Source organism: Opisthocomus hoazin, chromosome 23 (assembly GCF_030867145.1).
Source record: "Opisthocomus hoazin isolate bOpiHoa1 chromosome 23, bOpiHoa1.hap1, whole genome shotgun sequence".
Taxonomy (NCBI): domain Eukaryota; kingdom Metazoa; phylum Chordata; class Aves; order Opisthocomiformes; family Opisthocomidae; genus Opisthocomus; species Opisthocomus hoazin.
The window spans coordinates 5,740,266-6,313,350 of NC_134436.1; the positions used below are offsets into that span (position 1 = coordinate 5,740,266).

Here is a 573,085-nt window from a genome sequence, read left to right on the forward strand (position 1 = left end):
CACCTGGATAAAACTACAGCCTGAAAAAGAGAAGGAATTCTCCAGCAAAGGAGCTGGGTATTTCAGGTGCTGAAAGAAAATGTGCTTAAGTGAAACAGGTTAAAAACTATCCTCTGTGGGAAGCTTTTCCTGCTGCCTCCCTGAAACTGCCGCCAGATGCTCCTGCCAGCAGAGCCGGGCAGCGCTGCCCTCGCCTCTGCTCTGGGCTTGTCGTGCCATCAGGGCAAAGGCGATGGATCATCAGCTCGGGGCCCCCAGGGTCCTGAATCACAGGGTGATGGGGGCTGGAAGGGACCTCTGTGGGTCACCCAGTCCAACCCCCCTGCCGAAGCAGGGTCACCCAGAGCAGACTGTACAGGACCTTGTCCAGGCGGGGCTGGAATATCTCCAGAGAAGGAGACTCCACAAGCTCCCTGGGCAGCCTGTTCCAGGGCTCCGTCACCCTCAGAGGGAAGAAGTTCTTCCTCATGTTCAGATGGAACTTCCTGTGCTTCAGTTTGTGCCCATTGCCCCTTGTGCTGTTGCTGGGCACCACTGAAAAGAGCTTGGCCCCATCCTCCTGACCTCCACCCTGCAGATATTTAGAGGCATTTCTAAGGTCCCCTCTCAGCCTTCTCTTCTCCAGGCTGAACAAGCCCAGCTCCCTCAGCCTCTCCTCGTAGGAGAGATGCTCCAGTCCCCTCACCATCCTCTCAGCCCTCCGCTGGACTCTCTCCAGTAGCTCCTCATCTTTCTTGAATTGGGGAGCCCAGAACTGGACACAGTACTCCAGATGGGGCCTCACCAGTGCAGTGTAGACGGGGAGGAGAACCTCTCTCGACCTGCTGGCCACACTCCTTTTAATGCACCCCAGGATCCCACTGGCCTTCTTGGCAGCCAGGGCACGCTGCTGGCTCATGGTCACCCTGTTGTCCCCCAGCACTCCCAGGTCCCTCTCCACAGAGCTGCACTCCAGCAGGTCCGCCCCAGCCTGTACTGGTGCCTGGGGTTGTTCCTCCCCAGGTGCAGGACCCTGCCCTTGCCCTGGTTGAACCTCATCAGGCTCCTCTCTGCCCATCTCCCCAGCCTGCCAGGTCCCGCTGCATGGCCGCACAGCCTGCTGGTGCATCCACCGCTCCTCCCAGCAGCGCTGGTCCGGGCCGGCCTCCGCTTCTGGGACGAGCCGGAGCAGGGGGTGCCGCGGCCAGGCGGGTGCCCCGGGCGGGGCGGCGGGCACGGGGGGCTCGGTGGGGCCCTTCGGAGCGGCGTCCCCAGGCCGGACGGGCAGAGCGGGACTGTCCTGCGCGCACAGGACCCTCCATCTCCCGCAGCCGGGCGCGATCCTCCCGCGCTGCTGCTCCGCGCCGGGCGGCAGGGAGGGACCGCGGCCTGCGGAGAGCGGGGACACCGAAGGTAACACCACCAAGCCCCAGCTCTAGGCCCCGCCGCGGTCCCTTTAAGCGCCCCCGCCCCAGCTCTCGCGAGAGCCGCCGCCGTGTCCCGCCCCGCCGGGCACCGCGGACTACGCGCCCCACAGCGCCCCGCGCGGAGCAACGGCCAATAGCGAGGCGAGCGGTGGGCGGGAACGGTCGTCCCGGCGGCCTATGGCGTGTCGCCTCGCTCCCGCGCGGGCGGGGCGGGAGGCCGCCCTCCCCGCCCCGGTCCCCCGGAAGTGATGTCACACGCCCCATGTGAGCCGATTGCAACACATGCAGCGCGGAGAGGGGGAGCGCGAGCAGCCGGTGTCCGACGTCAGCGCCGCCGCCAGCCGCGCGCCGCCGGGGGGGACCGGGCCTGAGGTGAGGGCGCGGCGGGCGGGCGGGCGGCGGGGCCGCGCCGCCCCGCGCCGGGGTCTAACCGCTCTGTCTGTGCCGCCGGCCCGCCGCAGGCCGCAGCCGCCGCCGCAGCAGGAGGAGGAGGAGGAGGAGGAGGAGGAGGAGGAGGGAGAAGATGGCGGACGATCCCAGCGCTGCCGACCGCAACGTGGAGATCTGGAAGATCAAGAAGCTCATCAAGAGCCTGGAGGCGGCCCGCGGGTGAGCGGCGGGGCCGGGCGGGCGGCGGGGGCGGCGAACCGGGAACCGGACCGGGGGGGGGGAGGGTGCCGGCCGGAGCGGGAACCGGGGCGCGGGGGCGAGGGGAGGGCGGGTGGCGGCCCCGGCCCGCCGGCCCCTTCCCGCTGCCCTTTTGTCTCCCCGCGTGGTGGAGCCGCCGGGGCTGGGGCTCGGGGGGGGAACCGGGGGGCGGCCGGGCCGCGGGAGGGAGAAGGGCAGCAGCGCCTGTCGCTCGGCTCCCCGCTGGCCTCGGCCGGGCCGCGGCTCCCCGGCTGCCCCCCCCACCCCGGGCTGTCACAGAGCGGGGGAGCGGGGACCCCCCGTGGCTGGTGGCACCGGGAGCGGCGGGTTCCAGCTGGAGCGGGGCGGGGGGCGGGGGGGCTCCTCCCGAGGACCGGCTGCTGCTAGGGGGTGGCGGGCAGGGCAGCGGTCACCGTATCACCCCGCTTACCTCTCGCACCCCTGTCACCAGTGCAAGCGCTCGGCTCCGCTCCCCCAAAACTACAGTGCCCTGGTGAGGCCCTATCTGCAGTGCTGTGTCCAGTTCTGGGCTCCCCAGTTCAAGGAAGATGAGGAGCTACTGGAGAGAGTCCAGCGGAGGGCTGCGAGGATGATGAGGGGACTGGAGCATCTCTCCTACTAGGAGAGGCTGAGGGAGCTGGGCTTGTTCAGCCTGGAGAAGAGAAGGCTGAGAAGGGACCTAATATATGCTTATAAATATCTGTAGGGTGGGTGTCAGGAGGATGGGGCCGGACTCTTTTTGGTGGTGCCCAGCGACAGGACAAGGGGTAATGGGCACAAACTGAAGCACAGGAAGTTCCGTCTGAACATGAGGAAGAACTTCTTCCCTCTGAGGGTGACGGAGCACTGGCCCAGGCTGCCCAGGGAGGTTGTGGAGTCTCCTTCTCTGGAGATATTCCAGACCCGCCTGGACAAGGTCCTGTGCAGCCTGCTCTGGGTGACCCTGCTTTGGCAGGGGGGTTGGACTGGGTGACCCACAGAGGTCCCTTCCAACCCCGAACATTGTGTGATTCTCTGAAAGCAAGCCCTTCCAAAGTTTGGACAGTGTTTCAAGTTTAAAGTCTCAGAGCCTGCTTGTACCATCCTCACGCTTTGAGTTCTTTTTTTTTTTTTTTTTTCCCCCACCAGAAGTAAAATTGCTGGGTGTTCTTGCAGCCCACCGTGTGGCAGAGGTGGTACAGTGCCTGCTTCTGGGGGTCTCACTGCGCAGTGCCTCGGTGTGTGGGGGGAGAAGCCGCTCGGGCTTGGGTAATTCCAAGAACTGCAGGTTCCGGAGCTGTAAGCTAGCAAAGAAAGCGTGTGTCTCGGTATACAGCGCAATAAAATAAAAATGAAGGGTGACTCGTTTGCCACCTTTGTGGCTCCAGTTTCCATACACTCACCTGAACCGGTGCTCGTCTGGCTGGGGCACCGCTGGCATCGTGCTGTGGCCGCCCGGACGGCGGGTCGCCTTCGGACGGCCTGCGTAAGCCGAGGGCCCGCTCCTGCTTTCCCTTCGCGCTGCCGCTTGTTCTTCTGTGTCGGGTAGGCCAGGGGAATCGCTCAGCTGAAAACTAACCCAGGCAGGAGGGGACCCCAAGCCACAGGTCTCCCCAAGTTTTTTTTTTTTTTACCTGACTTACAGCTCAGGTAAGTTGTAAGTCAGGTAGCTGTGCAAGGGATGGGTGTGTGGGAGAAGGGAGTGTGGAGCCAGGGCTTTTGAGCAGAGTGAACTTCTGGCTGCCGAAGGTGATCATTGAGCGGTGCCTTCGCGCAGCGTTGACAGCGTGCGCTGTACTCGCAGGGAGGTCCTGGCAAGCGCGGGAGCGTGTAAACGACTTCTGCCGTGAAGGTGACAGGGCCTGGGGAGCTGCGGGTGTCCGTCGGTCCCTGTAGCAGCGCTGAGGGGGGCTGGGGCATACTTTGGCTCTCTGTGATTTGAAACATGGTAGCATGTGTAGCATGTCTGCCTTTAGGGGCAGCTCTTGTGTTGTTTGGAACAGGTGAATGTTGCAGAGAAGGAGATTAGAAGTATTGGAGAGCTCTGGGGAGAGCTGAGGCTGAAGGGCCAGCTTGGAGCGTGTGGCTGTTAGGGGCAGCAGCTTCCTGGGGCCACAGCCCGGCTGTCTTCCCTCTTCCCCATCAGTGCTCCCTGGCACATCTCTGCTTCGTGGTAAAGAGGCCGCAAGTGCTATAAAATGGGTGTAGGAGGTTTTGCTGAGCCCTCTGGATCCACATATCTCCTAAATGTCGTGATACTGCTGTTCCTTAATTTAATATGTGTGCTAGCTGCTAAACCGCCACCTGACGAAGGCTGCTGATGCTAGCAATCCTGCTATAAGCAAGGTTATGCTGGTTATGTGTAAATGCACGTCGTGCTTCCAAGGACTCCTAGCTAAAATTATCCTAGTCTGCCTGGGTCCAGCAAGGGGAAGAGATGCTGCAGCTTTTGTCACCAGAAGCGTTGTTAGGCTCCCCGGCTCGAGAGGCGTGAGGCGGTGAAACAGGCTTTTCCGGCCTTTGGGAGAGTCGCTTCCTCTTCCTGCGAAGTAGGAAGACCTGTTCTGGGGTGGGTTAGGGGGCAAAGCCTTTAAACTGGGTGATGTGAAGGGCCAGGGCCTCCTTGGCGTCTCCACCTTCCCTTACTCATGCACTCCTAATAGTGACCCAGCAGCAGTGTCCCAGTTTCATGTGCTGGTTGTTCCTGCAGTGGATCAAAGAGATGGGAAATGCAGGAAGCTGGAGCTCGGTGTTCGATTCGCGTGTGGCGGTTGGGGCACCTCCGCTGTTACCCAGCGATGAAGTCTGCAGAGTGATATCAAAAATGCTATCAGAATGTGAAGTGAGCGTAAGAGCAAGGAAATGCTTTTATCGTGTCTGGGATAGATGAGGGAAGTGGCAGTGTTTGGCCAGAAAGCCAAGGGAGAAAATTAGAGCTTCAGCTTTACCAGAAGCTGATCGGCTAGAGGCCAGCGAGGGGAAGGCTGCTTCTCAAACTTTCAGGTAATATCCTAGCGAGAATGTCCTATGCTGTGTTTCCTGCCTCGCTTAGGAGAGCTCGCTCTCACTGCTCTCTGGATAGCAAGAACCTGGCAAGCCAAAGCAATTTAAAAATAATTTTTAAAACCCCCAAACCCTGCCTCCACTGGCAGGGAGTAGAAGGAGCTGTTGTCTGTATCTTGCTTCCTGAACCAGAAGTGTCTGTTATCGCGTCCTAGCTCGTCCACAGTCGATCTGCAAACTGTCTGATACTGTACAAAGCTAGTGAGCTGATCAGTCTGATGTGGTGAGGAGGGCAGGGGGAGCAGCTGGTATCTGCGGGGTGTGTATGAAAGAGAGCAAAGGGGGCCCGAGTTCTGCTCTGCAGGCAATTAACCTTTCTGGCCAGAGGAAGAGGAGGGTAAAAGGCTGGTGATGAGCAAGTTACGCCCTTGTGAGCAGTCTGGCCTTGTCACTCATCCCTGGTAGCTTGGAGTGCACAGACTTTTGTCAGGCATCTCTGCTGCTGCCCTGCAAAGAGATTCTGTGTTCGGTCCACAGTTAGCTGTTGTGAAACGGAGTCTTGGTGCAAGCCTGTGCCCCCCAGAAGCTGCAGCCGTGCCTTTGCCTGTGGGTGTTGCAGCAGCTCGAGTGGAAGCAGTACTAACCACTGTGTTTTCCCCTGAGCCTCTCTCGAGGCTTTTCTGCTGTTGCTTCACTCAGTTTTCCAGTGTCAGTGTTACACTGACAATCACTCTTTGTTCCTTTGGTCTTTGCAGTGTTGAATAGTTAGCAGAGCTCTGGTCGGGTGTTTTTTCTGCTAATCTAAGCTGTGAATGCTTGGCAAAATCAGATATCGGCAACAACTGGCAGTCTCCTTGCAAGCTTAGGCCTGAGAGGTCACATCTGAAATGTGTTTGGAAAAGTTTTTCCTGCAGACAGCTCTGCTCAGAAGCGGTTTACTCGCACCTCTGCAGGGCAGGTGGGCTCCCTGACCCTCAGTGAGAGTGCAGCGGGTGCTGATGCAGGATGTGGACCTGCGTTGTAGTGGTAAAGCCTTCAGGAGCCTGCTCCGTTGAGACATCTCTCCTGCCTGGAATTTAAAGGCAGGGCTAGATTCTGTTCGGAGCAGTAGCCCTTACGAGTTGTTTTACTGAAACAGGGAAAGAGGAGGCAAAGAGGATGGTGTCTGTCTGCAAGCACAACTGAGGCTGACAAACAGTGTGGATGAACATTTTTCCAAATCACGTATTTGGAGGGTAGGGAACAGGGCACATGTGGGCTGCTGAGCAAGTGCAAAAACGAAGTCCAAACAAGTAACTTCCTCTGGTTGTAACTGGAAGAGATGTATCCAGGCAGGAGAATGGAGAAACGGCAAGAGAAGGTGAAGTCTTGGTGTCTCCAGAGCCATGGGAAGGCAAAGTGATGCAGGTTCCTGCTAGGGTTTGGATTGTGCCCAGTTGAGACTTCCACCTGCTGTATGGGAGAAACCAAACATGAGGCAAATAGAAGGTCACCAGGAAGGACAGAGGCCTGAAAATGTGTGGGAATTCCTGCAAAGTGAAGCATACAGTAGTTCTGCTGGAGCGTGGAGAAGCTGACCTGTCAATTAGATGTAAACGGTTGGCCCAGCTTGTGTTGCAGAAGGCATCATTTGCAGCTGGGTTCTCCTGCAGTCTCCCTGGAGCCTTGCTGGTCCTGGTGGAAGGGCCCAGCTTTGGAGTTAGCCTCAAGCTGCTGCTGTTTCCCAGCCTCGTGCGACAGGGACGGGAGGCTGCTTGGGGTGAAGGCGGGTGGTAGGCTGCGCATCTCCGCACCTTGGGGTGCTGCCGCTGTTGTGAGCAGGCGAGTTGGCAAGGCTGAGACCCGTGTGGACAACCTGGTGGTTCTAGAGAACAAGATGTAGTCTTGGCATGTGGTGGGCCTTTCCAAAGCGACCTGAGAGCCCACCTCTCGTGAGTTAACACGGCAGCTGTGAACGCTGCTTGTAGGGAATAACTGCGTTAGTTACAAGTAGAAGTCCTGTACGGGTTTGCCTTGCTCCTGGTTTCTTTTGAACAATGTGCTGGGAAGCTGGTGATGTCGGGGCTATGTTGTGCTGCGTCGGCGAGCCGTGTTTCTCTCCTGAGTAAGGCAGGGCAAATACTCGGTCACTCCTGGGAGCATCTGCAGCACTTGGCTGTGAATGGCTCCTGCTGCTGATAGCAGGTGCTGCACAGCTTCGTGGCGCTGACGTTGCAGCTGTGCTGGAATAACTGTTGAACGTGCTGGAATAGTTGAGTCTGAACTCCGGTGTGAATTCCTCTCCTGCACCATATATAGTGGTGTACTGTACGGTGTCTTACGTGAGTGTAGCAATACCACCATGTCCAGGCAAGCACCAGTATCACTATCTTGTATTTCAGTGATGTCAGACATCAGGAGGAGGATTTGGTGTGGTCTTGCATTGCCGTGGCTGGTTTCTGGCCACGTTGCCAGAGAAGTGTCGGTTCAGAGGCTCCCTCCCCTGCTCCCAGACAGGCAGCAGATCTCTTTCCCTGCCTTCCCAGTCGGGATCCGTTTGTTGTTGTGGCTGTGCCTCGGGTCTGGGCTCTGGGAAGCAGTTTAACCTTCGACATAGGATCTGTTTCTGCAGAGCCGAAGCTTTGACCTTAGGATGTGGAGTATGATGGAGACCTTGGACCGGGCCTGGGTGAGCTGGCCGATCTGTGAAGGGCAGTGCTGTGGCGAGGTACCGCCTGGCTTTCCAACCTGTGCTGCGTTAATCAGGTGACAGTGCTGACGTGTCGTGGGAGAGCCTCGAGGATCTCTCCGCCGCAAGCTGATGTCTCCAGTGGACCCACCTTTGCGATAAGCCTTTGCTTCGGCTGGAAGGTGGGCTGGGCCAGCCCTGGGGTGACGGGCTGTCTTTCGCTCTGTGGGCAAGGTGAGGCAGGTGAGCGTGGCAAGGACTGGAAGAGCAGTGTCTGTGGGGTGGCACGTGGCAGTTAGCCTTACTGAAGGTGAATTTTCTGCTTTGGCTGTATGATCCGTCATCAGTGTGGAGTGTTCAGGGAAGAGGAGGTTAAGATGTAAGTTCCTACCGAAGCCGAATTGCTGCCTCGAAGTAGTGCTTTCTCAGCCCGCTTTCTTAAGAGTAGATTCTAAAGGAGGTCACGGTTCTGTTAGAGGCAGAGGCTGTCATATTAATACTGTCTTTTGCTTCTGGTATTGTGAGGAGAAGGAGGGGGCGTTTGTGGAGAGGCTGGACTAGTCTGGGGCAGAAGTGGTACCCGAGGGCTTGTGGCAGGTAGTCACGCAGGGTGTACTGCGGCTGCTCACATGCTGTGTCCCCGCTTTGACTGCTGGAGTCTCTTCAGGCTGCCAGTCTCCAGTGCTGGGGTTAAAATCCACGTTCCACTGCTGTGTGAGCGGGGCTGATCAGGCCTCGTCTCAGACATCTCTTGGGAGCTTCTGTTTCGGTGGTGTGGAGGGTGGGTGGGCTGAGAAAGCTGCCCTCTCCCTCTGCCAGGCGGGGTGGAATGTCCAAAGGGTTGTTGACATCCTGCCGGCTGCCCGCGTCTAATTGTTGTAAAACATTTCCTGGGCTTTCTCGTCTGCCTGCTCTACCTGCTCCTTCTGAATTACAGCCACAATTAGGAAGTGCTGTTTTGAGAGTACACGCTAGCAAGTGGCAGAAAATGACCTGATCTGGGAGAATGGGTTACGTGTCAGACAAGAACTCTGGTAAGTGTTTTATAGCCTTTGGTGGCTCGGCAGCCTGATACCCTCTTTTACAACTGCGTGAATCATTAGCGAACAGTGTGATTCATACACAGATCATCATTCACATAGAGCTAATGAATGAGCCCCTGACTGCTGAAGACAAATGACGTGGTGGAAGAGGGAATGAGCACCTCAAAAGAGGACAGACTTTTTTGGCTATGTGGCAGCTGGATTTTTTTTCCCCCTGTTAGCTCCTGGTTCCCGTGTCGCTCTGAGGCATTAACATCTTAACAAGCAAATCTGGATTTGTTGCTTCAGTCCTTCAGTGTACATCTTGTACCCAACTGGCCTATTAGCGTAATGCAACAAGTCTTTTAAACTTGGAGCATTAATAATTGGAGAGGGAGGAGGGAGAGCAGGGGAGCTGTGGCAAAACCAAGCCTCCCAGTGAGTCACGAATGTCTGAAGTGCAGAGATGTCTGTTCCACTTACCAGTAATTGGGCATCCGGGCTTTCTGCATGAGGTCAGATGCAGCCGGTGAGGCCTGTTCAAAACATACCTACACAATTACATTTTGTGGTGCCTTGCCTTTGATCCAAGCAGTTCGGTGGCATCGATTCACCTTCCTTGCGGGGCATGCAGTACCCACTCGTGCTGATTCAGTGCTCTTCGGCAGTAGGGGGTGAAGTCAGGGTCTGCTCCTGGAGCTGCAGAACTGATTCTGGATCTGGGTGCTGGCGGTTGCCCGAGCAGCAGCCGCGGTGTCAGAGGGAGCTGGCTCCAGCTGGGGACAAGAGGAGGCTCGAAGCACAGACCTGCTTACATTGACCCCTATGCGGGTCCTGCATGGTGGACTAATGGGCAAGGGCTCGCTGTTACCTGCTACCTGTGCAGCCTTCAGACACGTGATGCCTGGCTGAATTCTCTGCCGTGTGGAGGAATAGAGGTCTGTGACCTGATTCTTCTTTCACCTCCTTCCTGTCCCTGGGGAGTGATGCACGCTGAGCTGGGGAGGCAGGTCCTGACAGCAGCCCAGCGTCTGCTGATGCAGGGGGAGCACTACCTTGCCTGACCCTTGGCGAGACACTCGCCGGCCTTGCCTCTGCTCCTCTGCTGAAGCAGCCGTTGGTTGGCTCCCTGTGGGAAGCTTTCCCTTGCTGCCCAAGCAGGCGGTGCGTTGAGGAGAACAGGTTCACTTCTCTTTCCAGGGTGGGTTCTGGCTTGGTGCTTTGCTCCCTGGCTTGCACTCGGTAAGCTTGCTCGGCATCTGAGGGCTTGTCCTCTTTGAGAAGGTCAGTGGGTTAGGCTAAGAGGGCAGAATACCTTTTCAGGACGGTCTTCATATGCGTGTTCAAGCTGTTTCTGGTTACACAGAGTGCTTTTTGTGTGTCGTCTTCCTGTAATGCTGGCAGATGCGGTAGAAGATTCCCGCCTGGGGCTCTGGGACAGAAGTACAGCGCGAGAGCTTGGTATTGTGTGAGCTGTGGTGGCAATAGCTGCATGGCCTCATGCTGTGCAGCTAAGTGATTTTCCTTTGTCCAGGGTAGAGGTGGCATTTGAAGACTGAAGCGGGAATTAGCTGTCTGGAGTGTTTCTTGGATTCAAGGAAGGGGGGGCTCGCTTTCTCCAATTAGTTCTTATGCCGAAAAGTACTCTTGAGGAAAGAATTACTTGGTCTTCTGGCTCTGTGGTCCTACCCTTGTATCCAGCCTGCCCCATCTTGTGCTTTTTCTGTGCTTCTGAGATGGCACTGGATCCAGAGAGGTCATCTCCGCCTTACTTTTGCGTGGGAACCAGTCTCTTCCTTATTTTGATACCCTGCTTTGGATGACCTGGAAACCTTTGAGGAACAACTTATATTGATATTGCCTTTTGGTAGATGACCCAGAGTTCCGGTGTATGCTGTGGTGAAATGCAGAATGCCTCTGAGGTGGGGTTTGTGAGGTTCTTGCTGAAATGATGCTGTAAAAAGTACTGCCAGCAGCATGGCTTTCAGCTCAACTTTACATTAAAATTCAAAGGACCTAATGGTAGGTCCCGTTGTCAGCTAACCGGTGTCGTGTGCTCTGTCTAGGTATCTGCAGCACTTGTCTCCTGCTTGAGCTGTGCTTTGAGCCCATCATCGGAACAGGGAGTGGGATTTCATCTCTTTCTGCTGGAGACATAACAACAAGCTGTTGCTTCTCAGGCAGCAATTAGGTTGAGGCATGCTGGCTGTGTTTGTTGCAAAGCACTCAACCGATGTTCTCACAAACAGGCAGTGCAGTCTTTGGGCAAGCTTCCGGATGACGTTGCCACTGAAGGGATCCTAGGCTCTAAAGGATTTCCAGGAAAAGTTACGTAGCTTTTGCATCTGCTGCCGTCTCTCTAGATTTGGCATCTTGGGCGGACTTGAGCCACTTCCTATTTGCTGTGAAGGCTTTGTCTTATTAAAAGACATGAAGTCTTTAAAGGGCACAGCTGTGGCCTGTTTGTGTGCTTCACAGCCATAGTTCATAAGCTGTCAGAGCACGTGCGTAGAACTTCCTCAGGGCAAGGTCAACGCTGTTGCACACAGGGCCTGTATGAACGGGGACTGCCTAGTGGCCTATGTTTTGTAAGAGAACTCAAACCAGCAATTTTTCACTTGCCTATACCAAAGGACACTTACCTTTTATAGCACTTCATTCAACGTCTCTGCTCAGATACAGGATCAAAAATCTCAGATACACTTTACTTACGCCACTGCTTGCATGGACTGTGCTCTCCACTTCGTCCTTTGCGGAAGCATCGTGTGCCCGCAGCGCTGCGTGGGTGTTCGTTCCAAAGTGGTGCTCTTCCCTTGGGCCGGTGGTGTGTGCCTGGCGAAGTTCTGCCTTGGACTACATAGATACTGCTGGTATCCGTCCTGCAGCTGGCTGTGGGTGTGTCGGTGGTGGAACTGGTCTAGCCATCGTATAACTTCGTAGTCTTGGCTGTCCCGGCAGCTTGGGCCCCTCGGTACATGTGATGCCTGCCCAGTAATCCGCAGTCCTGTTGGATGGAGGCCAACGGATGTTACCTTGGGAAGGTAACATTGCTTGCAGCGGTATGTGGCAACAGTTGTTTCATAGAAAGCTTCCTAGCTGTGGCATGTGGTTAAGATCACATTATCTGAAAGGTGTTTGCCCCACACTCCTGCCAGCATCTGGCAGTCACATATAGGCCTCATGCTGCCCTTGGCTCCTGGGGAAAGCAGGACACCTATGAAGATAGCATAGTGTGAAAATAAGCTCACTTTGAGCCATAGAGAATGGCTGGCCCTCCTTGCCTCTGTATATCCAGGTTACACTGTGCTAACAGTGAAAAATGTGTTGTTGTGGAACAGCTACAGCTCTGCTGGTGTTTGTCAGGTCTCCTCTGATACCACGGGATAGGCCGGTAACTGCTGTTTGTGTAGCATGGCTGTTCAATTCGTGCTCTCCCTCGCCAGCGCATATCCCGCATTCCAGGAGACAGGTTGAGTGACGGTTCCTCCTCAGACTTATGGTTGGGGTTGCCCTTGTCTGCCAAGTCGAGGGTAGCTACAGTCAGTGCTTGCTGCGTTTGGTACCTTGTGTGGTGTGCAGCCGTGTGGGTAGACATTTTACTGACACAATGCTGTATCAGCTGGTGGGAGTCTTCTAGAAAACCCCTAGGCCAGTTCTCGTTTCACCTGAAAGCTGAAGGTCTAAGGATCTGCTCGGCTGTTCCTTCTGACGGGCGAAAGAGTAGAAACCGAATCCCTGTAGATGGAGATGGCCACCCAGAACAGGAGCCTCAACTGCCAGCTGTAATGAAAACCATCCGTGGGGTGTACTTGGCAGCTTAGGTCAAATGCGACACACTGCTCGCTTTGTGTGCTCGCCTGCTGCTGTGGTGGCTTCCTCCTGCTGCACCGTGAAACGTGCGCGCCGTGGGCACCGCTCCGGGTGCCACACGTGGCCTGGGGCTCGCACAGCGATCCAGCTGGTGCACGGGGCTTGTGTGAAAGCCCTGCGCTTGCTCCTGGAGAGCCCAGCGGTGCCACGCTTGGTCTGCAGCACCACGGCTGTCGGAAGGCACGGTGAGATGCTGCCGGATGATATCTCTGGCAGGGAAAACGAGCTGCCTGGATGCCGTAGTACCTGCGTGCAGGAAGAGTGGCAAAGCTTTTCCCTTCGGCTTTTCGGGGCTAGGTTAGTGATGGTTCAGCGCCGCACACGCTGCCACTCGCTCTGGTAACTTGTTAACATTTGCTCCTAGGTCTGTCTGCGGCTGGGAAGGCTGTTTGTTTTGTGGTACGGTTGTCTGAAATTCAAACTGTAGTAACATTGAAGTTTTAAGAATAGAACAGGCTGGCCTATCTACAAACCTCAATTTTCTAAAGAACTTGCTGTCTTGAGAGAGCAAAACATGCTTGGTTTTGCTTCCCCTTCCCCCAAACGGTTCTCTGGCAGGGTGTAGGAGCAAGGCTGGAGACTGCCTGCAGTGGTTCAGGAGCAACGTCGGACCCCTGATCATCATCTTCTATCCTAGAGATACCTTCCAGGCCACGCCAGATCTGAGCTAATTGCCAGTTACTGGCAGGGCTGGCACAGCGTGAGTGGTACCCAGGCAGTGAAGCGTTCCTACCTTTCCAGAGGTGGGCACTTAATTGCCCCCATGTTTCTTTGCAGTGTGTCGCCACGTGCCCTTAATGCTTGTCATTGTTTTCTCCTCTCCAGTGCCTTGTGCAGTGGCACACGTTGTGCTGTCCCGTGGCCCGGGATGCCGGTTTCTCACACAGCAAACCTTTTGGAGCATTTCGATGCACCTACTTGCGTTACAGTGGCAGCTGTTTGGCTGCTGGGCGGGCACTCCTTAGCCCAGAATAGGGACAGCAACTGTCTCCGGCTGCTTAAAACTTCCTGGCTCCATTCAGGGTGAAAGCATTGGCTTCCAGCTGATCTAGTGTAATTTGTCTTGGGTACGCTAAAACCGGGCGGGAGGGGAACCTCTGAGCCCTGCTGTGCTTGGAAATCATGATCCTGCTGAGCAGGGTAGAACCTGGAGTGCTTCGGGTCCATCCTTCCTGCAGGAGCTCCGGGGGTGCCACCGGGAAGAGCCAGCTCGTTGCACGTTCGATCCCGAGCTGCCGGTGTGAGCGCTGCCCTTAATACAGATTGATTACTTAATTGTTCACCGTAACAGTTCTGTGATGAAGGTCTGCCTGGCAGCACGCTGGCTGAAGGATTCGTGGTTGGCAGCGGCCTGCCGGGCAGCAGATGTCCCGCGCGCTTCCTGCGCAGCAGAGCCTGCTGGGTTTAGTTCTGCTGTTGGGAAAGGCCCCTTTCTGGGGGTCGTGGTCAGCCGGATTTCCCCTGCCTGCTTCCCGGAGTGAAAGCGCTCCAGAACCCAGCACGCAGCTCGTCGAGCTGCTGCGGAGGAGGCACGGGATTTTTGCAGACACACCTGTGTTGTTCAGGCACGGTGGCTGCGAAGGCCGGTAGGAGACCTGGAAATTGTCTTACTATGCAGAATAACCCATTTTTTCAAAGTGTTTTTGAACAGCAACTTTCTTAGAAACTCTTTGCTGCATTTTGTCTCACTGTGGTGAATTTAGCAGATGCAATCACAGGTGGGTGTTTTTTTTTTTTTCCCTGCAGTGAGGTCACATACAGGTACGAGCTTGCTTTGAGGGGGAAACCACTCTCCTGTGGTAGGATAACAAGGTCTTAGCGGTGTGTGAGGGAGCTCGGCAGCCATCCCGCTCACTCGTGTGCAGATCTGCTTCGGCTGGTGTCTTGCTGGCCTCAGCCTGTGTGGGCCATGATCAGATTTAGCGATCGGATCCTCACCGTGTGCTTCTTTAAGGAAGAGGGAGATGAGCAGTGGGTGCTGACTGTTACCTTCAATTAGCTGGCTGCCTAATGAGCTCCTCGGTCGGGTGGGTTAGCTGTACCCAGCAGGCAGTGGCAGCAGCACTGGGGTGCGTGGTGCCCGGGGACGCGGGTGACAACCGACTGCCTGCTGTCCTCCAGGCTCCAGCAGCCTGCGATGCCGTGAGGTGCTCTGGCTGCCGCTGCTCCCGTGGCAAGCTGCACGCCGGCAATTTTGCTGGATTCTGCAGGAATCGGTTAGTGCCTGAAATAGCTTTGGCTGAGTACATAGTAGTGAAAGCGTGTCAAACCCAAGAAGTGCACTTGATGTTGGTAGTTGAAGGTGCTTCTGGATAGGAATCCAGGCTGGGATTTGCTGAAGGGCTGGACCAAGCACAGTACTGTGCTGTGTTAAACTAGTTGGAGACTGAAATGAGGGAGAGTGCATCGTCGCAGAGACCCTTCTCATGTATTTGTTTGCAGTAATAAATCACGAGGGCTGGTGAAGTCCGCTGAATTGCCTCGGGTAGGGTGCTTTGGGCAGAGTGTTGCTAAGGAACAGTGATTTGACTGACACATGTGACTGCCTTACAGATAAGGAGCTGTGTGTGATATAAATAATCACCGGTTACGGTGGCCCCTGCAGGGTGTGGGTTTGGTCCAATCCAGCCGGCTCTCAGCACGCAGAGCTGTGCTCTGGCCAGCAGCATGGCCAATGCCAGTGTTTCTGGGGCAGTGGAACGCAGCAGGCCAGGGGCTGGGATTTGAAGGGTGGCTTGCATTGAAAGCTAAAGGTACCTTTACAAGTGCTTTTTTTCCTGAAGAACTGGTCTTGGGAGGGCACACCCAGCCTTCCTCCTTGCTATTCCCACCTGCTCCCGTAGCTTGCTGTTTGCTGTCTCCCTTCTACCCTCAGTACAGGAAAAGCTGCATGAAATCGCGTCCTAGCAGAGCAGCGGAGTGCCCGAGGGGCACAACAGTCCCGTCTCCCACCACCACGTGGGGATGCCCTTGGTTCGTGCAGCACCAAGGCCGTGATGTGCAGAGTTTTCCAGTCTCCGGGAAGGCTGCAGTCTCTTCTTTCGGAGGAAGAAATGAACCGTGTGAGCTTGCCTCAAGAGTGCTACTTTCAGAAAAGTCAGGAAGAGTTGCTTTCATTCTGATCAGCCCCTTACTCAAAGGAGTCTGCTAGGAATGGCAGGTCATTATATCTCCCCTAAGGCTTGTGCCATTCACTGGGGCAGCTAACTGCTTTAATTGAGTGGTATATGGAGTATTCTTGGCTGGCATGACCTGGAAGTCTGATAGCTGTCAGCATGGCTCAAAGCTCCTTCTGGGAATAACGTGTGCAGGTGTCTCTTTGCCACTTTCTTGATTGGTGTGTATTGGGATCTTGGATATTAAAACCAATTAGTTGTCTTTAAGGTTAGGGACTTATATGACCTACCAGCATCTGTTTCAACTTGGCCTGAATTGAAGATCTTTGGAAGAGGGCTGTGCAACTTTCGTAAAGAGGCTAATGAAGTGATGCTTTTTAAAGCACTTCCCTGCTGTCTCTGTAGCCCAAACATTTCAGGCAGGATGCTAGTGCAAGACAATCTGAAACAGCAGCAGGCAGGTACTGCATTAGTCTTCTCCCACCAAAGAAATGTAAAAGAGCAAAACCCCTCCTTTTCTTTTTTTATGGCTGCAAAGCACTTTGTTGGTTCTCTGACTCAGAATCCTGAGTAGAGGTTTTTTCACAGAGCTTAGCTGGTTTGCCCTTGCGAGGGCTGGAGGACACGATGAGGTATTTGATTTTTATGCCATTACTCTCATGTGAAGTATGAGGTCTGGGTTAAATTTGAGACAATGCAGAAGCAGCACGTCAGGCATCTGGGATACTTCAGTGGCAAATGGGAGGTACCTGCTGGATGGCAGACAGGAACTGCCCCGACTTTCGTTTTGGCTTTGGATGGATTTGAATGATGAGGCTGCTTTGGGGATTAAGACCTCTGCAGGATCCACCCCAAAGCCGTAGGAGAAACGAATATCAAACTTAGTTTTTTTCATTTAACTTAAGCCAGTTCTGTGATTTGTGGGGTCTTATCTCCTGACTTGGTGCCTGGGGTTGGTGCTTCTGAACCAGCAGTCGTGTGCTTAAGCACGCTGTATTTAAAGCAGCTGCCAGAGTTGCTGAGCTTCTCTACAAAGCAAAGTGCTAGTGAGAAAGTGGAAAAGACTAACTGCTACAAAAGGATCCTTCCAGTTCAGTTTTCTGAGAAGAACAGAATGTTAAAACAGCACTTGGGCTGGCTAGTGCTCCAGCTGTCTGAGAACAAATGGAATGGGCTTAAAAATGTCCTTGAAGTATGTGGCTGCATTGTTTTAAATAATCTCTGCTGGGGACTGCTGACGTGCCTTTAGCTTGCAGCCCGTAGCCTGAACATATGCTCTTCTTTTCCAGAGTAGTATCCCAGGTTAAACGAGCAGCTTTTGGAGGACTTGCTTGGTAGTGGCTAACCTGAACACTTTGTCATGGAGTCAGATCCTCTGAAGAGCCTGTTTTGTTTTCTTTTCTCTCCCATTATTGTCCAGCAGAAGGGGGATTGCACCGATAATGGTGAAGTGAAGCATCCTTGGGAGAGAGGGAGGAGAGACAACCGCGTGCATGGAATATGGTATGAATACACTTGTTGCTTTGGCTGGCAGCTGCTCACAACCCCTCTTTTTTTCCTTTCTCAGCAATGGTACCAGCATGATATCGTTGATCATTCCCCCCAAAGACCAGATTTCACGAGTGGCAAAAATGTTAGCGGATGAATTTGGCACCGCCTCCAACATTAAGTCTCGAGTGAATCGCCTTTCAGTACTGGGAGCCATTACATCTGTACAGCAAAGACTGAAACTCTATAACAAAGGTAACTTCTAGCTTGTATGGATGCTGGCAAACTTCCCTTACATGGAAGCAGCCTTAAGTTCTTGCATTATGCAGTTATCTGCTAATCAAATCTGGCCTGTGCTGCTGTTTTGCACGGATACTCCAGGTACGTTGCCGATGGGTGGCTACTTCAGGGGTAGGCCTTGGGACTAGAATAGTAAGATGGTCCTTGACTCTAATAAGTGGGCTTATGATTCTGGCCTTCGCAGTGCTGACTCTGCTAAAATTGGCCAGCCTTAAGAGCTGTTCCACAGTAGTTCATCCGCATCAAACTAGTGGTTTTCCATCAAGCGGAAACTTATGCATGCCTTCTGCATGCCAATGTGCAGCTGCCATGGTTTTGGGAGGAAATAGAGCCAGGCCACCCAAGATGAGTACTGGCAAAGAGTTCGTCTTTACTGTCTTTACGCTGTCAAATGGCCTTCATTGAGGTGGTCAGTCTATGAAGTGCTGTATAAGAACTAGAAAAGCTTCACGGGGATGTCCAGCCTGTTTCTAGATTCTGTGAGCTTGCGGGCTCCTGGGTTTAACAGCCAGGTACATGTTCTTGCAGCTTTGTTGCAAGTCTTCCCATGTTTGTTACCTTTAGCTTCCTGCTCTAAGCTGCTCAGTATAGGTGCACTGAATTGGTTCAGTTTCCATCATAGAGGTCTGGGAGGGAATGAGGAGGGGGAAATGGAAAGTAAAAAAACTTTGGAACTTCAATTTCAACTCTGCCTTAATTTCAAGACCTAGTAGTTAGGTTTTGATGGGTACAGCTTGCCATATTTCTTAGTGATCTAAAATTGCATTGTGTCCTTTATAGTACCTCCAAATGGTCTGGTTGTTTACTGTGGAACAATTGTGACAGAAGAAGGAAAAGAGAAGAAAGTCAACATTGACTTTGAACCTTTCAAACCAATCAATACGTCGTTATATTTGTGTGACAACAAATTCCACACAGAGGTAAGAAGTCTCCTATTGCCTGCTGGTCTGGCAGTAGTCAAAGTCAGACTCTTTGCTAGACTCACTGGAACGATCCTTGGTGTGCTGGAGTCCACGGTCTGTAGAGCAGCAGGCTCTAGCTAGGACATCCTGCTGGTGAAGCCGCTGGATGGCTTGTGACTGGCTGGTGTTCAGAAATGTGTGATATTGTCCAGCTCCTGCTACAGCTGACTTTATGGGCCAGCTGGTAACTGCTGAGTTTGTGTAACCCGCAGGCATAAGCTTTCCGCTGTAACTGGAGGCAGGGTTTTTTTCTTAACCTTAGAGGCCCATAGATCTTATTCCAAGCCAGGCCTTAAAGTAATGCCAAGACAATATTAACGTTGCCAGGCTTGATGTCAGATGTGTTAACTGAGCCCCTTGATGGAGAACTGGCTTGTGCCTAATCTGACTGGGCTAAAGTGGGATTATTTTTATCCAACATCTGCTTATCTTAGTTAAATGAATGGTTTGAGGCATATTTAAAGTAATGTGGATTACACTGGTCTTGACTGCATGAAGTCAGTTCCAAGTCTGTTTTGGCTCTGTTGGCAGTTGCAGAGGTCTCGATATTTGTTGTAGATGACTGCCTGCCTTTCATGTCCATGGTGTTCACCACGATAAATGTGTGGACTGAGACTTAGTTGCCTGCCATCAAACCCCTATGACATGGGCCTGACAAGCCCCTCAGTGATGTAGTTCTGCTTGTTTGCTTGGATTTTTGGAGATCTGATCCATGCTTGGGTTCGAAAGGGCAGGAGTGCAGGAAGGAAAGGAATACTTGTTGCACAGGTGGGGTACATTCTGTTATTCTGTCTCCTCACCGAGGGTGAAACCTCAGTACACCTTGGACCTAGCAGGGATAACACGACTGCGCACAGGTACAGCTCTTGAGTTCTGCTGAGCCCACGTGTCCAGGGGCGATTGAAAGCAAGCGGTAAATAAGAGAATTCAGGAGCGAGCCAGAGGTGCAAAGCCAAGGGAGGTGTTTGTCCCTGCAGTTGTTGGCAGTGGGTGGACAGTGTTGGGTTGTCTCCTGCCCTATCAGGAAAGGTATTTATTTGTTCTTGGCTGCAGCTCCTGCCTCAGGGCACCGATTCAGTACAAAAAAAGTAGCTGCTGCCCAGTGGGCTGTTCCCAGGAGGCAGCTGTAAATACACTCTTGCTGGCGTGTAGCACTGCTCAGCAAGAGAGTGGCAATAACTTGAGAGGAGTTTGTGGTAATTGCTACTGCTGCTGATGTGATTACTAACAATACCTTCCTCCATGGGCTGTTTGCTCTCCTGTGTCTCCTGAGTACGTGATGATTTTACTTGGTATTGTCTGCACTGCAGAATCAAAGCTAGCTGTAAAAGCCTACTGTATGCTGTATGAGCAATGAGATGGTGCCAGCACGCAAGTCTTGATTTGTCTGCCTCGTTTGGTTGTAGAGCCGTGCTCTTACACCAGTAGTTCCCCCCAGCGTGAAACTAGAACTTGACAGATGGGGCATCTGGCTCGGTACATCAACAGATTTCCTTTGAAAATAAAGTGAGGGTGTGTCAAGGAGCAGAAAAAGGATGTGATCTTCACCTTCAGGCTGAAGCTGCAAAGAGGAAACTCGGCCCGGTCTGAAGGAACAGAATAAAAGCAGTAGTCCCTTTTTTGTGCTTGATAGGTCAAACAGTGGAATTGCAGTCGTAGAACTAATGAAGGGGAAACTGAGGGAATCGCTGAGCATTGGATACTTTATTAAAATAAGAGGGAATCAGAGCTGTAGTCATCTGCTGCCTGGCAAGAGCATCTGATAAGATTTCCTCTAGATATTTTATGGCCCGTGTGAAACCGAAGTAACTTCCCAAGAGGGATATGAACCCTGATGTGTGTCTGAAGGGTAGGATTTACAATGACTTATTTTGATACCTTGGCTGGAGCGTTCATTCCAGTCACACGATTTGCTTGGCTCTGCCCCAGTTAAATAGATTGCAATGTAATATGCCACTTCCTCCTCTCATTCATCCCACTGCTGAGGAATTAATACAGAATATTTATTTTGGCCAGTAGATTCCATTAAAACTTAGTGTCTGTTTCTTTTAAGCTTGAAAGCCGTAGACTTGGTTGTGTGGATTTTGGATAAAGATGAGTGATGGTTTTTGTCCTTCCCATTCAGCCCAGTAATCAAGCTGGCAGGCACTCCAGCAGTTAAAGGTCCTGTGCAGTAAACCAACACCATTGCTCTTTCAGTATTAAACTGGTGACTTAAAACAATCTGGAACTTAACAAGTTCTCTGTCCTGCTGATGTGTTTTTTGCCAGCCAGCAAGAAGATTCTTGCTATTGCTTTTACTGGGCGTGTGTGCGCTGACCCTGCCTGCCCGCTCAGGCGGCCCCAGAGGGAGCGGTAGCTGACAGATTCCCTCGAAGGAGCAATGGAGAGTTTGGGTGCTTGTGGAGGTCCCGTATCACCAGAACCAGGGCTGGGCAGGAAACTGGGCAAAAGTAACTCAAAAGCCTTGATACTAAGCAGTGCTGTAGTTGTTAGTCAACTTAAAGGACCTCGCGGGGTGAATTTAGCTGCCTTCTTTAAAGGGGGAAGAAAATTGAAGCATAACTTAATTTTCCAGCAAATGTTATGGCTATCTTTTCTATAGCCAGTTACACATGGGGCAATTATTGCAATTATTGCTGCTGTTACTTAATTCTGCTTTGTAAGGCTGAATTTGTCACAGCCAGTATAGATTTCATCATTCTACCTTTGGGACTTGAAGTCAGCAGGTGCATCAAACCAGTATTTGTGGTAGCTGGCAAGCTGGAAGGCTGTATCTGTGCTCTGTAGTATAAAACCGACCTGACAGATAGCCCAGTCGGTGACCTAAGCAAGTTCTGCTCTCCTGGCCGGAATGCTGGGAAAATTATTCTTCCAGTTTTGAAAATAGTTACCAAGCTTAAACATCGGTTTCCTTTCTGCTCTTGGCAGCATTGTGTGAGATAGTGGTCTGGGGTAGTCTCACCTCCTGAATCTGCTGCTCTTCCTCTAGTTTATTTATAAAAAATAGCAATGACCGCCCTACTCTTCCTATAGTTTATTTGGGGAAAAAAAAAAGCAATGACCACTTACAGAACTGAAATTCATTGAGTTGTATTGTTTCCGGTAGCCTTTCTGAAGCAGGATCCTTAATAAACTGGTGCTTGCTGCTGACAGCGTCGCTTTCTGTTCCAGGCTCTTACAGCGCTGCTCTCCGACGACAGCAAGTTTGGCTTTATCGTAATAGATGGTAGCGGTGCACTCTTTGGAACTCTTCAAGGAAACACAAGAGAAGTCCTGCACAAATTCACTGTGGATCTTCCAAAGAAGCATGGTAACGCGCTGCTCTATTGCAGCAGGACATCGTGGGGCGGGATGTCAGGGTAGAAGCAGGGAACTTGGCCTGCAGGTGTTTAGCTCTGCTCAGTTCTTTGCTCCCTTGAAATCTGACAGCAAAGCCTCTAGTCTGAGCCTTCTGTCAAAATTAATGAATCGCTGTAGTATGCAGTTGTTATTCTTAAAGTGGCACTTTTTATTTCTTGGTGCATTACTTGATTTTGGGACAGTCTCAACTAAATCTGACCAGCACAAGTAGTAATACCGCTTGGTAGTGTCTTTAAAGTTTGCATCTGCTGGTGTTGCATGCGAACCACGGTGAAAAGCAAGAAGCTGTTCCTTGCAAGAAGCACGGAAGCCTACTGGAGCAAGCAAAATTCTAGCTCTGTTTGTCTGTTAGCTACTCCTGGTTTACCGTCCTTCTTTCTAGATTAGGGTGGGACAAAATGAAATAGAAATGTCTCCCCCAATAAGTTTCTGCAGAGACTGCAGTGATGCGTGGCATCAGCAAGGAAGGTACGTGAGGCAGCGCAACAAAGGAACCTGCTTTTAATGAAGGTATAGGGCACAGAGAATGTGCACAGATGTTCAAAATTTCTATAGAGTGTTGCAAGTCTGTATAAAAAGAAAAAAAACAAACAAACCAACCCCAACATACTTCCCTCTGTGGGATATGTGGAGAAAAATCTCCTGCTGTGAATGAACCCTCTTTGTTCACTTGCTGTTTCGATGAGTGCCCCTGGCCCGCCCTGCTTGTGGCAAACTAATTCTGAAGGCTGCATCTGCCCTTGCTTCAGTTATTCAGGGCCCAGTTGGGACCGTGTACTAATAACCTTCCTGAAATGAAATGACTTCCAAACTGCTACCTCGCATCTGTTCTCTCGTAAAGGTAGAGGAGGTCAGTCTGCCTTGCGTTTTGCTCGTTTGAGAATGGAAAAACGACACAACTATGTAAGGAAGGTAGCAGAGACGGCTGTGCAACTGTTCATTTCAGGCGACAAGGTGAACGTGGCTGGTCTCGTTTTAGCTGGATCAGCTGACTTCAAAACTGAATTAAGTCAATCTGACATGTTTGATCAGGTGAGTGACCTTTTCTGAGCAAAGCCCAAATGTTAAAGCTGTCAGTAGTAACATGGTGATATTAGTAGTAGCTCTGGTACAAGATACATCTCAGGAGGAATGTAACCTTGGTGTCTTAAGTGATTTGATCAAAACTAAAAATCTGATGTATCCTAAGGCGGTGTCTCGTTCCTAATACCTCCTGCAAGGAGATAACGTCTCCTTTTTGTAATAACAGTGCTAAGTAGTCTGTCCTCCCTGGTTTGAAACTGGCATTCACGTTCTTTGTGTTCCCAAATCTGAAGTAGAAGCTTTATTGGAATTAAACTCCCCTAAACCTGATCTCTGTGTCCCTGTTGCCTGAAAACTGTGCTTCGGTATTAAGCCTTCAGAGGTTCCTGTGACTCAGAACCTCTGCTTGCAAGTGAAGCAGAACTGATGAATGCTGTGGCTCCTGCCGGGTATTTGTGGCGTTATGAAGTAGCCTTACGGCAGCGCGGTGTAACAACAGGCTCCTTTTCATGTCTGCTCTCTTTCTTGTTTAGCGGTTGCAATCCAAAGTGCTCAAACTAGTTGACATTTCATACGGAGGAGAAAATGGATTCAATCAGGCAATCGAGTTGTCAACTGAGGTCCTCTCCAATGTCAAATTCATTCAAGAGAAGAAACTAATAGGTATGTGACTCCTTGCTCAGCCTTCTCCTGAGCCAGATATGCTCGACGGAGTATGCTGATCTTGCTTTAGAGCTCCTGGTGATGCCTTTGTGTGCTGCCTCAGCCCTGCGACGCTTTCGGAGCTGGGCAGCGCATGACTCGTAGTGATTCTTTCTGTTACCCGGACACCTTCTCAAATGCTGCAGGACTTAATGAGACTGCAAGGAGTGGATTTGTTACTGTTTCTTTTCCCCACCGTACTTCTGGGGTCTTCTGTGTTTATCTTTTCATCAGAGATGGCCTCAGTTTCAGGCCTTCTGGTGATGGGGGCGGGGAGAAGAGTATCTCCTCGGATTGTTTGCATCTTCAGCAGGACTGAAGTTAAGATTTAGTTTGCTTCAAGATGGCAGTAGAAATGATCCCTTGTCTGACTGTCAAAAGACACACATTGCCAGTTTGAAAGTGCAGGAGGGCAATAGTAACGGTAGCTACCTTACCCTGAAAAGAGTGAAGTTCAGTAGTGCCTGCTGGTGGCTTCGTCCGGTGGATCGTTCCCTAGCGAAGGTAAGCCTTTCCGTGGAGGGAGATTGCTGATGGGGCAGCGTTTGGAGTTGAATTTCTGCCCATGCATGTTCTAAATTACATGCTTTGACATGGTATCGTATCCCTTGCTTTCTGCAGCAGTGTTACAGTCTCCTTTTCCAGTTTCTTCTTGCATTCAGGTTGGGCTTGTTAAAAATCCACGTGGCATGATCAGTGCTCACGACAGTCTGTTTCTTTGTATCCTGGCTGCAGGACGATACTTCGACGAAATCAGTCAGGACACGGGGAAGTACTGTTTTGGCGTTGAAGACACACTAAAAGCTTTGGAAATGGGAGCAGTAGAGATACTGATAGTCTATGAAAATCTGGATATAATGAGATACGTTCTGCACTGCCAAGGCACGGAGGGTACGTAGCGCTGCTGTGAGCCTGAAAGGTCCATGAGGATTTAACACGTAAGCCAGCTCACTCGGATAGATTACGTTGGAGGAACTCCCTAAGTAGATCTTTAAGGACTTGATCAAGGGGGTGTTGTGTAGGCAGGTCACTAACTTGCAGCTTCCCAGCTACTCTGGGGGAAAAGTCTGAAGCTAGCAAGCTCCCACTGTGGAGAAGGAATTGCAGTGCTTGGGTGGCAGCTTGGCACAGCGCTGGCACAACACTTGCCGTTCAGCTGTGCGAGTATAAATGTGATACCAGTGCATTATTGAGGGGAGACGGATTTGACCCTTACGGCCAGAAACACAGTTCTGACTGACTGTAGACAAACCATATGCCTGCAGCAGGACCTCTGCCTTTTTTTGTTAGGGCACTACAGTTATTCTCTGCTGGTGTGCCCTGTTTCCCATAGAGCTTTGCCTAGAAAGAGAGGCGGTGTCAACAACCAACACCTCTGTGTTGTAGTTGCTGGCTGTTGCCAATCTCTTGCTGTCTTTAACCTGCATCTGGTAGTCTTGTCCAACCTCATTTTTTTTTTTCCTTCCTTCTCAGAGGAGAAGATCCTGTATTTGACACCAGAACAAGAGAAGGATAAATCCCACTTCACAGATAAAGAGGTATTTCAGCTTTGGGGCTGGTAGATTTATTCTCAATGCACCGGTGCAGCATTCTGAATATTTGAGCTTAGTTTCTCTCAAGCACGTGAGCATGGTGACCTTTCTGGCACTTGGATGAGATTTCAAGACGGTAGCCTGTGGCTCTTCTGTTCACCTTCAGTGTAACCCCTGGATTCTAGACTTGCTTTTCTCTGATCTTTCCTGCTGCCAATTCCAAGGCTGTGTAAATGAGTTGAAGTGACAGGCAAGACGGGGTTCCCTGACCACCATCAAACCATCTGCTAGAAGAGTTTGCTAGCCACCATGCGACATGCAGGCTAAGGTCCCAAACCCTTGCTCCCTGCTTATTGTGCACTGATTTGGTCAATACAACACAACAGTGAGGCTAGGAACTGTTACACGGGTTTAAGCACAAGGGAGTGTTTGCTTCTAGATATAGTTGACATGGGGATCTGTCACTCACTGCATGTGAGTTTCTTGCCTGTGCAGGTCAAAAAACCCTGAAGGGGCGGGGGGGTCTGTAGGGCTTTGTAGAATAAGCTGGGCAAAAAAGTCTGTCCCTTGCAAAAAGGGTGGTCCTCTCTGTCTGGCATTAGGACTGCCAGGGTGGCCATTTCCAGCTGCTTTCCCTCCTGGTGGGGTGACTGCCAATTCCATCTGTGCATGGAAGGTTTACGGTCTTATCTGCAACGATGCGGTGTTTCTATGCCAATAATCACTTGACCTTCTACTTTACAAAGCTATGCTTTTTGCCTCTGTATTTGCCTAGATCAGTATTTCCTGGAGCAAACAGTGCCTGGTTAGATGAGTGCTGATGGACTGTGGGCTGTAAAGCGAATCTAAAGAAACAGTGAAAGCTCGGGGTGTATCATGAGGTGACAGCTGAGCAGAAGAATAAGCAAGGCATTTTCTCTCCTGCTTCCGCACTAACTTCTGTAGTATGCAGGCCCAACACAAGGCCTGGCAGTATTTAATTGCTTAGCACCAGGAGCCTTCTGCTTGTGCCAGCACTTGTCTGATGCAGATGTGTGGGGAACGCCTGCCACCTGGGCCCTGGCAAGTGTGTCGGGCCACTCCAGCCTGCGGAGCGCAAAGGCTGGTGTCTGTCTTCAGACTCAGAAGACAGTGGTGACTTTTAAGCCAAAGACAACTTTTGGTGTGAATTTTCTCAATACCTGACATGCGGTGACTGTAACGTTTTATTTATTTATTTCCCCTCCTTTTAAATGTCTACGTAGACTGGCCAGGAACATGAACTGATAGAAAGTATGCCCCTTCTGGAGTGGTTTGCAAACAACTACAAGAAATTTGGAGCAACATTGGAAATTGTCACAGACAAATCACAGGAAGGATCCCAATTTGTGAAAGGATTTGGAGGAATTGGAGGTAAACAGCAAGAGAAAAATGTGTTTGTCTTTTTGAATGGTTGATTTGATAATCTGGTGTCAACACAAGTGGAAAACTAAACAGATTAATCTTACTCCTATTAGTCACGATACCGGTTTAAGAAACTACCCTGTTCATCAGGGATCTCCGGGTGAATTCAGCCCGTATTCAGCAAGGTGCTGCTGCAGGGGCTGTCACTTTCAGACTGTGTTCCTCAGATCCCTTTGTCCTTCACAGTGCTCGGAGTGGACTTTCCTTCTTTCCAGCAGCTGAATTTCAGAAGGGCTGCGAACTGCTTCACTCTCTTTGCGCAGCTGATGTTTTGTGGCAGAACATGCCCTGCTGTGTAGAAATGGTCTATGACAAACACCAGCCGAGCTTCTGAAGCTGCTGGGTGTCTGTTACTCATCTCTCAGAACTTCCCTGTGCTTTGCTCCCCAATCCTGTGCTTCTTTTTAGAATAAAAGTATTTTTAGCCCAACTTCACAGAGATCTGAGGTTTCTGAAATCTTTCAGTCCTCCTCTGGAGCTCACTGACCAGTTACAGCTAAGTCTGGCAGAGGTGCAGGTAGCTCACGTGCTGCAGTCTGACAGAAATCATTAGCCCTGCACCTTGTTTCCCCCAGACTAGGGATTCTGGGACCAAGCTGTGGCTGATTTGCTGACAAGTTGACTGCTGCCACTTACTGTGTTTAGGCTGATGGGTGTAAAACAGAGATGAGTGTATTGTAAAGAGGAATCTCTAGGGGCCTGAGAACACCAGTCAGAAGGAAACAAGCTTGAAATGTTTGGCTGTGTAAGGAGCAACAGGTTTCTAAGTTTTCAGGGTTTATAATTCCAGGAGTCCTTCCCATCCTGCCAGATCCAGCCTCTTTGCGTGGCGGGATACTGCTCTCTGCCATGCTTCGGTCCCGGTAGTCTTTAAGGGAAGTACTCCTTCACCTGAGTAGGTGTTTCCAGGGATAAAGGCTTCCCAGAAACCTGAGCTGGCGTTTGGGGTGGGAAGAGTCCGGGAGGACAGCCACTAAATACTGCTTTTACTCTATGGTAAGAGTCACTTCAGTGCCAGCTGCCTTCTGAATTTCACTAATAGGCCTTCGTCTGAGCAGTTATATTAGGACAAACGATCCGTTACTGCTAGTTATTTGGAGATACAATCCTCCTAGGACAGGCCCAGCTTTTCCAGAAGAAAGCTGGCCTGTGCTGGGCAGGTAGGTATTTCTTCCTTTTGGCAATAAATTACACCAGGCTGTAACACGAATGTGGCATATTCGTAGAATCATAGGTTGGAAAAGACCTCTAAGATCAAGTCCAACCATCCCCCCAACACCACCATGCCTACCAAACCATATCCCGAAGGGCCACATCTACACGTTTTTTGAACACCTCCAGGTATGGGGACTCAACCACCTCCCTGGGCAGCCTGTTCCAATGCCTGACCACTCTTTCAGTAAAGAAATTTTTCCTAACATCCAGTGTAAACCTCCCCTGATGCACCTTGAGGCCATTGCCTCTCGTCCTGTCAGCTCTAGCTGCGTGTCTCTGTCAGTCATCAGCTGGAGCCTCACTTGCAGTACAAGTGCTAAGTCGGCTTCTGAAAATTGAATGGAGAACCTCTTGAGGTGCAGAGACAGGGCCAGTAAACTGCTTAAAATGCCTTCCTAGCTCCTTTTTGAAGAAGCTAAAGCGTGTTGTTTTTACCAGGTATCTTGCGGTACCGAGTGGACTTCCAGGGAATGGAATACCAAGGAGGAGACGATGAATTTTTTGACCTTGATGACTACTAGGTAGTCGACCTGGGTCCGGCAAAACGTGCCTCGCCCCTCCAGCATCCAACCCAAGGAGCAAACTCATGGTGGAAAACACAACAGATCCCTGCCTTAGAATTGGAACATTTCCAGAACTTGATCCACAAGCATTGGATTTAAAAAAGCAAAACCCTACACTTTGATTTGTCATAGTGTCAGTACAGCAGCAAACTACTAAGTTCCTATATGCCACTTTGGACTAATTTAAAAAGAATCCCGGTTTTTACTTTTACTCAGTGGTGAAATTGGTTGCTCTTGTATTTTATGAAAATGATTTTTTTAACCTTCATGATACATTAACTGCTGTAAAACCTCTTCCTTCAAAAATTAATAGAAGTAAGATCCTACTGGTTTATTTCTTTTTACTTTGATTGGAGAAATCAACCGCTGCATTTGGCAGCACCGTGACCCATTTACATGGCATTGTCAGCTTAGACTGCAGGAGAAGAAATGTAACGAAATTGGAGCCATTCATTCTCTTCAAAAGAATGAGAAGGCGCTTGCCTAGAGTGGTAGCTTATAACGTGTGGCTTGCAAATTCAGAGGGGCTGGGGAGGCTTACCAGCCAAACGTGCTTTAATCTGTTCGCAGAAGCACCGCTCTCTCCAACTAGGAAATGCACTTCATTGATTGCAATGAAAACGCTGCTGAAGTCTTGGGCTTAATTTGGTTTTGAGCAGTGCAGCCTTCAGGATTTATTTTTTTTTTTTTCAGTCTTGACAAAAAATAAACATATGATTTAAGTGAAGTAAGGTACACTTTGCTTTGTTTTGTTTCTCAGTAAGTTTTTGTTTTTGCTTTAGGACTGCGTAAGGTTTCCTTGATTATGTGAATTTGATCCCACAGTTCTTTAGTGGAAGCGGGTATTTTACAGGAATAATCAGTAAGCGGAGTCCTCGACGGAAACCTTAGTGCTGGCGCAGCTGGAGCATTTGATACCGGTGTGCCGACGGGGGCCATCCACCTCCCAGCACTAAGGCAGCCTGTCGTGTTGGCTCGCGAGCGTCCTGTAAATCCGATGCTGAGCTCTAATGCGCCCTTACTGGGTCAAAACTCCTGGTTGCATCAAGACTCAGGAAAGCTTTTTGTCACGCCTGCTATATAGAATGCATTTCGACCTACGAGAAACGGCTAAGGGTTTTTCAGGCGGCCTTGCAGGCCGGGGGCGAAGTGAATGTTGGCACGAGATAATGCACAAGTCTTTTGCTTCTTTCTGGGGGTTACTGGGTTCTCTGCCGGGCACCGGGACATGGCGGTGCCTGGTGGTTCTGTTCTGCGCTGGCTCTGTCGCTCCTGGCGCATCGGTCAAAAGCAGCTTCTGTTCCAAGTTGCACACCTGCCTATTTTTCCAATAATCCTGTTTCACTTGAATGGAGGGGGAGCCTGTCTTAAAATTTCTGCCACGCTGTTCTTTGAGGTCCAAAATTACCGTCGTTGTGAGCAATAGAATTCGTAACCCTGGTGTATAACCTGGCAGGTGGCTTTGCTGTTGGTTGCGCGTCAAAGCTGGAATCTCTCACGAAGGTGGGACTGGGTCCGCCGCAGATCTGCGCAAACCCGGGTTTGAGCACATCTGCGGTCTTCACAGCGGTATGTTCTGGATTTTGCCATTGTAAATGGGTCTAATGTGACATGACAAGACCAGAAAAATTGGATGTAAATTTACATTTTTGAATATACTGCTTGTTGTTTCACATGATACATTAGGGTATGCAGCTCCTTTTTGTAGTTTTTATTTTTACTATTTAAGTTTGGAAATGATGCCAAATTTTTGTATTTCTTTAATCAATGTGTTCTCTTCAGTGATATATATTGCATTATATATTGATGTGTATATCAATATATACTGATATGTATTACACTTACACATACAAACACGTTAAACGGGGGTGAAAAATCCTAGCCTTCGCATACTATATAGCCTCTGCAGAGAGATCCCAAGCAGTGATATCTTGGTGTTGTGATGTACAGAAATGGAGAAGAGTATTAAACCATATTTAAGAATATAGTACGGACTCCTGATTTATTTTCTTTAGTCCAGGAAACGCCTGCTTTGCTCTCAGCTTGGTGCCAGCACTGGAGTTTTGAGGTAGCTGTTTCACAGCTGGGCTGGAGAACATCTTGTTTCTTCGTCGTGCTGAGCTGCTCTCTTCAGCTGTAGCACAAATCTAACTTCAGAAGGGGGGGTGGGGCACCAACAACCCCTGCTCAGAGAAAGTTGTGCTGGGACTGTTACCTAGAGGTGGTCTTCTGAACAACTGAACAGTACCCTGCTGATGGAGAAACCTGCCCTTGGCATTCCAGTCACAGAACACCCGCCTGTGTGAAGAAGCCGCTGCTGCCCTACCCGTTCGTGCAGGACGCACCCGCATCAGCAGCGCAGTCGCTGCGGGGGCCTGCCCCCTACGCCTGTTCCTGGGCTGGAGCTGGATGTAGTGATGGCTGTCCCCGAGAGGACCTGCCTCCTTCCCTAGCTGGGAAGGCGATATGTAAAAGACTTCATTAATACCAGGAATGTTAGCGGAGGCTTTAATCGCCTGCCAGCTGCTCTCGCCCCGCAGCGATTCTCTGGCTGAAGCTGAGAGCGTCCAGCAGGCAGCAGGACCCAGGCTGTGTAGCCCTTTCCCTGCTGCCGTTGCGTGTGGGCTTACACAGACTCCAGTTTTTGTACTCCCTGCCTCTCTCTCTTTGAGCCGTGGTTGCAGCGGACAGGAGAGCGTGGTCCTCGGCTCCCCGGGCAGCGGAGGCTGCGGGGCTGGGAGGTTTCTGCTGGAGCAGAAATAAAAACGATGCACAGACCGACTTTGGTGCACGCGTCTCGTGCTGTCTGCAACCTCAGTGCAGAAAACCAGTCACCCCCAGCTCGTGGTGCAGAGAAACGCACGAGGCTGAGATCAGCACAAAATATTAAAAAAAAAACAGTCCTGTCAGTCAGCGCCTGTCGCAGGAGAAGCTATTGCTTGCAGAAACCTGCCCACGCGCGCTCTCTAGTTGGTGTAACCAGGCCTGTGGATGTACGTTGTTTTCACAAAACCAAAAATATTTCTCTGTTAACCCTTTACTGGCAGCAACAGCAAACCTGGTGCTGCTTCTCAGTTTTGCATTCCAAGGGAGAAGGAGGAGCGGGGAAGCCCGGCGGCTGTGGAGGGATGACGGGAGCTGTCTAGGTCGGTGTCACCAATCTTCCACGCCAGACGTGCTTGGAAGCTGCTGTCCCCTCACATGCTGATCTTCTGGGCCGGTTCTCCCGTCTCTTCCCCATCATGTTTCAGTGGGAAAACGCCAGCGTGTCTCGTCGGCAGAGCAGCCATGGGAGCTGCGTGCAGGGGTCCCCTCCGGCTGCGTCGGCGCTCGCGTCTGTGGCTCCTGCCAGGGACACTCCAGGGCTGCAGAACGATGAGGCTGCTGGGGAGAAACGCGGTGAAACTTCTTCCGTATAGCTGCTGCGAAAGAGGTCACCGGGTCCCTTCAGCCCTTCGGAACGCAGGGTCTGTCGCAGGCTTGCTTGTGTCCCGGCTGCGGGGTCAGGGTCGGCGCTCGGACGGTCTCCTCTTCGAAAGCCCTGATTTACAGATGCCTTTTTTTTGCCTCGGAGACTGCGGAGCGCCGTGGCGTCAGGCCGGGTGGGTTCTGCCTGGCGTGTAAACATCATCATCCTCATCATCACTTGCAGCACCCTCATCCAGGAGACCTGCCCGCCTTCGGCACGCCGGATTGCTGCAACGTGGAGTTCGGCAGGAAGCTCGGTGGGATGAGGTTTGTGAGCTTTCAGACACAGGTGGTCAGAGGACGTGGGTTTGTATGAGAAAGCTGGGCAGGAGGGCGTCCTGCCTGCCTGCTGCACCGTGGGCTGTTAGAGAATTATTTCCCCGGCAGGGATCCGATGGCGATTAGCTGGAATCACGAAGATAAATAAAGTGTCGCTCCCAGTTGCGTGGAGCCGCTTCCGTGCGTCTCGGAGAGGTTTAAAGTGTGCCCCGAGGGTCCCGTCCCGGTGCCGCTTCACGCCGTGACGTGGAAGTGGCGTGTGCTGGGCACGCACCGCCGCAGCCGGCTCCGGGACCCTCGCGTGAGCGGCTGTAGCAGATCATCAGCTTCTGCTTGCTGTCTGAATGCATTATTTTTTCTCACGTCAGAGGGCTTCAGCTCTTCTAAATGCTTCAGCTGCGTGTGCCTTATGCCCTCCATAACAGCCTCTGAACAGTTATTTTATGTATAGTACGTATATACTTAATAGGTGTATATATAGAAGTATCCACATGCGCAGTTATTCTGATAATGCTCTTTGTAAATGCTGCTTTTTGTATAGCTGTAATTAAAGACAGAATCTGCCCTTTACGGCTTGTTATTTTGGGAGCGCTGTTGTTGCTAGCAGGCTACACGTGCCATTGTCCTGGGCCGCCGAGCGCAGCCGGCAGCGCTGAAAGGCAGCTCTGGAATTTCGCTCGGCTATTTTTAGTCGGCGGTGAAAAACTGCGCTTCCAACACTTTTGAATCTTTGTCGGTGCTTAGACAAATCAGAGGGCAAATCCTGGCTTCTCGCTAACGAGAGGGACGAGGAGGTGACCTACAGATGCTGCAGAGGCTGAGCTGGTGAAGAGGTGAGGTGCGGGGGGGAAGGGTCCTGGCTCTGCCCGGCTGGTCGCTGCCTGGCTCGGGAGGGGAGGGGGCTGCACGGCCGCAGCCACCGGCCCGGCCCGCTTTACGCAGGTGGTCTGTGGCCGTCGCTGTGCTGGGTGGCTGCTGGCTCCTTGCTGTTCCCTGTGCTCCGCCATCTCCCTCTGCCTCCCCGCGTCTCCTTGTAGCTCCGTGGCGGGGCCCTGCGTACGGGTCTGCTCTCCACAGAGCCGCGGCGGTGGCCACCCTCTTCGAGAGCCGGGACCTGGAGGCAGGAGCTCCTGAAGGATGCTGTGTGTAAGGCCGTGCGGCTGAATATCGAGCTGTCAAGTGTTGGACTACTCCCTTCGGCCCCAACCGCCTCTGCAGCTGTAAGGCAAAAGCAGCTTCTAACGCGCCATTTCTTCTTGTTAATGCCAGGGCAGGAGTTTTCTGAGAGGCTGCTTCACCCGTTTGGCCACCGAGTTTCCACACTGGCACAAAACCCCTCATTCTCTGGCAACGGGATCCTCACAGCGGAGTTTCTTTGTCTTGGTGTTCCCTGCCGTGTGCTTGGAGAGTCCCAGCCATTGCTTTGCTGCTTTCTTTCCCTGTGCTCTCACTTCAGGACTTGCTTTGAACGGGGACACCTTTGACTAGGCTTGGTTGTGGCTCCCAGTAGCCTCCAGTTACCCGGGAGCTGCTCTGCACATCGCCCAGCCCCGCGGAGGTAAGCGGGTACCGAGGGCGATCGCTCCGGGAAGGAGGCGTGCGGCGACCCTGGGCACGCGCGGGCTGATGGGGGATGCCGGGCAGGGGGTCCCCAGTCGCGTGGTCGTGGGGTCCCCAGCCGCGCTCTCGCTGCTGGCATTCGGCTGAGGTGGAGGTGCCTCCCTCCTGCACCCTCCTGCTTCTTCCCTGCCGCGGCCGTGCCTCCCTCAGGGCGCGGGGAGGGGACCCCGCAGTCCTTGTCGCTGGAGGTTTTGTGGGTACCCAGCGTCCCTTTCCCAGGACCGCTTGGCCCAGGACAGACCCAAACCCGTTCCAGTGTGCCTTTCCCAGGCCCATTTGGCCCAGGACAGACCCAGACCCGTGTACCCCAGCGCCATCCAGCCTCCCCCCAAGCCAGCCACGCTTCTGGATATCGGCACTGACCATGAGCTTTCAGATGCTACTCCCTGAACTTGGAGCCCCTGCAAACCGTGCTCTGCTGCTCTCTCCACTGCCCTCGTCATCCCCTTGCTCTGCAGGACGTCGGCACGGGGGGACACCGATGGACTGAAGCCGCTTGGGCTAGAAAACAAGAAGGGAAAAGTTTGCTTAGAGATCGTCTCCCTTTAAGGAAAGGGTTTTCGTGTCTATTGAAATCGTGGTTTGTGAGGTTTTCCGAGTGCTTAGCGACACAGAGGTGTTCTGGAGTTGTCCATGGGAGCCCACCGCGGGGGCAGGCAGTGGGGACGGGCAGAGGGAGCACTCGCGCTCCCAGAGCCAGTTTTCGTTATGAAAAACCTCCCGTTCCTCCACGGCCCGCAGGGACGGCCTGGGGGAGCTCCCGCTGACTCGGTGCCTGCGCAACGCGGCAGGTAGCCAGCCGAAAGGACAAGGTCCGTGCTTCGCATGCGAGGCCAAGCACGGGGACTTGCCGTGCGAAACGCCAGCGGCAGAGGTGTAGCAAGCAGCTGCCGTAAGCTGAAGTCGGCCGCCTTTGCTCTTGGGAGCCAGGAACATACTTCTGGAGGGTGGGGAGGGAAGGGAGGATGCTTTAAACCCGTGTCACGGGTGGCAGCGGGCCGTCGGGACCCGGGACACGTCGCGTACCTCTGCGCTGGGGTTTCTGCCGTCGCTCCCCCTGTGTTGTCACACATCCGACGTGCCCTCTCTTCCTCGCCGCGCTGCCTTTCGCCACGCCGACTCCTAGGCTTCGCTTCAGCTGCTGGTTTCGCCATGCTGGGATGGCTTTGGGTTGCATCCGTGGCCGAGGGAATCTCAGACACCTCCCTCCTGCCTGCTCCGTGCGTGCCGCGCGTGACCGAGGTCTGCGCAGCCTTCCCGAGCGCGTGGAGGGCTGGCAAAGACGTGTGGTTCGGAGCCTGGCTCCGGCTCGTTCGCTAGAGCGGCTCCGGAGGAGCGTCCCAGGGCTGTCGGGGGGGACCGTGCTGCGCGTGGCCTTGGCGTGAGGAGCGTCGGGAGCTGCCCCTGCTCCAGCTCATCGGGGGTGCTCCAAGTGGGAAGGGCAGGGCCCGGGGGCTGGCTCTGACGGCTCGCTCCTTTTCATGTAACGTCTTATTCCTCTCGAGTCTGTCGGAGCTTATTCGTGGGGAAGGCGAGGGCTGGGTTTGCGGGAGAGACTGGCACGTGTGGGAGGTGAGCGGAGATGGTACCGGGACGAGCTCCTCTGCTGTGACCGTAGCTGAGGAGGATTTAAGTTAAATGAAAATTATTCTCCTGCCCTTTTCCTTGCTGAGGTGGAGATCGTCTCACCCCGTGGGCACAGGCCCCGGCGTGTGCCGCTCCGATGCGCTGTGGTTGGAGAGGTGCCCCTGGGCCACGTCAGCCACCGTCCAACCTCCCGTGGTACAAGCCACCAGGGAAACCAAAGAGCTGCCATAAACGTGTAAAAGTACACCTGAAGCTCAGAAAGAACCGCTATTCCGAAGCCTCTGTTGGCAAAATGCTGTGTTTCTTTTGATTTCTGGCCAGAGAGGAGGGTGGGGGGGTCTGCAGGGCTCTGCACTGCTGTAGCTCCGAGGGGTCTCGAGCAGGCTCCTGCAGCCCGGGCTGCGCTGCCTGGGGCAGAGACCTGGTCTGTGGGTGCCAGCTGGGGTGGCGGGGCCCGGCGGGACCCCAGGGCACCAGTCCTTCCCGAAGTCTGCGCAGCTGTAATGCATGGTAAAAAATAACCTGGAAAGAAACTCTGATGAAGACCAACAAAAGGGCCGGGGCTTTCCTTTCCCCTTGCAAAACCAACGGGTGGTTTAATCCCTCAATGCCCCGGTGCTGGGAATAAAGACCGTGTGCGTGAACTGCTTTCGTTCTTACTAACGGGGTAACTGAGCGACTCCCAGTCCCTCGCGGGTTTGCTGAGGGAGGTGGACGTGACCGCAGGGTGCTGCATTGCGAAGCAAGTCTGTTCGTACCTCTGTTGTCGTCTCCCGAGGGATTCCTGGCTTCGTGAGGTTGTCTTACAGCTGGCAGGACAGCGGCTTCCCAAATGTCACCTCCTCCTGCGCCGGATGGAGAGCCAGCGCTGCCCGCCTCCGCAGGCAGGAGCCCTCTCCTGCTCCTACAGAGTCCTGTCCTGGGTAAGCTGTCTGCTTCCAAACAGTCCGTCGTCAACTCTTCCATCTTGCCGACGGGTCTGTAAGTTTAATTGAATGCTGAGGACTGAGCTTCGCAGCGTATTCACCATATACGATCCCATTCTCGAGGGCAACAACCACGTAAGTGCACACATCTGGACCGAAGCTGGGACTGCAGCGAGCCCTGATGGTCTGGCAGCCCCGCCGATCCAGCAAGGAGAATTCATTGCCCCGGCAGGGAGTTCAGTCGGGTTCAAGCCGAGCCGAACCCAGCTGAGGCCAAGAGAAGTCCTCAGGCTTTGTGGTCGGCTCGTAGCGACAGCACTGCCATATTCACTGCGTGACGGGGCCACGCTGCAGCCCACCTCGGTGCCGGCACCGCCAGGCTGAGCTGCAGCCAAGGTTTGGTTCTGTCCTCAGACGGTGACGTGACAGCAAGGCAGAGGGTGGTGAGCCAGGCGAGAGCGGAGAAACCTTTCTGTCCCACCTGAAAACACCGGCGAGAGCCCTGGGAAGGCTGCGGAGCAAGGCTGGCTCCGAGGTTAAAGCGGGGATTCTGGTGATGGTTTTTGTTCTCTCCGTCCAGCACAAGGTGAAAGTACATTTGAATTTCTTAATTGTCCACAATACGCCGAAGGCGTCGAGAGGAAATAAAGACATTGCTGGAATAACCTGACAGCGTGTCTGCAGACGGTATTTGCCAGTGAGTACAGAAACAAATGAATCGCAGACGTCCAAGGCAGGAAATAAATAATTAGCGGGGTGCGTGGGGGTTTTTGGTTTGTTTGGTTTTTAATATTGGGGCACTAGCGCTTCGAAACAGCATTTTGATCACCCCAGGGGGGGTCTGTGAATGCTGCGGGTAAGCCAGGACAGAGGCTGGGCTGGGAGAAGCGGGAGCACAGGCCGAGGATGGCCCCGGGGTGTCTGTCTGCCGGGGGTTCCCCCCGAGGCCAGCGGGTTTCCGGCAGGGAAGGGGCCTGTGGGGGGCTGGGAGGTGCCAAGCCGTGTCCCCCGTGCTGCGCATTCCCCGTGCTGGGGTCACGCGAGGGGCTATGGGTGACTCCAGCCCTGGAGGTGCCGGGCAAGACAGCGCAGTTCCCGCTCCAGAAGTGCAAGCGACTGTTTGAACAAGGTGAAATGGTGTCCGAAACCTCAGTTAAAGGGGGGCTACGGTACGCGATAGTCCCGGGGCTGGGCAGCTCTGGTGAACCAGCTGGTTTCACATGCAATTTATTAAAATTTGGGGTTGTTTTCTTAATAATCCAAAGATGACACTCTCTAAGCCCAGTTTGCAAATATCCCTCTGAATTGTATCAGCTGAGCTTTTCTTTTTTTTTTGTAGTTTTCATGTGACAGGAAATTTTATTGCATATTCAAGACCAGGTCCTGCCATACTGCGGGGGTTTTACATAACTGGCTTCCCCTGCCTATGTATGAAAAGAGCAGCTCTGTGCTGTTTTCTTACACCTGTGAAATGGTTTCTAGTTTTTAGGAGACCTGAGGAGCGGTGCAACTTGTCTGACCTGGACGAGCAGCGGTCTGCGGGCAGGAGACAGGAGGGTCTGTGGAGGGGCATGAAGGAAAGCAGTGATCCCGCGGGGTGCAGAGGGTCAGGCGTTCACCCACGCTTTGGAATGGGATCTTCTGGCTCTCTAATCTTTAGACCACACAACCGTGTCCTGCTTCATCACGTAGGACGTGTCTGCCGAAGCTGGAGGTGAGCTGCAGCCGTGAGTCACAGAACCCAGGCGCTGCGGCTGGCGGCCGTCTCGCTGCCCACGCCTGCTTTTCCTCCTCCTCACTCCGATCCTTATCGCCAAACCTTTATCGAAGGAACAAAGCGATGGGGAAGAAGAACTGGGGCGCTGGATCCCATGCTTGGGAGCGTGGGTCCCGAGCAGCGCTGCTCTCCAGGGTGCCCCATCACCCCAAAGCAGCAATGCTGCCTGTGCCGAGAGCCCCGTGCCTGCGTCCCCATCAGCCGTGGCCGTACCAGAAGCAGCCCCAGGCCCTGGGAGAGCCACGTGGGTTTTGCTGCTCCACATCCCGCGTGATCCTATGGCAGGCGGCACCGCCTCCTTCACGCGAGGATGAACAGAAGGGGCTTTGAAATTGATATTTTATTTTCCTTTCCTTATTTATAATGGTACTTTGAGCCCCCCTTGCTCCTAACCTCATTATTTTAGGTGCCCCAGCAGAGCTGGGTAAAGACTGGCTGCTTCTCTCTGGGTGGCAGCAGAGTTAGTGCATCTGTTACTGGGCAGGGGTAAGAATCCTGAATCTGCTCAATTTCTCCAGATCTTTTAAAAAAAACATCAAACCTAGTGTCACCCTATTTTGGCTACAAAATATTTCTTTGATGGAAGAATAAACATTTTCATACTTCAAGTGCAGCCACCCCTACCCTGAGAAGAATGTTTATTTATATCTTACTCCTACCAGCTGTAAGTTCAATAATTGTGCTTCCAGCAGGAGCATTTGAAATGTATCTGCCCTTGCTCTTCTCACGCCACATCTCGTTACTGGCCATTGAGTGTCCTCTGACCCCTATCCAAACAGCCAAATAAACCATCGTCAGATCCTAAAATGAGGGGTTTAGCGAGGAGACTATGTTAGGCTGGGGATTTCGGGATGGCATCCGAAGTCTGGGAAATGGATACCCAGGGAGCTGCCGGAGGATTTGAGCAGCCAGCTCCCGCCAGCTCCAGAGCAAATCCCAGAGATTGTGTCATTTTGGCACTGCCTGTCTCTCATTTTTCTTTCTTTTTTTTTCACCTGTCTGCAGCCTTGCTGGATCCGTGGAGGGCCTGGGGGCAGCGTCCTTGCCTGTGGGTACGGAGGAGCCTGTCTGGGAGGCACGCGGGCCGGTCGCTTTTATCGTCGTCCCGTGGCTGTTGAACGTCAAGGAGGATCCCTGAAATAATGGGCAAGGTGACGGGATGACTGCCACATGACTGGGCTATTCGAGGCCTAAAAAAATTGCATTAAATTGAAACAGGCTTAGAAATAAATCACTTTATTACACTGAAAGGTTTTGGGGACAAAAAAACCAAATCGTGTTCTAACTGGGAAGTATTTCTATACTGTGTCAGTCCTAATATCCTCCTCCAGGTGCTCTGTGGTGCCGTTCCGCAGCAGCACGGGCCGCAGACAGACCTATCCGAGTTGGGGGAGAGGCTGAGGGGATCAGTGAGCAAATCCCTCCGTGGGGCCGGGCAGGCTGTGGGACCGGCGGCACGGCTACCTGCTGGGCTCCCCCCCCCCGTGCTGCCCACCCGTCCCAACGTGGTCTGCCCTCCCCGCGTGTCTCTGCTGGAAAATACCTGCTGGAAGATCCATGCGGTGAGCGTGCAGAACATGTGGGCTTCAGATGGTCGCCGTGTTTCGGCAGTGGTCCCAGCCCAGGGGCGGTGGTCTGGGTCGGCTCATCGGGGCAGGGCGCACACCGGGCCTGGGATGCCCACCGCCTTCGGGGCAGTGCCAGTCTCGGGACCATACCAGCATTCCAGGGTTTCTTTTAAACACAGAATCACAGAATGGTCGGGGTTGGCAGGGACCTCTGTGGGTCATCCAGTCCAACCCCCTGCCGAAGCAGGGTCACCTACAGCAGGCTGCACAGCACCGCGTCCAGGCGGGTCTGGAATATCTCCAGAGAAGGAGACTCCACAGCCCCTCTGGGCAGCCTGGGCCAGGGCTCCGTCACCCCCAGAGTGAAGAAGTTCTTCCTACTTGGTAACACACGGTTACTTTTTCTTCAATGTGGTGAGGAAGACATCAACCTCAATTAATTCTTGCCCTCTTGCACAACGTGGAGGTATCACCGGTTCGCTGGGGCTGGGGCTTTCCCTCTCACTTCCCCCTTGTCTTCACAGGAAAACTGGCAGAGCAAGTCCTCTTGGGCTGAAACTGCCCCACCACCCTGGTGTGCTTCCACCCGAGCAAGGTCGTCATTAGCGCTTAATGACCAGCTTTGTCCCTGCTCTGCTGATGGGCAGATGCGTGACGCAGATCCGGCAGCAAACGGCGGTACACACGGAGGAGTTACTGATAGAGCACTGGGGTAGCCCGCATTCCGAGCACACGCCCAGAGACACGCTCCTCACGTTATTGCAGCTGTGCCTTCATGCCGTCATGGGAAAACAGCGCTTGGCTTCAGCAGAATCCAACGCATTTGCATCTCTGAATAAATTTAGCAAAAATCTGATTTGTTTGTCCGTCTTATTAGACCTTGCCTTGGACATGTCACTCAGTCCTCACGAGCTCTTCTAAAGAGTCACAAGTTGCTCAGAAACCACTTTAATTTACAGATACAAGGATCGATATCCCCTGCTCTTGCTTTTCTTGGTGTTCTGTACTAAAGCCAAAAATTTGATTTTTTTATAACTCTTTCCTTAATTATTTTCAACATTCTTCTCTTTCTTTCATATCATAGAAACTGTTTTTTCTGTAAGATTAAAAGCAGTTTACAGGCACTCCAGCTCCATCTGACAGCTCGTGCCACCGTTTCAAAGACCCACGCCCGCTTCTGTAGCATCCATCATTGCGACGTGTTAACTGTTCAGACTGCCAGAATGAGACCATGAATTTACTCTTTCTTCAAAGAAATTGAGGAATTTTTGCCTATTTTTCTCTTTTTTGTTCCTCTTTCAGGTCCTGGGCGATCCTTTCCATGGTCAGAAAACTAGCCTGACTGTACAGCTGTACTTTGGAAAGCGCCACGTAAAATAGTTTTGTGCTGGTCAGCAAATCTCTTCCCTGCATATATTTAGACTGAGACATGCTGATTTTTGACTTTGGTGTCACAAACAAATATCTGCTGCCTTGTTCAATCTTCGGAGCGAACATCTGATTACAGGGAGAGCAATAGCACGCTGGATTTTGTCCCACCTTGTCTTCGGTGACACCGCTGTGAGCTTGTCGAGGTCGGTGGCGTTGCACAGCGCGAAGGACGGGGTATGATTTGACCTGCGAGTCCTTCGTTCAAGGCCGTGATGTGAAGGTGGAAAGAATTCAGGCCAGCTGTCAGCCCGGGTGCCCAGGTTTGACGGGAAAAGCCCTCGGATGTTTTCTCACGTGGAAACGGAGCGTGGCTGGGTGAGGGTCAGCGGGCGCTTGCACAGCCCAGGCTGATGTTAGCAGTGAGTTTGGGCTTTGTAGCCCTGGTCAGAGGGACTTTGGCGCAAGAGCATGTTTGGTATTCACTTTGTCTGGAAGAAGGTAAGTGGGGCAGCTTTCAGGGCACATCAAAGTTTCACCCCCAGACTCTGAGAAGCAGCAGCAGCGGTTGTTTGATGGAGAGGGAAAGGTGCTGCTCTTCATTTGCATTTTTCAATGCCATGAAAAGAGTTTAGACCTCATGGTTAAGCATTTTTTTAAGCATTTTTGAATGAATAAAATACATTTCTGCTGACATAAACGTCCTGTAAAACAGGTGTGTTGTCAGTAAGAAAGGACTTTGCGCCACTTCCATGTGTTCCTGCTCCATTTCTTAACTGTTTGGCAGAGGTTTAAACAGATCACGGAAAAAAATGCTTAGGATGAAGCTACCGAGTCCATTTTCATCGCAAGCACAGAGTCGCCAGTGCTGAGCTGTTACACCAGACTGCTGCTTAGGACATTTCTGCTTCCAGTTTCCAATGCCTACAAATGCATTTGGTCCCTGCTGTGTCATCAGAGCGCAGCCTGCGCGCCCTTGGTCGCCCAAAGCCCCTGAGCTCTCCGTGTCGCCGATCCTGTAATCCCACCTGACGCTCCCTCCAGCTGGCTCCAGCGGCCGAAGCCCGTGGATGCTCGGAGCCTCCCTGTGTTGGTGGTAGCAGAGGACGGCAGCAAGCTGCAGCCTGCCAGCAAGACGCAGACCCTAAAGGCTGAAAAAGCTGATAGCTGCGAAGGGTTGCGCTCAGCTAGGTGGAAACGCCTCCACCTTATCCAAGTGTTTCCATGCCTCCTCGCACACACGGCCTATCTCCTTTCCAAACTTTCACGTTTGCCCCTTTCTGTCTTCATCTAACCTGGACTGAGAGTTTCCTCGGGCAAGGACCGGCTGTTTTGTCTTCCAAATGCTGTGCCCGCGGTCAGTTGGCATTCGGTAAATAATCCCATTTCAGTGTGTCCATGCTGGGGTCCGCACCCGGTGCGGGGCTGGCCCGCTGAGCAGCTGGAGCGGCCGCGCAAGCAGGAATCGGTTCTGCGCTTAGAAGCACGGACACCGAGCGATGCCAGCGAGGGAAGCCCTGAGGCACATGGCTGGACAGAATGGGACTTCTTAAACAAAACTGCTAATGAAATTAACAGTACAGCGCGCAGAACCAGCGTGTGATTCTGTGTCTTATAATGCTTTCCCGAGTAGTTTGCAGATGCTGGCATTTTTCATGGGTTCTAGTCTCATTTCCATCATGCTACTTAAGGAGAAAAAAAAAACCACTAGGAAAAAACCACCACTGCTTAACAGTTTTGTAATTCTAAAAAATATCATCCTAACAAGTTTCTCTGTGTTCACTGTTTTTTGAGGAAAAACATAAACACAAAATGCCGCTGGTGCTTTATTCTGTTAGACAAATGGAGTCCCGTTCTCCCACCTCAGGTCCCTACGGACTGATTTAGAGCACCGTGAGGACTCCAGGTCCCAGGCAGTGAAGCCTCCTCCCCCGTTACGCTGCGGCCGCGGAGGAGCTTAGACAGGGATGTTTCTGATTTCCCAAGGTACCGTCGCAGGCTGCGACTTCTCTTGGGTTTTAACTGTTAATTTGGGACTAAGCAGGTTACACCCGGCTCTGCCACCAAGAAGAAACTCAGCCAGAGGTGCTGCAACAGTCTGCAGCAATTAGCTACAAATCCAGCCACAGTATACTCCTTTATGAAAATGTTACTCTTCATAAACCCCAACAGAAATGTCACTGTGACGCTGGCAAAAGCTTCCCACTCCAGTGCCCAACATTTCCCCTGGTTTTGAACTTGCTCTCCTCCAGTGCCCAAGTGTTTCTGGTTTTATATCACGAGAACACAGGTGCCAGGTGTGCCACAAGAGTCGGGGGCCGGCTTCCTCTCTGGGCAAGCCAAAAGTGTTTGAGAGGGGGTTCTCTGCACACGCTTCGCAGTGGAGACCGGGGTTCTCCTAGGGACTGGCGGCCAGCAGGCTTCCTCTCTCTGTGAGTCTGGGTGTAACAGCAGGAAAATGAGCTTCAGCCAACGCCTGGCTGAATACCGAGACACCAACATTATTAAAGATATTAAAATTAGTTTCTTGTGGCGGGATGAAGTCTCTGTAAATCTGCTGATTTGGCGGGCGGGCGGCGGAGCACGGCGCGGCGGGAGAGCGCGGGCCGGGGAGCCTCAGGGCCGTCTCCCCGTGCCGTGGGCTCCCCGCTGTCCCGCAGCAAGCCCCGCGCCGCGCTCCCTTCGCTCGGTTCTGCAGCCGGCGGGGAGGCCCCGGCCCCGCGGCCCCTTGCACCCTCCCTGCTCGGCTCCGAAGACACGGGCACCCACAGGGCGCGGGGCCCGGCCCCGCGACAGACATGGCGGCGTCCCTGAGGTCCTCCCGGCGCCCCCCGCGCGGGGAAGCGGTGCACGCCGGGAGCTCCCCGCAGCCAATGGCGGCGCGGGGCCGCGGGGGCCGCCGGGAGTTGTAGTCTGTTCGGAGCGGCGGCGGGGCGGCCGGCGGGCTCTCCCCTCTTCCGGGCGATGTGACGTCACGGGGGACGCAGCGCGCGTGTGCGTGCGCGGCGGGGCCTGGCGGGCGCGGGGCCTGGCAGGCGGGGGCGGCCGCGGAGCTGCCCGCCGCGATGGAGCCCGACTCGGTGATCGAGGACAAGACCATCGAGCTGATGGTGAGTGACCCCCCCCCCCCCCCCCGCCCCGCCGCCGCGCCTGGGCCTGCGGGGGTCCGGCCCAGGCCCGCGCCCCGCCGCTCCCCCGCCGCTCGCTCCTCCCGCAGCCAGCGCCTTCATTTCCTGAAAAAGGAAGAATTTATAAAGAATTATAACACCCCTCCCCCCCGCACCCCCCCTCAGAAGGCAGCGCCGGTCCCGGGAGGCGCGAAATAACCGCTATCGGTGCGCGGGCACGCCGCGGAAAGCGAAAGGGCAAGGCCGCGGGGCCCGGCGGGCAGCGGGGCGGGGGCGGCTCCCGCAGCGGGCTGCGGTGCCGGCGGGGCGGTGCGGTGCGGGCCCGGCCGGCGGGCGGGTTCTCGCCCCCTCGCTAACGCTCGGGCCGCGGGGCCGGGCTCGGCGGGGAGGCGGCCGGGGGGAGGCCGTGGGCAGGGAAGGGTTCGTTGGGCGGGTTTGTTATCTTTATTTAATTTTCTTAATACAAGCAAATCCGAGATTTCCATAGCCAGATATTCGGGGGCCCCGATTTTACTGCCTTTAGGGGCGAATAAAATTGAAGCGAGGAGCAGAGAGAGGTAATCATCGCGAAATGTCTGCCAATTTATTATTTGTCATAAGCGTAATTTGCTTTCGCATGCAGAATTTCATGCGGTAGCGCAGAGTTGAGTGGCAAAATGCAAAAATCGGCTTTTCATCCGCTCTGAAGGTGAGCTGGGTTCAGTGGAGACATTAAATGGGGTTTTTAGCCAGCAGAGTTCTTGCTTAAACCGCCTGGTCTGGAAAATACCAACTTTCTTTGAGTGTTGTCTGCTCTCAAGAAGCAGAAATTAAAAAAGGGGGGGAAAACCTCAAACCCCTTTGTGATTCTTTCCGTATTTGTTTCTGATCGCTTGAGGCCGACAGCTTAAAAGCCGCTCTTGGCAAGCCTGCCTGCCCAGTCCCGATCGATTCGGTGACCGTGCACCTAACCGTGGGTGACATCAGAGCTGTGTCCGCGTTCGTGGACTGCAGCAGCAGGGACGAAGGTGGGGGCCGTCCGTTACGGGACGAGTCGCCTCCGGAAAAGACGTCTGCTAAATCTCCGAGGTGGGAAGTTTGTTCTAGTGGCTTTTTTTGGTTTTTCCCCTACCTGGAACGGAGGGTTGCTAGTACTCCGCAGCCTGGGGTTTTGTGAGGTGCTCAAATAGCATTTGAGGCTGGAAGGTACGTTTTGCCTCGCTCGACTTTCTCACTTGTCTTTTTGTAAATGCTCTCCTGTTTTAGAAATCTCTCCTCTTTGGGGTCAAATCGTTAGCAGGCAGAAGCAAATGTTAACTTTGGTGGATGCTGCTTGTACCCTCTGTTTACGGTTGGACCTGAGATGTAGTAGGAGATTAAAGAAATGAATTTTTGTCTCTTTTGCAAGAAATTCATCAATATGAAAATTTAAGAAGACGAAAAATTAATTCTATAGTTTCCAGTAGAAAATGGTACTCTGTAAAATGTAGTTGGTAGTTGAATTTAATTCCAGCCATAGTGAAGGCTTGTGTTTGAGTGTAAATGTTTCACTAAAATCATTGAAAGCCATTCCTAAGCGAAGACGTGGCTTGGAGGTTTTGCCTTCCTGTGTGTTGTAGGAGATAAGGGTGTCCGAAAGATCAGTTTAAACACACAAAGCAGAAGTAGAAGCCGTATTGACCGAGTTTTCAGCCAGTGATTTCAGCATTATATGCAGACTCTTGTATCAGTTGTTAATGCTGATGGCAAACATCCCTAAACCGGGGATCATCTTAGCGTGTCAGACTTACCGGGATGCTTTTCTTTTTAAGAATGCTACTGTTTACTAAAAGCAGGATGATTTATGCTTCTTTCTGATGCAGGAGGTTGGTTTTGGTGTGCTGTGGGTACTCGATCACTTCCCTCCAATGCCAAGGATGAATTTGTAGTGAATACAGGAGCAAATGTGCGTGATGCAGGAGTTCTGAGGACCAAATACGATATAATTCTGAGTGGCTGATAAACAAGAGAGAGTGTGTCAACATGCTAATTGCACGGAAGTTTCAGAACACAGTGTTCTAGCCCTCAACTGTGCCTTCGCTGGATAGATAATTTGCATTTATTTAAAGAAAAATCAGTCGTGGAAATAATACTGTTCCGTTTTTAAAACTGGAATCTAAGAGAAATATCAAGGTTTCAGAGTGACAACGTGCATTTGCAGTATGAAGATTTAGTGAGTGTTCTGAAGTCACCGAGTCTTTTAGGACAGCTAAAGGCTTTACATGGCTCGTTCTAGTTTTGTAAATCATGTCATCCAGCCATTTTAGCGGTGATGAGCAATTGATTTAACGATGACATTTCATGGCTTTTCATTTGCAGATGGTATCTACCTCTACAGGCGAGATACCCGTTGCCTGTGGAAGTGATGTCAAACTCAAAGTTTTAACTCGTGGTGGCTGCGGGAGGTCCAGATTTAGGTGAACAGCGTATCTGATGGGTTGGGTTTGGCTTAGATACCTTCGAACTTCTGCTGTCTCAGTTAAATGCTTTGCGCGAGTGGGCAAACTGTTAGAAAATGAGTAGTAAGGGAGTAAACCAGAACAGATGGAGGGCTGGCCAAAGTGATTGAAAGGGCTCTTTCTTCCCCTGGTTTTGATTTTTCTCTGTGAAATTAGATAACTGTAACCTTTTTGCTCTTCTAAAGAATCAAAGTTTTTTTTCTTAAGGTGAAGTACCATCAACAATGCTTTATGAAATAGGGTTTTTTACTGACAAGTTCAAAGCTGTGTATAAAATCTGTGTTGTTCAGTTGCATCAAACCCTCGTATGCATTTGCCTTCAATACCTGCTGAAAGCTTTGTGTTTTTTGTTTTCTCAGAAAGCTTCACTGAACCGTACTTTTGTTTTACCAGCAGACTTTCAAAGTAGGGGGTAATTAGCTTCTTAGTTCGTATTAAAGTCGTTGTAAAAGAATATGGCTAATACATTTTTTTTTTTTTTAAACAGGTTAAAAAGTTACACATTTGTAGGGTGAACTGTGTGCAGTGTAAGATGTGGGTAGTATAAAAAAAACCCATAAAATCTGTACAATCTGTTGCTCCCGGGCTCGTGTACCCACCAGACACCTGTGGGACACGGTTGTTGAAGCAGAAAGCCAATGGCGTGTAAATTCTCACTCTTAACTGAGGTTATTGTCATCTGCCTTGCCGCTGTGTCCCTGATGCATGTGCTGCTCTCCAAACACAGATCCCCCTGCTGCAGAGCTGGCAGTTTAAATTCGATATAACACCGCTCCGTGGTAGTAGTGTGAAGGGCTTTCGGGAAGACGGTGCCTAGGAATAAAAGTGACGAGCACTTATTTACACTGTATTATCATTTGTGTCTTAAAGTTATGTCTATGGAAAATATTCTTCCTCATACACTACCTTCACTGTCTAGAATGTCTCGCTCGCTGTCATATAAATGTCCAGTGTTTAAGTGCCTCTGTAAATAATAATAAATGAAGAACTATAATTGAATATCTTGCCAAAAGTCTTTCAGTTTCTCCTGGCAGAGCTTTGATGCGAGCTGAAGGTCTGCAAATTCGAAAGGTAACAACCTCAGAAGAAAGCATTTCACATCGGCGTGCCTTGCCAGCAGCAGCTCCTCCTGTAAATCACGCCAGCGGTACCTGAAGTTCCTTGGGTTACTGCAACTGGAGATGGCTGTGCCCCCAAACTATTTAAAGCTTTACAGTGCAAAATAAAGCTTAGCATTCTGTTTGGAAAGTGAAACACAGCTGCGGTATATATCTCAGTAGGGCTATAATGTTCTGGCTTTTTTCTTCCCTCTCTGTCTCAATCGTTGCAAGCCAAGTGGGCAGTTACATTTTTGTGAATTTTTTTCCACGTTTTCTTAGAGGAATCCTTCAAAGAATTTACGTTTGTAGCGACAGAGGTACAGATGGTCTAGCCAACGATCATCTTTGCATCTGAAACAAAGGAGGTACTGTTCTAGCTCAAACGTGACTGGTTCTTAATCAAAGGCTGCAAGTAAATGGAGAGCTAGTAAGACGTTTGTAAACCCGTGTGCAAACTCGTTGTGCTTTCTCCAGTGGGATAACAATCTAGTTGCTTTGCAGTTATCTTTTTTTTAATCTTCAGTAGCTAAATTAGAGTTGAGCGCTGCACGTCAGACATTTCAGCATGCAGTTGGTGGCATGACGGACGGTTTCATACATGGGGGGGAAGGAGACGGCTAGAGCAGGTATCTAGAGAGGTGATGGTTCGGTGGCTGTCAGGAAGGCGCAGGTGAGCCTCTGGGGCAGGGGAAGCGCGATCTGCGCTGCTGCACAGGCCGTCAGAGTGACAGTCACGCTGCAGAGTGCCTGTAAGAGGGAGGATGCAGATATAAAGAGGATAGATTGCTGTGGCTTTGGCAGCGGCACAGAAAATGGGAAGGAAGAGCTTAAGAAAATGAATTAGAGCGAGGCAACGGAGTTCAGAGCCAGCAGAGTGATGGTGAAATGAGGGGAGTGGACAACAAAGTGTGGAAAGCTGCCTCTTTTGGGAAGGGTTAGGTGAAACAATAGACCGAGTGAGGAAATGGGGTGCGAAGGGGAGAAGGAGAATACAAAGATACAGAAGAGAGGTTACAAAGAAGAAAAGTTATCTGAAGCTTGTGGGCAGAAGCCATCAGTTTATACAGGTGAGGGAAAACTGCAGATGCTCCATCTGTAGCGAAAATTCTGAAACTAAATTGCTTCTAGTTCTTAACAGAAAAAAGTTACAGTTTCTTGAGGAGACTAAATGTTACTGTTTCACCAAAGGCTTTTTAAATCTCATTTGAGATTCAGAGACTTTGTTTGCCTCACAATGCAGTTGAATTTTCTAACATGACTGCGTTTTCCAGCCTTTACAACAATGCTAAGCAGGAAGGATGCAGCAGAGAAGGCTCCCTTGCTGCTGAAACACGAGTGTCGCTTCCTGCGTGCGTGAGCACCGCTGGGTGGTTCTCAGGGCGATGGGCTGCCTGTGAGCTCTGCCTTGGGACCGGGAGGTCCTGGGCTGTGCTCGTAAATCCAGCGTCCAGGTGTCACCGGGGAATGAGATCACATCTCTGCAGGCACGCTGGTATGCGCGCCAGCTGCCCGCTCTGAAGTGCTATCGGGTTGCTCCTTTGAAAACTTGTAAAGCACATGTATGCTGTTTCTGCGTTTCAGACCGCGCTGACTGTATCCCTTAGGCAGAGCTGCTGAACGCTGCTAAAAATTTGGGTCGCCCACAAGTGTTACAGCAGCATCCCAGCAAAACAAACCGCCTTGTTACAAGCTGTACCCGTAGAGAGACCTGGGAAGGCTCCTTGAAGGATGAATGCACCTTTTCACTTCATGCATGTTCTCTAAAACACCCTCGCTACTTGTACGGTCAACTGGGTGTCTGTCTTTTGCTGCGCTGTGTTTTATGGCTGTGGAGTTTGGAGGTCACTGTTGCTTTGGCATTTTCAGTTTCGTCTTCCTGTGCTGCTTTGAGTGCTTGTGCAGCAGCGTGCAGAGCGTGATTGCCGGTGGGTTTTCAATGAAATGGATGTTGCAGCCAACGTGCCAATGCGAGAAGAATGATGTGTGGGAGAGAATAAGAGACCATGGCTGTAAAAGGGCTGCTCTGTGACAAGTAATTTTTTGTTGTTGCAAGGGAGAAAATAAATCAAAGGGAAATGAGAATACTTACTGAGTTGTTTAATGCTGATTAATAACAATACTTATATTTCAGCTTTTTTTCTCTGGTGATGTCTTCTTTAAACTAATGCCACTGTTTATGTTGTTATGTAATCTGATTTCTTGGTTTGATTTTCATGGTATTGATAGTATTTCATTATCCACAGAAAATCCACTTTTTCTGGAAAATCCCTTCCTTCCCCACTTTATTGGTGTGTTTATGAGCTTAGTGGTGCGACATCTGACAGCCTGCTCCATTTTCCTGTGCTACTTCCACACATTTCCCAACATGAGCAGTGCATGACCGAGACCAGATAATGCAAAAATAACGCAATGCCATTTGTATTTTAACAACAACAAAGCACTGAACCTTTTTGGAAACTTAATTTGCTTCTCGTGCAGGCTAAATTAACGATGGGAGTGTTTGAAGGCATGGTGTTTCTTCATTCCCTTGTTAATCCAGGACCCCTCAGGAGATGCATCCCTGTATTTCCACCCCAGGAAATTAATGTTTTTATTGGGGGTCAAAGAGTAGTTCATCGTCCCGGGCCTATTTTTTATACGAATGCAGACAGAAGTTTGTAAGATGTAGGTAGGTACCTACTTGCTATGAATAGGGACTGGTGTGCTTTCTGGGTAAACTGGTGAGAAAAAGCATTTTGGGTCACTTTTTAGCTGTAGCAGTGCTATGGATTTTTGTCTTGTTCATTGACTTAGAGGAGAGACACAACTATATATCCAGTGTTACGGGTTGCAGGGCTGCGTTCTGGGTTTCATACTGTTGAGTTTTGGTACAAAAGAAGTTGTGACAGCTTGTGCTCTTTGCCTTTTTGAGGCGTATGTTTGTATGTCAGGATGCCTGACCAAAATGCATACAGCTTTTTGAAAATCTGTACTCAGAATCTGTTTATAAAACTGAAGTTACAATTACAGGTTGTATCTGCTAGAGGATCTTTTAGGCAAATCTATTTGGGCAGCAAGGGGCTAGCCAGGGAAACTCGATACTCAGGCTGTCTCCATCACATCAGTACTTCTCAAGACAAAAATCAGACCTGTGCTGTAACAGTTGCAAATACGTTTAAGGAATGCCTTCAAGGCGAAGTGCCTCTCCTTCCAACACCCTGCTGCTCAGCTGTGACTTAGCAAATCAGTACATTTATATAATTTTGATAGCTGGCTTCTTACTGAGCTATACTGTACTCTTAAAATTCTGAGTCATATGCCTCGACATGTTATCACTTTACTTGGCAGCCTTAAAAATCCTACATTGGACACGGTATCAGGCTTACAGTGCTGCTTTGTCCTTGAAATGTCACATGCAGTTGACTGTTGCTTTACCGGTGGTAGAAAAGCAAAAGATCGCCCCATGATGAAGATGCTCCTTTCTCCAGGCAGCTGTGGGCAGTCGAGGACATGACTGTCCCCATCGACACGGTTTCTTGGCACAGCTGTGACCAGTGACAGTTAGTTCTCCAACCCTTCTCCAAGCTGCTGGCCCTTGGGGCACAGTTGTGGAGGCTGGAGAACGCTCGGTTTGGCTCTCTGGAGGGGTTGGAGAGCAGAGGAAAGGGTGAGAGGCAGCAGTGAAATGTTCTTCTGCGGGTATTGCAGCCTTATGTTCTAGAAAACACCGCTGTTGCTTCTGGCTGCTGTTAGGGGAAATTTTGTAGGCCCTATCTCAACCTTTTTTGAAGATCTGACTGGAAGGTGCACAGTCCCGTCTCTCCAGGATACCCCCTCTGTTACACACGTAGGGTGGGCTTGCTGCAGACTCCTGCTCCTCTTAGGTGCTATGATGAAAGCTGCTTTAAATTAGTCGTGTAGAGTGCAAGTGTACTGCTGAAAGTACTGGATGAAGGCCTTTTAATCATCTTGCTCAGTAAGAGGTGGCTTCTTGTGTCGGGAGTAGCATGCCTTGGCTTACTCTCTTCTAGATTGTTTTCTAGAGCCACAGTGATACTGAAAATTTCCTGGGTTCAGTGCTGTCACTCACATCAAAAATGTCTTGAAGACTGCACCTCTGTGCTGCAGATATGTAAGGCAAGTCAGGTCATTGAGTCTGGAAACAGGGAAACAATCATTGCAATGAAAGGCTTCAGGGTGTGCATATGGCAAGTTAGGAGAACTGTGTTGAAAACCTGTGTGCTACCGTTCCGGCAGTTCACGGAGCGGGCTTGTGAGGCGTGAGCCGGTGGTTGGAGCTTTAGCGTTTGCTTCGTTATTTGCATTGTAGTTGCTTCTCATCTTCCTTCATCTTGCAAGGTGAGCTGTAGCCCCAAAACACTTGTTGTGCACTGGGTGATTCAGGGCAGGGGAAGGAACAATTTCTTGTCCATAAATCCGTTTCCTTGTCTTAGAGATCCACCAATCCGATGATCCCACTAACGTAGCCGGTACCGGACTGGTAAGGTGCCTAGGCGGCCTTGTCTGCCCAACAGCATTAGAAGTACGTAACTGGGATTTCGTTCAAGAAAGCAGTAGGTACACCAAGCTGAAGATGATTGGCTGCTCTCTTTTAACAGACAAGTCTGAGAAGGAAAACCCATTCGAATCCCCTTTCATTCTGGATTGGTGGATCTGAAGCCCAGAAAGAAAGTTTCAGGTAAGAAGTCACCCTGTACTCTATCTTGCTGCTTCCGCTTAGATGAGTTTGTCTGCAAATTCAGTACCTTGCTTTAACTGCTTGATGTCCCTGAAGTGTTAGAACACACCGAGTTAGCTGCTGAGCTCAGGGTGAGAAACGGCGTATTCGGTAAATAGACATTCACTTTATTAGGAAATCGCAGATCTGCTCTGCAAAACGAACCTCGGAACCTACAGAAAACTTGCCTTCTGTGGAGCCGGGAGGCGGTGTCTGCAGGTGCAGGGGCACTAAGCAGGAGGTTTCCAAGTGCTGCTTCTGAAAGGAGAAGGCAGCCGTACCGGTGACTTCGCTGAACTTCGCAGTCGAGTTCAGGAAAGGAATAGCTATCCACTCAGATTTCTCGCCATGTTCTCTGATGAGTTCATCAGAAATTTAGAGAACTTGTCTAGCTGTTCGTAGTACAAATTCCAGTAGCTTTATCCTGCTGAAATGCCGTTTGAAATTCTGTAGTGGGCAGCGCTTGGAGTCGGCCTTTCAAACCTTTCACAAGATTTCAGTGTAAAGTTCTGTTCCTAGTTGTGTCAAAGCATAGCTGAGCCAGTTGTGGTTTTCAAGAGGAGCTTGAAAGTTACAGCGGGTTTATTTCAGAGTAGGGGAGTGTGGTTGTATTTTGAGTCCCATTCATGGGAGAGTTTGAGATGTCTGTAAGATACCATGTTGTCGCCTTTTACAGTCAAGTTTGGAAGGTGTTTGTGTGTCTTAGGAAGGAAAGCCACCTCCCTGGCTGATAGGAAAATAAAGTTATGCGAGTTAAATATCCGGTGTGAACAGGTGACCTGCACCTCTCCTAATGCCCAGCTTTATGTAAGTTAGTGCTTTAATGAACTTGGCAACTTATTTCTAAAGTTAGTACGAAGCAGTGTGCCTCAATTCCTTGTGATATTAATAGCAATAACACTGAGCCGCTTGAGTGTTCTCCTTTGTAGGCAGCTATTAAAGCAAATGTTAAGGCCTCAATATTTAATCTACTGTAGAAGAAACTCTTGTAGGTGCTGTTGATCTCCTGTATTGTTTTAGCTCTGCGTTTGTTTTGCTGGCGTGGTATTTTGTGCCAAATTTATACTTGAATTTAATTGATGAATACATACATAATGAATTATTTGTGCCCAGGGTACTGTTGTTTCCTGGTTTGATTTTTTGAGTACTTGAATTTTGTTTGGTTAGGGTGGAAAAGTCTTTGACATTCTTTTTCAGTATAATTCTTTAAAAAAAATTAACGACTGAGGGGAAAATCTACGGGAAATACTCATTAACCTTAGTCTGACACATTTTGTGCAGTCTCATCTAATATCAAACTGAATTTGTCCCCCACACACATCAGACTCAGCTTGGAGTTAACACTGTGAAACAACATCTTCCCATGGAATACTTGCTGTTCGGGGTGTGCCTTTTTCTAAAACGAGAGAGTGGGTAGGCAGAAGTGAACTTGGCGTTTGTAATGATGAAAACTGAAAAGAGGAAGTAATTTAAAATACACTGAGGGGGAAAAAAAGGGGAAGCCTAAATGTGTACTCCTGCTGATTAAGATCCCCGTTGTTATGATATTTAATATTGCTTAACTTTTTGAAGCATGACACAGTCGTATCAAAGGCAGCAGTAAAGCTAAGTTGAACTTGAGTGCAAGTATATGCAGGTTGGAGGCTTAGTGCTTGCCCAGGTTTTGAATCTTACATTTCAGAAGGTAAAACGTAAGTCAGCTGTCAAAGGCTATGTGAATATTCCTCTGCAGCATTTGATGTGCAAACCCTGAATGTGAAGCTAGCGTTTTATTACATACTGAGCTCCGACTTCATATGCATTTAAACTCAGCAAGTTAACATGCACACTGCCTTGTCTATACTGGGTGTTTAGGTGGGGTTAATATATTTTTTAGATTGTGTTAGGTCTCATCCTTAAAAATTTAATACAGAAAAAAGTCTAAGACAACTTTTAACATCTTAGACAAGTCTCAGCCACGTTTTTCCTAAGTGTTTGACTTACACAAAGTTTCTGCTATTTCAGTTGGCAGCACTAGCTCTCTTTTCAGGGTTTCCCTTCTTTCACCCCCGTTATGATTTACTGTGAGCAGGTGTGCTGCTGTGTGTAGATGTCTGTAACACCTCTGTTCCTGCTGCTTAAGAGCATAGGAAAGCCATTTTTCTTTTGAAGTGGCCTTTTTTTAATGTAACATAGGATGTGATGATGCAGAAAGGAACGCCGTGCTTCTGGAGTTTTGAAACTGTGGGGATTGGGATGTAAGTACTTGAAGGAGGCAAGGGTTAATCTAAATACTTTGTATTTTGGAAAATTTAGATTATTTCAGTTAACATTTGGAGTGACTTACTAGGATTTTCTTCCTAGTCTTTTGTATCTTCCTGAAAGTGAGATACTGCATCTCATGACTCTTACCCTGATGAATAAATTATAATGGAGTAAAATTGTTGTTATGTTCAAAGAAAGCATTTAATCTTTTCTCCACTGAACCCATATTCCTTTTGTAGCATTCGTTTTGCTGTAGCAAACGCATACTTTGATCTTCAGGAGCAGAGTGGGACTGCGTTACCGATCGCCCTTCTGTGAATTCATTGTCCTATCTAGAAGAACGGTGTGGTAATGAGGAGATTTTATCTGATAAATTATTTTCCCTTTGTCTTGTTTCAAATTTCCTGATTCCTCACTTAGTATTTTTCCCCAAATGCAAGACACTTACGTGCAGATCTTGAATGGCTGTTGGAAGGTTGTAACATTGAGCAATTTGTGTTTTCAATGGCAATGATTTAGCTAAATAGATTTTTCTAATGGGAGTATGACTCAGCTATCGGTTACCTATTTTTTTTTTTTTAGAATGATCTGATAACAATGAAGGAAAAATCAAAAACATTTCACAAGTTAAAATGTTTGCTACTCTGTGGATACTTATTTTTGAGAAATTGGCTTTTGCATTTGTAGTTCATCAGCGAACAGAAATGCAAGAGTAAATTACTTTTAAGAGAACTTTCTTGACCTGAGAATGTAGCCATTCTTAAATCGAAGCAGAACACCTGAAAGCATGTGTAAAACTCCATGGATTTTGGAAATACATTGTACAAATGGTGCTCAGCCTTCCGAATCAGACACTCAAAACTGGACGTGAGGTTGCATTTTGGACATGGAAAAGGTGGTGATGTGATGGCACTGATTCTGACAGACTTGTGTGGAGCATGTGAATACACTGCACCTCTCAAGGGACACCTTGGTTCTGAAATGAGAACAGGAACAGTACAATGTACTACTGTTGGTCTGATGTAAATTGTTTCTTTGTTTCCGAGTACCTCAGCAAAGATATTCAATCCTGTGCCAAAACGTGCAGCGCAGTGAATGTGTTACCGTGCCAAGCCAGGCTGTCGCTTGTGGAACACGCCTGTTTGTGTTACGTGCATGCCCCCACACTTTATTTCCAACTAAGTATTCACACTGAAGAGTATATGTTGACATTTTTACTTTTTGACTTCTTGCAAATATTGAAACTACTTGCTCCGATATCTAGATGGTTCAACACTGTTCTCCTTGTCACTATTTTGAGTGAATCACTTAAGGTAAAAACACCAGGTAAGATCTGAATGGTATCCCGGCTAGCAAAGGGGATGGAGTTTGAGTAGTTGGCAGCTACTCCCTGCTGAGTGTAAAATAATACTGAAGGCCTTTGAAGATTGTTACTGCTGGATATTTTTTTCTGTCTTACTGTGTTTAGCGCTGATTTTTGAGAAACTGAGATCTGAGCTTGATAGTAAATTTGACTTAGGACCCTATAGCTTTCATGAACAGTCGTACTGTCCTTTAGTCTAAGTTTGCTTTTCAGAATATCCGTTTTCTTAGCATTAAATCTGAGCTGCTGGGGGAAGTGCCCGTCATTCCCAGCCATGGAGAGCGTTTTACATAACAGCAGTTACCCTATTAATTTATCACTATTAAGTGCTAATGGAAATAAAGAATTATTGGTTCTGTTGGTCCAGGCCTAAATCAAAGTAAACTAAGCAGTAAATTGCCAGTGCTGAATAGCATTCAGGTCTGTTACAGCTAAAAACCTGAAGAGAGTTCAGAGCGAAGGTTGAAATGTTTTGGGTGTACCTGACTTTGCCAGTCTGAATTTCTATTCATAGCTCTGTGGACGTCTAGAACGTGAGCTAAGCTAACTAAGGAGCTGGTTTGTTGTCACAGGAAGGTTGGGAAAAACATTTCAGACTTCGGGATTTGAAAACCTGAATGATTTATTAGGTTCTTATGTTCAATTTCATTTTGTAATAAGCTGCGTAAGAAAAAAGTTGTTGCAGGAGGAGTGAATTCATATAATTAGTAGTGCTTCTTAAGGAGACAGTAAATTAGCTCCTTCATTTGTTTCACTGTGTGTTTCTCTGAAATTCCAAAATACCTCTCCTCGCCAGTCTTTCCTGGACCCTGTCTAGAAACAGATTTTGAAAAGCAAGGGTCTTTTTTGCTTTAAGAACAGAATTTCCCAAACTGTAAACACACCAATAAATTTTGATTCCTTAAGTTATCTTGTGTAAATAAAATGAATGCAGTGAAAAATTCTGACTTCTGTAAACACTTTATAAAACTTCCAGCTTTAAGGCTTGGTTATGTAAATGTTGTCATTCTTAATTATAACACTGCAGTATTTCCATCACTGGGTACCAAAGCTGTGTTCGTTCCACCAGGAACAGAGGCTAGGATCTGTATTCATTTCTTCAGCAATTTAGTGGTCTTTGTAGGATAAATGGGTGATTTTTTTTTTTTTTTTTTTTTAAGGGGTCAGAAAGTGTGAGGATTTCTCTTTGGATGTAACTCTTAATTTCAGATGCACTGAAATGAAACGTTTCTGGACATTTTACAGTGCAGTGATAAAATAGCAGCACCGTACACCCATGAGAAGTACCAGGTGATTCAAAACTTTGGATTGTTCAGGGGCTGATATGTACTTTTTTTGGTACCTCTGTCATAAACGTGACCACCTACAAAGCTGATTTATTGAAAGAACACTGCTGCGTGCTTTACTATTAATATAAGAAGTTCGTAGCATCTGACCTTTAAAGACATTGAAGCATACTCCTTTTTTACTGATACTACTGAGATTTTATAGTGTCAAATGCAAGCATTTGCATAGGTTTCTTAAATTTGAGATTTAAGATTGAAACATAGGACTTGAAATGTAATTCCTGAGGCTCAGCCACCAAAGCAGTTCTTTATGTATAGAATCTCAGTCAATCATATAATAATAAAATTAGTGTATTAATCTTTCCAAATATAAGGCATCTAAAAGATCAGAATGAGGGTTTCTCTATTTGTCTTTATTCTTTCAGCATCGCTCACCACTTGCCACGCAGCTGCGAAGCCCCTCTTTCCTCTGCTTGGTCCTCCCCTGCGAGCGGTGCGTTCGGATGTCCTGCTGCCAGTCGATTAGAACTCTGCCTTGCAGATCAGTTTGTTCCTTAACATTTGAGTTTTGATTGGTTTTACCTTAACCTGTATGGCTCTGCTGTCTGCCGGTGGGATTGACACTGGCTTACATGTGCGCTTAATACTATGTGCATGTAATATTATGCCCATTTGCCACTCATTTTCCCTTTCCCAAACTCTGTATTAAATAGTGCTGTAGCTCCCTGGGATCCTGGTGAAAGGCGAGTGGAAAGTGAAGGCAGAAGTTCAGGCTCCTGTTAAGCAAAAATTAAATCTTTGGTACTCTATTATGCTTACATTTATGGCTGTTCCTACGCAGTCAGGGTCAAGAAATAACATGTCAGTGAAGCACACAAATATTTGCACATTCTTGTTTTAGTGTGAAGTAGAACATAATATTTAATTAATGGTATTGTGCAGTATCATTACTGTAGCTAAGCATCCAGTGATTTATAAAAATCCTTGTATTCAGGGTTTCATAATACTGTGGAAAGGTTTCTGTGTGGCTTAAGCTTGGCATGGAAATGGCCTCTGTATTTAATGTATTTTGAACTAAATTAAAAACTTGTTCTCAAGTTACTCATATTTCTCTTTTAAGTTCTTAATATTAAGCTTATTTAACTAGAGTAATTCCCAAAAGAAAGGACAGTCTATTAACCTAAACCAGTGATTTTTAGCTTATAATTTGTGGACTCCTGTAGGGGTAGATTCATTATACACACAGTTTTGTAGATCTTATCTGAAAATCTTAGGAGAGAAGCTTGTTGCATTTCTCCATCAATGACTTTTGCCAAGTGCTGTGAGCAGAATTAAAATCTCTACTGGACCTGTATGTTGAAAAATGCAAAAATTTTGCTTGGGCCTTAATAAATACCTGCAGCAATGCCCTTGATTTTGACGGTTCGGTGTTGCAGAAACACCATACAGGTATTGTGCCAAATAGGATTAAATAGTGAAATGGTTTAGAAAGGAAGCTTCTTGACTTATATACACTTGTTTTGAAGCAGAGCTGTAAATGATTTATATAAGATGGTTTATAAATGGTTTATAAAACATCCTTCATCTTCAGTAGCATGATCAGTCGGTACATCCTATCTTCCTTTAAAAATATTAAAATTTTTTTTTTTTGGTGTCTCATTGAAATTAAGGTCAGTTCCCTAATGTCACTGGCTGACTATCTTAGAACAATTCTGGGAACTAAATTTCAAGTGTTTGTATGAGGACATGTCAAAGTAAATTATTGCAAAGTAATTATAGATATACTGGATTAATTACTTCATAGCTAAATGAAGATCACATTTCTCTAAATTTTAAAAAAGAAACTTTTAATAATAGAAGACTGATTTTATTTTGATATTGAAGGAAGACTAATACAATGCAGCATAAATTTTTTTTTTTTTAATTCTACATAAGGTATATGCACCCACTCTTTACATGACAAGTGCATGGTACAGAGCATCCGTATGGAATCTCAGCTTTCCTCTTGGATAAGAGGAGAGGGAATTCCAGTGTGTTTTGGTACTGCTAGGGTCATTCTTGTCCTGTTTTTGTTTGAATTTCTCTCCTTAGCACAGAGATGAAAATGTTAGGTTTTCTTTTTGTTTTATTCCTAAGATATGAAATATAAATAAAAGTTTTTGGCCTTTTGAGTTGCTGTGGGCTCCCTCCTTCCCCTCGTTACTGGCACAGTAACCACTTTCCCTGAGGCTGCACCTCCGGTTATTCCACTTTCAGCTTGGATCTGTGTGGGATTTTTCTTTTCAGGCTTTGGTGTTTGTTCTAACTAAATTGGAAGTCTGTGTGAACAATATTGAAAGCTAAGTCTGTGCCAAATTTTAGAGCTGGGTTTGTGCACTGCTTGACAGTGGGGAATTGAATCCTTTTCCCTAGCTTCATCTGATGGTTATGTGGGGTATGTATGGTGCTGTCCTTAAAAGGAGCTGTGAAATAAAATCGTGGAGCTACAAAAGGTTTGGGGAGGGAGTCCGCATCAAATTTCTTCCGCTTCAGAAAAGAAACAAAAAAGATTTCCAAACTTTTCCTAACTTCTAGTGTCAGCAATGTGGAGTCTGGTCGTTCAGCTTGGTGCTTTCTGGCTTGGGTGGTGGTACGAGTAGTAAATGTTGTTAGGGTATAATTTGGCTTCAGGATAACCCTCCACTGATAATACAAACCTTTTTTTTCCCCAGTAACCCCTTTAATCAGGATACCATGCTTCTTGACTAAGCAGAACTTAGTCCTGCAATTTGAACTTAGCTAGCTGGTGTTCCTCTCTAAAAAACACTTGTATTTTTTTGTTGTGTCAGTGTCCCAGTACATAGGCTGTAACCTCAGAAGTTAATGTGGGCTTTGCTGTCGGAATAAAGAAGCACAAATTGTTTGAGAAAGTCGGGACGGTGCAGGGTGCCAAACCTTAATTACCGAAGCTCCTCCAGGTTGTATTCTAAAGACTTGCCACCCTAATGAAAAGCTCCCGCGCTTTTGTTCCCTGAGGGTGACCGCAAAGGTAAAAACCTCGCAAGCAATGACGGCCCGGCCAGTTTGCTGCGTGAGGCGTCTTCCCCCGCTGCGGCAGAACTTCGGCGGTCGGTAGCCGTGGGTGGACGCGTCGCCGAACTGACGGACCCACGCTGTAACAACTCTGATACTACTGGTAGTAAGTTAAATTGTTCAGCTGGGCACTAGAGCCGAGTGGCTGCAAATGAGGAAAATCAGCTCGTTACCCTTGATAGGACGGAGGGATGGCTTATTTTCTGAGAAGGATCTTCAGTCATTATTTTACCCTTGGCCGCTAACCTTGTGATTAATGTAGAAGTAACATAGATAAGTACCCACGTTAACATACTAATGAGTTGCCTGCCTTGAGTGATTTGTTGTGGCATCTAACTGCTTCTTCTCTTCCTTCCTTTTTGTCACCCTGCAGTGTTCTGTGCCAAGGTCTTTGTGGCTAGGCTGCTCCAACCTGGTAGAGAGCATGTGCGCACTGAGATGCCTGCAGAGCATGCCCAGTGTCAGATGTCTCCAGGTGCCTTTCTTCTTTCTTGTTGTAAATGTTTTGCGTATGCTGTTGAACATTTGTTAAACTCTCAGGACTCTGTTTAATCGAATTGTTAAGTCTGCTAAATGTTTTTTGTGCCTCCTTTTCTGAAATCTTCTACTTAACTGCATTGTAGGAGTGAATCATAAGAGGGCTTTCTGTACAGTAGGCTCTTGGGGGGGTGGTGAGCTTTTGTGTTTGATTGCCTGTTTACTGAAGCTGTGATGTAAGTAGCATAGTTGTGCATGTTGCCTGCTACGTTTTGCTTTCTCATTTAATTTAAAAAAAAAAGTAACATAATGAGCTTTACCATTTCTGTTAAATTGCAATGAACTGACTAGCCTGTAATATTTGTGTAATGTAATTTAGAAAGGATAAGCTTTTTATTATCTACTAAGCGTGATCCTGGTTGTAGCCGTACATGAGTCATTGGCGCATGTTTGAATGCAGAATAGTTAGCATGGAGTCCTGGAGCTCTTGGGGTTACTCTGTTACCTTAGCTTCTTAACTCTTAAAAAGCAAAGACCGAGAGGTGGGGGCTTATTCTGCTTAGAAGACCACTAAAATTCAAGTTCTCTGTTGTTTTTCTTCTAGTAAGCTGTTGAAGTTGAGCCTGTGAAATTTATAGATGGGGGAATTGCTGCTGTTTCTTCGCTGGTTTGGGAGGGATTGAAAATGATAAAAATGGAGATTTTAATACCCGTTAACAATTCTGAACTTCCAGGATATTTACCTTGGAAAGAAAATGCAGAACTTGTAGTAACTGTGTGGCACTTCCTCAAGTGTTTCTGAACGTAACATGTTTAGCAGAATGTAACTATTACTTAATATCAGTATCTTTTATGACATAATAGAGTTATTCAGTAGTCTTCCATGTGTACCAAATGAATACTTAAAAGAAACTGCTTTTGTGAATGAAAACTTAAGTTCAGTTTTGTTTTCAGTCAGTCCATTTGAGTTCAGACACTGGATAACATGAATGTCTTGCCTTAGAGTAACCATTTATTTCAAAACCTCTCCTCTTGCCTGCAAAATGTGGCCACTGAAGTTCCAGCAAATTTGAGTTTGAGAGTTAAAAATTTCTTCAAAATTTCTGTTAAAATACAAGCATGTTTTTCTGTTTGAATGCTTTATGTTTCCAATTTTGAAATACTGTTCAAATGGGGGAAAAAATCCCATGACCAAGATAGATGTATAGATAGAGAATGCAATTTTATAGAAATTGGCACTGCATCAGGGCCACATGATGGTTGTGGTGGATGCTTACGGTCATGACGGTGCAAGTCACGGAGGTTTGGTGTCTGTCTTGGGAATATGTACAAGCTAGTTCTCATATAGGATCATCCTGCTCCCTTTCCCTGATTGTCAGCACTCACTCCCTCATTGTAAAAGTAAAATAAAACTTCTTTCAATGAGAATTCTGGATTTTTTTTCTCCCAGGATGTGACTTGTCAGTGGCCAAAAAGCATCTCAGAGTTTTTCAGCATGCGATCAGAGTTGTTTTGAAGATGGGCAGTGATGTTGGAGTCGGTTGGATGGAGCCTGGTGGGATGTGCTGGTGATCGTTTTGAGGCTCGCTGACGAGCCCCGGTGAGGGATGTGAGCGGTGAGCTTGCGACAGCTGCTGCGTTGCTGTCCTGAGGCTGTTCGTCGCAGCAGACCTACGCTTCCCATCCTCCATTTCATGCTTAGTTGTCCTTCCCGCTCTCTGCCTGACCTTGGAATTTGTGACTTATGCCTAACAGTATTCAACAGTTTGAGAACTGTGTCAGGGTAGGGGCAGTTTTGCTGTAAGTAACTGTCGTTTAAATGGTAGGTGTAGATCTTGGTTTCGTGGACCGCAAGCCTTGAGGAGGGCTAATGGCAGGACCCATGTGCGATGAATTTCAGAAAGACTCATCAGGCCTGGGGGCTCGTTAAGCTCTGGTTTTGAGAACGTTATGGCTGCCCCCCAGTGTCTTATAAATCAGCTCTTTGGAAATTTCTCATCTGTGAGCACACCATAGCAAACGAAACTTTTTATTAAAACAATATTACAAACCATAAAATCTATATATTCAATTGAAATAATAGTAAACCTGTTTATTATAAACACTTTTTTCTTTCTGATACAGTGTGTATCATTAGGTACATAGTAGTTAAGTGTAAATTGAGCAGGTGAACGCTCAGACCAGGCTGCGCGGTACGTTAATTGATGCAGAATACATTGTATTACAAAATTCTGTTCATAATACTGATTACAGGATGAAATACAAAACCATTTCTTCATCAACGGACTGCTTTATACACAAGACTTTTGGAAACCTGTTTTCACACAGATGTGGTGTCGTAGGTCATTAAAAACCATAGCTGATGCAGCAGTTAGGCCAGGACATGTCACTTTGAAAAAAAATTCTCAAACATACGTGTTTTCAGGAATTGTTGCAGATCTGTCAGCTTTCATGAAAACCACATTTGAAGTACCGGTTGATTTGTGTAGGCTTTTTGCTCCCAGTGCCTGTAGGAATTTAACAATCCCAGAATATTTTTAACTACATAATAGTAAGAGCTAACAGGGTTAACAAATTTTAGTAACAAAGTGTGTCACTGCATGGACAACCACGTTATTCAAGTGGCAGGATTGCTCTGAAGCTGTCGGGAGCTCCGTGTGTGGAGCGAAACAGTTTGGTGTATCCCGCCTTGGTTGCGCTGCAGGAGGTACTGCGGAGGGATCTCAGCAGCGTGCTTGGCCTCTCCGCCTGTTGCAGGGCTTGTGCTTTTCCGCTGGCTGCACCCTCCTGATGGGTTGCTTAGAGAAGAAGAGGGAGAACTGTCCGAAGCGGATACCCGTGGGGCACGCTGCTTGGTAAGGTGTAGAGAGAGCTTTGTTGATTTAAATTTTGTTCCAAAATAAAGATGCCTTTTTTTTTTTCTCTTTAAAGTCTGATTTTTGTAGAACTGCAACCAGGAGTGAGAGGCTTTGAATATTTTAGAAGCATCTATGGGACATATTAAAATTAAAAAAAAAAAAAAAAAAAAAAAAAAAAAGGGTTCTCCTTTCAGGCCTGTGACTCAGTGATGCCCGGAGGGGAACTTGGAAGTGCAAGTGGCACCAGCTGCTTTTCACCGTTTTTTATTTTTGGTACCATGACTTGCCCTTCATTGGTTCCTGAGCTATAAATCCACATGTAAAATCAGGTAGGGCATGTATACCAGGAGATTTTTGTTCTGTAGCACATGTTCAATTAGCATGATGATAATTAATAGAAAGTTTAAGAAGAGAAGTAGAGAAGCCCTTTGGAGATTCACAGAAGTTCATCTGAGAGTTATCTGTTATCTGTGTGTGTTGTATGTGTAGAGTAATTAATGAATGGACCAGAAAGGGGGGGGGGGGGAAATAGTCTTAAGTCTGGAACCTTGTAGAATTTCTTTAGGAAGCTCTTAGTCAGTCTTAGTGCTTTCTCAAACATCTAGGCTTCAAGAGTAATCTACTATCAGTCTAAAAGAAAGCAGAGATTTGATTTACTCTTGCCTTTCCGTAATCTTGTTAGCAATCATAAAACCTGACTAAAATCAAGCTGTAACATTTAAGCAAATATCCTCTGATGCCAGTGGGTTGGAGGTAGTGTTCCAGTTCTCCACAATTAGTCTGGGTTTGTGTTCTGTGCTTTTTCTCACACGGTAAAATACCTTCGTAGTTCCTGTAGTTTACTGGAGGAGTATTTACTTTCTGAATTCTGTGAGCTGTTAGTGAATGGAGAAGAGAGAGAGATAATTTATTAAAAAATATTTATTCCCATTTGTGGTACTTGAAGTTGCCTCTTATCTATTCTGATTTTGTAATAGTATTTGGAAATCAAATCCTTGACACTTATTATCACTTGTTATTGTATTGAAAAGTGTGTACTAAATGCCAGTTCATAATACTTGAAACTGCTATAGATTCTGGCCTTATTTTTAACTACTTAATCATCTTTAATACTGTTTTTGTACCGAGGAGCTTACCATTATGAACACACTTGGATTCAAATAGTTGCTGTTTTCATCCTCTCTTTGATATGGATTTGACTGCAAGACTAAAAGCATACTGGTCTCTTATTTTCAATGTTTAGAGAAACTGGTTCTATGACCAGTTGTGTAGTGCAACCATGTGGATACATCACCTTCCATGGCTTCATCCTCGTGTTGAACATATTTGTGAATTAGCTCCAACAGCACTGCCGCACAAAGAACGTCCAGCGTTCTTAGTTCTGTGAGTAAACATCGCCAGTGTGAACTGGAGACTAATCATTAAGCAGCAGAAGATAAACACTCAAACATTGCTTTGAACTGTTGCATAACGTAGGATGTGATGAAATAAGGTTTGGGGAATAAATTATTAGATAGATGTGATGAAATTAACTAGGAACCAAATGCTGCTCAGCTGATTTTCTTCCTTGTACTCAGTTACACTATTCCTTGACTTTTTTTTAAAGAGGTCATCATATCTCTCTTCTAAAACTACTTAGTTTTTTCTTGCTTATTTAGACCCCCATAACATGTTGGATTTTTTCTACACTTTTCCATTTATTGTCCTTCAAATTTTCAACTTAATTGTAGATAGTGTCGTGCTCTTCCTTTTGTGTTCTCACGTCGGGGAAGTAGGTCGGAAGCTGTAACAGAGCGCTGGTTTGTTACAGGAACAATAAACTTCTCGCTTCCAGTGCGAGAAGTCGACTTGTTCCTCCAGAGGTCAGATCTTCCAATTCACGTAGTGACCTCCTTGGGCTCGAAGCTACCCTGACTCCTCCCAGCTCACTTGCCATAGCACACTTCACTTTTCCTCTCCTTTATCCTTGACGTCTGCACAGTGGGATGTCCAGCTCTATAGGTTTTCCTTGATCTACATTTTCATTCTTACACCAAATGTCCTGGGGACAGACAAGCAGTAGGAAGGTGACATTGACTTAGTTCTTGCCGGCGTCATTCCTGCTTATAGATTAAGACAGGAGTGTATTGATTTACTCTTCGTAACTGGAAGCTGTCTTCACAAAAGTGTGGTCTTAATAGCCTTTTGAATTGCGCAATTCATAATTTATTAACTGTTAAAATAACTTACTATTTGCTAGTGGCAAGTAGAGTTCTGGAGCATTCAGGTTTGAACATTTAGTCCTTACAATAACATTCCCTGCAAAGGAAATTACTTGTTAGCACTAAGGAGTCAGTGCTCTCACAGCTGAGCTGAGGCACGAAGGAGGAAGTTTATCTTTCGGTTTATTGATAAGATACAGTTTAGCATTAACTTGCTTAAGCTTCTATTTGTGATTCTTTACTAATTCTGAGCTTCTCTTGGTTGATGTTTCTATTCAGATACCAGAAGGAACTACAATACCAGAAACTATAGTTGGAAGAAATTGTATTTGAAAACTAAGAATTCTGATTTCTTGACACGAGAATTTCATCATCCTTTTTTCGCAGTACAACTTCAGACACAGACATGATGCAGTATTCTTAAAACGACAAGGAGTGCAGTAGATGCATGCTGCTAAAACCTTTTCCTACGGTGCATGAAATCACAAATTGGAAAATGATGAATAGCCCGGCGCTGTGTAGTCTGCATCCTTTTGAAAATGTTGTGCTTCTATGCAGCTGTTAAAATGAGTTGTCCTAGCCAGACAACTGCTTTGCTGCTTCTGTTAGGTTTGAAGTAATTTACAAATACTCCTTTGACATGTGTTCTGGTATTTTGCCTCAAAACAGTGGGACTGTTACCATTTCTTTTTGGAAACAGTCCAACAGGTCCATTAAAAAGAAATGCATATTTGATTCCTTTTCTTTAAGGGAACAGAATGTTCTCTCCAATATCTGAAATATTTGTGCTTGTCCCTTTATTTTAAACAGACTTCTTTCGGAGACAGAAAGCTTTCAAGCAAAGCATAGAATTGTAGAGGCAATTAAAGATATCCATGCAGTAGACCTGTTGCCATTTTGTGCAGTGAGATGGCCTGGTTTATTCAGTTTGTAGATCCAATGTAAAAATGTCCAGTTTTCCCTCTGTTAACCGTCAGCGGTGCTTCCCAGTATTGTTGTTTCTTCTGGCTGAAGCTGGAGTCTACTCAAAATTAATAGCAGTTTGGATTTTGTTTTCAGCGGTTTCTCATAGTATCTTTTCGTTTTAGTTCTTAGTGCGCGTGTGTTGCAGACCCCGAGGACTGATGTGACGGCTCAGTCTGGTGGTAGTTGTGTGCATTTTACCGTTTTTTCTTCTCGCTTTTCTTTTCCCTTCTGCTCCAGTGCCCAGCCCTCCTGGTGGTCTCTGCCAGACCACGCTCCAGTATCCCAGTGTATTTCTTGTAGCGGAGTGCCCAAACTGGGACTGGTCCTCTGGATGCGGGCTCTCAAGAGCCGGGCTCTGGCTGCAGTCTCTTGTGGTGACAGCGGCTTGTTGCGGTGCTTCCTGATGGTGTGGCCGTGGCTCGGTGCTAGGTCTAGGCACCGATAGGAAAAGTAAATGCAAAATGCAGGGATTGTTTTTTTCTAAGCATGATTTATTATCTGAAGGAAAATGTGGTGATAAGCACTTTTTTCAGCCATGCTTTATATCTGAGTGCTTTCAGTTTTATGACTTTAATTATGAACTAAGCCTGCTCTTTCTTAGGGGCAAGAAGAGAGGCCTTCTCTCTACTTACTGTTTAAGTAGAAGAGAGTGGTTACTTACTCGATTACTTTAAACTTAGCCAGTGAGCTAGTGTTGAGCTACAAACCAGAGCTCTTCCGCTTTAGTTTCCTTGGCCGAGGAGCAGAATTGCGTTCCCTGATGTCAGAGGACTAGCAAATGGAGTAAATGTCTGTGAGTTTTGGTTCCTGGTTTTCCCCAGACACGACGTGCATCAGTCATTTGTCGCTGACTGTGGCTTCTGCCAAGCAGGCCCGGCTGCCTTCGTTGTGGTAAGCGTGCAGCAAACAGCGGCTGAAGGCAGCCTGTGACGCCGTGTCGCAGCTCGAGGTCATCTGCAGCGGCTTCCCCAGCGTGGGGCCGTTGGAGCGCTGGCAGCCACCGGCCTTTCTGCGTGTGGTGGCATAAACAGCTTCACGCATGCAGGTGCTTTTTGGGGACTTTGTTGTTTTCAGCAGTTTTTAAGAGAGCACGAAGGATCCCCAAGCTGCAAGCCTACGTGAACAGAAGAGTGACTCCGTTCAGGCGCCTGGTTCTCTTTCGAAACAGCTTTTCGAGTGATTTTACCTGTGGCTGTTAGTTGGTGGGCAGTTCTCACCTTTGTCTCTTCTGCAGAAGTTGCTGGTATTCAAAAGTGAGTCATTTACTTGATCAGTAATCTTTATGGTAGAGATTAGAAGGAAGTAGTGGCACGACTCTCACTTGAGATACTTCACTAATCTGCTGTCTGCTGCAGGAGGGACTTCAAAACATAGAAAAAGTAACGTGAGCTTAGAGATCTGGTCCTTAGTCCTTTGGGTCACTTGCTAGCCTGCCTTTTGCTAGTGTTTCTCTCTTCTTCCAGTTAGAGATCACAATCTTATCTTCTCCCGGACTGGGAAGGATGTGTCCCTAAGGAGACAAGTACATTTTTTCAGTGAAGGATTCATGTATCAACTGGACCTTGCCTCAGCAGATCCAGAGCCATTGCTTATAGCTGCAACAGATGAGCATCATTTCAAATATCAATTTATGTTCCTCAGAAAAGCTAACACAATCATACTATGCTTAATACATTTCACAAGTAGCGGGCAGGGGCTGTTATTCGTGATGCCTCTTACAGTGCATCTGCAGAAGACAGCGTCTTTGAGTGGAGAGATGTTGTGAGCCACACACTCATATTTATGCTTTCTCAGCCTCCTTTGGAAAAGAGGATTTTTTTTGCTGTCTAATCATGTTACCACGCAAAGAAATTTGCTAGGTAATGTGTCTTGCTCTCTGCCTGCTTTCTAGTAGTGCTGTGCTTATGCTAGGAGGGAGTGAAATCTTTCTCAGGAGAGGAGAAGGAAATGCAAGGCAGTCTATTTCAGGTGTATTTCATGTAGTCCTCTTCCTTGCAGGTGTTTGGTCTTTCCCACAGAAGAAGAAGGAGGAAAGAGAAAAAAAAAAAATCAAATATTTCCCACTAAGGTGGAAATTACATTTGTGCAGTATCTTCACACAGCGCTGGGACACTTCTTATCAGAAAGATCGCAGGCAGGAGGATCAGATCCCTTGCTTGTGGGAATTAAGCAGCAGTCTTGATACCAGTGGTAGTAATGATTTTACCAATATTAACAATTCCACTCTAAGAGTCATCATTTTAAGGACATTTATTCTTTCAAGGTGAAAAGTTCCTGGGGTGCTTAGCAGGCGGGCTGTTCCTAGGTTTCCCTGGGCCGATGAGCTGATCTGCAGGTCTGCAAGGCTGTGGCAGATGGGTCTTTGCATACGTGGTTTGATTTCTCTGATCCTTGGAAATGGTGGTAGAATCTGAATAAATGAAAGGAGGCATCAGAGCCAAGGGCAGGACAGCTGTCTACAAACCCAACAGCAGGACTGCACCTATTTTACCAATACCCTTCTGTCAAGTATGGAAGTGGCACAGCAGAGAAAGAAGGAACTATAACCAAATCCTTTTATTATTTTGCATAATATTTCTATGGCAAAACAGTCATGTTTGCAAAGCCCTGCTACGGGAGTCACAGAATCACAGGGTGATAGGGGTTGGCAGGGACCTCTGTGGGTCACCCAGTCCAACCCCCCAGCCGAAGCAGGGTCACCCAGAGCAGGCTGCACAGGACCGTGTTCAGGCGGGTCTGGAATATCTCCAGAGAAGGAGACTCCACAACCTCCCTGGGCAGCCTGGGCCAGGGCTCCGTCACCCTCAGAGGGAAGAAGTTCTTCCTCATGTTCAGATGGAGCTTCCTCTGCTTCAGTTTGTGCCCATTGCCCCTTGTCCTGTCGCTGGGCACCACTGAAAAGAGTCTGGCCCCATTACTTTGTGGCACAGGGTGGGGTCTCAGTGCTTCGGACAAGGGGATTTTACAGGTACTTCCGACGTTTTAAAGTTGGCTTTGCCCTAGAGAACTAATGCGGATTGTCTTCATCCCTACCTTTTCACTTCCTTTGTAAGTGTTGAATTCTGCTCAGTGGCTTTGCACTGGTGTTTTTAGAGACTCTCAGCTGCATTCTTTGCTTTTTCATTTTACATGTTTTTCGCATTCCTGAAGTTCACACACAATTTTTGATACAACATTAAGCTAGACTTTGGGGATGATCTGAACTATACTTCTGAACCTGATTTTTTTTGCATCTATTCCGCTTTTTGTTTTGGTTTTGAAATTTCTAAATATTTATTATAAAATGTATGAATGCAAACATCTTCTGACATGTCAGTGGACGCTTCAGCTGTTTTTCTTGGGTAGAGACTCAGAATAGAAAAATTCCTGTCAAGGAATTTGCATGTTGTAGCTGATAAATGTCATTCTACCAAACGGATTAAGGCCCTGCATTCAAAGAGGAGTTTAAATTTGACAGATAATAGTAAAAAAATGTAAATACTTTTTTTGTAATGATTGACACTGGACTTCAAAGTTCTCTCTATAGGAGATACTCAGTAGATAATAGTTAAACACCCTACCTGAAAAATCACTTAAGCAATGATCAAGTGAAGATATCTTTAAAGTTGTATATATGATTGCAGGGCTTGAATGCGTGCTTGAACTTACTTTGAAAATCAGAGTACTTTTGTCTGCCTTTGAAGATATTTGAACTAGAGAATGTATTCAAGGCATGTAATACCAACAAAATGATTTACCATAGTGTTACAGGAATCCATGTACAGTTCTGTACACGTAAGCTCGGGTTGCTGGGGCAAATGTAATCTGAAAGTCTCGAGCTTATGTATAAGTAGTGTTTTGGGAAAAATGGTAAGAAGTAGGCCAAATGCCTTTGAATTCAGTACCTGATAATAAAAAAGCAGGGTGCCTGGTGCTAAGCGATTGTCGACGCTTTACTCTAGAGACTTTTGTATTGTCCTGCAGAATCTATTCAATTCTTTCTGAGCCCTGCTAACTTCAAAGTTAGCCTTCAGTGCAGCTTGTTGGAGGCAAAAGCCCTTTCAGATTCCAGATCAGGCCGCGGAAGCCGTAGCTGGCACTTTAATGCTCTCCTTTTGTTCAGAAGCAAAAGAAATACGCAGCAGTTTTCCTGCTGAAGTGACACCAAACCCAGCGGTCTTCAGGCAGCGAGGAGCTGACTGCTGGCACGCCGCGGTGGTCACAGCTTTGGTTTCGTTGCACAAGGTGTTGGTTTCAGCTGGCCCCTGCCTTGCTGATCTGGTGCCCCACGCAGCAGCTTGCTACCGTTCGTTTACGCTGGTGCAAGATGGTGGCTGTAATGTAAAGTAAGTCACTGATGTGATGCAGATTAAAAATAATCTTCCAAAAAGAGGAACCTGAGACATTGGGCAACCGTTCCTCCCATTCTCGAATCCTTTTCTGTAGACTCTTACAATGATGTGCTTTTTGAATTCGCAACTGTAACTTGAGGTTGTAGGGAGAATTGGTGCTGGCCTTACAGGTCAGGAGCGTTTAGGCATCCATTATATAAATCACATGAAATCTAAATTATGCAATTGCACATTCCTTTTAACACCTGGATAAAGTCAGCACTCAAATGCGGAGTGTCTGGCTAACCCTCGGCAAGGCTGAGTGGATATTTGAAAAAAGGATTTGGGTATATTTTTTACATCCTGTATTACTGAAGGCTTCTTTCTTTAGCTGAAGTTAGTCCACAGCCTTTTTTGAGATAAGGATTTCTCCAGGCTTTTGGTTGCTTGGATATTAGCAATTACAAAAACACTCAGAAATTATGTAGAAGCAAAAAATGTATTTCAGACAATTAATGAGTGATTAGGGCTTCCTGGATAGTTATGATGGATTGATGCAGTTTCATGACTTACCACATCTGGAATATGTTGTGATACATCTTTGGAGGAAAAATCTGAATTTACAACAGAACGGGATTCTTTCTTGGAGTAGCTGTCTTGTTGCAGGCTTTAGTTTTATCAAATATTTCATTGTGGTGCATACTTTTTCTCAGTTTCTTGTGTGTGCAGATACCTTCTGTTTTGCAAAAGGCAAATGGAAGGTTACTGCAATGTTATTATTTCAGGCTCCTCAGTGTTTTTGAGTAACTTTTTTATAACTTTACAGAAAAAGTTTGCATAGAAACCTCTTGGAAATCTGGTTAAAGTTTTGCTAATCCTTGAGGAAGAACAAAAAACAAAGAATGAGAACAAGTTCTGATGTAGTTCTGGTGGCCAGGGAAAGCAAGGAGGGATGTACAGGAAGAAGTGCCAGAATCTGGTCTTAGAAATATTACAGAAAATACACAGACATGCTTGGAGAAAAGTATTGAACATTTGAATTAATTTGATTTAAAAGAATTTAATTGAAACTTAGAGCTTCTTTTGAATCTCCAGTCCTAGTGTATTAGTATTTAATGCCAGTGAATTTATGGCTGTGGGCTTGTAGTTGTTTGGTGTTGCGTATTTTTAAATCATTCTTCAGTTATGTGTGCTGTGTTATGTGGTAATTGTGTTTGTTGCTCAGCTGCTTTTCTCAAGCTGGAGTACACGTCCACTGCTGCTCTTCCTTCTGTTCCATTGTGTTGAGGGTTAAAAGGCTGCAGATCTTTTCTAGCTCTTAGGGGGAGAAAAAGGTAATAAGCACTGGTGCATGTGTTGAGCGGTAGTGGGTATGAAAAGAAAATTGATCAGGTTTTGAAAAGATGGCTTGATGATCTGGATCTCCAGCTGGCTGCAGTGTCTGTGTTCCTGATGCCTGTCAACATCCCATCCTTCACAGAGCTTTGTAGGCACTTCGCGTGGAGAGCTGTGCCCGTCTTCTGACCGGCACGTTGAGGTAACAAAATTTGGACAGAGCTGGTTTCACACAGATCCAGCAGCAGAGATCTGAACCTAAATTCCCCCTGGGAATCTAGGAATAGCCCTTGGAGTATTTTAACTTTGCACCAGGCAGCCAGGTTGCAAATGTAGTTAGTCTTAACATAGGCTAATTTATTTTTGATTAATCTGAAGTCATCTAAAGTCATTTAATTATTATCTTAGCCTGAAATTTGCTTCTGAGATATTATTGACCTTCTACCTTTAATATGTAATACTGTTAACACGCTTATTAATTGTGTAGGGGAGAGGTGTATTTTCTGCCTTGTTTACCCATGAATATAATGCAGAGAAAAATGTGTGACTTACAGCTTCTGTACGCAGCGTTGTGCAGGGTGAAGTGTAATTTGAATTTTGCCTTGCACCTTCCTCGGGGTGTCCAGACAGTGCGAACGCTTTTGGCAGCGATACTCCACGTGAGCTACTTTGCTTAGCGGAGGGGCAGGCAAGCTGGTGCGGGGTTTGGCGACGGGAGTGCTGATGTAGAAATGGGGTGGGGTGCATCAGTTAGCCCCAAAATGTCCTGGCTGCTGATGGGGTCCTGGAAGTCAGCTGCTGTTTCTCTGCTGAAATTCCTTGGTTAAAGCGGTTCTGATGGCTGTACTAATTTGAGCAGGGAAATGCAGCGTTCTAAAGAGTTTGTTTTCCTTCTGCGAGTTCTATAAATGAGGAGATGAGTGAATGTGAAGAGGTTTCTTTGCATCTCCTCTGGAAGGAGGAGAAGTTGGTATCTTGAGCCAGTATTTTCTCCTCAAGTTTTGCATTTGTGATGGTTTTTTTTTTTCCTATACGGGAAATAAAAGCTGAAGAGGCTCTTTACTAGGTATTGAAACAGTTTCTAAGGTAGTAAATACTACTTAATGCTTCCATTATACAAAAAAAAAATCTTGACATATCTAATCCTTATAACTGCCTAATAAAATCCAGTTGTTTAGGGTAGCTTTTGGAACAGTTGTAGATGCAAATGGTCTGAACAAATACGTAGCACGGGACAAGTGTCCGTGATGCAGTGGAAGCTCTGAGAACTGGTTGCATTTACTTCAGTAGTTTCAATGAGTTCGCTGTCTGGGTAACAGGTTTGAAGTTTCCCTTGAGTCCTAAATGTACAGAGGAAGTACTGTTTTACTTCGTGATGCATTAAGATTAGAACTGCAGATAGGTTCTACCTAAATAGGTTTATTTGGAAATTTAATTAGATGAACCATTAGCAATATTGTTAGTGCAAAAACAATAATAGCAATTGTAGCTGAGAACGTGAGGTAACTTCTCTTAATTAAAAAAAATAATATAAAGAAAATCAGTGCCTTGCTCCTGGTCTCTGTGTACTTTCCTACAGCCAGTTTGTCATAGCCGTGTTTCTGATGTTCCTGATACAAACATTTTACTGTTGGAATGATTATTTGCAGGCGGAGAGGATTTCTCTTCTGGGGTATTCGGACTCTAGAGTTGCGAAAGTTAATTCAGAAATATTTTAGGAAAGCGAATGCAACCATTTGCAGTGATACCAACGAGAAGCCGGATGACTGCTTTAATGTACTATTTCAGTATTGAGATTTTTCTGCTCTGGGCGAGAATGTGGATTGCTAATGTACTGCACACGTAGAGTATCTGCTAGGAAAGGCGAGTGACCATGCAGTGAAAGGCATGAACGGAGGCAGCTGAAAACAAGCAGCACTTGTAAGCTGAAGGTGTAATTAAACCTCCTGTTTGGCTGGGACAGGCTGCAGAGTCCAGCTGGTTAGAAAATAGAGCCAGTTTTCGTCCGAAGTAAAACATGATCAGTAAGCCTCAGGAGGAGCATTGCAATGAGACTTGGTGGCTGCCCCTTGCCACTGGATGCTCTTTCACAACATAAGATTTTTTTTTTTTTTTTTTTTTTTTTAGTTATTATTGTTGATTCAAATATTTTCAACGACCAGCTTGAGCCGAGCAGGCAGGCACTGTGGAAAATGTTACAGCAAGGCTTAATGTAGCCCCCAGACCTTGCCTAGCTGAATTTAAAACTGCATTTGCCATTTTAATTTTTTTTTAGTAAGCTGATTCTGCACGAAACTGGTACTTTCAGTTTTGAGGGGCAGGTGTAGAGAAAGTGATAAAAATATATATATGGGGCTCAACATATTTATATTCAGCAGTTTGCCTGATGTGCAAGTTTTGCAAGCGTTCGTGCTTCGGCACTCGGAATGGTGCAGGGATGAGTCATCAAATTGCTACAATTACACAATTGGCTCCTCATTGTCCTTGTAAATACCACGTATTAATATAGGATGGATACAGGCAGCGTTGGATTACTGACTCTTGACTCCAGACACCCAGAAAGTTAAATGAGAGTTAGGGTGTGCCTGAAACAGTTACGCAAGGAATAGGTCAGCCATGATCCCGCGGTCCCTGCTGAGGTAAGCCCGCCCCGAAGAAGTCATCAGCCATTACATTTACAAAAAAAAGCCCCAACCACGGAGAACTCGAATTTGCTGATGGATGAAAAGCACCCTCCCCATCTAATTTTAGAAACCGTATCTGCTGCTGGAAACACTGGATGTCTCTTGGGGTTGCAATAATTGTGGTTTTTTTCCTAGCGCTGTCTGTTTGCTGGGTGGAAATGTCACTGAAAATCTGGGAATAAACCTCGTAACACCAATGTAGTGTTAAAAGGCAGGCATTCTTTATTGCGACGTCGGATGCACGTTGGTGTTACGAGGTTTATTCCCGGATTTTCGGTGACAGAAATACTGGCATGCTTGAAATTACCTGGTAACTTGGACAGAAGTAGCACATTTTTTTTTTGTTTCTTATTATGTCCTAAATTAACTGCTAGTTTAATCAGTGAATAACTGTTTTTTTGTATGCTGATCTTCATGAGGATCTGTATTGCACTATTTCTGAAGTTCCAGAAGCCAGCGGGGTGATTTTGCTGTTAGGATACTTGCTTCATCAGCGGTTGGGCTTTGCAGGCTGGGATATGGAGTAACCAAAGGGTGGGTTCAGGCTGCAGATTGTGCATACGACTGCCTGTTAAAAGGATGTGGCATCACCGAGAGCTCTGTGGTGGAGTCGGAGCCCTTGCGTAGTGTTTCGTGGAATTGGATCAGCATAGTCACTCTGAACTGCTGATACTATTCATGTATAATTTCGTTATAAAACAAGTTGCATAGTTTAGTCATCTGTGGACACAGCCCACACTGATCTGACTTCTGAGATTAACTTAGTGTGAAGTCAGATACATTGAATATCAAGAGATTTGCTGATCTTCTGTAAACATGTAATGGTATATTAATTTTTAGAAACAAAGTTAAAATAGCTGTACTAATTGCCAGTTGTCAAAGCCTTAGTGAGTAAAGAAGATAACCTGTTTAGTACCTGCCTGCGTTCTTTCGAACCTGCCAGAATAACTGATCTGGAACATTTAGGTGAAGAATGACTCGAGATTTTCTTCCTCTGAGCAGAGACAGGAGCAGGCAGCTGTTGGGTTTTGGGGATTTACCGATCTGGACAAAACTTCCTTAAAAGTGGGCCCTTGAGGTGTCCAGCTGGGTATGTAAAGCATTAGGTATCTTTTTAAAACATCACATCTACAACTTGTGGTCAAAATATGGTGTTTGTGTTTAGAGACTTTAAACACAAAGTGGAGAACTGCCTGCTGGTGCTGAATTTACCCTGTCTCCCTGTGAACTTCTTGGTGGTTAGTCAGAGGCCAAATAAAAATGACGCCTTATTTTCAGTATGAGGGTTTTTTTCTAATTTTGCCTTCAGCTGTTGGATCTTGGTAGACTCTTTTAGTATTTCAAGTATATTTTTGGTTAAACTTCCAGTAATAACTACACTAAAATAAAACGTGGCAACTGGGAGAATAGCTAGCTAGGTAAGAAGTGAAGCGTATTGAGCTTAATTTGTGCAGGTCTCTAGTGCTTACATAAATAGTTTAGGCTGAAACAAGCAGTTACTAATACAGATGTCAAATATAGACATGTCCGTGGTCAGCAGAGTTAACTTTCAAGTTAGAATCATAGAGTATCTCAAGTTGGAAGGGATCCATAAGGATCATAGAGTCCAACTCCCTGCTTTTCGCGGGACTGCCTAAAACTACATCAAGTTTAACCTGATTAACCTTAGAGCTTTGTTTTCAAAGTGCTTTATAGTGACACTGGGCAGTGGATTGAGTTTGTCTACCATCAGATATTTTCAGAAACTTGTTATTTGGAAAATCATTTGGCCGTGGGCTCTATTTTCTACTTTTCGCAAGGGATTTTTTTTTTCCCCCCTGCATCAAGGTATGATTGTCTCACTGAATGGGGGAAGAAAAAAAAGCATGTTTTATCTTGTTACATCATGAATAGCGAAGTATTGTGAGGAAACACTTTCTCTTGGCAACGTGAGTGAGGTTAAACCTGTAGCTAGAGGTGTGTTGTTGCTGGTGCCGTCGTCTTTGTGAAGCCAAACAGCTTTCTTGCCCAGATTTGAGTAACTGTCCATACCGTTTTATGCTTACTGCATTGATATGGGAATCTTTTATGTTGTTCCTCTCCATTTAGCTATCGCTGTGCTTCTAAAGAGATTTTTGAAATTTCTTTGCAGTGGTGAGGATAAGCACACTTTGTCAGTGACCACCTATTTCTGACCTGGCATTTGGAACTACTGTGGTATTTCTGCGTTTCTTTGCGGACTGGTATATACAGATTTTGAGGGATGTGAGACGTTAAGGGATTTGGGCCTTGCTGTGAGAAGAGCTGGTTCACATCTTGTGCAGTTTAAGTTAGTGGTTCTCCAGCCTTGTTTAGTGTTTGTGCTCCAGTATATTTTTATTAGGAGTCTCTTGGTAGTTAAAAGAAGAATATCCCCTCCTCTCCCTGATCAAGTATCAAGAAGTTGTTAATAAACACAGTTTAACGGGTTCCTGGAGTAGAAAATAGTGACCATTACATCGTAAGGAGAGGCTTGCATTCATTTTGAAATACTTTGAACTGTTCAGGGTTTTCTGGCTATATTAAAAGCAGGAAGCCGTGAAGGACACATGCTCATTGCTTTTAGATGGTAAAGATGGTTACCCAGCTTTCGTCCTTACCGATGTGGTCCAGTTGTCACATAGGATAGTGGATTCCTCTTCTCCTCTGGGTGAATCCCTAATTAATACCTTCAGCAGTCCTTGTGCTGGCCGAGCGGGTTTCGGGAGGCAATTTGGCTATGCAGAGCTCAAGCTTAATCTGCTGTGTTTGATTTCAAGATAGCCAAGTATGTATTATTTATTTTTTTCTCGTTTCTTCTGCTTCTCTAAAGTCAGCTGTAGATGTGATTTGCAAAAGGAGATCGGAGCCTGTTTAGCTGAATCGTTTTGATTGGTTTTGCTTATTTTGTAATTTTAACTGAAATTTCCTGGTATCTTTTCCAGTGCATGGGAATTTTCTCAAAAATCAGATTTTTAAAAGATTTAGCTTGATCTTTAACTCAGGTCGGAATTACAGGGGTAGTCTCAAGGGTAGTGGGAAATAGAAGTTCTTGTTTTCTATCTCTTTCCCTTTCGTTATAGCTGAAAATATGCTTGAAGACTGCTATTCCTTTTTTCAAGGTAAACCAGCTCTTGTCGAGTTTTGTCCACCCATCCTTTGTATCCTGTGAATCCATTCTTTGCTAGGGAAGTTTTCTCCCTGAAGAAACGTAGCAATGTTGTCTGCCTTGCTAGGTACTGCTGCTGCTACTTGTGTGTCTTGTCCCTGTTCCCAGGGTTACTGCTGTCACTTCTGTAACTGCTCTCTCGATACTGGGACTAAAACTGGGTTAAAGAACAAAGCTGCACCAAGCTGTTTCTCCTCGAAGTCAGTTAAGTGACTAAAGGCCACTCCTAAGTCCTGAAGCACGGTGCACACCTAAGCATTACCTGCCTGTAGCTAGCACGCATCTGGTAGCAATCTGGTTAGCCTGTACCGGTTTGATAGAGTTCTGCTGGAAGAGAGGCAGCTTTTTTTCATGTTTCTCATGGATGAGATGAGCCTTGCACGTGGAGTGCCATTGATCTACAGAAAAACCTAGGTGCTTTTGCACCTAGTTCCATGCAGTCATACGTATGTGGAACTACTATGTCTGAGATGCCAGTTTTAGTTGCTACCAGGTGTCTAAGGATCTTAATTGGAACTGTGATATATGAAGTTTTGTAATACCTACAAAATCTTTTGCCTTTGGGGGATCATTCATGGTTGTTTTTGTTTTGGAAGCATTTCATAGTCTCCGAAGGAAATGAGCTTTATGTAATTACACTGCTTGTCAGTACCTCTTTCTGCACGAGTGTCTTGTGAACCTGTTTGCCATGTTCATCTGCATCTCATAGAACTCCCAAAGATTTGAGGTATTGTGGAACAGAAAGACTAAAGAAGGCTGAAGTTACTGCCGAACTAGGTGAGGAACACGGGATGCAAGTCTCCAGGAAACAAGCTTTTGAAAGTCTACAGCTTGTAGAGCAATTTTTGTAGATTTTACTGCCATTGCTAGTTTTACCATTAGTGAAAATACAGAGGCTTTCTTCAGTGTAACTTTTTTCAGTTGGATTATAACAGCTATAAGGCAACGGAACACATCTATGCTTAGACCCAGTGTTGTCGCTTCGCTGTTGCTGCCATTCCCAGTTAGGGGATGGAGAGCGCTTATCCCAGGCGGGCTAATTAAGGAAAGACAGCTGGTTGGAAATATCATTCTACTTTTGCAAGAGCTGTGAGCAACTTAACAAGAATTTCTGGAAAAAAGGAACTTATAAATGGGATTAATTGGCAATATTTAGCAGCTACGCTTCCGCTGTGAGAAGCTGCTAGGCTCTTGTGGTTGTGGGAGTAAAAAATCGAGCGTGTTCTTTCAGAGTGCGCAAGCGGAGGTCAGTATTGTAGGCGCTCAAGGCCTTGCTGGAGTAACTGAACTCACCGTTTGCACTAGGTGAGTGTTCTGTTCAGCAGCAGGGCAATGGAGTGGAGTCTGTGGTAAATGCACTTTCAGGCTGCTTGGGAAAATTGCGGAGGCGGCTGGCACAGTAGCTTTATGTAGAGGGTGGGTGGGGTAAACAGCAAGGTGCAGGCTGAGAGAAGGGAACAGCGCGATGAAGGGAAGAGTTGGACTTGTAGATGCCTGTCGTCCTTCTTGCACAAGAGTTCGAGGCCTTCCCGAGCACGGACTAGTGACACCAGCTGTTAGGAATTTTGACATTCTTCCTTTGCCAAGTGCTGTGGATGTACAGGGCAGATTAGAGTTGTCTAATTGCTGTTTCCAGACAACAGGGCAGCATCCACCCCATCATCTTTTAGTCTTCAGTTAGTAGGCTTAAGTGCTCTAGAGACACACGTCTGTGTACAGTGTGTAAAGTCCATGGAGTTAGGATGTAGGTGATCTGGGGAATAACCCCAAAGAGTCACTGTTTGAGAGGAGTAGAGAGGATTTATTAGGAATAGAAGCTATAATAGGGAAAACAAGCTGTATATCTGGGAGCAGAAAGAAGCCTCAAGCTCTAAAATACAGTAAGAAAATGTGGAATGAGTTTAGGATGGGAAATGAGAAAAAGCAAGAAACATTGTAGTAGATGCCATTAAATTAACACAGCTACCTGCTTCCCAATTAAATACATAAATACAATGCTAAATTTCCAGCCTAAAAGTCAGTCCGTGTAGTCTGCCTCCACATTCATGGCCCAGGTGTTGAGAGGTCATGGAGATCTCTCAGGAGCACCACTGCGTGTGCCGGGTTGCCTATTTGTGGAGCTAAGACACTGTCCTCTTAGCCAAGATGTGCTCTGATGCTCCGAAGGAGGAGGAGCAAGTGGAGAGGGGCAGGAGAAATGCAGTTGTCCTGCTTCTCCCTTGCATCAGTGGACATTCCAAGGATGCAGCATCTCCTTAAAGTCCGCTACACAGTTTTCTTTACCTGGGCAGCAGCAGAGGCGCAGTAGAACTCAGTAGGTGCACACTGAAGACAAAAACTTGCTCTGCAGTCAGTAGCCTACTGTGGAAGTCTGTCATCATTCTGGTGAAGTTTGTGTTCTTGCACCCTTTGTGTTATAGTGCTGCTCTGCTCTAGTTTTATTCGTGTCGTGGCTGACCCTGGCTGCACAGCGGGTGCCCCCCAAAGCCATTCTATCACTCCCCTCCTCAGCTGGGCAGGGGAGAGAAAATACGATGAAAGGGAATGGGGGTTGTGGTCAGTTCATCACACGCTGTCTCTGCCACTCCGTCCTCCTTACTCTCCGCCCCTGCTCCAGCGTGGGTCCTTCCCATGGGGTACAGCCCCTCAGCCACAAACTGCTCCAGCGTGGGTCCTTGCCACGGGCTGCAGCTCTTCAGGAACAGGCTGCTCCAGCGTGGGTCCCCCACAGAGTCACAAGCCCTTGCCAGCAAACCTGCTCCAGCGTGGGCTCCTCTCTCCACGGGTCCACAGGTCCTGGCAGGAGCCTGCTCCAGCATGGGCTCCCCACGGGGTCACAGTCTGCTTCGGGCATCCCCCTGCTCTGGCGTGGGGTCCTCCCTGTGCTGTTGGTAGGGATCTGCTGCCTCGTGGGCCTGCATGGCTGCAAGGACAGCCTGCCTCACCACGGTCTGCTCCACGGGCTGCAGGGAACCTCTGCTCCGGGGCCGGGAGCACCTCCTGCCCTCCTTCTGTACTGACCTTGGGGTCTGCAGAGCTGCTCCTCTCACACATTCTTGCTCCTCTCTCCCGCTGCAGTTTCTTTTTCCTGCTTAAATATGTTATCCCAGAGATGCTGCCGCCATCACTGATGGGCTCGGCCTTGGCCAGCAGTGGGTCCAGCCTGCAGCCAGCTGGCATTGGCATGGTCAGACATGGAGGAAGCTTCTAGCAGCTTCTCAGAGAAGCCACCCCTGTAGCCCCCCTGTGCTACCAAAACCTGACCACACAAGCCCAATACCCTGGAGTGAAACGATGTAGCATGTAGGAGACCATTCTCAACCTACAGCCCAGGGAGTTAGCAATGATCTCCAAGACATTTCCCAATAAAGGAGCAGAAGAAAGCAATGGCAGGGTCTTCCTGTGAACTGTTGAAGGATGGTTAGGTTGGGGCTAAATTGCTGTAATGTGGGATTTCTGCTGAATGTGCTGACCCCAGCCATCCATGTTTGATATTCTCAATGAGAGTTTCCGTTCCTTGCTCTTAGCTCAGAGGATCAGTGCATGTATTTATCCTTCAGCTACAAAAGGGGATGAGATGTTCCTCACTCATTTAAGCAAGTAGTAATTGAAAACACTGTCAACAATGTATAATCAGTGTAAAGAGTATTTCTATGCATTCAGATTTAAAATAAAATTATAAAAAGCCTGGTGCACTTCCCTGGAGTAATGTTTGCTGGTGGGGCCGTTTGGGTAGCAGTGGAGACTACACCTGATCTGTGCTCCCTCTTGTGGCACCGTGCGTTGGGAGAGCATCATCGCACATGGCTTGCACATCAGCAGTAGTGCTGGTTATGAACACTGTGTGGTTATTCTTAACTGGAGTGGCCCTCAAGAGACTACAATTTTGAAAACGTGGAAAGTGTGGTTTACTTTTCCACTGGTACTCTTCTATATATGTCCAGAAACACTAAAATATATGTGTCTGTGGAGTCACATCAAACCTTTACTGCCTTTGTCCGTTCCTGGATTCTTCACTAGCCATCTCCTGGGCTTCTGTTTGTCATTGTTATGCGTGTTGCAGCCAGATAGACTGGAGTTTTCCCATCACCCAGTGGACATAGTTTTCATAATGTAATCTTTTGTTTGTGTGTTGCTTGTGTTTTCATACCTAACTGCAAGGCAGAAAAAAGTTCAAGGTGAACTTCAGACAAAGCGCTGTAGTCAGGCAGTGGAGGAAGGCTTGCCTGTAGGGGCAATACTGTGAATTTTTCAAGCTTTCTGGTTTTGGTGCAGCGCATCCCTATGCAAGAAAGAGGAGGAGATGAAGTGGTGAATGCTTTTGAGGTGGAGTTGTGTTTTGAATGGGGGTTGGATGTAGCAGTTCAGGGGTTAATCCATAATCTGTGATGGCAAGAGTAAAGGAATTGTGTGGCTTATTCCATCATGTGTTTTACTTGAATGCGTTGTTCCTCTTTCTGCTGAGACAGCTGATAGAGGGGAAGAAGGCTGAAGCAAATACAATGTTTTAAGACGCTCATTTTTTCATGGTAGCCCTCCAACAGTTAGCCAGTGTCTCCTAGACATGAATAACGGGGAGGACAGGGTTGGTGGGAAGCTAAATGAGCAGTAATTGCTTAGATGTGGGATACCAACGAGTAGGTAGAAATTGATGGTCGCTGTGGTGTGGGCAGTGAAAGGGAGCAGATAATTAAAAAACAAAAAGGGAAGAAAGGAGTGAAAGATTTTGAAGAACTGAGGTAATCTCTGAAAGAAACATTTGCAGCTGAGTGTTTATAGAAGTTCTTGCATCTCTTTCTCGAATGAAAGGGAAGAAAGAAAACAGTAGGGAGGAGCTGTTGTGTGGGGAGAGGACTGTGATTAAGTCAGGGTGAAGAAAGATGGTGACTGCCAAGGGTTAGAGGACACAGACTGTGGCAGTGAATTACAGAGACGTTCTGCAGAGAACGGTCCCTCCTCCTTGTGGTAAGATAGAGCTGGAAAAAAAATTCATATTCTGTTGCATGTCAGTAGTGTATGGTGATTTTTTTTTTTTTTTTTTTTTGTCAACTAGACATATGCAATTTAACTTTGGCAGAAAGTGCTAGTTGATTACTTTGACGGGTTTAATTACTTTGACTTGAGTAGGACGACAGTGAATTTATTTCCCAGTGAGAAAAGCGTTGAAAGGCTGCTTGAAAACCTGTCACAGGAAATTGAAGAGGGGTTGGGGAGTTATCTTTACAGTAAATGGAATTGATAAACATGTCAGTTAAAAGAGGAATATATTTATAATACCGAGGTTTTGTGGCCAGAAATCTTTGATAATTCCATTTACTGGGAAAACGAATTTTATCTGTTCAATTGATTTGCTTTTTTGTAATGCTTGTAGAGCAAGGAATTGTCATAGAATAAAAATTTGAATTCAGATTTCTTTTCTTTCCTAGAACACGTCAGTAATGGAGGATCAGAATGAAGATGAGTCTCCAAAGAAAAATACCCTATGGCAGGTAAGATTAACATTCGCATAGAAAGAGTTGGCATGGTATATTATGTTCCTGCTTTGAAGAAACTTCCGAATCTTAGGTCTGCATAATCATCCTTCTATGTAGTTGACTGTATCATCCTAAAATTAGCTCAGCCTTCAAGTGAAGGACGATGTCAGTGAATAATACTTGAGAAATTACTAGATCTTCTCAGATTTTGTCATTTTTGCTGACCTTGAAAGGACAATTCTGCATCAAAGGATACTTGGGAATGCAGTTCAACCTTTCTGAGCATGTGACTGTCGTTTAAAAGGAAAAATTCTACACCCTTACATGGCAAGGAGTTGCAGCCAATTTGCTGTGAAGGAGTTTGGGAATATTTCAGAGAGCCCAGTGGCCCTCTTGGTCTCCTGAAGGGCTCTCAGAAGAGCTTGGCACCAGTCTTTGGTTCTATTTACTAACTAGCAGCAAGTCCTGGAGTGTTCTTCTTGCAGCATCCTTGTTTGTAGCTAAAGCTCCCGGGATTTTAATGGTGTTTTTATGTGAATGTCCCAAATACTGACATGAGTTGGTTTTCAAGAACAAAATAAGGCCTTGACATTGTGAAATTATCAGCTTTCATTTATGGACAAGCAGTTCAACACTGACATGAGGGTCTGGAATTTTTGATTAGTAAGGTATTAATACCCAACTTTGGTATGTCTCTAAATGTGTAGTATTTTAACTGTTGGAACCCATGTCCATCGTGTGGAGGCAGACTGCAGCTTGCCTCTACTGCGCACTGCAATGTGCAGCAGAAACCACTGGTTTAATCTGGAAAAGTTTGTTCCAAGAAGAGTGCAGTTCCCTGCTGTTGAAGTGGTAAGAGGTGTAAGGAAATCGAAGTCTTTCAGTGTAAGAAGTAACTTAGTTATGAGCAAGGTCCTGTCATCTTTATCTATGAAAGATAAAATTTGTATGGCGTAACTCATAGCTTTAAGAAAGTGTTTTAAAATATAATTCTGTTGATTATTTCTTTGCATCTTTTCACGTTTTCTTCTTCAGGAGTTCTTGTGAGGCTGTTCTGATTCTTGTTTATATTTAAATACTGCTATTCCTTTTCTAAAAACAGATAAGTAATGGAACTTCATCTGTGATTGTCTCGAGAAAAAGACCATCGGAAGGAAACTACGAAAAGGAAAAAGACTTGTGTATTAAATATTTTGACCAGTGGTCTGAATCAGATCAAGTCGAATTTGTGGAACACCTTATTTCACGAATGTGTCACTATCAGCATGGACATATTAACTCTTACTTGAAGCCCATGTTACAGCGGGACTTCATCACTGCATTACCAGGTAAATTAATGTTTATTTTACAAGAGGTGCATTTACAAATACTTTTTTTCTTTAGTACTTTGAGTGTCTGCAAAGTTTTTGGAACATCCTCCAGATTTAGATTGTCTTGTATAGATGAAGTGATGTTTCCTAGTCAAAAGCCATGCAGGAGGGTAGCTGAAGTCATTCCCTTCTGTGATTAATTGAATTGGCCACTGGATGCCAGTGTTGTTCCACGTAAAAGTAGTTGTAAGTAACATATGTTGAAGAATGGTTTGTGTTTAAATTGGGACGGAGTTGTCGCAGGTGTATCTCTGCAAAGCTCTGGTCTGAATTCCTTTTTCATACAGACCCCATAGGTGTAGGAAACACTACAGAGGTGTTTTCATTTGTGAAGTCTTTTTTACGTGTCTGTTTTGTTCCAAGTTGCACGAATCTTAAATGAAAAGCTGCCTTCTTAGATGAGTGGATCTAGTTTGTGTGGTCTTGTTGCTGACTCAAGAGCAAAAGCACTTGTGGATTTTTATTGTATAGTCCAGCCATGATTCTTTCCTGCAGTTGCTCAGAACCCCTTCTGCCACCGATCAGTGAAAACCTGTATCAGTAGTTCAGATATGAAATCTGTTCTTACACTTGCTGTATGCATTTCTTGGAAAAAACACAGAGCAGTAATAACTAGGTATATAGAATCTTTAGCTTTCAATCTCCTGGTAAGTTGTATATATTTTTCCATGAAGTTCTGGAAGGAATTGTATTGCTGGACTTTTGCTGCTGGGGAGAATGATTAATTTGATTCTTTAGAACGTAAATGTGTGGACATTGTTTCCAGAGTGAGAAAAAAGCATGAAGTAAGTGGTCAGAATGTTCTGGTTGCCACTGGCAGTGTAATAGCACAGATTCACACCTGCAGTGAGTGAGTCCTCTGTGGATGTTATCCCAAGAATTCCAAGACGTGACAGTGAGTGCTGAGGGCAGATGAGGAGGTGATACGAATCGTAAGGGGATTGGAAACCGGTAATTTTCTGAGCACAGGGACCACTGAAGTAAAGTTCCCTTAAAGGCTGGTTGCATTACAAGCTCTGAAGCTTTTGTAGCTGTTGGTGTGCTTAGGTGCTCTCGCGTGCATGGACTTTCCCGGTGTCTGGGACAGTGTTACGGGTTTGCATAGCAAAGTTTTGGTAGTGGGGGGGCTATAGGGATGGCTTCTCTGAGAAGCTGCTGGAAGCTTCCCCCATGTCTGATAAAGCCAGTGGTAGCTGGCTCTGAGACAGACCCGCTGCTGGCCAAGACCAAGCCAGTCAGCGACGGTGGTAGTGCCTCTGTGATAATAATGTATTTAAGAAAGGAAGAAAAAAAACAACTCTGGGCGAGACAGCAGTTAGAGAGGAGTGAGACTATGTGAGAGAAACAACTCTGCAGACATGAAGGTCAGTGGAGAAAGAGGGGGGAGGAGGTGCCCGAAAAGTTGGAGTAGAGAGCCTTCCCTTGCAGCTCGTGATGAAGACCATGGTGAGGCACGGTTCCCCTGCAATCCGTGGAGGTCCACGGTGGAGCAGATCTCCACCTGCAGCCTGTGGAAGGGACCCCACACCAGAGCAGGGGGATACCCGAAGCAGGCTGTGACCCCGTGGGGAGCCCGCGCTGGAGCAGGCTCCTGCCAGGACCTGTGGACCCATGGAGAGAGGAGCCCACGCCGGAGCAGGTTTGCTGGCAGGGCTTGTGACCCCATGGGGGACCCACGCTGGAGCAGCCTGTTCCTGAAGGACTGCACTCCATGGGAAGGACTCACGCTGGGGCAGTTTGTGAAGAGCTGCAGCTCGTGGGAAGGACTCACGTTGGAGAAGTGTGTGGAGAACTGCCTCCCGTGAGAGGAACCTTCATGCTGGAGCAGCGGCAGAGTGTGAGGAGTCTTCCCCCTGAGGGACAAGGAGCAACAGAGCCAACGTGTGATGAACTGACCGTAACCCCCATTCCCCGTCCCCCTGCACCGCTCGGGGGGAGGAGGGAGAGAAACGGGAGTGAAGCTGAGCCCAGGAAGAAGAGAGGGGTGGGGAGAAGGTGTTTTAAGATCTGGATGTATTTCTCACTATCCTGCTCTGATTTGATTGGTGATGAATTAAACTCCCTTTTCTCCCCAAGTTCAGTCTGTTTTGTCTGTGACAGTAATTAGTGAGTGATCTCTCCCTGTCCTTGTCTCGGCCCTTGAGCCTTTCATCATATCTCCTCTCCCCTGTCCAGTTGAGGAGGGGCAGTGATAGAGCGGTTTTGGTGGGCACCTGGCATTTATCCAGGCCAAGCCAAAACAGACAGGATGCTGCTTGCGTGTTGTGGGTTTCTGATCTCTGCAGTGCTGTGACATTTTCACAAAACCTGGAGGAATTCAACTTTTGGAGGCGATGCAGGGGATTTTTGGCTCATCTGTCAAGTATGACTGAAATGAACTTCTTAGTAGTTGGAGGGGGATGAAGAACGTGCGGTAGGACACAGGAAGTGATACGGGATCTCATGTGTGCTCTGTTTTCTTAAAAAACAGGCTTAAAAATGTGAAAGAGGGCTATGAAAGGGAGAAATGTCCTTTTGCCCCACAGCTCAGTTTCATGGAAGTTATTTTATGGAAGACTTCACTTGTCTGGCCACACATACAAAGAAGTGCTCCTCATTTTGACTGGAGAGCTGTCTCCTTTAGCTAGTGTGGATGTTTATTCCAGATTGCTTTCAAAATATTGAATTTTGATTTCTCTAGGGAGTATCTGGAATTAACTAATATATAAAATGCAATAGGCATTCATGGTCATCCTATGCAAGTATAAGCTTCAGTTATAATTTTATTTTGTTTGCTTTTATTTTATACCTCAGGGCTGATACCATGGAGATACAAAGTTCTTTCATATTATGTGTTTATTCTTAAGAAATTTTTGGGAGCTGCATCAGCTGACACTTATTTACACCACATTTGTATATATATTTACAACTTCTGTTGCTTTTGAAGATGTAAATACTTGTAACGGTTCCCATACTCAGCCTTTCTTAGAGGTAATGTGGTGCTTGAAGAACTTCCGTATAAATTTACCCAAGAACTTCATCTGAGTTGATTGAAATCAATCCTGTGTTGGACTAACATCACATTAAAAGATAACAGTAAAGTACTAACTTTTAAAAGATAGTTTCACTTGTCTTAAAGAAGTAAAACTCCTTTCTTTTAAATGGAAACAGTTTTTGATTGCTATCGTCCATACTGATTTTACACCTGTGAGAATGCAGGAAAAATGGAAAAAGTTTGTTGTATCTGGCTTCCCTTCACTTCAGTGGAAAAACCTGATAATTCTGGTGTGCTTTTCTGTAAGTGGTGGCAGAATGTTTAGTCTGCAGCGCCTGTTCTTACACGTTGAGCTGTGGTTGGGCTCTTTCCTTTACTGCAGATCACCGTTGTGGGCGTATGAGTAGCTGTGTCAGCTGTAGCTGCGTGGCGTGTAGTTGTACCAGCGGCTGCGAGTGCGGTGATCAAGTGGCTCAGAAGCCGAGACTCATTCTTTTTCCACATCTGCCAGTGTTGTTTCCTCTGGCATGTGAAAAACAACTCTCAAAAGACAGCGGTTTGTAGTGGACAGCATAATTGCAAGAATAACTTCTGTTGCCCCTGTGCTTTTGATTGTGTTAATTATCTTTAAGATGTTAATCGTAATACTCCTCGCATGGTCTCATCCAACTTGTGCCCTTTCCTTAAACGAATTAGAACTTTGACTTGTGAGCACTACCTTGTCACCCTCGATTAGGAAAGAAAGTCCCTTCCGTATTTTTGTGTGTTAAAACTGTAAGAGAACTGTATGCTGTGTCAGGCAAGTCAAACCCTGCCAGGCTTCTTCGGAAATTTGTTTCTAAAATAATAAAAGCCTGTGCAGTTGCGTGATCTAAGTGACTGTTTCATATCTAGTGTTAGTCAGTTTTACAGAGTTGACATCCCACATTTGGGTTTCATTTTCATACTAAATGATATTTACACGTTGAGCTTTGCAATCCCAATGGATTTTAATTGTTTTAATTTATTATTGAAATTCAACCAAACCTTTGTCTGGTACCTATAATCAACAACAGCTGTATTTTTTCACCATTTTCTATAAAACTGCAAAAGCGCTTGTAGAGGCAGAAGAGTTGGGAGTAATGATTTTCTTTGAAAAGTGTACTAATAAATGCTGGATGCATTTTACTAGATAAAATTGTTAGGTTTTAGTGCCTGTTTCAGAAATTGTTTATAAAAATAAATGCTTAGTGTCTTTTAATGTAAAATAGGTATAAGCAGCTATTTCAGGCCTCAGTATGTCTTAAACTTAGTCCTACATGTTGTCTGAAATAATTATAGTGGGCCTGTCTAAGTATCTGTGCTTTGGACCTGTTCCTGCTATGTTAATTAGGGTAAATATTTCACTAGTTGTCTATTTTTAATGTGAACAATTTAAATCCGTGCACTTCTGCAAGCAGTAAAAATCTAAAGAACCGGCTTGATTGCAAAGCATTTGTGCTCAGCGTGCAGCTCTCAAGGCTCTCCGTGTTCCTGGAAGACAAGATTGCTGTGTTTTAACATCAGAAAATGCTGGAGTTTCTGACTTCTTAAAAATCTGTTTTTAACCGTGACCGCGTTATACAGAATTGTGAAAATTACGCATCTTAGTAAATAGCTTTTACCTAGTAATTCGCAGTTGATCCTTAAAACTCAGTGACCTACTGGCTGTGTAATGAACAGGGCGTGTGTGTTGGAAGCGTACAGTCCCAGGCTGACATACCTGCATGTGTACGTTGTCGCTGTTGTGGAGATAAGCTCATTGCAGTCCGCTGTCGCCGATATTGAAAACCTTGGGTTAGTTCAGTGAAACATGAAGGAGCATTTGGTACTAGGATTACACCACAAGCAAGCGTCTGAAAAACCCTTGGGTTGGTGAAGTGAATAAAAACAAGCTGGGCACTTGTTGCTTGGTTTTTGTCCTTCCAAGCACTTAGTCTGGTAGTTCTGTAAAACATCCTGCTGCAGGTAGCAGACAAGCCTGTATCTTCTCGAGAACATTTCCAGCTTGTAGAAAACAAAAGTCATCTTAGGAAGGAAGATTATCCTCGTACTTTGCATTTGTTTGGGGAGTTATTCTCCCTAGGAACTTCGTTCTAGCCCTGTCTCTAAATGCTTGGTGTGTATGTTAGAATGAAATGATTTTTTTAATAACTTGGATTTTGAGAAGGACCTGTGTCTTAGCCTGATACTTCCGAGTTCTGCACGTGCCACAGAAAGGCACCAAACGCATTGTAATGCCCAGTCCCGTTTGCGCTCTGGAGCCTAGTCCCTGTCGCACCGTTCCCAAAAGTGGCGGAGAGGCTTTGGTTGGGGGTGCTGGCGCCAGCTCTCCAGTGGCGTGGTGAGGTTTGTCTTTGTTCTTGCCTGAGGAAATGGCAATAATGAAGTCACGGTGCCTTAGCGGGGTTTGCCAGCTCTTCGCTTCTGCTTCAGATCACGCTTCTGACAGTGGGAAGTGGCAGCATTGGTCTCTCCAAGAAAGGCTTAGCTTTTGGACGCACTGGTGGTGGTGCCTTGGTCATTCAGGTTGTATTTCCAGACTTGAAGCGTGAGAGGTGGCTTTGGATCCACATTTTCACGACTGGTTTTCAGAGGATTGTTGCTGCTCTTCTGAATGCTGCTGTTTGAAAGACGGAACAATTGCAAAATGCTCCTGCTCTGTCATGTATCATTTTTCTTAATCAGTTCTGTGCAATTATATTTAATCTAGATAACTGTCTTTTTGAAACACAGTATTTCAAAAGGAAAATAAAACTCAGAGCATTTGAATGGAAGTTGATGAATACACATACTGTATTACTTGGACATCATGTTCATTTCTGAATAGAAAATCATAAAACCACGGACTTAACAATCCTGTGCTTACGTTGTGCTTAAAGGTGTGAGGAGGATAGAAAGCAAGCCCCGGTGTGTGCTGTCTACCGTCCTGACGACATCCAAGTACTTTTTTTTTTTATGGTGTCAAAGTTATAATCTAAATCAAATTCTTCTGAAACTACTTAAATGACAGGTATCTTCTTACTTGCACAAGGGATTTAAAACACAACATATGGATTTCTAATAACGGAACATGCTGTGTGCTGCGTGTGAAACTCCTGAAGTGTTTGTAGTTGATTCAGAAACACTTGCCTGCTATTGAAAAGTGAGTGATGCGGTAGTGCTAACTCTGAACGGCCTTGCAAAGTCCACTCGCAAGCTGATCGGTTCAGTGTCTTCTGAAAGGTGATACAGGAATGCCAGAATAAGGGGGAAAACCCCGAAAACCCACCCACAAAACCCCACAGAACCATGCATTTGTTGAGTTCAAAAAATGCTTTGCAGTGCAGCCTTTTTGCTAGGCTGGTTGTTGGTAACTGTACAGCTCCTCGGAGTTCTCATCTCTCTTTCGGGGCAGGAGAAGTATTTAGTTTGTTGCCAGGAGATGGCAGTAACTGATAAAATTTTAAAATACTATTTTGTGCATGAACATAGTTTGAACATCTTCTGTTTGTCTGTTTATTTCTCCCTTGGGAATTGTTCATTTCACATCTGACAAGTTCATGATCTTTACATTTCAAAAATTGCTCAAAACCATAAGCAAGGTGTTAGTAATGTGTTCCAGTGCCAGCGTGGCTACCTTGTCCCATAACCTTTCTGTAAGTTTATGGTTGAAAGAAGTGCAGAGTTAGGGTTTGCTTAAACACTTCTAGTCAAGTAGTATGAAGTTTCCCCCTTCTAAGGAGGGTAGTATACATGTGATATGGTTGTTTTATGAAATTATGCCAATTAGGCAGAATTATACTTCTTGACTTTGGGATGAGAAAAGCATCCAGTAGATGGGTATCTGTTCGGCACGGATCCTGCCGTCCCGTCATGACGACTGCTAGAGATAAATAGCGGTGGTTTGACCAAAAATGTGCCTGTGAAGGTCAGCTGTTCCTTTGGCTGTACGGCCAGTTTATTTGATGAACTTTGTGTCGTTCATTTGCTCGTTCACCTGCAATCTTTCAGGTGTAGGAATAAAGAATTTTACACCTTAAAAGTGCAGACATTAAAAGATTTGTCTGTTGGCAGCGTGTCTTGTGCTACTGGCTTGTTTGGAACCCAGAGATAGCTGGAGCATGTTTTTCTTCTAACAAGGAGGAATTAAGGTCATCTGAAAAGGTTAGTTTGATGTGTGCCTTTGCTCTTCTGCCACAGCACTGGTGATTAAAAATGCCTTTCCCATGGAAAAGGCAGGACAGCATCCTTGTATCTCTGGGAGAGCTGGAAGCCAGAAGTCGCTGCTCTTGCCATTCTGCCACGTGGTACAGAAGTACTGTTGGCATTGGAGGGTCTGCATCTCTTTTTAATAATTTCTGGGTCCTCTGGTTTAACTGTAACCTTTGGTGTTTACTCTTCGTTTCTTCTAACTTCTTCCAAACTCTGCAATCATTCATTTTTATATTTAGTTAGTAAGCTTGAAACGTAGTAGCCTGATACTGGTTGAGCTGAATTATGATTTCTGTAATTTCTTAGCTCTACAGTCTCTTAGTACCTATTGGTTTGACTAAATATCCCTGCGTGAGGTGAATATTAATACACCGTTAGCCCTGAACTGTGGTACCCATGCTGGGAGGGTAGTGAGCATGCTAGCTTGGTGCCCTGGAGGGGGAGAGAAGGGGGATCTAAGCTCAGACGTGGTATAATGGCTATTGCAAGAAAAATGGTGCAGTGAAATGGGAGCCTGAAATACCTTTTAGACAGGAACCTCAGTGTGCTGCCCTGCTAATACAGGGCTTGCAATTATGGTGGTTAATTGCCTTATCCTGTGCATTGTTTGCTTTGGGAACTGCAATGCTGCATGTGGAAAATTATTCCTCTTCAAAATGTAATGTGTGGTGTGCTGGGAAAGTATGGGAGGGACTGTGTTGTATGATTGCAGCGTTAGAGAAGTACAAGACAGTCACTTGCGCTGTGTAGGTTGAGCTTACATTGTTGAACACAACCGTTTTGTACTGAAGTCTGAAGTAACTGTTAGATCTCTGTCCGCTAAAACACAACATGTGCCCTGTGGATCACCCCTGTAACCTTCGAAAGCAGAGAAATGCTTGCTCAGCAGACTCATTTGTTTGCTTTGTTTTTATCTAGCTGTGTCCTCCACTTTGCACAAAGAATTAGCTTGTCTTCCTGCTACCCAAGAATTCACGGTTTTAAACTAACTCTTGAAAATGACCTTACAATGATTATATTTTCCAGAAAAACCTTGAGAACTGTTTCAAATCACAGAACATCACAGCAAGATAAATACATCCAAAGTAAACAGTATATAGAATCTCAAAGCTGATATTTACTAGAGAGTTAGGGATGCAGCAGACTGGAAGACCACTTTTACAATGTATTTAAATGCCCTGATGTTTTCTGCAAACCGCTGGTGTAGGAGATGGCGCAGCTTAAAGCTGCTCTGAGGCGTGGTATTGCTAGGAGAGGACTTGCTGCTTTGGAAGTGGTTAGATTGGAGATCCACCCGTTGTCTGGACCTTGTTACGTTTCAGTTATTTCAATCTGATATTATGACTGGTGTTGAAAAATTTGTATAAACCCACTTTACATTGTAGGAGCTTTCACTATTTTTTAAAGCCTTTTTACAGTTCTCTAAATTAAGTAGAAGAAACATCAAATGCTCTTCAGCTACATGCGTTGGATTCTCTTTGCTGTTGCTGTTCATTTTTATGAAGGCCATGCCAAATTTAGCATGCAGTGGAGGACTATATGAACACACTTTCTTAATTCTTAAAAAATATTAACAGTAGTTTCTTTGATTTTTCAGGACTATTTGAAGCCTAAAGTAGGCTGTCATGAGATAAATTGGAAAATTAAAAAGGTCGTCATCTCCTAGTTTGAAAGATTTTGTTCATGCTTGGCCAACTGGCATGTGTTATTCACGAAAGTGAAGTTATTCTAGATCTCTGATTTAGTGGAGTTTTTGAGAAAGCAAAATTGCAGGTCCTTTGACATCAGTAACAGACTTACCAGTGATTTTTTGTGGGACCAATGGTACTGTGGTTGGAATATGAACAAGAAACGTTTGATTGCTGTTTTAAAGTTCAGTGCAAGTATATTATCTAAGTGGTTTCCATGTATGTGCCTTTATTCAACTACAATTAGGTTTTAAAATCTAACCAGGAGAGAAGTTCTAGGCAAAGACCATAAGTAAATGCATGCAGCGTATGCCTTGATAGATCTGTGGTGGCACCTTACTGTATGATTCGTCTTTGTTGATGCGCTTACTCTTTCTGTCAGCTTCAACTTAAGTACCTAGGGCTTTTGGATAAGCATTAACTGATATTTGTGAAATAATACACGCAGCACATTGCCTTACACAGACCTGGATCAATGGGCAGGACCCCAGTTCTGGTGTATGTGAACTTCTGCCAGCGAGTGCATTGAATATGTATTTCTAACCCTGCTGTGATATAAAAGGATCACAGGGGTTAAGAAGCTGCTTCTGGTAGCTGGGGCCTTCGTGATGGAAGTCAGCATTTCCCCAGTCCACTGACAGCTATTGCTTGCTGAGCAGCATGCCTGATGGTGCCGGCGCAGTGAGGCGTGAGAGTCGCCCGGGTAGATGGTGTTTCTGGGATGTCTAAGCGCTGCCGGAGGGCTCTCATTTGGAGGGGTGGTGTTTTACTGGAGAGTGTTCTTGCGGGACATTGCTGACCTCATTCTCTGACCCAGTAAAGCCAGCGCCGTCAAACCAGCGGTACTCAAACTCACAGGTCACTCCACTGCCGGACAAGGCGGTGTGCCCCGAGGGTGGGAGAGCAGCAGGTGCAGGAAAGATGCTAAGATAATACCTGTCCATATGGCTGTTGTAAATACACTGGGAAATCTTCGTGAAGCTAAACTAAATTTACTTTGCATTGGAACTTGCGATGCAGAAGCTGAGCTGTCACCTCTCATTATTTGAGAGTTGCTTGACTGCTGCTGATCCTGAGGTTTCTTAGCTGAAACAATTGCATCCATTCGCCCCAAAATAAATGCTGTATTGAATGCTGCAGTCTAATGTACTCAACCTGAAGTTGTTTCAAGAAACCTGTCCCACTTGAATTTTTCTCTAGATGAAGAGAAGCCTCAAAACCCCCAGCTTTTGGTCAAAGCCATTCAATAGTAGGTTCTCCGAGTATGGAATCTAGTGATGGTGTAAACCCGGAATGGGGAGAGCTGCCTTAGATGTTAAAGCACCATTTGCAATTAACAAATTACTGTCAAACTCGTTCTCATTGATCTCCCCTCCCTACACCAGGCTGCGGGGCGTGGTGGCTCTGGCATATCCTCTACCACCAGAGTCCTGAACGAAATTCAGGAGTGGACTTGGCACCTGCAGTTTACAGAAAGAGCTTAATTAGAAAAGATGTCCCCGCACTTGATGCAAGAACGTTTTTGCAGAATCTTTGCTCGTGCTTCTACTGGATTTGTTTGCATTTGTTCCATTGTTATATGTAAGGGAATGGTTAAAGAATCAATAATTTAATTTTTTGTTACTGCTGCTTAGTAAAGCATCTGCTTCAGGTTTATCTTCTTTTTGGATCGTGTAGCCCCGTGCATTACATGCTCAGAAAGTCCAGGATTCTGTGCCCAGAAGAACCGAATGCTTTCTGCTGCTTGCACACTATGCTGAATTTTGGTTTGCACCCGTTCTCGCTCTGTGAAAATGGGACAGTCCAGTAGGCAGATTGTACCAGAAAAGGAGTAAAGAGTTAAGAGATATTTTGGTGTGCCTGAATGGATTAATTTGTAACTGGTGCTTCTGTGTATGATAATTCAATTATCATGTTGCTTCAGTGCCTTAAATCTATGTTGGCTTTCTCTGAATGTCTTGCAATGCTTGTTTAGTAGTTTACTGTGTTGTGATTGACATTTTGATTGCCTTTATTTCTTTGTAGAGCAAGGCTTAGATCACATAGCAGAAAACATCCTTTCCTATCTTGATGCCAGATCGCTCTGTGCAGCAGAGCTGGTATGTAAGGAGTGGCAGAGAGTCATCTCTGAGGGAATGCTATGGAAAAAGTTGATTGAAAGAATGGTACGCACAGATCCGCTATGGAAGGGACTGTCAGAAAGAAGGGGTTGGTAAGTACCTCGGCAATAACTAAATTCACCTTTCACAGCGTTCTCCTTTGTGAATTTCCCTAATTGTGAGCTCTGCCAACGATAAGCTTGTAGTAAGCTGGTGTCACAGAGATCCGTATCTCCGCCGTGCACTGGCGGGGGTGGCTGTGGGGAAAGCTGTCAGCTCCCATTTCTGCTCTGGCTTTGTCCCCTGCCCGTTCATGCACCGGTGTCTTTCAACACTTGCTTTCTTGTGGTAAGTCTGTCTGCAAATTTGTAATTTCTGTTTTGCAGGGAGAACTAACAGGTAGAATCAGCTCACAAAAACTAGCAGCAGCGTGTTTTGCAGGGCTTTTTCTTGAGTGAAGTATTTCCAGTTAAGCTTTGTGGGTGTTTTTTTGGTTTTTTTTGTTTGGTTTTTTTTTTTTGCGCGCTTAAAATATAAAATAGCTGGTTGGGCTGCAGAAGCTTCTCTCAAAGAGAAACCATTTATGTTTGTGTCAACGGAGTTTTTCTATCCTTTACCGGTATCTGAAGAAACAAGGTGTTCTGCTTTAGAAAACTGCTTTTCTGTGCTCTCTAGTGGTGTGCCTGAGAAAATGCAAGGCATGCTGTAAAGAGCAAGAGGACGACTCCTTGCTGTCTAAAACTCCTTGTGAAGCAGTGAACTCTAATTTGGAAAACCATAAGGAAAACACCCGTTATCTTTTTAGTCTTGGATATTTCAAATACAGCTGTCAAATTGTAAAGTCGTAAGGGTTGTGACGGCAATACTAAAAATTCTTACAAGTGTTCTGTGAGAATATGTCATGAGGTTTTGTTCTGTGCAGATTTTGAATTTCTTGAAAGTTTGGATTCTTTGTGGTAAAATGAAAAATATGTTTCTGGTTCTTTCTAGGGATCAGTACCTGTTTAAAAACAGACCAACAGATGGGCCCCCAAATTCATTTTACAGGTCCTTATACCCAAAGATAATACAGGATATAGAGGTATGTTTTCTGATATATAGTATCTGCAGGAGAAATAATGTTGCATATTGTTAGTGTTTCAAAGATAGTGCGTGTGGGAGCAGTGAAGCATATCATATATATCTGTATCACTACTGCTTCGTGAGCTCTGGCTCTTCAGACAGTGTAAAAAACACCCTCAGCAGCTTACTGACGCAGTAAATACGTTAATGTGTTACTCTAAGTGTTAACACCATCTTTTTTGAGTTTAAAGATTTTTGGAATTCTTCTGGGACTGTGAATTTTAATAAACTAACTGTCTGAGGGAGCTTACTACTCCCAGACAATTCCATGTATCTCTGAATGTTCTGATATATCGGTGACGCTCACTTGGAAAGTGATGTGAAGGTTAGCGTCTTAAACACCAATTGTTTGAAACATTGCTTATTTAGTAACTTACTACTTCTAAAGCAGTCACTGTTGCAAATACAGCTTTCTGCAGGGTGTGGGATGCTTTTTTCCCCCTCGAGTGGTTTGATGAGAACAATCAGTCCTACAATGATAAATACAGTTGGGGTATTAGTGGTAAAAAGACTGTAGAAATTACTGTTCTTTTCTTTGGCATAATATTTTGCTTGTCTTGTTTAAGAGTTACAAAGTTGGGCTTGCTCACTTATTTTAAAATATGTTTCTGATAAATCGGGATCATCTTGGTATTCTGCCTACCAGCAGAAAATCTGTCTTGCTCAATTTGCTGTGTACCCACCACAAAACTCCTAAATCCATTACAGCCTGTGGTATAACTTATTTCAACCACGTGATGGATGTGAAATTATTGGTCTGAAATTTATTAGTTGGGAAACACAGGTTGTGATGTTGAAGACAGATGTGAAGTAATGGAATCATTCTGCTATGGCAGATGTGAGTTTGTGTTGCTTGGCACTCGGTAAACAAAATTATTCAGAGCTCTTAACCTATCTGTAAAATGTATCTGCTGGAAAACATCATCCAATTTTCAACTATTTTTTATAACCCTTGCTACATAATTTACAAACACTTAAAGAACTAAGCATGAAATGTAGGCTAGACAAAATAAGATCAAACTTGATATTTACTTGTGAGCTGAATGATACACATTGTTTGAAGGGAGATGTCTACTCTCGGTAGGGAATGACAGAGTGATGTTGCAGTGATGAGAAGCCAATGGGATGAAAGAGAACTCTTAATGTGATATTTTCTTGCTTTCTGCACAGTTCAGTAACAAAAATGGGTGAAAAGCGGTATGAAAAGATGACCTTTCAGAAGATGCAGAACACTGAAGGAGTTTGGCATTGTTATAACTCAGATTTTTAGAGCTATTTTTCTGAAACTCATTTGTTTAGGTGGAACATTTGTATAGGAATTCTTTTTATTAGTGATGGGAGTGTTCCTTAGAGATGTTCTGAGGCCATTCAGCCCTTGAACTGTCATAATCTGCTATTTAATACTTTCATTCTGTAGTTGCTCTAGATGTGCTGGTACAACGCAGAGAAGTGAAGCTCCTGAACTGGGCAGTTTTTCCTGGTACGAAATAAGCAGGAAGAAACCAAAACCCCCTCAGGTTTCACTTGTTGCTAATACATTAAATGAAAAAATTTTCAGTGGGGAACGAGTATAGCACTAAAAATATATCGTAGTAATGAGCATATTTCTTGAAAAACTAGATTTCATTAAGATAACAGTAAAGCTAGTGAACCCTCAAATTAGGAGAAAAGTTTGCACGCAGTGCCTGGAAAGTAAGGGCTCATGTATTCAATTTGGGTAGAAAATGCATCAGTGTTTGGAAGTCACGAAAGACAGTTTTGTAATACTCTTTTGAACCCTAACTTTCTTTTAGAGGTTCACCTCATAAATTTTTATTTTTCATTACATAATGCTGAGTTGGATGATGTGCTAAATGTGGAATATGCAGAGTAAGGGGTTATCTCGTGTCAAGCTCTGAGGTGGAGCTGGAATGGTAGAACGTGCTGTATGTAAAACACGCCATGCCACTAGTAGTTATAAATAGTAACGTGAGTAATGAGCGTGGGAAGAGAGTTGTCTTTTCTGCAGTGTACAGAGAGTAAACTGTAAGCTGTTGCCATAGTTTCTGCCCATTCCAAACTGCCTGGCAATCTAGCTCCTTCTACATATCATTTCCGTAGTTTCTATCTAATGCTTGTATCCTTAACGATGTTAAATATTATTGGGGCATGTGGGGAACTCCTGTGCGTCTCAAACTTAGATGGAGGGAGGCAACAACAGAGGAGCAGAATTAGGGCTGTTCAGGAAATTATCTCCTGTAGTTCTGTGCTTTCCATTCCACGCTTGTGTCTGTAAACCTGTGAAAACCCCTTGGTCATTAGTGGTTGTCAGTCACTTGGGGTAGAATTTAAGGTATTGGCAACTAACCTCAACACTGTCCATGGCCCCGTGGATGCTTTGGTAGAGCAGTAAAGCTGGAAGGAGCCAGGACCTGTCAGCTGTGGGCTCTTGCCGCTGAACTTCACTTAAGCAAAAGTAAGTGTAAGCCTCTGTTTGCCCATATTCAGGAAACACGCGCGTCTGTCTGGTCTTCTAGAGTGGTGAGGTCTCCCTTCGAAAACGAAGGGCTACTTCCAGAATCATCACTGCTCGGTTTATACAGGCAGCGCGCTTCCCGCTCCTGGTTCTTCGAAATTGCTGAACTGGAGGGGGAAGGCAGAAGGACCGGGGATATTGTGCCACGTCAGATTTTTCCCTGTTTACATATTTCCTCCAAGCCCTCTGAAATATTGGTGTTTTCCGGGTTTCCAACCTGCAGTGGGATTAGTGTTTCTGCTAATAGTTAAGGGTCCAATAATTCTTCCACTTCCAAAAGTTTATTACAATTTTTCTAATAAATCCCCCTTTAAGCACTTTTCACAAATTGCTTCCCTAAAGGACTGTCAAAAGAAGCTTTTAACACTGTTTAAAAATGTAGATGGAGAGTAACAGTAACAACAAAACTTAGCTATAAGATTAGGAGCACTTCTTAACTTTTTCCTCCCTGATTCTGTTTTTAAGCCTGAAGGCATGCTCCCCCTCAGTTTCATACTTTTCCCATTTCTTCATTTTTCAAAGCAATGTGCAGTAGCTCTTGAATAACTTTCATCTTAGCTGTGATGAAGAATTTTGTATCTCTGAATACCAAAATGTTTTTTCTTCAAATATTTGCCTGGACCTTTAATAAGATCTTCCTGTTTCTGTCAGAGGGTCAGAGTTTAAGGAACCAGTGACAAGCCAAAGGCTACCCTATTAGCATTTATATAGTAATATATGTGTTTTTGTAAGACATTGATCTTGTGTCCAAAGGACTTTCTTTTACTACAGTAAAATATATTTGATGTAACAGACAAATGTTGTCAGTGTTTTATCTGTGGAGCACAAAGATTAACCAAATTCTGCTAGACTGTTTCTAATGGTAAACGTTACCAATTTACTGCAGCTGGTACTCAGTCGGGTTGTGGGTAGAGATGAGCTCGAGGGAGAATGCACTCTCTCCTTTGGATTGACTGACAGAATTTGAAAAGTAATCCAAAACCAGAATGAACAATTGGAAGGAAAAATGAGGAATGATAAATAGCAAATTTGAATTCTTTCTGTTGGGCTCTATTTGCATTTTGGGTCAAAAGTCCATGCAACTACAAAGTGTTGTTAGCTGCAACGTAATAGAGGCAGTGATTGGCAAACTGAGGTTCCCTTGCCTCTCTGAAAATTGATTAGTGCCAATATCTGTTTACTTCATGCCAAACGTATTTTAGAAACAGAATGTCACTTCTCAAATCATTAGATTTGAAAAGAGGAGGACATTTAGACATCTGAAACCAAATTCTTGGAAAGAGGTAGTCGCTCCACCTCCACTGTGAAGCCAAATATTTAATTAGGTTTCATTTCACAAGAGGTGGTCTGGTAATTTCAAATGTCTCCAAGTCAGATGTTGGATTGCCAGACTGCTTTGGGAGCTTTTTTTTTTTAAAATGAAAACCTGATTTGAGGCTTATGCTAGAAAACTGAATCTGGGTTTGCAAGACCTTGTTTGTGGAGATGATCTGGTTGGTGCAGGGTATCCTGTGCCCAGGTGCGCTCCCAAAGCGTTGCAGGGGCAGGTCAGCTGTTTTAGTGGGACTCTGTTAATTAGCACATTGCCAGGATGGGAAGCTGAATACTGCTGATTCCAGAACCCCAAGTTCCTGGATTTTGTCCATATTACTTGTGAAGCTTGGCCGACTCTTCTGTTTCCCCTCAGGATTAGCACAAGTATCTATTTCTTGTCATGAGTTGGGAAGACTCATTCCATATATGTTCCCCTTATCTCTAGGCACATAGCAAGTGCCCTCGTCTTGTTTCCATGGAGACTTACATCCACCTAATTAAGATGAGAACTAAAATGTGATTTTCCTGAAGACTTAAGGAAAATGTGGTGCCAGGCCATCAAATAAACACCATGTGTTCTTCTGAATTTTGAAAAAGTTCAGATTTGAGGACTGGAACTGAAATTTTAAAGCCTTGGGAATATTTGAAAAGGGGAACAAGTCAGCTCTCGCCCAAAGTCACTGCCAGCATTGGGAGGTCTTTGTTTATGAAAGTTGCGGTGTATAATTTCGGAGGGAAATGGGTTTGTTTAGTACTGTCCTAATTATGATGCTGGAGAAATTTTGTGTCTGTGTGCGCGCGCAGGGAGAATCTAGTTAGCATTATATAACTAGAAATTTTTTCAGCCAGCCTTTGAAATCTCTAGTCCACAGGCACTTTCCAAAAGGCATTTCTGAAAAATGAAGCTGGCCGAGGAAAGGAGAGGCTTCGGAGTGGCAGGGATGAAGTTCTTGTGGTGCACAGCACAGATTGCGCTCTCCTGTCTGAACAGGGCAGAAGACTCCTTTCGGATGCCCCTAGCATGGGACAGATCTCTGGCTTGGCTTTTTTTGTTCACAATTACTTTTTTCCACAAATGGACAAACTAAGACTGCTGGTTTTCTTCTGCAGATTTGAAAGAGGGATTTATTGTTCCTGTTTGAATACTTTGAATGTCACTGTGCTCTGATAGGGGCTGATAACTACCTGTTTAAATAGAACTTTATATTTTTATGGTGTTGCACATAAACTTAGTTATTGTCTCCAGTGGCACTTAAAAGGTGCAATAATTTTGTTTCTCAGCAGCGTTGTTCTTTGTCAAGTGTTGTCTGGATGCATGTGTCATTGAAGGGCCTCAGAGGACCTCTCTTTTCGTTGCTGTTGGCTATTTTTAAGATTTCTTCTCCAGATCTGGAAGTTACAGCAGTACTTCTTCAGCGCTTCGGTGTAAGCAGGAGTCTGTTTAAAGTTAATACATTCTGATGTTGCATCTGTAACCTGAAAGCTTGAAATTTTACTCTGAAGTGTTGTTAGACCTGGTTGATGGAAGTTGGTGGAAATGGGGATCCTTCAAGAGAAAAGCAGCGAGACACAGTGGCTGTTACTGTGATCGTTGCAGCTGCACAGATGGTGACCCTGAGTCTCTTTTGGGATCTTGTGCTTTGTGACTGCGTTTGCAGAGGTGCTGGATAGAGAAGCCAGACCATTCAGGGAAGAGCAACCGCTTGGTTCATCTGCATCCTCCTGTTACGGGTTCTCCTGAGGAGGAGTTGAGAGGATTCTTTCCTCGCTCCCTGGGGAAACGGAACAACTGTACCAGTCAGGTCAAAGATTGGTCAGCACAGCATCCCATTTCTTGACAGCATCCGGTAGCAGATGCACGGGGCAGAGTGCGGGGATGTGGTACAGCTACGCTTCATTTACGTGGGAGTAATCAAGGTCTCTCCTGTCCCGCCTCTGCCGTGTGTTTGATGTCCATCAGCAAGTCAGGCACTACCACCATCCTGGGCTGTAGGATAGTCCTGATGCTGAATTACTGTTCTATAGGTCTGAAACGTCAGTCTATATTGCCTTTTTTGTCTGATTTGCCTAAGCTCTCTGGTGTAGACCACCTTTTTGACACTTGGAGAACATGCTGGCTTTTCTTTGTGCTTGATGACATGGTCAGTATTGTACTGTCAGCTTTCTCCCAAAGGGATTTCCGATATTCCTGGTGTGTCAGTGGCCTTTAATGCAGATTCTGCAAGTTGTCTCCTCTCCCTCTGTAAGACATTAGCATACTCCACTGTCCAGATTTATCATGCTCAGCATCGTAAAGTCGATCTGTTCTTTTTAAATGTGGCTTTAAAAAGGATTTAGCAAAGCTGCAGCGAGACTCAGGAACAGCTTTACTTGGTGGACTTTTGAGCAGCTTCATAGTTCTTGGATCAGTCGCATGCAGAAGGACAACACTTCATCAGTGTATATTGTCCACATTTGGATCATGTCTAACCAGCTGTAAACAGTAGAAAATTAATTTTTAGGTCTCTAATTCTGCCAAGAAATCATTTAATTGTAACGCTTGCTAGGAGAAGCTTTCCATTCCTTTTTCTCAAGAGTTGTTTAGATTTTTGGACTTCACTGTTTATAGCTTTTCTTCTGGTCTTGGAGTTCATACTGAAAGTGATATTTTACCCCATCCTGATCTGAAAGCCCGTGTGGTGTTCAGACAGGGAGTGGCTCTCAGCAGTACACTCCTAGCTTGTTGGCCTTGCTTGAATTTCAGACTGTTCTTCAAAACATAGCCGGAGTATTCTGTGATTTTTATAAATGAAGCCAGAAGCCCAATTTTCAGTTATTGGAAGTTCCCTCTTCCCCCCCCCCTCCCCCTTTTTTTTTGTGAAAGTGGGCCTTTCTGCTTATATTAAACAAATACACATTGAACTTTAAATATATATATCCATATGTATAAAAATTAGCATATGTGATATGTTAGGGAGGTGTAATGAATCCCTATTTCTCTATTTGTTAGGCTTGCTTCAGTTATTCTTCCTGAAAGTAGTTTTTGTTCTTACTTGACTCTTCTGTTTGCATGAAATAAGGTAAATACAAAAAATGAGTTGATAGCTGTTTTGAATTAATCTTTGCTTAGGTTTACTTCCTTGCATTTGTTGAGGATGTTACTGTTCGCTACCTCGCTACCTCTTCCCATGTAACATGGCAACAATTTCTTCTGTGTAACTTTTGTTTTCTTCTGGACTTTCACTTAGTTCTAATCGTGAATAATGTAAAATATGAAGAATTCGTGGTAATGGAAAGCACAAATTCTTATGAGCAGTAGTGCCTGCATGTTTTGATCAGTAGCGTATGAGTTTTAACTTAAACACTGAACATGAGGGACACTGTGTCATGCAGCTCCCAGTTGTATAGCTGCTGCCTTCGACGTTTCAAAGCATTTTGAGGGTAAAATCCAAATCTAGTCACTCTTCTGAGTCCTGTAGCGTGAACCATGGTAAAAGTAGGATGATAAATGGCAAGAAGCGGTAATGTATGGTTTGCAGCACTTGGTGTTCTGTCTTCTGACAGCAGTGCCGATTTATGTTCAAGATGTGGGTACGGACATCTATATACCCTGCTGCTGGCTTCCACAGACAGGTTTACTGGCTCCCATGACAATATGCTCAGGTCTTAGTCAATGTATAATTAGGTATACCGTGCCTGCAGCCAAAACTCTTCAGCTGCTCCATGGAGATGTGAGCTCTGTGTAGACCTTACTGACCACATAATTTTCTCGTTCTTCACTTCCATTACGCAGTTGCTCTGAGGAGGAGGTGTTTCATGAAGGCGATCTTGGACACAGTGCAAGTACTTTTTCTGCCATGCTGCTTTGGCACTGGGATTTTGTTGCTGTCCATGTACAGTACTCATGCCAGTGCTGATCCAGGTCCTGTGGTCTACGAGTTTTTAGCTGCCTTTGCTGCTACATGGCTACCACCAGCAATGAGCTCCTGAACAGTGGTTTATAGAAGTGATGACACTCACAAGAAAGATGGTGCTGCTCTTTACTGGCAGGGATTTTATCCCTCTGCGGGCTGCGTTGGAAGGAGGCTTTGCTGCTGGCACTTTCTGTCATCTGATGCTGTGAGGCAGTCATCTCTGTGTAGTCAGAAATCTTGTGGTTTATGCTGTTGTGGTAATGACAGGACAGCTAGCGCTCTGCAGATTCCTCTTCAGGACCAGTTCAAGCCTTCTAGGTAATAAGCATCATGGAGTCTTCCTTCTTCAGGCTGATACAGAGACTACAAAAGCTCTTTGGCCTTCACTGTCTAACAACAGCCTGGAGACCCAACAGTGAATTCCAGACTCGAGCCAGGATCTAGGGAATCCTTCAGGAGCCTGATGCTGTTTTTCCCTCCTAATGGTTGTAGCATCCTCAGAGAGTCTGAGAGGAAGGACCTCAAAGATGTGGGGAGTCTGGTGCCATGGCCAAGCTGTCATTTTGTCTTTGCTTATCAAACCCTCGTAACTTCCTAATGAATGAAATATTAAGCGCTCTGTATGCTGATGACGTAAGTTCAATTGCTTCTGCCTTTCCTCTGCCACAGTCAGGAGGGGTTTTCTTTTTTCTCTTTGAAGAAAGCATGTGAAGAACAAGAGTCTGGGTTTTAACTGCCGTTGGTGTAAATGCCTAATGCTTCAGGAGGACCCCCTACGTACGTAACAAATGTCTGTTCTTTTTTCTGCCCCATTTGTCCTGCAGGAGAATTGTGTAGTCAGGAGAGGGAACAGGAGCTCCTTGGTTTATGGGATTAAGATAAACCCACTTACTCTGCAATATCATTCACAAGGATAAAAATGCAATTTCTAGCCAAGGAGCTGAACACAATGTACATTTGTCAAATGGGAAAAAAAACCCCTGTTCCTAGTAGATTATATCCTTAACATTTCCAATGTATAGTTAATGTTCCAACTGTTAATCCAGATGAATTGCATCTCTTTTTACGGTGCATCTTTGTACCAGTGAACATATTCTGGCATGGTCAAGGCTTGGCTATACCTCTACATCTTGGACTATTTTCTGTGTGTACTTTTCTCTCTAAATGCCTTTTTTTATCCACTTACGCATTTCTTCAGCTGCCAAATGGCTCTCCTGCTGTGGCAGATGCTTTGGCTTCATGCTTGGGCTTTATCCCTTGTACGTCCAGATTTTGTTGGTTATACACCATTTGTCAGCTACTTGCTGCTATTGCTCTAGTGAGCTTTCAGGAAAGTGTGAGAAATTTTTTTTTTTTCCTCTGTGTGTGGACTGAGGAGATAGTGTTCTGCAATATCTTGCTACTAATTGTGAAACTCAAGTTTAGAGGCGGTTGTCTTGGAGACTTTGAGGGGATCTGCAGAAAATACAGTAGTGGGTGTTGCATATATTGGTATTAGGTTTGGTACAATAAATATGCAAATAAACTGTGGGTCTCTTAATCATTGACTCCCTGATGCTTGTAACAGTCCATAAAACACAGCAGTTTCTTCCTCACACCTTGTACATCCATGCCTGCCTACCTGGCGTGTGCGCAGTTTGTGAAGATATCTCCTGGAAGGAGGTTGCAGAGGAAGACTTTTTCTAGCTGCACTAGTCGGTAACAACCAGAAATTTCCTTTAGCGAGAAGCTTTAATGTGGTTGCCAGTATTGTATTAAGCATGTTCCTTTTCAGAGGGTCCTCCAGGTTGCCCACCCACTCAGCTGTATTTAGTCATCTGAAATAATGTTATTTCTCTATACGTCCACATCTGTTTTCACTCTATTGCCAATTGAAATGCTGCTGTATATTCACTGTGTACTGTGGCTACTTTCCCAGCATATTGAAAATTTACGCAGTGTAAGGGGATTTTACAAGTTCTCGAAAAACATGAAGTATTTTCCCACAGTAGCCACACCGTATAATGTCGAAATGAAATGACATCTATTCACAGAATCAGAATGTGCACCTGCATATGACTTACTGCTTCAGAGTGCCTTCACATAGATACACGTGATAGTTTAGTTTTCTTTTATTTGAAGCCAGCATTTTCTTGTGGGGAGCTTATTAAGTAGCTTCCTATGGTGAACTTGTAAGAATGAAGCCAGCTAGCGTCCCGAATGTCTGGTGAGCATAGCTTTACAGACTGCTGTTTGGTTAGGGAAACCGTTGCAAGCAAAATTTCTGATTTGTGGTGTTCTTCATGTATTCTGTAGCTGTCGGTAATCACTGTCGCAGGACGGTGAAGCGTGAAACTACTCAAACAGTGTTTGAGCACTCGGCAGCTAGAGTAATCCGGCGCATGTTATGTACACGACTGCTTATCTGAGACCTTTCCAAGAGTGTTGCTCTAGGGAAACTCTCCCTTAAGACTTCTTAGAAATATAAGGTTTCTAAAACTATTTAAATTTGCTATCTCAAATCTGTCATGCTTTATCTCCTATGTCTTCAGTGTTAGTATTGCTTTTTTAAATATCTTGCCTTCAGATCTAGAATTATATTGGTTCATGCTATGGAAGTCTACAGTCCTCTCCTGTTTCTGAGGGTCACCTCTGTAGCAGCCAAGGAGTCAATGAGTTGCAGTTCTGCCCTCCTAGCACAAATGACAAATTGTCAGATAAAGCTTGAGAATTGCCTGTCCTTCCTCCTCGAGACCTCCATCCCATGCTGCGCAAGTAGGATAATGAGCAGCCTGCTACCTTCAGGGCAGGCGTCCAAGGCTGAGCCAGCGCAGTGTCGGATTTGAGCATTTTAAGCCCAGTTCCCAGTCTGACAATCAGCAGTGCACTAGCTGGCCAGAAAAGCTGATCCCAAGCTGACGGATGACTTGCTATCTTAATTTCGTTGGCTTCCCCACCAAATTGGAAGAGAACGAGAGGGGATAAATAACTTGTCAGCGTGCTCCTCTAGAAGCATCTCTCAGTACTTATAATTTAGACAAATTCCTGTGGCACATCAGGTTTATATTATGACTGTGTATAATTCTCTCCAAATTGTATAATGGGAGACAATTGAAGGAGCAAATGCACGGAAAACAAAGTGGTGGGTTAGTTTTCCCTTGGAGCAGACGTGTTTTCCTAGAACTGGGACATCATAGTCTCACTGCACTTTGTCTTTAATAAGCATTTCAGTTGTTTTCCAGTCTTGGAGGAGCTGCAGAGGTGCCTGCTATTGCTTTGAAAGTTAGCATTTGGTTATAAATACACTTTTCCAAACGAATTGGCAGTCAATCAGCTTCTCCCCAGGTTTCTGTGCAGTATTTGGGGAGGGGATCCCAGGGAAACAGCTGAATGAACGGCCTGTTCTGGTGCCTATCCCTGCAGACAGAAAGCATCCCAGCCTGTCTCGGTACTGCAGGTGTTGGTCTGGAGTTCTGCGCACGCATTCGCTTAGGATCGTTGTTACGAACTTCCTATCCAAAATCCCGCTTTTCTTTGAAACCAGCATTGGTTCTCTTACAAGTAACAAAGCTGATTCAAACATGGAAATCATCCTGGTTTCTGCTAAGGAATAGTTTGTGGCTTTTTAAGGTGTGTCAGGTCTCTCTCCTTAAAAATATCTCTCAGAATGAAAATGTGGAGAATTACACTTCCACAGATTTTAAGGGGGGGCGGGAAAAGAAGTAAGTCTGGATTATTTGAAATCTTATAGTCCCTGTTCAGTTTTTATCAGGCTGTAAGGTGCTTAGAGGAGGCTTTCATATCTCAAAATCCCTTTCTAAGATGTGTAACAACAGTTAATGGGTGAAATGACTTGGTAAGGGAAGGAAAGGTCCAAGGACTCCCGTGACCTCCCTGTTGGCCTCAGCAGTTCTGTAATGTTAGTTATTCAGGTTTATCTTTTATTGTTTGATGTTAGCTATCCTGGTTTAATCCTTGCTGCTTTTGTCAGATGGTTGTGTAAATACGGGGGGGGAACCGAATTGTTATGAAATGTATCTCTCCAGTGTCTGCTTTGGAAATTCTCATTAAGGTTAGTTGACTGTAATTTTCACCACTAAACACAGCTTTTGTCATGACAAATCATAGAAATCCTAATTCTTACTCGTTGTATTTTGTGTATTTTTATGAGGGGGGGGAAAGATACATTTAAGTTTTATATACTTCAAATTTAAGGATGATGTATGTAGAAGTGGAAAGATTTCTGTGTAGGTGTTGGAGTAGCCATGCTGAAGCGTGAAGCCTCGTGCCTAACTCCTGGTCGCTTCCCCTCTTGTCAGACGATAGAATCTAACTGGCGATGTGGGCGACACAATTTACAAAGGATTCAGTGCCGCTCCGAAAACAGCAAAGGTGTCTACTGTTTACAGTACGATGATGAAAAGATTATCAGTGGCCTACGAGATAACTCCATTAAGGTAAACACTTTTTTGAGTCTTTGCTTTAGAGATGAGCGGGTGGTTCTGCCTTGGAAAGCTGGCTGCTTGTGTTTCCTTGATTCTGCTTGTCTCTGCATGGGACGGTATTTATCTGCGCGGGGTTTGTGAGCATGGCATGTCTGCTGTAGCCTGGCAGAGTTCTCACCTGCGCTTTGCTCTGGAAGCTTTGGGGGCTGCCAGCCAGAGGTCGATACCATTGACCGCAAAGAAATGCTTGTGAAGTCAGAGTTCACGTAACACGAGTGAAGACCGCCGCTGTCCGTAGCTGTGTCTTCTGTCATCGCCGGTGGTTCGCTTTCGTGCAAGTAGGTTGCTTTTGCTCCAGTCGTCCACGGCATTTTCTTTCACAAGACAGGCTTCTGTGTTTTTGTGATCGTAGCTTATTTCACTGTTCTGTCAAAAACTTCCATCAAGGAGACTTCCTTAAGCTGAAAGGGAAGACAGGCCCACTATTTGGACAGGTTAACTGCCCATGGATTGTTCCTGCTATCTCCGGTTTTCTTCCTCCTTCTCTGTTGCGGCAGTGTTCAAGTCTTGTTCTTGATAAGCCGTTTATACTTCTCATTTTTAACAGATTTGGGACAAAACAAGCTTGGAATGTTTGAAAGTATTAACAGGACATACTGGCTCGGTTCTTTGTCTGCAGTATGATGAGAGAGTCATTGTAACTGGATCTTCAGATTCTACAGTGAGGTGAGTGTTAAGTCTTTGCACAAAAATTATTGGAGTATCAGGGCTGGGAATACTTACAGTAATAACCAAATATCAGAAAACATCCCCAATATGAATGTGATACTACTATTCCAAAAGCAAGATATTCACACTTCGCAAAGCAGCACAATCAATTATTTTTTTTCTCAAATTTCTGTCTCATTTCTTTAGTGTTAAGAATTTTGGAGGAATATGCCCTCTATGATTTAAGATATATCCTGAAGTTGTAGAGTGACTGATGGCCATATAATACAATAATTTCCTCATTTGTGGTTTCTTGCGCCATCCTTCTCACATCTCTTGATTGTGACTGCTAATGAGGGGGCACTTGGTATATATGGAGCACTTGTCTGACTGCAGTTTTGGTGATACAGAGTGTAAATTTTTGAATGAATTTAAAATTTTGTGTGAATTCAGTGGTCCAATACAAAGATGCTTAGGTATAGTCCAGGGCAAGGGTCATCTCTCCTCCTGGTGTCTTGCATTGGTATACCAATGCCAATCTCTATAAAAGTTTTAAAAAGTTAGGAACTGATCAGAACACCCTTCAGGTACTAAAAATGTAGTGATTTTTCACTTTGTATAAGCTGGTAGGTAGCCCTGGAAAATGGTATATCCCAATTGCTATTGGTGTGTGCTAAATCTAATGAAGGGTATAAAACTGAAAAAAAACATATTGGATAGTATTTGGTTTGGTCTGTTAAATCAATTTATACATCATACGGGTTTTAGTCATCCTGCAAAGAGTTACAGAATTGTTAAGCAGACCTTTCTCTTAGCAGTGATCCCAGCTTAGGCGTTTCCTGGCCTAACTGCTTGCTGCTGCTAATTGTTGCTTGTGAGTCGAGATGTGAACTGGGATCCATCCCCCGCACCCATCTTCCTGCTTTCCCCAAGCCCTAAGCGGTGTTGAACAACCAGAGAGCTCTCCATTAGAGACGGTAGCAGACCTGGGCATGTTTATGCTTTATACCATGCATAACCATCTTCCTTCATGTGGGACAAAATCTCTTTTTTTGCAGAGTTTGGGATGTAAATACAGGTGAAGTTCTGAACACGTTGATTCATCACAACGAGGCAGTGCTTCATTTGAGGTTCAGTAACGGCTTAATGGTGACATGCTCGAAGGACAGATCAATTGCTGTTTGGGATATGGCGTCACCTACTGACATCACCCTGCGCCGTGTCTTAGTTGGCCATCGTGCTGCCGTTAACGTGGTGGACTTCGATGACAAGTATATTGTGTCAGCGTCAGGTGACAGGACCATTAAAGTAAGTTGGCAGAGCTCTGATCTAGGTCTGCACGCCTACCGAGCCAGAAAAGCTTCTGAACATGATTCAACTCCGAAGGGCCAAGGTGTTCATAAGCAGTTCTGAGCCCTTTTCTTTACCATTCGGCGGGCCGCTTCCTCTTGCTAGCTGTTAATGTCTTTATGCACATAACTAGGCTCGTAACATTTTTGTGGCTTCTGTCGTACAACTGCAAAAAAGTAAAGCCCATCTGCTGTTTGAACTCTAGTCTCAAGATCGGTTTGCTTGTTAAATGTGGCACATTTTGTGCCTTTTTCCAAGCGGTATTTTTTATTTCAATTGGCAGTCCTGTTCCAGACGTGAAATTTATCAGCAGTTGCCTTTCCTCACCACGCCTTCCCAGCAGCTCAACCAGACTTTGCTGTGTTTGAAGAATTAAGAGGCTGTATTTGAAGACTATTACATACCAGAAGCTTTGAGTTACCCGGAGTGTATTAATATAACAAAGGCGTTTCCACCCTTCCCTCTCTAGAACTAGAGCTACCTTAGACTGTGCCAAAAAGCTCTTGGCAATTTAGTGTCCAAGTATCTGCCAGAGATCCTGCTGCACTCTGTATTGGAAAATGAGCCACTGGATACTCTACGTTACGACTTCAATTACAGTTCATTAAAAATGAGCAAAGTTGATTGAATCATTTAACGTTAAGAAAGAAGCAGCCACCAGACTCTTATAGGCCACGGTTTTGGCCTTCTCTTACTGGTAGATTGCTAGCAATTTCTTTGGTGAAAAAAATATGGGGTTTTTGTCTATGGAATAACCTCCACTTTTAAAAATGATTACTAATTTATCAAGATTCAGGTGTAATCAAGTTTTTAAAATCATTTGGGGCAGTCTCTACCACTTGTAAATATTTTATATATAACCTTCTGCCAAGTTTTCTCATTCACTCGATGTGCAGTAGCAGTGCCTGTGGCTCTTGTCACTGCTAGGTCCCGTGGCACCAGTCTTCCACTCATGCCAGACACCTACTCTTTGCCTGTAAAAACACTCCGCTCGTTTTCAGTCCCACTGTCCAGCAAAGGTCAGCCTCAGACCTCTGCTGTTTATGAATTCATAACGGCTTCTGTTGAGATTCAAAAACCTTCTTTGGGTGTAATTCTCAGAGGAGTGTTTACCCTGTGTTTCACAGGTGTGGAGTACAAGCACGTGCGAGTTTGTTCGTACCCTGAACGGGCACAAGCGTGGCATCGCATGCCTCCAGTACAGGGATCGACTAGTTGTCAGTGGATCTTCAGACAATACCATCAGGTGGGTGCCCACGAGCTGCTGTCGGTGTGTAACAGTGTACTTCTGCACATGCGAAAATAGGATTTCTCCCGACTTTTCATGCTGTCCTGCACTGCTGCACGTGCAAAACATCTTTGGTATGTCTTGTTGTTGGAGCAGATGATGTATGACTGAAACGTAGATCGGTGTGAGAGTAAATATATCCCATCCCTGTGAAAAAGTGGGAACTGAAGGTCTGTGTCAAAGGCAGGCAAAACTTCTTACCTATTTCTGTAGTTTATCGCCTTGTCTTCTGCTTGGAGAGATGAGGAGTACGCTGGTCACCAGTTTTCTTAACCACTTTCTTAACTTTTAATCACTGGTTCGTGCAGAACAGAAAAACGTATATTAAAGTTGCCCAAGATAATTTAAGAAGTATCCAACGTTGTATGTAATTTTGAATGATTTGATTAATTTTGATATACTGTAGCTGCAAGCCAAATGTGCCTCTGCGCAAGGAACGTCGCATGGTTCTACCAGCTGCCTTTTTTAGCGAAAAGTGTGATATCTTCCACAGAAAACCATTCAGTAGCGTGCCTAAATGACCGCATGGGAAGCTAAGGGACAGTGCTGATCCTGAAATACTCAAAGACTTTCTCCTCTGTTCTCCTAAGGCTATGGGACATCGAATGCGGTGCCTGTTTAAGAGTATTAGAAGGCCATGAAGAACTGGTTCGATGCATCAGGTTCGACAATAAGAGGATTGTTAGTGGAGCCTATGATGGGTATGTTTTTGAAAGCCATTTAACAGATTTTATTTTTCCTAGCAAAGCATCTTCTGAACGCCATTGAGCCTTTGTTCCCTTGTATAAGGGTTCTCTTCTGATTTGACTGATGGATCAATATTCGACTGAGTGCCTTCTGCTTGAGCATTTCAACACAGTAGGCTGCAGTTTTAAATAGCCAAGAAACTGCTTTCCTGGCGCTCTTTAGCGCACTCCTGCATTGTGTTATCACTCAAGCTTGACTGTCCGTAGAAAGTAAACTTTTGTTTGGCTGAAGTGACAGCCACTCTTCAGTGCATTCCTTTGTTTCTTCCCTCAGGAATTGCTCCTTGCCAGGTCCTGTGTGTTTAGTTCACGCTTTCTATCTTTATACGAGAGCAGCACTGAAAATGTTTATTGTGAGCATAAATATATCTTGTGGGGCTCCTGGAACTCTCCAGTGACCGTCGCTGGTGGGTTGAAGGCAGGAGCCCCACGGTTAGCACTTGTGACTTGCTCAGTATTTTCAGTGTGTAGTGGATTCAGAACAGCTTACATCCCTGTCCAAATTCTCCATTTCTTTCTCTGCCTGATTTATATTTCATGTGAACAGTAGAGTTATTGAAAACGATTCTGGAACCGTGTGTGTGTCTAGCCTTTTATTCGGGTTTAGTGTCTCACTGGGCTTGGCAGTCCCAGCTGAATTCCCCTTGGAGCTTTGCACCTCATCAGTAGTGCTGTGAGCTTTCGAGATCTTCTCAGTTCCAAAATGGCTTGTGCCTACGTAGTTAATTTGTCTTTCACATAACCAACTCACCTGGTCCATCACAAAAGCATCAACTGTATTTGCTGCTAAAAAGAAATTAAAAAAAAAAAGGTGTGTTTTATGAGATTTAGCATTAGTATTTTAACAAAGATAGATTCTAACATTTTGCTTGATCCTGATCAACTAGCTGTAGGGAAAATCTGGCATACTTTCCATTACTTTGGATGTTTCTTCTATGCTTATACTTGAAACAAGGCTTTAATGACCTTATTTTACTTTACAGCAAAATTAAAGTTTGGGACTTGCAAGCTGCTCTTGACCCTCGTGCCCCAGCAAGTACATTATGCTTGCGTACATTAGTGGTATGTAAAATTAATTCATTTGGGGTTATCTGAAATCTTTTATTTGTAAGTGAGAGGCATTTTATTACATTGTAGTGGCATAGGTGAAAAACTCAGGATGTTTTATAAAGCCTAGGCTGCTGCTTGTTCTAAGAATAAGGAAAAACTTATATTTTGTTACCTGCTGAATGATTTGGATGTGAGCTTAAAAGAAAGATCACGATTTTCTAGTTTCAGATTCTCGGATACTCTTAAAAAGACAAATCAGCATGACACTATATCAAATAATTCTAGTTACTGGTGTGTTTGCCTAATGCCATTGTAGTGCTGGCTTGACGTTTGCCTTTATTAGAAAGGGGAGAGGAATCTTGTGAGCCTTTCCCAAACGTTTCTCTGAACGCTTCAGTGTGGGAGGAAGAGATGTGAAGAGGGAAGGGAGGTTGAGCTGGAGGGATTACCACAGGAACTCTAGTCACTTCAGGGGACTATCAGATTTAAGGCTGCTGCTTAAGTTATGTTCTTCTTTGTAGTGAGGATTTTGGTTTATGACAGTAAACTTAATTAAAAATAAATTGGAGAAATGAGTTCATTGTTCTTTTCACTGCAATGTGCATGAAGTTTTACTTCAGGAGCCAGTTTGACAAGCTGGTGGCAACCCAGAGGTTTTGTCTTTGTGTAAAGGTAACTGCTTATTCAGCGTGTGCTTAGCCTTTCTAACACCTAAAGAAGTGCTTACATGGCCAGAAGTGCTTCAAATTTTTCTTTCTTTTCAGTAGTCTTTGCATAGAGATGGGATTTAACTATCCTTTTATTCTATGTGAACACGGTGTATTTACTTTTACTGAAAAAGTCGATTCTTTCCCTTCTGTGGGTGTACTGTAGCTCGGGTTATAGTTTGGAGATCAGTCGGACGGGTTCGGTTAGTTCTGCGATGAGCGCAGTGTACTCCTTTTAAATTTACTGAAAAAGGATCAGCAGGATGAGGAGGGGAACCTTTTCTGGTCCTCTTTGTGCTGTTTGGAGATTTCTTGAAAGAGCTGATGGAGCGTGTACTGCTCCACCTCCGTTCTCGTGGCAGCCTGTGCACGCGGTCTGTCTCGCCTGGGAAGCGAGCCGTACTGAGCCTCTCGGCACGTGTCCGAGCTGGAGCTGTGATGGGTGGGTGAGGGCTGCACGAAGACGGAGCGAGCAGCAGTGGTGGATGCAAGCGCTGTGTAGGAGAAGGAGCCCTGGCAGGGCGTCAGTGCCGGCCAGTCTGCTGAGGCTGCTTTTGTCTCTGAGCTCAGCCCCTACGGCTGGCTCCTCCGGGGGAGGCTCAGGGTTTGCAAGCGCTGGATTTGGGAACCGTGTGTTTTGGGGAAAAAACTTACACACAAAATCAGCTTTTCTTAAATTCGAGTGTAATTGCAACTAAGGGCTTCTTAGCCAGCACTCCAGGGTTTGAATGCACCGTTCTGTGCCCAGGTACGCGTGCGAGTACTCATGTAATGGCGTGTTACCCGCTGCTTGCCGTGCTAACTGGTTTCTTATTGCTCACAGGAACATTCAGGACGTGTCTTTAGACTCCAATTTGACGAGTTTCAGATCATTAGCAGTTCCCATGACGATACAATTCTGATTTGGGATTTCTTAAATGTGCCACCCAGTGCCCAGAATGAGACCCGCTCTCCATCTAGAACATACACTTACATCTCCAGATAACAGTCTGCACTTTACTGCCCTCAGAAGGTAAGTCTCCCTCTCTTTGCTGGGTGTATTATAAATATGTTACATTACCACTCTGCTTGCAGGTTGGCTTAGTTAAAACAACAAACTGATGTTTTCCTTAAGAAAATAAAACCTATTTATGCCACTTTGTTTCAGTATTTAGTCTGTGGTCATGCTTCAGCTTAGAACACTTGTCACATCATGTTATCTTACCCCCTTGTATATGATAATCCCTCCTGTTCACAGAATCACAGAATGGTCGGGGTTGGCAGGGACCTCTGTGGGTCATCCAGTCCAACCCTCCGGCCGAAGCAGGGTCACCCAGAGCAGGCTGCACAGGACTGTGTCTAGGCGGTGTTGTGGAAAGTTATTACATATTCACCGTGTTCTTGGAAATTGAGGAGACTTGGTGTATTGCTCAGGTATTCCAGATAGCCTGGGAAATCAGAGCCTTTTCGAGTTCTTGATGCATCTGCTCGCTGTGTGAAGCTTTGTAATGAGCGCTGTAGTGCGTTTCTACTAAACGGAACGTGTGTGTGATCTCTGGACAAACGCTCATCAGGAACGAGCAGTTGTGTGACAACCACAAATAGTAGGGGAAGCTTTCAGCACTAAAAATTACATCGTGTTAGGCAGCATGACAACTGAGGGCTGTCAGGAACAGTGCATATGAACTCTGCCTATTTTTGTTTCCATTTTTCTGCGAGTCAGCTTCATTGAGTTCTCGAAGCGCGGTGGGTAAAAGCTCCGCTGTAGATCTGTTTGTTGGGACAGCAGATTCTTTTCCCTATGTCATCTATATTGCTGCCAGCAACTGCACTTCAAACTATAAATAGCTGTGAGTGCTGGGACTGGGTAACACAGAAATTGCTTTAGCAAAGCAGAGCAGTGGCCCCCTTCTCCAGTGCCCTGTCTCTGCCAGCCGAAGCCTGGATGCTGCCAAGGAAGCGGAGACACCGCAGCGAGAGGAGTTAGGAGTAGCATTGCCCCAACAGGAAGGATTTCTTTTATTTGAAGGAGATAATTAACAGTTTGCTTAAACATTGTGGGAAAAGCTTTCCCTGTCTTCATGTAGCATGGATTTTTGGTATCTGTCTGTGTATGTTTATCCCTGCTGTGGCGATGAGTTCCTCTGGTTTTTCTGCTCCTTCGGTAGGATCTCTGTTCTGGCTAGGAAATACCTTCCCTTGTGAAGATACACTTTGCTGCTTTGAGATGCTGGTTCTTACAAATCAGTTTTCTTTCAACTGCAAGCATTCCTCAGGAACTCCTGCTCATGTTAGAAAAAGCCAAGATAACGTCCTCTCTGGATATGACACTCGGATCTGGAGGCTCGTTAGGCTTCACAGAGCGTCAAAGCAAAAAGCTGGCCATTGCTGAACTGAGTTTCCTGTCTTTCCAAACCTGTGATTACTTAATATAATTAGGCTTCTGATTAAGGAAGAAGTCTTATGCTATGATGATGAGCTAGTGTGCAGAATCAGCAGTTAACGGAACTTTCCCTTAAAACCACATTTTAAGAACATGAGGGTAGTTCTGTAAAATTCATGGACTTCCGTATCCTGCCTGCAGGAGGCCAACAGAAACATGCAGAGGCTGAACTGCTAACGGTAACGTTTGTACGGGGTGGGGAAGGGGCTAAAGACACAGCTTCCTGGGAGATAAATCCTGAAACTACCCGAAGAGCCGGGTCCTTCAGCACCGCCTACCTGTGACTTCCATGTCAACTGATCTGGGGTGACTTCTGCCTGGAGGTGGGGGCTTGGTGCCGGCGCTGCTGGTAGTGTCCCAGGGGACTTTGCTCCTTTGAAGACAGAGGTGCTGCCATTGGCTTCTGTGCCACCCAAGTCTGTACCAAGGTGAACTTCTGCTGTGGAAACTCCAAGGCTTGTTGAAGCTGAATGGTTTTCCCTGTCTATGGAAAACTTTTTTCTTCTTTTCGAATAATTCTTCCCCCCCCGTTGCCTTTTCAGGCATATAGAATAGGCTGTGTGAGAAGACGACAATAGTTTTAGGAACAATCTCCATCTATCTTCCAGTTCATACACCAGTGCTTTCTTCTGTTAACTCATAAGATAATTTGAGATGGACAATTTCTTTTGTTGTTTAAAAAAAAAAATTGCAGAAGTTTGTTTGGCAAGCTTCTCTTACTAGTTTTGATTCATGGAAAAACTGTACGTAGCGTGTCTTAAGCACAAAAGAAATTAGGAGCTGAATGAAATTTGTATCAGTTCGCTTGACCAGCAGTATGCTGGTGTCTTACTTTGCTCGCTTGCCACATGTGGCCCGCAAGACCCACTGTCATTGGGAATTGTCAGTGAGATATGAAATGCCTTTGGCAGAGCGTTCTTCCGTGCAAATTCTGCACGCCTGGCAGTTTTGCACAGCTTACGTCTGACTTGTCCCGTGACGCACGACTGACACCACGCAGAGCTCCATATCCTGGGAGCTGTTGGTGCTGGTAATGACAGTCCCTTAATAATTATTTCCTAAGTAGGAGAGATGCTGTGATGTCACTTTTTGACAGGTTTGTCTGTCTTCAGAATCCAAAAAACGTAAATCTACATAAAATTACAGTCAAACAGCTAATATTTCATTATGATGTTTAATGAAACAATTTTATATGCTTTCAGACATTATAGTTTTCTGAATTTTGAAGCAGCCCTGTGCAGTCTTCTACAAGGCTTGCAATGCTGCGCCTCTTCAGAGCAGATCACTTTTGACAGTCCTGGCAGTTGGCTGCGAGAGTTTTATTGCTTTCTATTGAATTCCTGTTGTTTATTGTAACATGGTAAAAATTGTTACCATATGATAGTCTAATATTCTTACATTAAGCACCAGGCTTTGGGCTGGGGGAAGGGAAGTCAAGGAGAGGTGTCTGAAGATGTTTTAACCTTTCCTGGGAATTTGGTCTCAGAAGAGGGTAGCTCTCCATAGTCCATAACAAGGATTTTGGAAAATGGCAGGTGAAATCACAGTTCAGATTTAATTACGCTAAGAACTAGCGCTGGCTCCAAGCTGATAGTGGAGTCACGTGGCTGGAGAAGGTAACCGAAATAGAAAACTACTTGATTTTTTTGTTGGTTTTCTTAAAAGCTCACATATTAAAGCAACTGAACTTGCATCCCGTGCAAAGCCTGCTCCCCCGCAGTGTGAAGAAAGGGAAATGTTCTCGCAGTTGTAGTAGGTCACTGTTTCCGTGAATAGCATCAGCATTTAGTGAGAGTAGCTGGTGGCTCCCCTGTTCGTCCCCAAGAGGGGTTTTGGTTCTTACTCCACGTCGGAAGACTGCCAGCCTGTAGGAGCCCCCCCCGGGACTAGTGCTAGTGGGAATCTTGCTCTTACTCCAGCTGAAGTCAGAGCTCGCTCTGCAACAAAGATGGAGTCCCGTGGAGGGGCGTCTCTCCTCTGGGGAAGGACTTCTGGCACAGAGGGCGTGATTTGACGGCGAGCAGCCCCTTAACGCGTCGCAGAAGTGTTGTGCTCCTCGGGGGTCTGTTGCCCTGTTAGTTTCAGCCTGGGGTGCAAACGATGGTGTGGGCCCGACCTCCTCCAGATGTCTCCAGATGTTGCTTTTTGGTTTGTATCTTCTGTCGGTTCAGCTTGTCTTTTGTCTTTTTCAGGGTTTCACAGTCTTGAACTACTGGATTTTTTGGCGACTACATGCCTGAAGATGTTGATTGACAGCTAAAGTCAGAATTGGTTCTAGATGCTGTGTAGATGCAAAGCAGCACAATTCTATATCTAAATTTCTTAATCTCTCCTGCTCTCAGTGGTCGTCTTTGAATTTACTACAAATTCACTGACTTCGAGTAGATGAATTTCAGAAGCCTGTCCTTCCCTGCAATGAGAAATCCAAAGCTTCACGTGTAAATTGTCCGTAGAAACTGAACTCCGATGGCTTGTTTTTCAGAAATAAATCAGAAGTCAAGAAAGGACTTGGCCTAATTTATATTGCTTTGCACTTTTGTCTGACTTTAAAGAAAAAAAAACAGTCTCCAGTGAAATTTGGGTGCCAAACACATACCCAGAATGTACAGAGCTTTGCTTTCAAAGTCACCATTGTCCTTTAGACTTTACTCTCCTGACAGATTCAGAGCCTGTTTTGTTTGATAGGAGTGTACGGTGGACTCTTAGAAATATTTCTGAATTGCTCAGTAATATTTTTGGATTACAGTTTACTTGTTTCTGCACCAATAATTTCTTTTAAATTAAAGATTACCTGTAATTCAGGCTAGGTTATCTAAACTAGTTGTATAGCACCGTCTTTTCCTTTTACCTGTGCTCTGTACTACAGCCGTCCTACGCTTCCTAATGTTTGGTATAGTAAAACCTTCCCCTGTGTGCTTGCCTCATTTCAAATACTGTATAAGCATGTAGATATAATGTACATAGCAGTGTAACCTCCGGGTGCTAGGAGTCGGGATTTCCTGACACTACACACTAATCCCAAACGTGGTGGCACTTGGCAGCGGGATGTTCTAACTACTGGCACTGTCGGGGTTGGTAGGAGTTACCTAGACGTTGTCTCTGCGAAAGGAGCTTTTCAGTATTCATTAGGATTTTTTTTTTAAAATGGGAACTACATATTTTAAAATGTAATTTCTAAACTTTTTAAAAATTAAAAAATGTTTAATTTATGTTCTGTATCTTATATTTTTGTGCCGCAGTATTTACAGATGTCTTTCTTTTAACACCAGTAGGTTCTCACAAACGCCTGCTGATGTCCTTCTCTAGCGTTAGTTTGGCTGCTCAGCGGAGAAGACGCCATGGGCCAAAGTTCAATTTATTTATGTTTGGTTTGTGACACTTCCTTAGGGTGCAGTGGCGGTCCCTTCAGGTCGACGCTCTGGTTACCGTGCTGATCACCGTGCTGGTGTCCTTTTCCGTAGCTATCAACTGCGTGACCACGTTGCGACGTCCCGGTCACAGTTCCTCTTCGGTGGCACGCCTTTATTAGGAAGTCTCAGCAGTTTCTCCGTGTGTTGTCACAGTCTCCCCTCTAATTTCTGTGGTCATGTAAACGCTGCTGCATTTTTCTGATGTCAGAATAAAGCACGGATAAATGCAAACGTGAGCATTTTACCTGCGTTAGCCCTGTGTGACTACGCCCGTTGGCGGCTTTCCTTCAACGCTTCAGCCGAGCTCCGCGTGCAATCCGCCTCTTTTCCCGGGGAAGATGCGTGCCGGCGCAGAAACGTGGCGCCGTTCCCCTGATCGTTTGTACGTCGTGTGGCGGTTGTCCTCTGGCAGCGCTTTCCGGGTTTGCGTTTTTCCCTTTCGCGGTCGGAGAGGTGAGGGGATGTCCGACGGCCGGGGATCGCTCCCGCGTTGCCGGCGGAACGGCCGTGCTTAGACGCGTCGCCTCGGTGTCAAGCGAGGTCAGAGAAAGCGCGCGTCCAGGCGCTGCCGAACCGTGACGAAGGGCGACTTGAGGTTTTCTCCTCTGCACCCTTCACACTGAGAGAGGTGTTGGGATCAGTGTTTCAGTTCAACTCCCACTGACGTGTTGCTGCAGCGGTATTTATTTCTTGGAGATGACCGAATGCGATGAAGTACAGAAGGTTAAAAACGCGCTCCTCAGCATCCGTAAGACCACTTTTTGGTAAGCTTGACCGTAGTTCGTGAGAGTGTCTTACTTTCCCCTTCTCATCTAATAGCTTTAATATTAAAACTGTTTAAAAAGGAAAATCTATCGCAGCCCTGAAGAAAGAGGTATTTGTTTCCGAAGAACGGAGTCCTTTTTTAAAATGCATGTGTAAAGATTTCAATGCGTGGTTTTCCTCGGGAGGTGATGGTATTTGAACATGCGGGCTAAACTTCTGTGTGCTTTGTGTAACATAGCGGTGGACTTTCGTGACTGGCACCCAAGGACCTTGACTCCTGGGATTAATGGTAGTGATCCTGGCTGCACTCTTCTGGACTTTGTTTTGCTAACCATAATTGAGCAACTGTACATTACTGCTATATTAATGTTTCAAAGCACTGGGGTAGTCTGATTCTAACTTGTAATTATGTTTGCCAATTATCTGTTTGGAAAGTTGGTGTATGAACAGCTTCTTGGAACTGTTAAATTGTACAGATATCGTTCATGATCTAAAGCTTTGTACTGTGGAATGTGCTTAATAAAAAAAAAACCAAACACGTTTGAACTGAAGTTGTCAAGTAAATGGATAAGTGACGCCACCGAACCGAACGCCGGTACCGTGCAGGCTCGGCGTGCATCGCGCGCTGGGGCGGTGCTGGTGAGCGCTCCCCGGGCCGTGCCGGGCGCCCGTGCCAGCGCTGCCCGCCCAGTGGGTGCCTGGCCCCGGGCACTCGGCAGCGCCCGGCTCCCGGGCCGGAGCCTTTCCGGTCGGCAGGACGCCCGCCGTGCCCAGCCGCTGCCGTGCTGTGGCTGCGCGCGGGTCCGGGGTGGTTTTTACCCTCCTGTTCGTACAGGGCTCACCTCGGGGGGAAAACAGCTGAGCGAGCTCGCCCGCCTCGGGCACGTCTCCACCTTGCTGCACCGCTGCCACGGCACCTGTCAGCAGAAACATCGTGGGAGCACGTTTTTTTTCTTACTTTATCAAGAACACAGGTAAAATTTTTAACATACTCCCCATTTCCTTGCTGCTGAAGCAGCCTGTGTCCGTGCCCTGAGCCCCGCGCAGAGGCAGGGCCTTCCAGCGCTAGCTCTGTCTCAAGAAAAGCTTTTTCGTTGGTGTTCTTTGGCTGATGTGCAGTGACGAGTGAGGATAAGCGATTCAAAGTCCTCCTCTTTGCCCTCTGTCCACGGTCTCCTGTCAGTATTTTTATTTGTGAGTGGAGTTCGCTTTTAAGCCATTTGAGAAGCTGCTCCAGTTCGTTTCTGAACGATCAGCCCAGCAGTGCAGATGGTGCGGATCCTGCGGCGCTGCCTCGTGCCGTGAGCGTGGGGGATCTGCCCGGGATCTCGTCGGCGTGTCCAGGTACGTGGGCGGCGGGGGTGTGGAAACGCCTCGTTAAATCATTGTGCGTGAGCCGACCTTGCGTGCCGACCGTGGGGCTCGCCAGCGATCTTCCCTTGAAAGTGCTGTTTTTGGTAAGGTGCGTGTCGGAAGCACTAGCCTGAAGGGTGCTATAAACTCCTTGCTAAGAGGATGAAAAAGGTTCTGGCTAAGTTTTGGCAAATTCAGTCTTCAAAATGTCTGTCTCGCTTTTTATTCTTCTTGGCCCCCTCTGACACTGGATAGTAATCTGCAAAGCAACTTCGCTGCTGCTCAGCTGGTCGCTGCACTGCAGGGAGAGGAGAGCAAGTAAAATCTCACGTCTTTTCTGGTGGAAGTACACTGTAAGAATCAGAGAATGGTTTGGGTTGGAAGGGACCTTAAAGATCATCTGGTTCCAACCCCCCTGCCATGAGCAGGGACCCCTTCCACCAGACCAGGGTGCTCAGAGCTCCATCCAGCCTGGCCTTGAACACTGCCAGGGAGGGGGCAGCCACAGCTTCTCTCGGCAACCTGGGCCAGTGTTTCACCACCCTCACGGGGAAGAATTTCTTCCTAATTCCTAATCTAAATCTGCCCTCTTTTAGTTTAGAGCCGTTTCCCCTTGTCCTATCACTACACACCCTGGTGAAAAGCCCCTCTTTATCCTTCCTGTCGGCCCCTTCAGGTACTGGCAGCTGCTCTAAGGTCACCCTGGAGCCTTCTCTTCTGCAGGCTGAACAGCCCCAGCTCCCTCAGCCTGTCCTCATAGGAGAGGTGCTCCAGCCCTCGGATCATCTTCTTGGCCCTCCTCTGGACCTGCTCCAACACATCCATGTCCTTCTTATGTTGGGGGCTCCAGAGCTGGATGCAGTACTCCAGGTGGGGTCTCACAAGGGCAAAGAAGTGAAGCCTCCCTGAACTCCTCACAGGGGTTGTGAATGTCTTGCTGAATATTGTTACCCAAATAGGCCGCAAAAGGTCCATGATTTATCTGCCAAATCTGGAGTCTGAACTTTGAGGTTGAACGTTAAAATTCCGTCTTACCTGGGTGGCCTTTGGTTTTGGTTGCTTTGCTGGGTTTTCCCCTTGCAGTTGCAGGCTATTTAACAGTTGCCTGTTAATTCCCACCAGAGAACTTCTGAGCGAAGCAGTGGAGGCCCCGTGCTGCCGGGCGCTGGCGTGGCCTGGGGCCCCGCTTGGCTCTTCCCTCTCGGCAGCGGCCGGGAGCAATGGCTGCCCTGGGCACGATGCACGGCCGCAGGCGAGGAGGGCAGGACCGCAGACCTGCTGGCCCTGGGCGAGCGCTCGACAGAGCTGCTGATGACGAGACTCCACCAAAGCTCCTGTCGGAAGGGGCTCTGCAGGCTGGGCTGTTGTGCTTGAGCCGCGACTTCCAGGCGCGGTGGGGTGTCGGCGGCTCCCCTGGCCCCCGTTTTCCCCCCGGAGCGCGGCTCTCCGGGCTGAGCAGGCGGCTGCCCGTCGGTCATGGCCAGGGCTGGGTGCCGTCGCGTGCCCGTGCGCGCAGGGAGGTCACTCCTGGCTTCCCCACCGCGTCAGCACGGCCAGGTCGCAGCTTCGCAGCAAAGCGGCCGCCTGGAGCAAGGCTCCTCCGACACGGGGCTCAGCTCAGCCTGGGCTGGCTGCCGAGGCCGGAGCCGTGTCGGTGAGCTCAGCTGTGGGTGCGGACACGCTGCAGTCGGGTTAACCAGGGAAGGTGTGGTGGGAGGGAGGGAGAGCAGCGGGGTGGGTGTTTCTGGGCTGGGCAGATGCTTGGGCCAGATGCTGCCAACTCTCCAGCCCCGAGCTGCCTCCCTGGTGCGGAGCTGAGCGCTTCGGGCCCAAGGTTTGCCTTGACTTTGAACCTTCCCCCTGCTGCAGCGAGTTTTTTCTTCCCAGCCGCCTGCTCTTCATTCACCTCCGCTGCTCGCCATCTCCAGAAGCTTTATTTATTTTTTCTGTGCAGCTGTGAGACGGAGCAGAGCCAAGCGGGCAGCGAGAGCCGGCCGGCGGGGCTGTGGGCAGGAGCGGGGAGCCTCGCAAAGATGGGGTGACCGGCGGGGACCAGCGTGCGCGGGGGGGAACGCCTCGCCTGCCCGCCCTGGCGAGGCCGGTCGCGTCTGCGGGGAGCGTGGCTGTGCCAGGTGCCGTGGGGCAGCACCGGCCCCGGGAGGGCAGCGGGTACAGGGGACGGGGTGTCGCGTGTCGGCTCTCGCCTGGCTCTGCAGCCGGGCAGATGGCAAACCTCTTCGCTAGGCTGGAACTGGGAGATGTTAATCAGGTTTTTCATCTGGTATGGAGAGAACAGGCCTGTTCTGACACCTTTCCAGCTCCTTGTGTAAGCTGGAGGGTAGATAACACGTGTTCCTGGAATAGATCCTTCTCCCCACGTACGCGTGGACAACTCCGTAAGCTGCCCGCTGACAGCAGGTAAGGCACGAGGTACAACCTTGTCCGGAATAGCCTAAGGACTGTCATAAGTCATAGCAAAGTTTTGCTAACTAAATGCTCCCTTAAAAATATTGTCACAGCAATTGAGCTGTTTGCCAGGGTCTGCACCCGCTGGCCCGGAGCTCTGGTGCCCGCTCAGCCCGGCTGCGGGACGGCCAAGCTGCTGCCCAGCCCCGGCCCGGGCTGCGAGCTGGCCCAGCATCCGTCTCCGCTCTCCAGAGGTTTGGCTCCGCGTCGCCCCGGTGCCGTTGCTGCGGCGGGGTGGCACGCGCGGCACCGAGTGACAGCCGTGCCAATGCCGCTGCCTTCTCGCTTGTTCCTGTTTTTGAGCTGACGCGTGCGTGGTTTCGGTGGTTTCAGCCCACCCTCTGGGTCGAGGGGCTGCGGGTTGGTGCGGGTCAAGGCTGGGGGACGGAGATGCTCGCCCTGACTGTCCCAGGCCGAGCACGGGGTGATGTGCTCCTGCTCCTCCCTGCTGCTGGGACCAGCAGGGCAACTGCTGAGCTCGAGGCCAGTCCGAGGGAGTTTCAGGTGTCCCAGCGTTGTCTGGAGCCGTGGAGGCTCAGCGCTGTGAGCCGGCTGCGTGCCATGGCCAGGGCTGTGCCGCAGGCGTGGGGTCTCTCGCTCTGACCCAGCCTCTGCTGCAGAGCCTTTCCCACCCTGCCCGGGGCTGCGGACACCGTGTAGGACCTGGCTCATGCTCTGCTGTGGCTCTGCGCCTCCAAACCCACCCTGCCCACGCGTTGACATTGGATGCTCCAGTCTTCATTCGAGAGACAAGAAAATGAGAGGTGATACATTAAAAAAATCAGCAAACCAGGTACCTACCAAAGAGGGCGGGTGGTGAGCAGAACTATCGGCCCCTCTGCTGACGATGGGGGGACGCCGAAACCCCAGCAAGCGGCACCGAGGGGTCTGGGGGGAGCAGCGAGGGTACGCGGTGGGCATCCTCCAGAAGCTGCAGCTCAGCGTGGCCCAGCTGCTAGGAGGAGTCTCAGATCTGTGCCTGTTTGGTTATAGGAGGAGAGCTTTAGGAATCGTTCTGGGGATCCGGTGGGAATGGTCATGGAGGTGCTCGGAGCAAGGGCAGCTCCAGGCCAGCAGCGTGCTGACAGAGGGGACGGAGGTGGCAGCACACGTCCCCTCCTACCCAGACCCACAAACCAGAGCTGCTGGGGTAAAGCTTTGTGTTACCCTCACCCCTTCGTGGCCGGGGCAGCGTCTGGCTCTTGGCTGCTAACTGGGACCTGAAGCCAGGGGTGGCAACAGGAAGGCTGGTGCTGAGTGCTTGTGCACTCGTGACACGCTCTGGGGGCTCGGGAGGCTGCGGGGACTGGGACCCGTGACCGGCTGCTCAGCAGCACTCCGGGCCAGCAAAGGCTTCGGTGTCCCCGTGGTCTGAGCTGGTCTCCAAGCGTGGGTGCTACCGGCTGGCTGCACGGCGCTGCTGAGCGGGTCAGGCACCATCTCGTCCTGGCCCCCTTCCCCACCTGCCCAGCGAGCAGGAGCTTTCCTGCCCCTTTCCCAAGGGATGCCCCTTTTGTCCCCATGGGTCGGGGCGTCCCCTCTGTCTTTCTGAGCTCCTTCGCCCTCGAAATCCACCCCGCCCAATGTCTCCGCCGCGCCCTCGTCCCAGCAGAGCCCTGCCTGCTCCCCAGCTCCCTCCAACACCCCGCCTGGGCAACTCGAGAGCCCCCGGGAGGGTGGGAAACCGCACCCTTCCCTTCTGCAGAGCAGCGAGGGGCGAGCTTCTCTTGGGAGCTTTGCTCTGGGTACTTGCTGGAAAGGCTCCACGAACCGCAGCCGCCTCCTGTGCCGACAGCAGGGGAAGGCGGCCGGGGGCGAGAGCCTGCTCCGGGGAGACGTTTTCGCTCTGGGTGTGGGGAACAAGCTGCGAAACGCTCCCGCCGCGGGTTTCGGGACCCGCCGCGAGGGCGGCTGTTGCTCGGCTCCGGGACGCTCGTGCGCGGCGTGTCGGTGCGGGAAGGCTCGCCGGCACGCGGGGCGCCCGGGCCGGGGGCTGCGCCAGCCTCTGCTCGCCGAGGCAGCCCGGGCTGGGTGGCCCCTGTGTATCTGGGGACGGGTCTCGGGCTGAAGCAGGCACAGCTCGCCTTGCCTGAAGGGTTCAGAGAATGGCGGTTTCATCTTTTCCTTGGCACAGGCCAGTGCAAACAAAGCGAGATGCCTTGGTATCTCTTGACTACTTTTTTCCCACAGTTGAAAATTTTTGTATTTTCTTTTCCTCCTTCTTTCCCTTTGAAGAAGCCCTTTAAAGGCTTTATTTTTAATTTCCAAACACATCATGGTTTCCTTTTTTTTTTTTTTTGTGTAAGTCTTCCACCGAGACAGGCTGGCACTTGCACGTCGGAGGAGCGGGCGAGCCGGGGCCGGCTGAGCCCTTGGCCGGGAGGGCGATGGGCAGCTGGCGCGTCCCTCCCGCCCAGCCTCTGCTGACAGGGAAGGAGCCTCCTCCGCAGCCACGTTTCTGCCTGGAGAGACGAGGCCGAGGTAAACTGAGGCACCGGGCTTCCGCACCGAAGCCGGCCACGCTTTGGGGCGCACGGAGCAGGGGAGGGCTCCGCTTCTGCCCGTGTCTGGCAGCTCCCAGCTCTGGCTGCACAGCCACGGTCTGCCCGGTGTCACCTGCAACGCAGCCGCTGACGACCCTCGAGTAACTACTGAGCCACGTCCTCCCCTGATCAGGGACAACCCTGCAGTCCTGTTAGAGCAGAGAGCTGCAAACAAACAAGAGGAGCGTTGTGCTCGGCCGTGGCGTGGTTTTCCGGGTCACCTCTCCTACTGCCATCAGAGTTACCTTCCTTACGTTCGATTACGCGTACTTTTTCACCTTGAATCCTTGGGTTTCTTGTTAGAACCGCGAGCTTCTCTAGAGCGTCTTTGGAAAGCGAATGTTGAGCCGTGGGATGCGCAGAGCCCAGCCGAGTGCCCTGGGGTTTCCCGGGGGGTCGGTCCCAGGTCTGATGGACCCTCCTCGGACTGCAGGCGTCGGGGTGCCCTGAGCCCCGGCTGGCTCAGACGGCAGCGGGAGCTCTGCAGGTCGCGAGCGGGGCGGGCTGCTGGCTTCCCCCAGCGCGCGGCGGCAAGGCGTGCCCGCTCGAACTCGGGACGCGGTGAGCAGTCCCTTGTGCCAGTCCATTGAATCTTGCAAACGGGAATGGGTTTGAAGGATGGGGTGTGTTCATGGTTAAAAAAAATGCAAAAAGGATAGAGTAACTCAGCTCTTAAGGCTTCACGAGCATGTGTGCTTGTTTATTTTTCGCATGAGCGAGCTGGTATTCACAAGAGGTGGGAAAGAAGCCGCTGTGAGCACTCCTGCCTTGCTGTTCCAGGACAGAACAGCCAGTTTAAGGAGTCCCACGTGGCTGCTGGTTTTGTGACGCGGTTTCTTCGGGGAGGGCTGCGGAGAGCAGCCGCCAGCCTTGCTCTCCTCCCCAGCTCTCGGCAGGGCGAAGCCCTGCAGCCGCCGCGCCCCAGCAAGCAGCCGCTGGGGCTTGGACCGGGAGCTTCGAAGGGCTTTGCCTCGGGGCTGTTGGTTGCCTTCTCCGGGCTGACGCGTGCGGTGCCGGTGGCCGGGGTCTCAGCTGTCCTGGGGGCCTGGGCTCCACCTCGCCGTGTCCATGGGAAGATGCTCCTCCAGCTGCTGCCCAACTCCTCAGTGCAGCACTCACTGGTGTCCTGCAGGTGAAGAGTGATAGGGGCAAAAGGGTCACAAAAGGATTCAAAAGGATATTTTGTGGGTTTTTTTTTTCTCTTTGTTTTTTAATAGTTTTACTGAAATTTATCTGCTGCTAAGGAAGTTAACTTCTGGGAAATCTGGCTCTCTAATGCGGTTGGTGAAATCCTCCTGCATGTTGTAAAAAACAACCACCACACCATCCCAAGCAAACCAAAACCAAAAAGCTGCAGAGAGCTTTCAGAATTCGAGTCTTTCGGCTGAAGGCAGTCCTGGCAGAGCTGGAGCCGGTGCCTTCGTGCTCCTCCTCACGCTGCACCTAGTCCTGAGCGAGGCGGCGTTTCCCCGGGGAGCTACCTGCTTCACGTGGAAAGCAGGTCACAGGACTGAGTTCTCGGGGCTTTTCCCAGAGAGCGAGGCCAGTTTTGTGCCCTTGGCATCTGTATTTTTACAGCACCAACCACAATATCCCACTGGATCAAGATCAAGGCCTCAGTCTTGAATTCCAAGGTGCGTAATGGTCTGGGCTATGGATGTCTGACAGCCAAAACTTCCAGCCTGAATTAAACCACACGGCATCGCTGGCAGCATGGATGGCTCAAGCACGTCTGTGCAGGACATGGACCTTCCTCTGCGCTGCACCGAGAGCCTGGGGCATGCCCAGGAGCAGAGGGACGTCGTGCTCCACCTTCCCCAGTGCCACGGGGAGCCTCAGGGCCAACTTCTCCTGAAGAAAGAGCACAGGTATCATGTAAAAAATAAATTCAGGAAAAATCTTCTTCTCCACCTCACCCCAACAGTGCTTTTCCTAAAAACCCCAGGCCAGACCCGCTCTGGAGGAACGCAGCCCTCCCTTGAACATGCCGCTTGGCTGGAAGAGGTTGGAGAGAAAAAGCACCACGTGCCAGACGCAAGCCGCGTTGGTTAGAGCACCGCTGACGTAGGCTGCGATCAGCAGCGCAGCTTGAAACCCACCCCTGGGGATGCTAAAACGGCATTTTGGTTCCTCTGCCGCGGCGTGCTGGGTTTTACGGCCGCCCTGCCCAGCATCAGGCCCCGTGTCCCGCAGCCTCGCCGTGCCCTGCTCTGGAGCCGGGAGGCTGGAGCACTCCTTGGCTTTTCCTGGATACTCCAAAAGCATTTCTGCTACGCTCTGTGGTACTGAAACAGGACGCGAGTCGGTTGTTAATCAGTCACACACTGGGAAAAAACACTGCTATGGGAGGCAGCGTCTGCGTGGTAGCGCTGTATGCCTTCTGCAGAAATGCTTTTTATTTTTCAGTAGAGGTTTTTATCAACAAGAAGCTGTAATTCAGGACATAAGATGACAAAAACCCGCAGTAGTTTACCCGTATCTATAGCTGACACCCTCCTTGAAGACTTGGTCGGGGATGAGTCCAGGTACTGTGGCAGGATGAAGGACTTGTTTGAATCTAGACCGCTCTTTCTTTAGTTGTTTGAGCCCACTCGGTTTCCCTGGGTGTTTCCACTATGAGTAAATATGTGGTATCTGCCCACTAAAAGCTGTTAGCGCGGGCTGAAATAGTTAATTTTTATCCTTAGAAGATTTTCCTTTCATTTTAGCCTTCGGATTTTTTTTTTTTTAATATTCTAAATAGTAATTTAACAAGTGAAGACTACAACTGAACCAAAGAGAGACTCCACAGAATTTTCAGTGTGGTTTATGCGTCTCTGCCCGACATAATCAGATGTATCTGCTTAGGCAGTAGAAATGACCACTTTTTGTCTTCTCTTTGACAATGACCTAATGCTGCTCCATTGCCTTGCCCGAGCACCATCAGCTCTGTGGGAGCAGTATTTAGTTACGGCTGCATCTGGAGAGGTTTGGAATCCGACCACCTGCTCTCCCCGTCTCGTCTTTCCTGCTGCCGGATCGCGGCTGTGAACCCGGAGCAGCCCTCGCGGCTGGGTAACCCAGCCGGGTCAGAGGAGTGCAGGTCCTTCTTGTCTGCGGGGTTTCTGGAGTCAGCACCACGAAGCTTCTCACCAGCAGATGAGCCCGACGATCTTGCAGGTCTGTTCTGCCTAAGCGCGACGCCTCTGATGAGTTTTGCATGCGTCCGCGCTGCGGCGGCTGCTCGGCGGTGGCGCGGGGGGAACCGGGCGAGGAAAGGCGCTCGGAGCCCTTGACACACTGCATCGTTGACGCCGAGTCCCCCGGGCTGGTTTGGCAAGCGACAGGCAAAGACACCCTGCCGGCTCCTCCCCAGCGCCCGTAGGCACCCGTCTACCTGGGCACAGGCTGCTGGCCAGCTCGCAAACCCTTGGGACGCTTCACAGCAGATGCCATGAGACTCAAACTGTGAAAGGAAGACTCCAAACCACCAGCATTTGGATTGAAATGCAAACGTTTCCCTCTTGAGCAGGACTGTGCTGAGCGAGGAAGAGGCGTGGGGAAGTGGCCGGGGTGGTGTTGCCCCAAACCTCTGCTTCCCCTTGGGCGGGAGAGAAAATGGCTCCCTGGTTTTGCACGTGGACCCTGGGTTTTAGAGACAGACGCAGGCGTAGATGGGCAGGTAGACCTTGGTGCACGGTCTGGCTGTGATCGGCCGAGGGCCCTTCGCACTCGCTAGTCCCTGTCCTGCTGCTCCTTGGCACAGTACCTCCTCCCTCTTGGCAGCCCCTCTCCATCTGGTTCTGGCCTAGACCTGGCCTGCAGACCAACGAGGGTGCAGAGGGGGCATGGGGATGGGAAGAGCCGCATGGCATAGGGTGAGAAGCAGCCCTGGGGTCTGCCACAAGCCACAGTGGCAGGGAAAGTTTGTTTGGCAGAGATGTCTCATTTGTCCTGGTTGCAGCCATTTCTTAGATCTTTCTGCAGCACCTCCTGGGTGAAGAAGGCAATGGACAACCAGAGTGATTCGGAAGAGGGCAGCCCTTTGCCTTTTGAGCTAGATCTGCTCTGTGGGGTCCCTGTCTGATGGTCCCAGGGTATTGAAGACAGGGATGGATGTAGAGCAGCATAGCCCTTGACTTCAAAGCCCATCACCAACTGCCCCTGCACTGTGGTGGCTGTGCCCACCTGGGCTGCAGAGACCGGCTTTGTGAGCATGGGGCTCACGGTCTTCATGGAGCCTGTCTGTCACTGGGGACCTCCTTTCCAAAGCTGGGCCTCAGCTGTAGCTATGTTGGCAGCAATGCGTAGGACCTGCTTACATGAAGCTGTTGGGGTCTATTTTCTTCTCAGAAAGAAGTGATCTGTTTTTCATAGCAAGGGAAGGGTGGAGAAAGCTACTGCCACATGGAACAATGGCACTGGTGACAGATGTGACAGTGAAGAGCTGAAAATGCTGTCCCTGGGCTCTGTATTAGAGCTTGTGCTCAGGGCTGTGTGGAGCCAAACTGGCACTCCTGGCCCTACCCGTCTGCTGAAGTCAGCAGATTCAGTGGAGGGAAAGGAGCAGAGAGGGAAGAGAGCCTTCAGCCCTCCTCTGCCCTACGGGTGTTCAAAAGAGGTGTAGATGTGGCACTTCAGGACGTGGTTTAGCAGGCACGATGTTGATGGGTTGACTGTTGGACTTGATGATCTTAGAGGTCTTTTACAACCTTGATAATTCTATGATTCTATGATTTGGTTCCAGAACCTGGTACCTGTTGGCTGTGGAGTCCACCCAGGAACAGGGCAGGAGAAGACCATGCTCTCTGGTGTGCATCCCATCAGAGCCTCGGCTGCATCCTCAGGCAGGAGGTGACTCCTGCATGGACAAGCTGCCTTCAGCCATGCGCCAAGGAGGGATGTCTCCTCCCAGCACGTAGCCGGTCTGTGCGGTGTCTCCACGGTGTGGGCAGCAGCCCGAGCAGACCAGGCAGAGTCGTGCTTCTTCCCAGGAGAGCCTGTGTGGGACATGTTCAGCAGGAGACTGAGCCATCTCACCCACCTCTGCTTGGCTGTGATGATGGGAAGCTGCAGAACACCAAACCCTCCTCTGGGACCAGCTTCTGCCCACACGTGACAGGATCCACAGCACCTCGAACCCACCAGAAACGGCACGCTGCCATGAACATCCATTGGGATGGATACAAAGGAACATGAAGCACTGGAGGGCAGTGAAGAGACGACCCTCCCTTCGACGATGGCTCTCGCCTCTGTGCCTGGTCGATGGGTGCACTGCAGAAGTGAAGTTCAGGCCAAAAGCCAAGCGTCCCGGGAGCCACCTGAGCACAGCCACCTCCGTACTGCAGGTCCAGAGAGACCCTGTCAAGGAGAGACGATGCTTTGCTTGCTAATCGCATTTCAGTACATATAATCCTTACTTCACACTTTTTCCCAGACAATATCTTTCCATATAATCTTAATGATTCCTGCTGCAATAACAAATAGGCAGCCCTGAGAATAACTTCACACTTAATTGCTCGTGCCAAGAATCTCACCACTTGGCCCTTCCATGGGTGTTTTCCCTCCAATCCATCTGCACAAACAAAAGTGGGCCAGTTCTGTGCCTCAGGAATGAGGAGATAAAAAGGCAATAATTTATTTTTCCACCAAAGCTAGAAGTATTTTATAGAATTTGCTAAAGTTTTTGTTTCAGGAAATTTCATCATGTCTCCAGGAAAAAAAAAAAGCGCCTAATTTGCCTCAGATTTTCTAACTCCCTTTTCATTTTTGTAATATGAGGAGGTCTAGGTCATCTCAAGGTCACTGCAGTTAGTGTTGCTTTAGTGCACCTCTGTGGATACCTCGTTTCTGCAGCAGTTTTTCCTTTAAAAACAGCCCTAGCCTGCTGCTGTAACAGCCACTTTCTTTGGCAACCATTTGCATTCCTGTAGCATATGGAAATATTTTTTAAAACACATACCAGCGTACACTGCTTATAGGTGAAACTCTCCATCAGAAACGGAGCAAATGCTTCTCAGCTATCTGAATGTTGTTGTAAAAAAATGAAAAAAAAAGAATAAATCCCTCAGCTTTTAGCAGAAAGCTGCCATTTCTCATTACCTAGATTGGAATCTTTGTTAATGTCAAAATAAAATGCTGGCGGTTATCAAATTAATAAAAATGTTTTGCTTGGGAAAAATTTAATTTTACCAGCCTCCCAAGACTTCCTGCTGTCTTGATGTGTCGGCTGACACAACTTCAGCTGGTGAGTTCACTTCAGCCTGGGTTTAGCTTGGTTTTTGTGATCTATCTCACAGAATCACAGAATGGTCGGGGTTGGGAGGGACCCCTGTGGGTCATCCAGTCCAACCCCCTGCCGAAGCAGGGTCACACAGAGCAGGCTGCACAGCACCGTGTCCAGGCGGGGCTGGAATATCTCCAGAGAAGGAGACTCCACAACCTCCCTGGGCGACTGTGGACTCCAAATCTTACAGAAAGAAAAAATTGGAAAAAATTGTTGTGTGGTATCTTGAAAATGGAACAAATGCTGAGTCTGTGTAGGCTGTAGAAACATCATTTAAAAAGTGTGTGTACCTGAATGACCAGATTTTTCTAAACAGGTAAGGCCAAAAAAGGGTGGGAGAGACGAGGTGCTGTCCCTGTGTGTTGCGAAGGAGCTGCGGCGTGGAGGAAAAGAGCAGCTTACGCCTTGGATAAAGTCCGTGGCCGGATCAGCGCATTGCGCCCACCTCTGCGCCAACGCTGTTTGCAGCAAGGCTTTCCTTCGGACGTGCTTCCCCGGTGTTTCAGTTGTACGTTTATGGCAAAGCTGATGCACTCTACGTGTACCCCCACTTTGTCTCCACCTGGTTGTGTCTCTTCAGGCTGCTGGTGTCAAAAACTGACAAAAATTTGCAAATTCACAAGTGAATGACCCAAAAGCAAGCAGCAGTCGGAGGGGAGAGTCTGGGCAGGCATGGTGAGGGAGAAGGTGCTGCCGGACCGACGTGCTTCCCAGTCCTCTGCTCCACACACAACCCAATCTTTTAAATTTTCCAGTGATGCCGAAGAAGGCCAAACTGCCTGGCTCTGGGAGAGCAGAGCGAGATGGAGAGGGCCGGGCAGGGTGCTCCTTGGTGGTCTGCCCCAGCCACGGAGCAGCTTCTCCAGCGTCGGAAAGGCTCGGTGGAAGGGCAGAGCGGCTCGAAGAGCGGGGCGCAGGGGCAGCGGGCGGCTGCCAAGCAGCTGGGTTGGTTTGCTTCGCCGCTGCACGCATTGGCCAAAGCTCTGGGGCAGCTGCTGGACTGTGAGCCCGGGGAAGGACCTTTGAAGGCGGTGATGCTCTGCTAGGGAGTTTAATTACGAGTAGGACTTGGGAGGAGTTTGGTGTGGAAGTGGTTGTGTTCCCACAGGAGACTTTTTTTTTTTTTTTTTTTCCAGGCAAGCATGTGGTTATGCCGCGTGCCAGTGGATCCTGGTACTGAGGTATCTGTGTATTTACTCATTAAAAAAGGAGAGCCTGCGCTGCAGTTTGGCACTCTTGCTGGAGATGCGCTGGTCCTCACTTCCTCCCAACTCCGATTTCGAGTTGCACTTAGCAGTCCCTCTGGAATTGTGACAAAGACACAGATTTTGGGGGGAGGGGGAGTATGGCGTTGTTCACCTCGGAAAAAATATTGTCTTTCCACTAGCAGCATCCTTCCTGCTCTGTGAAAAAGCTACTGTGTGCCCACTGCCAGTGATGCCTTAAGAGAAATCTGCACTGGCCCGAGAGGCAAGAGAGGTCAAACTTTGCTTTGCTAAAGATCACATTTCAGCAAACGGAAAGGCCATAAATGCCTGCACTGGTTGCCTTGTCAGGGATTGGAAAGAAAATTGGAACAGAGGGAGAAAAAAATCATTTATTCAGGGCAAGAGCAGCAATGAAAGCAAAACCAAAATTCGCCCTGCATGACCAGCAAGGCAAATAGCGGTGCTGAAGAATGAATTAACTTCTCCTTCAAAGCCACTCTCACAGGGCCTGGTTCGCTGCAGAGAGGCAGCAAGTACAGGGTCAGCAGGTGCCTGCGCTAATCCGCACCCCGCGACTGGCCGGAGAATGCTGTCACGGGCAAGCGGGCGCTGGCTGATGTGCCCTCCTCGTAGCACCTTGCGCTTTGAAGGTGCTTTGGAAGATCTCGGTGAGCAGAACGTGGGCTTCCCAGAACAGAGGGAGCAGAGGAAATACACATCCTGCTTCATCTCTGTAAGAGAAAGACTCTCGGTACTGTGACTGGGGAAGTAAATAGACTGGATGCCCTCCTGAGTGTTCCTCTCGGTGTGTTTGCTGCGGTGCATGCAGTCCCAAAACATGGGTATTTGCAGTTTTGAGTCTGCCTATATGAACCGGTTTCCTGCTTGTACTGTGTTTGTCTCTTCTCTGCTGCCCCTTCTGAATATTTACATATCTGAGGTCTTTTTACCTTGCACAATCCTTGGGGAAAATACTCAGCCTGCAGGCATTTTGCACTAGAAATGTTGCAGTTTAGAGATGATGGGGCCCTGTTTAACACGACTGCAGGATGTCAAGGTGGGGACAAACCCGCCCTAAACTGCCCAGTGATGTTCTGTTGCAAGGACAAGCAGTACCATCAAACAAGCACAACAAAGACCTGTCTGAGCTGGTTATTTGGTATTTTCCCGTGGTTCTTTTGGAGTGTGTAGTTATTTTGAGTGGATGCAAGAGGGAAAGAGTCAGCTGAGAAAACTTACAGCAGCCTAATTTCTTGGGGAACAATGCCTTAAAGCAGAACAACTACTTTTCTCTTTCCCATGTTTCCTTTTCACTTATTCTCTGGTTGCTGTTAATCTGAAATGTACCTGTGTCCACTTTTTCTTTATTCCTAAGTCCAATGTTAGTATAAATTGCTTCAATAGATCACTGCGTTGTTTAGGACTTCAACAATCCTGATCCTAATGGTTAAGCCTGTTGTTATCCATTGCTTGTTTAGCATCAAAACCTCTCTTCTTCTGTCAACCTGTGTCATAATCGGAGATAACATATTCCTGTTTTAGTGATGGCAAGCATCTCTTCTTTAATAACTTTCTACAGGTGAAAGTCTTCTACTAATTCTGGCCTTGTCAGGTTATTTCCTTGGTATAAACTCTGCCTTGACACCGATTCAGATGGCAGTCAAAGCAGTGGAGTACATATCCCAGTCCTGAGGAAGAGCCTGAGCTGGGGCAGAGCTTCGGAGCAGCATGAGGTAACGTGGGCTGGTGGGTGGCCTCCCCTTGCTCGGAGATGCGGGCTCTGGTTTGGTTCAGATGCTCACCTGCTCATTCACGACGACATGAATCATCTCACTTGGCCACAACAGGACCTTGATCTTGCTTAGGGGCCCTTATTCCACAGCCACATACAAAGGAAAATTTTGTAGCTATTATTCCAGGGCTTAAGTTCTCTCTCTCACGACCAGACACATGGCCTAATATCTGCTGGCAGGCTGGGAATACAAAATGAAACACCATTATATATGATCTATTTACAGCTGTACATGTGCTGGTGCTGATCCATCTGTGTTTCAGGCCATGTGCCACTTGAGGTATACTGGGAGGGGAGCCCATTTAGAAAAGAAGTTTGCAGAGCAACACGTTTCAGCTGATGATCTTGGATAAGATCTTTCGCCCTCAAGGTTTCATTTTTCTTCTGCGTCTGATGACCACTGTGAGACAATAGCAAGCCTGCAGCCAGCTCATTAGCTTTGAATGGTTAGTTCCTACAGAGTTCAGCCCTCATTTAGGGACCGAGTTGGACGGCAGGGTTTTCAAAAGGGCTCTGGCAGTCTGGTGTCACACGCTTCTGAAAATCTGAGCCATATACGGGGCTGAATTTAGCAAAGATTTGAAAATTGTGCCCCACTTGTGGTTGCTGAGAGGTCCGAATCCTGCATGGTGACAAACTCCAGTGTCTTTCCAGGTGGTGTGGGACCCTCATACCCAGCTGGTTTTCTGGTGAGCACTTCGTGGTTGGTTTGCACCTTCTGCTTCATCCTTACCATGTTTTGCCATACTAGGTGTAACGGAACTGGCCAAGATGCCAGTAACAAATACCATCTTTTTCTTCTGTTGATGAGTCTCCTGCAAATACCCATTTCTAAGAGTCTGCTAGTCCGAACTGGCTGAACACTCTGTACAAATGTATTGCAGCTCGCAGAGTGCTGGTGAATTATTTGCCGTGACTAGCCTTTGGCTATTTACTGTGAGTTATGCAGAGTGAGTGATTAATCATGTACTTGAGGTGCTTTTGTTTTGTTTTGCTTTTTCACTCCGTGACCGGATAGCTGAAACAAGAGGAGTGAAATGAGGAAATTCAAGTTGCCACATAAAGGCTTCCAGCATGAACGCTAGAGCCAATACACATTCATGTGAGAGCTGGCGGGGTTTTCACTTCTTCCACTACCTCTGTGACATTTTGGCAATTCCTGAGCCCATTGCTGAGCTTTTAACTTGTCCCATGTGACACAATCCAAATATACCGGGCCATGCTCCTTCTCAGTTACAGCAGTGATAGAGCAGGCATCCAGAAGATATTCCTCTTTAAGGAAAATCAATATTTTTTTGTGCAGGAACCCCATGGACTGGATGTGTGTCCTTTTTGCTCAGCCAGTGCTGCAGTGCAGTGTGAGAAGAGCATCAGCATTCATTTGAGCAACAGGGTCATCATGTTCAAGGTAAATGGGGACATGACCCTAAGGCAGGTTTTATTTTGGCTTATTCTGAGATAGCTCAAGGTCAACTGTGCCAAACCAGTGGCTTTAATTCTCTGTCTGTGAGGAGAGTTCAGCGCAAATCCAGCCCAATTCCCAATAATAAAATCCCCAGTGGGAGGAGAATCGTGTTGACTGGAAGTGTATGTGGTGGTGTATGGGTGCACAGCATGAGAACTCTTCTCAGCTGAGTTCTGAGAACTGAGCTGCTCATCCCTGCCGTTTACGTTGGTGCCTGCTCTGCTTTGGCTGAGGTCGGGGCAAGCAAAGCAGCTTCTCAAATGGGGAAACTTGGGCACCAGGTGAGGACTAGTGCGAACTGAAGAGTTACTTGAGCGTACAACATGAAAACTGCTTATTTAAAGCATGTAGTGCAGTGTCCTCGAGCCCACAGTTGGGTAAAACTAGCAGACGTATGCAGTTGATGTTGGTATTGCTCACTTTGGATTTATGTTCCCTGTATAATCAGGTTTTATTACTTAGGCGTGTACCTGTTCATTACCCAGCTCCTTCTCAGCAGCATCCCAGAATCTATTGCTTGTAAATAGTTTGCGAGCACCTTCAAAAAGAACCTCTTCCAAACGTATACCCTCCAACTTTGCCTGGGGATAAGGATTCTCTGCCTCTTGGAGTAGATGAGGCATTTTTTGTCCTCATTTTAAACGCACAGGCAAAGATTTTGAAGAATGTCCTATGATTTCAGAAATCGCAGTGTCTGAAGATTAATTTAGAGGCATTGTTGAACTACTCTGCAACCCAGGTATTGAATTTCAGGCAGCTCAAGTCATACCCCAGAATAAACATTTTTAAAATGTTTAGCTGTTTTTGAAATTCTTCCTTATGATATTTTCTATTACCTTCTTATGCTTTCATTCACAGAATAAAAACCACATTCAGCTGCAACCGTGATCCTGGGCAGCAGGTACAAACCAGTAGACAGAAAGAGACAGTCAGTGCTTTGGCAAGCCTGGAACCCACGTGCAAGGCAAAGAGAGAGTAGGAAAAGGAGCAGAGAAGCTGCACGTGCAAGTTCGTTTAATTGCCCTGGTAGTTCTTCAGGTACGTTCAAGTCAATCTACATCTGGATCTTTGACCACGTTTTTTATCTAGATTAGTTTGTTGCACACTTTCATTCCACGGTTCGTAACTGTGTGTGTTTGTTTTATGCTTCCTTCTTTCCAACGCTTGTAATGCTCTGTCTTGACTTTCGAGTGGTCAGAAAGATTTGGACTACTTGACTGGGTTGTTTCCTTGATAGAGAGGAAGACTGGAGTCTGTTTTCAAAATCTCACTTATTCATGAGTTATTTACACCCTTGGATGGGATTTTGATGGCAAAGCTGATGCTAATAGCAGGTGCAGATCTATTTTCAGAGCTACAGCAGGATCAGCACTGTCTCTCAGCACCTCCAGCCAACAGCAGTCGATTCTCTGCCCAAAGCATCCCATGACACCACGATGCAGAGTCCTAACTCTTCCCCAGCACAAAATGGGGCCCCACCACAGAGAACATGAGCTTGGCACGCAACTTGGAAATGATTTCTCTCCCATATATTCAGCCACCTGGCTCAGCTGTCAATTAAGTAGTTTGTTCTGCTGACTTGTTTTTGGGGCCAGTCCAACTGGGGTCGTCTTGCTGACCAAGAGAGTTGAAGGGGTCCCTGGTCGCTTGTCACACTTGAAAGCACTTGGGCAGGGCAGGCACATCTCCCACCTCCCTCACTTCCAAAGAGCATGTGCGCTCAGGTACGTTACACCAGTGTCCTGTCCCTGCAGCGAAACCCCTTGGGAGCTTTCAAATAAAGCCGCTTTCAAAACTTCACAGGGAAATGAGAAGTTGTGTAAAATTCCAAAGGAAGCAGAAGGTATTACTTGTTTCCTCAAAATGAAATAAAACTTCTTAGCTTACTGATATCTTTCTGGCTAGTCCTGCTCCACTGCTTTATCATGTTGGCTTACGCACATCCGTTGCCATTGTTACATCTGATATTCTCAAGAATACAAGCCTTTCTTTTGGGAAACGGGCTTTATTTGTTAACTTCTCTTCTCCCTTTTGGCTTGGCTGTGAAATCATACAACAAAAATGACACACAAAAATAAGCTCTTTAGAATTTCATTTGCTGCATAAAATAAGGAGTTCAGTGATACTGCTGATGAAATGGAAGGGGCAGATAGCTATGAAAATACACCGTAACTATTTCAAGCAGCTGGTGAAATGTGAATGTTTACCAGGATGAACCATTTTATAGTGCTTTAGTTTCTCCAATTTGGCCCCAAGGACAACCAGAAATAGAGCAAAATATTAAATTATAAATGTATTCTTAAGGTAAGTACAAAGAGTAAAACTGGCAAGATGAAACCTGGCACCTCCAGGGAGTATATCCTACCCCTTGTCTAATTCCAGTGATTTGCATGAAGCAACGTTCCTTATGTTGGGGATTGCACAACTTTTGTGGTGTTACATGCAACTACCTTTTACTGCCTAGACAAACTGTCAGAGCATTAACCTGAGGTTTTCCATGTAATGTTCCAGATGCACATCCCCCATGAAAAAGCCCATAATTCAGCTTATTTATAGCTGAATAAAAAACAATGCCTCCAAATAGAAGTCAGAGTTCAGAGGGATTGGCTGGTACAGCATTTTAAAGCCTAGTTCTCAGCAGGTTATAGGGCTGGGGAGAGGCCATAATAGGATATTGAAATGTTTTTCTTTTTCAGACTTGGCAATAAATTCCTTGACATCCCGTTATAATTTTATGAGCTGGTTGAGATTGTCGTACTGCATTAGCTCCTGACAAGCCTCCCTGCAGGGAGGAGCGCAAGGCCGTGCCTGCTGTCCATCTACACGCAACGCCGCAGAGAAGTGGGTAGGTTTTTGGCTCATCTGCCTGTGTGGAAGGAGATAATTGAAGCAGTCTACCGACTGCCCAACTGGTGTGGCATTTTAGTGCCGCAAGGGGCTATCCCGGATCCTTTGAAAATCCCGGTCTGAATCTTCAATGTTAGTGCCAGCTCACACATGGAAACACGGGTGCAGAAGCCAAAACCAAAGGAATGAACATGTGAGCAGGAGCTCGCTGTCTAGGCTACATCAGTTGTCCCGTGCGTGGACTCGTATCACCTGATACTGCAGCCCGTGGTGATCTGTAAACATAACCCCTGCAACATCTTCCCTGTATGAACTGATTTTGCATCTGTTTTGGTTAAAAAAGCATTAGCTTAGGCTCCCATGCCTCCTCTGAGTGTTTTACGTGCTGCTTCCCTTCAAGCAAAGTAAACCAGTCAGTGGACTGAAGGGAACTTTCTACGTGGTAGTTATCTACATAACAAAAATGCACATACGACCTGTCATCTGTTTCTTTTTCCCGACAAACTGCAAAATCAACACACACAAATATGTTTATATGAACAGGCCAGAAAAACAGCTGGTCCATCAAATAAAAAGGGGCATGCTTGGCTCTGCGAGGCCAAGCGTTCAACTGGATCCCATGTATTTATAAAGTGAGAAAGTAGAGCATATTTGAGAACGCAGGTGTATAAATATTTCTGCCAGACCTGTTGGAGTATTTGAAGTCTCCCTCAAGCCGCTGCTCTGACTCACGGCTTTCCAGCATGTGGGGAATGCGTGCAGGCAGCAGCACTCCAGATCCTGGAGACACCATCGGCCGTGGCCGTGGGGCCGGGGCTGCGTCGGCCCGAGGGGGCTTTGACCGGGGAGCACTGGAGGAACCCCTGGGTCTGGCTCCTCCAGGTTGCAGCAGCACGGCAGAGGTGGGGCAGCAAGCGAAGGCTGGGGTGGAAGCTTCGCCCGGGGTGGAAGCAGGAGGCTGACTCTGCGGAGGTGCTTCGGGCAGATGTGGAGCTGACCGTTTGTTTCCTTGGCCTGCCATCCATGGAAGAAGGCTGTGACTTAACTGCCAACATGGAAAAACCATCTCAGGTCTTAAGTCTAAACTTCAAAGACGGTCATTATATTTAATGTTACAAACCCCCTAATAATCCCGAGGAGGGAGAGCGGAGCAACAAGGTTGGCACACTGACACAAACTGCAGACGCAGTGCAAATATTATATTAGATACTTCCCAGCTATGACTTCCTCTGGAGTGCTGTCACTGCTGCACATGGAAAAGTAAATCCTTTCATAATAAAACACATGCACATACATACACACACGCACACCTGCAGAGCCATAACCCAACCGTTGCATAACGCCGGCTTTCTCAGCAAAGCTCGTGTAAGATCTCTGTCCGTTATAGAGCGATCCTGCCGTTTATCTGAGCTGCAGCCAGGGTAATATGCTTGTACAAAGTAGGTTTTCCAATATTTCACCTCCTTTTCTCTACGTAGCTACAGCATCCACAACTAAATAAAACAACTATTAATAGCTTTTTCTCAGTTATAGCCTTTTTTTGTTCAATGGGCCTTCTGCGTGGAAAGTTTCACGAAGAAGAACTTTTTGAGCCAAAAGGACAGGAAGAAGTATAAGATCTGTGGTAGAATTTGAAATCACAGTAATGTTTAACAGCCGGAAGCTCCAAAGCGGGTTGAGTACTCTCAGACAAGCATAACCGACTTTGTCTCCAAAGAACATCTGGCAATTTTTGTGCCCAACAAGTAAATTTTGTAGGCCAGCTCAGAGAGGAAGAAAGGGAACCCAGAAGCTGGTTGTGATATCAATGCTATTCCGCAGCTAACAAAAAAATACTTTTAAGCTGCGAATCTGCTGATAAACTTTCCTGCCAGCACTAGAAGTATTACATTTCTACCAAACTCTGGTGTCAGTTTTACTCCCAGAGCCCTGCGAGCGCTCCCTGCCTCTGCCAGTTTGGTGACTGCACTGCCTCGACCCTGTAAGTGGAAGGCCAGCCTCCACCTTTTTTGGTATCCCCGAGTGTAAACGTAAGTCTGCATGCAAATGTGTCCTGGCTGAAGGCCTGAGAAAGAGCTTCAGGGAAAAAATAAACAAAAAGATGTTTAAGACATGATCTTTCTTTATGGAAAACTGTGGCACAACTCCTGCTTCTTTCAAAAAGAGCTGGGCTGTGCCCATGGCATTTAGGCTACACAGTCTGTAAATTGCCTTGGACTGAACATTAATTTAGAGAATTGAGAATATTGTTTCTTTGGTTCACAGTGTAGGAGCTCCCTAGTGTGAACAAGATGTTTTATGTTGGATAAAGGAAGTCACGAATTTTACCTTTCATGTTATAAACATGAGCTGAAGAAATCACATGTGGTTGTTATACCATTAGAATTTCCTAATTTAGAGTTTATTTCAATGACATTATTAGAATTTTATAATTTTAATAAACTCTACAGGCATCTTCGAGGCGCTCATTCAACTTCCACTGACTCTCAACAATGGTATAATAAACCCCTGGGCTGGATCTGTTCCACAAGCCCCGCCAGCCGCCTCTCCCTCGCTCATCACCACGCTGATGAAAGCCACTAGATGTCACTACTATATTGCGCTAATAAAGTTAAAATAATATTTTTCTGGCAGTAAATGTCCTGACTCATAAGGAAGCTGGGTTATAAAAGCTGTGGATAGTTTGGATTCCTTCCAGTTAAAAAACAAAACAAAACTTTTTTCTTTTTTTTTTTTTTACTAAAAATATTGGATCCAAGTTCAAAACAGCCGTTTAACAAATAACATTGACTTGTATTTTAAAAGGAAAATTACTTTGAAGTTAATACCAAGTAAAGAAACATGGTCTGTGGCTCTGTGAACTGAGATGATGGGAAAAAATTCTATCTGAAGGTCTGCAGTGCTAAAGACAAGGCTTGACTAAATGTAGGGTTGGGGACATTCAGGAAGACGCATATTCTCTGCTCAACCAGAATGCGAGGCAAAAGGCCAGTGAAGTAATAGTAATAAGCAGTAATAATATTGTATATTTATATGGTGCCTTTCATCCTCTGGGTTTCCACGCTGCAGTGCCTAGCTGACTGCAGATACACTAATCACTTCGCTCACCACCGAGCAGGAACCACCCTTGGCAAGGCCGTGGCGGCTGTCGAGCAGCACATTAGGAGTCGCTGCTCCAATTCCAGAGATCATGAGGGCATTTCTGAAGCAGGTAAAGTGTGTTTTGATGGGCCAGCTCTGCATTTGTCCCTGCTGCTGGGGCTAATTCAAGCTCTCTCATATGTTTCTCTCTGCCGGAGGGGCAGGGTGTTTTGGCTTTGTTTTGTTTGTTTTAAGACTTTGGTTCTTGAAAAATTGGCGGGTGAGCTCAACTTTTTAACCCTTCCCGGGAAGAAATTTAACATGTTTCAAGTGGCCACCTGATTATACCTTACCGTTACCTAACAGAATCCTTAACATTTTTCTTTTGATGTCGCCTAGGCAAGAACCCGTCAGATCTGCCTTACACTGCTGCAGGTAACGAACATGCTGAACTCTCGATGGTGGAGGATCCAGAGAATGTCTGAAACTCTAATAAGAAAATGCTCAGCTGAGGTAGGGCCTCCCTTCTCTATCTAGAGAAGCACTTTTCTGAAGATAAAGCACACAGCGTTCTTTTGAGATGGGATGGGAGGGGATGGGTATTTTTGTCCCATTGAATCCTTTGCCTTTTGTCAACCAGTATGTGATCTGGACATCTTTGTGCAATTAGGTAATCAGTATTTTGGTATGGAAGTGAGAGCTCACGTTAGGAAGGCAGCCTTTTTTGGCAGTGTGGGATTCTGTCTCCACTCGATTTTGTTATTGCGGTAGAATTAGCTGCAGTTAATGGCATTTTACAGAGGAGCATTCTATACTCTGAGGAACCTCAGTGCAGCTACGGCCTGGAGTGGAGCCCATCCCTGTGTCTGGGTGGGTCGTGCTGCACAATGTGAGGGGGGTCTCACGGGCCTTTCGCTCCCAGTAAATGTGGCTGCTCTGGGAGTCCTTGCCCAGAAAGATGGAGAAGAACCATTCTCTACTACTATTGGCACATGTGATCATTGAGAGAAAGCCATTAGTTTCTCTGTCAGGACTTCAGTAGTTCTAGTCTGTGTGTACTGCATAACATCAGTGGGCTACGGTACAAAACAAGTGTCAACCGTGCCCTGGCTTTCATCTGCAAGGGAGGAGCTCGTTAACTGACCTGGAACTAGCATCGAAGGGAGGTGAGATGTTTTTTGAAGTGTCTGGAGCTGGGCTGGACACAGTGCCTGAGAAAAAGCCCACTACACATCAGCTTTGCATGGAAAGCGCCTACTGCCTGCCTGCTCTTCTCCAATGATGCCTCTGTTTTAATGTTAGTTAGGATAACTAGTGGATAAATCTATGGTCTGGAAAGCACTTTGGAACTCCTGGTGCTGTATCACTGTAGGCTTCTATTAAGTACCTGGTATCAAGCAAAAAACTCATCCAAAGACACTCACAGACACACACTGTAACTAAAACTGGAGAGAAAGTTAACCATCCTCTCTCCTGATGGGTAGTACTACAGAGCCTGTATGTTCTAGGCCTAGGTAAACTCCCAGACAGAGAAGGAATGAGACAGAGAAACAAGGCAAAGGCAAGAATAACTCACTTCCCTGGCTCAAGTTACCGACAAAGGCATGAAAGACTCAGCCTGTAGTATAAATTATGACCCGTCAACTCAACCAGAGTCATAATAAGAAGGGAGGAATCAGATGAGTAAAGCAATAGGGGAAAAGCAAATACTGTGAGTAATGGCAACAAGAGGTTAGTTCCCTAGAAGTTGTCTAACCACATTAGATAGCACAGCTTAGTGACGAAGTCTGGGCCCAGTGTCTAGAGAATAAATCAAATGGGTTTTTTTGTTGTTGATAAAACATTTTCTCCATGGCAGATGGATTTAATATTTTAGTATTTCCATACTGTTCAAGACTTGGAGTGGGGATGCTTTTCCAGGATTGCATTATTGATGGCTTCTTTTCCAAGGGATGCAAACTCAGAGAGTTCTCCTAGGACTTCTTGCTATAGACTGTAAAGTGAGGATTTTTGTCTCTCTCTTCTTTGCTTCTTCCCTCTGTTTGTTGACTTCAGTGTTTGCTCCTGACCCAGTTAATTTCTCTGGGACCAGCTAGTTCCTCCCGCTCTTACTTCTGCTTGCTTCTCTCCCCTGCTCCTCCTTCATCGTCATTTCCACACCTCTCGGCTGTCCAGGTTGTGGGGGCTAGCCTAGATATTGCCAGGCTGACAGCCGTAGCAGGCAGCGCTGGTGTCAGTGTACCACCAAGCTGCCCCTCACACCGTGTGCCAGCTCCCCTCCTCTCCAGCCTGCTCCCAAATTACTCTTTGCCCAGAGCAGTACGAATGGTGGAGCATTCCCAAAGCGCAGCACAAGGAAGCAGAACGACTCTGAAGTGCAGTGTTCTCTTGGCTGAATGGCAAAGCTGAGGTGCGTATCATCTCCTATGACACAGGTTATTTGCTATTCTTTTAAAGCAATGTAACCTTCAAGGGTATTTTTCTGAAAGGTACCTCCCCAAACCAGCCTCTTCAAACTAGGTTCTGTGCATAAATACATCCAGCTGGTGCACAAATATGTCCAGCTGCCACAAGATCACGTAAATTCATAGGTATCAAGTGGTATAACGTGGTACACTGCCAGCTTCCTCAGTTGACTTGTGTGATCTGACCAGGGCTCTTGAATGAAAGAGATGCAATGCATCTGAGCTAACTCGCCACCAAAATGCTTTTTCACATGTGAATTTCCATTCTGCTGTATCTTGTCTTTCAGCTTTGTCGGACAGTACTGGATTTGCAACAAACTCAGGTAGTATAACCTTCCAGTCCTGAAAATACACAGTGGGGAGCTCTTCCTTCTGTACTGCCAGGCTGTCCGTTTGGTCTTCCTGCTGACAAGTTTACACTCTAACCAAACCTCAAATTCAGACTGCCTAGATCAAAGAAGGTTGGCTGGCAAGTCTAGATGGAGATGTATAGTAGATCAGCCACTACAGAAACCTAGCAGTGTTACACGAAGGCGGTCAAAGCCATACATATACATAGATACATATATATACATATATATATATTTGTCTTCAGATAGACAAAATTTTAACTCCCAGAAAATTTTGGGGCCTGGGACAACCCAAGGCTGGCTGTGTGCATTACAGCTGCCCTACTCTCCCAAAGAGAAATGCACCACTGCCATTACTACCAGCTCTGATTTGGCAACCAGTTATTTGAAACAGGAGCAGGACTGAGTGGCTGGGAAAAAAAGCAGACAAAGTTTGGATTATGTTTTTTTCATCAAAAATATACATACAATTAAGAATCAAGTTTTTCCCACCAGGCTTTTGCTGTCCTTTTTGACGTGAAAGGGGAGATCACTGTAAAATCCTTTGAGTAACAAAAATTTAGCTGCTAGTGATCAGTGCTTTGGTTTTTTTTGTTTTTTTTTTTTTTTTAAACTAACTCATTAAGAGTAGCTGAATTTAATTTCTTACTCAGCCTGTAAATCCTTCCTCTTTGTCTGTCTCTAGCCCACTTCCTCTTACTTCAGCACTTCCTGCTAGGTAGATGTGGTGCTCACAAGACAGTGTTATTCCACAGTGACTAACTTGTCCTGAAGTGTGTTATGGTTTAATAACAACAGGAATTAGGTTTGCTGCTACCAAAACCATTTTATTATGACACATCCAAAGACAAAAAACCCTCTTGTGCAATAATAAGAGGAAAAAACTCTTTCCATCCACTTGTACAAAAGAAGCCTCAAGAGATTAGTGCCATAATAAGAAGAAAACAAAAATGATTCAGTTTAGAAAAATGTAGCTAATATGTCTAAAGGAAACTGCAAATAATTCATCAGACAGAGAGATTTGGGAAGCAGTATTATTGGACATGACCTGTGAGTTATAAGGAGACAGCAAATCAGATATTAACTAGATAATTATGATTTTTGCTGAGATGGCACTGGCATCATGGGATTTGGGATATTGTGTTCAGTTGTGTGTTCCAATTGGATGGAAGATATGAGTTGGTGGGGATTCAGTAGCCATGAAATTAGTCAGGTGAGGGAGACAAAAAAATGTGGGGGAAATAATGAAAAAGAAAGCAAGTATTGAGAGTTTGACTAAGTGACAGCACAAGGAAGGGTGAAGGAGTACAAATATATGAAAGCCCCAGGTAAGAAGAGGAACCACACAATGAAACACGTGAGATAAGATCTGAAGGGTGAGAGGAAAGAAAGTCATAGGTTGACTAGCAAGCGACAACTGTGAAACCTCTTAAGACTCCTAATGGCTACCCCATCCTTTCATTTTATTTAAAATGAATACATGAAAGTACTAGGAAATACCAGACTAAACAACTTGAGTAACTTTGGACAGGAATGGGAAAAAGGGCTAAGAAAGGAAAAACGAGGTCAGGGCTGATTCAGTCTCATCTCACTAATGTACTTTGGGGTTATCTTGTCTGAACTTCAGCAGATCAAAAGGTTGGGTCGAGTTTAGCGAGGCTTATCCGGGTTCTCTCACAGAAGTGCTGTGATCTTTTTAATCGGGGCAGGTAAGGGGTGGTTACCTCCGGAAAGCTTCTTATTTACTCAGAAGCTTGAAACAGAGGGTATAACACCCCTCTCCTCATTTGTCCCTCCCGACTTCGGCAACTAAGAGCTATAGCCTCGGGCTACTGCTGGTACCGAGTTGAGGTTATTGTATTGAATTAACCAAGGTAAAACTGTAACGTACAGTTATGAATATGAGCACAGTGTTTCTTCTGTTTTGGCACTGCACCCGCTCTGGGTAGATATCAGAGTTGAAAAGACAATTGAAAGTTATGCATTATTGATAATCGAAAGTTACTGGAGTCTTTTCAGACCTTGCAGTGAAATGTTCACTTTGGTTCACTTCTGATTTTCTCCAGCCAGTTTGTGCAACTTTCCGTATTACAGAGGATATCAGATTAAGAATAAAAACGCTAATACATGAGAAGTTTTCTGGTTCGTTGTGACCTCTGTTTCACCTGAGTAGGAGCCACAGAGATACACAACTGAAAGTTTTCAAGAGCCTACAGTGCACGGGAACCGAGCCACATGACCTGCAAGTCTCCTGTTCGGTGGTTTTCGTACAGGCCGACAGCGAAGCAGACGGGAAGTGAGAGTTCACGGAGAAACAACACATCCTCACCGGTGCACCGAGACGCAGGATGCCAGCCTGAATTCCTGACATATTAGCATTTGAGCCATAGGCAACTGCCAATGGCTCTCTGGCCAAGCCAGGCCAAACAAAAAGTTCCTCTTGAATGTTAAAATTAGAAATAAGATATTACTCAGTTGGACATCACAATAATAGCAGTTGCTCACACTTGCTCAGAATCGTTCTAACAGGTTTAGGACTAACTCTCTCCCCTCCCTTCTGGGGTCTGCAGGCACATGACCCTGTTTTGGCCTGTCACGACTCTCTTCTAATGCAGTTGCTGTAGTATCGCACAGTGCAGAGTCTGTAACTGTGAAACAGCGATGTTTTCTTGCCATGTTTTCTTGGACTTTGTAAGAAAGCAGAGGTAATTTTATTTTCAATTAAAATTCTTTAAGAGTAGCTCGATGATGCACTGAACCTCTCGAGTAGTTGGGTCTATTACTTATATCTGTTTGGGGACAGTGATGTAAAGAGAGGGGACGAGGAGCCTGGTGTCCTGTGGAGTCGTTGAGTGTAACAAACAAATAAACGACTTAGAGAAGAGTAAGTCCTGAAGTTTAATATTGTTTGTAGTACAAAAAGGCTCTCTGTTCCGTAGCTCTTATCAGCACAACGAAAAAGTTCTCTGCGTGACTCAAAATCACCTCTGTCCTCACATGCAGGGCTTTGAGAAGAGGCAGGCTGATGGGCAGGCACACACCCATAGGGCTCCTGGTGCCTTCTTTTGTTTTCTCACTCTACCTTGGTTTCGGAGTTCTTTTTTTCCCTAGCATTGATTACCACCTGCCTAACAGGACAGGCCTTTGATGTAGAAAGCATGCGGCTCTGGAGCTCGAGATAAAAAGCCAGCCTTGAAGCTGAGACTACAATGACTTTGTGTTGTTGATGGTCTTGTCCCAGTGGGAGAACTGTGACATGAACCAAAAGAAAAGTATGTTCTTCCAGAGTTCAAGTCTTCTAGTTTAGACTAATAAATATAGGGCGGTGCATCCCAGCAGAGCCTGGTTTGTCTGTCACTGTGGAACAATGAGCAGTTAAAGCTACATTATCTGAACCTGGCTTGGCCAGGGCTCTCTGCAGCTGCAGCTTTGAGAGCAACGTTAGAACTGGCTCTGCTAGATACGACTGCAGTGGGAGTTTATGGGGTGGGGTGATTGTTAACTTGAATTGCATATTGCTGGGTTATTTTTTCTTTCATTATCAGTAATGAAATGTTATTTTCTTGCTAAAACTTCGGAGTGCTCCAGTCAGCAGCATGGATGTGTAGTGGGGACTGCGCTGCCTGCCCACCGTGATAATAGCTCTCTCAAGTCATGGCTGGCGTGTTTCTGTGCATGCATGAGCATCAATTTTTTGCCATTGGGTGAGACTTCTACATCAAAGAGGTTTACGAGCAGAACCTCCAATGTGTTTGAGGTTTGCCCATCACTGCATGATACTTCCCAAGAGCCTATTTCCTCATTAAAAAGTAGCCAGACTTGTTCCTGACTGCATTATGGTTAGTTTTGATTCAAGGCTGCCTCCAGAATCAATGGGAGTGTGCTCTTGGAAAGTACTATACAGAGATGGGGAAACCTCAAACATTTTGGAGGTTCAGTTTGGAAACCTCTTTGGTTTGGAAGTCCACCAAAACCATGTCATGAGATGGTTAGAAGGCTGGGTGGAGTTTACATCTGAGGATAGAGTGCAAAAGTGAGAATTGTTTAGCTTGGAAGAAGAAAGGGTTGGAGAGTATGTGAGTGAGGTGTTTCGGAAAGATACCATGAAAAGTAATCCACTCCTCAAATTCACATTGCTCCCTAATATGAGAGCAAGGGGTCAGTTAGAAAAAATGAAACAGGGAAAACATTTCAGCATTGACAATTTAACTAGACTATTTAGAAGTCCTGATCCCCAAAAGCTGTAGACAAGCAATTGGTACAAACAGCACAATTTAGCAGAAATGGCGTTGATTTTGAGGCTTTGCTGTGTGCCCCCTAAGCAAAGTTTTCTCTCCTCTATACGCCTCCCTGTCTCCTCTGTGTATCTTGCCTGTGAAGGTTAGAAATAAATTAGAATGGAGAATCAATCCTAATTGGGTGCTTTTAAAGCAGTTCACTCAACAGGGCTTCAATCCTGGTGGTGGGCTTCAGGCTCTTCCTCAGTATCTGCTCTAGCACAGGTTTTTGTGTAGCTTGGATAGAAAGAGTTGGGGCAGTCTTCGGATTGTTTGGGCACTTAGCAATAACACTGGGTGTCTGACGGGATCTTTGAAAGTACCTGCACAACAAAATCCTGTTAGGAATCCAGTACCCAGCTTCTTTTGAAAGGTCTGCCAGGTAGGTGTTTTCATCCCAAGAGCTTATACACAAAAAATTCTGGTCATCTTCCACTGTGCCTCCCAGCAATACAACAGGTATACCAGCGCCACCTCCTTTTAGGGGTACCTTGTGGTGGTAGATAAGTCAATCTGTGAGACGCCTAGATAGTAGAAAAGAAATCAGGCTTAGAAAGATTGGATTCTGGACAAACGTAGGAAAGAACTTGTCCCAGTTCTGGAGAGTGGCTCTTCATCCAGACCCTTCAGACTAGTGGTGATGTGACAGTTTACTCCAAGAACACTTCTTGATAAAGTACCTTGCTGCTGAGTGCGTCACCTGTCAATTTACCTAAGCCCCCCTGTTCTCTTCAGAAAGGTCATGATCCACTTAAATCATAGGAAGAGAATGTATGATCAATTAAATGTAATTTTTTTTAAGTGTAAAACATAGATTGACAGTATATAGTACAAATCCAAAAAGGAGCTGAAAATACAAATCAGACTGAATAGGCTGGGGTTGAGGGGTCACTCCCTGAAGTAGCTGTGGGAGACAAGCTGAATCAGAATAAAAGCAACAAACCAAAGGTAATCTCTCTCCACTGGAGTGATGGACAAAACAAAGCAGTGTAAACAGGCAGTTCTGTGATGCCTACAGCCTGGGACTATAAATCACGGTCCAGATCCACAGAGGGTGGGGTGGGGGCGTGGGAGAAGGGGAGGAGAATTTTGTGCAAGTGTCAGATTATCCTAAGCGTAACAAGTAGAGGTTTATGAAAGCCTGTATTCTTAATCACCTTTTCCCTCTACCTTCCAGCCTGGAGCTGCCTGTCAGCCTGTGACCCAGGTGAGGCAGGGTGTAGGTAGTCACCACCGGCATGGGGAGGATGGTGCCAGGCAATAATCTGCTCTGCTGGAACTGCAAACTCGATTTTGCCTACCCTGCTGAGAAGCCTTTGGTTGCTCGTGAAGATACTATTGCTATCACCTGGAGATGTTTCTCTTAGAAACTATCAAGCCCCTATGTGTCTTTGAGGACCTAGAGCAGGGCTTCAGAACTGCAGCTGGCAGAAAAATGCAGAGGCACTTGGCTTAGCAGAAAAAAAACCCAGCAAGGATAGTATTAAGGTCTCCAAGGGCTGGAATAGCACTGCACACGGGTAACGGGTACAGCAACTGATCCCTTCCTTGGAACAGGTATGAGCTGTGATTTCTTGAGACAGGGTTAACGTAAAGCCCCTGTGATTGATCTAACTCACCACTGGATGTCATTGTTTCTCTATAGGAAAGCATCAGGGACACACTTATTTGGCAGTAAAATTGTTTTTATTGTCTTTTTTTTTTTTTCCCTTCCCCAAATAAAGAGCCTCACACATGGGATATTCAGGTGTTTGGCACCTTTTCTACTTGGCTACAGCAAGCTCAGGAACCAGATTACGCGTCTTGTTTTCCTAGGGTGGGGAAGGTTTACAGCCTTGTGATGAATATGGTCTATCCTCAAACTTGCAGCTATCAGGCCAGATCGTCAGCTGGTGTAAATTGTACTGCTCTGTTGAGTCAAAGCAGCAATGCCAATTCAAACAGGCCCATTATGCCTGCTTCTTTCAAGTCCCACTCAACTACAGCCAATCCTTCTTGCTTCCTTATACACCTCCTCCATGCCCTGTGTCCCACCTTTTTCTTACCGTTCTCTTGCAACAGATCTAATCTTTTGTTCTCCTTTCTATCTGTCTCAGTCCACTGTTCGAAAATTTCATCCATGTTTTGACATCAGTCATACTTCCACCTTCTCTCTGCTTTTGTTTGTATTTTCTTCAAGATGCTCCCTCCAAATGCAAACCTGGAAAGAGAGCCTTAGAGGGGTGTGGTCAACTGAAAAAGGAAACAAGTCATATAAACATAGTCCAAAATCTTGTCCAACTTAACATCTACCTTGGCTTTTTGGTAGTTCTGAGTTTGCTTCTGATCCCATTGCAGTGCTAATTTTCCACACCCACCTCTCCATTTCTTTAAAATCTCAAAATATATGTTTAGGCAGGTATAACTGTAACATGGAAAATTAAAAGTCTTTAGTATTAAACAAGCAGCATGGCATTTTACCTTGTTAGACATGGACACAGAGAAGGTCTGGGAGGAGGCTGATTTTAATGTAATCAGCAGCTAATCTGCTGCCGAGGCTGCTGTGCCTCCTGTCAATTGCTGCTGGCAGAGATGCTCTGTGCCATCCTCCAGCACAGAGCGTAGGCTGGCTTTCGGGAGGTTGGGGAACTGAATGGTGCCATTGACAGAGCACTACAGAATGGGTTCTGTTTTCTTTGGGTGAGCAGTTGGCTTAGCACTCTTCTGTCAAAGTTTAGTATCAGCAGGAGGGTCTCAGGCTTGACGGCTTACAGTGCTCTTCCCATCTTTCAATTGCATTTCCTTACCTAGAATGAAAAGTTAATTAAACCACTTAATTCTTCATACAGCATCAAACAAGGAAAAAAAAATCTTTCAGCACCACAATGACAAAACAAATGAATTCTTTTTACTTTCTTTATATCTACCATATGTCCATCACCTTGGGTAGACTATTAAGTGAAGGGTCTTTACAACTGCTTTTCTGACCACAGGTGTGAGGGCCTGCAGCAGAATAAGTCTGCTTAGTCAAATGAGCTGTCATTTGGTTTTTCGTAAATCTGCCTGCCCTTCTTGCACATCTGTGGTGACAGATCCAATGCCACTTTACACTGTGAGTTATCTCTCGCAGATCAGGTGTACTCCAAGGTCCAGGGCTGCATGCGTTGAAGTTAGCGATGAATCTGGCTGTGCCCTTCTTTCTGCACCAGATCAGTCAGCTGTTCTGCTAGCAAAAGCACTGAACTGGGGCTAGAGAAAGTAATTCATCTTGTTTCACTCAGGGTTCTGGAAGAGATGACGAAGAGGCCATTGTGTGTGAAAAGAAAAGAGGGCATAGAAAAGAGCGAAACAGTTCCGGGAGATGGCCTTCACCCAGTTCATGATAGATTTTTGGTGTAAGTGAAGATAATCTGTAACCAAATAGAGATGATGGAGCTGTTTGTGGGCTACAAGGATTTAGGAGATCTGTGGTGAAATAAAACTATGCAACTTCAGAGTGTAAAGATAGATCTTGCTCTGACAAAATATAATTAAATTCTTAGTTTCCCTGCCAAAAAAAAAAAAAAGGAACAAAAAGTCTTGGCATCTCTCACAGAGAGTCTTTTGGGGTTAGATAAACTGAAATCTTACTGAGTTTTAATGTCAAAGTGTGTTATAATCTCAAATGTGGCTGTAATGACAACACCTTCTTACCAATTAAATGGATAGTCCATGTGGGTTTGAGATCTTGCTCACTGGGTTAAAAACAAATCTAAAAATATTCCTAACTTGTGTTACCTTACCCAGTCACCAGGGCTGCAGCAGAGGGGTGTATTCTGCAATGGTAATTAATTTCATGTCCATTTTATAATCTTCATGTTCTATATGGACAAATGGTGTCCCTGGCAATGGGATGACCAGTGAACAAGGTGCTTCCAGGGGCTTTTTGGTATTTCTGACCGAGCAGTAATTTCTGAATCCTGGATGGCTAATCTAAAGGGCTAAAGTCTCTACCTCGGAGTGCCTCTCAGAGGTCGCCTTGTTTGGCAAAGGAGCACTATGAGCAGTTGATGCTCTTGATGTGACGTGGGAGAGAGCGAGCTGTCGGTATCGGGTACCTGAAGAAAATTCATGGTCAGAACCTCCAGGGTGTTTGAGTGCAGTAGGTTTGGGTTTATTGTTTCTTCATCAACACACCACAGGAAATGTTTGGAATAGCTTTGCAGATCTGAAATCACTGGTGAAATATGTTCTAAAATAGATACAGGAGGGGCTGAATAAGATGAATCCCATTTTCAGAAAAAAATATCTAAACAGATGCAGCAATATGAAGCCATCTAACTGAGGCTGTTCAACAAGGAAGTCATTTAACTGAAAGCAGGACCTGTATTATAAAGGTTTCTCTTGGTCTCTGACATGTTCTGATTTTCAACTCTGATGCCAAAATCAGTTTTTGACACCGAGAGAGTTAATTTGCTTATCTATTTTGCCAGCTTCTCTCTCTTCTCATCTGTACATATTCTTTGGTTATGATGTCAGCATCTTCTGATGTAATGTGTTCAGGCCCTTGCTCATCAGGCTGTTTAGGGACCATGATTGAATAAATAATTGATAAGAGTGTTGAAGAGGGAAGACAGAAGATATTAAAAATACAATAGAACATAATCTGGTCTTTGTCATGGAAGATAATTTGCATCTCAGCTCTACCACTGCTTACGTTACACACTCAGAGATATTTATATAAATATTCATACAAATATATTTATTTATAGAACTGTCCTTGTTGAAAACAATAGGATGGCTTGTGTGGGCATGGGCCAAAGTAATTGCTTTTTTTCCTGGAGTTTGTGGTTTGTCAGCAAACAAACCCACCAACAACAAAAGCTATCATCTCTGTCCCAGATTGCTTTATGGGTCAGAATCCTCAAGGAAACAGCTTTTACGGACACTAAAATGAAAAGAATGAAATATTTATTGACATTTGGTCTGAACATTGTCATTGTTTGTTTTGAGACCAATTCAAAATTTTATGTCTCTGGTGATTCTTCCCCTGTTCTTAACCACGTTGGCACTGCAAATCATGTGGCAGTTAGCATTATTGCCCCGCAATCGATATCTTGTACACCTGAAGTTCCTGCAGCATGTAACACACAGCTACCAGTATCATAGGTAATAGGTACACTGTTCAGGGATTTTAGCAGAATGTAAATGGTTTAGATATTTCACTCCAGTGAAATAAATAAGTTTAGGCTGCTTTGTAAATCTTAGCTATCGTGCCTGTACATTCAATTTGATGACTCACTGCTGTAATCCATCTGCCCAGGCTGGAACGTGGCAGCCATTCTGCGCTAACCACTCAACACAGCGGTTTATTTTTCTGAAGAGGAGATGTGAGGAATAATTTGTCCAATTGAAACTGCAAGGTGAGTCACAAAGGTGATGACAAGCATTAACTTCCCGTGGCCTGGTCTCATGACTGCAGAAACATTTTAGTGAGCCTTGCAGGAGACAACTTCACACAGAGCTGGAACACTTCTGGATAACTGTCCATCAGGAATGCCCTTGGAGTACAGCTAGCGGCGGGGCCTTTTCTCTCCGACAACAAAGATGAGACTTTAAAGGCTTTGGTCTGCGGCTGCAAATATTTTCAAACGACTGGCCAGGACTGAGAGCTCTCATTGATGACTCTGAAAGCATGCTGGTGTTCCTTTAAAGTAGCTTTGTTATTTTCAGCTAAATGCCTTACTAGGGGAGCTTAGAGTTCCTTTCTGCTCCTGCAAAGGTCAAAGGAGGAGTTCATTACTTCAATACTTGTAGTTTTTCAATAGGAGCGTGATACCCAACTCCTTTTGGGTGCCCTGAAAAATGCTCCTTGACAGTCCTGCTGAAACTTGCTGTGCTAGTTGAGAGCGATTTGCCTCGTTTCACATCTTGAACTCTGGTGTAGCACAGCTACCCTGGCACTAGTCACCAGCTCCAGAAGCGACAGTCCTTTCTGCATGCTTCAAGAGAATGTCTGATGGCAGGAACACGCTGACAAAGGGAACAACATCTCAGAGTCTCAGGTTGGTCGGATAACAAATTAAACTTCTGCTTGTTTCCCCAAATTGTAGCTGTGACCTGGACTTGTTGCAGCTGCTACATCATTAACTAGAAGTTCATAGTATTGCCAATAAAAAATATGAAAGAAATAATTTTCAAGTGGTAGATTTGACTTATCTTCTTGCTCTAGGGGCTCTAAAGTGGATTTCAATCATGTTCAGTCACAGCCATGTCAAACTCAATTGCCCAAATTAAGTCTGTTCCCAACTGCCTAAAACTGTTTTTGTGTCAGGAGCTCTATGTAACACTTCTCAGGGCTCTGACCTAGTAAATTTGCCCTCTGGAGCCGCTCTTTTGATTTTTTCCAACACCTAAAAATCCAATTCCTCGAACTAAGCATTCTGTAAAGCACTCCATGACTGGCTTTAGTGCACAGCACGTATCATGGAAGGAGAGGCCAGAACAAGCCAACTACCACAAGATACTTACTTAGACAAAAACTGAAAGTAGCCCAAAATACGTTAAACAGTAAAGATGACTATGCCCGTCTCAGGGCTTAAATACAAACTTTGATAATCACCACAAAGTGCAGCAATACATTTCTCTTAGGTGAAAAAGGTACAGACACAATGTTCTCTCTGGCTTCTTTGGAAAAGCATTTAGGAGCTCTCACGTTATATGAAGAAATAGGAGAAGCAATTAGGACCGAAGCCAAACTGCAACTCTTGGTCTCAATAGTACTTCACACAAACGGACCTGCTGAACCCCACGGCTTTATTCAAGTAATGAAGTGTTGCTCAGTGTAATTAAGCATTGCCAGTATTGGACCCTGAAAGTATAATAACAGCTTTCATCACGTAGGATCTTAGAGCGTGATGCAGGCTACAAATCAAGTTCCCTATGCTCTCTCCTTTCAAAAAGAAATCAGACACATTTTCTGCTCTTCTAGGCCCAGTCTCCCGTTTAGAAAATGTACTTCTGTGTTGAGCCAAGGAGCAACAGCTTTACTGGGAGTAGTTAACATCATACCACTAAGGAGGGCCCTTTTGACAGTTTGTATCATCCTCTCAGCTTACTCATAGCTTCAGTGAAGGTTATGCTACTAGCTCTTGCTGCAGAGGCTGTTTCCTCGCAGCCTCTGACAGCCTGGAACCTGTTCTGCAGAGCTCACTGACAGCATGAAAAGTACGACTGTGACCATGAATGTTACGACTGGCAGTGAAGTACTTTTTCATGGATGAGGTCTATTTTTCTTTCCAATGTGATTCTATGCTATGATGCTACCTCGATTTGTCATTTTGGACCTCCTAGGTTATCTTGATGACAAATAAACTGCAGGTGCTTTGAAGGGCCACCTGCTATGTCAGGTGGGATTGATGGAAATGTCTGAAGTACTTGCAAGTTTTATCCTTTTGTTAAATCTAATGTTACATACGTGGCTGAATGTGCTATTGCACCGTGTGTGTTGAGAAGCAACAGACCTGAATAGCATATATGAGAAATGATGCACAAAGCCTGTGAGTTTATATACTCCTTTTTGGGCCAAATACTTTACTGATGGGGATTACTGTGAGTTTTAACTTCTGCAGCTGTTTCTCTGTGTTCATAAAAATTCAAAGTTCAGTCTCATATTACACCAGGGTAAACCAGATGTACTTCACGTTTCAGGTACGGCCCACCAAAAATCGCTTTTTCAGTCCACAGCAGCAAAAGCGTTGTGCAACCGGGATGAATTTGTCTTTCGCTGAGGCTCCTTGTCCTTATCTCCGAGTCCAAAACTCCTCTGACTGTAAAATCTGATACTAATTCACTACAGTATTGCCAATTTTTGCAGTTTAATCATAAATCTGCTGGAGCTGGATTTGCATTAAGATGAAACACGTCCTTCGTCGCACTCTGTTCTTGCCTGCCTGGGGGAAAACCCCGTTTGGGTTGGACACCTCTCCTCCTCCCTTCCTGCAGCAGAACGGGCGGGTGCTGGGAGGGCAGGCAGTGCTCCTTGCTTCCCCTGGGGAACCAGAAGGAGTTGTGAGGCAGGGGAGGGGGACGAGAGGAGAAGAAACCAGTCTTAGGGATGGTGAAGTGTGTGTTCCCCTCTTGGAATGCGATGTCGTTGTGCCACACGTTCCTCCCCACAGCAAAGCTGGGAGGCTCTGAAGGAAAACGAAAGGTCTCTTCCCTGTGGAGGGACAGGGGCTGGAGGAGAACAGGAGCACGAAGGCAAAATGTTGGCGAAAGATGGAAGACGATCTTGCAGCCATGAGTTTTGGGGACAGGTAGAAGTTTTGTATCATCAGACGGTGCCTCATGCCAAACCATCATCTTTCCTTTGTTCCAGTGAGGGTTTCTGTGCATCTGGGAGCGCTGCTAACAGACTGTCAAACCCAACAGGAAGCTAGGAGGGAAGTTTAAATGTCAAAGGGTAGGGTGCAAGCTATTTTTAAGGCGTCTGTTGCGTTTCGAGCTTGAGCAGTCGGCCAGGTGGGAGCAGCCAGGAGCCATCACGGCGGGTGCGCGGGCACCGGCCGTTCTGAGGGGAGCCAGCTCGGCCCTGAAGGAACCTTCCCTTCCCTCGCTCCCAGCCACGTCCGCTTTGTCACTGAAGGGAAGGGCAGCCAGGGAACGCCGGCCCAGGCCCCGCCAGCAGCGCCCAGACCGCCCCGCACCGCCAACGCGGCCCCGCCGCCGAGCGGCTGGAACGGACCACCGTGCGGGAAGGGGCGGGAAAGGAAGGGCCGCTGGTTCTGTCACCGAAGCCGGGAGAAGCTCTGGGGCAGCAGCCGGTCTAAATGACTGGTCTGCTTAATCCCTCCGGCTCGGCCTCGGTGTCTCGGCGTGAATGACAGAGAGGGTGTTTCTGGAGTGCCGGCTCTCTGCCACCTCCCCCCTCCGGAGCGGATGGTACTTCCCAGCGCGGCGGGCACAAATGCCGGCGGGGCGGGGCTGCCAGGAACGTTCTGGAGCAGCGCCCCGCCCCTGCACCACGTGACCGCGAGGGTGGCGGCGGGGTGTGAGGGCGGTGGCCGTGGGGATGGGAGCGCGGCCCGGCTCTTCTCACTCTCCTCTGCTCCTGGGGCAGGTAATCAGTGACAGCCTCGTGGTCTCAGAGTATGAGTTTTTTCTGTGTCTGGTGCTGTGATGCTGTGTGAAGTGGGGTGCCCCTGCCCCGTAGCGGGGGGGGGGGGGGCTGGCTTTGCTTGAGGCTGGGCATTTCCTAGACTCCTCCAGCTCGGTTGTTAGTCTGTGGCTTCCCCACTAATCGTGTCAGCCCATCGGTGTGAGCAGGTGTAGTATCAGGGGATCCCGTTAATTGCCAGCCGGGGATGCCGCTGCTCGGCGGCGGTGGTGGTGTTCATGAGGCGCACTCGCACGGCAGAGAAGTGGCTGCACGCGGGGTCGGCTGCAGCCAGGATTTGTCTGGGGTTCAGCAGCTACTCAGAGGCATCGGTGGTCAGTGGGTGCGTTGAAGAGGAACCGAGTGGCAGAACTGGATTGAACTTAATCTGGTTTGTGACATCTGGGGTGGGTCAGAGGAAGGTGTACAGCAGCCATGACTATACACTCCCCCTGTGCAGAACTAGGAAAAGACAGTAAATTATCCTCTTATCACAATGTGATCATAAATTAATTCCTATTACTTTATACATATCTTTATATGTAATTCATATACACTTGAATACATTGTTTACAGTCTCTGGAATAATTTCTAGTAAGGAAGGCATGAAAATGACACGGTAATGCTGGCTGGGACCAGGCATTAAGGGGAATTGGTCTGAATTGATGTTTAAAGTAGATAAATTAGACCAGGTGTTTTCCAGAATTAAACTTTAATTTCATGTGGCTTATTTTGTGACAAGAGTTTTTTGCTTGTTGGTTTGTGGTTTTTTTTTTTTTTTTTTTTTTTAATTTTAAGCTTCATCTGTGGTTTAGTCTTTCAAGGTTGGCTTGTACAAAGCATATGAAAAGGTTTCTTCCGAGTTCTGTAAAAATGCTTATGTTGCGAGTTGAGGTGCTTTTTGGAGCAGCAGAATAATGGACCCTTAAGGATTGCTCCATATACGTAAGAGTATATATTAAACCAGCTAGAGTAGGTGGTATTAATCCAATATTCAGCGTATGCACTGTAAATAATACCTAAGCCCACAATATTTGTCAGACTTCTCTCCCTTGCTATTCCCGGGGGTGGGCACCCTACCGCGGTCCCAGAGTGACAGAGCAGGTAAGCTGGTTCCCCCCCTTACGCACTAAAGTATCCAGAGGATGCAAACCAAGAACTTGGCGAAGGCCTGCTCCGTTCAGCATCAGATTCCCAGCTGATTGGTGAGCATGGCAGCGTCTCCTGTGCTCTCGCTGGACACTGAAGCCATTTAAAGTATGCTCGGAGTGGAAGACTGAGTAATCTGGACTTGTTTTAGAAGATCTTATTTCAATTTTTTTTTTCATTGGATTGGAGCTGTTCATGAAGGATGGGACATTGTAAGACTTAATTTGGGGTTCTGTGTTGACTTTGAGAAGTTGTGGCACGTCCAGCTTCAGACATGGTAGGAGTGCACGTTGCAATACAAAATTATCTTGCGCCTGAATCCTGTCTGTAACCACCCCGAAGCCCACACTCTGCTCCATGCAAACCTTTCTCAGAGTAAGCAGCAGTTGCCCCAGTTGGCACTGCTGTGTGGAGGAAGTGGCTTGTCCCCAGTGCTGCAGGCTTTCTGGTACGGCAGTGCTCTGCTCAGTTCTGCAGGGTTAAGTTTTACTTGTGGCAGACTTACAGGGGCCATTACTTTGCTTTGGAGGATATAGATACTAACTTAGGAATCGTTACCATTTTTACTGTGAACAAGCAACTTTGTCTTCTGGTCTGCTCTTTTCTTTGCTGACCCCTCTTCCCCTTTCTCTTTTTTGACAGTGTGAACAAGTCCCAGCAGAATTGCTGTAATTACATCCGAGTGATATATTCAAGTACTGGGAAGGTAAGATCTCATTTGTAAGCAGCAGTGAATGGCTTTGTGCGTATCTGCCATGTGCATACGCATCACCGGCACTGGGAGTGTTGTGTGGTGGCAGATTTTGATATTTTGGTTCGTGTTATCACCTGTCAAACAGGCAATGGAGTCCTCCAAAAAGCTGGAAAGCTGATAGTCTGCTCGTGTTCTGTGCTACAAGAATATTTTCTGTGGCTTCTATAGGAAGTGTATTATAAAGCATGAAGTGCTGTGTGGTATGATGGCTTTTCTGGGTTCCTTCTTGCACTCAATAACTATGTGATTGCCTGGAACAGATGATGCAAATGATCCCTCCCTTTCAAATGCTGGAGAACCAGGTGAAGTCCTGAGTCAAGGGCATTTGAGTGTACAGGAAAAATGCCTTGCTTAGGTGGGAGGAAAGGTTGATTAAACGATGAGAAAAGATTGTGTGAAGGCTGTTCTTGGTCGGGTTACCGACTCAAGCCAGACCTTGCCGTAACATATGGGTTGAATTTTGTTCTGATGTGGAAATAAGTGGTCGTTTAGCAGGTAAAGAGGTGCTTCCATGTGTTTTGGGCTTTGATTTGTATTTTTCAGATCCTTGGTTCTTCATGCGTTACGTTATCCTGTGGGGGCTCGTTTATGGGAAACGCAGATGCTTCCCAAGACCCATCTTGGGTAGTGTCTAGCATTTCCAGGTCCCAAAAGCAGCTCTCGAGTTAGTTGTCCTTGTGAGATAGAGTGCTGAAGAGGACGATGACAGAGTAGTTTCCGTGGCTGTTGCCAGGATTTGAAGGTCCAAGATGGAAGATTGCCCAGGCCAGAAGACTGTTTCCTACAACATTTATTTAAAAAAAAAAAAAAAAGAAAGAAAAGGGGTGTGTTGTGTGTTTGTGGGAAAGTGGTTGTCTACATTTGTTTTTGCAGTGAAAGAGTGAAAATGAAACCAGACAGTGAGTTTTCTCCCCTATTCCTTTACTTGCTGCTTGTGTTTTTCTAACACCCCCTTCTCCCTATTTTTTTTACCTCTCTTGATTTTGGAGAAAAAATGTTCAGGTGCTAATGGGGTCTAATTCTCTTTATTTGATTGTACATAGAAACAATTAAAAAAGAGTCTGGTTAGTCTTATTTGCTTATGTTTTACTGTTCTCGCTCTTGGGATGTCACCATTGCTGTAGTTCTTCAGAGTGGCTTCTTATCTAGGTCTGAATTTCTGAAAGCAAGGTCATTTATCTCCCTGCGCTTTTGAAACAGTGGTTTAGGGTAGTGAGGAACTGTCAGATTGGGAGCTGGTGTCACTACATAATGGCAAAATGATTTGCCTCTCCAGTTTGATTACAGTGAGAAACCAGTGTTCATGGGAGAGCAGACTTCAGTGATGATATTTCCAGCTGACTGATAAAGTGCTTGGGGAAGTAATTTAGCAATGAAGTAATTTTATGACAGTGTTATAGCATGACATTAATAAACAGTGTGAGTTTGACACACAGTAGTAGAAGAAAGACTGATTTGTAATGCTGTCATGTAGTACAAGTCTAAGGATATGTCAAAATAGTGTTTTCTGGCAGGAAAAAACAAAGATCTGTAGTTCATGTGTGTAAGTAAAAAGATAATGTTCATAGCAGAAAGCTGTATGAGGCAATAAACAGGTTTTGTGGGACATTAAACGAGGAAGTGATGAACTCTATACCTTTGAGTATTGCTCCTACCGGAGGAGAAACACAGTCTAAATGAGTAAACTTCAATGTAATCAAAATACTTTCCTGTTTCAAGGGTGTCTGAAACCTCAGAGTTGCTTGAATGCCTTGGATTTTTCAGTGAAAATATTTAAGGTGGTATGTTTTTAGGGAGAAATAGTTTAAGGTAAGTAATAGAGGGACAGAGATGAGGAGAGAATGAGGGGAAGAGAGACATGCCACAATTGAACATGCTCAGGGGATGGTTCTTTTTTGCTTTCTCCCTGGAGCACAAAGCTTGCAACTCGGGTCTTTGTAAGCATATAAACTCTTGTCCCTCTTACCAAAAAACAGAAAAACCCAAAAACCCAACCAAAAGAAAAATGATGTGTTGTGTGTAGCCCTAATAAATTTGGGGATGTGAATTTCTATGTGCATACAGTTTTCGAGAGTAGGTCTCAGGCTGTAAATTCTTTCTGACTATGTCCACTTAAGTGCGTGTGACACTGGAAATTAACGTTTTCTGTATGCAGTAAAGGTTGTAAGGCTGTGTTGTCTTATACTTATTGATAGCAAATTAGTATTATTGTATGCATATTTAGTATCATTACCCAGTTTGAGTAATGACATCTGCCTGGATAGACTAATAGAGATCCTGTATTACAGAAGTGGCGCATACCTTCCCTTTTTACTTCTGTTTCCTCTCAGACAGAAGTACTTTCCTGTCTTACTTTATACCAGGTGCAATTTCCTTGTGCTGATGTCAGTGTGGCATTGGCATTACAGCAGTCCGTTGTGTTTACTCTGTCTCCTGATTGTATGTTCACAAAAGTCTTTATTGCCGGCTGCCTTTAGCTTGTTTCCAAGAAGGAAGCCTGTAATGCTTTCTGGGCTTCTACTTAAGGAATAAGCAGATGTAAGGCCTGCCTTGGTTTTTCTTTTACTTTTTGCCTTTGCTGACTGCTTTACATACAAAACAGTGCCCTGTCTGGACTTAGGGTGTTTTAGCCGCTTTCCAACTCCCACCTCTTAGTTTTTTTCCTTCTTTGTTTAATCCAAGTGGCCTCTGGGGTGTCAACAAAACCTACTATTTTTTAAAATCTTTTCTGATGTAACGTTTCTTTTCCCCGTCTTGCCAACTCTTTCTGCCTTGTTGCCTTCATCCCTTCTACAAATTTGACACCTTCATCATTTAATCTTCCAGTCAGTGTCTTGCTTTACTCATGTCTCGAGCATGCCAATGACATTACACTTCTTCCCTGAGCACGTGTGCTGCTAATTCATGGTATTGTCACGTACCAACTGCAAGCATGGCTACGGAGCATGTTTGTGGTTCAGCCCTTCCTTGTCTGCTGCAAGGAGGAGGGACCAGGAAGGCACAGTTCATTTACCCTCTCTCTGTTACCAGTGTGGGATGCTTCCCAGTGAACGCAAGGGGGTTGTATGGCAAATACTTCTCTGCTAATGACCTTCACTGGGGCAAACAGCCTTCCAGTTAGGAGTCTGTAATAATGAGATCATACGTGCTACTTTGGGTGCAAAAACATGATCCTAAACTGAAGGATGTATTCTTTCAATGCTGACTTCTGCCATTGCAGTGTTATGTTCTACTGTTTGCACCAGTTGACTGCTACAAAACAGCTGGCCATGCTGTGTGGCTGCTGCTGTAAGCTGCTTTTCAACAAGGGGAAGGAGAGTTCCATATATAGCAGAGTTGGCGAAACCAGTTCTTAGGGATTTGTTTCCAGTAGCTGGAATATCTGGTGTGTGAGAGTGAACTGTGAGCGGTGTGTAACAAAGACTGCAGTGTGAGTTCATCCCTCTCACTCGTGAAATAATCTCTCTCTTCTATCTGGCCGTGTGTTTTCATGACTTTTGCAGGACAGTAAAATATCGAATACATTTGATAGAGATGTAGTAATGAATGACAGGAGTTGTTGGGTGGAGCAAACAGACTTTGTGGTTGCTTAAGCCTTGTTTCCCTAAGAAAACAAGCCTAAAATCAGATGTCTCCAAGTGTGGGAGGACATATAAAATATTAGTATAAGAAATCTACAGTCTCCTAATTGTGGCATTTCCCATGTCTCTCGAAACCCTTTACAAGCTCCCAGTGTAACCACCAGCTCTGTGGCTGTGGCATACTGGCTGGTGTTTCTGGCCAGCACTGCTGCCCTGGCTGATGTGGAGGTCAGGTTTCATTTGCACAGCAGTATTGCCCATCTTTGACAGCCTCTGGAATGATCCTGACTCTGGAAGCCTCTTGACTTCTGAGCTTTAGACAATACCCCTGGAGGGCAGAGACTAAATACGTACCACAGTTCAGTTGGTGTGGCTGCTGGTGTCTTGTATGACAGCTTTCTTGATGTCACTCCGGTCTCCAGGAGCTACAAGTTGAGGAGAGTAAGTCAGGGGGTACAGGACCTGACCGTGAAGGCTACAAAGCATATTGAGTAAATACTAGATAGCTGATCAGTGTATTCTGCATGAGTAATAGTGCATTATTAATACATATTGTACGTTAATAATGCACATTTCTGTAGCTTATGGTATAGATGCATGTGGCAGCTACTCCAGCTTTCTTCAGAGTTGCAAGGTGTTGAGTCATCTGTGAAGTGCTGTCCCATTAAAGCTGATGGCAGCAGGCTGGATGTACCTGATAGGATGTGTTTATTTTCTTGCCTTATTAGCGGTCGCTCTCTTTGTCCCTTAGCAGTTGATGGCTTTGAGCCTGGGGGCTCTGCCTGTTAGGCTTGGGAGAATTCCCAGGTGTTACATGTGTAAGACTATGGTTATGAGAAGACATGTTAGTTCTTAAGAGTGGATCTTTTTACTGCACTAATAAATCTTAGAAGATATAGCAAACAATGCTGATTTATATGCAACCAGATTAAAGTTCGGTAATAAGAATGTAATTGCTGACATGCCAATCTTTTTTGATCACATACAGTGTTCAGCTTAGGTAATGACAGCCTTATCTCTGTATTTGGAAGCCAATGCCATGTTGCATTTACAGGTTAATACAAATAAGCAGAATTCTTTTGTGCTTCAGTGAGTGAGCGTAATTGCTGGCAGATGTGAGTTTTAGGTTAGAATTCCCAAGTTGCTCACCATTTACAGAGTTCCCCTGAAACCACGCTGCAGTACAGGCCTCTAGTTTAGCAGTGGGAGGGTGAAGGCTGGACCGCTGGTACGAATGAACAGTGGAGGCAAGAATTCTCCCTGGAAAAGCCACTGCTGCAGTGCTCCTAATGCTTCATGACACTGGCAGGCATCCTGGAGGTTTCTTAGGGGAAAAATGCAGCTTTGACAGTTTTTCGATGACTTGATCTTCCAGATGTTAGTCTGGTTTATGCTAGAAGCTATGCTAGTGTATTTTTGGTATTTTGGGATTACAGCAAAGTTCACAGCCTGTCATGCTGTTGTTCCACAAACCCTTTCCGTTTAAGTGATGTTGCATCTTACATTAAAGTGTGACTGTAAGAAAAACTTTTCATTTTCATTGAAATGTTGCATGGAGAGAGATCTGATGTATTGGCTTGAGTAAAGATACTGTTCCCCCACCGTGTACTTGATACAGGAGAAGTCTGAAGAAATCTGTGTATTTTTGTACACCTGAGATCTAGGATAAGTACTGTAAAAATGCTTCATTTGAGTTGAATACTAGAAGACCCCTCTGAACACTTTGACAAAATTTGATGCTATAGCTTTTGCATATCTAAAACTGCTCGAACATCTTTTCCCCGTCCTTCATTCCTCCTCAGCCTTCCAGCTATTGACGGGAGCAGAATTGGGGGTGCCAGAGTACGAACAAGTTTTTAAGGTTGGATTGTAAACTGCAGGAGATGTTTGTTTACTGCTAATCACAGTGATGCTCTCTGGTTTAGGCAGACACAATGTGAAACTTGCTGCTATAAATAAAGTTCTTCCGCACTTGATTTCATAAGGATGGTGTTGCACACAAAGCTTAAAACCTCAGCATCAGGTTTGAAAAAAAAACAAACTGCGGTGCTTAGCTGCTGAGGGCAACCTTAGCTTTTTTACAATTGGTAGCTGTTTCCCAGCTTTCTCACATCACCTCCACTGGTGCTGCGAGACTGATGTAGGAAATTTTGTGTAAATATCCTCAATCAAGAAGCCATTGTGTCACTGAGCTCTTAAAGATGTTCATTGCAATGTAGCATAATTGGCAAGGTCACCGTGGAACAAACCTCCATGATTTATAAGTTCCAAACATGAAGTCTTTAGGAAAGTTGGAGAAGTACTTTACAGGTCACCTTTATTTTTCCTACCATAGATGCCTTGCCTCACAGGCTACCTTTATGTCACTATGTATTATTGCAGTGAATAAAGTAGTGATCTTTAAGGTCCCTTCCAACCCTTAGCATTCTATGATTTAGCTGAGTAGAATATTTGATATAATTTGGAGGGGGTTCACCTCCAAAGAGGCAAATTGAAGAAGCATCAGATAAACTATGAATGTTTGTTTAAAATGAATGGGGGTGTAAAGCTTGCTGGAAAGAAAACATTTCACCAACTGGCAGCATAGAGAGCTGGGATTTATTTCTCTTGTAGCCGTACCCTTAAAGCCCTCCGAGATGTGTTGCCATTGTGCAGGTGGTAGTATGCAACGCACAGGATAAAACAGTGCCTACTGTCTAACTAGAAAAGAGCAGGTGAATGGAGGTGGTGGTGTTTACACTTCAAAAATAGGAAGCTGAGGCCTGGAAGAGGTAAGTGAATTAGCCAAAGTTGATGTTTGTAGTCAGTGAGAGAACTGGAAGCAGATCTCCTGCATCTCGGACAAGACTTTGGCCAAAAGCTCATTCTCCCTCTTGATAAATGCATTTTGATTGCTCATAGAACAAAGCGTAACTTGACATTTATGTAGGAATTGAGTAAACCAGAATTTAATACAAAGAGCACAGAAGTTCATCCTGTGCATTGGCAAATTTTTCTTTCAGTCCCCTCACTACCATATTCAATTTCTAAGTTCCTGTAAATCTATCTTTGAATTGATAGTCGGTAGAAGCGGTGTGGGAAGCCTACCACGGTCATCTTCAGGTTGTAACAGAAGCAGCCTCTGCTGAGTTTCTGCTTTGGGGATTGATTTATGTCACGGAAGAAAACTGTGAAACTAAATCATTAGCTGCGGTGAGCAGTGTAGCATTGGATTGGAAGCTGGTTGCGTATAGTAATGCTGCCTCCTCCCCTGAAAAAAAAAAAAAAAACAACCCCAAAGCAAAAAAGGCAGTATGTTAAAGTCTGGTGCTGTCCCTAATGTCACTGTGTGTTTGGACCAGAAGAATTCTTTAACATAGGTATGTGTGAATTTGTAACCATACAAATGTTGAAAGGCTAGGATTTAGTACCTGATAGAGAATTAATCTAAAGTTGCAAGAAAACATTGAAATTTGTGATTCCATCTCAAATAGATGAATGCAGAATACGTGCTGCAGGAGCCCACGGAGAGAACTGGGACAGTGAGAGCTGAGCACTGGGATGATGCCAGCCAGCTCCTCAGACAGCAGCATATCTAACACTCTACATAGAACTGCATTCCTTTCCTATTGAAATTCCAGGTACTAATTATTCAGTGGATCTGCTGAAAATTCTGTATTAATAACTTGCCTTTATCTGGAAACCAACTTCTCACAAAAAAAGCATTGCTGTTTGACCAGCTCAAGAGTTGGTTGAAATATACAGGCTAAAAAATGTCAGTGTTAAAACTTGTGGAAACTTGAAATTCACGTGAGTATTGAGATCCTGCAAAAACTTGTGGCTTTTACTTCATATCATGTTAAGTGAGGTTTTTCTTTTAAGTAATGACTTCTGTGTCTGATGGCTAATGCAAATAGCTGTGTTGTAGTTTTGGCCAAGTTTGTCAAAGACCCCAGACTTACTTAGTCTGAAATTTAAACATATGTAAGAAAATTCGGATACTTCTGTAGAGTATTCCTAGAAAAACAGACCTAACAAAGCCAGTATGAAATTTTAGTCCTAAACATATTAGAAGTGCTGCTGGTAGTGCTGCCTGTAATTAAGCTTGCCTCACATTTCCCATTATAAGACCCTGTTTTCAGTGGCATATAACTTTGCCAAATTTTAACTGTTTGGGCTGAAACTTTCCATGCTGAATGTCTGCCTCAGATGAATTGTTTGGAAAGCTTCAACAAAAAATGGTTTCACCATTTCTGGGAATGAAATTAAGAGAAAAATATTTTCTTTTGCCCATGCAAACTTAATTCTGGCATTTCCTAAGTTTTGAGTGCTTGGGTCTGTCGCCTTGATGTTTTTGTATATGTATATTTACATTTCCTTTAGAAAAGGAAAGTTTGTAAAATAATGCCTGCATGGATATGTTTGGATAGCTAGAGAACTTTTAACTCAATATGAAAACTGTAAATAATTTACTTAGGTTGGAAACAATCTGGTTATATTGATTTATTGTTTATCTTTGGGCAAATTGCTTGAGGCCTGATTTCAACAGGCCCATCTTTCGTAAGGGACTGGACTGTGGATGAGTTTTAAGATTGGTCTCCTAATCGAACTTTCACTGCAGTTCTTAGGTACAATATATGGCTAATGCTCTCCTCCTCCACAGTTTGCTGCAAGGCTGAATTAAAGTTCACAGGGCATTTTGGCTGGAGTTGTTGGAATACACCCTGATACCACCCAAATCTGTTTCAGTAGCAGGGGTGGTCTTTAGCTGTTTGAAGTGAGATTGTCTTCTGTACTACCTTCAGATACTGAGACCATCCAGAAAACTATTTTTAGTTGGATCTCTGATTTCTAGAAGCCAAAATTTGACTTGCTATTCCCTAAGTGTCTCGCTTCTCCAGAGGAAGAAGTTAAAGGAATATCCCAAAGCTTGGACTTAAAATAGGAAGGAAAGAGAAACTGTAACAGGCATTCAAAATGCTTTGGAAAAAGATTTTTTTTTTTTTTTTTTCTAGATGCATATAAAACGGAGAGGAGAGGTGAGGTATCAGCCACCATTATTGCGTGTACAATAGTGCAGTTTTGTCCTGCTGGCTGTGAACTCCTTGAACAAGGAGGGATGAACTCTCTTGCTTTTGGAAAATGGTGTAGCTGTTGTTTCTGCTTATCCTGGCTGGAATGATTTCTTTTGCTTGTGCTGCCCCTGCATTGAGCTGCTCCTGTAGCTGTGTGTTTCAGTCCTAGCCCCTGCTCAGGAAGTGTGTCTTTAGCTGGGAATTGGCCTCCAAGAGATTTTGGGATTTAGGGCTTGTAGCAGTATAGCCAGTGCCTTCTGGTCCGGCTCTGACTTTGCTGCGTGCTTTGGTTATACATAGGATCCCTGCCAAGGTGGGCACGACACAAACATGTAAAGCAACATAGTCACTGCCTAAAGTTCAAAATACAAGACTTGATAGGTGGGAGAGGGATGGAGAGTTGCTTGGACAGGCCTTGAATTAGTGTGTGAGCCTTCAGTCGAAAGTAGAGTAGAAGTGTGCACTACTGCTGTGTGTTAAAGGCCGTCTCGGATGAGTGGAAAGGTCGCTTTATCTTTGCGTGACTTTACCTTGTCTCTCCGTGGTCTGAGCTAGCCTAGTGATACGTAGCCAGTTTGGCATGGCTGCATCCTGTGTTGCTCACTGAATGGCTGTTGAATGACAAAAGAGGATGTGAGCCATTATTTGCATGAACTGTGACAACAATGAAATCATGTTCTGTCTCTGCTGCAGGCCCAAGGCAAGACTTTCTTCCTTTCAGAGCTTCTTGTGTACCTGGCTCTAAGTAAAATTAACTCTAAAATAAATGTAGTTTGATCAAAAGAACATGCATTTCTACAAATTACCTTAACTCCCTCCTGAGGCTAATAATGACTGCCCTCAGACAGAATTGGTGTAGTCCTTCCTCTTCTAACGGTGGCCATTTTCCATTAAAACAAGGAAGAAAAAACCCCAAAACTTTCCTTCAGCCTATCAAGGAAGGAATTACCAGAGGACTATAAACTGCATTCCCACTTCAAAGGCTTTTGAGCTAACTTGGATTAGACTCCTGTCTTGAATGCTCTCCTGTGGAAGGCCTCTATCCAGCAGCTAACAAGCTTGGCCCCGCTATGTCTTTGAACTCAGTCCCTCAAAGATGGGAGTGGTGGTGTATACCGAAGGGGAAGTTGTTTGCATAGCATTTCTCTTGAAATGCTGCCTCCATCTCACCCCGTTCCTAAACCACATGTGCATTCTTTCAAATTAAGTTTCAATGGATGTGGTATTTTCCTTTACTTCCTCTCCTGAAGGAGTGTTGACGTGCTATTAAACAGCTGCTTTGTTCTGCTGCAGAGATGGGTGCCCTTTCGGAGTGGCTGAAATAACTCCAGCCAGCCTACAACCTGCATGAAACTGTTGGGATTGCTCAGGACCAAGCTTGCAGAGGAGCAGTATGTCTGTGCGGCAGGTGATCTGGAAAGGTACTTTGTTGTGTACGTGCGGTTACATGTCCAACGTGTATCTGTTACTGCTGTCAGGACCCGTCGTGCACTTTTGTTCTCCATTCAACAAAATACTGCAGCAATTCTATACCTCTGCTTACTGAAGTGCAAACTTTTAACTAAAAACCTCTTGTACTGAAGAAGAGCCTTAAGGAATTGGGCTTTCTTCAGAAATGTTTCTTGGAGTGAGTATGATGGGAAAGTCACCTTCATATTAATCGTATGTACCAGTGGTCTGCATACGTAGTAGTCCTTGTTTTTCTTTCCCAGCTGCTTAGTTGGCTTTTTTGACATGCTTTCTGGGTTCAGCACAAGAACAATCTTTCACTCTTACTTCTGTGGTCAGCTGAGTCTGGAATACTGCCATAATGTAAATGATATCTGTAATCTTGATGGGCCACCAATTAATGTCCTGGTTCTGCAGTTGAATCTTTCTAGGAGTGTATCTGTTGATCACACAATGTGGTTTTGGGAAACTGGCTACCAAGAGTTTATTAATAGGGGAGTTCACAATATTCTATCAAGGCAATGATTTAATGTAAATAAAAAGTGTTCCTGTATTAAAATCTAAAGTATTGTCATGTTTTCAGTTTTCTACTGTGCTTAAGTGCTGCTGTGACTTTTTTCACAAACACCATACCACAAATAGCACGAGAAAGAAGGCGCTGCAGAAGTTGGAGATGAGTCAAAGTTGGGCATCATAGGCTGATTTCACCAGAGGACTCTCCAAGAGTGTGTGGAGAATTAATTTCAACATGAATCTGTTTTCATCGTGGTATAATTACTCGGTATTTTTGTAGCTTCATTCAGTTCATAGTTTGTTAATTGTTTTGGATTATGCTCCCAGAAGGGGGGGGGGGGGTGGGGAAACCTAAATTAAAGTATATGAAGAAAAATGTGTTGGGATCTAAAACAAACAAGAAAAATATGAATCAATAAATAAGATTATTCTGCTTATTTAACATAAGATACACCTCAGTTCTCTCTGATGGGAAAACTTTATAAAGGTTTTGAAGAAACTCTTCCCTGCTGTTGTGGTGCAGTGCTGTTGTGAACTTCAGGGTTTCTCCTTGTGTGAAGATACTGCCGGTGGTTTGGAAGGCTGTAGTGGTGAGATCTGGTACGCTTTGATAGAAGTTCTGCTGACCATCTGAGGTCAGGATCTTTCTTTCCGGATGCCTTCAGTTTCTCTTCTCAGTTTCTCAAAAACTGGCACCACTTGGTCTCGGGGAAGCTGTTTTTTCAGGCAGTCACACTCTGCTTCATGAATCCAACTACTTACAGACATTGCCAGAATTCATTGCCATGAGATTGCCAATGTTTGCCAGGTGTTGGCTGATGTAATGTAGACCAGACATATGACAGTACCTGGATTATCTGTCAGGTGGTTTACCACGTTTAATACCACCTACTAAATGGTTTGGTATGTTAGTGATGTGTTCACCAAGGACCTGAGGAGTTCTGCGGTATATACCAGCTGGCTGGCCACGTTTGTGGTGTCCACTGTGTGATACACAGCTTGCAGACGGGTATGGCTTTATTTCTGATGCTTCAGTCTCTGAGGTTACTCACGTGGGATTATACCAGTGATGGGTTTGGTACAGAATGTCTGTAAAGATTGAAGTTCTCGCTAGGTAGGGGATTTTTTCCATTTCAGTAAAGCTAAATAGCTGTTAATTAATCCCTGAACTGGTGTGTCACTTTGTTTTTGAAAGGATTGACTGCCCTTTTAATTGAAGTATTGAACTTGACCTTGGGCCCTGTAAAATGAACTGTGTGTTTTCTGCAATCCCAATTAAATTGCTTCAGCGCTTTGTGCCTCACTTTTTTTCCCCATACACATTAGAGACTCGTAAGACCTTCAGCGCATAGTTTCTGTCATTATGCGTTTGTATAGTGCCAAGTGTGGTGGAGTCCTGGTTGAAGTTACCTTCTTTGGAAGCTGCCCTTGCTTCAAGTATTCAGCCTCCAGCACATGCTTCCTACTGCAGACTCTGGGTGGTTCATCTGGGTGGCGTAGAGAAACGCTATGCACTGTTAGTTATTTGTAAATAATTTCTGTGCCTTACAGAGCTTGTACAGCAATTTAAGACCCTTGTGACCTGTTCTATATAAGAACATAGATGGTTATTGCAGTGTATAAGGATACTAATGGTGACTTTAGTCACACTGAGCCCAGAGGTCACTCCAGTAAACAGGAAAGTGATATGAGACTTGAGTCAACTAGGAGAACAGCAAAACTGTAGTTTTTTTATAGCTATTATACAATATCCAGCCACACATGCTGTAGCTGTGGCCAAAAATACAATCCTTGTGCTTATCTCACAGCTGAATGATACTTAGTGTGGTGCGAAACCTTCAGAGAAATTCATCGTTCTGAATGTGCTAGTTGGGGTCGGTTCATTAGGTTTCAAGATATGCTAGTATACAGCAGAAGGTGCTTATTTAAAACAAGCCTTCCTTTAAATGTATACAGAAATATCTAACTTGGGGAATGGCAACATTATTCTGAAGTCTGGTATTCTAGCTGTGGTCCCCTTAAAGAAATGGAGGTGTCCCATCAAGGTGAATGCGAATTGCACACACGTGTCTGACAATGGAAACTTGTTCTGAAGTTTTCTGGGAGCATCTATTCAGTACATGCTGTGGCCTCAAATCAATCTTTTTTCCAGAAGTGAGAAATACTGTTTCATGCTTTAATGTTTCTTTTGTGGTATGTAAAGCTGTGTTTTCAACATTATCATTCTTTAATTCTTGAAAAAGAGCAAACCAGATGAACAGTAGCTTTCAGGACCACTTTTTTTTTTTTTTCCTGAGGGCTTTTTTCTTGACGTTTTTCTTTAACTGAGTTTCTGATACTTACTTTGTTGCAAATGCTGGGTCCTGATTTTTAAGCTTTTTCATAGTCATGTATTTTTAGGCTAGTCATTTCTTGGATACAACTCATTGCAAGTGCAATTCATTAGATGCCCGAGGAATGGATTGCACCTAGAAGTCATGTACTTCAGTCATGCAGGTGATGAAAACTTGGCTGAAACGTAGCCTACCGTGCCATCATTCAGGGGCTGGACAGAAGCCCACCTGCCCCCTCACTGAGCAGCAGATCCTCGTAGGAAACCACGAGGGTCAGAATGTACCTTTGAGCTTTCATTCCCATTGCAAGTGAGAAGTAATGCTTTGGATGTGAAATAAATACATTGCCTGAAGAATAGGACAGAATGCTTCACAATACTTAATTTGTTGTGGGAGAAAAAGCAGAGACTATTGTGGCAATAACTCTTGACTGTACTAATTTCATTTTTCTCAGTCTTCGACTTACTGTTCCTGGGACTGTCTAATACTCTAGCTTGTATGGAGGAAAAAATGTATTGGTTGTGCCAGGGGCAGGAGATGTAGAGTTAAATTTAAAAATGCAGTATCCTCCCTCTCTGTAAAGCTGCTTCTGATACCCTGTCCCAGTTTCTTGGATTCCAGTTCAGAGTGGGTTACAAGGTCTTGCTCTGACACACTAATTTACGTTACTTCTAAGAACTGCTTTACTATGAACTATTTTCTTGACTCCATAAAACTAGGGCTTGACTTACAGGGTGCTGGCTTTACAGCTGTAGAGCTTGTGCAACATAAAAAAATGACGTTTTTACCGTGACGTCCTCATTACAATGAGCTGCAATGCCTTACATAGCACAACTGCAAGGTTCCTTCTGAAAGTCACGATCCCCAGCTCATACTTGTGAAAGAATTAAAGCAAATATTTAGGCATTGCTGGGATGCATTACGTAAGAAGAAAAACTTTCAACTTTGCTGACAGCAGTCTGTAATTTGGCTCTTAAAATACAGGAGACAGAGGTAGAACTGGTGGAACTGGCCTATTGCTGCTGCTCCTCCCGCAGGAGCTCCGTACAGTGCAGCAGCTCCGGAGTGGCAGCAGCACGCTGCAACTCAGCAGCGCTTTGGCTTTGCCCGAGTGTGCTCTGAATGATGGTGCCGTGCGTCTCGGCTGGCTGCCTACGGGAGCTCTGCTTTCTGGGCATAGTACTGGAAACTTTGCCTGCTGCTTCTGTTTTGTAATTGTACGTTTCCTCCGGTGAAAGGAGAACAGGCAGGTTGAATGCCTTTCTTCTGTAGTAGCAGGTATTTGGCCACTTCCTATCTTTTTCTTAAAGGAAAAACAAGTGAAGGGTGGTAATTGTGAGCTGGAAAGTCAGCTGCTGATCTTCAGCTAGAAGCTGGTCATCAGAAATGCTGATGTACAGAATTTGCCGTGCTGCGTGCCTGCTGTTGGAAGAAATAAAAGGTGAAAAACTCACTTTGGAAAGTGTTAAGCCAATTTCTAGCTCAACTAATTCAGTAGAAATCTGTGTGTATAGTGCTGAATCCATAATGCTGTCTAAGGTGGTCTCATAAAAGATGGTTACCTCTCCCTACAGGCTTTGCTTCTGCTGTTAGAGTGCATCAGGCTGAACTAATTACTTTCATTGTGCCAGAAGGGTGCAGAATCCCAGCTGTGTTTCCCCAGAGACCGTTGAGTTGCGGTGGGGGTTGAAACTTGGCTTCTAAAAAAGCAGAGATAGTACCTGGAACTGATGGATTGAAGACACAGTCATCTTGACAGACTCCTGGGACTGCTAACATGACGAATGGGCTTAACTGTTTTTAATTGCAGATTTTTAAAAAGATTCCTGGAAATATATTACATTGGCTTACACTGTTGTCATAAGGAGATTTTGTCCATTATAAAGAAAGAAGCTGAAACTGCAAAACCGATGTTGAACTTTAGATTTAGAAAAGGATTTAAAATAAAAATTTAAAAAGAAAAATAATGTGGGATAATAGCACCATAATAATGCAAAAACTGAAAAAGAGCAGTCTCGTAAGAAATCTCTGCTAGGAAATACTTTTCAGCTCAACTTGAGATGTCATGTCCTTAACTTACGGCAGACATTTAACATTAAATGAGACAAAAAGTCCTTGCTTTCATGTTTACTTCTAGGTGCTCGTTGTTGAAACTGCTGCTCGTGTTATTTCATCTAAATCCAAGCAGCAACTTACTCAGGTCATGGAGTGTTTTCAGTAATTCGTCTTGCCCCTCTCAGACAAAGAAGGAGGTCCCGCGCTCGGGCCGCCACTGTTCCACAGACTGCGGTGGAGGTTGCTGATACGGCTGGAGATGAGGCTGGGTGGAGCAGGACAGGCTCCCAGAGCAGGTGGGTGTTTCCCATCTGTTTAGAGGTTTGGCTTTCCTCCGGATGCAAATCCCTCGCATTGCAGTGCAGTCTAATCCACTGCATAACTGTCTCTGCAGCTGGAAAGCTTTTTCTAATGTTTACATCTTCTGTATGATTCTCAGTAGCATTATCTTCTCAGTTTGAGAAAAAGTGCAATGTAAATAGGATCCTCTTTCAGGAGTCAGTAATTTGGCTTGATGAAACTGACTTTAACATATTTCAGACAAATATTTCTGCTTTTATTGTTGTAATTCTGCTATATTTCCACGTTCTGCATGCTACCTGAATATCCAGAGTGAAAACAAAGTACGTAACTTGTTTTATCCCATAAGTACTTGAAGACTAATACAGTGTCTCCTGGTCTTTTTTTGTCCTGAACAACTTCAGTTTTTCTGGTGTTTTCGTCGGACATTCTGTTCCTGACATGTCTGTTAATCTGTTCTCTTATGTAGTCTTGCAGATTTATATTTTTGAGGAGGAGTTTTCAAAATAGGATGCGGTATCTGAGCTGACATTGGCCTGATGCTGAATACAGTACATGTCTCACATTGCCTTTTTGTTTGTGTGTACATTTTTTCCTGCACTATGCTGTTGCTGCCTGATGTTGAGATTCTTTGATTATAATTCCATGATTTGTCTGTATGTTTCGTATCAGACACAAGGCATTCCTGGCTTCTGATTTATGCAACTTGTGATTGTTGACCCAGGTTAAATCTTGCATTTTTCCATAACGAGTTGAATCCCTTCCCCTCCCCCCAGTTTGTCTCTCCCCTTTGCATAGTAATCCTCTCCACTCCCTCTGCAGCTCTGTCTGGCTTAGTGTTAGGTGTGTGTTTAAGAAGCATACTACCTATTCCATCATTTGAGTTATTCAGGAAAATACTAAATAAATTGTAGCTAGGACAGAACCAAGCAGGGGCTGGCTCAGTGCAGGAAACAGCGATGCCAACTTGGTCAGTTTATTTTTTCTTTTTTCCACCCAGATTTGCACATACATTGAGGTGAAGAAATGTCCTGAAAGGCAGCATCAAAACTTTTACATCAAGATGCTCCTGTCCTTGTCACCCTGTTTAATGCTTCTGATAATTTAGGGCATGAGCTACATCTGCTGCTTTTTCCCGGTCTGTGTAACCTGTCTGTCTGCTGTTGAAGGCAATACACTGTTTTGACATGATTTGCTCTCAAGAAACCCATGTTGGCTATCAGTCATCTCTGTATTTTGCTTAAAATGTTTGTGTAATGATTTGTTCCAGCTTTTTTCCAAGAACTGAAGTTAAGTGAAAAGGCAATTGCAGCAGTCTCTGAAATTTTCAGATGCTAAGTACCCTATGATGTGATGCCTCTGGGGCGGTTCAGCTGTAACAGTGGATCCATTTATACACCCTGGAATGCTTCTTTCCCAGTGCTAGTGTGAAATTGTACCTCTTTGCTTTTGTACTTCTGATAGGAGGCATTTAGTGTTTAACATGAAGTGCACAAAACTTAGTGGAATTTTAGCTAGTGTAGCTTTTGGCCTCTTGTCACTGTGTTATTGTTGGTTTGTGATTAAAAACAGAAGTACAAATAGCAAACAAAATGATTTTGTTAATTAAAAATTGTTTTGTAGAATCAAGTATTCCAAAGCTCTAGCAGTTCCTGAGACCAGGCAGTGCCGAGTTTCTCTGCAGTGGTTGAAATATGTCAGGCAGGTGTTTCAAAAGTCCTTATGCTGCAGGGAAATATACTCTGATGTAATCTGCCTAATTTGACTCTTTGAATTACTTTCAAGAACACTTGCTGTTTGTAATGGAAATAGCTCACCAACCACTTCAGAGAGGACTTTGTAATGTGAGCTGGTAAAACTCTGCAGGTGTAGTGGTTTTTTTATTTTATTTAACATCTTAGGTTTGTTTACTTTAATGTGTTACTGAAAAAGTGACATAAAAGTGGTTTAACAAGTCATTTTTCATTTGAAAAATGTTTTCTTATTAACAAAGTTAACATCCAGTATTCTGCAATAGAACTACCGACTCCAGGAAACCACATTTTGCCCAGGAGAGTGTGTTTCCTGAGACTGAAATTCCCCAAAGGCTTTTGTTTGGGATTGTACATACCTGAGGCGTTTTGGCATAAGCATCAATTAAAAAAAGGGAAATGGTGTTTTCCTTGCTAATTCTTGGCTACTGAATGGAGGTTACTGAAAGCCCTCTGTTTTACCAAAGCTCTGCTTTAATTTGCTTTTTTTCTTCGTTTAATGCAAGTTTATGAATTACACTGAGTTTGCCTCAGGAAAAAGATCCTGAGATGGCAGAGTTGGTCATCTTGGCCACGGAGCTAAGCAGTTGACCAAAGGTTGTACTTTTGAGTGAATTGTCCTTGAGAGAAGTAGAAAACCATCTGTGATGCTAACTTGAAGTTGATGTTCAACCCACAATACCCTTGCAGTAGCAACATGCAAACCCATTTAAGCTGGAAAAAACCAAACTGAAACTGATGATAACCAGCCAGTGCAGCCCTCGGTTCTGGGTACTGCTTCATTGTGCTGGTGAAAATTTATTCCCAGTTTGGTTAGTGCATTAGTTAACTTCATTAGCCTGTATACTGTTAAAGCTAGATTGCAGTAGAGATAAAAGTATTAACAAAATGATGTGTGCTGTTTCAAGGAGATGCCTTTTTGTGTGATATTTAGTTGTGGGACTTAGCAGGGACAGCAGATTTCAGTGGACTTTTTTTTAGTTTTTAAATGGACCCTTATTGTATTTCATTGCTCGTGTTGCTTCAAATCGCTGCAAGTTCCAATATGCAAATGCTAAAGCAAGCTTTCAGACACCTACCTTTGCACCTGCTGAGGTCCAGAGCACTGCTTGTTGGTATTGTGTCAGGCTCAGCCGTCAGTTTTAAACTTCTGTGAGGTGGTTATTTCAGAACTTAAAGCACAGCTCTTGTTTTTCAGTCAAGGTTGCCATTTGCCCTTGCCAAGTCTGGAGTTTTAAATCAAAACCATTTTTGAGTTATCCAAGCACCAAAAAAAAGGATCTGAAAAATAAATTTGACAGCTGTGAGTTTTTTTTTCCACATTCATCTACCTCAGAAACAGCTGAATGGATTTTATAAGACTTTCCAAAAATATCCCCTGCCATGCTAAGGGCAGAGTTAGTTAAACAGCAGAAAAACTTAGCAAATCTACTACAACTCACTTTATGTTTTGACAGCTCTTGTCTCTTTCTCAGTACCGACTGAGGTAATTTAAGCAAGCCTGTTTTGTTTGTACTAGTATTTCAGGGGTGGCTGCTCTTGGTGTAAGTATCTGTGTTTACAAAATGCGATTCATTCTTCTCCAGCGCAAGGCGTGTGGTGTTACTCAGAGGTCAAACCAGTGACTGGAGTAGTCACAACTTGTGACCATTTTCTAGATGAAGTTTAAACTTGAGGAGTGACCCATAAACAGAAAGAAGTGTGACCAAAATGTGAAATGATTAATGACAATTGAAGAAAAGTCTTTGTAAAAAAAAGTTAATTTTGTGAAGGGGGAAAAAAAAATGCAAACATGATGCCTAGGGAAGGAAAAATGGCTAATATTTCCCAAAGATTAGTTCTGCCAGCTCCAAGTTTGCCCAAATAAGACATTTTGTCACAGTAGTTAATTTAACGGAGAGTTTACAGATGGGTCACAAGGAGGGTTCACACTTGCTTTGTATTTCAGTGACATTGTGTGGTGTGGAACAACTATTTCCATTTGACGGTTGTCCCTGTGAACCATGCGTGCACTCCCCAGGATTGCCACGGTAGTTCTAATTAAGCGGAATAAAGAGTTAACAGCAAGCAGTGCCCCCATTGCTTTGCCTTTGAATGAGCCGTAATGATTTTACGCTCTATGATATGACCACAGAAGTGGGAAGCCGTAATGAATTAGCTGGTGGTTGTTCCTGCAAGTGTGCAGTTTATTACAACAGGCACATCTGGGGAGCACCTCGTGATCTGCAGCATCCGTGGAAAAGGACCTGCATTCCAAACCATAGCTGATTTTGACTTGTAAATCTGTGTTTTATGAGGTGTATGTGTGTGTCTGCCCCAGGAGAGTGAATGCTGTTTCCAAATGGGCATTTGGATACCATATGCTTAGAAAATGCTGGCTATTGCTCAGTAAAAGTGAAGTCCCACTCTTGGTAAAGGCTGTAGACCTTCGTAGTGAAAGGTTTATCTCTATAACGTACTTTGAGAAATGATGAGCGATAGATGAAAAGCTTGTGTTGCTGTCTGTGATCCAGTCTGAAAGTTAAGCTGTTCAGTAAGTCTTGAAACTAAGATTCACAGCCATCTGAAGTATTGTCTTTGCATGCGTTCAATCAAAACCACCCTAATGTCAATGAACATAATCCTGTGTGGTTCAGGTGATGTGAATTTGGCCTCATATGGGTTTGGTGACTGCATGGCAGCCTTGGTGTTTAATTTATAAATTTAATCTAATAGCTTCATTTGTAAAACAGAACTAAAGCTGGTCTTCAGTTTAGATTCGGCTTGTCTGGGGACTGTGGTATCTCAAAGCAAAAGTCAAAGCAAGGCTCCTGGGAACATACAGGGCTGGGGAGCATGAACTGCTGGGCAGTATTCTATGCCTCGGCAAAGTCTGTAGTAGATAATCTAGCAGCTCCTGCCAGCTGCCCTTAGAAAGATTCAACTGTTTTAAAGGGCATAAAGACAATATCACAAAGTTCATGGCATGAAAGAACCAGACTGTGGATGTAAAATTGGCATCACTACGGCCTGCAGTTGAAGTCTCCAGTGCTTTTTCCCCATGTAAGGCCAAGCACCGAGCAGGAGGGCAGCGGGACTGGGAGACGCCTGCCCTGGTGCTCAGAGCAGGAGGCCTTTCTGTGGGAGGTAACACTGGTGTGCTGCACTTGGGGCACGGAAAGAGCTGCAGAATCCTCCAGCCTCGTTTGTCCCTCCCTTCTCCGTGTCCACGTTCATCCCCTAAGTAGTTTCGCACGGGCAGCTCCAAAGCCCCAGTCTTTTCAGGGTGCAGTGGTATAGCAGAAGGCCGTCCTTCGTGGGCAGCGGTGGGTGACACAGTGCCGTGGTGGGGTGGGTGCTCCCCGGCGATGCGCTGGTGCAAAGGTCCGGTCTCTGACGGTCCCTCGGGCAGGGGGCGAGGGAGCGGAGAGGTGGCAGCAGCTCAGGGGAGCGAGGGCAAGGAGGGTGTTGACCCAGGACTGCTCTCTTCCTGCGCCTCTGTGGAAAGCACTGGCCAGTTCAGATGTTTTTTCTTAGGTAGGAGCCCTGGGTATGTTTTCTTACATAGGGTTACACTGTCTTCTTGCTCCAAGGTCCTTGCCTCAGCAATGCCAGCTCTCTCAAGGGCAAGGCTGCTGATAAAGCAAGAAATTAAATCGAAATCTTAACTTCCATTAAAACAGAAGGTATCTCGTTCTTTGATTTGCTGGGGAAATGTGACGGGAGAGTAACAGTAGTGTCTAGACAGCAAAATGCAGGGCTACGCGTACTCTAAATGCTTGGGGCTGGCAGTAGCAGAGCTGATGGATGGGTTGAATAGCTTACTGTGGTTAGCAGACCTGTTGAGCGAGTGTGTGGAAGCTCAAGTGGTTTTTGTGTAGCAGCTCTGATGTTTTTGTAAGTGTTTTCACAACAGTGGAAAACAGTGTTGTATAAAGAAACAATAAACCACACAGGCAAATGCAAGCATCTATTTACATGTGTAAATACATGTTTTGTCAGCCAAGAGGCAAGGAAGAATCCCTACTGCAGTCTCACCAGTTGACATGAGGAAATATGCAGCTCCAGGGCTTGCTTGTTCCACCCAGGAGGAGGATCTCCTCTCTGAGTCCAGCTTGGTGGCAACTTCGACTTCAGGAGGAATAAATTCTTCAGATACTTGCAGCCTGTGTCTGTAGCATGGTAACAGAGTGTTGGGGAGTCTTCTGGATGTTGACATATACACTGAGAAATTCCAAACAGTCAGGGAACAAGAGGGGAAAAAGTAGGATTTATCCTTACAAAGAAAAAGATTCAAAACTTTGAGGATTATTACATTTTGTTTCTGGGTGATGACGAAGAACTCAGCGGATTCCTGTCTTCCAGGTATTTCTGGCCAAATTGCTAGACAAAGCAGCTTGGACTCAAAACCATCCCTGCTGAATCACTCTAAGACTTTGACTTTGTATTGATTTTTCACTGTTTGGTGACTTGAAAACTTGTTGTTGTGTTGACTGATTCTTTGTTCTGATTATGAAAATACTGTTTTCTGAGCAGTGAGATGATTTCTAGCAACAGCAGGGGACGTGTTGCTATTGGCATAAGGTTGAAGATTTGTTCGTTCAGTTGTTTCAGATAATTCCATAAGATTTTGTAGAAGGCGGCTCTCTGGTTTGCTTGGTCCGAGAGGTGACCACCTTGGGCATGTCTGACTGCCTGGTAGATTTATCCAGGATGCTGCTGTGTTTGTGCAGGTTGACAGCCCATACTCTAGAGTGTATGTTGACCATCTTGCTCAATTCAGACCTTTCCAGGTGTGTCTCATGCAAGAGGCTAACCTGCTCCTAGAGCGCTGAGTGCTGTGTGCGATGGCTGACTCGGGCTTGATGTCTTCTCGATGCCCAGACTTCAGTGTAGGGCTGGGTGGCTGGGCCGTGCCAGCTAGCGATTGCGTGGCTTCTGGCCAGCGTCCCAGCGTTAGTGCTGTAGCTGCATCCATAAGCCTGTTCTCGAAGCATTTTTCATTTTCACAGACTGTTTGCTCTGGAAGCGATACCCTGTGCGGGCAGGGATTTTGTGTTGTCATGTTGTGAAGCTGAAATAAGTATAAAGATTGAGTAGCTTCTCTCGTTGGGATGGCTTGTCTCGCCTCTGGCTTGAGGCTCAGCTGTGGGCAGAACTGAGTGTTTCTGCCCTAGGCACGAGGGGCTGGGACAGACACTGGTGTTTAACTGGGATTTTTACTGCAGGAAGGGGAGAGTCGGGCTTGCTGTACCCACCACCCTCGGCGTGACAGGAACATGGCTGTTGGTAGTGATGGGGTCTGAGCCTTGTTCTCCATCGAGCGATCGCTGTTGCTAAGCCCAGTGCGGCTCCTCTTTCGCTGCCGAAGCAGTAACCAGCCTGATTTTCCAGGGCTCTGGTATAGAGAAGACGAGTCTGGGTCAAGGCAGAGCAAGTGTTGCTGACTTCTGTGCGTTTTGCAGTTTTCTCCCATTCTTTGAAGGCCCTGTGTGCAGAAATCACATGCCTGTGTGCACCTGTTTTGCTTAAAATAAATTTTCATCCCTCAAAGATGCTTGAGAGCAGAAACCAAGAAGCATCTTTGCGCTCAGCAAACAAAGGATAAGTACAGAAAGTGCAGTTATTGTTTTTCTGAAACTCATGACTGTAAAGGAGATTTTTTGATGTTTTGAAATCTGATGTTAATTAAGTACTTCTGGTTGTCATTGCTGGGTGAGTTTCTTTTAGTTCCCCGTCTGCAAAACGGGGATAAATATTTTCCTACCACATAGAAAAATCGTGTTAAAATGTACAAAGTCCAGATACCAAGGTAGTGGAGACCATATAAATATCTAAGATAAACACACTTACACCAGGATTGGAAAATGCATTTTAATTCTAGCAATACTCTTTCTGTCCTTTTTAACGGACCTGGTAATTTGGAATATTTCTGTGTTGAGAAAGCCATCACGGCAGATTAATAACACTGTAGATGTTTTATTTTTGTACGTGGGCAAGATAATATCATTAATATCTGTCTTCCTTTGGCTGGCTTCATGTGGATTTTGCACAGAGCACTACATTAAAAAGAGATTACCCTGCTATGACCCACTGAGTTTCCCTTTCCACCCAAAAAACTACAGGAGAGAGCCAGTGTGCTTTAGTTCAAATATAAACGGATGTGCTTCACCAGTGCTCTGGTATGCTTTGTAGTTTTTTAAATAAAATTAGAATTCAATGTAAAATGTCTGCTTTGCTACAGCATCGGGGCTGTGATAGCCCTGATGGAGAAGAGCGCCGGGGCTCGTTCTCCTTTCTGCTGAGCTGGCGTGTGCTACCGTGTGGGCGTCCCAGCCCTTGCTGAGTGGGGTTTAGTTCCTACGCCACATTCTTAGAAAATAACGATCTGGTCCAAAGCCAGGGCCAGACCGTGGCAGCCTTCCCGTGGATTTCTAGGGGCTTTGGATCAGGTCCTTTCTCTAAAGAGGTCAGGGTGGCTTTTTTTAAGGTTTCTATGCCAACCTCAAAAAACACTGCAACATAAACTTTGTTATATTAGCCTGAAAACCCAGGGAGAGATGTCAGAACTGGAAGGTATGCGTTTGAATTCTCACTTACTGGGGTACAGAGGGATTTGCTTTGGGTTGAGCTTCATCCTGGTTTCCTGAATATTCGTGTGCAGAGGTCTTTGGGCAAACCTCCCCTCTGTCCTCTGCAGCAGATGAGGCTTTGCAGGGAAATAAACATTTCCCCAGCTGAGAAGGGCTCTAGTGCCTGCTCTTTTCGTGCCTGTAAATAGTGAGTCAGTTTGCTGTGTTACTTTTTCTGGTTGTAGTGTCAAGAGATGCAGGATGGGTGGTGGGGAACTGTAGCATCGTTCACTGCTGTGGCCATCTAGCCGAAGCTCATCTGTAGGAGCTGGGAACTAGAGGTGCTTCGCGGAGCTTTCCTGGCTGTGGCAGCTTGCGATGTTACCTGGGGGCTAGTCATTTCCTCCTGTCTTGGTAAAATTGCTCCCCAAATGGACTAGATCTGGAGCTTCAGCTTTTGGCCTGTGTCACTTTTCTTATTATATATCTTTTTAGGTATTGTATTGTTGGAGCTGGAAATTTCAGGAAATATTTTGATTTTAATGGAAAAAAAAAATTTTCCAGGTTATGAAATAGAAACTTTTGACAAAATACGTTATTTCATTTAAAATTGGTTCCGTAAATGCTTCAGTACTGCTACAGATACTTCCACAATTGAGCATTTTGACAATTACAAAATTATTTTAGAAGACATCTTAAAGAATTGTAGTTTTGAAAATTTTAGAATTAATAATTTCACAGAATTTGAAATGATTGGTGTGAAATGATTCTTACAATCTGAAATGATTTTTCTCCTGATTATTATTTAGCAATGTATTTTGTTATTTTTTTAAAAATAATTTTTGTGTACCAATGGCCAGGGTAGAAACTGTTTTGTTGTCTTAATCTTTTGTGGGTCAGGAAGTCTGTTTTCCCTTCGTTCTGGCCATTGGACAACTGGGAAGGTGCTTTCAGTCCCCATAGGCACAGGTTTAAACTTCCCTGTGCAAACATAGCAGAAAATGTCTGATGCTTGATGAAGAGCGAAAGAGTTGGTAAGCTTCTCCCTAGAAAGTATGTAGCCAGCTACTAATGCTAACTTTAAGAGGAGAAAACAAATTTTAGTAAATCTAATTAAATGGCAGAGTTTTAAAATAAAACTGTTCTACTGTTTTTTTTCCTTGATCTTGGAGACAATAGTTATGTTTTTTTTTTCTTACGATTTTGTGTGGTGAAAAACGCCCTCTTACCTGCTTTTTCCTTCACTGAGCTCCTGGATGTGGCTTCATAGTTTGTGGATGCAATATATTCTGCTCCAGGTTAGGCCAGGTACATAGCCAGTTGTCCGTGTTTTATGGATCGGCTGAGAGTTCAGATACCCGAGTTAACTGCATCTCCAGCCTGGTGGGTACTGCAAATACTGAAATTGGAAAAATGTGGATTTTGGGCCTTTCCTCCAAGGGAAGGTCTGCATTGGCAGAGCTCAGTCGTGTGTGGAGGATGGAGCCCATGACACGGGAGCAGAGAGAGCGGAGAGTGCGTCCTTGTCCATAGCTTAAGGAAAATGAGGTGGATCTCTCCAAAACTGGGGTGCTTAAAGGAGAAAACACCTTTGCTTTCTAGACATGAGGGCGGCTGGCCTTCTCCTTCTGGTGGGTGATGGAGACTTTGTGGTGCAGGGTTTGAGGCTGCTAGTGGTTTAGTTTTAAACCTGGCTATCTGGGTCTTGGAGAAAATACGTGATGTGCTTTGAGGTATTTATGGAAGGCAGTCACAGGAGGAAATACTGTCAAAAATTTGTTGTTGAGGTGCGCCTGCCTCTGAGGGGTAGTGCAGTAGCTGTTTAAACACATCACAGAATCACAGAATCACAGAATAGTAGGGGTTGGAAGGGACCTCTGTGGGTCATCTAGTCCAACCCTCCTGCCGAAGCAGGGTCACCTACAGCAGGCTGCACAGGACCTTGTCCAGGCGGGTCTTGAATATCTCCAGAGAAGGAGACTCCACAACCTCCCTGGGCAGCCTGTGCCAGTGCTCCGTCACCCTCAGAGGGAAGAAGTTCTTCCTCATGTTCAGACGGAACTTCATGTGCCTCAGTTTGTGCCCATTGCCCCTTGTCCTGTCACTGGGCACCACTGAAAAGAGCTTGGCCCCATCCTCCTGACACCCACCCTTCAGATATTTATAAGCATTTATTAGGTCCCCTTGCAACCTTCTCTTCTTCAGGCTGAACAAGCCCAGCTCCCTCAGCCTCTCCTTGTAGGAGAGATGCTCCAGTCCCCTCATCATCCTTGTAGCCCTGTAGACATGGTGTCACAGCGGGGTGGGTTATGTAGAGTGTCCAGCGTAATGTATACTCAGCACGTGGACTTGTATGTGCTGAGCTCAGAGTAGTGGTGGCTCATCAATAGCAACTGGCTGAAGCCCCAGCCTGGGATCCAAGTGCCTCGAGTTATGGGGTGTGCAGTATTCAGATCCAGACGTGACTTTAGACTTGAGCCTGTATCTTGAAAAATTAACTGTTAAGAGTACACCCGTGAATTCCTTCGGGATTCTTCCAGCTGCAAGTGCTAACCATGAATGGTTCCTGACATTGCAGTCAGGTTTGAATTCCTTCTTCTAATACCATACAGTACCAAGCAGCAAGGGGTGGCTTTTTGCGGTACGAGAAACATTGCCGTAGTTATGAGGTAATAGAAGAAAAACAGTATTTTTCAATCAGCGTGCTTGAAAGTGTATACTTTGCTATACTGTGAGTCTCGTAACCTTGATCGGGTTTCTCTGATCGAGGACCAGTGTGATTATTAAATGACTCGGTGTAGTCTGACGTCGCGTTGACATTTTGTGTCACTCACACCTTTTGTCATCGCTGTCTCTCTGTATCACATTTCAGAAGAGGATGCTAAGAAAAGCAAACCCAGATTTTTTTGCACATGGATGATGCGAGTTGCCCAGTTTTCACAGGAAATGTGTTTAGCCTTGTTACCATTGCATTTGTTTGGACGTCTGTCAGGAACATCTCTGAGGGTTTAACTGGGCTGCTTCTTTCAGTTGAAAGAAAAACAAAGACATATATGAAAAATTCCCTTCGATTATTCTCTTTGCTTCCATGTTAATAGAGACCTTGTTATTTGCTGCTTCAGATGGAAGGTTACTGGAAGGCTTGTCACAAATATAGACCATTTTTTATAGAACGCTTGTATTTTCTATTCATTTTGTTGCATTAATTTTGCTGCAGGCATCCATTAAGTTATATTTCACACATAGCTCACTGGACAGTCCAGTTTTCAGACTGAATGAATGTCAGAAACTGTCCCCAGATCCCCAGTTTCAAGCAGAGTTCATTTGAACTTCTGGGGTCCATGCTCAGAGTGGTCTTGCTGTGCTCAAGACTGCAGTGCCAACCAGTGGTGCGGGCATACCTGGGACGCTCCTTTCACACATGACCTTGTTTGAGGCATGGCGTGGAGCATTTATTGTCAATGAAATATTTGAAATAGTGTGAAATAGTTACTATAAGGAAATCAAACTGTCAACTGAGATAACATAGTTACAAAAACAGTCTGCTGCTGTTTTTCTTAAAAACTAAGCGGGTTCATCCAGGAAATAAAATAAATGGCAGTCATGGGTTGAAAGAGTCGTTTTGATTGCTGACCTCTGGTCGGGCAGAATTGTTTGCTGGGTACATTGTGTCAGCCTACTGGTAGTGAAGTGTAGAGATCAGACTGCTGCCGAATTCAGCATTAGCTGTCCAGCTGGCAGCAGCAGTGCAGGAAGATAAGCATCAGACTGGGAGTGTGGTTTTTGAAGGCAGGAGATGTTTTTTTCCTTTGTATTACTATGAATATCCAAATGAATTTTGCTGATAATTACAGTTGTTTCACGTGGTTCAGAGAGTACTTTAAGGACTCCTCCAAATGTATTGTGATTTGCATTTTTTCAAAGTATCCTGAAATAATTTGGGGGGATTGTGAAAAATAGCAGAGTGGGTAGCTGTGGTGTAAGGCTGGAGATGATGATGAATCGACTGATACGGATCAGAATAACAGAGTATGTTCAGACAGCTTGGGCAGAAAGGGCAGAGGGCTGAAGATCTGCTGTGAAGTGTTGGAGAGGCATACTAGATCAAAGACGACTTGAATTTAAAATACTAGGACACAGCAGAAGAGGATGGGTTAAAATCTGTTCTGAAAATCATTTCCCCAAAACTCATATTTTGTGTCCATTTGATGCAGATTTTTTTTACATGTGACATGGTGCTATGTTTGTCTTTTCTTTTTGGAGAACAATCACACCGCCTGCACCTTTCTGGGAAGCAGGATTAGACTTCAGACATGCAGTGATCAATTCCGGTTTGGAAAGAATCCACTTCATAGTTCTCGAGAGTCAGCGTATGTAGAAAACCCCAAAAGACTTGACGAATTTCACGTTTAGGAAGAACACACCAGATCTTTGCTGTGCTACTCTGGTTCTGTTGATGTTAACTGATTTGTCTTGGCAAGTAAGTGGGGAGAATATGAGAAGGTAGCAAATTGCAAGTTTATGTGAAAAGCCTATGATTTCGCTTTACCAGATAGGTTCTCCTGGTTTCATTTTCTATTAGGTTAGAATAATTAGTCAGTAGTCTGATTGCTGTATTCGGGGATTAGTGTCACAGACAATTCATCACAGGTCAAACACACTTTCTCTTGGATGTGCCGTATTTCCTTGCTTTTAATTACACTTTCATTGTGCACACTAGTTGGAGGAAGAACTCTTCCTCGTTAATACTTGGCTGAACATACTTGTACCAGATGTAGGTTACTGTGGGGTTTTTTCTGTCTGGGATAAATCAATACAGATACCAGCTCAGCTTTTAAAGACAATGGACAGATTGTATGAGGGTATTTTGTACCTCTTAAGGTTGTGTGTATCCCTAGTGCTGTTAATTCATCTAATCTCATTGGTTTTCTCTAGGCAAATGGCTTTTCTGTCAGTTATAATATTTTTGCAGTGGATATGGAAGAACTAACGTTGAACGCTTCGTAGGGCAAGGAGAAGGCACAAGCCCTAGAACTGTGCATGAAAGTTGCAATTCTGATCTGGAAGGTACAGCCCTAGAGATCTGCAAAAAGAGGTGAAACCATTTTGTCAGTATTCAGCGCTCTCTTGGACCCTACAGCTCTTGATGCAAGGCATTTGCCAGCGTGTTCTCAAAAGGAGTCAGTATACAGAACCTTGAAATTATCTGAATACCCGTCCCAAGGTATTTGCAGGTTGAAAAGCTGTACTTCAGTGTAAACCCAGGGATTCAATGGAGAAATGAAAGAAGCCCTCCCCAGCTACGGGACCTCTCTAAAATGCATTGAAAGACCCTTAAGGCGTGGGGTAGCTGGGTTTACCTCCCCTTCTTGATGGGTTCCTGGAGGATTACGGGTGTATCAGCTGCAGGAGAGCTCTCACTGGCACTGGTGGGAACACATGCTTGAAATGCGGATTTGCACTTTTGCTTATGGTATTAAACAAAACAACTGCTTACTAAAGCCCCGTAGATGGGTTTCTGTACAGCAGCCTCACATTAATCATCTTCCTATCGGTAGTCAGGAACATCTTCCTGTTGGTAATTCTGTGTAACACCCGGAGGCATCTGGTGGAATAACAACGTCTTGCAGGTTCGGGCGGTCTTAAGTGATGGGCTGTTGGAGCTTGTTGGGAAGTGGCTTTATTTTTCATGGAATATGATGTGAAAAAATAATAGGTTAGTAGATGTTTGACACTTAACTGAGTTTGAATATTGAGGTTGAATATTTCTTTGAGAAGATTCCATACTTTTAGCTGGATTCCCCTATTTTCATTGCAGTCCTCCAGGGTTGGGTGGCATGTCTTGGATAATCATGAGCTTCAAGATGTGCCACACGTTGGAGTGAATCTGAATTCTTTGTGAAATGTTTGGCCCCACTGCCAAATCCATGTAAACTCCTACTAGCCCTGTAGAAAATGAGGAGTTTTTCTGTTTGATGCCAGTTAGGACCGTTTCAGTAGGAATCGAGCTCGAGTGGTAGCTGCAGAGTGCGCTTCCTGGTGAGGTGTGGCTGTAAGCAGTGCTGTAGCGGGAGTTACCTTGTTGTAGCCTTTAATGAACTGTGAGTTGGGAGTCGAAGCAAGTGCCAATGTAGTTCTGGGCCTTGATTTTAATTTTGTCTCTGACTGGGAATTGTAGTTCACAAACTGATTACTTCACAAGTGGGATGAGGGAAGAGCTAGAAGTGGAGACTCTTGTTTCATGCTTGCAGTTCGGTGCCAGGCACTGCGAGGTCGGTGGCCTGGCAGGTATGGAGGGCTGGAGAAGCTTACTGTGTGCCCGGAACAAAGTGGAAGCAAGCGAGAAAAATGTGACCTGTGATCATCTCTTGCTTTTTGATCTGCTGCTGGAGTGAAGCAACGCTCTGCCTTGTGCGTAGCTTACAATTATAGCATTATTCAACTCCAAATTAGTTGTTGTACTGCATATGTTGCCTTGATATCTGCATCAGGAAAAGACCGCAGGGCAAGAGATACTCATGCTATTAAATCAGAGGATTTCCACTGTGGAAGTTAGGGGATGGATCAGTGGGATGGCATGACCTTCAACATACTGAAAGCTCAGCTGGCGTTAAATGTGTTGAGCTATTTATGTCAACCTAAAATAAATAAACTCATTCAAGGTTAATAGCAAATGGGTGTAGTAGAGCTGTGGATGCTGGACTGAATAGCAACATTCTTGTAGATTATGTGGAAGTTTTCAGAAGTCGTCAATTCTGTGCTGGTGTCAGGAGGGTTTGCAGTTGAATTGTGCTTGGGAACCTCCAGTAACCATCACTCAGGGCTCTCGTAGCTCTGGACTAAGTCACAACATTGTGGAAAATCAGGAGTCTATTCCTTTTTGTGTATGAGGGTCCCTTTGTTCTGGCAATTTTTAAGTTCAGTTTGTAAGGTAAATGGTGTGACAAAGGTAGAAATGTCAAACCTTGCTCAGTTTACTCATAGAAATACTACCATTCACTTCAGCAGTGCAACTTCTCAGAGCAAATTCAACTCTGCCAGCCTTCACTGGGATTTGTGCCACGCTTCCCCATATTCTTGGTCTCATTTTAGTGCCACTGTGGCAATTGATTTTAATTACACTTATTACTAATAACATCTCAGAAAGGCAAGTAGGTGAAATAAAAAAGCCAAAAGAGAGAAGCCAATTAGTTTGATGTACTTCTGGGGTCAAGTGGAGTGTTTTATGTGGCGTGTGGGAGGGGAGAGTTAGAGACCTGGCTTAGCCGACGGAAGCTGAGAGAACAGTTAGTGCAGAGAAAGCGAGGCAACACTCTTTGCTTCGACCACAGTGGATGAATGAGGATGGTTAAATGCTCACACGCTGTCTGTCAAAGCTGTGTCGACTAGCGTGGCCAGCAGGTCGAGGGAGGTGATTCTGCCCCTTTATTCCGCTCTCGTCAGACCCCACTGGAGTACTGCATCCAGATCTGGAGCCCCCAACGTAAGAAGGACATGGATGTGTTGGAGCGGGGCCAGAGGAGGGCCACGAAGATGGTCAGAGGGCTGGAGCACCTCTCCTATGAGGACGGGCTGAGGGAGTTGGGGCTGCTCAGCCTGGAGAAGAGAAGGCTCCAGGGTGACCTTAGAGCAGCTGCCAGTGCCTGAAGGGGTTGACAGGAAGGATGGAGAGGGGCTTTTCACCAGGGTGTGTAGTGATAGGACAAGGGGAAACGACTCTAAACTAAAAGAGGGCAGATTTAGATTACGAATTAGGAAGAAATTCTTCACCATGAGGGTGGTGAAACACTGGCCCAGGTTGCCCAGTGAAGCTGTGGCTGCCCCCTCCCTGGCAGGGTTCAAGGCCAGGTTGGATGGAGCTCTGAGGAACCTGGTCTGGTGGAAGATGTCCCTGCTTATGGCAGGGGGGTTGGAACCAGATGATCTTTAAGGTCCCTTCCAACCCAAACCATTCTCTGATTCTAACTATAGTGAAGTCAGGGAACTTCCTTTCATTGATCTTCTCAGGACTACAGACAGGCCTTTCCCTTGCAATACCCTTCTCCTTCAGTTGTGTAAATGAACAGTGAGTAACAAGTATGAGCAAAGCAGAATTCATAGCAGTAGTATTTCTCAGTGTGTTTTCACTTGTTTAAAACAAAAAAAGTTAGCTTTTTTACCTTTGCGGGCTACGTCTGTGGGTTGTGTTTTACGTACTCATGGTTGATTTACTCTACCTGTCCTTGCGTCTGTAAATTCAGTGTTCTGCAAATCCATCTGACCAAAGCGAAGCAAACTGCTTTCAGACTTCAGTACTTTTCTGGGGCCTTTGTCAGAGTGGTGTGATCCCTCTTTTGCAGTTCAGATCTGACCTAAAACACATGGATTGCACTGCGAAGCCACGTAGAAGTGTCTGTGGTCCAACCTGGAACTCTCGTGCCGGGTTGGATCCTCAGCAGGTGTGAGCTGGCCCAGCTTCATCTCTGCGCAAGGCTGCAGCGCCAGGTTACTTGAAGTCTTCTAAAACAAAGGCAAAATTCCTGCTGAACTCTATAGACTTCTGTGTGTTTGTATTGTGATGGTGCGTTGCACGGTGTATGGTCCCCGGCTGGACAGCCTGCAGTCCCTAACAGGGGTGTCTAGGACCAGGTTTTTACCCCTTGTGGGAATCTGATGCTGATATATACTTTGAGTTATCCTGTGTTATTCAGTTCAGAAAAAATTTTGCTACTGACTGAATGGAAACCAGGTCCGGACCAAGTCAAGGGGAATTGTGCAAGTGTTTTGGGAGCGCCTTGGTAGAAACTGTCTTTGCGGAAGACCGCATACCATTGGCTTGCAGTGTTTTTGCTGTAACACTTTTCAATTCAAATGTTGTAGCATCTTCTCATCGTTACTTTGCCCTCGAGCCGTGCGGGTTCACTCGTTTCATTTTGCCTTGCCTTTCCTACATCAGCTTTTAATGCTTTGCACTGAGCTCCCATAGCGAGCTCTCCTGAACACCTCAGGGTTTACTCACGCTCTGGATGTGACTGTATTTTGCCTGCAGTAGAAGGGAAGTGTTGAATGCTGTGGAAGCAGAGATCTCTGTGGCTTACCTGGGAAATACCGAGGACGTTGTTACTCATTTTTCGTAGCATTTGGACTTGTGGTTTCACAACTAAAACTGGGAGGGGAGGTGGCTGAGGACAGGTGAAGATGCTTTTTCTCCATTTTCCTGGACAGAGACCATGCGTCTTTCCAGCCCAAAGATTTGGGAGCGGGGTAGCTCCTGCTTTCCCCCGTGGGGCTGGGGATGTGCTGGCAGAGCTGGCCCCAGGCAGGAGCCCTTGTCGATCCTCAGCTCTGCCTGGTCGGTGTGGCAAGGCTCTGCCCCTGTGCCCGTGGGACAGGGCTGTGGCTGGTGCTGGGTGGGTTCCACCCCACCAGCCTTGCAGCCGGTCTGCCTGCGAGGGAAGCGCTGGTGCTTCTCTCCATTCATGGCAAAAACCTCATTTGTGCGGCTGGCATTTCCGAGGAACGAGCTGTGAAAAAAGGAAGATTGCGTGTGATTAAGCAGGCGCTGTGCTGCATGGCTGGCAGTTCTGGTGGGACTGCTGTCTAATGCGCTCCAAGACGTACCTAGACATCCAAATTGCCACTTTTTAAGAAGGCCAAATGCTCTTCCAGTTATTGTTCTGGGAAGCTCATGTCACCGAGTGTATAATTCATTTCGTTTGGAATTTCAGGGTCAGACATAAATGTTCTTATCCACTTCAGAGGAAAAGCTTTAGAAAGGATGGGGGAAGCTGAATTGATATTTGGAAAAATGAAAAAGGTTTAAAATATTTTTGCAAAAAAAAAGCCCTCGTCGAATAGACATTCCACTCGGCTTCCGGCCGGTCTCAGATGCTGCCCTTCCAGAACGTCTGAGTATGAATGAATCACGACACAACCCTGGGAACTCTGCAGCCATGCTCGTTATTCTGTGCGTGGCATCAGGCACTGCCTGCAGGTGGAGAGGCTGGGAAACTCTGCAGTTTTAAACCTCACCTCGCTATACCGCAGTGTACAATTAGACCTGTAGAAGCAGTTCATAGCTCCCGGGAGAGAGAATAAACCAGGCGTGTCGCAGAGTTCGCAACAAGACTTGTACTTGGTACAGAATCTGTCTTGGAAATCTAATGTACTGACTAGGTTTTGTGAGAGGTCGTGGCCAGAAAGAAAGGCTTATAAGAGAGAAAGGGAAAAAAAAAAAAGAGAAGATGAAGACTAGTGGACTCTGATTTCTATTTTTTTTTTTTTTGATAAACAGCAAAACAACAGCAATATGAAATTGGAGTCAGTTTTGCCATTTCCAGCATGTATTTGTCTTCCTGTGGAAGAAACATCTGAATCCGCCGAAGGATCTCCTTTTTTACCTTTGAATGTCAAATTCTTAGGGTAAAGCTCCCTAAACACAACCAAAAACCTTTTTTAGAGGTTGAGTTCTTTTCCCGGGAAAGCTTGAGTAAATCCCTTTGATAAGCAGAATTTGGCCATGAGCAGGGAGGAAATGTGCATTATAGGTGGCAGCACGAGCGTAACAATTGAGATTCCAGCTTTCTGCTCTTCTAATTTATATGTCTTTCTGAAAAAAAAAATTATGAATGTATCTATTGTACTAGTCCTTCTGCTCTGGATTTGAATAGATGTAAACGAATTCAGAGGTAGTCTTACCTATTTTGTCATCTGTTTGAGTGGTTTTTGAAAAGCTTGGCTATTGTATGGTCAAATACATGGCATTTCTCTAAACTATACTGGAGCAAGACTTAACTGCTTTTTGTGCTGGTGGTCTGACAGGCCTGGCAGCTTACTTGTGGGGCTTATCAATAGATGAACGCTCAGAAAAATGTGAAAGCCTCCAGAAAAACATGTTCATTTCAGCCCCTCCTCTTCCCTAGTTCAACTGGAATTTCTAATTAAAGCCTTGGAGACAGTCTTGTGAATGCAGGTGATAAAAGGTCTTAGTGCTTTAATGTATAACCAGAAATGTTGCTAATGGTCGTAAAAACACTTCCATTTCAGAATTCAGCCATGGGACTGCCTGCTGGATTAAATTCTGTAGATTGATTGTATTCTGTTTGAGGTATAATGATTCCGTATTTTAAAAGATCGTCAGCTGTTCAGCTCACTGAGGTATATTATATCAATCAGTATGAACTCCGTGGGTTTTGAAGTAGTTGTGTTGCCTAGTACAGAATATTTAAGTAAAACCTCATAATCATTGTGGAATTTGAGCAATGAGCTGTGTCATCTGGTGAGTATGTGCCTGTTGCAGATGAAGTCCTTCCTCATCCTTATCCTCCTGGCTGGCCTCCTCACTAGGCAAAGGTCTCACTAGAAAATTTCTACTACAAACAGCAGTTTCAGCCTGAACACAGGTTATTTTATCTCTCGGTTTCTCTGTGGGACCTCCCTACTGTGTCAGTCATCTGTTACTGTCACGGTGTCCTCTCCAGTCCTCAGTTTGTCCCAGGATCCCAAGGCCCTTGAAAAAATTTTCAATCTGGTGCCTTCCTGTATGCATAGGTATTGTCGGTTTTATTGATAAGGAGCATCGTAGTCATCTACAGAAATAATTTTCCTAGACCTCTCTCTGCGGTTGCCCTTTGCTTTTGTTTTGTTGATCTGTATAATAATAAATTTCTCCATTTAAGACCATTGTTCTCCAATATTAGTCCATGTCCTTCATCCTATCTGCTGTCACATATCAACTTAATTGAGTTTTTCTTCAGTCTGCTTTCCTTTCAACATGCTGAGAATCAGAAGAAACTTGAATCAACTTCATTTGGATGAACTTCTATAAAATTGTAATTTGCACTGTCGTGAATTTAGTCTTGCTGGTCAAAGATGGAAAAGCAGAGCTGTCATGTTGAGAAAAGTGTTGGTATTTGATACTTGCGTTTCCTGAGAAAATACCAGGAACCACCAAAATTTGCGGAAGGAACCTTGGCAGTGTGATTGTATTAGGTAGATCAGATTTCAGGATGAGACGTGTGTTTTCTAGAATCAAGGGTCTGGTCCCTGAAAACACTGGATGACAGGGATTCTAGGCGACATTGTGGTTTACAGGCCAAGGTTTTTATGAAGTTGTCAAGGAAGAGTTACCTGTCAGTCTCTGCCCACCTGACGTGTGTGGCATATGCTGCTAGGACGTTCATTCCTCTGTTTGGTGAAATAGATACTGCATAGGTAAATGTGTGTGAAGGCATTAAATGTTTCCTACAAAGCATAATGAGGGCAGATGAGGGGGGATGATGAATGTTAATCATACTGTGGAGCTTAAATTTGGCAAAGCATTTCTGCTAAGCAGAGCCCTTGGGCGCGTGTTTGAAGTATCACCATTTCCAGTGGGACTCAAACATCTGTTTGTTGTTTTGCGGAACAGTGTCCTGAGAGCCCAGTTTCTGCCTAGAGGAAAGCGTACGCTTGTGTATCTTGTGTGCTCTTCAGCAAGAACTTAATAAAAACTGGTCCTGGATGTTCAGCGAGGGAGCAGCCGAGTGAGAGGCAAGCCCAGTCAGTGGTGGGAGTCCGGAGCCAACAGGTTCCTATGCCTCTGTCTAGACCGAAGAGGTTTGGAAGTTTTCAGATTAGCTTTGGATAAGCCTCTGAACTTCTGGATGCTTCTCCTAGCCAGATCAGACCTCTAAAGAGCTTGAGGTTTGTCCATTGCTAGTTTTCATATGCATTACATTAAAAACTCTTAAGTTGAAATATTTCTTATTTTAAAAATAGAATAATAAAACAATAAATCAGAAGGAAAAGCATGCTGGAAAAAAATGTAGAAAACGGACAAAAAGCAAAAGGGAGAAGTGAATTTTGTAAAAATGCTGCACATGCCAGACTCTTCAAATATGATTTCCTGCACATTGCACTTTAAAAAGCATGATATTACAACATGCTCTCGCATGCAGGGGCCAAAAATCTGAAAGAATAAAGCCTCGTTTGATCTCGAGAGTTGAATGGATGTCATTTGACCCATCCACGATCTGATCTTAGACCTAGGACATGTCAGATGATTTTCCACTCGACGAGTGTCTGCACCACTCCCTTGTCTCTCCTCCACCCTCCCCGAGCAGATAGTGCTGACGGGCTTCCTGTTATGGGCTGCCGGGTACCGCGCGGAGCATCCTGGCACCCGAGTGCCTGTGGGTTGGGCAGAGGACTTCAAAAGCAGATTCTGGCACGGGGAAGAAATATTTTGAAGGGAGTTTGGGCGCTTCCCAAAGCGACCTGCTCCAAGCAAGTAGGAAGCAAGCTTACATTATCTCATGTAAAAGACCCTGATCCAGAGGTTTATGAAATACCCTGTTACTGCTGAGAAAGCTCAACAAATGCAGTGACTGCTGACGAAAATAAAAACCATAAACAGAATGCAGAGGTAACAGCTCAGAGCTGTATGTCTGCTCTTAATTGCTCAGAATCTAGAATATATTTCATGTGTATTCTGCAAGTGGTAAGATGCACTTGTTTGGTTATTAGTCAAAGCCAGTCGAGTGTATGGTGGAAGCTACAGAAGACAAAAGAGAGGGAAACTTTAACATTTGTTTAATATGAAGACGTTGGAGCCATTGCCAGTACATCTTCTGGAATTCTCTTTCATACAGTTTCCCTCCACTTAGTGAAAGGTTGTATAATGAGGTGGACATTGGGAGCTTTGAAAAAAAGATACAGGGTAAAAAGCAGACACGCGTTGTATTTCAGTACAGAGGTAGCACTTGCCAGAGTCCTTGAACACATAACCTTGAAACAAATTGGAGTAGTAACTACGTTATTTTCTTACCAATGACTATCCAGATACCTAATTTGCAGTTGAAATCTGATTGGTTTTTAGGAGGTTTCTGCTCAACTGTTCTTTTCCCATAGTAAATAAACTGCAAGGTGGCTGCTCATGACTCTGCAGTTCAGTAGTGTCAGAAAATACCCTTCACTGGAAATCATTAATGCAAAAGCTTGGACAGAAAAAAAGCTGAGCTGTTTTCCTCCTCTTCAGGAATGTGTTTGGCAGTCTTAGGGAAATGTGTCTGTGTTGTGGGGCCTGGTATTGTTTCTGCTCGTGGGAATTGTGAGGTGGGGACAGGCCACCTAGCATCTCATCTCTGCTTACAAGTATGTAGCAGGAGAATTTGAGCCTGGAGCGCTGTTGGCTCAAGAGGTTTGTTTAAATCTCTAAATGCACTTGTTAGTTTGTCTGCTTTAAATTAGTCTGGAAAAATAATTTTGGAAAAATTGCCGTGTAAGTAAAACTGTTGAAGAAGGAATGTACTTCCCTCAGTCTTCCTATTTTGAGTACAAGACTGGGAGAGCAGGTGGCTAAATGGGGGGGCATTTGTGAGCCGAGGTAACAGATTAATAAGGTTCTCTAATGAAGTGCAATAAGCAGAAGGCCAGCAGCAGCACTGCAGAGCACAAGGAGTTTTATGAAGGTGAGAGACCCTGTGCCAGACCATTCGTTGCACCAGATGCACCCACTAGTTCATCTTGCTTTTACTGTGTAGCATTTGAAGATCCAGAGCAGCTGCTGGACAAACAGCTTGTCGTTCTGCATATACCAAGGAAAAGCATCGAAAGAGAAAAGCGAAGCAGCCATTTCTTGTGTATTAGTTCTGGGTCCCCATTCTAGCAGGAGAGATGACAGTAGAAAGGGTAACTTTAGATGTTTAAAATTTATCAGTAAGCGGGGACGAGTATTGGGGAGGTTCTGCCTGCTCTGATGGTAGTCACAAAGCTCAACACGCATAGACTGTATCCAGCAGTGTACTCCAGTCCCCGGTCACTGAATTGGCAGTAGTTGACTTCTCCCTTTGACGCTGAACTCCTGCTCTCGGTCGCTTCCGTTTCAGCTGGGTCCTACAACAGGCTGCCCTTTGGGATGCTGAGTCTTCCTCAGCCGTGGGGGCATCTCTGTTTCATCCTTGTGTATCTGTATAACAAGTAATCAAAGACTTACTGCATGATGCATTTGGTATTGGCAGGCATCGGGATTTGGAGTCCCTTTGTGCCCCTCTTCCACTGACAAAGATCAGTGGCTTGCTTTGGAAAGCGTCTAGCCCATACTGTTCAGCATGGGCATCTTCACTGTGTTTCAGTGTACATGGATGAGAGATGTACGTGCGTCGTTGTCTAGCCAGTTTATTTTTGCTTATTGACAAAAGTGTTCAGAGCAGGAACGTGCTGTGAGATGCTGCTGACGGGTGGATGCTCAGTGTGTACCTAGGGTTGTGCTTTAGCCCTTTTTTGGACACTAATGTCCTGCTCTTGACCTTTTTATTGCTGGTGTCGAATGAATAGAACCAGGTAACCATGCTTGTCTCTTTCTTCTACTTCTCAATTCCACCGCCCACCCTGTATGTTCCTTAATATTTGTATCATAAATTTAGTGGTTGTTAATATTGCATAATGAGGTCTCAACTAGGGATATTTAGCTTTGCCACGTTTTAAATAATAATAACTGCTAGATCACATTGCTGGTCAAGTGGTCACTCTTTAAAAAAGTACTGTTGGTGGGAAAACTAATGCTTTTTGTCCTTTGTTACCAATATTACCAAAAGATCTAAAAATTACCTGTACCTGGAGAGGCTGCACTGAGTTTTTGTGCCGGTGATCTTCAGCGTGTGAATGACTCCAAGTGTGTGCACACACTGGGGTCTGCTGTTACTGAGTGCCAGCTCTCACAGTGTGCTGTTTCCTTACATGGGTGACCAAAACCACCCAGAGCACAGCAGCAACAAAAACAACACTTCCTGAGTACACTTTCAGGATTCAGTACTGTTTTTGTAAACTAGCTTTCTCAGTATGTGCGAAGAACTGTTATGATCCCTGCACTAATAAGAGCAAACCACAGTGAGTAGTTTGTTTTCAAAGCCTTAGGTAGTTTCTTGCACAACATTTACCCTTTGCTGACCTTGCTTGTCAACACTCGGTAATTTGTGTCTCTGCTAGGAATCCTCTCCCAATATCTGCTGAATTAAATTCACCTTCTAAGGCTTATGACACTTCAAAGAAGTACAGCTTGGGCTCCCCTCCTCTAAATTACATTTTCCCTTTGTTACTTACACCAGTCTATCACACTCTACAGCTCCATTTATTGACTGAAGTACCCTTAATATACGTCAGACCCTCCAACGTTTTCTGTTTTTACTTCTAGTCTTTGTGCTTTAGCATGGGATGATCAAAACTGGTGGAAGCAGGCAGAAATCTGAGCAGAGACGTGTCCAGAGAAAATCTGTATTTTTTTAATCTTTATATATGGTTGATAAAAAAGTAATCTCTTACCTTTCTTGAAGATAACAGAGATGTGAATGTTCTTTCACATTTCGTCAGGTTCCATTACAAAAAGGGGCAATCACTTTTATCTGGCACCTTGGACTCTGAATGAAGCAAATGCTGAGCCGTGCCAGGTCATCTCGTTCTGCCCAAGGTATCCAGGCCCTGGTGTAAGGCAGCGGAACTCGCCGGGCCAGGCAAGCAACAGCATGGGCACCGTGACCTAGACCTGTGGTGCTGCTCACTTGGTAGGGGCTGCCCCTTCTTCTCAGTCAGGAGTGAAGACACAAATGAGCCCAGATCGTGTTGCTTTGCATTTAGTGGTCATTGTTGTGCTTTGAAAAACATTTGATACGTTTGAGTAGTTGCTTTCTTGTGACCTTTTAAAGAGGCTTTATAGCACATTAAATAATAACTTTGAAGTGACTTAAAAATCAAAGTCTTATTTTTAAGTTGAGATAGATGGAGAAAGTATTATTTTACTTGAAAATTCACAGAGGATTGATTCCAAGGTCGTGAAGGTGCTATTGAAAATGTTGCTGTTAAGCTTTTCAGGGCAATATTTGTTCCTCTTCCAGTGAAAATCATATCTTTTTCTCTGCTATATCCATCAGGAATCTTTAGTTGATTCAGATAAGTATAATTTCAAATTCTCTTGCTGACTTCTGTAATAATTTTTAGTTTATCGGTTCTTTAGAGTTGCTTTCTTTTGGTTATTAAAAATGTGTAACTGATTGAATGTGTTTTGATTGTTAGTGAGAACATAATTCTCAATCAAATTTATGACACAAACACTGTTGCAAATGCAGAACTCCCCTTTCATGAATGCCCTGCAGCGATCTGTTTTTTCATCACCTTAAATTCTCCTGCCAATAAAAAGCTGTGAAGAAGCTGAGAGGCAGATTTATTCACTGTTGTTGTACGGAGTCGGCTGAGGCTCTGTGGAAATCTTTTCTTCTAACACTTGTCCGTGACTGCAGTAGAAGGGCAGCTGTAAGCGCGAGGACTTGTTCTGTGTGCCGCTGTTCCGTGTCGGAGGGTACTATTTCATGAGGAAAAAGGGAAGGAAGAGTAGCACTGGCTAGATAACAAGTGTTGAAAGAGAAGCTGTGTTGTTCATTGTAATAGCATGATCTGCAAGTCTCCATTGGGCAGAAAATATTTTTTTCCCCATTTATATTTTCATTTGAAGTAAACCAGGCTTTTTCAGAACAGATTTTTGAAGTCAAGGGGAGATGTCATAGCACCTCATCCTAGTGCTGTTTTTTTTGTAGCAGAAAAATGCACATCAACGTCCGTGCCTGCAAGGTGAGCTGGTGTTGAGTATGGGGAAGCTACCCAGCAGAGCCAGCTGCGTTGCTGCCCACCCCACCAGGAACGGCTGGATTTGCAGTGCACTGAGAACAGCAACCTGTTCTGGAGGTGCGGCCGTGATGACTTATGCCGTGCCCCTGTACAGTTACGGGACAGATAACGCAGCCCTACCAACACTTTTCACTGTTTCCCAGTGCTGCCGTTTTCAGTGACAGTGCTGAAGTCCATGCTTTCACTTTGAAACATACGTGTCCTTCTTATGATGCTAACTAATTTTTTCTCACTTGTCAGAAATTCAGAATTTCCTACAAAACGCCAAAGAAATGATTTTCCATCCCGTGGATCTTGGGCAGATGTTGCTTAGAAAGAAACCCACGGCCAAGGTTTTCTGGTCTGATGAAGCTGTGTTTGAACCAAGACCAGGGAGGTGTTAACGAATGTTACTTAAAGGTGTTTTTATGATGGCTTGGTCTTGGAATTAGTCCAGCTTCTGAAGCAAGTTAGCGTTGCTCTAGGTCTGTGCTAGCCGTGCTTGGAGGCTTCTTGGTATGCAAATACATGTCCCTTTTAGTTAGAGACTGTCTCCCCGTGCTGTGGACTAGCAGAGCTGATGTATTCACAGCGTGCCAGAGGATGCGTAGGTAGTACAGCCTTCACACTGTTGCGTTTGTAATCCCTCAGTATCTGCAAAACACAAGTCCATGGTCAACACGATGAGATCCCATGGTTCCTTATCAAATGCCTTCCTCAGCTTGGTGCTTTCATAAGATCTAGCTCCATTTACAATGGCAGTGGTTGAGGGAGACTCATCGCTGTGTGTGGTTCCAGCATAAAGTCAAGTAATGTGCCTGGGACACCTCAGCGATGACTTTCCATAAAGGAGTGAGGTTTTCTCCTTTTCCTAGGCTAATTGCTTCATACAGCAGCCTCATGCAGGGAGGTGAGTGGGACAGTAAATTCTCTGATCTCTTCCTATAAAGACAGATGGCTGTTCCTGAGGATGGCACCAGCAGGTAGTGGAGATGTAGTCTTCTCTTGTGCTCTCTGCACTCAGCTTTGGTTGCAGATTGCCTTTTACTTGGTGAATGTCTGAGAACAACAGCTCTGCTCCTGCATTTAGAGCCAGCTGAGCGTCTGCCTGTGTCTTCTGTGTTATCCTTCATTGCTTTCTAGTAAAAAAAAAACAAAACAAAAAAACCAAACCTGAAACAACAAACCATACCTACTTGGCTATGACATGAGCGGTGTTCTTACAGAAGCTCAGCCTGACTTTTAAAGTGTCTTTTAAAAATTTTTTTTTCTGCCTTTAGAGGGCTAAAATAGGTGTTCAGAGGGTGCAGCAATGGCTGGGAAAGCTGAGCTTATTTAGATAGTGAGAATGTCTTTCCTGTGCTAACAGCAGTGAAAAGCCTCAGATAAGGCTGAAAGCCTTAATGTTAATTAGACAGGAATTTCCTTGATTTGTTGGTCTGTTTTAAAAGTTGTAAATCCGAGAAGCAACAGATGGCTGAGGGAAAATGAGAACAGATTAAGACCTGCATCCTCTCTGTAATGCCAGGTACTGTGGAAAGTATTTCTGAACACAAACCTGAAGCGCTTTGATTATTTGAGCTATCTGACTCTGGGTCTGCTGTCTGTGCTGGAAAGCACTGGAGCACATCCGTCAGCTCTGAAGGGATGTGTAGTCCCGGGACTGTTCTCTGCTCTGCAAAGCTCTTCAGCGTCTACTTCAGTCCCAGAGAAACCAGTGGGTTTGAAACGCATGTTCAAAGTTAGAGACACTTGTTGAAGTGCTTGTTAAATTGCTGTCCTGTGCATCCCTAACAGTGTGTGTTTTATTCCTGCTTAACCTTTTAGCTTTATAGTCAAAGCTAGACAGTGAGAAGAAAGAAAATGTTTGTAGATGTGATGTCAACTGTTCAGTCTCTAGCTACTCCAAGATCAGTGTGACTATCCCATAAAATAAGTAGAGCTCATTTGCTCGTGCTGCTTTAATAATTCATTGGTTTGTATCATTTTTATTATCGCTTCATGAATTATGCCTTTGCAGAAACTTAAAGTCCCATTCAGAAAGATAAAAGACAACTGTTGGGGTCAGTTAGAAGACCTGTGAAGTGCTGAGAACAGTTTCTGGGACTTGCCAGATTCCGCAGATTTGAAAAATATGGAGAAGGAATTTGAAGAACTTCTTACTGCTTCTGTAATAGCAGTTCCTAATGATGGCAGTGATTTTTTAACAAGTTCTGGTACGCTGCTGAGGGCAGTAAGAGAAGGAAACACATGGTCTGTTTTTTTTGTTAGTGGGGAGAATGGCTTTGCTCTAGCACTCAAAGAGTAAGTGTAAATATGATGAGAACATATTACAGATTGCCAGCATCAGTGACTAGCAGATGATGATCTCCACTGCGTGAAAAAAAATAAAAATAAAAACCTGGAGAAAAGGGACAAACCCAGTAATTTATTGAATAAACAGATGTCCTCTGACACATTCATGTTCTATGGTGAGAAGCTTTTGAATCAAAAATTTGAAAAAGCAAAAAGCGCTATGGGGAACGCAGGCTAATTTGAGTGGAGAAATGTCTTGGGAATTTTCGTTCCCCCTCCTTCTGTTGAAGTGCTTCACTCAGTGAGCTGCTCAGTCTTCGTGTGTGGTTGCAGCGGTGGGTTCGCACTGCCTGGTGCGGGAAACCCAGGGGCTGGCTGTGCCACGCGTTTGGTGTCGTCCCGGGTACGGTGAAGAGCTGCCATCGATGCTGCTGGGTGCTCAGCACTGATTTGCTTTCCTGGAAATCAACACGTGAGGCACTCGGGCTCTTCCATAATGTTAGTGGTTGTTGGAAGCAGTTGAACTTTAGCCTGTGCTCCTGTAGTGGAGTTGTTGTGGGAGGATATATATTGCAGTAACTGACAGTGTAATTACTCTGATGTAAATAAAATGATGGAAAAGTACAAAATTTAGTTTCTCCAGGTAAATGCGACCCATCTGTTAGCTGTAGAGAAATTCTTGCCATTTGTATGATGGCCACTGTACACAGGACCTTACTAATCCTTAGTTATTAGTACTACCCCAGCCGTGGCAGAGCAGCTCTCCCACCGCCCGGCAGAGGCTCAGCTGCAGCTTCACAGCTCTTTGCCCCGATCTCGGGCAGAGCAGGATGGGCTGGGAGTGCCTGTACAGTTGTTCGGTTTGCTCCATTTGTAAAGGGAACACTGCTCGTGGTGTTTGGTACGAGATTTGAAGTGTGGGTGTCTAGAGTTGGCCCCTGAATCAAGCAGTATGTATCTGCTTATTAACAGGAATTCAGTACCATCATAGGTTTGTTAATGCCTGTGTTAAATTCTGTAGGTTCTGGGTGCAAGTACTACTGAACTCATGCAGAATGTGTCTTGTCTGTATCTTGAGTGCTTTAGTGGGACTCTTGCTGAGGGGAAGGGGGAAAACAAGGACCTTTAGGGATAAAAAGTCCAACCAACCAGATAAATAAAAAGACAACCCAGTTCTGTTGTTTGTAGTGGATCTCGGAAACCTTAATAATGGGAACATTCTAAATGTGTAGCCCTATCAGCCATTTGAATTGATGGTTCCAGAATAGTCTGTTGTGAGAGGCAGGCTAGCTGTTCTCTGTAGTGACCGAGCCATCTAGCCAGTATATACAGTGAGAGAATCCAGACTAGTGTGCGATCGAGCGGTGTTTCATATTTTGTCTTTTCTCCATGCTTCGGCACACCCTAGCTTGAGGTGGGACTGGAAGCGAAGCTTCTGGAATATGTGAGGAAGACCATTCTTGTGGTATTGCCATCCCAGCCAAAACCAGGGAGCGCTGGAAAACTTGCCAAAGGACAATAAAAAAATCAGACTACTAGGGAGAGTTTGCCAGCCTGGTTTCTGAGCCAAGGGGATTTGGAAAAGCATCTGAATGTTTCAGAGGTTATCCAAACCAGACCAGTAGACTTTCATGCACTGTTTGGTGTATGAGTACAGCCCTCTGAGCCATGCTGTCATTGAGGAGGTTCCTATGTTTGGTTGCTGATTAGCAGCTCCGACCTAACAACTGTAGTAACTTATTTCCCCATAACCAAAGGAGCCTGCTGTCCAGCCAACCTCAAACTGCAAGTTAAAAAGTCTTAAAGTCTTATTCTTGAAAAGAGCTAATACAGGGGACCCTCCTCCCCCCAAAAGCTGTTCTGGAAGTGTCTCTACCTATCATCCTCTCCAAATGTCATTTAAAGGCAAGCAGCTCCTGTCCTTTCTTCTTCAGCCTTAACTCCATCCACTACCAACTGGTGGAAAAGCAGTTGGATCCCGCTTCTCCTACGGCAATCCCACTGCCTCTTTGGCATATCTTTGCTTTCCAGGATACCCATCTCTTTCTGATTTGCTGTCTTTCCATGTAGGGATGCCTTTCTGCTTTTCACAGCTCAGCTGTGAGGCTTGGTGCTGTTGGTAGCACATCCCAGGCTGTGGTGCTGCTGTCTGTGTTCAGGTGGGACACGTGTGTGTGTCAGGAGGGACACTTCCCCGTGCTCCTCAGCCGTGCTTTCCTGCTGAAGTTCACTTGCAAAGGCTGGTGGTTCTGATGCCAAGCTGCTGATACTTGTGATGTATTATTGAGAAGAAAATTAGTGAAAACTGTGTTGAAGTGTGCATTTATACAGTAGTTTGAATTTTGACTTAAATATTCTTTGGAGACAGTCTTAGCCAAATTGCATGTGTCAGTTTTACAGACCCAGGGTGGTCATGAAGGCAAGAGTGTTGATGGCTTATTCCTGTCGGATTAGTTTATGACTGAAGGTTTTCTAAATAACCAGCGGTGATAGCATTAATCTAAACAAACCTATCCACCCTGGACTGCTCCTGACAAAGTGAATCATGGCTGCATGCAGGCAGACGATCTGGGTGTTGCCTTCAGAACAGATCGCGTGTCCCCAGGGTGAAGGAGAGGTGTGCTTAGACATGACCAGACTGTGGCCTTTCTGTATCTTCTCACACCTCGCAGGGACAGGAGCTGAATAACTGTGGACATGACGTATAGCTGGGATGAAGAGTGGGAAGGGCGGTAAAACCAAAGCAGTGGATAATGATCGTGAACCCACATTTCCTGATGAGGCTGCAGTGTAAAGAAAACAACTGACGTGATTAGGAACTCTTGATAGGTGCGGGGTTTTTTGCTTGTGCTGGAAGCACCTGGTAGCACATGACCTGTCATATTGAAAGAGTTGCAATGCTTGAGATGTATCATAAGGAAAAAAGCAGTAAAAAAAAGTTTTATATAAAAGACTTTTATTTATAATATATTTTGTAAGTTGAATAAGTAAGGTAAGAGTCAGACAGTAAATAATACCACCTCAGTTAGCACATTCTGATTACTCAGCAAAAGGTAGAATTCAGTTGCAACAAAACCCCACAGAATTTTGTGTTAGGAGATGTGACAAGATAACCTCCATCAGTATGACTTGTCACCCCTGAGCGAAGGTCTCCTTCTGTAGAGGAACTATTTTCAAGATAAAATTAACCTGGCAAGTTGAATCTGCAAACCTTCTGGTCATGTATCGGCTGTTTGTTAGGATGAAATCTGAAGGATAATTTCTAGTTATTTATTTAGTCTTTGAAACTGGTGTCATATACGTGGAGCTTTCTCAACAGAGACCCCGAAGTTCATTCCACGCTACGGAACATGCCTGACTTTCCTTATTGCTGAAAAATTGCGTACCATCTGTATGGCCAGCCAGCGAGGAGGTGTCCGGAGAGGTGTGTGAGACTGTGACCTGACCGATGGATGGAGAGGGGAGCGCGTGTGGTACAGCTGCAGCCGCTGAGAAGGTACCTCAATAGCTGTGGCTTTGCATTTTGCTTTGCAGTTTCTGCTGCTGTGCCGAAGGACCAGCTAGTTAGGTTTTCCTGTCTTGCTTGTCTCTTCCGCTAATAGCTTATTTTCTGAAAAATCATTCTTGAAAGCCTGAAAAAGTGAAATACTCAGAGTTGGTTTGAATAAAGTATTGACTATATTAAATACATATTTTTTTTTAAGATTTTGTTAGGAAGTGCAAAAAAATGAATGCTTCTTACATCTCTGCCTTCTTTAGCTTGACGACAAAAGCTGAGGAAGTGCTAACAAAGGTTCTCTTTAGTGCTTGGAAAAACGTGGGCAGTTCCCGTCAATAGTGGAAGTAATTTTGGAAAATGTAAGGTTCAGTAGTTTTACAGCCAAGTGAATACGATGGAGTAGGAATTATCCCTGCTTTTCTCCTCTCTAGGGAGCTGTGTCCTCTGCTGAGGGCTTTGAATTTTCTAGCTATGAAGATTTTCCTAGTAAGGGACTTTCTCATCTCTTTCTGTTTCTATTGTGACTCTACCAGGAATAATAAAAATGTTCAGCCCTTATGCTGAAAGACTTTTGTCTTCACTCTAGAAACAATCTATTGGGGAACATTTTACACCTCTTGCTAGACCCACTGAGGGGTAAAAAAAAACCTCTGCAAGTCGTCTGCTTACAAAAGGACTATTCACACTGTTTTGGTTGTATTTCTGTTTTCGGCTTGAACATGATAGGCAAAAAGAACGTTTGTTTGCAGCAGCTTTTTATGAGAATGAGTTGCACATGTGAAAGTTTTCCAAAAGAAATAATAGTGCAAGAATAATGGTATAACTTATTTGCCTTTTTGTTTTGATTTTTTTAGTGAAAAGAAAAAAGGAATGCACCTGCCTTTTGTAATGAATCTGGTGGGAGACAGATGTAAAGGCCCTGGAAAAAGGGGAAATGGAGAAGATAATTCGGAGTATGTACTGTAATTCTGAGTATCTGTTATGTCAAAAAAAGTGTTTGTAATAGTTCATACGCACTCAGTTCACGATGCTTGACATCAGTTAGGTCAGTGTAGGTACAAGAGTAATGTTCCTCAAGTCCAAAGAACCCCAGCAAGCAAGAAACTGGGCTGAGGTCAGATTCAGGCTGGTAGAGTTGTCGTCTCCAACACCTCTGCAGTTAGATTAGTGATGGCTTAAAAAAGGTTCTGATGCTGCTGTCGCTTAGTGTATGTGCTGCATACCTGATGGCTTCTCGGAGGCCCGTGTCCGTTAAATGCTGAACTTGGGTTTTCTGATGGCCGCAATAGTGCGTCCTTACGAAGAGCATGGGAGGTGTGCTTGGTTACTCTGGCCTGGTAACCTTCCGAAGGCCAGGGTTATTAGTAGGCGAAGTCAGAGCTCTGTGTTCCTTATGGAGTGTCCCTTGCTGTGTTCCTCTGCTGGGGGGGGGAAGTACATTTTGTTTAGATCTTAGTGGGGACTAAATGATCTTCTAGCTGCAGTGGAGGTGTGCCAGTGGAAGATGTGGCCCTGTGCTGTTACAAGGCATTGTAAGAAGCCACAAGCTCTCAATTCCAGTAGGAATTTTTGAAAATCTCGCTGTAATTTGAAAGCAGAGGGACTATACCTATTTACTCCTCCTTTTACAATCTGTATTGGGTTATTCTTTGGTAGTCCCAATGCAGGCTAATAAGATTATTTTCTTTTTTTATTTCTAAAGAGTGCATTTTTTGGGGCTACTGCCAGTCATTATAAAGAGACACTGAGTGGTGGTTTGGCTTGGTATCCTGCTGCACAGTTGAGTAAAACAGCTGTAATGCTGTCAGCTGGAGTTATTTAAAACCTACTGAAATTTAATAGGATTATCAAATACCCTGCTTTTATCCATGTTTACTGATCTGTAGTCATTTTTTTTCCTCTCCTGAACAGCAGTCCAGGAGAACTGAGCTGTTCTCGGGAAGAAAATACTCGGTGTATGGATACAGACCACAGCAGAGAACTCTTGCCTGTTAGGGTGATCACATGTGCTGTTACTGAGGGTACGCTGGGTACCTGTAAGCAAATAATCAAAATCAGTAGTAGAGGTGTATTGAGTTACTATCACAACAAAATTAAAACAAGGGAAAAAAATGCGCGTGTCTGTGGGATGGGACTCAGTTCCATCTTCTCAACAGAGACCTGACTTTGCTCTTGTTAGAGTCAACAGGTGTATTACTTGGGATTTCAGTGAGAGCGTGGCTGAACCATGCTGAGTGCCTCTGAAAACTCTGCCTGCAATTAGTACAGTAGACGTGAAAGCTTAGCTTGGTGGGCTCACAGGAGTACGGAGACTTGTTGCATTGGAAAGGTGACACTGTCAGAACCTAGAGCAATACCAACAATATCAAAGCTGGTCTGCAGACTTGACTTAAAGTTTTGTCTGTGTCTGTGATGGAAAGATGTAGAAAAAGCTTTATGGTTTTATTTTCAGTTCATTTTCTGTTGTGGCCTGCGCATGTTCCATGGGCCTTGGGTTTGGAATACAGCATGTACGGATTCTTCAGAAGATGACGCTCTTATCCAGATAAAAATGTGCGTTTCAGAAGCAAAACACATCTGCGTTGCAGCACGGCAAGTTCAAAGCCACTCGGAGAAGTTTATGGGAAGCAGCTGGGGGTTGTCTTTGCTAATTAGGAACAGAACATACTGCAGGATTTGACACAACAGGGTTTACACAGTGCGATTAGGTAAAGAAAGTTGATGTCTGCTTTTAATAACAAGAGCAAGTAGCAGAGGTGGCAAAGTATTTTTAATGACATCATTTGTCCAGCTGTTTTACACATCTGTAACGCGGAACGTCATTCCAATTCTGTAACACTTCATCCTTGCTCTTCCACACCTTTGGGATAACGGATAAAGTTACCTGTCTGGAAGGAAGCAGCCTGGGAAACGTTTGTATTTGTGGTTAGTTATCAGCACTGGTCATGTTAAAATGTTGGCTATAGTGTACTGCATCAGGTATATATTTTTTCAATGTGCTAATTACTTCACTGTGAATTGGGCACTTATGCAGAGACCCCTGTGCTCTCGGCCAAGCTTACATCTAGGAATGAAACATTTGCAGCAGCTGCAAAAATGTTTTTACTTATTTAGAGCATTATAGTGTTTTATAGCCATGAATAATGACAAGGATATAAATCACTCATTAATTTGTAATGTTAGATGCTTCCCCTTATGATGTCTGAGGCAATGATGGCCCGGAAAGGATATGTTGAGTGGCTATACTGCATTTATATGCAGGCACACGTGGTGGCTACATGTATAGGGTCTGTTTCAACTCCTGTTAAGTACAATGGGATTTTCATTTGAGCGGGCCTTGATTCAGGCTCCTTTTCTCTCTTTCTTTCGTGAGGATGGTGCAGCTCTGGAGAGCTGCCATTGAAGTGGTGCCTGGGCTCCTGTTTTCAGAAGAAGGCCTTGTTTTGTGAAGATGCCATGGCGAGGTACGGATGGGTTCATAACTGCATCCAGAGCATTACTGGAGCAAAGTTAATTGATTTGTGTGCTAGAAGAGAAGAATGTAATAAATAAGTCTCTTAGGTTGCATATTCCTTTTTCATAAACCTGAGCAATTTGCTACCTCACTAGGGAACAGGAGGAAATTTTCTTTCAAAATAATTTGAGGATTTGCCATCTCTTTGGATCAATGCCTTTCCTAAGCCCAGTAAGCAATTCAGAAAGGCTCCATCTAGCTCGTTTGCTCTGCTTATCGTTTGGGTCCACTCAAGTAGCTATAACGTGTTTGAAAACTGGTTTTCATATCTAGTGTTCCTTACGACATAACGATGTTCTTAGAGTATCGGTACGTTGACAGGTTGCGTGTGGCGTGCTTTGTGAACCTGCTCGGGCTGTACGATTTCTTACAGTGTGAATTAGTGTTTTCATTATTTCTTGCAGACTGAAGGCTAACTTTGATACAAAATTGTGGTATGCCTGGAGAGAAGCAAGATACCGACCAATGCTGAAACGCACAGTAAAACAGGTTGATGGGAGATTGTGCAGTGGGTCTGAGAACGAAGCCCTGTTCATTGTGACAGAAGAGTAAAAGTCTTGTTGTTTTTCTTTACTACCAGTGCAGGATTAAGGTAGATGATCTAAAACTTGAAGGCCAAAAAGTTTGGCGAAGATGTGTTCTTTCTCTTAGGATGATACTTCATACACAATTTGCTAAAAGCTGAGGCAGTTAGTGAAGGTACAGATAAGTGGAGCGAATGCTCCTTTCAGCCAACAGCTCCATTTCATCACAACTTCATACATTCTGTTGTTTTACAGTGGGTTTGTATGTACATTTTTATTTATTTATTTGTGCGGTAACAGTTGAGTTTCAGTCTGCTTCGTTGCAAAAACACACGGGTATTTTTCAAAATCAGAGGTTTTTCAGAAATGTCAAAATGAACTATAAAATTCCAGCAGAGTTGGAAAGTCTGAAAATTTAATTTGCTTCTGAAAAATTAAATTTTACTCTGTGCTGTGAAAAAAATGAAAAGGTTCATTTTGTCATTTTGTGTGGATAGCAGAACTATTAGTAAAATAAGCAAAGACAGTATAGAATTTCAGAGCAGGCATATAGATTCAAAGAGAACAGAACGCATTTTATTGTAGTGAAAAATGAACTTTGTAGAACTTGAGTTTTGGGTTAACTGACATTCACAACTTTTCCTTTTCACGAGATACATGTGATGTAATTAAAAAAAAAAAGGGGGGGGGGCAAGCAGTAACAATTTGCATCTTTGGGGAGCTACCAGGCAAAACTGGTAGGAGAGTGCATGTGCTGTACGTGTTTCAGAGGTGGGAAAGTCTGGCCAGGAGATAATAGCAGAGTGTCAAGGTTGCACAGTTTGATTCCCGAGTGCTCTTGAACTGTAATGTGACCTTCAGATGAAGATCTCAGGCCAGAAGCCAAGTATTCGGCTCATATTTCAAGGGTGTACTCAGCCCTGAAATTTTTTGTATTTAACAGCTCTATGGCACAGGTATGATGGGAAGTTGCAGGGAACCTGTCTTGCCCCAACCGTACCTCACCTACGAGCATAACTGTGCGTAGCATAAGGTGCACAGATCTGTACCCTTTTCTAAATAAAAACTAATCCCAAGTAAGCACTATCTTCTATTCTTGGAAGAGATGGGGATTTCCCATTTAATTTATCTGTGTTTTATTAGAACTACTGATAACTTGCTGAAAAATGGCGAAGCCATTTCTCAATAACTTGGATGATTCAAATCAAGACTGAACCTTTTTCTAAAAATGTGTCTTATCTGAACCAAGAAGATTTGGCCTGACAAGGGAATCAGACATGAAATTTTCTATGCTGTGCTATGCAGGCAGTTAGCTAGATGATCAGTTTTCCTTTTTGGCTTTCAAATCTATTAATGCTGCTTATAGCTTGAAAATACTGTGAAGCTTAATGATTCCAAGTAAGAAAAAGCAGGTGAAAAATTCAGCTACATGAAACTGTGTTGGTGTGGCCCAGCAGAGGAGGGGTTAACATGCACGGGTGGGTTTCTGCAGCCATGTGGATCTGTCCAGGGATGCAGAGGGATCAGGGCTGCCTGGAATGCAGCGCGGTGCAGTTTGCAGAACGCGGCCGGCTGCCAAACCATTTAACAGTTGGCTGTTTTTGTTGAAAAGGCAGCTTGAAAAGTTAAAACCTTCTGATTTTTTAAAATCAGCTGGAGAACATTATAGTCACGCAGAACTGAAGGCAGACAACTCATTAAAATTAGCGTTGGCCATAATTAAAACCATGCTGGGGGAAAAAGACCATGAGAAGAAACAGACTCTTGGAAAGCTCCTGACATTGCTAGATGTCTAAATGGAAGTGTAGCCTGCTAATTGATTTAAATAATTGCTAGGTATATCTACTGCATGAAGCATGTAGTACAAAGCTGTGCTGTGCGTGGCGGAACCCCAGTAATCAGGTGCTGCAAGCCTGGGAACAAATAAAGGAGCTTTGCAGAGGTGAGCAGAGAAAGCGGCTGCTGCACTGCCAGGCTCCGCTGCACCGTCCTGGGGAGAGACCTGTTCCTTTCCAAAATCTGTTACTCGTCTCTCGTTTCTCCATGTGACAACTTGGCTTCTCATGCCAGTGAGTAATGAGCATCGCTTAGGAATTTGCTTGGCAGTTTGCATCCTCCTCTAGGACTCTCCCAAAGGTTGTCGGCTACCTTTGAGTGTAGGTTTGGTCCATGCCAATGTGTGGGTTCATGCCTGGTCCATGTTTAGGACTACAAACACAGACACAGGAAAGATTTTCATGGTGGGGGGGAACTCAGCACTGAGTTCATCCTTTTGCTGTGAGTGCAGATGATGACCACTGATGATGCTGACAGATTTGAGGCCAACTTTGGGAAGAGTGGAAGGGAAAGCTGGACATTCTAGGTCTGTAACAGCTTCTGTTGTGATGGGATGGGCGTGGTGTGACCATCCTAGACTGCTTCCCATTGCTGTGTTGCTGTCTGCAACACTAGAGTTATTATTTGTCAACAAAATGTCATGAGTTTCCACTCAGCCTGCTGCTCTCACCCCTTAACCTTAAGGGTCAGTAAAACTAGGTGTCAGGGTAAGGTGTAGTCTACGAATCTTCAGCAATTCATGTGCTTGCAAGGGCTGTGGGATCTGAAGACAGTAAAGGTGGGGAATACAGGTTGTGTCTATTACAGATGGCAATGCAGATGCATGATGCCAAGTCAAAGAGCACATCTCATCTGTCTGCTCCCTGCTTCAGGTTCCTGAGGGTGGTGTAGCCATAACTACAAGGAGTACAGTTACATTAGTGTTATCAGGTACATTTGGAGCATCGTTGCTGAAACAGTGGGGCTACCAGCATTTATACCTGTGTGAGGAATTTCTCTGCTGGGCAGTGTAGTGTTTCTTTTCCATTTGTTCTGGAAAATATGCTTCGTTTTTACAGAAATTATCTCTGGAAACTTGTCTAGTAACATTTCCTTGAAATAAACATCATTATGGCTTAAACGCTGCCTCACACTGCATGCTGGCTTCAGACGAACAAGCAGCCCGAGTGAATCTCCCTCCTTATTGCACCATTAGGCCTGATTTTGTAGTGCTACTAATTTTACATCCATCGTGTCCCATTTAGGAGGAATTTTTGTTTCATAGCTATTGCGTATGGTTAGGAAGTGTCCCTTTCCACACATCATAATTCATTTTTCTGTTGGCTTCTATTGTATAACACAAGCGTGCAAAATCCCCTGCTCTTTTAGTCTCAAGAAGCCCCATTTCGTATCGCTGTGCAGTCTGGCAGTTTGTATGTGTTGTTAGGAAGATAACAAATCCCGCTTCGTGGCCTTATGTAAAACCTACTGGCTTCAATTACGCCTTGTAACTCAATGACTACCCTATTAAAATCATAATGCAATTTATATTGGCTTCTATTGCACATTGTAACATGATGATAGGCCCTTTTCACATGATGCCTTTTTGGCTTTTTTAACAAATCAAAATGTCACAGCCCACCTTTTTATATTCTAATGTAATGAACTCTTTCCACAGCTCCATCTGATGCTTATTGGCCTCTATGAGAGATCCTATTCCTAATTTAATGAGTCCCTCTTCGCATCATAACATAATTCATGCCGGCTTTTACAGCATCTCCTTGCACAGCAGTGCCAAATCGTACTGTGTCATAAAGCTAAGTGGCTTCTCATGGCCATCACACCTCCGTAACCCTGTCGCGTGCTGTAACATTCGTCTCTGCTTCTCTAACACGTCGCAAAAGCCTGACGGCTCTGCAGACCGTCTGCTTCGGACGTGAGCCCTGCCAGGCGTGCCCGGCAGACTGCTGCGGCGCGTGCTGAGCCGCTGCAGGCTCTTGGGCATGCAAAGCGTGTGTCACAGCCATGTTTTGAAGGCTATTTTAGAGAAACGCTGCCTGCCAGACTTCAAGGACTCCCTTGGTCCTCCTTGGTTATTGCACGAGTAGTGGGCTGAGGTCCTTTTTTCTCCTGGTGTATTTTCAGCACATGTAGGGTTTATCCTGAATAAACTTTCAAGAAGGCGTTTACTTCCTTCCTTAGCAAGCTATAATTTGGGGGCTAAGATTGTTTTTTCCATTCCCAAATCCGTTTGGGGCTTTTATATTGTTTGGGGGAAGGTTTTCCATAGTGGAAAACCAGAAAATTCCACTTCCAGTCTGTATTACTGGCAATTAGAGCACCCTTATCTGAAGGCAGAAGAGATGGTGACCTGATGTTCTCTCCTGGTGCTCAGTGCTGCTGATAGAAGTGCCTGCTGTCGTAGAGGTTGCTAGGGGAGCAAATACAGCATTTAACTGGCTTCTCTTGAAGTTTTTAAATGTTCTTCAAAAGAAAAAGATACACAAATATTTACTGCTTCAGGCTGGAACGTGAACTGGCATTGGTTTCAAGGTGTGCAGGTGAGTCTGCTGATTTAGGGCTTAATGCTGGTTCCCCTGAAAGTGTCTATCAGTAGGGTTCACATATCTTAGGTAGTATCAATATTGTAAAGAAGATGCTAAAAATGGGATTTATTTTCCCAAACTTCAGATGTATACGTCTTGTCTAGACTCCTTAGCCTACATTTGTAGGTGGAGGGGAGAAACTACAATGTCAGTACGTGATCCCTTGGATTTAGTATAGAAAACTCCTTGTAGCTGAGGCGAGCTGCTCCCTGAAAATGTTGTCTTTCCACTGCTGGAAAATGGGATCTGGTGACTAGTCAGATGGAGAATGCCAGTCTTGGTGAGATGACTGTTCATAAAAATATCACAGCCAGGTACTGTAAATTAAACATTTGGGATTTTTTTTATTTTTAAATCTCCATCATATCATCCGTTGTTCGAAAGTTTTCATCAACTTATAATGACTCGGCTTTTCTCCTTTTCTTACCTGTTCCCTTATAGCTTGTTTTTTCCCCCAACCTGACATGCATCCAAGATGATGCTGGTTGTTACTGAATGCTGTTTGCCAACATTTAGTAGGATCTTCCTGCGTTGGGTCCCTGACAAGAGCTGGTGAAGTGCAGTTGAGCAGCAGAAACATGCGAACGTGAGCTGTGCTGAGAAAGCAGGTGTGCTGGGAGACCACTGCAGGATTACTAATTTTGACACACGCCTGATCATTTCTGAATCCTCTTAATGAGCTGTGTATTCCCTCTCTGATTCTCCATGGTGCTATAAAAGAGTAATCCTTGGCTAGAGTTTGGCCCTTCTAAGTGAACTATTGTTATAACTCTTTATAAATCATCCATTTTGTTTAGTGCATTACAGATTATAGCTCTGATAGCAATAACTTTATAACTGAGCTCCTTTTAACACTGTCATGGGATTTAATTACCTGTAAAAATGGAGGTGATGAACTTTTGCTTTGCACAAGACAACCTGTTCTAATTGCTCCTCCACCTTTGGTAAAAGAATAACTCACATGTCAAATCATTTTAACAGAGATATGAGCTTCTAATAGCACTGCTGCTGCCCTTCTTCAGGTCTGAAGCCGGGATAGCTCAAGCCCTGGTTCTTTTCTGTGGGCTGGGTTCATCAGCCAGATCATATTGACATTTCCTAACGATGACCTGATCTGCACATGAGATAAATTTTGGCCAGGTGGGAGGGAAGATCATGGTACAAGGTCGAGTATGACATGAGATCCATGGAAGGTGGTGGGGACACAGGACTCAAGGTCCTGTAAAGCCAAGCTTTGCTATTTTATCAACGCACAGACTTTCAGCGTAGCTGAGGTTGTCAGGCGGGCTGGACAAGGGGTCCCCCAGTAGTTCTACCTGTCCAGGCTGGGTCATCTGGAGCCTGTGGCTCTCAAGTGTGCCCTGTCAGATCCTGGGTTAGCTGGGGATGGAGACTCCACAGCTGCTCCAGGCAGACTTGCCAGAGTTTGGCCATGTTGCAATAAAACCAAGGTTTTTCTTACCTTTAAGTGGGTTTCTTGGGTTTCAGTTTGTGCCTGTTGCCTGTATGTACCACCCATTACTGTTGGAAAGACCGTTGTGTTCCCTTGACCTTAGCTTTGAATGAAAGCTTCTGTGGTCACTGAATGCAAAGCACTGGCAGCGTTCATTTTCAGTGGCGCGTGGATCTTCCGTGTGGTAACTTGTGTAGCTGGGGTCGGTGCAGCAGTGTTGTGCGAGCGTGTCGGTACGGGTAATTGGTGAAGTGTCGTGTGGACGGGGCTGTAATATGGAAAAGGATGTCACTGCTAAGTACTGCTGTTCCTGTCAAGTGTGTTGGTAATGTGATCATAAATTGGAAAGCATCATTATTTTAACATTTAGGGTTTTTGAGAGACTTTATAGACTTACAGCAGCAGAGCTTGGTGCTCAAGGTAATTGTATCTTTATTATCGGTGCCTGACAAATGCAGTAGTTGTAGCATGTCCTTATTTATCTGAGTTATCTATTACCACAGATTGGCTTACTAGTTCTGTAAAAATAAAATTACGCACTATATGAAAACAAGGACAGATAGTCTGAATAAATAGATGTAGAATCTGAAATCATAATTCTCTTGATAATTTTATAGATTCTGGTATTGGAGTTGAAATAGTAAAAACAAAAAATAAAAAAAAAAGTTTCGTGGTTGAATATCTTTCTAGGAAGTGAATATTGGCCCCTTGTATGTCCTGGTGAGTGGTACTGTTATAACAATCTTGCCTGACATGTCCTGTCCCCCAGCTAAGGAGGCCTGGATGTGACAGCTTCAGTGCCCATCCCTAGAATGCATGAGGCAGGTGCTGCAGGGCAATGTAAGATACTCCTCTCCAGCTCTTCTGTTGTTGTAGATGGTCAGTGTTTTGGCTCTCAGTCTGGGCTAGCTTGCCTGAAGTAATTAAGAATAACACTCACTTGGAGTGAGTGAAGTGATTATTTAATATTTTCTAAATATTTTTGAGTCATATATTAGATAGCCCTCAAGTTTTTGGGCAGGTATGCAGAAAAGATGATGCTAATCTTCACCTGGATGGAAATGCTCAGCTGGTCGGTTTGTGAGGCTGCGGCACTTCCGAAGTGCAAACTGAATTACGGCGTGCGGTCAGGGAACAAGCAAGCTGGCTTCTGCAGCCAGCCTGTCTCCCCACAACCCGCTCCAGCGACTCGCGCTCCCAGCTGCCGTCTCCCCTTTCAAGTCTTGTGTTACGGGTTGCAGCCATGGGCTCTGGTCACACCTGCTCTAGTGCCACTGTGGGCAAGACAGCTGGATCCCACGTCCTCGGGCGGGAGCAGAGGCAGGTCCAAGAGTACAGATAGATCCAGAGCATGGTGGTCTTAGAAGCAGGCACTGCAGGATTTGATGGTTTTTATTCCTAAGTCCTTATCATACTAGTGCATCGTTTTACAAGTCGGAGAACTCCGTGCTTGGTTGATAAGTCTAGACAATTTATTTATTAAACTCTGCTGGCTGCTTCGATGCTGAGCTGGTTTGTGTATTCAGTCCTGTTACAAAACGGTGTTGGCGGTGAGCAGATCCCTTCGAGTGACTGCCAGGCTGTCTGCCGGCGTGGGCACTGCCGCTGCAGGGCCGGGCAGCCGTCCCTCCAGGCAGCAGCGTCACCCCTTCGGAGCAGATGGGAAGCGGTCCCTGCAGGGAGAGAGCTTGCAGCTACGGGGACAGCGGGGAGTGAAGATCTCAACCCACCAGTGCAGTCGTGTAAGTGATAGTGTGAGACATTTTGTTGATCTGCTGGATTTTAGGTTGAATGTGTGTGTTAAGCTTTGCCCATGATGGAGGATCTTGCTATATGTTTATTTACGTGCATTATCCAAGGCAAGGCTGGTACCAATGTCTCCCATAAGGCTGATGCACCCTTTCCTTGCGGCTCTCTTCACCGTGTCAGCCTGTCTCCCTCACAGATCATTATGCTGAGAAAAGCAGTGTTTTGCATAAGCAGAACGATCTCTCCTGCTGGCAGCAGAGTACATGAGCTCATGCACCTCACAGAAGTGAAGCACAACTGAAGCAAGAGCACAAGAAATAACACCACGGCTCTTTTCATCTGTAGCAGGTGGTGCAGAGAGCGCCTCATTCCTGCTGCTTGTCTGGCAAAGTAGGTTTTGTCTCCCACTCCTGCCCAGAGGAAGGGAAAATGAAGACATCTTTGAAATTCCCTTTATGTTCTTTCCTGAGACGAGCTTTTTTCCCCTGCTGAAGGAATCAGACTTCAGTATTACTCACTGGGTGTGCCAAAAAAGCCACCTGCTTGTGTGCAGCCCGGTAACTCCCTTGCATAAACATCTGATATCCTCTGCTGAGCTGTGCTGTGCTCACAGGGCCGTGGTCCTCACGCCTTCTGCTCACCTGTCCCCTGCCAACTTCTCCCCACAGCACAGCGGGAGGGAGGAACGGGCACGCTGGGGTCCCGGAGAGCACTGGTGCTCAACAAATTTTGCCTAAACCATTTAGAAAAGATGGTGGAAATAAAAAAATAGAATTAACTGCTGGGTGGTGTGTTGCTGTCTGGGAGTGTCATCGTTAAAGTGGAGGTTTCTGGAGCATTTAGAGATTATGTTGCGATGGTGGTTTTTTGTCAGATGTGATGGCCTGGAGCTGGTGGATTATGAGAATACAGAATGGTGGCTTGATGCGGTTGTCGTCTTTACACAGTTTGCATTGCATTTATGTATAACTTCTCAGTATGTTATGCTTATTACCTTTATTTAGTACGTCAGGCTTTGCTAGGACGGTGATCTTGGAAGCAGCAGGTAAAGATATGCAGGGCAGTTTGGATTTCCTGCACTGGAAGGACATTGTGTAACCTGTTCAAGGCAGAGAAAGATGGCTGTTTCAAGTTTCAGCTATGGTAGGAAGTTTGATATGAAAGCAGGTGAATTGAACTTCAAAAGCTTCCAATCAGATAAAATGAGGAATGTATTAAGTGAAGTAGACTGGCACTGTTTATTACAAAATGGCCTATGAAGGAAAATTGGCTAAACTTTAAAGAGGTGCTGGAGTTGGCTCGGGGGGAGTGAATATATCTTTACATAAAACTAAACATAAAATTTTAAAACCAATGTGGATGAGTGATAAGTTGTTAAAGTTAATTGTGAGTGAAAATAGAGCTCTAAAGCGTACAGGGAGTACTGGAGTATGGGGTTGTCAGAGGGATTTATGAAGACAAAGCTGCTATACAAATGGAGGATTTGAAGGGCAAAATGGAGAGTAAATAGTTAAGGCCATTAAGCTAAAGAGTACTCTGGTGAAGAAAGAGGTGAAGTGAGCCAGAGGGACTGCTCTTGGGATACTTACTCTTTGTTCAGACAGAAAAACCCAAATGCCCCCCAAGGATTTAGTTCCGTTTAGTGCTGTACCATTAAATGGTGCAGCTCTTACAAGGAATTGTAAAACGCCTGTATTTGATTACCTATGATGCCTATTGTTATTACTAGTAATTAATATCAATTGTTATATAATAATGTCTATATAACTACTACAAGGTAATGTGTGTGATTATATATTGTGTGCTGTAACTATATAGTAATGTATATTGAGACGTAGGTTAATACAGTGCATATAGTGTGGGATCTATGTACTTATCTAGAGTATAAACAGGCTACGTGTGAAATATGTCCTGCAGGAGATTGTTACCGATTCATCATTTTATGTAGTAGTGTGCATCATGTAATACACCACTATGATAATATTATTTATACATAGTAGTGACAGTAGCAACAGCTGCTGCCCGCTGATACCTGCGGGCTGTCTATAAATACCTGTTGGGAGACAGTTGCAGTCACGCAGGCGTTGTGATTTTGGAACTTACTTTGCTACGAGCTTAACTCTTACTCACTCTCGTGTGCGTGCGGTGAAGAAGACGCAGTTAAATAGCGGCAGTGCTCTCTGCGTCGTGACGCTCGGTGGGGCTGTAGGCGGCAGAGGTCGGTGCCTGGTGCCACACAGTGCTGCGGGGGCTTGGAGCCCCCTCCCCGGGACACACCGGGCTGCCAGCTGGCACGCTGCGGGGCTCGGAGACTGGGAATACTGGGCTGTGCCTGGGGACCCTGCTGCGTCCTGCCTGCTCCCACAGTGCTGTGGCTTGAAGTTCTCTCCGGAAGGGTCTGAATTTTGATGGTTTCAAAGAAAGGTGGGGCGTGCAGACAGCAGGTAGTGCAGCTTTAACTCCGAGTTACCTTGGCCAGCGTGGTAGCGTGGGGTGGTTTTGTGGAGTGAGGGAACGCACGCACCCTTCCAGGCTCTCCGGAGCAGCACGGCTGTCTTCAGGTGCATGAAAATAGATTACCCTCTGCAGCTGCAGCCTCTGGTGATGGACCAATTTTATGTTAACATCTAGTAATACAACTGATAAAAGCAAAGAAGAATCTATCAAGAAAAAAAAACCCCACCTAAGAATAAAGAAGCAGCATGGATGGACTCAGACATGGTAACACTGGATTTCAAACAGAAACGTAATGCAAGTATGGGAGCAGTGGAAGCAATCACTGAGCCCTTTTCGTCGAAAAGGGTTACTCTAGGAGGCCTTTCTTGAATTATACGGTATTTCAGGTATGGTCTTACTCCTGTGCTTTCTGGTGGCATGAATATTTCTGTCTCTGTGGAAAATAGTTCTGCTGATGTCTCACGTGTACCCTCCTTCATCTGCATTGTTTTGGCAGCGCTCAGTCATCACCGATTACAGCATCTCAATCTGTTTCTTCCTAAATCTTGTCTTTATTAGTGGTAAGTGTGTTTATTTGCCCAAATTTAGCTCGCCTTTTAGTCAGGTTGGCAGTAAGACTGCTCTGGACAGGAAGAAGCTATTTTTCTAGTTTGCTGCAACTCAGCAGGATTTATTATTTAAAAACCTAAGATTATATTTAAGATAACTGAAGCTATTAAGACTGGAGATATTGAAAGCTTGTTCACAGTCATATTTGTGTGTTGCTTTGGTCCCTCTTCCTCCATCTTCTGGTCTCCTGGACTAAACTTCAAGTGGCACCTGCGTAATTCAGCAGATTTGCTGTATTCAGTTGTGTTAGTGGTAAATCCATGTATGAGGGATCTCAGTTGGACCAATGTGATACTTAGAAATACTTCAGTGTCTCTTTAATAAAAAAGTTGAAGGACACCATGTCAGGAAAGGAGTATTTGCTGATTGGATTTATGAAATGCATCTGAAGTTTGGATTATTTGTTCTTTTTTGCTATTGACCTGTGCTGCTGATTTTGGCAGTCTGAAGAATGCAAACAACATTAAAAAACCCGGTACGGATGGTAAGGAACTGGCAGTCATCTCCCTCTGGAAGAAATTTGCTTCAAATGTTTATTTGTAGCAATAGTCATTGGCATTACTGGTCTGCTGTGTTATGTCAAGTCAGAGAGCTTTGTGCATTTATTTTATAGGGATTTTCCTCATTGCTCAGTGCTTTTCCATCTTGTGCTAGAAATGTGTCCCTTGATAAAATGATTCCAATTCATTAGTCAATATTTGCCTTTCCTCATTACTGTTCCATTTAAGACTCGCTTTGTTGGACTCTTATGTTGTACTTAGAGCAATGTGGGGTTTTTTGATCTGAGGAGACAGTGCAGCTAGTGACCAGAGAACATATCGAGCTGTACAGCTCTTTCCCATACCCACTGATACAGGCACCAAAATTGCACTGAAATATTAATAGGCATTGAGTGCCTTGTTCTCATAATTCTTTGAAAAACCGTAACCCTGTGCCTTTGGGGGGTCTGATACCAGCCTTCCTGGTAAGCCAAATCCGAATGCTTTTACACATTATTCTGTAGTGCAGTTGACCCAGTATTTTATGACTGCTGCTGCTTTTGCTGTCTTCCCCCTTGGTCCTCACCTGCTTGCAGCTGCACCATCCATGTCATCTTTAACCAGATGACGATAAACACCCGTCTATGTCTTTGAAGATCTGGGCCTAATTATTTTCTGTATTTTTTTTCCCTCCAGAAATGCTTTCTTCTGCTTATTAATGGTGTACTCACATGCTTCCTTTTCTATGTGGGTGTTTGCTGTGCTTTGCCAGCTTTGTTGTTTGGTAGCCAATACAGCCGACGGGGTGTTCCTGTCAAACTCTTTGCCTTATGTCTGAAGAAGAATGGGAGTGGCACAACCCTGACAGCTGAACACCTTCATTTTATGTCCAGACATCCCCTTCATGTCAAGGAGGCTGAGGATGTGGGCAAGAGGAAGGCTTCTGCTGGACTGGTGTGTGGCCAGGTAGTTCTGCTGTGCCTTGGTGGCACGGCGGTGCCGACCACAGAGCAGGACCCCGAACCAGGGTCTGCAGCTGCTGGCTGTAGAGGGTGGACTTGCCTAATACAGTACTATTAAATGTAATAATGCCCCAACGCGAGCAGATGATATGCTTTTCTCTCCATGCCAAATACATCATCAATAGATGTCTCCTGCCAGGTTTTTTTTTGTAAGGAATGCATAGCTTTTTAATGTATAGGAAGGAATGCATAGCTTTTTAAAGTCAGGCATAGCATTTAAAGTGAATTAGGGTTATTATTTATTTTTAGGGTAAGTACAGAGTATGTAATTGATTCAGTCATTACCTCTTTGCTTTATGAAGTGTCTCTTCCATGAAAAAATCCAGCACACGTGAGCCGAACAACAGCAGCTCCATATAAAAACACTGGTGCCAATAATCCAAAGAAGGATCACAATTTACTTTCATTTTGATGTTTAAACAATAATTTGCTCTAATTTTCTTTGTAAAGTTTTGAAATGTATTGCCAGTTTCTGACCTTTGAGGTTTGAGCTGGGTGAATAGGTTTGGGTTGGCTAACCCAGTCCTGTGGTGGGTGCTAGCACAGGGGATGTTGGAGGTGGCGTGGTCGAGCCTTCGTCGTCAGGCACTGCTGTAGGGCAGGGGTAACCCAATGATGAATGAAAGCAGCTTCAGGAGATCCAGTGGTAGGATAATTTTATGGAACACTGGGAGGATGTAGGTCATAAAATGAACCATCTTCCCATCTCAACTCGCAGATTCTTTCTTAGAGTCATTAGAGCATGGAATCACTAACTTTGCATAGCAGTTAATAATTTTTAAGCTGTTGCCATGGGATACCACACTTCGTCTATGCGCTGCAGATACACAGATCTGCAGAATGCTTTGGCTAAATTTCTGCGGCATTGCAAAGATGAAGAAAATTGAACAGACATCTTAAGTGAGGTTGCAGGAGGAGGTAAAGATGCTAAATCAACAGGAAGAAAATATTTCTTTAATAGCACTTTTTTCAATAAATGTGCATAGAAATGAACTAGAATGTCATTGTATTATTTCACTGCCTTTTTTCCTACTATTAAATGATAGTTTGTTAGCCTTTATTACTTCTGCTGTGTATTTTATAACTATTTCAGAATCACAAATCCTTTCTGATGTGACTCATTACAGTAAATATTGTACAAATAAACAGTGAGAGATGCTTAACAGTGTAGAATTTGTGACAGAGGTTTTGTGCTCTAAAAAACATGGGAGGAGTTCTAAAAATTCCATGCTTTCATGAGACAGAAATGATAAAACAGAGGGGCCAGTATTTATTCCTCTTCACCCACCAGCTTTGCCCTCCAGCTGGAGCTTTGGCCGAGCTCATTTCCCCAGCTGCACAGGAACAGCTCAGAAGTGCTTAGTTGGTATCCTCAGATGGAAAAGATGTTGATAAGTGACAGAGGAAAAATCCCTTTAAAAAAGAGTTTTAAATAGGGAGCAGTGGTCATCACTTGTCTCTTTAGATGCCGAAATCTGTCGTGGTTTATAGTCTGTGTGCTGGCATTTCGCACTTTGTCCTGTTTCTTGTAGTTACGACAGTAGCGAGATCTGACATTCTTAATTTTACTCAGAAACATGTTCTTGGGCTTTAAACAGCATCATTGAAATACTGTCATTATGGCTTTTAGTCTAGGAGGGAGCTGAAGAATGTTTCTGAGAGCTCAAACCTGCTTTAAATCATAGGAGCAGTAATGCCTAGGCAAATATCATTACAGCTAGCTAAATGGTGATGAAAACAGATCCTGGCGGTTTTTTGCACCTTTTGGAGCGTGGTGGTAAATCTGGAATAAATTCACTGTCAGTTACTCTGGTTTACACCAGTTTAGCAGCACAGAATCTGACATGTTTAGTAGATTCTTGGATTTTAAGAGCAGCAGTAGTTTCAGCAGCTAATCCCATTTTCTATGGAAATGAAGCCGCAATCTTTCAGGTGTTAATGCACCAGTTCTGCAAAGATACAGTGAAATGCTTTGCAGTCTCACTTTGCACTTTACTGTCCAGTAACTACGTTGTGGGTGCTGATAATTCACTGTAAAGAAACTCCCGAGCACGTGGTGTTAGCAAGCAGCAGCTGGCATAGCAAGCACTGCCCGTCCTGGTGAAAGCATCTGCTGGGCTTTGCGTGTTTATTGTAAAGGTAGCTGGGCAAAAGGCTGGTGGCTCAGAACAGCCTTGGTGGGAGGTATTACTCAGATCCGTGTGAACCCTCAAGAAAGTTCAGTACAGTTTCTAAGCTGTGGTTTTGGCCAGGTCTTACTTTCTCTGTGTCAGTCGGTTCCTTTGTTTAGACCATGGTTGATTTAAACATTACTTTTATGTGTGGATCCATTGACTTTTTTTTTTTAATCTTTCAGTTAGAAGTAATTTTGAGGGAGATGATTTAAATAAGGACTGATTTGTCCTGGCTGGGCTTCCTGCGGCTGAGAAACCCATTCTTTGCCACTGAAGTACGGGCTTTCTGTCTGCTTGCTCTTTGCAGCCAACCAGGATACTGAGCATCTTGGAACACGCAAAGCATTTGCTTCCCTCCTTAGGGACACCTGGTATATTTTATGACAAAGGCTTTATACCAGCTTTAGCTGTCTTAGTTCACAGACCCTGTTTCTTCAAAGTATTTCAGGAATTTGGCTGGGATAAGAAAGAGAACTCCAGTGTCTCCTTAAGATTAAGCAAATGAATGAATTTAATCATGAGAGTACGCAGGCTTATTCATTCTTAAGTTCTGTGCACATTTGTTGGTGTAGATTTTCTGGTCTTTTTATGAAAGGTGGAGAAACCCTGTGACTTGGGGAGGGAGGGGAAGGAATATTTTTGGGAAAACTTCTGGAAAAATGCTGTACTGTATAAGAAGATAAAACAACATGTTATGGTAAGCAAATGCCTCCAGTGTAGAGAGTGCTCCTTTGGTTGGAGATGTGGCCTTGGAACAGGGATCCCAGATCTGCTTTTTTCTTTCCACCACCACTTACACCTGTTGCTTTGGGAGAACTTCTGGACCTCTGAGGCAATTTGCTCTTCCCTACAAACTGCTTTACTCCATAAACGACTTGCGTTGTAATTATTCATTGAGGATACACTGTTCCAGGAGTTTAACCATGTTTCAGGTACTGCGAGGGCTTCCTAAGTGTTGGAAAGCTGTGTGAAGTCTTCCATGCCTAAGTCTTCCCACATTGAGAACTCTGTTGGGGCATGTTTTTAGGATACTGGCATAGAGAGCCAAGGGCCGATTACATGATTTAGGCAAAGCAAAAAAGACATGATGTGGGCATTGAGCTGTAAGAGTCTGTTTGGTGTATGTGCCTTGAAAAGCTTGCAGGTGTTTCCTTATAGAGCAGGTCAGCTTAAAACAGAGAACGGGCGAAGGGGGTCACAGCAAGCAGCAGGTACTCTGTGGCATGCAAAAATAAAAAGATATACGGAAATGGAGAAGGCAGTTATCTTGCTCCCTCCAAAGCATATGTGGCCCCTTAAACCTTTTTTCAAAGCTTTTAGCAGCAGAAATGGGGGTAAACTGTTCTCTCGACACATGCGACTCGGTGTTGGGACTGCTGCGGGTTGCTCGGATGTGTGAGAGAATCGATACACGCGTTTGAGGGAGCAAAGCTACTGGAAAGGAACGAGTTGTTCGTTAAAAACTAGCCTGTGCTGAATAAATGTAATAGCTGTCTTTAGTGTAATTAATGACTCATTTAGCACATAAAGGGAATTGAATAGATATTATATTCTTGGCACTTAGCAAAGAGTTGATTTCCTGCCATATGAAAATCTATTACAAAACCTGGATGTATAGCAAGCAGATAGAGATTCCGTGGCATGGATTCTCTCTTGGCTGAGATGCGGGGAAGAGAGGAATCACTAATGTGGAGACCTCCGAGTGTGAAATCCTGTAGAGCGGTTTACGGCAGATGTTAGTGCTGGGGTCCAATTTGTTGCACGTTTTATATACGAACATTTTTGTAGTTCTGCTTTTGACCCTAAACAAGACTTTGCGAGGTCAGCCTTGCAGAGTGTGTGACGGAAATGTTGCTGTGTTTAAAAATCCCAGTGAAAAACACTGAATAACTGTGTCATGGATGTTTCCTACAGTGTTTGCAAACCAACTGTTTCGGCACTGACCTTGTGTTTGAAACTTAAAGTGACATTCAGGTGGAAACAATCATGAATGTGCCAAGAGTGTCACTGACACAGAGGACTATGAAAGAGTAGCCCAGTGTTAGCGGAAATAAGGAAGAGTATTATTTTTTTCTTTCCCTCAGGAACCTCAAGAACTATTGATAAACACAAATATAATATATAAATAAATGAAGGTAATAGATTTAATCAGAGTAACAGTTGGAAACAGTAACTTGAGGCATGCAAGTTCTTTTCTAGATCAGAAAGCTTCAAAATTGTGTGTGAGTTGAGAGCAGTTGCTCTGACATCCATTTCACTGAGCAGTTCAGGGTATCGAGAGGACCTGTTGTTAGTGTCTGGAGCAGAGGGAGGGGGTTGGAAGGGAAGAGGAAACAGTTGTTAGAACGTGTAAAAAAGAGACAGGAGTGAATTATTGTTTGACAAGGCTGTGTGTCATCTCATTGCTGTTCTTGTCCCATAGAGCCCAGCTGACACTCTGGGGTAGCTGCCTTCTGCTGCCTCCTGCTTGTCACGTCAAAAAGCGAGTGGTGTAAAAAGCGGTGGGAATTTAGTGGAATTAGTACTTACTGTGAATGTCCAAATACACGCGAAGAGTAGGACAGTCATGTTATTTCTGCTTCAGAGACACTTTCAAAATCGTGTAAACAGAAAGGTGAAATGAAACCCAACTTCAGAGGATTTTTCAGTGTGTGGCTTTCTCCACGTGGGTATTTGGGAGGTCTTCTGACAGTGAATGGGTGATACAACCCAACCCCAAGAGCGTATCCAGCTTGGAAATGCACGTTGTCTTCGCTTGGCCAACTGGTTTGGCTCATTTCACAGAATCATAGAACGTTCGGGGTTGGAAGGGACCTCTGCAGGTCGTCTAGTCCAACCCCCCTGCCGAAGCAGGGTCACCCACAGCAGGCTGCAGAGGACCTTGTCCAGGCGGGTCTTGAATATCTCCAGAGAAGGAGACTCCACAGCCTCCCTGGGCAGCCTGTTCCAGTGCTCCGTCACCCTCAGAGGGAAGAAGTTCTTCCTCGTGTTCAGGTGGAACTTCCTGTGCCTCAGTTTGTGCCCGTTGCCCCTTGTCCTGTCGCTGGGCACCACTGAAAAGAGCCTGGCCCCATCCTCCTGGCACCCACCCTTAAGATATTTATAAGCATTTCTAAGGTCCCCTCTCGACCTTCTCTGATTCGGGCTGAACAAGCCCAGCTCCCTCAGCCTTTCCTTGTAGGAGAGATGCTCCAGTCCCCTCATCATTTTTGTAGCCCTCACTACACTGAGTTGTCTGGACTTTTGGCCTTGCAGACACAGCTGGGTGCTGCTAGCCGGGAGCAGGGTTCCCTTGTTGCTGTGGTGGCTTCTGCTGTGGCCGTTCCGTGGTGCGGCAGTGCCCGAGCTAAATCTGGTTTGGTGCGGGTGGTGGGGCAGCACTTGGCTGTCTGTCCATGGAGCATTAGCCTGGCAGCAGGTAGTCAGCCAAGGGAAAGGGGAGTTGGTGATTGCACTGACTGGTATTACTTCAGAGGGTATAGGATAATAGTATTTTTTTTAAATTAAGCTTTTAATGGCTGTAGAAGTCATTTTATTCTCACATCCCACCCTGTAGAAATCTGCCGTTATCTTTGAAAGCCTGTACCGAGACTAGAGATTTGCTTAGATTTCACTTTATTATTGCTGTCCAAAGGAACCATTAGACAGCTTCAAGAATATTAAAAAAAAAAAAAAAAAGAAAGCATTAAACCAGTGCTAGATTGAAGTAGGGAAGTGTTACTGCATGTAAAATAGCACCCCAAACTCCTGATATTTTACAGCCAGTGCAAGCAGACTTTCCCATCTGCTGAAGAAGTGGGCTTAGAAAAACAGCAAACAAATCCCCTCTGCAGTAAATGGTTATATAGCTGGAGAGAGGGGCTGGCCCCTGGGGATTTAGTGATGCAGCTTTAGCCCAGCTGCTGCTGTTTAGCTGAGAGGGCACCTTGTTAAACACAGATGGGACCAACCCCACTGCAGAGGATGAACTATGCCGTAGGTGAGATGTCCTAAACTTTCTGTGGGTTCTGAGGGTGGGTGAAGGTGTAAATAGTAGCTATGCAGTCACCAGAATGGAGAAGGGAACTGTTCCTTTGACTGCAGTAGACCTGATTGAAAAATCAAGTGAGTTAGCATAGTCATGAAGTGTGTGTGTCTTGTAGTCTTCTGCTCTGTAGCGTTTGCTGAAACACCGGTGCACAGGAGCTGTGATGCTCTGTTGTGGCAAGGTGCTGGAGCCTGGCATGGAGGAGTAAAGAAGCGAATTTTTTTGGACCTCCCTTTGACACTTGCTTATTTGCTCAGCTGTGAACAGTCTCCGATTTATGTGTTTGTGAAAGGTACCCAAGGAAGTGTTGTGTAAGCCACGGCTATGGGTGTCTTTCTCCTCCTCCCGCTGTGTCCAGCACGTGGTCGCCCAGCCGTGAGCCAGCGCAATGGCAAAAGTGAACAAACACAACTTCCATCATGTTATTTACACTGGCTGTGCAGCGTTGCTCTAAGGTCACTTTGGATCTCAGTGCAGTATTCTTGAAAATGAAGTCTGAACAATTCAGCTAATAGATTTTTTGATTGCATTTTAACCTCTTTTTCTGTGATGACTTGGAAGAGTGGAGAGATTCTTGACTGCTTTCATTACTGATAGAAAATGTCAGTGAGTCATTCTTGAATAGGTCGTGATAGGTTCTTCACGTGGTTAGCAGATAGCCTTTTTTGCTTATATTTGCGAGCCATGTGAATGCAGAGAGAAGCATATTGCTGGAAGCAAAATGGTTTATCATAGAATCATAGATTGGTAAGGGTTGGAAGGGACCTTAAAGATCACCTAAGTTCCAACCCCCCTGCCATGAGCAGGGACGTTTAGAAATTTTTTATGTGGTTTCCTTTCGGAGTGATTTTTCTCCTGTTGTTATTTTTTTTCTACTTCAAACAAAAGCAACTTGCGCTTAAAAAAAAAAAATTAATGCCAGACACCATGTTTAATTTTTAAAATGAACGCATTAAACTTAGCTTTGATTGCATTCTGGTGACTCAGGAGACGCCGACTGGCAATGGCTTTCAGCAGTGTCTGAGCTAGGCTGAATTGGTCTTGGTGCTGTTAATACATCAGTATTTCTTTTCCAGGTCTGTGAATCAACCACTCCCCTGCTATTCATTCTTTCTGGTTGCTGGAGGCGAGGGACGCTAAATCAGACTCTGATTTGTAAGGTCAGGCCTGGTGCTTTTCAGTAATTCAGGATCTTCTTGCTTTTAATTCAAAGAAGAGGGGATAACCGATCATTCTGTGGTATTTGTCTTCCTTTTGCTTTGCGTAAAGCCAAGGGTTAAAGACTGAGGTGCCTCCGGGTTGGGGTGGCATCCCAGAGCTTCCCACACAGCTTAAGTTTCTTGTTATGTAACAGGAAATTCTAAAATATGGTAAAAAATTCACTTTCTAACATTTTGGCATATAAATGAAAATCAGTGTGCTTCCAATTCAGGCAGTATGGTCTCACATATGTTTTTTGTCTCATATTGAAAGAATTTGCACAAATTTGTCTACATACTTACTCCACCCATAGTTTGCATATTGTCTTCGTCTTTGTGGTAGGGTTTGCCTATGAAGTTAGGAAGACAAAATAAATTTAAGTTGCAGATGCAAAGACAGCTTAGAGGCTCGGTAGAGTGCAGGTCAGCTAGAGTTTTCTTTTGGGGTTATCGTGTTCTGGGTCTCGTGTGGAGGGAGGAATAGGTGGGTACGTTAACAGACAAGGCTTTTTATGGGGCTGTTGTTTACCTGCTGCCAGGCGAGGCCTCTTTTCTTTTCTCTGCCTCTCTTTTTCCTGCTCGTGCAGATCTGTATCACAAAATTTCTAGAAAGACTTTTATTGTAGAGCTAGAATGGTGGAGGGGCCTGGCTGGCCTCAGCACAGAAGTGCCAGCTTGAGGGTGGATTTGATGACACTGCTCAAGTTTTTGATTGGGGAGTGGGGGTGGGGTTTGGGTGTGAGGTTTCTGTGGAGGTTTTTGGTTTTGGTGTTCTTTTTTTTTTTTTTCCCCAACTGGAGTACCCTGCTTTTTTTTTTTTTTTTTTCATAATTTCCTCTGCTAGGTTTCAGCTGATGCATAACGTAGATCATAGGACTGGATGTCTTCCCCAGATCCATCAAGCCTGGTCCCTTGCTGTTGGAGGCAAGCACGCAACAGCATACTCTCCCTAATTTTGTCAGACTGTGCCTTAAAAATAATCAGATTTTTATACCTGCTGTTTCTATTGCAACTCCTTTAGCACAACTGCTTTGTAAGTACAGAGCAGTACATAGCAATTAAGCTCGATTCCAACCTAGTTTGTATTTGTTTGAGCCAGTTATCTGTAATTCAAGACAACTTTGCCACACGTGATGAGATACAGTAGGACAATAATGACAGCATTCATGATGGTTGGTGCAAGAGTTTTAACATCCAGAATGTGACTACTGTGGACACTAAACTTTTGTTGGCTTTTACCATGAAATGCTAAGTCATGTCTGCAGGTTTTTCATATTAGGACCTCCAGCTGTCCCTGTTCAAGCTCTGCCTTTTGTCACAGGAAGGTTTGGTTTGTTGCTAGTGCACAAAACTGGGATATCCCCAGGAGACGTTTCGGAGGGGTGAGTAAGTGTGCCTGTCAGAGCCGCAATGCCTTGGCCTTCGTGCCCTCTTCTGAATCTCCGTCCTGTGGTAGAAGGCGGCAGGAGGAGGATGCTCGGTCCCGAGGATCTACATGTGTGCTGTGGGAGCGATGATGCTCCCCTGCCTCTTCTCAGAGCCGTGCAGAGACTGACTGCTCTGTATCTTTGCTGTTTTCCCTGCCACCTTCATTCCTGATATAGTCCTGCTCCTTTCCTGCAGTGGCTGGGGTCTGCGATGTGCGACGGGGTCCAGCTGCACGCAGTGTGCTCAGGCGTGGTGGGCAGCCAGGACACAAACCCCAGCAGTCGAAGCAGGCGTTGGGGATGGGGTCTGAAGGGCCGTGGGTCTGGTGCATTGCTGTGCAAGGGTTGTTAGTGGCTGAAGTTAGTTGGGGATGTGCACTCAGGTTCAGAGCCATCTGAGGTTTTTACTAGTGGCACAGCGCGTCCCGTGCTACTTCCTTCTGTGAGAGGGAGGGGAAACGAGCTCTCTGGCCAGTGAACCAGGCGTTGCTTCTGTGCTGGGCTTTTTCACTGTGAAAGAAGGGCTTCTCTCAGCCTTAGTTGGTGAAAAAGTCATCATCTGATAAAGACTGTTAATTTATTATAGAGTTTACCCAAATTACCACTGTCTCGCCAAACCAAAGCAGAGAAATTATTTCGGCAGTGCCAGCAGACTCTCGTCCCGCTGCTGGACTGTCGCATTTGGAGTTGGTTTGGTGGGCTCGGTGTTCTTGCTGCTGCTGAGAGGACTCTGCTAGCTGCCTGTCTAGGTAGCGTTACAGTCTTCGTTACTGCGTTACGAATGTACTGCTCTTCCCGAGACCTTTTCCTCTCTCCTCACGTGTTATCTGAGCAGTGTTGGCCCTGACAAGGTACAGTCAGTGCCCAGTCCTATGAGGTGCTCTGCAAGCACGGCGAAAGGACACCCGGGAGCTCGCAAATGAAGCATCCTGGTCTACTGAGGATGCTCTTTGAAAGAAACTCTTATTTTGGCTAACTAAAGAAGCCTTTTTTTTTTTTCTTTTAAGATCCCTGTCGCATAGTCAAGGTGTAAAGAAGTTTGTGTTTGTTTTAAGGGTACCTTTATGCAATAGGTGCTGTGGGGTTCTCTCAGAAGTGTAAGAGCAGCTGCTGGCTCTTCCTCCACTGCCGTAAGTTCATCCCGTTTCCTCAGAAAGATCCTGTGTCAAACAATGATTTTAACTTGAAAGTGAAATTCTTACCTCGGCACTGGTGTGTTGAAGCTGTCTGTTCTCTGAAAGGCCCCCTTGCCCCAGCCTGGGTGTGATGAGCTTATTTGCTTTCTTCAAGATACACTTACAGCCTCTGAGCATTCTGTCACTGGACTGCTCAGGCCTGCCTGAAGCTGAATTTATCCATACCATACATGGAACTTTTTACTTGTCAGGAGTATGGTTGATTGAAAAAAACCCCAAATAATTAAAATAATAATAAAAAAGAGATTTCCATTTAACCTGATGTTGCTCCGTGCAGAGTGTACATGTATTGCAGAACTGGTGCTTTGGCATAGCAAATAGTACACAGAAGTGCAAGTAGTGGAGGAAAGCAACTTTCATCATTCCTGTCTTATGTAACTTTGTGGGAAGGAGGTTTGGGTGGGAATTTGTGTTGTGAAACAAGATTTCTTTGTTATGACTCCAAAAAAGTGTGTATTAGTAATTAATTTCAAAGGATTATGTATGTGTATATGTCTATATATAAGGTGTTTTTTTTTTTGTAAATGCGGCTGAGAGCTCATTTGCAAAGCTCCTTTTGAAAAATATGTTTTAGTGTATGATGAAAGAGCCTGGATCATAAAGTTAGTACTACATTGTTCTGAACAGCTAGCTGCTTAATCTTATAAGTACTAAAGTTGTGTTTCTCCTGGGGAGAAAGGAGCTCCTCATTACGTTGTGGACTGTTGAGTCCAGCTCAGCGTCTCACAGGGTAATACATTAAATGAATTCTTGCTGCAGCTGATGCAATGCATTTCTTTTAAGGAAACTCTTCCTGCCCCTTGTATGAGATGCAGCCTACTTCTGCAAAGGATTTTGATCACCTTCCATATACGATCATAATTCTTTATCTCCCTATGTCTTTATCTCCCTATGTCTGCAGTTACTCTGGTTTATCAGCCCCACTGTCAGAGGACAGTTCATGTCCGTAGCTATCTGGCTCTTCAAAGAGATGCTGAGCTTAGCCCAGAGGGAGAAAGGCTTTGGACTCTGGATCAGCAGCTGCCTGTCCGGTGGGGTGGTGCAGTTACCTGATCCCAGCTTGGTATCTCGCTTCTGGTGGCCAGTGCTCCCCGTGAGAAGGTTTGAGTTTGAGCCCTAGTTAGATGAAGGTGTCTGCTCTACAAAATACACTTTTTTTCCCAATTCAAGAGGTTATAAAGCTAATTGTTCTAACCCCAGCCTATGTGTAAGCCTTGTCAAGTAATTGAAGCTGTTCTAGAATAATTATACGTATAAAGTAATTGAGGCTCCCTCATCCCTGGCACAAACCATTATCTTGGCTGAGGTCCGCCGGAGTCTTTTATGTGCAGAAAGAATCAGTCCTGTTGGCACAGAGATGTCCAGTGCGCAGAAGGGATGCTGACCTCGTGGCATGACGATATCTTCTTTCTTTGTCGAAAGAGATTGCCCCTTCTCTGTTCTCTGTGTCTTGAAATGGAAAGAGCTTTTGGCCTTCTGGTGAGGATGATATTGTTCATTGCGTCAGACAACCTGGTTTGAATTGGTGGGTGGTAAATTAAATAGGAACTAGCAGGCAGGATGAATTTCAGGAAATAACTTTATAGTCCACAGAGATGAACATACTCCCAAAGGAGTCATTTCCTTATGAGTGGCGGGAGGGATTTTGCCATTCTCTCCAACGCTTTGCTGAAAGAACTCTGTTTTTCAAAAAAAAAACCCTCCAAAAAATTGTTTTTCTTGATGGAGTTGTATTTGCCTGTTGCTCAGTGTGTGTAAGCGTTACCTTACTCATCTAAGAAGCTGCTTTTTCGTGGAAAGTCTCTCTTTTCTGGTGTCAACTAATAGAGGTGGGAGCCTGCTAGGAGAGTTGTGGGCCCTGCTGCTGCAGCTCCTTGCCACGGATTTTTTTCTGTCTGTGGTTGCATCACCTGCTGTAGGTTAGGTTTTCACGCTCTGCGCACTGACATGCAGCTCTGCTGTGCTTTATGCGATGGTGTTTGCAGCTCTCTCCAAGCTCACCCCAGCAGGACAGTGGTCGTGCTGCAGAGATACAGCCCAGGGACCCTGGGGGACCAGGTTCTAGTTGTATCTCCAGCACGGGTGCCTTGGAACTGCTCCGTCCTCGCCGTGGCTGCACGGCACTGTAAGCTGAAGAAGAGCCTAGCAGTAATGAATCTATCTTTGACATATCTGGATCCAACCCAGGCCCAGTTGGCTGAGTGGTTTTCTGGCAAAGTCTCCTTTCCCATCTATATCCATTCCTACAAAGTGAGCTTTCCCCATTCAAATGTTTTGATCTCACTGAAATGTTTCAGTTCAATATTTCTTTTGCAATGCCATTTTCTGAAAATCAGTATGTTCCCATGGAAATGTTGGATCATGTCTAAAATACGTTCTCAGCTGGAAAATACAGTTAGAAAAATGTCAACCGGCTCCTCTACAGAGAGATCCCATTCATTGACCAAGATTTGCAAAGCCGCCTCCTTTCTCAGATAAATTTACGTATTTTTCCGTCTTGTGAAGCTTCGTGGGAACTTCCAGGAGAATGAGGATGTTGCTGTACTGAGCGACAGGCTCCTGACGCCTGGCTGGGCAAGCTGCACGGACGCCAGCCCGACCTGGGGATTCTCCAGCCAGCATTGCCCTCTTTGGGGAGTGGGAGGCGAGCGACGTGGCCCCAGGGCTCCGTCTCTGCTGTCACCTGAGCAGCCCTGAAGCTTTGGGGGTTCCTCTCTCCCTCTGACTATGCATGAGTAGAAGGTATTGCTGTTGGAAAGCTGAGCCAGTGTGCCATCAGTAGGTTACCATGCAAACTGGGAACCTTGGGATACTGCTGCAAGGCTTTTCATGGGGAAGAGTTGTCATCTCTGGAGATGCATGTCAAGGTGGAAGCAGCGTGGAGAAAAGAGAGGGGAAAGACTTTTGTAACTGGCTGTATGGAAAAAGGTATAAAGCTGAGAAAAGAAGAAAGAAATGGGTCTAGGACAGCAAGCTAGTGAGGAGAGGGGGAGGAGGAGGGTTGTTGGAGATTTGTTGCACTTAGCATTAGGAATTGCTGCAGAGCATGCAGGTTGTAGTGATTTTCTAATACTGAGTAATATGTCAGAAAGGCTATTCTGGATTTAGACCAATATATACAGTTTCTTGTCTAAGCAGAACCATATGCTCAAATGAGAGATCATTTTATTTTACTAGGATGGACAGTAAGTAGAAACACATTCCAGATTTCATGAGGTTTCTTCTCCCCCTTGGCAGCCACAGTGCTGCTTGTGCTTAGTCTATGGTTTTTCAACTGTTTGATAACTGTCCGTTACTTTACAGGACTCCGAATCCCACTATATCATGATGTCTGTTGAACCGTGACAAATGACTGCGTCGGAAAGCCAGTTCACCAGGTCGCCCCGGCTGGAGCTGGTAACGGTTAGTAATAAAACAAATTGGACTGATATGCACAATATGGCAACAAGCTGTACAGTAGAAGACGTAGCTTTTGTGTCCTTCCTTGAGTTAAGACTTAATGTTCTGTGTTCAGAGACTGACCTCATCCAAATCCTTTCTGACAGCCTAGAAAGAAGGAAAAAAAAAAAACCCCACCCCAGACCCGTTGTGGAGTGTGGAAGCTGGTGTTTAATACATGAACCCTACCCACAGCAGGCTGGGCAATCGAATGCATACAGATATTTATACAATTTGACATTGGTAAATAGTCCAACCCCCTTCTTGTGCAACCACTGATGGTTTTTGTTCCAGTTCTTCTATGTTACTCTGTAGTTTAGTGTCCACCACTACCCATGTCTTGGTGCTGAACCATCCCTAGGCATAACAAGACATTTTTGGCCTGATCCAGCCATGTAATGGACCCTCTGGCTGTTCACCTGGGGTCTCCCCGAGTGGACCAAGGACTTGGTGCTTGTCGAGCTCGTTCAGTGTCCTGGTGCAGGAAATCCTGTGCCCAAGGCCGTGCTGCAGGTCTGCCCACTGTCCTTCTGTGTGCCTCCTGCGGAGCCCCGGCAGTATCTGCTGGCTGTTGGGTGGTGATGCCCAGGGACTCTGTTTAGCTTGTTCAGGGAGTCTGCTGACCTTGCTTTGTGAAGGAATGGTCTGCTAGAGTTGACTGGCAACAAAGGAACTCGAGTATACCTGAAAAAATCTGCATTATGTTGCAGGGTCTTGAAAGCAAGCATCTGTTACATGTGTTGTAAAGCCCTGAATTGTGTACTTGCTGGGTATGTAATTGCTTGGCTAGTCCCTCACTAGCAACAATGACAATATCAAAATCATTTTAAAAGAGATTTTTTAATTGAAAACAACAAAAAAAAGCAAGCTAAATGGTGGTCATATTTGCCTCAGTCAGGAGGACAAGCAGAACCATCTACAGGAAAATACTCACCGTAACATTGTACGGAGTAAAGCCCAGCAGTTGGCTGCTGGGTACCAACTGCTTGCGCTGGCCCCAGGAGCCTTCTCATCTCTGAATTTATTGGGATTATATTCCGGGGAGGTGTCTGTCTTCTGCTGATCTGCCCTGAGGGTGATCTGCTCTCACCTGGGTGGTGGTGCAAGCGAGATGCAGAGCCTTGGTACTTGCTGACATTTGAAGGGTCTCCTTATGCACAAGCAGTGAGAGCCTGTATTTATTTCTGTCTTAGCTTCGTGATGGTTGGCTGCTGGTATCCGATGGTAGGCATGCTCCAGAGGCAACTGCAGTCAATTTTTCAGTTTGTTAATTCAAAAAGAGATTGCGTAAAAAAGACGAAAAAGCAAACAAAAAACCCCACTAAAAATAATGAGAGAGAGAGATCAGACAAAGGGGAAAAAAATGCGCGTGGTGGAACCACAACAGAAGAGGATAATACAGCTTGTGGCATGTGAAGCGTCCATCCTGGGAGTCCAGAGCTGTCAGGTGCTCCTGGCATTACGAATAGAGTTGTATCTGCCTCAGCTTCTTTTCTGCTTTTGCTGTGCAAGTCCCAGATCACTTCTGAGGGAGAGTGTGGGTTGTCCTCTAGGGATGTCTTTCCCTTCCCTGTCCTGGCCACCACATCTAATAATAGAATTAAAATACAGTGAGCAAGGCTTTGCAGGCTCACCTTTGCTTGGCTGGTGGTGCAAAGCAGAGGGTAATTTCTCCTCTGGGTAATGGACCTCAGCTGGAGCACACAGTTGGGTGAGAAGCCCTGGACAGCCCTTGGGGAAGGCGCAGATGCTAATCCCCTGCTCTGAAATGGTTGCAGTACCCAAGCATTGGTTCTTCCTGTGCCATGTTTTGCACCACAGCTTGTTGCTAGGTCCCTAGCGATGTTACCCTGCTCCTTAAACCAAGTGTGAACCCAGGAGGTGAACCAGGTTTTTTTTAGTGCTGCTTTCCATTTAGATCCGTACGCTTCATTTCCACTCTTTGGAAAGACCGCTTTTAGCCTTGCCGTGAGAAGTCCCCTGGGCCAGTGTGTCCTCCTAAGGAGACTGCTGGTCCAACTGCTGAGGAAGGGTCCTCCTGGCAGAGCTTTGTCAGTGGAAATCCTGGGGAGCCGTCCCGGCCAGGGAAAGGGCTTCCACCTTTGCAAAGCCTGGCTGGGCACAGGCTCCTGCAGGAGCTGGACTCGCTGCAGGTGTTCTTGAGCGGGTGGGGAGATTTTGGGTGGACAAGCACTTCAGACAGAGCTCCGAAAAGGGATCTCTTGCTGGGAGTTTTTGCAGGTGGTAGATCAGCTTATGAAGTCTAGGACGTCCGAAGGAAAATTATGATACTAGCATTTCTTTGGCAGCACAGCTTTGCTGAACGTGACTGTTCCTGTTAACTGTAATACTTTTAGAGAAAACTTTTTTTCACTTTATGCCTTTCTCATCAGGAACTTTTTTTTATGGATGAGCTAAAAGAGCCCCTGCGAAGGGATGTTTGTATATACCTACACAATATATACAGTATATATGCATATGTAAAAGAACTTGGCCTATGTGCATGGGACAATTTTACATAGTTTTAAAGGCAGTCTGATTGCATTTATTTCATACTTATTTTCAAAATTCTTACTTCCTGCTAGAAGGGTGTTTGTGGGAGCTTCATTACAAATAACGAGCATCCATTTGAAAAAAGAAGTCAAATGATTTTGGAAAATGTCATGTGTGTTCTGTGGCGTGGATGAGTAATTGCAGCAAACAGTCGTAGTACCTACTCACGAGTTTACTGCTTTTCATTTACGAAGTCTATACCTCTGTCATCTGTCTGTAGTTTTTAGCTCAGTTCACGTTGTGATCCCATGCATGAGAGCAGATTCTCTTACTGATCCGCAACAGTAACCCAATCCAAGAAAGATCTGAATCTGTGGAAAAAACCAGCCCGGATGACACATGTTCTGTGAGGCCAAAGAATTCCGTGTCTTCAAACACGGTATTTTGTCTTTTGTTGTGGCGAGGACCTGCCTTTCATTGTGCTATTGAAACATCATCAAAGCCTGGGAATCCGAGGGACATTCCAGTGGAAACCTTTGTAACGCTGCAGCGGAGAAACTGAAATTCAAAGCAGGTCTGTGGACTTGGCATCTTTGGTAATAACAATACAAGCTGTGCTGAAAGCCCGTCTTGAAGCAGACGGGAACCGGGGTTGCGCTGCTGCAGAAAGCAACAAGGCTGGCTCTCATGATTTATTCAGCCCTAAATAGAGGCAAACTGTACTGAAAGTTGCAGGGTACTCCGGGAAGCAGCTGTTTAATATTGCATCAAAACTCTCCGATCAGTAGGAATACGCTGTTTAAAGTCGTTTCAAGGAAGATAAATATTTGGGTGTATTATCTCTAAGTATGGAGATAAACACAGTTGTTCTGTAGAAATATTGGTTTGACCTCATGTTATTTCATTAGCAGCAGCCTGTGAGGCTGATTACATGTCTTTGAAAGCAGCTGCCAGCTCTTGGGAGCATCCCATTTTTGTTGTATGGGCTGCTGTCCTTAGTGTACATCTTGCCTTTGAGTTTGGGAGGAGCGAGCTCAAATCTTGCTCTCGCTTCCCTGTGGCTGGGAATAAGGATCCCATCTCCTCGAGAGGAAATCTTACGGTGATTCAGTATAGTCAAGGAGGTCAACAGCGTTATGAAAACATAGGTGTTATTAGTTCATCAGCCTGTTCCTGCAGGCCTAAGGTAAACGCGGTGTGCTGTCGTGCTGAATATGTGCACGTAGTAATAAGGCTGTAACCTACCTGTGTCAGCTAACCCCTGTGGATGGGCGAGGCAAAGGACAGAGAAGCAGAGGCACTGAGGCTTGCCTGGGGTCGTGCTGCACAGCAGTAGCAAAAGCTCATACCTTTTGCACTTTCCTGAAGGTGATGGGGTCATTAAATAGTCTGGTAGAACATCATGATGGTGCACTGCGTGCTGCTTTGGAGCATCTACATCTGAAAGATTAATCTGGGTGCAGGAACAGGGGAGTTCAGATGCATCAAGTTGTGCTGAAGAGGGGAAACCGCTTGTGTGATCCCCACAAAGCCCTGGCACAGAGCCCAGGTACCGGGCACAGAGCCCAGGTACCGGGCACAGAGCAGGCATAGACCAGGCTTAACGCAGTCCTGAAGCTGAAGTCCTTGCTAATAAGCTCTGTCTTAGACGTTTGCTTTGCTACCAGTTGATCAGCGCCTGGGTGCGTGTGCAGGCGAGGGGTGCCGTGAGGTCCTAGCAGGTACCAAAAGTTTCTCAGCAGTGGTCATGCCTGGGGCAGGAGCAGCCGGGCACCCCGGGAAGGCAGTGCAGAGAAGCCAGCGCAGCTTAATGCTCCAGAGTAGCTTCCGTGGCTTTTCTACAGACTTCAGTGCATCTTTTGCGTCCTTTTGCATGGAAAATATCCAGATTGCTACTCCATTTTTAATACACAGCTCCATGCTGTGATCTGTTACTTTAAGAAAACTGGAATAGCAAGGTTTCGCAGTAAGGATGACCAGGATATGTGGGTCACGTTTCTGACTTCAAGTTTATTGCTAAATAATCAGCTTTGCATGAAAAATGCTTGCACAAATGGTAGTTCGGAAGGCAAGCTGTATGGTTTTTACACAATACCACTTGCTTTGCCACAGTGAAAGGACAGATACTCTTTAAAATATTTATGAATCACAAGCTTTCGTCTGTATTTCTGTGTCCCATAATTTCATTTGTTTGTAAAGAAAGGAGCAGGGAAAACAGAAAAAGTTTCGGTGCCGTTTCAAATGATGATGACAGGTGATTAGCCAATAACTCACTAAGTGCAGAATCCATGCATTGTGGCATAGACTGTATTTTACTTACATACACCTGCTTCTGCTCTGTGGGGATGGAGGGACCAGCTGAAGCAACTCTGGCAGTATCGATGCTGCCCACTTGTCAAGATACGTTACATGGATACGTGCTTGTGCAGTGTCTGCATCCTTCAGACCTGACACAGCACTGCACAAAGGCTATGTGTTTTTAATGGTATACGAATTTGTGTGTTACCGCTCTTGTGGTCACGTAGCTCTTCTTGAGGGCCATCTGTTGGCACCGTGTCTGTAAACCACAGCTGTTGTACACTGAGGCAGAGCACCCGTGCGGTACGGGAAGGCACTGTTACTCTCACCGCGGTGAGCCAGGTTTTTCCGTCTGTTCCAGCAGTTTGTGCTCCCGTGAAAGCTGGTGAAAATGCTGTTTGCAAAGTCATGTCAAGTCTGACCTGGTGGGGGGAAAGGAGGTATTGACCTTCATTCTGACTTTGGTTTTTTCACCAGGGTAACTGCAGTGATGTTAACAGACGGTGTTTCTGATTGCAGCCACATGCCCTGGTGAAGAACAGTGCCTGCAGCCGTCACCCTGTCTCATCTGCTGCAGCTTTTGCTTCCTTTTCTACATAACATAGTTCTGTTTCTGTTAAGTGAGTCTTAAATGTACAAAACATGTTCACAGATGTGTCTACATAAAGAGTAAACTTCCAGTATGTGTATCAACATATACTTCCTGCGTTGCACATAAGCGTGGATGGGCAGGGTGAAGAGCGGTGAGAAGGCAGCGGTCACGACAGCCTGGCTGAAATGGCGTAGGGGAGCTGCTGCTCTGCGGTCTCGTACCGAAGGGCACGTCTCTGGCAGGGGTGAGGCTGCGCAGCAGGAAACCTGGGCAGTGAGGAGGAGGGCTTTCCTCTTACATGAGCAACTGGCTGCATCTTCTTAGGCTCATTGGTAATTTAGAGCAAAACGAGTTGTGTTCTGATGGTTTCTAAGCAGGCTGCACTCTGTTTCGACCAGTATCTTACATTAGTGAACCTGACCAAGCAGAGTATCTTTATAATTCCATATAGTGGCCTTAGAGGAAGGTCTGGTCATGCATGATAGAGAATTTTAAGTACAAGAGTTGGCTTTGGAAATTAATTGTCCACCATTTTTTGTTTTAAATAAAAATAAGCTTTCAGCTGATGGAGGAGATGAGAGTTCCCTAGAACTTGTGGAATTATCCAGTGGTCAGGAGGTGATGTCCTGTGGTGTGCTCATGTGCCCTCAAAATGTGTATTATCCAGCTAGACACTTGTGATCATTGAAAAAATTGTTTAATGACATGAGGTACACATTAAAGGGGCTTTTTGGAAACACTTTAACATTGTCACTGTATGCTTGTATTGTTTTGTTCTGTTTTTAACTTTTCTGCCGTTCTGGGGGTGGTGGATGAAATATGAAGCAGATAGAAACTGCCAATAAATCCTGATGGGGAAGATGTGATGTTAAAATGTAAAAAGAGCATGTCTTGTTTCACATCGTTGGTGTCACAGTGCATGAAGTTTGTTGGTGTTGGATTATTCGGCAAAACAGAGACAAGATGCAAAGTTGTTCAAAACAATCAGTACATTTCAGAGCCAGAGTTGAAATTTGCTTTATGGCAGTATTTGTATTGTAGGGATCTGGAGCAGAGCAGGAATGGGAAAGCTAAAAGGACAACTTCTGCAGTTCCTAGAGAAGCAATTTTTAGCAGGTCTTTCTCCCAGGTCTCATCTTCTAAATCCAGAGCTGTCCTTGGGATCTCTGTCACCACCAGTGCGGCACAGAGCCCTTCCCTCAATTCTGCACGGTCCCTCACAGCTGATTTTTCTCCATCTTTTTGGCCTGCAGTACTTGTTAAAAGTTGCTGTGCATTTTAATGTTTTCAGATTCTGACTTAGAGGGAATACTATGAAACATCTTGTGGAAAAAGGGGCCTTTCTGACTGAGCTTGCATTTAGCTCCTTACCAAAACCGGCCAGCCCAGATGCTCCCGGTGAGCTGGTTCGCCACTGAGTGCTGAAGCCGCTGGCAGGGAGTTGTAGGGGTTTAGGACTGAGAGTGGACAGATGCCCTCCCAGCTGGGCAGGGAGTTGTGTGGTGGAAGTGGGGGATGGCTAATTACTCCCTTCATAAAGGACTCTACCTGTGGATCAGAAAACAATAGAATGGAATACGGGAAACCACGCTTAAGAAGGTCATCGACTTACAATCCTACTACTTGTAAGGACCACCCTGGTTTGTTCAGCATCTAGGAGAAAACAAGAACAAAGTTGTATTTATATGCATGGTCATTTCCATGATTCATATTCTGCCCAGCCGCAAGATTTGTTACTGTTTTTCAAAGTGAAAAATCCGGATCAGTGTTAGTGCAGCAAGGTTTAGTGTTTGGCACCAAATGAACGGCAGTGCTGGTGAGAGTTTGCGGTTCGTTTTTCCCATTCAAACATTCATCCATCCTGCCAAAGCCATCGTATCATTAGCTCTTATCACAGCTGTTGTATCACAGCGCGAAATTACTTAAAAAAAGGAAGTTTAATTAGAAGAACAGTCAAAAAGAACAATCCAAAAGCCCCTCATCAGGTAAAAAACTACACTCACAAGTTTTGACTGAGTGCGAACAAGCTTTCTGGTTCACTTCCTGTGCTGTACAGGGAGACACGGTGTTTTGTCATCGGGGAACTGACTATCTCCAAGGACTAATGATGGATTTGGGGAATTTTTCTACTGCAAGACTTCTTTAATTTCAGTTTGTGTAAGTAAGTTTATATATGGCATCTTGGAAAGACAGAAAATTGGTAAGAAGTGAGAGTAGTAGTGAGTGTAGATTTCAATCTGGGTCTGCTGTACCAGAGTACCTTTTTAATATAAGTGTAATAATCAGGAGTGAATATTCCTCTTTCTTACCAGTTTCCTCTAACCCTTGAGTGGTTCCTGCTGCTTTTCAGCTGTGTACTCAGTTATCTGCTTCACTGATTCTCATTCTTTGCTGTTCCTATAGTGCGGAACAATATACAGCGGTCTGCCATTTCTGAGTCAGCTGGTGTAATTTACTTCTAATTCAGTCTAAAAACAGTGGTTTGCCAGCAGTTACTATAATTTTTTGTATAATCTTTTCCCACTACTTTTGAAATTAGAACTTGAGGTTATTCTGCTAGGAGGCGGATGTGTTGTCGTGGCTCACGGTGTCTGTGTGCTTCATCGCTTGATTTCTGCCTCTGTCAGTAAGTACGGTCGTAACTGTTTGCTCTCTTTATACCCTAAATGCTTCAGTGCGGGTACCTGTGTCTTATTCTGCCCTGTTACAGTGCTTGGTGTGTATGGTAGTTAGCCTCCTCAGATGTTCGAAAGCTACTTCCAAATACAATATAATCTTTTAAAACTCAGGGGACCAAGGTATGTCAGAAATTTAATTTGAGATTTTATGCAGGAAGTTAAGAAAAAAGCTGGACTAATGCACCATTTACCTGGTTTAAAATCTAGGTTCTTTAGGATATCTTGTAGCTACCTTTTGTTTCCCCTTCTATAAGTTCTTTGGATGCAAAGCATGTGTTAGGTACATCTAGCCTTTTAACTTTATGGCTCGAAAGGATCAAAATCGGTGTGCCTCAGTACTTGTAAATGTGTATTTTTGCACTTGAGTCCAATGTTTCAAGTGGAGCATTGAATCTCATAGTGTGCTGTGTACGTGTATCCTGGTGCACTGTGTGAGACACAGAAATCACTGTAGGCTCTCACGTACTGGTACCGTCCCTGAACTGTCTGGAACAACGTGGTGATGCTTGATGGCAGCCTCCAGAAGAGACCATTGAGGACAGACGCAGTAGAAGCTAGAAGGTTGTGCAGCATGGGGAAGATAAAAAGGGAAAGACAGTTTCTTTGTCTGGCAATATAAGGAATAGCAGACAATTAAATAAAATGGTAGATTAAAACAATTGGAATTGTAATTGTGCGTACAAAGTACAGTTACAGTGTGGAGTTCACTGCCACAAGGTATGGTAGATGCTGAGTGTTTACATGGGCTTCGAGTCCACCTGCTTGTGTGAGAGTGGGCAGTGGGGTGCACTGAGCGTGTGGTCGCAAAGCCACGCGTTCCTGGAAGCAGCAAGGGTTACGTCCGCGAAGCGCTGCCGGGCGCAGCCTGGCCTGCCCCGTTCCGAGCTCGCCCGTATGGGTGCTGCCATAGCAAGTCCCTGGCCGAGGGAGGCTGCGGGAGGTGGTCCTCGGTCAGGCGTGGCGTTCCCACGTTCATCTGCTGAAAGTGAGCTTGTTTTTCTAATTTATTCTTCATGGATTTCTAAGGGCCAAAAGACCAGTGATGTAAAACTTCCAAGTGGGGCTTTTTGTTAAAATGCAAATATATAGCAGAAAATATTATTAAACCATACCTCTGCCTGTTGCCCTCAAACTTTGCTGTTACTAATAATCAGGTGTTTGGTTTTAACATAAAATGTAACCCTGTAAACAGTAGTAGAAACCTATATACTTATTTCCCTTTCTCTCAGAGCTGATTTTTGAGCATTTACAGTGTGTTAATGGGGACATACGTTTGCGGGCAATCTCCGGAATGTGATGGAAAGGCAGTTGTCTCCAGAAAAGAGAAGGTAGTTTGAAATATCTCAGAACACACCACGAAACTCTTGGGCTGAGTTTTTCACAGCTAGCAGTGTTTTGGCCATGCATTTAAGAGCAGGTGGTCTAAACTTGCTAGGTAGGCATCTCCAGCCTTTTTCCTGGCTGCAGTATGTGTTAGGGTTCAGGTGTTACAGCAAACATCTTCTGGTCCTGTTTGAATTTTCACCTCTGTCTCCAGCTTTTGTGTGCCGATTGCCTTAGTTTTTGGAGAGAAAGGTTGTGTAACCTGTGGAGTTAGCTTGGCTGTAATAATACTGTCTGTCCAGCTTCGGAAACAGCTCTGGGAGCGTCTAAAAATAGCCACGTCTTATTCTGTGAAATTTCTGACCTGTTCCAGCATGGTTTCCTTTAGAATATCTGCTGGGACGGGATGTACTGACTGGTATCGGTCAAGGTCCACATGGTTTTTATTCCGGCTTTTAGGGCAAACAAAGGGAAATGCGACACATAGCGCACGAGGATTACACAAGGCACATTGCAGAAATAAAAAGAAAATGCTCATTTGTGGATTGGATTGTGAGGTTTATGGTCTAGGAGATGTGCTAGTGGCAGTCATAAGGGAGTAAGAGCAGAGGAGACGCTGCCGCAGCCTGCAGCACCTGGGGAGGGAATCCCAGCTCCCCTCCTGCACAGCTCTCATCGTCAGACTGCAGTTTTAATTAATTTCTGTTCAGGTTCAGCGTCTAGGCTGGCATGCTACGGGAGGTCTTGTAGCCTGTGTACGAAATGCACTGCAGACTGGTGTGGGTTTTGCTGCTGTGCGTATTTCCAGCCGGCACCAGTCACTGCGGGGTCGCGGTCGACAGTGTAGAGCAGAGTGGGTTCCACCAGTGCCTATCCCAAGCACGGTGAACACCCAGTAAATGTTAGAACTGGAGAGTTTCAAAAGCAGAGTGAGACCTGTTGCCCCCCGGCAAAGTACCTGCTGGTGTAACACCCTGGAAGAGATCACCCCCAAGTACTTCCAACCGGGGCTGTAACCCAGTGTCTGCAGCCAGAAGGGGCCACACTGGGTCAAGTCAGCGCTAGGAGTCGATTTAACCCGTGGAGAAGCACAATCTGCCCAGAATTAATTCAGCTTAAGTTTTTTCCCCTGGATTTTAATAGTAATACCAGCAGAACGTTGCAGCATTTGGACAGTCATAAAACAGAAACGCTACAGCTTGAAAAATACTTTAGCCTGCTACTGAGATTAAAGCAAGCCCTAGATAGCTATATAACTGTCAGGCAAATCAAAGTGTGGCACGGTGTGCTGCAAGGGAGGATCTGCTGTGGCTGTTCAACAAACTCCAAATACTGCCTCACAGTTTCCAGCGTGGCTGCACAGGACCCTTCAGGAGGGAAGACGGATAACGACCAGATGTCCGGGCGCGATGAAGATGTACTGTCCGGTGAGCTCCTCACCGACACGGATTACGACTCTTCGCGGGGATCTGCAGGCTCGTCTCTTCGCTTCAGCGATAAAGACAGGAAAAACACTGAGGTGCAAATGAGAAATATAAACTGAGAGCGTTATTGATTGGGAAAACGCAGTCCCCGCGCTGCATGAGTCATGTAATCCACAATGCTTTTCAAGCTGAATTTGAGAGAAGCAGAGGTGCGTGGAGGATGGTTTCAATTTCCAAGCAGTGCTTTTTGACCACTCATGCTTTTGAAAAGTAAAAATAATATCTTGGCTCAGAAATGACTGCAAAGCAGAGGTATTCTGCTTTTGGCCCGTTGCCTGCTCACCCTCTTGAAGCAGAGCTTATGTATTGTGATGGAAACATAACAGCTTACCCTGCCAAGGAACAGGTCATTCCTACCAGAGCCCGTGAGCGAGCAGCTATGCTGCAAGTAGAAAAGCTGAACCAAATGCAATCAAAGAGGATGAGTTCTGGATAAATTTACAGTTTGGGGTTACACCTGAATTTCTTTTAATAGGAATAAGCTTTTGACTCGCTTTGGGTTCCTGTCCTGGTGAAAGCATCCTGAAAATACTAATTAAAAAAGAGATTAAGCCCGATTTTGAGGCCAAATACACTTCTTCAGATGGTTCTTTGGTAATGTTTTAATTGTGAACCTGTATACCCAAAGCGTGTTTTCCCACAAGACTTCTCTTCCAATAGTGTAAAACATGTGACTTTAATAAATTTGTTCCTAAATTATTCTCGTAGAAATAAGATTGCACTAAAGTTCACAAGCCAGATTTAATCTCGGGTATGGTCCTAGAGTATTGTAACGATAGTTTAGAAAATTGCCACTTTTACTGTTCATTCGGGGTCTTTGCCAAATTCTTGATCAGGCAACTTACATCCATATTCATTGTATTTTCATTTTCATAGGTATGGGTTGTATTGGAGAGCTCTGTTAGGACATGTGGGCAGGTTGCTTAAACTTTATGCGTAAGGTGACAGCTGGAGAACCTAGGTTAGTAGAGTTTGCACCGTTCAGAATGTACTTTGGAACGCTGCGAGCATCCCCTTCAGAAAGGTGGAGAAACCTGGGGGCAGTCATCAAGCGACGGAGCAGCTACTGTACAGGGAGGAAGTTGCTCCAGCAGTTTTGTAGGGGAAGCAATGATTATAACAGTGATTATAACAATTATTTTTTGACTATTCATATTTATTTGTGAAGTATGGATCAAATTGGCTGCTGATGGAAGGCAGCCGCCTTTTTTAGGGCTATAACTACATATTGTCTGACATTGTATACTCTGATTCACAGGTCCAAGAGGGTGCATTGGCCTTTTGGACCTGTGAATGCTTTACATTCTTTGGTACCAGTATATAGGAGAAATAATGGAAGTGAGGACTGTAGGTTTTTCTGCTGTGAGACTGCTGAAATATCAGAGCTCTGTTACACGTAATAGAAAGTGAAATAAATCAGTTGATAGTAAGCTGTGCATTTTATAAACCACTGTTTTTTGTTAGATTTACAATTTTAATGGGTTTATATTCATATCCTACTGAGAGCAAAAGAGGTTTTATTTTTAAGACTTGTAACGATTGGTTCTGATGATAGTGTGTTTGTACCAAGGAAAATCACTGCTTTTACCCCAGTAGATAAGATAGGCTTCTCTCAGCCTGTATCTAAAAATACAAAAGTACCAAGACTGAAGTTGCAGAGTGAGAGAGGTAAAGTACATAAATATGTGGAAAGGCAAAAAAACAAGTGGAGAAAAGGCAATACATCAGCTAGTAAACTAATTCATCAGTTAGTAAAAATATAAAGTTTAGCAAAAGAAATAGGAAGGAGACAGGAAAGAAAAGGATTTATACATAGAGCAGTTAGAAGTGTAAGAAATGCTAAGAATAACTGCAGAACTATTCAGTGAGGGGAATTTTATTGGAGAAAATGTGAATGTTTACATAATGGGATGATTATTTCTCTTAAGGGAACAAAGATCAAGCATTAAAAACGAGCCTGCTGACTAATGCTCTGTCCTGCGTACTGAGGTTTTGGTAGGTTGTAATCAGAGTCCCTGTGTTTTCTGTGCCTTCCCAGTGGCAGAAGAACTGTAAAATCCCCAGTGAGCTGCAGAATCCCGTATAAGTGGGAAGAGGGGGCGAGGCTAGAAAGCAGAGGCAGTATTTTGGTTTCATTGTGTGATGCTGCAGGCTTTGGAAAACCAACTGATAGCTGTGGCCTCTGCCGCTGGAGCGGGAGCCCTGCGGCACCGCGGTGGCTTGGGTGGTTGGGTGTCCAGCTGCTGCTGGAGAACACGTGTGGGTGCGAGTCGGAGCCTGGCTAGAGAAGACAGGCTTGGCTGTAGCTCTGCTCTAAGGTATCTTTCTTTGTCCATGTTCAACTCTTGCCATAATGCTACTCGGTTGACTTTCATGGACTCGGGATTTACCTTGAAGAACCCAGGATACAACCCTGAAGGTGTGTGCAAGGGGAGGGAGCAAGCTGTGCACTGCCCAAGGGCTCTCTGCTGAGACCCTGCGTGCCCCTACTGGGAACACTTCATCCTCTTGAGTTAAGACATCGGTACAGGAGGATTTCTGTGTTCTCTCAGTCATGCTGGAATCAAAGTACCTGTAGTGTGGAAAGGTGCCCAAGATACCTTGACATATGGAGCTATGCTGTGTAGCCCTAGTGCCCGCTCGGGAATTATTTGCTCCGTCCTATAAAGCAGGGAATATTGATTCCATCAGGAAAAGATTATTGGCAAAATGAACGATGGATTTTGTATGGTACAGCTATTTGTATGATTTTGAGTGGATTTTGGTTTGTGTAAAGAAGCAGTGTTATGTATGGACATGGTATTATCAGCGTGAACCTTTGGGGACTGCTGAGCCTCTGTGACTGAATGGTAGCGCCTGAGAGTTTGCATGATTCGTTGTACTTACGTACACCAGAGTCCCCTTATACCTAAAATACATGAACAAATGTGTGTATTTTAGATATAAGCAGATTATTGTGTGCGTAAGCCTGCTTTACTGAGGACTCTAGGCATGACTGTGGAAGGAGGAACCTTCCTATGCAGACCCAGGTTCGGACCTCAGCCGTACCCCTGGTACAGCCCTGGGTGATGCTTGCCAAACAGTTTTTTCAGTAGCACTGAAGGAATAGGAAAGCTGGATATCATCTGAATTAGCTCCTCTGAAATTCAAGGAGTTGTTCTGCAGCTGTTGGTGAGATTTATACCAATTAAAGGCGGTTGGTTGTTTAGTTGTACTTGAGGGGTATTTAGTGAGAACCGCAGAAGTTTGGCCTGTGGGATTGGTAACTATGCAGGAGTACTTTGAAGCACTAAAAAGAAAGGAAGGTAATGGAAAATGTGAGCCTGGCAAACACCATGGGGCAAGTTCTGCCTGTGTATCCTCAAGAAATGAAAAGCCGTGAGAATGTATCCTTGAGCAAGGACTATAGATTTCAATCCTATCTAGGTATAAAACAGCTTGAGGAATGCCGTGAACTTCATTGAAGGGCAGTGATTTCGGGAATCTAACTTTAAAAAAAGTATAAAGTGCTCTAAAACTTGCTTTGTTTCAAGAGAGCGCTATGGAAATAGAACAAGATTCACAAGTAATTAATCTCAAGCTGTAGGCTGGTGTGTAGGTCTCTGCAGCAACAACATTAATATCTGTTAAATTCTCCAAATTAGCTTAAACATTCCAGAGAAAGGATGTAATTCTCTATTGTATAGGGAAGGAATTCACCCTTCCCCCAGCCTTTCTGCTTCCCAGGGACTTGAGAGAAACAAGTCAATCTCCCCCCCCCCCCCCCCTTTTAGTAATCGGGTCCAGGTTGGTAGTGACTGAAACACAGCCCTGTCAGAGGAGTTCTGCATGGTGGTTGCCATCGGGTTGGTGGGTGCTGAACGTCCACGCCAAGCTGGCAGCTCGCTCACAGCCTTAACAGAGATTTGAAGTTAAGTTCACATTGTGGTTCTTAGGTTTATGGAGTGTTATTCGCATCTTACTGAGGCAAAACTTGTAAGCTGCTTGTACTTACAAATAGGTAGAAGTGCGTTACTATGCTGAGTAATATTTTGTAATCTATCATGACTCCTTCTTTCACTTGTGTTAAGTAGGTTACTGTCAGGCTTACTTAAGTTTGGGGGAGATTTTAGCTTGTTTTGACTGAGTGTCTGTTGGAAGACAAAGCAGGAAAACACACTGTGTCTGCAGCAAAGCGGAGTGAGGAACGGGGAGGAGAAGCACCCGGAGGAGGTTGTGTAGGAATTCTGAAATGAGTGGGGTAAACAGATTTCAAACCTGTCCAGTGCACCTGGCCTCGCATTCAGCCCCTGAGATGGTCAGCGGTGCCATCTTGTGTTAAGTGAGTGGTATTTTTGGGAAAAGTTGCCTACAGATGCTTTAAAAGTCTGAGAAAGGGGTGTTGGAAGAGCCCTTGAAAATCCCTGGTGTGAACTGAGAAGGGCAGAGAAGCCCGTAGGTCTCTGAGACAGAAAGACAGAGGAAGCCCAGTTGTCAACAAAAACAAAACAGAAAGCCTTTGCAGTTCAGACACTACTTGTGCATAAGAAAGTTTAACAGTAAATTTTTCATTTAGGTTGTGAATTCTTCCACCCTGTTACAAATAGCAGCAAAGCACGTGATGAATGCATGTGGGTTTATCTGAAAGTAATCATATAGCGATGATTTTGCTGATGCATCTTCTTCCAGTGCTTCACAGAGAAGCAGGAAAAAAACCTGATGAAAGCAGATGTAATCATTGCGCTTTCCCAGCAGCTCACACTAAGGAAGTTACTGCAGTGTGCCCAGTGCTGCTTCTGGGGCTTGAACTCAACTGTGAGGTTATGGCTGTTGGCCCCATTGCATGAGGACTGGCGTGGTTGCTCGTGTGTTTACCCATCACCGCGTCGGAGCCTTGCCAGAGCAGCCCGGGCAGTGGGGAGGATTCTGGGTCTTCTGTGTCTTTCGTTTCAGATTCCTGAGGTCTTTTTTCCAAGGTGCTGGCATAGCTGCAACTCACAGATTTCCTTGTTGATGAATTTTTGTGTCCTCAGCAATGGGGTTTTGTATACCTAGCCCTTCAGAAGTCAGACTACTGATTTGCATCTGTAGATTGCTTAGACCAGCCCATGGCAAGGGAATCCTACCTTTTCATGGAGACTTACTGACTCTCCATGCCAGCGTAACATTTCCCTTCTTTACACCCACAATGTAGTACTGCTGTAAAATTCTTTTTGCATGCATTCTTTATTGAAATAGTTGTACGCTATGTCTCCTCTGCACGAGCTTCCACAGTTATTTTGCATTCAAAAGTTTATCTGAAGGGCAACGTCCCTTTGCCTAGCAGCTGCCCTCCCTGAGCTCACCCATAGCTGGAATGTCCTGTGCAGGTGGTCTCAGCGCAGATGATTCGCGACCCGACTGCTGCGCACTCAGCAGATCCGTCGGCCATTCTGTGGTGGCCTCGTACAGCACCTGGGAGGTGGGAAGGGGATGGTTTGGGGTCCCAGGAGGAGGCCGGTGAGAGGTGGTGCACACGCAGCCAGGTGCTTGCTGCTCGCACCGTCCTGCAAACAGATGGAGAACAGAAATCAAATCATCGGATCTTTTTTTTTTATTTTTCCCCACCATGGATAAGATCATTTTGTATCTGAAAGCTGCCAGAATGTCTTTGTGTCCTCCAAAGAGTCAGTTCCCGTGAGCGGTGGGGTAGGTTATTGCTAGCCCTGTATCTGGGTGCTGCCTGTACTCGAAGCAGAGAAGCATGACATAGAAAGTAAGTGGAGAGCTGTGGTCATAGAGACATTCTTAGTTGCACTTTCAGCACTGTGTTCTTCATGCTACACTCTTAATGACCCTTTTTTTTGGTGAGAAAAATAGCAGGTACTGTAATTTGGTGGTGTGTTTATTACTGAAAATGATCCTTTACTAACTTTCTACTTGGTAGTAGTGCAGTAGCGTCTAGGGGCCCCAGCTGCGTTGAAAGCTCTGTCATGGGAAGAGGCTGGAAACTGATCCCCACTCCAAGCTTTGACCAGGACAGCTAGCGAGAAGGTGGCACTGTCCATCCCTGTTTCAGAGGCGATGAGCTGAGGTAGAACGATGGGGCTGAGGTCTTTGCAACCAACAGGTCACTTCCTCGCACAGCTCTCTTCAGTTTCTAAAGAATCTTAAATGAGTCATCCAGAACTTTTAGTTTTTTGGTTTTCTAGCACAAAGACTGATTTTCAAGGAAAGCTAACGCACATGAAAAAATACAATTGAAAAGAAAATTAGATTTTCTGTTATGGGAAAAGCTTTAGAGGAAATAGTTTGAGCATCAAAGGTTGTTTTGAGGCATTTTGGGTTTCTAATAACCAGGAAGATTTTCAGCAGAACCAGAGTATTTTTGTTGTTGTAGCTGTTGACCAAGTTAAAAATACTTAGCTGGATAATTTTTAAGTAGGTCAACCTGCAATTAGTGTTAGGGGTCTTTTCACCTCAAATGGAGATTTCAAGGCTGGCTGGATGGTTCCTGTAACAAGGTTCAGCCCGGCAGCTTCCCTAAGGCAAACCGACCCAGCCAGGCTTCAGCACGTGCGGTTTCTGCACCGAGGTCTGATTTCAGGCGGATCAGTTTGACCATAAATGTCTGTGCGCTGGAGCCTGCCTTCAGCTTATGAAGAACTCTGTGACATAAAACCTTGGGGAACACATCTGACCTTCACATGGCCGAGTCAGTCCCTGGGAAATCTGGAAAACACAGGGCCCTGCAGATGACAAGGGGGGTTTTGGTTAAGTGGTGTTCTGGCAATGAAAGTTTATAACTGTACAGGGAAGGCAGCTTAGGCCACAGAAGAAGTGGAAAAATCCCTGAAAGATGCTAGAGGATCTACGGGATTAACGTTTCTGAGTGGGGAGGATTATGCTGTATGCAGGAGTTTCTCTAGATACAGATCCGAAGTTGGAAAACAAAGACATGGGTAGGACTAGCCTCTTCGGGAGATCAGTAGAATGGGGTGCAGGCAATGAGTAAAAAGAAGTAAAGAGGTAATTACACCAAATAATGTTGTAATAATGGAGGAGTGCTGCTGCTGCCATGTACGTGGTGGGCTTCTGGGAATGACACTGTTTGGAAAGGAGGGTTTTACTGCTGCCAAGCAACTGTATCCATTTGTTCTCTCTGAATCATAGACATGAAAAGTTTTATTTGCTATGGCACATTTAATGTAATTTAAACCAAAATCTTAATTTTGGGATTCATGAAAGTAAATATGTACAGTGTATGGGATCTACTAAAAGGCACCATCGTGTTGTAGATGCACAGATCTTTTCTTTGCATCAAACTGCAGAGCGTCTTCCTCTCGCCTCCTTGGCAGAAGATGCCGGAGGCACACCCGTTGGCGGGGTTGGCTGCAGTTAACTTCTGCCCATGTACCTGAAGGGACTAAACAAAAGTATGGGAACTAAAGCACTAGGCTTCCAGTGTATGCATAGTTCAGCTTCTACCTCATGCCCCCGATGAGCTCTTCAAGAAAGAGTAATTCCAGTTCAGTGCTGTTTATCCCTCCCGCTTGGAGCAGCGTGGCAAACCTCCAGCTTCTCTCTGCCGTGCCCGGAGGGATCTGCTCTCCCCGGGCCGGGTGCCAGGCGCTGGCTGGGGGCCCGCCCGTGATTAGGGTATCGCTGCAGCCGCATCTCTTCCCGCACACACACACCTCTGGGGAATGCCCGGTTCAGCTGCAATAGCCACAGTGGAGATGGTATTTGAGTAACGTCACTCTGGCTGCTGGCCATTTCAGCAGATGATTTATTATTTTCTATACGAATTTGCCTTCAAAGCTTCTCATATAGTGTTACGGATGATATCATTCAGTGTTAAGTACTTACAAGATCTATTTCAAACTTTGAATGTATGCAGAGATACGGTCTTGGCAAAAATAATACTCAGATCCTCTCTGTTTATTGGTAAGAATGCGTAGCGTGTACCTCTCCCTTGCTGAATTGCAAAAGTAGAATTTGACTTTATTATTGTGTGTCCTCCTTTCCCTTGTCTGAGTGCATCTGGGAGTGGCCATCCAGCCCTCGTCGTGTTTTATCATGGGCTGTAGGCGCCTGCAAGGACTGCGGAAGTACAAAGGATGAGTGCTGGAGACCCAAGTGTGACTGTCATGATGGCACCCAGGGAAGCCACCCTTCCCTCGGGTGGGTGGGCACCTGGTGGGATGTGGGTGGCATGGCCAGAGAAGCTCAGTCAGCGAGGTGGGCCTGGGAGAGAAACGACTTTCTGCTGCTGAAGGTCGGAAGCGAATTACTAACCTGGAAAGCAAGGATGAGAAACAGTCTGTCAGAAAAGATGCCTTGGAGCCTCTGGGGATTACTCTGGGCAATGTAGTTTGGATCTCCTCCCCTCCTTAGGGCTGTGCTGCCTTGTGCCACGTTACACACCAGGACATCTGTAGCTCTCGTTGATTATTAAAGCTGAAAGACCAAATGTGCCGACCTGAGAACGGGAGTTATTCCGATGTCCACATGTCGTCTGCTCTCTTAATAACTTGGGGTCTGAGCACAGGTTTGATTTTGGCTTGAGTTCAGTGGTTGCAGCAGCTGGAGATCTCAGAGCTGAAGAGGTTTGTGTGTGTGCTTACCTCTAGGTTCCTTGCAAGGCCCGTGGGTGCGGATGGTTGCAGTGGACCTCACCACCCACCGCCGTGCGTGCCGTCGGTCGTCCGGGTGCTGCGGGAGCGGGGTCGGGCAGAGCAGGGAGCAGGACGCCGCGTGAGCACACGGGCTCTGCTGTGCAGCAGGTCTGGTGTCGATGTGCGTCTCCCACTGATGCTTGGTGGAGGGAAAAATGATTCCTCAGCCTAGTGCAGCATGGGAAGAGAAACATTTAAAGCATGCTGCAGAATTTCATCTTGCACTTTGCAGTGTCTTCTCTATCCCGTTATGCCTTTAGAAAGGGTTACCCGGTCACAGTTCTTCACTGACTTACGCTTGTGGAAGGCATTCGCAGCTTTTTTGTTGAGAAGAAAGCATTAGGTCAGCAGTGATTAAAAAACTAGAAGGAAAAAGTTTTCATTGAATTCCTGGGTTTGCTGTGAGTGTATGTGAAGACACGGTGGTCAACATGGTAACAAAACCAGATGTGCAGTCTGGCGTGTGCGGAGAGGAGTTATCTTGGGCTTTGACAGGAAAGCAAGGAGTTAAAGAGTAAGTGGTTTGCAGGTAGGTGTCTGGAGAAAACCTGGAGCACCAGTATTCCCTTGGATGCTCCAGTCATGCATTCCTGCCGCAGCAAACAAAAGCCGGGAAACTGGGCCAGCCCGTGTAGCTTACCTTAGTTTGCACAGTATGGATTTGCTAATGAAGGGAAGTTACAATGTTCTCATTACTTATGCAAGGTCCCAGGAAAGATTAATGGCTGTATATCCAACTCTTCTCATAGCCCATTAATCTTCACTGCAGTTAATGAGTCTTTATTGATTCTGTCATGTCAGGTATTTTCCATTTCTTTCACTGAGGCATCGTAAGTACATCCTTGTCTACATCTTTTCCAGTTATCTCTTCACGTGTCTGACCAGCTCTGGAAGAAGGAAGATGGGCCAGATGTCATTGATGGATTCACTGGTCAGAACCTGGGCTGAGCAGTTTTGTCACATTTAGCTGGTGGAAAACTAATCTGGCAGAACCATGCTCCCCCCCCCCCCCCCCCGCATTGCCACCTTGAAATGACTCAGCAGAGGTTCCCCTCAGTACTGGTACTGCCACAAGGATACGGGCATGTGCAGAAATCTGGGGAGCAGAAATATCTGTGAATCCTGCTACAGAACAGAGGACAAGAGGTAGATTCATGACTTAATTGAAAATATTGGGCTGGTAAATGGGTATAGCTGTCATTTTTTTATAAGTCTGGCTAAAGGAACTCAAATACAGTGATTTTTTTAATATTTTTTTTTTTAATTTTACCAAGTAGTTTGCACGAAAGCTGTTGGTAAAAACCTTTCTGCCTCAGTGACTTTCAGAGCCCACCTAGGGATTCATGTTCTCTTACCTTGTTCAAGTCTTAAATACAAATTTACTCAATGTTATGATCAACCTGCAGGCAGTAACCAGCAGGTCACCGCACACAGAAAATGACCAGATCAGTGGGCCTACCTGTACAAAACCATTCGGTGTATGCCCTTGGGTTGCCCATGGTGTGCAGCCAGACCTCGAGGATGTACTCGGAGTACTGTGAGAGCTCCCCTCATCAAAATGGGACATTTCTCCAGGGAGATAGATCATACCTGCGAGTCCCTCGTCCATACAAGACAGGAAAAAAAGGAAGATAATTAAAGTGGATTAGGAAGTCGTAAAGATGTCCAATATTGGAAGGAAAATCAAACAAATGTGCCCTGCATCCATCCATCCAACCAACCGACCGAAAAACCCTGTCCTTGAAATTGTTTCCTTCCTGAGCCAGACCTTCTCTGGGCCTGTGAATAAATCTGCGAGCCCATCACGTTCATCAGCATGTGCAGATTTCCCGTTGGGTGGAAGCAGGCCGGATCAGAGTAATGAAGGTAAAAGCTGATGGTAGATCTCTACAGCTCTCACAGTAGTTGCCTGTTATAATACGCCATCAAAATAACACCAGTCTGACGTGCAAATCTCAGACTGGATGATTTTGTGTTGTGCACCAGATGTTCTCATGGCAGATATTTTTTGAATACAAATGATCACTGTATACCAGGCATATGAAACAGCTCTGACACATACCGATAATTTCAAAGAATCTAGTAATCAGAATTCATCACCAATTTGTATACTAAAAAATCAGTCAGTGTGATGAAGCATGCTGTATTTCAGAGTATCACCTTCTCCATATATCAGCATGGTGTCTAGAAGCTCTTTTTCCTCCCAGTTCATTCTGTGTTGCATCTCTCCAGAGGAGGCTCTGCCCCATCTCTCTTTGGACCAGCGGCTGTTACGGGAAGGAGGAGTATTTGGGGATCTTCAAACTAGAGCAGAGGGAGAAGCAGCAGGGCAAGGTAACGCAACCTTACACTTCAAAACCCGGTGAAGAGCTGACCTGAGGAATCTGTTAGAAACAGTCCTCTATCATGAGAGACGTTGGATGATGTAGTGACTTATTCCTGATTCTGAGCCTAGTTTCTGGAAAATTGCCACTTAATCGAAAAGTCAGAAACTGATGATCTCGCAAGTCAGAAGAGAAGAAGGTGCGTTTGTGGTAGAAGTAAAAATGGCTGAAGCTGATCTAATGAATGCTGAGTGTTTGACAGGCGTGACTGAAGCACGCTAACCTGCAAATTTTAAATCTCTTACAAAGGCTGCTCTCTCAGGGACAAGGTTGTTCAAAACAGCTGGCAAAAAAAGCTGTGAAAAATCCTCCTAGAAACCGCTAGCTGTTCTCATGTTCTGCAGGAGGTGAGGAAGAGCATTGCATTTTCTGCTTGGTAAACTGAGGACTGTGCTCACAAAGAATATTATCTCTGAAATGGCAAAAGGAGCATGTACCTGGGACACTAAACAACGTTCAAATGCAAGGCGATTAGTTCCAGGTAATCTGGCACGTTGGTTGACGTCAGTACCTTCAGTTTGTCGTAGGAACCAGTTGGTGGGGGAACTTTGAGGTTAAAAAAAAAAAAAAACCAGAAACGAAAGAAGCTCAGCATACTGTTCTGATGAAATTACAACAGTCCCCGATGTCTGTGCACTCCGTTTAATTGATCATGGGAGGCGTGGAATCCACCAGAGCCTGCGGTTCAGCTGCTCCGCAAAACTACGCCAGGCGATGGCAGGTGAAAGCAGCAGCACGCAGTGCTTATTCTTGAAAAGCAATTATCCACAACAAGTCATAAACACACCTGACTTTACACACAGTTCAGGAGGTGATTAATAGACAGTATATTTACATACATTTATTTATAATTATATTATTTATATGTACTTATTATAATGTTATATATATATTTATATACAGTTTATTCAGTTAAAACTTTGTGGGTTGGGTGTGTGGCAGGTGATGAAGATGAGAGGGTTTATGGCAGTTTCTGTAGGGTACCTCAGTCGAGGGGAGGTGAGGAACAGCGGCAGTGACAGCGCAGTAGCACAGGCTTCTGCGTGTGTTGACGGGGATCTTGGCAGGTTGGTTTGCTTGTGAGCGTTAAATGGCCGTGGTTTTGCGACCGTCCTGTGATTGTTATTCATACTCATCTATGCCAGTACATAATGTCATATCTTTATTTTGCTGCTGTTGCTTTATGTATGGCATTACATCTGTTAGGAATCCTGGATCGTGTGGCAGGTGTAGCCTGTGTAAACCAGGCTGTCACTGGACTGGCAGGAGCGTAGCTAACAGACCTTTCCCTCTCTCCCTCCAAGCACTGTAAAAGTAAGGCATGGATGTCTTCATTACTAATTCATGGTTGCCACGGTCAGGAAGCTGAACGTGTCTTAACCTGGCTGTACAGTACGGGAAATTATTCCCTCTTCCTCCATCCCTCTGTTGTTCTCACGTCTGGGTCATCAAGAGGAGCACCGGAGTGAAAGCTCTGCGAACGTGGCCGTGCTCGGCGCTGTCGGGAGCGGTGCACGCTTCACCGCGACTGCGAAGCCGAGGGAGTTCGCTGCTGCTGCCGCTGCAGACCCTGTGGCTGGCAGAGTTTTGCCCCCTGTTTCTGCAGGTTTGTAGTAGGGGGTGGAAGGAGGAGGGAGGTGAGTGAGAAGCAGGGCAGGTGGATAGAATGGAATGTCAAATTCTAGTGCCAGTGGAATTCGTAGAGCAAAGTCTGTGTAGCTGCAGAGAAGAGCATGGGGCAGCGCGGGAATTGGTCTGAACCTGGCAATCTGTTCATTATGCATTCTCCATGGGCCCGGGGTTCCCTCCTCATCCTCCTTCTTGGAGGTGGAGGTGGGCATTACTGCGCATGGGCCGTCTCTGTCCTCATCAGAGCCAAGGAGCAGAAGTAGCTGCGGATGCCAGAAGCCTCTGTTTCTTATTCCAAATAGCAATGAGCTGCAAAAGTTAACTTGAAAAAAATCCATCTCCATTCCAGAAACATGTACACATCTGGACGAGTAGTTATGAAGATTAATGTAATGCGCAGGGTCAGAATTCCCACTGACATTTACTCAGTTTGTCCAAACAAGTTAGTGGAAACCTCCTGTGAATATGAACTGCGCTCTGCAGTGCTGCGCAGGCATTTAACATCTTGGATGCCAGTTTCCTTGCAGACGCATCTGTAAGGCTTAGTCTTTAAGTGCTGTAAAATACAATACTGGGAGCAAAAACTCATAGAGCCAGTGTGTAAGTTTTAAGACCTAAGTACAGAAAAATAAGCAAAAATGAAGTTATCCCTGTCTTGTGACTGTACTTGGACCTAAAATCAGTGCTAATACAGCCAGGTTTTCAAGGAAGATAGGAAATGCATGTCAGCCATCCTTGAGCAAAACATTTTTCTGCTTTAATGATTGATGCCTAAAATAATGCTGGGATGTAATGGTAGCTATGTAAGATTTGCAGAAAGGATGTAGCCTCTTAAAGCATGGGCAATGACTATGTTAACCTAGTGTAAAGGACTGGTGTCTGATGCCGAACAGTAACCGTTCTGTCCGAAAGCTGGCCGTCCTTCAGTTCAGCCACTTGCTAGGGTGCTGTTGAGATCCTTTGGGATGATGAACGTTATGTGAAAAGAAGCCATTTTGGGGTCCTCTGAGCGAGTAACATTCATTGAATGTGTGTGCAGTATGCAGGCTGGGACTTGGATAGTATAAGGTAATTACCTGAATTCGGAAGCATCAGTATATTTACTATACTATAAAATCAAGAAAAACGCTGTATTGAGTGTCTGATTTCCTCCTAGTCCTTCCCAGCTTTGAGAATATTGTTGTTGTTGCAACAGTACAACCTGTGTAATGCAGACTTTAAAGCAGTGTAAAGGTGCTGTGGACTAACGTGCCCGTTTCCGTACGGGAAGAAATTGTATTGTAAGAGACTACTGGGGTAATTCCAGGCACATTGCTGTTTTCAATAATATAATGATGATGATTGGTGTTTTAAAATTGACAAGGTCAATTTATTTGGCAGCCAACTCGGCAGTATGAAAGATTGACGCAAAATAGGGCGAAAATAGCATGTCCTGCTCCCAGGTCTGAGAACCGCATGGGTTCGTCATTGAAATACAGCGCTGCTCGGCCAGCTGCTTTGTCACAACACCTCCTCCTGGTGTTCTCCAGCCAGGTGTGCCACGCAGCAGCGCGAGACGGGGACACACCGGAATGGTGCTGCCAAATTGTCAGGTTCTCCGACTGCAGGTTTTGCCGTGACGAGTTAATCATGCAGTATGCTACTGTTGTTATTCCAGCCTTTTTTTGATTAGGATGTGTGCAGGTTCGCAGTGTGAAGGCAAGGCAGTTGTTTAGTGTCATTTGTCTGCAAGAAATATAGGTCTGGGTTTACTGGTGGTTCTGCCAGTGTTGGATGCTGAATCTGACAGGAATGCTTAGGGAGCTTGTTCTCGGCATGGCGTGGAGCCGAGGGAAGGCAACCTGCCTTTATCCGTGGTCAGCATTTCCCACCCCGTGTGAACCTAAATCATGCCGCTGTACCTACTGGCTGTGCAATGTTAACGGGAAGATAAGGCAGTAACGACTCATTTGTATCCCAAAGTGATACAAACCAGGAGCAGATCTCCCCATTTGTAGGTGGCCCGATCAGAGGGGGACTCGAGCTGAGAGTATTTGTACAGCTCTAACCTGGCAATCAGCAATGATTAATAATAGTAAATCCTGCAGGCCGGAGAGAGATGGCGTGGAGTACAGTCCTGGGTATGAATACTATGCATTTAATTTATAGCGTTTCTAATACATCTCTGGAATGAAATGATTTCTTGTTCTCTGTCCAAGAAATTAACATGCATTTATGTATTTTTTTGCATTTTTATATGCAGGAGGGGAAGGGAATACTCTGCTCACGTAGGTGGAGATGACTTCATCCACATCATTTTGGCTGGTAAAAATAGATTTATTCTATTTTTGCGTGTTAATTTGATTCAGTGCTGAAATCATTGAAGCAAATGCAGCAGCCCCAGTTGCATTCAGTGTAGGATCATGTTCTGAATGATGATGAAAGAGAAAAAGTGTGTTACACTACACTAAATAAAAAAGGGTGTGTGTAATTGTATTGAACACTGAGTTTGCTCTTTTGATTTGTAAGCATATGAAATAGCCTGCCAGTTTCCTCAACTAAGTACATAAATTACTTAAATCTTGGTTGTGTGTTCTCTGTGTTTGCTGTTATCATTGGAAGCAGTTTTATCAGCCTTCAGTCCCCATGGTACTTCAGAAAGTTGTAGGAATGCAAAGCTATCTGAAGGTCATTTGCAATCTTAGCTCCAGAAATTACTAGCTGCTGTCAGCTGTTATAATAGTGTTGATATGTGTCGTAATAGGGCTACAGTGAAATGGGAGACGTATTGGAGGTATTCTGAAACAGAAACAAAAAGGGTGGTTTTCATGCATAGGCAGAGGGGCATTTCACAGTCAGCTCTGAACACGATCCCTCTGTTGCGAAGAGAAACAACGACTCTGTGATGATGGAGACTGCTGACGGTAAGACAGGCGCTTGAAGGTTTGTCTTCACCGAGGATTTCGTAGGCAACCGGCAGGTGCCCAGAGGTGTTCAGCTAGAGCCACAGAGGAGGCACGTTGAAATAGCCTTGGGTTTATGCCAATTCGCCACGTGACAGTGGAACAGGATTCCCCAGAGAGGCTGTTCAGCCTCCACCCTGGGGAGGTTTTCAAGACCAGACTGGTTAAAGCCCTGAGCAAGTTGGTTTGATCTCATAGCTGACCTGCTTTGAGCAGGAGGTTGGACTAGAGGACCTCCTGAGGTCCCTTCCAACCTGAGTTGTCCTGTGATGATTTCCTGAGTAGGTTCTGCTTTAAAATGGGGGGGTTGGTTGGAAGAGTAGTTGGACAAGAGGCAGTAGTCAGAAGCCTCCTCTAACCTTTGAGTCAACACGAAGTTACTTGTACTGACCGACGTCAGAGGAGTTCATCCTGGGCACGCATCCATGCCATGGGTATTTTATAGTAACACCAAAATAAACCCTAACCTACCTTCCATTTAAGCTAACGTAGTCCCAGCTTGGGGGTCTCAGCCCTTGTAGGCACAGTGCGCTACTGTGTCATTGGAATTGTATTGTCCCAGTAGCAGAGGAGATGAGGATAGCTTAGGCTGGCTTACTTCCAGCCACTCTGCTTTGTAAGCTCCACTCAGCAGCACGCACCTGTGGCTCACAAGTTCTCCAGTGAGACACAAAAATATTTAATTGTTGCCCTTTTCCATCACAGATCCTTTGAACACAGTGTGTGGTCACAGTAAATAGTTGAAGAGCAGACAACAGGTACCAATAAATTTGTATCTGTAGGGCACTTCTAAGCAATCGTTAAGTCCTGCAATGATTTTTGTCGTTTAATTGTATTTTGTTACTTGGGGTGTGGGCGATAAGCTAGAAATGCAACGTAGGACAGTATCTGCATGAATGAATGCGTCCAGCTTACTCCAAACTTGCTTTTCTGAAATAGCTTACTAGGGAGCACACTTCTTGATTCCAATTGTATCCTGGACGGTAAACGGAGGATTTCAGATCAGTTCCTAGTTGCTCAAGGAATAGTTAAGTTCCTGAATATGGTAGTTAAAAGCATTGTCTTGCCCTGCTTGTTTTGTGTTCAGGATAATCTGTAATGGCCAGGGATTCTCCTTGAGAAATTGTAATTTCAATTTCTGATGGGTCAGGCTGTAGCCAAAACTGGTGATGCACCCTTTGATCCAAAGTCTGGGTTGCTTTAAGGGAGAGGTTTTGGTAGGCTTTGAATCAGTTTGTCCCCCTAATATTTGGTATTGTTTCTTCTGTCAGACCTTCTTCTCGTGTCAGACCTTAAACGATGCCTTAGCGATACCTTGCTGCAAGAAACCCCAAAGGCAGATTGCTTGGCGTTGTGAAGGACGTCTGGTGTTCTGGGGCACCGCATTACACACAGCGTTGCCTACGAGTGTCCCATGTTATCCGCAGGTGGTGGTGAAAGGGGGGAGTCAAAGCTACGGTTAGTGCTGTCGGAACAGCTGGATGTAGTAAGATCTGCAGAAGATGATTCCTCTTAAATATATCCTTGGAGAGCCATATGTGCATAGCTGCGAGGATTTTGGAAATGATGTGGTGCAATGACAGGGAGATGACTGGTAAATATTAATTGGGAGAGTAGCCCACGCCAAGAAATTCCTTGCAATCATGTTACCTTCTCTTCATGCAAAATATTTACTGGGTTAGAGCAAAATACCGCGGTTTAATTAACCGTAACTATGTGGTCATTATACGACGACTTCAAGAGAAGACGTAGCTGCCTGGCAGCCCTTGGGCATGCTGTTGTGTTGCCTCAGTGACAGCGAGGTGGTCAACACGTGTCACCTCCGGCTGAGGAACTGCTTTAACTCAGATTTCTACCTTTCGTTCCCTAATGTACTTTGGTTTTGAAATTTAAAAACCTCTCTGTTGAAAATGTCCCTGGTTTTAGTTTTTAAATGTCAAAATTGGAATTCAGTTGGAAATACCAGTATCTGAGAATCTGCTAAGCATGTCTCATTGAAACACATTTGACATCATCTGTTGCTCATGTAGACTCTGACAGTGATCAGTATCAGCATTTTTAGCTACTATTTTGAATTTCTGGTCCTTCAAAATTTAAAATATGAGACTCCTGTTAATAAACATTGTTAAACAGATGCACATGGTAAGTCACCAGAAGTTTTAAATTTGAGGTGTTTGGTGCACCTAGGAAGATACTTGCCGTTATTAAGTACCTTCAGAAAAATCCAGAGGATTCCTCCTTAAACACAAAAAGCCCCAGCGAAGTCATTTGTGAAGTCCATGTCTTTCTCAAGATACAACAGCCAGTAAGTGATTGAAGCACAAGAAATACCGACAGCTGAGGAGGGTGCGTAGGGGCTGTCTCTGGAGCGTGGGGCTCACCCGTGGGGGCTGGTGGCAGAGACCCAACTGGGGGAGTGCCACCACCACGAGATGGTCTACGCATGGTTCGAGGTCTGCTTGATAGTAACTGTGAGGATGGTAGCTGCATCCCTAGATCATCGTTTATCCAACAGTCCCTGACAGTGCGAGAATAGTTCTGTTTAAAGTTGTTGGAACAGATGATTTTAAAGCTGAAGATGAAAGTTAGAAGACATACTAGAAGAAGGAAGACCCTGGAACAATACCGCTCATCACCTCTTCTGTTAAGGCTTCGTGTCCAGAGATTTATGGGGAAAACCTGCTCCCGTGCTGAAAGCACGAGCAATTTGTGTATTGGGTAATCACAAACTTGCACATCAGCATTACTTAACCTCCAGGCAACGGGCAGTCAGTTTTCATTTTCCCTCTTCAGATTGTTTCCATTTAATGCCCTTAAGCAGCTCTATGAATTACAGTGCAGTAGAAAATGACCCTCAAATTGGCCTGCCTGATTATCCAAGCCGATCGCTCGCGGCTCGGCGTGGCAGCGCGCTTTTCATGTGGCTGCCCATATGCCCCGCAGATGCCTGCGCCCTGGCTCCCGGCAGGGTATGTTGTGATCTGCTGGCCCGTGCCAACTCGCATATCGGAACGTTTTCATACGGGGAACCCCTTTGTGTTAGTCATCTGGTTGTCAAACAAGGCCTGGCTGCGATCCTGGACCTGGCACTAGATGAAATATGTGCACTTTAAACATTTCATACTGAAACTGATGGGAATGGGCAATTCCTCAGTACGTTTTCTCGAGGTTTTTAAACAATAAATGTCAACCTGAGGGCAAAGCGAGACAGATTGCAGATTAAAGGGACGGGGTTTGCTTAACGTTTATAAATCCCTTGGTCCCAACCTCCTCTGTGTTTCTTAAAGCAATGAACGAGCGAAAAGGCTGTGTCGGACGCAACGGGCGCTTTTGTCAACACAACTTTTTCCTTTAGTAGCATGACAGAAAGATTTCAAAAGTAGATTTTTCTGATGGATTCATGACTTGGCATCCCATAGAGAATTTAGTATTCTTCCAAGCAAAGCCAAAGGTTTGTGTTAGAAGACTAATACCGCCAGTCAAAAGAACCTTTCATCCCCAAGATAGCTAAAATATTCCTTTGTTTATTTTTCACCCTTAATTACTTTTCCTGTCTTGGTTTAATCTGTAGTGTTGAAGCTTGTCAGCACTTACAGCCTGCAGTTTAGGACAGATGTCTTGGGAGCATGAATAAAAGCGATTTCCATGTAGTGTCTCCCTGTCGTGACTGCTGCCTGAAACCAGTGACTTTTCTTTCAGAAGACCTGATTCTATGCCCATATAAAACTCCAAAACTTGATTGGTGTCAATAGTTTTATATTCCTTAATACCAGGGATAAGGCTTCCTTCTTGAAGCCTGATGTTCTGTCACAGGCAATGAAAGCTTCTCATTTCTGTTGCTTCTCACTTTCCAAACCAAAAAAGTCTCTAAAGGAATGATCGTCTCGGAACGCTTGTCTTGATTTTTACTTAGTAAAAAATTTAGCGTTTGTTTAGCATTTTTTAAAATTTAAAAAAAAATTTTTAGCGTTTACAGCGGAAGTGAGGAGTCGTTCTGAGTAAGAAAATAAACCTTCTAATTACAAAATTAGTTCTTGGAAACAAAAATTGCTGGTACATTTTTTTTTCTGGTAAGGTGATTTCCTGAACCATCCCAGGTACGCTTTCCATCGGTGTAAGCTGGCGCCGCCACACCGGAGAGGCGCGTTCCAGAAAGCTTCCAAGAAAGAACAAACCGCTGAGCCTTGCTGTACCGTCCCTTGGAGAGGGCTCCAGAGCCAGGTTTGCTCAGCCGGAGTGGGACTGTTAGGCTGTCGTTTTTTCATGCTTTGGTTTCTTCTCGTGTCCTTCGCCTGTCTTATCAGCTTGGGTGCAAGCTCACAGGTTTGCAGACTCTTTTTTACCAGACGGTAAAAAATGTAATGTATAGGCTCTGTGACAGCTAGCACAGGGAGCCCTGACTTTCCCTGCATGCCTTCTTGGGTAACAGCTTAAATAATAGGTTTTAGGTTTTGTCCAGTGGAAACAACACTTTTGCTGTCATGTTGGCTGGGTGGAGGGGGGATGGTCTTGGGCAACTTGGGAAGCTTTTGGCCAGTTTTGGCCAGGTTTGATAGATTAGGACAGTGGCCACTTTCTCTTGATACCAGGTAGGACAGGACCTGGCCAGTGCCACAGCTGTGGGGAAGTTGGAACTTGCAGCCGTGGGCGTTGTTTTCTTGCAGACAGCAGGGAATCCACACACAAGGAAACTGCCCAGCTGCAAGAACAGCTTGGAGGACGATTCACAGTTACTGTCAAGTCAGAAGTGTGCAGCAAAGCGGGTGTCGTTGGTTTTAGCACTCGTAACGCCACGTGCCTGTCTCTTGGTGGGTTCCCAAACCATACAACAAACCCATCGGGAAGGCAAGAAAATGACAGTGGAAACCACGTAGTGATAACTAAATGCCTCTCTCCCGGCGTAAGGTGGATGCTGCCGCGTGGTCGGTGTGGCGTTGGCAGGGAAGCCTGGGTGCGTTGGTGCAGAGGCAGAGAGCAGAGGTGGTCGGGCTGTGTCTGGGGCAATGGGGAGCACTGGTCTGTGCGAGCCCCGGGGCTGTGGGCTGGGCTGGACACGGGGTTTCGTACCGCTGTGTCCCTTCTTAGCAGAAGTTTCTTGGTAACTTGCAGCGTGGGCTTTTTACCTTTGTGCCATACACATTGTCTGAAATGACTGCTATAGACTTCAGTTATGGAGAGCTCAGCTCAGTGTTGCCAAATAATGCTAAAGTCAGTCACCAGTTTTTCAGGATTTATGTCCACACATCTTCCTTTCATTTTGTCTTTTCACTGATGGTGAATCATTCCAATTTATTGATGCTGATCACAACCACGAGAAGGTTTTTGTCTGTTTGCAGGCAATTTTAGACAGTAAGCAAGTCAGTAGCAGCAGCCAAACAGTGCAGCAGCAGCTCGCAGGAACTGCAGCGTTGTTCATGTATGCAGGCTGTAAGAGTTAAATGAATTTTTCCAGAGCCCAAACGATGCAAAAGCAATGTTATTAGTGTAAGCCTATCTTGGCTTAGAAGGTGCAATAGTAGCTCAGTGATGGCATTTTGCTTTCTCCAGTACTTCCAGTTAATGGCGTCTATAGATGTAATTGGACTTGGCGTTATTGTCATCCAGACATGAGCAGTCCCAGGCCTGGCTGCTAATTTGTATACACCGCTGAGCAGCCTTCCAAAGTGAGCACTACTGGCAGCTGCCCTTCTGCTATTTGCAGCTAGCAAAGCTGTGGAGAAGTGATTCTTCAAGTAATTACTTAGATGAACACATTCAATCAGTTGGACCTGTTCTTTGATAACTCTCGTTTAAAAGTGATGTTTTATTCCCTCACAGTAATAAAAACATCCAAAGTGACGTTTTTATTCCCTCCGAGTAAACTCTCATTTAAAAGTGATGTTTTATTCCCTCCCAGTAAGCTGGACCAGACCTGCTGACCTTCAGGTGGGACATCTGTCTAGCTGTCTCACAGGGAGTAGAAGGGAATGGAGAATGTGATCACGTGTTACTGAATGAGAGAAGAGTTCAAGATGATCTCTTTTACTGAGAGAGGTTGTCTTCTTTCTACACCACAGTCTTTTTTTGTTCTTTGCCTATTGTAGTGCCTGCTAACTAGGACGCTTTATAACTACAAAAGTGAAGATGGCAGGAGGTACAAGAGGGTAAAACTGAATAAAAGGCAAGAGATACAGTGGGATAGGGATAGCAAAACAGGCTACGTGCTGAGCTCGTTAGAAGTGACGCATCTAGAATGATGCCTGACAGAACAAACCTATCTTTGCATTTATGTTTGCCTATTCCTTGTTATTTTTCCCCAGTATGGCGTGCGGCGTGATCTCCCACCCCCAAGGTTAAAGATCGCAAGAACTTTTTGCGTAGGTAGCAAAGTACCCTGTGTATGGGAAGTGGCACGTAATTTTACTTGCAGAACAAAAACGTGTCACATGTTCCAGCACACCAAAGGAAGCTCGTCTGCTGGCATCTGTTCTGGAGATCAGTTACTGGTTCTTTGGCACTGCAGACTGTATTCCTGGTGAGGAAGCTAAAGGATCTGTGTTGTGAGGACTGTGTGCGCACATCATGCTTGTGCCTGTATAGGATTGTGGACTGTCAGGTTAAACATACATGTACATACCTGTAATTCTGATCTGGTTTTCATATAGAAAGACCTGAAGAGTATTCCTAGGATCACAGCTGCTACGTGCCTTGCTGACCAGCAGTTCTTTACCTCAACATGAGGAGAGAAAAAATGCATGTATTTGTATTTAAACCAAGACTGGAAAAACCAGCATTATAAAGCTAGCTTGTAAGTTATTTGGGCAGGAGGCTCGGGTGGACGTGTCACTGTGCAGCGGTTCGGCAGTTGCTGTAACTGGGTAGTTGCCTGACTGTTCAGCATTTTCACTGGAATATTTTCACTTGCAAGTATGAGGGCACTGATTTGTCCTCTTATTCCCTGCAAACCTGTTGAGGGCAGTTGTCGGTGTTGCTGTAGCCTGCCTGCCTCTCCACACCTGAGCACAAACACGAGCGTGTCTCCCAAACGGAGATGGATGCAGCCACGGGTGTGCTCACGTGGCACTTCGTTTGTGCAGCATACCTTGTGCTGGCGGCGTTGGTGAGCTCAGATGTGTTAAGGTACCTGTCAGGGAAACACTGGTAAATGTTATACAGGTGTCCTCATTCCATTAGTGTTTTGTGTTCCCTCTCCTCTCCACCTTAGTACCCCTTCAATTCACACTGGCATCAACAGAGAGAGAAGATAACTCCTGGAAACCCCACGAGATGCTTGTGCCAGATGATGCATTTCCTTAGTGCACATCTAATATAGAACTAGATTTTAAAAATTTTTTAAAGCCCATTCGAGAGTAGCACAGTGAAGACGTTTTTCATTTGGGCAGTCATAAGTTAGTGACTGTTTTAGAAGCCTGCTGCAAGGGAAGACGTCAGCTTCCCTGTGCTTTCACCTCACAGGGCTTTGTGGAGATATATTCTTGGGTCTGGTTCATGGGGCTCATTGCTCTGACTTCCACTTTGAATTTGGGAATCAAAGCTATTTTAAAATTCTGGGTCAAACGCATTAAAAAACACAGAATCTCACCTGGTTTCAGCTCTCTAGATCACAAGAAACAGTAAATCTCCTGCTCTGGTTTTGATACAAATCTATAAATCATGGGGTGGGTGTATTTGAAGCTTGGCCCAGAACCTCTCTGTCCAGAGTCAGCGTGGCTCCAAAAGTTCATGACTTGTTTCTAAACGAGCTCTGGGGTATGTGGGGTATCAGTGACACGTGGAGCGCGTCAGATTGCTGGGGAGATTGCAGAGATAGCACCCAGCTTTTGGAGCTGGGATTTTCCTGCATCTCTGAGACCGAGCCCACCTGCCTGATCAAAGAAAGGCACGATATTTTAGGGAAAAAACCCCTCAAACATCCTTTCCCTGTTTCTTCGGTGTACCGGGGCAGCGTGGGGAGGCCTCTCCCCGCTCCCCACCGGCTCCTCCCTGGAGGAACGTGGCTGCCCCTGGGCTTTCCCGGAATTCCCGCCTGCCTGCGGTTTCTTAACCGGTCCTGCAAAAATGTATTTTTTATTGAATGTTATTCTAACCATAAAACTTTTAAGCTGTTCAAATACTTTCCTTTGTACGGTAGACATCTGAGACTATTAGACATTAACAAGTAAATGTACTTTTTTTCGACTGCCTCAATCTGCTAAGTAGTTTTCTTTGGACCGATCTGCCCTGGTCTTGCACCAGAGGAAATAGGGCTGTGATCTGATATCGGATCTCCTCGGTATCTGTCTTCTCAGATTGTAGATGTAGGTGTGTTTTACTATGAATTAAGAAAGGGACCTTATTTCGTGGCAACTGATTTACTCACCCAAGATCCAGAGGTGTTTAAAGCCAAGAGGTACCATACTGATTCTCTTTGATTCCTGTATTAAGCCTATAAATCTTGTGGGAATAGAGCATGTACTTTAGTAAGACTCAGCTGAAAGATTTCAGGAGATGAAATTCACCCTTTTTCATAGATATTTCAGTAAGTAATATAACGCGTTCTTTGACTTCTGCCACCTCATGTCTACACTCATGTCACTAGAGTTGACTTCATGTGCACTTTTGCATTATTATTTGCATAATGGCCTCATCTGAAATTGGCCCTTTGTTGAATTGCATCCTAAATTATAGATAGCGAGAGAGTGTTCTTGCCCCACATTGTTGATGAGAGACAGAAAAAGCAGTGGGAGAAGCAAACAGCATTACTGCGTCTTGGCATATGAGGAGGTGAGACACAGAATTTGTTTAGCTTGTTCTGGATCCCATGGAAAGCCTTTGATACACCTGAATCTGTTTGGAGGCATCTAAATAAGTGACCTGATTTTTCTCATGTGCTGAGCTTCCCAAAAATGAGCTCTCTGCCTGGGATGTCTGGAAAGAAAGCCATCTTTTTGTGGGATTATGACGGGATCAGTTTTCCCTGACTGCTCTCAGCCCAGACAGCCACGCCTTCACATGGAATTCCTTCCTCGCAGTTGCAGGAGGCTCGCTCAACACAGTGTGTTTTCAGGCTATGGAAAAAAGGTGCATGGCATCTCTTGATCTGTGCTGAGTAATTTTCAAAATGGAATAGCAGAACTAAAAATCTCAAATCATTTCTCTGATGAGCACGACTGAACTGTTGTGAACCATTCTGTATCGTGCAGGTAAGGAGATAAGGGACGGCAGACTCAACAGAGCACTCAAGTTTTTAACCTGCAGCATGGTAGCTAGAGTAGTTCTTCTTTATTCTACTGCACAGAATGTCTAGAGGTGACACCTTGCGTCTGTGTTCATCATTTATACAGTTTTTGTGCCTATAGATGTGCAGTAGCATTGCCTCACTGTCAAAGGCAGCCTGTGCGTAGCATAACCAGGGCACGTAGTGTGGCTTCTTTGTGCACATGAGACTTTAAGAGGGTTCCAGTCTCCACTGTATATAGACAACAAAATCTGTCATATCTACACCAATAAAAATAGAATATGTGCACACTGAACACTTGAGAACTTCAATCAGGTTATACAAGTGAGCTACGGTAGCTGCCCGAACTGAAAGACGTGTTTATGGCACGCTGGCTGCGCCAAACTTCAGAGCCAGTTCTCCTTTGAAAAAAACGTTACAAACCATCCACACCGGTCTTGTCAGTGGATTGTTGTGTCCTCTTCCTACAGAAATTCACGACTCTCTTTGACCATTAATGAAACTGGAACTGAGGAAGGAGTTTTGTGTTCCGTGCTCTGTCTTCGAACGCGTCTTTGCAGAGAATTGATACCTGTGACAAAGTGATGCTCGTGAGGCATCTCTCTAAATCAGGCATTTTTAGAATACCGGGGGTGAAAGCACGTGTTTTCAGAAGTTGCCTTTATGGATTACAGGTACACAGGTAGGAACTGAGGAATTCTGTCTTAATAACCTAGCTCATTTACAACAGTGACAGAACTGAAAGTAAAAATTGAGCATAAACAAAATTGTAAGTGAAAAGTTTGGAAAGGAGAACAGCTTCTGGCTGTCACAGAGCTGGCTCAGATTGTTTAAACAGGAGGCCTTAAGCTGTGTCTGGGAGTTTGGGTTTACCCAGAAATCCTGGAAGATCGTGAAGGTGAGAGAACTCAGCAGATGCTGTACGCAGTGCTGAATGGTGGCCGTTGCTCTTGTCACAAAACAGTGCAGGTTTAAGCATGAAGGCCAATATTTTTTTTTTTTCTTTCCAAAGGAACTTGAAGTAGAGCTCTAAAATTTCAGTCTCTGAGGTCTTTGCAGTGTTAGATTTTCATTCCTAACTTCTTGTTCAACAGAAGTTTTATTGTGTTGTATAGGAAATGCAGTATGTTTGTAGCTCATTACCTGGTTTGCATAGGCAAACTCACCAGTAACACCGGATAGTTTGCGTATGACACTTTTGCTACCTCTCCAGTGGGTAGTGTTTGAATTTTAACCAGCCCTTCACTTACTCAACTGCTACCATAACGGGTAGAAATGACTGTTTCCCCCTCGAACATGGGTGGCGTTTCCTAAAGGTTGATTACAGCGAGATCTTTAATTCCAAGCCCAGCTATTAGCAGTCAATAGCCTGTTACCACATAACCCTGATGCAGATCTTGACATGTAACCCTCACAGTTATTTTTCATCCCATGAACCTTAATATTTACTAGGTGGAGTCAATCTCTAAACCGCAGAGAGTAATTTGCATTGTTGGTGGTAAGAATTATATATTAGCTAAATAATAATGTTAACCTTCCACTAATAACTACATAAACAGAACTTACCCTTGAGCAAGGGTCAAATACTTCTGGTTAATGCAGAAATGTTTTCTGTCCTCCCTCGTACGCGACCGCAGCTCCCGAGCGCGGCAGGGCCGGCGCAGGTGAGAGAGCAGATCGTGGGACCTCATCTTGCGTGGCCTCTACAGAGCAGGGTCATCAGTGTAGAAGTAGGGCTCGATGAGCTGTCATTGTGTGAAGTCTCTGGGGCTGGAGAGCCACCAACAGTAATGCTCTGTGCACAAGCTCCCCCTTATGGAAATGAAAAATACTAAACAAGGCTTTTTTTTTTTCTTTTTTTTTTTTTTTTCCATCGGAGTTAGGCAGGACTAAGAGCTAATTAGTACGAAGCAACTTCTTAAGCCTACGGTAGCGTTCTGAGACTCAGAGTTTGAAATGCAGATGCTAAAGGAGTTGGCTTGTGCTCCCCATGACACACATCAATGATGATGGCATGTGTATGTGTTTATACTCAAAATGATTTGAGCTGCTTTCGAAGTTGGAATTTCTTGTGGCATCCTGGCAATGAGGAAGAGGAGGGAGGCTCTTTGGGCAGCGAGAGGGACTAAGGTGTCACAGCAAGAGTTGTAGCTCTAGCCTCCTCTGCCTTAGGAGGAGCAAAAACAAGTCATGGGGAACAAATAATTTAGTTTTGGAACAGTTGTTATACCTGTTTCTGAGGACACCCTACGATGTATATTTTCAGTTGGATCCTGATGGTGGGATTTCACCCGTACCTGATAACAGAAGCTTCATGTTTTTTGGAGGAGAGATGCAGTCTGTAGGCTCAAACGTCACCCATGTGTGGTCAGTAATCTTGTGTTATTACATGGTCACTTCACCGCTTAGCAGGTCCTGGTGAAACCTGGGTGAGAGCAGTTACAGCTCTGTGCTTGCCCTGTTCTTCCACTCTTCCGACTCGGTGGGACTGTTCTTGTGATTTCTAGACCTTTCCAGGTGTTGAAGAGGCACAGTTTGAGCTAATGCCAATCCATATCATCCCACAGACATTTGGTGCTTCAGCGAGGTGCCCTGATGGCTCATGTGAATTGTTCTGGTGCAGGAACCTGAGCAGAAACGTTTTTGCTCTTGCAAAACCAATTTTCAGTTGGTTTAAGCTATTTAATTGAGATTTGTTCAAATAATAGCTGAATGATCCACTTGGCCCACCAATGTCAGCGAAAATCACAGACGCTCAGCGTCTTGCAGGATTTGACACCAGACCTAAGCATCTGATTTCAGTCAGTCATCTTGTAGGAGGGGGGAGGCTGCTCAAATTAATTAGAAATAGTATTAAAGATATATTATTAGTTATATCATTAAGTATTTTTAGTGTTAAAGATAATGAAGGGGGAAACTGTGCTGGAGAAGTGAACAGACAAGACGTTTCTTTGTGGCAGTCTGGGGCAGCTGAAGATAGCTTGTTGCCTTCTCCATTACCAGTTTTGTGGACTTTCTGGACAGGTTGAACGTTAGGGAGAAGTAGGGCCAGAAATACCAGGGGATGTCTGTGACCAGGGCAGAAGAACTGGTCGGCTCTTGCTGCTGCTGAACGCTCTGGCCCCTCTCCTGGTGAGCCAGCCAGCCAGCGTGCACTGCGACGGCGTGAACGATGCTCAGTGACTTTGACTGGGAGAGATGGACCAGTTGTTTTTAAGGGAGTGTGTAAAATGCATCCGCACAACACGAAGATCAAGAACATCGTGATAAGCACTGCTGGCACAGGAGGGACATTGCTGAGACTACAGCATTCGAGAGCAGCAGTTCTATCTGAACTGCTCTTCAGGGTGACCTGAAGATGTTTTATGTAATGCAGTTATGTAGAGTAGTTCAACCTGAAAATCAGGTTAAAAGTTTATTTTGCACCTTTCCTATGGCTGCAGCGGCACGTGCAGTGAAAGCAGATTGAGTGTTTTTTATTTAAACAAGGAAATATCCAGCTGGACGTTGGCTGAGTGCATTGCGTAACAGCTTTTTCACCCATTGCCTGAGCTCTCTTTTGCTTGCCAGGTATCAAAAGAGATACTAATGCTGACCATAAAAAATACCAAAATAGGTGCTTCCCACTCCTTTATAGTCATGGTGATTTTGTTTGTAACGAGCACTGGCTCTCTGATCAGCTCTGATCCCACTGCTGTGTCTTCCACTGCAGAGTTGTCCCTCCTGGAAAAAAAGAGTATTCCCAGTGTACATCACTTCGGTGAGAAATCAACCCGTGTTGATGAACCACAGAAAATGCCTTGGATGAGGGGGTGAGAATTGCAGTGTCAGTCACTGTTGAAGCTCAGGCTGTTGAGAGGCCACGGGAGCAGGAACTGCCACAGTGCGTGGTGCTCACCTGAGCCCAGGCGAAGCCTTTGAACCCTGTTTGGCTTGCACTGGTAACCATTACAGTTAGGCAAGCGCGTTTCTGATCGTTCCAGAAATGTGGAGGGCAGTGACAGGAGCGAGGTTTAGCTGCCTGGAGGTGATGGTGTAGGTTGCAGTAACACCTGGTGATCCCCAGGTCCAGCACAAGGCCAGCTGAGCCATTAGCGCTGCCGTAGCTGTACTTAAAGGTGGGAAGAGAGTGGGAAGAGGACAAAGCGTTTGTACGTGGCTTCTGAACTATCTGATTTTCAGTGGCTTTTTATAATTAAATGGTTTTATGACACTAAAGCATTTATGAACTTGCTTAAGATATGCCACCTGTTTTCTGTGCTGCAGAGACGGGAAAACCTGTGACGTTCAGAGCACTTTGCCGGCATGGTTTTGAAGCACAGTTTTCCCAGTTTTATTAACTTAGTTGCAGTAGTTGTAATACAGGTATAGAACTCCTTTGGGTTTTGAGAAATATTTTTGCTGTCAATGTGATGATACACTTTTAACATTTTATTTACAGGTATTTTATAATGTATTTGTTTTGCTTGGGTCAATTTAAGTAGAAGTTACTTTGTAGACCATATTCTCACCAGCACATAAAAAAATCTCAGTTGCACCAGGTAACGCGTTGAAATACGTGGTTTCTCATAGAGAAGGAAGAGGTGCTCTCTACAACTACATGAAAGGAGGTGGTAGTGCGGCAGGTGTTGGTCTCTTCTCCCAGGTAACCAGCAATAGGAGGAGAGGCAATGGCCTCAAGTTGCATCAGGGGAGGTTTAGATTGGATATTAGGAAAAATTTCTTTACTGAAAGAGTGGTCAGGCCTTGGAACAGGCTGCCCAGGGAGGTGGTTGAGTCCCCATCCCTGGAGGTGTTCAAAAAACGTGTAGATGTGGCACTCTGGGACATGGTTTAGTAGGCATGGTGGTGGTGGGTGGATGGTTGGACTTGATGATCTTAGAGGTCTTTTCCAGCCTGTGATTCTATGGTGTAATACAGCTAGAGCCAAAATATGACTAATGCATGTCTGGGATTCAGTTCGAGCTTTGGTGGGTGATTACTCTTCTCTAACTCTGCAGTAGTTTCAATGGGTTTCAGCGTTACGGTCCAGAGTGTGATGGAAGGAGAGAGGCTGCTACATCAGGGTAATCATTTGCTCCTCCAAGCAGAGGCTGAAAAGCGCCTTAATGTGGTAAATATGGCCAAGGGACACTTACCTGGGTAGGCAGGGGGGTTGTGGGTCTCAGGATCTCTGCACCCCGGGGAGGTTTACAGGGCAGGACACGCGATGCCGAGGTGCCCAGCAGCGCCCAGCCGTGCCCCATGCTCAGCTCCGGCAGCATTCAAGTCAGGCTCGTTACGCCTGACATCCTTCCCTCAGCACTAATCATTTTTCCATTTCAACAACGGCTGTTTACAGCAGCTGCTGCCTTATGTTTGGTTTGATCCTGGTCCAGATTTTACAAGTGATTAAAATGCTGCTAATAAAGATATTTTAACTAGGATTTACATGTTGACTTGCCTTTTCCAGCTACAAAAGATCTTCCTACCACTGCTTTTCTTCGTCTACTCCAGCGTGGCTGGCTGACTTGCCATTTCAGGGGTGACCTGGTAGTCCTACATCCCCACCAGTGGAGCTTCTGCTGGCCTTCTCTGTCCTCCCCCAGGAGCACTGAGGAGGTGTGGGCAACGGCTGGATTCTGGAAGAAATCTCGGTGCCCGTGTACGCACATGGCAGGGAGATTCTTCCACACATTCTCTTGTATGTTCCCTTGGTTTACCACATACTTGACTGATTTCTTTTGGAACATTATAATCACGTTCATGTGGTCGCAGAGCAATGGCAGTTACCAGAATTTCCAGGTAAAGTCCGTGTGTCACCGAGGGCTTTGATGCAGCCTGTCTCCCCAGTTACACCTGGGCACGAGAGTTACGGAACAAGGAGAGATTCCTGCCTGCCTTGTTTTTTTTTTTAGTTTTTTTGTTTAGAAACCGGCAGGATTGCAGAGTTACTGGCAGAGGCGTGCAGGATTCCCTTCCTGCGCTCCCTCGCGACCCGTAGAGCTGGACGTGGTGCGCAGGGTGGACGCGAGCCTCGGCAGAGGCTGGATGCCGGGGCACCAGGAGCATCCCATGGCGCCTGTTTGGGTAGGGTTTGAAGGATGCCAAGGGCTCGTTGGCAGGAGGGAGGAGAGCAGCAGAGGGTGCTCTGACTGCACCAGCCGCAGCGGCCAGGAGCCTGGGGAGAGGGTGTTGTGCGAAGCAAAGGAGGAGCGGGAGCTCCTCCACATCGGAAGAGCCGCCTGCCCTTGCTCACCGCTTTCTCCTCAACCCCTCCTTCTGTAAATGTAAACTCTCCCTTCTGGACTGGAGAGGGGGGGGGGGAAAAAATATACTTTGGGCCAGTGCCAGCACCCAGTGATGGGATCGTGGATTGGCACCTGGCCGCGGCGCTGGAGTAGACCAGTTACCTTGGAGGAGGCTGCGTAGGAGTTAGGCAAGGGCACAGTGTGATGCAGGCATTTATAATTACTGATACAGAATAAAGCAAAGCTCATGGTGGGTTTTGTTCGGCTCTGTATTCATGCTTGTAACTACAGGGTCATTCCATTGACCTGGCTTGAATGACCCTGAATATGTAGCCACTGCTGTAGAACTAAGGACCGTGCTTAGGTTTGCTAAAGGTAAGGTAAAATCAATGAAAATGTAAGGAGAGGTAAAAATGTTTACAAATAAAGGTTCAAAATACTGTTTAATGAAGACATTGTTGATTTTACATTTATTGAAAATTCCTGCTGAAGGCTGCACGGTTTGACAGACAAAGCACGGCATTAAGACTGGGTTTCTGTGGCAGATTATCTGCTCATTTTATATCACCTCACATCTCCTTCCTCTCTTTCTTTTTGTCTGTCACACCCAGTTAGACTGTAAACCCTTTAATTCTGCTCTGCATATATCTGCAGCCTGGCTTGACGGAGACCTGACTTGAATTATGTCGTGAACTGCTTATACAGTACTAATTACATTAATAGTAATTGACTTCACTGGGCTTTGGATCAACCTCTGAAGGAATACATTTGCATCTCATTACTTACCCTGATGGAGTTCTGCACATGTGCTTTCTGCGGATGGTGGGGTGCCTGGATGGGGGCTCATTCAGGGACCAGCAGAGGACCCCTGCGCGGTGGCTGCAGTGGTGAGTGATGTGCTTCCAGCCTGTGGTAGAGCTGGAGCGGCGAGATCCCGGTTTCCGATGGGTTTGTGCTGTGATGCTGGTGGATGTCGCTGTCTGGAAGGTACGCTTCCAGCTGAAGCTTTTGTGGCTGTCGTGAAACTTGAGGGGGATCTGATCACCAAGGGACCTAGGCAGGCGGAACAGGTTATTTTTTCCTTTCTCACAGCGGAGGCTCTATCCATTGAATTCTCTGAAGCACAGCTGAAAACACTGACTAGCTCAAGCACATGTCTCAGGTTTGCTACAGCAGGATTTGGTAGGCTGCTGTCAACCTGTGTTGTTCGAGAGGTTCGTTAATCCGAATGTCTCCTCTGCTTTAAAAACCAATGACTCTATCAACCTAGGTTGAGTCAGTGAGTATTGTGTAGACGTGGAATAGTTGAGTCAGGTACTTACGCCTGCAGTTCTTCTGTCTCGCTGAAATACCTCAGTCTCTGTATGGTCTTGTGGTATTGCGTGAGCCACCACAGTTACCGGTGGAGAAAAAAATACATATCTAAACAGAGACTTTCAGTCTTTGGGGACATGGACTCTTTGGGAATCAAGGTACTGCGGAGCGTATATACAACAGATAGTCTTGCGGCAGTAGTATCCTCTATGAGTGTCAAAAAAAGGCTGGAGGTCTTTTGTGTTTGGGTTGTAGCGTGCATACAAACACCGCTCTTTGATATCCACATTGGTCCAGGGGGAAAACATGCTGGAAAAGAACCTTTGATTTCAACATTGTGAAGGAAAATATGTATGTCTCTAGTTCCCAGGAAAGAGCAAAAGCATGGAATTTGGGGGACATTAGAAACAAGAGGATAAGCAGGGATAAGAGAAGGAAGAAAGAAATGTGAAGACAGAAATATTCAACTATTTGAAATTTTTCTCTTCCTCAGTTATACCTAGGAACTACCTCAAAATCAAAGGGATGGCCAGAGAGCACATAGGAGAGATTTAACCCAAAGCAGGAGGGAACAGCGAGTGACAGTGTTTGTGGGAGACCCCTGGGCACTGTTAGGCTACCCAGGTATGAGTGTGAACAACAGCTACACAGGTGTGTAGGTAGCAGCAGTAAGAAACAGCCATTAGCAAGACAGAAAGTAAATGAGAGCTTAAATGCACTGAACATGATGGGTTTTTTCGGCAATGAGTCATGACCAAGAGAGCGTTACTTCCTATTAGCGTTACAGATCTGAATTTTTACAAAGTCCCATTTTTCATTCAAATGAGGACACAACGTCAGTTAGGGTCCATTCTGGAAACATGCGTCAAAACCTCTGTTAGAGGTCTTCTCCTGGCTTTCCTGGGTGCCTTCTGAAAAAATAGTCTGCCTGGGGCTTGATGACCCAGGGGAGTGGAAAATTTGTGTGCTGTGGTGCCTGTTGTATGTTTAATATGATGAGATACTTAGCTGTATTAAACCTTTGAACATGTTTGTAGCTATTACTGATTAAAGGAAGGGTGACTAAGCCTGTGAAAGGTGTCCCAGCACTGGTTATGTCGGTGTCTGGAGCTGAGATGTTAAACACACAGATTAGCCCTCTTGGGGTAGTTAAAAAACATTGCTTGGTCTGGCCATCACAGCTTATATCTTGATTTTCAAATTAGCATTATTCTAATAAAATGTGCTGAGGTCCTGCCTGTTCCATATCCAACAGAAGATATATTAAGTCTGTATTTCATTAGCTAACAATATATTGACCTTATCATATGACAGTTGCTGGGTAATAATGTTTTGCTCCTGTTATCTCTAGTGCATTTTCCTAAGGCTCTCAATGTACTTTCAAATACAGTGAATTTAATCTCGCTGCCCTTTTGTGAGCTAAAATTGTATTACCATTCTTGCTACACACATCAAAGAACTGTAAATTAGGTAACGTTCCCATAACCCCCACAATTTGTTGCAAAGCACATTACAAAATGCAGATTTTAATATCACTGTGGCAAAACTTTCTAGCGTGGTGCAGGATTCCTGCTGGAGCAGAAGTAATGATGTGGATTAGCAACTTCAGCGGCAGTTTGAATGGCAGCAGTGCGACTGCTGCCAGGGCAAATAAACTGTCACATCTGAAAGATTCTAACGCAGCAGAAAAATCTGGAGCAGTGCAGGCTTAGTGTGCCAAGCTTGAGGTGTTTTGGTGTGGGGGATGGACCAGATTGTATTTCTAGATCACTGGTGTCTTATAATTTCGAGTGCTTCTTCCTCTGCCCTTTTTTGCGTTGGTCATTTAAGCCAAAAATCTTCTTGGCCAGGGGCACTCTCTTCTTGCACACTTCTTTAGGACTCCTGTATGAGAACTTTACGGTTAAAATTTCCAAGTCTTTCAGTGAGGACACTCACTGAAGCGTACGTCTACTGAAAGGTAGATCTAGAAGTTGTTCATTTAACAAACACTGTTTAGGTGAGTTAAAATACTTCATTGGTAATTATAAATTTGTGGAACATATTTACTGTTAACGTTAAGCAAAAATAATGTGAATGCGCTTTTACGCTTGAAATAGTTGAAAGAGAACAAAGTGACTTAACCATAGAAGGGTTTTTAAAGGTAAAAGATTTTGTCCCAGCTAATACTACTTTCAACATTCTGGGGTTTCCTGGTTTAAAAAAAAAGAAAAAGAAAAATCCCAGCCAGCTGTAATTAATGTACCAGCTACTACCGTGGACTGCTCGGGGACTGTACTGCCACGTCTTCCGTGGAAGAGCCCAAACTCTCACGTTGGCATCGCTATAAACCGGATCTCCAGCATGCTGTTCCCAGGGCGAGACCTGTACCATGTACTGTCTGTGTGGGTCTGAACAAGAATTTGTCAGCAGTAATTGAGTTTCAGCTTCCAGACAGCAATCCTGCTGCTAAGTATGGCCAGACTTGGGAGCCGCTGACTGAAAGCTACTGTGTTACCTACTGATGGTCACCCTACGCAGGCAGTCCTCCTCCTGTTGTTGAATAGATTTGCAGTTTGCTCCTTATCCCAGACTGCTTGAGGGCCAGGAAGATGATGATTATATTCTGGCTCCTGCTTCAGCTGTAGTTCACGACCTCTTGTTTTCAAATTTCATAAAGTATCGCAAAGTGACGGCAAAACACGAGCCGTGAGTGTTGCAAGCCGATCTCCTGCGCTCGCGTTGCAAGCCCGTTGCAGACAAGCGTGTTGCCAGCAGAGTGCCTGTAATCTGTGGTGTATGTCTGGGGCTTGATGAGAAAACGCAATCCTATAGCCTCTGTGTGCTGATACGAATTCTCTGCCTGTGTGGTATGATGCGAGACCACAGCCAGTATTTTATGATGCAGTCCTCCGACAGCAAGCTGGTGAGTCATTTCCTACGTCCTTTAGAATTATACTCCATGCATTATGGGAGACTCCTTACGTATGGTCACTGAGACATCAGGACACGGTTCAGTGGTTAGTGCAGAAAGACTTCAGTCTCCTCTCCAAGTAGGTCTGGAAGGCAGTATTTTGACAACGCATTTATCTCCCTTTTATGAATCCGGCTTTATGGCTGCGTTCCCCTCGTCCGTGGGCACGCCTTTGAGACCAGATTTGTCCATTGTTTGCAGTGTCTTGCTGCAGGAGTGCCCTCGAGAGCATCTCCGTAGCACTCCATCTGTTACATCCTCAGGGGGAATGCGAGAGCATCCTGCCCTTGAAGTGACCTCTGGACCCCTTGCATGTGATGTGCAAGGCCCGCTCGTGGGGGCACTCCAGGAGAGAAGGTGGGTGCCTGGCCCAAGAGGCCAGCCAGCAGCACCTGAGCCGGGACCGTCCCTCCACACCAGCGCACTCTCATGCGGGGGTGGCTTTGCAGAACATACCCAGCGGATTTAGCGTCTGCTGCAGTATCTCTCTCGTGTGCTTTTGAGATCTACCACAAGAGCTCTCCCTGAGAAAATTATACCTGTTTTCATCTGGAGGAGCTATAGATGGTTGTGATGTGGTCATCATGAGAAGGCAGCTGTGGAGATGAGTGGCCAGGGATAGTTATGGGAACACAAACAAAGCTGTGTGGCAGGGAAGGCGGCTGAGGATGAACATGTCTTGTTTTAGGATAGAAACGCTTCTATCTGTCATAGGCAAGGAAGCAACCTCCCACCAGCCTGTTGTGATGCAGAAGCATGTCCTTTTTGCAGAGTAGGGCTGTGCAACTCGTCATCTGTTTGGTGGAAAACACAGAGATCTGCAGCCCCAAGAGCACCCATGGTAAGAGCACTCGCTGGGTAGAGCAGCCTAGCTGGGGCCACTGCCTAGCAGTGTGATGCTTCCTCTGGAGGCCCTACCACCAAGCTCTTCCTGGCCCCCGTTCACCAGCTGTCCTCCAGCCAGCTAGCAAAGATGAAACATGGACATTTTCCAGGCGAGCAGAGATCTTCCACGTGGCTGCAAGCCACTAAATGCCTACGTGTGCTTGCTGCTCATCCTGCTACAGGACTGTAAGTTGTCAGTGACCCTTTACTCCTCTAAGGAGTGTCCTCCTATCACCAATCAATCCATTTTGGGGTTGGCCAGCCTCAAGCTCGGTGGAGGCAGGTGGGGTCTTGCCTACCATGGAGCGGGACAGCTGTGCAGTGAGACCGGTGGGGCAGGAGCATCCCAGCAGCATCCTGGTTTGTGTGGAGCTGGGCGGTTCTGGTGTGCTGCCGCCGCGGTTGGGTCGTGCCGACGGAGCAGATGGGGCCGCTCCGTTGGGGCTCCGTTGCCACAATAGCCCCGAGCCGCGGTTCGCTCGAGCAGACCCCCTAGGCAAAACACATATGATTATTCAGCCTGATTTACCCCTGCCAGCAATCTGTGTAATAGTTCGTTGGTCATCATGGAAACGTGTGAGTTTAAGGTACAGAACAATGCAAAATTTGTTCTTACAGTGTAAGTCGATTTCCATGTACAAAACCTTCGCTACAAGTGTGACAATATATAAGCCTGTAGCTAGTGGAAATCATATGCTGTTACGAGACTGTGATAGATTTATGCCGTTTGAACAATGGAAGTCTGTTGTTTCGATGATATGATATATGCTGAAAGTTTTCAGACTATATATTTAAATAGAAAATGTTTCAAAGCTCTGATATATGCAATAGAAGACTCATTATTCTGTATAGATTTGTACTTTCAATAGTCTGATATGATTGCACCTCTACATCATCTACTGCCGTCTGTCAGTGCCTACTAGAGTGCACGGAGCTGGTAACTAATGCGGCCCGTGAAGGACAACATCTAGGAGGGGAGCAGGGGGTCTGTGCTGATTGACTGGAATGCAGCGTGAGGCTACGTCTGCTGCCGCGAGGGGACAAGCTTGTAAAAGGCCTTGAACTCAGCCTGTGGGTTGGGACAGATTTTTACACCCCAGCTTTTGTATATCTAGATGTTTGTTACTATTTGGGCTTGCAGCATTTCAGAGTTTTATTTCATATCATTTTCATACTCCATCCTACCTTTTCTTTGTGTCCTACAAAACATTGTAATGCTTTACCTTAAACAACAGACTCGCTTCATGAAGAACCTAAGCTCCTGCTCCTAATCCCCTGCAAACTGCTGTCCCACGAAGGTAGATCAGGAGGTGGGGACCTGGCAAAAAACTCCTGGTTGTTACTGGAAGGTCTAGAAACTCAGTCCCTGCGTGACTGGAGCGGGTTGTGGGTGACCACGTCCCAGAGCTGAAAACTGAGCAATGGGAGGACTTTGTATTGCTCCAGTATATCCAGGTAGCTGGGGTCTGGCACCTGATCCCACCCCGTCTCAACCTGCAGGGAAAAACGTGGAGGTGAGGCTGCTAACAGCCATGGGAGTTCGTAGAGCAAACCCTGTTGTCTGTCGCATCTGAAATAGCTGTAACGGAGTATCTCCGAATCCCGGTGGAGATGTGAGGAGGCTGTGCACCTACCCGTGGCCTGCAGGCACAGCCGCCCGCCTGCGCACGCATCCAGGCTCCGGCCGGGGGGCTAAGAAGCTGCAGAAGGGAAAGTGCAGAAGAGAGGAGAGAGAGGAAAAACTGCGTGAGAACTTGGGGGTCGTCTTTGTGATGAGGGTGATTTTGGTGTGGGCAATGAGTTCTGCCATTCTCGATCCCCTTCTTAATATTCTTACGTATCAAATGATTTCAAAATGGTGACAAGATAATTGTAATTTTGTAAATTACTTTCAAAGACAGAATGGTATTTTCTAACCCCACTTTGTCCCAGGAAATCTCCATGGTCTAAAATTTATTTTTTAAATGCTGCTTTTTTTAATATATATATATATTTTTTTTTTTACTTTACAGCTTGCTGTCTGAATTTGAAAACTTTGAAGCTACATAGCGTAGCTGCAGTTAGACAAATGGCTTTTTTTCTGTTCTGGGTCCGTAGCAGAGTAGCTCTTGTAATTTGCTTTCCCCTATGTATTTGCTGCCCTTAATACTTGATTATATGAGTTTGTTCATGTGGTTGCTTATTTGGCTTATGTTGGATAAATGCAAAAAAAAAGCCCCACCACCCAGCATATTTGTTTAAAAATCATATGTATACATAAAGGCAGTTGCCTAAGCTGGTGATGGCTTCAAGTGTCACACTTCAGCCTTTCCGTGTCTCTGTCTGCCTACCTAGAAAAGAAGAGTACCCGCTATTAACTATCTCAGGAGCTGCTCTGGAGATTTCACGGACTGATGGGCATATGGCATGTCAGGATCCTTGGCGAGAAGCTGCTCTGTTATTTTTTATAGAGAAGTTCTAGAGAGGCTTGACAGTCTCCCAGGTGCAGAAGAAATTCTTGGCAGATATGTCCCTATGGCAGCTTGGTGCAGAACTTGTTTCCTCCTACCCATCAGCCTTAATGAGAGTCTAGATCAGGACTCCGGGTCGTTCACAGGCTGATCGATGGCCGTGATGTCGTGCTCCAGCTGGGACGTGTTTTACAAAGCATTGTACATGTCACCTCCTGCATGTTTCCAGGGTTCCTGTAATTATGCACGAGGCCAGTAGTGAGCGTGTTTAAGCGGTGGTGAGCTCAGCTTGGCGCATCGGGGCAGCCGCGCTCGTGCATCCGATGGCCCGCAGGGCTGTGGCCCTAGCCGTGTTCACCCAGACGGGCCGTGTCTTGCAGCTTATTCTGTCCCTCTCCGTTTCTTGGCAGGTAATGCTAGCTGAAAAGCTGGCCTGTTCTGGCTCTGGTTTAGTGATACAAACAATAGTAGCTAGACAGGGTTTGCCACCAGAGCTGCACATCTGGGGAACTGCAAGATAGCATGGGAATATGTGGTTTAGGCACCATTGAGCAGTACTCAGGTACTCTAAAAATCTGTTGTTAATAGGTTTCGTTGGAAAATGCTTATCAAATTTTAAACATCATTTTTCAAAAAGGCATTTTCCAGATTTGGTGGAATTTTCAGTTGTATGTTTTCTCATTTGATTGGAACACTCACCCCCCTGAAGTCTAAAAATTACTTATTTTACTGTGAACAGAATTCAAATATTTGTAGTGACCAAAATTACTGACCTGAAAGTTCCTGAACTCCAAAACGGTAAGCAAACCTCCCCAAAATTCATGTAAGAAAAAAAGTGAGAAGGTAAGCTGGCTGGTACGTAGGAGCCTGCTTTGCTAGAGGAATGGTGGCAACCGACGCCGGGGTCGTCCGCGTGGCAGGGAGGGCCATAGGCACTCGGGCGTTGTTTCCCCGATTTACTGGGGTGGTGTTCGGGCGGGCGGTAGCGATGGCTGCCGACCCGTGAGCAAAGCCATCCTTCGCAAGTGTAGGAGACCCAGACCCGGCCCTTTGTCCAACAACGATTGACTTGAAGGAGCTAAAGCGACAGCACACAGACTGCAATTTTTCAATGTCCCTTCGCTGAGCAGGGTAGAAGAGCATCCGAGTTGCCAAATTTTGTGTTATGGATGAGCAGCCTTCCACTGCCCTGCAGGCGAGGGGCTGGAGGGCTCCTGTAGCTCTGGTGAAGAAAGGTCCTGGTGTTGTTCCAGTGCAGGTCAGCAGTCTGAAGCCGCAGGATTTTGTGTGGAAGGAGAGCGTTTGTGCCTTGTCACCGCGTTGGAGCTTACAGAGGCAGGACAGGACTGAAGGGGTTGGTGTGGTTTCTGGATTCGGGAAACATCTTGGACCAGGCGAAAGGCTGGAATTTGCTTATTGACCAGCGGAAGACTGTTAAATGTTTGAACAAAATGGCATTGTAAAGCTAGTCTGGTATTTTGCTGGCCCTGTGATTTCCTTTTAAATACCTTTTAAAATGTGGTATTTGTACCTGACACTTGAATTTCTGCGAAGATGTTGGCCACAGCACTTCTGTGACGCTCTTGGTCAAGGACTGATGCTGCTCATACTGATAGGGGGTGTGACCCCGTCCGGGTCTGTTAGTGCAGTCCTTACTTGCTCTAACCTAAGTGAGGAGGGAATCGGATGTGAAGTGAACGTTTGGATCAGGATGGAGAGCGTGGAGCTCGGGTGATGGCTCAGGTCCCTGTCTAGGTCTCGCCGAGCGAAAACAGCAGACAGGCACGTATGTGATGAGTTGTATTTTCATCAGTGAAATAATATGTGCTGCATCTAATGAGCTTGGGTACGATCTGACCGGGAGAGCTGCCAGCGTGGATTGCCAATTTCATTGCATGACACTGTCTAATTTCATTTTATTTATTACCCCGTGTAGCACCTATAACAACAATGTCTGGGCGATGACAGAACAATCATTCTAACAAAACACACCGTGTAGTTTTTACGGCCTTTGAGACTTGTACTGGCAACTTCATGAGACGCAGCGTTGAACGAGGTAGACCACTGGTCTGACCCAGTCTGGCGGTCTCGGTGATGGATGAGCTGCGTGGCTGGGGCAGGAGCTCTGCCCTGCCCACCTTTATCCCATCCACCGGAGCATCGCTCGGTGGCTGCTGAGGCACCAGGTCATCCCTCTGATGCGGAGGAGCAGGACTGAAAGCGGCGATTTCCCTGGGTGTTCACCCACTCTCGACAAAGTTCCTGCTGTTGCACAGACTCACAGCCCTGGAGAAGCCCCCAGCCCTTGCTGCACGGTTTCTTTTGGATGTTGTAGCTGTGGTATTCTTCTGCTACACATCTGGTGGCTGCACTGATAGACTGACCCTTCAGGCCACCCATTTCTGCCAAAATCCACCTGCGCTCCCTTCTTAAGTTTGGTTTTGGTCTGTCACACGTGACAAACTTCAAAAAGCAGGGCCATAACATTTTTCAGAACCTAGAATGTAATTCTTAGTATCCATCTTCAGTTGTTTTTCCTTTCTCAAAAGTCTTCTGGGAACTAACACTATTAGGAAATTTTAGGCTGGAAAAATTCGGTCTGAGTACATCTAACTCTCGTTCCCTGCACTATTCAAAACTGAGAGTAGAGCTGAGGATGTTTCGACCCCACTATTTTCACAGTAATCGGAAATAGTTTACCGTAGAGTTGCAAAAAAGGACTTCCCGGATTGCTTCCAGCCTCTCACTCGAAGGTTTGTAGCAGCTTTTCGCCCTGAGTAGTCTTCAGTATTTTGCATTAAATTGCCAACAAGTGAAAACATAGCAAAGACTCTGCCCGAGTGATATAAGGAGTATAAAAGGTGACTTGGTGGAATAGGAAGTGTAGCGAGACTCACTGACCTTGTTTTCATCTCTGAAGTGCCATTGAAATGTCTGAGCTCTTCACAATGCTTACTGTCCCAAGCCTGTGTGAATCAGCAGTGTGTTGCAACCCTGATTTTACAGAAATGAAGGCTATATTTTTCAAGCAGCTCATCTTTCACTCGGGAACGTGAGAAAGGGGCGAGATTCCCAAAAATGCTCAGCAGCCTTCTCAGAGCCGTGCGCAGCGGCGAGCCCTGGACCTGTCCTCCTGACTTCTTGTGCACGGATCCTGCTGAAGCAGGGGAAATTTGAGCTGAGCTGTGTTGAGAATCTGTCCAGCTCAAGCATTTTAGAGATATTTAGGCCTTGCTCCACTCATGATTGCGAGACCTAAGTGAGACTCTTATGGGGTTTAAATTCCCTTGAAACCGGTGGCAGGGAGACGTTGAGGTATGTTCTGAAATATCCCTTCGTGCATCTTCATTAAGTACCTTTAAAAACCAGGCTGGAGATTGTTTGCCTGCAGTCACGCAGACCCACGTTTGTACTTTTAACTGCAAGTCTATTCCATTTCCCCATAGATAACCACAAAACAAAATAATGAGATGAGAAGAAAGAATAACGAGATGATTCTTTTTACAGATTCCTTAAAAACTATGGATGTGGCAGTGCTTTTCTGTAAGGCCGGGACATGACCTGTTCTGCCCTGCTTCTGTCAGATAAGCTGTTGTAAGAGCTTGTCTTGGATTTTGATTTCTCACTGAAAGTCTAGCCTTTTCGGCTGGAAAAGATAATATCCTAAACAGCTGTCTGGTGATTGATTCCTCCGTACGTATATTCGGTGCGTGTAGTGCTCTCTGAAGGGAACAAACACCGCTGTGGTGGAGTCAGCAGGATGGGAATACTCATTTAATCAGTGTTTTTTAGTCAATATTTACTAGTAAGACAAAACAACTTTTTGCTCTGTGGGGAATACAACATTGTATTTCCTAGTGTAATAGCTTACGGATAAAGTATTTAGTTAACCCATTAGAGGTTCTCCGAAGGCATCACTAATACAAGCAAAAATCAGTTTCTGTAAAGTACATTTAATTTTTATCTACTATTAATAATATTTCTCTAGAATGTTTCCAGTGAATGATTTTTAATCAATGATTTTTACATCATCTTAATGATCTGGCTGCTTCGTTAACGTGTCGTAGAGTATCGTTCATGTGGCCAGACAAATTCTAGTTAGAGCATGGACTACTTGCAGAGCTTTGGCCTGTGTTTTCCAAAACGTGCAGTCTTGCAGAGGTCGTACTAACACCCATCCTCAGTTCCTGAGTGGGCGGGCAACCTCTAGTGCCTTTTAGACTTGGTTAATAGTTTAATCTACTGTTGTTACAAAGAAAAACGGGGAAAAAAAGTGGTGGGAAAATATTCAAAGTACAGTTTTCAAACCTGAGTATGCATTGCTCATGGCTGAGGGTATTAGAGACATTGGTCATCAACAACACCCTTTCGTTTTCACAGGACTTGAAAATTTTAAAGATCTCTGTATGTCTCAGTCTGCACCACGCTTCAGCTGGAGCATGGGAGGTGGGGGAAGATGCGTTTTATCTGGAAGCGCTGGCCATTGGGTGTTCATTTCTGTCGTGTCTCTCTCTTTTGGGCGTACATACATGTGCCCTGTGTGCGCTGCATCAGTGTGAGGAGGATCTTTCCCCTTCCGTTGCCTTTGTTCTGATGTGAAAGCCATCCTGGTAGAGCCCTCAAGCTCTGTTGGGGGAAAAATGGAGCAGCTCATCCCTTCTGCAGAAAAACACAGATCTTGAAATCAAGATTGTGCCTGGGAATTAACCCTAAATGTGAAAGCATACTGGGGCAGCCAACTGTTTTTTGGATTCCTCGGTCTAATCTTGGAATTTTTACAGCCAGTTACGTTCTGTGAAGCATCTCCGTGATGTGTTGTGTGCAACTGCAGTACAAGAACATAGACCTTTTCAGACTAGTGGTATGGATACTGCAATGAACCTCCATGTGAAAACACGAGTCCCCCATAAGCGGTGACGTTTGTGTATGTGAGTGTGTGTGTGTCATCCAGGTTTGCTGTTGTCTTCTGGATCTGAAGAAACCTTACCGGAGTGCTGCGGAGCAGTGGGTAATGGGGCGAAACAATGGCAAGGCCACAGAAACAAGCTACTCGAGCTCTTGGGGAGCACAAGTCAAGTCATTCTTGTCATCAGACATCCCAGTCACCTGCTGGGATACCTGGGGGAAAAATTAGGGTAGCAAAACACATATTGTTTCTTTTGTTAGAAGTGCCAAGTGCGGTGGAGATGAATTGGCCATCTGTTCCACTCCCAGCGAAGTTCTGGCAAGCCGTAAAGCTCATTTTTATACGTTGCCACTTTCCATCAGTGCTAACAAAAGTCAGAGGGAATTGTTTGGCTTTTCCTTAGAACATTCTTCCTTTTGACAACGTGCAACCAAGAGCCTTTTCCACCACGCTTTGTTCTCCCCCTGGCCTCTCTGTTTGCACAAGGCATTCAGGTACCTTATCTCCAAGCGAGAGAGTAATCGGACACCTATTTAAGCTTGAAACTAAAACCCCTCAATGGAGTGCCCAACAAAGAGCTCTTGTCCAAGCAAACACGGCCCATCCTGGTGTCAGCCCTTTAGCTGATGGGTCTGTGCACGCTTCGTCTTGTAGGACAGTCCACGTCTCCGCATTGTGGTTAGGGTCATGGCCTTCTCCCACTGTTTTTCTTTCATGGCACAGAGGACACAATAGTCATTAGTTACATCCTGATTGACCACCGTGGGCTGCAGGGGTATCCTCTAACACGGAGGATGTTAGAGGATCTGCTGAAGCGGCAGAGTCCCCCGGTGTCTGGATGCTCGAGCTCTTCCTGCAGCTGATAACGTGCGTCTGAGTCCACGCGCTCATCGTCGTCGCCCGGAGCGGCTTTATCAGTGTGGGAGTGTGGAATTCAGCCTGTGTGCGGTGTATCTTTTGTAGCATTATAAAATTATAAATCATATATTTCAAATCGCGCCCCTCTCTGCTGAGGTTGTGTTTATGGTTTTCAAGGCAGTTGCTAGCACGTCGCTCTGGCACGCGGAAAGGTCTCGCCGAGCTCCCACCTTGCCCCGGCTGCTCGAGGGTAGCGGCGAGGCTGTGGGGGGGCAGAGGGGAGGGAAGCGGCTCGAGTCTCTGAAGAGGTGACGCCCCTGTCTGGAGAAATGGATTTGTATCTATTCAGACTTTCTGAATTCCTGTCAATACTTTTAAGAATAATTCTTTGAGTGGTTTTCCCATCCTGGATGACTGTTTCTGAATGCAGGCCAGCCAGCTGAGTTCTCCTGCGTTAGGTTTCTGTACGTGCATACTTTGAAATTGCATTGTACTAAACAAAACTGCTCCTTTAAAAGACATTTCTGAGATTCGCAAACTTGTTAATGAAATCTTGCTGATACTATTTTAATATTGCAGACAGCGCAAGGAATCAAATACCGCTTTGGTTCGAAAGTCATTTCTTGCTGTATGAAAAGTGTACATAAAATTGCGTTTGAATTTTTCCTCCAGATAGTTTTCTTATATAGCTATAAGGAAGGGCCCTAGGAATTACCTCTTTTTCCAAAAACCCTTCAGGGTCAGCAGGGTTGTGTTTTGTCAGAGTCTTGCTGCAGTTTCTGTTCCAGCACCCTTCCTCAGCACGGCCACCCTGAGTACTGGCTGCAGTCCTCTGGCCAGCGAGGGGGACAGGGAGGTGAGCTCTGGAAACCCAGCTTCTCAGAGGAACGCTCTGCCTCTGCCCTCGGAGGGGCTAAAGCCCCTCAGAAGCCTACCCTGCTCCGTCGTGATAACCATCACGGCAGCAGCAGAGCGCAGTTTGCTGTCAAAAGAGCGTAAAATGAAGTAAGCAGCATCCAACAAATGTCCTGTGACAACTGTCAGGCCATTAAATTATAGAATAAATAATCCCAACCTATTTAGATACCTAATTAGCTTCTGTATGATTGCTAGAGTATGAAATAATACTTGGGTGCTGGAAAGGAGCCAGGGAATATTTGCTTACCCCTCCCACCGCTGCATGGATTGCTTCTGGCAGGTAACTAAATCCAATAATTACTAGTGGGGGGAAAAATAAAGAAGGCAAGTCTGCTGTTCTCTCTCCAAACTGATGGCAACTCAACAGAAGAAGGGAGGTGACTTGGAAACCAGAGGAATTTGAAACTCTCAGTTTTGGGCACGGTCCCCATCTTCCTGCAGCACACTTCTGCTGACCACCTGTGTCACGGGAGGTAACGCAGAGGCAGCGGACCTGTGCACGCTTCGGGGTAATTTTATCTAAAGATAGGCTGTCTATTTTGAAATGGGTTGCAAACTCCTGTGGCTTAGCCCTTCCGCTCCCGCAGTTGTGCCTTTATGGCTTTGGTGCTGTTTGCACTTGATACCAGTGAAGGAAAGGCAATCAGCCCCCTAAGCTTAGTTTTGCAATTGAGGATTTGTGTGTGTGGAAGAAATCAGGAGACAAACTGATTTTTGCTTTGCATCTATCCACTAGGTAAAAATAGCTCTGGGACACTTGAGACTTGCCTGGCATTAACGAACATCAAGAAGCCTTGCCAGAGCATCGCTGGTAATGCACCAGAACTACCCAGTTTTGTGTTTCCCCCTGAAGGTTTCCTAGAGCTGAGCGCAAGGAGCTAAACCCGGCCAGCAGCTGCAGTTCAGATCTCTGAGCTGAAATCCAACACTGACAGCAAAGTAAAGCCCGATGGGTGGTAGAGAAAATCACGGCAGGGGAGAAGGGCTCCTCCTGAACAGTGTGCCGGTTTGTAATGTGGATCTGTCTGCTCGGGTTATTTACATCGGGGCTTTGGCTGAGACTCTTGGTAAAGGCAGGACTGTGTGGAGCTGTGGGCGCTGCGGTCACTCGTCTCCTGTGTGTGTCTCGTGGGAGGGCGTTTCTTTTGCTTTAGTTGTACCGAGCTGCTGTAGCTACGAGGGCAGTCGCACTTAGCCGGCCTTCGACTGCTTGAGGCCGGTGCGCAGTGCGAAACGCCCTGCTTCCCGCCCCTGCTCCGGGCGCACGCGTTAGCATCCCGGGCATGGCGTCTGCCCGGTGTTACTGCCTGTGTGTCTTCAGAACCTGGTTTTGCCAAAGTGAGTTGCGTGATGGCACCTGAGGCTGCTTGAGGAGGCCAGGGAGGGCTCAGGTGGGGAATGCTGGGCTCAGGGTTGCTGTCTGCTGGCAGCTGAGGGCAGGGATGCCGGAGCTCGGCGGCTCCCCGCAAGGGCACATCCCTTTAACGGCTTCGCTGCCTCTCTGCCGCTTCCTGCCCTGAGCAATTACCTGTCTCGCAAGGCTTCACCACCAGTACTTTTTCTCCTGATAAGCAAACGCAATGCTTGGAGTGACAGGGTGGAGACAGCTCTTAACTGTGATGGGGGGGATTGGGGAGCGCAAAAAATTTACTGTCCTGTTCATCACTCTTCAGAGTGGTTACAGACGTACGCACATGTCCGTACTTCGTGAGGAAACAAGCTCCACACATTAATTCTCTCCCCCGAATCTGTCGAAGGCAGACTCCAACTGTGGTAGTAAATTACACACAGACACATGACACGGATATATTGTCGGGCTCGGATTTTTCCACTCTGTGCATTTAATTTGACTCAACAGTGTCGCCCCAGTTTCTGCAGATTACAGAGTCCACACTCTCCATCATTTCTATTGCTCCCATAAGGAGAGAGTTTCGCTTTATTTCTTTCTGGTGTGCTTGCACCTGCTGTGTTTTATTGTCCTCTTTAACCCTTTCACGGCACGGGTGTATTCTCTCTCTAACTGGTGCGCGGACGCCAGCGGTCTTGCGGTGCTGCGGTAGGTGAGGGGTGTTTGGTGGCTTGCGTGGGAAGGCGCAGCAGGGAGGGGTAGGCTCAAGAGGAAGAGGAGGGGAGGCAGAGCCATCCTGTGCGCCGGTGCCCTTCTGGTAATCCAGCTCTGCAGTCTAGAAATATGGTTTTTCCTTTGAAATATGTAATGAGAAGTATTGCCAATACACACTGTATTCCTCTTCTGTCAAGCACTTGAGTTGTTCTCCCGTGGCCCCACAGCTGTAAGAATTACGTCTTCTGACAATGGTACTTAACACTTAGTTTGCAAATTGGTTTCGTATTTCAAAAGCAAGAAGGAAGTAGGCTGGGGGTTGGTCACCACATCAGCCTGTTTGTACTCTTCGTGTTGTTTTGTCTGCTTTGCCATCCAGTTGGAAAATCACTTCAACATCCCAAGTTTGACATTGTCTTTTCTGATGAACCTATGAAGTTGTGCACACAACTTTCTAAGACTTTCCTTGGGTGCTCACCTGATGGCTCCAGCAAGAAGAGACTGTTCCTTTATGTGTCTCTACTTCTTTTTAAAAGGAGTTTGGAGATCTGTGATCTTGGCTGGGTCTGATGGTCATTGGAGCTGTCACTCCCCGTGTTCCTGCCGCTCTGCTGAAAGCATCCACTCTGCACTGGCTTTGAAGCCTCTGCAGATCGCAGACTGCGGAGGTCCTTGTTTGAAATTTAGAATTATCTCTTACGTGTTTTCTCAAAAGACTTTCAGCGCATTTTGCAAATTTAATTAATGCTCATACATCTCAAAGTGTGACAAATCGAGGCACAAAAAGTTGCTTAGCTGGTGGTGTTCAAGATGGTAAGAGCTGTAACCTAGAGCAGAGCTCAGCACACAGGAGGCTCAGTGCTCATGGTTCTTCCATTTTACTAACAGGTCGCACTTCTTCCTACTTCTCATCAACATCTGTGGTTGGTTCTTCCTCCTCCATCTATATTGCCTTTCAGTGAAGCCAAAGGTTTTCCAAAAGTAAAGTTCATTCTTCATCATTTCGGCTTAGTGTGAGTACTTAATTTTTTCGAAAATAGGAAGAAATTAAGAAATGGAAATGGGTTTCAGGAATTGTCATGCACCCTCGGTCACCCCTCCCAACTTTCAGTGGGATTTGTGTGCTCTTTAAGACTTTCTAAAGAACAGTCCACGCAAGTCCAGAGTTCAGAGCATTATTTTCAGTGTCCTGTTGCTAGAAATCCTGGCTTAACATGTCAATGTATCTGACAGACAGCCGAGTGTGGGTTGGTACCTGTTGGCTGGATGTGCCACTCTGTTCTGGTTCCCTGGGACTGACAGGCGTGAGGGACCTAGAGCAACCTGCCTTGGACAAGCGGAGCTTTGTGGTTGGACGTAGACCTCCGAGGCTGCAAGCTGGGATCCTTGTTCAGGAGAATGAATAGGGTGAAGGACGGGGAATGCCCATTTGTCAGTCATGCAGAGAGGAAGGGAATTAGTGATAAACAGAAGAAATGTGTAATGGGGCAGGCTGGGGAGAAGGGGAGGTCAGAGTCCAGATCCAAGATCTACAGGCAGAACCAGCACTACCCACGTGAGACACTGCTCTGGTGGCGTGGAAATACAAAGTACAGCTGTGTGCACTCCCCGTGTTTCTGGGGCATTGCTTGGATCTTCCTGGGATCCAGAACTGAACAGCCTTGAGAGTTTCCTCAGGCTCAGCTTCCCCTATCACAGAATCACAGAATGGGAGGGGTTAGCAGGGACCTCTGTGGGTCACCCAATCCAACCCCCCTGCTGAAGCAGGGTCACCCAGAGCAGGCTGCACAGGACCTTGTCCAGGCAGGGTTTGAATATCTCCAGAGAAGGAGACTCCACAGCCTCCCTGGGCAGCCTGTTCCAGGGCTCCGTCACCCTCAGAGGGAAGAAGTTCTTCCTCATGTTCAGCTGGAACATCCTGTGCTTCAGTTTGTGCCCGTTGCCCCTTGTCCTGTCGCTGGGCACCACTGAAAAGAGTCTGGCCCCGTCCTCCTGACACCCACTCTGAAGATATTTCTAAGGTCCCCTCTCAGCCTTCTCTTCTCCAGGCTGAACAAGCCCAGCTCCCTCAGCCTTTCTTCATAGGAGAGATGCTCCAGTCCCCTCATCATCTTTGTAGCCCTGTTCCCCTATCTCTGTGCCCCATGAGGATTCACCACTTGTCCTTCTTCTTGCCAGCGATTTTTTGGTGGCAGGTGGTTTAATTAACACTGTGAATGTCCATCTTGTTACCTGTAGGTCTCCAGCCTTAGCTTCTGTTGTTATGGCTGCTGCAGATCACACATCAGAGCTTCCATCCTCTGTGCTGTGGCACCACTTAAACCAGTTTGTAATTGTCTTGAAAATAGCTCAGCTACTGTTGTGGCTAGAAAAAGATTAGATTGTGGGAAGACAGCATGAAAGCAGGAGCTGAACCCTGTATCGGAAAGATGAGAACTGTGTGCCGGTGGCTGTGGAGGTGGTCCCCTCTTTGCAGACACAGCTCCCCGCGGCAGGGTTGCAGTGGTGTAAACAGAGGACACAGGGGTTTGCTGGGCTGTGTGTATAACCCCCCCCCAAATTCCCCTGCTTAACTTAGCAGCATCTTACCTCCAGCTTCTCCCCGGTGTGTATTTTGAAGAAAATCCCTCAGTCCCAGTCTCATGCAACCTTTGCTGCTGCTGACGACTGCAGTGTTGTTCCTGTAGCTCATCCCAAACCCAGTCAAATATTTCCAGAGAAGGGTTTAATTATAGAGCATTCTTCCCGTGTTTTATGACATTAGCTAAGAGTGAGTTCCTGTCCAAGAACTGAAGAGCCCACATTTGTTTGATTATCCACTGTAATGTTTGTTTTTCTTCCCATCAGACAGAAAGGGGCTTGTCACAGCACATGTCACTGCAGGGGCAGGGAGGTGTGGGTGAGAGGAGCGTGTTAGCACATCGCTGCCTGAAGGAGCTGAAGCGGCGTTCCTAATCCCCGACACAATCCTGAAGACCTTCCTGGAACCTCTCTCCAAGGCACAGTTTCCTGCTGGGTATCCAATATTCCATCAGTGGGGAAGGAAAATGATGTCTGCAAAGGTGCTAATTGCTCATGTTTATCAAAAGTCCAAGAGTCTGCAGAAAGGGGGGGGGGGGGCATTTACAGCTAGGAAACTTCTCTTTGCCCAGGCGCTTCTGAGAACTCGGCCACGGTGATTTATGGCCCCGCTCACCAGTGAATGCTTCATGCGGGGCTGGGTTTTGCTTTTAAGCAGTTGGATGTTTAGTATAGAAATGATTAGAAGTGACTAGACTAGTTTATGACTCAGAGGCTGTAATAATGAACAAAACATGCAAATAGCCATTTATAAATGACAAAAGCTGCAACGAATTAGTGCTCCACAGCTTGGCTCTAGAGAACAGAGAGCAGACCGCTTAGTTAGAGGAGGTTAGCAGGGGGTGCTAGTCTAGCTGAAGCTTGCATCTCAGTACTTGCAGCGTTGCAAGGCGTGAGAGAAGGGTTATCCATAGTCGGGCTTTACTGAGAGCAGTCAGCGGCGGGAGGCTGATGGTTGGGGCAATTCATCATCTAGGTCTGGCATGATCAAAGTCCTCTTCCTGACGCATCAGTGTCTGACCCATTCCGTTTAAGGGTGATAACAACTTCGAATTTAGTTACAAAAGGCTAAGGAATACAGAAAAGCAAAATTTACAGAATTTTAATCTGCAGGTTCTAAGGCATTTGACTGAACGAGCTCCTGTAGGACTAACCTCTCGGTTGAGGATACAGCCCTGGGCACAACTACTAAACTCTCCTTTGACTACTGCTGGCTTTAAAGCATTCCCTATGCAAATAGACAGCAGGAGGAAGTCGGGGACTTCTTGCTGCAGAAAAGGTCAGGAAAACTTTCAGTTTTATGAAGGTGCCTGTCCGTGGAACGTTGCTGCCAAAGGCACAAAGCAGGAATACATTTGTAAGTCAGTCAGACATGAGAAGTATTATTAATAGGTCTTTTTAATACATAGAAGTGTATTCAAGTCATCTTCTTGTCATAAAAATGACATTTCGGTTGTTTATAATCCAGGTGAAATGCTGAAGGTCTTTTTTGTTGCTTAGCTTATTGTTTCTCCAGAAGGGTGTGAGGGATGTTTGGCTGAAAGGAAGATGTTCTCGCTTGGTGTTGCTGAACTGGCCCGCAGGCTAATAGGCAGGTGAATGGGGTGTCTGGGTTTGGGTAGTGGGGGTCCTCTCTTAGACGAGCTCGGGGTTGCCCCATGCTGGACTGGCAGCTCTGGCTTGTTCCAGCTGGCTCCGCAGGGCACAGCTGAGCCCAGCAGCGACGCTGGTGGCACCTCTGGAAAAGCAGATTTAAGAAAGGGCAAAACCAGCAGACAGGCAGAGGAGGAGGGAAAAAAGAGAGTGCCTACTTCAACAGGCAATAACTTAAATTAATTTTCCCCAAGTCGAGTCTGTTTTGCCCGTGGCAGTAACTGGTAAGGGATCTCCCTGGCTTTGTGTCAATCCACAGTTCAGGTGGTGACAGCCGAATAACCCCTGAAGGTGATGCTCAGGGTGCGGTGGTGCAAGGTCCCCCTGCTTTGTTTTCTGGGTGGCCAACACGTTGTAAAAAGATCAAGTGTTCAGTGGGTCATTCCAGGACTTACTTTAAATAGAGAACAGAGAAGATCATCATGCTTGACTCTGGTGCTGGAGAGCTAATTCAGGGCTTTATAGCTTTCCTGGGTATGTTGGGAAAACCATCTCTCTCCCCGTGTCAAGAGATTCCTTGGTAGTGCTCTAGAAAATGACATTACTAGAAAAAAGGGCCCCAAATGATTTAATCAGAAGTTTTCCAGTGTTTTCTGGTAGCTTCCAAGCAGGGATTTGCATTAGTCAGCAAATTACTGGGTTAGTGACTTCGAATAGCACAGTTGTGTTCTGGCACTACCACCCTCTTTCCCTCTGATGACAGTAAAATTGGAATTCTGAACTCTAAGTGCAGAAGCAAGCGCAAACCTTGCTGACTCATTGGGGTGGGAGAGAAAATACATGTTTTTGAAGCAAGATACAGTGCTGGGCAGTTGTTAAACTTAGTTTTCAAGCGTAAAAGACATCCCTGCTTTATGTTTACAATCTGCAAATTGAGGCTTAAAAGATTCCACGGATCCTCTCAGAGCATAGCAGGCAACGATGTCAAATACCGACTCGAGAAATAATGTTTAAAAGAGGCAGCAAAAGTGGCACATAGTGGGAAAGGGTGAAATGGTATTTTGATTGTTCTTCTCCAAGTTTTTTTTCCTCCGTTTTATGCCATGCAGCCAGAAATATTAGATCATATGACAGTGTATGCAAATGGCACAGACAGACAAGCCGGCTTATCTTTTCTGGCATAATTGTACCTGGCATCACCTTCTTGCGATCCTCTTATTCAGATTAAATAGCAAAGTCTGGGAAAGGAATATAGTCGAGTTATATTGCAGCACAGCAGCTGGAGTCCTTATGTAAGCCAAATCATGCAAATTACTGAGTGCCCCTGGCTCCGTTGGGTGGCAAGAATATGGATAATATTCAGATATTTACACGTCAGGAGCAGCTGACTCAGCAGAAGCACGCAAGGGGGAGGTGTCTTCTCCAGCCGGTGAGGCTGTTGGGTCAAGACTGGAAACCGCCTGGCAGGTCTGCTTTAGCCACAGAGCAGCGGCCGCTGCGTTCGGGGTTGGCTGAGGGATGCGCGCTCGGCTGGACGGCCGGCTGGGGCCGGGGTGCCCGAGTCCAGCAGCCCTGGGCAGCCCAGGGGTCTGCGTCTGCTCAGCCACTGCCCTGGGGCTGTGGGGTGCCCACGGGCGAGGGGCTGCGGGACCCAGATGTGGGACTCAGCGCTGCTCTCGGCCGAAATCCCAGAGCTTCCAGCGCTGCTTTCTGTGTGGGAGTGTCCTGCCGTGTGCAGTGTTTTCCCTCGTATCGGGACGGGCCTTAGACACTGCTGGAAGCAGATAGGGACCGACAGCAAAGCCAAACAATCACGGTGTAGTATTCCCTGTTGTCCAGCGATGTGCTGCATTTATTATAGCCACAGATAATCCTAGTGATGATGGAAAGGACCGCAAAGCATCACAGTCCTACCATGTGGAACATGCTTCTCATGAGAGCTGTGCTACCCAGAGAGGCTGCATCCTCCTCCAGTCTTCCAGGAAACCTGGGGCTGGTTGTATTGAATTTAATGCTGGAAACCTGGTCTGGAGTTTCGTAGCTCGCGTACTTCTCTAAAAGGTAATCAAGCGGGAGATGCAGTGTGATATTAGCAGCTTCCAGCATGGCTCCGCTTGGATGCCTTGAGGTCATCCCTGCGGAGACACATCGCATCTGGTTCTTTCAGCCCGGGCCATGAGGTGTGCCTCACCCTGTGCCTTTGCTGAGGACGTGTGTGTTTTGACCTGGCCTTCATCTCTTTTGTATATAAAGCTCTAGAGAGCTGTTCCGTGGGTTTGCTTGAGTAATTCCTCCATTTAACCTTGTGCAGCATCCTTCTTGTTCCCTCAATTCCTTGGGCTGTAGCGTGGTTTCTGTCAAGAGGTGAAAGCTAACTGTATTGGCGTAGGTCAGGGCAGCAGACAGGCTTGCGGGGTTTGGTAGACGCGGTGCGAAGGGCAAAGTGTGGTTCATCTGGGGCCAGCAGGGGCCGGGCGTGGGTCCCTGCACCCTCATCCTGTACGCTTCATTCCTGGTGTGCTCCCTGCAGTTGCGGTTGGGAAGCAGCTCCTCCCCTGAGGATGGGTATGTCAGTCTGGCCCGGGGAAAGCAGTCACTGTCTGCGTGCAGAGATTTCATCAAAACCTGAGCAACGTTAATACTAGTCATGCTTGCAATCAGTTTCCAGAATTCTTGCATTAAGAAAGATTTCACTGGGGGCCAGTTGAGCTAAGCATCCGTCTGACGTTTCGACAGGGAGGCAAAGGGCAATGCGAATTTTTGCTTTCTTTGACACGAAGCCAAGCAGTTCTTTGGTGTAAATGGAGAAGACTCACAGAATTAAGAGATGGAAGATACCTGTTAAGTCACCTTGTCCACCCCCTGCCAGCAAAGGACTTTTCCTAAAGTATCTTCCTAAGAATTTTAAGGAGTCTAGTTATAAAACAGTTCAAGTAGTAGGGCTGTGCTGCTTTCCTGGGGGAGGCTGTTCCAGAGGAGGAGGAGTGGTGCTCCTGGGCAACTTTCCTTGTCTCGGAGCTGTTTCTGTCCCTTTTATTAATGAGCTTTCGCTCTAGTGCTGCGATACTTTTCAGATTTTCACTGATTCAAATATCTGAGGGCCACCAGGGACAGCTTGGCCCCTTCCTAACATTGTTGAAATCGATTTCTGTGCAGTTCTTGGATTTTGTGTGAGAAAAACCTAACCGTGTTTGCAGCTAAGGCAAAACATCTCTTGAATTCCCTGAATAACGATTGGGAAAAGACTTCGGTGCATGAGCTCAGAGCAGCTCGGACTCATCCTGGTGCCCAGCCTTTAGCTCCTGTGGGGACCAGCAGGTCCTGCCAGCAAGGCGTGCCTGCTCGGGTGGGCAGTCTGCATCGTGCTGCCTGGAAATCTCTCCTTCAGCAGGGCTTCTCTTCTTTCTCTGCCATGGGAGCACAGGGATTAAATGGGTACCTGGTCTCCAGCGAAACAGTCAGTGCCCTCGTGCTCCCTTGTGCTGAGGTCTGCAGTGCCCGAGGAACGGGGCTCGCGGGGCGCTGGGGACTTCCTCCCTTGCCACTCCGGTGCCTGACCAAGCTGCGTGGAAGTAAGGTCAGGGCCGGGGTAGGTCCAGACCTGTGTGCTCAAGCATCCGCTTCCCAGCCAGCCATGCGTGTCAGCGCTAGAGATGACGTGAGGCACGGAGCGGAGCCCAAGTGCAAGAGGGTGAGGTCCAACTAAGAAGTCCAAACTGCCGTGCCAATGGACCGCAGAGGCTCCGGCCGTAAGTACAAACTGCTGGCAGGACAACAGCAGTGAGAAAAACAATCCCCAAGCAGTAAATATGGGCAAAGCTCTCGATATAATGGAAAAATACAGATGCATCTGTATTAATGTCTAAGACCTCTACAAGAGCTGTTTCTAACCCCCACATTTCCTGTTAGCGTGGCTTTCCTAGAAATGGATACCGCGTCCTCGTTAAAGGACTCAACTGGGGCCTCTGGCTGTTCTGCCTTCCCCTCACCTGCTTGGATGCCCGGTTATTCCTGGAACTACAGCATCCGGAAAATAGCACTTGACAGAGCTCCCGCTAAATTCTGTGGTTGAAAAGCCGTGCAAAACAAGCTATGGAAGTAAGTGTATGGAGATGCTCACTGCTTTCAGTGTACATTTAATACGTGGGGTCATGAGGGATCCAGCTTTGCAGAATGATCTTCTGCATGTTATTTGTCTACTCTGGCTTTTTATGTAACGTGATTTCTTAGGGTAGAGCTGAGCTGGTGTTTCTAACGTAGCTCTTCTGAAAAATGCTGGTCTTAAATTCTTCTAAAATCTCCGTCCGGCAAATTTTCCTGTTCCAGCAAAACGTTTGGGATTATAATTTTTTAATGCTAATAGGGTTAAAGTACTTCAAATCTTACAAGAATTGGTTCTGAATATTTTTTTCTTTCTTTCAACTGGAATTTTCTCAAAGTGAAAACTGCAGACGTGCCAGAGCACGCTGTTTCTGAAAACGATCGACCATTTCGAAGTATGTTCAGCCATTTTACCCTTCTCCCATTGACCTCTGAACCATTTGGCCGATTCCAGCCCGCTTGGAGGGAGGAGTAGAAGTCGTGGAGATAACGTCCAGGTTCCTCAAACCAGGTCACAGCTGGAGGTTAGACACCAAAGAGCCGGGAGGGAGCAGAGGGAGCGAGAGAGCGAGCACGGCCGTGGCTGCTGCCAGTGGCCTGGCACAGTGGTGGGCTTTAGGGAAGAGCGTCTTTACCTGGGTTGCATCCCTTCACCATTGCTTTTCCCTCTCAGTTTCCTTCTCGATGCGTGTTGAAATAGAGGGAGAAGTTTTCTGGACAGAGACGTCTTCTTCAGTGCGCCTTTATGGCAACCGGTTCACACCCTTCCAGTTTGAGATGGCAGCTCCAAGAAGGAACAGTCATACGGACCGCTGGCCTGGTCCGTCCTCCCGTGGCGGGGATTTTCCCCCTTTGTCTTCCGATTTTCTTGCTATTACTGGTAATTCAGAAAGGTGCTTCCCGAGACTTGCCGTAGTCGCTGAAGATGACGGATCTGTCCTTGTCAGCGTTCCTTTCCCGGCTCCGTTCTGAGCGCTGCTGTGTTGTGCTGGTAACACTCGTCTGTGTGCAACTTTCCTTACGTTTTGGCAGACGTTGGGAATTTCAGCAGCAATAAATTTAAATGGATAGAATTAAGAAGGAAGACAGCTTTTTGGAACGGAGAGCAAGGCTTTTTTTTGGTGTGGTGTTTTTTGGTTTTTTTTTTCCTAGATATATCATCTATGAACTCTCACCTGGGACTGGTTTTATATAGAAAGAAATACCTTGTGCCTCAATGTCTGTAGGCTGCACCTGGAATTGAAAGTAGATTTCTGCTCCAGTCGTATTTCTCAGTTGTCTGTCCCTGAAAAGAGCTCTCAAGATCAAACTTTGACTTGTCATATTTTTATTTCCCTGGGCTTTCGTTCGCAATTAACACGATACTTAGCATTTCATGTATAGTAAGCACTTGGAATATGCATGAAATAAATAGCCATTTCTCGCTTTTTGCTGACAGCTAGAAAGACACGGTTTGTGGGTGCCACAGATCCACTTTCTTGGAGTTATGCTCATTTGTGCCGGCTGCGCTCATGACTGGAGCGATGCCTCCTGCGCCCCAAGCCAGGGTGCGTGCTGCACGCCGCCTTTTGTTTCCCGACCTTCCTCCAGATGATCCTTCTTAACAGGGAAACCGTACACGTCCCTGTGCGCCAGGCAAGAAGAATGCCGTGGGCAGCTTTCTAATCCCCCGGCAAAGCTGGAGACAGCACCTACTATATCAAACAGCTCCTGCTCCTGCCACGGCTCCCGCCGGGCTCCAGCCTCGTCCAGTTTACGACGACGCCAACCGTGGGTCGCCTCTTGCTCCCTGGGGAGCCCCTTCCCTGCGCCAGCAGATCCTACCCGTAGGAATATTTTCCAGATGTGCAGCCTGAGCTGGCCCCCTCTTTGCTTCTAGCTGTGCCCAGTTGCTTTGAGTGTGGTTTTCACGTGAGAAGTGTTTAAGCAAAAGAGCTGCAGCCTGGTAGGACCAAAGGAAACATTTTTCTGGTTCTGAAAAGAATTAATGGCTGAAGGAGATATTAAAAAAAAAAAACCCTTGGGAGGAATTGCTATGCGTTAGGAGCTGGAAGGACTTGGAGACCGGCGCTTCTTCCCGTACGGAAACTCCACTTGTCTGGCTCCTAAACCCAATGAGAAAGCAGAAACCCCTGTCTGCACTGCAGCGATTCAGCACGACTCTGGGTTTTGTCCTTGCTTTTCGTTCTGTGCCCAGCGGGATCTTCGTGGCATGAACCAGTATAAATCACGGGAGCTGTGCCGATTTGCGCCGGGGCCCTTTCATCTGTATCAAGAGCCCGTTAGTGGTCCTTCCCTGCGTGCGGTGGGTGAATGCTGCGGAGGGACCCGGGCAGCCCCGTGAGACCAACGGACCAGCTGCACGGGTGGGTCTGGTGTAGTGCTCCTGTTTTCGCGTCATGCTTGGCACAGTAGTACTCAAGGATGGTCCAGAGGTGCAGCATGAGGGTGGTTGTCATCTGTCTGTGAAGTTTCCACGATGCCTGATTTTTCCTACGGGAAAGAGTCCAGTGGAGGGCTACAAGGATGGTGAGGGGACTGGAACATCTCTCCCACGAGGAGAGGCTGGGGGAGCTGGGCTTGTTCAGCCTGAAGAAGAGAAGGCTGTGAGGGGACTTAATATATACTTAGAAATATCTTCAGGGTGGGTGTCAGGAGGATGGGGCCAGACTCTTCTTAGTGGTGCCCAGCGACAGGACAAGGGGCAATGGGCACAAACTGAGGCACAGGAAGTTCCAGCTGAACATGAGGAAGAACTTCTTCCCTCTGAGGGTGACGGAGCACTGGCCCAGGCTGCCCAGGGAGGTTGTGGAGTCTCCTTCTCTGGAGATATTCAAGACCCACCTGGACAAGGTCCTCTACAGCCTGCTGTAGGTGACCCTGCTTTGGCAGGGGGGTTGGACTAGATGACCCACAGAGGTCCCTTCCAACCTCTAACATTCTGTGATTCTGTGATTCCTGGACTGTAGTGTACTTTGTGCTGTCCCTGGGGTGGGCTGTGCTGGTGATTAAGGAGATGGACTAGGATGAGATGTAGGTCCCTGCCCCAGTGGTTCTCTCTTTGTCTGCTGGTTCCCCTGCTGGTTCCCTTAAAAAGGAGGCGAGAACACCACCCACTACGTTACCAGCTGCGTTTCAATCCTAACCCTGTTAGGGCTGGGCCTACCCATTCCTTGGTGTTTAGGGGTCAAATGCAAAACGTGATGATGTTCTGGTTTTGACTGGGAAGTCTTCTGGCCAGTTTGGCCCTTCCAGCAGAGGACCGTGGGGTGCCAGTGGTGACACTGGAACGTCATGGGCAAAAGAGCTGCAAGGATGAAGATGGCAACCCTGCGCTGAGCAGGGGTTAGCAAACAGCTGACCAGTTTTACAAGCTTGTTGTTGTTGCCGTGAGTGCCAGAAGGGTGGGCTGAGGACTACCGAGCTCCTTGCTTCGCAAGGAATCGTTTTGCATTGTTTGATCCTGTTGTCATCCCAAGTGATCTTTAATCCTATCTGCATAGTTAATTAAGCATTATCCTAAAGATTGTATTTATCTGTTTCTTCATCTGAGGATAGTGAATCTGTAACTTTGTGAGAAGAAAATGGTTGTTTGTTTTTTTGGTATTAATCCACATAAAAATTACCCTCTGAAGAAGAGCAAAATGTGTGCTGGAATGCGAGGAGCGAGCGAGCGAGGCTGTGACGCAATACCCAGGAGCTCCGCAGGCTGCATCTGCAAACGGCAGCCGCGAGAACAACAGACCAGCTCTTCTTGTGATATGTGAAGTGCAATTATGAGGTGAAATACGAAGCTGGTATCTTAATATCTTAAAGATACTGAATTTATTTTCAAAGTTAAGCTGTGCAGAATGAATCATTTATCAGTGGGCCATATGGAAAGGCACTTATCGAAACCCCCTTCTTAGTCCCAGGTGTGCTTCTCTGGCAAGAACAAATCACACACAGCATTTGGAAGAGAACTGAAATTCCAGATGCGCAATTTTAAAAGATGCATTTGCAAAAATAAAATAAGGCCAAATTCTGCGATATGTTATTTTTCTGCAGCTTCAGTGAAGTTAATGAGGTTCCATGGGGGTAACTGACACAAAATACAACTCAAGGGATCTGGTTTTTTACTGTGTTACTCCAGTTTTGTGCCAGCATTAATTTCTGAGGAGCTGGTCTGGCATGGGGAAGAGAACTCAACTAAAAGCGTCTACCGTCTAGGTTCGTTCTTTATGTCCTGTTTATACACAGTGAGACTGCGGCGAGAGGGAAGTGTTCGTATTGATGTCGCTGCTGATTGATGCGCGGGTGAAAGCAATAGTCCACCTTTCAGCTGACTTCAGGCGTGCGGCTGCTGGAGTCGAGACACGAGAAGGACGTAGTTCCTCTTCACTGGCTGTGGTACCCAGTGTTTGCAGCAAAGCAAGCCTCACCGATGAGAATTGCTCTCCTAGGGACAAGTCAAGAGGTCAAGTCTGGCTTCAGCTCTTCGTTGTCTTGTTATCCAGGAAACTAGAAATCAGAGGTGAGTTAGGTAAAGTCTGATGAAAAAAATCTTGAAAATCACTTTTAAAACATCAGTAAATTATTTAGAAAAACTTTCACTCCACCAGGAGCTGCAGTTTTGGTGGAGGCTGAAGTTGTCCCTGTCCACAGACCCATTGCAATACTATCTTCCACTGAATATTTTGTTTTGTAGCGCCAAACTGATGTGGCTGTATCAGAAAACTTGGGCGAAGCTGTTGAGCGTGCGATCGCTGAGCTGTGTTTGGAAGGAGCAGAGATGGGCCTGGCTAAATATTGCAGCTGAGGGCTGCAGGGTGGACTCCAGCTGTGGAGGGAATATTTACTCGCAGGTGCCGAGCACAGCTCCCAGATCGGTTGCACGGTGACTGCTGTCAGTCAGAGCCGAGGTTAAGTCTCGGATCTCAGCAGCAGCAGGAATCGAGGCCAGCAAACGGAGAGGAAGCAGTGGCTGTGGCTGCAGGTGATTTGGTGCAAGAGAAGCACGTCACTAGATAAAAAGGAGTTGGCCCATAAACCTCCAGTAAATGTATTTGGGGGTTAAGGTTAGGCTGGGATTAGTCTGTCTTCCTTCAAGCCGGGCGTGTGGCTTGAAGCTACCTGCAGGACCAAGCGCCGGTTTGGTCTCTCGGAGGCTGCTGCAGGCTGGGGCGCGTTGGGTGCACACCTGCAGCGGGGCTTCCACCTTCGTAGCCCACGAAAGCCCTCACAGCTGAGCTCGCGTGCAGTAAGCGGGAGCGACTGGAAGATTTGCTTCCAAGCTGTCCTGATGCTCTAAACTGGAACGCTGTGGTTGCTGTCAGTACAGCAGGGCCAGGCTGTGTGGTCTTGTAGAGGAATTTCTAGAGTGGAAATCAACAGATGAAGGTTTTTCCTCTTGTTCGGATGCTGAATTGCTGTGTGACTTCAGGGCAGTTAAAGAACTCAAAGCCTTTTTAACTTCGCCCTCGCAAAGCATTTGCTTTCACTGTTGCACTAGAAGAGGAGTGGATACACGGAGACAGGTACAGAGAATGGAAACACTTTTGATTTATTCAGTTCTGTTTTCGAGACCAGATAGAAGAAACTCAAGCAGTAATTCTTACCTCTGTTGAAGAAGTTAGAGTCGTAGAATCATAGAATGGTTTGGGTTGGAAGGGACCTTAAAGATCATCTGGTTCCAACCCCCCTGCCATGAGCAGGGACATCTTCCACCAGCCCAGGTTGCTCAGAGCTCCATCCAACCTGGCCTTGAACCCTGCCAGGGAGGGGGCAGCCACAGCTTCTCTGGGCAGCCTGGGCCAGTGTTTCACCACCCTCGTGGTGAAGAATTTCTTCCTAAGACCTAATCTAAATCTGCCCTCTTTAAGTTTAAAGCCATTAAAAAAAACATCTAAAGCAGCACATACTAGGATAAATTAATTTTTAATCCAGGCTTGTGACAGTGTTCGGAAGTGGTACTCTGAGGTCTTTTTTATAGAAGTGTCCGACTTGCTGGGTCTTTACTGGCCTTCTTCTGATGCTGGTGCCTTGGAGTGGCACAAACCAAAGTGAGAGGACACCAGAGGAGGAGGAGGATGATGTTGCTAATTGCCAGAGAGCGGCTGCTAGCTGGTGCCTGTTGCTGTGACTGGGATGTAACTCTTTGCTTCCTGCCCTGGGGACTCAAACTATCAGAAACCGTCTTGGTCACCATCAGAAGCCGTACACACAGCCAGACTGCACTTTGCTGTTTGATTCGTCTTCATCCCTGCATCAGTTTAATCGCTGCTGAACAGCGCGGGGGCTGTAGTTCAAAAGGCGTGAGCAAATTCCTGCAGAAAGGCCGAGGAGCAGCTTGCATCCGGAGATGCTCTGAGACATCTGCCAGTTGGTTCAGATGATGGGGTGACCTCCAGGAGCCGAATACTAAGCTAAGTGATTCAGAGAAGCCTGATGGGCTACGTACCCTAATAACACCAAAAGATGATGGAAATTGAATGTTTGACTGCCTTTGTAATTTAAAAATCCCAGTCCTGTTATGTTTATGAGACGGCACCATGCTTACAGAGGCACCAAGCAGGCTTTCCATGAGGTTCCTTCTGTCCAGAACTGTCCAGCAATATTAATACAGGATTATATGCAAAAGAACAAGCTTTGCTGTTGGCAGAGCTTTGTAGTTTTGGCACTATGCAAAACCAGGTTTGGTGTAAAGTCCCGCCCTTCTGTCTGTGTGAAGACGCGTGGTGATGCGGACTCGGAGGGCGGGTGTGTGCTGGCTCGGGGGCTCTGCTGCGTGCTGCAGGAGGTGGACCTGGATGGTGTATCGTGGAGGTAATGCCATCAGGACTGATGGTGATCTCCTTCACAGCAGTGAGCTGACATCAGTATCAGCAGAAGCGTGGTTTAAGGAGGAGAGTTAGCTGGCTTATAGTCAGATGATCTCTACTAAAGTGATAGAAGTGGAATGGAGATCCCCCCGTGGACCCCGTGGGTCAAGGGCTGCTCGCTTTCGTGGCCGTGTCCCAGTACCCAGATGGTCCTGATTGCTGTTGGTCTTTCACTTGCATTTTAAGTTTCCTTTCCCTGATCCTAAAAAAAAAATTCCTTTCCTTAGCCAGCTTAAAAATCCTCCACTTTTTCTCTTTGTTTGGTTTTTTTGTTTCTTACACATAGTGTAGCCTGGAGACCGCGAGTGACTGATTCCCAAAGAAAAATATCTCTGTTGCCCAGGCCCATAATTTATAGAATGGCTTTTCTGACCAGTTGTGTTTTCCATTTAATATATTTTCTGTTTTTCAAATCTCCCCCTTCAAAGCGGAAATGCAGTGTTCCTCGGAGCTGGGATGGGGGAACGCTGCGGAGAGCTCAATTTAAAGGTCAGGGGCCTGGGGGACAGGGCGTTCCTTTGCTTGCTGCTCTCAAATAGGCTGAAGACAAAAGTGAAGAAAGAAAGGAAAGGTAAATGCCGTAAGATCATAAACAGCACCGCGCGTGCAATCGCGGGCCTGCGTCTCACGCTGTACATCACCACGGTGGGCTCATTAACGTTCGCTCGAAACGTTTCTGAACCGCCATTTCCCAAAAATCATCTGTTCTCGTGTACAAAAACAAATGAAGTCAGCTTTGCCGTTTCCCCGCAGTGCTTTCCCCTGGAAGAAGCCAGCAGTGGGGCAGGTGGCCAGCTGACATCCCATGGCAAGGGTTCCTCGGGCACACTCGGCTATATATCATATGAATCATGCGCGGCTGTGGGTCGGGTGCTGTCGTGTCGTGGCTGCTCGACACCAGCCTGGGCTGATGGGGAAGGAGCGGCCGGAGGAGGGTGGGGAAGCCGCGGGCGACAGCCTGGACCCCGTGCTCCCGCTCACAGTCGTGGCTCGTCTGCATGCCCGAGGCGCGGTGCGTGCAGCTGGAAAGCAAAACAGAACTGTTGCTGCTCTGAAAATTACCATCTCGGGTGTCCTTAGTGCCCATGTCAAGATACTGGAGATTTGACTTCCCAATAAATTTGGATGCACCTAGCAAAGGATGCAAGACTCAGGGAATCCCTCTTTGTTTTGACAGCCTGGTTTTTATTTATACCTCTTTCACATGCATTACTGTGAAAAGGCATTGTATGACTTTATGCTAATTAAAACTAAGGCCATGTGGCCCTGTTTGGGTGTCTGCACAGGCTTGGATCCCCGCTGCAGGAGAGGACGCTTCCCACCAGACGTGGCTGTACTCTGGGGCAAAGCGCGTTCGCCCTTGGGCAGCTTGACAAGTGTGCAGAAACACAAGAGTCGCCGAGCCCGGAGGACAGCAGCCGCCGTAGACCAGGCTGCAGACACACGCGTGGAGGTGAGGTTCTCCACCTGCTGGCTCTTGCTTCTCAGCCTGCTCCTGCGTCTTCACCCAGTGGTGGTGCAGCAGCCAGGCTAGCACCTATGTTAGGAGCTATAGCTAGGGCTGCGCTTTTTTTGGTGTTTCCCAAAAGCCTAAGCAAGGCTCAGGTCCTAGAATGAGACTTAGGGGCTGGCTGGGAGATGGGAAGTTGGGCTGGGAAACCATCTTTCCAGCAAAGGCAGGAAGGTTTCCTGAAGCCCCCCGCTGCTCTGCCAGAGTTCCTTGCTAGTACGGGGGCTGTTAGTCCCGTTCCACACTGAATGCTTACAATTAATAAACCTCGTCTGTGGTTGGTAAATAGAACTGATAAGGAAATTATTTTTTTTTTTGCTGTATGAAAAATGTAGAAGACATTCTACATTTTCAGTCATTAAGGTTGTTTTTTATAAAGGAAAATGTTTCACTGTAATTAAATTAACATTGTCAGACAAAAATTACATTTGAATATTTAAGATACAGTTGTACATGCCACCTGGGAGGAGTTCTTCAATATGATGCTGTTTATCTATGAAGAGCAACTGCTGTCTCTTGAATATCCTAGCTAATGGCCTATCGCAGTAGAACAGTTTTATAGTTTCTTTAGAAAATTTGATGGATAGGTATATAGTCTGCCCAGCTGAATTTCAGCTGTGGCCTAATTCAGTCCCACCAAATTCAATTGCAACTGTTCACATTTGTGACACCAAAAAACAAAAATGTGGTATCACACAGCAATGTGGGGAAGTCTGGGGCATGAACCCTAAACCAGAAGGCTGAAGATGCAAGCTATATTCATACAATTATTTTTTAAAAGTAGAAAATATGCATTCTGCATAGTACAGCATTTGTTTTCCTGTAGCTACATATATATTAGTTTATATTCTTGGAAAAAATCCAAATCAGCAGAGGAAAAAAACTAATAAAGGTTGATAGACAATTATGCATATGGTTGCAAATGGCACAATTCTACTGCTTCAAATATTCTTACAAAAATGGTCTCAGATTGCAAGATGGCGTTTATGTGATTTAATCTTTTATTAGCAGAAAAATGCCAAAAAGCCGTGGCTATAGTTAGTCACAGAGGTTTTTCCTGACTTCAGATGTTTTCAGATCATGTCCATAGCGTAGGGGCAAACATAAAGATGAAAAAGTGAAAAAAACCCAAAACAAACCCAGTTTTGCACAGAAGATAAACTGGAGGGCTTGAGCTACGTCTCTAAGGAATGAGGCATTTGGTTATGTTGAAGGAGGAACTGTCACACATTTATAATAATTTTACAGCAGCATGAACAAATTTGAACGAGTCCTCCCAATGAAGAATGGTATTTTGTTCTGATGAAAGCCTTGCGCTGCTGTCTCCCCTTGCGCTGGAACGAGGGACAAGGCTTCTGGTTAGGCTCCGCTGTCCTGACGGGTCTTCAGTCCCGGCTCAGCCTTGCTGGTCCCAGCAGCCACCCCACTGCTGACTAACCTCCGTAAGGTCGCTGCGGTGGAAATTACGTGGGCTTGATAGAAAACACAGCCCCCGAGCCCTGAAGCTATGAGAACATTGCTGTGGTCAGTGTTAGGACCAAGTATCCGTTACGGTATGTCTCTGAATCTAGCCAGTGATGGGCACATCAGGCTGTCTGCTGATGGTCAGGGTCACCTTTCCCTGCTGAAACGGAAAAATGGCTTTGGTGAAGAGTAGAGTCATAGAATCAGAGAATGGTTTGGGTTGGAAGGGACCTTAAAGATCATCTGGTTCCAACCCCCCTGCCATGAGCAGGGACGTCTTCCACCAGCCCAGGTTGCTCAAAGCCCCATCCAACCTGGCCTTGAACACTGCCAGGGAGGGGGCAGCCACAGCTTCTCTGGGCAGCCTGTGCCAGGGCCTCACCAGCCTCATGGTGAAGAATTTCTTCCTTATATCTAATCTAAATCTGCCCTCTTTTAGTTTAAAGCTGTTCCTCCTTGTCCTGTCACTGTGGGCCGTTGTGAAAAGTCCCTCTCCATCCTTCCTGTAGGTCCCCTTCAGGTACTGGAAAGCTGCTATGAAGAGTAAGAAACCGTTGTCTGCCTGATCTCTTGAACTACCTGCTTTTCCAAAGGGCTTTTGTGATCAGCATTTCCTCCTCCACTTTGAGCCTTGTAACTGCTCTTTGGTACGCATTTCTCAAAGTGCGTGGTTGTCTTCCAGTCCATCACATTGGTGGATGACAGCAGGGGATCCTTGCGAGCAGGGGGTCACATCACACCATCGAGTGGCAGGTGTGTTCTGCATAATGGTGGAGAAGCTGCTTCATTTTCTGTACTACGTTTAGTTGTTTGGAACTTAATTTTATCTTGACAAATACGATCTCTTCCTCTGCTTTCTCTGACTTGGGCAGCTGTTCCTTTCCCTGTGTTCTGCAGGAGCATCACCGCTCTGTGGCTTGCCCACCCCCAAGTTCCCCCTGGAAAGGCGCTTACACCCTGCTACTGTCCTCTCCGTGTCCATTTGTTCTTCACAATACATCAGCAGCTGAATGGGATGTATTGGGGGGGGGGGGGGGGGGGGGTGGTTATCCTACCTGCTCTTTCAGTTTTCTCTGCCTCCTTTCAGTTTTTTCTTAAAGAGAGGAAAAATAATTCTGGTATTGACTTAATTGAAAGAGGAAGCTGAAGCCTATTGATTTAGTAGGAGTCAGAAGCCCAGATGAAGCAAACTCCCTGCCCCTTGTTTTCTGCCATGAAGTTGTCACTAACACTGTGCTATATTCTTTCTAAATTTAATTTATGAAATATCATTGAAATTTGGAAGGGCTTGCAGTGACTGGAACTCAGCAAGAAGTAGAACTTTATGGCCCCTGACAAGAACAAACAGGACCACAAAATCCTTCATGTTCTCCCAGCTAACCATAGAAACAGCCATTTTTTTTCTTTTAAATAATCTCAAGGAAAAGTTAGCGAAACATAAATTAGAACGGCTGGTGCTGATTTATTTTTCTGAATAAAAAGGACATTCAGTAGCAGGCCATTTGTTTTTGTTTTCTTTCAGAGAGTAGATGGAAACATATTCTTACCTCACTTTTCTCACAAGTACAGTAGATTTCCTAAGCTTGTGTCAAGGTTTTATTGCCAGGAAAAAGTGGTTGGATATTCAGCATTTGTAATGAGGGCATCATCAGACATGGAATACAGCTGTCGAGGCTGGTACATTCATTTTCTAGGGTAGGGCTGATTTGGTTAACGATCTTTGAGTGTCACTTTGCCGGACCATTAATTATGAACCATTTTGCACCTATAGCCTTCCTTTGCAGGTGACTTTGGAGAAGGTGTATTTCTGAGTAAGAAGGTGCCGAGACTTGATGAACATGCTACAGAGCTGTGTCAGTTTAAGAGAGAACAGGGAGCTTGTATTTAAATACAACTACTAAATGAGATCGCCTGCACCAGATGGGACCACAGGTCTGCTGAGCTTGGTTTCTGGTCTGTGGTAGTATCAGCTCTTTCAAAGGAAATAGATGTCAGAAGGTTTTTCTGAGTACTAGCAGAAGCACGAAACATTCATCCCCCTGACAAATTACAAAGTCAGTGTGATCAAGTGGATTACAAATAGGACTGGAAACTCCTGAGTTCTTGTTCTGGCTCCGTCCTTGACTTTCTTCTGTGACCTTAAGCAAATCATTTGAACTTCTCTGAGCCAGATTCATTGCTCCTCTAATTCCATTTGATATAGTAAATGAGGAAGTGTATGGCCCTATATATCTTAATTTTCCTATCTGTAAACATGGGTGAATGTTTTTGGTATGTAATTATTACCCACGGGTTCTGAGATGTTTCAGACCTTTACAGTGCTTTGATGTTAGCAAGCCCATTTGTTGATATGTGGAGTATCTAAACGGGAAGAAGTTTTACAAGAGTTTTAAGCTTTCATCCGAGAGTGGGTGGAAAAACATTGTGTGTATATTATATATGTTCAATCTTGTTTTCAGCTTTCTTGTAAGTGTAAGAATTTGACTATCATTTTTTGTCCAACAATTACCTGTGTTCTCCTGAAAGACCTAACAATTTCGAGAACTTTGTCTGCCTTGTTGAACAAACAAATCATTGGCCTCGATATTGAAAAGTCCTTGAGAAAGTCAGTTTGATTGCAGTGCCCTGGTTATCTACACAACTATGATGGACGAGTGGCGACAATGATCAGGGCAGCGCACTCAGAACTCACACAGTGCTTCGCAGGCTTAATGCAAGCTGATTTTCTTTATTCTCAGCTCTCTTTTCCACTGGGGAGACAGCTAGTGTTGGTTCGTAGCTAGAAAGACCTTGCTGTCATCTGCATGCTGTGTAGGTTGCAGATGTTTAGCTGGGTGTACCTGTACCTGTGGGTCAGCTCTGCATGGCAGCTGGGTGGTGGGTGCTGCTGGGGTCCTGGTGGAGGCTGTGGGACCCTTCAGGGCTGTGGGCGCTCCCATGGCGCTGGGAAGCTGAAACTAGGGGTTGTCAGAGCGTGTGCCGGCAGTTGTGCTAACGTCTGAAACCTGTCTTGCTGGGACTGTGTCTATCCCATGCGGGCAATTTCCTTATGGGAACGTAGAACACCCATGGTGTATTGAGTTATCATGACTTATATTCATGTGTGTGGAAGAGTGAGCCACTGAAAAGCTGTTGAGGTATGTCCTGAAGCCCATTGTTCAGAAAAAAAAACGTTTTCTTGACAAGATCTTTTCACAGAAAGGCCAATATTTACAGTAACTGTACTCAGCAGCTCTGTGTAGATGTGACTACTTGAAGCTTGTGGCATTAAAGCTCGTTGCTAGGGTTCTGGAGAGCGTGGCCCAGATGCTCTTCTGGTGGTGGTGGCTGGTGCAGTGAGAGGTGGCTTGGTTGGGCGATTAAGGAGGTAGACACAGTCTTCACGAGACTTTGGTTCTCTTTCAGGCTTCCCCGTTAACACGTTGCATGAGAAGTCATTTTTTCCTTTCTTTTATCTCTACTGTCTGCCAGGGGCGGGAAGTAACTCAGGATACATTTGCATGGTGCTTGCTACAATGAGGCTTTGATCTCAGCTAAGCAATCTAGACAAAGAAATAATGGTAACAACCCACGATTACGCAGTTGATGGTAGTATTGCTGCGGTGGTGGAGGCCATTCCTAAACAATGCTTGTAGTGTAAAACAGGCTTGCAAGGGTCTTTTTTCGGTCTTGGAGCACGTGGTCAGATTGCTATGGGATGCAAAAGCCATGGCACTGCGTTTCCTGCACTGAAAATCAGAAGTGGAAAGAGACCTATTAGGTCATTCATTTTTTGGCTCTTGACAGAGTTATTCCCGGTGCCATGCTCTCACCGGAGCCTGGTCCTGTCTAGTTTTGAATAATTCAAGTCCTGGTGCTTCTGCTACCTTTTACTTGGAAAAACTATTTCAGTGTCTAACAGACCTCCTGGGTAGGAAACTCAGACTCAGCTGAGGCCAGGAACTGCTGTGTATAATTCCTTGAACCATCTGAAACTGTTCCACCCCTACCTTGGGTGGCTGTGCATCTGAAATCACTCGCGCTTGCTCAGCCGAGCGCTTTAGTCGCCGTTTTGGCCCAGCTCCTTTGTTGTTTAATCTTTTCTTGTGAATCTGCCTTCCCGGGCCCAGAGATTTCCCCATAGCTGTCAGGAGTGATCAGTCAAAAAAATACAGAGGAGGACTGGTCTTCATTTACACTAAGCCCTTTTTTATCCTTGAGTGACTGTGTAAAGGGTCCTTAAAAATGAGAGTATTGTGCTGTTTCTCTAATATCGATTTATAAAGGGAGTATTTTCACAAAGTACGGTAAGCACCATTTCATTAAAATTACAGCTTAAATCCCCACTTCCTGGATTCGTGTGTTTATCAACAAATCTTCCCTCTCTTTCTCCTTTTCTTTGTTTCCCTAACATGCACATTCCCATTCTTCATTGCTATGAAAGAAGTTTTAAAGAGAAGAAAAAAAAAAAACCACAAACACATTAGGTCTTGAAACTCAGAGACCATTAGAACAAATGATAATAACAATGTTGGGTTTTACTCTTTCTCCTTCCCTGTATTTCATCAGCCACGAGCCCTTTGCAGTCTGGCTCACGAGCTCTGGAAGCTGGCAGCGGTGACTGGGTTTGCCGTGGTGGGGTACCAGCCCCCGAGCACGTGGGGCTGCAGCTCTGTCTGCGCCGGCTGATGCCACCGCGGGGGGTTCCTGCAGTCCTTTGGAGATGAAACCCAGCCAATATATTTCTCAGATGGTCCTGTGATGTGTAGGGGACCTCATGAGTAAGATATTGCTGAACTCAAGCGGTAACCCAAAAAATTAATACAGAGCAAGCTACTGCTAAATGTGGGGGTAGTAAACCATGTGGTTTTGTTTGGTCAAAAGTTCATCTTCACCTCTGTGTAGGGCCTTGGGAAGAGCGTCAAACTCCCAGCCCAGGCACCACTTTAATCTAGGGAACTCCTGCTCCGGTTTCATCTTAATGTATTCCTACGTCGTCACCTCTGGACATTGCTTTTGGAGCCATGGCACAGAAAACCCTTCAGAAGCTCTGCAGTGGGGCCATGCTGGGCTGGAGGAGTGTCTTGGCTGGCGTGTCTGCGTGGTTTTTTCTCCCTGGGAAAGACATTTATGCACGGAAGGGGACGCACACTCAGGAGAGCGGAACCGCGTCGAAACCTTCCCAGCTGGCTGTTCAGGACAGGGACTAGGTGCTTGTCAGCAGTCCGTCTTCCAGAGAAGAGAGAGCAAAAGTAGTAGTAGTAGTAATGTAGGAGTTTCCTAAGGGCAGCTTTTATAAAGCTTTTACAATGATTTTAGGTATAATAGAGTGAGGTGTAATTAGGCAGAAAGCAGGGCATGGTTTTTAAATGCTGCACTGGACCAGAGGCTGTAGAGGTTGAGTCCTTTGCCTTTTCAAAGGCTCTCTAGGAACACCTGAAAATGATTTCATTTCCCAGCTATTCATTTTCCTTCTCAGCCTGGATTCGTACTGGACCTTTTGACTGATGTTCCAGTGTAGTGACATTCTTGCTGTGAGTCGTCCTGCGCTGGGCCAGCACACGGCCTGCCAGGGGCTCAGGGCATCCCTGTGCCATTCCCTTACTGCCGTATGAAGGGTTACCCCAGACCCGCCCGTCACGCAGGTCTGTGAAGAGCAATACTGACTGCAAAAAATGTTGGCCTTGAGGATGGTTGCTTACAGCTAAGTTCTGTGAAAGTCCCCCATCCCATCCGAGCCGCAGAGCAAAGCAGCAAGGCCTGTGTAGACAACTAAATCCACCAGGGTCAGGTTATATTTCTGCCTTGAATATTTTGAATCACTTTCTCATGAGTAATATCTGTAGCGAGCCTTTAAATTATCAATGAAGTGTTTCTGCTATCAAATTGTTTTTAAAAAGTAGCCTAATTGCAGATTGTCCAGTGGAATCTGAAGAAATGACCTCCGTGCACAAGGGCTTTGCAAAGACCTTGGCAGCAGTCAATCCCCAACTGAAGTTTCTAGAGCCATGTTCTGATTTCCATCAAGGACAGGAAAGCTGCAGCTGCGATTTCGTGTGGATGTGGCCTGCACCAGGTCTCCAGTTAGCACTTTGCCTTCTGACCCTTGAAAAGAAGTCACCTGCTAGCCTGCAGGAGTTGAAATACGGAGACCTGCAGACCGGTGAGCATGCTGGAACCTTGGAAGCACCGTGCGGCTGGCGGGAGCGCAGGGGGGGACGCCGTGAGCCGTGCCCGGAGCGTGCTGGTGGAGGTGGGCAAGCAGATGGCTGAACCCTGCACCCTAACGCGCCCGGGAGTACGTGGAAAATGACGACTTGGTGATTTTAGTTCGAAACTATGTGGACTTGGAAGCAGTGTAATTTTCTTTCATGCATCTTTTATCTGAGAGTTGGCACGTTGTGTTGTGCATAGAAATTAAGAAGATGACTTGGGGCTCTCTTCTGTCGTCACTTACATGGTGTGTAACTCAATATTTTGTTTATTTATGGGAAAATTCTTTTCTGCAGCTCCACAAAGATTGTGCGAGAGTGAAGGAAGCATGAGGAAGGAGAGGGCCAGCCCCCTCCGCCCCAAAGTGAGAGCACTGAAAAAACAAAACCTGGCACCCAGGCTGCGGCTGACTGAAAGCATCTTTCATTTGTGCATTAAAGCCAACGAATCCCTGGCCTCATCACTCCCAGCCTATCCTCGGCATCAGCCAGCTTGCCAGAAAAGTATGGGCCATAGGAAAATAAACTATGTGTGTATGAATAACTCTGATCTATCGTAAGCCAATAGCAATTAAAACGTCTCACTCCTATCTGATGACTGCAACACGTAGCTCCCCGTTGGCTTTAAATGATCCCTTGTAAAAAAAAAAAAAAGAGAAATCTAAGCATTTGAGTGGGTACAAGAGATAAAACCTGTCATTTTTGCACTCCATTTGTATACCCAAAATGCAGCCAGTAATAGTCCCGAGCTCCGTGACTGTGGTATTTTAGTGATGTTTGGATTATCTTGCTAGAACGTGTCCTGCCCCTTCTGCAGCTGAGAGCGTCTCTCTCTGTCAGGTACATTCCTTTCACAGGGACAAGTTCTGCACCGAACGTTTTAGGGCAGAAAAGCATCGTGAAGGGTGCCAAATGGTTCCAGGTGGTTAAATTGTATTTCTAGGCACAGGGCTGGGCTGGTTGAAGGTCTGCGAGTGTCGCTTTGCCAGACTAGTAATGACAGAGGCACTCTGCAATTCCTGCCGGCTTTATGTCATTGCGTAGAACATTGTTTGAGGATTCGGATGTAACCTTAGGGGGATAAAATGCTTTGGCTTGGTAAAAAGGCTGATATGGACAAGTCACAAAATCTCAAGCTGAGAAAGGAACATTGACTCCACAAAGAAAGAAAAATATTTAACTAGAATTTGCTTGTCTGAAGGAAGCTGAGGGAATTTGATGGGATGGGCTCAAACCCTCAAGAAAATGATGACATGGCCGGAACAAGGACAAAGGAGTCCCTGACGTTAGTCCCAGTCTACCTGCCCTCGCTGCTGCCTGCACTCATAGAGCACTATCAGAAGTCATCAGCGGTCAGAAAAACATTGTCAGACTCACGTCAATGTTTTATGAGAGACAAGTTTTCATTTCTAACTAGCGCAATCCTATAGAACTTGAAGGGAGGGATTATTTTTTAAATTAAATAAGTAGATTAACCAGGTGTCAGAAGTCCCCTGACAGCCTGAGTGAAAACATCAGCCAACACTAATTCCGGGCCAACTGGGCCGTCCAACCTACCTATACGTGTGCATTGCTGGCTTGTCCCATTGCAGTGACCGTTTCTCCATTAGAACAGTGCTTGGATCATCTCACGTGTGCAGGTCACGAGTGCGTGTTACTTCAGTGCTGGCAGCGTCTCTGTTGTGATGGGGTCCTGGACGCTGAAGTATCTAATTCCTTGAAAAAAACCGTCTTCCATTCCATGCGCCGGTTATTTGTGCTGATAGGTATTATCACTAGGTAGCCTCAAAAACCCTAAAAGGCAAATCCCACTGAATGTTTTTGTCCCATCTGTAGTCTAAATAAAGTTCAGCCATGGAGTTTTCTGAAGTGTATTCCTATGACTGCCTCCAGTTCAGGGGTCAACAGAAAAATCAAACCTGGCTGTTAGCAGGGCAGTGCTGTGGTGGAATAAATGAAGATATTCTCCAGCCTGTATTTCCTCTGTTCCTTGCCCTGAGATTCCCCCACTCTCCTTATTGTTCTCATAATTCCTCCCCATATTTGAAAGAGAAGAGTCAAAATCTCCAGGATGTTTGAAGAGTCGGTAGCGTAGTTGAAAGGACATTGAGGTCATGTCTGCTTACAAATGTCTGTGTTTTGCTTTTTTATTGGAGAAATACTCGGACGGCTGTCTCCAGCAGCAAAGACAAGATGGGAAGTCCTGGATGCTGGGTTTGTCCTTGTTGAGATGTGGAAAATCTCAACACTCTCTCTCTGGATGTGCAGTGGAAACAAATATTGATATTGGCTGATGTGGACACCATGTTTTAATTGAAGACAGTAATTCAACTTTATTACGATAAAGGATGCCCGATTTAGGAGTTTCTTATTGAACGTCGTGCCAGGGACCCGTAGTGTTGATTCTAAGTCTCTCTGATTGCAACTGAGACAGAGGAAAAGTTGCTCACAGTGTCTTTGCTGGACTTTTCCCACCTGTGTATTGAGATTACAGCTGCCTGTCAAGCCCTAGTAGTAACGAGCCATCAGTAAAAGACTTGGAACCTGTATTAAAAAGATAGAGAGACTCTAGGCAAGAATCATGAAAGAAAATTATTACCGAGCACAGGGGAGGAAAAAAAAAAAGTGTTTCCAAGTTATCATTTAACATTCTACGATATTTGAGCAGTGTTTTTTATTACAGTATTTCTGCCGAAGGTACCTGGTTTAGAACGTTGCTGTGTAGACAGTTGATCGGTGTAGGTGTTCGGAAGGATGGAGGGGCCATGGGGCAGCTGCTCCTTGGCTTGGAAAGCTGGCAGTGAGTGATTTTGCGGCCTCTGATCTGGGGACAGTGCGGTAGGGCACAGCTGGGAATCCCGTACGTGCTACGGGGCAGTTCTTACCGTCTCAAAGGTGGCACTGGGTCAGCCAAGGAGCTTTAAGGCTGGTGAAGGTGTCAGGAGCCATTTTTTGTGAGGGGTTTGAAAGGAGAGGAAGAAAGTGGGTGAGATTGCAGAGAAAGTAAATGACTGGTTCGGGGGAGCCAGAGTTGCCTGATGGACAGGAAGATGCAGCTAACTGAAAGTGCCAGAAGGAGTAAAAAAGACTTTTTGTAAACTCTGTTGAGGATTTCAGTCTCTACAGTGAGTCAGAGTTGGTTATTTGTCCTCCTGTGGATCCTCAGTAAATAACTGGGTTCTTCAGCGCTAGTCTAGCTCCTGTGCTCATAAAAGGCACAGCTCGGTTGACGTGAGTCTGTTGACACGAAAATTCTTCACAGAAAGGTATAGTTTCTTTAACTCCTAATTTAAAGAATGCTTTGACATCACTAGAGTGTCCTCCATCGGTGGTGTTTAATGATTTCTTTTATGAAACCTACCTTTTCACCAAGGAAAAGTTTATAAAGTAGATGGGAAGCGGACTTCAGCTTTCCAGAGTTGTCTGAACAAATTGGTGTGGCCAACCTCGCCTTCATCTGTGTTACCAGTTCGTGGTCTTACGCAAATGTTTTTTTCAAAAAATGGTTTTGTCTCCACCTTGTGCTTTTCCCAGACGCTTCCCTCGTCTCTTTTTCCCGCATGTGCAGTGCGTGTGCGTAAGAAGTTTTGAGGAGTCCGATACGGAGCGGGTGGGCGCCGTTCTGTGTGTGTTTGTTGCCTTCCTTGCCCTGCATTTCTGCTCCGGTTTTGGAACCCGTGTGATAGCGCGGAGGATCGTGCGCTGTGGCCGGGTGGGGGGCTTGGCTGCAGTGGGTGTTGTTCCCTTTGCTGCCAGCCGGCTGCCGAGGAGTGACCCTGTCCTCCCGTTCAGCCCAGCAAAGCATCGACAAAAACCCAATTTCTGCAGGGACAGTGGGAAAGGTGGTAAGGGACTTGATGTCCTGCTAAGTTTCTGTTAACATCCCTGAGTCGTCTTACTTTATTTTTTATTTCTTCAGCGTTCTTGAAATATGAAAATATTATTTTTAAATTGCTGTTGGAATTTAAACCCCATTCTTCTTTCTTTTAAGCTTTAATACTCTAAATCCTAGAAACTAGAACCTTGGTGCATGCTTACCGTCTTCAAGCACTGATGCCGTATGCGGTGATACCCCATGGGCACGCGGCTGAAACGTGGTGGCCCTTCAGGACACCCCGTGGAGGTCCCTGGGCTGCCCTCGCTGTGCTGGGCCAGCACAAACGCTGTGAAAAGGCCGAAGGCGTACGTGGAGCTGGAAGCGCCTCGCATCGTCAGAGGCTCTGGCTCTGTTGGTACCGACCGTGGCACCTGAGCAGGGGTCGAGGCCGGGGTTATAACCACTGCTCACTGTCAGGAGCAACGGCTGGAGAACAGATCTGTGTGCTTGCTTCATCCGGGTCAATGCAAAACGTGTGTAAATGAGGGAAAAGAGGCTGCGGGGCTGTCGGTGGACCACAGCATCCCCGGGCTGGTGCCAGCCCCGGGCAGCGCGTCGGTGGAGCGGCACGCTGGGCGCTGGGCGCGGCGCCTGTAAGCAGGAGCGGTTTGGGAGGAGGTTTCTGGGCCGTGAGCTGCACCGTCGGCTGGCAGCGTCGCAGAGGTTTCCAGCTTGCTTATCCCTGCAACCCATCTCTCGTTGAAGCAAATGACAAAAACAGATTCTTGGTATTACTGGGAGGTTATTTTGAGTTACTGCTGCAAGGGAGAGGGGAAGTGGTAATAATTTACATGAATACAGATATCTCTATATTTCTTCGCTACCATTCAGAGCATGAAAGGATTTGTAAGGAAGATGTGCCATTTATCAGAGGTTTTTTAAAATGCAGTTGGTCTGAGCATGCAGATAGCTCCGACTCTGTGGCGTTGTCAGGGACTGAAGACTAACCTGTGGCTTGCGTCATCTGCCAGCTTTCAAGTGAGATGGTTGCATCCGTACGCTTCCACCCTCATTCTTCACCATCTGCGCTTTCGGTCTGTTTTATCCCCTCAGAGAGTGCCTGGCTCGGCCACGGTGCCCCTCTTGAAGGGTTGGAGGGGATGTGCCCTGCCAGCAGCGTATGCAGGGTGTTTCTGAATCAGTGTGCGCGTTGCCTATAGGCTTTACTCCACTCGTTGCGGAGATCTTTCTAGAAATCATGTTTCCTTCCCTCTGTTGTGCTTCCCTGTGGGTACAGCTTGTGCAGCAGGCACAGAGCAGCTCCTCTTCAGAGCCTTCACCCTCGTTTGATCCCACAGACCCTGGGTGCCTGACGGAGAGGCTGGACCCTTGCGCGCAGGGAGGAGAGGTCAGCTCAACAGCAGAAGCATTTCTTTCTCAAAGAAGGGAGGCAATTTTGCATTTTTAATGCTTTTTTTCCTTCGAGCCCCTGGGAAGCCTTTGCTGCACAGCTGTCAAACCCACCGCCCCGTTTCTTCAGAGAGTGCGTTCTTGGGACACTGTTCAGCTGCCTGGTTGCTGGCACAGAAGGTGACGTCCTGGCAAAGCTGACGGCCGTGGCGACACACTGGTATCTCAGCTGGGATGTGCGCACAGGCGGTGGCCCAAGGGAGGATGGGCTCTATCCCTGCTGGCCCCGCTGTCTTTTGTGCTGTCTCATTTACGCTCTGCTGCCTAGGATTTCACAGGAGCCGGACCTGCAGCCACGAGAGAGAAGGCGGCAGCTCTGGCATCTTGAGCTGTAGAGCAGGCTTGAATGGGACATTGGATGTGGGGGTCTGGGAATCCCTTCTAGCATCCTGAGAGTGATAGCTCCTTCTGCAATTATTCCTGAGCTATTACGGTAACTTGATTTGCATACAGGGGCCAATATATGTCAGTATCTTTAGGTCTGTTCAATGAGTTAGGGAGTATCAGTCTGGAATATCAGCAGAGCTGTTTCATCCTGGTTATTGGCTGCACAGCAGTGAATAAATTTGCAGTTGGATCTCCTGTCTCCCAGGTGGCAACTGTGACCACTGAGCAGCTGGTTATTCTAGAAGGCATCTCTGTTTTCTCAATAACGAGAAAGTTCACAGTGAATCTTAAAAAAAAATAGTTGAAAGTTGCACTAAAAATGGTGATTATCTGATTCTGTTTAGATTAATTCATATTTTCCAGTTAAAATGATTTAATGAAAACTAACAAGAGCATTGCTTTCACTAGCGTAGCATTGCACGTAAAATAGCCCTGTAGGTCTATCAGTGACTTCAGTTTATGGCAGGTATTTTAAAAGCCCGGTCCTGCCCTTCACAAGGAAATAAAAATTAAGAGCTGTGATTTCCAGAGTTAACGATGCACCGCTCCGGTGTGTCAGGGCTTAACCCTGTGAGCGCCGCAGGGCTGGAGCAGGGAGCCAACTCTCCCTGTCTGCTGGGAGGAGGTCACCCCGCTTCCTGAAGCGGTTTTATTTCGTAGGAGTTCAAACGATAAGCAGTCAGTTGAGGGAACGGTCGGGCCAAATTCTGCAGAGCATGCTCGTGCAATGAATTCCGCTGTCTCCAAACGAGCGGGCAGCAGAGCCGTACGCAGCGACCCTTTCTGCTGAAGCAGCATCTGCACGTGTCCACCCAGCCAGCGCGTCCTGCCCGTGGTGAGGCTGCACGCCCGATGGCGTCAGGACCTGGGTCTAGGTGGGTGTAATTATGGCCCATCAAAGGGCAGTGCCTTCTTGAATAGTGATGATATTAAGCACCGGGTTAAAGCTAGAAGCATGCACCAGCGCTTCCCTGCTTCATAAATAAAACCTACCGAATGAGATGTGAAAAGGTTTTCTTAATAAGGATGAGATGTTAACTCCCAGAAGGAACAAGAAAAACAGGCAAAAGAAAAAAAAACCTCGGAAACTCAGAGCTGTCTCCAGCGTGGTGTTGAAACAGTTCCCCAGGGAGCACAGGATGAAATAATACCTGCCCGACCTGGCACGCCGAGAGGCACGGCGATGCGCAGTGCGAGGGGCCGCAGTGTCGGGGGCTGCGCATCCGGCGCCCGTCCCCGGGGGAATGCGTGCCGGGTGTCCCGGTTTGCCTGGCATCGGGTCACAGCTCTGATGACAGAGAATCGCTCCTGAGCTTAAACCGTGGGCTTTGCAGCTCTTGCAGAGGCTTTGCGAGGAGCAGTAGACCTGTATTAGTAAATAGGTTTTAATAATATGAAATAATGCAGAGAAGATTTCACTTAGCACGCCTGCCTTCTGGAGTTTCTTTTTTTCATGCACAGACCCCTGGAAGCCTAAACTTTTCTTTTTTTTCAGGATATTTGAGTGCAGCTCTCCAATGCTTTGATCTGGAAGTGCTGCTAATACATGACGTGGGAGCTCTGGATGAGCTGCCTCGCGCTTGCTTTGATTTTGGTAGGGGCAGGACTTGTGAGGGCAAGTTCCGTGTCCCACGAAGCCCCCTTAACCAAGGTGCGGTGGTGGGGTGCACCCCGGGAGGTGGAGCTGTCTGAACCCCACAAGGATGTGGATGGACGAGGCTTGGAGGCGCCGGGTTGGCACATCCCCAGGTACCCAGGCTCTCTTTCTTGGCAGCCCTGGGGACAAGCGAAAACCAGCTGAGATCCCTCCCTTAGTCTACATTCCTTGTCTTACCCCTAGTCCTGGCTTGTTCACGCTACCGAGCCTGCACGGGGCAAGACCACGCAGGTTAAGCATCCTAATTACAGCGGAGAGAAAGTTCTTCAAACAAAGCAAATTACAGTAATGAGATCATTTCTCTTTCTGCAAAAGCTCCTTTGCAGAGAGCCAAGCGAGGAGACTTGGCAGTGCGGACACAAGGGCTGCTTTGGGGGGAAAGGCAGCTTGTTCCAAGCCCCGAGAGGTCTCGCTGCCTTTCCCCCCAAAGAAAAGTTCACCCAGCTCCTCCAACACCAAAGCACATTTTTGCACAGGCTGACGGCTGCGTGTCTCCCCTTTCCACCCTCTCCTCGATTTTCACAGCAAAAAAATAATAATTCCTCTTCTTATTTATTTATCTGGGGGTTTCTGCAGCTGTGAATGTGTTGGGAGTAGTTGTAAAAAAAAAAAAAAATCCTCTCTGGGCTTTGTGCATGCAAAGCAGTTGTAAGTCTGAAGGGCACCGGCACGCCGGTAGGAAGCAGCAGGAAAGTCTGTTATCAGTCGTAATGATCATCAAAACTTGTGCGATAAAGAACATTGCTTGGGTTTCTCAATGAATTTGTCTGCTGTTGGCTGTTTACTCAGGAATCTGGTTTAAAACCCCATGCGGTAAGATAATTGCCTGAAGAACCATAATGTAACCAGAAAATGAATCAGAAGGATTTATTTTACAAACCCACCACTTAACTGCGAGCCAGTGGCAATCCGCAGTGGCCCTTTTCATCTGCTTATCTTCATTATGGCGTTAGCGATACTGTCTGCTCTGCCAGGCTTTCCCTAACCTCACATTCACAAGCATCCGCTCTTTTCTCATTCCTTTTTCCTGGTGTGAAACGTAGCTTTCTGCTAAGATCTTAACCTCTGTACTGGAGAAAGTAAATAATAAATTCATGCCAATTAATAAATAAAAATCTCAGTAATCCTTAGGCCGTTCATGTATAGAAATGAACCTCAGGAGAAGAGGGGGCCAGGGAGGAGAAGGGTGCGATTTTAGTTGGTCCTGTGCTCAGTTAACACAGCATCACTCACGTCATTGAAGTTACGCTGATGTCTGCTGTCTGAAAATCTTTCTCTTGGCCGTGCTGTCCCACGGCTCTGAGCACCTTCTCTGTGGTGAAAACTGCTGGGAGCTGCCTGTGCCAGCCAGTCTCGTAATTCCCAAGTACCGAGGCATCGCTGGTAAAAGACTGTGTTGGGGAAATCTGGACTTTACTGAAAAAAGGCAGAATGTTCACGTTCGAAAATTTATTTTTCCAGCTCTGGACATTATTTGTCTTATCTAGAAGAATATGAAAATACTGGGAAAGGATCTTCAGTGTAGACAAAAGTGTTCAATGTGGATGCTATTTTTTTCTCTTAAATGAGAAATGTGTGCAGAATGTACATTTGAAATCACAAATTATTGTTAGTATTGATAAGCTGACTTAAATTTAAGGCAGGCAGATTCATCTTAGCTCTGTATCTAAGTTGAGAGTGTTTTAAATCATCTTCACATGCCGCCTATCACTGCTGGTGTCTCGGGTGTATTATTCTGGGTGACTCACCAACACTGTGAACAGTGTTAAAGCCAAATATACTTTCATTTTTTAATAACTAATCCATTTTCTTTACCCTTAATTGCACCGGTATTTTCATACCTGCTCTTCTTCTGGCCTGCTCCCTACATGCCTCGGGGGCCAGCCGTGTGTGTGTGCTGAGTACTGGCTGGCTTCTCCCTTAGGCAGCCACCTTACAAGAAAGCACAGCTGAATTTGTTCCCTGTTCACACCATCACCTGAATTCTGCTGTGAGTCCATTCCAAACGGTTATGGCTAAATCCGTGCGAAATTGTGAAAAATTTGGATTTGTGGAATCCAGAATTGGTGCTAAATGTCCGACTGCACTGCTGATGTAAGATTCAGAACAAGTGCAAATATGCCGTGAGACGACGACGAGTGTGTCGAGGCTCGGTTAGTGTGATTCATCAGTCAGCTCAGGGTCTGACTGAGGTTCTGGTCAGAATTCAGAGTTAGCGTTGCACTACCAATGTATCCCCTCCCCTAAGAAAACAGTATTTTTGTCAGCAAAGGGAATGAGAGAAGAAAATGATGCGAAACTGAAGAAGTGTTGGGTTTTCTTGAGCTGGTCGGAGAAGTGTACACCATTTGCTAAGTAGTAAAAACCGTTTGGTGGTCTGTTGCCATCTGCTTTTATTACTGCCACCCGCTCAGCTAGACCCTGCGACAGCCGCTTTGTTGTGTGCATCGTATCAGCTTCAAGTCACGTGTTGAACAACTGTGTACTTCAGGTAGTCCATGTTTTTAAAAGAGACTGAGGACACCCAGCCCTGGTGTACTGGGGAGGTTATGGATCCTGTGGATTTGGCACGTTTCTGCAGATCTTGCTCTATTTGTCAGATTTTAAACCTGTTTTTAAGTTCCATAGCTCGTTTGGTTGCCAACATTACTGTAGGCTTCTTCATGTAAATCAGCCCACTGCTGCCTTCCTGAGTCTGGAGACCAGCTATAACAATAGCACCAAGAGGTGTGAATTTTCCCCCTTCGTCTTAGTAGACTGTTAACTTCAAAGTCTCCTTGTGACCACTTCAGGGCTCAGTGTTAACCTCTCCTGCTCCAGCATGTCCAACAAATGCACTTGTTGTCCAGCCCCATATGGACATACCAGATGTTCCTTCCACCGGAGTGGACATTCCAGAGGAAATTGCTGCTGGCGTCATGGTCCAGCGGCAGGACGGAGGTAGGAGGCTGGGCCAGCCCAGGCCAGGCCAGCAGTGGTATTGCGTTTGAACTGCAGATGCCGGCTTTATAAGCTGTCTTCAGCAATTCCTCTCGTGTACTACCACTTCTAACCATTTTTCCAGATTCCACAGGGATGTTACTAAAATTGCTGAGCAATTTTTGCTCATCTGCATCCAATATTGAGAACTCTTAACAAGTTGTGGAATATTCCCCCTCACCCCCACCCCCAGCAGAGAGAGGAGAGGATTTTCAGACGTATTTTCCTCTCTTTTTATGCACAAAATACAGACATTGACGTACGTTTGTGCAAGGCCATCTGTTTAAAACAGATCCAAAAGGACTGCGCGACATGTAGGTAAGAATAAATTTTCTAAACGATACCAAAAGTACAAATCGCGTGCCCTTCTGTCTGTTATGCTCCCGTCTGGCCATGGTTTACTACGTAAAGCACACTTGTTTTGCTTGCTTGTCCGGTGCCAAATGAGAGCAAGTTACTTTTCCACCTATATGTGCCTTAGAACTAATTTTTATTTATGAAGAAACATTCTGATCATCATACTGACCATCACTGTAGATTTTCCCCCAAAGCATGTCTTGATACATCTTCTATCTGCATCATCCCAGATGCTTCCTAGGTATTTCCAACTTGTTGCTTTTGCTCTCCCCCTTCTTTTCTATGATTTGCTGAGGTGCTCAAAGACGACTGAAAAATCTCAGTATCATCTCTCCTTCTCTTTGACGTATCTTCCCTTCTCCCACTTTAAGTCTCTTTGGCTTCCTTCCCATCTCAGAAATAGGAGCTCCAGTTTGTCACCCTCTTCTAAGCCTTCCTTTTACCTCCACGATACAGTTTTCTTTCTCAGTCTCTGCTGGGCAAAGGGAGAGATTACTGTTCCCCATGCTTTTTTTCCCCTCAGCTTCTCAGTTTTCTCTGGGTATTTACATTCAAGGCTCCTTATGTATTTGGCGTTCCTTTTCATCCTGGGCATTGTCTAGTCAGTTCTAGCTTCTTACTGTACGGTCTCACATCTTTACGTGTTACTTTCTAGCTGAAACTCAGAGTTGGAGATCCATCATCACCCTTCATGATCTACCACTGGGCTCAGTCCTTGATCTCTCTGTATTCTCCCTCCAGGTCTCCATATTTACGTTTCTTAAAAATCATGCAGTTTCTTTCTGCAGAACATCTCCATGGTAGAGATGTTGCCCGGCATCTACTCAACTGAACTTTGATCCATCATGGTGTGATCACTGTAGGGATCCTCTCTCCTTGTCTCTAGAGGACACTGCAGCTTCTCACACCTACTCTGACTGAAGAAAGTCACTTTTCTTTGGTGCTTACAAAAACCCTAAAAATGTCTATCAGTGCACTGTGCAACAGCTTGGAGCAGTGAGTAGTATCATTCTTGTTGTTCCCTTGTACTTTCTGATCTGTACTCACTTTTTTTCTGTGGTCTTACGTGTAGTCCTTCCTGAAACGAGTCAAACCAAGACTTGGAACCTCTCCTTTCATTTACTGTTGGCAAAGTACAGTGCAGCTGTGACCCGTGATGACGACAGCCTGGGGTACGGGATTACAGGTGGTACGGTGGTTTCTGCCTTGTTCCCTCAGACACATTTGTACTTGATGCTGCCCATGGCCCCACACATGTGGACAGAAAGGAGGTGATCTTCCAGGAGAGGGACGTGGTGGGTGCAGCCGTGGTGATGGTGCTGCTGGCTCTGGCTGCCCGGAGCTTCCTCCCACAGCAGTGCCGACGCGGGGTGGGAGAGCACAGCGGCATCAGGAATGCACCGTGTTAGCCCTTACAAATCTGGGGGAAATCACTGGATCCTGAACTGAAATCCTGTTCTGCAGGAAGCATCAGGCTCTCAGACGCTTGGATAGCCAAGAGTTTCTGGTCCTCTGCGTGGATGGATCCCATAGAAGCACTGTCTTATTTTAATTCTCTTACACATCTTGTTGTTATCTGTGGTAGTTAAAAAGCAGAAAGATCATAGCCTGGTGTATCTGCCAAGTCTGGCAGTTAAGACACTGTCCCTCAATCCGAAGTCATTTTCAGAGAGTACAGGAACCTACCAGGTCCTTTCCACAGCTGCTTTTCTGCCTTCGCACACAGCGTCAAAGTTCGGAGGGGGCTGGCGGAAGCCTGAGGTGCGGGGTGCCACAGTGGCATTTCCAGCCAGAGCTGCCTTGTATTCCTGAAATTGTTTGCTTCGGAGTCGGTTTGTTGTGTAATTTCTTCCTTCTTTTTTCTTGACAGTTATTATGATCTCTGTTCTGTGTTTATAATAACGTGTGTTTACTAATAGTGTGGTGGCATGCCACTGCCAAGCTGCTTCTGCTAACAATAAAAAAAGGGAAAACTGATATTTATGGAGACTTGGGGGCTGGCCGGGCTGTAGCTCTTGATTTTTATTGCAGCTGACTGCAGACTTCTCAGACACGAGAATCTGTATCTCATTGTGGAGACCTGGTTTCCATTTCAATCTGGGTCCCATTATTGGGGTTTGGTTTACATTCTGCAAGGTTAGCCATGTGCGGATTCACACAAACAAATATGCAGTTGATGTCTGTAGCTTTCACTTGTGGTATTTAAACCTCCACCTATTTGAAATGTCTCTGGAAGGGGATAAGAGGAACTACAATGTTCCTTTTCCTAATGGATGGGTATGTTGTATAGCAACAAGCAGTCTAATGAAAACAGTTTGAATTCATTTTCACGCTCTGCTGAGCCCACCAGGGCAGGAGTGAGCCGTGTTAGGGAAGAGTATTGCCGACGATGTGGATCGCCACGGCTCACGCTGTGTGTCTCTTGTGGCTACGTGGAGGACCCTGTCCCCAAGACTGTCGTTGGCCCAGCGCGCTTCCCCAGCAGCAGCTGCTACTTGGAGATACCCTCACGCTGTCTGGTGAGGTTTTCAGGTTCAGGGTATTTCATGTTGGTCGACAGCCAGCTGAACACGAGCCAGCAGTGTGCCCAGGTGGCCAAGAAGGCCAACGGCATCCTGGTTTGGATCAGGAATGGTGTGGCCAGCAGGAGTAGGGAGGTGATCGTGCCCCTGTACTCCGCGCTGGTGAGGCCGCACCTCGAGTGCTGTGTTCAGTTTTGGGCCCCTCACTACAAGAAGGACATTGAGGGGCTGGAGCGTGTACAGAGAAGGGCAACGAGGCTGGTGAGGGGTCTGGAGAACAAGTCTGATGAGGAGTGACTGAAGGAACTGGGGCTGTTCAGTCTGCAGAAGAGGAGGCTGAGGGGAGACCTTATCACTCTACAGCTACCTGAAAGGAGGTTGTAGTGAGGCAGATGTTGGTCTCTTTTCCCAGGTAACCAGCAATAGGACGAGAGGCAATGGCCTCAAGCTGCGTCAGGGGAGGTTTAGATTGGATATGAGGAAAAACTTCTTGACTGAAAGAGTGGTCAGGGATTGGAACAGGCTGCCCAGGGAGGTGGTGGAGTCCCCATTCCTGGAGGTGTTTAAAAGACTTGTAGATGTGGCACTTCAGGATATGGTTTAGTAGGAATGGTGGTGTTGGGTGGATGGTTGGATTCGATGATCTTAGAGGTCTTTTCCAACCTATGATTCTGTGACTTGGCAGAGATGAAGCATTTCTAGGCAAGATGCCTGGAGAAAGGCAGCTGGCACTGGCACGCTCTGAGCGAGGGCTGTTCTTGACACTGCAGTCAGGGACAGGGGGAGTCGTGGTAAAACCAAAGGGCCTCATTCTGTCTTTCCCTTCTACGAGTAGGGTCCGCTTGTCCTCAGGAGACTCCAAGCCTGATCCTTCAGCTCTGATGGAGAGTTTGGTTCATCGCATAGCTGAATCCTTCAGCCTCTGTTCACCTCTTGGGTGTTACTAACAGTGTCTCCTTCCGTCTTTTTCTGCAAATTATGCACAAGCAGGAGTTGTTGAAGTCCTGTCTGCTGCTTTTTGGTTTTCCCCTGTGAGTGCTGGCCCAAAATACTCACAGGAGAAACAGTGACTTGACCTTTTTACTGACCAAACTGGGCTGTGACAGTGTTTGAGTAAAGGAGACACCCTAGAAAAGTACTTTTTTCTCTGAAGGAAAAAAGTAATTTCATTAAACTTTGTGATGATAGGGGGATTTATTCTCCCCCGCTGGATCCCATGCCAGCACTAGCCCATCGTTACGACCATTCACGCTGCTGCCAAAGCAGCAGGCTCAGTGAGAACGGAGCTTTCACAGGCGAACTCTCCTACTGCAGTGTGGGTTGTCCCATGTCAGGCACAAGGTGCATTTACATCTTCTCCTGCCAGTCAGCCACATTAATTCTAATGATAGAAACCGAATCTTTGCATGCTAAAAGTTATGCCAATTACGCATTATTCAATTATGAGTTTGTTACTCTGAGTCTCTCGTCATTACAGGGAAGAGGAGAATGGTGTTTTAGAAGGGGTCGCCTGGCCTGCAGTACAGCTGTGTCGTAGTGCATCTTACACACATGGAAGTTTGAATAAGCTTAATGAATTTAAGCTGACTTCTTGAGAACTGAACTGTGCAACTCTATAGTCTCTAGACAAAGTTGCATTACGAGAACATGTAAACACCATAGGTCTGATCTGTCCTTTTCCAGCCCTGCATGTTCTCAGTTACGTGGGTGCAGAATACGTGCTCCCCTTTCAGTTCCCGTACCGCTTCCGTTGAATCCCACTTCATAACCACAGTGAAGAAATGAAATATGGAGTATGTCTGTGTTAGGAAAGCTTCCTAGTTTTCTTACCTAAATTCCTAGTTCATATACACGTAGAATACTGAGCATATTAAAATAATAAAAAATTAATATGAAAACCATATATATTATCATTTAATCATTTCTTTTCAGTTAGGGAAACAAATAATGATTCAGCTCCAGAACAAATGGAACTTACGATTTACAAAAGGCAGAAAAATGAGTGTGAAAATGAGTTCAGAGGTGGCAGTAGCCATTCATTTTGAACATTCCCTGTGGTGAATTGTTCCTCCTGCGGTCATGCTGCACCAAACAGTACCAGCTTCTGTTGTCATCTTGTGCTAAGACCTCAGAGAGAACTTCCCTTGAGCAGCAGGGGTGCTTTTGCAGTGTTAAATGCGTTACTATTTATGGTCCTGAATTTTGTTTTCCTTCTCAGACAAGAGTTTCGTATTTGCATTGAGTGCAGAATATTTTTAATATTAACATTAGATTTGAAATGCTATCGGGAGCCTTGGTGAATAGCAGCTGGCATAACTCCTTCGGGGACAGTGGAGGGAAGTTTGGGCACATATGGATCCTGGCTCTTTGCTTGTTCCTATTGTGTAAACTGATCTCAGTATGAGCTGCTTTCAAGAAACCCAGCTTCTTTGCCAGCTGGACTGGCCATGCCCACCATGATCTGTTCCATAGCTATGTTTATCACCTCTGGATTTTGCCAGTATGTCGAATTCAGAGATCTATCGAGCCCCCACATACGAAAATTTTTCCAAGTGGGGATAGTATCTCCCCTCCTTCCCATTGCCTGCTCCCTCGCTACTTAATGGCCCCTCTCGCTAAGAAGTCGTTCTCGTAACGTTCTTACCAGAGGTGCTCCCCCAGGTCTTGACTCGTCTCTGCGTGGCTGTTGGCATCTTCCGCTGGCAGCCAGGGGCAGCTGATGGAGGGAAGCGCTCCTGCAGACAGCACTCTCTGACAAAGGCATGGAGCAGAGAGAGTTAATGGGAGGGAGTGGATTCTGTGTTTGGAAAAAAATCTAAAACATTAGCTTGCTGCTAGTAATTTATTACACCCGGACTGTGTTTGGACTGCAGAACGTCATAAATAATATTTCATTTGAGATTTCGCAGAATGGAGTGCAGAATTTTAAGGACCAGACTGAAGGAAGCATATTTGTATCACCACTGTCTTGAATTCACTGCTCTTTGTAAACTAGTAGAAGATTGTGGGTTCAGGGACTACTGATAAATGCGGAGTATTGAACTGGTGTATGTTAAAAAAAACAGATTTTTTATTACTTTGGCTCTAAGCTCATCTCTTAACACCTTGAGATGCTCTGAGGGTTCAGTTTTCAGTAACACACCTAACACTTATGCATGAGAGATGTAAATTAAAGGCAAACAGGCTTCCGCTGATAGAAATCACTGTAGTGGGAGAATGGGTTACCTTGGCTGACTGTCTGGATTTCGGAGAGTAAAGGACACCAGCTTGGACTCCTGAGCTTTCTGAAAGTGATGGAGTAGATCTTCAGCTGGAAGAGGGTGAGCGAGTCAGGTGTACTCAGGAGAGCCACGGGCCCTTGCACGAGCTGAGGATTTGTCTCAAGCTTGTCTTCCCTGTTCAGTGTAAACCGCATTGGGTAGCATCTTTTAACTGAAGGGACTATTAGTGTAACTCCAGCTCCAGCTGGTAAGCAGCAAGTTAGCATGTCAGCCACCCCATATGAACCAAACTTCATCTTGTGGTAGGGAGGTGTCCCACCTGCACCCGAAGGGACGTGTGAGTGTTCAGGGCTGACTGTGTTGGGGTGACGTGGCAAGGTCCTGGTAGCGGGGGGGCTGCAGGGGTGGCTGCTGTGAGGAGCAGCGTTACGGGTGCGTTGAGCTCTCTGTAGCAGAGTTATTTCGCGTATCCCCCGGAGCACACCTGCAACACAGATTCAGCCACCGGGTCCTACTTTGCATTTGCGCATCTTGCGCCAAAGCCTGCGTCATACCCGCTGTGCTGCGATGGCTCTGCAGCCAGTTGGAGCAGGAGTGGTTCAGATGTGCACCTAGCTGAACGGCAGGTCGCGTTAGGTTGTGAAAATACAAAGGCAGGAGCACCACCTTTTAGCTTGACGCAGAGGTGGTTCCCAGCAGCTTGGCCTGGGAAGGATTACAGCTGGAACGGGCCCTGCCATGAGGACACGGCTGCCCAAGGTATTGAAGACAGAACTTCAGCCAAGATCCTCAGCAGAACTCTTCGGGTTTTGTTGTCACAGGTGTTCTTCATTTCCACGGCTGCTCAGGTGCTGATTTTTTTTCCCTAACCCTCATCAGGAGCGTGGGCTCCCCTTGCCAGGCTGGGAAGAGTTACTCAGTCCTTATTCAGAAGGAGGAGGTCCCCTATAGAATCTATAGCAATGCTGATGGCCTCGTCTGCATACCCTGGTGCTGAGACTGCCCCAATATTTGGCTGATCGGATCCCTGTTATAACCCAGTGGGGCCTATTCTGCTAAAGCCGTACGAGCACTTGGTGAATGAAAGCACGTTTTGTATGTCTCATTGGGAAATATTTACCTGAGAGGATAGCTGCGTTTGAAATTTCACATACGCTGGTTAGTCGTGATTAATGCAAATGATGGGTCGTTGCTCCCAGGCTGGGTAAAGCGGAATTGTTGTAACCAAGAGAACTGGAAGAGGGCACTGGGGAAGAGGTAGGCTGTCTTCCCCAGAGGGGTCCAGGGAAATTAGGCCAATAACGTAAGGTGTGTTGGCTGGAGCAAAGCTTAAAATAAATGTTGTGGGTTTTGCTTTCAGTGTAATTGCATGCGTGCACATGGTTCTTGTTGGGAGCGCTCTGGATAAATCCCTGCCTGGATTGTTGGTGTCAGAGGCGGGCAGGAGGTTTAGTGAAACCTGGTGCTGCATCTCCTCTAGCATTTTTCATGTGAATATTAGCGCATGAAGCTAAAAGACTTTAATGAGCATTTGAGTGAATATAAAAGTAAACCCGATAGAAGCATAAGCACAATCAAAATGAATTTGTAAACTGGGGAAAAGGAGGGGGAGGGGGAGTAAGTGATACTAGCAGTTCTTGCCATGATTGTCAGATGTTCATTCTGATGACATATGTGAAACGTAGCGGCAACCTGCATCTAAATGCGTCAGAATTAGTTGGAGAGCCATGGCTAAGTGCCACGCACTGCTCGGTTGCAAAAACCCCGATCTGCACATCTGTCTCGCAGCATGCCGCGAGGAGGAGCGGAGCGGAGCTGCCAGCTCCACAGATGGGTGGCTGCCTTGCCTTTCCCAGGTTGTGACACTCCTAGGCCATCGTCACGGGAGCACTGCGTGGTTTTTCTAATAATCTGCCTGCCTACGTGGCGCTTTGGCGTGTGGCAGCACATGCGATGGTTTGCTTGCCTCTCAGCAAGCTGGCATTTTTAGGAGTGTCATCTATTCTCAGCAGCAATTTTTAAAATATCTTTTTACTCTGTTATATGCATTTAATCACTGGTTCTGCTCCCAGGAGGCTAACTGAAGCCCCTGGATAGAGCATCTCTGCAGTTGCTGGGGTTTGATATTCTCCTACAGTGTAGTCTCGGTGCTGTTCCACACGTAGGGGGTCCTAATAGCTAGGGTTAAAGCATCGCAGCACCGTCTGTGCCTTGCTGGAGGCGGGTCACGCTGGCTCTGCAGGCGGCTCACGGTTCAGATAGTTACAACCCAGGGGGGCTTCTGCCAGACTCCCATATCCCTCTTGAACTGTTCGTCTTCACTCTTATCCAGAAAACTGTAACTATTAGTATTTGTATTTATAGCAGAGCCTCCCACCCAAATCAAAATGAGGATTTCCTGCTGCTGGTCACTGTGAATGTCTGATACATAGGCTAAGGAGACTTCTCTTGTGGGCTGTGTTGTGGTGGGACAGTGTTCCCACAGCTGGCACCAACCCTTCAGGAAGTTACAGGTGGAAAGAGTCACAAAGTGACCTCCAAAACACATCAAAGCGTATGTATTTGTGCCCCAGACAAGGTCATTCTTGTTTATGGATTTCTCTCAAATTAAATTTCCACTGTCATTTTCGCAGCTAAATGTTACCATGATAGGCACAAACATGGAAAAAGATGGTATTCTCTTGTCTTGAAAAATTCTGTCTTGTGTGTTCATGGAAAAAATTCGAGTCAGCCTAGAAGCAAGCCTCCTGTTTGCCTACATCAAAAATATTCCTGGATGAGAGACAGTCATCGCTGCTTCACAGAGACCTCGTGTCGAAAGAGGTGGCATTCCTCTTGGCAGTGAAAAGGCATTTCAGGAGGGTGGATGTCTTCCACAGAAACATAGTGAGGAAGAGCCTGCAGATGGTGGGCAAAAGAGTGCTGGGATAATGGAAAAGAACTCCTTCACCTTGCAGACTTACCAGAACCAAAACAGTTGCTTGAGCTATCACATCCATCAGTGTAGGTGAGTGCCTTCCTCTTCCAGTTAGTAACTGGGTTGTAGATGATGTGTTTTCATGACCTTGTAGGTCTGATAAGTCAGGGGTTTTTTTGGTTTGGTTTTGGGGTTTTGGAGAATCAGGGAGGAACTGGCAGGAGCAAGGATGAAGTAGATGGGAAACCATTTTACCTTTCTCATAGAATTGGCTAGAAACAGGTAATCTGCCTATGGGCTGCAGATGTACATTGTTAGTACTTTCCTGGAAGTTCGTGACATCCTGCAGCTCTGGTAGATAAAGCCCAGCAGCACAAGTTAAAAGGATCAAGAAGAACTCGACTTCACGAGGTCTAATATCACCTGTGGCCAAGGGGAAACCTCAGAGCTTACAACAAATATTTCTGTTTGAGATTTTTTGTCTTCCTTAGTAGGAAGCAAGCAGAGCCTTTAAAAGCAAGCCGAATCCTGTGGTAATTTAAATGAGACCTACTCCATGCTTTGTGTTCTGTGACGGCAGCATTACAACCCTTCCAAATGATCTGCTGTTAAATACATGGGAAGTTTGGAGACTGTTGCTTTGTACCCACCCCTTACCTGTCTTTAGTTATCTGTGTCTACATCAGTGCCAAAAGGTAAGTAGCACGAAAAGCAGAACTACATTTTCCTTAATGCAAGGGCTCCCTGAAACTCATGGAACAGACACATTGATGTGTAGCAAATTTAAGAACCCAGGAACGTGAGAATCCCATCCTGGATCAGTCCGAGGGCCTAGCTAGTCCCCATCTCTAGCAGAAAGGGAGTCTTTGATGAGGAAGAACACTTGAAGCTTCATTTCTTTTCACAGATAGGACATTCAGCCAACTTTAAAAAAAAAAAAAATCTTGAAAGATACTTCTAAACTATTGTCCGATGCTAAAGAAGACAGAGCAGTGTTTTCCATCAATCTGCAAGATGTCAAACTGAATTCAGTAGTACTGTCTACCTGTCCAACTTAACAGGCAGAGCAGTTTCCAGTATTGAAGCCTCCAGAGAAGTTCATGCCCCACAACTATGGAGATCATATGATGGCTGGAAGGGAATTTTGACTTCTTTACTATTTTAAAAGCACCTGGAGAATAGATTTGATAAATGTGAAACCTCCCCAAACTTGTGTCTTCTCCCAGACAAAGAGAACTTGAATCACCAAGTTTGAAGTCCTGCTATAATTTTAAAAACTCTGCAGCGAGGTGAAGTTAAGGCTGACAGGAATATGTCCTCTTCTAGACATGCAGTCTCAGCAAGGCAGTGATGGGCACATCAAATCAGTTATTCATACGAGATTGTCTTCTGCTGCCAGATTTGTGTGCCTCCTATGTACTTTCCTCCTTAGCACAGAGGGTGGAGGGTTGAGTTTGCGTGTGCTGGGAGACATGGGGGGCACCAGATGATGAAAATCCAAATAACTCATTGAGGGATCCAAGTTGGGCAGTGAAGGAACCTGGATTACTGCAGTGCTTGCTTCTCCTGTGTATGTTTCTCTGGAGTATGTACTTAATGATTTCATGGGCTTACTCGAGGCTTACACTCACGAGACCAAGAATCAAACTACTTTCTGGGTCATCTTCCCTGGTCCTCTATCTCCTACAAGTTATCTTTAAATTGTACAGCTTTGGGCATTCTGAACTAACATTAGACATATCCAGAGAGCCTTTTGGCCCTTCAGGCCTCCTAGACGTCTCGGTGAGGGACAGCAGAGGTTATACTTTGTGGAGGGATGACTCATACACTTGCCATGGGCAGAGAATCAACTATTCCATGGACTAAGATCCCCTGCAAGCTGGCCAAGCAGAAAAATTGGCTTTAACTATAAAGGTAGCTGGTAGCCTGCCCTTCACTTGGAGGTAAGAGGAGTTGGAGAGCTGCCCTGTGGGAGTGCACTTCAAAAATAGGGACAGAAATGAGGAAAATGTTAAAATGGAGAGAAAACGCCAGTTAAAGAGCCTGTTATAAACACCTCTGAAGGCTCACCAGTGGAAGGCTCCAAGCGCTAACGCTGAGCAGCAGATCTCATGGCTAACCAACAAAAGGAGGGCGGCTTGGCACCTGGCTCTGGATAAAAGTTTATGAAGAAACATACTTTTAAACATTCAATTACATCATATTGTTTCCAAAATAGAGAAATTCATCTCTAGGTTTAACAAGCGATTTAGTGACATAGGCGTATCTGCAGTTTTGCTGCTAAGGGAATTGGGAACTGCTTCCTCAGTCTGATCTGAGGGTTTGCTTCTTTTCATGCAGCTTCCTGAAACGCTGTGAGCCTCTGATCACTGTGAAATTAGATCTGCTTTGTACAGAAGACTTTAATTGGTAGATCCCCCAGCATCGGCCTGTGGTCGGTGTCTTCCATGGCGTTTTACAAGTGGAAGAACCGAGGCACAGAGCAGGAGGATGGAAGAACGGGCGAAATGGCCGTCGGTACCAGCTCCTGAGAAACGTGGGGCTCTCTCAGCTCCCTAGCAAAGCTTTGTAATTTCAGTTTCTGAGGCTGTATCTGTTCTGCCTGCTCACCCTGGAGCACAGATTCACAGCAAGTCAAATGCTTTGCTCGTTCACATTACCTCCAGGTTGGCTCTCCCTGAGCTTCCCAGGTCTGGGGATGGATGCGTGGCGTGCCGTGGCTGGTACGTAGGGCCAAGGCATGGTGTGGACACGGCTTCTGCTGCTGTGGCAGGGACTGGCTCGTCAGGCAGGGAAACTCAGAAATGTAGAGGGTCTTGCGCTGACCCTTCAAGCAGGCTGGGCACAGATAGCTCGAGCCATCTGCCCCCACCATCCTCAGCTTGACGCTCTGTTGAGGTGAAGTTCGGTGTAGTCTGAACAGCAAAGGATTTCAGCACAGACCTGATTGAAAACGTCACCAGCGGGATTCCCCTGAGCTGTGTGTTTGTGACGTGGGACTTGCGCGGGACCGGAGCTGCTGCCATTTGCTGCGGGCAGGGTCCTTGCCAGTGCCTGACATGGATGAACGGGGTTCATTCCTTCAAGCAACGCCTTTTGAAAAAGCACTTGGCCTGTCCTTTGGTATAATAAATACCTTTTGGGGGTTGTTTCCATCACAACTGGCTTCTAGAACCAGTTATCTTACAAATCCTTTTTTTAAAGGTTATCATAACTTTTCTGCCTTTTCTGTACGTAGAGTTGTGTGTAAGCCTTTGGTATTTCTCAGCTTTCAGTCATTTTTGTAACTTTAACCTTCCACCTGCCTGGTTTACTTCAAGGCATGCTTCAAATGTCCCAGACGTAATGACTTTAACAGTACGTCCCTCCTGTAAGTATCAGTTAGGAGCGGTAAGACACCCGGAGACCAGGTTTTAATCAGCCTTGACTGAAGACTAAAAATGATTCACTCCTGTCAGCGCTGGGCAACACAACAAACAGCTCTCCAGCAAATCACTTCAGCAGAAATATGTTGGCATGTTTCTATAGCAACTAAGGAAAAATATTTCACACAAAAGTCCATCTGCTGCAACATAGAGGGAGATCTGGCCAAGGATCCCGTTATAAATTAATCTTAATTTACAAGTTTTATTTTTGCAAACCTCATGCAGCCACTTGCACAAAAAGGCAGAACAGAAGTGAGAGGAAGGACAATTGATTTTTAGCTAGAGGCTGTCAATTAATCAACAAACTGGTCATTAATTTGGGAAGCAGTGATTGTCTGAGGATGAAAAATCACAGTGCATTTGAGAGGTATTCATCTTCATTGCTGTTTACCGATCAGGCTGCATCACACCATCTTGTATGCAGCGTATTTGGAAACACACTTTATTTTTTCAGAGGAGGCTAGTAGCAAGCATCCAATGTTTTTTTTTTTAAAACCATTTTGGTTTAATTTACTTGTAAAGAGTTACTCAAATTTATTCAGCCATATAAAATGCTTTGTAGAAGCCATCAAAGTGAGGAGAGGGGGAAAAGCCAATGCGATAATTTGGACTGCGATGCGTTTTATTTTATGTGATGTCAACACTTCAAAGCCTATTGGAGCTGTGCTGGGGAGATCTGAAACGTTTTACGGGGTGCTTGGTGTCTGTGCTACAAACCGTCTCCAACTATAGATTCTCTTGCACAATGTTCACATGCTGCTGCTAGTGTTCCTTTCTTCTTTCCTTCCTCGCCAGCTGCTTTCTGTGTCTCCTCTGGCAGTTTTACAGAGCCCTCCAAAATAAATTTTAAAAAAGCCAAATCAAGAACCAACAAGAACTTTCTTCCAGCTAGGGAGCATCTAGGCCCGTCTGCTCCAAGGTGTAGAGATGTTCAGGGGAAGGGAAGTCCAGCCTGAGCAGGTTCTATCACCCAGAGCTTGCTGTGTAAGGCTAGACCTTAAGATACTTCAGGAAGAGGTGAGATTTGTGTGTCTTACGCCATATGTCCATACTAATATGTGATGATATCTAAACACGTGTTGATAGAGCTGGCAAGCGTTGTGGTGGCAGAAACGCAGTTTCCAGCACAATAGCCGTATCGCGTGCTCCGTATCGCCGTTTCCCCTGCTCCCTCGCATCCTTGGTGAGGAGGAATGGCAGCCGGTTTCATTTCAAGGGAAGAAACGCACGCTCTGAGCGGTGGCGCGTGGAGTAAGCGAGCTAACGTGGGGACAGAGCTGCTTAGGAAGAGGAGAAGGAACGTGAGAGAATGAAATGTGAGAAGCGGAGGCTTCCGAAGTCTTGGAAAGATTGCTTTTTCTCCATTTCCTTTCTTCTGTGCCTCCATGCCCCTTCTCCCTTCAGCGCTGACGACTCTCATTAAATGCCATCTTCCTCATGGGGCAGGATTGGAGGGGGAAAAAATCCCTCCAGGTGAGTTTAGAATACCTTTTGATTTTAAGCAACAAGCAAATATTTATTTTTAAGGAAAAAAAAAAAATTGTAGGAACAAAAGATTGTTTTTGTTGCTTAACAGACAGAAAACAAGTGTCACATCTCATCCGTGATTTGTGTTGAGATACCTCGCGCTGCTCGGCTGGAAAGCAAGAGGCAGTTTCCTTAGCAGCAAGGAACGTCCAGTCGAAAACTGAAAAGCAGCTGTTTTCTCTGAGATTTTTTTGATGTAGGAATTGATTGGCAGCTTCAGAGTGAGAAGTATGAAAGAGTCTAAGCACATTTGCTTACAAAAATGCTGCAGTCTGCTGTACTGAGGGGCCAGCAGAATGACTGGGGGCGAGTGCATCAGGAAATTGGGCTCAACCGGGCCCGGGTCTGGCCAGTTTTGAGCTCAAGAAGAAGGAAAACGTCTTCCAAATGGAAGCGCACTGCAGCATTTCATATGGATGCAGTTCCAGAGTTCTAGGCATTATTTAAGAGTCTTTGTGTGCTGGTCTGTGGACAATGGATAAAAGCGTTCAGAGCTGGTTCGACACTGTAGTAGCTAGCAGGAAACTCCGTTCTATCCATAGCAACACCCGGCCGCGTGCGGTCGTTCAAATGCCATGCAGCACTCGGGGCATCCGGGGTAGCATTCCACAGTGAAGAACCATTTTGCAAAATTCATACTGGGAGGGAAATGAGAAACTGGTTTAAATTTAAAACAATCTCACATCCCCCTTAATTTAAGCCTGAAAAATCTGCACTGACCTTACAGTCAGGTTTGGAAAAGTTTTAATAAATTCCTTCATCCTAAAAGCTGATTTTTTTTATCAAGCTTTATTCAATAATTAGTATGATGTTCTGATTCTAAATACTTCCTACATCATTCTTATTGTTCCACATTATTATTAGTGGTAGTATTAGTATTCTATTAGTAAAATATATTGGTTATGTTATTACTGGGAAATCTTTGCTGGACACGGTAATCGCGTTGTGAGCCTTAAATACAGGTTCCCCTTGGCTGAAAAGTATTGAACCAGGCTTCGCAGGGTGACCTCCTGAGTTGGTTGTATTTTAGTGTCTCTGCTGGGACCATACTCTTAGCTGAAATAAGAAACTGCAGCTAAACTGGAGTAGTACTGATGTGTAAAACCTAAGGATGTATTCCTCTGCCCCTACTAGCTTGTTCTGTAGCAAATCCATAACCTGTCAGCAGTGAGCACAGTTTTGCTGTGGAATTATTTAAGATATAAATTCATTCTTCTCAGAAGTCCATCCTAGGTCTGTCTTCACGTAAAACTATAAAGAGCGTCTCTCCAAATTATTGTTTATGTAATGACTGGAATTTGCACTTCAATATTAAGGCTTAGATTTGGTGATGGAAATACTAAGAGCACTTTGTTCTGATTTCACCTCCTGTATATTTTGTCAGCGCGCTCGGATGTGTGTAAAGTATTCTGTAGGTGATTTTCATTGTGCTGTTCTTATGGGTAGTGAGGGGGCTTGAGCAAGCCATAGAGCGTTCTGCCCAGGCTTTTGGGGTTGGTTGGTAAGGTACCGTTCTATAGATGGGCATGTGAGATCCCTTTCGGCATCATTCCTGAAACCAAGACCAGAGATCCCAGAAAGGGCTATAGCCCCCCAGCAGCAGGGAGTGCCAGAGATCTCAGTAATCTAACTCTCCTGTGGCTTTAGCCTGGTTTCTGGGGTTAAAGCATCAGATAAGCTTCACTCTTCTGCAGTTCACCCATCACTAGTTCAAGTATCCAGCGTGCAATGTATTGTAATGACACACGTCAAGTTTTCCAGAGGTTTTAAGTTTAAGCCAGATTTTCTTCCGGCATAAAATAATGTTGCAAGACTGGGTTAAGTGAACAGGACATTTTACAGCGTGATATCATGTGAGCTCAGTAAACTTTTAAGAACCATTTTCTGAAAACCAGCAGTTTTGAAAAGAAGGTAGGAGTCGTGGACACACTACAATCTGTCACGCTCGATTGCAGCAGCTGCTTGCTTTTGTTTATAGCTGGTTTTGACAATTTTTTTCTGTTTTGCTTTGCCATTCGATTTTACATCATCGCCACTTTGCTGCAGTTGGATGGATCTGTCAGCTAAAGCTCTGCAGGTAGCCCAGCCACAGCCCAGGGCCTGTCCATAGGTGAGGCGGGCGCAGGCACCAGCACTGTCTGCTGACCATCAGCTGGTTGGCACCCAGGGGCTGGTGTAGCTCCATGCTCTCCTGCCCTGTGCCTCCCAACAACTCCCCGTTCTCTCCTCTGGGAAGCCTCTTGGTAGCATTTCTTGACGACTTGACAGCTCCTGACATCATCCATCAAAGAAGATGGTCGACAGGTTAATGACTACTGCCAAGCTATCTTAAGGAAGAAGCCTAGCTACATAAGAAGATGTTCTTTCTGTCCATTCTGCCTCAGACCAAAGGTCCTTTCTCCAAGGCTGGCGGTTAGGAAGGCCTGAGGAGTGTCAAGCCAGGGTGAGTGTGCACATGGCTTTCTTCTGTGCTCCTGCAACCTCCAGCTGCAGTCTCTCCCTGACCTGCACGTGGTTTCTGCACACGCACTAGCCCTCCATGGGTTTCTCTTCCAGAAGTATGTCCAATGTCTCCTTGAAATGCAAACTTTTAGCACCCTCTTCTTCTGAAGGGCTCTGAGGTAGAGAGGAGACGCTCAGCTACCCACAAATTCCTGTAATCTCACAGGAGACTCATTCAGATTTGGGAAAGAGAGGACACTGATGATGTAGGACATGCTATAGAGATCTCAAGTCTGATGGCTGAGTAATGAGCATGAAGCAGTTGGCATGAAAAGAGGCTTAATAAATTTTAGCTAAACTTCTGAAGAAATTAGAAAGTTGTGTAAACAAAATGAGGCTTGGTTAGTGCCAGCTACGGGAACCAAGTTCTGCGAGGTTCAGTAGCTCCTATCATGAGCCTGGTGCATTCAGCCTTCTGAGCAGGAGAGAAGGTAGCACTGATCCAGCTAATCCAGAGTTGGCTTCACCAGCGTGGCAATAAAATCTACATTTTGATGCTTACCTGCCTCATTGATCTTGTGAAATGCTGTTCTGTTCTCACGTGACTGTTGAAGACCAAGGCGTTGAGTTGACAGTTTCACACTCACGCTCAGTAGGAGTCGGTGACAGCAGGGCACAGAGCTCAGCGTTGCTGGCTTCGGTTTTCCTGCCCATCTTCTGAGGGTATGTCCTTCATTTAGGTTTGGCGCCAGCTTTTCAAATGCTGCCGTTTGATTACGGCTCTTGATTCCTTTTGCCTTACTCTTGGCTGATGAATTTTTGTTGTTCATGGCTCTTCCTTCCTCACAGAGGTTTTTAAAACAGTGGGTTGCGATCGTTGTACCTCACATTTCCTATGATCGCCTTCCCACCCGTGGTCGTAACATTGGCTTTGCAGGGGTCGAAGCACTGGGTGGAAAGCTTGAGTGGGCAACTGCTCAAAAGCCTTTCCTACCTCGAGGGGCTTTGTCAAAGCACATCTTGATTTGGAAGACAGATCGTGCCATGGGATTAATATCTGTGCGTGTGACATGTTTGTGAATTCAGCCAGTTGTTAGTCATGATTTTGGCTTGTCTAGTAGAATTTTTACTGGGTGGATACCAGAGCTGCTCTTGAAGGATAGTTCTGGTTCTTTGGTTTAACATGGAGCAGCCATAGGATTTCTTTATTATAACCATAGTTTTCTCAAAGTATTTCAGGATTAACATTTTCCGTGGTCAGTCTATGATAAATTCAACACCAAAACAAACAAACAAAACCCCAAACAATCGGGCTGTATCTGTCATTTTGGAGTTCTCTAGGCTAAATCTTCCTGTAGTAAGAATTGACATTGTTCCTTTTAGGTGGAAAACCATCCGGAGTGGGGGTACTTAAGGAACTGAAAGCTCCAATAACCTGTTTGGTGGGTTCCCAGTGGAAGGGCAGCATTCGCCCAGCTCAGGAGTTATGCAGCTGGCTTTGTTCAGACCTGTTGGGTGTTGTACCTCTTGGTGGAAACTAGAAAACAGAGATGAAAAAGAACTTTTTCACTAGATCTGAATTATGAGCCCTCAAAAATTTTTTTCTGGCATGTTTATCAGTTTATTTCCCTTTAGTTTCTGTGCTTCATCAGCGTCTAAGAATGCTGGAGATGGAGAGACAGAGTGGATTTGGTAGTTGGTTTATCACGTCGTTGTAAATTGGCTTGGAGCGCTGTGAGACACTTGCATATAATCCTCACACAGAGGATTGGACTGGAAAGACGGGAAAAATTTCCAAATATTTTTGTACATCTAAGACATCTTTGCCAATCTGTGTGCCCTGAGTGTGTCGTGACATTGAAGCACTCCAGCTATTCCTGTCTGCCCTTAATATTTTGTGCTTCATGAACCCTGATTAATTAGGATATTAATTTCCATATGTACTTTTGGCACAATGCCATGCTGCGAAGGAGCTTTTTCTCACGTTCCATTATTCTGGTTTTGTTCACTTAACCCACACTCTGGTGCTGTTTATTATGGTACACGTCAGGTAGGGCTTGGGAAATTAAAGTCTTGGTGGAGAGAACAGGGGCTTCGGGAGGTGTTACATAGTGTCAGGTAATCTCTTAAAATGCTCTAGATGCAAATTTATAATTTCTGATTTCTGTGTAGCAAACCATTTGTGAACAGATTTTCGGTTTTACTGCTGTAGTGACATTTATCAAGAGAGTGTATGCAAATGTGAGCAGTTGTTCATTAAGGGTGCACCCTGGCACTGGTTATTCGTTATCTATTGCATGTGACCGATTTCTTAAACGATACTGGAGTTGTTTCTTCTACCTGACGAGCGAAATGAGCTCCTTCAATACAACAAAAGGAAATCAAAATATAACCACCTTGTTTATGCAGAGAAAATAACCAAATTCATAAAGAATTGTCCCTAGATGGCTGCACTCACCGGTACCTGCAGCCTTTCCCCAAAAATGTCTGTGAACAATAGCTCATTTTTCCTCAGGACACAGATCATGGTGTGGAAATCACTGCTTTTGTCGGACTGCACACTGCTGGCTGCTAGTTAATGACACCAATTAAAAGCAAACCGCTGTTCTATGTGTCAGGTTTACATTCGGAAGTGAACTGCCATCCAAAGCCCAGGGATGCTGTAGGATGTGCTACACGGTTTCAGGATCTAAAGTTGTCCCATGTCTGTTACCCTGACAGAAAGGCCGCTTTGATTGCTTGGGCAAACAAGGGTGGCATCCTTTGCAATCGATGGGATCTCAGCCCACATACGTCCAGGTGGAGCTTGGCCGTTACCAAGCAGCTACAGCCAGCGCTTTGAGAGAACATAAAGCTTGTTGAATTTTAATCTCAGTTTGGCATGTTGGAAAGGGAATTAGGTGCCTCTTTGACTTTTAAATGATCTGAAGAGGAATGTACTTGATACAGGTGGTAAGAATTATTCTTGGAGTCCTCAGATATTCCAGGCACACATCTATTTTCATTCCTCATAAACGTATCCCTGGTGAGAGGGGTGGGGACATCAATTAAGAGGAAAGCCATTTTCCACAGTAGCGAAGGATCTGAAACGAGCGTTCTGCAGATTAAGCAGAACAATCTCCAGAGGTTTTGCCAAACAAATTTTTCAAATTTCTTCAGGATTCTAGTTGTGGCCTGTGATCTGAAACATTTGCCAAGAATTCAGCAGAAAAAGGAAAAACACCCCAACTCTGAAGTTTTGAAGAGGGAGGTGGTTTGTGGGTTTCATGGGATTGCATCAGAAGTCTGATCTTCCCGGCAAAAGATATTCTCTTTGCAAACAATGAATCCCCTAAAACCACAAGTGCCATGAAGTCAAGCAGCATGTGGTTTGGATATGAGCAGGCCAATTTGTCAGCTCTGTTTCATTCAAAGAGAAGGAAATAATGAGTGGAAAAACATTGAGATTAAAAAAACCCCACCTCAGGATACTTGCTACAGATTGATCCTCCCAAAGCAGAATATAACCTTGGTTTTACGTAATGGACTCCCCTGTATTTGTGCTTAAACAGCGCTGCTAGGTGATCTGAATAATACATATTTATAACGTGTCGTTATTTTTTGGCTGGCATGGGGACTGTTATTCTAGGTAACACAGTATTTTGTGGGAATTTCAGTTGTGTTTTAGAATCCAGTCTAAATATTGTGATGAATTTCTAGCAGATAGTCTCAATAGAGAAGCACTGTCTATGAGGTGGAACTGCCGTTGTGCATCTAGGAGTGACTGCGCTCGGCTGCTGACGTTTAGATCCCGTAGGCAGGGCTGAGGATTTTGAGGCATCTGTCCCAATATTACCATGTCATTCTGATTGGTCACAGTATATAAAATTATTCTTTGAGGCAAAGGTTTGTTTCTTCCCTTAGCATTGCTAAACATGCGCAACATCTTCCCTTTCTCAACAGCAGTGTTAAAAGCATTTGGAAAAGTATTTACCAGTTTTACTTACTTAGATTTTGGCTTCTTTGTCCTTCAGGAGATAAAAGATGGGAGTATTTAAATATTCCAATCTACAGAAAAAAGCATTGCCCCACCTGGATAGTACTTTCTGCAGAACTGATGGGTGAAATGTTGGCTTCATCAAGTTATGGAGGTAAGAAGAATATTTAGGTATCCCATAAGGATGTTGTGAAAGGTGCACTCCAAAGCAAAAACAGAATTTCTCAGTGGCTTTTCTAAGATTGAAGAAGGAAAATAGAATCATAGACTCATAGAATCATAAAGGTTGGAAAAGACCTCTAAGGTCATCCAGTCCAACCGTCAACCCAACCCCACCATGCCTGCTAAACCATGTCCTGAAGTGCCATGTCTACACTTTTTTTGACCACCTCCAGGGATGGGGACTCCACCACTTTGTGGGGCAGCCTGTTCCAATGCCTGACCACTCTTTCAGTAAAGAAATTTCTCCTAAAGTAGAGAAATTTTTCCTAATAAAAATAGCCTAACAATAGCTTTTTTGGTAATTCTAAAAATAAACTGAACAATGCACATCACATTATTCTGCATGTACGACAATGATGATGTCAATCTGGAAGTTCATTTTGCTGTCTGTGAAACCGAAATCTTGGAAGTTCTTCCTGAAAAGTCAAACTTTTCATAACTAAGCAAAGCCATTGCGCAGGTGAGCGTTACTGTGTTTTCTGCTCTCAGTTGCTTTAACTCAGGGAATTCCTTTTTCTTGTGTTTTAATCTTTGCTAGTGGTTGCCAGTTTGATTTCAAAATGATTTAGTCTTGGTATAAGCAGCAGGCAATCTCCACCCACATCTTCATTATTATCTTTGAGAAATTCCACAAAACTGTGTAGCGACAGCTTTCAAAATCTGCGGAGAGCTTAATTAGCATGAGAGGAGAAAACTGAAACAGATTTTAAGCAATCATCTTGTTGTTGAGGGTTTGCTCCCACTGACTCTCTTCGTGGTGCACACCAGCTGTGCTTGACCAGTGGTACTTTGTGGTCCCAGCTAACAGCTCAACCTTGTGGGCTCTGGCCAAGCACATGTCCTAGCCCTGCCACTGCACCAGCAGAGATGTCACCTTTCAAAGACATGGCCTTTGTTAAAGCCATTGGTTTCAGCTTCAGATTTGTTCGAGACAAATCAAGATATAAACTCCATCTCTAATAAGCCAGTACATCAAAGATATCAGGGATACGGTCCCTGGATTTAGTTTTCCCTGGAAAGACCCAAACTGAGATGCCAGCTTATAAGTGAAGATAAATCTACAAACCATTCTCCTTCACTGTTTTTTTTTAAAAAAGCAACAGCATGGAAAAAGGGATTGATGACAAGAGAACAGCGAGTATCGCTGACTAACACAAAATTGCACCTAAAATCTTTTTCCTTTTTAATAAAATAACTAAAGAAAACAAATATGTAATCCGTTAAGTAGCAGGCTAGATGGCGACTTTCGTGCCAGCGTTGGCGTGTTCCCGCTGGGTTACTCCAAACGTCTGAGGCCCCCGCGTTTTGAATTCGGTGCAAACTCCCACGCGGGTTGGCTTTTTGATTGGCTTACGGAAGAGCGGACCTGGGAAGCCAGAGCTAAACACTGAGCGTCTCCAGCGACGGGCTGTAATAAACCTTTGCGTGCTACGTGTCGGACACGGAGAGAGGACATGAAACCATTGGTCCCTGGGTCTTGGAAACCCAGGACAGAATTCATGCTAGCTGGAAGAATTAACTATTGAGCTCCTGGGAAAAGGCAGTAAAGCAGCAGAAATGGATGTAGCCCAGTTTCTCTATACATAATGTTTGTGTTATTTAGTTCCAACTTAAACAATATCCCACCCAGTTTCTGCGCCGCCCAGAGGACATGGTGATGACTCAGTGGAGGGTAACCAGAGGTCATCAGACATCAGCTCGGTAGCAGTGTGGAGATCAAGACAAGCAAAATGTCAACTGGATGAACAGTGGTTTATACGTGAATATGGGTGTAGGCCAAAGCTACAGGAGAAAAGTGGGAAGTTGCATGATCTTTGGGTTGCCCCACTAAATGTTGCTTGAAGTCAGCAGAATGACAACGGAGAACAGGAGTTTCCTCAGCGTGCGTTGTGTTTTTCTGTAGTGCTTTTCCTATCAGTGAGGCTGTTGACAGAAGTGGGTGTTTGCTGTTTTTCCATTTATCCCTTCAGATGCAACAGAACTCCAAAATCAAAATGCTGCTCTCATCTGTGCAGTACCGGAATCTCTAGTTGAGGGGGTGGTCGAAGAGCCTAAACTGAAACAACAAGCAACGGGCAACCTGGAGTAGGGCTTACGTGGGAATAGGGGAGAATAACAAGCAAACAAACAGCCTGGCACTGAGATCCCAGGCTGTGCTGGGAACACAAGTAGTTAGGAAAACTGTGTACATCATTGTCAACTGGACAATTTGGTCTGCAGCAGCTGGGACAATAACAGATCGAAAACCTTTGGCACTGCTGGTCGTCTCGGAGAGGAGTTGCACAGCAGTCGCCACCACCCATTTGGCTGATGCTGAAAAAAGACGTGTGTTTTCCAAAAGTGGAAAATTTGTTTGGGAAACACTGATCCTAATAAAATGGCCAAATATGTTACTGAAATCTTGGGTTACCTACCACATCAGGTTTCTTTTTAGGGAGTGTGTGTGTCCTCCCTTTCTCCATGCCGTGATTCATCGAGGCAGAGCTTCTGCCTTGAATCCTCCTCTCTTTCTATGTTTCCAGTCTCTTTTTTTACTCATACTCCTTCCTTCCCACACCTGGTTTCAGAACCAGGCTCTATCCCAGCAGAGCCAGAGGCATCCGGTTGACTAAAATTACGGTTATGAGCAAGCTCAAATGGAACAGACGGGATCCATCCTTTTTTCCACAGGGTGTAGGTCATGTCTAGTAAGGAATGAAACTCCGAGCTAGAGTTTGTTCAGAAGATAAAAGGGATGGGCCCAGCCCAATTAAACTTGAGATGGCTGAAGAAGTGTCTGAGCCACATCCCTGCAATTCATGCGGTATGATAAGTCAGCACAGTGCATAATATCCTTCACTCCGGCACCTGCAAGTGCTTTGTTTTGCGTCCAGCAATCCCAAACGCTGCTCTCAGATAGCTGGGTTTCATCCCTTTCCTTTTGCTCAAGCAGAAATTTGGATTGGCTCACTCTTTAATTTAAACCATTTGCCCGTTACAGCTGCTTTTACAGGCAGAAGTCTCTGGTTTCACAAGACTTCTGAAGTCGCGGTTACCTGGTGGAAGTGCACACGCAGCAGACGCGTGGTCCGTTGCTGACCGTAGCACAGCTCTGGGTCAGCTGGTTGGCTCAGTTCTGCTGCTGTCAGGTGTCCCTTCGCGCTCTTCTCACACATGCTGTTCTGACTTACTTTTTGCTCAGAATTTCTTTCAGAAACTGACTAGAGCAGACCAGGACAACAAAGATCGTAATGGAAAAACGGATCATTAACTACAAATGAGATTGTGGACTTGAAAGAACTGTGTGAGGGTCACCGTACAGCTAGCAAATGTTGGGCCGTGTACAGAGCTTATGTGGGTGAACGATGAAGTAGCGACAGGCTTCATTTCTTTTCCTTTTGCCAGTTGTTTGTGAACTGCTGATTTAGGACAAGACTTCGACTGTCATTTTTTATTAAGCACCTTTTGTTCCTTATCTGGGCTATCCTTCTGATTCCCAGAGTCATGAAATTGTTTTCTCAAGTGTGTTTTTGTGTCTTCTCGTAAGACTCAGGACTTCCAAGGTGTTGTAAATACCCTTACAGTGAAGACCTTATAATCCAAATAGACAAGACGATTCTCTTTATTCCATTTACATAATGTTTAGGCACCATGAGAGCGCAGATTGTCGTAAGGAAGTGGTGGCAGAGCCAGAAACAAACCCCAGGTGCTGTGCCTTCCAAGCCAGCTCTTCACTCACACCCTTCCTTTCCAGAGCGCGTTTTATTTGTATCCCTTTCCAGTTTTCAGTGCAGAAAGATAAAAAGGGTGGGATTCACCTCCCCTCACTTTAGCAAGCTGAAAGTTAAGAAACTAGTCTGAACGAGTTGTTTGGTTTCCCTGCAGAGCTGGCACCTCCAGGAGGTGATTCACCCTGCCTTAGGGTACGTGGGTTGAATCACCTTCTGCGGGGCACTGGCTGGGGTCTGTGGCGACCTGCAGAACCGACGGGACTAGCTAAAACTGCACGGCTGTCTCCTAGGCCGTGAGGCCGGTGGTGTAACTGTCACGGGCAAAAACGGCGAGCGGGACTTGCGTGTCCGTTCCCACAGGAGCTGCTGGACTGTCCCTGTTGGGCTTGCCTCTGCCAGCTGGGCGGGTGAGCTCCCGCTGGCTCCCCGGGACCATCCCAGGCTTTGCACCGGTTGCCAGTTCGTCAGAAGCAACGTTCCATCGCATGCCTTGCCCTCACCTCTTTTCCGAGTCAAGGGAGTTTTAAATTAAACCAGATATATATGCTTTGACTGCATATCCAAAGCTCCAGAATTTATAGCCCAGCACTTTTCATGTACATTAAAATTTAGGTGGGTGGGTTTGTAGTGGATGGGAAGAGAGCAAAAATGAACATAGAAATGTACCAACATCCATAGCTGGTTTATAGTAAAGTGGTGGTTGCTACTGGATTTGGTTGGGGGTTTTTTGTGGTGTTTTGTTTTTTTTTTTTAATTGTGGAACCAGGGACTATGTTTAGTGTGAAGTAGGGAGACAGCAGGCATTTTTCAGCAGTTTCAGAATGCAGCCAGGGAGGCTCTGACACAAAACAGAAAAAGTAAAAACTTCCCCAAAATGAGTGCACTGTAAGCTGGCTGCTGATCGCATGGCTGGCACTTCAGCAGCGGGTCATCCGGTTGCCACTGACCTCAGAACCAACACAGAGCGATTTGTGTGGAAGGATCAGCGATTGTTCAACAGTTTCTCAAATTATCAGATGTCTTGTGTATGTTTTGTTTCAGTACCAGGCATTAATGCGAGGTGGTACACTAGGAAAAGCTGGTTCTGCATGAATCCCCTTTTTACACATCTCTATCTGTACCTGCTGTTTGCTGCTTCGGAAGTGAGCGTGGGCTGGGCTGACTGCCAGACGTGAACCGGGGTTGCTCTTCTTACTTTCTTTTTTCTTCCAGTCTCTGGATTTTTTCACAGCAGCTAATGATAGAACTCCCCCCCACACACACTTGGTATTTCAACCCTTGACTCCCTTCAAGGAGTTTCTTGTTGTAAACTCCGAGTGTAGTGTTTTGTGATGAAGCTTCTCCAGTCCGGTGGCGCGGGTGGGTGACACTATTCACAATTTATTTCCTTTACCAGTAATTCAGGCCGGTTACTCAGTGATCTGCTTTGTAAGAGCAAGACTCCTTAGGAAGATAACATTTGAGAGTTCAGAGGTGTCAGTAAGTGTCTCTCTGTGGGCTTAGCTTGGCTCTGGTGAAAACCCAAGGTCTGAAACGTGGGGTGGCAACTGGGACTGAGACGACTGGTTCAGTGAAAGCTGTAGCAGTATAGACAGATTGCAGTCAGCCTGACCCCGTGCTCGGTCTTAAAGCAGTGCTGAATGTGCTCATTGCTGAAAGGAATGTTTTCCAACATACAAACTCTTGGTAATTTACCTTGGGGTTTGGGAGAGGACAGTAGACTTTTTAGCATTTTTTTGTACAGTTCGAATGCACATTTTCTGTTTTGTAAATATTTCTGAATACCCACTCCTCTGCAATTACTGCAATTACACCAAAACTCGGTACTTGAGCAAACCAGAAGATTTTAAAAAATACTGCTGAGTAATTAATCATTCCATGAAACATGTTAAAATAGCTTTTTATTTGGTGTTGACGAGAACAGTAATATTGAGATCTATTTATCTTACCATGTAAGACTGATATGGATGCTGTTCTGGCTGCAGTGTCAGTTCTGAGTAACTCATCCTGTTTCAGTTGATACGTTATCTGCATAGGAGATTGGAGGATGGGGCACACGTGCTCCAAAGTATAGAGTTGTAATACTTCTGATGTGACTTCCAGTTCTTTTACAAGTAGGGACGCGCTGGGTCTCAGGTTGACTTAATTTACTGAGTTCTACATTCATTCGAGTGACTGTTTGTAGTGATGAAATGCAGTCCAGCCCTGGCAGTGCCACCAGAAGCACCTCATGGTGAAGGTCAGTCTTGCCATTTTCTCATTTAAGGCATTAGTTGTTTCAGCGCAGAGTTTGCTGGGTGGACTTTGCACAGGCGCTTTGGGCAGAGGCTCTGCATCAAGCAGGCTGGCACCCAGACCACGTAGTGGGCAGTGCGTGGTGTTGGGAAGAGTGTTCGCTTTAGCAGCGGAGTCATGACCTGTGTCTGAGGAGAGCGCAGTGATGACCATGTGATGGAGTTATACCAGAGAAGAGAGAATGGGCTTACTCACAGAAATGTTGTTGAAGATGTGACTGGGTGATAGGAATAGGAAGGGCAGGCGCTAAAGAGAGCAGAGAAAGTAGCTTGTGTTATGGGAAAGGCAGTGGTTTACAGCCAAAGGAGAAGTTACTGAGAGAGGAGTGACTGAAAAAATACAGTGAGCTTATGGTGCTGGCAAACACCCGGCAAAACACGAGACACAGAGAGAGAGATGCAGAAGTGTGAGAGGATGGATGAAGCAAGACCACTGAAGAAGAGGTAGATGGGAAATCAGACACTTCAAAGTGATAGCTGATTCCCCAAGGCTTATCAACAATAACCACCGGATTTACAAATTGCATTGATTTGGTTGCTTGCACATTGTGAACTCCAGTTAAGCTCAAGTAGGTCAAGTAGCTCACCTATAAACTGCTGTTTTCTGGGAATCATGTTTCCACTCTATTTGCCTGCTAGGTAGTACACGTTTTACATTGGCCATATAATCCAAGTTATGAGTGGTCTGAAAGAACTGTTGTCGATTTGTGGAAGTTGCAAGGAAGGGTTCAAGCATTTCAAATCCTGACTTTCTTATGATTCACCTCTGACTTAAGTGCATGAAGTTGCTTTAGTTGCTAGAGTTGGAATATCAAAAGAGAAAGTACCTGGAAATACTATCAAGAGAGTAAAAATCCCTCATGCAAATTATTTATATACATATACATGCAGGAGACTTCTATCAAACGGTCAAGCAATGATGCATTCTCACATGAAAAGCTTTCTTTTTCTTGAGTGTTTAGATCTTAGTTGGGAATAAAGTAACTCAGCGACAAAAATGGTTTAACAAAATGTACTTGCAAAGTGGTGCACGTTTGAACAGTTCTTCACAAACGTAGTCAGATCTTCCCACTTCTCATGATTATACACCCCGTGAGGGGAGATTATAAACACTAAGGAAGAAAAGCAACTGATCTCACCACAATCAAAAGCATAATTCCCCTGAAGCCAGGATTTTACCCTTTGTGTATTGACACTGGAAGATCATTTAATTGCAGTGTTTAATGCCAAGAAAATTCCAATAAAGATGATCAAGCCCTTTTTTCCCACTCTGAAAAATAAACTAGAAAAGTAACAGAAAAGGAAGACATATTCAGCATATTTTAAAGAATTCTACCAGGCAGTTTTGTGAAGGTTGGGGTTTAAGCATCAAACATCAAAGATGAAGGCTTAGGAGAAAGGTAAAGACCAAGGATTTGAAAATTAATTCATTAGAAATGATGTTCATGATAATCTGTTGGATGGTGCACCCTCAGCAAGGTTGCAGATGACACCAAGCTGAGTGGTGTGGTCAGCACTCCTGAGGGATGGGATGCCATCCAGAGGGACCTAGACAGGCTTGAGAAGTAGGCCTGTGCGAACCTCTTGAGGTTCAACAGGGTCAAGTGGAAGGTCCTGCACATGGGTCGGGGCAAACCCCAGTATCAGTGCAGGCTGGGGGATGAAGGGATTGAGAACAGCCCTTCTGAGAAGGTCTTGGAGGTACTGGGGGATGAGAAGCTCAGCATGACCTGGCAATGTGCGCTGGCAGCCCAGAAGGCCAACCGTGGCTGCATCCCCAGCAGTGTGGACACTGGGCGAGGGAGGGGATTCTGCCCCTCTGCCCTGCTCTGCTGAGACCTCCCCGGGAGTCCTGCGTCCAGCTCTGGAGCCCTCAGCACAGGACAGAGCTGGAGCTGTGGGAGCGGGGCCGGAGGAGGTCCCAGCAATGATCCGAGGGCTGGAGCCCCTCTGCTGGGAGGAGAGGCTGGGAGAGCTGGGGCTGGGCAGCCTGGGGAAGGGAAGGCTCCGGGGAGACCTGATTGTGGCCTTTCGGCAGTTAAAGGGGGCTTGTAAGAAACCTCAGGACAGACTTTTCACAGAATCATAGAATGTTAGGGTTTGGAAGGGACCTCTGTGGGTCACCCAGTCCAAACCCCCTGCCGAAGCAGGGTCACCCAGAGCAGGCTGCACAGGACCTTGTCCAGGCGGGGCTGGAATATCTCCAGAGAAGGAGACTCCACAGCCTCCCTGGGCAGCCTGTTCCAGGGCTCCGTCACCCTCAAAGGGAAGAAGTTCTTCCTCATGTTCAGACAGAACTTCCTGTGCTTCAGTTTGTGCCCTTTACCCCTTGTCCTGTCACTGGGCACCACTGAAAAGAGCTTGGCCCCATCCTCCTGACACCCACCCTTCAGATATTTGTAGGCATTTGTAAGGTCCCCTCTCAGCCTTCTCTTCTTCAGGCTGAGCAAGCCCAGTTCCTTCACCCTCTCCTCATAGGAGAGATGCTCCAGTCCCCTCATCATCCTCTCAGCCCTCCGCTGGACTCTCTCCAGCAGCTCTTCATCTTTCTTGAACCGGGGAGCCCAGAACTGGACACAGTACTCCAGATGGGGCCTCCTTAGAGCAGAGTAGAGGGGTAGCAGGGCCTTTTGAGTAGGGCGTGTTGCTATAGGACAAGGGGTAATGGTTTTAAACTAAAAGAGGGTAGATTTAGATTAGATATAAGGAAGAAATTTTTTACAGTGAGGGTGGTGAAACATTGTCCCAGGTTGCCCAAAGAGGTGGTAGATGCCCCATCTCATGAAACATTCAAGGTCAGGTTGGATGGGGCTTTGAGCAGCCTGATCTAGTGGTGGGTGTCCCTGTTCATTGCAGAGGGGTTGGACTAGATGGCCTTTAAAGGTCCCTTCCAACCCAAACTATTCTATGATTCTATGGTGAAGTTTGTGTCTCGCGTACTTTTGAGTACGCTCTGGATGCAGATAAATTTTTGGTCACAAGAGGAAAAAAATGTACACCAGCAAAAATGCCTTAGCTGGTCGATTCAATGATGAGCAAAGAAAAGGAGAATTTAGGGCCTGATAAGCAGTCAAGAGCTTGTATATGATCGAAATATCCATGACAATATTCTGGCTTCTGTTACTTCCTAAAGAGATTCGGCTCACACTCAGCAATAGTACTGCTATTTCATAGTAATAGATCTGTATTTCTTCTCCTTTAACAGTTTCAGTGCATCACTTAACAGTTGCAATTGGTTGCAAATTGCTAAACATCCTGCTTTGCTTCCATGTCCAAAGCTGCTGAGATGCTTTGCCAACTCCGAGCTCAGCAGTAAAACAAAAAAAAGGTATTTGATCAACTCGACATTCACCAATAGCTTGGTTTTTCCCCTTTGTTATTTTCGTATTAGAATATGAAGAGGTGATTGCTTTTAAATTTTAAATGTATGCATTAGAGAATATGGCTGTGGTGTTTTGTTCTGAATGTTGCTGCCTGGAGCACAGGAGACAACAGTTGTGTATGCAGGCTACGGAGAGAGAGCTGCAGGCAGAAAATGAAGCAAACTCTTTTGTCCAACTACCAGTGCCAGCTGATTGGGATAAAACCAAGACAGACCCCCTCCTCACAGAGGCAGGGGCTCGGTTTTACGTTCAGTAGAAGCTGCAGGTGCTGTGCATCGTTCACATTGTTGCCTGAAGACGGGACAAGGGAGATTTTTTCTGAGAGTGCCTAAAATTTTGGGTCCTAAGCGGACCTGGCGTGATTTGGCACTTGCACAGTCTTCCTTGCTTGTAGCGGTATAGATCACTAATCAGAAGCTGGAATGTTTGCTGCCGCATTTTAGCCCAGAAAGGATGTTAAAAAGGTTGAATTGCAGTGATCCTTGGAAAAATCTTTGCATGTCTTTGTGGTTTTGTTTTGTTGACGTTTCTGTGATTTTTGTCAGCAAGGAGGTATCGGGGATGTACAGCTCGTGTCAACGAGAGTCCTTAAATATCTCTGAATAAGTGCTGGAAGATGCTGCAAGCCAGAGATGCTGATAGGCACTGGTAAGTGTGATCCTCTTCTACTCTCAGCTGAAGCTCTGATTATTTCCTTTTCCCAAGCAAGAGGTCAGTGTAAAGTAGGCAGACATTCATATTAATGCATTAATACAACTATAGTATTTCATTGTTGCCATGGTTTTCTGTGTGCAAATGATGATAAAGCAGCCACTGACATTGAGAAAAAGCAGTTAATCACTAGAGAGGAGGCAGGCGCCACTAAAAATGTGTCCCCGGTGTAGGTAGTATTTCTTACATAAGAGCAAGTTTTATTTGCCTTGTGTGTGTGCAGAGCTCTGTCTTTATAAACTTTTAATCTCAGAGCTGTCAAACCTCCTTTGACCTGGAGTTTTACAGTAAATGGAGAGGAAAAAAATGAGAAAGATGCTCCTTTGTGGAAAAGCAAACTCAGGGGCTGTAGTTCAAGGTGAGAATCTTGCAGTGTTGTTACAGTAATGATGATAGAAATTGATTCATGTGAAACTTTTTGGGAACATTGCTGAATCTCTACAGCCGAAGACTTGAGAAGATAATAAACTACTGTAGATCCAGGATCTTCTAGGAAACTCCAAAGGTGGCCTCCATAGTGCTGAGTGAAAGAGGAGGACAAAGTGGAGTTGTGCTGGAGACATGGCCGTGCAAAGCTGGAGTAAGTAGTTTGTGTCACATTCCGCACAGAATAGTTCTTTAAGTAAATAAGTTCATTACAACATTTTTTCTTAACCTCTTCTCATACTTTGCACAACATTGTGATGTGAGGGGGTGGTGAAACAGATCTGGCTTGGTCTTCCAACGTTGTCCTGCAACCATGTTCCTCGGGCCGTGTCTCTCTTTACATGGTCTTGCTGTGCTGCTCCCAGACTCACTTTACGGATCTCAAGCACCTCGAGTTTCCATCCACCACCTTGGCGTTCATGAGCGTTCGTTACAAATCAGGTGGTTTTTCTGGCGTTAGCAGCAACTTTGCATGCGTTCAACATGCACATAGCCGCATTAAGCCCTGCTGATCACTGACACCCCTGCTAAGAAGCAAGAGAAAGCTCACTGGTAATTTTGCTCCTGTCTGTGACCCCTCCCTCAAGCATTTAGCTCCAAATTTTGTGTAAATGTGTGTAAATGCAGCTCTGCAGTGCGGGCGTTAATCATGTTCTGTATTGCACCTTTGGAGTGGCTGGAGGAGTGCAGGTGTCGGGCACCCAGTGGAGGCATTGGCAGAGCGTTTGTGAGGCTTTGAGGGTACTTTGTATTTCCTCTGAGGATGAGAAGCAACGTACCGATGGTCCTCACAGGTCTTTGAGCCTGTTTCTGGTTCGGGTGGTGGCTAGCCTTTGCATTTTAAGGGTTTATTTTGAGTGAGGCGGTAAGGGGAGAAGAATTGTCAGTGGATGTTAAGCAGCAATAGGCAGAAATAATCAACAGCATGATGTGTATGCCAGGACTCTGGGCTTGACCGTTCTCCCAGTATTGCAGAGGTTGAGATTTTAAGGGATGGGAAATCTACCTAACAACGCAAGGTGCTTAAGGAATTCCTGTTAACTCGAGAAGTTGGCTTAGAAGTGTTAGCCATACTTCATATGACTAGTAGTGGCCAAAGCTTTAATCTTTGGGAACTATGTTGCTATGTCTTTTCTAAATCCATTTATATTTTTTGGCCTCCATACAGCTCTCTGGCCAGTCCACAGTTTAATTACATTTGCAGACAAACAAACAAACAGGCTTTCCTTTTGTTTCTTTTAAACATGTGAGCTTACGCAGTCTCACCTTACAGAGAAAATAATCTCACATGGATCTTCACCTCACGCAAGTAGCCAGAATCTCTGGGGGTACCAGGGGCTGCTTGCTGGTGAGACCCGTTAGCAGAAGCCATTTAAGAAAAGAAACAAACCCTCATCTGCTTATTTTAATTTCTGAGACTCAGAGGTTAGATTTTCCTCAGGAAAACATTCAGTGATACTGCTCTGCTGCGCCTTCCACTTTTGCCAACTGCCGCAGAGCAGATGATAAAAAACGTTACCATAGATGTTCAGGGAAGTTCCTGAAGGAGGGACCAACCCTTGCACTTCTTTGAACGGTGATCAGGGAACGCTGGACGTGTGTAACATGGGGAGATGCCACCAAATCACAGAAGAGAGGGGATAATGTGCAGCAGTAGTCTAGAGAACGTGGTTGGTTTTTTCTGTTCCTGAAATGTTCGCAGATATCTCTTGATTTCCATAAACTATTTGGCAGATGCATTCTTGAATTAATCCAGGTGGATCATTCATGAATATCTTTGCTATGTGATTTTGTGGTGATTGGCCAAGTTAGTCACAAGATGTCCTTTCTTTGGCTTGGTTAGAGGAGCGTGCTCATGAGATGAATCTGGTGTATGCAATTTAAAATTCGTTTTCCCTAAATACTCCTGTGTATGATTTTGAAATAAGCTTTTAATAGGCATTTTTGCCAGTAAAAGGGACTCACTTTAACGCAGAAAGGTTTAAACAATTTCATTTGTCATGTAAAATCGCCGTTTGTGGATACATACTTTCACATTATTAGCCCCACTTTACTTCATCCTTTGCTTCACCCTGAGCAGCAAGCAGTGTTCAGACGTGCAGTTGTCATCAGGTTTTCCAGTATTTCTTTCTATTATAGACAAAACGTGGAAAAGATCTCGATTGTTTGTGAGACGTTCTACTGCTGCCGTTACGCTTGCACAAAGGATGCCATCACAGTGGCAGCAGCATCAAGGATAGACTGATGGACAGAGAGATGGACAGACAGAAAATGAGCTCGTGTTTGCCTGGAAGCAGCCAGGAAGGAATCACTTCTCTGGGGAAGGTCAGGAAGGGAGGGAGGGTTTCAGGACTCCAGTAGCACTAAGATGTTACTGAAAATGCACTCTGCCGCTGCTTGCTTGGCCCATCAGATTTCGCAGCTGCAGTGTTTCCCAGGCTGACTCCAGCCATTTTAGAGAAAAGATCAAGATGCAAAAAATACGTCTGTGAAAAGAAGCAAATTAAGAAAGTGATAAAACTACAGCTGTTCTTTCTAGATAGCACCATACTTATCATCCCATGTTTGCATGTCACAGCTATGGGTTCTTGTGTGCCTAATCTACTCCTGGATTTATATTCAATAATTGAGAGCCGGAATATGTTTTATCTTTTTCTTTTGGGTGCCTGTGAAAAATATGTTCAGTGCACCCTTACCAGCTCTGCGTGGTCCCGAGACTGTAAAATACTCAGACTGAGGTATATTTAGTAATTTTATTTTTATGTATATATTTAATTTCAGCCATGAGTAAGTGAATATATCTGGTAGATAGAGAAGAGATATGAAGCGTGGTAAGGGGGAGAGTAGCTTTGGTTGTGGGAAGCACAGGGTCACTACACCACATTTTTGGAGCAGGCAGGAACATAGATGGCCAGCATTTGAACAGTTTCGAAAATCTGTTCCAGCTTATTTCAGGGCTAGATAATGGGCAAAGATCATGAAGCTAAGAAAAGGTGGCAGGGAGGGACAAAGAGCGAGAGGCTTTAGACAAAGCCCTCCTGGGTACCAAAGCCTTGAGGTGTAACCTGAACGGCCATGTACAGGATGCCAGGAGAAGGTGGGTCTGCCCTTCACTCCTGGAACGGAGTGATGTCTGAAAGGTCCCAAGTGATAGAGAGAAGTTCAGGGCAGCTGTTCAGACAGTGTTGTTTGGTTATTCTCTGCTTTCGTAAAGGTATGTTCAAGTTTTCAACAAAGTATACAATCTTTACCCTTGCTGGAATAAAGTCACCTTGTCTTTTACCCTAAGCAGTTTAGTATTTGAAATTATATTGAGTAAAGCTACCTAAATAATACTGAAAAAAAAGGTGTTACTCGTTTTCCTAAAAGCACAGGACAAGGAGAAGGCTGGAGGTCCCAGGCAGGAGCTGTGCTGGGTTTCCTGCAAAGCTGGATCTGCTTGTTTGAGCGGTGATATCCCAAGGGCTGGATCCTTTGGTCAGAGACCAAGTCTCAGAGAGGCCACATTGTCACGTATCCCAAATTGTTTGATGATAGAGCTTGAGTTGCTGGCAACCTTTGGAAATTTGTCTGCAAGTGGCTTTTTGGGAAAGGTGCTGATTGTTTCCTATATAGGAAACCATAGACACATCCACTCTGACTTGCTGAAACCTCTGTGGCTATCCAGGTGTTTCCCAGAACCACAAAAGTAGGAAAGCAATGATCCTCATTTACTGCTGAAGAAACCTCCATAGCATGAAGTGTGAGGCCGCAGATCTCACGCTGTGATCTAGATAAAGATCCTTTGACCCTTCCTGTTTCCTTGGTCCCTCTTTGTATCACTCTCCTTCTGCAGCAAGTAAACTACTACTGTGTGTTCACCCGCTTCACGCGGAGGTGGTACTGACTATGCCATCCTTCCTCCAGCCTAGATGAAGCAGTAAGAGGTGTCATCCTTCCCGGTTGCCTCCTCCACGAGCAGACCTGAGCCACCAAATTACGAAGAGAGGGAAGTCGAGTGGCTCAGAGGGGATGCCTGCCCGTCGTGGTTGGCACTGGAGCAGACGAGGTGGGAGGTGTGAGAGAGGGCAAAGCTGGCTTCCCAGGGGAGCGCAGTCCATGCCTAATTTAGTAATAATGAAATCGATGATTCCTAGGGAGATCAAACTCGCTTTGAATGCCTGAAAAGGACCCCACTCTGCATTTTAACATGGGAGGACTGCAACCTCACCTATTTTCTCTCTCTTTTTGATAAAAGAAAAAAAATATTTTGGCAAGCCGGTGGCAGATTTCAAGCTTACTACTCAGGAAGAAGTCAAGGCAACTGTTTCTTAGCATGCCATATTTGAAGTTATTAAAACATGTGTGGTCCATACCAGTCCTAAAGATTCATCACCACCGGAGATCCCGTGATTTCGGTTTTCAGTGTTGGGCCGGGGGCAGCTGCGGTGCGTGCCGCTTGCCGGGGACTGGAGGGAGCCTTTGATAGGGATCCTCACAGGCTCCGTGAGCCGAGTCCTCTGGGTCGGTTCACAGGCACGAGGGATGGGCCGGGTTTGCTTGGAAGTTCAAGCTCAATGAACTGAGACTTTGGAGAACAATTCCTCCGGCTGCCGCCGCCATCCTGGGAAGCCTTCTGAAGCCCTCCTTCCTAAGAAACCCCCCACCCTCTCCCCTGCCTCCCTCCCTTAATACGTTCACAAGTTTTCCTGACAAAAGAGCAATTACAACCTGACGGAGACAACTCACAAAGCGAGCGGGGATGACCCCTAGGACTCTACAGATGGCCGGTCACCGACAAAGCCAGCCCCGCTCACATTTGATCACAGAAGAGCCTCCCAGACTGGCATGCTTGACCAAAAACTGGCTGGGTGACTCATTCGTCTGGCGGCTCTGTGATTCATGAGCCTCCAGGAGGAAGGGAGGAGGGAGCTGAATGCTTTTCAGATCTGAAGTTAAATGCGAGAGAAACACATTCCCCAAAAAGCAGACGCTCGACTGTGTCCAATTGGTGCGTGAATACCCACACAAAGCCAGGGCAGGAGTCCTGGTGTGACGCACGGCGAGGCTCCTGAGGCGAGCCACGCCGCCGGCTGCACCTTTCCCAAGTCCGTGGTTTGGAAGGTCTCGAGTGGATAAACAGGAATAATGCTTTACGTCTTATCCTTGTGTGCTCCGTCCGTTCTGGCTCCGGGATTTCCCCAGGAATGGCCCGCTGGGGTGTGCTTTGGAGCTGATATCAAGGGCTTTGACCTAATATTCGGGTCAAAAACCTCAAATGACTTTGACCAGCTAGATTTTAAGCTTCTGATCTGCACTAATAATTTTGTCTCCTTCTCTTATCTATGAAGCAAGTGTATCCATGGGCAGGTGTCCCATCCCCAGAGGTGTTCACGGTGGGTGGGATGAGCCCTCCTCTCTCACCAGGTCCCGCGGAAGAGGCTCACCAGCTGGCTTGACAAGTTCTTCTCCCTCTTAGATGCCAGGGGTCAGGTGAAGGCAATCCAGCCCTGGCCGTCCGAGGGCCTTGCCCTCGGTGCCGTCTCCACCGCCATAGCTCTCCGAGTCGTCCATTGCGTGGGATTATGTTACGTACTGCTTCAGGCGTGTGGGTCAAAATGCTCAATTATTTAGCAGCTGTTGCCAGATGGATTTTAAAACAATTAACAAGTGCTAAAAATAGGCAGCTTGCTCGCTCTCTTGGGTTTTGCCAATAAGTGTCTGGTTGCTGTTCACTTGCCAGCAGCCGGTGCCTCGCCTGTGGCCATCGCAGCCTTGCGCAGCGCCAAGGCCTCGGGGGTTGTCCCTCTGCGAGCGTCCAGGGCATGGCTGTCCTGGGCAGGGCCCTGGCACGCCCCACTGTTATTTTTTTGCATTACCAGTGGTCGTTACTGTGATTCTGAGCAATAGGCATGCTGTATCACCGGCCTTCGGTGGCTGGATTTCACTGTCCCGCCTTCACGCTGGAGTGACAACGGCAGGAGCAAACTGAGGCACAGGAAGTTCCATCTGAACATGAGGAAGAACTTCTTCCCTTTGAGGGTGACGGAGCCCTGGAACAGGCTGCCCAGGGAGGTTGTAGAGTCTCCTTCTCTGGAGATATTCCAGACCCGCCTGGACAAGGTCCTGTGCAGCTGCTCTGGGTGACCCTGCTTCGGCAGGGGGTTGGACTGGGTGACCCACAGAGGTCCCTGCCAACCCCGACCATGCTGGGATTCTGTGATTCTGTAAAGCCCCAGCATCAGTGGGGCTTAGCTCTCTGGGAGCACCGGAACAGCTTTGAAGGACACAGGTTTTAGCTCTTCCTTCCCATGGTGTGGCAGGCGGGAAGACGCGGCCTGGGATGGGGAAGCCTGCGCCGGAGGCTGCGCTGAGGTCTCCGCGTCAGGTGCCCACAGCCATCAGGGCTTCCCGCACCGGCCTGCCTTCATGTGCGGAGAGGACGGTGTCCGGAGGACGTTGAGAGTGTCCAGAGGACATTGCCACTCACGCTCGCCTGATAGACTCTGAAACCAAAACCGTCTGCCAGCTTGAAGGCCGTGAACTGAGTTAATGAGCTGAGGGCAAAATCACCCCAAGCCAATGCAGTTTGTTGGTGAGGCCCTTCCCTCTAAGGGATTCCTTCTAAGGAATGGCTTCAGCCAGCAAACCGGGTCGCCTGTCGTACGGCATTTTGGGACGTGGAGTTGGATGCTTGGTGAAGCTCACAGCTCCGTCTTGTCAAGGCAAGAGCATCCTCTGGCCACGTTTCAGGGCTCCGCCGTCAGAGCCTTGGCTCACGGGCGAGACTTTGGCCACCGAACATTTGTTTATCTCTGTGGCACAGGGTGTGCTTTGCCCAGAGTCAAAGGGAGCGCTTGTTTCTTTTTTGAGTTTGCGATCACCCATAAAAACAGGTACTTTGCGTTTAGCCACAGGTTTACGAGCCTCCGCTGCCAGCCGAGCTCTCTTGCTTCGCTTGGTGGGACTTGCAGCCCTCAGCCAACCCGGGGGAATAGTGCGGATGATGGAGCACATTTAACTGAGTTTCTGTTTCTAAAAAATGTTACACTAGGCAAAGGATTTGGACCTGAATGAAAGTGGTGGGTCTAATTTTAGACAGTACCTATGAATGAAACTTGAAACGAGCTGTTCAGGAAATACCTTCCTCTGCACCAGTGCCAGGGAGAGTATGTGATTTAATGCTAAATTCGCCAGTGCCTATGAACAGGTTACCGCGAGAGTATTTTTTCCTACTTTCAACTAAATTATTTTTTAAAAAGAAATCTTAATTTCTACATGTGCGTCCATGTCCTCCTGCAAAAGCTGCAGATCTTTCACCTCCGGGGAGTGAGAGCCTTCTCTGCTGCAGTGCCATAGGTTACCTTTCGATGTACGTTTGTCACTCTGGCCCCGCGCTGCAGAGCTGTTTGCTTCAGTCTGGTGTCGGGGGATGGCCAAAAGCGAATGGCACGTAGGAGAGGATTTTGAGCAAACTGAAAGCCCATCCCAGGGCTCTTGCCCAGATGAGCAGCCACAGTGGCTTTCGAGAGGCCAGATCTCTTTCAGTTATGCTTTGTTATATATTGTCTGAACGTTCCTCTCTTCATAACAGAGACAGAAGAGAACCTTGCCCTCCAGATACCGAGACGGTGTCCTGTCCCTGTCCCTCATGCCTTTTATCACACAGCTTTTCATGTCTGTAATTTGGGACCCTGGGCACCTGGGGGTTTGGCTGAGAGATAAATCAGCAAAATAGCTCTGTACCTTCCGGCGCAGTCTTTGCAGACAAGCACCAACTTACAGGCGCTTTTCTGAATAAATGGACTGTGCACAGCAATAGATGCAGTAAAAATAGGAAGAGGTAATTGCTGCCAACGGGGTGTCAGGAGGCCTAAACCACACCACTTTATCAAAGAACAATTTGCAGGTATTGTAAGCCCCTACCTAACCCTTAGCAAGATTCTCAGCCATCAGCAATGGAAACTTTAGTTAGTAAAACACAGAAACATTTTGTAATTTTTTTTTTTGTTCTTTATCTGAATAGTCTGTGTCTTGCTGTTGTGGTTCTGGGGCTGTTGATGTCTCTCGGTTCAGTGGTGCAAACTCTGGTTGACGGATGGTTCACGCCAGATAAACTTTGCTTACAAAAGGTTAGAGTCATACTTAAAGAAATCTCAGCTGAGATGTTCATAGCCTATAATACAGCAGATAAAAGACACTTCTGTTTAATGAAAAGGTAACAGGATGCCTCTGAACTTCCTCATTACCCTCTGTGGAAAGTACCCGAGTAATCTATTTGAACTGATTGCAGTAAGATCTCTTGATTTGCAAGGGCTCCAGGACAGTCAGCCCAGATAGGGGAGGGAAAGTAGCATGAGATGGGCAGGAATGTAGAGTTTCGGGCTGGCCTTCAAGAGGTCTCTTTTGCCTGGTGTCTCATGACAGCATGAAAGTCGCAGGCAGGAGACATCAAATTAATTGACTGCTGTACAATCACAGGTCTCTCCCAATGACCAGAGACTTTAATTTAGGCTCTCTGTTTTCATACTGTCTGGCTGAAGCAAGCTAGCAGCGCTGTGCAGGGAGCTCACGGCTTTCTGGAGGACTCCTGGGATGATGCTCCAAGCTCATGATGCGCTGTATGCACATCCCAGCCTGTGGGACAGGTACCGACTGCCTTCACACCTCGCCTCCCCAGCTTTGCTGCCTGGAAGCATTCCTTCTAACCAAGGGTAGCCTGGGGATGTTTGTGAATATCCAAAAAGCACTTGTCTCCACCTGCTTTTGCTCGTCCTGAGCCATAGCAGCACTCACTTCGCAGGCTGGGCAGGGCTGGCTGTCGGGGGCCGGTGGTGGGGTGGACACTGCAGCTGGGAGAGGCTCCGGAGGGGAATTGCAGCCGCCCTCTGCTCTGCCGTTGTGATGGACGTGGCCATGCCTCGGGTAGATGTTCAGCTAGAAGAATGTTTTCAGCTGTGGTGACAGTCTTGGATACTTCAGTCTCTGGAGGTCAGACAGAGCCAAAACTGAGGACTGGTGGAGAGGAGAAAAATGACATGGGTCAGGTTTCTGAGCTGAGTCAGTGTGAATTCCGTGAAGCTGTGTTGATTTATACCGCGAGAGGCTCTAATGCACTCAGCGATCATCAAATGAAAAGCGCAATATAAAAAATGTGTGTGATGATGGTGATTACATTTCCAAAGGGCTGTGTTTGTCAGCTTGTGCGCTTTTTGTTTTCCAGCATCCTTTTGGCTTTGTGTCTCATCCCTTGGTCATGATCTATTTTATATCTCAGTAAAGCTTCCTAGCAAAGCCATAATACCACCTGATTACAATACAGGTAGGGAAGAGGGCGATCAGAAACATTGATGGTATTTATAGGTAGTAAATGCCTGCCTGTCCTCTGTTTGTGCTAGATTGATTGCTCTGAGCCTGTTCGGAACATACATATGGAAAGCTGCATTGCCAGAACAATTCAAGCCCGCTTAAAAAAATGATGGGATTCTTAGAAGTATCCAGAAAGACTTTTCCCTCAATTTGCAAGGAATACGTGGTGACCCGGAGAACTGACTGAGTGGGAAGCAGTGAACCTGCCCAGCTAAGTGAGGAAACTTCAACCTTGAATCTGTGTCAGCTGCGTGAAAGGAACTCGGGCAGTTTTTGAGGTTATGAAATATGTAGATATTTGCCCAAAACCTTGGTACTGCTGAAGGCACAGGAGGTTATTGATTAATGTCAGTGGAGTGAAGATTTCACTTGGGTTCTTTCCCCTTCTCCTGTCCAGGCCAATGCCGTTACTTGTCTAAACACCTAACCCTGCAAGTGGTTAAGCAGCTTTTGGGGAGAGTTGACCTTGTTTCACTCCCAAATGCAAAAAAAGGCCGTTGAAAGCATTCAGCACTTCATAGCTCTCAGAAAATTTATCAGACTAGACCTAGTTGCTTCACTGAAGGCATTTCAAATGCGGAGATTTAAACTGGGATCTCCAGAAGACGTTTGGAGAGGCGTGTAGCAGTAACGTCTGGACACAGTGGGAATGACATGCATCCCTCGAGTGTCCTGTACAACCTTATCTCTGCACTGTTCTGTCATTAAGTAAAAATAGACTGTATGTCTTGGGATTTGCTTATAACTCCTGGCTATCTATAAAATGCACGACTGCTATGAACCATTACTTCTGTATCCCTTCCATCATAAAATTCCGGGAAGTAACACCTTTTAACAACAAGCAAACCTGCCTTAATAGGACAGAAGTCTTGTGCTAGAAGTCCAGCTTTCCACTGGCAGCACTTCTGGTTAATACTGGAAATTCTAAATATCTGATTAAACATTTCTGGAATTTCTGGGAATACATTGAGATGCTGCATGGGCTAGTTCTTCATAAAGTTTTCAACAACATAGCTTCTGTGGGGGCTTAAAAGAGTGCCTCCAAATGATCCATCTCCCTAATTTCTTAATGTGGTTCCTTACATTTCCTAAACTGGCTCCTTAAATGACTTATGTTCTCCTTTGCAAAATGCATAGACACAAATAAACCGCATATATGAGGAAGGAATGTTCCTCGCTCCCACAAAACAAATTAAATACATTGATCCAAAATCACCCACGGGGTAACTCCTGTGAATTCAGACGAAACGCATGAATTGAGTTTATTAAAGCAGCATTTCTGATACGGATTGGAAATAGCAGTCGAATGAGGTTTTACAATAGTGAAATGATTGTTTATTAGTGTTGAGTGAATCACAAAATGTCTGGCATGTATGTTGATCTTAGAAAAAGAACTGAAAAAGTTTGAAACCCGATCAGGTCTCTCTGAATCCGTATGTCAGCAAAACTTCTTGGGAGTACGTCTGAGTCGGGGTTCTCGTTCAGACAGACTTCTGAAATGTCCAGATTTATCAGGTTGGATGTAGTCATATCTCAGCAAGTGCAAAGAAATTAGGGATGGTGAATTGAACTGGTAAATAATCAAGAACAAACCTGTTCCTAAATTTTATATGATTGTGATCTTTTGGAGATAGTCACACAAATCCCTCAACCATGCCAAAGCTGCAGAAGGGAATATAAAAGCAGGGGCAACAAAATTATTTCCCAGTTCAGACTTAATAAATAAACAAACAATGCAAGTCGTTTCCAAACTTTTGTTTTCTTCTGAAACACTCTGGCAAACCACAAGTCGCTTTTCCAATGTCTCTGTGTAGAAATCAGCTTTGGGATTGGAGTAGCAGAGTTTTATTTAGATTTTGTAGAAAATTTTGGAGATAGATACTCTCATCACGTGCTGGGCTAAAGTATTTCTGAGCCAGAGATCCTCCTGGTGTGATCCTTGATCAGCCAGTGCTCTCGCAGCTCTGACCTCTCGATTTCAGTTTCTCTATGGACCTTAACGTCGCAGGACTTGCAGATCCACCTCTGAGAGGAGACCTGTGCACAGGGAATCGCAGGCAGGAGGGGCAGCCCGGGAGAGGGCAAGCTGCTACGTGGTTGGATCCTGGACAGAGAGGGCTACGTCCCTTCGGCAGGGAACTGAGGGAAGAGAGTCCCTGTGCCTTCCAGCACCCAAGCGACCTCTCTTTGCAGATGCCGTTGAATCCGTAGGGTCGGTTGCTGGCATAGCAAACAGCCCACGGGTCCCCACCTGCCCCCTTCCCATGGGGTTACGGGGCAGTTTGAGCCTCCTCCTTGAAGTGCTGTCCCCTCACCATCCCCTCCGGTAGCAGGTTTGTAGGGTGGCTTGCATATGGAATCGAAACAAAAATACCACACAATCCGGCAGGTCATCGGTTCCAGCAACTGAGAGCTATGTCCAGTGGAACTAAATCCAGTTACAGAAATAAAACTTTGGGATACCCCACAATGACCTGCAGTAATACTTCTGCGTACAACTAGGCCTCAGCTTAATTCTTGTAGGGATCAGTTTTATAGCAGCATACAAGAACAGCCTACTTGATTTACAGAAGTTGATTTTCATCTCTGTTCTGGTTCTGTGGTTCAAGGGCAGCTTTGGCTCAGTGTCCCCATGTGCAGTAGGGTCCATCTTAGTACTGCTTTCACCAAGTTCCTGAAAGGATCTGTAGTTCAAATTTTTTAAGGCTATGAAATCTTGAAATGCTTACTCATCTGTATTCAGTATTTTCTCCAGCAGATGCCCATGTGGTCACTGTGGTTGGGAAGAAGCTCATCCAGCCCTGCAATAGGAGTGGGAGGGAGAGAGAAACCCACAACAGATGGGTGCTGTGTGTGCTGCAGGTGTACAGAAGCGACAGTTCAGTGATGAAGGCCCTCACTGGAGCGTCAGAGGACCTGTCCTCGTGTCCCCCTGCCGCAGGTAACCTGGGAAACCCAAATCAGATTGGTGCTCTTGGCTTCTGTTTGTGCTCTGGCCATGGGAGGATCTTACCTGGCCGTGCAGAGAGACATCTGCATTCCTAGCGCTGAGCAAGGATGGTTAATAATCTTCTGGAATAAGTGTTAAAATGTGTTACCTCAACGAAATACTGATCTTTTGAATCAAAGCGATTTTGAGCCTCGGGGACTTTTTGAGCCTTGGGAAGAAAAGAGCATGTCTAAAGAAATAATGTCTCCTAAACCAGTGATGTCCAGCAGTGGGAACAGAAGGGCAAAACCTTGCACTGAATCACAGCCCGGAGAGCTGCACAAGCGCCCTGGGGGGTTTGTCAGTGGGTGAAATCGAGAGAGAAATTCCAGCTTGACAAGGGAATATGTAGCTAAGCAGAGATTGCTTTTTTCGTGTGCATCTTTCTCCAGAAAGAGGAAGTATATTTAAATATTTGCATTGTAGGAAATAAATCCATTCTTTACTTCTGTCTACATTTAGCGTGAAAGCAAGTCAAGTTCGAAGTTATTCCACTGCCAGTCTGTGAAGCAGGAGGGGCAGATCCCTCCCGGTGTGCCTTCACCAGAATACAAAATTTAAGGTACTCAGGAGGCAAAACAGGGGCTTCTCTGACAAGCTGTGTGAGTCAGTTTGCAGGCTGGAGTCTTGGTCTTCCCGTGACAAGCATTAGTCAGAGTGTTCCTGGCATGTGGCGGGACAGCGGAGAGCGTGTCTGGACCTCGAGGGTCTCCTGCGAGTTCGATGGCTCCCGCGATCCCTTCTGGAGGTGGCTGCCGTTCAGCGGCGTGCAAAACGATCCTTCTGCAGAGGTCACGGAGCAGTTCTCGTCTGCTGAGCAGGAGCTGGGCTCGGGTGGGCTGAAAAGCTCTCCGCAAACATCCGTTATTATTCTTGATTAGCGAAACTATATATAGATCCTTTCAGGATTGACAGACTTTCGTTACCAGGCGGACAACAGAGTGCACAAATTTATCAAAATTAAATGGAAGTCAAGAGAACATACTGTCTAAGGCAACAAGGCGGTTCAGACAGCTCTGCAGCAGCCTAAACACATGACAGACTCAAGCAGCTCCCACCGCTGCCAACACAACTGCTCGCGGGGTCTGCCAAGAAGCCAGATGCTGCTGCTGGAAAAAATATCTTCCAGAGTTTGGCATCAGGATCCTGTGATTACCATCCAAATGGGAGGAGATGGAGTGGTAGAATGTGAGTTTAGTATTTAGCACCCCAGAACTGTGCAGCAGCCTTTGAAGGCAGAGGAAAAAAGTTCAAGCAAAATATTTTTGCTAAAAATATGTTCGGAGAAATGAACTTTTTTTTTTTAAATAGCAGAAAAACCAAACTATTATTAAAACAACGTGAAATATTTTATGTCCGTATCAATTAAATGAGTAAAACCAAAGAGGATTGTGAATTCCTTACTGGAGTAAATTTTGTTAAGGAATAGTTTTAGAAAGGTCAGAGCATGAGCTCTTTGTCTCTCGTGTTGTTGCTAATGGAAAGTTCCACTGCAGATAGCATCACAGCGACTCCCCTACCCAAGACAAATAGAGATGGGTCGGAGCATTCCCGCGGAAGTTTGGGAAGGGTTGAATTTAGATCCAAAGTCTGCAGCTCGCCCTTCTCTCATTGACAAACAGAGGCCAAATCCCTAAATCCAAACTGACCCAGGGTTTGGGGGAAAGCAGAGCCCCAAAACCCCTGAGCCTGGTTCCAAACCTTGCAGCTTAAACCCATGTTTGAAGGTAAAGTGATAGAGGGACGGGCTGCTGCTTAGAGAGGTTTGAGGCTGCTCCTGAACCTCCTCCTCCTTTCTAACAGCTGTGGCCAGTACTTTCCAAATCTGTGGCTGTAAAAGGATTTGGAGTCTCTTCTGCTAGGCGAGGTCTCTCAGCAGCTTGCCTGCCTTGCCGAGGCTCCGCAGTGGATCTGGTGGTTACGAGCACTCGGGATGCTGAAAAAAGCAGGCGAGGCAATGTCTGCTCCCCTGGCTGGCTGCACTCGCCTCTCGTCTGCAGTCTTACATTTCTATACGTGTGCTGGTTCTGCTCCACGACTGGGAATCCTATTATTATAGTAATAGTAGTAATAATAATAATAACAACCCAAGTGGGAGCTCAGAAACTTACATCTGGAAAGTTAAGACGTGAAGACTGTTTTGTTTTACTTGTATTTTTGGTTGCGTATTTTTATGACAGATCTGTATTTCAGCAAATGTTATCTTCTTGCCTGTTATATCTGAAAAGAGTAAACAAAGCCGTTAATCATCATCTCCCATACTCTGCTTTCTGGGCATGTCGGATCGTTTTGGAGGGGAGCTGGGCAGAGAAGCAGAGGGCATCTGTTCTTGCTCAGGCGCTCCCCCAGGGATGCTGCCCATCAGTGCCTTTCCCTTCGGGGAGGTTTGTCAAAGGGAGGAGGAGGACCCCATGGCAAACCCATGTGTGTCCCAGAGTGCTCTGGCCGTGTCATTCTTGGCCAGTGCCATGCCTCTCTGGGCACAGCCTGGCTCCCAGCTGGCCTGGCTGCGGATGGTTGTCTCCTTGAAAGCCACAAGGATCCCACGTAGCTGCTTACCTTGTGTGATGTTCTGGTAGCTTTTGACACAGCTGACCACATGAGCTGATAAATTCAGCTGTTAATTCTACAGCAACCGGGTGAGATAATCCAAAAATGCCCCACTTACCCTTTAAGGACACTGATCACTAACCCACGTGCAGCTGAGGTTTCAGTCCTCACCAGATTCTGTTTGGACATTGCCGTTTCACAAGGCTGGTTGACTTGGGGAGGGGGGGAAGCAGGGCTGTTTTCAGATGGAATGACAACAGGACACTGACACATGGCGCCGGTGTCCCATAGTCCATCCTGGAGACCGGGACAGATCTGTTTCCTCAGCCCTTGGCTAGGCCGGGAGCTTTGATGGCAGTGAACTCTGAGAGTTTGACCAACATAAGATGATGGAGATCACCACTTTTAAAAAAAGATAGAGAAGGTGGGTGGCATCGTATCTCACGGACTCACCTTCGCCTGCCCACGCGCGCTGGAGTTCGGGTATGGCTTGGCCCTGGCAGTGCTGACAGTCCCAGGTGGGTGGCGTATCCAGACGCACCATTTTACTTCACACAGGAAAGAAATTTTATCTGGTCCAATTAATAGATGGGATTTTTTTTTTCCTGACATACAACATTGCAAACTATAATTTATTATGTCTCTGCATTATCACTTTTCTAGATTTCCCCTATCGCTCAGCTGCGTGTGTTCGGAGGCACGTGTGCCCTCCCAAGCTCAGGCTCAGGTTTCTGGCTTTAACTCCTGCCGTCCGTAAACGTTATTTCAGTCTCATCAGTAGTAGCTCTGTTTCTGCTGTTTCAGAATCCAAAACGAAGTAAAATAATTTGTTCTTCAGATCATCTTGAAGTCCTTGATGGTGATGTTATTCAGTTGATGAGCTTAACAAAGGCTCCTGGAGCTCCCTACATTATGAAGCCTCTCCTCAATCACTGATTTTAGTCTGGGGTTCAAGTAAAATGCTACATAATGCTGTTCTGGCATCCAATTTGTATACCAGCCTGGAAATGTCATTTGGTTGTGTTTCATGAGGAAGGCTGAAGCTGTTAGGATACTTTAAAGAAATGGCCAGGTTTTCTGATACTTTGAATAGGTTTTTCACTTGAACTTTGGGAAAGAAAAGATGGGGGAGTGAGCCTTTGCGACGATTAACTGGCCACCTGCCTCCCGAAGGAGCACCCTCCATGGCGACTTCTGGAGGATGCTGTGCTCTCTATGCCTTTTCCAGCCGTGCAGGACATCTGGATACCGTATGTGAGACTTTCTGATGGTGCCTGCAGGTGCTGAAGAATCCTAGCTGTAAATGTACTTGCCTGCAGTCTCTTGCATTGAGAGGCAAGATGTCTCTTCAAGTAATTTCTGAAATGAAGATGCTGTAAGATTGGATAGTTTGTTAGCATATTCTGGCCACTTTGAAGAGGTTCCATAGCTGAACTCTTTCCTAGCTGGTGTTTTAATATCAGTCCACAGATGCTGATTTAGAGACGTAGATTTTGGGCTGTCTTTGCACACTCACGCGTTCATGCGTTACCTGCTAGCCGAGACTATGAATCTGTGGACATGGTTGAGATACTGTGAGATGAACTTAGGTGCTAACCATCAGCATCTCAGCTACTGCTCAGTCTTTGCCCATGCTTGCTTTTCCCCTGGAGTAAAAGTACGTGAGCTTTTGTTCTTAGAATAACAGAGAGCTATAAAGTACTGTAAAATGAATTTACACGATGGTGTAAATGGTGTTTATCTCACTGTAACTCCTCTAGGTACCCACACCCCTTGCAAGATTGCAGGATTTCATACCTGGATGGATCCACCGGGCTCTGCAGGGGACATGAAGGGAAAAGCTATGTATGATTCATGACACAGGACTTTTATGCTCAGAGTTGGCTGATTTAACCTCTTCCCATCAGTTTACTTGGAACAACTAGCCTATTGCGCAATAAGCCAAGCCTGCACTAGTTTCAAAACACTGAGATCTAGGAGACTCAGAATCAGGAACCACAGGTTTAAATCGTGTATCTCAACTTCAGATAACGTGCAGTGAGTCAAAGTTTAGCCTTCTGAACAGAAAGGTAGTATATAACACATACCTGAAAAAATGTGCGAAAAACGAACGAAGCGACAGTTACAGCTGAACCCAGACACTCCCTTTGCCATCTGAGATAAATGCCTTTTCTGGGGAGCACTGCTAAGATGTTGGGTGGCTGCCTGTCTCGTCTGCAGGGCGAAGGAAGGGACTCTGCTGCGGCCCCTGGAGAGTCTAACTGCACGCAGCTTTCTCCTCCAAGGGTGGCTCAGGGACGATGCCCTCCCTAAGTCTGTGCTAGCTCTTGAAAACTTGGGTGGTCTCATTTCTAACTCTTGAGTCAAGTGATTTAATTCATACTAGAATAACCCATTGCCACTCACTGCAGCCATGTTTTATTATATATTGTGTTGCAGACAAGCACTGATTTCAGGAACTGTTGGTTACCTTCTTGTGTTAGTATGCTGGCATTTGGTTGTCTAGAGAAAAGTCCGAAGCTCACCTTCCTGAGGTGATCTATTTCTCATATTTCTGTCTGAGGAAAATACCTTTATTTTATCTGTATCTGGAACTGACTTAGTTTGGTTTCTGAATACCATACAGAGACATTATTTGCTTGGACTGTGAAACATAAGCCTTTGAAGTCCACATGCCAAGCACTTAAGGCAGTTATAGTGTCCTCTTTTCCTGGGAAGCACGACTCTACTCATTAGGTGCAAGTCACCTAGACTGAAAAGCTGCTGGTCATTCCCTCAGGTCATCGGCTGCACTCCGGCGGCTCCAATTACCTTAGCAGAATAGTGTCACCCATAACAACCTAAGTAAATCAGGAAGTTACTGAACAAGGGAAGTAATTACAGCTTCTTTCAGTACTGAAAAGCAACCTGCTCTTTTACGACCCATCAAAACCATGTGTTTGCCTTTAGTGGTTAAAATAAAGGGTGTGCAATTTGGGAATAATCCAGCTATGAAGTTTCCTTAGTAATTGGCAAGTCTTGAAAGGTTTTCACTTGTGCAATTTAAAGGTAGTGAGCATGAGATTAATTTAATTTTCTTTTAGATTAGCCTTTGAGGGACACTACAAAACCGAAGAATGACATTTTCAAAAGGTGAACCCACACTTCACCTGTTTGACATAAAGATCATTTTGTTAACTACCTTTAAATTTCATTTATGATGTGATTTAGTCATGCTGTAAACCAGAATGTCAGTCACTGTAGCTGTATCAAACATTCAGAATTTGAAAAATATTTACCACTTTCAGGAGAAGGTCTAGCATGTTACTCAACCCTAATAGTAGTAGTATCAGTTTACGCAACTCTTGTTTTCAAGTCTTCATTTCAACACACCCGTGCATTTGATTCAGATTCAACTGATTCTAGGCGAAAAAAGTATTTGTTTGCAATAAGTCTACACGCATTTTTATAAAACACTTTTCAAGTGTTCAGGCTACAGGCACGTATCGTTGGTTTAATGGAGGGAGCTGCTGGAAATCTGAGCAAGAACCATCTATTCTTTTTGGAAATAAAAAATCTGATCGCACATGGTACTTAGCACTGTGCTTAGACCGAGCACATGACTAATCTGGCTGAAATCAGTGGGATGACTCAAAATGCTTACAATGATGTGCATCCCTGCCCCAGGGCCAGGATACAGGACATTTAATGCTGGGGGAACATTTTTCGCCTGAATTGCAGTTCATTCACTTTTTTCGCTGGAAGGCTCTTAAAAAAGAGGGATAACAAATACATTAGAATATTGCTCCCACCCTTTGGTGGGGAGAGTGTCTAAAGATTACATCTCAATTTTAATTTAAAAATTCAATAATTAGATCATCGTGTTATGTTGTTCTGCATTTATTCAGTATTTGTGTGTCAGATTTTCAGTGTCCTTGATATCATGTAATTTACTGGACAAAGGTGGCCTGTTTTTCCTGGTAAGGAGCTATCTGCAAATCTCTGCCGGTTTCTCAGGTGTGTTTGCTGCTGATGAAGCAAATGGCCGTATCTCCAGTAGGCTGTGACCAAGCGTTGAACCGTGGAGACATGATCCCGAGACGAGGCAGTTGGCGTTCCTGAGAATTAACTAAAACCCAAGTAAGTGCCTCCGTGCTTCGCCCTCTGTGAGGGCTAGATTTGCGCCTTCCCAACAAATCGTACTTCAGTTTCCGATACGCCAAGACCTTCCTGCTGCTGGAAAATTTGCAGCACGTTATGTATTTTTCAGTTGGCACTGTAATGTTGTGAGTTTTGTCCCATAAACTGGGCACAAAGGTCTTCCTGAATGAAGAGCAAGGGCAGCATCTGCTCGGAGCAGCAATACTGGCTGCTAATGAAAATTTAGAGAGAAAAGAAAAATGATAGCACCCTTCGTGGCCGAGCTGTTTCCAAAGGCTCTGCAATCCTCTCTGCTCCCCCCACGCTGCTCTCTGCCGGGGTTTTCCCAGACCTGCTGTGCGTTCACTGATTCATCCTCTCCATTGCAGAGACACCTAAACGCTTCCAAAGGAAGGCAAGAAACCAGGTCAGCAGAGTGGAAGTAACCAAGGAAAAAAAACACATATTCTTGTATTGGGAGAAAAGTCAGAAAAATAAATGAATACACTAAAGTGGGATTTAAAAAAAAAAAAAAAAAAAGAGAAAAGAAAACATCCATGGAGTGGATTTGAAAACCAACATCTGACAGCTGTAGTATGTTCGGTGTCTAACATCCCAGTGGCTCAATGAGAAAAGCAAAGCTAGTGGTACAGGCTCTGAAAATCCCACGTTCAAGCTATTTTGGGTTTACTCAACAAAGCTACTGAAATATAGCTGTGCTCTAATTACGTTGGTCCCTTAAACTGTTGAGTAGCCGTCTAACTTGAGACACAAGCTGAGGTGCCATGGAAAAGACATCAACATATTCTCTGGTAGAAAGCAAGTGGGTGTCCTCCCTGATGTGTGCTTGTCCCTCGACAGCCTGAACAGGGGCCACCACTCCAGCCCTGTGTCCCTAGGCTGCTCTGCGGGACTTTCAAGGGAATATCTGCAGTTCTGCATAGAGCAAGCTGACCAGCAAAAACCCTACTGAACTGGTGAGAGAGGATTTCCTTTTTGTTGCCTCCCATTAGCTCATGCCTTTGACCCTTTCCCTGTTCCTTTCCATATTTTGTTTTTCAAAGTAGCTGCCCGCACAGCTGGTGGTATGTGGCTCACAAGCTCACAGCGGTGGGTTCCTGATCTCAAAATGTGGATGTTTCAGGCCAAAAACGTTTCAGACCTAACTCCACAAGCATTTGTTGGCTCCTTCAGGACTGTGTAGCAGCCTGCACCAAGTACCCATGAGCACAGCTAGCTGATCCTGCCACCAGCATCCTGTCTAACTGGGGCGAGCGCAGCCACGGCAAACAGACTGCACGCGGATAGATTTCACTCTCATTTTTGCAGCTCAAGCCAACTGGGAATGTAAACCGCACTGACCAAGGAAAGTTGGGGAAATTGCCAGTGAGCGCAGAAAAAAGAAAAGAAGGAAGATGTGGAAAGCAGGAGGTAAGAAAGTGAATGCTGTTTATTTAATACTCAACATGTTGATTTGGGTCAGGCCTCGCAGAGCGGTCAGATGTCTGCGGAAGTGACCTTCCCTTGGGTAGAGAATAAGACCTCGAATCAGTCCTTCAGTCTCTGGGTCGGGATTAGCTGAATTAGTTGTTTGGCAGAGGCACCAGGTGGGTGCAAAAGTTAAAACTCACCCATCAGTGCTGTACTGGGGGGTTGGTTCAACCCACTGTAGGGTGTGGTGCCAGTGAGGAAATCACAATTCACGTCTGGATTCAGATGTGGAAGGGAAATACAAACATCCAAAATGCCTTTCCCCCAAATTGTACGAGTGTTCAGACCCAAGGGCTGGTTTTGACTCTAGGAAGGTAAACTTAGTCCTCTAGAGGGCATGGTTACACTGATTATATATTTAATAATTAACTAGTATTACCTTGGCTATCTCTTCACTTTTCCTGGTGTAAATCAGGAGTTAGTGAACTGACCCAGGTAGAGTTTCATTGTCTTGAAACCTTGTTGTAAGGTTTTCCATATAATCTCTCTTCTTGAGGAGGCTGATCTGTATAGGCCAGAAGGTTTGGGTTTGATCACTGGGGACGCTCTCCAAGAGGTGGCTGTAGTTGTTTCCTTGCCACCGAAACCCAGTGTGAAAATCAGTGAATCTATTTTTCACATGTATTTATGCTTCTGCTTTGGGTTAATCCCGGCGTGCCTTGGTAGCAGCCTGGGCTGGATCATCTGGTAGCACCGTATGGGGTTAGTGCCCATCCTTCTCAGAAAGCATGGCAGCTCCAGATGCTAGAAGGCAATTGCCCCTGTTTGGGCAATCTGGTGGCTGAACTCACTCAGCCACATTTCAAAGTTAACCAAATTGTACAGGTGTAAATACAGCCACCGCCTGTCTTACTGCATGTGTTTCCCTGGTGTGCCAACAGAGCAGAGGTTTGACTCCGGGACCTGGTAATGCAAAGGAAGATGCTGCACCAGCTGATCCAAAATCCCCCTGCTCCACTGAGGCACCACAAACCGTGCAAAGCCGTTTTAGTCTGGAAGTCACGTCTTCGGCGAGCTTACGCAAGGTTCGCTTGTCTGTAATGCAAACACCTGCGTTTTATTCAGTTTTACAATATTTAAATCCCCTTATAAAATAAACGGCTACTTGCTGGAACGTTACCCATGCTATATGTCCAAGATCTGATGAATTTAAAAGCAATTTTTTAAGATGCATTGGAGAAGGAGGAGGACTGGAAGGACAGCCACCAGCTAGTGTTACAAACAGAGAAGTATCAGTCTGTTTTTTGTGGCTTCCTTCAGCTTCTGAGTACTTCCCACATGCAGAAAATGTGAAGATTTCTTGCTTAGGTCATTCGTCGTGCCAAACCAACACCTAGGAACTGAGAAGTGCGTTAGGAACTGAGAAGTGTGTTAGCCTGCACTAATTTGTTACCATCACTGAGCCGTGCTGCACACTATCCCTTTACTTCTCTTTAGTTGCACTTGGAAGTCACCCTCAGCCATCGCATCCTCATTGTCCTGGACGATGATAATTATGGTCTTACATTTTCTCAATTTGCTTGCAAAGAAACCCAAAAGCACGTTGCCTTTTCTTGAGTTCTTTCTCATGGCCGAGCAAGTGGTGTTCTTAACTGGTTTAAAAGATATCTGCTGGCCTGTTGGTGAACCAGATTCCTTGGGTCGAATCTACACCTCCCATTTCAACATGGAGTGTACAAGGGCTGGGCTGCCTGTCCCTTGGGCTAGCCCTGCTCACGAACACTGGCCAAGCAATTTGATGCTGACCTGATGATCTGTCCTTTCTCCAAAGATGGATTAAGGTGTTCTGAGTGATATCGTAGATCTCTCTTTTGCTACCAAGAAGTCATACACTCTAGGCGGGTTGTGAAACAGCTGAAATAGCAATTGCTTCTGAAAAATTCAGGCTGGATTGTTATGCCCGAGAAAACACCTCTTAATAGCTTTGTTTCTGATAGAGATTAGAATTTACTGGATGCATCCAGTGAAACTTTCATTCTCTGTTTTAGGATGAGAGCCAGGCAAAACTCTCCTTCAAAACAGAAAAAACGATGTCATTTTCTGTTCTCCCTTTTGTCTTCATTTTCAGCTGGTAGTTGGATTTAACGGCAGCAAGGGTTTCCTGCGAGAACTAAGCTAGTGCACATCTCCGGTTGATTTCTGTGTGCTCAGCCTGCTCATCTCTTCGTAGCCACTTGCTGTCTCTGATCTTGCTTCAGAAGTTTTGGGGGCAGATGTGTTCTGTGTTTAAATCAGCAGGTCCCTGGCCTTAGACACCTCACCTCTGTTACCATGCTAATGCTATTATCGGCATTAAAACCAGCAAGAAAACCAGTTCTGCAAAGCGGCTTCCGAAGCTGCTGTGACATGGGCAGAGGTGCTCCGATGAGCTCATTTCCAGCTGATCCGATCCCTCGGCATTGTGCTGCAGTCTGCGGTGTAGACGTCCCTTGACACCAACTGTGGGCTGGACGTACTTGCGTAGTTTTTTGCAGCAGACATGAAAATACAGAATCAAGGCTATGAGAGAGGAAGGAGGGGGTTGTGTTGGCTTCAACGCTGGACATGCCGTCTCAGATCATTGTTACTGCAACCATTTCATTCTAATTCATCCATATCAACCATTCTTAGTTCTTCTCAGCATTTCACCCTTGCCATCATGCTGAAGAAGGCTTTGGCCATGCTTCATTATGCTTGGCTGGTGTCAGCGAAGGAGTGACAGTGTTATCCAAGTCTATCTCTCCACCGCAGTGCAGACAGCCAAGCGCTGTTGGCCCCAATGGATATTGCTCAGCAGATCTTTGTCAGGCTTGTTCAAACAAGATACGTTACCATTGACCTACCAGCTAAAAGTTCATGCCTCTGACTCCAAGATACTTCTTGTCTTGGTGTCATTTGTTCATTGAAGTAATTAGTTATTGTAAGATTATCACATTAAGAGGGATTTTTTTGTTTGTTTGTTTTAAGAAGAATGGCATTCTTGCTATCAGATGCTGGGTAGGTAGTTTATATTCTTTTGCTTTCTATTCCAGTGTGGGTTTGGGTTCATGAAAATGAGGGAATCGAAGCCTTGAACAGAGCCAACTGCTTTACAAACCTCCTCAAGCCTTTGCCAATTTAATTCATTGCCGGCTAATACAGCTCAGGCTGCTTTTAGGTGAAAGGTGCCAATCATGCAGAATTACACAGTGGTTTTGAACAAAGCCAACTCACCTGTTTGCTGGGCCTTGAATCAGACCACCAAACGCATTTTCACTTATGCTTAGAAATGAGCCAAACCCACAGAGTCCAGATCCAAATCTGGCTTTAGGCTCTCACGGTCTGATTCCGGTGGACTCTATGGCTTCTTTACTTAAAACACTATGAGGAGATCAAAGTGTAACTTCAGATTAGACCTCTGAGGCATGACAGAGCATCCAGTATTGGTTCAGAGCCACCACAGACTGTGGCCTAACCAACTTTTCACCCTCTAGACAAACGAATTTACAGATTTTGTTCCGATCTACCTTTGATGGACTTCTGGGCTTTTACTTTTCATTTCCTCCATTCCCAGATCCATACAAGATCCTAGATAAATTCAAGCATTGCACATCAGAACTGCTGGTGGTCCATCTTATTTTCACAAGGCTTGCTTTACACGTAGAACAGCATGCATTTTGGATCTGACATCTGAAATAGCTCGTTTTCTTCATATTTCTTGCCTGAATTCAGGGGAGCTGGCTGTGCTGGGACTGCAAGGAGGAAGGTTAAATTTCATCAAGCCTTTTTGCAAAGAAAATTTAAGAACTAGCATTTGCTGCGGGGGCTGGTGAGCAGGCCTGTGTATCTCATTTACTCCCTCTGGATCTCAGGTTCAAATTAACAGAACAAACAAAACTCTTCATCTTTCCACGACGGAGGCACTACATACTGTCCAGTATTAAACTATTTCATGGGACACGTTGAGAGTCAAGGTCCTGTCATCTTTGTAGAAATTCCATAAGACAACACAGAGATTTTCACAAAGGGGTTTGCCTTCAAGTCTGCAGTCTAAACGTTTCTGTGATCCATCTGAAAGTACTGGCAACCAGACACCTAGCATAGTGTTGAGGGGTGGTAGCAATCCCGTAAAAAATTAATTTCCGAAGTAGAGTGTGACTTCATCAAGCCCAGCAGCTCTATGGTGGGGTGTGTGTGTAGGTTCCCTGGGAATGGAGGTCGGGGATGTGGCTGTATGTCTGTGGAACTGTAGCATTTCTGAGTTGAAATTATTATTACTATGTTTTCACATTTCCTTTCAAGTTCCTAATTACCAACAGCCAAACCAAACTAGCTTGAAGCCCAAAGTCTCTCTGTCCATCCACAGCCTAACAGCATTGCCAGGTGATAGTCTGTTGCACTACTTAGTACAAATCATTTTCTATCCCTTCAATGTATTTCTAGTTTTAAATAATACTTTTTCTTTTGATTCTGTTTTTGCTTCTTTCTCCTTCAGTGACTTTACTTCTGTGGAGTCCCTTGCCTTCACAGATCAAGGGCTAATTTTTTCAGGTCAGTTTGTGGGAATTTAGGTAAATAAGTGGGTATTCCCATAAATCATGTATTTTCAGAGGTCAGTGAAAGTGCATATATTTCCATTGCCTCTGGAGAGACTTTTAGCCTTAGGTTCTTGATAAATCAATTAAATTTCCTTTTGCTGACAAAAATGAGAATAGCACTGTTTGCCTACTCATTGCACGCACATTTGGCATGGGACTTTGAGAATGTGCCTGCCTTTAATTGCATTCCCCAAGGAGTCCATCTTGAATATCTTGACTTAACCGAATTCCCCCTGACTTCAGTGGCAGCTTGAGCTGTGGAAGGAAAGCAACAGCAGACACCAGCAGGAAGGGAGTTAGCAGCCATGGAGCGCACTCACTGCAGCAGCAGCAGGGTTGGGTCCCAGGAGAAGGGCTTCTCCGCTGCTCCAGCTCCCCAGTGCTTCCACGAGCAGATGTGTGCCCAGTCTCCTTCAGCCTAACGCGTGCATGTGGGCACCACTCCCCTCTCAGCCTCTCCCCGCTTAGCGACACAGCTGACTTTCAGGAGAGGAGAAACTAATTTTGCATCAAATGGAAAGGACCGGAGTGCAGAATAAGGACAGAGAGCGTGAAGCAAGGCATGCTGTCTCCAAAATGAGTAAAAAAAAAAATACAGATGTAGAAACAGGTGTTCAGGATATTTCTTCCCCACCTTACATCCCAGTCCAAGCTAATCCACATTTGAGGACACAAAACACTGTAAGCATTCCTCCTTCTCCCAATACAACTGCATTCATTCTTCTGTCCCACAGCTTTCAGCACCAGGCATATTCCATCCACACAGAGCATAGCTTGCATACCGTCTCAACCACAAACACACATCCTACTCATAGTCTTCCATGCTTGAAAGTGCCGAGTGAGTGGAGAATATTATACTTCACTTAGATACTGGCTGTTGCTCCAAGGTATGTGTGTTAAGCAGGAGATCCTCTTCATCTTTACATGGTCTTCTCGGTTGCAGAAGTCCAGGCTGTACTGAATCGCTTCCTTTTCTTTAAAAAATAGTCTTTGAAATGAAGGGAGAAACTGTGATTAGACACTTGTTTCAGTTATATAAAGATGAGTATCACCTTCAGGTGGAACAAACCTGTCTGATCACATGTAGCTGTACAGAGTTCTTCTGAGGCAAAAGGCAAGTCATGGTGTTCACTGTAGACCATCGAGTATATTTGGGCTCCTAGTCCTGATCAGAGTGTTCTGAATGAAAATGCTGAACAATTCAAGCTAATAATTATAAGGCATGACTATGATCTGCGGTCTTGCTCAGTTCCTGGCAGACAGACACTCAGGTGTGTATTGCAGAATAAATAGGTATGGTTAATTCTTTGTGGTCTGGAGATGTCGCAAAGTAGTTATCAAAAAGACATGCCAGGTAAAGAATTGTAGCCTTCTCAGTGTTGAGAGACGTAGAAGGCTCACCAGAGCCCTAGGACTATGCCTTTCTGATCGAGGTGTCAGTAGTGTCTGTACTAAAGTCTCCATGAAGAGGCTGTGAGATGGCTAATGCCGCGTCTGACACCGTACCTCTGCGCTGCAGTGGCAGTACTGCCTCTGACCTTCAACATCTCTAGGGCTCTGCTTGCTTACTTGCTCCTGGCTGAAGCACAAGTAGGATTTTGTGGCATTTATGGCTACAGTATAGCCCAGAAAAGCCATTTGGAGGCCCAGGCCCCATGGGAATGCTGTCTGTCAGTTGTGCCGGGACTTTTGGCTTGTTTATAGGATGCAGCATTTGCTGTTGGCCACTTCCAGTCCTGGCCGAATCAAGCAAGTGAGGAGGAGGGCCAGCATTTCACCTGCTGCCTCAGGCCTCTTTACTTCTCTCTGCCCATCCAGGCAGCCTTTCCTTAGCTTGCAGCTGCAGATCTGCACAGGTGTTAGATTATTTCAAATAACATTGCTGATGTAATGACGAGATGAAAAATAAATTCAGGAAATGTGGATTTAAAGGTTACAAACTAATGGAAAGTCAGGAAATCAGAAAATTACACTGATGGTACAAAGCCTTAAATGTCTGCGAGTCTGGAACTACTCAAATTCGGCCTCGAGTCCCCTTATTCCGCACTGAGAAGTGAGATGTTTGTACCATGCTGGGTGAGATAGCGAAGAAAATGATGTTTCTATTCTGTGTCACATTTCTGCAATTCTGTATGATGTAGCAGAAGCCCCTTGACACAGGGGTGGGAGAGTTCTGCTGTGGTCCCACACCTCCATCATGCTCCCTCTCCAAGAGGCTTGTCTGCAGCTCTCACTTCAGTCTTCACCTGGTCTGAGGGGGTACAAAGTAAAAAGGAGGAAAAAGAATTAAGCTGGTGTCTGTGGAAATACTACCCTTGAGATTTCCCCGGCCGCCAGACGTGGAAGTGGCTGGCAGTGGCAGAAGGGCTGCAAGATTTGGACTTCATCAGGTTTTTAATTCTCGTCGCCTGATATTTTGCGGGAAGCTCTGAAGCAGTTCACACGTCGTCCAAACCTACTCACCCGCTCTCTTGGCATCCAGCACAGCTGCTGAGGGGTCTAAAGCTGGGCTGGAAATCTGCAGCCAGGGAGTCTCACCATTAATACTACCATTTCACCCTGCAGATCTGACCTCTTTAAGAGTGATTCGATGTTTCTTTAAGCAACACCCCGTCTCTATGAAGAAATGCCAACAGAGGAGAAGTTTCAAGCTTGCTATTTTTATTTAAGCTGTTGGAACAGTATGGACGTAATGTAAGTAACTGGACCAGCCAACAGAGTGTCTGTCAGTCAGTGACTCAGTCTTCAGATCAGACAGATGCAAGCCCGTATGAACAGGTTCAGCCCAAAAGTCATGATAATAAATAATTTATTTTCATACATTTCAAAACACCAGATACAGTAAAGTGAGTGTTTTCTTTGGAAGCAGGCGTTACTGGTTGAGTGTATTTGCTTCCCGCACCAGCAATAACATGTTCTGAGTGAGCAGAGGGAGGCTCTGACCGCCATTCTGCCAGAGCCGACTTGGTTCTTGGTTGAAAGCTGCTGAGTCTTAGGAAATCGCTCTGAAATAATTAATGCACTGTTTCGAGGTACCTGGCATTGTCAGGTTTGCACTCCATCACTCGGAGCACTAGAGAGGTCGAGTCAGCCAGGTGGGCATCTGGAGAAAGCCAACTTTTAAGGTGTTTGTTTCTCATCCTTGTGGGATTGCTGAGTCACGCAAAGCAAATGGAAAATGTCCCAGGACATTTAAAGATGATGTTAGGTTATGTGAACTGCCACGTTAAAACTGGGAAAAGAAGTATGTGGCAAAACACTCAGATGAGATGCAGAAAGATGGCAGATTGACAGGTAATACTCTTGTGGACACAGTCTTCCAGCCAGACTCCTCTCTTGGATCCAGGTGCCACTCTCCTTGCAAAGGAGATGAGGGAGACTAGCAAGGGCTCACCCTAAAATACTATTGCCTGCAGTTTGGAAGCATGGTGCTTTGAGATCTTTTCTGTGCTATCAGAGGATACCTAGGGGTACCTGAATAGATCACACGGTGATACTGAAGAAGACCTTTACCCAGGGCTGCTTCAGGCAGATCCGTGGCACAAGCCCTCTCTTCCCTGGGACCCTGCGCTCTAACTCGACGTGGAAGGTGCAGGCTGCCAAGTTCAGGGCTTGGGACTGCCTTGAGGAGTGTGTCAGAAGGAAAGTCCTTGAGCAAAGGTGAGACTCTCGTCCCCAGTAGTCTCATAAAGCAGGGCTGTGCAGGATGGGAACACGGAAATGCTCAAGCAGCTTGTCCAAGGAACACGTGGGACCTCCAAGAGCAGTCAATTATGGTGCAGGGCCAAACAGGCTGAGAAGAGCGTGACCGAATCTACAGACGCAGGAGTTCGATGTGAATGGAGCAGACTGATCTGTGATGTTTCAGGGTTTGTATCAGGTGGTCATGGAGTATTTGAGATCCCTGGTGGCCTGACTCAAACTTCTTAATATCTTACCTGTTCGTAGTCTTGCTGCCTGCACTCTAGGTAAAATCCAATATAGGAGCAAAAATATATGCACAAAAATGCAGTTCAGGTTTGCAAATATTTCAAAAGTTCTCTGTAAGTTGTATTTAGAACAAGATTCATCAGTAAGCTGGGTATGATCTTGCTAGGAGAAAGGAAGAATAAAGCATGCAGCATCATAAGCAGCATGTTCCAAGGTAAGTGGTCTCAGTCTTACCCGTGCAGCTGACTTGGAGGACAAACAGTATGAACGATCATGCAAATCTTTAGCCAAGATCTCTGTTTAATGTGGTCATTTGGGAAGACTTACAAATAGATGTTTATTTTGAGTATCCTCTAGCTGTGCATGTATTATGTTTGCCTGATCAAGGAGAAAATGCGAGCTGCTTTTCTCACTCAACTCCCAGGGTAACTTGGCAGATAGCTGCTGCATCTTTGGATGTAGACCTGGGGTCATCCACACCCTTATTTACAGCAGCCCTGTTCACATATTTGCATTTATAAATTGAGACATTGATCTGTCTCCATTTACAGATCAAATGCGGCAAGTTTACTAGTAAGAAGTGAAAAGCTTTTTGTAGCTGCTAATTCTGCAAACTCAGAGTGGGCTCTGCAAGTCAGAGCTGCTCATGCGTTTTTTAGTAGTAGCAGTAAAGGTCCGTTGGGTTGATAAGCACAGAGATGACTTGTCTTCCCTGTATAGCCTGCGATTATTTGTGAAAGTAACCTTACAGAGCTGATGGCTGGGAAGGAGCGCTTTTTAATAGTCATCACTCCCTCGGGTACAACTACACTTCCAACACCTGCGATGGCCAGCGAGCACCTCTGCCAACTAAAACACCTCGCTTTAGAAGAATAACTAATACTTTAGAATAACTATTAGAATAACTAATGCTTCTTTGAAAAGTGGAGGATTAGGTTCATATGTCCTAGAATAAAGCACCCAAAATGTTTTTATTTGAGGCTTTTGGAATAGGTGGAAGGGAAGAGAGTGTGGAGCAGATTGCTTTCACTTAAGGTCCTTTGTCAGCAGGACGGGAGGGCACTTGCAGTTTGGGGCACTGAAAAATAAATACCAAACAGGTACAATCACTGACAAATACTCTTGTAAGCCAGGCTCTCAGGCTGAAGGCTCCAGGCTATCAAATACTTTGTCGGTCTCGGCAAGCTGGTAAATAAAGAAAAGGTTCTTCGACATAAATCTTTGGAGCTGATCCTCACAAAGAGTGCTTTCAGCCCGAGCTCCTACTTCAATGCTCTGCAGCTTGGGGAGAGCACAGTGAGTCTTATTGACGCATCCAGCAGCAGTTTATGACAGGCACCATCTCATCTCAAGGGTCTGACATGTACCTGCATCGTTGTCCAATTCGCAAATTCTTGCATCTAAAAGTTTAATAAGCTCTTCATTTGATTTCTTAATGTTTTTCACAGAAAGTGAACGTTTTTCCTGGCAGAGCAGGGACTGTGAGCTCTTTTATCTGCACCCCATAAAAGGCTGGGATGTCTCTTTGAGCTTGGCCAATAATTTGAAAGTAGTCCAGATTTTGTTTTTCCTGCAGGTTTAAATGAAAAGGGAATGTTTAAAGTGGAGGAGTAAGAAGTACATTGAATTTGGAAAGAAGACCACAGCAGCAGCAGAGCTGTGGAAAAATTCAAGGAGTTATTAAAATCTTTAAAATTCAATTGTTTAGAAATTAGGCACATAGTTTAAAAATGACATTTTGGCAAAGCTGGGTGAGTTACCATTCCCATCATATATTACATTAAACCTTTGCCGTATGTCCAGCCTTCGCTGGCCAGGAGTGTCCCCTGGTTGCCTCAAAACCCCTTGAACGACCACAACACAACATTTCCAGCCATTGCTCATTGGCACTTGAAGAAGACTTGTGCTTGACTCTGAATTACTGGAAGCAAAGGTGACCTTCTGCCGTTTACGTTGTTTGGGAGTAGGTCTGAGTCCTTGGAAGGGGAGGCTGCTGAAGGAGGTGATCTTTGTCTCCCATGATACTGCAAGTGTCCTAAGCTAAGAAGCTTTGAGTTTGTTAAGGCTGAGCTGCTTCTCTCACGCTGGAGGAACAGAAGAACATCTGGTCTTAGCTACTGTTTTTCAACTGGATCATCTTGTGCCTCACTAAAATGAATGAGAAACACATGGAAGCTATATTTTCAAAAAGTTGTATTTCATTGATGCAACTAAAGTAGTGATTTTCACATGCAATTAGATACACAGATGTAGACAAGCAACAATTTACACACACACTACATTTCCAACGAGGCCCTACGTACATTCCCATATGCTTTACACATGCGAAATACGCACATGGTGAGGAGGCATGGGAAAGTATTTACATGTGCAATTGTATCTTCCCACAGCAATGCCTGGGAATTAGAAAGCACTAAGTTAGACAATATCTTGGATGTAAAATCTGATGACACTTTCAATTCTGTTCTGCAGGCCTCACCATAAATAATGCTACTTATTAATTATGATCTGCCTGCAACAGCACTTCACCAGGCACTTGCAGATAGGCCAGAGACGAGCACCTTAAATCGCCTGCGTGTTACTCTGTTTTCTACAAGCATTTTGGAATAGACATCAGTGTCCAAAGCCCTGTAGAAACAGGCTGTCTGTAGATGTCTTCAAGATGCTGAGGAAGAGTGAAAAACTGAAGAGCAACATAGCACAACCAAACCAAGACATTCAGGAGATACAGGTCAAGATCATAAAAAACGTAAGATTTTTTAAATTTTTTTTTAAACGATATCCCATCTTGAGTCCTCTTTGAAAAAAACGTAACAACCAAAGTACCGTTTTCCAAAAAGTGCTACTTTCTTGGAAGCAGGGTGGGGTTTTGGGAGAAGGCGATTGGCGGGGAATTGGCTTGGCTCTCAGCAGTGTGTACTCTCCTTCAAGGCCCCTCGGGGGCTGTGTGTAGGCTGCCTGAGTCTTAGGTCTCCCGGTGATAGGACGGGAATATTAGCCTTTTCTTCCTTCAGCAGGTGTGAAGATAAAGGCAGGATGTGGTGAAGATTGTGCGGTGGTTGATAATGTGATAATGGGAGCCACTGATGGGGAAAATGCACTCCTAGGAAAATGCTTTTTGTCTTTTTTCTATTCAGTGCGAATAATTTGCTCATTCGAAAACAAATTGGTCTGTGATCTGATCTAGGACGGATCTGTAACAACCACAGAAAAAAACCCAAACCCTAATGATATTAACATATTTGTGGATTTTGGGGTTTTTTTTCAAAGAGCACAGCGTATGCTGATAGTGAATGTCCAGCTGCCATGGAGCCAGAACTTGCTTGCTCTGCCGCAAGTCTTCAGCGTTGAGTGGGATGGGTGGTGGCTCACTGTGGTGGTGCTGTGAGGTGTGTCAACCTGTGTAGAGACCTACAGCAGCTGTGGCTCTCCAGTGGTTGGTCAGACATGCTGTTAGGATGTGGAAGCATGCACGGCATCAGCCATGCAGGGAGATAGCAGCAAGGACCTTAGAGGGTGAGATTGTGGACAGCAGTAAGAGCTAATGGTCATCTTCTCAAAGCTGGGAGGAGGAAGTGACATGGGATGGCCTGGAGAGGGCCCTTGGAGAAGAGTCAGCAAAAAGCCGTAGGAGAGGTGAGGGATGGGTGAGGGCAGGCTGCTGGGGGAGAGCGATGGGCAGGCAGGGGCTGGGGGACAAGCAGGGTGTATGGGCAGTGCAGCTAGGCTGGAGGATGGAGGATCATGAGTCACAGCCACGTGAGTTTCCAGCAGCTGAATGCTTAGATGGGCAAGTCCTTAGACCCCAAATTACCTGCTCGAATCCTGGCTGAGAGCTTGCAACAGACTTCTGCTCATTTTTCAAAACAGATCATTTATGTGACCCCTTCAGTCCTTGTTTCTATTAACAGGCCAAACAAGTCCTAAGTGCCAACATACTGAAGAAGTGGAAAAGTTAGTTTATAGAAGGGAAAAAAGGGGAAGGAAAAGAAAAACAAAATTCAAGTTATTTCCACGATGTTTGCATTCCCATGTCTTAACCACAGTATTCCCAGCACGCGGGTTTTTATGATGCATCTGAAAACCAGCCACAATGCAGAAGAAACTTCAAAGTTTTAACAAAAGCAAAGCTGAGAGAGAGATGTGGGGAGGGAAGCGAGGCAGCAAGGAGCTGAGTGTGGGAGCAGTGCTGGGCTTTGCGGCGTGCCTCCCACCCCAGTCACTCTGCTGCAGTCGCAGCCAGGACCTCGCTCTGCTGGTGACCCAAGAAGGCAGCACGCATTAAGGATGGGGAGATTGGTAGAACTCAATTATTTAAGGGTTTTTAATTCCCTTTTAGCGGGTTGAAATAGCAGGGCATGGCCAAAATATGTGTAAGTGCATCTCCTTTGTCCCGTCAGTCAAAACAAAGTGAGTCCCAGTGCAGTGGATGTTCACAGGTGGGGAGAGGTGGAGGTCAGGGGCTGGAAGGTGGCCTCTGCTGTACCTGGAGGTGGATCGTAGCTGGAGGGACCTGAACAGAGGCACCTGTGGTATTGCGTAGGATGTGCAAGTGTGAATGGAACATTGATTGTGCATTTTACTGGACTGTGTATGTTTAAGAGGCTGAAGGGTTTAGTGCATTTAATTGCTGTAAACCTGTATAGCTACAAACAGGCAGAGGTTGCAACAGCACCTACGTACTCATTGCCTGCACAGAATTCTTCGTTATTAATAGCATGTATCTGTTGCACAGCCTGGTTTATCTGCAGTGAATAAATTGCATTGTGGCATTACAGCTTGGTTATAATCCACTGCGTATCCAGCGACACTGGAGACTGGATTTCAGCATCACCTCAGCTGCTAAATGATGGTCTGATCTATTACACGGCGAGACCTGAAGTCACATTTCTGCTGGTGAGAATATCGCTGCTGCTCCTGCCGAATGAACTGCCCTGGGGTTGCGGTGTGTAGCAGCACACGCCGGCATCAGGCTGCTTAGGTGAGAGGCAAACGGTAAGAGCTGTCCCTGCAGCGATTCCTTCCTTGAATAATACCAGAACTGTTGGTAAATACCCGATATCCCACGTTCAAAGAGTCTGGCGCCAAGAAAATGGGTCAGGATTAAGAAACACAATACTGGTTAGCAGGTACCTGCAAAAGACCCGCAGCCCCCTGGGCTCCTCGCAGGCTGAGCTCCTGGCTGGCTGCAGGTGAGTTCAGAAAAGTGTCCACAGCAGCAGTGGAGCAGGCGGCTCTGCCCGGGAGCTGCTCCTCTGCCCAGGAGCTGCTCCTCTAACGCAGGGTTGTGCCAGAAGGTAGCCAAGTGCAATGAAGTATTTTCTAAGCAACTCTTGTTTGTATTCAGAAGTCCAGACTTTCTGGGAAAATTTCCCAAGCTAAATGGAAAACTAATTCCTTTAAGCCACCTAAGCATGACTGACGTGACAAACGGTGAGGTGGCTGCCTGGAGCCATCGCTGCCTGTCCTCTCCGCTCGGCGTGCTCAGCTCAGCGGCCCTTCTTTGTAAAATGACTGGGGTTACTGTCTGCCTCTAAAACCTCTGCCTGAGCCACGGACCAGAGGGAGACTCGCAGCTGGCTGCAAGCAGCATCATTTTATCAAAACCAGTCAAGGGTTAGCAGGGTGCATCAGCTGTGAGTCTGGGCCACTGTGTTCTGTTGGGTTTTTCTGTGGCTTTTTTTTATTGCATTACACAGGTTTTCACTTCGGGGCTCCAATGCCTCTCCCTCGTGGTTTTGGAGCTAACAGCATGCATTGCTGCAGAGAGCAGAGTATCCGTGCGAGCACTCTGTACCGTAGTCTAGCACAGAATCAATATGATTTTTGTTACATTACTGTCAGCCTGGCTTCTGTAAAAATGACAGATCTGCTAGCTGAGACTTTGTGTGTCTCCAGTGTGGGGGGCAGTCATTGCCGAAAAGGTAGTCAAAACCATTATCCCAATTTAAGGGATGAGAACAGAGCCCTAGAAATAACTGGGATTTTTCGGAAAGCATGGCTCCTACAGTTGGGGCTAGCTGAGCTGTTCTCTGGGCACTGAATAGGTGTAACCAGGCTTCAGAAGAGCATCCTGAACCTCCCAGATCTGAATTTTTCTGGTGTAGCCAGGGGGAGTTTCACAGGTCCATCCTTTCCACCAGCATCGCTGTGTCCCTGTTAGCACTGACACTGCACTGCATCTGTAGGACATCTGGGTGTCAGGTGGGCTGCTGAAAGCCAGAGGGGGACTTCGAGTGTGTTTTGGCGTACGCAGCGTGACCCAGAGCCTGGCTTATGCATTTCCAGGGTGAATAGTCAGTGCACGCACTGAGCAGCACGGTGCATGTACCGCAAGGCTAGCGCGTCTCCGATATTACAGGCTCAAAGCCTATGTGCTAGACAGCAGATTTGCAGTTTGCGCTCACGTTTCCATCCCAGGCGCGTGTGGCTAACTGCACACATGCTTCGAGAGCCTGCACCCGGCTTCCCTCTGGGATTCCCTGTTAAGAAGTAACAGCAGTTCTGACCTCCCCTTCCACGTCTCATGATGCTGTGAAGCACCAGGGCTCTGCAGCTTCCCGTGTGGGTGAGGGTGGTCCTGCCTCTGCCGTCGCTCCGGCTGGGGAGCAGCGTTTGAAGATAGTGTGGTAGCCGGTACCAGCTTACATATCCCCTGCTTTCCACCACAGCATCTTCTCCGGGCACACGCTAATAGCCGTAGTCACTGAGCTAAAGAAACATTGGCCCCGACAACGCCCCAGGCAGATGGCAAGAGCCACTTTCCAGGCAGTGAGTCCATCCCATGTGATGGAGCTCCTTTGCTCTCTGAGGGTTTTGTCAACACCTCAGTATTATTAAAATGTTGCTTTTAAAGTCAATTTCCTTTTCTTTTCTTTGTAGTTTATAGAGTGTGGCTGAAGACCTTCTCTCAGGCTAAAATGAGGATCAGTTCCAGGTTTGCAGTCATATCAACAGTAGGTTCCTGATTTATTTCTAAGGTGCCTGTGTAATTACCCGTACCCCACACACACCTTCCATTCACACTGAGTTTCCCTGTAGCTAATGAGTCTTCCCAGAGAGGAGGAAGACTGGTTGGTTCACTGAACAAACCCCTGTGCAAAAGAAGGGGCTTCTAAAATGCATCCAGCCTCTGTAAAGACAGCGCATCCCAAAAGCTGTCAGGCCTTATTGTAAATGTAAATGGCTCATCTTGCTTAAACTGAACGTTTCTGCCAAGTTTTGCCCACAGCATCATGGTGATGTTCTTTTTTTCCGCTATTTCTGTTTTGGTCAAAGTGTTCATGGATCTGTTTTGCCATTATAGCTTCTGTCATCTGTGCCAGCATGTTGCCTACACAAGGCAGGGTTCACCCAGTGGTGCAGAGCTTACAGCCCCAAAACATACGTTAAATATTTGGATGTCTGAATCCAGCATGTGCTGATACTGGGAAATGTTTGGAGCAATGGTTATGTTTTGAAATTATGTAAAGCTGCTTTTGGTCCCAAGTTGTACTTAAGTATCTTTGCCACGCAATGATGGGTTGAGCTTTGTCAACCTAAAACCAGGTTTGGCTAATTTTGCGGGATGACGTTTTGGGATTACATTTTTGCGCCAGCTGCCCGAATCTGGGCGTATCTGTAGGCTGCAGAGAGGTGATGCGAAGCAGTGCTCCTCAGGGCACCTGGGGGAGGTTTGAGGGACCATTTGGCCAGCTGGTCACCAGCCTCATTTGTATGAGGTAGCCCAGCATGGAGTTGGACGTTGAATTGGCCAGTGGACAGTGCCAGCTCTGGCCTGGGTGCCAGCCGGAGGCCAGCCCGCGCGCAGAGCAGCCCAGGGCAGCCTTTGAACTCTGTCTGAAGCGAGCTGTGCGTTGGCCCCCAGCGTAAATGAGAGCAGCCTGGAGACTGTTACAAATTACAAGGCTGCGCCAGCCCCAGAGGCAGGCACACATCTGGCCGGGCTCCCACCGGGGGAGCGGGGCTGGAGGTACTGCTTTGGCTCTGTCTCACGGTCGGACTTCCCTTTGCTGGGGTGATCTTCTCATGGCTGCTTGTACCGGAGTTGGGCTATCAGAGCTGGGAAGCCATTTCCATCTCTGGTTTTCTGGAAATACTAATCCCGATGTAAAGTGTTGTCAGCCTCTGTGCCTGACTTCTTGCCTGCGACCAGCCCGTTGGCCAAGCTGCCCTAGGTAGGTTCTCCCCATCACCAGCAGCTCTCTTCTGGGTTCCTTGACAAGGACCTGCCCCGACGCTGGCTCTCTTTCTGCCCAGGGTGCGGATCAAAACCAGCAAAAACGCATTTGGCTGAGCTTCGGGTGCAGTCTGAGTTCAGACACCCTCTGCTGATGTTGTCCAGCCTTTGTGCTGGGTTGCTGGGCTGATCTTAGCAAAGAGGCTCAGAGTGGCTGGAGGTCACCCAGACTAACATTGCTTTGCAACCTTGAGCCCTCCCTGCATGGCTGTGAGGAAGGATCAGGGCCCTTTTTGTTTCAGCTATTTGGACCTGAGGTACTGTTCTACATCAGCTACTGTCTTTTCAGTTTAAAGGATTTTAAGCTTTTATGTTTTTCTCTCATCAATTGGAAATGAGTTTTTGAAATGGCAGTCAGGGGAAAAAAAACCCCAGACACCAGTGCAAACTGGTCACAAGCGCTGATAATGTCACTTTTTCCTGAAATGGGGCATAAACAAAACAGATGGCAGCTCTGGAATGTAGTGAATTCTCATGTTGATACAAACCACTTAATTCACTTATCTGCAGGTAATTTAGGTACTCCTGAAAGGAGGGATGAAACCTCTTTTAAGCATACTTCCTCTCACACACTTTAAGTGGAGGAGGAGGAGCAGGGGCCAGTCTGATTGCAACGGGCAGTGCTCAGCAGCCTGGGTGCTCACCATCCCGGGGGAGCCCTGAAGCCCTTGGCCAGAGCACTGGCCGTGCACAGCTCCATTTTCCCCTGTGCATTAAGTAGTAATCAGTCTTGATGTTGGCTTTCTGCTCAGGAGGAAAGTTCAGCTTTCCATTTCAGTGCCCCCGAGTATCCCGAAACTCTTCAACTGGCAGAAAAATGACATGGAAAAAAATTGACAGAATAGGTTTTGGTGTATGTTCAGATAAATTAGTATGATTTCGGATTATGTAAGCTAATGTGTCTCCTTTTGTAAGTGTAATTCTGAACATCAGAGATGACTTTTGGAGGGTTAAGTGTTTGGCATCTGCAAAAACGTGCCCCATACTGATGGAGTCCTGTCAACCTGAGAGCCAGGCTCACCTCCCGTGTCAGTCCCCTGCCTCAGGTGTGCCAGAGAGGCTGCTCGAAAAACCCTCGGTCCCAAAACACGGGGCAGTGCAGTTCGGTTTCTACCTTCCCAGCCTCATCAGCTGGGAAATGCGATGGTTCACCCAAAGGCTGAGCCGCTGCCCACTGGGCTCTGCTTTCTGCAGTGGATTTTGGAAGGCAGAAGATGCTAATTATAAAAATAGAACTTTTGCAGACGTGCCTAATTATTTGCAGGATAGCTTGAAAAATGTTGTACAAAGGTAGCGTTTTCAGAGACAACACATTGTAAATGGACAACAATAACGATGATGTAGTAGGGCTGACAGAAGATTCTGAAAATTTTCATCTTTTGAGGAGAATTTTTAACAAAATAGATGAAAGCCTGAATTTGTTCTGCCACTGCACTGGGTGCCTGGGAACTAGACGCTCCCATTCCTCCCCAAAACACTACATATTTTGGTAGTAAAACTTCATCTCACAGTTCTCCTGACCATCTCCCAGTTTGTCTGGGTTTTTTTGTCCCTAGAATGAATGCTTTTAGAGTAAACACTTTGAGGAATTGAGACAGTTATCACAAAAGATAGAGGAATCGGTTATGGAATAGATCCATAACCCTTATTGCAGATGTCTACGTGAGATAAATCTCAGCTGCATGTGTTGCCCATGGGGCCAGGCAGTAAAGTGCATGGCCCCGTAGGATACCCTCGGTGGTGGGGGGCTGTGGTAAGAGTTCCCTGGCCACGCTTGTTTTGTACCGGCCACCTTTCTTGTGTGATCTTAACGATTTCCTCCGTTTAGTTGATTGCATGTTCAGGGCTGGATGTAGCTCCTAGGAAATCTTCTACAATTCAGCTGACCGCAGCAGACCTGCCCAAGGGAGCGAAATTCAGCTGTTCCTATCTGCTGTGTGATGTTCTGGAGATGAAAGGTGCTGTGGAGGTACGGAAAAATTTGATTTCTTTTTAAGTTCTGGGGGTGCGTGGGAGGGGGAGGAGGTCTGTGCATGGCTATGTCAGCCTAGAGAGTACAAAGTGGGTTCCCATATGGTCAGTTTTCAGGATTTCTCCTGTTTCAAATCTGCATAAATGGCCCACTCAAGGAGGCCCAACTATTAAAAACAGCTGACAATGAAAAAGGGGGAGGTGAATGCCAAGCAAGCAGCAAGTAAACTATGTAACTGAGCTGACAGATGGCAAATTAATGTTGTCAAATAGAAAGAAGTACATAAAGCTAAGGAGCACTTTGACCAGATTGCTTTCTTGCACATGAAGTCTTTAATCATATGGATATTCTTGCTATTTTTACTCTAATGAGATTGGGAACGAAAAATAAGACCGAGGCATCAAATTAAAGATGAATTTGCTTTGAATCCACAAGAAATTGAAACCCTTGCAGAAACAAGGAGAATTATTTGCCAGGCAAAGTTAGTGTCACAGATGAACTTGTTTGTGCTTCTGAATTTTGACATGTTTGTTTTATTGCTAATACTGCCGTAGCGAAAGAGTGTAATAGCCAGTGTAGGTAGGCAGTCAAAGGAAGTCGAGTGAAAACTGGTGTTCATGGAGGTTTTTGCCCTTAGGCAAAGACAAGAAAACGCAACCCACCAAAACGCTTCCGTCTACTCTTTGGTAAAAGAAAAGAAAAAAAAGAGAAAAAAAAACCAACAAAAAACCCCATTCTGTTGTGAGATACAACTTGATGAAATGCCAGTGGGCCGAATACACTAACATAAAATAACTATTTGCCCGTTGTGAGTTTTATACTGAGAATATGAATTTGCTTTGTTCTGTGTATTTCTTTAATGGTAGGTGCGAGGATGTCTTTTAATCAAGAGATTAATGTGAGCTCTGACAGCTATTAAGGTATTCACACCTCTGATTAAAGGGAGAATCGGCCTGTATCTGAGCAAGGAGCTTGGTAAACAAATACATCAATCATGGGAAAATATCCCCCAGTATGTGTGTGGTCAGAGAAAGCCAGCCAAGGCAGTTAAAAGGAAGCAATTTTCCACAGTGCTTGGAGGTAGGTAATATAAAATAATCCATAATTAAGTTTAATCGTGGCTTATCAGACCTTTCTAGGACTGTGAGCCTTGTGGTTAGTGTTTAACGTACTACGTTTGCCATAAGCTTTCTCTGATGCCATTTCATTGATACTACGAGCCCCTTTTATTTGGAAGTGGCAGATGTGACAACTCTGAAGGCCAGATTCATAGCTGGCACGACTCAAGATAGTTGCAGCAAGCTCTGATACTATGTGGACTAGATATTCTGCTAATAAAAAAATGGGTTTGCTCAATGGAGCCAGTGGAGCAGTTCCATTTAGACGCAAGAGCCTGGCCCAGCTATCGTGCTGTTGCTGTATAACGGCCAGATCAAAGCCCCTACATCTTTCTGCTGACTTAAGCTTGAAGCTGCTTCAGGCCCCTTGTAGAGACAGTAGTTCTTTTACTAGAAGGGGAAGGTAGTGCTGCTGCTTGTGAAGAAGCATGTCCCCTTCTCTCCTTGCCTGCATCAACCACGGAACAGCCTCTTCGGGGTCGGACCTGGATAAGAGATGGGCTTTTCACCTCGGGAGTACAGAAGGTGAAACGGTCAGCGTTGGCCAAGGCTGTCTGCTGTAACTGAAGAAGTCTGCTGTCCCCCAGCCCATGCAGCATGTGGTTTTACAAAAGGGGTTTACGTTAGCAGAGTGTAGAGACATCTTGTTGCTGTGAATGGCCTTCCCATCACTATGTTTTTTCCAAGTCTTATGGGAAGTGGACAATCTGTTATTTCAGGCTGCGCTGTAGTAGGCAAATTGTCCTTCCGTGAAACCAATGCCAGGTAAATACAGAAGCACGCGAGGAAAATGGTGTTGAGCCGCTGTGGTTTCAGACTGACCCAGCTGCGAGTGGTCACCAGCCAATCCAGGGGACAGTGTTCAAAGCCAGTGGGTGACTCCAGGAGCGGGGTTCAGCTCTAGGCAGGGGATGCCGTACTTCAGATACCTGGCAAGAGGCGGAGACAGCCGTGACGGTGGGAAGAGAAGCTGATCGCTGAGCTCCAGCTCCAGCAGTATCAGCTTTGCACACTTCATTGAGTACAGTGTCAAAGACTTCTTTTTCTAAAGGGGACAATTTACCAAACTTTCAGATATTAACAGATATTTTTTTGCAGCACATAGCCAGCAGCAACAAGTCACAAAGCAAACCTTAACCTGTTCATCCCTTTGAACAGTAGATTTTAGCAGAAACGTTAAAAAAATGGAGGCTGATCTGGGAGGATCTGGTAACCATCCTATCCCTGATCACTACAATCAGAAAGCGTCAGCTTAGTGGCCTGTGACCACTGGGACTGCTTAGGAAAGTGGCTTCATTTTCCCCAAAATGTCAAACATCCTGTGTACCTCTTAAAGAGAATATTTTAATAGGAGTGATCCTAGGGTTGGGCGTGCTTTTCAGAACTGCTGCTACATATTACAGGTATATAACATTTACTTCAGTATAATGCTGCAGATCTTTTTTCTTAGTGTCTCAGCGTTTAACTAAAGCTGGACAAAGTTCTTCAGGCAGAAATTTTCGTTTCCTGTTTCAGAAAGAAGTCCAGTTTGGAGCTAAGTGGGAACTCTTCATTAATCACAACATGCCATTTCAAGACTGTCAAAATAAATGCTCTTATGTACTGAGATGACATTTTCATAATTTAATTTATAATCTTTAATATCAAAAAACACCATCCTGGAAAAAAAAAAAGTAAAATTCACTGAAATACAAATTATCTGATCTTAATTTTGATGAGAAAGTTGGAGAACATATCCTGGGGAGGGGACACAGTTAGAAACATCGTTGTCTGCTTTGGCAGTTCTTTGGTGGACTGAAGAATGGGTTATTCGCAGAGATCCGCTTTTTAACTAGCTGAGAGAATATCTATTGACTGTTTTTCAAACCTACCCTCATGGCTTTATGTTTAAATGCTGTTTCCCAGTTTTTCATCCAGGCCATCATATTTTCCAGGTCCCTTTGAATTCAGACACATCTGGACTTAGGCAAGCCTCCTTCATTTATTTTCGCTCTGGACTTGCTGAGCCATGCCAGGGTTTTTGTGAACGTGTGCATGATTTGCAGGCTCCGAGTCTGCCTGTGCCAAGAGTCCTCAGCATCCCCCCAAGGCTTATGACTCCCCACGGCACTCGAGGATCGACTCCTGATCCGGTATCGCTGGGTTGCCACGGAAAAATCCTACGCTCAGCCTGCGAGCAGGGGCAGGCGTGCTGAGAGAGGGGAGGGCAGGACCGAGAGCCAGAGCCCCGGGTCAGCCAAGCGCTCTCGTCGGGTGCAGAGTTGATGCAAGCGCTGCGTCTTAAGCGTGTCCTAGCGCAGTTTAGGCACGTGCTGAAGTAGTTTTGTGAATCAAGGCTTTAGGCTTCTCAGGACAGGACTGCTCTCCCTGCAGTGCTGGGGTCTGGCACAGTGGAAATTGGATTTTTTTCGGACTTCGAAGGCCGGTCATGATCCAAGTAACAATCGGCAATTGGCAAGCGGCAGAAAAATCAGTGTAGGCCATCAGCTGTCCCCAGGGTGCATCAGTTTGTATGTGTGAAGGCTGTAGGTAATCCTGCTTATCCCAAATGACCTGGAGGCCTGGAGAAGGGCAGCTGTCCCCGCTCGCACTTGACCCTGGCACGGGATGGACCTGGGCCCACCTGGCAGAGCAGCTTGCACCTCCCTGCTAGTCCATGGCTTTGGGCTCAGCTCTTCCAGAGCTGCGCGTATAAAAACAACAGCTAATAAATAAAGTGTTTGCTATTTCTTTGGCAAGAGGAAGAAAAGCTACAAAGAAAACACCTACAATAGATTTTTTTTTAACGTGGTTGGATGGGAGCTGAAGGTCTATCACAAAGACGCTTCTTTGGCTTTGATTTGACACTAGATTTCAGTCGGTCCAATGGAATTTTAATGCTATGGCCAAATATAACATCAAATAATGAAAAACTTCAATGGTAAACATTAACACAAACAGGCATCGAGTATATTAAACATCTTTTAGAATGCAACAGGCCAAATCTGCAAATTGGGAACAGGTCCCTGAGCTGGCACACTATAAAAGCAGGCTTCAGTTTGCCATCTCCAGGACCTGTCGATGGAATACAGTGTATATCTGAGTTAGACTCCATTACGTGTTTAGATTAAACTCTGTGTAGCATTGATTCAGCTATTTATTTTGGCTACGAGGAGACGACGTTTAAACATGGGTGCCTAAAGGGGATGTCCATAGCCCAAAAGTGCACGAAGGGGACCAAGTGCTCATTTTGTAGGTCTGGCTACTGAGGCCAGCAGCTCGGCCCAAGCCTCGCAAAGCTAATGTTGAAAATGGGGCCAAATTTTTCCAAATTTGGGGCCTGCAGTGTGTGCTTGGGGGTTTTCAGTGCCCCGCAGCTCCCATGGGGTGCTGGCGTGAGGGCTGGCAGCCGGGCCACGAGCAGCGCGTTGCTCAGCCCTCGGCGGCTGTCCTTGCGAGGGGTCCCGCCTGGACTTGCCCAGCGTGGTCACCCTCAATGTATCGACCAGAGACTGGCTGGGTCACTGACTCCTTTAGAATTTGCCACACCAGATAAACTCAAAAACTGCCACATCTCAAGTTCTGCCCAGATGAAATGGATTAATTTATTTCTCTTTGCCTAGGCTTTAAGCAGTTGCTACGTGCATTAAGCTTGCAGTGATTAATGGCTAAAAAGCATCAGGTGGGGTTCAGCTGTCCTGTTTTGGGGGACACTGCGTGGCTTTTGGTGACTGGGAGTCTGATGTTGGAGGAACACGCTGGATTGAGGAGTGGTGCTTTTGCTTCTCCCAGTAAGTAAATAATAAATAATGTAATAAATATGCCCCGTGAATAATTCTCTGCCATTAAACTAATTTCTTAGCTCTAGAAGCAGTTCATGCATGAACCCCCCATAGCATGCGAAGGCACATACGTGTCGCCTGAGCATTATATCCTTCTGTAGGCAACTGGGCTGTATCCCAAATGCCAGCTTCCAGCGGGGTTGTTTTCCCCACTTTGATTTATAATTACTGATCGCATGGGAGGATGGAGAGAAAAGGCCTGAGTTTTTTTTGTTCCTCATTTAATAATTTAATTTGTATTCTGATCTTCAAATCCCAATAGCATGATGTGAAGTAGAGCAACTCGGCAGGGGAGGGGGGAGGAGGGATGGAGGAGGGAGCCAGGGCTTTCTATTTCCATATGGTGAGCCTCTCCTCCTCGCGATCACAGCTTGTCATCTGTCTTCTTTTAAACTTCAGATCCCCTGTAAAAATCTTCCCAGCAAAGAATGGGCCATAAATGTGACACAAAGACAGCCCAAGTGAAGAGATTACCACGGGGTAATCATGAAGCATGATTTCATTAGAGGATTTCTTTACATGCGGGCATGGACGCAAGAATAGCCTGAGCCGCGGGAACGGGGTGTTTCTGAAGCAGGGCACAGTGACAGGGGTGTATATTAATATTCTGGGGAGATAAGCCTGTATATGCCCCTTGCATTTCCTTGGCAGACAGAATGGTACGCGCCTTTCTCATAGTCTAAGTTGTGGTTAGATTAAATGGTCAGATTAAATGACCGCTTTGATTCACCTGGCTTTACGATGGATAATGATGGTGGCACAGCAGAGCTACCCGCCCTGCTGCATCACCCTGCCAGGAACTGCTTGGTGTTCACATCCCACCAGCAGAAGGAAGGAAATCGGTCTAGTTTGGAGACTTTCTGTAAAAGTAACAATACTGTCATTCCTTGATGTACAGCCACGGGAGAGCAGAAGAACACGTTGCGCCTGGTTTTTCTGTGCCCCGGATGCTGCTCACCTGCAACACCGTGGGTCATTCGCTGCGGGGGGCGGAGGGGGACAGCGTTCACTACAGCGCGTTTGTCGTGATAACTCTGCGCGTTGTCAGAACAATTTCTGCAGAAAGGCCGTATTTTCCTCCTGTGGCTAAGAAGGGTCTGCTCTTGCAGAGCTGGTTTGCGTTGGTGTGGGGCAGTAGTGCCGTGGGCCAGGTCCAGTGGCAGGAGGGGAGATGGGGAGCAGCGGGGGGGCTGCACAGCCGGAGACCCTGCTGGGGGGTGAGCAAGGCTGCAAGAGACCTTCACAGTGTGCCACAGACACTGCCTGGGCTTCTCACCGTGGGGCTGGTCTGCCCAGTTCCGCTTCTGCCAGGAGGTGACTGGGTTGGTTGAAATGCAGAGGGGAACTCCGGGCTGGGGTCAAGGCGTATATCTGATTTCAGCGATGCGATCGGCTGCTGGAGCTCCCTGTCTGCTGACACCGCCAAAACATGACTTTGTGCCCCACAGAAGACTCCAGACAAGAGCCATCACTTCTTTCTCTCCTCGTCCCATAGGTATGTTGCAGAGAAGACCCAGAAGACAGAAGCAAAAGCTGCAGCAGAGCACTGCTGCCATGCAGCCGCGGCACCCGGCTCACAGCTCGGCGAGGACTCGGCCAGAGGCGGCCCAGTCTGTCCAGGTAAGGTGGTGGGGGTACAAAAGCTCATGTTGGGAGCTACAGCCATGCAGCCCTCCACCTACCACAGCTTCTGCCCTCCCAGCCCGCCCCGGGACCGCACGGCCCCTCGCATTTAGCAGGTGCCTCTTTCCCCTTCCCTTCCCATCTGCGCAGGCTCAGATAAAGACGTCGGGTCGCCCTGCTGCAGTACCTGCGGCTGGCAAACCCGGGTCTTCGCCCTCTGAGAAACCACACTGGGCTACAGAACCTACAGCGGGAAACAAAGTGACCGGCAGGACCAGCCCCGATGGGCCGCGGCGGCTTGGGCTGTGCCAGGGTTTCCTGATGTTACTGCTCTGTTCCGATGAAACATTATACAGAAAGATATAGGCAAAGCATTATGCTCACAGCCTTTGCCAACAAGTTATGTTTTAATGTAATTTAACTGTAATCTCAGAGTGTTTTTGTTAGCTATAATTAGTAAAATATGTCTGTTTTCTGTGTTCCTTGAAGACGTCTGAACTCCTGCCAGTTCCCTATAGTTTTCCTGACATGCAGTGTAACAAGCAGACCACCAAAATGTATTTACCAATAACTGTTTATTTACATTCCATGAAATCTAATAACATTTGCTGCCTTCATTCAGGATAAATGCTGGCCAAAGTGTAAAGCATAAAAAAATAAACACTGCCTTAATTTCCAACCCAGTCCACAGAATATTTTATTTTTGCTCAATTTGCCCTGCTTGTTAGCATTTTGGCGTTCTGTTGCTTGGAAGCTGGGGGAAAAAAAAAAGTTGAAAAAGTTCTGTAATGTATCTTCCCGTTCAGTCCAAAACCTGGGATTTCCTGGACATTTTATTTTTCATGTCTGAAGTCTGCATGAGGCTGGTATTTCATGTCTTTGTTTTCAGCTCTCGCAAGCGTTTGAAAGCGTATTGCAGAGAAAATGTCCAGAGCACTAAGCGGCAACGGCGGTCGGTGTTGCACCAGTGCCAGTGTAAAGCACTTCTCATTCTCCCAGAGTCGTTGGCTTTGCTGGTGTAAAAATAATCAGAATTAGGCCTGTGTCATGTTACTAACCAAATCTGCTCTTGTTCAAGAGAGTGTAACTGAGGGCAGGATTGTCATCTCAAATCTTAAGCAGGTTCCTCTCCTGCTGTATCTGGTTTTGTTTATATGTGCACATGCTTTCTCAAACCCTAGAAAATTCAGATGGTGTAGGGAGGAGAGGTCACATAACAACAGCTGCGGGCGGTATCCACAGCTGGCAGAATCTGGTGCAAGCCCGCTGCTGTCGGTGGTGCACGGTCCTAGCCCAGTTGAGGAGGTGGGCTGGTGTTTCTGCCCCGTTCTGTGGTGCTCACCCAGGAGGGTGCTAGCAAGTGCTTGTCTCCGAGAGCGCTGCAGGAGCCAGACGCACGCGGCGTAGCTGGACGGACTGCGACGGGCTGCGCATGCACGGTGGGTGCCAGACGTTGATGGCGTCACCGGTACGCTGTGCTGAAATCCAGGCAGAGCTGGGCAGAGCAGCACGCTGGCTGAGCTGAGCCCGTGAGATGGGGTTTAGAGGGAACCAGAGTTCACGAGTCGCCTGCGCCCATCTGAGCGACGCGCAGCAAGCGGAGAAGCTGAACGCCACCACGTCCCCTCCCAGGGCGAGGGAGGCCAGCAGAGCCCGGGCGGCTGCAGCCGCAGGGTGCTACAGACCTGATGCCTTTGGCTGCCGCTGCTGCTCCTCGGCTGCCGTGCCAGTGCCCAGCGCCTGCGGCGGCCGAGCTTCGAGCGGTGCCTGCTGCGTGGAGCACGGGACCGGCACAGCGCTGCCCCAGCACTCTGCAGCCAGCGCTGGGCTTTGCTCCTGCATGAAGGACCCTGCTTTGCAAACTCACCCAGCCCAGCCATCTCTGGGGTGCGCATCACACCGGCGAGAGAACATCTGTTCGCTAGGTCTGAGAAGTCTCGGTCGTGGTTTGGCGAGGCGGCGCTGTGCCATAGTCCCCTTTACTGGGGTACAGGGTCCCTGCTGTGGCTTTGGAGGAGCCAGCTCAAGAGGAGCCCCAAACCATGAGGGAGACCGTGGTACTGCTGCAGCTTTGGAGAACTCAGTTTTAAAGCTGTTCCCGGGAAAGCGATGTCCTTTACTTCTGATGTAACTGATATTTTGTTAAGGCAGACGCCGTTTGCGCTTCGCTAGATGCTTTCAGTTGAGGAGCTCCATACACTGAACGTGAACGAATGAAGCCTCAGATTATCAGAGTTGCCTGGGAAATGCTGAGCAGCCCCGTTCTGTGATGGAGATCATAGCAGACCTTCTCAGCTACGGGTTTCCAAACTGCCTGGGGCTCTCTTGTCTCTGTACTCGCTTAAATTGAGGATAAAGTTTTCCCTGCCTTCAAATGAGAGCAAAATTTCAAAGACTTTGGAGGGCTTCCTTGAAAAATTTTAGGCTCAAAGGTAATAAAAGTGAAATTCAAAATCCAGTCCAAGCAAAACCAGGCGCCGGTGCGGGATGAGGAGCCTGCCCTGTTAGCATCTCCCTCTGAGCACGGCAGTGGTGGCACCGTGCTTTTTTCCCCTGACAAATTGCCCATCTACCCAGGCTTCTGGCAGAGCTCAACTACGGATCCTTTGGGATAATTAAGAAAAAAAAACCAAACTGAAAATTATAGGTTACGCATTTCTGGCTTTTCTTTGATTGCATTTCTGGGTTCCTGGCGTATTCTACACTCGATTTTCCTCTGTGTGAGGCTTGCGTTGTGACTGGTTAGATGGTTGTGGAGCAGAGGAAGGAGAGGGGTTCAAAACTCATTAAAAAACTCGGGGAAGACTGACAGCACTCGGCAGACAGCGCATGCCGCAGCATTCCTGCATTGTTCCGGTAGGATGCTCGGTAAATGGAGCTGTAAATAACTCTGCACGCTGTTTACTGCAAGAATCGTGTTTCCGAGAGCTTTCCAAGGAGGTGTGTGGAGACGCGGGGCGACGTGGTGGGGCTGGAGATGGGGCCGTGCGCGTGGGGCTGGCCTGGCCCTGCCAGCGCCCTGCCCTTCAGGCCAGCACGACGGCCATGGCTGCTGGCGCTTGCGACGTCGCGGGTGGTCGCGTGCGCCGCGGCACCGCGTCCATCCTGCCCTGTGGGGCTCAGCCGGTCGGGGAGCTCCCACGTGGCCCAGCCACCAGCTGATCAGCAGGGCTGGCTTTGAATGTTAAACGCCGCTGTAAACCAGCCTGGACAAGTTAGAGGCCAAGAATGTTTTCCAGAGATAATTATAAATACTGGGAGGCGAGGAAAAAAGAACAAGAGCAGATTGGGATGTGCTGACAGAAAGAAAAACGGGAGCAAAGTGCTCCCACCCCCTGTTTACAAACAAACCGTTGGGTGCCGGGCATGAAGACGCGGCTTTGGGGCGGGAGAGGAAATCACCATAGGAATTTTGGACGGCGTGAAAATTTTTTTGGAGACAAAAGACTGAAAATAACAAACCAACCCAGCAATAGCGGAATCCCTCAGTGGAAGGGGTATTTCCTTCGTCGTGGGGGATGGATTCGCGTGGATCTGACTGAGCGCAATCCCCAAGCCGCTCGTCATCCGACGCCTTATTTGCAGGTTGTAGGTCGGACTCGTTTAGGCTGGAAATTTCTCAATTTGCTATCTGTAAAAAACACCAACAGAAACCTGTCGTGACAATCCAGGCCCACTGACAGTGGTGGGAGACTGGCCATAAATTTCAGCAGACCCAAGCTTGTGCCGTGGCGCAGCTTTGCCGGTTTCAGCAGCGCCTTGGGACGGTCGAGCGCGGCAGGAGGCCAGAGCCAGCTGGGGGTTTCTCCTCTGATTTGGGGTTTTTTGCCCAAGAAGCAACACGCTCCTCCCGTGAGGTACCTGCCAGCACAGGACATTGCCGCTCAGCTTTCTGCTAGGCAGCTTTATGTAAATACTGTCTATATTTTAAGGCATTTCCAGAGTATAGAAGTATTTCAGTGCATAGAAATGATTTAAGAAGACCAGCTTTTTACCCTGTTTTAGCTGAAACTGCAAGATGGCAAAAATTATAAAGAAAGTACCCAAGAACATTGAGTTGTTTTAGTTTATTGCAACTCATAAAAGTAGACTGGTCTCCTTTTTTTCACTTGAAATTGGGATTCTCCGTGGAGGTGTATGGCGAGCGCAGAACTGGACGGGCTTGAAAGGTCGCCCGGCTGAGAGTCCCGCTGCCCCCAGCCGAGCGTCGGCTAAACCCCTGCATAAAACACTCGGCAGAGAAGGTGGAAAAAGTAGGTCAAGCTCTGCGCACAAATGCACCTCTTACATGTCGCCAATTCTAATGAAATTAGGGAATGAATCAGTATTAAAACCTGGGCAAAGGAGATCAAAACTTGGTCGAACTCTCATAGGGAGAGTCAGTCCAGCTGTAACTACTGACTAGCCCATGTCTAAAAAAACTGTAGAAATAAAGTAAAACAGAGCTGTGTGTTCGGAGAGGGAAAATCCAGCCAAAGCAAGGGGAAACAACCAGCCACCTTCACGCAGCATTTGGTGCAGACACAGCCCTGGAGCCTCTCCTCGTCCGTACCCCCACCCCCTGCTCCTTGCTCCCTCTTCCCAACACTCCAGCTACTTTTCGGTGATTTGTTTCACAATCAACAGCTGCTTTGCACAAAGAAGTAAAACAACAACCCCGAAAGCTGTCCGAGTCGTCCAGGCAGGACTCGGTGTAGTCTGGAGGCAAACTGTGGGCACACAGCGCGGGGCCTGGGAGCAGCTGCCGGAGGAGCATTTCTGGGATGTTGGTTCAGCCCTGACCAAAGGAACGTCTTTTTTTTTTTTTTTCTTCTTTTTTTTTTTTTTAAAGTACCCCGACAATTAGTGGTAAAAAGGTCACTAGTAAAAATGAGTTTTGTGGTTTTGCAACTTTGCATTAAAAAAACCACCACGCTTCTGGCACCGCGTCCCCCGGTTGGCAGTCTGTCCGCAGACCGAATTGAAGAAGCATGCAGGCTGAAAAGCCCGTTCAGCTCGGTCCCTCTAGGTCAGGCTTGCGTTACGTTAGCAGGGTGTTTGGGAGTTTGTGTTGCACCTGCCTGCAGTACATCTGGCTGGAGAATTAAAAAAAAAAAAGCAGGGATTTAATGTTCCCTTAGTCCCAGCTTCTCACCCTCTGTGAGCCCTGGAATATAGCATTTACAATTAAAATCTAATGAAATCAAATTGTGAGATCATGTCGAAGTTACTGGCTCTAGTGTTTAACAGGTTGTGAATGTTTTCACAAAGGCTGAGGTGGTAGAAATATTTTATTCCATATTCTTTATCCTTCAGAGACCTCAGAGTAATAAACAATTAAGTTGAATTCAAGCTAACTGTGGATAGCACAAATTCTCTTTTATTGGGTGTCCAATGCATCGCTTTTTTCTTTGAGCTCTTAAAGAACTGGGACGCAGGCTTGAGTTGTTATCAGAGATGATGAAAGCAAGTAAAAATTACGGTTCCACTTCAGGTTTTGCAATGAGAAATTATATCAAATACAGCCTGGAAAGGATCTGATGCTGTCTAATGATCCAGTAGCTGAAGAACTTCCAAACTGGCATTATTTCAGGCAAGTACATTGAGGGCCGGGGGCCTTGTTAACGCACTTAGGACCTGTCTGAAGCTTCAGTGAGCTTCATGGAAGAAGCTACATGTTGTCGTATGAGGTGTTGAACTGCCAAGCCTAGTTTCTCGTGGGTTTTGTCTTCCTTTCAGTGTCACCACACTTTCCTCTCATCTCCATGACATAACCCAGCTGCCTCCCTTGGTAGGAGTCTCCAGTGCAGTTGCATCAATGTGGTTTCTCAGTACGGTATTTTTACCAAAAAAGTGACCAGTGCCAGTGACCAACGCGACCCATCTTTGGGCTGGCTCTGGTCTAGAAGTGAAATTGTGTTTTCTAAAATGTTGTTACAGACAATTCATCCATTTTCTTCCTAATGGGTAGGATGACTTTGGCAACGTTTTGGTGGAACTCTGAACACATTGGAAAGCAACAGCAGCATCTTTTTTTTTTGCTTTTACAAACTAGGCTTTAATTTCTGCACTTTCAAAGAAGGTCATGATGGGATCCATAGCAAAAAAAGTAATATGGGCAAAATCCTGCTGGATCTGGATTTTCCCAGATGAAAGTGCACTGGAGAGCAGTGTGTTAGGTCCAAGGACACAACTTCTTGCTCTTTGTTTACTGAGCCGTTCCCACCACTGCAATGTCCGTGTGGGTTTGATGAGGAAAGCACAAAGGGCAGTACTGCCACAAAGAGCGAAAAATATTAAGGCAACACCTGTATAACACAGGTAGAACTCATTCAGTGAGCAGCAGCGTGAGGGGAAGCTTCTCACGAGAAGGGCAGTGGGGCACTCCGGTTTGATGCTTTCGTTGACTGCTGCGCAAACCGTGAGGCATTGATTGCCAGCGAGCATCGACTGACTGCAGGGGCACAACTGGTTCCTGTTCCAGCGAATGTGACTTTTCAATGCTCCTGTGTCCCTCCACATGAACTTGTAACACACTTCAGACCTCAGGAGCCAGAGAGTGGTCTCCTCGAGTGAAGCTCCAGAAGTTTCTGGAGCTGCTGGTGCATGGGAGGCACCGGATCCTCTGTTGCAAGTGCACTGAAAAGCAAATGCAATGGATGCATCAGCTGTGTAGCCCTTGCTGCATAGATTCATTGAGAAAACTTTAATGCTGGACCATGGACCTGGATGAAGGGCAGGTGTCCTGTTTCATTTCCCAAGTCAGCTCTTGTGAAGGACAAAGCTCAGAACAGTCATTGCAGAAATGAAAGCTAACCAGAATGTGCATTATACAAACAACTCAGCTGTTCGGTTACTTTGAATTGCACTTTATTCACCCATTAGAAAGGTAAAACAACACAATTACACGGCTATTTGGTATCAACAGAGCACTCGGTAAGAGCTCTCGGTACTGTCTCCGGCGCTGCACTCCGGCTGTTGGAGCGTACGGAAGCGCTGAAGTGAAGGGAGGGTGCGAATGAAAAGCCAACTGCTGGGACCAGATCCTCAATGTACCTGTCTTCTTCGCCTGAGCCGGGGAGCGGTGTTTCGGTGGGGATTGCTCTCAGAATAACTAAGGCCCAGTTTGCCTCCAAGCTCCTGGCTGAAATGCTTGACCAAGCCCGAATTTTGTCTGTGGTTTGTTTATGTATTTGTATCTTTCTAAAACGCGGCAACCTGACACGAGTGAACAGTGATATATTCCTCTTGTAAGCAGAGCGTTACACAAACACAACAGCCAGGGTGTATGTCCTCCCAGTTGCAGCCAGCCCAGGGGCACATGCGTGCTCCAGGACAGCCCGGGGCAGGTGGAGCATGGTGGGTTGGGAGCAACTCGAAACACATGCTAGGGTCCATCACGTTAACGGGATCTGACTTCATGCCGATAGTTGAGCCATCATGCTTCAGCATCCTCTTTCAGCATCACGGAATGATACTGAAGTCCCAATTTAAGCAGTGAAGCTTACCAAAGGAAAAGCTGGTGGGGCTGTAGCCAACACCGAAGAGACATGGCTTGGCTTGGCCATTTCACCTGTCGCCTTGGGGGAGATGCTCGTGGTGTAGAGTTCAGGAATCAGGAAAAAGAGGGAAAATTATCTGTTTTCTCTCTGGATGCCCCTCCCCAGGGACGAGCAGATTCCCTCTGGCAGCGTCCCACCCCACCCAGGTGTACCATCAACCAGCATCTACACCGGTGACTCAGGAAAACAAGGAATTCATTAAAACGTTGAAGCTTGCCCTCACTACCGTACCTGTGGCAGGATTTACGGTGGTGTCTGGGAGGGATTGGCGGTGCTGTGGTCCGTCTGTATGGAAGCGCATTGGGGCAGGCGGGGGCTGGTGCTGGGGAGAGAGGGGAGCTCAGGTCGGGCCGTCTCCTCCTGCTCCCAGCCTTGGTCGCTTTCGAGATGCACGCTGCTCTCCTTTCATCTCTTGGATTCAAATCCACCATAATAAATAAAATTCTTCCTGTCTGAAAGATACATTAATTTTGGTGGTCTCAAAAGTAATGAAAATAAATACTTGACTTGGCATGCGGAGCCCCGACTGGAGCGAGGAGCAGAATGTGTGTACTTGGAGCTGTTTTTACAAGAACATAAGCTGTGGAAAAAGCTTGGCTTTTAGCTCACGCGTCTGAAGAGAAATGGAGAGATTTGAGAAGTTCAATCAAACATACAGAAATGTTGTCAAAGACGAGTTTTCTATCTTGGTTTAAATGCTTTGAAAACCACACATCAAAGCGTCGCAGGGGGAGGCACCGTCTGAATTCAGGCGGGATGCTCGGGCCAGCCCTGGCCAGCACTGGCTCTGCCGAGGGAGAGGTGGCAGGGCTGGCCTGGATCGTTGCAGGCCTTTTTATAACATGTACGGGGAAATTGCAACAAAAACAAGATTAACTCAATAAAAGAGAACCTCAAACCACCATTCACTGGAGCTGCGGTGGTAAGAGCCTGATGCTGCGCACCGGGGCCGAGTCGCCGTGCTGGATTGAGCCCGGCCCCGCTGCAGAGCCGCGGGAACCGCACCGGGGAGCTGGACGGCCTCTCTGCACTGGAGGCTCATTATTTCAATTAATTTCTTTTTCTTACAAGAGTAATTTGTATCCATTGGCCAACAACTTTGTGCTAACCAGTGCTGCCCCCAGCATCGTTTCATCGTACGGCAGCAGTAGGAAGGGCTGGGAGAGTGGAGCTGGTACCCTAATAAAGAGAAACGCGCTCAGAGCTGGTCGGTATTCAAGTTCATCCTTTTCCTCCCGAGCACGTGGTGGTGTGCCCTGCCTGGTACCCAGGCCTGGGGGAGTCCTGGGGCCTTGGGGCTGCTCAGCGCACGGCTCGGAAGGAAGATGTCTGCTTGTGCTCCAGCCACCTGCTCTCCGCCAGTGTTTGCCAGCGCAGAGGGCTTTCAGGTCCCACTGGGCCAGGCGTGTGCAGACAGACGCACACACACACGTGGGATGGAGTGCACCCTCAGTGAGTCTGGAGATGACACCAAGCTGAGTGGTGCGGTCGACATGCTGGAGGGATGGGATGCCGTCCACAGGGATGTGGACAGGCTTGAGCAGTGGGGTCCGTGAGAACCTCGTGAGGTTCAACAAGGCCAAGTGCAGGGTCCTGCACATGGGTCAGGGCAATCCCAAGCACAAATCCAGGCTGGGCGGAGAATGGATTGACAGCAGCCCTGAGGAGAGGGACTTGGGGGTGTTGGTTGGCGGGAAGCTCAACATGACCTGGCAGTGTGCGCTCACAGCCCAGAAGGCCAACCGTGCCCTGGGCTGCATCCCCAGCAGCGTGGGCACAGGGCGAGGGAGGGGATTCTGCCCCTCTGCCCCACTCTGCTGAGGCCCCCCGGGAGTCCTGTGTCCAGCTCTGGAGCTCTCAGCGCAGGACAGAGCTGGAGCTGTTGGGGCGGGGCCAGAGGAGGCCCCAGCAATGATCCGAGGGCTGGAACCCCTCTGCTGGGAGGAAAGGCTGGGAGAGCTGGGGCTGGGCAGCCTGGGGTAGGGAAGGCTGCGGGGAGACCTTAGAGCAGCTGCCAGTGCCTGGAGGGGCTGCGAGAGAGCTAGAGAGGGGCTTGTGACAAGGGCATGGAGTGATAGGACAAGGGGTGATGGCTTCAAGATGAACGAAGGGAGATTTTAGATTAGATGTAAGGAAGAAATTCTTGACCATGAGGGTGGTGAGGCCCTGGAACAGGTTCAAGGCTAGGTTGGACGGGGGCTTTGAGCAACCTGGTCTAGTGGACGGGGTGCCTGCCCATGGCAGGAGGGTGGAACAAGATGATCTGTAAGATCCCTTCTAACCCAAGCCATCCTATGATCTGTGATTGGATCCTACGTACACACACATATGCATGCATGCACACATGCACACAAGTCTCTCTCTCTCTCTCTTTTCCTCCCCCTCGGTCGTGCAATGCTGAGCCCGTCTGGCAGGGCAGGAGGTGCCTGGGCACTCCAACTTCTCTTCTGCAACTGCTGGGAGTTTGGATCACAGTGTCAGGCATTCGAATGTGACTCATGCGAGAGGAAGGGAGGAGGAGGAGGAGGAGGAGGAGACGGCAGTGTTTCTGAAGTGAGCATGCACCGAGGGTGTGCTCAGTAGTGAAGTCCCTGCGTGGCTGTTGCTGCTGCAGGCAGCAAGGTTGCCAAAGCCGCCAGTCCAACCAGTAACGCGTCTGACCCCGGGGAGCGGTAGCATTAGCACGGGGGAGCCCAGGACAGTTCTTCCGAAGACGGTGGGTGCAATGGCCCACATCGTGGAAAAGCTGAGCCCATCACACACACAGGCTTTATTGCTATTTAGCATGAAAGCGGTTTTAGCAGTCATGTTTCTAGAATGGTGCCTGTAATTTGAGAATAGATGAATTGTTTGACATTATCTGTGCATATATGCTATGGCAAATTGTATTATTCAAAATATAGACAGAAACTGCTGCTAATTTTAGAGCACCTCTGACCTGCTAACGATTATTTTTTCCTTTGTCTAAAAAAGCTGTGTGCCTCAGGGTGTGTTTTTCTTACTCCGCAGGCTGAAGAAGACCTTCTCCCATGGAATATACAAGCAACAGGAATGCATTGATGTGACTGTTCAGTAGTACAGTGAATGATGAAGTACAAACCTGCTTTTTAATAAGCTTTGTAGAAAATACCTGGCATCTAACTGTCGTAGAATGAGAAAGACATTTCGATCTTGAATTAATGAGTTGCATCACAAAGCCAGCTCTGAGGCAGGCACAGATATGAATATAAAACAGCATGTGTGTCTTACAAAGAACCCGATATCCTATAAAGTGCTGCAGCATTAAGATGTTAATAAAAAGCACGGCTTATTTCAGATCAAATTAATAGTCTCAGGAATACATCCAGAATTTCTTCGCTCTGTTGATAACCAGAATCATTAAATGGCACGTTCTGGGAGGGGAGCCTCGACGAGCGGCAACTACTATCAAAAATAATGTCCAGAATCACTGTCAAGCTAAGGAGAAGGTCCCACTCCTGCAGTCGGCTGTGTGCGTCGGAGCTCTGCTCAAGGTCTGCTGACGGTGGGGCAGCACTCGCTGCAGGTTAACGAGAGATGCGGCTACAATGGGTGAGATCTGTATACAGGGTTCATTCTTTGAGCTTGCTGATTTGCCTTCTCTGGAAAAGCCGGTAGAGACCGTGGTAGACTGGAAACAACAGTGGTTCATTCAACATTTCTGGCAATACTCTCAGCTGTATTTCAATGACTTGTTATTTTGATAAACAGCATGCATGCCAAGGCCTTTCAAGGTGAAGAAGCGCACGCTCGGCATTTCCCAGAAGCTGCAGCATCACATCTGGATGCAGAGTTCATGTGATTTCATCTTCAGAAGCTGCTTGGTTTCATTATAATGTTGCTTTGTGCTGGCTGTGTTTTGAAAAGTTGGCTACTGTGGTGGACCCAACCCATGACAGGATTGAGAAAGGGTCAGTTTAGATACAAAACATCCAGAGAAACCAGCTGCGGGGCTCGGACCTCTCTGTGTCAGCTCTTTTTAGCACAGGCAGTGCAGCAGTGATGACACAGCACGCTCTTAACAGAGGGAAATAGTACTTTCACCAGCGTTATAGGGTAAGGCAGTGGTGTTGCTTGTGTAACTGTGACCAACCAGCCTGACCAAAGGAAGTCACTGGTGAAGACCATCCCTAAATCAGGGGCATTCATGCCTCCATCCAGCACCACCAAGTGGTAGGCAGGCAGTATGGCCAAGGACGTTGAGGGAGGACATTGCTTACTGGCTGATCTGATTTGGTTGTGCTGGGTTGTGTCGCCTCTTCACCATCTTCTGTCTTCCAGTGATTGCCTCCAAATAGTCAAAAATTGTAAACTACCGTCACAATTAACGAGCAAAAATGGGACAGCCAGGAAAGGAAAAATATATACATGGTACTAGAGAGTGACGTAGTTGCTGAACATGCCACAAAGGGAATTAATTTAAATGTCAGGAGGCACACAGAAGTCATTGCTCCTTACCATGGAGATGGTACCTGCTGTGACCTCTGCGAGCAGAGCATCGAAGTATGCACTTACCTTTGAGCACATAAGGAATTGTATCAACTGAGTGGAGACTACCAATTCAGACACTGAAAACTGCAAGGTTGTCTGGTCTGGAGTTGATGTAAACGCGAAGCTGGGCACCACCATTACCCACCCTTCTCCCATGGGAGCCAGGCTAGCGAGAGTGACGCTCACCTCCCATTCCCCCTGTTCTCACGCTGCCTCCCAGTCTGCATGTGGTTAAACGGGAGAAGAGCTTTGGAAGTATAATTTCAAGCAGGTTAATTCAAGATTTCAACAAAGAATTTAGCCCCAGTGTTCTGGGTCAGGTGATACTCATGTTTTGTGTTTAGCTTTGGGAAGCAGAAGAATTAATCAGGCTGTAAGTACACTGATGCAAAAAAGGCTAAAAAAAAAAAAAAAAATAAAAGCTACAGCGTTAACAAATACTGAACTAATGACCTTTGATATATGAAGCAAATGCTTCATCCACTAGCCTATACAACGTTTCATTACCAGCCATGGGAATTTACAGGTGTTAAATTAGCTGCAAGATAGCTCCCATATTGTTGCCTGACTGTAGCAGAACATATTGAAAAAGTTAATAAGGAATTGAGCATAGGGGCTGCGGCGTTCAAACAAAACCTCCTTGCCAGTTCAGTCTGAGGTCTTCATCAAGCTAAATTCCAGTACAAGACACGATTTTATGTGTAATTCTGCTTGTTCCCTTTCCTGAGCCTGAAGGACAGCGTCCACCAGAGAAGTACCTGCTGCCAGAGAAACGAAGCCACAGGAGAGGGGACACAGAAGGGGTCTTGCACTGCTGTAGTCAGACTGAATACTGACAGATCTTCTCTGGTTGTTTCTTAAATTTTGCACTACAATCAACAGATACGAAAGTCATTTTAGGTCGGAAACCTGGAGTTCCTTTTCCAAAACTGTTGGGCAACTGTAAAGATTGAAAATTCACCCAGACTTTTCAGTTAGACAGCTGTAATCAAAACATAGAAAATTGTCTACATCCAGAAATGTCACAGTTATGTATTGAACTCGCACACAAAATTTGTTCCATCATTATTCACAAATCCTAATAGACAGCACTCTCACATCATTGCCGTAAGTCTTCCAGTGCAGCTGACACTTTCCCTGGATGCTCCCGTGGCTTCCACTGAAGCCTCTGGTAGCTGCAGGTGTGATGAATTTCTTTGCCTCGTGTCCTGTGTAGGCTTTTCTGGTGGGAACAGGCTCTGGCCCACTGTGAAGAGTAGTTATTATTTCCTCTCTTGGAGATAAAATGATGTTTAAAAAGCACAACGTATTACAAGTGGGGAGAGGAAGGAGAGGTGAAAGGGGGGGATTTTATATAAACAGGCCTCTGAAACTTCACTGTCCATTTTTTTTCTTAAAACAAGATTTTGTGCGTTCAGAAATCCCTTAGGATCACCAAACCCCCAGATTAAACACTTAGTTTCATCTGATAATAGGAATGATTTAACAGTAACAAGTCTTTGATATACATCTCATATACATTGACAACACGGACTGCTGGTGCCATCAGTGGCAGTGCAAATTGCAGTGAGAAGAGGGGGGGAAAGCAAAAAACTAGAGGAGGCGTTTCAGCAAGCCTTTTAAAGCCCCACTGTGTGCTCAGAGCATCCCCAGGCCTTTCTGCTCCCCAGACCATAGTGTCACAGCCGAGTTTTTGTGGTGGGAGCAGGAGGTTAGGGGGCAGCTCGTACTTCTCGATAGACACTTGAAACTGAGAGGCTTTGACTGAACTGAACAGAAGAAGCAAAGCAAACAGAAGAAAAGCAAGGTACGGAGAGCAGATCTGCCCAGTTATTCATCTATCCAATTTTTTTTTTTTTTTTTTTGTGGTATCAATTCTTCTGCAGCTTAGTTTGCACACAGAGCTTGAACGGCTTCGCCACCAGCGAATGCAGTGCACCTCTCCGGTGGAGCCGGAGATCCCTCAGCTGGGCAGTGGGAATGCAGAGTGGATGACTAGATTAATGAGCAATTACAGCTCTAACTTCGGTAGACAAGACCACAAATCAAAGCAAAGGAGCTGGGGTAGGAGGGGAGGGGGCAGCCATGTCCATCTGCTGACTTTTGTGTTTGCTGAGTTCGTACATTCTCCTTGGTGCTTCAGAGAAGCCACATGTTGTTCCGCAAATACAGTGTTCGTTTTCCATAAACAACAGTCAGACAGTAACATTAAAGCTAAATTAGCCTATGTGCATCATGCAATGTCCCCCTGTAAAGAGGCAAAATTGTAACAGATGGGAAAATATAATAAAGTAATTTTATGACAGTTGTAACAGGCCAAGAAACTATAAAATGGCAGCAGATAGAAAATAAAATTATAAAATGTATGCATTGTTAGCTCTCTTCACAGGCACAGAGCTGGTCAGTGAAATCAGAAGACGATAACCACAAGTCCCAAACCCAGCAGCCTCCGGTTCCCAGCCCCACGCACCGCTTGCCCCCCAGGAGAGACAGCAGGATGCCCCAGAGCTGGGGGGCGCAGCGAAGGTAGGCGCTAATCAGCATCCGAGCGCTGTTTGCCCTCGGAGAGCTTCCAAGCATGGAGGAGCTGTTCTGCATTTGCTATTTCCTGCTGCTCGGGGTTGCCTTGCTGACCCCTCTCCTGGTAAATGAAACACCTCTGGCAGTGCAGTGAGTTTGATTAAAAACCAGGAAATATAGGAGGTAAGACGTTTTTCAAGAATGCCTTCGAAACTGCGGCCTGATCCGATGGCCCGTAACTCACCAAAGGCAAAGAAGCGATCACGGAAGAGATGTGCGGTCTCATCCTTGGTTTGCAATGAAATCAGCTTTGGAATGAATCTCAATTGTTTTTCTTAATCTTTCTCCTTTTATTTCTTTATTTTAAACAAAAGCTCTATATGATTTTCTCTTACAGTGTCTCCTGGGGGTTTGCATTCGCTCTGCTCTTGAGCACTGAATCACAGTATCTTACATTTATATGGTACCCAAAGGATCCCGAAGCATGCAGAAATTATAAGCCAAATTTTGCTCTTGGAAGCATGAGCTCAGCTCATACCAAAGTTAATGGGAGGTGAGCACAAACATCTAAAGGGAAGAATTTGCCCTTTCAGACAAAGAGGAATCGTTTCACCCACCGCTGAAGCGCAGCTGCCTGTGAGGCAAAACATGGCAAATGGTTAAAGGTTCAGACCTAGGAGGTGCTGATCCCTATCAGCTCTTGAAGACAACGAGACCTAAGGATAGTCAACACCAGCAGTGGGGTGCTGAGCTGCGTTTCATTTGTCTCGAGGCGCTGTCTCATCAATACGCAACTTTCTTGGCTTTTTACAGGCTGAAAATTAGAAGACTCTTAAAATTAACTTTCTTTGTTTCTATTTTGAACTGACTTGGACTGTTCAACTTGAAACATCTCATTTGGGGGCTTTTTCAGGACAACATTTGCAGACTGGGAAGCCTGAATAAGGCCCTTTGGCGCTGGTGCAGCAACCATCATGTCAGCGAGCTGTGCCGGTTCCACTTGCACACCTGATGGGAGATTCGTTGCATGTTCAGAAATTACAGATCAGTTGGTGATGGTGGTGGTTTTTTACTCGAAAGACCTTCGGGTGGCCCAGGCGGGTGATTAGAGAGGGAGTTCAAGTTTCCTTCGCTGGCACTGAACAGGTTGTCAGATTAGACGATGGTGGCTTACAGCACGTCGAGCCGGCTGATGCGCTCCCTGCCTGCCCTCCGCTACCTGATGGCCCAGACAAGTGCAGGGACAGATCACGGGTTTAAAGCCAGAGTCCAGCACACCGAGTAGCAAAGCAGATATTCCCTTTCTGCACTCTTGTTTTCCTTCAGTTTTGCTAGCAATGGCTGAATTTCCAACTGCTCTGTCTGAGTTCTTTTTTGGATAACCCACCCCCGAGATGCAATCCAGATGTGTAGCCAAGTGCCTTGAAACTCTGAACTGACTGAACCAAATTATGTAAAATCTTCTGAGTTTGCAAAATTGAGTTGGGAATCTCAAGAAAACAGGCGTGCTTAGGGGATTTCCAGCATTTCCTCCTCCTGCTCCTCCTCCTCCTCCTCCTGAGGTTGGCAGTACCACAGAGCAGCCTCTTCCCGTGGTGTTCTGGCACTCCTGGGCTCCATTGCAGCCAGCAGAGTCGTTTGCAAAGGTGCCCAAAGTGAAAAAATTACGGGGTGGGGGAGGAAATGTTATTTGGCCTCTTCAGAGCACAGAAAGCTTCTTTTAAGCATGGACAAAATGATGGCTGGTTACCCAGACAGGTCCTCCTTCCCCTGACTCTTTGCATGATGGTTAAATGAGGAGACTAGTGCTGGAAAGCCAAGTGCTGCAGGGACCTGAAAGCAAGACCAGAAGGCTTTTTTCTTCCCCTTTCACTATTGGACAGGCTTTAACCAAAAGCTCAGAGCCATATTGAAGGAAAATTGGAATAGGGAGCCAGGACCAACTCTCACAAAACACCTCTCACTCTTCATCAGCGTAATTAAAACCCTGAGGACAAGCCTAAGCACTGGGAGCCCCTGAAGGCAGATCCGAGGTCTCGGTTTGGAGGCTTAGCTACCTGGTGGCATTTGCTGGGGCAGTCTGGCACTTTGCTAAATGCAAATGTAGCTCCACTCGCATTTCCAGAGGAGCTCTAACTCTGTCCGAGCTCATTGCTTTCTTCCAAAACTCAGAATAAGGCAGGGCCAGGTCACCTCATACATATACGAGCTGCACCCCCTCCCCGTCCCCCTGACCCAATTCTGCTCTTGGGACTACAAAACACCCCGCTGTGCTTCAAGAGGGGACGTTGAAGGGCTCTAAACTCCTCTGGTTAAGACTTATCAGCAGTGCCTGGTAACCAGCCTTGGGCTCGCTGCCAAACCAGTGCAAATCCACAGGAACTATTTTAGCTTAAATCCTACGTTTGAGATGAATAGGAGCGTGCGTGCACGCACACACACACAGAGCCGCTGTGGCTTGGCAGATGAGCGGCAACTCATTAAGTTGCAATAACTCAATCACCCACTATCGTCCCAATCTCTAGTCTCTAACTCGGTGGTTTGATTTTTTCAAAGACTGGGGAGTGCTTGCAGGTCCCACTGGCAGCGATGGGGCTTGCAGGTGCTCCAGCCTTCTGAAGATCAAGGGGCTTTGTACAGATGCCTAAATACAGCCCTGTGCCTGGCTCGGGGTACCCGGGTTTCAAAGCCCTGGCGCTAACCTCCTGCATCAGGAGCGGCCACGGTGCCTGTGTTAGAAGAGTTGACGGGATGAGCACTTGTAAAGCACAAAGAAACAGGCGTGGGTTTGAATTGGGAAATGCAATACTGGCCCAAGTCATGGGGGATGGGACGTGGGGGATGTGGGGGGGGACGCCTGACCTCGGTGTGACTCCGCAAACCCTAATGTCTATTTATCGTTGTCATTCTGAGCTTGCTCTTTAGGCTTACAAATGCAATGAACCAGTTTCTGTGAGATCATGTTTTAAATATACTGCCCCGGGGCTACTCTTTAAAATTCAAAACATTGGAGGACACACAGAGAGGGCGTTTCGAATCATTTTTGACAAGCAGAAATTCTCCTTGACAACCTGAAAGGTGAGCGCTGGGAAGCCCTGAACCCCACACACGGCGCAGCACAGCATCAGAACAAGACCACAAAAATGCAGTTTTCTCGTAAGACACCGACTTTTCCATCTGTGCAATTTGCCCACAAATCTGAACCACGTTGCCGAAGTTTTGGATGCTGGGTAATGTTAACGAAGGAGCGGAGATGGCAGGGGAGCCTCTGTTTTGCACAGCCTGCTTCAGCAAGCTGAAGGAGTGATGGTGCTGAGGTCCAGAGAGACCCGAAGCAAGCTAGGGAAGAGCTCAGACGAAGGGCACCCTCCCTTCCCATCTTACGCGTGTCCATTCAGTCTATCAGGGTTCAAAGCCTGGGCAGGGAAAATTCAGGCAGGTAGTGGTCTGTGCCTCCCCGTCAGAGCACCGTGCCTCCATCCCTCTCGGTGCAGGGCGAAGGCAAACTGGCACGGGTAAAGCAATGATTTCAGAGTTCAGTCAAAGCTCTGCATTTCTGCCAGCAGCCATCCCAGTGGACGGGCCATATACCTTTAAGTGCTGCTCACTTGCCCTCTGAAAGGGAGAAAATTACTTAAAAAAAAAAAAAAAAAAAAAGTCTGTTAGGAGTTATATTACCTGCAACAGCTGAATTTAATTAGTACTGCAATCACAACAAATATTTAAAGGGTCTAAAAAGCCATGAAGGGAAATTTGCTTTCCTAGGAGAGAGACCCGTGCCTCGTGCGCTCCGTGCGCAACACAGTGCTGCCGTGAGTGACTCACGTTGGAGATACTTCACACAACAGTGGGTTTTTGTAATCATGGCGTGAGCTGGAGTATGGAGGCAAGAGGTGGAGATTTTGGCACAAACCAGAATTTCCTCGTCCTTGTTGCCGTGCCCTTCCCAACCGCTGGACCATTTCTAGATGCGCGGTCTGTTGGTGCTCTGCGTACTCCGGTCACTGCAATCTCTCCCTTAACTCTGCCTCCAGATGGAAGGAAAGTTTGTTCTCCAGTAAGATAAAACCTGAAAAAACAGCAACAACAAGCAGAGGGTGGAAGCTTTCCTGCTGGAGATGGAGAGACTCTCTGCACCCACCTTGGATCAAGTAGAAACCGAAGATGTTTGGCCAGTTGGGTAACACCAACACCTTTATTCTTACCAGGTTTCCATTGTGTGTGTGTCTTTGTATATTTACTAGGCCCTAAAAGAGTAAGGATAATGGATTTCTCAAAGGGATGGGCACAGCAGACAACAGCCTCGACATCCCTGAAAAGCCTCGTGGCAGGACAGTATCCCTGGTAGGGAAGGGGTCCTCACAGCCTCGGGGACTCAGGTGAGGCAGGTTGTGGCACTGCCCCAGGACGTGAACTTGGAGGATCCAAAGCGTTACGTTAATGATGCCAGAGCAGTTTTTGTAGCCCTGACTCCAAACAGCCCAAACCTTTCTTTGTCACCAGTCCCACTGGGCTATGCCTCCTCATGCAAGTTCACTCTCTGATACTCATGGCCATTGGAAAGGGCCAACGATCAACATCATTGCTGTGCTGTGCTGGGTGCGAAGTCCTGGTGTGGTTACTGCATCCAGGGGTACTTTCTCCTTCACTGGAGAGCCACGGGGTACCTTCTGCTAGATCATACCCAGGATCACGAATTACAGTGGACTGGGAAGAGGTGTCAGACAACAAGCCTGATTCATCACTCGCTTCCTGCATCCTCCCACCCGTCTCACCTCCATGGGAACCCTGCTAGGAACACCCATCATAGCAGAGAGGCTACAGCAGGATGAGATGTTGGTGTGGGCAGCAAGGACGCAGTTCTAGCAACAGCTGCTAGCTGGGCTGTGTCTCTCAACAGTGAAAGATGAGCTTTCAATACCCTGTCAGAGCAGGCGTGGAAACATGCTGCAAATGAGCAAAAGGCCAAGGAGAAAGGCTGGCTGCCCTGGCAAGGAGCAGGGATGTTTACTAGCCTGGGATGATAAAAAGCAAATAACTCCATGTCTGAGCAAACAGGAGAAACAAATAGCGTGAGTGATGAAGGCAGCGCAGGAAGCCTGGGAATATCGGGTGTTGCTCATTGCGGCCCGTTCCAGCCACCACCATCTCCGTGGAAAGCGTCTCCTTCACGGCAGCAAGCTCTGCTGGGTCCCTGCACAGGACCGAGGGAAATCCAGGTCTCTGGGAGGGAGCGAGTGGGCTCCTGCGTCGCATATCGTGCCAGGGCAAATTTCTCCCCACAGTTGGGCTCCCATGACCTTGCTGAACTCAGCAGGCGAGGAGGTACATGGATTTCATGCCTGCGCAAGCATTGCCACACATGGGCTCGCGGCCCCACGCAAGCTGTCCTGACCTTGGGTCTAGACAAGAAGCAACTGCGTGTTACATCCCGATTTACTTGTGAAGTCAAATGGGTGAGTAGGAGTGGGCAGTCTGAGGAGGGTTTGGCTGATCTCTTGCTCCCATTTCCTGCTGCAGAAGTATGTCACACTTTGCTGTTGATCTAACCCAGCTACTCTCGCCTTGGGGCAAGAAGGAGGAAGGAAGACTCCAGGCTCAGGCTGGAGCAATATCTCCAGGAGGTCTCCTGAGGCTCTGCATTCTGGTCCTCCTTCCTCAGGCGCTGTGCCATAACCTGCCCAGGCAGCCTAGTTGGTCCTAACCCAGCCAGGGAAAAATGGATGGCCATCCTCTGCTCGAACAGAGAGTCCCTGGGTGTCTCCTCACCCAGTAGTTAGAGCTAACTTTTTAAACATGTTTCGGCACCTATGCTACAACTTAGATTTCACATAAGTATTTCCTTGTGGCTGACTCTAAACTTTCAGAGAAACCTTAACCAACAGTATGCTCAGGGGCCTAGGTGGACTGTCGCCATGTAGCTCTGGGCTCTTACTAACTGAAATGAGAAGGATCTCAATTCCCGGTTACCTTTCAAAACCAGCAGACCCTTAGCTTCTGCAGATCTCAGGCTTGTGAGGTGATGGTACAATCCTTTACTATGACAGGAAGAGCAGAGGCATGACATTACACGCTGCAAGGCATTCAGACATTACAGACATGTCAGACCAGAAGGTCACATCTTCTTTGCTCTTCCCAAAGGACTGCCACCTTGCTCAGCAGGAGAAGTTTGCTTTATCTCCTTGGGACGGGATGAGGCTTCAAGCAACTGAGATCCCCAGGAGAAAGGAGCAACTGCAGTTTGGTAAGCTCCATGCCTATCTCCCATTCCAATGAGCACATGGGAAGCCTTCCAACTCTGTCATGGCTCAACACGATTTCTCTGCTTAACGCCAGTTTCTAGATGCCTCTTGTGGAACATCTCTATGCCAGGGGAGGACACGAGAGTCCCAGGCTTGGCCACCTCTGTCCAAACATGGCACGAAGCAGCCGAAAGCTGAACACAGCCTCAACGTTTTGATCACATCTGTCAGTCCCATCATCTAGCAGCCCATCCAAACTCATTGCCTGCCTTCTGCCAATACGCTTCTGAGGCGGCGGGGGAAAAAAGCCTGGAGCCAAATAAAGTGTCTGGAGCACTTGCTATCCTGCAGGATTAGGAGCAGGCCCTCTGCCCAGCAGGGCTGGCCAGGGCTGTAGACTTCTTCAGATCTTGGAGAAGCAGAGAGCCCCTAAAGCTCCCCCCTGACTCCAGGCAGGGCTGAATCCCCTGCCCGTAGGTATGTTGGCAAGCCCCAGATTTGTCATTTGCACGTCCCCAGTGCCTTTCCCTTCATGAATCTGAGTTTTTTGGGTGTGGAGAACAGACGACACAGACTTTGAGTTCATCCAGCTAGATTCAGTCCCTTGAGAGCAAAAGCAAATGCACTTTGAGCTCTGAGACCCCAAAGTGCCACTACCCGGGCAGTGCGACCATGTAGCACATGGGACATGCAGGGCTCCGGCTGGTGCAACACCGCACATGTAGAAAAAGTGGCATTTCTCTGCCATGTGGTTGACGAGATGCTGCGAAGTGCCTGACGGACAACTGGGTCAAGGGTCTGGGTGGTCCAAATCCTTCCCAAGGTAAGAGTCTGGGGGTCACTTGCAGAAATGGAAGAGAAAGGGGCTTTTTTTCCTGCCCTCTTGTTGTAAGGAAAATATATGACACAGTAAGTGATTTAACATGCTTTACATACCAAAAATGAAGTGAGTATAAAAGAATCATCTGTTTGGGGGGGGGGTCTGCTAAAAAAAGAACCAGCGTGGGGCAAAAGAACCGCATAAATAGTTAACTTAAACAAGACACGGTTTGGTGCAGCTTGGCTCTGTTCAGAACCAACACATGGGAACCCTGGGCAAACCATATTGCACTAGTTACAGACTCATCTCATAGACTTAGAGATGGAAAAGACTTATTAGGTCATCGAGTCCATCCCACCTGCCAGTGAAGGATTGTTCCCTGCAGAATTTTCTCTATTGCTTTGTACAGTCCAATTTTAAATGATCCAAGCGATTTGGTCTCAGCCACTTCCTTGGGGAGACTTTTGCACAGATATATTTTGTTTAACTCAACCCTTTAAATGGTTAACCCTTTTCTTTCCCAGTTCTCCTCGTGTTTTCATTTCATGTTTCAACTCTCCAAAACACGAAAATTTTCATTTTATGTTTCCAATGTACTGTACTTACACAGTTATGGCCATAGAACTATCACTGCTGCCTGCTGTGAAACAGAGCACCATATCCAATGGATAAAAACACAATAACAATGTGTCACAGAAAATAAAACAAATTTGCTTTAACCATGTATGCAAATGGGCTCCTCCACAAAACATTCCGGACATTCCAGTATGACGTGGCTATCAGTGTGGTGTGGATGCTCAGGTGTGTTCCTGTTGGGTGGAAAATTAACTGATTTCTAGCTTAATATGTTTCATCTTCACAGATAGGATGTAAAGCCAGTATAGTTCAGAGCTCAATAAGATTTTGAATGCTAGCAAACTCATCTGAGTTTATTCCTGCTACTTAAGTTCCAAGGGGCAAAATTTAACCCGGGGACAAGCCTGGCTTGTATTTTCCCGATCTACATGTTAGTGACTCTTTAAGAAAAGCAAAATACTATCTAACCACAGGCTTGTGCTAGGTATCAGGAACAAAAATCCTGACCTGGCTCCTCATTGTTCCTCTGTCTTTCTCCAGTTCCTTGCTTTTGGCATTCCACTGTGAAGTGCACTATAAATACTCTTCATTAACCGTTGGTGCAAGGAGCTGCTTCAGATGCTGACACAACGCGGCTCCCGTAGAAGTGTGTGAAAACAGACCGCTGACGTGAAGGTGAAGGAAGGGACTGACACAGGTTCTTGAATGGAGGCTTTTGGGTCTTTGGTTCACACTGCGAAATGCAAAGAAATCCGAGACATACGGCTCTGTGACTTCAGGAGTTGCAAAGAAGGAATACAGGCGAGGAGGAGGATGTATAGGTCATACAGCAGCATTCATCGCTGGAACTCCAAGAACATAGCAAAGGACATTGCAACACCTTGCTGGTTTCCCACGCATCAAAGGTCAGGGATTGCTCCGTTAATCTCCTAATCCATAGGAATTACAGAAATCGCATAGTGTACCTTTCTGGAAAGGAAGTTTTGCAGAGGTAAAGGTAGTATATTTTATCAGGTAAACTGATGTAGATTAAAACAACCTGCCAAGCCTTCAGGCCTAAAGGACAGATACATAAGATACTACTTCTGTCTGAAAAGTTTGGGGTTTTGTTCCCCCTTCCCATCGTGGTGGGAACACATAGAATCATAGAAAGTTTTGAGTCAGAAGGGACCCCTGGAGGTCATCTAGTCCAACCCCCCCACAGCGAGTAGGGACACTGCTAACTAGATCAGGTTGCTCAGAGCCCTGTCCAACCTGGTCTTGAATGTTTCCAGGGATGGGGCCTCCACTGCCTCTCTGGGCAACCCGTTCCAGTGTTTCACCACCCTCATTGTAAAGAATTTCTTCCTTATATCCAACACAACTACTAGTGCTTTAGGGCAGGGGGGTTTCTCACCCTTTCCAAACGCTTTTTCCTGTAAGTGAGCATCAACAGAAGGAGCAGAGGATAATCTGTGAGCGACGCAGCCCGGAGCACATGTTCTCTCTAAGGATCTGCTGTCTGGCTTGTGTTTGAAATCTTTGCAATCCGAGTGGAAAACTCGTACCATGAACAATTCCTGGCTGGTATTTGGGTTTATTGATACAAAGAGGCATGCAGGTTGGGCAAGGGATCAGTCAGCACTGGAAAAGGCACAGGAGAACCAGTCTGACTCTGCAAGCACCGAGTGTTGCACCAGGATAATTATTTCTGTACACAAACACACACTCAGCATAACCCTGTTCATACCAATCAAATTTTCCAGCACACTCCAGGCTGCAGATTCCTAGAGGAAAGGATCTGAGCGGAGCGCTGAATGGCTCCCCGCTTGTCAGCAATGCCTGTAGGGGTTTGATGACCCGACCAAGGGAGCACCAACCAGCACAACTGTTAGGCAGCTCAATCCATCCCATGACCTATAGCGAAAGGCTAAAGGAAGGAGGAGGTTACAGTGCTGTGGAACTTGTAAAGAAAAGCAAGAGGTGGCAGGAGCAACCCAATAACTGGGGCAGCCAGACAGTGAATCGCAATCAGAGAGTAACTTCAAAGCAATATATTTGGCCAAATTTTTCTTCACTTGGGGCTAGTGTGAATGAGGTGAGCAGGATCTGGTCTGTTCAGTGAGGCCATTGCTGCTTGCCTCTTGTGCAAAAGTCTCTGGACACCCAGTGTAGTCACAGCGGCACCTTGTCGTGCCAGTGGTGTCGTTGAGAGTCCCACATTTGCCCACCTCGGGAAGCAGAGAGCTGAAAAACTGCCGGGAGAGACCCTGCCAGGATCCAGAATATGGGATTTTAATATCAGAAAAGTTGTATTCCTGATTTATATATATATATTTATGTATATACAAATATGGTAAGATTTTGTTGTTGTTGTTGCCTCTGAGACCTTTTCCCCAGTTACCCAGCTGTTGATCAAACAGTGGAGGTGTCACACCTAAAGACAATTTTAGTTCCTGGGCATTTCAACAAACATTATATCTGCTAAACAACAGCAAATGCAACCCAGAGTGCTCAGTTCATCCCATGTTGCTGAAGTTGGTGCAGAACAATGTTCCTCACGTGATGAACAGTCTGCTTTAGTGACCACCTCTGAGTTTTGTTTTCTTTACCAATAACACAGAGCTCATGTATCGCAGTAGCTCAGAAGGGTGGGGATGGGAGAGGCATTGCAAGGACTGTGCTCCCTCTTCTGCTAGGACCATCTCAGATGACACACACCCATGGCTGTGCCAAAGTGTCATGCCTGATATGCTCTTCACTGGCTTAGTTCCATGAGATGCACGGCGATGTCTTTGTGCAAAAGGTGGTTTCTCACTCTAGGTAAGCAAAACAAAAGCAGCGGAATCCACAACCTTCCACTGCTTTTTGTTTGTTTGTTTGGAAACTCCCAAACCACAGAGCCTATTTTTAGAGGGAGGATGAGGAAATGGTGGAGAGTGAAAACTGGAAGGTGGGCGTAAGGTGAGAGCCAGCTAGGGAGGGGACTCCTGGGCAGAGACAAAAAACCGCCCAAGAGCCAAACTTCGCAAGAGCGAACTCAGCTGCTGGTGAGCACCCGGCCTCCCACCGCAAGGAGCTGCTGGCGGGGGATGGGGTGAGGAGGCCAGCACTGCAGAAGCAAGTGCCGGGTGGAGAAGGGAGAGGGTAGATGAGGTCAGGGAGGTACTGGTGGGTGGAGTGGCTCCCGGGAGGGAGGTCACATCCAAGAGTGCAGCTTTATATAAGCCAGAGCGAGCGATGAATTATTCTGTTTAGTCCAACACAGATAACAGCAAAGGAGGCTGAGGCTGTCTCTGACTCAGGTTTCGTTATTGTGAGCTTTCTAAAAGATCACCTTTTATTGCCTTGTCTACAGCCAAACAAATAGATAAATAACCCTATGCCTCTCCCCCAAGCCTTCTTATCATGAGGGTGTGAGTAAGCCTTGGTGCCTGGATCCAAATTCACACTCCCAGCCTCCTGGGATGTCCATCACACTATCCCGTGCAGATCTACATGCATCCCCAGGACTTGAACATACCCTCACCATGGGCTGTTCCATAAACCCCACACCACTTTCCGTGGAGGACCTTCTAGGTGTACTTCAGTGAGTCCTCCTATGGTCAGTGGTTACCTGGTGGGCTCCCATGAGCTACATAGTCAGACAAGCCATGTATCAGGTGAAAGGGCATTCTCAAGTGTAGCAGGATCCTTCCAAACTTCAGGTCCAGTTAGTGATCAGTTATTAACTCTGTCACCAAGGGGCAGAGGTGATGCAGCCATTGACAGGTTTGCTGGATTTTGAGCAGAACAAACCTGCTGCAAAGAACCAAACGCTGTTGCATGAACTTCTCACCATTTCACCTGTGAAGACAGCAGCTCTCCCTATCTACCCAGACCCTTCTCATTTTTACTTGAAGCAGAGCGTACATTAAGCACTGTTTCCTTATTCCAATATGAAGGTGGAGATGCATAACAGTTGATAGCAAGACACCAGCCTTGAAGTGCTAGATAAAGCATTTGAGGCTTGTGAAAGAGTTGATGTAAATGAATGGTAACAGTGAAGATCAGACAACCACAACTGTGTAAACACACTGCTGCTGCTAGCTCACAGCTCTGCACAGGTGACCCACCAGGCTAACAGGTCTCACTAGGTCCGGGATGTGTAAGCATCGTCATCCAGTGCTGTGTCAGTGAATCCAGCCTACTGGGCTTCGTTACCATCCTCCAAAGCCAACATGCCTCCTTCCAGTACAATCGAGTTTTAAGCCTTTGGAGGTATTTAGTGCAATTAATGGGAATCAGGGAGCTAAATATCCTTGAGGACCCTGGTCTAAGGCCAGGTTTAGAGAAACGTTTAAACATGTGCTTCACTGTCAGCATGTTGGTAAGTGTTTTCCTGTGCAGAGGGACTTACCCAGGCAGTTAAGTGCTTTCCTGCACGGTTTCTGACCATACTGTTGGACCAAGCCGTTGAGGGTTCAGCTGTGGTCTGTTACCGCAGCTAACAAGTTCACCGAGCAACAGTAACCACCCATGTGTGCCCTCAAGGGCAAACCAAAACTCATCAGGTCTAGTCACCTTCCCCAAGGCCTGAGCAGACCTGTCATTACCTGTCGAACCACAGTAACTCCATATGCCTCTGCCCCGAGGGATGCTCGTGTACTTGCTACCTGGGTACATTGCAAGCTGAACCGGGAGCTCCCTGCGGGGCAGGCAGGGGTTGGCATGACTTGTCTGGGGGACAGTTACAAGTGCTGGTAGGACGTGCACATGGCTGAGCAGTCATGGAGTTGCAACCACACTTGTCCTGCTCACCTGGCTGAAGGAAGGCACTCCTGAAAGGCACTGCTGCCTGACAATTTCTGCCTGGTGAAAGGAAATCTGCTAGTCCCTTCCCTGCAACAAGTGCTGCCCATGGGCATCTCAGCCACACTGTCAGCCTCCAAGCTGAACCTGCTGCTTCAGACACAGCATGAAATACCTCTCCTCTTGTGGAAGCAGCAGGGCTTCCCTACGGGGTGCTTTTCCTGGGCATTACAGCTTCTATTTGAAAGGGCAGGAAGGGCTCAGTGTAACGAGCATGCTTCCTTGCTCTACCAAACTCCAGTGATTTTAACATGGTTCTTCAGATTTTAAGTATACAGAAGCCAATCCCTTCATTTGTATAACACAGTGCAGCAAGTGGTGGTAACAAACCAATGGATGAAAAACGTGTTGCTCCTCCATTACAAGCAATGCAGCTAGTAAAGCATATGTAAAATTCACCATCCTTCTGCTAGAAGGTGCCAACCTTCACCTGAGATGCAGTAGCAGCCATTTGGATCCTCCTAGCAGGTACCAACGTGAAGTAAAACGGGATACTACTGCGGCTCGGGGTGCACGTCGCCAGTTTCCATCTCTCAGCCAAGAAACCAGAAGTCAGGAGTTCCTGACCTGATGCAGAAAAGCGCCAGATGCTCTCCATCCCTTCCAAAGGAAACGGTGGAATCAGCACAATCCTACCTACACCCAGGCTCCAGCGAGTCAGCTCCGGATTGGAAAATCCCATTACCACCTATTGAGACACCATTAAACAATTTCCCAGCTCACGTATGGGCTGCACGGGAGCCCGGGCTGCAGCAGCGCTTCCACACTTACGGACTGTGCCTGCCTGGGTCACGTGGAGGCTTTCCAAACCCGTTAAATCCACGCAATCCCGTAACGCACCTTTTTGGCCCAGCCAGGCTGGGAAGCGAGAGCACTCTGCACCACCTACAACCAGGCTTGATCCTAACCTGGGATTTTTTTGGCCTGCTACAGACTGGGCCATGAAAATACCGAACATACCACGCAAAGTGCTATGCATCTCAGCGCTCGCTTGGCTTGAGATAGAGCTCTTCCCAAAGCAAGTATTCCAGGCTTGCATATAAATTAAAGCTCATAAATCAGTGGAGAAAAAATCTTCTCTATGGAAATGGCCAACTTGTTAGAAGGGAGTTAAAGGCTGCAGACAGTTTTCAATGGAGCCTTGCTGGCTGTCAAGAATGCGCGAAGCAGCAGAGTTGTTTGGGTTGGGAGCACGAGATGGATTTTTCTCCCCTCTTTTGAGGACAATGAAATGTAACAGCTTCCCTTCCCTTCCGAGCTGCGCCGAGCGACCTGAGCCGGGAGACAACAGCACAGATACAATCTCTGGAAATCATGAAGTGACTGAAGAATGGCTGAGGAGTTCTGAATAACTAAATAAAGTCCTCTGTGTTTTCTTTAGCAAGTAAAGAAAATACTTTTAACGTTTTAGCGTGACTTTTGGGGTCAAGGGGGAATCTTGAGTCCAAATACAACAAACCGGTGTGGAAATTACTGCCAAGAGTCTGATAGTTAGGCTGGGAGCTTGCCTTGGGGCTCAGATGTGCGAATACCTCTCACGGAAGGCAGGCTGAATTTGAGGTTTTGCTCAGATCATGGGAATCTAGGACTCGCTGTATGTCCTTGCTTTTAGAAAGCTGACTGTGCTGAGTGCCCCTCAGCAGCCCGTGGAAATGGCAGGTGCCGATGCTCCATCGCTCTCCAGAGATGGAGGAACACCTGCAAGTCGAGTGTCGGGTCTTCACATCTCGCAGCACACATAGACACATCAAGGACACCCAGCACAGTGTCAGTCTTCCTCAGCCTACGAATGCTTCCCTGTTGCAAAGCACATCTCCTGCTTGGGGTTCTCAGGTCTGCTTCAGCATGCCTGAGAATGAAGTGCTCCCAAACCGTTAACGATGGGGCAGTGCAGAGCAGCTCGACCCGCTACCGATCCCGCTACCCGGTGCAGATGATTGCATCACTGGCCTGCTCATTACAACATCATTGGTTTGTTAAATTCTTTTAGGAAACAGATAATCAGCACAGAGTGATGGGATCAGGGTCACAAAGCATGTTAAGAGTCAGGAGCCAAACTCGCACGTCGGGGCTGCCGAGACTCCATGGACCCCAGAGGTCCGTGGAGGCTGAGGCTGAATATTTTTTAGCTGCAGTTTCTGACTCTCATTTTGTTGTTTCTGAAAAGCCAAAGCAAAGCCCCTTCTGCTTTCACCACTCTCTTCTCCAAACAGGGTCTTTCAGGCTTCCTTCTGTGTCTGCCATGATGAGAGCAACAACAACTCTGACACGCGAATACTAGTGCCTGGGGAAACACTTTAGCACCGACACAATATAGATGTGAGCTGAGAGGAGCTAAAAAGCTCAATAAAGCAACAGGGAAAGAAGAATTCCTGCTTCTCGGCTTCCTGATTTTTGATGCATTTTAATACTGGAATGGCCATCTCTACCTATCCCCCTTAAAGTCTGAACCTTTGTTTGACTTGCACTGTTAAAACAGAGCCAATCTTCTGGTGCCATGTTCCGAATAAAGTAAAAATAAATAAGTCTAGCTTCAAATATAGATTCAATAGGTTTTTCAATGGGTTTTTTTTTGTTTACTTTGGTAGTAAATGAATACTAGTATTAGCACATCCACCAGAGACACAGCAGGCCTGGTTCCAATTTCATTTAACCCACCTGTCTTCATCGGCATGGGTGGAAAAACCCTGATATCATAAAGAGAGAACTGCACTTCAGAAGCACACATCGTTTATTTCTCATTCTAGCAGTAGTATTGCTGTAGTCTTGATGGGCTTTTGTTACACCAATATAGCAGGAAAAAGCAGACAAGCTTTCAAGTGTACAAGGGCTTCTGCTTTTCTGGTATCATCACAGCCTAATAAAAGATAATACCTCTCTCTTCAAAATGGTCTTTGTTATTCGTGATATTCAGTCAAATGAAATCCAGATTACAAGAAATAGAGTGTGTATTTGCTTGTATTTCCTCTGTTTCGTTACTGTGTATGCAATGGAGGAGCACCCAGGGTTCCCACAGCATGGCCTGTACCTCTTGGGCAGTTGTACTGTACAGCTTCATCACGAGCCCATCTGCTCTCACAGAGAAAGCCAACATCTGACATACCATGTACCGTGACACAGCCTCCAAAGGACAGTAGTGGGCAAACGATACTCTGCATCTGCTCAGCCCACATTCATTTCTAGCCACCTAAGGTTTGGCTGAAGCAGCTCTTCTAAACCCAAATACATATGTTGGCTTAGAGGCACCACAGTAAAGTAGCCTAACAAACCAAAGCAATTGGTTTTAATAAGAATCTTGGCTTGTTTTGACAATGCACTGAATCTTCATGTTGGCACCACAGATGTTTTTTTAGGAAAATGTATGCATCTTTGCAGCACTCAGCAACTAAATCCTCTCTTCACTTCATGGAAAGGGTTTCCTGGCTATCCGCTTTCTAATGTATTCCAAGTCCCTCGCAGCTGATTGTTGTCTGGGCTGGAAATATTTTCGTATTAAGCTCAACAATTTGCCCCTGTTGCATACTGTGTGCGGGCCAGTGAGCGGGGCGTGCGGGTCAGAAGCTGTGTCCTTCGTGTTTCCTTATGCGCTTGCAAAAGCGTGCAAGGCTATGGAGGCATTTAGATGCTTCCTGCATCACGTTGTGCAGATGTGTTTGTAATAGCTGCGGAAGCGGCTGTCTCCTGCTACCCGACCTTCTTACAGGCAGTAGCAATAGTCCCAGAGTTCAAAGGCATTTCATGCTCACTGAGCGTTTCTCAGCAAGAAATCTGAGATTAAATAAACTTGAATCCTCTCTGAGGAGAAAGCAGAAGATGGAGGGAGAGGAGCTGACTCTCTGCTGCACAGCATGCATCTCGGTGTACCTTGGAAAACACCCAGGCGAGGTGCACCTCAAACCCATGTCTGGCCAGGACATTTCACTACTGGGGCCAGATTTGTGCCTGCTGCAACGCTGTGGATTTTAATGGGTTCGTGACAAGGCTGCCAACCTGCTGGAAACCTGAAAGTCACACAAGATGTTTTCTAGCCTTGTCCTAACATCTCTGGGCTGACTCCCAAGGGGCTTGCTAAGGATAGGATTTACCTTGGATTTAGAGCTTCTCTCCCATTTTCATGCATAGAAGGTGAGAAGTTAGTTTGTCATCAACAGAAATACCTAGCTTTTAGTGAGGACAGTAACAAGACCCTGTCTCTCCAGAAAGAGTAACTGCTGACCTGCTCATTAGCAGACCACATTCTGCTCTTGTGCTAAAGAAACAGTGCCCAGGGCACATCAGCGGCCGTGGACAAGAAGGTGACTCTGACCATTGCTCATCTAGGATTCAGAGAGCACAGGGAATCAAATTGTTTGATGTTTTTCCTCTCCCTAACAACTCTGCTTCTGTGGGAAGAAGAAAATACATGAGTTGTACAACTGACCGGCTGACGAGGGATGTTTACGCAGTCTCAGCTGGTAGAGCACTGCCCTTAGCAAGCTGGAGATGCCATTCCTGGGCACCCTCCACACCCCGAGCAGGGGTGGGCATGAGCTCCCTAGACAGCAGCCGAACGCATGCGAGCTGGGAAGTTTCGTTTCAGCATGCCTGCAAGACCGAGGTCCGGAGGTGAGACTGTTCCCCAGGAGCTGGGCGAAGCCATGTGCTCGGCTGCCTAGTTAGGGCTTGCCATCACCAGGCTTGTAAAGGTGTTTGTGCTCCTAAAGATGAAGATAGCTGTGCAGCTGAGTCCAAGAGAAGGGGGCATGGAGACCTACACCCTCAGCATGCTTCGGTGCTTAACTCCCATTGGCTTCACCGAGACAAAGACGTATAACACCACTGAGGATCTGGGCCCAATGTGGTTTGGAAGATCCCGCTAGATACCATTCCTCATCTTTAGGTGACTAAATACTTCCGAAATCCTGTCCCAGATAGCCTCAGAGACTTTGGATGGTCTGCGCAGAAGTCTTTCGTGGGCTGCCTAGTTGAAGGTCACTATTACGATGCCGGAAAAATTTTCCAGGTTAGGCCTGACCTTGAAAAAGCCATCAGGCTCATAAGTTGAGAATGGTGCAGCGGCAATTAGCACATCTTCTCTGCTGTAGATGGTACACTGCGAGTCCAGGACAGATCTAAAAGCCTGAGAGGCAGACATACAAGAGTGTTATGTCCTCTGTCTGAGAGCCGAATCCCAGGGAGGGTGGAAATAGCAATGTAGCACAGCTGTGAGTATGCTTAGTATTAATATCAAATATAATGGTAATTCAAAACAGAGTCTTTTGGTACAGATCTGAACTGCACAAGCCAAGTTATGAAATGATATTAGCATCTGGATCTGAGAAGCAGCTGAGACTAAGCTGGCCAGCATTTGCCATATGTCTCATCTGCAGAGAATATTTAAATAAGTAAACACAATGAGTTAATAAATACATGAAATAACTTTGCAAGATAAGCACCTCTCTGTGCTAGTGGCATGGCAGATTGTCAGAACAATCACATCCAGTGGAAAGTCTGAAAGGGGAAAGTTCAGATGGCACAATACTAAGGTGGTTTTTGGGTATTCAATTGACTGAATAACATAGCCCAGAATGGTGAACACTTACAATGATCCTTATCTGCTGGCAGGTGAGAGAATCCTGTTGCCGTTGCCAAAGCCTTAACTCATCAGAAAATCAGTGGTTCTTCTTGGAAACGTAAGCTGAAGCCTTTCAAAGACCTTCTAGCTACATCCCTGCGTAGGCAAAAGGGACTATAATTTTAAAGGCATCAAAGGTACAGAAAGGCATGCTGCTTTCCAGTAATTCCCTGATAACACCTAGAGGGTGAAACAAACCTGCTGGTGGTCTAATCTGAGCACAAGGGAAAAAGAAATGCTAAATCCTGATTCTGGGAAAGAAATTATTCAGTAAAAACAAGCCAGACAGATCCAGTGTCCTCATTTCATTTTTATTTGTGCATGTATCTAAAAGTCTCCAGCGAGGACTTAACCTAGAGAGGATTTCAGGATTTGGCCCAAGAGAAACTCTTCAGGGACCACCAGAGTTCAGGCTTTTTATTAAGAAATCTCTCCTCTTTGAACAGCAGATAGAGAGCTTGAGCACAAGGTCAATGGCATCCAGTTGCTGGGCCATATCCACAGGCTTCTAAACACATCCAACCCCCTGAGCAGTTCACTCTGACTCTAAATCACATTCCTTTATTGACAGAGAAGGGAGAAAACCATTAATTGCATACCAAGGACATTTTTACCCAGATTTTTTTTTTTTTTTCCTAAGCTCGGCATCTCCCAAGAAGATGTCAACAATTTGATTCTAATAGGCTATGGCAATGCGTCTGCTATCAGTTGAGCCTCAGCTTTTTTTTGCTTTGGGTGATACAAAATGTTCCTGAAAATTGATGGTGCTATTAACAATAGGTGCTCAAAGTGATCACTCGCGGTAGGTTTTAGAAAAGTTCAAAGATTTAGTTTATTTTGGCTCTTCAAACTAGAACACATAACATTAATTTAGAACAGGACCTTGCTTCAGTTCTTGCGTGGATGGCTACAAACAGGACTGAATGTCTTGAAGATGCACAAGCTGAGTCCTCCTGACTTCATTCTTTTTTGCTCCCCTTTTGCGGAGGATGTGATAAATTGGGTCGTTGAGTAGAATTGAAACACACAGATTCAGATTTTGTGGGTTTTATTTATTTCAAACAGGTATAAAATCCCTGTTTTACACATGAAGCAGCAGTGCCTCTCTCCATTAAGTCTTCCACCACTGAGAACAGTTTACCCCATGACAAACAAGGCAGGAAGGCAAACAGATGCTTGAAGATCTGATACACAAAAGTAGGTTATCTCTGCACATACTATCAATATAACTTTTTCCTTGTGTCTTGCGTGTAATTTGTGAACAAAGCTAAATTTTATACAGGCTGGTTGTGATGCTTGGTGGATTACGTGGGTATGATGCTTAGTGGATTAAATGGCTGTGATGCTTAGAGGATAAATGCTTTAGGATTCATTCTGAGAGGTAGAAGCTGCACTAATAAATTCAGTTGCCATTCCAGCTTTCTCCTCGCAGGGAGCTGCACATCTGCCAGACAGGTAAGGCAGAAGAGCTCTGCACTACGGGATTGTAGTTACGTTCACTACACCTCCCCACTTCTCCGAGCTCTTGGGCAAATACCCACAACAACTGACCTCAAAGGTAATTTGCACTTCCACCGCCTGATTTGAAGACATAAAGCATATTGAGTGGGATTTTGCTAGTGCTATGGAGAGGCATAAAATATATTCTAGTACATGAAACAGAAGGGTGAGACGGCTTGAACCAGCTAGACGGAGCAATCAGCCCAAAAGCACAAACACACAGAAATATGATGGGTATGAAATCATTCGGAGCCAATCAGTAAGCTCCCAACTTCTAAAGCAATTTCATAATTGAGTAATGGGACACAGCAGGGTCTGAACTATTGTGTATTATAATCTGAATGGAATGCTGTGAGAAGGCTGGAGCAATCTGATCGCACCGAGCCCTCGCTCACCAGAAATGCCTTTGACATATTTCCTTAAAGCGCAGCAACGAGAGCGGAGTAACTGCTTGTTAATGACACCCTGATGGGTTGTCTGCAGCACTGAAACTGAGATAGCATAGATTGGAAAGCATGTGCCTCTCCTTGGCTGGAGTTAACACACCAGCCCCCACAGACTGCCCACCCACTTCAACCTTAATCGCCGGCGTGCCTGTACAATCACCAGTTTCACTTCACTACATATTTCCTCCCCCAGAACTTAGCTTATAAAACTAATAGAGGCACTAATAATCCAAGATGACACTGCGCCAGCGTCCTGTCATGGCTTAGTGCTCTTGCTCCATGCTGGCTAACCCGTGGCTATCTGCGCAGCTATGCAGGCTCGGCTCTTTCCCTTTCCTCTTTTTCAGTCCCTCCTTGGATATGTATGCATTAACACCAACAAAAAAATACCACTTCTTTCCATTTTTAAGGACATTACCCATTCTGCTTCCTCTTCACCCTTTTTCTTTCCTCTGCTTGCAGACCAGCCTGGAAGGAGACAAAAGCTGGACTCTGGAAGTGTTTGACAGTGATACAGCATGGATGGTTTTGGGTCTGGACTCCCAGCTGTGCTGTGGGAGGGGGGAAGACCCTCAGTCTGCTGTGAGGCGAAGGCTGGAACACGTCCTTCATGTTCGGATCTGTTTTGTAGTTGTGGTCCGCTGCGGGAAAGGCTATCACTGGGCAGAAGACCTTGTTCTGGCTCCTGTGCTCCAGGCCAGCTGGAACCACTCTGGGGAGAGGGAGAGGGTGCAGCTTTCTGGAGAGCAAGGGACAGGCTCTACTGGAGAAGGCTGCGGTGACAAGGGTGGGTGCGACAGCTGTGGCAGAGTTTGCATCATGAGAACAAACCAGGGGACTCATGCAAGAAGCAGGAAACCTGCTCGTGATGGGGACCAGACTCACAACCAAGCCTCAGAGGTGGTGGAAAGCTCGGGAACCAGAAGGGACTTACACAACCCGTGGAACAAGCCATTGAACCTTCTTGGGTTGCAAGACATCCCCTTTCTTCCATCATAGATCAGGAATTTTGTTTTTTCAGTGCTTACACTGTTTCAAGAAGCAGCTTTGAGCAGTCTTGCTCTCATTCAGCGTTTCTGTGCTCTAAGAATACATCGGTTCAGAAATCAGGAGTCTCCTGGTGTTCTAGCCCTAACAAAGTCCTGGTCAACTCGGACTGGATGAGAGCAGTCTCAAGGCTGGCTCTCAGCATCCCCATGCTCTCAAAAATGGGTGCTCTTGTTTGTCACAGTGTGATCTGCTGTCGGAAGCAGAATGATGCTGCTCTGCCCGTGAACTCATGGGGACCGTCCCTGCTCTGCGACATGCTGCACACCTGAGTGTATGGTGTATTCACCTCAGAGTAACCTTGGCCAGCCTAGATGAGGTCAGCTGTATCCCGTGTGTAGTTACAGCTCCTCTCAGGAGCTGCTATAAAATGTTACTGCAGTTGAGTTGTGGGCTACAGGGAGTCCAACATGCTCCATCAGCCAAAGCCCCATCAGACTAAGCACTAGAAATGGGAATGAGGGAGATTTTCAGAAGTGCCTAAGTGCTCCTGGGGACGGTCGAAGGGATTAATGCTTGCACCAGACTTTCAAAGGTCCTTACAAGTACAAGAAAGCTCCAAATGGGAGTTCATAAATGGGTTTCTAGCCCTTGAAACTGCTGACAGCACACACTGGACTGGAAGTCCCAGGAGCTCCACTCCTTGCAAGTCTCAGTACCTCACTGTAACGGGTAGGACCCGGGGCCCAGACGTATGGGTACCCACCACCTGCTGTTTGCTCCAGGAAAGAGATGGGTGGCACGGTACTTCCAAGGGTTAGGAGTCAAGAATAAAGCCAACAATAAGAGCCACAATGGGCAGAATTGACATGAGAGAATGGAAAGAAAGTGGGAATCATTCTTTGAAACTGGAAGAGCACTTTCAAAAACTTTATCCCACATAACTTTAGTCCTCTAAATACCAGGCTGTCTTCTCTCCTTTGCCCAAGAAATTGTTTTCACAAAACCTGTTAAAAAATCTCTTGCTGCATACTGATCTTACAAGGATGCTGCCCAAATCTCACTTGTGCTTATTGCCAGAGGAGTTACTGAATAGATTTGTTCCCTGAGCTGACAAATTTTAAGCCAATATTGAAAAGTCTCAGCAAGCACAATGGATACCTACAGCCAGGCGCAAGCATGGGAGAAACCTGTTCTGGAGTACTGCCTGCACCCTTCAGATCAGGAGGTCCACTGCATGGGCCGTGCCAGCGGGAAGGCTCCCTCTGGCTTCAGACGGACTTGAATCAGGCCCCTGTGAGCTGTGTGCATGCATACAAGGCAGTCTGGATTTGGACTATCAAACACTTACAACAAACAACTCACTAATAAGCTGCAGATGAAGATTTTCTCTTTTTTTTCAGAGATTATTAAAAAGAACATTTCCAAATAACAAGTTTCTCTGGGAAAAATCCAGCCTTTTCGTACAGACCACTCACATACTGGAAAAAAGGCAGCATTACTCACAGAAATTATTCATTACAAATTACTCACCCCGTTTTTGAAGCCAGTCCTATACCTGGAGCTGTGGAAAAGCCAAGTTTGCATCACTTCAGAGAGAGGGGAAGGGTGATTGCAACCAGCCGTGTGACATCCAGCCAGGCTGAGATGGTCGTGGGCCCTCCTGACACAGCACCTGTCACCGGGACGCAGTTGCCATCAGGTGTGAGGTTGCCCCCCTTTCCCCTCACCCACTCAAACACACGTGGGCCAGCAGAGCTGGCTGAGGTAGAGGGGCAGCTCGCGTGTTCAGCTGAGGCAGGCTGGGCAGCTTGTTGGAGATCAGGGGGCAGCACGAGAGCACTGGCAGGAGAAGGCACGGGTCTCACATTTGCACTGCTCTGCCAAGTGAGAGAAGGGCTTGACACGAGAGAGAACCTGCGGCTGGGAAAGAGACTAGCTCCACTCTCGGCTGCTTCTCGAAGGAAGCTATTTTGCAACATTAAAGAAAACAGTAAGTCCATCTTTTGCAATACATGTTCTAATTTCACTAGCAAACCCAGCAGCAGATGTTCACTTTGAGACCGAGGCGTCAGTAAGGCTTCTTCAGAGTTTTCCATCTGCAGAGGCATGAGCAGGTGCAGCCAAAATAAATGATAAAAGCAAAACTCACAAGACAGACTGCAGAGAGGCATTCGGTGAGTAACTAAAGGTATTGCACATGTTTGTGGAGAAACGCTTCACCAGCGCTGCACCACTTGGCTGGGATGGCCATAAAGCAGCGACAGACTGGGTCTGCATTGGTTCCGAGATGAAGGTACAAGCTAGACGTGTGCAGCAGCTTCCTCTGGGAGCAGCTGATCTGCTGCCTTGGAAGAGGCTTGTGGGGAAGGTACAGAGTGCTGCTGAAGCCACAGCAGAAACTGGAAGTTAGCCAGTGATTGTGTGCATGTTTGTACATTAACGCCTTATTTTGTAGGTCTACAACCCATTGCTCTGCACCAAAAATTTCCTTTTTCGCCTGGCAGTGGTTTGCCTGCCCACCTCTAACCTTCAATCCACATCAAGAGGCAATCAGCAGAAGCCATCCAACACGTTCCCAGCACATCGTCGTAAAAAGAAAAAAAGGAAGAGCAGGCAGCACCAAACCGGGTGATAAAACACGTGTTTATTGAGAGCTTCCCGAGGGTCAGCAGAAGCAAAGCGATAGGACTTCATTGCAAAACAGAGCAAAGCTTTGTAGGTTTCCCACTCGAAATGTAGCTTATCTGCAAGCAGTATCATCCACGTTTACTACAATATCATTGTTCATTGTCAATGCCAAAGTCATAACAGAAAACAAGCACACCCCGCAGAGCGAACTCTGTGAGGGCTCCCTTGTCTCAGCACCAGGAAGGCAGCAACCAGGCTGCGTGCTGGTGTGTAGCAACTTCCATCTCCCAGTCCCAGTTTGTCAAGCTCCTGTGTGCCATCAACGACATGAGGCGTGCCAAGCTTCAGTGCAAACACACCCCTTTCTTGGGGCCACAGCATTACAGTGCATTAGGATTTTAGAAATCAACAAGGCTTGTCCAATTTCTGAGTTGTGTTCTTCCTTCTTCATGCATCCAAAAAACAAAAAAGGTCTTATTTACGACCACAAATCTTATCACACACACCTTCCAGCCGTGAAACTCCTAAGACAAATCCTCCTGCCATGTAATAGTCCGAATGAATGCACGATAGTTGAGGAAACCACAGAGTCAGGCGTTCTTCTGCATCTGTTGTCTTCCTACATTTCTGCAGTGCAGCCCCGGTCAGAGTGGACGGTGTATGTGGGGGTAGGTGCCAGCTGCAGCTCCTCAGGCTGAGTTGAGCCTGGGCAGAGTTTTGCCCATAAGACAAAGCAGCACATCATTATGTGCCCAAAAACAGGGGATACATTTTTCTGACTGACAGGTCTTCTTAGTGTTAAATGATTATTGTTTTTTAGCACTTCCAGTATATACTTTAAATAGTTTAAAAGGAATTACTCAAAGTGAGGCAGTTGTGGACTTCAGCATTTTTGTTTCATCTTGCTCTGAAGCTGACAACAGCACAATGTGGACTTTCAGACTTACCAGACAGTTAAGATCCGTGTGCCACGGGGTGTGCATGAAACCCCCTTCGAGAAGATTAAATGTCAGTTTGAACCAGCAGTTCCTCAGAACTGATGTTCTCCTTTGGCAGAGGCCCCTCCAGCAGAAAACACAACTGCACATTCCAGTATGTCTGTTCCAGCGAACAACTCGTCTTGCCATCTTCCTCCTACTTTTGCATCTTGCATCTGCTTGAAATTTAGAGGCTGATTTAGCAGACCTGACTTTGGCTTCTAACAAAGGCATTCTGACTTGTCAATCTCTGCAATGGCTGCTGCGAGAAGCCTTGATAACAACTTGGGTCGTATCCACTCTTAGAAGCCAGCGCCTAATGCTAGGCCATCTGGACACCCAAAAAGCGCCAAACACCGTCGTTCTTATTTAGTCCGACTTCCTGCTCAAGTCAAATGGTATTTTGATGAGTGACTGCTAAAATGCTCAGGGTTTGACCCTCACATGTTTGCCTTGCTGTCCCCAGGCCCTCTCCAGCAGTGACGATGGTCTGTTCATCAGCTGTTGACTCAGTTTGCAATAGAGCCAGCTGAAAATTTTTCAACAGAGCAATTTCTCATCCAGTACAGTCTATTCAAAAATCAAAATATTTCTCAGCAGTTTGTCAATTTCAATGAAATTTTACAACAGGAGAATGTCAAAACATGGTGTTTCATCACCGCCGCACTGGTTCTTTTCAATGGCATTGACGTGCTTCATTTCATTATGGTCTTTTTGCTTCCACTGCTGCACATAGTTGAATATTGACTCAAACTTTATAGAGATTTTATATTTTGCACTACCTAATGTCTTAGTTTTTCCATTTTTGTATAGTAGGAAAGCAGAAGCAAAACCAACGTCATTTAAATAAGGCTTTCTTTTCTAAACAGTTCTTAAATTTACATTTAATGGGAAACTTCCAGATTTCACCTTTTCATCTCGATTCATAACAAAAAGAACTGGGGAGTGTCAGAGATTCTCCTGGAGCAGAAATTCCACCTTCTGACCAGCCCTCACCCAGCTGAAACCCTTGGCTCTGTGGGAAGGTCCAAGGTAGATCTGATTCACAAGCCTAGCAACAGCCGGAGAACACAACTGGCAAACCAGCCCTTTGCAAAACTCAGTGAATCATCATGGCTTTGATGCAGCCTGCCCTCCTTGCAAGGAAAATGTACCTCAGCAACAGAAATAAGATCTTAAACCAAATCAGATGCAGCTTGAAATATGTATCTGTTGTTCTTCTGGGAAGAGGAATTGTAGTGGAATAAATCTTCAGAGTTATTTTACTCCTAAGATGCGAGGAAAAAAGAATTCTGAACGTAGTTTGACCAAAAAGGAGGGAGACACAGAAATGTGAAGAAATTCAGGGCACTGAAGTAACAATACCATGTGACATTGGACAGACAGCCTCCCACAGGCTTTGGCTGAGGAGCTAGAACCCACATCAGATCCCACCACAAGCAGAGGAAACCCTTTCTGGAGCAAGTCACATCATGAGTGCTTGTGAAACGCGAGACCGCTCAGTGTGGAGCAGCGTATCTGAGTGAGATTCAGCCAGTCTCTCCTCTTCCAAAGGAGCCCTCCTTTGGACAGAGATGCTCCTTTCTTTCTGAAGGTACCTTCTTGACTGCTGGAACTCATCTGCCATTTGTTCGCGTTTCCTGGTTTCAGATGGTGTTGGTCCTTCCTGTGTATTTAGTAACCACCTGACAGTGCAGTGAAGGAGAGGGTGGGTGGCCATATAGGTTGGTGCAACACGGAGTGAAAGTCATCTGCAGAAAGACAGAGGAAGCATGAGTTGGCAGGATGAGATCTGATCCAAAATTATGTTGGCAAATTAACCACCATTTCCCACTTTGCTTTCCTTTGTTGTCCTTGCAGGTTCCACACTTCTCTAGAGGAGCCATCCCAGAAACTTATTAGTACCCAGGGGAGTGCTTGTCTTAGAAAAAATCTTTGGACCTGTTCTAAGGGTTAGGACTGTTTCTAGGATCACCTGTAAAATGACTTCACCTCTACAAAGCAAACCGAGAGTGGTGGTATAGTCCTAGGAGCTGAAGAACTTTGTCCACCGTTGGTAAGAGAACTTAGAAGATCAGGAAATACCAGGTTGATCTTGACCAAATTGTTCCAATTCCCTCAGCCTTTACCCCCACCAATATTCGGTTGTACCTAAGCTACAGCCTTTGGATCACACTCAAGAAGGATGTGTCCAGTCTATGACCTGCTCTTCTGTCCACTTTCCTGAGGGCCCTACAGCCTTTTCCACTTGTCGTCCAACTGGAGATGAGTCCAGCTGCAAAATGAGCACACTCCCATCACAAGAGTGGGGCACTGAGTTTTTCAGCCCACAGATGCCCACCCCCAGCCAAAGGGTTGTGAGCTACAAGGTTAGATCATAACTAAAACAGGGTGGGGACTTCCTAGCAGAGCTAGGAAGCCTCTTAGGGCAATGTCAGTGCAAATACATAATAATATATTTCAAATGTGACTGATATGGAGCCCCAAGTATGTGAAGCTGGATACCCTCAAGCAGAGTCCTCAGGATCGGAGGTCCCCCCCGAAGCGCTGCGATTAGAGTGCACTGACCATGTACAAGTAGGGAGTGAAGAGATGGAGCCAGGCTGCGGTTTCGCAGCTGCACGGCGCTGGCCTGGGGCGATGAAATAAGGCCCAGACAGGAAGCAGTTTTCCTCAACAGTAAGCTGCTATTTTTACCCATCTCACGTCTCTAACTGAAGACACGCTGGAAGTCAGTGGGCTCTGCTCTGCTGCAAGTCACACCAGCACCAGCCTCTGGAGGTGTCCCCTTGCCCACTGCGAGGCTGGGCAAGGAGCACTCCTGACTCCACGCTCTCTGCTTTACCAACACCCCTCTGATCATCAGTGTTGCCTCCACAGCTCAGACCTCTCCCGATCCTGGTGGACATATCTGCCCTGTGGAAGAGGAGCAAGACAGGTTGTGAATGATCTCCTATGGGTCAAGTAGCCAATGGTAGGAAGGAGAGCCTGCAACAGGGCAGCTGGTGGTGGGATGAAGCCTCCTCCATCGCCTCACCAGCCGCTGACCCTGCTGCTGCACCACCCAACACACAGCATTAGCCTCAAGGAATTACAGAGGAGGAGCTGCAGGGCATGGGCTTGTCCAGTGCTTTACTATCGCAGCTGCTATGTGGATGTCTCATGTTGCTATTTATACACGCAAGCAACGGTTTCCTATAGCTTCCCGCACGCCCCTGGCCCTCGGTCACAACCCTCGGTCCCCACCTCGGGGCTGCAGCTGTGTCGGGCAGCAGAGGCAGGCTCCATCTCCCACTTGGTGCAAGGTGACAGCCCTGTTTATTCCCCATTTCTCCTTCTCCCCACCCCCCGGCGGCGATGTGGGCTGAGGGAGTGGCAACACTTCCCAAATCCCAGAGCAATAGATCTGGAGTGAAGTCACAAATAACTGCAGCTTCACGGGAACAAGCTGGAGAAAAGAGCTACGAGGGGGGAACATGCTGTTTATGCCAGAATCGCCTGACAGCTAGTAACACCGAAAAGCAAGAGGGGGGGAATGTTATCGTCCCTTCCTCAAACGGTTTATTTTCACCTTGTTTCAGTGCCTGAGTGTGGGAAATCTGAGCTCAAATGGGAGAAGATGGAGCGAGACGGGCAGGGGTTTGCAGCTCCGGGAAAAATGAGCCCCTGGCCCAGAGTCCCGCGGAGGGGTGGTCGGTGGAGGCTCCGGTGCACAGCTGAGGCAGCTCGCCAAGGATCTGTGCCATCCCCCTCCCTGCTGTTCGACGTTACGTGCGTGGCTTCAGCTCTTTGCAGCCTCGCTTGTGCTGCATCTGCACACGCAGTGACCGGGAACGTCTCGTCACGCCGCCGTGACGCAGACAGTCACTGTCCCTTGCAAGCAGGAGGCGTTTAATGCAAGAAAATGCTCTGATCTCCAACGCTTTCACCAAAGCTTCAGTCCCGCCGTTGTCTCCCCTGTCCACCGAGGACCCTGCAATGCTGCACTCTGCACAGACAGATCAAGAGGCTGAAGACTGGACTTAACGAAAACATATAAATTAACATATGCCTCATAGGGGGGTCGTTAGGCTTAGCTCATTAGTGGTATAAAGTATATCCAGTGCTCTAAGTTATTTGTTTGTTTGTATTTTCGCAGCTGTCCTTAGTTCTTTTAGGTCAAGTAGAGGTGTGAGGTCCAAAATAGCATCAGGATGGCTGAGCTTATGTTTCCAGCCCTGAAAAAACAATGAAGTGCTAATAAAAAAAAAAAAGCCTTGTGAGAAAGATTCCACTCCAAAGCCCTTCACAAACAACACACACAACAGCATGGAAGTGCAGGAGCCTTTGCACCCCGGGGAGGGGAGCTGCTGCCAGCTACTTTGGGAGGAGAAGTGGAATCTCGGTGGCTTGGGGAGGAAATTTTGGATACGGATACCAGAGTAATAGAAGTCACTGGATCGTTGCTCGTTATCTGCAGCGTTGTAGCTCGACTGAGCGGCTGACGTGGGGTCCGAGGAAGCTGTCCATCTGATCCAGCTGGTTGGTACCACTGAGAACCAGTTGTGCCTGCACTGGTTCCCCACAGCTCCGTGGGAGCATCACCAGGTCCCGCAGTGTGCGTGCCTCTCTCGAGTGCAGGCACTTTAGCCCAGGCTCATTCTCGGCACATAACCCAGTGAGGGGATGAACGCTTTCAAAATATGGAGACCATGCTCGGGCTGCAGGGAGCGGCTCTTCCCCAAGAGGGCTGCTTTTCCTCCATCACCCTGTCCTTAAAGTTCTCGAAGCAGACCCGATCCTGTGTTAAAGTGTTAATCCTTTTTCCAGGAGCAGCAGTACAGGTCTGAAGTGCACGAAAAGGCATAAGTAAGGATTAGAAGTCTCAACAAATGATGCAGAAGTGCTGTTGCCCATCTCTGGAGTGCAGCTGGAGTGCTCAAAGCAACCCCTGTGCATCCCTGTACAGTCTTTGAAAGTGAAAAGCTCTCATTTCTTCTCCAGCTGGCAATGCTGGAGTTGACCTGCACGTTTCTGCATCCTGAGATGGACAAATATCAACCCAGAGGAGAAGATCCACATTTCTGGAGGGAGTAGGGCCAGTTCTCCAAGGGGTTTGGTCTTGTTTGGACGGGTGACTACCTGTCACTGGTTTGAGATCTGGTGGATGAGAAGCAGCACTGTAGGGAGGCAACGACTCAGAGCAGGCCAGGGCAGCATCGAAACGGTGTGCTAATGCAGGGCAGCACATGGCTCTGCGTGGCACATTCGCCACTAGGATGACACAAAATCAGACTGAGTGTTAAGCCAAAGCCTGCAAACCAACAGAAAGGTTACGTCTCCACTTGCGTCGGTTAACTCCATCAGGGATGTGCCATCATTTTTTAGCAAAGAAACTCCACTGAAAACAAATGACCCCTCAGCTTGTGATGCACCCTCCATTCCTGGGTATAAACATTGCTGCGAGGTGATGGAAGAACAAATCGTCAAGCAACACTCCAACAGAAACTCCACCCTGAAAACTACCCTGAGCACAGCAGGAACACTGCTCAGTATCCTGCCTTTGAGAAGAGGTCAGGGAGAGTCTTCCCACAAGATCCCGCTCTTTCTACAACAGTCATTAAATGCAACCATCATTGCCGTAAAGAGAAAAAACTGCATCTTTAGACCCTCAGAGATAAAAGCTAGCATTTCCAGAGAGAGTTTACCACAGTATCTAGTGAAGGGTTGACTTTCTGAGAAGCAGTGAGGCACTTGGACTGTCCTTTCAATTTGAGGACAACCTCTTAACAAGCAGTCCCCTTCCGTCCCCAGGCACTCCTGTCCCAGATTCCACCTAACGGATTTAATCTTAAAAGTTACTAACGGTGGACTGAGCCCAGGCAAAACCACCAGGACTTTCATTTTCTTCGGTGGAGCCAGAACTCCACCACACAGATCTGGGATGGGGCAAGAAGAGGTTCATTTCCAAACGCAGGAGATGCCGTGTGGTTCCATGAGGAGCTAGATGAAACCTCAGCCAAGGCGTGTTTGCAGGCTGCAGCCCAGTGAAGGGACTCTGCCTCGGCATCTGGCTGCTGAGTCCCATTCCAGCATCCAGGACAGACATTGGAGTCAGGGGTATCTCACGCCACTCAAACTCAAGCCCATTCCAGGAGAGTTTTGTTGTTTTGTTTCTTCTTCGAGGGAATGAGCTCAGATGAAACTGAAGCAGGCGCTAATTAAAACCAGGACTATTCTTCAAACTGGACTTTTAATTACTGTAAAAATATGTCAAGAAAAGTTGCAAAGGGGAAGAAAAATAGTAATTTCTTGTGCTACCTGCCATTTTCACTTGATTACCATCACACTTTCTGTAGAGAAAAACATCAGTCCTTCATAACAAACTCCTCTCTTGGGGGCTGGTGTGAATTGAGAGCTGTGAGGCCCTGCCATGGGTTCCAAAACTAGCAGCATAATGTCTGTAACAGACATGCTACCTAATTAAATTGTTAGGGAACAGGCTTTTATATCTTTAACACCTAATTTACTATTGTTTCTTTGAAAGTGTTTGGCTTCCCTGTGGTTTTTTGGGCCTCCCTTCTCAGTTTTACGATGGCTTTTAAGTTTTTTGTGTGTGTTTCAACTAAATAACCATTTTGGAGATTTTGTTAGGGTCCCGGCTCGAGTCGGACCAAGGGAAACAGGGGCCTGTTTTACTGTTGTTCATGCTGGGTGACTTACCACTACCGTGCTAATTATGTAATTACCCCATTTTAATAGCTATTGTATACTGCTTTATTGCTAACAAATCTTATTTCCTCTTTCTTTGCTCACTGATCGAATGGTAAAAGTAAAAGGACACACACAAACATTATACTGCGCTATAAACCGCAATACGAGCCTTGCAAGGGTTAGCAGGGCTCTAACCGTAAACAACCATCTTCAAGGCAGCAGTGGATTTATCCAAATCTACATGATAGTAATGAGGATATAATATTTGTGCACTGGGAAGACACAAAATTGGATTAATTTCTCAAATACCGAGTGCTACGCTGCAATGGCCGTTAGTCTCTTAACGTGGGTTTATGTGGTGCTCACTGCAAAAAAGCATGGATTGTACCTAAGATGTTTAGACTGTGCTGTACCAGAAATGAGTAATGAACACATTAGTTGATTACTTCCTCCCTGATATTCAAAGCAAAATGAAATATTTGGCCCTGGAGAGGTGGGGGAACATATATTCCAACATATTCCTGAATTCTGCATAGTCACTTGGAGTCCTTGGCTGACAGGACACAGTAGGATACCGTCCAACACACTGATGATATCAAAATGCAGTGGGGCAGGATGGAAAGGGGAAGCGTTACCAAACTCCTAGGAGGCATCTGAGTGCCACTGAAATCAGAAGATGTAAAGAATTGTGCTTGAGGTAGAAAAAAAAGCATTAACCAAGGGTGTGGAGATGAGAGGAGAACAGAATCCAGGGTCTGTTGTCCGTAACAGCCTCTGTGCTTAGCAGGTCAAACCAAACCAGCTTGCAGGCTTGGACAACTAGGACAAAAGCTGGAAATAGCTGCTGAAATTATACCAGAGGCCAGCACAGCCCAGGGAAGAGTTCAATATCCTCAAAGAAGTTGCAGGTATTTAAGGGAGGAGCTGCAGGATGGTGGAAGGGGGCACGTATTGCTCCCGGGGGGGGCTTTCCCTCCGGGAGAGGAGGCTTTCATGGCAGAATCCATCTCAGGCAGCAATCCCACATCCTGAGCCCATTTCCTGGAGTAAGAGAAGGGAACACATCTGGGGGGAGCTAAAAGGTCCGGAAGGCCGAAATCTCAGATGAAGGATGCTGCTGTGTTCCTGAGATGGTACCAAGATGAAGTAAAAAGCGTGAGGCATCTGGCACATGCAGGGAGGAGAGAGAACCTTTCTGGGATGCAGCACTCAGGACTGGAAGAGGGCAAATGACTGGCGGGGATGGAGGGGTTTCACTGGGCGCCGGAGACTCCAGCCCATAGGGATGAGGAGTGGAACCGAGAGCAGAACATAGTCCAGGGAGGAAATGCACTCATATCTCAATTTCTGAATGCTAAAATCTGCCACTGTATTCTGTATTTATAAATACACATATGTATTGATGCTATGACCTCTTAAGATTAAAATAAGTCTATCCCACATTAAATTCCATTGCTACAGCAGAATCTTCCTGTTTTTCCCTCTGCTTGCTTTTCCCCACAGCCAGCTCCAGGTCTTATCCCCCAGTTTATCTGAAGGGGATCCAGTCTGCAGGCCAGTAAAACTGGACCTTCACCCATATGATGCTGGTGTCAAGCATTGTAAACCATCACGCCTGCTCATTTCCACTGACCCTGACGGGCCCTGGTGCCGTCCTCCAGACCACCTTCCACACTGGGAGGTTCTCTGCAAACAGCAGCAAGCTCTGCCGCTTCACATTCCTCCTTAAATCCGTCCTTTGCCAGCATATCTACTGAAAAATTGACAGCGAAAAAAATTGAATTAGGCTGCTGGTGTGCTAAGACCACTGTCTATCATACTGAGCAATATTGGCTCATCGTCTCCCTGCGCTCGCTCTCTGTCTGCACCCATCTGCTGCCTTTCCTCTCCTGCCTGGGTTCGGAGCACGGATACTGCACGTCGCCTAGGTCAGGGACAAAAGCTTTGGGATGCTGTGATGGCAGCAACAAAGACACAGAGGCGCGCACACATGTATATGTATATGTGTACATGTATGTATATGCATATGGTGTATGTGCATGCATGTGTGTGTATGTATATGTCTATGGTGTATACATATTCCTATGTACATGTATGTGTATATATATGTATTTCTATTTCTATTTCTATTTCTATTTCTATTTCTATTCATATGTATATTTATATTTACATTTTTTCTATTTATATGTATATCTCTATCTATATGTATTCAGTGGGGTCCAGGCTTTCAGCAGCCAGCGCCTTGTTCCTCCTGGCTAGGTGGGAAGCAAATCCCATGAGAAAACAGGACCTTGCTGAAATCGAAATGTCTGCAGAGCGAGCTCTGTTTGAGCAGCTTCTTCCAGCAGGAAAATCGAAGTGTTTCGTTTCATGCCAGACCAATAGATACTTCCAGCCACCACTTCAGGAGACACACTGTCAGCTTGCCCTGACGTAGGACAAGATAATGGAATTTGTCTAAGCTCTTTGTGTGCTCGGAAGTTTTGATGTTCTGTGTTTTCACTGTGCGTGCCTACTGGCATCCCTTTCAGCATGGAGGCTGCAGCCTCCGCTCCTCAGGCCAAGGACAGGCTGAGGACAGGGGAGCACGGGCGAGCGCTCGTCGTCCCACGCCGGCTGCGGGTCCTGCCACCACGAGGCAGGCAGGGAAGCAGGGTGGCTGGGAACCAAGGGTCTGACTCTGCCCTCCCTGCGCAGGACCTTTGCTCAGACCTGCACAGGACTGTGCACAAACAGCCAGCCTGCGAGCCTGAAGTATCGCTCAGTTGTTAAAACAAGCTGCCACCACGGTAGGTCCTGAGCAGGACAAAAAGCCCAACCCCGGGCTCATGAGAAAGCCAGACTTGATCAGGAAAAACCTTTCTCATGTGAGTTTCACCCAAGAGAGAGCTGTGGCACCAGGACCTGTGGCACTGGACATGTCTCCACGTGCTTTGTCGGAGCTACGGCCCTGGACTTCCACCCCAGAGCGGCTTTTTACTCACTTGGTAACTGTGTGGCTGAAGGACTGTCCTGGTTTGCCCCTCTGATCAGCGCCAGAGCATGTCAGGAACAGTCTACTATCATTTAAAGGCTGTATGAGCCAAACCCAACAGTGACAGCCTATTAACATGTGGACATTAATGCTCAGATCTCATTCATGCTGGTATAAATTCAGGACTACATTAATTTTTAAAAGTGCCAGACTAGCAGATCAGAGGGCAGAAGCTGATCCCCTCCATCTCCATTTCTGATACCCGGCTCATGTCTCAGCCACTCTCACTGCTTCTAGGACACACGGGTGAGTTTTCAGGAGAACGTCTGGAGTGTTTTACTCATGGACTGCCTCTTCCACCCAGCCCAAACCGGGTCAGGAATTACCGCAAGCTGCCTTTGGTAGACCCAAAAGGCAAGACTGGTGCATAGAGCCCAAGATCACAATGTTTCGAGTCTTTGGCCAGAAGCATTATCTCTCTCTGCTCAGGGTGCTGCTCTGCTTCGTGCTTTGCTGCTCAGGAATCTCATGCAACAGCCTTATCACGCCATTGTGGTCTGCAGGGCATCTTTGGCATCACCATGCCAACAGCCATGCCAGGAAGGGGCAAAGCCCCAGCTGACATTGCACAGCCTATGTAGCAATTATTTACCCACAAGCATCTGTTCTGAACTGATGACCACATATTAAGAATTTACCACTATTTTGCAGCTACTGGCCCATACCCTGGGTGCTCCTTCCAGGCATGACTCTGTGAACTAGTCCAGAAGAGCAGCTTCCCACCAGCTACTGCCGTGACGACATTGACTGAGATCTGCCTGCAACCTCTGCATTTCAGACCCCTCTTTCATTTTCCAGACAGGCTTTTGGATGCCCCTCAGAAGAGTCAAAACCTGATTAGTTTGTCACAACCTGTATTCCCAAGAGCCGTATGGATGTTCAGTCTCTGAGCTGAGATACCACCTGTAAAGCATCATTCCCCTTCCCCTATTTCATAAATTATTTCCACCGTCTTCTGCCTTCCACCCGCACATACTGCCCTGAAAGAGTTAAGAAGAATTTACAATATTTTTAACTTATATTACTCACTTGTATTGAATTATTCTTGGATCAGATATTAAATGGAGATTTTCCATATAATATCTGTCACAGATGGAAAAAACCCCATCATCTATGGATGAGTGTAATCCATTCATTGGTTTACGGATACAGCCCTCTCCAGGGATTGTCAAAAATAAACACGATGTCCCTGTTTGCTGGATTTTTGCATTTGGATTGCTGAGCTAGCTGAAAAAATGTGTGAAATCGCATGTAAGCCGACAGCTCCCTATTGACTAGGCATACGAACAAGCTCCCATGTGTTATTTATTCCAGCAAGCCCACGGACTGTGTCATGTACATGAAATGCTAGCCCGCTCTGAAATTCGAGGGGACAATAATCAATACTGCTTTGTTCGGAACGCAGCTTTCATCTGCAAAGCCCGGAGCGGTGCCGGGGGCTGCGGGCGCCCGGGGCTTGCAGGGGACGAAGCTGGCGATGGGGGGAGGCTTGCACAGACCCTCGCTCAAAAGGCAGAGCTGGAACCATCCCCTCCAGCCCAGCAGACACCAGGGACGAGCTGCCTGCTGACAAGACACCTTCAGCATTTCTCAGACCTGCTAAATACAGCCATTTTTGTTTGTTTGTTTGTTTGTTTTTTGAGGAAACAGTCTCTGCCAGAGCAGCTTTCCAGTTACCTGCTATGATGTACTGCAGCAGTTAAAAGCTACTTGTTCTTTTGGGAGTTCCCAGGAGGAATTAAGGATATCAGTGCACCCAAAGCAAGCGTATGGCGAGAAAGGAAAAGGCAAGCCTATTTCCACCCCAGCCCCGCTAATGCCTTGCTCTTTTTCCTGAGCATGGGTTTTACAGCATCCTCCTCCCAGGCTGGTCCCGTCACATCCCCACGGGTCACCCGAAATGGCTCACCCCGCTCTCGCCGAAGCGATGCTGCCGCGCTGCGTGGCACGGCTCCAGGACAGCATCGCCCTCACCGCACAGCTACCGGCTTGGGGGATAATTAGTATCTCCCCCATCTGCTAGATTAGCTCGGGGAGGGGAGACAGGGGAGCGCTGCCAGGGTGCGCTTAACTCTTCCGTCCTCAAGCGTTTCTCTGCTGCTCCCCCCTCGAAGGCTCCACTGCAAACCCAGCTGGACCGAGGAGGTCTGGGGAACCTGGATGAGCAGATTTGGGTTCCTCAGCTGGAAACCCCCTCCCCACCCCGGCCCCCTCCAGCTGGCCCCAGCCAGGGTGGGGGCTGCCGTGCCCAGGGCAGCATCCGCCGGACACCCCTTTAAAAGGGACACTGATGTTTGGGAGACGAGGGAAGATGCTAACAACTGCAGCCCAAATGCGGACGCAGGATTAATGCTGCTCTCGGCAGCAGACTCCTTTCCTGCATTAAAGTCAACACATCACCCAACACTTACTTCACACCCTCCCTGGGGTGGCCGGAGAGTTCCCTTTATAAGGTTAATTCCTTCTCCTCCCCCAACCCCCCCTGAAGAAACAGGATATTTCCTAGCTAATTTGTATGTGTCTAATTTTCATATCAACAAGACCAAAGTCATGATTCGGGGCTTTGTCAGGTTTGCTTTATTTCTTGCCATATTCCCGCTCTTCCTGAGTTCGTTTCCATTCCTCCACATCTTTCCCAGATTCCGGTAGCCACAGGTTTCTGGGTGAACAATAAAATAACACAGGCTGGAGCCTGTTCAGGTGATGATTTTTTTTTTTTTAATTATTTTTACTTTCTTACTTGGAAAACCTTTTCCCCTCTCTTTCACCCTCCCCGCTGGGGAGTTCAAAGGGACATGTTCGCAAACACGGGCAGCGCTCTCCACACCCACACTTGCCACCTTGAGGGAGGGAGCGGCACGAAAACTCGCTGGTGAACATTTGTGCAAATATTCATTTGGCATCTGCTAATGTCAAGTCTGGCTGGATTGGGGCTAAGAGCTGTAGAAAGGCATAAATGAGTCGGGCAGACAGCAAAAGCCGAGCTACTTCGTCCTGCAAACAGGAGCCTCCTGCAGCAGCGCTCACTGCGTAGAGAAGGGGCTCGCGCTCCACCTCTTTTCTTTCGCGCTTTGTCTTACCCTTTAGTCATGATGACTTTTCTCATGCAAAGACCTCAGTGTGCTAAATGCTGTGCAAACCTCCAGCCCCCAAAAAAAGTTTAGTCTTAATAAGCCACAGCCCAAAGCAGAGAGCTTTGCACCCACCACAAGCAGCAATGGCACCCGAATGGGGGCTGCCCTTGCCCCTGTCCTTGTGTCTGTCTGTTTTACTGCAGTTATCGCCGCGTAACTCCGCAGAGCGTTGCAGGACCGAGTTTCTAGGAAATACACCGTGCCACACAGTCCTTCGTCCTGCCAGCTCCCTGGCTGTAGCAGACGATGTGCGTGGCTGCTCTCCTTTGCTTGCAGAGCAGGTAGCCACGGAGGGCTCGCTGCCAGCACAAGGAAAACAACCAAACAACGGCAAATAACCCCACTATCGCAACCCCTGGCATTAATGGGGCAGCCGCAGCCGGGTTGCATGGCTCATTAATAAAATGTCCTCAAGTAATAACGGACCCAGGCCTAACTACAGGGTGTGACCGAAAAGGCTGGAGTCAGTCTCCACTCGCTTGCTCGGTGGCAATCCTTCCCCGGGCATCAGTGGGACCTCGTGTGACATGGTCGACCTCCCACGGCCACAGGAGAGTTTTCACTGCAGGAACTTTATCCCTTTTATGCAAATTTGACAGCACCAGCGCAGTGGCTAATGGACTACACCATCTATAATTTACTAGTAAATTAAATATGACCAGTATTGCTTTCTGGAAGTGATGCCTGCAGCACTGGGTGCAGAGAGTCCTGGGAAGGGGGTCACAGCGCACCCTGCTCTGGGGCTTCAGACGGACCATTTGGAAACAGCCGACAGCAACAGCTGGACTGGCCGTGCCAACACAGCCCTGATGCATCCAGAAGCTGACCTCCTTGCTTGTGCCCGGCTCCGGGTGCGTGCCACCCTGCCGCGGGTGATGCAACGCTGGCGGCAGGAGGAGAGGTCCTAGCACTGCGCTTCTAACTGTGGCAAAATACAGCATTTCTATTTCAGAGTTTACAAACTAAATAATCTGTGGTAGAGCTGGCTGGAAATTTCCACATATTTACAGATAAGCAAAAACTTTGCACTAAATGAAACCTTTATTTTTGACAAAAGTAGAAAAACTGGGACCTGAAATACATTCTTTTCACATTTCAATATTTCTAGACTTTGCTTCTAGGCTGGAAAAATGGAAAGAACTTTCCAAGAAAAAATAAAATCTGGTTAAAAAACACAAAACTTAATCCTTTAGCTGTACTTTTCATGGCAAAACGGAAACAATTCCCAGTCACATTTCCCCGGACCCCTCGCTAACTCCTGATTTACTGTTTAGTCCCTGTGTAACCACCCCGGTCCAGTCCCCGGCTCAGCTCTGGTCTGGGTGACGGGATCTCCCGAGGTGGGTGCCAGCACCAGGCACCACGCGAGGCTGTCACGACGCACCCCGGGCTGGCGGTCGCTGGGTGCACGGCGGGGCGGGAGGCTGCCCCGGGCGCAGGCTGCGTCTGCCTGGTCCCTGCCCTGGGTCACCCCGCGAGTCGCCAGCAGAAAGGGATGCAGACGGCAGCGAGTCTCCCAGCAACGCCCAGTAACTCTGGCTCCCTCCCCGTTCCTTTCACGATGTGCTAACGGGGAGGACTGTGGCAGAGCTCGGAGGCAGCACGGGCTTGCTGCAGGGGGACAAAGAGTTAATACAGAGAAACCACCACTCGTTTTCCAGCCTTGCAAAGGGAGGATTCCAAGGAGTTGATGTCACTAATAATATTCCGGTTTTGGGGTTGGAAAAGCCCACCAGGCCCACTGTGCTCATCACGGTGCTGCGTAGGAGACCCCGAGCCTTCCTCAGCACAAGGGTCTGTGGCATCAGATGTGTCAGGAGGCTCCGGTCCCAGAGCAGCAGGACACAGCCCCGACGGAGAAGCCCTGGTAGAAAACCCAAACTCCTCCAGTGTGGCACGGTGTAGGTGCCAAGCTGAGAGCAGAGGCTGGTTGCTTAATGATGCAAACCGCTAATGAGCCTGTGGAGCGGGTGAGCTGAGACTCCAGTTCTTGCCCGCCCAGGCATCGATCCCCGGGCTCCCCACCGGCATCCTTCCCCACCTCGAGAACTTCCACCCAGAGCAGCAGGGTCTTGGATTCCTGGTTTTGACTGGAAACATCGGGGAGATGAATCTGAATTCCTTCTCATCAGCCTAAAGACTTCTTTATTATTTATGACTGGGAACGATTCCCACCAGAAACGTGTAGCTGGTTATAATTTAAATGTTTCTTCTAACTCGGGAAATTTCCAGGAAGGTCTAATAGTAAACACAATAATGTGCCCACAAGTTACAAATCAGCAGTCCTGTTTGTTTAATTCATCTGCCCAGAAAAATAATTAATGCAAAACTGATGGAGGTTTTTGTTTGTTCCCTAAAACAATGTTATCAGTACATGCCCTCAGTGCATTTTTACTGCAATTATAAAGGTTTTTCCAGCTGGAAAGTGAGTCAGCTTAACTTTTTTTCTTTTAAACTAATGACCATTTAATGTCAGATGAAAGGTTTGGAGGAAAGGATTAAGTACCACTTTCAACAGAGATGGTGGGAGATAATTGACTCAATTTACCCCTGACATCGGTGCAGGGCATCCGCGCACGTGTGTGAGTGTTGAGCTACAGCAGAGCGAGGCACCCCACCACAGACCCAGTGCTCTCCCCATGCGGGTGGGTGCTCACTTTTTCCACTCCATCACTCAAGCACATCCAACTCGACATCTGTAGCAGGTGTCCCTGTGCCCTCTGGGAAGATGCAGCTATTCCTGGTCTGGAACCGGCAACACTCTTCAAACTGCAGAGGAGAAACTGCAGGACAGATGTGAAGCCGATAATAAAACTCCATAAAGTAAGTAAGGGGACAGAATGCTCCAGTTCAGGTATTTGCCAGCAGACAGAGGCGCAGCCCTCCCCCGATTCCCCAACCTCCGGCCACAGCCACATTTTCACTCACACCCTCCACCGCTACTCTGGGACTTCCAGACCAAATAACTTTCGCTAATCTTTCATCTCTGCGTGCTCCTTTGATCCATTTTTCTTTCCCCAGTCGCTGCCATTTTCAGGGACTTGGGGTGATTTATCCTGGAGCGATGTTTTTTGCTGTTTGCCCGCATGGGCAACCCCTTTGCACAGGATGGGCTCCTGCAGCAGGGCTGCTCCAGGTGCTGATGCTCCCATCCATTTGATGCCAGACCTTCCCGGGAGGCTTTTCCCTGTGTCCCAGGGGACAACGTGGCCCTTTTTCCTCTGGCTGTGAAGCTGCCAGGGAAGGCTTTGATTGCTATTCTGGTGTATGAACCACTTGGCTTGCGTGGAAAAGTGTTTAATGAAGCACATAACATAACAGTATGCACCCCATCACAAAGTCCTGCTCCAGGCCCCCTTGCAGTGCAGCCCTACACAGAAGCCACCTATAAATTTGAATGTCATGAATTCCACCTAAGGGCAGGGTTTTGGTTTACTCCCCAAGTCACTTTTTGAAGGCGATCCCTGCCTCCCGGCTTGGCCGTGAGCTGGTATCTGGCTTGTCCCACGCATCTGAGGAGCAATGTCCCAAGGAGGGAGAAGGGCTTCACCAGAGCTTGTGGCTGAGCTGGCGGTGGTCGATCCCACCACCCGAGCAGAGCCACCATCTACTTGGAGAAGCCAGCTAGGAAGGGTGAGGGTCTGTTTTCGTTGTCTTCTTTCAAGAGCATGACGTGCTCTCAGTTCACACCTTGAAGAGGTACGAAGCAAACATTCAGCCCTGAATCACTTGGCTGCTACAGCAGATTGTAGATTAGAGCACCTTGGGCCGGGTTCAGACCACCTACCGCGATGTCTGACGGCAGCACCCCACAGCCGGGCTGGCCAGGCCAAACCTGCTCCCCGTGCAGGCAATGGAGAGGACACCCAGTCACACTGCAGCACCCCAGACTCACCTCCCACCTGGCAGATGTTTTTGATGCTTCCCAGTAAATCATGCCATGCAGCCGTTCAGGTTCCCATAGCAAAGGGCCCGCTGCGTGCACAGATCTCCTCCTGAAATCATGGGAGAAATCCGGCTGCAACATGCCAGGTGGATGGGACTTGAACACCCAAATCCTCCGGGCAATGAAAGATCTCAGCCCGAATGTATGCGAGGAGCTTGTACAATCAGGCTCCGAAACACTGAGCTCAAAACTTGCCATGTTCAAGATCAAACGAGTAATCTCAACTTCCCCACCCCCGGAACGGGACCACTTGCACTTAGTTGCCTGGCATAGCTGGTGTGAAAGGCAGCGTGGGCTGGAGAAGACCTGGGTGACCCTGTGAAGGCAGGGGCTGACAGTTCTCCTCTCCAACTCCAACCGGCTGGCGAGGGTGGCCGTACAACACCGCCACGTGCGAGCACTGGCGCTGCCTCAATGTTGAGCAAATGGGATGGTGCCCATGCAATGTGGAAAGGACTTTGGGGTCCAAAAACCACCAAGAGAAAATACAAGCTAGGGTTTGCAGCCAGGGTGGCTGCCACCTGGGCAAAGGGTCTCCTTGTGGGAGTGGTGCCTGTGGAGCTTCTTGTGGGGGTGGATGGGTAACAGGGAGAGGACGGACCCTATGAGGGTCCTACGAGGCCATCACAGAGCATCTTTCCTGCTCCTTCAGCCAGCACAGGAGTGTGAGAAATGACAGGCCTGTGTGATAGGACTGGGAAAGGACCCAAAGCACTCCTGGAGGTATCTTGTGCTTTCTTCAGCGCTGTTTAACATGGACGAACCAAGGACAAGCATAAAGGGGTATGCTGCCCAAAGCCCTTCCTTTTCGAGGCTGGTCTCCAGGCTCTCATTGTCTGAACCCAAAGTTAATCGCCATGCCGTATGTTAATTTTCCCAAGTCAAGAACCGCTCTCTTTCACCAGTTTTGAAGTTTGCTGCCTTTCATTGAATTTCCCTGCCTGTATTAGGAGAGCAGGTGAGCGGGAGATCCCAATTTGCTTTCTCTGCAGTCTAGACTATTCATTACTTTCCTGTCTCTAAATGAAGCAGGCGCAGTCTTTTCAATACCTCCATAAAGCATTCCCTCACCAGGCCTCTAATCATTTTCATTGTCAGCCTCTGAACACTTATTATTTCCACTATATCCCCCTTTGAGATCAGATATCCAGAGAGGAGCCCGGCATGTTAGCAAGGGTCTCCTCCGGATCTGTGCTGTGAGCAGGCAGGCATTCAGGAGTATTTTACATCCCTCTCTTTAACCATCCTCATATTTTGTTTTACTTTCCCGACAGCAAAAAGGAAAAAAGATCCCAGAGTCATTGTGGATAGCTCAATAAAAGCATAAATGATTACAATTAATTTGGAGCCCGACAACGTGCGTGCGTAGCTGGAATTATTCCTCGCCATGCCTTGCCTTGCAGTCGTCAGGGGTGAATTTTATCTGCCATTGTGCTGCCCATTCACCTAGCTTTGTGTGGTCTGACAATATCTCAACCCAAGGTGGTATATGGTTGCAGGCACTGCCGCTCTCGTTATTTACAATGGCTAATTAAGATCCTGCTACAACCTTCATCCCACCCTTAATTCTTATGAAGCAGCCAACAAAAGGTTTTGATTTCCTTTTTGGCTGGAAGACCTTTTGGCTTCTTCAAAAAGGGGATTAAGAATGAAAGCACATAAAGGTATGTGCACAATCACAAAGTCATAACAGCTCTCCGAGTGCAGTCTCCCAGGAATGAAACACAGCATTAGCAAGAAGGGCTAATTGGGACCGGTTTAAAGAGTGCACATTGTGTAGCCGAGTCCGGTAACACTTTTGATCAGGCAGACAACACAGCCACAAATTGCTTTCTTCCCCCTCCAAAATATCTGACCCCGCAGGAAACACTGTTTTACCTTTCCTAAGCAGCCCAGACAGACAGACAGACAGACAGACAGTGCACGCGAGCTGGGTGAGTGTCTTGGGTCGCACCAGCTGCTCTGAAGGGCACAGCCTGGACAAGCCCAGCGCTCTGCGGGTTCCGGGCAGATGCAGGGTCCCTGTTCCCCACGCTCGGCCTCAGGATCCCCGGAGGCTGGTGCTGGCTCGGACGGCGATCGCCAGTGTCACTGTCAGCATGACTTTAGGATCGGATGGAGCCGTGCTCACGCAACTCACCCAGACTTTCTCTCCAGGGGGTGTTCTGGGCATTGCTGTCGGTTGCAAGTTCCAGAGCAATTGCCCTCCGTCACCTCTTTGCCTTCAGGCAGAAGGGGTGCAGGTCCTGGTCTCAGGTTGCCTCCAGAGAGCCTCCCCATTGCAAACCTTGCCCCGGAGGAAGCAGCCCTCCCCGCTGCCTGGTCCTCCCACAGACGGGCACCCCTCAAAGGCTCTGCCCAGGGTGCTCCAATCCCCGGAGCCTGTCGCCATCCCAAAGGCCTCCCCTCTTAGTCCCTGTGTCACCAAGCCAGCTCTGTGAGCCAAGCTTGGGAATCTGGTTCATTAGCTCTTGGCAATGCCATCCCCCAAAATGTCATGGCATGCAGAAATCTATGAAAACCAGAGGCCCGAGACATGTGTTTTTGTTTGTTTGCATGTGCCAACATTTCCAATGGCTCAGAAATGTGTGCCTGTGAAGGCTGCATGTGTGTTATTCATTTAGGATCATTTTCAGCCCTTATAATAGGAGGCTCATTTTGTCCTTTTGAAAGCTCTCGAGCAGAGATGATCACAGCCCTAAAGCCTGCCATGGCTGTAAACAACATTTAAGCTCCACATAGCCGTCTCTCCTTGGAAAATAGTCCCACGAAGGAGTGGAAGGGTTTTCACTATGTGCTCGTGTCAGATACATAGATAGATAGGCAGCTCATTCCTCTAGGCTCCTTTGTAAACCCTGGCCAAGATTTTTACATTCTGATTCATGCAAATACGATCATATGATCAAAGTAACATGTGCTACCTCCCAGGAACTAACGCACTAATCGCTGGCGTGCCGCAGGCCATGGCCTATCTCACACCATCACTTTCCCTCCTTGTTCCTGACGCTGCTTCCGCCTGTCCTTGCACACAACATCCCTCAAGCAGACAGCTGGCGCTGAACCAGCCGGGACGGGGTCTGCTTCAAGCTAGCTCTCCGCACGGCCTCACAAAATGCTCGGAGAGCCTTCCCTTGCATCCCTTCTGCTCCACCCATGCCAAAGCTTCTGACGGCGCATCTTTCCTGGCTACCGATGGGGAAGCAGTGTACCCCAAAATGGGTGCGTGTCTCCAGGTCGCCTGACTGGGCAATTGTGGGATGAAATCTCCCAATTACAAATTTCTCCCACGATTTCCATAGCTCCTCTCATCTGCTCCAGGTGGAATCAGTTTCAGAATTGCCTCTTTTGAAGGGGGGGGGGGTGTGTGGAAATGGCCTTTCCAAGACTGGGACTGCACAAGCTGATGAAAACGCAGCCCAGGGGAGGAGCGGGTCCTCGGCACCCAGCTGGGAAGGAGGAACTGCAGCATCATCTGTGCTGCTTTCCCCAGCTGGGCCATGCTGTCCTTCATCCAGGACATCCCTGAAAAGGCACTGGGAACCTCATGACACTTGTGCTGCTTAACCGAGGAAGAAACTCCCACTAGAGTCTTCGATGCGGTTACATCTTCTGTTATTCCTGGCCACCGCGGTTGTTTTATTCAAAACAAAGGCAGTGTTTTCTATCCTTTAGGCCCAAGCAGACCAATTCATCTCTCTTCAGATTGGTTTGATGTGGCTTGGGAAACTCTACTGGTTGTTCCCCAGGCGCGGCGTAACTCAGTTCGGCTTCCTGTGGCTCCACCACGGGTACCTCAGCCTGGCAGACACCAGGGATGTGCAGACAGTTTCCCTGTTGTCCGCTCCAAAACTGGAAATCAGTTCTTGCCCAGGGAGGTGTCGGCCACCTTCGGGCTGCTCTGGTCGGACTACAACTTTCCATAACTTTGTGAGTAGAAGCGAGTCTCACCCAAACCAAACAACCAAACATGGCCAGGTACTGCAGCAGTCGCCACCAGCCCGGAGATGATGGCTTGGCTTGTCTCTGTGGGTAACCACTAAGCCCATGGGTTTTGGCTCCCGGGGAGACCCCAGTATGTGCCAGACCTTGCTGCGGGACAGGGACTCTGCAGGTGACGCACCAAAGGGGATGCTCACAGTCTACATCTCCTTGGGTTGGCACCTCAACGTGGGCATTGCGAGCTTAAAATGCCATGGGAGAAAGGCAACAGTGTTATGATTTTTTTTCCCCATCAGCCAGGATTCAGTCTCTGGAGAAAAGGGGGTGGCAGCAGGGGGCCAGCAGAAATGGGTAAGACAGGGCCAACCTGTCAAAGGTTTGGGCTCTGGACCCTTCAGCAGGCTCTGGGGAAAGGCGGTGGAAGTTACCATCCAGGGCCTTGGCCAGTGGAGCGAGGTGGCATTTGCTAAAGAAACAGTGAACTGCTACAGACTGGAGTTTTGGTGGGGGGCTCGAATCTATTCAGAGACTTGGAAAACAGTGTCAGCTGAGAAATAGGCAGGTGATTTTTATTTACACATCAAATATTGCTTTTTGCTTTCAAAGTGAAGCTTCTGATTTCTCTCTTTTCTTTTTTCCTTTAAAATTAACTATATTTAAAGAGACCAAGTAAATTCTTAAATAGGGTGAATTGAATGTTTTTGGTAAACCCAAATCTCTCCACCCAGTACTTTGTCTCACTTAAAAAAAGAGAAGTTTCAGTTTGACCTGATTTTTCCTCCCTAATTTTTCAGCTCACACCGTTGGAAATAACAGAGTCTACGAAGGTTACATCATTCGTGAGGAATCTCCTCTCATCCGTCTCCAAATGAATAACAACAAACATTCAAAAAATAATTGAAGTTTTATATATATCCCTTGGCCATTCAGGTGGTATGGCTGGCACGAGACATAGGCACTTTAAACAGCTGTTGTGAATCTTAAGTATAAACTTCCACCCCTTGGCACTGCACCAGGAAATTATGCATAGGAATATACCTGCTTTCCCTTGGAGCAGACAAAAATCACGATGTTTAATACCTTGAGAGTGGACAGGAGAGAAAAGCTTTTTTCTTGGAGGACACTCACGCTTTGTCTGGCCCTTTCTGTTACATTGGACGAGCGGGACCGAGGGGGTTCTAGGCTTTGCCGAGATAGGCAAAGGGCTTTGCAGGGGGTGTTTACAGCCCTAAACACCCAGCATTCACACGCCGCCTCCTCCTTCACCAGCAGATACCTGGATTGTAGAATAATTCAGTGGCCTAAAAAAGAACAACCACCACTCCACCCACACACACTTTTTCACATATTACAACCTTGTTTTATAAAGGTAGGTACAGTAACATAGTATGCTCTTAGAGCCAAATTCATGTACGTTTTCTGTTACCCAACCTATCCCACCTAGAGCTGACTCCGTTTGCTCAGAGTCAGATCTTTCTCGATGGACAAACTCTCCTACACAAGAAAAACCACTAGAGCATCTTCTCCAGCTGGAGGCTGAGGTCCTGGCTGAAAACTCATTCCACTGCTTTTGTGAAAGTACGGAGATACCAAAACACTCGGTGCATGTGGGAAAGCTGATGGACATCCACGGGGCAAAACACCACCACATGCACACGCATGTGCCTGCCAAGCCTTGCGCTGAGAGCTGGTGTAGAATGTGCATTTGCTTAAACCAAACCTAACTTCCATCTTGCCGTGTTTCTGCAAGCCAAGGTAAATAAGCTATTGCAAAGAGAAAGATGATTCGAGGAGGTGCAGCCAGCAGGAGTGAGCTGAGCTCAGGCCTCGCCATGCTTTCCAGGATCCTCCCCAAGCTCTGCTCCACTCCCACATGCATCTCCCTACAGACGGGTTCACGGGCACTAAAGCATCCAGCTCATTTAGGCTATGGCCTTAATTCCAGAAGCCATGGACAGAAAAACTTGGTCTTATCTTCCCATCACTGAGCTTTAGGGCAGCATTCCTTCCCCAGACTTTGTCATTTTTGTCTCGATGGCTTCTTCCTCACCTCGCCTCACCTTGTGACATTTATTGGAGGGGTGTATGAGCTACGCTCCCAAAAGTTAGTATTAATTGTGCAGGTATTATACACGCTGGCATGCAAGAGGTGATGTAGGTGAAGGGACTGAGCCCTCTGCATAGGTAGGCCGCACCTCTGGGCAGGTGCACTAATTCCCCGCTTGCAGAAGGGCACAGCTAAAACTGCAAGGGTGTCCTGGAAAAGGCTTCCCCACTGCTTCACATCTGCAAAAAGCTCATTTCTAACTGCGAGCCTGTGAACCGGCGCGACAGAGGTGATCCTGAGCTAAAGAAGACTGCAAGGACAGCCCAAGAAAACGAGCACCAAGTTTCACATGCTCGTGGTTCTGAAGGAAGCGTTGCCAAAAGCTGACTGTTGGCAAGAGGGGCAGATGAGGCTCAAACGGGGCAGACCAGGTGCAGCAACTGCCTAGCTTCACAGTGCGGAGCCTGCAGTGCCACCTACATTTGCATCAACAAGGCAGAGGCAGAACAAAACTACCAGCTGTCAAGCAGGAAAGACCATGGCAGCTTCGGGGCTCCAGCTGCAGGAATGTCAACTTGGTCAACTGCTCCCACTCGCTGACAGCTCTGTGGCCCAGGAAAGGTCCCTGGTGAGCTGGAAGACACCCTGCACAGGGACCAGGACACTCTTTGTCTGCTTACACAGCGGTGAGCCCCATGCAGGTCATGACAACGTCATGAAGGTTTGTCCTACTTGGACCAGGCGCAGAGCCCACCTGAGCTTTGACAGCCAACCCTTCACCATCGCAGGAACAGCACCTGGAAGGTCTCACCAAACAGCAGTCTGGTTTGTGCAACACACTCAAAGCACTGACAAGAAACTTCCCTGGACCTACAAAGCTTCCCTACTGGGATGGACTCACATTTCGTCATGCCCAGCAGCGCCTGCACCCAGCTTCATGACAGAGCCGACCACGGCGTTACCAAAGCGTGCCACTGTCTGATCTCAGCTATGAAAACACTGCTACAAATCTAGAAGCATTTCTGAAGCAGTAGCTACAATATGCTTTTATTAAATCCAGTTAAGCAGTGTTTAAAGTGTGCCCACCCAGAGCTCCACACACTTTCAGGCCATCAGCTGCTTCAAGCAATCGCCTAGTGTTACGCCCCTCACTGCTGAGGTTATTTCCACAGTAGTAATTAAATCCTCATTAACAATTTTCAATTATAAAGTAAATCAAATAGCCTACACAGGGAATTTCAGCTCATATTCAAGGAGTCCGAGGACTTTCTGAAAGGAAGAAATGTTAAACACCACAGAAAAGCTTCTACTCTAATCCGGATGTCAGCAGAGAGACTTCTCCAGCAGGGATGTTGACAACCACCTGCAACCGCTGGCCTAACCACCAAGCACAACCCAGACGCAGAAACACCACATGCCTGGTGGTCGGCAAGCACAAGGCCGTCCGTCACTGGGCACGTGACGGATTTCCCCTGTTTCTGTTCATTTCTTGAACATCTCCTCACCAGAGCACCCTTTTGCCCAACGTGAAGTTGCTCTGGAGGGAATGCGGTGTGATTTATTCTCATCTTTGCCCCTGCTTTTGTTGTTGTTAATAAAGCCTAAAGAGCAGATGTTCAAATACGAATACTCAATGCACACCAATCTCAGCCAACAAATCTCCGACAGCACCTAACCCAGATGAGCACCTCACCACGCTACCTTTTCACAGCCCAAGGAACCCATCTCACTGCTGTCCAGTAAATATTCTTGCAAACCAACAACACGAGCGCCAGAGGCCCCTAGTGACAATTGCATGGTCCCTAGTTCCCACGTTCCTGTCTCCAAACCCAGTGGGCATTGCAGGACAGGCAGCAGATCCTCCCCAGCTGCTCTCGGCCGCACAGGAGATCCCTTCTGCCCAGCCTTCTCAAGCATTTACTGCCTCCACCCCTTCGAGTTTCCCCAATGGCAAACAAACCCTGTAGTTCTGACAGTGAAACCGTCAGTGCCACGGGCCATGGTGATATTTCAAGGAGAAAAAAGGCACCCATAAATCCTTTCTCACTCTGGAACAATCAACTGGGTTTCTCCTCTCGGAGGTACTAATAGAGCAAGTCTCCAGCCGCTCCCAGTCCTCCACCCCCAGTGCTCCTCTGAACTTTCCCCAAATCTCTCCCACATGAATCAATCTGAAAGCAAAGCTGGCAAAGCCTTCCAGCCCCCACCAACCAATTCCACCACCGTGCCATCGGGTCCCGCTTCAGTGCTGGTCTCCAGGTACGCCAGGAGAGCAGCTCCCAGTATATTTACTGGGAGAGGGGCCGCTCGAGTGACTACCCGTGCCTAGCTGGGGTGAAGGCATCACCTGTAAGGCTGCCCAGCTTTTTGTGGAGCAGCACGAAATGACCCCGTTTAGCACTGTTCATTTTTCTCTAGGCTTGCGAGGTTTGGAGATTGGTTCAGATAAGCATCCTCAAGCTTGCATGCTTATCTGCACCATCTCCCAAATGGCTTTGATCTGCAGGATTTGGCTGCAGCTCTCAAAGTTATCTTGAGAAAGCTTGTTCTGGGGAGAGCAGTTCTGATTAACAAGAAAAAGCTTTCTTAGTGGCTTTGAGCATTTTCAGCCCTGGCTGGAAACGGGGAGTGCAGCAACGTCTGCACACGGGGAGAAGGAAAAAGTCAGGCAAGCTTCTCCTTAAAGCTTCACATGGGCTCAGTTGTCATTTCAGCTAAAATTTGAGGTCACTTACTTCATTGTCCTTCTTTTTTCCCACTCTCTGTTTAGTGCTGTCTCACCCAACGCACGCGTGGGTCCGTCTGTAGGTACAGATCCACACCTCGTGGCTTTACACCGTCCAAGTCCCGTGCAGAACACCTGGGAGGAAAGCTGGCTGGACTGACGAGGGGAGCAAGTCACCAAAGGGCTGGGAGAGCTACACAGGATGAGGGAGGGGGATTTGGTTCATCTAGGGGAAGTTTTAAAAGATAGAATATTGAATTAAATAGCCAAAGCAAACAGCCTGTCTCCAAACCTTCAGGGAAGGAAACGCAAGCCACACGTAAGTACGTGTTAATTGAGTCAGATGCTAATTTTCCAGTTTACCTTCTGCTTGGCCAAAGCTTTAGGAAATATTCGCTGGACTGAGAAGTATCAAATTTAACTCCTTCTCTTGAAAAATACCAGCGTGGACTCCCCGCTGTCAGCCCATCATCACCCCATGCAAGATTTCTTCCTTGTGGGAACAATGAGAGAGGAGGAGGAAGATGGTATTAAGGAACAGGAAGAATTACAGAATTAGCAATTAAGTTTATAGTGGGAAAAATACCCCGAACGTATCCTGCTACCCTCACATAAAAGATAAATATGCATTAAAAAAAAACACTTCTCAGGGAAGGGAAAGAAGTGTGAACAGCAAAAATATGTACATGTGTTTTAAATAATTTTTTAATTGTTGAGGCAGTAATACTTGGTTCATGGAACTGCAATATACAGAGAGGTGAAATAAATAGCTTATATATATATAATATATATAATATAGCTGGTTTTAAAATATTCCCTTATCATTGGTGTACTAGGTCATCTTGTAGTCACTTGAATGTATTTAGCAGCATTCTCCAGAACTGAGCATAATGCAGGATCACAGAGCCGTGACACCTTATGTCGTCAGAAAGGTTACAGAAGATCGATGCGTCGAGAACTCCACGGAAACTCAGTCACTGCGGCACACACCATCTTGTCTTGGGCCGGTGCGCAGCAGACAATAAATAGATTACTGCAAAAACCGGCACTTTTCGGGGCCAGGGTCTCAGTAACTTTGGGAAAGAACTTTGGTTTTCTTTGGTTTTATTTATTTATTTTTAATAATTACCTTTTTTTTTTTCCTCTGGGGATATGCTTGAAAAGTTGTCCTTTCCAAAAAAGCAAAATAAGCACCTGTGTGTCATCAACAACAAGAAGTCAATTTAAATAGAGCAGTTCATTTCGTTTTTCAAGTCACAATAAATCCCTAACAGCTTTTCCCCAGCGTTTGCCATCTAGTCTTTTATTAATTTTTTTTATTTTTATTTTTTTTTTAAACACAATGTACAAAAATAGAGCTTCTTCCTTATTTTTAATGTAAAAATATTCCTCTGGTGCAGTTTTTTTTTTTTGTGGTTTATTATTGTGACACTGTTTTTGTCTATTTTTAACTGGGGTTGGTGGGTCGTATTCTCTTAGTCCTCTTGGTGACTGTTGTGTACTTGAAAGGTTTCTGTATCTCCACTTGCCCCTTTGGGTACCTCTTCATGAAATGTACATCTTGCTGGTTTTCCCGGGTCTTGGGCCCTTTCCGTGGCCTCCCTTTTTTGGTGAATCCAACATACCAGCCTGAATATTTTGCCGACATCAGTGCCGTGTAGTTGTTTTCTAGGACTTTCTCAATGAAGACACACTCCTTGCTGGTGCCATCGGGCTGAAAAAGGAAAAAAAAATAAAACGAAAAATTCATTATCCAAAGGCAAGTTCAGTGACCAAAACCCAATTTGGCATAAATAAAATCATCACATCTGGAGCTTGTTTCTGGTTCAAGCGTTGTTAATAGGAGCCGTAACAAGCATCAGCTGAAATAGAAATGAATTTTAAAAAAGCATGAGGAAAACGATGAAATCATTTCATTTTTTTTAAACGCCCCTATCCAAGGAGAGAAAGACTTTTCAAAGACACCAGTCAAGCTCATCCAGTCCAGCTCCTTCAACCGCAAGCAAAGCGAGACATTGAGCTTTGCTTCTTCCATTAGGAAAGGAAGATGAACTGAACTCGTGCCAGGGAAACATCACACTTGATCAGAAAAAAATTAAAATATCAGATTCTCATATGGGCCAAAGAACAGCGTTGCCACTTCCACCGCTCGCTTTTGATATGTTTTCTGAATTGCCTTGCGGTCTTGCATCCATAACTACCCAAATCCCACTAAAATCGTTACAAGCCTTAGTCTCAGCCTCTCCAGTGCTTTGAAAACTCTTCCCCGCCGCATCCCGGGCACGACACCTGGCCAATAAACCATGCGTGGAGCTCTGTGGATCATCTTGAGGGGTGACGCATGCGCCAAGGTCCCCGACCCCACTCCTGTCCCTGATCCAACTGGTCATTTTGGACCCGCATTGCACACCCCAGGCTGGGCTCCAGCTCGCACCCCTGACCGACATCAGCAGTGGGAAGGGCCGTTCCCATGCTGGAGTGGCTCCCCGCACGGGCTGGCATCCCACCGGCATCCTGATGCGACTGAAGCTGGAGGACTACAGGGCAGCAGTGTCCCCAGCCACCAGACCCACCCCAGCTCCACTGCCAGAGCGGGTGACGCAAATGCCCGATTTTACACCTCTGCTCTCTCAGGGTTGGTTTTTGTTTGGAAGATGCCTTTGTCTCTGGTGGTAGGTCCTTCCCCTTTGCCCAGCTTTCCATCTCAGCCTAAAAGCGGCCACCCAGACCTCAGGTACCTGGCTTAGGAAACCATGACCCTAAATTACATTCTTCCTCATGGAGGGAGCCAGGATTAGACGCAGAAGAGAGGAGAGAGAATGTGTGAGAAGAGCAGCTCTGCAGACCCCAAGGTCAGTGCAGAAGGAGGGCAGGAGGTGCTCCCGGCCCTGGAGCAGAGGTTCCCTGCAGCCCATGGAGCAGACCGTGGTGAGGCAGGCTGTCCCTGCAGTCAGAGAGGCCCATGGGGGAGCAGATCCACACCTGCACCCCAGGGAGCACCCCATGCCGGAGCAAAGGGATGCCCGAAGCAGGCTGTGACCCTGTGGGGAGCCCACGCTGGAGCAAGCTCCTGCCAGGACCTGTGGACCTCTGGGGAGAGGAGCCCACGCCGGAGCAGGGGCAGAGAGTGAAGAGGACAAAGTGCCAGAGCCAACGTGTGATGAACTGACCACAACCCCCATTCCTCATCCCTCTGCACTGCTCAGGGGGAGGAGGGAGAGAAGTTGGGAGTGAAGTCGAGCCTGGGAAGAAGGGAGGGGTGGGGGGAAGGTGTATTAGTTTTTATTTTTCATTACCCTACCCTGATTCAATTGGCAATAAATTAATTTCCCCAAGGTGAGTCTGTTTTGCCTGTGATGGTAATTGGTGAGTGATCTCTCCTTGCCCTTATCTCGACCCACAAGCCTTTCGCCATATTTTCTCTCCCCTGTCCAGCTGAGGGGAGAAGTGACAGAGTGGCTTTGGTGGGCACTCACCATCCAGCCAGGGTCAACCCACCACACAGGGTTCAGTTTGGCTTGGAAATCCAGACTAACAGACCCAGAGCTGGACTTTGAACGTGGCAGCACGTGGACCTTGGGCTGGAATCAGGACTCCAGTTCAAACAGCACACGGAGGGAGCTGCAGCTTCACACAACAGCATCTTTAAGTGGTTTGGAACAGAGGAAATTCTGCTTGCTTATCATCTTCTGCCAGAAAATATGTTTTGCCCTTTAACTGCTGAGTTACTGGTGCTGCACCCCAAGCATCATGCATCGTGGTGTGCGCTTTGTTTTACGCGTCAAAAGATATTAGGGAGTAGACACAGGCTCACTGCAGCCCTGGATGCTGTCTCAGCTCTGGGTGTTTTATGGATTCTGGACAGGGATGAGCACAGTATGGAGCATCCTACAGGACTTAATCTAATGCTCAAAGCCAAAGGAAGTATTTCCATCATAGTACTAGCCCAATCCAGCTCACTGCTGAAGTCAAATAATGAGTTTTTCATTACTGCAGGCCTGTGCATACTGCTAGGCTTGCTATTAAACTCCCTCTGCACAGACTAAACAGTACCAGACCCTCCCGGCCTTTAGCTGCTTCACCCATCGCATGCGAGGGGGATAGGAGAGCCACAGCAGTGTCACCAGAACAGCACCTGCAGTGGCTCTGCCCAGGGGCTCCTCTGGGCACGACGGCTGGGGCGAGGAGCTGGCCAGGTCAACTTGCTCTTTCCTAGAAGTCTTCCTAAAAAGTCCTGTACAATCACAGCAGAGTTTGGTGCAGTCTGTGCGAAGGGCAGGGACCGCGGGACACAAGGGAAGCCCCTGGGCGCGAGCTGGCTGAGGCTTCCTTGCACCGCTGATCCCCAAATAACTGCATACGAGCTACAAACAGAGCTGCAAGACGGGAACCACCAGGCACAACAACCCAAGCTGGAGTCACACGGGCAACAACAGGGGAAAATCTTCATCATCACCAGCCTCCAGGAGCAGCCATCCCTCCCTGGCTTAGTACCTTCAGCAGAGCTTCAGTTCAATCGGTGCAATAGTATGCGATGTTTACCCTAAAATCATTAACGCACCATCTTGCCTAAAGGGTTTCGTTACCATGGGTAGGGCTCATTTAGAGGGTGGAGAGATCACGGCAACCTCTGCATCAAACATGCATCAAACAGAGGCCGTGTACCCTATGTGTCCTCCCTACATGGGGGCAAAGCCAGCTCTGCCATAGGACTGGGCTGGGCACAAAGGTCCTAATTTTATCATCTACAGTTGGAAGCTCACAAACTCTTTAATGAACAGCAGAACTGGGCAAAGCTCAGTGGTTCCAGTTCCTGGGGGGGCCGTTCTCCGAGCCCTGGGTTTGATCAAAGCCACATGAGTGGGGAAGGGGGAAATCAGTCAACACCATGGGGTTCCACCAGGTTTCAATGGGAAGCCATAAAACCAGCCCCAGGTTTCTCAGGGCTCAGCCCACTACAAACCCTTCCCCAGTGAATGGAGAATTTTTAAACAATACCATGGCTGAGTTTCAAATCCACCCAAACCCAGGTGCTGATGAACCGACCGGATCCGTACCGCAGGGGGAGCAGGTAATTGGAAGGGCCATTTCCCCCACGCTCGCAGAGAGGTCCTGGATTTGAGCCCTGACCTTGTTGCTAGGAGAATTAAGGCGTTTTCATGCAATTTGGGAGGTTTCTGCTTGCACTGCAATGTCAAGTTTCTCATGGAAAACGAAGACTGGAATGAAAAGAAAACGTGTGTGTAGGAGGGGGAAATTATTCTATTAATAACAAAAAAGTATTTACTTATACCTTCAAATTTGCCGACAGAGCCTAAGACGGAGACAGGAGGTGGAGGAATAACAAGGTGCAACTTCAGGCCAACCTCAGGGCTAATTTGAAGTAAACAAGGTGCATGAGATAAAATAACTTCGTTCTGGAAGAGGAAGAGCTAAATGATTTGATAACACGAAATTACAGCAACATTTACAAGCACCTCGAGATAAATCAGGATAAGGACCTCACTTCCCCAAACAGAACATTCCTGTACGTGCTAAGACACGTCAGAGACAGATGAATGATTTTCAAATACTTACAAGATGATTTTACAGCATCTGTTACAATCCCCAATAGAATAAATCACTCACACCCGTTACCTACACCATGGAGAGCTGGACCCATGCTAATCTATTAGAGGAAAAAGCAATTTATAAGGGTTTTCAATAATGTTTAAGCGTCACCTTGTTTTCAGGAGGCGTCCACCACTTAAGGGCTAATCATGTCCCTATTTAAATGACAGCAAAACAGTCACTGGGTCTGTCACCCATCCCCTAGCTCCTCCAAAGAGAGGAGGATGGGAGAGAAAAGGGAGACAGCTTTGGCCGAGCATCGCTCCCTGCTCCAGCCACCTGCTCGCCCTTCCCCAGGAGCTACTCGTGCAAACGCTTGCTGCCGAGACGGGGCTGCACCCTCTGCCGCCGACATCAGCCGGGAGACGCTGCCAAGCCGCATTTCGTACATACTTAGCTACCAGGATGCACCTTGCAGAGCACTTGCCCTCCATGGTTTATGTTTTGAACCAATTCTTTGAAATAAAGAAGAGTTGTTGAGAGCCCCGGAGCTGCGCAGGAACCGCCTGGCCCGGTGCGATGGCACTGCCAGCCCCGCGGGGCAGGGCGGGCGTGGGGGGGTCAGCAGCTCCAGGGTGGCCCATGCGTGTTCGGGGGTGTTGCTCACCACCGTCCCACAGAATCACAGAATGTTCGGGGTTGGAAGGGACCTCTGTGGGTCACCCAGTCCAAGACCCCTGCCGAAGCAGGGTCACCCAGAGCAGGCTGCACAGGACCTTGTCCAGGTGGGTCTTGAATATCTCCAGAGAAGGAGACTCCACCACCTCCCTGGGCAGCCTGTGCCAGGGCTCCGTCACCCTCAGAGGGAAGAAGTTCTTCCTCGTGTTCAGACGGAACTTCTTGTGCTTCAGTTTGTGCCCGTTGTCCCTTATTGTCCCACAGGCAACATCTCCAGCCGAGCTCCCTGGCTCAGAGCAGGGCGAGACCCATCGCAGAGGCACACCTCTGCAACAGGCACGGGCACTCTTCAACTCGGCACCTCCTTGTACCTGTGACGAGCCCCCTTCGAATCACTGATTTTTGCTCCCAGGAGCTGGTGCCCAGCCGTGCAACGAGGCCATGCCACCACAGAGACAACAATCTGCAGCTCAGTCTTTTGTATAGAAATAATTCAGAGCATTTTTTGTTCCCTAATAGCCGTGGGAAGAGGCAGTAGCTGTTAGCCAGACTTCTGACAAACGTTTTATAAAATGCCTGATCTAAACGCCGGATCTACCCCTCGGGCATCACCCAGGTCTGCACAGAGGCGAGGGAAAGCACAGCCGAGCCAGTACAGCCCAGGCAGCACGAAGCACTGGCTCCAGCGAGGCAGCCTGGCAGCTCATCTCTGGGGACCAGCCCCAGGCACGGCAAGCCGCTGCCCAGTGACAAGGTGGTGGACCCCAGCGGTCCCAGTCCCTTGACCAAACAGGCTTAGAGCGGCAGCAGCCACCCAAGGCTCCTGCGCCAGAAAGGGACATCTCGAGCGTGGGGCTGTTCATCCACCACGGGCCAATTCCACCCGGATCCGCAGCCAAAGGCTGAAGGAGCAGCGCCAGAGCCAGGGGCTCTCCGAGTGCCCTGAGCCTACCAAGGAGCAGCACCGGATTGTTTGTGCAGAGCATTTGGCGACGGGCTCTCCGGTATGAAACGCAAAACATGCTGAACTGACACTAAAGCAGAATTAAGTGCCAAAGCATTTGCTGCTTCTACAATTACACTCCGGAGCGCTTTGGTGCTCCTGCTCTCCTTTTTATGACCCAACTTGGTCTTATTGTAGTTTGGCTTTCTCGTTTTAAGTTCTCCAAATGGAAAGGATCAAAGGGCTCTTTGTTGTCGTCGCAGGAGCGCTCCTCCGAGCGAGGCATTCCTGCCACGAACAGCTTGCTGCGCGGGGGGAATTCGCGGCAGCCCCTGTGCCACCAGCCCGAGCCAAAGCATTAGCAGGTGCAGCCTCCGCCTTCCCCCCATTAGCCTGCCACACTAAGCCACCTGAGCAGCTTTTTATGGGAAAGGGAGGCCAGGGCAGGTTTTCTCATTTATGCTTCACAAATCTGGCTCAGTGGGCACCGGAAAATCCAAACTTCACTCGGCTTTTACGGCAACAATAAGCTGGCGCAAGCGGCTCCGGTCACACCACGGTGCGGGGAGAGATGCCTCCAAGACTGAAAGGTTTCTCTGTCTGCAAAGATCAGGGCACAAATTAAACCCTACGAGCAATGCTGTGTTAAGCTGTTGTTAACTGAGCTTGTGTTAAAACACTTCCCCCCTCCTCAAACGATGCTGCAATTAGAAGCTCTCTGGGTAAGGCAACCGAATGCGCTGGTGATGTGCTGCAAATAATAACAAACACCAAACCACAGGGAACACATCTGTGCCGACCCAGGAACGCCGGCTTGGCACAGCGCGCGGAGAGGCTCAACCTTCCAAGTGAGATGGGGATGACTCTCCTGTCTAATTATCACCTCTGTGCAAGTTCAGCCCCCCAGGCTCAAAGTCACACTGCGAAGATACAAGCCCTCCGCGCAAGCAGGATCGCTTCTCTCTGCGCAAGCCCCTTCGTCCCAAAAATCCTGGAGCGGGGAAAGCTGCTGCTCAAGTGAAAGGTTTCCAAGAGGTGTACGCACTTAGGTTTTTTTGCAAGGAAAAACCCTGCAAACAGACCCTTTTGGCAGCCCTCCCTCCCCCCTCCACAGACAGACAGACAGAGGGGGGTCCCGAGCAGCGGGACCCCACCGTGCTGGATCCCAGCTGCGAGGTACACCCACCGAGCTCAGCAATTATTCCAAAGGCTTGCTGAGAATCTCCCTCGAACGCTGGCATGGTTAGATTCACACGCCGCATTATACGGAAGAAATCCTGCCCTGTATTTCCTAAATTTCGGAGCAATGATAGCAGGGAAGCAATGGGTTTTCAGGAGCCACGTGGCTCAGCAGTCCCTGTGAGCAACTCCTGAAGCATCCCCAGCTGAGGACCAAGGGCTGGTGCACCCAGCGTCACCCACACCCCCTACAAAGCCGGAGCGCTGCTCACACAGCTCGCACCCAGCGACATGGGATTTTCAGGATGTCGCTTCTCTGCGGTTTTGCCCAAGCTCGGCTCAAAGGCAGAGCTCAGACTCACTCTGCGTGGCTTGGAAAATCCCGAGTGGAAGAAGGCAAGGCAGGAGCTATGTTAACGTCACAGCTTTGAGCACTGCCACCTCTCCCCCTTCACACGCACACCTTTTAAAGGCAGGTCAGAAACTGGGTACGGCAGCTGCCAGGTACGACTCCAGCAATGCTGTGGGAGGCATCAGCCCCTCACAGCAGGGCGAATCTGAGCGCTCTGGCCGCTGGTAAGCTGGGCCCAGCCACCCTCGTGCACTTTATAGGCATTATCAGGACAGATCCATCGTAAGCGTCCTGATGTTCAGCAGCCTGGATTTATGGCAAGGCACCCTCAGCACAGAGACACCTCTTGACCCAAATGCACATTCCTGCTCCTAGACCGGGCTGTAAATCAGGGGAAGCTGCATCTATAACTGCCAAGAGTTACTCAGCTTCGTGCGCGTTTCCTCCAGCTCTCTGGCCTCTGAACCTGCACAATCCTCTGAGGAAAATATTTAGGAGTCATGATGGGCAGTTCAATAAAAGCGTCTGCCAGCGCAGTGGAGAGGTTAATTATGTATACAGAACATCTAAGTGCATTCATGAAGCAGGGGAAGTAATATAACACCCACGAGGAGGAGATCCTCCAAAGAGAGGGCGCATCTCCATTCAGAGGCCCAGTTCCAAAGCAGCGTTGCCCGTTTTTTCCCCCCACCTGCCCCTATGCACTGGGGGTACACCCTGTCCCTCCTGAGAGCGTGAAAAATGGGCATGGTCTCGCACGCGTGGGATGGGACCTACAGGCTTCGCAGAGCCCTGTCGCCGTTTGTGCCGGACACAGCACAAGCTGCAAGAACCAAGCAAGGAAGAGAAGGGTTTAACACTTTTCTTTCATTCTACCTTTCATTCAGAAATTCCACTTTTCTAACAAATACCTGCTCCGTAACCCTCACGCTGCCCTGGGAGAGCATTCTGTCACAAGACGAACAGGAGGATACAGAGATGCAAGGAGCTTTGTAGGGATGAACCAAGCAAGGCTGAGGCTACGCCAGGACCTGCCTGCTCAGCTGCTCCTTCCATCACAGGCACTTTTATTGCCGATAGTACGGCAGGACGGCGCGCATCCGTAATTAGAGCAAACCAGGTTGGCTTCATCTGGAAAGACATATGTTCGGCTAACAGAAATTCCCAACTGCATCTCAGAGAACTGTGTGTACTTAGTACTCATGATGAGAACCGTCAGTCACTTTTTAAATGAAATCTATGAAACCAATAGAAAATTTATGAAAATTTAATTTAAGTCAAAACTGTAGGTTTCCTGCAATAGGAAGCCAGTGCTTCAGGAGATCTGAAACCACAGGCAGGTTTCGGATGTGACATCTGAGCAGATCTGTGACATCTACGACTACCTGCACCTACCTGATCCAGTTGCACGTATGTTCCTAGGTGCCTATGAGCTGGGAAAGAATTTTTACCCATCCGGACAAAGCACAACCTGCTTGGTTAAAGGCACTGCCGGGGTTTGCTGGGTTTCCTTTCAGAGCAGCCATTTTCAGCCTCCACCAAGACGCACAGGCTAGTCCTGAACTGTCTATAAAAGCCAACTAAGAGCAGCAGCATATTTTGTGTAGACTTAAATCCATTATACAGGGACCTATGCCACTATAGCAAAACTAAAAAAAAAAAAAAATTATTTAAAACCTCAGGTCTAGACAATGAGTGGAGCAAGAACACAGGACTGTAACAGTTGCTGACCCCATAAGCAGGTCTGGTAAACCCCAGGTTTACACACATTAAACACAGGCACTGACTTCTTAAGTTGTCATTTCAAACGAGTGCAATCTCATTCAGCTGCCATTCTGGTAGTGAAACCAGTTTCCCTGAGGCAAGTTTAAATCAGTGAAATTTAGGACCAAGAAAGGTCATTGACTGTCTGCAGGATGGCATTAGCTCTCTTCATGTCAAATTACATTACTAAGACGAAAGAGAAATCCATGATCAAATCAAGTGCCATCCATAAAAATGATCATTGAGAATTGTTCCAGTCTGTGAATGGCAAATTTCCATCTGTATACAACAAATGCAAGGCTTTTAAGACTTGTCCTCCTTTAGAAAACCTAGTGTCTTTAACTACTCAAAAGACAATGTCAGAAAAGGTCAAGAACAAAAATACATTTAAGCAAGATCTAGTTTTCTTTGACCTTAAATGTACTGTAATGGCCATATCAAATGGACTATCTTTTGTTGCTGTTGGAGCACAGGTTTTATTCTCCACTTCAAAATTAGCCTCCGTTCTCACTTCATCTCCAAAAAACATGTGCAAGTCAAGCATAAACAGTCCTTGAAGAGCAGGATCCACCTGAATGAGCATCTCAGCTGCATCCAGTTGAGAAAGACAAGGTTGCATTGCTTTGTTGCTTGCTGTAAGTTAAATACATCAGTGTATTTGCAGAGTGATGTTTAGAAGAAACATCACCCTCACCTTAGAGATGCTCAACACCAACAAAAATCGCACATGGGAGACAAGATGCTCTGAGGAAAGCAGTTAAATACAACTTGATAGAAGTGTCAGCACAAGACGTATCCAGCACACCCTCTCCACCCAAACAGGGTGACGCATGACCAGGGCTCAGGGTCCCCTCTCAGTAATTTCAATTAACATTTAAACTTAGGGAACTGAAATATTCCAACACGACGCACAGCTGCAGCCACCAAGAAGCACAGGGGACAGGATGTTAGCAGCTTTATGGTGACACTTGCTCCTTGAACACAGAAAGGATTAAATTAAATTATCATGTAGCTTTCAAGAAGGTGGTATGTGTTCCCGGGAAGGGGATATACAGCTTCCAGCTGTGGGATAAGAAAAAGATTTAGAGGTCAGGCTTGGTCTGCAATGTGAACGTTGACTTTGGAAAACTCCAACCTAAGAGAGAATTGGTGCTTCTTAGGAATATCCTAAGGAAAACACAAAGTTTTCTAAAGAGGAATTGCAATAAATCCATAAACCTGTTACACAGCTCTCTCATGACCAGACACAGCCTGAAGATAAAGGCCAACACTCACATCCTCAGCTGAGCAACTGCAACTCCCTAGGACAAAACCAACATCATGAAGAAATTTTTTCTTTTTTTTTTTAAATAAAAGGATAAGGGACCTTCTGCTATAGTTTAGAGCAAACACTTACAGCATTATGGCTGTGCTGAGAAGCTTAAGTTAATTGGAAATGTTCATTTATGGCTAAAATGTGACTACAAGGACCTCTTGACCACCTGGCCTGGCCTGTGAAATGATGTGTTAAGGACCAGTCCCGCCTCAGATGTTCCTGCTGCCATCCGAGGATGCCCTGCTCGCAGGATTCACAGTTTATGTCACACACAGCTCTCCCCAGAGTCTGGCTAAAGTAAAACCTCCTGTCCTTGCTCAGCCTGAGAGGATCAGCATCCATCCAGGGTGCTTAGAATCATAGACTGGTTTGGGTTGGAAGGGACTTTAAAGATCATCTGGTTCCATCCCCCCTGCCATGGGCAGGGACCCCTTCCACCAGCTGAGGTTGCTCAAAGTCCCATCCAACCTGGCCTTGAACACTGCCAGGGATGGGGCATCTACTACCTCTCTGGGCAACCTGTGCCAGGGCCTCATCACCCCCACAGTAAAGAATTTCTTCTTTACATCCAGTTTAATTCTCCCCTCTTTTAGTTTAAAGCCACTACCCCTTGTCCTATCACTCCATGCCCTTGTCACAAGCCCCTCTCCAGCTCTCTTGCAGCCCCTCCAGGTACTGGCAGGCTGCTCTAAGGTCTCCCCGCAGCCTTCTCTTCTCCAGGCTGCCCAGCCCCAGCTCTCCCAGCCTTTCCTCCCAGCAGAGGGGTTCCAGCCCTCGGATCATTGCTGGGGCTTCCTCTGGCCCCGCTCCCACAGCTCCAGCTCTGTCCTGTGCTGAGGGCTCCAGAGCTGGACACAGGACTCCCGGGGGGTCTCAGCAGAGCGGGACAGAGGGGCAGAATCCCCTCCCTCGCCCTGTGCCCACGCTGCTGGGGATGCAGCCCAGGGCATGGTTGGCCTTCTGGGCTTTGAGTGCACATTGCTGGGTCATGTTGAGCTTCTCATCAACCAACATCTCCAAGTCCCTCTCCTCAGGGCTGCTCTCAATCCATTCTCCACCCAGCCTGGGTTTGTGCTTGGGATTGCCGCCACCCAGGCGCAGGACCCTGCACTTGGCCTTGTTGAACCTCATGAGGTTCACACGGGCCCACTGCTTGAGGGCTCCAGGTGCCTCTGGACGGCATCCCTTCCCTCCAGAATGTCGACCGCACCACTCAGCTTGGTGCCGTCGGCAGACTTGCTGTGGGTGAAGACTGCAAGAACTGAAGGTAGGGCAGAAGGACTTAACATAGACCTTAATATTCGCATTATTCTTACAAGATGCTAGGTGATGTCCAACCAACATTGTGAATGTTCTGCTGGCAAAGCAGCTAAACACAAATCCAACCCCAACAGCAATGTGTGGGCTTAAATGTGCTTAGTAATGTGCTCCATTTGTGAAACCCATCAGACCATGCAGGTAAGATGAACACACGGCACTAACAACGGATCGGCAAAGGGAAGACATTGGTAAATGCCTGTGTGGTGGCATAAGCCTCTCTCTCCATTCAGTGCCATGAATAGCACAATCTTCTGGCTCAGACAGCCTTCACAGCTTTGACATCCAAGCTTACGTGCTCACATGCCTTGAGGCCATAATCTTTTAAGATTTTATGCCAGTTTTTACCATTTGTGAAATACAGGCATCTTCTCTGTATAAGCAGGTTTCTTCCGTCTCCTCAACCTCTTGTGCAATGCGCGAGCTCAAGCACTGCCAGCGTTCCCCAGGATTTCCCATTCTCTTTGCAAACTCTCCCGTCTCTCCTTCCCAAGCCTTTGGCTGTTCAGTGTTTATGAGTAGCCACTAAACTGCTCTCCCTCTTCTGAGCACACAGAGCTTCAAAGTGACCAAGACCAGCCGCCTGCTATTCCACACCACCACAAGCCATCTAAACTTCTTCCACAAAATTCATTACCTGCATTCACGGCATTTTCCCCTCTCCTTCCCACCTCCAGAGAAACTTCTGTGCAAAACACGGCTGTAAACAAACCGTCACAAATGCAGAAGCAGGACAAGGCCCATTGCTCATAGCAAATATTAATGCTGCAAAGGTCCAGTGAGCTCGCACAGACTCCTACCCCTTTGAAGGAACCACTGCAGCACCGGAGCCTATCCACTGCTGTGCCAACGCAGCCCTCAGTGCAATAAACACTGGAAAGTAGTTTCACTGGGCTCAACCATAAATGGTTTCTTGGGAATCATTATACGGTTGTGCCATCCAGAGCGAGGATTCCTGGAACAGCCGGGTAATGCTCGGCGTCTGACGCTGCCTCTGCTCAAGGACAGGAGCCGTTCCAGCGGGGCTCCTGCTCGCCGGGTGTGCAAACCCAGCACAACCGTACCCACCTCGGGCTGCGACACCCCGTCCCTGTGCTCCCTACAGCAGAGCCGCCGCAGCCCCCGGGGAAGGTGCACGACGGGGTCTGGCCAGCACATCACACCTACCGAGAAGTAACATGACAAATTCCTGTGTCCACATACCCCGAGACTAACACCATCCCTACCGTAACACCTAGCAGCCCCTCCTTGGGGAATTCTTCTGACACATTTCCAGCACTGCAAAGATTTGAAACTGCAATAAATGAACCAGATGGTACAAATTCCACCAGCATCCACAAAATTTTGAATGCGATGCTCCAGGTCGCCCAGCAATGGGAAAGGAGCAGCTGTGAAAGGTTGCAGTGTTACCAAAAACCTCACGATACTTGGGGGCTGAGAATGAACGAGGGCAATTGCTGATTTTAGCTTCCACTTCTGCTTTTAATTTCATGAGAATCTCAGCTTCTAAGTTTTCAGAACACTAATTCCAAATTTTTTCCACTGGTTGCATGAAACAGCCTGATGAGGTGAATGCAGAAGATCCTAATGGCTCAACTGCAAGAAAACTGTTTTTGTCATCTCACTGCTTTTAAGATCTTTGCAATCCCGCAGGCCCTGATTCAAGATTTTCAGATGCTTGAAGCTGGTTTCGGATCAGGTCCCTGTTCAAAGTATGACGGGGTCCAAGGTTGCTTGGCTCCAGGTTGCACTGAAGGCGTTTATTTAGATGACTTCAACTAAAACAAACTCGCAGGGGAGCAAAAGCCTGGGAACAGTTCGCTTTAAAAAAGGACCAATCCCACTCTATATGAAGAACCAGACTGCAGCTCAAAATGAGATCTGAGCGAGATCCAGCAAAAGCCATGTCAAGTTTTGCTTTCACATGAGATGCCAAGTCAGAATAGTTTATGGCTGAACATGTCACAGAGAGATCTGCGAAACGCACGCTATTAAACCCGACACGCCACTAATTCTCATCGTGTTTTTGTTGCAAATTCAGCATTCAGCCCCAGAAATTGTTACATTTTACAAGCCCCTTTCAAGCAACCCGAACACTGTGCAACTCTGGGAAAAACTCTGGATATACATCAAAACCTTATGAAACTCAGAGTTCTGCCCCAAATCCAGTATGCAGTTAGGCATGGTTTTAAATACACAAGCTGAGGAGTGCAAACACCTCATCTACTGCACCGAAGTTTCAAACTGCAAACCTCTGAGTGTCCCTCTGCCCTTGCCACCTCCCGACATCTCCGCAGCACGTCTGGCTGTTGGGACAGACCCTGGCGCAGGCAGGCCCTGGGGAATACTCATGGCCAAATGCCATGCGGGACTTGGGCATGTGAAGGGCATCAGGCTCAGCGCTTGTCCCCGACTCTCCTTGTCTCAGGCTAACACAGACCCTTGGCTTTACAGCAAGGCACTGGTTTCCCACCATAGGCGTTTCAAAGGTAGCTTTTCAAGAAAGCTCAACCTCAGCCTTGACCAAAGTCAACTGATAACAGAGCTTGTCCAGATACACTGATAAGGCTTTGGAGAACCCACCTGGCGTCTCCTACCTAGGTAAGTCCCCTTGTCCTACAAAGGGTGGCTCCCACTGAACCACCTGGAGCTCCTCTAACACAACACGCTCCTTCTCCTGTAAGGCCGGAGGTATTATAAAGGGCCAAGACTGCATGCATGGGCCGTAGCGAGCGCCTTCGCTCTTTGATGCTGTCAGAGTTTTTTTAGCCAACTTTCCTGCCTAAACGCACACATGCTTCAAGAAAACCCCTATTTTAAAGCTGTAATGTAAACAACCCCAAATTATTACTATCCCCTAAAGGCTACTGCTGGCAGGCATCAGTGATAAAGCTCTGCCAGAGCAGTCTGGCATCTAGCAACAATTTGTTTGTTGTCCTGCAAAAATACAGAGAGCCTTGCCATATGGTATTAGCAACTTTCTGGTAACATTAAGAAATACATTGGCTTGGAAAACAGTTATCACACCAGAAAAAAATCTTACATCTCAGAGGCAGGTCTGTGCTGTAAGGGTATCAGCACAGCGGTGATGGTCAGGGGTGGGGGAGAGGTGGCGGTGGCCAGCAGAGCCGTGCCACCTCCAGCCCCTGGCGCAGACGACGTACCCCTGGCACAGCCACGCTTTGGCTGGCAGAGCTTTTCTTCGGGAGCTGGACCACGCTCCAGGGCACAAGCTCAGCACTGCTCGCCTGTGCTCTGTAAGTGCTGGGAAGTCTTCAGCGCTACAGACACGGCGTCAGCAAAGCTGTCCCCAGGAAGCACCCGAGCAACCCGTCATCGAGCTGAAGCAATGCCTCAGCCACCCCGACAAGCCAGGGGGGTCCTACGTTTCAACCAACAGCTTTTTCCTACTGTTCACGTTAGCATTTGGAGAAATAAAACTAACCTCACTAAAATGCTTTTTCAAAAATGATGTGTATATACCATAATGATTTTCTGAGGGTATGTGTATACCAGGTCACTGAGGGTTTTTGAAAGAAAACCCAAGGAGAGATGGTGCAAGTCAGCATGCAGATTCAGTGGGAAAAGACCTGCTTTGTAGTGTCACACGCTCTCAGGCTTGAATTCTGAGCAGGAGCTGAACTGATGTAATGAGCAGGGACTTCTTGGGATACAACCTTACTGCTCTCACTTTCTGTAGAGCCGGCAGGGATGATACCAGTGATAGACCCCATTCTGTCTATCGCTTTTCTAGCTCTGTCCCTATTTCTGGAGTTTTCTCCGTATCCGCATCCTACCGCAGATGAAGGACTCACCCCCATTTACCGCGGTGCAGGGGTTTCCTGCAGACTTCCAGTGTCAAGATCACAGCCACGTCATGCGGAGCAGCATCACGTGGGAGAGCAGCGTCACACTGGAGCACAGCACACAACTGACAGTCACCATGCTGTCCCGACTCCACCTGCACACCGAGACCCACCCCACCCTGAGGAGATGGGTCCAGCACCCACCACCTGCTTCTCCTTCCTGGAAGAGCTCAAGGAGTGACTTTATGCACCAAGAAATAGAGCTGTTCTCAAAATGAAACAAACGGAGAACGATAGAACCAACAGGGAACAATATTGCTGGAAAAGATGTAATCTATGTAATGCCATGGAAGAACATTAGTGGGATTGCTTGGAGCATCTTCTAAAGAAATTTCCGGATCAAAATGAAGACGTGCTTAGCTCTTTGCTGATTTTTCTAAAATCTTCTGGATTCCTTCCAGTCATTACTTACCTTCCCTGCATCTGTATCTTGCTCTGAAAACTGATGTCTCTCTTGCCACGGTCTGCAATAAGCAGCCTCTCCTCCCACTCCCCTTGCAGGGAGCCAAGGTCCATTCTCCTCCGCCCGTGGTCAGTTGAAAAAAGCAGGCCTATTTTCTCCTCACCCTTTATAGCTGGGAGTGCAAAACACTCCCGTTATGGATGCCTGCTCTAACCCAAGGACTAGTGCCGACCAGGCTGCGCGGTCCCACGGGGTCTGCTAGAACACCACGGGAAATTCCCTGGCAAAAGTGCCTGGGGATTAGGAGATGCTCTGATCACCAGGTGCCAGCCACTAGCCCTAGCAGTGCCTAAAGGAAGGGCCAGGGCTTTGGTCATCTTGTAATCATGCCACCAGACCCAGTTTAAGCTTCACAGAGATCGCTGACCTCTTGCAAATGCTCTCCTGATGAGGAGACTGGGACGGGGCAGGGAAAGGAAATCTCCGCAGCGTCCTGCAATTCTAGACAGGTGCAGCAAGAACAGTTAGAGGTGCCCAAGCTAATTAACAGCCACCTGCTCACACCCCAGGCTGCTATTCCTTGCTCTGGAGGTTTAAAAGACTTATCTTTGTCAACTTTTTACTAAAATGGAGTCCCCACTTTATTGATGTCCTTATGTCAAGGTGTGAGGTAAGAGAAGCTGGAGCAGGGAGAAAAACCACAGGAGGACTCACCAGGAGAATCACAGTTAGAAACTCAGAGCTCCTCCAAAGAGTCCATTAGCTCCTCTTCTCCCCTAACACTGAATTACTGCAAATATTCAGAGTTCTTGTGTTCTAGGTGACCAGTTCATGTTGTGCCTTGTCACAAGTGGAGAAGTCACATTATGCCTCTCCTTGGAAGGAGAGCTGAACCTTTCAGAGTGCCCATCTCCTCCATGTTTGTAAGAAGCTTAAGACAAATAAACAGTAATAATAATAAAAAAAGACAAAAAAGTTTTTACAGAAACACCTAGTTCAATATGGTCAGAAGGAAAAAAAATAAAATGAAATATTTCCTGAGCCTTCTTCAACATAACACCAAGAATCAACCAAGAAACACAATTCGATTGTTTTCCCCCGGTGCCGGTCACCTTTAACAGAAAAGTGACTCCCTGTACAACACCTGCCCCACCTCCAGTTTTCATAAGCAGCATGTAGAGCGTTGGTGACCTCAGCAGTTGCATGCTGTGACAATAAATAAAATTAGAAGCCTGCCCAAAACACCTCCGAGCCCTTTGGCCAATGCTGGCCGTGAACACACATGGGGTAACAACCAAGTGAGGAGGAAAACACAAGGTTTGGGGCTCCTGAGAAAGCTCCATCAGATGGCCTCCGCTCAGAAATGCTGGCGTAGGTGCAATTGCTGGTAAATAAATAAAAAGACGAAAAGGCTGCCCTTCACAGCCCCGTGGGTTAGTCTGTTGGCCTGCAACACAACCGGCTCCAAGGTGGGGAGCGAGCCCCGGCTCTGGAGCTCTTGCATTCGTCACCAGTTCCAGCTGAGAACAACAACAACCTGCTCTGCTCTGTAATACCCTTTGTAGGTGATTATGGGAAACAAAAAGGACTAAATTCAAAGCAGGTTTTCAACTGGGGGGGATCCAAAACTGCTGACTGAGGAGGAGAACAAAGCCAGATGGCATATGCTGGTATTGTTAGGGATTATGCAGTGTAAGGCAATAGGAAATGAGCGGAGAAAAAGACCCGGTTTGGTCCCATGGCTCCTCTCTTGCCAAATGAACATACCGGGGCGACCGTGAAACAATCAGTTTATGGGTTTCATTCCCCTCCACCCCCAGACTGAACTTAAATATTTGTATAAGTCCAAGCGTAACTTTTATCTAATGTTTTCCTTGGGGTTTACTAGCTGTTTAGAGCATTCCCTCAAAACTCTTGCCACAAAAAGAGCTGAAACTATGATACTAATTAAAACCACACTCTTTGGTATCAAGAAGACATGCTATTATTTTCTTTTTTTGCTCATGAGAAGCTGTTAATATGGGCAACGCGTCTGGAACATTTTCCTTCCAAATGCCATGCTCCATACCCCCTCCTGCTCAGGTCGGCTGGTTTACGAACTTGTCAGCAGTCTGGGGTGGGAAGGCTCAGATTTACAAGAATGAATTTATTATTTTTTTTTATAACAAACCATTTGCCATCTTAACATTATGAAAAGGGCATCAAGAAAAAAAAAACAAAAGCTTTACACCGCATGACAGGTGACAAGCTAAAGGACTGTCCTGCCTCAGTGCCTGATCAGCCAAATCAAGGGACGAATCTTGCCAAAATATACTATATGTTTTGAAAAACAGCCTCTGACTTTGCCAGGATGCTCACAGACACTCGGCGCAGACCAGGAAAGGATGTGGGTTGCACTGTGTACCACTGCGGATCCACCCTGCGGTAAGGTCTATGAAAGAAAAAGGTAAGATTTCATGCTCATTTTACTACATCTAATTTGGATGCTTCTAAGGTCTCCATTACTGTGGTAGCAGCACCTCATAAACATTAACAAAATTATCCTTGTATCATTTCAGGGAAAAATTCTATTATCACATTTAAAGGACGGAAAATAAAGGCAAAAAAATCAAGGGCCAGGTTTGGGTTCAGCGCAACATTCAAAAGCATCCATGCATATCCCAAGAGGTCTAAGTCTGGTTAAAAAACAAACTTCCTTGCCCAAGATCAAACCACGGTGCCTCACCCAGAGCAGCGCTTGCACCGCAGAAGCGGAGGAAGCGGAGAGAACCAGCTGCTTTGGTCCAGCCCTCCTGGAGCACCGATTCCCAAGCCCCCACGGATTTTGAGCATCGTCCCGGACGCTGCCCGCTTCGCCGCGGGTCGGGCAGGCTGCCACGGCCAGCGGCTGCCTGCGGGCGAGCCGGGCTGAGTCTCCACAGAAGCATCGGCACCACGCGTGAGGGAAGCAGCAGTGGCAGGAGGGAACCCCCGGGGAAGGCGCTCGTCCCGCAAGTGTCACTCCCGGGACCACAAAAGTAAATAACGTTTCATCGGAGCCATTTGGTTTCTGGTTTCTGTTTGGGAGCGCGGCTTTCGCTGTGTTGACTCAAAACAAAACTCCGCTTCCCTTTTTCACAGCCACAAAGATGCCAGATTTCAATTCCTGGCGGTGCAAAGTGCAGGCGGTGGAGGAGGCAGCCTTTTGGGGCCATGATACTGTATTTTATATTTCTTTTTTGGTGATATTTTAGCTTTGAGCAAGCTCCTGCCTGGTTAGCGAGCTTCTAGGTTTGCCAACAATATAGAAGAACTGCCTAAGTTACAAAAACAAGCTAATACATAAAAAATATGACTTCAGCAAAGCAGTTAAGCTAGACGGGTGAACGCGCTGTAATTTGTTACATGCTTCCATTGCGTGGGGATCCAAAGTAATAAAATATTCCCGTAACGCTAGAACCGTGAGGCCCAGCCCTAGCACGATGTTCGGATTCCAGCATCAGCTCTGCCACACCATCCCCTGGCTCGCCACCGAGAGGAGTCCGACGTCGCCCACCTCCCCAGCACCGCGCTCCGCCTGCCCTTTTATTCTGATTCTCACCCCAAAGACCAAGCAACGCTGCTATCACGGGGCTGGCCGTGACACTGGGATGCCGAGATGACATCTCACGTCAGTTTAACGCAACTGTAAAGCGCAAACCCACCCGCATCGGAAGCGTGATCCGAGAATCCCAGGGTGGGCTGCAGAGGTTGGTTTTACTGGCGTGGGGGAGGGCTCGCAAAGCCCACCTCCCTCCGTCCTGCTTTTCATTTGAGGCTGACAGGCAAAGCTCGAACACATCATTACAGCCGTGAGGAGGCTGCTAAAGGTAACACTCATGTTACAAATGAATTAATAGGAAACACTTACCTTCCCCACTAGCTTGCCTTTCCTGTTCATGCAAAGGTAGAAGTCTGTCTCCTTCCCTTTGATCCGGACTTGACTGCCAAAAGTGTCTGTTTCCACTAGAAGCTGGGCTTGTGAAGGAAGAAGAAAAAAGAAGCATTTACCAATGTGGTCCCATTAAGTCAGAGCGTGCAAAGCTCATCAGCGCCTTGTCCCATTACCTCTACCCGAACCACACCACGCTGCCATGCTCCGCAAGGGAACAGCCCAAGGAGCCACCCAGGGGCCGGGCTCCAGGCTTGGCCGCAGGTGCAGGTCTGACACATCTCCAGTGATTCCCACGCGGATGCTCCAGATTTAATGCCAGTTTAGCACAGAACGCGCACATACGCGTGTGTGCTCCATCAGTCCGCACCAACCCCACCACCCATCAGCAGTATAAAGCTCAATGCTAATGCTCTCCTCCACGCCGCAGGAGGGTTCTTGGAGGGTAAGAACATGGATTTCATTCTCATGAAGATAAAAGATTAGCATGACAAGAACGAAAACCCTTTCCCCACAGCCAGCAGCCCTCAAGCACTTCACAGAAGCGGTCCAGCCTCACGCTCGTGGTGCAAAACATCACAGTGATCTCCTGAAGATCACCACAACACCTAGCAGGGGAGAAATTTGGCACTGCTTCTTCTGTCTGATGAATACCCGCTCCGCAGACTTCCTCTGTGTGTCTAGCTAGGTTCCCAGGAGGTCACTAAATGCTTTCTGGCAGTCCACGTCCATGACTCCTGCTCTAGCTGTGAGAAATATGGCCAGTCTCGTAGTGCCTTCCATGTTTACTGTGGGCAGAGCTGGTTTGCAGCATTGCCAGGAGCCACGGTAGAGGACAGATTTCTGCTGCATCTTCATAAACCACCTGCCCCGACACAACTAAGTTCGCAGAAGAGGCCGAGCTGCCACCCAGATGTGTAGCGTGCCACCAACATCTCAAAAACCTAGACACATCCAAATTCAGCAGTTTATTCCATCTCTGATCTAAACACGAATTCCAGTCATGCTCGAGGTTCGGATTCCAGGAATTTCCCTGGAGAGGCAGGAACAGGCAGACTGGACATTTTGGTTCAGATCCATCTCTGATATGCAGGGGGAGAAAGGAGACATGGTCGAAACACAATGCAAGAATGTGTAAGTGTCAGCAAGTGCAAATCCACGGTCCTGCTCTGGAAATACTCACGCTTGTAAGACCCGAGCCTTACCGTAGAAACACGGCTTTTGCCAAACTCTGGAGAATGTTTGATCTGTGCTGCAAAAAGTCACATTCTTTTTGGCATTCATATTTCAAACTTTAAAACCCTCTAAGAGCAAATATGTTCAGTGTAAGGATTTACCATGGGGATAGAAATAGGAGTTTGTTTCATTTAAACACATTAATATTTTTCCCACTTGTAAAGTCAGCTTTTGGCTTCTGCAGCAGAGCAAATATCACAAACCTTTAACTCACAGGGGCCCTAAACGGAGTTTTGCCTTTGCAGCTCAGTCACATATGCAAGTTCAGGATTTTCCAGTTACTAGCTGCTTACACTTATTAGATATATTTGTTAAACCTTTATCACAGGGGATATTTGAAGAATAACTTCTTTCTGACAGCAAGTGGGGTAATGCCTGCATTACAGCAGAATATTACTTGCAATCATGCATAAATATGGATATTTATCTAAGTCTTTCAGAAACGCACTGTGTTTTGGGGTATCTGTGATGGAGAGCAGCTTGCCAGCGACAGCCAGGTGCTGCAGGCTTTCCCTCCACACCTGCCAAGGTGGTATCGAACCAGTGACCACTTAAGTGAGGAAGGGCCATGTGAACCAGAAATATCCCATCATAGTAAGGACATAAACATGAGCAAAACCAGGATGGAGGAGGATGGCATAGGGTCAAACACCTGTCTTCAAGGGGAAGATGAGCAACGTGGTCTATAACTTGGTGAATGTCCACTGGTTCAAGGAGTTCAGGGAGGCTGCTCAGACACAACGCAGCATTAATAGACAAGGGAATATCGAAAGGTATGACTGTCTTTAAAGAGCCAAGGTCTTCCCCTCACGTGAGCAAGGGCATTAGAGAGGACTAATGGTCAGCCTCAGGTGGGGAGAGCAGCAGCCCCTCAGGAGGGAAGGTTATGGAGCCAGCACAAGAGGTCCCAAAAATTGGCCCAAGGACCACGGCCAACACCCAGAGCACCAAGGAGCCACCCACAGACCTATGCTGTCGAACCCGCACAGGAGTGCAAACAGACACAGGGCCACCCACCGAAGGGGTCAAGCGGGGGCTCCACAGCTTGCACAGGACACGGTAAGTTCCCACCTAAGCTGCTCCATCCGTCCCAGTCTCAGCGCTGTGATTAAAGCTGCTAAGAATAACACTGAATATCAGGTACGGGGTTTGGCCAGCCAAAGTAGGAGCTGATGTTGATAAAGCACTCCAACACGAGATCCGCAGTCCGCGGTCCTGCCAGACAGTCGGCAACCCCCACCTCACCGACACAGGTCTCCCCGGCAGCCTGCGCTCAGACGGACAAACACGGGGCATGCCAGCCCGCATTCCCCACCCCCTCGCTCTGCAGCCAGTATGAGTAATATCCAAGCTGATTTTAATTTGAAAAATATCACCTTAAAAAGATGCCGGTTCCCTGCTGTGAAAATTAAAACCATCTGGATGGAGTGATTTCAAATAATTAATCTAGGTCTCCTTTGACACCGCTACTAATTAAAATATGATACCTTCCTCCTCCTTTTTACATAAAGAATTTAAATAAAGTTTAAAGATCTAATAAAATAATGTCATAATTTAGAACTAAATGGAAGTCACCTTTCCTCCAGGCTGCAAAGGTTACGCCGGCGCTGAGATCCCTCCTGGGCTAGTGCCACAGCACAGACCGAGAAGCAGCGGATGGGCAAACGCCCAGTGCAGCACCCACACCAGTGAATACAGCGGCATATGTACCCCAGCACCCCGAGGAGGCTGGCGAGCCCCAGAGGTCATCCTGCACCCAATGTCTAGGAGTGGGGAGCAGAGTGAAGGAGGTTCGGCAGATGCTGCCTGCTCCCTGCTGTGACCCTAGCTGCCAAAGTACAAGCTAGGGCCACTAATGTACCCAATTCTGAAAAACCTGAGTCTTAAGATGCTGGAAACACGCTCTTATTTCTAGGGATCCTTGACCTCCTTTCCTACAAGAGATCAGTGTGGATTTGGGGTAGGGTTCATACCCAGTTGACTTCCACATTAAGGCACCCGTTTCACATGATTCTCCTTTTTATGCCAGGCATGTAAATGGGGGAGGATTTTCCCCTCTCTCCCTAAATTCTCTCAGGAGCCCAGACAGGGACCTTGGACAACACATCTGGTCAGCTAAAATCAGCTGGGATGAATCCCAGCCCTACAGGCTGCAACAAGAGTTTCTGGGGGACAGAGGTTGCCCCAGCAGAAGGGGCTGCTGAGGTCTCCCACCCCGCTCACATGCGGCAGGAGAAGAGCTCAGCCACCACCAGCAGGATTTAAATGAATGTAAACTGGATTCGTCTTGCTGTTTTGTTTCTGTGATAAAGATGCTATGGCCACAACAACAGTGCAAGGGAAAATCCAAGAGAACTTCCATTGAGAGCTCAGATAAAATAAGTGCCAGCAAGCTGCAGCAGCATCCCCACGGCAGTCTGCTGCTCAGGACACCTGCCTCCCAGCTCCATCAGTCCCTGGATACACCATAGAGAGATTACAATCTTTATTTTCAAAAGCCCTGCACTCTAGCCTTCAGATCAGGTATTATTGTTTAAATTCTTTGACAGCTAGATATTCTGATATATTTTCCAGGGGAGGGGGGGAAAGAGCTAAAGAGAAAAGATGTCTTTAGAGAGCGAGATCTTCTGCTACATGCTTTTGCCTTATTGGCCCATTTAACCTAAACCTTCCTGAAAACTCCCACTGGAAGAGACTGGAATTCCTCACATGTCTAGGTGAAAAGGATTACATATATATGTTGAAAAGCTATCTTCCAGCTAAGAAAACATGAAGTCAGGGAGATATGTGAAGGTGGCAGAAAATACGCCAAATTATCTTTCAAATATTTCCTGGGAGTGGGAGGACAGGAGCCAGAAAAGCACAGGGAAAGCAAGGAGAAAGAGGGCACCTGAGAAGCGTAATGTTTACACAGTACCTATCAGAAAAGCCCAAGAGCCAGCCAGTTTCACATAAATAATGAGATAAAGGGGAAAACACAAGGAAGGTGCAGAAGGACTGGATACTTCAAGTCTATCCACCATTGCTTTTCTTTTTCCTAGCAGGTAAAAATCCTGCAAAAGGAACCATAGAGAGAAAGAAACTACAACCACTTCTTCCGCCCACGGGCACCTTGAAGCAGGCCAGCTAAAACAGATTTTCTGGGGAAAAGGCTCTCAGAGGGGACCGAGATTTTGTTGCTTTTGTTGCACCTTTTTTCTGATACAATTACAAAGTTAGGGAAATGATTCTCAGCACTTGAAACCATTTCTAGCTAGTGAAGAGGAAGGACAGACAGATGCGCCGTGGCTGGGACCGCAGCGTCCGTGATGGAGAGCGGCTTTCCAGTTTAGTAACTCTGACGCTGTGAACCGAGACCAAGTGCCTTTCCGTAGTTCACAGCACGTATGGCATCTGATGGGAGACTAAAATCTACTCTCTGGTAAGACTGAATCTTCCAGCGAGAACCCCAGCATGGCCAACAGTGCTTAAAATAGTTGAAACCTGCTCAAACATAGCCTGTCCCCTACTAAAACCACGCGAATCCTTTACATGGCCACAAGGTAGGAGAGAACGACCCTGTCTCCACTTCACACCCATGACGTAATGACGAGGGAATAATGCCAAAATTAGGTAAAGTCTGGAGGGTCTAATAAAGTCCGCAGGCTACGAACAAGTGACGGAATCTAGGCTACATCCTCAAGTTTTGTTTGCACACTTGTACATTCCTCCAAACTGTACCATTTTAAACAGTTACAACCCACACAGCCCAACTCCCTTCCCAATTATCCAGGTCCAAATCAGGAATAACCACCGAAATCAATACGGCTGGTACTCAGGAGGGCAGAGCCTGACCCACATACCACTGCAATGAGCTCATCGAGTCCGTCTTGAGCGAGCATAGGATATATGTATGTCAAATTATTAAAAGGGATGGTTGTGGGGAGGAGGAGCGAGAGCAGCTCCACGATCCAGGCTCCAGGTATGTTCTTTTTTAAGCCGTGGATTTGCACAAGCAAGGGAACTACCTGGCGTTAGAATGGGGGGAGCGCACAGGGAGCAGCGCACCCAGGCTGTTAAAAAGGCCATCTCTCTAAATGAGGTTTTCTTTTAAACCTCGTTTAAACATCTTTTACTCAGTCAGCTGACGGAGTTAGGGAAAAAGACAGGACTGGGAGTGCACGAGTCCCTCAGAGCATCAACACACGCCAAGTGCCAAGTCCCCGGCGGAACTTCTCCATGCCCGATTTTGGGGTGGGAAGGGGAGCAGGACTGAGGGCTCTGTGTGAACAAAGCAAAGACTGCAGAGACAACCTGCCACCCGCGCAACAGCCTCGGTAGCTCTCAGGAACCAGACAGGTTAAATATTTGCACGGGAGACATCAGAAGAAAATCCATAATGCAGCAAAGGCCTCAAAGGCATTTACACTGCAGCAACCTGATCCCGCAAATACTTTCACACAAAGGACTTCACACACATCGGAAGCCCCTTGAGTGCTGATAAAGACCCCTACATGGCTTCCGGGTCCTGATAAAGACCCCTGCATGGCTTCAGGCTCTCTGCCACCAGCTGCATGGCTGGACACATTGGGAGTACGGCTTTGGACACGGAGTTCCAAGCCTCCCCCCTTCCCAGCCCTCCTCAGGGCTGTCTCCTCACCCTGCCTACCTGCCACCACCCCAAGGGCTTGCTTCGATGGAGCAAAGTGCAGGACTGCAGCACTTTTAGCAGAGAAAGGGCTAGCATTCCCTTTCCTCGTGCACTCTGGGACACCTTCCTCTGGGTTTCAGCTGACAGGAGCTTCAGGCTCCGGGAGATGCTCTCAGGCAATCCCATCTGCAGACAGCCATCTAACACCGAGCAGGCGTCCTGTCCCGTTTCCAGGATGCTGAGCCATCCCCTCGGCGCTCACTGGGCACGTCTACGTGACACGAGGCCAAGACATGCGGAAATATCCGTGCTGGTGCCAGCCACGCCAGCCCGAGTACCCAGCCCAAGGCAGATGTGCGAGCAGGACGCGCTGCCGCAGCGGTTAACCCCGCGGGGCGCACAGACCGAGATACCGGGTAATAAAACATCACTCACACGCTAGCGAAACCTCCGCTATTTAAGCCCGTCATGCCATTAGTGGTCTCACCTTTAGGGACACCCACTCAAGAAATTCCACTACCAGTTCAGCGGTAGCTAACAAAACACACCCAGGGAACGATGCTGAGCTGCTGATGTTCCCTGAGCTTCTCAGGGACCATCTTGGGGAGAGCCTGCCTCCCCATCCTCTAGCAGATGCGTTGCTTGTGCCAGAATGGGAATACCAAGAACAAAAAGGAGATTGTGAAGCAAAGAAGTGCTCTTCTCAGGACTGCCCAGGCTCCTAAAGGATGACAAAGCTTTCAGACGCAGTCCCCACAAACTAACTCTATTCACCACATCTTGGGAGAAGCTTAAATGAAAATTCGCTAATTTGAGGTCTTTTATCAGTCCATGCACATCAAAATCATTTGATAGTTTAGCTGACGTAAAACTAGAATAAATACCAAGGTAGGTCTTACAGATTTTGCCCAACTTAAATGAAAATTTAATAAATCCCTGAATCTGCAGTTGTGTGAAAAACAAGACGTAAAAAATATCTGAGGACAGCATTAAAATTGTATGTACCATGTTACTGGCCCAAGCCTGCACTACCCAGAGCCTGGTCATCATTTACCCATGTGCAAAATGAATATAAAATACTGTCATTCTGACACGGAGCCATTTGCACCCATTTGTAGATCTAAGAAAACAGGACTAAGCAGTGGGGAATCAGACTTGGCCTCTCACAGACGTTTTATACATAATTTACCATAAGAGACACTAAAAATATTTTGGCAGTTGCTTCAATGATGGTGAATAAGCTTATTTAGATGAGATTCAGTAAAACTGGAGGCTTTAGCTTGTGTGCTTTAAAAGTGCCTGGGCGGGGAGCAGCAGTGAACAAATCCTGCACTGAACTTTGCCACCTGCACGCTCGCAATGACTAAGAAGCAAGCCTGGAAAGAGAAACGTTAAAAATGTTAGCACAGAAATTCCTCTATCTCACCAGGGTGTCTTGCTGCCTCCAAACACAGCTCAAGTGGACAGTATTGCTACAGAGGCAGGAAAACTGCTTGACAAGCTGCCAGGCTCCGAGTCTGGAATTAGTGAAGGATGAGCCTCAAAAAAGTTCAGAAGCTCTGTTATGCTTGAAAAAGCACCTAAAATGAAAAATAAAGGGCCAAACCCCGATGTCTTTGATCATTCTCATTTGAATAAACTCCTACTGACACAGTCAAGCCCAGCAGACAAGGACCTCAGAAGCTGGCCCGGAGCGCCCAGCTGAAATGCATCCAAAGCACTGGAGTCTCTTGGGCCTGGAAATAGCGTGAACCTCTCCCGTCCCGCAGAGGGTTAGAATTACCGCAACAACAAACCCCGCTGAAGTTGTTTTGACTCTCTTGTTCCCAGTCTCAGCTGAACCCAATAAAAATACTGATGTACACAAAAATAACAATAAGCAGAGAACGACAACTACGGGAACCCCATGTACTCTTGCTTCTCCAAAGCTGCTTTATCTGTGGCCAGACGTGTAGGACAGACCACATCTACTCCGAAGCACTCACCCACCTCTCCTGGGCAACCCGGCGGCTGCCTGCTCGTCCTCAGCAATGAAGTAGGTGTGATGTTAGCACCACCACAACCTCCTACCGAGGAGTCTGAAACACAGAAATCTCTCCTGTATGCCAACACCACGATGGTTTCACGTACTCCAGAAGTTAGTCCCACCAGGCTCCACTGCTGTATTTGCGCGTGCTCCAAAATGGGGCTGATCAGGAGAAACATGTAGAGTATTTGCAGTGTTAGCTGAATTAAGATTATCAGCCATGCCTGATACAAAAAGATGCTAGGTTCTACCATGCAGGTTTTATTATTCTGTGACCTCCAGTAAAAGTTGAAATTATGACAATTTTATGGCTAGAAATACAGGCACGCTCTTGCATTTTCTCAGAGGGGCCCATTGTTCTGACACATGGGGGAAATTCCTCTCTGTTTTAAGATTTTAAACAGGGTTTGCTCTTACAAACGGACGCAAACACAAAGATATCCGACTCCTTAATGCTTGTGCTGCTGATGCTCACTTTTGCCATACAAAAGATAATACACTACTAAATGAAGTATACGCAATCGTCAGTCCCCGATAAGAGTATGAGAGTGTGACTAGTTTGGGGTAGGGCCTGAAAGAGGGGAACAAGAACTCATTTTCTGTAGCACCTGAGGACAGGCATCGTCTGGAACCACATGCAGCCAGAGCAAGTCCCTTGGGCGAAGCACCTTGGAGGAGGGTCCTCTGCATCGGTCCCTGTGAAAAGGTCTCTCCTCACAGACGCAGCACAATTGTTTCAGCTATTCTCAGAGCAGCAGCAACGGAAATAACAACAAAATTCAGGTATCACACTAACTCTGCCTTTAGCACCTTTGGTTTCATATATTTATTTTAGGAAACACATTCATCACAGGGCTTTTCTTAAACTATTACCCCCAGTCCACAGCATAGGTAAAACTATTTCCTTGCCTTTTACTGCATTTTAACTGCATGAGAACTTTTAAAAGTTTGGATTTGTGTTTTTTTTTTCTTTTCCTAGAGTCATTTGGGACAAAAGGCATCTGGCACTGGGTATTTAAATAAGACCTGGCAGAACTGTAAAATTAGTTTTATGTTTTAATAAAGGTACTTTAAAAAAATCTCAAATATAATTCTGCATTCAAACCATAAGTGCTTGGATTAAGAAAAGGAGATCCCATGTTAAATCTTAATACAAAAAGTAAATCAAGTACAGAACTAAGCCAGTCTTCATCTGCGGCGTGATACACAAGAGCAGCAAAGAAAAGAGGCATTATCTCTAATAGCTTATTTTGGGGTATTCTGGGTTTAAAGAATCAGCACTGACAGTGTAAAATCTGCATTATATTATATGTTACTTTTCCCAGTTTCAGTTTATCTAGAGACCCAGGTCACCTATAAAGCTCAGACTCAGCCCCATGTTTCCATCCAAAATTTTCTCAGTCCTGTTCTCTCCTCCCCGCACTAGAGCATCCCTCCCTCCCCTCCCCACCCCGGGGCGGTGGCCCCATGGATCCGCGCAGGGGACGGTCCCTCAAGGCAGTGGGTGCCATGCTGGCAGGTGACCCCGCTGCTGTAGGTGCCCAGCCTGTACCCGCCCCAACACGGAGAGACAGAGCTCGTTTAGCTTGGAGAGCTCTTCAGCCAGCTCTTTAATCAACACATAATTCTCTTCGAAAATCTTCAGACACAGAAAGGACAAAACCCACAGGAGAAATCCTCCTTCCAGCACTCGCTACACCGTGCCAGCAAGCACGTCCCACCTTCCTGTCGGGACACCTTGCTGCTGTCCTATTTTATCTCCTTCTACAATCTTTGCAGCAGACAGGAGAAGGAAATTCCCCGCTGCAATTCACACACAGCAGATGAAATATTTCAAGGCAGCCCTGACAGCCACATCTCCATGCCAAGCCCGAGGAGCAGGGCTGCCCCTTACCTTTGCCACGGGAGGATGAAGCCACCTTAGAAACCTGCCAAGGTGACCAAGTCACCCCACACCTGCTGCCACCACCCGAGCTCAGCTGACTGCCGCTGCTATAGGAGGGGCTGCCAGTGCCCATGACACCCCCCACCGCCAGAGCCACCGGCACGAAGGAGCCTGAGAACGTGCCATGCAGCCTGTGGGGCAAGCAACAGCCCTTGGCAAACACCACCTCATTCATGAGGGCTTTATAGCCCAGCGCAGTGTTGCAGCCACCCTGGGACTGACCCACGGCAGAAGAGAGTCATTTCTCCATCTGAATCATAGAACCATTTAGGTTGGAAAAGACCTCTAAGATCATCCAGTCCAACCATCAGCCCAGCACCACCATGCCTGCTAAACCACGTCCTGGACCCTCCAAGGAACTGGCTAACTTGAACTGGGGAGCCTCTGTGCAGACTCCTGGTGGGGAAAGCAGATGGCTTTCCCTAAACCCAAGCACCCACCAGGCCTGGCCCTCCACCGAAGTCGCCAAGTGAGCAGAGACCCTTTGTGGATCAGGGAAGAGGGAAGGGAAGATCTGCAGGTGCGAGCAGGCTCGGGCCAGCCTCCAGCCTCCCCACAGCAACAGCCATGCCGCCCTCCTCCTCCCTGCCTCCAGCTGCCCCGACCTGCCGTTCCGCTGCAGGTCCACCTCCGGCGTGAAGAGCTAAAGCTCATCCCCCGACCGACCGCCACGAATGAAAAGGAGACAAAAAAGCAGGATGCTGGTGAATGAGGGCAGTGGGTGGCCGAGGGCCCCGGGCTGGCGCGCTCCCCATACAGCAGGCACAGCCAAGTGTGTCTGGCACCAGACAATTATTTCGCTGGAGGGGTGTGAGGCGGGAGCGCCGAGAGCCATTCTCACGGCGAAGCAACCAGCCATGTCGGCTAACAAAACCCGCTCGCCGGGAAGCGTCCCTCTCCCTGCTCCCATCTCCTCGCCGGGCTTCGGGATTTGGGGGTTTTTTTCCTTCTGTGTTGTCCTTCCTGCTGGGGCATTTGCAGCTCTGAAAAAACAGCAGGTCAAACATCCTCACACGGTGTATTTAGTGCTTCCCCTCGGGTTTCCGCGGCTTCCCTGCCATTTTCCTACCGGCCTCGGGAGCGCGGCAGTATTTATGGGGTAGCGAGCTGACCCCTCGGCTGCGGTGGGCGAGAGTGCCTGACGTTAAGTGCTGCTAATGCGTTTCGCATTTGTGCTCGGGGGCAGGAAATCTCAACTTCCAGTGCCAAGGGGTTAATTATAATTTATACAGCAAGATCTCAGGCTGTGTTTTTTTTTTCTCCAGCTAATTAAGAGGTACAATTACCTTCGAGAATCAAAGGGATGTTTTGGTACCCAGCTCTTAGAAACAGATTACAGGCACTTAAAACATGAGGGCATCTTTGCTTTGCTGCATGTGCTTAGTTTTTGATTTAGATCATTAACAAGAAACTGTCATATTCCTGACTCACCACCACAACGTACTGGAGACCACCTATGGAAGCCATTGCCATAGGTAACACAGAGCATTGCTGCTTTCCCAGCGATTACCTGCATTTCCAGTGACGTGTTTTACTGATACATCACCTGCCGCTCAGGGCTCTGGCAAAACTTTCTGCTTAGTAATTGTTGGACCTAATGATCTTAGAGCTCTTTTCCAACCTTAATGATTCCACGATTCTATGATAGCCTTGAGGTGGGCAATACCTAAAGAGACCAGTCTGCGCTCAGACTGCAAGCCCAGGACTACTTACTCCCCAGGCAAATGGCAGGTTGATGAACATTATTGTTGTGTTAGTAATAATGATTATTAAATGGCCCCAGACAGCACGGCGGTCCCTCTGCATTGCCCTCTTCTGCCCAATGTCTCAGTGCAAAGGGGGAACCACTCGCCAGCCAGGCCATGGGAACTGGAGACGAGGGATAATTAGCAGCACTGGTGCCAAGGGTAGAAATGAGCACCCAACATGGCTGCACAGCCAGGGAGGCCAGCATGCAGCACCCATGGGACCCACCTCCAGCAGCTCCAGCCATGGGGACGTGCCAGGCAAACAGTGCTGGGGCTGGGGGCGAGTCCGTCACCTCCCGCCACCGCCCTCCGTCGTCTCCTCACCTTCATGTTTGTGCAGAGCTTTAACAGTTACAGGGCTCTCTTTCTCACCACTCTCGGAGGTGTTTGCAGAGCCATTTGTAAAGGGTTAATGTAATTGAATATTCAGATGTAGGGAGAGAGGGGGTTTGGACTATAGACAGAAAGAAAAGGTTCTGGGGAGCCCTTAAAGTCCCACTCCAGGGAGTCACTGGGGTTACGCACCAAATGCAGGCTGCAACCTCAGCTTGACTTGGCACAGGTTGCGCAAATACATCTTCCACCATTCATTATTTTTTAGGGATGCAGTGGGCTATTACTCTCTGGGAAATTAAGTGCTTAAGTTCAAAACTGATGCTGTATAATTGTCAGCAGACCACATACGCTGCAGGCTGTCATGCATCCGTACCATCAGCCTCCACCCTGACCCAAAACACAACCAGGAGCAGACACAAGGCTGGCAGTGGCAATGAAGACCAACAGCATCAGGACCACGAGGAACGTCTGTCCGTGTGGGTTAGAAACGAAGCTCACGCTGCCAACGCCAAGAGGGGAGCTCAGCAGCTGGTATCCAACGCCAGCGACGCTCTGCCTACAGCCTGATGACACCGCGGCAGGTCTGTCAGGCTGCCCTTTGATGTGCCAACAGCAGCCAACTCGCTGTGTCGAATCTGCCGCAAAGCGGGCCGAAGCACACAAGCCAGAAGCACGCCGTGTGAAGCACTGTTGTTAAATTAGGAGGAGATAACGCAGTCGAGAGCTCGGCATGGAGAGATACCGACAGGTACAGCTCATCTCAAAGGAGATCACAGAAGTTCATTTAGAAACCTGGCAGCCAACACATCCCTACAGGTATTTCTATCCCTTGAAGCCACTCTTCGATAGGCGGTTGCCGGAGAAAGGGCACGGCAGTTGTCATAAGCCATTTTACAAGAACATCTGCAAACCCGTACCAAGCAGAGCGTTTCCAGTTCTACAGGAGTCACCAAACAGAATATTCTGTTTCACTGCAGGAGACTGAGCACAGATCAGGAAGGCTTTCCTATGTAAAGGCTGACAATACTCAGGGTGGAAGAGGGGACGGTATTTTTTGTAGGGTTTCTTACATAGTAATTCCTGTGTACAGGCAGGCGTCTCTCCTTGCACCAGGTACGGCAACAGGGGCTGGTGCAGACAAGATGCTGGGAAAGGACCTGGCTCAGCACTGGAAAAAGCAAGACAGGGATTACAAAACTGTTGCTTGTAGCCCTGGCTTAAGCCACTAACCTGCATGACATTGAGTGAAAAGGACTTGTAAATGCTTAATCAGCAACACGACCCAGTTTACAGGAAAAAAAAAAAAAGAAAGGAAGGGCAGATCTAGAGGGAAATACATATATACCAGCATTACCTTTCCCTACAGCTTGCTATTTATTGAAGCAGCAGCAAAAGCTCCAGTGCACTTCAGAATACAAACGCTGACACGGAAATTCAGAGCCCTGAACTGCTTCCAACAGGGAAAATATACTGACCGCAGTCTGTTTGGAGGTCAAACAAAATCAATAGCCTTTCTCTCCAGTCTGTCTCTAAACTAAGCTTCTTTCAAAGACATCCAGAGAAAATGGATCATCTTTTGTTGTTGTGTGTGGTTTTGGGCTGGGCTTTTTTTGTTTTGCTTTTTGTAAGTGGTCAAACATTCATACGACTAGAAGAAACTCCTTCCTCCCTCAACGTACTGAAAGGATTGTATAGAGGTCAAAACTGCCCATCAGTTTTACTACACAATAGATGAGCTATCCACTTCTTGGGGAGGAAACCAAGCTGGAAGCCGCTTAACACTCGCTAAGAGAGGAAAAAATAAATCAATGTATTTGCTCGATTGAGCTACATTTAAAGCTGGTTGTCAATTAGTTCAACACAGTTTGCTGTTACAGAGCACAACAATTTAGCCCCAGGAGCTGAAGTTTGCTGCGTTTCCTCAGATTCCTCCTGCTGAGAAACAGATAGCGGCTGCAGGCAGGTCAGGCACTGAGGAGGAGGAGTGAGGCTGGGAGTCACAGCCGCAGAGCTGGAGCTGGTAAAGGGAGCCTGACATAGGATACAGCAGGACTGGGGGCTCCTTTCTTCCATTCAAAGCGTACAGTCAACCAGACTTATGTCCAGAAAGGAGCAGAGATGAGAACTGGTTACAGTGCTGGTACAAAGTGTGCCTCTCCACTCCACCTTTGACAATAAACTACGTTTTACACACCCTTGTGCACGATGGCATCATCTTTACAGACATTAGGTGGGTCAATCCAAGCTGAGGGAAAAGTGCAAAGGACTAAAGTTGTAGAATGGAAAACCTTGCCTACATACAGTTTTTTAAATAATATAAATTCTTAAAAATCTCAATACAAAAATCACAAGGAGAAAAGGGAAGGACAAACCATGAAAAGACACTTGCTAAGGGTCCCACTGAGCACATCCAAAGGAGAACCACTGCCTTCAAAGCAACAGATCATTAATGACTCTGTCTCTCAGTTCTGTTCTGATAATCAGTGTTGAAAGACACTCACCAAACCACAAAATCATTTATGCTGGAAAAGATCTCCGAAGGTTATCCAGCCTAACCCTCTGCTCAAAGGAGGACCACCAGGGCTAGAGACCATTGCTCCTTAGCTGTGCACCAGCTCCCCTGCAACAGGTTGCTCTCCCCGAGAAAGCTGGCATCCTTGTCTTGATTTAAGCGTACCTAAGGGTGTGTGGTCACTGCGTCAGAGATGTGGCTGCACAGGGACAGGCACATCTTCAGCAGCCTTGGGCCCCAGCGAAACCGAGAACAGACCTCAGCAGGGGTGAGCTGCCCATGGCCATGACCCTCTGCCATCCCTGCAGCCACAGTCCACAGAGCCACGCTGATTCACGTTTACCTAATGGGCATCCCGTACTGCTGATGTTTGCTGCTGTCAGTACCTACACTAGCTATATCAAAGCTACTGTATGTCTCTAACTCCCCTCCCGAGTGCAGCACGTGTGCAGCACACCAGCGACACGCATCCTGACTCATCGGCCGCCCTGCACTCACATACGCCGCAGGAAGAAGGGCTTGTTCCACCAGCCGCCGTAAAGGGCACCTCATTTCTCAGCGAACATATTTAGCATCTTCTAATTGGGATCTTAGCTTCTTCTCATGCCCACACAGGTCTAACAGTTCCAGTGCTAGAAAATCCTGGCGAAGCTCAAAACAGGTTACAGCAATGGTGACCGTCAGATGTTCACCCAAACTGCAAGAACAACCAAGGCTAGTAGCTAGAAACAAAAGTGCAGCTTCTTTGCAATGCTTTTTATTTCCCCTCTTCCAGTCCTCCCAGGTGGAACAATTTACCCACTGACTATACAGCTCTGAGATTTGCTTGTTAGCACCCCCAAATTACTAGGTGTAAAGTCAATATCCTTTTGCCTATTTACTCCTAATGAGTCACCAGTCAGAAACTTGAAAAAAAACCGTTACAAATGCAGATGCAGAAGCAAATGAAATAAAGGCAAGCATCACCACTGAGCAAACCCTGCACAAAGGCCAGGGGCTGGGCACACCACGCAGCACCCTGCCATTGTCACCAGCTAAAACCTAACAGCTTTGATTTGCCTCCCACCGGCTAAAACGGTTTGAAATGCAAGGTCTTAACAAAGGTGCAAGACATGGGAGGAATGGGAGGCACTGCTGGGCACTTAATCTCCTTTCAGTCTCACACAGGAGCTCCAGGAACCGCTTGCCTGAATTCGGTGGAGTTTCATGAGCGTAGGAATGAGGACAATTGGGCCTCAGCTGTAACAGAGACCCAGCCCTGTGATCCCTCCATGCAACCAGAAATGTTATTTGGGATTTATACTGAAGTTACCTTTAGGCAAGCTCCTTTGCTGCTGGAACCTGGGACAACGTCGCTGATCCCAACAGGGCAAGACCAGCTTTCAGCAGCTATGGAGCTCACACCCTCTACGTCCACACCACGTGTGATTTGAAACAAGGAACCCAAAGCACCCCTCAGCCTGCTTCAGCACTCGCCCCTGAAAAACCTGCCAGAGCAATAACGGGGGTTTTGTGGTGAGGATATCCCTCACACCCGTACCACATGGGGGGGCATCAACACACCGTGAGTCTCATGGCTGTCCCTGGCCAAGCGCTGAGGCCATTTGGACATTACATTTTTAGATTTCTCTGCTGTTTACACGCTGCCCGATTCTTCACCTTTCCCTGCTGTTTCTCCACACCAAGGTCTTCACCACCTCCAGCGGCTGCAGGTGACGTCCCCTGCTGCTAGAGCTCCTCTCTCGCATCCAACCACCAGTTCCCTCTCCTGCTTGTCCTTCTGAAAGCACTTGAGAACATCAGGTATAAACCAAACCATACCAGCCGTGCCAACTTGAAGCCAGGATCCCAAGCGTATGTCGCCGACCATATGCTCAAACACCAATGGCTTGCGTCACCATTGTGCCACTCAGGCACAACATCCGCTCCTCCTCCATCCCACCAGCCCAGATCTTGGGTGAGGAACTGAAGGAGCTGAGCAGCATCAGAGAACAAGGACTCCTCTCCATGGCACTACCTGGGGCCGGATCCTTCCAGCCAACACAGCTGCCACCCAGTTGGGATCACTGGGAAACTGCTTGTTGGAGAAGACCCAAAACTCGTTACAGCTAGAAGAAGGCAGGGTCAAGGCAGATGGCAGGATGTTTTTTGTATTGCTTGGGGAGGAAAGGCACCCTCTTTGGCAGCTGCAAATGCAGAGGAGGAGAAGGCCTTTTAGGCACTCATTTCAGCTGTCAGAGACGAGGGCAAAATAAATCTGAGCACCACCCAGCGATTCTTCAAGCTTAACCACTCACTCCAGGTAGCATCAGCAAAGGAAAGCACATCCCCTAAACGCCTACAGCAGAAGTCAGGCACACAAAGCTCAAGAGACATTTAGAAGGTCTCAGCTCCTACCTCACCATAAAAGCATAAACTGTCTGTTACGAGCATTCAGAAAATACTTAAAATTCATCAGGGACCGAAGCGTGCGCTATTTATTGCTGGCACAGCTCATTAAAAGTGATGCTCACAGAGTGCAGCCACGCGACCGTTTCCCTCCAACCCCAACACCCCCTCTCTTCTTCACAGTAAGAAAAAACAGGGGGTTTCTACCGGGCCTTCTCACTCCCTTTTACTTCCAGCTCGCCTTCCCCTTCTTGCGAGCGCTGAGACCGCAGACGCTCTACACGTGTTCTCCTCTGCATCCGACTGGCAGGCAGTCTGGAAAATGCCAGTATTGGAACGGCCTGAATTCAGCGGTTTCTGAATGCTGATCGGACACTATTTCGTTCAAGCCACAGATAGTCATTTTTGGGGGGTATTTTCAGCTCCCTTTTTGGACTCTCTCAGATTTCCAAGCGTCATGCATCAGCAATTTCTCTTCTTGGGAGCTTCATTATTTTTCACCTTTCTGCCGAGCCTAAGGCTCGGTGCAGATTTGTAGGGGACCAGGCTCTTCCTTCCTCTTCCAGACAGCCACGCAATGCTACTGGCGTTGGTAATGTTTGCTGTGCTCCACCTCGCAGCTGCGGAAATTCCTGACTATCTGGTTTTGAAAAGAGCTGAGGTGAAATCTGAGCAATTAAAGTGCCTTTTTTTTTTTTTTTTTTACAACATCTAACACCTTTCTTGAGGAAACCCCAACCTGAAAACAGGAATGGTCTCACAGCATCTCAAAACACTAAATAATTACTTCTAACCAGGTTACTGATGTGGTCTCCATTGCCACCGTCCCTTTAGCGTCTGTCCATTTGCAATGCTTTTATCCGGACGGCACACCTACACGGTGAGGGAATGGTGCAACCCTTGTTTTGGAGATGAGGGAGGGACACATGAGGAGATTGAGGGGATGAAATCTGTGCCACTTCGTTCTACATGAGGAGCAAAGGTCCTTCTCTCTCCACTGTCTAGGGGGTTCAGCCTCAGTGTCCCACCACCTAACCTGGGCAAAGTTGAGGGCGGGAGATGCCCCAGCTGAGTGACTTGGCCAACACCACCAACATTACATCTCCAGCAAAGCAAGCTACTGACTTCAGGTCTCTCAAATGGCAACCTAGCGAGATCCCATGTTATCTTCAAGCAGAAGTGTGCTCTTTACACACCAAGTTTTGAATTTCCCTTCCTGTCTTTAGTTAGGCATGTTCTTAATAGGGTTATTGACATTATTAATTTCCTCCAAATATTTTTTTATGAAGGACAAATCTCAGTGGCCACTTGACAGCATGCATGGTAATGTATACCAAAGCCAACATTTAAAAGGCAATTTGTTGCTGATGTTTTCCTTCCCCTCTCTCCAAAGTAAAAGCAATTAAAAAAACCCTTTCAGAAATGTAGACTAGCCTATTCACAGGGTACATTTAATTGCATCCCAAGAACCGACTTGAATTCACAACTGGCCAAATGTGTAGATATGGGAAAACCTCAGATACCACAATACAAGGCTTGATAACAGCCACTAATGTACAACAACTGGAATAAACTCAAAGGAGCTCTCTCAGCATTTGTGCACGGAACCACTCATGGCCTAGAAATATATTTAAAATTATGCAAACTTCTTCCAGAACTTTGTCATAGAATCTTAAAATGGCTTGTGTTGGAAGGGACCTTAGAGATCATCTCCCCGTACCCAGCCGGCGGTCCCCAGGTACAAATGGCAGATAAAAGTAATCTTCGTACTAATATGCACAGTGCATTTTCAGAGTCACGGAGGAGAAAGGGAAGCCCAAACTTTGTTTCTGCATTATTTCATCACAGCCAGGGAAGAACATTTAGCAAAGCAGCTGCTTGAGCTTCACGGGAAAAACCCGTAATCACAGCAAGGCAGGAACAGATATCATATTGACCTGTCTTCAGGGTCTGGCATTCACATTTTCATAAAGTGTCTCGGAAGATAAATCGCTATACTAATAATATTTGTATTGATTATCTAAACTGAAGCAGCAATCGACTCCATTGTCTCACTTCCTCTTAAATTGCTCACAGATGGGATCCTATTTCCTATTCTGCATTTCTAATGGGAACACTTAAATCACAGCACAGAATTATACACACGCACAAACTGTTAACAAAAACCCTTTTATGACTTGCATGAAAATAAAGATTTTTCACTTTGTAGCTCACTTTCCACTCCACGCAGAAATTAAAAATGACAGATTATCAGCAGACCTCTAAATTACTTCTCGTTGTTATTTCTGGGTCCCTAATATTTACTGACAGACAGGCCTATGTTTTCTGAACCCTGATCAGTGATTACAGAGACTTGAAGTTTGGACACAGAGCTAAAGGGTGATTTTTTTAAATTTTTTTCCCTCTCCTGTGAAAGTCAAGGCTCTTTAAGCTATGTCAAGGTCCAGAAGCAGGGAAATCAAAAATCACTGTGGTGTCAGAGGAAAAATAAGCAACAGCTTCTGCTGTTACTACAGGTACAAAGCAGGGACTGCTGCAGCGAGAGCTGAACTGCAGGTGTGAAGCTGGCCACAGTGGGAGCTCGGGGTAGTGACTATCAAAAGCGAGTAAGGAAATGGGCAACAAATACATTGCTTGAAATAGGTTTGTCAAGAACCAAAAAGCAAAAGGCTTGGATTTTTCTTCCCAGACTTCGCATCCCACCTTAAGCAGAGTTTTTCCTTACCCTGGTACAGGCAGAAAGTATGGCAGAATAAAAAATAAAAACGCCTCAAACGTGCAGACGGTTTGTATAAGCCGCTTACAGCACATTTCAAATGGCTGCTGAACTTTTCAGAGTCACCTGGAAGGCGAGGGCAGCCCAGGTTCCTCGCTGCCCGGCGCAGCCTGGGACCCCCAGCCCCAGCCCCGCACGTTGGTCGGCGAAGCAGCTCCAGTTCATCCCCACGCCTGCGTTCAACGGAAAACTTCGCCACTGCCCCACTGCAGATGAGAAGGGGAAGCATTTTAAGGAAAAAAAACATTAAAAAAATAAAGAAAATAAACCAACTGGTGGATGTTGGGCAAGAAGGGGAAAAACACAGAGCCAAAACACAGCAGCTGGATGGCGAAGGCTCCTTCGGCTCAGGCCAGTCCCCAGGACCCATATGACTGTACAGCTGCCATGGTGAATGATCATCCCTTACGCTGAGGTCAGCGCTGCCCCCGGGCTAAGTAAGCGAAAATAAATGGTTTAGAAGATAAAAGGTCTTTTAAAAAAATTATTTGTCTTGTTGTCATGTCAGAACTGTAATGGGAAGGGACTGGAGGGAAGGGACTGGAGGCAGTGATACGGCGCTTAAATAGGAAACAGCCATCCTGATGGTTCAGCGGAATAAATTACAAAGCAAATCACGGCTCAGGCGGGGCAGCGGGCTGAGCTGCGCTGGACGAAGAGCCGCTTTGCACACACCTGGGCAGAGAAGAAAAGCAGGTTTCTGAACGCTCAGCCCGTGGAAATACAGCTATATTTAACTAACCCCAATTGCTGCTTTGGGCTACATCTTCCATCTTTCTTGCAGGTTAATTCTGTGCCTTCCAGGCACAATGAGTTCAGTTTTGTCTTCCCAGGAGGGGGATCAAAATTGATTTTAACTGTTCTCGGAAGGGAAAGGGTTAATCAGGTTTCCCAAGGCAGCTTGCTGTTAAGGTGCCAGAAATACTGAGGGGCTAGAATGACTTGCTAAAGATGGGACAATGGCACTGGTATTTTGCATTTGTTTCCAGGCTTTGAGATAGAACAAATGGGAGTCATTAGTGAAATGAGTTTAGGGAGTTCTAAATTAGCTGTCAGGCTGCCAAACCCGGAGAAGTGCTATGTCAGCTCATTAATTCTGGAGAGCACAGGATTACCCAAACCTAGGAAGGCATCCTGCAAAATTCAGAGTCAATTAAAGGAGGCTATTTTGCTATAATAATATTTTCCACACATATTACACCTCCTCATGGAACAGAGCCCACTTCTACCACAAACGAAACCTCTGGCGGGATGGAGTGTGGCTGATGTCTAGACAGCTGTAATGTGCTCTCCATGGGCTTGTCTCTGGGAAGCTCCAGCTACAGAACGGAAGGCTGGGACTGCAAGCTGCGGCGAACATCACCCAGGCCGGGGTGGCCCCAGGAAGGAGGTACCCGTCTCCCCGAGCTCCTTGCTCTCCCCGTAACACCCAAAAAAGCACATCTGTATGGGGCGTGACGTTCTGCACCAGGAACGCCCACCACACGTGGAGGTGACCCCTGGCATCCTGCACGCACAACGCCTCTTGAATTTCCTTCCCTCCTTGGTCTACCTGACCCCAGATTTGTCGACACCCTGCTAGCAAACCCACGCTTTGTCAACCTCTCCAAACCTCCCGTCTCAGGAGCATCTCTTGAGTCCTGAGCTAAATCCCACTGAACTCAGGAGAAGTCTTTGAGAGGACTTCACTAGCTCAGGGCCCACCGCCCCGGGTGGCTGAAAACGCCAGCAGCGACGGGATGCCGAGGAGGAGAGATGTCACACCCGTGCGCTGCCCCTCGTGCGGGGTGTCCTCAAAGCCTCCCATGCTGTAGACGAGAAGGTTTATAAAACAGATGGTTTGTAACCTTCTAAGGGACCCAAGAGTTTTTCTGAACTGTGACAGACTAGGTCAATGGACAAAATACCACCGGGTAGCAACCTGGAACACACTGACTTAATAATGTACCCGCACATCCCGTATCCCAGCCGTCAGGACACCCAAGCACTCACGGCAAATAAAAGTCACCTCCAGGGAGAGGGCAAGCCCAAAGACCTCTCACACCCCCCTCGCCTCTCTCCTGATGGCTATCACTTCTCATTGCCCCGCAAGGCAGCAGTAGCCAGGGACAAATTAAAACAAAAATCACATGGCTGTGAAATACAAATGAGGCAAAAAAATGCCTTCACCCAACCAAGCGAGCTCTGTCTCCCCAACTGCGCCGGATACAAAGATCGTGAGCAAACAGGATAGAATGTCTTCTGCCTTTTGTGAAATGAAAATAAATGAAAGGATCTAAGGTTTCAGGTCACTGATCCCTCTCTTCCCTATCTCTACCATTTATCGGAGGTAGAATATAAAGGTTCCAGGTCCTTTTCTTTTTTTTTGTCAGCACTTTAATGGTTGTTTTTTCTCCTTCCCCCTTTCATTTTCGGAATGAAAGGACCACTTAGAAACCTGTAAAGTAATAATAAGCTTATAACAGGAATATTGTTTTTTCTGGGCCAGTGCAAACGCCTTCTGAATAGCTCGAAGAGATTAAAGTAAAAAAGCAATCTGTAAATAGATCAGTCTTTTAATTAGTTTATAGTCTGTTAAGAGATAATATTTTGCTCACATAGATCGTCTGTTATCTAAAGATCTCAGAGCACTTTAGGAACATCAATTAAGCCTTAAAAAAAAACAAAACAACCTTAGGAGATAGGTAAGTGTATTTAGATTAATTAGTGTTGCTGTGAGCAGCAGGCATTATTATGAGATTTAATTTAGTCCAATAATTGACTTATCTGTTAATGGATTCTAATTCATCTGAGAAGGGATCAAATCCATCTGATTAAAAGGATTACATCGACTCAATTAATTCTATTAACTGACTTAATTTGCCATTTAATAATTCGACACATGGGGCCAGATCTTGGCCCTGAAGAACACATAAACCAAAAATTACACACCGGAATTCTTACGCCAGCAAAACTGTGCATTGCAGAGCACGCATTCTTCCTTGCACGTGGCATTTGCGGACCGGGATAAAACACTCAAGGGGGCTTCCTCGGGGCGGATTCCCCCAGCCCTGTGTATCTTCTCTCCCTGAACCAGGGCTGCTGGTCATTTTGCTGTACTCACGGTGGCCGCCTCGAAAGGAGCAATTCGCTGCCTGAGATTTGCCACCTCCCCTCTGTTCTGGGCATTCCCTTCAACCAAGAGGCGAGAAGTTTTACAGAAGTCAATAAAACCTTGCAATAAAACTAAGCTCCCTTCAAAGGCAGGACAACCCTCCCACACCAGCCATTTGGAAGCTGCAAAAAAAAAAAAAGTGCATCTCTTCACTTGGACACTGTCCTTTAACCAGTGGGGAATGTATGGGAGGAGAGGGGAAAGAGGTGCCAAAATGTTATTAGCTCCCCCATCCTTAAAACTGGCTAGCGTTAATTGCTGGTGATGAGCACTATGGGGGTTTAGCCACAGCCACACCGCTTGACTGAGCTTCCCACATTAAGACCGAGTCTGCGCTGCCGTTGCCTGATGTTACCCTCTCTTAACAGGACTGAGTGGTTGGGAGAATTCAGCACTGGAGCCAGCTCACGGGCACCTTTTCCCACATCTCTTGCCTTTTGTCAGGCACTGGCTCTTGCTCGTCCTCCCAAAGCCTTCCCTGGGCTGTAATCCCAAGGACGGGAGCTACTGGAGAGAGTCCAGTGGAGGGCTACGAGGATGATGAGGGGGCTGGAGCATCTCTCCTGCGAGGAAAGGCTGAGGGAGCTGGGCTTGTTTAGCCTGAAGAAGAGAAGGCTGAGAGGAGACCTTATAAATGTCTAGAAATATCTGAAGGGTGGGTGTCAGGAGGACGGGGCCAGGCTCTTTTCAGTGGTGCCCAGCGACAGGACAAGGGGCAACGGGCACAAACTGAAGCAGAGGAAGTTCCAGCTGGACACGAGGAAGAACTTCTTCACTCTGAGGGTGACGGAGCCCTGGAACAGGCTGCCCAGGGAGGTTGTGGAGTCTCCTTCTCTGGAGATATTCCAGACCCACCTGGACAAGGTCCTGTGCAGCCTGCTCTGAGTGACCCTGCTTCGGCAGGGGGTTGGACTGGATGACCCACAGAGGTCCCTTCCAACCCCCATCACCCTGTGATTCTGTGATGTCAATCCACACCACCTCCGCCTCCAGCTCCCCTGTCAGTGGGGACAGGGTTAAGACAGCGGAGAGGCCGTGGGAGGCTGCAAGGGTGACAGAGGCAGGAGAGGAGCTGAGCGCTCCCCAGCACCAAGCCTGGATGCGACTCGCTGTGCCAGCATTGAGGCAGCGACAGAGGGAAGAGGAGAAAGAGGGCAGGAGGAAAAACAGCCATCTGCCATGCGAGGGGAGAGGTGTCCTCCTTCAGAGGCAGATCCAACCAGCGAGACGGAGACGTGGATCAAAAGTTTGCTACTGTTGAGATCCCCAGACCTGGTTTAAGCCTCTCTCTGCTCTTGATCAAAGGTTACTCCATAATAATGCCTCGGGGGGAGGGGTTCCCTGCACATAATGAATCCTGTGTCATTGCCTTTGTATCCAGTTTTGGCTGCAACACAGATGGTTCTCACTTCAGTAACTCTGACATCTCTCCCCCCTTCATTATCACAGCCAGGAGCTCTGCGTGGTCACATCCCGGACCTCCACGTCCCACCTCACTGTCTCCCCGATTATCATGCTCCGAGTGTTCCCGTGCCAAGCAAGATGATGAACAGATTTCCATAACCTTTCAGCACGGCGAGGGACGGGAAGGCTTTGCAGCTTGGCGCGTCAAGGAGTTTCATTAGGAGGCGCGGGGGGGAGGGAGCGGGTGGGGGTGTCAGCGAATGGCCACCACGGCCCGAGCGCTCCGGGACCATGCCGGCGACGCGACCCAGGCACCGGGGAGCTCCCCGGATGGGAAACCTCAGGCTCTGCGACCGCGCAGCATCGCCACCGGCCACGAGCACACTCCCGCACGAGGATTCGTTGTTCAGACACGATTGCATATGTATGAAGGGGACAAGATGGGCTTTGACACATAAATTAGCACTTGTCAGCTGCTCATGGGCACACTTCCCTGCTGCACCCCACTGTAAATGCTGCCTTCTTTTATGGAGAGGAAGACTACATCACGCTACCTGACAGTCACTGCCGGCAAGAGCGTTCCCTGGGAAGCCAGCAGCGAGCACGCAGCGGCTAGTTTACATACCAAGCCTTAAGAGGATGAATACAATAAAATGACACAATAAGTAGCAGCCAAGTGGTGCCTTCCACTCCTGTTCTATCTGGAAATTTGGGAATGACAAGGGACAAGGCTGATGAGACCTCGGAGCAGGGCTTCCTCTGAGAGAGTGGGTGACTGCACAAGAGTGGTGGGGTTCATTCCACACCAGCCAGGTGCTTCTCGCTGTCACCCCCCGTGGCACAGCTCGCCCTGCTCCTCTGCCCGTGCCGGCAGCCAGCGTGTAACCTCATCCTGCCCGAAGCTCCCCCAGGCAACAACCGTTCCCAGGTCTTGAGCTGCCGTCATCGTAGCCCACCTCCACCGCACCCACGCTGCACGTGAAGTCAACTGATGCCGTTTCACACCTCTTATGATCCCTTCTATCACAGCCTCGTGTGAACGTGCATGCTAGCCGATGCGTACACACACCCCTGCAGCGACGCATGAACGCACGGGGCTGTGCATCCATAGGAGAGAAAGGACCAGTTCTCTGAACAGCCCTAAAACCTTTCCAGCAACCAACTGGACCAAAAGTATCTCTGCCACAACCATCTCAAAGTGTACCAGAATTACAGAGTTTTTTTCATCATCCAACCTGCTAGCAGCATTTCTAGCTTGTGTGCAAATCACCGTGAGAACAGCTGAACACACGGTTAGCCTGGGGGAAGTTCAATTCTTTGCGTTCCTGCAGGATCCACACGACCCATATTCAACTTAAGCTCAGAGGTACTCTCAAAGCTCCAAAGTCTGCTTGATTTCAGCTCAAACCAAACATCCCCCCAGCCTAGAAAGGTGACGGTGTTTCACTGAACTCACACAAACTCGAGCCCAGAGTTCATGGGGAAAGAACATCCCCAGTCGCCAACCTGGGGATCGTTTACAAATTCCAGCAGACGCTGGGCAGAAAAGGATTCTTCTCTTCAAGCACGACCATACACTAATAAATTTGGGCATGACACTACTGTGGGAACTGCCTGCAGCTGGGAGCCAGGCTGACAGCCTGCTCCAACACAACAAATCCCATGTTCTTAACCCAGAAAGGTTTTTTTTCCCCCTTTTATCCTGTTTTTTTTTTTATCGCTGCTCTTATTCTTCTCCCAAGATGTTCTCAGCCCAGCAGGATTAGATAGAGGATTAAAGCCTTTGACCGGGAGAATGGGGGATCCCAGTAAATATTCTTACCATATTTATCTCCGTCTTCTCCTTTGGCACTGATCCTCCTGCCAAGCACTTGGATGTGCTTCCCACTCGTCCTGCTGTAGAGCTGATAGAGCCGAAGCTGCTTCCTGCTCACGTCGTCCCTCGCTCGCGTCTGGTTCTCCACGTGTATCCGAAAATCTACATTCTCCTCGGCAGCAAACATCTGAGAGCGGATGGGGAGGGGGAGGAGAGAACAGAACAGACCGTGAAACAAAAGCAGCATCTGGGACAGAACGACTGCGCACCAACCTGCCAACGGGCACGTGGTGCGCGAGGGCTCGGACTTGGCTGCCCTTCGCTTGACAGCTGCGGCCGCGGTATCAGGCGCTCAACTTGTAATTCTAGCCAGAGCTGGCTCTCCACAGTAAACCAAACCGGGGTTTTTACAATCAAACTGTGGGAGGTTTTTTTCAGTAAAAACTTCTGCTTGGTCCTGCTTTGATTTAATCCTGGTCAGCCACGCTGGCCATAAATTAGGCTCTCGTTTGCATATGCATAGCCTCTTCCAGGTCACACAGATGCGTATGGGAGAAAGCGGATGGACAACTCCATTTCAGAGAGTTTGTTCTTCACCTTCAGCAGCTGCACTGATTCCCCAGATCAACTCCAGGGAAGAAGTCACAGGAAAAAACTATGCTGACATCAGCAGATGGGACTCTAGCTTCGCAGAGCCATAAAATCTACTACTATAGAGAGTATATTAGATAGTGCCTGTGCCTTTTGTATAACTAACCTTTTTTACCAGCCCTGCTTCTCAGTGAAGCCAGCTCATTGGTGACGTCTATGGATGCTTCTCTGCGTGCCTCAACAGGGCCATGGCTTGGGGAGAGTTAACGAGGAGCAGGGAGAGCCAAACCAGCATATCTAGCCGCGAGGCCGTTATCAGCAGGGCTCTGATCGCTTCAGCCACTTCATCTGTTTTTTGTGGCCAATGGATTCAATCAACCTTAGTTCACTACAGCCTTAAAACTTTACCAGAAATTTTCTCTGACACACCTGCCCTTCTCTGCAAGTCTTGTTTCCTTAACTGTTCCCAAGAAACACCGAAGCAGGAGTCCTGCTTTTGCTTCCAGAGAGTCATCCCACTTTGCCCAAGGTCAGAGGACCAGCCAACCCAGATATTCTCAAGATGCCCTCCCAAAGGGGAGGCTGAGCAGCACGTACCCTAAAGCACTTCACACCCAAATAATACGAAAGCCCAGAGATTGCTCCATGACCTGTCCCCAAGAACTTTTGCACCACAACAGTCATGCTGCCCACTCCAACCTCACAGATGGATGATATTTTGGTGGCAGACTCCCTTCACGGGACAATAAATCACTCGGAAACCAAAAGATTATCGAGTGGCACACACATGAAGCCACCACACAAATGGCAACTTTTAATTTGGCAAAGACCACTCAAAGTCTGCTCCTTGTTGGTGAGCTCTAATGCTGTGTGCCTCTCGTGTGTAAGAGACAAAATCCACCACAAAATAAGAATCGCATGGGAATTTGATGATGCCCAGGTTTGGGACTGACAGAGGAACAACATTTACTCCTAGCAGGGTTTCTACTTCTCCTAACACATTCCCACCAAGGCATGCTTGTCCTCCTAGTCTGCAAGCAACAGTGTTCCGATACATTGGTGTGGGGATGGAGCTGGCAATGCAAATGAAAAAGGGTCAATAAATCCTCATTCAGGTCCATTCCAGGCTAAAACACCTAAGAGCAAGCGGCCACAACACGCAAAACAGCCCCGGCTTCAGCCTCCTGCATATGTCACCTCATTCCAGCAAATATTTCAAAGTCAAATACTCCCTGAAAGTCAAAACCTCAAAAGAACTTTTTAGCATTTCCATTTATCGAGTAGACACACAGATCAGCAGCGGGAGGAAAACTTCGGGCAGGCAGCGCTGCTTAGCACCAGACCTTCACTAAGCAACCCAAACAAAAACATTATATTCAACACAGTGGCAACAGCAATGAGGTTCACAGGGACGTTGTGGGATCGCCTTTGCTGCCCTTATTAAATGCTGGGATTATGCTCTTTGAATCCCAGGTCCTCGGAGAGAAAGCCATTTAATTCTCGTATTTTACTGTCAGGAGTCCAGAGGAGACTGCAGGAGCTAAACGCACGGGCTGAGCAAAGGGAGATTCAGGGCACCCCGGGTCTAAATGGACATTCAAAGTGATGACGGAGGTGACAGACAAGAATTACACAATTAATCATAGCAATATCTCCCACCCTCAGAAGACAGCGCAGCAAGAAGCCGTGACCCGAAGCCGAGGACGCACGAGGAGAAGCAGGGCGGGATGCAGACGGGGCTGACGGCCGTCACCCAGCCAGGCTCTGCTCGCCCTGCTCCCCGAGGCACCGCAGCCACGTCCGAGTGCAGCAAGGACTTGGCTTTTCACATGAATAATACCCATCTCTTCTGTCCTTCCTGCACCTCTTCTCGCTTTCTTTTCAGACAATACTGTTGCAAAGGACGCTAAACTACTAAAAACAGAGATGTTGGAGTAATGCTGACAGTCTGCCTCGTACCCACAAAAGCAAGGCTATTTGTAGTTAAGATTCTGGCTCCATCGTTTTAAGATTTAAAACAGATTTTAAATCAAGATGACGTCGTTACATTGCTTTCACCACATGTTAATGAATTTCACATTTTTCGAGGAAAAAAACAAAACAGGTGGGATCTGAAGTGGGGGGAAGGGCAGGTTGCTTTGCTTTCTTGGAAACCTCAGGCAGAAGAGGCAACCTATTTCCCAAAACACGTTTTAATTGTCTCTTTTAGTTGTCTCTCATGTGCTCGCGCTGCAGAGGCCCCAGCCTACAGCTGCAGTGCCTGGGCGGACCCCAGAGCACCCACGGAGCCACGAACCTGCCACGCACATCTGCCACAGCTCTCCTGCCCAGGATCGGCTCGTGCCTTCCTCCCATCACAGAAAGGGCACGCTGCAGCCCCGAGGGACGACGTCTCCTCTGTCTCCCCCCGCCGAGGGCCTGGCCGGCATCACCCACAACCCCAACACCTCACCCAAGCCCAGCAGTAGCCTGGCGCGGGGATCAGCAGGGGACGCCGACCCCTGAAATAACATCAGCCCAAGCGTGTACCACTCCATCACACCGCCAGTAACAGGTCCAGCCCTAACCCATGGGAAGAAATCCTGGAGGAGAGATGTGCTACAGGTTCTGCCTGCAGCTGACCTGTCCCCCGGTCAAGAAGCCCCAGTCCAGAGCAGCAGTGAAACCACCAGGATTTAGCTGCCTGCTTAAAGATAAGCACACGCTTAACCATTCTGTTGAAACAGGATGCTCTGCTGGAGCGTGGCCAAGGTGAAGTAGCCGTGCCAGCCTGGGCCGCATCTGGCCCGCAGCAGAAAGTATCAATGCTCTAAAATAAAATTTCATGCAGTGTCGATTTCATGAGATAAAACCTATTTGATCATTGCTGAAATCCACTCTCACAGTATCCCTGCCCTAAAGAGTACACTCCCTCAAGCAGCTAACTTTACCGAGATAAGAAAGTCCATTTATATATACTGTAAGAGAGACTCTCTTTCATAAATCTCAAAAAAATTAGTAACATATGCCTCCTTCGGTACCTGATCACCAACACTCACTCAAGAAGGTCACCTAAAACCAAGTCCATCCACTCCCAAATATATTTCCATAACAATCACAACCACATGAAAACAGATGCAGAAATGTCCTTAAGTCCCAGCCCCTTGAAAACTTAAGGCCTTTCACTTCTGTTCACCAAAGCAAAAGGAAATTTTTTTTTTCTATTAATATGTCATTACTGCATATAAAAACGTCATACACAAAATGACCGCCTGGTTTTTTTGGCCCTTCAATCTGATCACCCATGCCTCCATGCTGTAGGCAGCAAAATCTGGACTCTGGATCCAGAGTTCAGCCCAACGAGTCTCTGAAATGACTGCCTGCTCGCACCTTCTAGCTCCCAACCAGCAACGTGCCCTGTGGGACACTCTCTAGGGACAGGAAAAGAATTTCCTGCATTACTTTATCTCCTCCAGCATTTTGGTGGGATTTGGGGTTGTATACTGGTCTATTTTGCAAATCGATCCAACTGGTATGGGCCACTGTCTATGCAGGACTTCTTCAGCATCTCAGGATAGTGGTTTTCATATAATCCACCTCATTCTTCGCCAGCAGTTTACAACCTGCAAATTCCCAGTCGTTAACACATCAAATTTAGTTTCATTTTTATTCTTCCTTGCCTTTTTCTTTCAATCAGTTCCTCATCCATGTATTATTTATGTACCATTACATCTTTCAGTGATAATCTACAGCTACAAAGACATCCTGGAAACACAGTTGGCAATACAGAGCTTATGCACGTGAATAAACAGCGTTTCTTTTAAAAACAACCATTACCTCAGGCAACTGATGCATCAGAAACGCCTCCCTCCTGTAAAGAAGCAGCTCTCCCTCCTCTCTGTTGTACCGGCCCAGTCATTCAAGGTAGGCGCATTTAATCCTACCTCCTTCCTGAACAGCCACAGAAACCAGAAACGACATCTGTCTTCAGACAGCCCACACTGGGAGATTTTCAAGTGCTTTTTTTGCCGAATGATTCTCAAACAATGAGTGGATTTAATTTTAAATGGCTTTACAATGATCCTTCCGCTTAAAGAATGACTCTCGTTCTTGTTAAATCCCAGATGGAGGGTGACGGAAAGACCATTTTGCTGATGCGGCCGAAGGTTTCACCATGAAGTAATCCAAGAAAGGCTCAAGAATGGCAAAACCCCCTGACAGCAGCACTGCGATGTTTGTCCCACGCAAGTTTATGCCTCATCTCTGCAAACACCGATGCCTGGTTGTGAACGGAAGGCAATCACAGCCCGGCCAAGGTCAATGAAACCCTCGCAGTGCCAAGCCGTGTTTACGGGATTTGGCTTTCCATCCAACCAACATCTACACACTTTGAATTCTCTATTCTGAGCTTTCCAATAAAAGGGGATGTTCATCTGTTATTGTTCGTGTCATGAAGTGTTACAGCGCGAGATGTCCAAGGCCCACAGCATGGCCAAGTTAGCTGGGAGCTGGACTTCAGAATTTCCTGATTTTTTTGCTTTTCATCCTATGGAGCCTCCAAGCCTCATCAGAGAGCAAACCATATGTCATTCCCCAAACCGAACTAGGAATACAAAATCCCTCTCGCTAAGGGCCGTACCGATTGCAAAAGATAAACAAATCAAGCTATTCAAAGTCCTTTCAAACCCCATCTGATAAGCAGGAAATACTTACTACCATCAAATCAATCTAATATTAATGATTTTCTCCATGACCTTCTAAACACATGAAAGTTAACTCGATAAGGTCAACAAGAGGATATCCAAGACAGATCTCTCTCCAGTCCACAAAGGCAAGTAACAAACCACTTTGCTTCCATGACTTTGGCAGAATTCCTCTACGCCAATTACAGCAGGATTTGCTAGCTCACCGTGACAGCCATCCTCAACATGCAGTGAAACACAATGCACTCCGTATTTGCTGCTTTTTCCTCCTCTTAACTGCAAAGTCAATCCATCGCCAGGATATCGTTACCTCCAGTTTACAGAGCCTAGTTTGAAGCCAGGCAGAAGGACATGCACTGCTTTGACTTATTCACTTCTTTGGGCTTACAAGCACACTTGGAAATTCATCTAACGCATATTCAGATGCACAGCAGGAACCTGGAGCAAAGGGAGAGGGCACTTCGGAGTCAATCTCTGTGCATCCAACGGGAGGGAGGCTGTGGCGTGACGGTGCCAGAACTGCACAGATGTAACTAAGCCTTTCAAAATAACAGACCCTAGACCTTTGTTTTGGTGTTTGTTCCTTCCTGCTATCCACAAAAAAAAAAATATTTTTTCCTTGAAAAACAAACATCCAAAAAGCTAGGTTGCCCTCTCAAGCTTGGGAGGTGTCACCTTGGATGATGGCTGCGTCTCTCCAGGATGCACGGTCAGAAAGGGCAACACAGCGCACCATGGAAGCGGTTGTTCAAAACGATGCAGACATGAGACTCCACCAATAGCATTTACAAGGTATTCCGCTTGAAAGGCTTTTTGATATTATTTTTTTGGTGGGAAAAGAGTATTTTATTGGACAAGCATGAATATCGTGTTTAAAACCCAGATGCGAATAGATCTCGCTCGCTCCGCAAGAGCTGTACCACTCTATAGCCCGTTCATAAATCGAGTCATGAACCATCTTATGTCTTGTCTTCCTTAGAAGGCTGTTTCAGAAACACTTTGCTAATATTCTCTGCCTTATTTTTCTACCTCGTATATTTACTTCCAGTCTACATCTGTTTATTCTTGTACCAACAGTGTCCTTCAGCTTAAGTAATACTCCTCGCCCTTGCATGTCTCCTCGCAATGCATTCAGGCTATTCCCTTTCTCTGCTCTCTTCCCAGCCTCCATTTCACTGTGCTGGGAAAGGAAGAAAGCCAAGCACTAGACCACCTCCCCTCCTGCGCCTGGCCTCATCGTGGAGCGGCTCCTGCCCACACCGAGGACAGGTGCCGAGCTCTCCCTTGACATGGGCCCATGCAGGAGACACCAGCCTGTCACAGGGAGAAACCCAGAGCTCTCCCCGCTCCTGCACAGATACGCTCTGAAACTGAGCCCCCTCATTTCTTCGACTTGGGTGCTTTCAAGCTGCTGCAGTACATGAAATTCAATGATGTTTGCTCTCTGTTTAATGCACTAAGTGAAGTGCATGTAGGGATGGAGCTGGAAAGGAGAAGGAAATGGGGTGATGAGAGGGGGTCGAGCCTGCATGTCCCTCTGGATTTCAGAAATGTTAAACGAGACCCAAAGAGAAGACGTTTCCAGGGCTTGGAAGAGGGGACATACAGCTCAGCGAGGTGACACATACTTGGATCCAAAAGCTGCTCAGCAAGAGGAGCCTACTTTTCTCCAGAGAGCTGCATTCAGAGACGCCATCCATTAAACCTCCTCGGGCAGCGTCAGACCTGCGTTCTCTCTGAAACACTCTACCCCTGAGAAATACAGCTATGGCTCAGCCAAACTCCCAGCACCTCCCCAAGCTCCCGCCAGCTTTCCAAGCCGTGTACGGCTGCTATCCGCTCCCCTAAGGCACCGTGTCCATCGACCCTCGGGTGGCAGACAGCCGTGTGACTGAGCCTGGGACGAAACCACGAGGAAGGCGGGAGGGAGTGCCAAAAAGCTGGAACCTGAGAGAGTCTGAGGAAATGAATGCTTTATGGCCCATCAGTCAGTATCTGGCCATTTTCTAAAGAAAGATGACGCCGCCTTCGAGAAAAGCAAATTTCTCCTTTTGACGATGGAGTGAGCCTTAGCCAGAACCGTGAAAACGCGCCATTTGTGAGATGGTGACATTTTAAAGTTGTTCCACTCTGGGAATTGGTTCAGTCTCCGGAAGAGCAGGGTTTCAAGCCTTGATTAATGACTTTTAAAACCCCAGCTGTAAGCGCGTGCAGCCAGAGGAAGGGAAGGTGCCTCCCGCCAGCGCTGCCTGCCGGTGCAAAGCCCAGCACCAGAGCGCTGCCGAAGTGCTGCAACGCAGCTCTCTTAAATGGGCTCCAACAGCCCCGTCCGCCACATCTCCACCGATTCAGGACCAAGCCACTGGCTGCAGCCCCCAGGTCACATCATTAATACAATCACCATGAGCGACAGGAGCTCAGCAGCCTGCAAGAGGGAGCCCACCCCTCCAGTGTCCACCTTCCCCCCCGCAAGAGCCTGTCTCGTGCCATGGGGCAGCAGCAAAGGGGCCAAGACCAAGCCACCTCCCAGCCCCAAAAGGCACCTCTTTCCCAGCAGGATCAGTGCCTACTACCTCTGCTAGCCCAAGCAAACCGACCCCATGTGTGTCAGCTGCAGGGGGATCAGCAGGGCGCTGCCCTCGCCACCAGCGCTTGACAGTTTTGATTCTCTGGAATGACAGTTCAGACCTTATCTCTTTTTCTTATTTTTCTCCAGTTGTGATAAATCTTGGTTTTTTAAAATTCAGGGCTAGTATTATTTTACCACAGCTATCAATCAGGCAACGAGCAAGCAGGGCTTTTTCTTTCTCCCTTTCTTTCTTTGTCTTTCTTTCTTTTTAATGCTTGCTATACCTCCGCTATATACTTCCTCTCCACACAGAAATATCCCTTCAAAGCTTGATATTATTGAGCAGCTTTCAACCATGCCCAGCAGAGCCATGTATTCTCTGCATTTGTCTGGCCTTTGTTTCTAGGAATGAAATACCAATGGCTGAACAGTGTGACTTCATTTCACTCCTTCATTCCAATACTTGTTCTATTTCTATCCCACTGGGTCAAACTCACCTATTGTGAGACCTCACCGATTTCAATTACATCAGGGATTAATTTGTTCCATTGCGTTGAAGCTGTTAATACAATCCTTGCTGGCTCTAGATTAGAAAAGGCACGGTGGAGACCTCCCTCGCAGGCAGTGTGTTTAACAGCGGTCTTGATCTTCATTTGTGTTCAGCGGTGGGATTTTTTTTTTTCCCTTCCCTTTGTGCCCCTTTGCCCCTCTTTTCACAATCTTCCCCTTCCTTTCTCAATTGCCCTTATCAGAACTGGGTGGTCCTTCTGACTTCCACTGTGACAGGCAAAATGTTGCCTTCCAAAGCCGCTGCCCAGGGCTTGCGAGGGAGGTCGGCGCTGGAAGGAAGGTCCGACCTGACACCACGCAGACGTGACCACTCCAGCTTTGGTACCTCATCTCCCCCAGGATGGTTTCGAAGGGTCGCCGCAGGTCCCTGCGTACCCAAAGGGATCTGTGGGTGCTCGGTTCTGCAGCTCCGACCGTTGGCCAACCGTCAAACGACCGAGGTCTCAAGGGGAAAACTGAGATCTTCCACATCGCAGATGGACACGCTGAAATGCACGTTTGTCAAGTAATTCCGGTTGTCCTTTCTGGGGTTCCCAAAGTGGGACACAAGATCATGACAGAGCTTTAGAATGCCCAGCCCTGTGGTCACATAGGACATCTGTGACGCTAGCTTACGGCGATCTCAGCAATCCTGACTCAAAGTTGTTGTTTATCCAGGTGATTCTGTCTCAGGAAGAGATACTGATGCAGGCAAACTTTAGGCCCACGTGGTTGCAAAGTGGTTTAGCTTTGCTCGAGTGCTACAACTCTGTCCCACAAGATCCACTGTTTGTCCATTTTAAAAAAAATCCAACTGCATCTTAGTGAAACTATATTTTTAGGAAATAGTGTGATGATTCCAGAATAATAAGAACGGGAGTTTCAAATAGATAAATAGGTCAAAAAAAAGAGAGTATTAAAATAAAACCAAAGAGCTCAGACTCCTCCCTTGCTTACTGAAATGCATTAAATTTCCGTGGTGGTCTCATAAGGTCACCTCAGGCTTCTGTGGGGCATCTCTGCAGCCTGGGGCGGGAAGTTGCAAGCGTTAATGCCGTGGCTGTCAACTCCCCAGACAGAAGTCAGACAGCGTGGGTTTCAGGGCTCGAAATTCTCTCCCACGTTCAGCGCCTTGTCTTCCAAAATGTACATTTACTACTGCACTATTTTTGTTTTTTCCTGAAAGAAACATAGGAATAAGCTGGACTAGTATCACCCAACTGTTTATGTAGCTCTGCTGCTCATCTCAGACCTTGGCGGAGCCCGCCAGGGACAGGGTGAAGCCCCCATGTCCCTTCCAGGCACTGCCCCAACCTGCCATCTCCCGACCCAGCTCAGGTCTCAACCCCTTCGGTGCCAAACATTGCCTGAACAGCACAGCCTTGCAACTACACAGCCCAGACCTGGACAGTGTATGATCACAGCAACCCAAACCTCGGTGCCAGCAGAAACCCTCGTACCTCCCCAGGGCCAAGACCTCACATTGCTCCTACCACGCAGATCAAACCCACTCTGAGACACACAACCCATGGAGAGAAGTCAGGATCGGCTCCGGAGGATGTGCTACACTACAACAGCCTTCACAACAGTCCTGATCTGCAAAAATCACTGCTTCCACAAGCCTACACTTTCCAAAATACTTCCCTTTATGGCTGAAATCTCCCACCGTAGTTTCTCCCCAGATGGTTTTACTGGGGAAGAGCTAAGCTTGCGTCGTTGCCACTTCACCACAGCTATTTCCAACACCATCAAGTTCAAGGAGGGCAAAACAAAACCCGAAACAACTTCCCCCCTTCCCGCTGTGCCTCCCAAGGGGTGCACTCTCTGCTCGGGGTAAGTTGTAATATTCATTAATTCCCCACATGCTCTGCGGCGTGGGGCAACGGTGACAACGTCCTTCAGGCTTCACACGGGCCACGCGTGACCCAGGATCCCTGCATGGCTCTGCACTATTGCCACTGCTCCTCGCCACTAGCACCAGGACATAAAAATTGTTCAGAAGTAGTTTCATGCCTGTGTCCCTCCTCGTGGCGCAGGTATTGCCGCAGAGAAAACTGCGACAAGGCTTTGCAGAACAGCCCCAACCGACCCCTGCGAGACCATGGGTCCGCAAAGCCAGCAGCTGGGTTCGGGGAGCTTGGCGTGCTACAGCTGCCTTCACCACCATAACAAAAAGAAAGAAGTTTCTCTTCTTTATAGAGAAAATAATCCTGCTGAAATGATCTGCCCTGACCTGCAGGAACTAAAACCATTCAGCAATTCAGACTGTGGCAGGTAGCTGTCTACTTGTGTTTTTGAGCAGCTGAAACAGCCATCCAAGAAACAAAATCTCCAGAGGAAACCGTGAAGTCTCTCCAGCCCAGAACACACCGAGGAGCAAACCCGGTCCCCGGCAAGGCAGCAGCGCAGCAGCCGGGGTCTGAGCACGCGTCACCCGCACGGCGAGCTGCGGAGGAGGTCCCCTTCGAAGCAGACCCAGCAGCAGCGACCAGCATGCTCCCAAGCACCTTGAAAGCCTTCGGGCAAAGCACAGGGAGCTCTTCAAGGGTGACAGACGAGTTCGAGGGGGCTGCTTCTCCGCTGTGCCCACTCGTCCCTGGGGTGCTGCCGGCCGAGCACGCAGTTTGTCCCCATCGCCCCTCGCTGCATCTCGCACGCAGCAGCGGAGGAGCCCAGCTTGGCCACGCCAGCTGGGCTGCGGCCGAGACCAGGGCAGCCCTCCCAGCGGGGCGCTCCCGGGACAAAAGCTGCAGGCACCCCACTAAAAATACTTACCAGCAATTTGTTCCTCTCTTCAAACGAGCCCTGAGCCCAATTACTGAAAAACGTGCCGGGTTCAAAGCACTGTGACCTCTCCTCTCCTTCCCACCACCAGCAGCAGCTTCCTCCTGGGGCAGATGCTCCGGGTGCAAACCCGTTTGGCCACGGCAGCAGGGAAGAGTGGAAACCCTAAGCCCACTCCTTCGAAACAGGTCAGGGGTTTTCCAAACCCTGAAAGAAGGTAGAGTCGTTCACTCCTAGGAGGTACAACGCTGGTTTTAAGCACAGGCCCATCAGGTTCAAGGTGGCATCTCTGGCTCTTCTTGATACCAGCCCCACCAGGACCTCCACAAAAACAGCAGCAAAAGTACCAGACTTGGTAAACCCGAGCAATACTCAGGAAAACACCACCATCAGAAGGAGACAGAAGATCACCAGAGACCAGTCTCCCCATAAAAGAAATAAACATTTGCAGAGGCAGCACTGATCTGATGTTTATCCTGGTAGCTCCTTTCATCCCAGTCCCCTGACATCGTCCAAGGAACACACAGATCCCTGCTCCCACTGCAGAAAAGCAACTCCCTCTAGGGTAAAACATGGCAACTGCCGAGCAGCGCACACGAGGTCGGGGCACGATTTCCAAAACACCTTTTTCCATTGAATTTGCAAAGAACATAGAGATGCGGCTAACAACTGTCTCCCTGGACGGTAGCTCCCCAGCACTGACCTCACGTGAAAGGTGGCTTCTCCAAAAGCACACAGCTGATTCAGCAGAGATGCCTGGAGACCCTATCAAATTATCCCATGCCACTTTTCCTCTACCAAGTTTCCCCTCCTGGAACCTTTCACTAAGCTGCAACTGGTCCTGCTCCTGCTTATGCTGGCAAGATAACACCAGTGACCCTACACGGGGACGGTGCCAAGGAGAAAGGGACCTCCTCAGGTGTCACTGCTCACTCATCCCATGACTTGGCAGCCTCTACACAGTGTTGGGATGTAAGGAAATGACTGTTCAAGGACAGGGAGGTTAATCCATCTAACAATAACTAGAGGACACTCCAGGGATTTACAGAAGTCATTCTGCTGGGAATGTTTGTGCTGCCAATACCTCGCTTCTGCCTCACCTTCATTACCACTAGCCAGCCTCCAGCCTCCACTTTTTCATGCCTGCTTTTAGGACTGGCTGACATTAGCGGTCTGAGACCCAAAAGTCCTCCCATTGCTTGCACCTCTACATTTAGACTTTGTCTTCTGCATCATTCATCTGAGCATCTTCTTCAGTCCCACCATCTCCAACGGCACCACTCTGAAGGGAGACGTCGGCAGGTTCAGGGCAAGTATCAAACTGATGTCATGGAAACTACCAAAACATCACTGAAAAGTGGCAAATACACAACGGCCTCAATGGCCCCATGTCTTCTGAACACCAGTGCGCTCATGTTAGTCACTGAGGAGGAAAAGTCCTGTCTCTCTGGGCTGATGTCTCTTTCAGAGCCCAATTACAACAGCCCATAGGGATGTCCAGCTTGGGAGAGAGCCTCTCCGGGCTCTTCATCCCAGCCCAGTGAAATAAAAGCCTGTGACAGTGGGGCTGGTGCTGCTGAACGTGGCTGATGCACGGCAGCATCACGAGGAGTCGCAGCAGACCTGCCCTTCCTCGACTGCCAGGCTGATCCGAAGCTTTTAGTGTCAAAACAGGAAAAGGAGTTGTACGTGAAGAAGATCTCTGCAAACTTCAAGCTATGATTCACAGAGACAGTGACTTCTCCTCAGGTGTAAAAACACACTAAGATACCAACCACCGCTGGGCATTTCCTTTTCTCCTTCCAATTCCCACTCGTCAGTGATACTTGTAAGACCTAATGATGTATTCTCTGCCCTTGGACTTCACGCACCATATCTATACGGTCTACCTAAATAGTCTATCAATCAGATGAGCCCTGACTTGGGATACTGCTGGAAGAGCAAGCGGCACAATCCCCTTTTCTAGAAAGCAAGTACACAGCTGTATCAAAAACCAAAGTTCACAGAACGGGGACAGAGGGGATGTGAGATTCATCCGCCCTGTTCATGCAGGGGCCTAGAGATGCCCAGTGCTGCTGCACCACGAGGCAGGCTTAGGTCTGGAAATGACGTTGGAGGGTCCTGAACAGGAGAGAGCAGGGAGCTGGGACAACAGGACAGCACAATCCAGCAGGAGACCAGCTCCCAAGAATGAGCCACTGAAGCTCTCTGGACCCACACTGGGGACCTGGAGAAGGCCAGGTCCCACGGTGACAGTGTTGAGGAAGAGGAGTCAGGGTGAAAACTGGAGCAGGCCAGCAAATCTACCTACAAACAAATGGCAATTTATGAAATCACAGCCACGGAGACGAGCACCCCCATGTCCTTCCAATTGTTTTTCCCCTTTTCAGTCGCACACTTTGCCAACACGTTGCCGATGAGTTTCCTTTTCCTTTCCCCAAGTTACCATGACCAAGCACCTGCAATGTTGGTGTCGGTCCCGCATAGCCTGCTGCCCAGGTACATGAGAAACATGAGAAATATTTACAAAGGTCTTGCAAGCTGTTTCTGGAACAGGGCTTTCCAGAGACTATTTTGATCAGTAATTCACTTATTTGAAACAGAAGATGCAAAATTTCCTTCGTCTCTGCGAGGGAAATATTTTCTTTTGATCTTTCTTTATGCTTTGCTTGCCTTGCAAAGCCTATTTCACGAACTGTAAGGCAGGATGGAGTTCTCTGGACATCCTCTGAAGCCCAGACACATCACCATGGGAGCCCTGTTGAAGTAGGAGGTAGACAGAACCAATTGCCGTTTGAAAATGTGCTACTTTAAATAAATCTCTTCAAATCAACTTACCTGGGAACACCCACTCTTATTTAGCAAAACTCAATTAAAGTCATTATTAACAACAACGTTTTCTGCTTCCTATCATTTTTCCAGGGGGGCCATACCTGGAACCACGGTCTGAGATGCTGCACAGTAACAGCCTGCAGAACTTCCAGGAGCCAGCAGCCAGGCCTTCACGACTTCACACAGAAAACATTGCCAACAGGAGACCAAGACATTCAGGAATGGCTTAGAAGTTCATGGTCAGTGAACAAAACGTAAGGTCAGCTCCAAAAGCTTCGAGTGAGAACAGAGGGACGGGAACCACCTCTGTTTCAGTGTCGGCACCCAAAGTGTTCCTCTCACAAGCCCCCAGAGGAGCAGCCAACCCTTTTCCCCCATGCCCTGCCCGAGGTGGTCCGCAAACCAAGGACTGAGAGGGAGGTCAGTGCCGAAGCTGGGCATCCCCCAGACCCAGCCCAGAGGCATGTTTGAGGAGAGGTATTCCTGCACCTCCCAGCTCACCAATGCCCTCCCCAAAGCAATGCTCCGGTGCCGTCACCGCTGCTTCCATCCTGCTCCTTGCTGCTGTGCGCAGTGGCAGAGTCCCCTCGGCTACACGTGGTGACGTGCTGCAAGGCCGGCCGGCACCATCCCGGAGATGAGGAAAATGGCTTTGCAGCAGTAATTGTGGGCTGCCCGTCACGCCAGCTCGGTCCCTGCTAACCGAAGGCTCCAGTGTCTATTTGGCGCTCCCGGTTTCGCTTTATAAAACCCCTGCTGCCACAGCGTCCCCTTTCCGAGGAAGGCAGGGTGTACTTCGTCGCTCACGGCCACGAGAGACTGAATAGTTCTGCTTAAACAAGTTACCCCGACGCAAACCCCAGCCTGCTCTCCTGGGCTAATGGGCTCCATGAGCATTTTCACTCCGACTTGCCAGCCCTGCTCCAGGCTGCTCCATGGAGCGCCCACAAAACCCATCAGCAAGAAAAAAAAATACCTTGGCTGGGTTGGTCCGTAAAGGCTCTCCCTCCGCACCACAGCCAGCCATCACCCCCTACCTTACAACAGCCACGAAACTTTTCTTTTCCCCAGAGTTCTTTGGGATACATTCTCAAGCCCCATTATCTCTCCTGTTTATACCGCACTCCTCCTATTATCAAGAAATCTCCAAGTAATTTATAAGCCCACAAGCTCCTGCGCTAACAGGGCAATAAATCACATTTATATACCCCGTCGCCTACTGTTCGGAGGGCTGCGGTGCCGAGCCTGCCGGTCGGGCGCAGCGAGGTGGCAGGACCAGCCGCCGCCTTCCCCAGCCCTCCACCCTCCGCAGCACACGGTTTCTGCAGAGGAGAGGGCAGTTTTTGTTCCGCATCGGCCAGACGTTTGTTTTTGAAGTATCTGGAGAGGATTCCAGCCTGTGTCCCACCTCACTGTGTTCTCCCCAACTGACACCAATACAAGCACACAAAAGAGGGTTTTTCTTTTTACAAAATCAAACCAGAGGAGGAGGATGGTTTTGGCTATTTTCCTCGAGGAGAAAGGTTGCCCATCTAATAATCCCTAAATGGGCAGTGGGTTGCTGGGCTTTCATGTGTGCCTCTGAGCCTCCCCTCGCCGTGCCAGGTCGCTGGTTTTCTTTTCCGCGGAGTTGCAAAACCCCTGAATAACAAGGTTTGTGCATGGAAGTGCTGACACAAACCTTAACTACAGCATCCTGAACATGATACCGGAATAAGGACGCTCCCTGTGTGGCCCAGCGTATGGATAAATAAAGCATTTCAGCAGCCAGGGCCGACAGATCATAAACCTCCATGAGCATAAATACTAACAACAACCCAAAAAGATTAGAGGGCTTACGGGCGAGGCAGGCTGGGATGATTTAGAGTTGGGGTGGAAGGGTCATTATTGCTGAATAGGTGGGGGCGAGCGGGCCAAAGAAATCAATAAACCATTCTGCTCCCAGCGAAGGAAGGGGCCACGCTAATTGTGCAAACACATTTTCCGTTTGAGGCTGGAGATCTCCGGCTCGCCCAACGCAGATGGATATCGGGGACTCGCAGCGTCTTGCTAAGCCAGAAGGACTTCGCCCCGAGACACGCGCCCCAGGAGCTCTGTCACTCAGAGCAGAGCTCACCTAAGCACTTGGCTGGGTGCAACTCGCTGCTGGAGGCAGCCTCAGAGCAGGCAATGTTCATCTCTAGCTCCCTTAATTTAATTATTGATGAACTTTATATATAGTTGGGATACGGATCTCTATTGCTTTCAGCATCTCTGTCAGGTCAGCTTCTCCAGCGCCCAGTCCTAGCACCATACAACCAACCAACAGGTCCTGCCAGCACCCGTTCTCTTCAAGAACCAAAGATGAGCTTTGGGACCAACTTCATCCCTAATAAAACAACCACGTTTGCACGTTGCCACGCCAGCATCGGCGGTGGAGGTGGCCCCAGAATTAGCCACGACAGATAGCTGCATCCTACAGCAGGGATGGGCACAAAGCTTTGCAGCCGGGTTTCCGGGCACACAGCTGCAGAGCCAGAGTCCAAAGGCGACAAGCCATTCGTCCTTTGCCTCGTCTCCTTTCGTCCTCCCTGTTCCAAAATCCTGCACCTTTTGTTGCCCACCTTCTTTCTAGGGAGCAGAGCAATGATGAAAGACATCAGCTTTGAAGAGCGAAGCCCATTCATAAACAGAATAAATACACAGCATACAAATAAATACCTATTTGTGCCTAATGGGCCAATGTACCTAAAAGCCCATCTTTACGACGTACCTCAGGAGGTCGTTCAGGGAACCAGCGAACACTGGCAATGCCCATAATTCCCATGCAGAAGCCCGAGCACACAGCACGTACAGGTGCAAATGGTGATGATCTTCACTCCTGGCTGACCAGAACTGCGGACTGATGCTGGAGGTAAAAGCGCAGGAACCTGCTCTGGTACCTCTGTGCGAGCCAGTCTCCTCCTCCACTGCCTTTCCAAAGATATTTAAAGAAAATGCTCTCTACATTAGTCAATAAAATAGCTCAAAACCTGCCCACGTCACATCCAGCTTACCGCCTGGAGTTAATGGGTTTCAACTTTACTTAGGATCCTGAGAGTTTTTTAAACCAGTGATTTCATCTTCCCTCCAGAAATAAATTCCTCTATGGCTTCACTGCAAAAATATTCCTAGGAAAGGACAATTCTGCTGCTCAAGTACTAAAGACCACATTAAAAAAAAAAAAAAAAAGATTACTATTGAGCCTTATCAAAAGTATGGCATAAACCATGTGTTGAATTTAATCCAAACCAAACTGTCAATCTGCCTTCAGGATCAGATATAACAAACATGTGAGCCCAGGGCCAGAAATGAAAAGCACGGTCTGTTTTCTAATAGAAGATTTGTACTGATCTCTGTGAGCTGCGCTCCTGCATGGAAACCTTTACGCTGCAAATGCCAGACAAATAGGATTTCTTATCTTTCTGCTTTGTTGCGTTAGGGAAAAAGTTTCATTTGGTTGTAATGAATTTGGATTGCAGGTTTCCCATTTTCAGGAAACAATTCTCAACAGTTTTGGAAAATAAATCCTTTCTGAAACATTTTAAATACAGGAAAAAAAGAAAAAGAGGCATCACAGTCACAAAGGCGCTTTCCGAGGTTTGGGCTGCTGCATCCCCGTGCAGCTCGTGGGTACCGGGGAGAGCCCAGGACGCTTTGCTGCATCCATCACCAGTCACCGGCAGCGGGAAAAACTGGTGCTAGGGGGAAATTCAGGCCAGCCGTGGGCAAACACGGAAAGGAGACCTTATGACACGAAGCTGGAGATTCCCCAGCAGCCCTTGCTTTGGACCACCAGCATTCGTGCCTATGGCACCGGGACGCTGCAAAGCGCCATGCCTCGGTCCAGACACCCCCGTGGCCCTGCTCCCCGAGCATCCTTCTGCAAGGGGACCTGAAGGAACGGCCCAGAGCCCCGCAGCGCCCGGCACACAGACGGTGCCAATGGGACAGCACCAACCGTTCCCCGCTCATTCTGGGAGTGCCCATGGCTCCCCACCGGCTCACGGAGCAGCTTTACGAGCTCAGCCTTGCTGGCCCTGCGTCAGACCTAGCACAGATTTTTCTTCGAAGCGAAACCCCACGACTTCACCTGGTGTTGTGCAGCTTCTTGGCACGCCCAGCAATGGTGTACGCTGGGGAAATCAGACTCCCAGAAAGCAATGAAAACCATGCAAATAATTTCCATTTTCTTGTTTGCTAAATTCAAATGGCAATTAAATTCATATTACCTACTCTTTCAACATAAAAAGCCCACAAGCGAGGCCTCCGCCTCTCTGGCAGGCTGTTCCCATCTATCTGCTCCCTCTCCACATCGGTGAACGCAGCCCGGCCGACCCAGGAGCTGGCGGCACCGCCGCGATGCTCCCGCTAGCGGGGTCAGGAGCGAGGACGATGCTTTCGGGGTGCCCCAGTCCCATCCCCAAAACGCTATTTCGACCTCACAGAATAAAGACTCGGTATAACCAGGGCGCACCCTCCATGCCTGCCACAGACCGCGGGCACAGGCAGAGCTGCCCTCGCTCCTCCCTTCCAACCCGAGACGTCCCGGCTCTGCTGATCATCGAAAAGCCCGACGGAGGAACGCGCACGCTCCCTTCTGCACTGCAAAATTTTCCATCGCCGACTGCCCCGTGGTTAGGCTGGCTTGTCGCACAGCAGAACGCCCCACACGGAGTTTCACGTCTAATTTGAGGCGAAGTTGGTAAAAGCACTGCCTGTTCGCCGGTTTTAAAAGTGCCGTGCGTGCGCGGCACCGAGCGGTGTTCCTCGATCAGACCCGCTGGTTTCCCTATTGATTGCTGGGGGGCTGTTTGCTATTCTGATCTCAGCTGGTCGGAAGTCTCCCCAATCACCGCAAGGTCGCGACCACGGGGTCAGAAACCTGCACTACATACATCATAATTTATTTTACAGATAATCAATACCGCGCTGCACACCATGCAATCTTACAGTACAGCCTCACGCCCAGGGGCTGATGCTGCTCAGACAGGATTGTAACCTTACAGCCTGGCAGCTTAAAGTGGTCAAAATCAGCTTTCGTTCTGCAGCTGGAAATCACGGCTGGGAGTACGCACCCCGTTCGCTGTTAGTGTGGACATTCATATAACCGAGTCAAATTCTGCCTACGGTTTGAATCCAGCTTGGGAAAATACCCACTAGCATCTGCTCAGCTTTGTACCCGACAGTTGACCAGGAGAAGCCCAAGGAGCAGCACAGTCAGTGGGTTGCCCAGGGTCTGCAGGGACAGAGGTGACCCCAGTCCCACCCATGGTGAAGGAACCCACGCCATCGCAGCACCGCAGTGCCAGCTTCCCAGACCGGCCCTCTCGCCAGACGATGGATTAACAGCAGCAAAATGCCCTTCTATCGATACTGCCCTTCATCCCATTTTCTCATTTACATTCCCAGGGCTTCGCATCCCGCCCGCCGTGCCCACAGTCACCCAGCACGCACGCTGCAAGCCCAGTTATCTACCAGGCTTGCTGCTGCTCCCTGTATTTTTCTGTTAATTCTGGATTTCTGCGGAAGAGTAGCTTGGGGTATTCCAAAAGATACAACAGCTTTTTAACAAGCTGTCCTTAAAAATGATGCCAAAGATAGTATTTTAGCAGGAAAGCAAGAGATCTGAAATATGCAGCAGGGGAAAAAGGAACTGGGAGGAATACAGAGTGCTGGAAATACCTCGTAGGAAGAGCAATCCATTATTAATTAATTGCTGCAGTCTGGTATTTGTATCCATGCAATATGCAGTTCCCTGGGACCTTCACCAAGGTTTAGCATTCATCCACGATTTGGATTATAAAACACTAACAGAGGAATTGCAGGGCACACCTGGCCCCTCGGTGCCGTCCCCTCGCTGTGTGCGGGATCCGGCCCCTCAGCTTGGCCATCGCCGGGGGCTCTGCCTCTGCCCCGGTACCCCCAGTCTGCCCCAGCAAAGCTCTGCCTCGCCTTCCATCTCACCAAGGGCCAAGCTCTGCCTGGTCGCCCGACATCACCGGTGAGCAGGACCTGCCGGACTGTTCCCCACCGCCCGCTCCTTACCCCGCTTCAGCTGCCCCCCGAGGCAGGGGCTGTGATTACCCAGCACCGCAGCCTCAGATCTTCCCCCTTTCCTCCCAGTTTGCCTCCTACGCAGAGCTGACCCCAGCCGGCATCGCCGGCGGGCTCGATGGGCACGCACGCAGCTGCGGCCATGGAGCCGGAGCAGCACGGCGCTGAGACAGGGGCTACAGGCAGGAGGATGCCGTTGGACGCTGTTATCGCACTCTGAGGTCATTTCGGATTTCCCGGCAGCTCGACCCCTTTCCCGCTGGCTGCAGCGGAATAAAGCAGATGGATAAGTCCATGAAAAAGCAAAATGCGTGGAGCGAGCAGGGTGCAAGCGGAGTCTGGTACAGGGCAGGGTGCTGTGGCGGGTGAGGATGCGCTGTCCTACGTGGAAAACACTGCCCTGCAGTTCAGCTCGAAATCCAGCTGTTTGCGTGGGCACAGCAGGCAGGGAGGTGTCGGAGCGCTGCCTGGGGAGCCCAGCCCCACGCCGAAGCCCCTGGCCAAGCGGGGAAGATTGGCACGTCGGCTCCCACCCACCGCAGCCCCCGGCACGGCGAGGAGCTCGCACAAAGGGAAACACGCAGACCATGACAGGCTAAGCCTCCTCCTTCCTCTCTCCGTTCCCCTTTCTTTCTCTTCATGCTATGGCGAGGCTGCTGAATGCCAATGGGAAAATACTTTGGCAGAGCCAGACAGTCTTTTCTATTTTCGGTTGTTGGGGTTGTTTTTTTTTCTGACTTTCCCTCCAGCTGCTTCGCTGGATGCCTAATCCTCCGTGGACATCTGGAGAGGTACCAGGACACAGAAGCCACGTGCCAGGTAGGCAGCGTAACGCACAGCTCTGCGCAATCTCTGGTTGTACCTGCTGTCACGGCACAGCGGGTGATCAAAACACAAAAACGCAGGGAAGGAAAGAAAAGAAAATAAGGTTCGGACCTGTCGGGGCCATGGATTCCCACGGGGAGGCCCCCTGGTCTCAGCAGCAGAGCACGGGAAGGTCGCGCTTTGCAGCAGAGCATCTCTCTCCGAAGCATCTCGGGGGTCCCGCGTGCCGGCCCCATGGCAGCAGGAGGGTATTTCAGTGCCTCCTCGTGCCCGAGGTTTCCATCCCACCCTGCACGCACGGCGTGACCTACCCCAGCCTTCCCAGGACCCCAGCAGTTGGCAAACCCCAGGGCTAAGGCCCTGGCAGCAGGTATCCATCCTCACATCCCCCTGCCTCAGCACCAATAGCAGCCACTCCGTTTTTCCCCCCCCTTTATAAATCACGCTGTTCCCTGAACACATTCTTCACCCATCACAACTAAAGTGTCCCTATCCGGGGAAAATCAAAGTGAGAGCAGCTACTGCTCAGCAAGGGTGGGGGGAGGAAAGGAGAGAGCGTGACAGGGGTTTTCCCAGCTCCTAAGGGAATACTTCCAAGGATCCAGGAAGTAGCTTTATAGATCCAAAAAAATGATTTTCAGCCCCGGGGGAGTCTTTCTCTCGAGCTCAGACTCCCGCAGCGGAGCGAGATATCCACTCGCCTGGCTGAGCAGCTTGGCACTATCAGCTTACAGCAAAATCCAATATTCTGAGTGGCCACCTGAGTCCCCCCGCTGCTGTTCATCCTACCTGAGCCCCCAGGAGGTCTCAGCAGTCATCCCCCAACTCCCGCTGCCACCGGACCCACCACCGGCTGCAGCACCACGGCCGAAATGCACCCGTGGGGCTTGGGAAGCGTCACCCTTTGCCCGTTGCGCTCTTTGCTTTCCTGCCGCGGTAACGCTATGGCCAAAGTGCTCTAAGGGCAGAAAACAAACAGGGTTTGGGCAGGCATCCCTCCCACGAAACCCAGCACTGCTCCAAGCCCAGCATCGCTCGCCTCCGTCCCTGTCAGGTGCAACAAGGAAATAAGGAATAGGAAATAAGGAAATGTTATTTCCTATAATAAGGAAAGAAAAATAGAAATATTATTTCCAATGAGGAAAGCAAAATAGAAATTAAACAACCGTGATGCGTCCAGCTATCTCAAACAGGGGAAATCTGAACCCTGCACCTGCTATGCCCTTCTGCGTGCTTTCCTCAACAACACCCGAGTCCTCCTCTGTTTCTCCGAAGCATCCTGCACATCTCTAGAGCTTCGAACAGGAGGCAAACCGCAGTGCAGGCAGGTGTGTGGATCGAAGCCTCCGAGCAGCAGCTCCGCTTCGCTGCCCGTTGCCGCTACACACCCAGAAAACGCCAAGCCCCCGAACGCTGAAGAAGTTCGCGTTCATTTCTGCCTCGCTGGGATGGGAATCTGGAAACCAGCTCTGTCCTTGCAAATCTTCCTGCTAAACCTGTGTTCTCCTGCTAAACGTGCTCGGCGGGGCCACGCTGCCCTGCTCCAGCCCCGGCGACCGCTCCAAGGTCCCTCATCTTCCTCTGCAAGCCTGAGCTCCCCGAAGATGGGGAGGCAGAAGCAGGGCGCGAGGGGCAGCTTTGGAGCACGACACCACGTAGACCGGTGCGAGGAGTCCGCAGGGGGGAACACAAATCCCTTGCCGCGAGCAGCGCGGTCGCTTGCAGGAGTGCAAGGGGATTTTGATCGGGAACAGACGATCTAATACACAACCAAGCCCTGCCTCTGCGGGTCGCAGGCTGGCGGAGCCACACGAGCAGGCACTGCACCCGCCATTCCAGCAGCGTGGACCATCTCACCCGCTCCAGCCCGTGATGGGCTCACGCCCTTCATCAACATCGCCGAGCTCCTCCTCCTCTAATTAAATCAGGCTTTGCTCATGCAGCTTCTCTTGTCTTCTCACTGCCTAATAATTAAGATCGGCTGCAACCAGAAACATCAGCAGAAACTTCCCAGCCTTTCCCAGACCACCTTTGCTGTGTTTTGCCCTTCACAGTGCCTGTGCGTCCTCAACCCCGCACGCTCGCAGGGCAGGCCAGCTGAGGGGGTACTGCAGGAACCACAGTGGAACTCATGGCAGACGTTTCCACGGCAGAGCACTACCTCCATCGGACGGGGTTTGGACACCCTCGCCGAGCCGGGGGCAGCTGCCAGCCCGGGGATGCCATGCCAAGGACTCGGCAGTCCCAGTCCAGGCCAAGTGGAGATGGCAAGCGCCAGGCCCCCACCAAGCCTCGGCACGCAGGGCTTTGTGACGAGGAGCGGAGCGATACGCCGCATCCACGTAGCACCTGCCCTACCCCACAGCGGGGGCTTCAAGAGCGATGCGGCGGAGCCCGAGCCCCAGAGCCCCCGACCCCGGCAGCACACGCAGCCCTGGCCGCTGTCTCAGGAGAGATGCTCGTGCCACCCGAGGAGGGCGAGGGCAGGCGGGTGCCCACCCGCAGGGCAGCCGATCGGTGTCCCGGGGGCCTGGCCGCCCGCGGAGGAGCAGCCGGGGAGAGGGGAGGGAGCGGCTCAGCAGGCTCACGCCGCCGACATGTGCTGCGCGCGGCGTCGCCAGACCGCAGGATCTGGCTCGCTGAACGCGTGGAAGCAACACTTCTCCGTGTCTCACTTTACAGAGCCCCAAACAATCACTGTCTGTCGCTGCACAGGAGCTTCGGAGAAACATGAGTTGCTATTGGCATGGCGCACGGCAGCCTCCTCTTACACAACACCAGCAGATGTGAAAATAGCCCAGCGCTGCCTCGTGCGCTCCTCTGACCCCCTGTTTGCTTCTGGATCGGATTCCAAAGCTGGATCTTAACCTACAAGAGCCATAAAAAGCAAAGGATTTGGCCCTATCAGGGACCTCTTCATAATGTAAGACAGATGCGCCTCAGGCAGAAGAACCCGCCGAGGTTGATCTGGGCGGGGAAGCGGCTGAGGCAGCACCAGCCGCCGCTCCACGGCACGGCCCATACGCTGGCTGGCGATGCGCTGGAGGTGGCCCTGGGGCAGAAGAGCTGGAAGCTCTTGCAAACCAGGGCAGCACCCAAAACCTCGCATCCTACCGCTCAGCCTACACCGAAGCTGCCTCCAGCCCCCACCTTCCCCCGGCAAAGGGGGACCTCTGAGCTCCTGAGGCCCTGTGTCTCCCACCCCGATGTCCCAAGGGCCACCAGGGCTGCCAGAGCTGGCACAGCATGGGAGATGCCCTCCATCCACACAAAATGCTCCTGGGGTTTCTCACCTGCGTGAAGAGCAGGGACTGACTCCAAAGCCAAACCCAAAACCACTCCGGGACGTACGGAGGGAAAAAGCACCTGGAGGACAAATTGCTCCTGGAAGTGCGAAAAGGCAGAGGGAGAATTGAACTGAAGGATGCTGAAGATAAGCGACAGAGGGGGAGTTTGGCAACCAGCAGTGAAAGGGCATCCCCAAGAACAACCTGCTTAAATAAACTAACCTCTCCTGTGTCCCCAGGGATACCCAGCGTCCCTGCTGCCTTCGGACTGCAGCAACCCCAAGCAGCAGAGGGACTTCCCGAGATGCACCAGAAGAAAACAAGACGGGGACGTTGCTGCCACAGGGGAAGGGACCGGAGAATGAGCCATCCTCCTTGCAGCCCTGCAAGGTACGGGGCTGCGCTCACGGCCAGCAGCACTCCCCTCCGACCCGCCACGCGCTGTGCCCCGGTGGCACCCAACAGCAAAGCCCGGAGAGGTCCTACTCGCCCGGGACTCTAAAACCTGCTCCTGGACACTCCTATCACCCTGACACCCCGCGGTCCGGGCCAGGGGACGCCTCAACCCTCCCACCCCGCACCCAACGGGGTCACCTACGGGTGGCTGCGGGCTCGGGGGCTGCCAGAAAGCCTTTAGCCAGCAGCTGGGCTAGCGGAGCGCCCGACTGCAGGCAGCTTGCACGGCAGCCTTTGTACTCCAGTAACGGACAGATGATAGAAAATACCCCAGCCTTGGAGTTTTGTCCTGGAATACCTCTACCCCCAAGGCACGCTGGAGGGATTTTTACCTTTGCATGCAGAGCCACAGGGTCACAGGCAGCAGCAGAAGAGCGTAATTCCAAGACTAACACGTGGGACGACCCGCTGATCGTGGCTTGCACGGGAGGGCGAAAGGCGGCCTTAGAATATAATCCATTTCAGGCGCTCTTAAATCTCCCCAATACAACGCAGAGCCCTTTAAGCAAAACTAAACAACTTCCTTTAGCCTAAATAAATATTAAACCTAAGTGATGCATTAATTTACTCCAGTTCACCAAAGGCTAACTCCTATCCAAACTGATCATTATAAAAGAAATCCTATAATCCCTCGCTCCCATTCAGGCTCAAAACATGTAATCCCGTGAATAAATCCAGAAAGAAAGTGTAACAAAACGGGCAATAAAAACTTACAGCATTCACATCTTTTCATCTACCATTAATACTGTAAACACTCACTTGCAGGCCCTCGAGGATGACTAATCTAACGCTCTGGCTCCCGACGCTCATCGCCGCGAGCGCTCGACTCTCGGTGTGACACCCAGCGAGCTCCACAACCCCCCGGGACGCCGCTGCTGCGCCCATCAGCAGCGCATCCCCGCCCCGGACCCCGCACAACGCTGCAAAACCAGCACGGAATGGAGCAAGTATGGTTCTAATCGCACCAGAGTGCAGAGCTTTTGCTTCTTTTCTTTTTTTTTTTATATTATTTTATTGCTTTGGAAGCCTGCGAGCTCCAACTGTATAAATGCCAATAACTTCCCAAGTTTTAAGGCTGCTGAAGTAAGAGATCAGATTTTAGCAAGTGCTTTCCAGGCAGCCGGCCAAACTTTTTCTGATTCACTAAAAGCACCAAAGGGAGGGGGGGAGAGGGAGGGGGCTGGAGGGCTGATTAACTTCAGTTACCGCACAAGCGCAAAAAAATGTCTCCCCGCCGCAAAGGGTGCCGTCGCTGCGAGCCCTGCGCAGCCTGTGATTCCTTGGGCTCGGTGGGGAAGAAAAAAAATCGCACCGGAGAAATACGGCAAACGCCTTCCAACCGCAGGGTAATTTACAGCCGTGGATCCTGTCCCGGCGAGGAGGCTGCTCCGCCGAGGGAGGCTCTGCTGGCGCGCGGCTCCAGCCGCCCCGCGCACCGGGGATGGGAAAAGCCAGCGTGACCGGGGATGTTTTGGAGGGGTGGGGTAGCAGGGGATGGGGCTGGTTGGGCTTTTAGCTGGGCCGGAGGGATGGAGCCCCCTCCAAGGCTGCAGCTGTGCTGACCCAGGCCCACCCCGGCCGCCGTCGGGTGTCCGCGGGCGGGCGAGCAGGTGCAATCGCGGCCGAAGCGCGGTGCGAGCGGCCACCAGCCCCATCGGGACGGTGGCCTGGAGCCACCGGCACAGCGGCACCTGCTCTGCCCGGCCCCACAGGTGGGTCTGCCCCGCGACGCCCACCTAACATCCCCATCCCGGGGCTGGGGGTCCGCGACCCTGCGCGGTCCCGGGGCTGTCGGGGGGCAGCCGCCGTCCCCGTCCGGCGGGCGCTGGGCTGTGGAGCCTCGCCGCCCAGGGTGTTCCTCCAACGGCTGCGTTCCTGCCGAGGCAGGATCAAAGGCAGGATCTGACTTGGACGGCTTTCTACCGAATAATGGGGAGGGAGCAGGCAGCCTCCTTCTCCTGGCCAGGGAAACGCGTGTTTTTCAAAGTGTCGGTTTTTGGGAGCGAGTTCCCTAGCAAGGGGGGAGGAAATTAAAAAAGAAAAAGGAGGGCGAGCAGGAGAGCGCCCGCTCTTCCAAGGCAAGTGCATCAATCAACGCTGTGCGAGGAGGAGAGAGTCCAGCTCTCCCTCGCACATCATCAGCCGGGCTAATGCGCTCCAGAGGACCCCGCACCGCGCACCGGCTGCGCCCCAGCCCGCGCCGGGCGCCCGCAGAGCCCCGGCACAAGCGGTCGCAGGAAAAGGAGCAGCCCCTCGCCAGGGCCGGTGACAGCTCCAGCATCTGGCGCGGGGATCGGTTTAATATGGCTATAAAAACTACGGGGGGGGGGGTGGGGGGTGGAAAAGTGAAAGCCCCAGCCAAAAGTGCCTGGCACTCCGAGGTCAGCACGCCGCCTTTGTTTCTGTTTTACAACCAAAAGCGAAAGAGGACAGAAAGGACACGTACCTGTACCTGAAAGCACAGCAGCAGGAAATGTAAACATCTGGAGAGGAGAGAGAAAAAAAAAAAAGAAGCAACAAAAGATCAAACGATGCGGTAAAACGGTTAAAGTTGATTATTATTAATCTTTTTTTTTTTTCTGCTTTGTTTTTGTTTGCGATTTTTTTTAGAGGGCGCGGAGCGATGCTCTGCTTGTAGAAAGGCTCGCGTCCCGATTAACCACCTGATTGCAAGCCAAACGCCACCCGAGCCTCCAAAATGAAAGTTTGGGAAAAAAAATAAAAATAAAAACAATTTGTAAAATTTTTAAAAAATAATTTTAAAAAATATTAAAAAAAAATATGCGATAATCCTTACAGGCAAGTGCAGGCTGAGAGCAGTGAATACATCGCTGGGCGAGGAGACGGGGGGCGGTGGGCGGCTTCAGGCTAGCGGCGTGCAGCCCCCCGCCGCCGCCCTGGCATGGGACCGATCCGGCCGGCGAGCTCCGCTCCGCTGCGCGCCCCGCCGCTCCCCTCCGCGCCGCTCCGCTCCCCTCCGCGCCGCCGGGAAGTTGTGGTACCGCCCGCCTTGCCTCCTCCGAGTGACTCGCTTAGGCATCAGCTCTCCTCTCCCCCCGTCTCTCCTCCTCCTCTCCCTCTCTCCGCCTTTGGGGGGGATGAAGGTGCTTATTGTCAGTAACTTCCGATCGTCAGCCGGTGCCCCCCCCCCCCGCCCCGAGGCGGGTGAAGCCTCCCGGCCCCGCCGCCCCGCGCCCCCGGCATGGCGATGCGCGGGGCGCGGAGCGGGAGGCGGGCCCCGCCGCCGGGCTGGCACCGCCTGCGCGGAGGGGGCACCGCCCGGGAGAGCGCGCTTCAAAAAAAATAAAGGAAAAAAATTAAAAGGGAAGGGGGGGGGGGGGGGGGGGTGAAGCGAGCGGCTCCCCCCCCCCCCCAGCTCCCCCGGCGGGACGCTCCCACCGCGGGCAGGTCGCGGGGGGGGGGGGGGGGGGGGCCTCCCGGCCCGCTCCGGCACGCTTCGCCTGCCCCCCAGCGGCCGCGTGGCGCAACGCAAGGCAAGGAACCCGCGCTCCGAGGGGCTGCGGGACCCCCTTCACCGCACCCGAGAGCTCGTTCGCGGCGGACAGACGGCCGGGAAGCGCCAGGCACCGCACCTGGGGGACCCCCAAGGGCTCCTCGAACCACAGCACCCGCACCTTGGGACCCCTGAGGGCTCCTCGAACAACGGCACCGCACCTGGGGGACCCCCAAGGGCTCGTCAAACCACGGCACCTGCACCCGTGGGACCTCCGAGAGCTCCTCGAACCACAGCACCCGCACCTTGGGACCCCTGAGGGCTCCTCGAACAACAGCACCACACCTTGGGACCCCCGAGGGCTCCTCGCTCCCAGCCACGAATCCAGCGGCGTCTCCAACCCCCGGAGTTTGTTACCACTGACCCCTCAGACACCCCGTCACAGCGGTTCTCAGCCCGTAGGTGCAGGCCCCAGAGGCACAGAAAACACTAAAAAGCTTGAAAACAGCGACCAAAGCAAGTTCTTATAAAACCTCCAGCACTAATAGATGCATGTGATATACGGAATCATAAAGGTTGGAAAAGACCTCGAAGGTCATCAAGCCCATCCATCCTCCCAACACCACCATGCCTGCTGAACCATGTCCCAAAGTGCCACATCTACACGGTTTTTGAACACCTCCAGGGATGGGGACTCAACCACCTCCCTAGGCAGCCTGTTCCAATCCCTGACCACTCTTTCAGTAAAAAAATTTTTCCTCATATCCAATCTAAACCTCCCCTGATGCAACTTGAGACCATTGCCTCTCATCCTATTGCTGGTTACCTGGGAGAAGAGACCAACACCTGCCGCACTACCACCTCCTTTCAGGTAGCTGTTAGAGAGCAAGGAGGTCCCCCCTCAGCCTCCTCTTCTCCAGACTGAACAGCCCCAGCTCCCTCAGCCGCTCCTCATCAGACTTGTTCTCCAGACCCCTCACCAGCCTCGTTGCCCTTCTCTGGACATGTTCCAGCCCCTCAACGTCCTTCTTGTAGTGGGGGGCCCAAAACCGAACACAGCACTCGAGGTGCGGCCTCACCAGCGCTGAGTACAGGAGCACGATCCCTGCCCTGCTCCTGCTGGCCACACGGTTCCTGATCCAAGCCAGGATGCCGCTGGCCTTCTTGGCCACCTGGGCACACTGCTGGCTCGCGTTCAGCCGGCTGTCGACCAACATCCCAAGGTCCTTCTCCACCAGGCAGCTTTCCAGCCACTCCTCCCCAAGCCTATAGCGTTGCGAGGGGCAAGACCCGGCACTTGGCCTTGTTGAACCTCATATGGTTGGCCTCAGCCCATCAATCCAGCCTGTCGAGTCTAACAGACTTCACAATTGTGGTCTTATAGATCCACAAGTCAAAAAAAGAACTGCTGTGAATTCCTGATGCTGACATCAGCAGCACCACGCATCCTCATCACAGTGGTCCCACGGCACCTTGCCCCAGCTGAAGGCTGTTTCCATGGGTGGCCGAGACCATCAGCTCCGCTTTCCCGAGCCCTGCAAGGTGAGGTCCCTGAGATGCCCACACAGAAACAGTACAAACACAATCTGGGGACTCAGAGGATGAGAACGTTTAGCTTAGGTGTGAAAATATTCAATATATTCCAAATCATCACCAATGTCTCTTTTCCTCGAAGCAGTCTGGGGGGGGAAGAACCCAGCCCACACCACCCCGTGCAGTTGGGCGCTGCTCAGTCACCCACAGGAAAGGCACCCCATGGCGTGGGGTCAAGCCCAACGTTTCCACGTGCATCAGCCCATCACCCCACTAAGTCCAGTACCTGCTGCCCACGGAGACCCAGCACAACACCCACAGCAGTTCTGCAAAGCCAGAAGACGACAATTCCTCCCTAACAATTGCAGCCGCTCATCATCATCTGCAAGCATGAGTTTTGATTGCTCCTCCTCAGCTCTCCCAACCACCCAAACTCTGAGCAATCATCAAATGAATCTGCACTGTCTCAGAAACAGCCCAAGTGCAGGAGTCAGGCCCTGATGGGCAGCTTTGGCTCTCCTTCGGTATTTTTTTTCCCTTTAACTCTTCTTTAGGCACAAATGCAAGGCTGTGAAATCAATCTGCTGTGAACAACGTACCAAGGGAGAAGATGGCAGAGGCTGGCTGTGGGAAGCCCACATGCCCTCTCCGCCCAGCGAAGCTCCTGCACAGGCCACGGCGTCTCCCGCAGATGGCCAGCACAATGCAGACCAGACCAAGGATGCCATCCTCAGCCGAAACCAGCTTTCTGCTGCTCCACCAACAGCCCATATCACCTTTCCCCTCTTCCCAGCCCCAGCGTTATCCCTGAGGGAGCAGGAGCTGGGCTCTGCAAAAAACGGGAACTCGGAATATGGTCTCCAACCTTGCCGTGACGGTGCCGCGCTGCCGCGCTGCTACCCTGAGGCACTAGGTTCATCCTGCCAAGCCTCGAAGCTCAGCCTTTCATACACGTGACATTTTGTCCCCTTCCTCCTTTCACAAGGACAGAAAACACTGAGCAGCCGTAACATGGAAGTCAGGATCTCTCGGTGAGGCTTCCAAATCCAAAGCACCCCACACCCAACCTGCCCCCCCCTCCTGCGGGCAGAGCCTTCAACGCACCGCGCGCATCCGCTGCTTTGCGTTACCAACACCCGGGCTGCCCGCCGGGGCCTCGGGCTCTGCAAGTGGGACGATGTTGCACACCCGTACATCCCAGTGGTGCAGACGGCATCTAAAGGGAAGCTCACGTTTTCCCACTTTGTGCCTTCCTAAGGCCAGTCTGATGTACAAACGCCATTCGCAGTGTGCTGGGGAAGGGGTGAAGTCCCTACAGCGGCCGCAAGCACCCGTCCCACCATTTTGGCTCCTTAGGCAGCGACCGATGGCTTTGCCCAACACCCGAGCTGGCCCAGGGCTGCTGCGCGTGGATGGAAGCAGCACAGCTAGAAAAATAGTTTGTGAAGCTGCCACTAACACTTACCATGTAAATTCCCCAGCCACAGCAGAGGGGAGAGCTACGCACAGAAAAACTCGTCGCAGGCGGGGCCGGCCCGGGCCGTGCCGACACGCCGTGTACCGGCAGCACGGCTGCCTCCATCACCACATCCCAACCGGGGCTTCGGCTGCCAGCAGGCACCTGGACACCTCAGACAGTGAGAGCTGCCAGGGCAGCGCCTGGGGGGCCGTTTTAAAGAGGGCACATTGGAGTTTTCTCAATTATGAAAACATTCCATTTGCAATCACACACGAGTTCTTTATTTGAACTAGATCCATGTTTTGCGCCTCAGTACAAAGCCGTAGTCTGACAAAGCCCTTGAACCTTTAAAATCCCAATAGTTGCCTGGAGAACACCAATATTAAGTGAGTCTCAGGCTACCAGCCTTCAAGAACACAGCCGAGCACAGAAAATAGATGAGGCAACTTACATGTATCTGTGGAAAATAGAAATATCACATCTTGTTATGAATACGTGTGTATATAAATATACTATTAAGAGCTCTGCACCGATTCCTATTGCTTCACTGCTGAAAGCTGCTATTTGACCTGATCCCCAGCACAACCAGCTTAGCGACTGCTCTTCAGCAGCCAAAATCAAAGCCAGGGCAGCACGACCTTCTGCTTGCAGGGCTGTGAAGGTGCCCCCGGTGAAACGAGTTCCCCTGGCCCTGCTCCAGCGAGCCGTGTCACCCGACAAGCGGACACTTCACGGAGCATCAAGCCCATTCAGGGGGCCAAGGACTTTGCAGCGTGGTCGAGTGGGAAGCCTTCCCACCCCCTGGACGCCCCTCTGGAATGTGAATGAGAAGCCAGCAGCAAAGGCCGGCTGAGGATCCAGCCCTGCTGCACCTGGCACACCAGGGCCCTTTCTCCTTTACATCTGAGGATTAAAGGAAAAACATTTGAAAGCTGACATTTGACAACGACCAAGTTCAGCTCCGCATCTCAGCCCTGCCACTGGCGAGTGGACCCTTGCACCATTTTCTGCCATAATCTTCTGCATCTCTGGCCTCAGGTCGTTTCAGTCAGCAGCTCTTACTGAAAAAATCAGCTTAAGGAGGATTTCTACATTTTAAACCCCCAGTAAAAAGACAGACAACTTTCAGAAGGGTGGAGGTGCACATTCTGCCTCTACCCAACTTGCACACAAAAAGGCAACCTCACCCCAAGGTAAGAAGGAATTTTAGAAACACTGCTGCCACGTACCCTGGACAGGCAGGGAGGGGATGCTTTGCAGTTACTGCCGTCTGACAGAACCAACCCAGAACCAACACGCAGGAGGACAGGACTGAAGCCTCAGCACCATGAGAAGCAGCCACAGCCTTGCAGGAAGAACATGATGAAGAGCGAACAGTCAGGACTCGGATTCAGCCAGCCACAAAGCACTGGGCTAAAGCCCCTGACTGAAGCACTGGAAGCACAAAGTGCAGAGCCACATATATATATGTGTGTGTGTATATATACATATATATAAATAACATGCACAAACATTCTGCAAGCAATTTGCAAGTCCTCAGTGTGGCAGGAGGCAGCGGGGCCAACAGCCCTGCTGATACTCACATATGGGAGAAGAGAGGGAAAGGCCATACAAAAGGTAAACATGCAAAGCTGTAATTTCTAAATGAAAACTCATCCCCTGCAAGCAAGCGCCCAGGAAGGGTGCTTCGCGTGGGGCAGGTCCCAGCAGCCGGGAGCAGCAGGGGTGGACAGCTCTGCTCGCTTTCCATAGCCCTCATCACCCCCTAACCCCGCTAGCGCGCCCTGCGACGCTTCCACCGCGCCGTGCAGGCAGCAGCAGAAAGCAGCAGCCCCGACTCCCGCACCAGCGCGGTTTGAACACAAGAAGAGCAGGTGACGATTCGGCGTTTCGCAATTCTGCTGCTCCGGTGCAGCGACGGTTGGTCCCCAGCGCCTCGCTTCACCGCGGGCCCCCAAGCAGCAGCAGCAAGGCTGGGAAGCTGCTGGGTGCTGGTGCTCGGCCCCCGGAGCCCCCAGATTTCCCCGCATACCAAAAGGCACAGGGAAGGCTCACTTATCAGTTCGCTCAGGATGGAATTTAGGTTTTAGCACACTGAAGTTTCTCCCTGGACGTAAACAAACCATGTGTGGAGGAACAAAAGCAACCCAAAGCATACCTCGCCAGCTCTCGCGGTGGGGTTTCACCAAGCCCCGAGGCAGATGGAGAGCCAGGGAGATCAGCACAGACCCAACGCGCGCCTGCGATCGCTCTGCTGGTTGCCTGGACTTTCAAAATGCACGGAGGCACAGGAAACGAACTGAAACACCGAACAAAGGCGTAAATACCGTGAAAGCAGAAATGCTGAACTCCCACTCCAAGCATCTGAAACACTCAGTCAGAACAGGCACAATGGAGCTTTCTTTCACTACACTAAAAACAAAGAACCCCAAACGGTGCTTTTGCTGCTGGGTGCCTTCTGCTTACCGAGGTTTTAGCATGCGACTGTTGAGCTGTGCTTTCTAAGCCCCACAAACAAGATGCCACCCTGGAACGCATGAACTGCACCACGCCACGCCTGCCAGCGGAGATGGCACCAGGAATGAGACACCCCAGTCCTGCAAACACAGAAGCATCAATCCCACACGGTGACCCAGGACCTGTGTGGGTCAGGGTCTCAGTCAAGAGACCTGAAGACCGGCACCGTTGAGATGCTGGTGTGGTGTGACCCCATCTTTTTAGCACAACGTATTTGCTATTTAATAGCTGCTGGGAAGCCCAGCTGGAAGGAGGTGAAGGTGTCTATCTGGAGCCTGGATGAAGACAACACATCCATCATCCAGCATGAAGGAGAGAATAGCTGTGAGGAATGATCTGACACCCCTCAATGATGAGCGGGAGCTCACACAGATCTACCAGCCCAGCTCCACTGGAGTTTTCCCTGCCATGACCAAAGGATGCCTCTTTTGGCTTTCCATTCTGTAGCATCAATAAGAGAGTCAACAAACTGGGACAGCCTTCTGTGGACTGGAAGGGGAGGGAGCTGGCGCAGGGCAGAGAACCGAGTCCTGGGAGGACGGAGGTGGCCAGGAAATCCCAAGAGCCGCCGCCAGCCCAGCGCTGCAGACAGGCCATGCCAGCTCCGGAGACCTTCTGCAGCCAACAGCCCTTCCTGGAGAACTTGAGAACAGAAGCAAGAGCAGCGTCTCTAACAGCTCTAGACCATAGACATGTTTCATGGCCCCACACACAGGGGAACCCAGCGTGCCGCAACCCGTACTCTGATGTGTGGCATTGCTTCTTAAAAAAGACCCAACTAACAAAGCCTCTTACTCAGCAGCCAGGGTTTCAGAGCTTGCAAAGGTTTTTCTCCACTGAAACACCTCCTGGATTTCAATGGGATTTGGGAACTGAAACCTCAGATCTGAGATTCCTCTGAAATCTCCAGCACATCCATTAAACAAATCTCAGTGCTTTATCAGTAGAGGAATGAAGAAAACGAAAGCACTGAAAGTCATGGACATCTCAAGCTAAAGGAGAGACAAATGGACTGGTGCTGTTCCACGGGCAGCCCACCTCTGGTACCCAGGGCTCCTCAGCCAGCGCGTACCCCCACCACATGTCCCCCAGCCCTGCTCTAGTGTCCTGCCTGTGCTGCAAAGGGAGGATGCCCATGGGCTTTCCTCAGTCCCACCACCCAGGAACATCGTAGCTCCCCTCCAAAAGCATGCGCAGCTGCTTGAACGCTTCTGAAGGGAGACAAGAACAGGCAAACCTCCGCAGACAACCCTACGCAAACCAGTGGCAAATCCCACTTTCCAGCCTTTGCACTGCATTAAATCCTAGGGCTTGGCTTCTTGGATTTATGTTCCTCCACGGTTTCATTTTTCCCTAAAAAAAAAAAAAAATCACAAGCTGTTAAGCTTCAAAACTTAATATTTCCTTAACTTGGAGCTTTTCAGCTCGACAGCTCTTAAACATAAACCTCTTTGATGGAAGCCTCCTGAATTAAGCTGTCTCCAGCAAGCCACTATCTCACCCGCCGTCTGCGGAGCCTCCTCCTCTCCAGGACAACCAACCCCCGCCCGCACCATCACCACCACCAGCTCCTGCCCACCGCCCCGGCACTGTGCTGGGTGCTGTCTCACAGGCACGACCTCACGTGGAGGCTGCGTGACCATGCATGTCCCCAGAGCTGGCACGTGCCACCCCTGGGGCAGCTCAGGGCTGAGGGACACACAGCTGCAGGCGCTGAACAACTGGTGATGTCCCAGACCTCTGAACGCCCCATGTCAATGCCCTCAGTCATGGCACAACTGAACAAGCAACCTGGAGAAACTAAAGGTGTGCCTTGAGATGGACACAGGACAGCTCTTTCTGAAAACAATGCTGAAATAAGTACATTTCTACCGATCCTTCTGAAGAGGACCTGTAGGCCACACCTAGCTTCAGAGCAAGAACTCAAAAATATAACAGATGGGTGGGTTGTCTTTGCTGTTTGCACAAAAACACACTCAAACATGGTCTTCTTCTGGAAAATCCCTGTCACAGGTCAGTAGAGACTTCTCTGGAAGTCCCATTCTCCTGGGGCATACACAAGCATCTCGCAGCCCTACCAGCAGGTGAGGCGGAATGCTCCACCCACTTGGAGGCACAGCAGTAGGAGACAGCTTTCATCATCAGCACTCTTCACCGTGACTAAATGAAGGCACCAGCTTCTGATGTGGTCTCAAGGATAGTGTTCCAAACAGCACAGGAGGAACAGACTCATGCAGGAGCACCGCGTTTGCAATGGTGTTCAAGGTTTTTCTAGAGACTGAGACAGCAAGACTGACCAGAAAAAGACGGTGCTGCTCACAACAGCAACAGGGAGGAAAGACTGGCGGAGGAACTTTTCTGATCCTTTTCTGATCCTCTCTGCCTTTTCAGGATCAGAAGGCAGAGAGGAGATGCCTGAGGAGCAGTGATGGACCAAGCTAGCAAGAAGGCTGTGGCAAGATGTAGAACTAGCAATGAGTTGGAAGGGACTATCCAGAACCATAAAGCTAGAGGGAACATGCAGAAGCATCTCTCCTAGTTTGAGACCCTAAAAAAGAAACCAAGATGCCCCAAACTCCCTGTCCTTCTGTGGTCTCCAGACATCACCAGGGCTGGGTCCCCTTCATTATGGGGATCCCATGACATGTTATTGCCCTTAGCTACGGAGGGATTACAAATCTATTGCCACATGAAAAATTTGAAGGAAATGCTAAGAAGTCTGGGACCCACAGAGGTCCCTTCCAACCCCTACCATTCTGTGACTCTGTGAAGAGTTAAGGGGTAGGGAAGCATGCCCTAAAGGCCAGAGGTGCTGTACCTATCAGCTGTAGTTATCCACTGTTCTCCGTGTCCGCACATATGCTCTTACATACAGGGAACAGCTAAAGCAGTTCCGTAGTGTGGGAAGCAACACTGGGAGACCTCATAGCAGCCTTCCAGTACCTGAAGAGGCCTACAAGAAAGCTGGAGAGCGACTTTTGACAAGGGCATGGAGTGACAGGACAAGGGGTAATGGCTTTAAACTGAAAGAGGGGAGATTTAGATTAGATATGTAAGTCAATAGAATTGGATGGGGCTCGGCAGGCTTAGGGCCCCAGCAACTCATGGAAGGGATCTTGAGTAAGACTGCAGGACCCTTCTAGCAAAATCGCCTCCAGTTTAAAAACAAAACAAAACAAAAGACCGTTCCTAGTACCAGCATAAACCAAACACTAAGAAGAACTGGGCGCATCAATTCTGAGTGGCCTAATTATGTTCCCTTCTTTTACCATTTGCTGTCCAAGTACGCCGATTCCCACTCCTTGGCTGGACAAGCTCCCGGGGCAGCAGCAGCACATCTCCACCTGCACGGCCACCTCCAGAAGCAGCAGGCACTGTTAGGGGTCCCCTGCCGAGCATCCCACCGAGGGTCTCCATTTTTCTTGTTCTCACTTTGGACCCTCAACCACCTTTTTTCCTCTTTTTTTTTTTTTGATTCATTACCTTTTCTTATTCTTTGTTTTCTCCCGGGATCCTTTTCCTATAAAGGCTCTGCAGGTTTGGTTAGGGAGAGCTGGTACAGTGATGGAAGGGGAGAAGAAAGTTTCTGAAGAAAGTAAGCAGCAGAGCAAAAGTCATCCCCATACAACTGACCACGGGCCATGCACGCATGCAGTTAGAAGAGTCCAGTGGTCTCCATGGCACACTTACATTATCTTAATTATACATTTAATATATTTGATCCATTTATTTGGTCCAAATTAGGCATGGCTTAAAATCCAACCCAACAGGCAGACACTGAAGACACGATCCAACACAACACAGAATTGCTCCCAAAAGCATAAACATAGGTAAAAACCACCCAGTGAGTAGAGAGCAGGGGATTCCCTCCGCTGTCTGCAACAGGAAGGACAAGCCTGGTCCCTTCAGACACACCTCAAAGTCCTGCACCGCTTCTCCTGTGCCCAATCACGCACGCTCCGCTCTCCTCATTCAGATTACGAGAGCCAGGACTCAGACAAAGCAACCCTTAATAAATACCAGATCACAAAACCTCCAGACCTCACTCCACACAACCAGTCGCGCTTGCTGCTGCTTGCCAGGACCTACTGCCCGTTCGACAAGGCCGGGGAATCCAGGCGCTCCATCGAACACTGCGCTCCAAACCACCCAATTCATTCGCAGCTTTTTCTACCACACTTCATCAGCAGGATCCAGTCTTCGGTTCGCCTTTGTGGAAACGGCAAGAGGAGTAAGGATCTCTCTCCTTGTTCCACAGGGAAAGAGGGCAGGAGAAGTTGGGCGAGTTTGGCTGCTCATCAGTAATGGCACATTGGAAGGAGACAGGACATAGCTTGAGGTATCTGGGTAAGATTTCTAGAGAAGGAAAGGACAGAGAGCATGTTCCAGCATGAACTTAGCCCCTGAGGGACTGTCTGGGTGGCAAGCAGCCCAGAACCACCACCCATCCTGGCCCTGTTTTCCATTACCTCAGCCCACACACACTCCCTTCCACCCTCCCTGCCAGCCGTGCTTGAGTTGCTGCTCTCCAAAAGCTGCAACAATTGCTGAGCACAGGCAAAACAACAGAGCCCCGTACTCATCACAGCGCTTGGGTCTGAGACACCTTTTTGGCAAGCTAGGTTGATTCAGAGGAGCAAAAAGAACCCCAAGACAGACCTAAGGTGGCCACCAGCACTCTTCTTGAACATCCCAAGGAGTGAGACACAGACCAAGACCTCCCGAAGCTGGAAAAGGGGGCTTTATTGCAAGATAGCATCCTTCTGTTATCACCTCCTCTGAAATCAGATGCCCAGAAACACCAGAGACTTGGGAGACAAAACAGATCCCCACGGAGCAGCTGCAGCCAGCTCTGTGCAGCAGAAGACAGCACTGCCGCACGCCCTGTGTGCTCTCGCACCCCCGCTCAGCTGCGTGGCCTTCCCCTCGTCCTGCGCAGGGGAACACCACCAGCTACCTGCTCAGCGAGGAATGAAACACAGGAGGAACCGAAGCATGGACAAAGCAAGGAGCAGAAGGGTCCTGCAGCAGGAAAGGCAGCAGCGGGGAAAAGGAAAGGTCAAGGGACAGCTGCCCGGAGAGGTGTCTTAGCACCCTGTAATGGGGTCACACACTTGACTTCGTACCGCCATGCTCTCAAATAAGCCATCCTCAAGGCCCAGGATCACACGACCCTCGCCATAGCTATCACAACATTACAGCTTTGTTGCAATCATGCCATTATTACCATGGTAAAAAACAAGTTTCACCTCCGCAGAAAGTCAGGACCAGCACTTCAGTGACCCACATCTGGTATTTGGGACCTTCTCTTCAGCAGCGATTTTTACATCTGAGCTTGAACTAAGGATTTCTTTGAACTCAGCCTTTGAGGCTCTGTTCAAAGCAGGGGCAGAGCCAGCAGCTGCGTGCGCACACTCGCGGGGAGAGGGCTGTGGAGCCCAGCCGCCCCACGCAGTCGTCGGGCAGCCAGTCCCGACGGGAGCAGGGTGCTGGGAGCCTGGAGGGACGGGGCTGCGGCCGCGCAGCCAGCAGCAAGGCAGCGAGCAGCCACGCTCCTCACACCTACAGCTGGAACGCGGCGAACTGGCAGAGAACGCAGCGAGCACGCTAACCGGGGCCAAGGAAGCTCCCATTTTCATGCTGTGATGCCTCACCATGAGGCAGCCTGGCAGAGGTTTGACGCCCATCGCACCTTGGCTACAGCACAGCAACACGTGTTCCTTCAGTGCGGCCCGGGCAGGCTCCATCTTCCCCCTGCAATCCCTGCGCCCCGCAGACCTGCTCTGGCCAGTGACCCACAGACAGACAACACCCTGGCTTTCCTTGGAAGTTTTAATGCTCCAAATATTTCATTTGCTGGGTAGTCTCTCACTGAAATTACTGTACAATTTTCACTTTTTTCAGCCGAAATTGAGGGCAATTTTGCTTAAATACGCCTGTCTGTGCCATTAGCTCTGTTTCACCAGGAAAATTTGCTCTCACTTGTGCATATGACATCATCTATTGACATAACCCCACTGAAACAGGCATTTCAAACCCCTGTAATGCTCTGCCATTTCACATGCTGCAATTACACTCAAGCTTAAATGAATTTCTGACACTAGACTTGCACTGTTTCGCTTCTGTACCATTTGCTTTGCTTTGTTTTTCCAAAAAGAAAAACTTGCTTCTGGATACAGACATCGGTTTCCATCATGCCCAGAATCTCAACTATAGAAACAAAGGTTTTTATAATAGCAAACCTCAAAAAATATTTCCAGTGACAATTTTACAAACTAAATTACACATTCTGGTTCTAGAGGAACTTGGAAAAAAGAACACCCAGTAAAAAAAAGAAACCCCACGCCCAACTAGCACAACCCAAAGGGTTTTACCATGTCTCGGGCAGGCAACCGCTGCAGGACCCCAACAGTGCAAGTCCTTCGAGGGGAAGAAACCTCAACCTGCTAAAGCCTGCTTTAAAGCCCTTCTGTTCTTGAGATTTTTCTGCTGTGAAAAACAGAAGTCAGTTGCATTAATTCTCACACATAGCAACGATTAAATCAGTTTAATAGCTGCCATACAACTGCCTAAATGTTTGAAGTATTCTCTTCATATCATTACTGCAGTTACCACGCATAGATAAGAGCATTCGAGCATTTGAAGCGATACAGCATTTAGACAAGAGCCTCCAGGAAGAGTTCAGTGCCCGGCATGCGTCCATGCTCTCCCTTCCCCTTCATTTGAAAGGGCCCTCATACCTTTCCATTTCTACTCTACGTGACCACCAAGAAGGGTCTAAAAATTGGTATTCACTCAGCCTCTCAATATCACTGGAAGGCCGTAGCCAAAAAAGATCCAAGGAACTAGGACAGAGCCACCTGCCCCTCCGAGCTTTTGGGATTTGCTGGAGTTCAGCTCCTCCCCATCCCCAGGAATTTATCCACTGGCATTGATCTCCCCCGGTGAGCTCTCCAGGCACACCCTACGTTCAAGCTAATCCTCCACAAAACCCTCACAGGAGCCATTACGTGAGACAACCTCAGAGACTGCAGCCCCTCGGAGGAGCAGCACAGCCAGCAATTCCCAAATCAAGAGTATTACATTTTACAAGTGGAGTCACAAGCCTTACCAACTCGGTTGTTAGAGAGAAACCGTAAACCAGAGCAACGAGCAGGTCAGAAACCCAGATGCAGGAAAGGCTGTTTTAGGCAATTATATAATTAGTGGTCACTTCCAGACAAGAATAAAGTCCCACTTACCACTTAAGCCTTCTCCCCAATCATCTGCTCAGTAGCTGCAAAGCTCATGGAATTGGAGTAAAGTTGTTTTTAAAGTTGACAACATAAATGAGACTATCTGATGTGTATTTGCTAAAGAGAAGTAGCTGAAATACTTGAGCAGTAGTTCCTATGAGAACTTAAAATCCCTATTACCTTCCGGGTTCAGTGTGCAGACTACCCCCGACTCATAAAAAAGAAACGATAGTACTTTATTAAAATACTAAACTTTATTTTTCTTCCACGTACATTAAGTCTCCCCACCATTTCCATTTGTCTGACCACCACCACCACCGTGCCTTATCAAAACATTCCATACATACTTAAAATGAAGCTGAGGGTGGAGTCCCATCTTTAAGAACTAAACAGGCATTTTGGACAACACATTCTTGGCAAGGTAATCTGGATGACATTTATCAGACATGGTAGAGAAAGCTCTTTCAGCATTTGTAAAAAGGACAGCCAAATAATGGTTACAGAAATAAGACTGCAGATTTTAATGAACTCTTTAAACTGTTTTCTTTTCTTACAGAGTCTGTCTCCACTGCCAGAGAGCTTGAATGACCTGGAAGTGTACACAAAAAGTTAGAAATTGAAATCCATTTTTCTAATTATTTTCCGTTTACTATCTCCACTTACTCCACAAAATATTGACATGAAATTACAACAAAAAAACGTATTCCTTTCAGAGAAAATCCAGTCAAGAGCAAGACATTAGGGCCTTCCACTAGAAGACTTATTCACTGGAAGTCACAATAGTAAGAATTCAGTGAAGGTAAGCGAGAGGATGGGTGTGGACCCGCTAGGCAAATATTGGCTGAACTCTGCCTACCCTGGCTAATGTCAGACCAACTCCAGTAGCTGAGGCTAACTCCTTTTAAACATTCTTTCAAGAACCTATCAATTTGTCTATCAGACAAGTTTACTCTGAACCACTGAAGGAAGCAGGAAAGCATAAGGAATTCTGTCACTGGAACAAAGCTTTAACTTGCAAGAATTTTGATAGGGATATCTGAGACGCATTTCAGCCCAGCGTACGTTAAGTAATAACCAATTCAGAAACTCACTTCCTGATACCACCTTTTGGCTCGCCCTCTTACAAGAGTTCAGTTGACTTTGGGAGAAAATGTATCAAGCAAGTCATAATCTCAATCACAAAACAGTTCCCCCTCCCAGACACCCTCCCCAACAAAAGGCCGAACAGCAGACTGGCCTAGGTGGCCAAATGCAGCAGCACGGAAAACCACAGCTCATTTCCTTAGCCAATATGGTGCCAGAAGGAAAATTCTGTGGGTTTAGTAAGCAAGAGATAATTTACCAACCATATAAAAGCTGGAAAAATGTAATAAAATATTAGCTTTCCCATCTTAGCCAACTAAACCCTTAAAACCTTTTCCATTTATTTAATTTGAAGTATTGTTTGTGGTTTGTAACCCTTTGAAACAGTCCAAAGCTTGTAAAGATTAAGAAGTGGAAAAGAATCCCTAAGTCAGGTTATAAAAGTTTTTGGACTTTATCAAAGTTCCAATAAATGCAGTTACCTTTTGGTCCTCCGTCCTGAAGCAATTCTTAACATAGTTTGCAAATTTGGGTTCCAGCTTAGGAAGGGAAGAACCCTGTTTTGAAAAAAGCAAGCTTTAGTGTATGCAGGTCATCTAATGATTCCAATGAGTAACTTCAATCCTCTGCAATACACGTGGCATTTTACTGAACTCACCTCCTTCAAACATCCCAAACCAATCTGCTTTTAAACCATTTCAAAAAGTTTGCTTCTCTGCAGTACCCAGGTATTTCTCACAGGAGCGGCTGCACCAGCATCTTTGCTCATGTTCAAAAACATAACAGCAAGCACTCACCACTTCCTAACTGATCTCTCACCTACCCTGTAAGGTTCACTCTAATACCTTAGTTCTAGGAATTTAAAGAACTGTTCCAGAGACGTTTGCCTGTATGTCTGAACTTGTCATTGTACATACTCAAATGTACTCAGCAGATTCAGTCACGCATGGATCTAGGTCTATCTTCGTGTCTCCTCCTACCTCCAGGCAAAACAGTGCGCTATAGAAAGAGACATCCACTGCTTTTTACAGGCCCCACGAGTAGTACTTCTTCCCATTCTTCAGGTACATCAGTTGAAACGTACCTAGCCAACTCTGACAGCACACTTCGCTGCTATTCAGCACATTGCAGAAAGATGGAAACAAACCTACACTAGGAGTACCTAAAACTGCAGTACTGCAGCCAAAAAGCTTGGATTCAGACAATGTCTTACCCCTGGATTTTGTCAAGCACTGGTGCTTTTCTATTAGCTTGTTGATATCTACTTACTACATAATACAGCAGCAGTTCCACTCTAATAATTCAATAAAATAATAAACCTGATTTTTTTAAAGCTGCTAATTACTTGCTGGCTGCCAGCTAGAAGTGCTATTGTATACAGCAACACACAAACCTTTTGCGCCTTGCTAAGGTATGCTATAGCATCATGTTGGAAAACACTGAATTCAGCTGCCTGCTATTCCTTCTACATATTTGTGCTTACAGAGCATTTCCCAGTAAAAAAAAATCTTCAGCAAGTATGTTCTAAAGCTACTTGCCAGTTATCTGGCCTACATGCTCCCCTTCATAGGGACATTGGTCTCCTGTGAGCAGCTCAGCCACTTCTGCTTACACTGCAGAAACCATATGAATCATGGCTCCTCTGAGTCATGCCCAAAGCCCACCCACTAGATCCAAGAGGTTAATATGACCTGGCAGAATGATACCATCTGTCACCGTCAGGTTCACAATTCAGGGATACGCGCTTCGACCCTGATCACTGCCTGTCATTGCCCATTCTGCATCTACTCTATACTGAAACACTTTTGTAGTCTTTTGCATTCCTAGGACAAAACTGCCTCAAAACATCAAGAATCTAAGCAAAAGATAATCTTAATTCTTCAGACGACCTTGATTGGCAGTGTAAGGGCAGTGTAAGGGGGAAAAAGTTTACTGTCTCAGACAAAGCTAAAACCCCCAGAATTCTTCATAACACTGACACTAGTGTAGGCTTTAGCGAAAAATAACTCTGCAGTAAGAATCTGGCTCAGTCGCAAATGAGCATGTAATCTATAAGCACACTCCTGAGATAGTGAAGCAAAACCAGAACTCGTATAGTGTAGATGTCAGGTCCTCACTACCATCTATTCTGCAGTACAGGTGTGTACTGAACTGCACCCCTAGCTAGCACACAGGTTTCCAAACTTGGCTAAGGAGGAAAGAATTGCTATTACCTGCTACACTTTCACCCGATCAGCCTGTAACTAAAATGCAGTTTTTTTTATATACTTAAATAGCAGCTAAGAAGAATACTCATATGTGTAACTGAAAGCACTAGTCAAAGCTGACAACAATCAGCAGACGAGTGATTGCCCTGTGACCTTCAAGAGATGAAACATCCATTGAGGGGAGAGCTCAATTAACCCCAGATCTCTAGTTCAGAAAGCGAATGCTTTCAGGTCTTTACTGATTCATTAATGCTTATCACAAGCACCTATCTCCCCCTTCTGGAAGTCATACAGCCTTACAAGCATCTGGATATCCAAGTTGGATACTGCTTGGAAACCAAGCTATTCCAAGCATGTGAAGAACTCTGCTTTACTCTAGCTGCCTGAAATAAAATGTGTACACTAGTTAACACACCTTTGGAATCAGAATCACCCAAGGTTTGCTGCTTTGTTTTTTGTTCTTTTCTTGTGGGTTTTTTTTTCAGAGTTTTAACTGAGACAGTTCACTAAGAAATACTAATCACCACTATTGGAGGAATACAAAACCAAAGTAGATGTTTTCATTTCTCATAAGTACAGAGGCTTCTTTTTGTCCCAACTGAGTTTTCTTCTCTCTGAGCTTCAATATCAGTATACTCTTGTAATAGCACAGCAATTGGTGACATTTCTTAAAAACATCCCATTCTTCTGATATGTAGAAGTGTAAAAATAAGGCAAAGAAATGTGAAGTTTCTGAGAACTCACCTTATCTACAGACGCTTGCATTTTTGCCTTAATCTCCTCTAACGACAGAGGGATTTTTGGTGTTTTCGGAGTTAGAGATTTATCCCTCTTGGAATCTGGAGTCTGAAAATTATTCATTTCATTAGGATCATAGAATCATAGGTTGGAAAAGACCTCTAAGATCACCAAGTCCAACTTGCACATATATAAAGCTGCTTAATACACAAGATCAAGTTTTCTAAGGAAAAGAATGTTAAAACCTACTGTAGAATTCATACAGAATAAAAACTAGCTATCACATAGATACCTCAGATAGTTTTCTAAAAAAAAAAAAAATCACAGAAGTTAAATCTGTGCTTCCAACACACTCTTCAGACAAGGAAAAGAACAACATTTAAAGGCTGGAGTTACTACAGTTAGCATAACTAGCACCTAATGCTTCTGGGCAGATGCCTACACAGCTCTTTCTCCCAACAGAAACAAAACTGAAAATAGCCCAAACATTCAGCAACTTAAAGAGTTTACTCCACAACTGCAGCCAGAACAGGTCATGCTTTAAAAAGGCACACATCTGTGCTGCTTTTTAAATGCCATCCTTCCATCCCACACTACTTTCTGCACCAGTCTTCCCGGTGTGCATGTTCAGTAGATGCAGCAAGGAAGAGCTGCATGAGGAAGTCTGACAACCACAAAGCAACCGAACATGGTAACTTAGCTCTCAAACGGATCAGTTAAGTGACACTCCCTTATCAGCTGCAGCCTCCTGTTATGCTACAGCAGCAACACAGCTGGCACTCATCCTCCCGTATTGTAAACCATGGGATCACCAATACTCACAAGCAACAGTATGTTTGATTTCAAATCCTGGCTGTTGTAGTTGTGTATTATCCCTTAAGAGTTTCACAGGAGAACACAAAGCAGCGAACAGTATCCCCAGCATGCTTCATACTAAGATTCAAAAACCTAACTTAATGGTTAGTACATTACTTAAAATTACTGTTAGGCAAGAAAACTAGCTTTCACACTGGGATAAACACTTATTTTACTCATTTGTCTTCACTCACTTTTGATTTAGATGCTGGTGTGGACGGCTTAGAGTCTTTTCCATTTTGCTTTGCTTTCTGCATATTTTTTCCTGAAGCCTCACGGACAGGCTGAAAAGAAAGCATTTAAGTTGATTTGCCATGAAAAATTAGTAAATGTTAAGCTCACTAGCATAATACTCAAGACTTACCCACAAGCACATACTATTTAACCTCAAAAAAGCAGAGCATTCTTATTGCTTATACATGATCAACGTCCATTATTTAAGCAAAAAGCATGTGTGCTACACAAACTCACAACAAAAAACTGCTAGTGCAGCACAATACATGACACAACCAAGACCAAGTTTTGTTATGATGCCATACAACTATGTGGGACCTCCACTACATTTTTCCTTACAGATCATTTCCTTATATATTACCATGGAGACTTTTGGGGGCAGATATTGCATAAGACTAATTCTAGATGGCACTGCAATTCCAAGATCTGACCATGCTATCCATTTTCTGTAACACAACCATTACCTCGTTTGGCATTTCATACAGAAATATCATCCGGGATCTGCAAGGGCAATGCCGTGTGTGTATTTAAGAACTGGATTCTTATATTCCTATATATATCAAGGGACCATTTCATTCAGCCACACTAGATTTGATTAGATGGCAGAAAATCTGCAGTTCAGATCATTTTTACTAGGCCTTAAAAGTATTATGTTTGTTTCTAAGCAGCAGATATGAACATGTAAATTCAAGCCAAAGTACACAAATTCAAAAAAATTACTACCTTCCACCTCTGCAGTTGCCAAGCTGTCTTACAGTTTATTTTACCACCAGATGGCACTCAAGGGCTGATGTAATTTCACATTCGAGCATCTGGCTGCCTGAAGTGAACCTTTTCCAATAGGCTCACACATTTAGATCCTTTTATTGAAGTTAGGTTGCTAAAAAGACCTTTTTCACAGCATGCAGGACTGACATGGCAAAGAACAACCCACATCTTTGAGCAGGGTTTTGTTTCATGCCCAACAGCCACACACACAAGTCATACCACCCCGACAACTGCACGTGTGCACACATGCTGTTAGGAACCCAGCTGCTCCTCTGCAGGGAAGCGAATGAAACATGGACTTGAAGCGCATTCACACTGAAGTGCTCTACTGTCCTGTTACAATTTCTTTATACATGCTAAGCTCAATGAAAATCATCTCGTTCACACATTCCAAACAGCTGTGCTTAAATGTATTGATTTAAGGGACTATCTGCCCAATTACTGCCATCTCTTGTATCTAGTCCATTATAAAACAGAACACTGCACAAAAAGAGGACACTTCAGTGAGCTTCTGCATTACAATAAATGCAGAGTTCAAATCTGAATAGCTATCTCACTTGTGCAAAGACAACTTCCCCCCTCGGCTTGCTCCTGCTTTAGAGGTCTTCATATGAATCCTCAAAGACAACTCAAAATCAGGACAGTTCATTAACACCTGTCTAAGTTAAGAGGTGTTAGCACTTGCCCCCCCTATCTGAATAAACTTAGCTGCAGATATTAAGGCCACCTGGTGTTATCACTCTCTTCCTTCCAAGTTCATTAAACCAGCTGTTTAATCCTTCATGGGTGAAGAGGGTCACAATGTGTATATACATGCCACTTACTTTCTTCATTGGTGTTTTCATTTCTTCCTCATCATCCTCTAAGTCATCCTCATCACTACAATTAGAAAGTCAGTCACCATAACTCCAGATTCATATAGCTTTAATCACATTAGGAATTAGTCTTCCCCTCACCCCCAGTAAAATGTTTTATTCATCAAGGAAGCAAGTAATCTCCCCAAGTCTACCTTGTACCTTGTTTTAACACACAGCAAGGTGTTAGCCCAAATACTCTTACTACAGTGAAAGCCATTAAATGCGTTCCCTTCTGCTTTAACACTGAAGGCATGTATCTTAGGACTTCCACTACTACCAATCTAAAAGTTCATGAATTACTTCAAACTAGGTTTTATAACCCAGTATGATATTTGAGTAATACTAATTTAGATTGCATTGCGCAGATAAAACTGAGGTAGTTCTTTTTTTTGCAGCCAAGATAAAGTAGTAGCTGGCTCACTTAACACCCAGTTATGTCACACAATTTGTGTTCTGAAACAGTTAACCCTCTATTTTCAAAATACATTATCAAAACAAGAATACATACTCATCATCCTCCTCCTCATCTTCATCATCCTCCTCATCATCTTCTGATAATTTTGCTTTTTTCTTAAAAAAGATCAAGTATGTGAAGTGTCAGTGTCATTTTTTCTTAATAAACAGCAACCTTGATTCAAGACAATTTCTGGCATAATTACGAGGCTATCTTAACAGCAATTTAGCTAAAAATCAATGTTACAGCTGCTACCTCAAAAGGTATTGATGAATTTACAGCACGCTCTGAGCATATGAACATCTTCTACACTACAGAGATTCCATCAGCATTTAAACTCTTGCAGTACGCTGATGTTTACTAGAATCTGCACAAGCTCAGTTACTGCAGTGGACAAAACTCGCACATAGAAGTAGCCTTCACATTAGGCCCTCCAGCAAAGCTCTGCAAACTACCTGTACTTAAGTACATTTCCGTAACTTAGTACTTGCCAAGACCCAAGCACAAAACAATCCTTCCCCACAGATGTCAACAGACCACATATTAAGTCACAGCAAGCCATCTAACTGCTTACTCCTAGAGGCAGCATTGATACCAAACAAAGATTTTGCAGACAAGCTGACTGGAAGTACATATACCTGTGGTGTTTTAGCTCCTCCTCCACTTGCTGGTCTCTTTGTCGAAGTGTTCACAATTTTTGTATCATCTTCCTCATCATCTGATTCTGGTTCTTCCTCTAATGCTGATAAAATGATGGCAATGCGTAAAAAAACCCACCTCATTTAAGAATAATTAAAACAAGATTGCTAGCAAGAAACAAACAGAAGAGCATCCCCCACAACTAAATAGGCAATGTCTTACTGAGGTGCTGAATTGATAGGAGGAGGCTTCTTATTACCAATCTAACCACTGAGATCAGAAACCTCTCCAGTTGACTGTATGCATATACTACTGCACTGAAATCCAAAACGGGTGAATAACCGTCCATGCACTGCCTGTAACATTCCTCACAGAAAAGCCACCACAGAAAGCCACACATTTAAAAACTTCTGAAGATCAGTTTCAAAGACAATTCTGCAAACAAGGAGGCTCGTCCTGGCTTGGTTTTTAGTGCAAACTCAACTATTTCATGGGCAGTCTTCTCAAACTCTCAACTGACAAGCAGAAAGATCACAGCTTTCAGCTGTGAGACAGTAACACCAGCAACCTAACACTCATTTTTAAGGAGAGAAACTAGAACTCAGATTGCAAAGTTGACAAACCCCCCTTTATCCATACAAAACAAAGAGGCAAGAAAAGGTATGCAAGCATTTCTCTGAACTCCTTTGTCCTACGGTTACCCCATGCCTCTGAGGACAGTGAAAGACTCAGCGGGTCAGTATTAAAGTGCTACCCCAGACATCAGATACATCACTCAGGTTCTGTTGGTGCTGACAGGTAGCAAGATCACAGATCAGTTCGCAGAGTAATACATACCTACAAGATGTTGACCACTGACGTAAACAGGCCCTGAACCACATTTCAACCTCAAGACCACTGGTGGTGTGATCTCAAAGCCACCTAATGAAACCTAAGGAAAAAAGCATTGTTATTTATTCAAATATTAAAGGCCTAGTGTGCTTAACAGATAATGCATTCAAACGAAACCAAGGACACCAACATCTGCAGACTCCAAGGCTAGTACAGTTACCCCCATTTACCATTTGACAGAATACTCCCGAAGTCTTTAGAATCAAATCAGGGTCAATACGCCAGAACAGGGTTTACTACACTCATGCCTTACTGTAATTAAAGCACACTTTTCAAAAAGTCAGACCAATCCACATTTGTTTCTACTCATCTTGGCAGCAACACCAATTCGAACATTCTTCATCACACCTGCCCACAGCATTGTGCACTTCCACTTGTACATCAGCAACACCAACTCAACTCATAATCCAAATGGCAGGAATGACAAGTAGGGTGCCCTTAAATCAAGAAAGGGTAGCAGTCATCTTAAGAGCTTGGGACCTGCAGAAAAACTAGATTTATCTCCTCATCCCAGGCTCAAAGAAAGCAACACAGGCTATAGATGCATCTGCTTGCAAACGCACACGTTTGTATACATAGAGATGACATACATAATCTCTATCACTTCCTTTAAAAAAATGCATAATTTGCACAAAAGTCTATGATCTCCATACGACTGTAGTAAGTCTACTAGGCACAAAAAAATATATCCATATCTAGCTTTTATTTACTACACAGGCCATAACTGACATTTGTCTGAACCCACTGACCACTGTGCAGTCTCACTAAAGTTCAACCGAAACCTCTTCCAGTCTTTCTCACCTGAGACCCAATTTATAGTAATTTTTTTAAGCTCCTGTACTTACCGTAGGCTGCACTGACATTTTCAGAGATGCCAGTACTACTTTAACAGGGTTGCCTTCGTAGTCCAATGCTTCTGCTTCTACAACGTGCAACTCATCTTTGGCTCCAGCCCCCAAAGTAACCTGTGAAGTAAAGAACAGCGCACTCTAAGAGTATTCCCAAATATTCTCTCATCTTTTAAACTCTATTCACTGCTCTGCATCTCTAAAGACTGAAGTTTGTATTGCTGCCCGCTAATCATTCAGTTGCACTCCTCTTCAAGTCAGTATCACCTTTCCCCATAACACTGTTAGTCCAAGGTGTAACTCAAGGCATGCGTTTTCATCAAAGTGTAAAGTAGACCTTTTGCTACTGGATTATTGCACTGAAATGGGTCAGTGGTAAAGTCCAGTCAGACTGAAGCTGGCCCAAGGGAAGCAGTACACACACATACTTAGGGAAACAACTGCTATCACTACGCCAGAATCAGAGCCATGGTGCTGCATGCCATAGCTCACCTGCCAGCTGCTCAACTATCACTTACACTACACACTTTTTGCTTACTTGGCTTTCAATGAGTTAAGTCTCAATAAGTGCTCAGTTCAGCACGGTCATTTATGCATACGCCTTCTGCATTAACTCACCAAGGACTGAGTGCTGCTGCCCCAGAGCATTTGAAAATTCAAGTGCCTGGACTCCTTACACTGGGTAAGTCTGGCACTTTCTTAAGATTCAAAAGTCATAGCTGCAGGGAGGCAAATGAGTGACAGACATGGGACAGGCCTGAAATACCAGTTCTCTAACCCTCTGGCATCTGAGTCAGAACTACATGCAAGAGATGTGAAAACCAAGAATCCCTTGAAGTACTACAATTACTCCCAAGACAAGTGAACAAGGCTCTCAGTTGCCTTTCCCAGTGCCCATGAAAAGAAACTTTCCACCTCCATGGAAGATGTGGGTGTAAACACTTCAGGCAGAGGCATACAGCTCAAATTTCCACTCCCCAAGAACTGAGCTTCAGGCAGGCTATAACGACCCTGACAAGATGTATCAGACTGAAGGCTGAGAAACAAGATATACAAGATATACACAGGATTCACTGCTCCTAGCAGGTTTTGTTACTGCAAATTTTAAGGGGTGAAATTGCTGCTCTGATCTCACCTCTCAAATGTGTTAGTAACAACACTGAATCATTCAGCTGGTGGGACTACCCATCAGGCCAAGAAATTAAGAGCATGCCCTCCACCCCAGTCACTCCTGTCATTTGCACCAATTCAAGCAATAACACAGCACTTACTATCAATTTATTTACTGAGTGTCTGGCAAGTATCCATTCATGTGTTTTGAATTCTACAC

At 47.0% G+C, this 573,085-nt stretch overlaps 5 protein-coding genes and 1 long non-coding RNA gene across 49 annotated transcripts in view; 4 read left to right on the forward strand and 2 right to left on the reverse strand.

The window, feature by feature from the left end:
• Positions 1–1,928: 1,928 nt before the first annotated feature.
• On the forward strand, positions 1,929–30,290 carry ETF1 (eukaryotic translation termination factor 1). Its single transcript, XM_075442000.1, has 10 exons — positions 1,929–2,015; positions 17,280–17,455; positions 18,281–18,420; positions 21,637–21,775; positions 22,667–22,857; positions 23,382–23,511; positions 24,286–24,441; positions 25,024–25,088; positions 26,327–26,474; positions 28,179–30,290. The coding sequence occupies exons 1-10, from the start codon at positions 1,930–1,932 to the stop codon at positions 28,259–28,261; spliced, it is 1,314 nt and encodes a 437-aa protein (XP_075298115.1). The 5' UTR covers position 1,929; the 3' UTR covers positions 28,262–30,290.
• Positions 30,291–33,906: 3,616 nt separating this feature from the next.
• LOC142364003 (uncharacterized) lies at positions 33,907–40,309 on the forward strand. The gene is made up of 3 exons (XR_012766084.1): positions 33,907–36,880; positions 37,666–37,897; positions 38,966–40,309. It is a non-coding gene; the product is annotated as an uncharacterized LOC142364003 (long non-coding RNA).
• Positions 40,310–43,892: 3,583 nt separating this feature from the next.
• FBXW11 (F-box and WD repeat domain containing 11) lies at positions 43,893–122,357 on the forward strand. Of its 4 annotated transcripts, XM_075442006.1 has the most exons (15): positions 43,916–44,006; positions 52,200–52,279; positions 54,802–54,910; positions 83,707–83,769; positions 84,857–85,082; positions 96,024–96,210; positions 97,088–97,178; positions 109,240–109,377; positions 109,973–110,091; positions 111,132–111,381; positions 112,551–112,669; positions 113,302–113,412; positions 114,441–114,519; positions 116,038–116,226; positions 119,829–122,357. In XM_075442006.1, the coding sequence occupies exons 4-14, from the start codon at positions 83,719–83,721 to the stop codon at positions 116,197–116,199; spliced, it is 1,533 nt and encodes a 510-aa protein (XP_075298121.1). In that variant the 5' UTR covers positions 43,916–44,006; positions 52,200–52,279; positions 54,802–54,910; positions 83,707–83,718; the 3' UTR covers positions 116,200–116,226; positions 119,829–122,357. The 4 variants fall into 4 exon arrangements, with proteins under 4 accessions (XP_075298117.1, XP_075298119.1, XP_075298121.1 ...); XM_075442002.1 differs by lacking the exons at positions 52,200–52,279; positions 54,802–54,910 and adding an exon at positions 60,657–60,758 and having other exon boundaries at positions 43,893–44,006; XM_075442005.1 differs by lacking the exon at positions 54,802–54,910.
• Positions 122,358–122,937: 580 nt separating this feature from the next.
• Positions 122,938–439,262, forward strand: LOC142364008 (uncharacterized). 41 transcript variants are annotated; one of them, XM_075442057.1, is made up of 26 exons: positions 135,597–137,379; positions 138,093–138,127; positions 138,742–138,846; positions 139,762–139,941; positions 141,600–141,748; positions 145,231–145,344; positions 155,184–155,297; positions 157,205–157,304; positions 162,830–162,893; positions 239,490–239,588; positions 352,910–353,026; positions 363,027–363,129; positions 363,637–363,772; positions 382,502–382,624; positions 383,954–384,055; positions 384,997–385,140; positions 391,237–391,365; positions 395,074–395,350; positions 397,380–402,809; positions 403,679–407,700; positions 409,247–409,371; positions 419,925–423,950; positions 424,342–429,400; positions 430,086–430,188; positions 430,281–430,663; positions 432,123–439,262. In XM_075442057.1, exons 23-25 carry the CDS (start codon positions 428,987–428,989, stop codon positions 430,382–430,384), a joined length of 621 nt encoding a protein of 206 aa, XP_075298172.1. In that variant the 5' UTR covers positions 135,597–137,379; positions 138,093–138,127; positions 138,742–138,846; positions 139,762–139,941; positions 141,600–141,748; positions 145,231–145,344; positions 155,184–155,297; positions 157,205–157,304; positions 162,830–162,893; positions 239,490–239,588; positions 352,910–353,026; positions 363,027–363,129; positions 363,637–363,772; positions 382,502–382,624; positions 383,954–384,055; positions 384,997–385,140; positions 391,237–391,365; positions 395,074–395,350; positions 397,380–402,809; positions 403,679–407,700; positions 409,247–409,371; positions 419,925–423,950; positions 424,342–428,986; the 3' UTR covers positions 430,385–430,663; positions 432,123–439,262. The 41 variants fall into 41 exon arrangements, with proteins under 41 accessions (XP_075298166.1, XP_075298172.1, XP_075298175.1 ...); XM_075442060.1 differs by having other exon boundaries at positions 385,002–385,140; XM_075442051.1 differs by lacking the exons at positions 384,997–385,140; positions 391,237–391,365 and adding an exon at positions 122,938–123,155 and having other exon boundaries at positions 137,226–137,379.
• Positions 439,263–474,820: 35,558 nt separating this feature from the next.
• On the reverse strand, positions 474,821–548,913 carry FGF18 (fibroblast growth factor 18). The gene is made up of 5 exons (XM_075442106.1): positions 548,781–548,913; positions 548,430–548,466; positions 521,340–521,520; positions 495,342–495,448; positions 474,821–475,799 (listed from the first exon to the last, which is right to left on the reverse strand). Exons 1-5 carry the CDS (start codon positions 548,810–548,812, stop codon positions 475,533–475,535), a joined length of 624 nt encoding a protein of 207 aa, XP_075298221.1. The 5' UTR covers positions 548,813–548,913; the 3' UTR covers positions 474,821–475,532.
• A 13,500-nt stretch (positions 548,914–562,413) lies between these two features.
• NPM1 (nucleophosmin 1) overlaps positions 562,414–573,085 on the reverse strand; it is a 13,236-nt gene continuing 2,564 nt past the window's right edge. Inside the window, exons 3-11 of the mRNA XM_075442133.1 lie at positions 571,753–571,872; positions 570,854–570,947; positions 570,016–570,119; positions 569,432–569,493; positions 568,891–568,945; positions 567,259–567,348; positions 566,216–566,317; positions 563,747–563,821; positions 562,414–562,770 (exon numbers count right to left, since the gene is read on the reverse strand). Of these exons, the coding sequence (XP_075298248.1) occupies positions 562,732–562,770; positions 563,747–563,821; positions 566,216–566,317; positions 567,259–567,348; positions 568,891–568,945; positions 569,432–569,493; positions 570,016–570,119; positions 570,854–570,947; positions 571,753–571,872 (741 nt within the window). The 3' untranslated portion in view covers positions 562,414–562,731. The remainder of the gene's footprint in view (positions 562,771–563,746; positions 563,822–566,215; positions 566,318–567,258; positions 567,349–568,890; positions 568,946–569,431; positions 569,494–570,015; positions 570,120–570,853; positions 570,948–571,752; positions 571,873–573,085) is intronic.

Excerpts from the sequence above, each read along its gene's own strand:
- FBXW11 (XM_075442002.1), top strand. The coding sequence starts at position 43,962 with ATGGAGCCCGACTCGGTGATCGAGGACAAGACCATCGAGCTGATG. Across the intron at positions 96,211-97,087 it reads CTGTCAGAAAGAAGGGGTTG|GGATCAGTACCTGTTTAAAA; the intron begins GTAAGTACCTCG and ends GGTTCTTTCTAG. Across the intron at positions 114,520-116,037 it reads TATGCTTGCGTACATTAGTG|GAACATTCAGGACGTGTCTT; the intron begins GTATGTAAAATT and ends TATTGCTCACAG.
- FGF18 (XM_075442106.1), bottom strand. The coding sequence starts at position 548,812 with ATGTATTCACTGCTCTCAGCCTGCACTTGCCT. Across the intron at positions 521,521-548,429 it reads TGCTGTGCTTTCAGGTACAG|ATGTTTGCTGCCGAGGAGAA; the intron begins GTACGTGTCCTT and ends ATCCGCTCTCAG. Across the intron at positions 475,800-495,341 it reads AAGGCAAGCTAGTGGGGAAG|CCCGATGGCACCAGCAAGGA; the intron begins GTAAGTGTTTCC and ends TTCCTTTTTCAG.
- ETF1 (XM_075442000.1), top strand. The coding sequence starts at position 1,930 with ATGGCGGACGATCCCAGCGCTGCCGACCGCAACGTGGAGATCTGGAAG. Across the intron at positions 22,858-23,381 it reads AATCTGACATGTTTGATCAG|CGGTTGCAATCCAAAGTGCT; the intron begins GTGAGTGACCTT and ends TTTCTTGTTTAG. Across the intron at positions 25,089-26,326 it reads CCCACTTCACAGATAAAGAG|ACTGGCCAGGAACATGAACT; the intron begins GTATTTCAGCTT and ends ATGTCTACGTAG.
- LOC142364008 (XM_075442051.1), top strand. The coding sequence starts at position 428,987 with ATGTCTGAGCAAACAGGAGAAACAAATAGCGTGAGTGATGAAGGCAGC. Across the intron at positions 429,401-430,085 it reads TTACTTGTGAAGTCAAATGG|GACTGCCACCTTGCTCAGCA; the intron begins GTGAGTAGGAGT and ends CTCTTCCCAAAG. Across the intron at positions 430,189-430,280 it reads AAAGGAGCAACTGCAGTTTG|TTTCTAGATGCCTCTTGTGG; the intron begins GTAAGCTCCATG and ends GCTTAACGCCAG.